Genomic DNA, 576716 nt, shown 5'->3' on the forward strand with positions numbered 1-576716 from the left:
ATCTGGGCTAAAGATACACATTTGGGAGTCATTGGCTTAGAAGTGGTATTTGTAGTCAGGTGCAGTGGCACACACCTGTAATTCCAGCTATTTTGGAGGCTGAGGCAGGAGAATCAAAAGTTCAAGGTCAGCCTCAGCAACTTAGCAAGACCGTGTCTCAAATAAAAAATAAAAAGTGTTCAGGATGTGGTTCGGTGGTAGAACGCCTGAGTTCAACAGTATCACGGAGCATGGTGGGGGAGGGGGAAAAACAGTATTTCAAGTCATGAGCCTGAATTAGATGCACAAAGGAATGCCCGTGACTGAAGACCAAGTCCTGGGGCCTTCTGCCATGAAAAGGAAGAAGCACCAACACACAACTGGAAGCAGACTAAGACAGTAAAGGGAAGAGGACAAAGTAACAGTAAACAGGGCCCTGGAAGCCAAGAGAAGCAAATGCACCTGGCAATCATCACAAGACAAGCCGCGGCAGCAGGAGTTGAGATATTCCCACAGCACTGAGCAACCTGAAGATCATCAGTGACCTGAGTATGTTACCAAGTATTTATTTCAGTAAAAAAAAAGAGTTTTTAAAAAAAGTTTTTACTTCAGTTAAAAAGAAAATAATATTAGGGGACAATTGGAAACAGGGAATGTTTCAAGGGGTTTTACAAACAATGAAAAATGAATGAGGGCAAGTTGGAGAGTATGATCAAGAGAGAGGATTTTTTTTTAATGAGAAAATAATAGTTGTGTGATCTGTAGATGATCAAGAAGAGGAAGAAAAAATGATTGAAGAAAGGGAAATTTTACTGAGGAACGGAGGAATCTGGTGCCTAGTTAGAGGGTTTGTAATAGGCGTTCACTTGATGCTTTGACTATATCCCTTGTTGCTATGAAACTTACATGTTTTTTTCTTTTTTCCCAACCTTTTCCCTGACCTCCTCCCTCATCTTCTTTTCCCTGATCTTCTCCTTCCTGATGTCCCTAATCTCATTTACTCTGAATCAGTTCTTAAACGCCCCCTGTTCTCCATGATGGGCAGAATCACAGCCTTTGGGACAGGAGTCCCCTGAGTTTCTCCTTTGCTAGCAAAACAATAAACTTTTTCCTTTTTCTCAAAACTGTGTCCTTGTTATTGGATAAGGATAAGGAGCAAGCTTTCAGCAACAAATTTGGAACCCCAAATGGGACCTTAGAGCAGCCCCAGCTTCAGCTTTCTTGGACAGGTCTGGCTGTCCAAGTGACCCCCACTTCCATGCTGGGGATACAAGTTCGTTGAGAGCTGACCACTGGAGAAATTGGGAGATGGTGGGAGTTTGCCTTGAACCAAACAGAAGAGCTGCTCCTTTGAGTAAAGGGAGGGACTCGGGGACTGTCCCAGCAGCTGCTGAGGTTTTTTTGCTTTGGGGAACTCCCACCTTCTCTCCCTGAACTGCACAAGTTGTCCTATCAATTACTCTACTTTGAGAAAAAGGAAACTGAACTCAGGAAAAGTCACAACGCCCTTGGCCATTTGGTAAGCCCCCAGTGTGCACACCAAGACCCTTGATTCCATACATCTAGTTCCTCTTTGTGGGACCATCTGGTCCCTCTTTCTGTTGACATCTTTGGCACCAGTGGTGCAGGAGTCACAGTTAAGTGGGACTCGAGAACCTAGGGATATGTACTCCCTCTGATCTGTTCTAAGTTCTCATCTGTTTGTTGGCCCTGGGCTTGGGAATTCACTCTGGTTGTTTTCTTTGTATCTGCTACTGCCCCTTTTAAGACACGGGCAGTACTGCAATTGATTCTATAGGTTGTCTCTTGGGAAAGACCTTGGCTGTTCAATTTTAAGGCTCCCATCTGTTGGTCATGGTTTTGGGCCTCCACTCTGGTTGTCTCTCTGTGTGTTTCATTTTTGTACAATCTTGCAATTGGAGTTGGTCGGTCAAAGGTAGAGTAAGTGGAAGAAATTTGTACTTATAGGTCTGTCTGTTTTAAAGGTTCCCATTTGTCAGCCCCTATTTCGGTGATCTGCTCTTGTCTGTTTTGTTGTTGTTGTTGTTGTTTATTTTTATTTATTTATTTATTTATTTTTGGTCTGTTACTGGCCCTTTAAGAAATGGGCCATGCTGCATTGATCTTACTGATAGTCTCTTGAGCAGAGAGATCTTGGCTGAATGGGCCACCTATAGGGATAAGCCTGTCGAAGAGAAAGAGGATTTACTTGTAACACAATCTGGTCTTCAAATGGTTTTTCTGGATTAGTACACAATCTTGACATTGAAGTTGGCCTGTCAGGGTTAAAGTATATGAACGAGATTCTGTATATGCAGACATTTATGCAGTTGCATGATAAGGGGTCTGAATCATCAGGAACTAAGTTGAAGGTGTCAAAAGGTGCTGCCTCTGTTGTGCAAGGGTAGCAGGACACCAGAAGAAAGTGCCCTTCCAGCACTATTTCTCAGCCTGGTATCAGGCAGCCACCGATCATCTCGCTGTGGTCAAGAACACTAACCTCAAACTGGGGGAAAAAAACAGAAAAGCTGCCTGTGCTGTAGGAGGCTGCTGGTCACAAAGAATGTGGTAGTAGGTTCCAGCACTGTCAGTTCATGACCTGGGGACAAGAATAGTCCACCCTTTAAGATCTGACAGGAGACCCCCATTTGGCCAGAGAACATTCATCACTTGGAGTAAAGCAATTCTTTCTATAATAGTATCCCAATAGTATCCCACCAAACTAAATGCCTGGGGAGACTGGCAGAATAAATAAATGCACCCAGAAAAGAAAAAGACAGAAATGAAGATCAACCTGTGTTTTGAGGCAGCCTCTGCAAAGGGATCTTCCAGGAAGCCTAAGGAAAAGAATGGAAAGGGTCTTCTCCATTGCCTATCAATATGCCTAGTATTTAAAAAAGGCTCAAAAGGAGCCTCTGGATACCATTGACAGTGGGGAAGTCACTTAAAGTGGATGGCATTGTGATAATGATTATGGAGACAGGTCAGGCTCAAAAATATCCTATGAACCAACCCCTTCAATGCAATCTGGGAGAAGAAAAGATTAAGGCACTTTTTTGTAGAAGCTGAATTGTCCAACTCTCTCCTGGGATAAAATTTGTTGTGTAAATTAAATGCACAAATAACATTCATAAGGATTAGAATACGAATTCATATTCATATGAATTTAAGAAAGGGTCCAAAACTAGAAAAGATAAAAGAAGGTTATAGGTATGGAAATATATTTTCATAAGGAAAATTAGAAGGTAAATGAAATGTTTCTGAATGAGAAAGTATTTTGTCTGGTGAAGTAATATTCTTGGGCTAAAGTCCAAGATGAAAGTGGATAAAACTAAGGATGGAAAGCAGTTGTGAAAAGTTAAGTATGACACAGAAGGTTTGTGGAAGGTAAATCTCAAAAGTTTGCATTTGGGGCTGGGGAGATAGCTCAGTCGGTAGAGTGCTTGACTTACAAGCACAAGGCCCTGGGTTCGATCCCCAGCACCGCAAAAAAAAAAAAAAGTTTGCATTTGTGATTAAATAGGCACAGTTACTTATTTTTGAACTTTAATGTACTGATATGAAGCAAAGTCTGAAACATTGATCTGTTTTTATCCATTGAGATAATTTTCTTGCATTTGTTTGGTTTTAATACTTGGGGAAACTAAGTCTTAAAGGAATTAGAGTTTGTACCTGCTTTTTTTTTTTATTGCTATTTTATTTATTTATTTATTTATTTTTTAACCTTTTTTTATTGTAAACAAATGGGATACATGTTGTTTCTCTGTTTGTACATGGCGTAAAGGCATACCATTTGTGTAATCATAAATTTACATAGGGTAATGTTGGTTGATTCATTCTGTTATTTTTTCCCTTCCCCCCACCCCTCCCACCCCTCTTTTCCCTCTATACAGTCCTTCCTTCCTCCAATCTTGCCCCCTAACCCTAACCCCTCCCACCCCCCATTATGTGTCATCATCCACTTATTAGCGATAACATTCGTCCTTTGAGCCAGTTTTGACCCCGACGTGACCTGTTTTATGATTATTTTGTAACCGGTGCAACAAACAACCGTTAGTTATAACAATATAGCTGAAACCCTAGATACATGTGACTAGGTATATGTATACCTCTGAGAACTCATCTCCTGAGCCTTGTCTAAGTGTTCTATGAAAGTTCAAATAAGTTTACTGGCCAGATAACCAATAAGGGCCCTCTTTTATACATGGTATCTGACTATCATTTGAAGACATGTCTTATATCTGTTTGCTTTGACTAAGTCATTTTCTGATCATTAACTCTGTTTTCTAAACATATGAGATTTAAGGCTATCCTTTGATTTTTGTTAACCCATGCAGACTTGTGATTACTGTTAGCATTCACTCTGGACTCTAAATTGTACTTTAAAAGTTAAACTTAGTTAAATGTAAAGCTTCGGAGAACACTTTGCCAAGTTGATGTTCTCTAAACTAAAATTAGGTGTAGCAAGTCTTGGGTTTGGATGGAAATAATAAATTTGGTTGGTATTTATTCATGTTTTGATGTTTTATAGCTGAATAAAGAAAGTAATCTGTTGTCAATAAGTTATATATACAATGGTGTATTACTCTTCACGCTGAAATTGGAATTTAAATGTATTTTTGGAAGGTAGTAAGGAGAGCCTGATATGTTTAAAGGTGGTATTGTAAAACATGGAAGCATTTTGCCACTTTTTCCACAAAAAGAAAGTTAAAAGCTCTCATAGCCTGTCTTTGATTCATGTTTTCAGATGTAATGTTGTATCCTGTTAGTTGTGAAGAGCCCCCCTAACCTTACCTGATGTAAGCTCTGCCTCCCACTTTACTCCATGTTAGAATGGTTCCAAAATAGGCTGGACTTCAGCTCATTTAAAGTTGTGTTCAAAAGATTGATTTTTGTTGTAAAGATTACTGTGGTCCCACACAGGGAATATAATATATAACTAATGGTCCAAGATTATAAAGTCACTTTTCTTGGTTCAGAGCTATTACACAAACTGAAGTTTTTGCTGTTAATGTCATTTTGTGTTTTCCTTGTAAACTTTACAACTGCTGCCTGTTCTAACTGTTGCCCAATTAAATGAAAGGGGAATCTGTAAAATTATAGATATTGAAATTATAACCTGTTACTCCTACTTTAAAACTGGTGGAACTGGTTTGCTGGGTGTTTAAAACCAAAAACTTGGAGACCAAAGTCAAGGAAGTAAAAGGGCCAAAGAAAAAGCAGCCAATATTTTGGTCCTTGCCCTCTAAAGTCAGCCAGGATGCTGACGGGACCCCTCTCTGGGCCCTGCAACTCTGGTGAGTCACCCAATCTGCTGATCAGCCAGATTGAGAGGGCCCTAGAGAAGAGGAAGCCACCAGTGCACATTCTGCAAAGCGGAGAGTCTTTGGAGATAGAAATGTCCCTGATGCTTCCAAGTAAAGCCACGTATGGTCAGCCAGACCCTGATCCATCCTGGCAAGTGGCACCACTGGTAGAGGAAAGCTAAAGGAAACAGGAGGCTTCCCACATGTCCCCAAGAGTGATCTCTGAGGAACCTCAGCCGACTCTTAAGAGTAGATAGGAACAAGGTCAGTTTTGACCAACTTGGTTTTAAACACCTGGCAGGAAAGTCTAGCCTGGGCACAGTCCTACATGGACTTTTAAAAGGAAAAACAAAGGTTTTTAATGTAACTTAAGATGTGCACTTGTCTCAGCCCTACCAAAAGTAAGTAAAGCTGGAGGCTGTAAGGAAAGGGTTCTTTGTGAGAGTGCCTAATAATAATGACAAGAGTCACAAATTTGTCCTGAGTTAATTTCCATCTGATTTCATAGAACTACAAATCTTCCTGCCCTCCTATGCTGATGAACTTGATCTGTTTTTCACTGATATGATTTTCACTGAAATGATGTCCTCATGGTTTTCAGAGACTGGCTGGAAGCCTTGTTTTTGTGTTGCTTATTTACAAAAACAGTAATACTTTGCTGTCTTGTTTATTGTTGTCTTAGCACGATTCCTGCCCAATGTATGCCTTGTTCCGTCACCTGCCATCTGCCACTGTGGACCTCTGTACTGCTCTGATGCTGAATGCCCTTAACTGTCCAAGCTCCACCTGACAGAGAGCAAGGGCTTTGGGTTACTTGCCCCAACTTCGTCCCTTTCAGCAGGAAGTAACTTGTACACATCACCCACTTTCCATAGAAATGGAAGCTAGAAATTGACAGGGGGAAATGTAACAGGGGTTCACTTGATGCTTTGACTATATCCCTTGTTGCTTTGAAACTTACTCGCTTTTTTCTTTTTCCCAAGTTTTCCCTGACCTCCTCCCTCATCTCCTTTTCCCTGATCTTCTCCTTCCTGATCGCCCTAATCTCATTTACTCTGAATCACCTCTTAAAAATCCCCTGTTCTCCTTGACAGGCAGAATCACAGCCTTTGGGACAGAAGTCCCTGTGTTTCTCCTTTGCTAGCAAAGAAATAAACCTTCTTTTTCCTTTTTCTCAAAACCATGTCCTCATTATTGGATTGGCATCAGGGACAAGGACCGAGCTTTCGGCAACAACTCCACTGCCTATCTCAACAGAGATAGGAATTTGGAATAAAGGGAGAGATACTGAGTCCCAGCAGTACCTGTAAAACACTGAAATGCAGGATACACCCATGGACAATTGCAGCGCCTCAGGGACATGCCCTTGGCCCACGTCCTTGTCACATGAAAGCAATGCGCCAAGCGCAGGGAAACGTGTGGGACTGTGCAGCTCCCCCGGCTCCTCTTCTAGTCCACGTCCTTGCAACCCTCCCCCTGTAAACATCAACACCCCACCAACGGGGTGCTGTCCCTCCCTTTGGAGATGGTGGCACTCTCCCTTGAATGGGTACTCCTTGCTTTACCCCAGAAGCATCTCTCTCTCGAGGTGGCCCTCAATCTCCCTTGACTGTGTCTACTTTTCTAAGTAAATCTCTGTTGAGGCCTTTGACTAAACTCTGCTGAAATTCTTTTCCGTCTCATATGCCAGGAATCCCTGATTGTCCTGAGCCAAGTTCCCGCAGCTCTCTGGGGACTCCTCGGGCCCTTCTTCAGAGATGCATAGTCTCACAGGACAGTCTCACGCGCACACACTCTCAGTGGATATGTTTATGGAAGCTCTGGGTTGATGGTTTCCTCGGCAAAGTTAGAAATTGATCAAAAGCTCACAACGGGAACAGGAAAAAGACCTGAGGGAAAGCTTTACGAGAGCGGATGCACTAGGAACTAGTGAGCAACCCTCATGGAGCACCTGGGTGACACTGGGAATGAAGGGGTCATGAGCGGAGCCCAGTCCAAGAGGACCAAAATCTCCAGCTATCTGCAACTGCAGGTCATGGGGGATGGTGGGGAATTCTCCTTGAAGATAACTATTTTCAGTCTTCTCTAAATATCTCCCCTACCCTAAGATCATTCAGTGGTTTCCTAGTGCCTTGGAGGCAAAGTCCAAACCAAGATACTGACCTTCCCGGACTGGCCACACCCTCCCACTCCACTCCTCGCCCCACCCCAACAAACCAAAACACGTGTGCCTACTCACATCGAACTTAGACCTTTCAATTGAACTTGACCAGTTTGTCCTCAAAAGCTCAGTCCTTGTCCCCAATGCCAATCCAATAACAAGGACACAGTTTTGAGAAAAAGGAAAAAGAAATTTTATTGCAAAATTACTAGCAAAGGAGAAACACAGGGGACTCCTGTCCCAAAGGCTGTGATTCTGCCCATTAGAAGACTTTTAAGGAGGTGATTCAAAGGCTACATTCCATGAGTCCTCCGTTGGGAGTTTTAAGTCACTTGTTAAGTTGGGAGATAGCCATTTCTGAGATCTTCTGGTACCATCCCCAAAGTATGGGTTACTTCATTCCTGTGGTGGGTGTGTGCTCAAGGACAGATAACTCTGTCTAAAATAGGGAAAAAAGGTAATCCTGTTTCCCCTGAGGTTAGAAAAAAAGCAGGGAGAGTGGAAGAGAAAGAAACATGTCCTTTTAAAAAAATGAATTGCAGTGACAGAGCAGCAAGGGTTATATTCAAAACGTAAAGTGGACCGCTGTTACAAGTTCAATGATTTCTAACACAAACCTGCAAGTCAGTAGCCAATACTAGGTTCCTTTTTACCCAACATTACACTAGAAAATGAGTTATTTTTTACAAATATTTTACAAATCACAAAAGTCAATGCACAAAACTGTGAATATAACTATGCCCTCTATACACAGATTCCTGTTTCCATCTCATGTAATATTACAGAATACCTACAGATACTGGCCTAAGTAATACAGATTAATCCAAAGGTTCCACACGGCAGGTATTTTTCCTCTCTGTTTCTCATGCTAAACTTGCTCAAAAAAAGCTCCAGTAATTCAGTGATATAAGTCCCTTATTCTGTTTACATGAGTCTATCTCAGATGGGCGCAGTGGGATACACCTGTAATCCCAGCAGCTCAGAGGCTGAGGCAGGAGGATTGCGAGTTCAAAGACAGCCTCAACAATTTAGTGAGACCCTAAGCAATTTAGCAAGACCCTGTCCCAAAAATAAAAAATAAAAAGGGCTGGGGATGTGGCTTAGTGATTAAGCATCCCTGGTTCCATCCCCGGTACCAAAAAAATAATAAGTAAGACTATCCCCCACAAGATCCAAAGAGCTCCATTTTATGTTCACGTCCCCTATTCTACCAACTCGGTTGTCATTGACCTAAGGTCCTAGTTCCCTGTAACACTGAGAAAGTCCAAGCAGCAATGTTCTGACTTTCTCTTCAGCACCAGTTTGCAGAGCGCTCCACTCACCAGGGTCGTCAGGAGAGAGGTCCTCGCACAGCCTTCCCTTGCTTCTGGCTGTCTGCTGGCTGCGCTCCCTCCAGAGGTTTCTCCCAGATTCCACTCCTTACCCCTTGGCCACACCTTTACATAAGAACACTGCGAAGTGTGTTTGAAAACTGAATCTCTCCCATCAGCCCATCTTTCACCCACTTGCTAATTTAAACACATTCTAAGGAAATATTAGTGGACTAGAATAGTAACTGCTCTCTACTGGGTTTTTTGTTTTGTTCTGTATTTTTTTTTTTTTTTTATTTAATGATCTCCCTGCTTCCTCCTTAGAATTATTCGCACAACACCCAGCAAAGGTTTTTCTTTGATCTTGTTTTGTGCTACTGGAGATTGCACACTACTGAGTGCCGTACTACTGAAATACATCCCCAGTCCTTTTTTATTTTTTATTTTGAGACAGGGGTCTCACTGCATTGCTAAGACTAACCTGGAACTTGCGATCCTCCTCCCTCAGCCTCCGGAGTAGCTGGGATTTTAGGTGTGTATCACCTCTGCTGGGCTATTTTTTAAAGATTCAGCAAAGATCAAAATTTTAAATCAGAATTCAAAACCGAAAACTCATGCAGATTTTGAGATAGTTGGTGCATGAAGTTACTTTAAACACCTCAGTGTGGAACAAACCCCTCAATGTGCAGATGAATAAACAATTCAAAAAAAGAGGAAGAGTTGTAGGACCCACCCACGTCACTGGAGCAGAGGCAGAAGTGAAAGCTGGGTTTAACTACCTCTACTGCACCGTTCTGCCATTCAACATGTGATTTTAATAAATGTCAATTGAGCAACTCAGGCTAAGTAAAAATGGAGCATTCCATGCAAATAAAAAACTACTGTCTCTCCCCTCCAAAGTTGAGGAAAATAAGCTGACATCTTTAAAAAGTAGAACCGCCACAGGTGCCAGTGTGATTTATATACACCCTTCACTAATGTCAATTGAGAGAACCAGGGTTCTGAAGCTGTGTACTATAAGAATGCTGGAAGTGACCAGTTCTTTTCAGGCCACTAGAAGGCACTATTGCGTGTACTGCAAAATGTTTCCTTAAGGATTTAAGAGATTGTGGTGCCTTTTCAGCCCTGGAACCAAAACTATGTTCACTGAGTTACATTGCCAGCTCTTTCTTTTTTCTTTTTTTTTTTTTTAGATAGGGTCTCATAAGTTGCTGAGGCTGGCCTCAAACTTGGAATCCTCCTGCCTCAGCCTCCAGAGTTCTGGGATTACAGGTGCGCACCATGGTGCCAGGCTCTGATAGTTTTTTAAAGGACACCCGAAGGGTACACTCCCCAACCAAGACCTCACACATCACCTGGGTGCCACACTGAGCAGCAGCAACAATGTGAGATATACACTGTTCTGTCAAAACCCTCCTCAAAGCCTTGGGATGGTGGTGACATTGTTTCTAATTCTTTAAATTACCCCTTGCCATTCCCTGGGCCCTTTCCCTGTCTCTGTTTTGTTATTGATTTTGTGTTTGTGTTTGTTTCCCCTGTGCTACCTTCTCCATTATCATACTTGTTGTAGAGTGAATCCTATTCTCATGGAATGAGACAGGCATCATGACCCTATGTACATGCATGATTACATGGATGGTGTGAATCTGCATCATGCACAGCCATAGAAACAAAAAGATGTACCCATTTGTGTACAATGAATCAAAATGAAGTCTGTAAAAATAAAAAAATAATAATAATAAATTTTTTAAAAAATCCAAGACTCCAGACCTGGCTTACTGTCACATTCTACTGCCAACCTTGATCTTAACCCATCCGGGTCTTAATTTTTTCCTATGAAAAGGAGAGCAGACAGGAAAACACTGCTCCGATCTTTAAATTTAATTTTTTATTACCAAAGAAAATGGAGAAAATGAACTACAACAGAAAAGAAAAAAAGGAAAAAGTCAGTCTTTCCCAACCATTTGTCCCAATGATATAATCATATTAATTTTGATATACTTGGTATATTCTTTTTTTTTTTTTGCCATAATAGGGATGGAACACAGGCCCTTACATGTGCTAGGCAAGTGCTCTACCACTGGTTTACATTCTTGGCCCTTTTTAAAATTTTGAGACAGGGTCTTGCTAAAGTGGCAATCTTGAATTCATAATTCCCCTGACTCAGGTCCCTGGAATCACAGGCAGGTGCCACTACACTCAGTCTATCATAATTTTAAGGCCCAAACAAACAAATAAAAAACAACCAATTAAGTACACTTACTCTAGAACTCTTTTCCTTTTGCTTAACCGTAGAGCATTGTCCTCTGACAAGAAGCATAAGCGCCAGGAGAGCAGGAGTTTTGGCCCCTTCAGTCACTGCTGTTCTGGAGGTCAGAACTGTGCCTGCCCAAAAGTGGCGCTAATAAACATTCACTGAATGAATGGACACTAATCCTCCTTCCTGTCAGAGTAAATGACATCCATGTGGCCAGGAATATGCCTATTTGGTCCCTGTCCATGGTCCCAGCACCAAACACAGCACCTAGCACATAGTAACCACTTACTAAGTATTTGTTGAATCAACAAAAAACTCAATGAAACTTCCTAGTTCTTTTTAACTACACTGTGCAATCAAGTATTTTTTCTATTGATGTAAAAAAGCTCTTATGAATACCCTTGCAGTAATCATATTTGTACATATGCCCTTGTTTAAAGATTTTTGTAGAATAAGAATATCATTGGGGAGAAACCATCGATCCGGTTCAAATGTGTTGTGATATTCTTTCCCACTAAAAGTTCATGATTTTAAAACACTTGTGTTTAATTTGTCAGCCTGTAAGAGAACTGCTGCCTATAATTAATTGTACAAAATGATCTCTCTTACCTATCTGCTTTAGAAAGCTATATAGTTCAAATACCATATAATTCACACAATCAGACTGCCAGAAAGACTCGTAGAGACAAACAGGCTGCTGCGTGGCCCATGACCAGCATCCTCTATATACACAGTATATACAGTAGCACTTTCCTCATCAGCTAGCTGTGGGAGAGGGATTTTCTGTCAGTAACAGGTCCATATTGTTGCTTCACTTCATCCACACTCCCAGTACTGGAAATTGAACCCAGGGATGCTCTATCACTGAGCTACACCCCCAGTCCTTTTTTATTTTTTAGCACAGGATCTCACTAAGTTGCCCAGGCTGGCTTTGAACTTGTGATCCTCTTGCCTCAGCCTCCAGAGTCAGGGATGTCAGACATGGGCCACATTCTAGATATGCTAAGGAGGGGTCCGCAGAAAGAGAACAACAGATGAAGAGTAATGAGATCCTGGACAGAAAGATGATATTGAGAAACAAAGTTCATTTGGGCAAGGATAAGAGGGGATATGGGAGCTTTGGAGTATTTGAGAATTCTCCAAGAAGTGAACTTACAGACTCATGCTCTGTCTGAGCTCTGCAATGGAACGTCTCCACAGAAAGCTCCCCTTTCTGCATTCTGAAGTTATGTAGTAAGTTTCAGAGCCAGGCCAGGCCCTGAGGAGGCAACAATAAATAAGACAAGGGTAGTCTGCACCATCTTGGAATTTAAGTTTAGGGACCACTGTCTTTCCATCAAGGGTTCTGATACTGACCATACAGACTGCTGGAAGACTTTGCCTCCTTTCCTCCAGGAAACAGAATTTGTGTCCCAGTCACTGGTTCTTCTTCTGTGAAAAATACAGCTCTAGCTCTCCCCATGAATGGAGAAGTTGGTCAGAAATATTTCCCTTTGAATGCACAACAAGCAGATTTGGCCACACACACACACACACACACACACACACACACACAGTGCTTCTTTTCCCCAGGTTCCTGCCACACCACAGGCCTGCTGAGTCGTCTTCTTAACTGAGGCAGAGGTGAGCACTTATCGCTGGACAGGTGACTTTCAAAGAAGCATAAACTGAGATTCAGAGGGAACCATCAAACCTTCAAGATCATTCCTTTTCAAACCCTCAAGACCATTCCTTTCTTATCATAACCCTTTTTTCTTTGTCTTTATTTTCTTTCTTTCTTTACTTATTTATTTTGGTCCCAGGAATTCAACCCAGGGGCGCTTAACCACTGAGCCACAACCCCAGCTCTTTTTATTTTTCATTTGGAGACAGTGTCTCGTTAAGTCGCTTAGGGTCCCTAAAGCTAGTCTCCTACTTGAAGTCCCCTTGCCTGGGTCTCGGGAGTTATTGGGATTATAGGCATGAGTCACCACATCCAGTTTATCCTAACCTTTTAAGGATTACAGATCTCCATGAAAATCAGTGCCCCTTTTGACTTTCTGTACCAAAGAAGAAAAGCATGTGTCTCTGCACACAGTATTCTCTACATTTTTAGGAACTTCTGGTCACATCATGAGCCTGAATTTCTTGGAGCTCCAGAGATCTCATATCAAGAATTTCTAATATGTATAAAAGAACATTTGAAGTCTAATGCGCATGATTGGCAGTCTCTGGATTGGGTAGTCCTGTTTGCTGGAATACAAAGGCAATGATGTACCTAAGTTTAGTGAAGGTCACGGCTGAACCCCCCACATGAGCTACTTATCTCCAGAAAACAGCAATACTCTTCTTTGTGCCCGTGGACATCACCTGTAAAACTGGTCAGCTGACGTTTCTTACAGTTTTGAGAAAGACAATAATACCAAGGTCGAAAATGAAGGCATAAAAAGGTGGCAACCCAGAGGTGGTCAGGATTGCTGTACGCTGCTGACATAGCAGTAGTCCTCATTTGGATCCTCCATCTCATATACGTTCTCCTCAATGATGTAGATATTCTCCTCCGAGCACATCCTCTCTGCTGCTATGTTGGCTAACCCTGAGGGAGGGGGGTTGGCCAGTGTGATGAGACTGTGGAAAGAAAGTGTCGCGGTTGACTTAAGTATTCCCCAGGCAACAGGAACAGGTAAAAAGATTAGGCTTTGCTAAGGAGACATAAATGATCCTAGATTGGATGTTGACTGGTGGGTGGGGGGACTCCATAAAGTAATCTGGGGAATAACTGAGAAAATCTGAATTAACCTCATTTTTCTTAGGTATAAAAACTGCATATCCTCATTCTTAGTGGTTAAAGGTTGAAGTGTTTCAGTGAAGTATCAAGATGGTTCAGAAAAGCCATTGTGCATACAGAGCAATGGACAAAGTAAAAGTGCCAGAATGCCAAATGCGGAATTCAGGTGAAGGTCTATTGTCCCTTGTCATTCCAATTCTTCTGTGAACTTGAACAATTTCAAAAGAAACTGAAATGAATGTGTTATAGATCCAATCAGATCAGAGTTGGAAATCCCTGATACTTGCCATCTTTATAACTTGGGTAAATCTTTTTTTGTATTTTGGGGTTTTTTTGTGTGTGTGCTACTAGGGATTGAACCCAGGGGCTCTTAACCACTGAGCCACCCTTCACCCCTTTTTATATTTTTTATTTTGTGACAGGGTCCTACCAAGTTGCTTAGGGCCTCACTAAATTGCTGAGGCTTGCCTCAGACTTGCAATCCTTGCCTCAGCCTCCTGAGTTGCTGGGATGACAGACATGCACTATGTTTTGTTTACATTCAAGAAATAATTAGTATGTTACACACTGTTTTACGAAGCTGGATAGAACTAAATGAAACACAAAAATTCCATTGAGGATGAATATTAGTAAATTTTGTGTTTCAGTATCCTTATCTGTAATATGAAAATAATGTGAGTCCTGCCTCACAGGTCAACCATGAAGAATATTAATTTATTCCATGTTAATATTGATTATTGATAGAATCAGGCACTGTTCTGGGGATACAGTCATTAATATAATAGACAAGTTCCTAATTTTCTATGGAGTTTATAATTTGTAGATAGGGATAAACATTAATCACATAATTTTACAAATAATGAAAAATGCCTGTCAATGTTACCTCTGAATAATAATCATATTTCCCAGTTTCTGCTCTAATGAAGAACATTGGCACTGATAACTGAATTTTTATTTGACTTTATTTGACTTCTTACTACACATTATTTTGTCTTTGTAACATACCACATCTTACTTAGTCTAAAATGATCAGTGATTTAGATAGTATTCAGTGGACAGTCATTTGTTTCTTGAAATATATTGCATTCTCCTCATGAACTAAATGTACTAAAACTGTAAAATCTGGTAACTAGTGCATAAGCCATGCCAACCAGGAATGGATGGGTGTGAATAGTCAGGAATGATGATGGAGACAGGGACTGTAGGAACGCTCAGCTCTGACTGCACAGCAGAACCACCTGGAGAGCTTTCAGAGCAATACCTGAAAGTATTCATCACATTCATCAGTCCTCATCACTGAAATTCTGATTCAGTTGCTGTGGACTCCTCCTTCATCAGTTTGCTTAAGTACCCAGTGATCCTAAACACAATCAGCTGAACAGCCTGGGTGGGCTTATAAAAACCCTGTTCACTTTGGTTACCTCAGTGTCCAGCCCTGACTCTGGGTATAGTAAGTGCTCAATCAGTTCAGGTTTCAGTTCACTTTAGAAAAACATTAATACAGAAATAAGTAGACATTTCTTAAAAATAGGGAGATAAATTCTATACCTTAACATTAGAACTAAGAAAGCTAGATGAATCAGGGAGCAAACAGAGCAACATGTTGAATTTACATTTTATAATTAGGCCTAAGGCAAAAAAAAAAAAAAAAAAAAAAAAAAAAAATACAAGCTTAGACCCCCAAACCCCAGTCTGGAACATCTCAGATCAAAGATCCAAACTATATTAGAGTAGGGGCTGTCGAGATTCCCCCTCTCCCATTCCATTATTCTTACCTTGAATTCTGTAACTTCTTTTTCCTATGAGAATACCCTAGGAAAAGAGGGAAGTAAAGTGAATAAATGTACTTTGATAAAATAAATAAGACATAAAATAGGCTCACTGCAGGTAATAGTTGTTTAGGGAAATCAGGTCTCTCCTTAGAAGGAACTAAATCAAACTCCCCATGTGTGTCTTAGTTTACTCTATGGACTATACTAGAAAATAAAGAAGATGCATTTTTTAATTTAACAAATATTATGAGGCATCTTCTTAGCGTCTGGCAATTTGCTAGGCATGGTTGAGACAAAGGTAAAGTATGAGCCCTAACTTCATGAAGCTTGCATGGGAGAGACAAGAAAAAAAGAGAAGAAAGTGGATAGGATAGGAAGGAAAGGAAAAGAGAAAGCAAGTAGATAAAGGAAATAATTCCAAATTGTGATATATCAAAGAAATCCACAACACACTGAAACAGATAACGGGGCAGAGATTATCATTAAACTCTGAAAGAAAAGAATGAGTCGGCTGTGTCAAGGAGCCAGGAGGAGCGAGCCTTCCAGGAAGAGAGAAGCCTTAGGAAAGAGTCTCTGATACCAAAAACATGGCTAGAATAAGAGAGCGGCCCCAGGTGAAGGCTGAGGGGTAAGCTGGGGCTAGGTGTCACTTTTCCATTGTGATAAGGAGTTGGGTTTTATTTTAAGACCTGTAGGAAATCATCGAAGGACAGAGATATGATCTGATATGGCTGTTAATATCACTGTCTGCAATGTGGAGAGTGTGAGAAAAGGAAGAACAAGGAAACTGGAAGAGAAATAGAGATAATGGTGCCTTAGAGGAAGGTGGTGGTGGAGAGGTGTGGAATGAGGGATTGTACGTACCATATGTTTTGGAGAAAGACTTCAGGGACTGCAGTTGGACTGCATCTTAAGAGGTAAGAATGGGAGCATTCCAGAAGGACTTCTGCATTTCTGGCTTAAACAACCAGATGGACAATAGTAAAATAGGACAGAGAAGACCAGACAAGGAAAGGTTAGGTTCTGGGAAGGTGGAATATAGAATCAGAAGCTCCATTTTGGGCATGTTAATGTGTGAAACATCAAATTGGAGCTATCCACTGGACAGTCAGACAAGGAATACCAACTTAAAAGCTGACAAGAGTCAGGTGTGATAGCTCACACCTATAATCCCAGCTACTCAGGAGACTGAGGAAGGAGGATCACAAGTTCAAGGTCAGTGTGGGTCACTTAGGGAGACCTTATCTCAAGAAATAAATAGGGCTGGGATGTCTCTCAGTGGTAGAGCACCCCTGGGTTCAATAATCCCCAGTACCAAAAAAAATTTTTTTTTTCTTAATCAATGATGTGCAGAACAGATACTAGAATCAGTCTGCCTAAATTTAAATCCCAGCTTTGCAACTTGCTAATTCTGAAACCTTGGGAAAGTGGCTTGCTCGCTCTCAACTTTATTTCTCTCCATCAGCAAATGGGGTTAGTAATACTGCCTATCTTGTATGATGGTGATGATGATAAAATGTATGTGAAACATTTGGCACAGGACCTGCCTGATGTATGGTAAGCACTGAATAATTATTAGCTATTATTATTTTGAGGGTTTAGAAGTATAAGTGAGCATTTAGTCTAATCACCTTTAGGTACAAAGTTATATATATATTAGTATATATTAGTTTTTGTACTGGGGATTGAAAGCAGGGGCACTTTACCACTGAGCCACACTCCTAGCCCTTTTTATTTTTAATTTTGAGACAGAATCCTCACTAAGTTGCTTAGGGTCTCACTAAGTTCCTGAGGCTGGCCTCCAATCCTCCTGCCTCAGCCTCTGGAGTTGGCTCATGGGATTGCAGGCATGAACCACCATGCCCAACACAAAATTATATTTCTATCTATGTTTGTACTGGTTCCAACATTTCCAGTTTCTATTAGAGAGAAAGACAAACCATGTTCAACAACTTACATGTGAGAATTAAAGAACCAAAGATAAGCATAAGAGCCAATCCAGCAGAGATTCCTACTCCAATGTAGACACCTCTTCTGGTGGTTGCTTCAAAGCCTTGGAATTCATTAGCCAGTGTGGATAATTGCTATGGAAACACAAACAGTTTTTAAGATGCAAATATCCAGAAATTAGCTGTATACTCAGTCAGTCTCATGACTTGTGAGCCAGACCATCTGTTTAATAGCATCACAGTATTGCAGGAACTTTGAAACCAACCCCTTCTAGACAAGCCTCAAACCACCAAAGAAATGGATTAGCTTAATTATTGGAGTTAACGAAGAAATGGAATATCCTCTACTGCACTGTGGTTGTACAAAGAGCTCTTAATAAATGGATCCCTACCCACACTCCAAAAAATGGGCTTTACAGTGGAGTCCTGTTCTTTCAGCATACCCTGTGCTCCCCAGAGAATTTCAGAGTGGTTCTCATTTGATGCCTTGCAGCCAAAGCCCTATTTGCACAGAAAGAATGTGACATCACAGTCAGGACTTGGCAACCAAACCATGCTGCATTCAAATCTCAGCTCTATCACCAAGAGCTAAGTGAACCTGAAGAATTATTGGGAAAATTAAGTGACACATAATATAAAATGCTTAGCACAGGGGCTGGCACATGATAAATGCTCAATCAAAGGCAGCTAGTAATGCTATCTCTCTAATTAATTTGTTTTTCTGATAATTGAGAGACATAAAAAAACCTATTTCTAAAATTTTAGTCCATGTTCTTCCTTTAAAATCAATAGTAGGTAGCACTTTTAAAACAATTCAGAAAAGTTAGATCTTTTATTTATTCAGTGAACGTGTACATTTATTCAACATGCATTATTTCTGCAGCTGCTAGAGGGAGCATGTATAGTATTGTGCAATAAGCACTGCGGGTGCAATAAGCACTGCGGTCACACAAAGATGCTTAGGAGGCAGTCCTTGATTGCAAAGAAGGGAGAGACAAACACAAGATACTGAGCACCAGATGTGAACACATGAGCAGAAGATTCAGTCAAAGCAACGCAGACTCCTGGATGTGTCCTCAAAGAATTCTTAAGTCACCATTGCATGCTTGCTTTCTAGTGATCTTTCTTTCACTCTGGGAAGGTGGGGAACATTAAAACTATGGTAAAATCAAGTATTACTTTATGCTTCAGTGATGTAAACTCTTGGCTTTGAATATTCTGGATTGGTGTCGTGTCATATATAAATGAACAAATTTCAGTAAGCAATCTTTCTCATGGGACGTAAGGGAAGCAAGAAGAAATGTAGTAGAAGAAGTTGGAGAGTCTTTGAAGCTTCCACAGTGGTAACAATTGTGAAATTTGGGAAGAGGGACAAAACGCTAATGTTTCTTCCTTTTGGTTTGTCATTGTCAACCTTACACACAAGGAATCTGAAGCTAAGGGGGGTAAACCCCCTCCCCCGCCCCCAAGGAAACAATGGGTGTGAAGATATCTAAAGCCAGATTTTCTTTACTCAGTTGAGATTGTTAGCATAAACACAAAAAAATTACTTACTGTTTGATTTTTATCATGGAAGGTCCCCAACGTCTGTGTCTCTGCTGCACACACAAACAAGGGAAGATAGTCAATAGTGAAGAATTTTTTTGTATATCAGAAAAAGCTTAATGATGTCTATAATCCTACTTAAAACTAATTCTTCCCCATCATCTTCACAATAACTAATTGGGAGACAAAAGAATTTACTGACTGCTTACAAATCAACTTCAGGATGACCATGGGCATTCATTCAGATAATGAACCCTACTACTTATATTTCCTGAAATAGAGATTTCTGTCAGGAAGACTTATATTGAATATGTAGTTTGTTTTATCCACAGGGCTTTAAAGGGTTCTAAGAAAATTCAATAGCAATGATGACAGTCATTATGTTCTAGACTTTGAAAGAAAACAAAAAAAAATCATTTTTTCGAAAGAGTTTAACATTTACTCATTAGAAGGAAGATTTTGGGTTACCTTCAAAAGAAAATAATAGCTCTAGCTACAATTTACCAGGAGCCAGGCATTGTGCCAAACTCTTAATGAAGTATCTCATGTATCATTCAAAATAAGGATCCTAAAGTAAGGACTGTTAGTCCCCTTAGACAGATGAAGAAACTGAGGATTAGGGAAGGTAAGTGACTTTCCCAAGATCACAGAGTTTAGTGAATGATAGAAATGACCTTCCTATCTAGGACCACATGGTTTTAAGCATACATTCTCCACCATCTACCCTAGACAATTTTGAAAATCCTGCTGTTAAGCTGGCAACTCACCGTTTCATTTTTGTTGATTTATTTATTTTATCTGCTTATCTAGTCAAGGAACATGTATAACCCTATGCCAGCTACAGGGGACAGAGCAGCAAACAAGATGGAACCAACACTGTGTTCTAAAAACAAATTGTCAGCTTTGGAAAAACCAAGCATGCTTCCTCATTTTTCTGACTAAATCAGAGACTCTGAAACTCCTTAAACATCATGGTTGCCTCCAGAAACCTTGAAGTCTAAACCCTTTAAGATGCATAACAGCTTCAACTAAATAATAGTTCAGCAGACTATAATATAAATATTATAAAGGCACACTCTCAGCCTAAAATTATTTAAAAAAAGGATCTGAACAAGATTATATTCTGCTTATTACCTGAAAGGAATTCAGGAATTTAAAGTATAAAAACCACAAGGGTGGAACTGCTAAGTAAACATGAATCTTAACCACATGCTAGATTTTCACATGGAAATCCAGTTTCTGCTTCCCTCTAAGTTTGACTCTTGTTGACTCCTGTTCTAAATGGTAAGACTGACTGCTTCTTCTTTTTTAACTTCTTTTGCTATGAAAATGATCCATAAGATGGATGGAGCACATTGAGTTATCAGAGCCTAGTTTCATGAATTCAGCCATGAGCCAAGTTGGGTGGGACAGTTAGAAGAAATCGCAGTGATTTTCCTGGAGAACCCAGGAGGTGGGTGAGCTGCAGGCAGCAGTGTGGGTGAGCTGAGTGGACATTAAGCGAATAAATGCTGTGTCCTTTAACTGCTCAGTACTGCTTACATGCCAGACAGACATGGTACTTAGCATTATAAACCCACAATCCCATTTGGTGCTCATCACAACAGTAGGTAAGATTATTTTCCCCATTTCTCAGATGAAGAGACTGATTCTTAGAGAAGTACTTTACCTCTGATCACAAAGTTATTAATTGAGAAAGCTGAAGTTCAAACCAGTATTCTCAGAGCTGAGGACTCACCTGTGACCCACCCAGTCCCACCTACTTCAGGAAGAAGGGAGAGGACCCTTGTTCTGTGTTCAGGTGAGTTTATCAAATTCCGTAACCCTTGGAACACTGACTTTTTAAGGTTTCACTCCATTTTATATTGAACACATTAAATGCAACCACATCACATTAAACAAAGTCATAGACCACCTATGAGTTGACTCATGTTGACTAGTTGACATAATGTTGCATTACAGAAAAGCTGTTAAATATTCATTAACTTCTCTATTAGTTTTATTTTCCTGTTTTGGAGCAATTGCTTTTTTTCTTTTGTTTGTTTGTTTATTCAAAATTTTCTCAATTCAGGCTCTTGAAAAGCTCAGAAATTTTATCTAGATAAACTGCCTATATTCTCTGATGTAAGAGATGGCCCCATTGTTGTCCTGGAGGGGAGTAACTAACAAGCAAAAACTAAGGGGAAAGGGACTTCTGTGCATGGTGTAGGCAAGTACAAGGGACCACACTTGCAAGGAAGTGAACTCCCCACCCACTGTATGCCTTCATGTGTGGTATACAGCAGGTGCCTACTCAGTGGTGACATTGGAAGATGCACTGAAGCACAAGATGGGAAAGTGGAACTAAATGATCCCTTCTAAAGTCCCATCTCGGTCTATGTTTGTAGGTTCTTTAAAATAAAACAATGACACATAATTAACATGTGTGTGATTGATTAGCCCACAATGTGGGTGACCACCTGTTCCTGCCATATTTAATTTCCTCACTAATCACAAAAGAGATGTTGACTCCCAGTCACTAGGGAACAACCAAAGATTGAACCGTTAAAGAGGTGAAGTCAATCATTATAATAACAACTAATATTTAAGCAATTTATGCAGGCCAGATACTATGCTGCACTTATACATACATTGCCCTGTTTACTCTTTTTTAAATTTTTAAATTTAAAAATTCTTAAATTTAAAAGTTGTAGACAGATACAATACCTTATGTTATTTATTCATTTTTATGTGGTGCTAAGGATCGAACCCAGTGTCTCACACCCACTTAGGCAAGTGCTCCACCTCTGAGCCACACCCTAGCCCTCCTGTTTACTCTTCACAGTATCTTATGAAGTAGCAATCTTTTTAAATGGAATACTGACAATAGATACTTTTATTTCCTTATTTGGCAAAATACATACATAACCAAAATTCTTTCTTACAGGAGGTGGGGAATTTCACTGGGTCATGGAATCCAAAAGTCACTGAAGCCACTCCTTGAACAGAAGAGGAAGCTGATATCCTGAGAAGTGAAAGACCTTGGTCCAGGTCATGTGGCTAGTTTGTAACTAATCTAGAATCCTAACCTGGGGTGCCTATTTCCAAATACAGGGTGTGTTCACTACCTCTTTCACCTCAAACACTATTTCACCTCAAATACTATTTCAGGTGCAGAAAAACATTCATGCCTTTACTCTAAAATTGTTTTCTCAACTTGTTCTTCAGAGTCAACATCCTCTGAGCTCAGAGACTGGCTAAAGATTTCCTCCTATGACCCATATATTACCTGAATCATGTCCCTCTGTGGTAAGCATCCTTGGAAGGACTGTAGTAACATCACTCTGTGCAGCTGGAGCTGGGGTGACCTTGGCTAATGTCAGAAACCAACATTAAGGATGAGACTTCTCTGAGTGCAGAGAACTTGTTTCGGAGAATCAAAGGGGCAGCAGAAAAAATGTGAAAGACAATAAATGAAGAGAAACACATCCTCAGCTTCCAAACCGATCCTGAAGTCCTTCACTGAGAGGGTACCACACACTTCAAATGTTTGACAGAGATAAGAGACAGTCATTATTGTGACAGCCTAATTATTAATAGGACTAAGAGTCACACAAGTGGCCATACTCAAAGCTTTGCATAAAATATGATCCATCGAGTTGCCTATATGGAGGTATTATTATATTTTACAGAGGAGGGGGGTCACAGAGCTCAAATAATTTTTCTCAGATTAAGCAATTAGTAAGAGGCAGAGTTGGATTGGAACCTGGCCCCAACTGGCCACAAAATATGTGCCCTATAAATCTTAAAACATACAAGAATATGTACCCCTCCCCCAACACACATGCAAAGTCTAGTGTTTCACAATCCTGGTTGTACCTGGGGTAGACTCCATGAACAGCTGATATTCAGGCTTCCTTCTCCAGAGATGCTGATTTCTCTATTTGTGGGTGGGGCCCAAGCATTGTAGTGGTTAGATAGATTTCTCCAGGTGATATTCTTGTTGTTGTACCAGGAATATTTAACCACTAAGCCACATCCCCAGCTGTTCATTTTCATTTTTTATTTTGACACAGGGTCTCACTAAACTGCTTAGGGCCTCATTAAGAGGCTGAGGCTAACCTCAAATTTGCAATCCTCCCGCCTCAGCCTCCCATGTGCCACCACACCCTGGCTTTTCCAAGTGATTCTAATAAGCAGTTAAGATACCAAATCCCTAGTCTAGGTTGTCTTCCCATTCTGTAGATCCCAGCCAGGACATTCAAAACATAGGGGAGGGTGTTAAACATTGCTAGAAATCACAGGTGGGGTCAATTAAAGTTTAGGTCTTCAGGGTCCACCCCCAGGACTGCAATTAGGGGAGGTAGAGTTAGTAAAAATCAGTATATTTATTATGATTCATGTGTGAATCCTATGCATAGAGAAGGCATGCAAAGATTCCACTCACCTGGTTTGATGGTCAACTCCACATTTAATTTGTAATCATTCATGAGTCCTGCAAACTGTATCCGACAGCAGTAGATCCCACTGTCAGCTAGAGTCACATTCGCTATGGTCAGGGACACATCTCCTTTGTAGAAATCCCCCTTTAGCTGGTATCTGCTGGATTTCTGATCTTTCACATTCGTTTCTTCAGTGCGGAGGACCAAAGCATCACATCCAAACACAGGACAGGATCCCCTGCCCCAGCACACAGGCACAAGATTCCCTGAAGTGGAGGGAACGTATCTGCAGGGCAGAGAGGCATCCTGACCCACCTGGACTACGTATTCCCCTTCTGAAGACCCTGAAAACAGAGGGAAGGAGAGTAAGACTGAGTGAGGTTGATATATTTCAAGAAGACAGCGAGCACAGAGGAGAACACTGCTGGTGTCCCCTTTGAAGGATGATTCACTGTGCCAATGACTGAGCAGCCTCAGAATCACCAGGAAGCCTGGTAAAAACTTGAATCAGGGGACTCCACCACTGCAATTCCTGGCACAGTAGGTTTGGGGTGGAGTCTGAGAATGTGTATTTCTAAGAGTTTCCAGGTGTCATGGGTCCTGGACCCTCCCTTTCAGAACCACCACATTGAGAACTAGGAGAGAATTGTGGACCAGTTCTGTGAACATGAGAGGACCCAGCTGTTGGAATGAGAAAATCTCCTTGTCAGTCAGGAACCACTTATTCATCAACCGAGGATGACTATCTGAACATAAATCTCTCTTTCTCTCTCTCTTTTTTTCAAAAGGACCAGGAACACAGTGAATAAATACTCTTGGCCAAATAAGAAGGTTGTGTATTTGAAGTCACTCACAGGTTGTTTTGCAGTTTAAAATTAATTCCTTTTACAACACACACACACACACACACACAGACACACACTCATGGTTTTTTAAACTTTCTTTTTTAGTTGTAGATGGATGCCATACCTTTATTTTATTTACTTATTTTTATATGTGTGAGGGTGGAACCCAGTTTCTCACACATGCTAGGCAAGTGCTCTCCCTCTGAGCCACAACCCCAGCCCACCCCCGACACTCGCATGTTAAGATATCCAAACAGTATAAAAAGTACGTGAAAAGTCTGACTTCCTCTCCTCTCTTTTCCCCATTTTCCAACTCTCCTCTCTAGAGCCCACATTAAGAAATCTCTACATATTCCTGCTCCTTCCCAATGCACACACACAAATAGAAGCCTGATATACATTATGCCGACGTGGCCCTTTGGTATTTGAAAAAGCATTGTGATTGAGACACATTCTATACCAGTCTACTCGGTCAGCCTTACTGTTGTGTGTCATGAAATATCACATTTATTTACCTACTTCTTCACTGGTGGACATTTAGGTTGCCTCCAAACTGGTGCCATAACAAACGATGTTGTGATGACCACCCTTGCCTCTCTCTCTTGCCATCCATACAGCATCATTCCCCAACCATAAATGCCCACGCCACACTTACTTGGAAGTAGCAGCAGCAGCAGCAGCAGGACACCATCCAAGGAAAGATGTGAAAACATTGGCTCGTCAGAGGACGACTCTAGGGAGAGTTTGAACTCTCCAAATGAACTGGGTGCTTCCTCCAACTGTCTCTTTCACATGAATGGCAGTCACTCCTGCTGAAGGCCAGACCACACACAAAGGTGTCTGACCACCAATAATTTCTATATTAATGCAACGAAATCTTCAGTCACGTCAAAAGATACCGCAGTTCTTTGTGCTACCACACCCGCATATCCTGTACACATGATGATATTTGTCCTAATGCCTCAACAAAGAGGAAGCAATATTTCAGAGGAAGAAAAGTGTTAGTCACGGCAAGCAGAGAGAACCCTCTAATAACTCAGATTAAGTAGGTCTGAATTGGACTGTGTGCAAGTCCGACTGGTTAACAGGGAACATAAAATACAATCATAAGGCTCATGCATTCATTCAGTCAAGTCAGTCCATTGGTCTGGTCTGTGATCAACGCTCATGAAGCATGTCCTGTATGCAGGCACTGGGACTATGAGTCGGGGAACAGAGCAATGGATGACATGTTCCTTATCCTCACATTCATAGGCAATTGCCACTAGGATCATGAACAAAATTCTTGTCCTTGTTCTAACACAAATTAGGTCATATCCTATACCTCACTGAATCTGAGTTTCCTCACTTAGGAAATTTATAAAATGAGGAAATCGTGTTAGGTGACATATGCACAGCTCCCTGCTCTAATAATCTGACTTTGACCTTCAAACTTGCAAACAGTGCCTTTGAGGAAAGTCATATTCTTTTCTGTAATTTTTTTTACCTCCCACTTTGGATGGAATTGAGGAGACCTCCGTATTCTAGTCTACCTCATGAATACAAAGTACCCTCACCCCAGGGGGCTTCTGGCATGAACTGCCAGGAAGTCTGGCGTTCCAGCCACACCATTCATTCCTGAGGCAACACGCCGGCCCCAAATACCCTCAGCCCTGGGAGAGTGACTTCTATCTGGATGCCTTAAAACCCAAAAAATCTTTGCAAAAGGGAAGTGAGCTTACAGACTCAGTGGTTTCTGAAAACACTGTGGCCTTCCTCTATGTCTTACTTTCCTGAATTTCCTTGTCACCTGTATAGCAAAAAATGCATTTAATATAGACATTCAACTTGTTTTGTGTATGTACTTAAATAGCATCACAGCGTGGTAGTTGTTCAAGAGATCATAGTTAATTGCCTCATTTCACACACAAAGAAACTGAGACTCAAGAAGAATGATTTGCCCAAAGACATGTCATTTGTAATTTAGAAAAGGAACACAAGACCCTAAGCTCCAGACCTTTCCACTGTAAATCACGTTGCATGAATTCAATGAGTGTTCTTAATATGCCTGCCCACATGGCTCACAACAGCCAGCAAACATTCACGTTTGATCGCAGGGCAGAGTGGACATCATGCCTGGGGCCCGGCAGCATATGCACTAGCAGCATGACCTTGGGCAAGGCTCTTCCAAGGGTCAGCCCTCAGCTTCCGATTCCTTCTTACAAGGAATAAGTTTTGTTCCTTATGACCCTATTTTCTATCCACCTCTCGAATCGCCACTGAGGCCACCTCTAAAAAACATGAACAGTTTATTATTTTATTAAAGTCCAGACACGAAGGAGTCTAGACACCTACTCTAATCCCTTCTCTTTTTTCTGTGTGTAGAGGACTGTTCTTGAAAATTTTCACACTCGTTCAGTTTTTTTTTCTTGTTTTTTTTTTTTTTTTTTTTTTTCCCTGAGGTTTGTTTTATTGGCTTGTTTACTTATTTTTGCCGGGCTGGGGATGGAACCCAGGGCAAGCATTCAACCACTGAGCTACATCCCCAGTTGGATTTTTTAAAAGATACAATTGTTCAACATCATGATCAGACTATTACATTTAGTAATCAACAGCATGGGTGCAAGGAAGAAAAATCATCCTTACACCCTTTGTTGCAATGCTTTACACTTTCCACAGAACAAAAATGAAAATAACCTGTTACACAATAAGTCATAATCGAGTCCTCAAGAGTTTTTGCCCATGCACATGAGTATTGTCTAAAATATGTCTTATGTGTAGCAGCTAGGTCTGCCATCACTGTTCCTGGCTGTTATTTCTTATTTGATTGTTTGTGTGGGGGTACTGGGGACTGAATGAGGGAGTGCTCTCCTACTGAACTCCAGTCCTTTTTATTTTATTTTGAAATGGGTTGGCCTTGAACTTGCAATTCTCCTACCTCAGTCTCCCAAGTACCTGCGGTTACAGGCACAATTTCCTTCCGTTTTAGGGCTAAATAATGGATCACATTTCTGCTTTCGGTAGGTAGACTTTTGGGTTGCTTCCACATTTCAACTATTGCAAACGATCCCGCTATGAATATGAATGTATAAATAACCCACACTGAGTCTTTTATTTCTTTGTCAGTTCTGAGAATTGAATCCAGGGTCTTGACGTGCCAGGTAAGTGCGCTACCCATGAGCTACAACCCCAACCCCTCTCCCTTTTTAAAAAAATTTTTTTTTTCTTCAGTACTAGAGATTGAATCCAGGGGCACTCTGCCACTGAACTACATCCACAGTTTTTTAAATTGTTTAGTTCTTATGTTGATTTCATTCTTGCTAAGTTGCCAGGCTAACCTCAAACTTGCAATTCTCCTGCCTCTGTCTCCTGACTCACTAGGATTGCAGGTGTGCTCCACTGCAACTAGTTGTTACTTATTATGAAAAAGTGTTTAAGTAATGGTTAGTCTGTTTTCTGTTACCTGAGACTAGGTAACTTAAAAAGAAAAAAGCTTTCTCTAGCTCCCAATTCTGGCGGTTCAAGGGCATGACACCAGCATGGGCTCAGCTCCAGGGAGGACATTATGGAGGATGACATCACAACGGTGGAGAAGTGTGCAAGAGGGAGAGAGCATGTGGCAAGACAGGAAGGCAAAGCCAGGTGAGGGGCCAGTCTTGCCCTTTTATAACAATCCCTCTCAAGAACTAACTCAGGGCCCCATGAGAACTACCTCAATCCCTTTTAAGGGTGATGACCCCTGTGACCTCCTCAACTTGCACTAGGCCCCACCCCTTAAAGGTCTCAGCATCTCCACACTGGGGACCATATTTCACAACACAAACTGTTGGAGGACAAACTACCTCCAAACAAGAGCAGGTAATACTTTTCAAATGCCAAACATTTAAAGCAATACAAAAAGCTTAGGTTAAGAAACCTGTTCCCACCCCTCCATACATACCCCATTTCTCCCCCACCCTTTAGGGTTCCATTTTCATAAATCTTTTGTGAATAACCTAATGGAATCACAAAAAAATGAAATAAAAATTCTTACCCCTTTCTATTACAAAACCGTGTGCCACATACAAGGTTTAGCGCCTTGCATTTTCTTTTTGCTATTTTCTCTGCTAAAGTATTTTAAAACAAATCATAGACACGATATTTCACCTTTGCAGACTTTAGTGTGCATCTTCTTTAAAAGTAATGGAAACTCTGTTGCATAACCATCATACCATAATCACACAAAACAAATAAAATTAAGAATGATGACTTTCTGCATCTCACATTTCAGCCCATAATCAAATCTCCCTGATTAGTTATAAAGTGCTCGTATTCGATTGACTTGCTTAAATCCAGGCCCAATGTCCCCACATTGCAATTGGCTGGTATGACTCTAAGTCCCTTTCCGTCAGTCTTCTCTTCATTCCCTCTGCCACTGACTGCTTATACAAGCCAGCTGTCCCAGGGAACGTTTCACACTCTGGGTTTGTCTGTTTCTTTGTCTCATTTACATCGTTCCTCTTTTCTTTGTATTTCCTGCAAATGAAATTAAGTTCTAAAGTTTAGTTAGATTCAGGCTTAACTTTTTAGCCCAAGATACTTCACAGCTCCTGCTTATTCTTCACAGTTCATCATGGTTTCCTAATTGCCCCCCATTTAGAGATACCAAAGTTGGTCAGCTTGCAACTTTCCTCTTCCACATTATATTCTGAAAGTCTTTCCATTTCAGCTCATACAGCATGTTCTCATTCTTTACTACACCTACAAAGATTCATTAGATGAAAATATTGGGTGAAAATAACAAAGTTTATTTGTTCTCCTCAGATGGAAACTTCATGTATTGGTTTCTCCATCAGAAAAATTGATCGTAAAAGACCCATCCAAAGATTATGATTCTTTAATTATATACAAAAATTTTGATTTTTAAAGGGAGCCTTTAGATGCATTTTTGACAAGAAAGTCTTTCATACTGTAATTAATGAGCTTCTAAATCGTGTTCAGAAAGTTGTGTCATAAACTCTCTTAAGGGCCAGTTGTGGAGTGTTTGCTATAATTACATAAAGAGATAGATGTTCTTCTAGAGGTCAAGTTTGTGTTTTGGTGTCCTCTTTAGTCAGCAAGAAAAGTGGCAGACTATCCCTGACTTCTGAAACAGCCTCCACAATCCAAATGAAAACATTAGAATTAGGCATAATTAGAATTACCCAATAATAGATAACTAAGGGGTCACTTGACAAAATTAATAAAGTGGAAGATACAGAATTTTACCCAGGTCAGGAGACAGGAAAACAGGGAGCGATACGAAAGAGATTGACTGGCAAAGCTGGGTCCCCCCGTGATGGGGAAGTGCAGGAAAGTAGACATTGGGATTTTGGGGAATAGTCACAATGACACTAAGGGTGGGATCCTCTAAGTGCTTGACTTGGATTGATAAGGCTTTCTTATTTATCACAGAATATCAATTAGATTATATTAATCTCAGACACAGAGGCTGGACTTTAAGGGTAAGAATTTAAGTTAAACAATTGTAACCTAGATCTTCTGACTCCCACTTACATCTATCCATTTAATTTCTCATTAAAAGTACTTGTTACCTTGTGTTTGTACAGTACTTAAAAACTTTGTTTTCTTGTGTTAGTCACACTTACTGTAGAAAATTCTGAAAGAATATAAAAAATGCAAAGACCATGATTATAGTATCATGAAATAACATTTTCCGACATAATGAGTCTCAGATGTTTTCTGTATTCCTTATTAACACCAGTACATCCTACTGGTACATAACCAGAAAATAATCCTCACTCCTGGACAATTGTGACTATCCTGAACATACATGGGATCCAAGAGAAGATAATAAACATTTCTTCACATTCACCGTTAAATAACATGTCAGTTCAACAATTATACCTCGGATGGAAGTACTTTTATTTTTGTGGACTCAGTCCCCTCGTTTTTTTAAGTTACTTTGAACACTTTTGTCCCACTGCCACTTCCCAGCACTGAGAGAGCTATTTCAGACCATCTACATCCTGGACAAACCAGGAAGGAAAATTTCAGGATCTTTAGGATGACACAGGTACCAAGGCAAATTTCTCCCTTGCTATTCACTACCTCTCAAAGCATGGCTTTGTTGTGTTCTTACATTGATTTTGCTGTGTCCTTTTGCCAACAACACTCCCTCACCAAAGACCTAATATTTTATTTATGTGGGAAATGACATAAAACCCAACTAAAACTGGCTTAAAAGTGGATTTACTGACTGGCATTATGGAAAAATCAAGTTCGGGCAAGATTTGAATCAGACTTGAATCACCAATACCTTAGTTTCTGACTGAAGTCAACTCTTGGCCGTCTCCAATGTAGGATCCTAACTCAGATTCTGTACAGGGTGTTATGTTTTGGATCTGGAATGTTTCCCAAAGACTTGTGTATTTGAAGACTTGGTTTCCAGTGTAGCAATGTCCAGGAGTGGGGCTTGTAAGAAATTATTACATCATGAAGACTCTGACCTCATCAGTGGATTAATACATCTAATGGATTAATAATTTGAATGGATTGTTAGGAGTTGGTGGAATATGTAAGGAGATAAAGCCTAGTGGGAAGTAAGTCACAGGCATGTGCCCTAGAATGGTATATTTTGTCCCAGCCCCTTTGTCTCTCTTTCTTCCGCCCTCTTCCTGTTTCCTAGCTGCCCACCATGCCCTTCCACCATAATTTTCTGTCTCACTTCAGATCCAGAACAATGGAACTGGTCAACCACAGACTGAATAATGAAGAAACAGAACATCTGAAAGATGAATGATAAGTGACAAAATTGAATCAGTAACAAAAAACCTCTCATCAAAGAAAAGCCCAGGATGTCTTCACTGCAGAATTCCACCAAACATTGAGATAACTAATACCAATTCTCTTCAAGTTATTCCAAAAAATAGGAAGGAAGAGATTTTTCCAAATACATTCCATGAGACCAAAATTACACTGCTACTAAACACCAGATAAATAAGCAACAGCAAAAAAGTATAAGCCCATATTATTGATGAAAATATATGCAAAAATCCCCAACAAAATGCTAGTAAACCAAATCCTTCAGCACATTAAAAATATTTTTCACTACAATCAAGTACTATTTATCCAGGAGATGCAAGCATATATGGTTCAATATGTACAAAACAGTAAGTGTGATACAACACATCAGCCGAATGAAAGACAAAAATCACATAGTCACCTCAATAGATACAGAAAAGGAATTTGATAAAATTTAATATCCCTTTGTGACAAAAAAAAGTTGAGCAAATTATGTATAAAAAGAACATACTTCAATGAAATAAAGGTAACTTATAGTGAACCAACAGCTAACATTATACTGAATGGGGTAAAGCTAAAAACTTTCTCTCTGAGATTTAAAACAAGACAGAGGTACCCACTTTCTTTTCTTTTTCTTTTTTTAATTTTTGGTACTAGGAATTGAACTCAGAGGTGCTTAAACACTGAGCCACATCCCTAGCCCTTTAAAAAATTTTTTTATACTTAGACAGGATTTCACTAAGTTGCATATGGCCTGGCTCTGTTGCTGAGACTAGCCTTGGATTTGTGATCCTCCTGTCTCATTCTCCCAAGCTGCTGAGATTACAGACATGCACTACTGTGCCTGGTTCACTTTCACCATTTTTATCAACATAGTTCTGGAAGTAGTAGTCAGAGCAAGCAGACAAGAGAAAGAAATAAAGCTCAGCTAAATTGGAAAAGAAGTCATGTTTGCAAATAACATGATCTTATATATAATCCCTAAAAAAACTCCACTAAAAAACTAGTAAAACTAATAAATGAATTCAGCAAAGTTGTAGGATACAAAATCAAGATATAAAAATCAGTAGCCTTACTACAAGCCAATAGTGAAATATCTGAAATAGAAATCAAAAAAGCAATCCCATTTGCAATTGTTTAAAAAAACCCACTAAAATATGTGGGAATAAATTTAACCATAGGGGTGAAAAATCTCTACAAAGAAAATTATATATTATTTTATATATCATTGCATTAATGAAAAAAGTTGAAGAAGACAAAAAATGATAAGGCATCCCATGTTCATAGAGTGAAAAAATCAATGTTGTTAAAATATCCATACTACCTAAAATGATTTGTACATTTAATGCAAACAGTATCAATATATCAATGACATTCATCACAGAACTAAAAAATTTTTTTCTAAAATTTAAATAGAACCAAAAACAAACAAACAAACAAACAAAAAAAAACTCTTAATAGCAAAAGCCATCTTGAGCAAAAATAACAAAGTAGGAGGCATTGCATTACCTGATTTCATTTTCTTTTCTTTTTTTTTTTTCCCAGGGAGGTGCTGGGGATTGAACCCAGGACCTTGTGCTTGAGAGGCGAGCACTCTACCAACTGAGCTATCTCCACAACCCACATTACCTGATTTCAAAACATACTACAAAGGTATGGTGATGAAAACATCATGGTATTGGCATAAAAAACAGACACATAGCCCAAGAGGACAGACTAAGGGAACTAGAAGTAAGTAACTCATACACCTACATCTCACTGATTTTTCACAAAAGTGCTCTGAACACACATTAGAGAAATGACAATCTTTTAAATAAATGGTGCTAAGAAAATTGGCATCCATATGTAGAAGAATGAAACTAGACCCCTATGCCTCACCTGCTACAAAAATCAACTCAAAAAGAATTTTTAGAAAGCATGAGAAATGCTCGAAGATATTGAATGGTTAGTGATTAAAAAAAAAAAGCACAGGAAACAAAAAACAAAAATAGGCAAGTATCAAACTAACACAGTGAAGAGACAACTTACAGGATGGGAGAAAATATTTATAAGGTATACATCTGACAAGGGGTTAATATCCAAACTATACAAGGGACTCCAAAAATTCAATAGCATAAATAAATAGCCTGATTTTTAAAGGGACCACAGATCTAAATGTACATTTGTTAAATGAAGACATACAAATGGCCAGATAAATGAAAAATGTTTGACATCACTAATCATCAGGGAAATGCATATCAAAGCCCCAAGGAGACATTGCCTCAGAATGAATGTTTTCAAAAATACCGATGATATCAAGCACTGGTGAGAGGTAGAAAGAGGGGGATCCTTGCACACTGTGGGTGGGAGTGTAATTAGTACAGTCATTAAGGAAAATAGTACAGAGGTTCCTCAAAATTAAAAGTAGAACTACCATATGATCCACAAATTCACTACTAGATATATATATCACCAAAGGAAATGAAATGAATATGTTGAAGAGATATCTGCACTACCTGTGTTCATTGCAACTCTATTCATTATTAATAGCTAAGAAATGGAAACAACCTCAATATCCTTCAGTGGATGAATGAATAAAGAAAAGTTGGTATAGTCACATCATGGATGCTATTCACACATGCAAGAGTGAAATGCTGTCATCTGTGGCAGAATGGATGGAACTGGAGATCATAATGTTAAATGAAATGAGCCAGGCACAGAATGATGAGTACCGCATGATCTCACTCATATGCAGGATGGAAAAACATCAAGAGTAGAAGCTGCAAGTGGAATGGTGGTTTCCATGGGCTGGAGAAAGGAGAGGGGAGGATGAGACAGAGAGTGGTCAACCAATGGGTACTACATTACCAATAGATAGGAGTAAGAAGTTCTGGTGTGCCACTGCACGGCAAGGTGACTATAGATAATGACACTATATTGTATCTTTCAAAATATTAGGATTTTTTAAATGTTTTCATCATAAAGAAACAATAAATGTTTGATTAGAGATGTTTAATGTAACATCAGATGTAGTATCCCATAAATGTGCATAGTTTTTATGTCTTATGTATAAACTAAAATAAATTTAAATTAAAAATAATTTTTAATATTGCCATGCACTTAAAGAGAAATGGATGCTGAGTGGCAAAACAAACCTCCACTAGAGAGTCCTCCACCCAGAAAGGGTTGGGACAAAGAGATGGGAAAGAATCCTGCCTCTCCGAATAAGTATGGGCCTTTTAGAGGGGGAAAAAAAAAAAGGAAGATGTCTTACTAAAACAGTGTTTTTTAACTTACGAGGTCACATCCTTCACAACACTGAGGAGATGATAAAGAACGCTTATGATTATAGAGAGTTTCTGTATTTAGTAACTATGGATGAATGCCAGAGAGGTTAAGTTTGAGGTCACACTCAGGCAAGTACAAGAGCCAGCTTAGAGCTTCTCCAGTGCTCTTTGCCTCACTACACAGAAAACAAGGGCCCCATGAGCAGTAATCAGCATTCTGAGACATCACATTTACCCAGGAAGAGAGCTCTAAGGAGAAATTAATGCTGCTTCTTCCTGACTACCTCAATGTCTTCAGTGTAGAGGAAATGGGGAGAGGTGTGGAAATAAGAAGGCTCCCAGTGACGAAATCAAAAAGAATGGTGAGGAATCCAGAGCTGAGAAAAGTCTGTGAGCAATGGGTCACTGTGGGAAATGCTGTCTGCTTTCTCATCTTGCAAATGAAGGTCCCACCACCTCCTACAGAGGTTCTGCTAATGGTGGAGCAGCATGAGGGCTCTCTCACCCAGCCATGTTCTCTGGTGTGGGAACCTCTCCTCTCTGTTTACTTATTATTCATCTTACTTCAGGTTCAGATAGTCAAGGAATCAGTCTTCAGTTCCTGCATTCCCGTCATCAGTCCCAGTGAGGTCCCTTTTCTTATTTCATTTCATTTTATTATTTTCCTCCTTTATCCTTGACCCACATTCTCATTGCTCTCTGCTCAGAGTATCCACTTTACAAGATAATGTTTAGCAGCTTTTCCAAGTGCTTACTGCAGTTCACACTCCCAGGGACAGTGAGAACCCTGCTGATGTTCCACATCTTTGCCAATATGGGTAATGATGATGTCATAATATGGCTTTAATGCTAAATTATTTAATAGAAACTTTAACAGAAATAGAACATTGCATAAACATCAATTTATGAATTACCAATACTTACTGGACAAACATGCAAATAATCAGGGCTCAAAATATAAAACATTGGCACTCTGCGGAAGTCCCTTTGCCCCCCCAACTCCAAGCACATGTGGCCCTTCCTGATCACTATGCCGCACACACAGAGGCAGTGTTTATCCTTAATTTTGCAGTAATAGTCTCTGCCTTTCTGTTTTAGTTTTGCCACCAATGTATGAATCTCAAAATTATATGTACAGTTTTTCTTGGTTTTGAAGATTATATGAACAAAATCACTTTAACTGTGGTGTTTTCTGTTTTTTTCCCACTGAGCAGTGCGTTTGTGAGATGCGAATCTGCTGTTGTGTGTCCCTGTAGGCTGTTGATTTTTGTTACTTAATAGTTTTTCTGTGGATGCATATACCTCAAGTTGTTTGTTCAATCTCTTTTAGATGGACATTTTATTTCCCATATCAATTACAAACAACGCCATTGTAGGCACTGGCATAGGTAAATTATGGTATACATGTATGAGATTCTCTAGACTATATTTCCAAGAGTAGAATGTTTTATAAACAAAAGAAAACATGCTTAACTTGTTAATAACAAGGGCAATGAAAATTAAAGATAGTGAGATTCTATCATACTGTTATTATTATTTTTTTTGTACTAGGGGTCTAACCCAAAGATGCTTTACCACTGAAATACATGGGCAAGAGGGTATAAACATCTTGAATCTTGTTAGATAACGCTTAGTTCCCAGGACTCCCACCAGATTCTCAGTATAACACACAAACACACAAACAAAAATATATGTTTTTTAAAAAAGAATTATTCTTATTTCATATCATGATGAACCCTTGATAGGGTCCAAGTTGGCTTTTTTTGTTTGTTTGTTTAGGGGTTTTTGTTTGTTTTGTTTCATTGTTTGTTGGTTGGTTGGTTTGGATTTTTGGTTTTTGTTTTTGTTTTTAGTACCAGGGATTGAACTCAGGGACACTCAACCACTGAGTCACATCCCCAGCCCCATTTTGTATTTTATTTAGAGACAGGTTCTCACTGAGTTGCTTAGTGCCTCAGTTCTGCTGAGGCTGGCTTTGAACTCCTGCCTCAGACTCCTGAATCGCTGGGATTACAGGAGGTGTGCACCACTGTGCCCCACGTTTCTTTTGTTTTTTGTCAAACTGGTAAAGATATGATAGCATCAGCCAGGTATGGTGGCTTGCACCTGTAATTCCAGAGACTCTGAAGGCTGACAGATCAGCCTCAGCAACTTAGCAAGATTCTCACAACTTAATAAAAACCTGTTCCAAAATAAAAAATTAAAAGGTTTGCGAGTGGGGCAGTATCTCAGTGGTAAAGCATCCTTGGGTTAGATCCCCAGTACCAAAAAATAAAGTATGATAGCATTTCACTATCTTTAATATTCATTGCCCTTGTTATTCACAAGTTAAGCATCTTTTCTTTTGTTTATAAAACATTTTAATTTAGAGGACAAAGCAAATGATTGTTTAAGCCTTTCGTCCATTTTTCTTTTGGGTTTCTATGTTTTTCCTACTGATTTTTACCAAGAGTTTATATATTTTAGATACTAGTTCCCTAATGGTTTAATCTGTTATAAATGTTTTTCTCTCACATTGTGGATTTCCATTTTATGACGAGTTTTGTGAATGCAATTTCTTAATTCTAATGAAGTCAAGTTGACCAATCTTTTCTTTCATGGGTAGTTTGTTTTATATTTTATTTAAGAATTCCTTCTCCTTTCCAAAAATTTTTAAATTGTGTTAGTTTTGAAAACTACATTAGTTTCAAAATTTTATAGCTTTGTCTTTCATGATTAGCTCTTTAATTCTTCTGGAACTGATTTTCACATATTTTATCCCAACCTCATTTATTGAAAATTCCAGCATTTTCCCATGACTTGTGTTTCTTTTCTTTTTTTTTTTTTTTTTGTCATTCCTTATTTTTAAATGGTTATATTATAATTATACCTAATAGTGGGATTCATTGTTACATATTCATATATGCACATATATAACAATATAATTTGGTCAATATCATTCCCCAGTATTTTCCCTTTCCCACTACTTTGTAATGTCCTCTCTGTTATATTTCAAAATAATGAGAGGGAGATGAGGGTAAGAAGAAGCACTGGGGACTGAAATGGAGCAAATTAAATTCCAAATGTATATGATTATGTCCAAATGAACCCTAATATTTTTCATAACTATAATACACTAAAAAACATTTTAAAAATCATACAGACATAGATTTGTTTCCTGGCTTTCTGTTCTACTCAATAGTATATTTGTCTAACCTGCCAGGATACCATCTTGTTTAATTATGTTAGCATTATGATAGCTGTTGATATCTTATAAGAAATATCATTTCCTTCATCCTTTTTCAAGGGTAATCTGGCTCTCTAAGTCCTTTTGAACTCCTATTCATTTTAGAACCAGCTTATCATGTTTAAAATAACCTGGTGGAAATTTGGTTTGCTTACATTGAATAAACAGATCAATTCAGGGCAAATTTGACATTTTACAGTGTTGAACATTTCAATCCTTAACATGTGTTATCTATCCTTATGCTTAGATTTCCTCCTAAACATCTTAATAACATTTAAAATTTTCTCCACAAAAGTCTTCTACTTATTTCTAGATTTGTTTCTGGGTGTTTCATATTTTTGATGTTATTTTACATGGTATCTTATTTTTAAATTTTTTCTTTTCTGTTTGTTCATGGTATATTAAAATAAAATTTATTTTGAGTATTGATTTTTCTCAGCAACTAATAAACATTTAATAATAAATTATCTGTAGACTACATTAAAATTTCTTTTGGCAATTATTTTCTGCAAATCTAGTACATGTTTAATAGAAGTTTTAATAGCAGGCATCCTTGTTTTATTCCTATTCTCAAAGGAAAGGTTTCAGGTTTTCATCTTGGTTATAATACATGCCATAGATTTCATGGATATTCCAGTTATTATATTAAGAAAATTCTATTTCTAAAGTTCTAAGACAGTTTTTTTTTTCTTTTCTATGAATGGATGCTAAATTTTATAAATGTCTATTGCATATCTGTTAAGATTTTCCTTCTTTAATCTATTATTTTAATATATTAACTGCTCTTTTGTAATTAACTGCTCTTTTGTAATTCTTGAGATAAAAAGATTGGCCATAAAATATTACTTTTTTATTTTATTTTTACATATGACTGGTTCAGTTTATTAATATTTTGTTTATACCATTCGCCTAATAAAAGTAGTTGGGAAATGCTTCCTGTTTATCTATGCTCTGAGTCTGTATAAAATTAGAACAACTGGGGTTATGGTTCAGTTGCTGGGGTTATAGCTCAGTGGTAGAGCGCTTGCCTAGCAAACATGACACTGGGTTCGATTCTCAGCACCACATAAAAAAGAAAAAAATAAAGATTAGAACAGTTTCTGTTTTGTGTGTGGTACATGTGTATGTATGCAATTTTTGGCAGATTTGCCAGCAAAGTTATTTGACATGAATTTCTCTTTGTGAGAAAGTTTGACTACTGATTTCATTTTGTTTGGTTTGGTTTGGTTTAGTTTGGTTTGGTTTTGGGTACTGGGGATTGAACCCAGGGGCACTTAACTACTGAGCCACATCCCTGGCCCTATTCTGTATTTTAGAGACAGAGCCTCACTAAGTTGCTGAGGCTGGCTTTGAACTCACAATCCTTCTGCCTCAGTCACTGAGATTACAGGTGTTGTGCCCACCCTGATTCATTATTTTAATCTTTAGGAAAACTATTCAGGTTATTCTTAAATCAGTCTAATAATTTTCTAAGAACTTGTATATTTTCTCCAAGTTTACAAATGTATTGGGATAAAGTTATCCATAATATTTTTTTTTTTTTACTGTTTCTTCTATTTATAGTAATGTTCCTTTTTCATTTATGCCATTATTTTTGCCTTCCTCTTTTTCTCTTTATCACTCTCCCTTGCCAGTAGCAGTGACTCAGCACTCCACATAAGCCTGTTGGGCACCTCCATAATCCTTTCAAGCTCAGACTACTGCACAGAGAGATTAGCAGACCAGAGACCTGAGTATGTGCTTGGGGGCAAATGAGTTCTAGAAGGAATCAGGTGGGTTTTCTCTTTCATTCCTAGAATTACACTATGAGTACTACAATTACCACAGTTAAGGAAAACTGAGTTTCCATGGAGATTAATATGCCAAATCAGAGCTACACAGCTGAAAAATAGGGAGCCCAAATTCTAGCATTCTGTGGTGTTTTCCACTATCTGCCAAATTTACATGGATGCCAACTAAGTATCTAAAGATTTAAATTAATTCTGACATTAACTACTCAGGTTAGAGTATCTTATGTTAGGGTGTCATAAGCAGTGCCTCTGGGCTTCATTTTAGTCTCCTCTAAAGCTGGCTACGGCCTCTCAAACCTGACAGAAGAGTGCCACTCTCTGGTAGCCTCATCACATTGCAATTTGAAACCTGTTCTTCAGTGCTAAATATCTGACTAAATAGAGTCTACTAGTATCGAAATATCACAATATACTCCGTAAATATATACAATTATTTGCCAATTAAAAATAAAATAGAACTTGAAGAAAGGATAGTAAGAAGGCTAATAACTGATCTTCAATAGCTTTCCAAGTACTATTCCAGGAACTATGTAAGTGCTTGGTAGCCATTATCTCATTTGATACTTAGAAAAAATCCACAGTGCCTAACATATTTACTAACTGGACTGTTACCAAAATAGGTGACTGATTCCTGACCTAGATTAGGAACATTACAATTATTCTGACAGCATATCTTTAAGATATGGAAGTCTAAGGTAAGACATAAGTGTTTTCATATACAAGAAGAGAACTCAAAATTTCCACTTATAAATGTTTCTCCTTCAGTCAGGTATCATGTCATATTTACAAATTTACATATTGGATTCCACTCTTGGTTTCACTATTTATTTACCTATCAGATTTAGGAGCAGTGTGATGAAATAGAGAGGAAAATTAAAATGGAGGTTGAGTACCTAGGCTTTCAAACCGCAATGCCTACTTTCTGATTCTGTCACTCCCACCTGTTAGGTGACCTTGGGTAAGTTACACAACTTCTCTGAGCCTCCACGTCCTCATCTGTAATATAGGTGTAAAAATAATAGTGATTTCATTGGGTTGACTTGAGGATAATAAAACTTTATTATGTAAATGTTTAGAATAGTGTTACCAATGTGCTACATGAGTGTTTGCAATTGATTTTTCATCAGATTTAGAATCCAGACTCTCCCTTGGCTTTCTTTCTTTATTATTATTTTGATTCATTGTACACATATGGGGTACTTTTCATCTCTGGTTGTACAAGTAGAGTCACACCGTTTGTGTAATCATAGATATGCATAGGGTAATGATGTTTGTCCCATTCCATTATCTTTCCTTCCCCCGCCCCCTACCCACCCCTCATTTCCCTCTACACAATCTCCCTTGGCTTTCTACATGCTGTGCATCTGCCCTCCAATTGCCTTACTTGGCTTCTCTAGTTCTACCTCTTCCCTTATGATATTGCAGCCATGATGGCTTTTCCTTTTTAATTTCTGGAATTTCCACTCAATATTTTTTTATTGGTCCTTTTTAGTTATACATAACATTAGGGTTCACTGACATAATTATAAAAGCATGTAATATAATTTATTCTAATTCAGTCTCCAGTACTTCCTCTTTCTCTCCTTTCCCCTCCTACCTCCCCCTGTTCTCCCTCTGATTTTTCTACCTATAGTTTATTTTTTTTTTAAATCAGTGTCTTATGGATATACATGATGACATGATGATGAGATTCACTGTAGTATATCAACAAGGATGTGGGCAGAAAACTAATCACCTTCAAAACTTATTTATTATCTTTCTTTCATTTTTCCTTCCCTTCCCACTCACCCAATACTTAAACCAGTGTTGGGCATAGAGAGGATCACATTAAGTATCCATCAAATGAATACGGATGAATGAATAATCAGGAGGAAACCACTCTCATACAGATGTTTGTACAATTTGTTTATTTTTGCTGTTTTAGTCAGCTTTTTTGCTGCTGTGATTAAAAGACCTGACAAGAACAATTTTAAGAAAGAAAAGTTTATTTGGGGGCTCACAGTTTCAGGTCTGTCCACAGAGAGTTGGCTCCATTCCTTGGGGTCTGGGATGAGGCAGAACATCATGGTGAAGTGTGCGGCACAGGAAAGCAACTGGGAACATGGCACCAGGAAGCAGAGAGCTCCACACAACAAAGACAAAATATATATCCCAAAGCATGCCCCCAGGAACCTACCTCCTCCAGTCACATCCTCCCTGCCTATAGTTACCAACCAGCTAATCCCTATCAGGGGATTAAGGCACTGATGAGGCTAATGATCTCATATCCTAATCATTTCACCTCTAAACCCTCTTGCATTATCTCAAACATGACCTTTCAAGGGACACCTAATATCTAAACCATAACATGCTACTTGTATCAAAGTTTACGTGGGCTTACTTTGTAGTGAATATGTACCAGTATTATCAGCTCAGCATCCCTTCCTTTATGTGAGAAACAGACTGCTTATTCCATACAGGAACATTAGTGGAGACCGTTAATTTTTTACAGGATCCTGGTCCAGGCAATTGGCCCAGCTAAAATCAGGTATGCAACCTCCTAATTCTTCATGCCTAGTTAATTAGCCTCCATTCAATCAAGTTTTTTAAAGTTTGTATTGGAGAGGCAACTCCAAGTGACAGACACAGAACAGACAATGGTTCAACATGTGATATTTCTTTCTTTTTGTTTTTGTGGATGAAATCCAGGGTTTTGCCCATGGTAGGGAAGCATTCTACTACTGGGCTGCATCCCCAGCCCTTTTTATTTTATTTAGTTTTTGAGGGGCTAGAGGATTAAACCCAGGATCTCTCACTTATTAGGCAAGCACTGTATCACTGAGCTTCATCCCCAAAGCCCCTTCTTGAGACAGGGTCTACTAAGTTACCAAGGCTGGCCTTCAATTTGCAATCTTTCCTCAACCTTCCAAGTTGAGTAGCTGGGATTACAACATGTTCCACTGTGCCAAGCCAATTTAAAATGTTTCAGCTTTCTAACAGTATAAAAGTGATAAGCATTCAGTAGAATCTGTACTTCAAACTTTTTTTTTTTTTTTAATATACTGGGGATTGAACCCAGAGGTGCTTAATCACTGAGCCACATCTCCAGCCCTTTTAATTTTCATTTTGAGACAAGGTCTCACTAAGTTGCTTAAGGCCCTGCTAAATTGCTGCGGTTGGTCTCCAACTTGCAATCCTCTTGTCTCAGCATCCCAAGTCACTGGAATTATATGCATGCACCACTGTGCCCAGCTCTGTATCTCAAATTTAGATCTTTCCCAGGCTAACAATACACAATATAGTACTTTCTCAGTGCACAGTTGTAGGCTAATGTAAGTATTCTGAGTACATTTAAGGCAGGCTAGGCTAAGCTGCTGGGTAGGTTAGATGTATTAAATGCATTTTCTAATTACTATATTATCGATTTACCCTGGGTTTATCAGGATATAATCCCACTATAAGTTGAGAAGTATCTGTATCTGACACTTAGGAACTGACAGCCCTTTCCCCCAACTACATCATTAAAGTTGGTCTGTAAAAGGAATGGAGTTAACAGGGAGTGTCTCAGGGTCAACTAATTGAACTCCATTGACACCTTTTCTGTTCTCATGGTTTGGATGTTCAATTATCCTTCAAACATGTAACATACCCTAACAATTTCATCTTTCTGCTTCCACTAGTTCAAGTAGGACTTCTGTCACCAATAATAAAGCACTGATTAATGCAATGCATTTTAACTACTGCACAGTAGAATCACTGCAGATTTCTTAAAACAAATGCCAGGAACTTTAGTCCAGAAAAATGAAACCAGAATCTTTGCAGTCTGGGCATTGGTCATTTCAAGAGTTACTCAGGTGATTCTTCCAGATATTTTACTTCAATGCATCTATGTTTCAGGAATATTCATTAAAAAGCAGAGGCACAGAGATGTATTCTGTTACAAGATTGATTTTATATAAGCTTTTAAACTAGTGACAACTGTCAGATCACGAACCCTTCTTCATTCTACTGTATTAACAAGTTCACATTAGCATCCTTTAAGAGTTAATGTCAGATCCTATGTATTGCCAAATAAGATCCTCCAGAGTTCTAAAGATTACCCATGGTATATTAACTCCCCATGTACATTCATATTCAAATAGCTATTGTAACTCATAATGATTCCCTGCATTTTACATACAAGAATTTCAGAACTAGCACAAAACAGCACAACACCCTCCCCAAGTTTAAGAGACAAAGACAAATTTTTCCTTGAAGAGTTCCTCAATTGCTATGAAATTTCTATCTTGCTTCCACACTAGGGTATCAAAGGATGCACCTCACTTCACTTAAAGATTAAGAGACCTTCAACTGTGTTACTCTGCAGTCTCTGGAGCCCAAAGGTCTGTACCAAACACATACCAGAAAGTAGCTACCTAATAAAGCACTATCTACTTGAAAATCCTGCACATCTGGTTTGTGAAGGTAAAGGTGGTATATTTCTCAATTGTCTGCAACATTTTAAACTGAACTTTGCTAGCTCCAGGGCCAATGAAACCTTGGTGGAGCAAAGCCTTTGCTAGAAACAGGCTAAAAGAAGAACCAAAAGTGGACATCAGGAAAATGGCATTATCTTGTACATCAGAATCACAAGGAAGGCTTGTTAAGAGATTCCTGGATGCTATCTCTAGGAGTTTCTGGTTCAGAAGATCTGGAGTGGGGATGATACAGAAAGTTCAGTTCTTTTCCCCAATGTCCATACAGTAAAAAGGACAAGATTTTGAGAAAAAGGAAAAAGAAGTTTTATTGCTAGCAAAGGAGAAACAGGGAATTCCCTCCTCAGAGGTTTTGATTCTACCAGGGGGAACGGTGGGCTTTTAAAGAGGGGGTACAAAGGCTATACTGGGGAGTTATAACTCATAATCACAGACTTCAGAGTAATTTCTCAGTTCAACTGGTGCCAGCCCTGAAATCTGGAATTTTTAAATTCTTTTGGTCCATGAGCAGAACTGATAACTTCAGCCTAGGACAGGAAGAAAGTTAATCTTGCTTCCCCCATGGTTAGCGAAGGGGAGAGGGGGAAGTGGGGGCAGGAAATGTCAGTTTAAAAATAAGTCACGCTGGCAGAGCAACAAGGGTTAGAGTCAAAGCATTAAGTGGACTCCTGACAGGGTCAAGAAATCTCTACAAAGCTCCTGAGTTAAGGTGAATCTGTAGGTCCAGGATGACATTTTGAAGTCACTGGCCTATATTACAAAAATGCCAGGCAGACCACCTCAGATACAAGGCTCTCTCTCCACCTTGGTGGAAGAAGGGTAGGGTGAAAGGAAAACGAGGTGCAAAAGTAAAATCTTAGTCAAAACAAATTTATTTCTTGCTCACATAAAATCAAATTAGGTGGGAAGTATGTGGAGTTAACGAAAGGAAGAACGAGGCCTCACAATCATTCGAGGTCCAAATGACATTCTTTGCCATCTTCAAGTGGCTTCCAGTTATTTTGGGTATTCCATCTAATTAGTAGAAGGTATATACAGGAGGATCATGCAAGAAATTTTAACAGAGCTTATCTGAATTCCTACTGTGTAGAACTTAGTCACATGGTCTCATATAGATGCATAGTCCTAACTCAGTATATGTGGTCCCTTGCTGGGCAGCCATTACTAAGTAACATATCTGAAAAGGAAGCAAAAATTTTGGCAGACATCTAGCAATCTCTGCCACCAAACCCTTTCTCCATTGCAGGCTTCCAGCCTTAAGCAAGCCTGAGCTCAGATTTAAAGGAAATGGGTATTTAACTACGTGGATGTCTTAATTACTAAAACAAATGCATACAACTGAGAAGGCCGGTCACAGTGGCACATGCCTGTTATCCCAGTGGCTCAGGAGGTCAAAGCCAGCCTCGGCAAATTGGCAAGATCCTATCTCGAAACATAAAAAGGGTTGGAGATGTAGCTCAATGGCTAAGAGCCCCTGGGTTCAATCCTCAGTATTAAAAAAAAAAAAAAAAAAAAAAAAAAAAAAAAGAACTTACTACTTGAATAATTGGAAAAATAACTTATGAAATTCCCACCTCAACATTCCATGTAGGTTAGAGAGAAGAGGCCGAGATAGTGAGTGTACAGAAATAGATATGAGGAAGAGTTCCTGTTTTTTAATTCATCTGGGTTCCTCTTTCAACATGCTTTTTGGAGATTAAGCAAACTATTTAATGAAATAGTCTAAAAATTTCATACTTTCACATTTATATCAATATCCTTTATCCATCATTATTCAAGCATATAACAAGATACTTTTTCAAGGATGACAGCCTGCTAGTTAGTACTAAGGATATCTTCAAAATTTTATTGCTACTCCAAAAATCGGACTATCCCACACAACAGCAAACACTTTACGTTTTAAGGTGATTTCTCTTATGTAGGTGTATTCATTTGCCTAAGCTTGTTCCACAGTGAAATTACTGCCTAAGGCATCTCACCACTGAAAAACTGGCATCAAGACAAACAAATTCCTTTATATTTTTAGTTATACCTCTGTTAAGACTGCCCACAAGTGAGGACTATATGATGTTATTTAACAAAATGAAAAAAGAGAAATATCTTTCATGGTCTTTCATTCATTTCATCAATTAGAACACACAAAGCAGCATCTTTTTCTATAATCTGGTCCCTTCTATGACCTGAATTTTCTCTTTGTTGTTCATTCTGTCCAGTACAATTATTACTATCATCAGCATCCATTGGCTCAGTTTTTACTCTCATCCCTGCTTCAGAATGAGGCAAATCATCAGGCAAGGAAGCCAAACAATTTTGAATCATCTCAATTACTCGTTCCAGGTGCTTCTGAAACCTCTCGGCTGTTTCAAGTCGTTGACGTTTCTGTACCTCCATCATGACTCTCAAGGTCTCTCTTGCTTGGTGGGGTCGGTATTCATTTATAAGATGATGCACATGTACAAATAGCAGCTTAAGATCTTCTAGCTTCTCTTCTCGTTTTATACTCCCAGGGCTCCTTATCAAGATATCTAAAAGGTCCAAGAAATTAATAAGGATAGACATATTGAGTTTTCTCAGTTCCTTCTTGTGATCAAATTGCATAGGATGAAGCCGTTCAATGCCCTGACTTTCCAAAGGACGGATGATAAGGTCATCACACTGGAACTGGTTGCCAAACATCATATAACTGTCTTTAATTGGAGGAGGCGGCTTGGGAGCTAAGCCTTCCTGAATATTTTCATCTGTATATTCCTTGATGTACTGCATAGGAGGTGGTGGAAGTGCACTCACTTGTTGTGGTTCACCCATTGTAAAAGATCAAGAACCTACAGAAACAGACCAAAGATTTAGAATAGAGCTATAAATCAAACCTGTCGCATTATTGGTGAATAAGGCAGAATAATATTTTCTTTTTGGTACCAGGGATTGAATACAGGGGGCACTTAACCACTGAGTCACATTCCCAGTTTTTTGTTTTGTTTTTTTTATATTTTATTTAGAGATAGGGTCTCACTGAGTTGCTTACAGCCTTTCTAAGTTGCAGAAGCTGGCTTAGAAACCTCCTGTCTCAGCTTCCCAAGCCACTGGGAATACAGGTGTGCACCACCACACCTATAGGCAGAATATTTTCTTCCTTCTTCTGACTTTGGTGTGCAGGACAAAAGAATCTCCTCAGTTTCTAAAATTAACATTTACAGTAAGTGAAGGCTACTGTTTTTTGTTTTTTTTCTAAATTAAGCATTATATCAACCATGCACATATTCATTCTTTTAATAATTCCATCAGCATTAAAAAATGTTGTAGCATCTTTTTATCTATAAAGAAAATCTGAATTCCAAACCCCTCAACAGTTACCCTCCATTTCTCTACTCTTTTTCCATAGCCAAGGTACACATGCTTCTCCCACTATTATACCACAATCACTTTTATTTTGATTTCCAAAAGCAAACACTTACTTGTAATGTTAATAAACAATCTGACAAATTAACAATGCTAAATTTCAGACTCCTGGTGTTATTCAAGGTTCCTGGAGTAAATGATAACCCAACTTCATATCTTACTGTCCCTCACAGTTTTATATGGACACATCAACTTTCCTACATAAATTTCAAAGTCAAATTCAAACTCAGTAACTTTTTAGGTCACGATAACCTCCACTCATTCCACTTTAAGGGTAGGTATATGATCCAATAAGATTCCCAAGTGCTCTTTTAGACTGAACTTATCAGTTTCAAGATAAAGCATCCTCCAAAATGAAGTAACATACTGGTAGCAGTATTGTACTTGGAATCTGTGGGAAACTGAGGGCAACTGTGAAGCAGCTCTAGATTTCTACCAAACCACACTGGGGCAGAGAATATTGCCAAGAATCAAGGATGCATGCACTAGTCAGGGACAACATGACATACCATGACTATACCAACCCACAATTCATTACCAGTCATCTCTACATTCATTTTTGTCATTTCCCAATCCCCTCCCACTCCAGTACAACTGCTCATCAAAGTCCTCAGTAATCACATTATAAAATCCAAATGATACCTATTTTCATCTTAATCAGGTGCTTTTTCTCCCCTTCACAACATACGCCTCTCTTTTCTCAGCTTCTGCGACCTCAACATTCATGTTTTCCTCCTATGTCCCAGGCCACCCAGTTCCCATTACTGCCTCTGCCTCTCCTCCTCTATCCAAACTTCAAGGTCAGTATGTCTCAAAACTCTTTTAAAGGTTATCAAGATTTCAAACATTCTATCATTCCACAGATACTAGAATATTTCCACTGGCATGTGCCTGTAATCCTAGTGACTTGGGATGCTGAGAGAGGAGGAATTCAAGTTCAAGACCAGCTTCAGCAATTTAACCAGGCACTGTTTCAAAATAAAAAATAAAAAGGGCTGGAGATGTGACTCAAATCATAAAGCACCTCTGGGGTCAATCCCCAATACCAAAAAAAGATATTAGAACTTTTCCTATGTAGGAGACTCTGGATTTTAGTAGAGTGGTCATAGTCTTCTCTTAGTTTCTTCAGAGTAGTCATTCCAATTTCACAGCAGGAAGGCCTATTCCAAACCTCACAGTAGAAGGCACATCATCCATGATCACTGCATAATTCAAGTTCTTAGGCCAGTACCACCCAAGACTTTGGGGAAATTCACTTAGACAACTAATGAAAAAGGACACATACACACATATTTAATCTGGCAATTCCAAAATTTTAAATGCTGATATTCTTTGAATCAACAATTCCATTTTTAGAATTTTACCCCACAAACATTCTGCTACAAGCAAAGATGTACACAAGGATGTTTAATGCAGCATCGTCTGAATAGAGTAGAAAAATTGGAAATAATCTATTCCTTCATCAATGATAGCTGAATAAAAATGTCTACATAACCATTAAAAAAATGGATGAAAGGCTATAAAAACATGTATCATTTCAACAGTTTACAATATGCTTTAGTTGCAGTTATAATTGACTTTTCCAACTTAATTTAGAAAACTTATCTTACAGAAAAGTCACATTCTCTAAATGTTTTATGTGACTGTGTGTGTGGCAGGGGGTCCAACCCATGGCCTTTCTGAGATAAGCAAGCACTCTACCACTAAGCTACAGTCCCAACTTTTTTTTCTTTGTACCAGGGACTGAACCCAGGGGCACTTAACCACTGACTCCCAGTGATTATTTTTTATTTTGAGAAAGGGTCTTGCTAAGTTACTTAGTTGCTGAGGTCGGCCCAAACTTGTAATCCTACTGCCTCAGCTTCTGGAGTCACTGGTATTACAGGTTTATTTTACTTATTTTGAGACTGGATCTCTAATCTCTAAATTGCCCAGTCTGACCCTGAACTTGCAACCCTGCTGCCTCAGACTCCTGAGTATCTGGGATTATAGGCCAGGGGCACTACAGTCTCTACATCTTCTTCCACTCACTTGCTTCACTGGTTTCTCATCTTTTTATACCCAAATACTTCAGTGTATATTCCTAAAACAAGAATGTTCTCTTATAACCACAGTACAATAACCAAAGTCATACAATTAACACTGAACTGGTTCTTAAAAATAAAACTTTAGACAGCCCAGGTTTTACCACTCAAACCTTTTTAGGTTGGGGGTTCTGTTCTGTGCTTCTCTACAAATGTGCATCATTGCAGTTGTCATTGCAAAGGTCAAACACAAGACAAGTTCCATCATTTTATGCTTTCTCTTAATGTAATCTTTACAATTCTTCCCATTAAAAACTATTACCAAGTTCGTTTTAGAGATGAGGATCCCAAGTCTTAACGTAAAGTGTTCACATCAGATCAAAACGCCAGTAAATGGTACAATGATAATTTTTATTCCCAGGTCCTTTTAGCTTCAAAGCACAAACTCTTGGGAGGGTGGGGGGGAGACCTGTCTAAAGCACCCAAGTACTTCACATATTACAGAAATTAAGTTTCTCCCTGGGTGTGATAGCACACACCTATAATCCTAGTGACTCAGGAGGCTGAAGCAGGAGGATCGCTTAAATTTGAGGACGATCTCAGAAAGTTAGAGAGGACCTAAGCAACTTAACGACACCAAATCTCGGGAAGGGGAAGGAGAAGGGGAAGGGGAAGGGGAAAGGGAAAGGAGGGGGAGGGGAGGGGGAGGGGGAAAGAAAGAAAGAAAGAAAGAAAGGGTGGTGGGGTGAGGATGTGGTTCAGTGGTTAAGCGACTTTGGGTCCGGTTCCCAGTACAAAAACTAAAATAAAATGAAATTAACTTTTCTCTACCACCTCTTTTTAGACAGAACTGTTCAAAGCCAATGGAGATGGGTTTTTTTATGAATTTTTAAAAATTTTTTACAGGCCGGATTTTGATTCATTGTACACAAATGGGGTACGCCTCGTTTCTATGTTTGTGCACGATGTAGATTCATACCATTCACGTAACATACGTGTACACAGGGTAATGAAAATGGAGATCTTATTTTAGTAAAACCAGCACCAAGCAGTCGATTCTCAGACTCAAACCTAGGGTTTGCTGGGGGAGTCTGCACCAAAAAAAAGGCACTCCAGGGTCCCACCCTTGGAGAGTCGATCTGCGGAGGGAGCCCTCTGCGTCACCGGTCTGCACTGGGGAGTGAACCCGGGGTGCTCCGCACTCAGCCACACCCCCAGCCCTTCACGTTGGGGCAGGGTCTCCCTAAGTTGCCCAACCTGGCCTCCACCTTGCTCCCGAGCTGCTGGGGTTTCGGGGGCGCACCACCTGGCCCAGCCCTGGAGGTTGTTTGTAAAACCTCGCCGATGAACCTGAGGATCGGGGCTTGCACTCCATCCCTCGCGGCCCCCTTAACTCCGCGCGTTTCACAACGGTTCCCAGGAGGAGGGACGGCGACGGTCATCCCATTTTACAGAGGGCCAACGAGGGCAAATGGCTCGCCAAGGTCGCACGGCGGAGAACCAGTGGCGGGGGACCGGAGCCCGGGCTTCCCAGCCCGCATTGGGGCTCATCAGCCCCGCGCGCCGAGAGCACCTCCGCCCGGCAGCCCACCCAGAGCCTCCGGGCGGCAGGGAGGACGCGCTTTCCGAGTGCATGAGGAAAGCGAGGCAGCGCCCCCGAGGCCGAAGCTCGCCAGGCCTGCCGGTGCCCAGCCTGGTCTAGAGGAAGCGGCGAGGTCCGGAAGGAAAACCGCACGAGGACCGAGACCCCAAGCCGCTGCCGCCCACTCACCTCAGCTCTCGGTTTACCCAGGCAGTAGCCTTCGCCACCGCAGCCGAAATCCGACTTCCGGTTTGCTTCTCAGGAAGAAGCCGCCGATGCTGTCCTTTGATTGGCTGCAAGGACTGTCCTTTAATCGGGGCCCTAGTCCCGCCCAAGGCCTATGCCTTGCTACTGCGCCTGCGCATGTGCCTCCGGGATCGTCATCCAGCCCCGCGTCATCCAGCGGTGCTCTGTGGTTGTCGAGGTGGAAACCTGCCAGGTGTGGCGATTATTACCTTGTACTTTTGTCAGCAAAAGAATATTTCCTTTTTTCTCGCCTTTAAAAAATTATCACTTAAAGTTAAGACATTCGTTTGATTTACATAGAAAATACAGAGGCAGGTTTTTTTTTTTTTAAATTATACCAACGTTAACCCACTGTCCAACTAATGTTTAATAAATGAAATTGGACTCTAAATAATGAAAAAACAAACAAATGAAATCGAACTCTCTATATTTATCTGATTGATAGATAGTATTTTTGAATCTGACTGGGAACCAGTAATATTTTCTGCATCTCCATTTCTTTTTTTTTAATTATTATTATTTTAGTTGTAGATGGACAAATTACCTTTATTTTATTTATTTATTCATTTATTTTATGTGGTGCTGAGGATCAAACCCAGTGCCTCACACACGCTAAGCAAGCGCTCTCCCACTGAGCTACAACACCAGCCCTGAATCTCCATTTCTTAACCATCCATTCACTTTTATTTACATTTGCAAATTCACAGATGCCTTTTATTTTTACAGCCCACAAATTACCAAATGAAAAACAAAAAAACTGATGTAAATGTTTCTTTTGGGGATTATTTTTACAAGAAGTATGTAACAAATTTCTTAGCTTGTGGGAATCAAAGCATGTTACATACACATAAACGGTAAGGTTGTTATTCCTATGAAAGTGCTCAACTTTATCTCTTTAAAAATAAGAATCTTTGTTTTTTTTAAAGTTTAATATGAAGAATTTCGACCTTAAGCAAAAGTAGAAAGTAAAGTATACTCAACAGTTATCTGCCCATAGATGTTTCTTTTCTATTTCAGCGTGAATTTCCAAAAGGTAAGGACATTTTTTCATATAACCATAGAATCATTATCTTATTTTACAGGAAATTAATAATTCCTCTCTATGATCAACTATCAGATTTGTATTTGCATTCCAGTTATCTCAGGTTCCAAAGAAGTTCTCTACACTTTTCAACTAGCTAATGTATCTTTTAATTACCTTTTAATCTTTAGGTTCCTCCCTCTCAATAACCACACACCCCCACACCCAGCCAACAGCAAATTTTCTGATGAAGAAATTTATCCACTTTTGAGCATGCCCTAATCAGGCGTTTCTCTCTACTCCTGACACCTGTATGTCGTACATCAGTGACTTCCAGTGGTCATTTGCAGTCCTCATTTCACTCCATCTGTCAGTAACGTTTGTCACATTTGCCCCAGGGCTCGGTTCCCAAGCCACTTCTCAACCAGATATAATCCAGCCAGTAACATCCAAGTGATGGTATGCAGGTTCTGGAACACTCTGCCCTTCAGACCCCTGTATTCAAATGTATTAGACATCTTTACCCAGTGACACTTAACTCATTCACAAAAGCAGAAATGAAAGGAGTTGTCTGTGCCTCTCAGTACCCCACTGAAACTACCATATGAGCCTTTTGTATTACTTCAATTTAAAAATAAGTAAAGGCTCACATAGGACTAATTTTCACCAATCCCACTGCTATGATCCCAATTTACGTCATTATTCCCTGGCACTTGAACTTCTGATACAGCCTCCAACTGATTTCCTCTCTTGCACTTTTATCCTTCCTTAGTCTGTTTACCGAACTCTCTTAAAATGTAGTCTTGAACCTCTCATTCCTCTATTCAAGATTCTCCAAAGATTCTCATCACATTTAGAATGAAATCTAGGGCTTGGTTGTGACTCAGTAGTAGCATGCTCACCTAGCATGTGTGAGGCCCTGGGTTCGAGCCTTAGCCCCACATTTAAAAAAATAAAATAAGGTATTGTTTCCACCTTTTTAATTTTTTAAAAAAGAATAAAATCTAATGTCTCCATCATAGCCTATATAAGGTCCTACAAAATCTAGTCTTTGTATACTTATCATTACCCACCATTTTTTTCTATGCTTACTCTTCTCCAGCTACACTGGCTTTATTTCTTTCTCTCAAAATTGTCAAGGACATTCCTGCCTCTGGGCCATTGCATTTGCCTGGAACTCTCTCTTTCCATAGATATTCACATGCTTCATTCCTTACTTCATTCAGGTCCCTGATCAAATATGATCTTCTCAGGGAATTCTTCCCTAACCATTCTGTACATAATAGCATGGTCTTATCATTCTCTTGGAAGATGTCCCCAAACTCCCTTATTTGTAGTATATGTCCTTCATAGAACATGTTAATGACAGAAATCATCTTAATGTAGTAATTTATTTTTATGATCTTTCTTCCCCATCAAAATGCTATATTTATGAGCATAGGACATTTGTTTTATCCACTGCTATATTCTTAGCATCTAGATCAAAACTTAAAATGGGCAAATACTCAATGAATGTTTATTAAATAAATATCAAAATCAATCCATTTGTTCTCCTGCTATCCTCACAGAATATATTCCAAGACCCCTAGTAAATACCTGAAACTACATTTAGTTACCAATCCTATATATACTGTTTTTTCTCTATGCATACATACCTATGATAAAGTTTAATTTATAAACTAAGTATGGTAAGAAATTAACAAGTAATAATAAAATGGAATAATTATAACTATACTATAATAAAAGTTACATGAATGTGGCCACTCTCTCTCCTCAACACGAGCACTGCAATACTGAGACGGTTGACTGAGACAGTTACTAAGTGAATAATAAGGGGCAGGTAGCATATAACCTGAATACCTTGAACAAAGATATGGTTCATATTCCAGACAGGCTAGAACTTGGCAGCACTGAGATTGTTTTACACTACTCAGAATGAAACACAATTTAAAACTTATAAATTAAATTTATAAATTATTTAATTAGGAATTAGGAATATAGCTTAGTGACAGAGTACTTGCCTAGCAAACATAAGGCCCTGGATTTGATCCCCAGCACGAATAAATAAATTAATTAAAATAGTTTATTTCTTTGATTTTCCATTTGATATTTTCACACCTTGATTGACCATGGGTAATTGAAACCTTAGATAAGTGGGAACAAGTATATAGTTATCATTTTTAAAATTAATTCGTAGCATGACTTTGATGGATGTAGTCTATTTAACCAAAGCCCAATCTGTAAAATTACTTTTCTCTCAGTTTTTGCTACTGTAAGTACACTGTTTGATGAGTATCCCTGTGTATACGTGTTTTTGCATGTGTGTAATTTTTTCCTTGAGATAAGTTTTCAGAAATGGAATTACTGGCCCCCAAAGTATAGTGTCTTACAGTTAGTAGCAGGATCAAGGTTAGAATCTAGAACTTGACTCTCATTCCAGTGTTCTTTCCAGTAGACTATAAATGATTAATGGCCCTGAAATCCATATTGTTTGAGGGGGCAGTAAAAATATGATGTATAATAAATGTTTATATGCCTGTGTTTGAAGAATCTAAACTAGTATAGTTTAACAAGGAATACATTTATTCAACAAGTCTTTAAAAATTAAGAAAGCATGCAAAAGACCTACCTTCTAGTGAAGAGACACAGACAACAGTACGCAAACACATAGAAATTTCAAATAGTGATAAGGGCTATGGGAGGAAAACTTATATAGATTAATATGATTGTGATGTGGGTTGGAGTGGCTACTTTATATAGAGGGTGGCTAGGGAAGTCACAGCAAGGGTCTTTGGAAATGGAACAATGAGAAAAAAAATGAATCTTGCAGAGAGATCTTGGAGATGGCAATTGCCAAGAGCCTGAGGCCACCATGATCTTCCTGAATTGGAGACAGGAATGGCACCTGTGTGCTCTATAACTAGTGAGCAAAGAAAGAGTAAGGGGAGATGAGGGGACAAAACCAGGCAGGGGTATGAAGTAACTGGCATTTTCCTTCTTTTAGGGTTTTGGCACATTATCATTGTCCCTCATACCTAAGGTGAATCAAAAATATACTTAATTGTTCTCCACCCTGTTGATTGTTTTTAAAGCCAAGTTTATTGAAGTATAATGTATATATAGTAAAACTAACTTTAAATGTACAGTTAGATGAGTCTTGTTGAAGATATACCAATAACCATCTCTACCAGAATTAACATATAGAACATTTCCATCACCTGAACAACTTCTGTGGCCCTTTGTATTCAGTTTCCTCCCTTCGTGCCTAACCCCTAGTAACTATTGATCTGATTTCTGTTCATATAATTTTGCTTTTTCAAGAATGTTACATAATTATAATCAGGCAGTATATCTGGTTTATTTCTCTTAACCTGTTAAATTCCAAGTTTCTAGTTCTATAGATATTGCAAATGAAATTAGCAAAAGTGCAAAATTACCATAAGTGATATATTTGTTGATCAATATAAGTCCACATCTAGGATGATGGGACAGAATGGGTTAATATAATACTTTCAAGGTCCACCAGAATTGTTGCGTGTATCAGTGCTTTGTTCCTTTCTAAGGTGAGGAGTATTCTGTTGTATGGATATACATAATTCCTTTATCCATCTACCAGTTGATGGACATTTGGGTTATTTCAGTTAGGGGTGGTTAAGAATAAAGCTGCTGGGGCTGGGGTTGTAGTGCAGTGGTAGAGCGCTTGCCTAGCATGCATGATGCACTGGGTTCGATTCTCAGCACTGCATATGAATAAAATAAAGGTTCATTGACAACTAAGATTTTTTTTTTTAAAAACTTAAATAAAAGAATAAAACTGCTATAAACATTCACATATAAGACTCTATGTTTTCTTTTCTTTTGGGTGACAACATAGGATAGAATTTCTGGGACATAATAATTGTTAACTATATAAGCAACTTCCAAGTAGTTTTCTAAAGAGACTATATAATTTTCATTTCTACTAGCAACCTGTGAGTTATAACTGCTCTGCATCTTCAAGTATGAACTTGTTAATTGTCCATTTTTTTTTTTTTAGTACTGGGAATTATTCAATTCTAGGGTTGTTTAAACACTGAGTCACATACCAACACTTTTTAAAATATTTTATTTAGAGACTGAGTTACTTAGAGCCTCACTAAGTTGCTGAGACTGGCTTTGAACTCGCAATCCTTCTGCCTTAGCCTCCTGAGCTGCTGGGATTACAGGCATGCGCCACTGTGCCCAGCAATTGTCTTTTTTTAACTTTGTTACTTTAATAGGTATATAGTGGTTTTAATTGGCATTTTCCTAGTGTTTTTTTCTTTTTATTAGAATTGTTATTGCTACTGGCACACTTAACCACTGAAGTACATCCTCAGCTCTTTTTATTTTTTATTTTGAAACATGGTCTCACTAAGTTGCTCAGGGTCTCACTAAATTGCTGAGTCTGGCTTTGAACTTGAAATTCTCCTGCCTCAACCTCTCGAGCACTGATAATACAGGTGTGCATCACTGTACCTGGTGCAATGATTTATTTTTTAATTGGCATGTTCTCAAATTGTTGAATTGTAAGGTTGTAAACACACATATACATACACATACACAAACACACATACACATACTGTGGATATAAGTTCTTTATTAGATATGTGGTTTGTAAATATTTTCTCTCAACCTGTGGCTAATCTTTTAAATGATGTCCTTTGGGCAAGAATCATCATAATGCATTTTCCCCTGAAGTCTGCAGTATAATTTCAATTATAATCGCCATTTTTTGTTGTTGTCACTTCATTGATTTGAATGACCCTTCACTAACAACAATCTCAACAACCCAGGCCCATGTTCAGCACGTGGAAGGGAAGGTTATTCAGTTTTCTTTGCTCGCAACATTTTTATTTTTTTTTTAACCAGTAGGAGGCAGCAGTAACCCTTGTATTTGGAATCTACTGTATTATGCAGTCTAGATTTTCTTTAGTAATAGAAAGATTAGTGTCCTGCACATGGGGTACCAGTGAGGGAGATGGTCAGTTATCTCTTGATAACTGAAGAACTTAAGACTGAAGAACTTAAAATGGATTCAGAGTGCTACAAAAAGGCAAGTAAGTTCTTTTGACTTATTTGCGGTAGCCATTGCTCACATTGAAGTATATTTACATTATTATGTGGAATCTCACCAAAGAAAAAATAGCCTTGCCATGTAATGACTGTTCTTCACAAAATCTACCTGTTTTATTTGATTGATTGATTTTCTCCATGCTCCCAAAAGAATCTGTGCTATATCCAATCCATTTAAGCTCCCTTTTTAAGGTTCATCTCAAATGTGACCTTCTCCAAGAGGTTTTTCCAAGTTCACCCAAACAAAACTTATCTCTCTACCAACTCATGTCCTCTTTTCTTTACTTATTTCAGGACTTCTCTGCCTTAAGTTGTAATTTGTGCCTGCTTTATTTCTATGACTATTCCTAAGTTCCCGACTAACCTGGAAGCCATCCTGACTATTCCCAGTATTGCCTCTCACATAGCCAATGCTGAATATTGTTTGGTTGAAAGATGAATATTGAGAAAAAACCAAAAAAAGGGAGGGAATATTCCATTTTGAATGACACGTGTGTACAAACACAAGCTACCTGCTTTCAGCATCACTTCACATCAGGACCAAAGCTAGGGTGAAGCATGTGAATCATTTGCTTCAGGTGCAAAATTAAGGGGAGGAGCAGAACTTAGTTACCAAGATAAATACTATTATTTATACTATAATGCAACATTTTTAAAAAAATGAAAATTAAGAAATCCATGATGGATAAAATATTATCATTTTAAATGAAGGACAGGATTAATAGTTTAATACTACCATTGAAAGAGAGGAGGTCTAAGCAACTCTAACCTTCAAAGAGTTATTTTCCAAAAGAGTTGGATGAAAATTTCCTCGTAGGCAGGTTTTTAAGAGTTTAATGATGTGTTCATTTTCTAGTAAATTTATTCATTCATGCAGTATTTATTGCCCACACACAAAAGGCTAGCACTGTCCTAGACCCTGCAGATATAGTATTACTTCTCTGCAGTGATTCAAAGAAGTCTTTACCTACTTAGTTCCATTCTGTTTCAGATCTATAATGAACTTTTCTTAAAACTTGGGACCTCCCAAGGACAGGGACAGGTTTTATGAATTCAGATTCTTCCCATTTCTTTAGTTCATACAGACTCCAGTCTGAGACATGCATGGTATTTAACTATCTTCCTTCTTTTTTTTTTTTTTTTTTTTTTTTTGTGGTGCTGGGGATTGAACTCAGGGCCTTAGCGCTTGCGAGGCGAGCACTCTACCAACTGAGCTATCTCCCCAGCCCTAACTATCTTCCTTCTGAATCTGCATTCCTTTGTCTCCTTATTGTTCACTATCTCAGTCCCAATTTGACCTATAACATGTGTTAACCTGGGCTAAGAAACGTTCCAATTCAATCAGGACGAACCAGAGTATGAAAAGTCTTGACCTAAGATTCCAGAGACCTGAGTTCAACCAGTCTCATGGGTCACCCTGTGTAAACCTTAGTAAAATGAGAAAATCGGGCAGTTACTGATCTCTAAGTGATGGAAATGCTTTCCTGGTGACTGCTGAGGCAGGGGGCTCCAGGCTGATAGGGCTGCAGGCTGCTCAGATTGCCCCCCCTTTCAGTGACAGCACCCTCACCTTTCATTTACGATTTCATGTATTTAAAAAAATCATATCTCAAAATGACCTTGAAATTTGACATTGGTTAGTTCTATTAGTATCTTCTTCTGTATGTACTGTTAATAATGGACAAAAATACCAATCCTACAGATTTCAACAAACATTTGAAAAGTCATGTGCAATGGAGGTAAAAGCTTTTCTTCCCAAGAGTAAAGGAAAAGACTGTAATTCTATAACCAATCCACTATTTTAGTAGACTTTATTTTTTAGAGCAGTTTTAGATTCACAACAAAATTGAGTGGAAAATGCAAAAAATTCTCCTATAGCCCCTCTCTGTATACACTCAACAGCCTCCCCTAACATCAACATCCCACACCAGAGTGATAGAGTTGATATTGATGAACCAACATCGGCACATCATTATCACTTCAAGTCCATTGTTCACACTGGGTTCACTCTTGGTGCTGTGCATTCCATGGGTTTGACATATCACCACTGTTATAGAACTATACAAAGTAGTTTGTATTGTGGTGAAGTGTTAGTGGTATAGTAGTGAGCATAGCTGCCTTCCAAACTAGTTTTGCTGCCCTAAAAATTCCCTGATTTCTAACTGGCCATCCCTCTTTCCCTCCAAACCCTAGGAAATCCCCAGACTTTTTCCTGTGTCCATGGATTTACCTTTTCCAGAATGTCACATACTTGGAATCATACAGTAGATAGTAGCATTTTCTGATCATCTCCTTTTGGTCATATGAAATTAAAGTTCTTTCATTTCTTTTTGTGACTTCATGGCTGATTTCTTTTTATCCTTTAATAATATTCCATTGTCTGAACGTACCACAGTTTATTATCCATTCACCTAGTGAAAGACATCTTCATTGCTTCCAGTGTTTTAACACGATTTGTCAAAAAGACTATCCTTTCTGCATTGAACTACCTTTCCTTCTGTATCAAAACTCAGTTGACTGTGTTTATGTGTGTCTATTTCTGGGTTTGCTTTTCACTTTCATTGATTTATTTCTCTATTCTTTCACACTGTCTTCATTATTATAATTTTATAATAAATCTTAAAGTCTCATGGTGGCAGTTCTTTGACTTTGTTTTTCTGTTCCATGTGAGTCAGCTGTTCTAGGTCTTTTGTCTCGCAGATAAACTTTAGAATGTTTTTGTCAATATCCAAAACAACTTGCTAAGTAAATTAAATTCTTTGACTTGAGATAATTGTAAATTCTCATGTAATTGTGAGGAATAATACAGAGAAATACCTTGTACACCTTTCCCAGTTTCCCTTAATGGTAATATCTTGCAAAACTATAGTACAATACAATACCTTAACCAGGATACGACCCTGATGTAGTCAAGATACAATTCCATCACCACAACAGTCTCTCACCCTTTCATATCATATTCACTTCCCTTTTGTTCCCATCTCTGTAACACATAGCAACCACTAATCTATTCCCTATTTCTATAATTATTTTCATTTCAAGAAGGTTATGTAAAGGGAAACAATCGGTGTGATACCTTTGGGGACTGGCTTTTTTCATTTACCATAGTTCTCTAGATATTTATCTATGCAACAACATAGATAGATAGTACATTCTTTTTTGTTTCTGAGTGTTATTCCATGGCATGGATGTAACAGGTTATTTTGACCCTAGAATGACATTTTTGCTCTTTTTAACTTGTGACCGTTATGAACAAAGCTCCTATAAATATTTGAAGATTTTTGTGTGAAGATAAGTCTTAATTTCTCTGGGATAAATGCCTAGTGGTGCTGTTGCTGGGTTACATGATAATTGCATGTTTAGTTCTTAAAAAACTCTTTTCTAGAATGGCTGTGTTACTGGAATTCAGGTCCTTGGGTCTGGAGATGGTAGAAATAAAAACCAACCCAGAAAGAATTAAAGCATAGGCAAGGCTTTGTTGGGGAGTCTTCTGCTGGAGCATAAAGGGAAACAGCCCTGACCAAGAGTGTCACATCTCCTCAAGCGAAAGACAAAGGTGTATGGCTTTTATGTCATCTATAAGGTAGGCAGGGTCTCAGTCTCTTCATGTCATCACATGTAGAGATGTGGCTTCAGTAGCACCTGCACTCTTCATCTGCTTCCCCATGTGTCACATGGCTCACTGCTATCCTAAACCTCCATCTAGGGGTATGCATTTTACTATGCTAATAAGGTAAAGGTATCTGCAGGTTACATTAGTGACTATGCTCCTCATGCATTTGCCCCTTACCATCTAGAATTTTCCCCTTACCGTCTGGGAGAGTCCCCAGTATTATTTTTAGAACAGGTGTATGGAGAAGACTGTTGTCCTGTTTCAATGGTTTCATTTCAGTGACCTTGTCTAGCTGATTGTAGCCTGTTTTTAGTATTTCTGCTGACTTCTCAGCCTATCACTCCAGGTGTGTTATCTTAATTTTGTGGCTTTGGAGACTTGTCCACTTAACTCCTACTTTTCTAGGATGTCTGTTAACCCCATAAAGCTAAAAGTTTGTCTCATTCCTGACTGTGAGATTTGATTAAATTATTAAGTTGCAGGTTTTCAATTTTGCTAATATTTTTACAAAATTGACACAGGTACATTAAGATAGTTTGGAAATCATAATCTAGAACTTTTATATGTATTTTCAGATGCTTCGTTATTCATCTTTTACTTCTCTCAAAAGAATAGACCTTTTAAAAATGTAATGATTTTTTTAAAGTTACCATAAGTAGTATATTTGTTGATCAATTTATGTTTATATGGGTGTTCTGCATCTGAGACAAAATGGATTAATCTTAAGGGGTGCTATGTGTCATGGGTCCCTGACTACTTCAACTGTATCACTACCACTTTATATGCCCATTAGCAATTTATGAGTGATAAAATTTCTGTGGATTTATATCAGCATTTCATACTGATCCTGTTTATTATTTTTATTTTAACCATTCTCATCAGCATTTAGTATTATCTCATTGTGGTCGTAATATGGATTTCCCTAACAGTTAATGAAACCGAATATCTTCTGGATTTATTTGATCTTCGTATATAGTGTTTGGTGAAATTTCTCTTCATATTTTATGCCTATTTTAATTTAATTGGATTATTTCCTTAATGTTGAGTTGTGGGAGTTCTTTATATATTCTAGATACTAGTTCTTTGTTAGATATATGGTTTGCAAATGTTTAATATTGTCTCCAGTTTTCACCTTTTTTAATTTTTTTTTTTGAGACAGGGTTTTGCCATGTTTCTCAGGCTGGTCTTAAAACTCATTCTCAAGTGATTCTCCCAAAGCCTCAGGCTCCCAGGTAGCTGGGACTGCAGTTAAACATCACCATGCCCAATTTGTTTTGTATTGTTTTGTTTTTTTGTACTGTACCAGCGATTGAACCCAGGAGTGCTTAACCACTTAGCCACATCCCCAGCTTTTTTTATATTTTACTTAGCAACAGGGTCTTGCTAATTTGCTTAGGGTCTCACTAAGTTGCTGAGGCTGTCTTTGAACTCTCTGTCCTCTTCCCTCAGGCTCCTGAACTGCTGGGAATATAGGTGTGTACCACCAGGCCTGACCACCATGCCTGTTTTCAACATGTCTTTATTTTCATACTAGGATCATTCGAAGGGGAAGTGCTTTTTGATTATCAGTTTTTCCTTCTTGGATTATGCCTTTGGTATTAAATCTAAGAACTCTTTTTCTAATTCTAGATTCCAAAGATTATCTATTTTTTTGTATAAGTTTTATAGTTTTAACATTTAATTAAGTAAGTCAAATAACTTTTGAATACCTCTTGAGCTCAGTATTTTAATAAGGTGCAAAACTAGGTCAAAGTTTATTTTCTTTCTATTGATGTTCAATTGCTTCAACATTGTATCTTGAAAAGGCTATTTTATTCTGTCGAATTGCTTTTGTTAGAGATTTGTGTGTCTAGGTTCATGAGGATTATGTTCTACTGTTTTCTTTTTTAATGCTGCCTTTGATTTTGGTATCAGAATATTACTACCTTTATTAATTGAATTAAGGTAGTAATCTCTTCTGGAAGAGATTGTATAAAATTGTGTTACTTCTTCAAAGAGTTGGTAGAATTCTCCATTGAAACTATATTGACTAGGAGATTTACTTCAGGGAGATTTTTAAAACACAGTACTTCAAGAGTTATATAGGTCAATTCAAAATATGTATTCCTTATTCAAATGTGTTGTTTGAGGAATTGGTCCACTTCATCCAAGTTGTAAAATTTATATGTGTAGAATTATTTGCGGTATCCCCTTAAATCTTTTTCATTTCTCCACAGTCTGTGACATTGGTAACTTAGGCCTTTCCCCTTTCATTCTTTGTAAGTTTTGCTACAAGTTTGTCAGTTTTACTGACCACTGAACCAGCTCTTTGTTTTATTTATTTTTTCTGTCATTTCATTACTTTCAACTTAAGTGATTTTTGTTCTTGTCTTACTACTTCTTTCTGTCTTTGAGCTTGGGTTTAATTTGGTTGCTTTGAATTTTTCCTTTCTTTTTCTGGTCTTGGGACAAGAGCTTAAGTCACTGATTGTAGAATTTTTATCTATGTGTATGCATATTGTGCTATGAATTTCCCTCTCCCACTGATTTAGCCGTATCCCACAAATGTTAATGTGGTTTTCATTTTCATTCAATTAAGTGTATTTTCGTTTCCCTTTCGATTTTCTTTTTCATCCATGGATTAATTAGAACTGTATTGTTTAGATTTTTAGTGTTTGGAAATTTTCCTGTTTTTGTTCTATTATTGATTTTTAATTTTATTCCATTGTGGTCAGAGAACACACCGCATGATTTCAATTCTTTTAAATATGTTGAAGTTTGCTGTAAGTATTAGAATATGGTCTATTTTGTTATGTGTTTTGTTTGTATTTAACTTGAAACTAATGTACTTTCTGCTGTTAATGAGTGGATGTTCTATAAAGGTTGAATAAATCCTAAATTCTGTTGGTTGATAGCATAATCAGTGTCTTATAAATTTGCCAGTTTTCTGTCCTTAAATTATTGAGAGAGAACTGTGAAAGTTCCCAACTATAACTGTGAATATGTTTATTTCTTTCAGTTCTATCAAATTTTGCTTATTTTGCAATTCTTTTGTTAGGTGAATACACTTTTAGAATTGCTATCTTTTTGATCCCATTAATGTCCCTTTTGTCTTTATATAGTATACCTCTGTATGTATGATAATTTTCTTTGCTCTGTAGTCTATTTCATCTTATATTCAGAGTTGTTTCTAATTCTCTCTGATTAATATTTTCATAAAATATTTTTTATTCTTTTAATTTTAATATGCCTATATTGTTATCTTTGAAGTGAGGTTTTCTGATAGAATGTAGTTGGGTAAAGCTTTTTAGTCTACTCTGCCAATATCTTTTAGTTGATTTAGGTCATTACATTTAATGCAATTATTTTGATTTATGTTCTCAATGGTTTTGTTTCTACTTGTTTTTTTCCTGCCTTCCTGTGGGTTACTTGAACGTTTTCTAGAATTCTGTTTCGATTTATCTATAGCGTTTTTAAGTATACTTTTTTTAGCTTTTGTAGTGGGTTGCTCTAGGTATTACATTTTATTTACATTTCATAGTCTACTCATTTTGTCATTTTAATGATTTAAGTAAAATATAAAAACCTTACCTCCCTTTATTTCCCATTTCTATTCCCTATTCACAATATGATAGTCTTAGATAGTTCCCTTACAAATATTTAAAACCAATTATGTAGTGTTATAATTTTTGCTTAAACTATTAAACAATTTAGAAAGTGTTAGAGAAAAGGAAAATCTGTTGTATTTTCCTGTCTTTCTGCTTAACATGTCTTTTCATCATCTTCTAAGATCTATCCCCCTTTTATTTATTTATTTATTTACTTTAGAAATGATTTTCTTTTCTTTTTAGAGAAGCAGCCATTCTTTTAGGATAAGGCTTCTGGTGACAGTGGTTGTTGTCTTCCTTCATTTGAAAATGTCTGTGTTTTGTATTCATTCCTGAAGGACGAGTTTTCTGGGCAAATGATTCTGGATTTTCAGTTCTTCTCTTTTAGCACTTGGAAAAATATGAGAAATTCACTGTTATTTGAATTATTACTCCTTATAGGTATGTTTTCATTTTTCTCTGTTGCTTTTAAGACTACTTTGTTTTCAGAATTTAATTATGACTTCTTTGGGAGTGGAGTCTTTGCATTTGTCCTATTTGATATTCACTTAGCTTACTGAATCTGTATTTGTATGTCTTTTGTCAAGTTTGAGGGCTTTCTACTATTATTCCTTCTAGTATTTCTTCAGCCTTGCCCTTTATTCTCTTCTTCCAGGACTTAATAATGCAATGTGAGATCAGGTCCCTGATGCTCTTTCTGTTCACTGTTATTTTTTCCCAGTCAATTTTCTCTGAATTGTTCAGACCCAGTAGTTTCTACTATTTTTCTTTTTCAGTTTGCTAATTCATTTCTTCCTCCCCATCCATTTTGCTACTGAACCCAACCACTGAACTTTTTCCCCCTTTTTTTGGTTATTAAGTTTTCTGCTCTAAAATTGCCATTTGATTCTTCTGTACAATTTTTATTTCTTTGCTGAAACTTTCTTTTTCTTTGCTGAAGATTTTCATTTTTTCATTTGTTTCAAGAATATTTCTAGCCAGATGTGGTGGTGCATACCTATAATCCCAGTGGCTCAGGAGGATTGCGGACTGGAAGCCAGCCTCAGCAACGTAGTGAGGGCCTATGCCACCTAGTGAGACCCTGTCTCAAAATCAAAAAGGACTGGGGTTTTGTGTTCATTCAGTGGTTAAGCACCCTTGGGTTCAAGGTTCAATCCCTTATACACACACACACACACACACACACACACACATATGTGTATATATATGTATTTCTAATTACTCTGTCATGTATGCTTTAAAATATTTGTCAGATAATTCTAACATCTCTCATCTTGGTGTTTTCACCTATAGATTTTTTTTTTCATTTGGTTTTAGATCTTCCTGCTTCTTGACATAACAAGTGATTTTTGGTTAAAGACTGAACATCGTTGCATCATGTTAGGAGACCCTGGATTTATTTAAACATTTTATTACAGGTTTCTTCTGACACTGAGGGCAGGGCACCAGCACTCGTTTGTCGTAGTAGTTCGCATTTCCTACTTGGCTTCTGTTCACACCCCTCGATTTTGGGGTTTCTTGTGGCCACTGAGTAAAAGTGGGAGTCCCATTTTGCCACTGGTGTACTTCATCTTTCTGGAAGTGTAAATATAGCCTGTTCATTTTTCAGTAAACAGTGAATGATCAAGGCAATGTTTGGGATATTTGTTTTCTTCTTTTTTATGTCTATGTGTTCTAAATTTTCTAAAATAGATTTTAGAAATAGATTATTTTTGTACTATTTTTGTAATAAGGAAATGTACTCCATTTTAAAATTACTTAAAATCAAAATCATCCATGCTACATTATACTTTTTCACCAACCCTTTTCACAAGGTTAGTGGAGTTAGAAGGAATATTACACTAACACAGTGTCATAGGTTGTATTCTAAGAAGACTTCAAGATGGAGTTGTGGGAAGTAACCATTGGACCTTCACCTGTGGAAAAGACAAGGATGAAAGCTGAGTGCACAAAGTCAGTCTGGATGCAGGCTTTAAAGGAAGCTCTGGGAGTAAGAGAGCCCTTCCAGGTTGATCTATGCTGCCCTGAGATGAAGTTTTATACATCATGTTGTCTAGTTTGGGTGTGGGCTCTAGGAAGACCATTACCTGGATGAGGGAGTCTCTGCAACTGAGGCAGCTTCCATTGTTACTGCTAGCTGAAGGCTGTGAATGGGTCCAAGCCCTTCATTGAAGGAGCATCCATGTGGTGTATCCCTATGTCTGTCCTATAAAGATGTTTCTAATGGGAAGTTGATTTGAGAACATCACTTCTTTTTTTCTTTTTTCTTTCTTTCTATTTATTTATTTGTTTGTTTATTTATTTTTGAGAGCATCACTTTTAATCTCATTTTCTAGGTCTTGCTCCAAAAGATGGGAAGTGACAAAAGGTCACATAGTAATGACTCCCTTCCCAAGTATTTCTCCTCACAACCACCACTGTGATCTTTTCGAGGTACAAACATGATATGGTCACTCTTCAGCTTAAACTGCTTTGGTGACCTCTTGTTACACTAAAGACAATGGATCTCAAAGACATATAAGACCTTTGCCTTTTTTCTTTCCCCAGTATCTCTCTTACTCCTCTCGCCCTGCCATCTATGTCAGTCACCTTACTTTCTTCTTACCATATCATATGCTTCCTCTGCTTTAAAGACTCCACTCCAACATGACAACCCCATGAGTGATCTTCCATGACTGTTGGTAAAAGTTCCCTGTTATCTTTGTACTTATGTGTGTATGGCAGACTTCAATTTTGGGATACCTGTTGATAATCAACCATCTTGTCTCATTGCACTTGCACCTGCAGAATTGCTAAAATGGTGATGAATATTGCTGATAAAAATATTCTCCTTTGGGGGCTGGGGAGATAGCTCAGTCGGCAGAGTGCTTGCCTTGTAAGCACAAGGCCCTGGGTTCGATCCCCAGCACCCAAAAAAAAACAAAAAAAATTCTCCTTTATCTGATAGGGGTATTGACTTGATGCCCCAGTTGATATTTCTCTCTGGAGGAAGAGGCCTATTGCTTTGAAATACTTAGGTATTTCTTGATGAAACGTCAAGATAGAAAGGAAATGTAGAGCAAGTGCATGGCAGAGCACACTAGTGGGCAGATCCCCAATTCCACTTCACTTTGGTGGCATTTTTGTAAATTGTGGGTCTGTTCAGTCAACACCCTGCATGTTGGATAAACTATGTTCATGATAAAGAAGCCCTTCAAGGGACGAGGGTGTATTAAAACAGGACTAGAAGGAGGACAAAAGATAAAGCCATGGTCTGCACAATCATGAGGTTAAGCTACTTGTAACCTGAATAATCTAACCTCTGGCATAGCTGTAAATTTAGAACTTTAGGCCAAAGGTTTGGAAAAGAGTTTCCCAATTCCATTTTCTTCTACCCCATATGCTAACCACTCAAATTCCCAGGAGGCTTCCCCAAAGCTCCCCAAAGCCGCTCAGAAATTAACATGTATCTCTTTCTCTCCTACCTATGCCCATTATTCAGGTGTCAACTCCAAGGACATCTGAATTTCTGGTAGCTCTTAGTTCTTCAGTATTGAAAATCACAAGTGGAATTTTCCGTCCACCCACCAGAGCAATGATGAAAGCCCCCCCATACTGGCATCCCACTGTTTCTCTCAGAGTACCTGTTTATCACTTTCACCACCTTGGTGCACACATTTTTTTTTTCCTTCAGAGAAGATCCCTAAGTTTTTCTATAAACCAACTTTGGTCCTCACAGATGCTAGTGTCATAGAAGAGAATTGGCCAAGAATTACAAGGTTGGGCAGGTTTCCTCCATCCAGACTCATACAGGTACACACACTTCCCACAGTCATTTTTCTCAAAACCAATTTTTATCATCTGTTGTTGAAAAATGTAACAATTTCCATAGACTCATGAATATGTCATTCTTAAAAATTAATGAGCAATGTAGCTGGGTGTGGTGGCTCATGACTGCAATCCCAGTGGCTCAGGAATCTGAGGTAGGGAGATCATGAGTTCAGAGCCAACCTCAGGAACTTAGGGAGGTCCTAAGCAACCTAGCAAGACCCTGTCTCAAAATAAAATATAAAAAGGGCTGGAGATGTGGCTTAGTGGTTAATTATCCTTGGGTTCAATCCTTGCTATCAAAAAAGAGAAAACCAACAATGCAACTTTTTATAATAGAGATTTTTAAAATTTATAATCTCACTTATCTTCCTTTTAAAATTATTTTTAGATGTTGGTAGACCTTTATTTTATTCATTTATTTACATGTGGTGCTGAGAACCAAACCCAGTGCCTCACACATGCTAGGCAAGCACTCTACCACTGAACCACAATCCCAGCCCCATAATCTTATTTCTAATATGCAATAATTTTAAAATTTTTAGAATTACTTTCCAAATATACACATAATTTATGTAGTTAATTGCTACAGTATTTTGGACTATATTATTATTATTATTATTATTATTATTTTGCAGTACTGGGGATCAAACCCAGGGCTTCATACATCAGGCAAGTGTTCTACCTGAGTTACACTGTTAGCTTTCTATTATTTCTTAACAATATATTTAAACACTTTCCATATTTCTGAATTCCACATGTTCTCTTTATGTAGAATTTTCATTTTATACATTTAAAAGATATTTTTCAGATTGAGTTTGTCATAGACCTCTTCTAAAGCAGTGACAATGATATACAACTGCCCCTTAGCTGACAGTGACTTAAAATCCATGTGATTTCAAAGATGTTAAAGTCACAATAATAAACTCTTGTGAACACACCTTCTTGCTTAATATGGCAATTCCCACTCTGTTGAAACTTGTCTGCTTCTTACATCACGTCACTCCTTTCACCCTGTAAATTAGCACTGCCTGAATTTTATCATTCCTTTATTTTTCTCTGCTGTCAGCAAATATGCACCACTGACTATTGTTTGATCTAGTTTTGAATTGTTCTACAGATGAAATGCAATGGTATCTATTTTTTAAATTTACTCAGCGTTGTATAAGACTCATCCATGCTAAGGTAAATAGCTGCTATTGCTTTTCACTGCTGTATAATGGGCCCTGCAGACATATACCAGTTTTATCAATTATTCTGCTTGATGAAAATTTGACATCTTTCCAGGGTCTTGTTATTATAATGGTCTTACTATAAACATTCTACTATACCCTGGTAAGCATTTTTCAGAGTTTTTCCTAGGTATGTACATAGGTGGAAGGAGGATCATTACGATTAGGTCAGAGATCAGTAAACTTTTTCTGTAATGGGCCAGATAATAAATATTTTTAGACTCTGCCATCCATATAGTCTTTATGGCAACAAGGCAAATCTGTCTTTTCAATGTGAAAGCAGTCACAGATGGTATGTAATTGAGCAACTGTGCCTGTGTTTCAATTAAACTTTATTTACAAACCCAGACAGTTGGCAAGATTTGGTTCTGAACATGGTCTGCCAGTCCCTAATCTAGATAGAATTCCCTATCCCAGTTGCATTCTAATGCTACTATACCCTTTCCCTTTTTCCCCCTGGGGTTATGAAGACTGTCTTTGCTGCATTTGTGGACTGCACTGAATGTCTACATTCACAGACCTTCAGGAGAAAGGGAGGATGGCCATGGGGACATGAGGAGGGACATTCATCCCATAGTCTTTGACCTCCATGGTCTTAGAGAACCAAATACAAGAAAGGGTTGAAGCTCTTGCCTCACACTGGTTCAGCGGCATTTCAGGGTGAGAGGTTCTACTTGCCAGGAGCATAGTCACAGAAGCCACTGTGAGGTCACTGCCAGGCTGTGGGATAGAGAAATTTCAAACAGAAAATAGCATTCTTTTGGAGTTGTGTGACCTTTATTATTTAAACTGCAATCAAGAAAACTGGAATTTGCTCACTGGGGATGCTTCTGAGCCCTTGATCTTGCAGCTTTCTGCTCTAGGTTCTATTTAAACGGATTTGGCTTCAAAGATGATCCTTTCCATCGTCTCAGATGTCACAGTACCAGTGATCTCTAGATCCTTGCCGTCCTGGGCTCTCTCCACCTTCCTCTCTATGTTGTGCTTTTCTACCGTCTTGCTCACGATGTCTACCTCTCTATCACGTGCTGCAACGACTGTTTTTGAACTGGGCATAGCCATGAAGCTCCTCAAAAAAGAGCCAATTTTACTGGATTTCTTACTTAAATTAATTGAACTAGTTGCAGATCGGCTCTTCCCCACTTTGTGAGTTTTCCTGGACTCCTTGGTGGAGGAACTGTGGCTGGCACTTTTGTGCGATGAGCTGCGTCCCCTCCTGTGCCCTTTTTCTTTCCTGTCATCCTTTGTTTTTCCGTGGTGGTCAGATACAGATCGGTGGGAGGATGATTTCCGGCTCTTTTCCCTGCTTGTCCTGTGATGGCTTTCACCTGTTTTGCGGTGACGGGAACTTTTCCTACTGGCATGTTTGTCTTTCTTGTCCCTTCTTTCCTTTTTCTCCTTCCGGCCTTCCGTATTGGTCTTGGAAACCTTCTGGCTTCCATCCCGTTCACACATGTAGCCTTCGCTCTGCAAGGTTGATACTAGGGGCGCTGCCGCTGCTCCTTCACCTTTTTCTACCTTAGTTGCACTAGTTGTTACAGTACCTGCAAACACCACACTCATGCTGCTGCCTGGGGAGATGCTGATGGCTCCAGCCGAGGAGGTGTGCGCAGTGGAAGTGCTTGCAGCACCCGCCAAGGCTACATTCACTTCTTCTGAAGAGACACTGGCAGCAACAGCTATGGCCTTGCTAGGCCCACCTTCTCCTGAATCCTTGGTGGCTGTTCCTGCCAGGGCCGCGGTTATTGGGCTGGAGCTCCCAGGCATGGTAGTTGCGACACTTAAAGCACCTGAGGTCGATCTGTTTGCTGCCCCTGATGTTGCTGCCCCTGATGTTGCTGCCCCTGATGTTGCTGCCCCTGATGTTGCTGCCCCTGATGTTGCTGCCCCGGCAACAGCCAAGCCACCTGTTGTCCCTGCTGCTGCTCCTTCTTGGGCAGATCCCAAAGTGCTGATAGAAGCTGCAAGAGCACCTTGGACTCCCTCTCCTCCAGCATAAGCAGAAGAGGTGGCTCCAGACAGATCATGAAGTTTTAGAAGCCCAGAATCCTGATCCCCTTCTCCACGGATCTCTGAGGCCTGTGCCAAAGGGAGGAGAAACAGGTGAGTTTGAGAAGGGGAGATCAGAATTGTTCGTTCCTTTTTCATCCTGGAGTTGAACAACTCAAGGGCTTATCATAGGAAGAACCTTTGCAACCATCAAGTCTAAGTTCCCATGTGTTACAAGGTTTCATCTATAGCATCTCTGCAAATAGTCACCCAGTTTCACTTCAACAGTTCTATTTCCAAAGAAAGCACAGATACAAGTCCCCATCCCTGCACAATTTCTTTTACATACATGTGCCTCTATATTTGCAGATTTCTAGAAATGGGATTATTGGGTCAGGAGATACATTTCACATTTTGCTGGCTACAGAAACAAATTCTGCATGTGTACTCACAAGTGGGTTGTGTTGATTTAAAGAAAAATCAGTGCATGGTAATCACAGGGAGAGAGACATGGTTCAGATGAAGGAAGTGCTTCCTATTTGCTAAAATGTACTACACTAAAAAGTTGGTCTCATCGAAGTAGAGAGTAGATTAGTGGTCATCAGAACCTGGGAAGGATATAGGGGAGGAGGGATGTAGACAGACTGGTTAACATGTATAGGGGTGCAACTGGACAAGAGCAATAGCTTCTAACATTCTATATTGTATCATGACTATAGTAGTCAGCAATTAGCTTTATATTTCAAAAGTAACTGATAGAAAGGATTTTGGAGGATTTAGGAGTCTTGTGCAAAGAAACAATAAATGTCTAAGTGTTGGATATGCCACTTACCCTGATCTGATCATTACACATTGTATACAAGCATTGAAATGACATACTGTGCACATAAAATATTTACAATTTCACACCAACTAAAAATAAAAATATATTTAAAAAATGACCTTAACAAATGAGGCTAAGTTGAAGTATTAAGAGTTCATGAAGAGATTAGGCAATCAGAATGTCATAGAAGGGACTAAAACCCTGGGTGTGAGACAGAGTAGTTGATACATAAGGTCTCTGACAACCAACCGTATGGGACATTTCGGAGAAGCACTTGAACCTCCACCTGAGCCCCTAGTGGAGGCTCATTTGGCCCTGAGCCTTTTCAAATGCAATGCATTTCCCAGGTGAGCCCCAGAGAGCAACAAAAAGCTTTGTAGGACCCACTTTGAGATGCTCTCCCAAAGCACCCTGCCCTATTTTCCTGAGTCAACACCTACCACTAGGCTTTTGTCATCCTCAGTATTTCCATCCCCAGTCTGAATTGTCGGGGTACTGCTGCAGCTCTCTGCCGGTGGCCTCAGAAGATAGACAAGCTTTTCCCAATAGCAGAAGAGGTCTTCTCGTACATCTGAAGAGGGACACAGCTGCAAATAAAAAGTCCGGCCTGTGGCAAGCTTCAGGCGCAGTTGTTGTTTCTCGCGATCGTGGATAGAGATCTTGACAAACTTCAAGGGAAGTAGCCTGGTGAGCTCCAGAGTCTTCGCGGACTTCCGACCTCTCCCCTTAATAGGCCGGCCACGTCTGGCATGCTCTTCACAGACTTTAGCAGGTCGGGCCAGGAGCATGACATCAGGTAGTGGGAGGATGGGGCTGGTGGAGGCGATGCCCACAGTCACCATACGAACACGATTGTGAACATCGATCACCTCTCCTTTTTTGCTAATCTGGATAAAATCACTCTCAAACATGGGTGCATACTTGAAAATGTCATACTCTCCTCCCTTGTACAGTTGTCGTTGCAGTTCCCCCATGGAGGTATTGAACACACCCATTGAACGGTAGCTGTGGGCTGTGTAGTAAGGTAACACACATTCACTACTCCTGGGCCTCTTCATTCCAGACATCTTCGCCAGCCACAATTTGAGTCCCTAAGAGAGAAGAGGGAGTGATGGCAGCTGCCCATCTCCCTGCAAGGCTTCTGTCTCCATCTCTTCAAACCACCTCATTTATCCTCTGCTGTCCTTTGTGACCTGTCACCAGCACACACCCCTTTGTCCTGGCCTTCGAGCAGCTACTCCCTCAAGGCTGGGTCAACAGCCTGTCTGCAAACACACCACCACCTCCACAAGGGCAGGCTGAGCCTGCCAGGGTAGGCTGGATGTTCTTTTTAACAAAATGTTGGGATGCTCAATCTATGAAACTATTCTGCTTTTGTAAATATCTAGGTTGTATTTATTAAGTTTTGTGGGTACAGATACTCCTCAAGACCATCTTCCTGCAAATGTATTTTTGTTTCAGCTGAATTACTTTTGATTTAAGATCCTAGAAGTAGACTGTGTGCTTGCCAAGAGCAGTGATTCCATTCCTCTGTAGGTAAATAGTTTAAATGCTGGCTGGCACACAGTAGCTGCTGAACCAATAGTCCAAAGGGGCTGCTGCTACCTATCAGAACCTTACAGTTACAGCAGTTTTCAGGATATAGACAGTTTTCTCAACCATTTTCTCATTTGAAGGAGGTTAATTTTTCAAAAATATAAGTTTCTGGTGAGGAAACTGAGGTTTTGGAGTCTTGCTCAGGGTCAGATTCTAACCCAGCACAGGAATCTACCCCAGGTCTTACAACCCAAGATGGAGCCTTCTCTCTGCCTCAAGCTGTGTGGCTCTCTGCTATACTCTTGTTGTACACAGATGTGGCGGTTAACAATGTTTGGGGACTTAACTGGGAACCACAGGAATTCATAGAGGTCCTGAATCACCATAGGATTTCCCATATTGGTATGCCTACTCCTTCACCCTTGATGTCTTTTTCGATAAATCATTGACATTTTGTTTCTTTGAAAAGTTCTTCAGAGAAATTGTGGCAAAGACAATTTCCTGGAGTCTTTCTATTTACTTTTCACAACGTGATGAATCCAAATTCCCCCTCCCCCACTTAGAAAATTACTTCTGAAATAAATACACATCCCCCATACCCAGAGATTCCTATGTGGAGGTCTTGAAATGAACTTCAATCACAAAATGTTCTTTTTCATACCCCTCGTGTCTTGTGCAGTGCCTACCAAATTGCAACTTTTCAGTAAATTATGTTCATTGAGATTATTCTTCATTCATTTATCCAACAAAATTCAATGAACAAATATTTTGTTTGGGGCCACATAGAAAGGGAAATGCAATAATAAAGTTCTTTACCGCTGAAGTGCTAAAAAAAATCTAAAGATGTTGAGTTCCTTCTCCAAAGAAAAACACAGTGTCTTCTGTTGTATTACACCAAGGGATAATTGCTAAAAGTCAACGTTATTATATTAAAAAACAAGTTGATTTTCCCTTTCTATATTTAATATATACCATATATTAATATTATTATTGTTATTATGTATAGGATACTCAACTATATATTCTCGGATGAATCAAAAATGAGAGACACAATGATCATATTATTGAGAATTAACTATAGGCCAGGCATGCTAGCCATTTTACATTTTTAAAAATTTTAATCCTCATAATAGCCCTATAAAATATAGGTATAACTATTATCCCTATATTTTTGAGGAACAAACAAGGTTCAGAGAAGTTAAGCAACCCCACTGAGGTCACAAGAAACCAAAGGATATGGCAGTTCCAAAATATGGCAAAGGTTAAACTGTACTAGACTAAGTCACCCTAATAGAGCACAAATATACAAGTACTGTACAAAATAAATTTATCCATTCTTTCAGTTAATATTAAATGCATACTTTGGGCCAAACCCTGTTCTAGATTCTGAGAATACAGCAGTAGATAAGATAGACAATTATCCTTGGTCTCATAGATATTTGTCTTGGATATAGACAGTAAACAAGTAAATTATATGGTATATTCAATGCTGGTATGGGCCATGGAGAAAGATGAGTAGGTATGAGGGATGGGAGTGTGTGCAGGGGAAGGGGAGGTGGTATTTAAGGAAGGTTCAATTACAAGTGTGACCTTCAAGTCAAGACATAAAAGATGTCAGGGGAAAAGGCATGCAGATATCTTGAGGAAGATCAATCAGAGGGCATAGCAAAAGGCCATCACCCTGAGGCTGGTGAACACCGGGTATGTTTGAAGAACTCCAAGGAAGTGACAGGACATGAATGGAGTGAGTTAGGGAAAAGGTGGTTGGAGATGAAGCTAGCAGGCAAGTGGAAGATAGTAGAGGAGCAAGTCACATGAATGGATCTTGTAGGCCATTGTAGGCTTTAACTTTGCTCTAAATGAAAGATGATCTGACCCACATATAAAAGGATCTTTCTAGCTTCCATATTGAAAAGTATTGTATAGGTGCCAGGGGAACAGGAATGGAGACAAGCAACTCATGCAAGATATGATGGTGGGAAGGTATGCAGGGGCAGTGAAGATAATGAAAAGTGACCAACAACTAGACTCATTTCAATTGAGGTAATTATTATGTTGAACAATTTTCAGTAAAATTAGTGAAAAAGTAAGTTATAAAATAGCACCCATGATATTTCATATAGGTCTGAATAAAAAATTGAGAGAGAAAGAGAGAGAGAGAGAGAGAGAGAGAGAGAGAGAGAGAGAGAGAGAGAGAGAGAGAGAATATACAAGAAACTGATAATAGGAGCTATCTTAGGGCAACTTGTCATATGAGGGAAATAGCAGAATGGAGACTATTTTCTAGAGTATTCCCTTTTATACTTTTCAAATTTTGTTCCATTGTATATACCACCTATATACAAATAATATTTTGAGTTCATAGATTTGAAAAAGTATTATACCAATAAAATATACTCTTAGAATATTTATTCATTGATTCAAGCCTTGTTATTAGAAAAAAAGTCAATAGCTTCATTCAATTTAATTCTGATGCTAAATTTCAGAATTGGAGAACGAAAATACAAAATAATGTTCAAACTCATTTTCTGATTTTTAAGACCTTGTGAAAATTCATCTCTTCTTTCAGAGTGTAAAATATGTCAGAATTTCAATCAATCCAAGATACATTTATTGACCATCCCCTCTGTGTCCACCATTATTTTAAGAATATTCAGCTTGTCAAAATATGTTTCAGACATTTTAAAACATAAATCTCATACAAATATATAATCCTATGTCAAAAATTTAATTTAAATTAATCTGTGGAAGTTGAACCAACAGGATAAAGCTGGTTCAGAGGAGATTGAGTGGACAGGCACTAGCATCAGAGAGAGAATGGTGGCGTAACGTTGCCAAGTTAGATTCAAAACTGGTCAAATGTCTCCAGTACCATAAAATCATAACCTTGGGGCTTACCTTTTCTACTAATCATAAATCATTTGCATCCATTCTGAATGGAGATCTACAAGTTATTGTGAAACTTCACAGACCAAAGACTTTAATTAGTAACACTTCTTGGGGTGTTGAAATGTTCTAAAATTAAATTGTGATAGTTGCACAATTCTGGGAATGCACTGAAAATCACTGAACTGTACATTTTCAAGGGATACACTTTATATTGCATGAAATATATCTTACCAAAGCTGTTAAAAATAATAGCAACATCAGTTTTGACTGACACAAAAATTCCATTTTCTTCCTTCATTCTCTTAAATAATTAAATTATCCTTACACAGAACTTTAATATGACATTGAAAATACATGTTTCCTGCTTTGCATGTTTTCTATGTACAAGTGTGGAATACCTTTTCTTAAAAGGAATATGATGGAGTATGTGTAAGCCCTGATCCTAACTAACTTCAGAGGATTTACAACTAGTAAGAGAACATAGTCAGAAGCCCAGAGAAGATAAGAGAAGGGCAGATAAATACATGATAGGGTAATAATGGATGAGCTTAGTGAATGGTGAACTTAATATTTATCACTATATTTAGCCAACGATAATTATTTTGTAAGAAGAAAAATGTCAAAGCTACAATTTTTTAAAATAGAAATTGTCAAATTTATTATAAAATATATTTGTAAATTCTCCCGACATAGAATAGCCCATTTTTTAAAAGAACAAAGATGGTTTCATTACCTGATTTCAAGACTTAACACTATTTCAATCAAGAACCTCTGGAAGAAGCAATAAAGACAGACATATAGGGGGGATACATGGGTAGAGAGTCCAGAAATAGTTCCCCATGTCAATCAATTTTTTGCACAGCTCCCAAGATATTTAATATAATAGGATAATAACTTTTCAAAACAAGAAAGACAAAAGCAAATAAGAACAAAGACAAAAAACTTGACCCTGTATGACATTTAAAAAAATCACTTTTAATGAACCATAGGCTTAAGGGAAAGAGCTTAAACTATAAGTTTAGAAGAAAATAGGAAAAGTTTAAAACTACAATTCTGAGGTTAATTTTTTTTTTATCATTTTAAATTGGCCCAAGGTTGAAGAGATTTGAAGAATGAAAATACAAGGTGTACTTATAAGATACTGAGTATATACAGACATGTAAAACTACGGTAACTGAAGACCACCTGTACCTTTATGGTGGGAAGAAGTTTCACGTCAATACCTTTTGTTTCCCGTGTATTATTTTGAACAGCAAGGCAGAGAGACAGCTGTATATAGCATTTTCAGTGAGTATGCAGCCTGGTGAAGGGAGATGTTATGAGCTAGGCAGGATGTGAGGGTGGGGAGATTTCCATACTGTATACAATATGTGCCTGTTGGGTAAAACCCCAGGCCTAAAATAAATCCACAGTGCATTTATGTTGATTGCCGCAAGCCAAGGTGGCGTGGGATGAGCTGTGGTTTGCTTTGGGCACCTAGGACTTCAGGAAGCCTTCTTATGACAGAAAAGACCCACAGGCAGAGAAATCTTCCCCTGTGGCCCAGTATGCAAATCAGCTTGCTCCAACCTTAGCTTAAAAAGAAAATGAGCTGGTATACATCAAAGAAGTCAGACAGGCGATTCAAATAATTTTATTTCTCAACATTATGATCTACCTAGTGTCCCCTCTCCTCCCCACTTCAGTTCCCTTCATCTACCCTACTCTATTTAGCCCTACTCTGAACCAAAATCTTTTCCTACTCATCACATCTTAGGACAATTTCCCCCTCTCCTCTTATTTGATGCTGTTCATAAATTGTGAGATGTCCCACCTCTGTTTATGTATTTATTTCTTTGCTGTTGCACTGAAGAAGAGTGCAACTAAACACATACACACAAATAATAAAACAGTTGTCACTTAAAATTGAAAATAAAGATCAGAAGCTACATAGAGGTAGAGGAAAGTAAGTGTTTCAGGAACTGAGATAAAATGATTATTGCAAGCAAATGTGAAATTTACCTGGAAAAATAAAAAATAAATATTAACCCTGATTATCTCTGAGAGATGAGATTAGAAGGGATTTTTAATTATATTTACTGATCTGATTTTTCCTTAAAGAAATATATCACTTTTGGAAACCAGTTGTAGATGTATTTCAAAAAATAACTCTGAACTTCTTGGCCACCTCAATTATCACTGTCTTCTAGTCAGTTCAATGATTTCAGGAAAAGGACATCTTTTTCTTTTAAATTAGAAACAAAAAATGTTTTCCAACAATATTATTTTTGAAATTATAAAAATATAAAAGTGAAACATCTCTCTACCATCCCAGTTCTATTGCTGGAAGTTTGATAATGCAAACTTCCTTTTTGGGTACCAGGGATAAAACTCAGGGGCACTCAACCACTGAGCCACATCCCCAGCCCTATTTTGTATTTTATTTAGAGACAGAGTCTCACTGAGTTGCTTAGTGCCTCACTTTTGCTAAGGCTGTCTTTGAACTCAGCCTCCCAAGCCTCTGGGATTACAGGTATGTACCACTGTGCCTGGCTTGATAATGTATAATATTGCCTTGTGCATCTACATATGTTAATCCAGACACAAAGCATTTATATTCTAAAAATTAGTTGTGCCATACATGTTGTCTCTACCTGTTCTATCTTAACAATATTTCTTGCACTTTTCTAGGATGATACATTATAAATATATTTTATTCATCTTCATGACTGTATTAATATTCTCCTGTATGAATGCACCATTGATTATTTACCTAGTGTTTAACCGATGCATTATTAGGTAGTTTCCATTATGAAAAACACTGAAGTGACTGGCACACCCCTTGTAAATCTCAGTGACTTAGGAGGCTGAGGCAAGAGGATTGCAAATTTGAGGACAGCCTCAGCAATTCAGTGAGACCCTCAGTAACTTAGCCAGACCTTGTCTCCAAAAATTGTTGAAAAGAGCTGGAAATGTAGCTCATGGCGAAGCACCACTGGGTTCAATCCCTTGTATCAAAACAAACAAAATCACTGCAGTGAATATTTGATACAGATAACTTCTCAAAAAGTTATCAAGCTTTTTCATTAGAATTGTAGTTCAAGAAGGAATAAGGATTTGTTATTGTTGTTTTCAAAAGAAACTGACTGTGGATAGTTAATCTGAATTGTCCAATTGATTGTATTAAGAATTGACTGAGACTAAGAGGCTTCTGGGTATGTCAGTGAGGGTGTTTCTAGGAATGATTGACATGTGGGATAGCAAACTAAGCAAACAAATCCACCCTAAATGTGGGCAGCACACTCCAAAAGGTTGGGAACCTGAATGGGAAAAAAAAAGGTGGAAGAACAAGGAAACTGATTAGGATGCAAGCTCAATTCTTCTTGAGAGGTTGCTTTGATTGCTGCTGTGATCAAAAGACATTAGATTTCTGCTCCTTCACTCTTCCAAAGCAGACTGACTAGTGACTCACCAGGGAGTTTCCAGGCCTTTGGTCCTGCATCATTGATCCTTCTTCCAAAGCTCCAGCTTCTTGGACTAAGCAGCTACTGGTTCCTTCAACTCTCTAGCCTTCAGGTGGTCATTGTAGGTCTATGCAGCTTCTGGTTGTGTAAGCCAATCTAATAAATCTCCTTTTATAATCATATATGTATGGATATATATATGTAATATGTGTATGTATATATGATGCATATGAAAGTGTGTGTGTGCATGTGTGTGTGTCTAATACATAGGCTGACTAGTGCCTAGGCTATGTAGTGACTGGAATGTTCTAGGTACTAATCCTAAAATGTATATTAATATACCAGTTCAGTTTGGATGGAAATCACAAGGAAATAAAGAACTTTAAAGCCCCATCATAGGAGGACATTTGAAGGATCTCTTTGGTTTGAACACAGAGTTCAGGAGTTATATTAAGAAGTACCTTTAAGCAAAGGTATCCATAGGGGCTACCTTCCATCCCAAAGAGGACTGGAGCTGTAGAACCTCAAATGATAAGGTAATCATGGTAATCTTTAGGTCCAAGTTAGGGTGAAATCATTCATCAGTGATCATGTATTCACCTTCCTTAAGTGGCAATACTCTGGGGCTCCTTGGAGAACTGAACCACTGCTCCACTAGTCCAGGGGTTTGCAGAGGGCTGAGTCAACCCAACCCCCAAAGCCAAGGGTGGGTAAAGACCTAAACTGGACTAGTAAATATTCCATTGCCTTGGGTACTGATTGGGTACTTGTGAGCACATCACTGAAGCTAAGGCAGTGATGCACAATACTGGGACTTTTTCTGGAACTAGGAGGAGAGAAAATCCAGTTCCACTGGTAAAATGGCTAGAAGCCATTTTGCTGCCTTGGAGTAAAACCTGCTGGAGTGTGAAGCTGGCACAGAACTGAGGAAGCATAAGCACAATTTCTGATGTCATTGCTTAAGCATCTGGATCCAGCAGTACTTAAGCTGACTGGATTCTTTTCTTTGATATAAGATGTTAAATGAGGCTTTCTGAACTCATCTTCTTTTGAGGCTCCAAAACCTTATAAAAATATAATTAAAGGAATTAAGTACTTCTGTATCCTAAAGCAGGGTGCTAAATCATTCACAGAGGCACAACCTGTTGTGCCAGTCATAGTGCTCACCCAACTCCAGTCTTTAGAAAACATGGCTTGAGAAAGAGTTTTTGGTGTGCTCAGCATTTTTTCTCACCACCATCCTAAGGCAAGGAGAATGGAAGATTGCATTCACCAGAAGCCAAGTGACAGGAACTTCAAAGGACGACTCAGTGTGCCTTGTATGAGTCTCAAAGAGTCTTAGAAATGCAAGGAGAGTGTCTAAATCCCAGGATGCTGATGAAGTGTGGTGGAAGAGTTGCTTATTTGGAGTCAGTGGGAGAAGGAACTGTACTTGGAACAAGTGGTACATCCATCAACCGCAACGGCAGGAATGCCCTAGTCTTCTATTAGTCATGGGAGGGAAAAGTGGCACATGGCTCATTTTCGAGGTACTTTCATCCAAGGCAACCTAGTGGGCAATGGAATCTAAAACAGAGTCAGAGGGCAGGGTGAGGCAGATCTGCAGAAGCCCAAAGGTTGGAGGTTGGTTTCATTGGCCAGGAAGAACCGCATCTCTTCTATATGGAACAGTTATCAGAGCCCTTGGTGGTAAATTGAAAACAAAACACATGACAGGCATTTCCGATGAAAGAAAAGCAGAAATTTTTATATCCATCATAAACTCCAGATTATTTCTGTAACTTCATTGAACATTATGCTCTATGTTTCTCTTCTTTCTTCCTTTCAGCCTAAGACTAAAGGGCAGATCAGGAACCAAGTTAGTTTGTGGGGAAGGAGTAGTTAGACTCATGATGACATTGAAGAAAAACATTCAGTTGAACATGTGCTTGGAGTTTTGATTAGGGTACTGAACTAGACTGACTTTTCTTAACTTTTTATTATGGAAACTTTGAAACATACATCAGTGTAAGAAGAGTAGACTAATAAACTCCCATGTATCCATTACCCGACTTGAGCAATTGTCAACTCGAGAACTTTTTTCATCTCTCCCCCTACCTATTTCTTCCACTCCACTGGATAGTGACAAAGCAAATCTCAGATATTTGATTATCTCAACAATAATTGAGTATGTTTCTATGTAAAATAAGTGCTCTGTTGACAATAGTGTCATTATCGCACCTTAAAAAATGAATAATGGTTTCTTGGTATCACCAAATCTCTAGTCAGCATTCAGACTTTCCCAGTATCTCATGCAGTCTTTATACAGTTGATTTGTTTAACTCTGAATCCAAATGAAATCCTCCTGTATTTTATATGTCTTTTAAAGTTTCTTGTAATCTGTAGGTTCCCTTCCAATTTATCTGTTGCAGATACTGGGTCCTTTTTCCTTCATGTTCTGAGTATACAGTTACACTCTGTTATGGTGGGGGCCATGTTCCTTTGTCTCTTATATTTTCTACAAACTCAAATTTAGATCTAGAGGTTTGATTAGATTTATATTTGTTTTTTTATTTTTCTATTAGCATGACTTCTCACTGGGTGGTTTTGTGTACTTCCTATTGGGTCACCTCAGGAGAGGTCAGCATCTGGTTGTCCCTCTTGTGCTGTGAGAATATTCAGTGTGTCACAGGGTTGTCAGCTTTGTGAAGCTATTGTACATCTTCCTATCAGCTTTTTAGTAATGACGTAGCAACCTCTGATGATTATAACCCACTGTTAGTAGGGTTGCAAAATAGCAATGCTCTGTCATTCTGTCTTCATTAATTTGCTCTCTAAAGGACTTCACCTCATTAAATATTTGCTGACTAAACTAAGATACAGTCTTTACAGAGACTAAGAAAATATGTTTTACCTTTTTGTTTCCAGTTTTCAGAATAAGTTTATCTTCTCCACCCTCCAAAAGTGATCAATGGGTTGGATTTTTTTATTTTAATTTTATTTTTACTACTGGGGATTGAACCCAGAGGTGCTCTACCACTGTACTACATCCTCAGCCCTTTTTATTTTTAATTTTAGTGTGGGCTCATTAAGTGCTGGGGCTGACTTTGAACTTGCAGTATCTCCTACTTTAGCCTCCTGAGAAGCTGGGATTAAAGGTGTGCGCCACCATACCTGGCTAGAATTTTTTTTTGTTTTTCACTTGCCTTGTGAACTCATAATTTTAACATTTTTATTGCTCTTCAATTCTTTGTAGATAGTATTCATTTTCATACCCAAATTATTCTATCTTTGGGCAGTAAGAACTTCTTGAACTTGTCTCTGAAAAACTGAACTTTTAAAACCATAACTAAAAAGAAATTATTTGGGCTGGGGTTGTAGCTCAGTGGTGGGGCGCTTACCTAGCACATATGAGACACTGAATTCGATCTTCAGCACCACATAAAAATAAATAAATAAAATAAAGGTATTATGTCCATCTACAACTAATTTTTTTTAAAAAAGAGATTATTTTTCATTAGAATGATGGAGAAAATACTGGATCTTTTTAAATTATGCTTAAGAGTAAATAGAGACTAATCCCAGGAAGTGATTTTGAAGACTCTAGGAGAGAGAAAACAAATTTATGATTGTATTCCATAAAGACAACAAAATAAAAGACACTATTGCAACAGCTCCTGATGATATTTTGCTTTCCCAGGTGGAACAATGTGAAGGCTATAAATCTTTTAACCTGAACCAACCAGGTATAAATCTACCTTTCCCAAAGGAGTTTATAATATAATTTGAGAAGGTAGTGCATGGCATTAGATAGAATCAGTTTCCCAGAAGTGAAAGAAACCTCAAAATAGCAGGATCTTAGTAAATAGTTTATTTCTCTTTGTATTAAAAAAGGTGACCTAGGGTTAGCATGGAAGTTCCATGGTCATCAGGACCCCTGACTGTTTCTATCATAGACATCATTTTCCTCAACATGAAATTTCTACCGCATGATATAAGATAGCTGCTCCCACCCCAGCCATCACCTCAACTTTCTAATCAACAGGAAGGAGGAAAAAATGAAAGAAAATGATATGAAGATTTTTATTAAGGGCATTTCTACTCGGCTATATTCTGATGGTCAGAAAAGAGTCACATGACTATGCCTCATTACCAGGGAAGCTGAAAAATATAGTCTTTATTCTACCTGGCTAGATCTCCAGACGACCTTTAGGAAGTCAGGAAGTTCTTATCCTAAGAAGGAGAGAGGAGCAGGTATTTGAGGAAAACAACAATCCCTGCTTCAAGCCCATGTTCAGAAAAAAAAAAAAAAAAAAAGCTACCTCTATCATTCTTGTGCACCGTGCTTCCATATACATGTCTTAAAATCTCAGAATTGAGAAGTCATTCAAATATCCCCTTCTTCTTCCCTCCCAAGTATCTTGATTATGCATGGAATTCTGAAATAGGAAATAAAATTAGACTGTATCATTAAATGATAGTTGTCATTTAAAAATACACTTTCGAGCGTCCTACTCCTATACAGCAGTAATGACCATTTTGTTTCATTATTTATCCCTATCCAGTACATGCCACCTCTGCTTACACTGAAATTTCTTCGTATTTAAGTTCATGGTAGAAGTACGTCTCACATGCTACACCTCAGCAATGTTCCGACTCTAAGGCAAAATAGATGACTGTCAGAACTCAGTATTCAGAGTGTGTGGCATTCACTTCTCAAAGGACCTAACAAAGAGGCTAAGGATTAGAGAGGGCAAGAAGCTTACTTCAGGAAAAACAGCTTAGTAAGTGACAGAGCTGGAATTCCAGTACAAGTTCTTCTGTTTTCAGAGCTCATGCATTCTTCATTATGCTGGGCTGGCAAATTCACTTATTTTCTGTTCTCCACAAAATTTTAGGAAACAAAAACAATCATCTATATGTAGCACAGAGAAACTTCTATGGGTTTTTATTTAAAGTTTAAAAGACTTTAATTTAAATTTTAAAAATAAACTTCCAATCTATTTCTGCTAAGATTTTATGCTCGTTTTCTCTTTGAATTGCCCACCCCAATTTGGTGATTATCCATTCAACACATTTTCTCAAATATACTTTTCATAAGTGTTTGTTGCTGAGCATATTGTGACAAGTAAAACCATACATATCCCTTACTCATGCAGAGTGTCTAAACTAGTGCATGTGTCCCTGGAGAAGAGATGTCTCTGGAGAAGGGTTCAAAGAGTTCCCAGAGAGGAAGGGGGAATTCAACTCAGGATGAGCAGGTTTCCTGGCTTATGTGTTGGAAATATTTTCAGTAGGAGCCAGACAAAGGTATAGACAGAGGTTTATTTAGGAAGTAGATAAACATTTAGGAGAATGTGAGCTATCTGGAGAGAGAGAGAAGCCCCTCTGTGGGTTGGGGTCCAGTATTTATAGAAGAGTTATAATTAGGATGGACTGGACATGGAGCAAGGTGGAGTCACAGAAATTTTTATGTTTTTCCTACTCTCAAGTATTTTCTTTATTTTACGAGGGTACAGGCCAAGGACATGTCACTCAAGATTTACAACTGTGCTTTCTGCATCTTAATGGCTGTTGGGTGTTTTCTTTGAGACTCAGTATATCTCTCTTAATCTTAGATCCCTATCTCAAGTGAGGAGACAAGCCAAAGTCACCCTCCAGATGCATGATTAATGCTGTCCTGAGGGGTATGAAGAGAAAGGTAGAAGGCACCTTGTTGTGATTGGTGAATTTGACTTAGGAAAACCAAGAAGGATTCCCTGAGGAAGTATGGGGGGTGGGGGGCTGAGGCTGGCAATATAATTCAGAGTTAACCAGGAAAAGCAGAGGCAAAAAGACATTCTGAGGCAGAATGCACAGCATGTGTGGACTGGTGTAAGAGGTGTGCAGTGCAGAGAGGGCTGGGGACAGGGGCAGGTAGGAGACTGGGGTGAGAACCTTTGAGCAAGAAGTGAGGTGAGACTGACAGAAGAGTCAAAGAGGAGCCCTGCAGTGCCTTGCAGAGGGCCACTGTTATCCCCCTTCACAGATGAAAAATCAGGAGTTCCATGTCCTAAGTCCAGAACATACAGGTTATATGGCAAAGGGAAATTAAAGTAGCAAACGAAATGAGGTTGCTAATCTGCTGACTTAAAACAGGACTTTCCAAGAAGATCCTAGATTGAATGGGCCCAGTGCAATCATGAAGGTTAAAAGTGGAGGAGGAAGGCAGAAGAAGTTTCTAAAGAACTGAACCTGTGGCTGTTGGCTGTGAACCGGAGGAGTATGGGTGTTCCTTAGAAGCTGAGAAGGTCAAGGACACAGATTTTCCCGTAAAGATCCTGGGAGAGGGTCACTGCTCACTGACACTTTGACTTTAGCCCAGTTAAACCCATTCCAGACTTCTGAACTACAATGTTGTGAGGCAATGAATCTGTTACTTGGAGTCACAAAGTTTGTGGCAATTTGTTACAGTAGCAACAGGAAATTTACACCCAAGCTGTGCTCCATGGGTTCCAGAGCCCACATTCTTAATTCCTGTGCTGGATATCTTAACTATTGGGTGGGCTAAACCAGGAACTATAACAATTAGCATCAATCAGTAATACAATTTTGGAATCTAAGTTTCTTCAAACATCATTTCCAAACCATGTAGTAAAGGGTATATATATATATATATATTTATACGTGCCTCTTAGTTTTGTGAATTTCGAAAGGATGTGGTTATGGTCTTTGACATCAGAGGACAAGCTCCGCAAGCTGACTGAAGGTTGATAAAGTGATAACGTTGGAGGCGAGGTGCCTCTGAGCAGCTCTCTGAAGATCAACCGCCTGCCGGTCACATTCCTTTCCCGGAGGCTGTTTGCTCTGGTTGTGCTAAGGGGTGATGCCTTAGACGCATCACTTTTCAAGAACTGGATCATGAACAACTTCATCCTCCTGGAAGAGCAGCTAATCAAGAAATCCCAACAAAAGAGAAGGACTTCTCCCTCTAATTTTAAAGTCCGATTCTTTGTTTTAACCAAAAGCAGCCTGGCATACTTTGAGGATCGTCACGGGGTATGTGAGACTTTCTTTTGTCTTTTTTTTATATAGCATGTTGCATTTGGATTTTGTTGGCTCTGAAAAATATACATGGAATAAAATAGAACACATGGAACCCAAGCATGCTGGGTGTAACATGCAAAGAGTGCAGTAAGATTAATCAGTGGAGAATATGGAAAGGAATCAAGAGGTCAGATGTTGTATTTGGTGATTTCACTTCCAAAAATTACAAGTTTAACATTCATCAGCCTTTTTCTCCTACAAAATAATATTTCATATGGCAAATATTATGACTGAATAGAACTTCAACTTTTTATGAAATACACTACATTCTATGGGACACAGATTAGTACTTGGTGGAACCTCAGGAATAATTTAGCCCAACATTTTTATTTTACAGTAGAAAAAGTAGTACTTGGAATGGTTAAGTGATAGGTCCAGTATTAACATGTTTACAAATTCAACTCTACTGGTCTCAATGGACATCTCTTCTCTGATATCTTGAAATTATGTTCCCCAAGCATTTAATAGTCTAAAATTTGCAAGGTACAATGGCAAACCTCTTCATCCTTTGGAAAACTTCACAGGACACTAGGGGTATTGAGCCACAGTGTTCTGCCTGTAGCTTGGTGGTTCTTACATAGGGGATGGTTTCTGCTTAGCCAGGCCAGTCGTTCTATATCTAGAGACATTCTTCTATTCCATAGCATCTATAATTACAGAAGAAAATTCAATGAACACAACAATGTACTTTGGCAGATAAAGTGCTGGGTGAGGTATCAGGAGACCAGACTCTGCTTCTCACTAAGTGACTGAGTCTGGGCAAATGCCTCCTGGGTCAGGATTTCTTTCTAAAATTAAAGGACTGGAAATATTCTATAAAATCTCTTCTTTCTTTAGAAATCTTTTGTTTCTATTTAGTGACTCTTGTTTAGCCCTTCCCAGCAATTCTTCAAAGCATATTTGGAACTTCTTGTTATATCATTATATTGTTTTTAGATCACTAGAAAGAGAGGGCAGAGAGTATCACTTATATTTTGCTGAAGGGGAAACTGTACTAGGTGCTTGATGGTCACTTAGAGACAAAGGTGCTCTGAATCCCTGTTGGCGTATGACCTAGCAGTTGCAAGAATGAGTCTGGAGTCTTTGGAGAGTAAGGCTTTCAAATGTTCAGTGAAGTAGAGTCCAGAGGCGTCTGATTCTGGAGTCAATGGATGCCCGGGTTTTTTTGTTGTTGTTGTTGTTGTTGTTTTTGTTTGTTTGTTTTTAATTTCAAGTTTTCATGTTCATCGCTGCCATAGGTGGACACAATATCTTTATTTTATTTTTATGTGGTGCTGAGGATCAAACCCAGGCCCAGCCTGTTTTGTTTTGTTTTGTTTAAGTTTCAGACGAAATATTACTGCCTTTTTTTTATAAAAGAATTGCTCACCTTCAGTAGATTCTTACTGATATTCTACCAATCACAGATCACATGGAATTACCTGTGAGCAAGAGCCTGTTGGTAGGTGACCAGGAGCCAAGTTTTGAACTTGAGGGATTCATTGTATAGAGCTAACATATAACACATCACGTAACATCAGTCAAACTTTTTTGTGTGTGTGTATGTGATCTAATGTTTCCATTAGGTTATAGAGGACATATGCACAAACATCAAATTTTTTGTTTTCTAATACCAGTGATTAATATCCACAAAATAGTGTTTTTTTAAAGTTTTTCTTTGAATATGATAGAAATCTATCAGTAAGAAAGTCCACTGAGAAAGGAATATGAATTATTATTGTGTATTCCCTATATATTACCTATGTAATATATATATTATAGTTCAGGGTCATCAATTTGCACACAAGGGTATACCATGCATCACTTAAAAATAAATAGCAGCACTCTTGTGGAAAGAACCCTTTTGTTTTTTAATTAAACCCTAGTCTTCCCATCTTAAAATGGGTATGGTGAGAGTATCCATTTCATAAAATGGCAAAGACTCAGAAAATATATTTAGGCTGAACTACTTGAGATTACTACTAGGCAGATAAATAACAGACATTGGCAATTCCATACAGTTCAACTTAATCCATAAACTACTTAACATGTCTTGTCACCTATTCAGCACCTAGTAAAAATTAGCCATTTTTATATCATTTTTATATCTCTAAAGAAGCTAGCAGAGTGACATAACATATTCATCTTCAAATGAGAGGAGATATTAAAAGATTCTTCAAAGCCAAGCTAAGGACAGGGTCCTGGACTTCTGTAATCTAAGCATGTGGAGAGACAGACATGCATCAGGAGCTGTATACTCCTGGATCAGCCTCTCTGAAGGTCGCAGCTTCACTTTTTTGCATGTGTAAAATTATTTTCCCCCTGTAATTCTAATCTTCTGTCAGTTTATAATACTGTATGAAAATAACCCCCTACCTACTCAAGGACAAAGTAAGTTGTTTATTCTAAACTTTAAAATATCCATGTCTCTTGCCATTACATTACTAGTTGAATGAGCCTTTTATTTTAACAGGAATTCAGTTTTGGTGTTAGATGCTTGTTTCCCTTATTGAAATGTGTTATGCAAATGTTTTCAGAGGGGCCAGGAAGACCCTTCATCCTGGTAAAGCTGCCAGTCAAAAAAACTCACAGAGTTGGCAGGTGATGACTCGCATGCAGGCGTGATTTTGCATGCTCCCTGGGCCTGCCAATTAAACTAGTCTCTGGTGACTAAAATTCTTTCTTCCTTCCTTTCTTTTTTTTTTTTTTTTTTTTCCTTTGTTGGTACCAGGGATTGAACACAGAGGTGCTTAACCACTGAGCATCATCCCCAGCCCTTTTTATTTTTTTATTTTGAGACATGGTCTTGCTAAATTACCTAAAACCTCACTAAGTTGCTGAGGCTGGCTTTGAACCTCCCAAGCCACTGGGATTAGACAGGCTAAAATTCTTTAACAGAGGACAAGGAGAGATAAGGGACTGGTGGCGAGCTGGTAAAATACATAACAATGTCTGTGAAGGGATCTGGGGGAGGGGGTTCAAGCCCTCCTTCGTAGTGTTTGTGAATTTCTTTGTATAAATACTCCCATTTCATACTACCAATGTGATGTCTAGTCCCTCACAGATTCCTGGAAATTTACCAATCAGCCAGTATAAGGTGAACCTAGCATACTTACTACAAGCAGCAACTGAAAAATACACTCCATGTGTGATTGACACCAGATCCTTTTCAGGGGTAAAAGAAAAAAAATGGAGGTTCTCTGGCTCACTTTGAATAAGCACAGGATGGAAGAGGTAGCATAGATGGAGAAAAACATCACAGATTGGTGAGGCCAGTGTAACCAAGTAGATCTGGATTCAAATCCTTCTTTGCTTTTTGGAAGTGCCTCTTTCCTATTTGTAAAGTAAAGGTCCCAACACTGCCTGTTCCCAGAGATGTCAAGTAAATAATGAAAAAAGTATGTTACAAGCTTCATGCAATTGCTACATAACAAGGTAATTATTATTCATTTTTGCCCAAGCACCACCTTGAACTTCTGAAAGACCCTTGGGAGAACTGAAAAGATTTCCTACTCTATTGCCTCTTTGCACCTTAAGGATCAAGCTTGCTGTGTATCCTATGGTGTGGGAGTCACTTACATGGGATGAAACATGTCTTACAGCCTGCGTCCTCCCTCAGTGGAATATGGCAGGCGGAGAGGTGGTCCTTTTTCCTTGCCTTAGGACACATTATTGCATGGTGGTCAAAAACACAGCTTCTAGTGTCAGATAAATCTGGATCAAAGACCAGCTCTGCTGCTTGTTTGTGGCTCTATGTAAACCCCATGATGCTGTGAGATCCTCTCAAAAGCTATTTACATTTTTTAAATAATCAAATATTATTTCTTTTTAAACTTATTTTTGGTACTAGGGATTGATTTCAGAAGTGCTTTATCACTGAACTGTATCTCAAGTCCTTTCTTATTTTTTTTTTTTTTTTTTTTTTTTTTTTTATTTTAAGGCAGAGTCTCACTAAGTTGCTTAGGGTCTCCCTAAATTGCTGAGGCTGATCTCAAACTTGGAATTCTTCTCTCTCTGCCTCCTGAGCCACTGGGATTACAGGCATGTACCATTGTACCCAGCTAAATGTTATTTCTTGATCTTCTTTCCTTTTACTGAGGCAGGGATCATCATTATTCTAATGATTATAAAATAATAACACTAGCACTTCTATGTGTCAAATATGAATTATTTCATCTAATCCTTATATTCATCTCATAAGTTAAGAACTATTATTATCCTCATTTATAGATTAAGAAATGAAGAAGAGAGCTTAAATAACTTGCCTGAGGTTTCTTATGTCTCCAAAGTCCACATGACTCCCTGACAATGGTGCCTATTGTACTAGCAGTTGTTACTGGTTAGTAATTGGAAACTACACTGGTTTATTACCAAGTGTGTGGTGTGCTCTTGCTCTGAAGTCTTCAGTGCCGAGAGTGCTCCTGAAAATTACCAGCCCATGCTCCCTGATCTCTTGCAGTGAAGTACATTGTGAGTTTTATCATTGCCATGTCCACTCTTTGTCTTCATTCACTTGGGGGAGCTCCTGTGTATCCAAAAAGAAATGAGAGAATTGACAGCTCTGCCTGCTAATGTGCCTATAGAATCTGCTCAGATTTCCTAGTGGAAGCCACCAACATCTCCCACCTGGGACCACTGCCACCTCTGATTGTTTCATTGCACCCACTCCACCCCACCCTGCCACCCCATTCTCTGCAGTTCAGTGCAAGTGGCATTTGCATGGTGACTGTAATCAAGCCTGATGAACCTCACCAGAAACTCAGGTGTCACTTCAGTGTTTTCTCTTTTGCCCTGAGGATGGACGCCAGAGTCCATGTCTCAGAGCATGTTCCTCTTTCTCCCATCACCCTAGGCTCCAGCCACCTTGGGTTGTGTTCACCTTTAAATCCTCCATATCAGATGTCGCTTGTTTAGAAGAGTCTTCCTTGAGTTCCCTGGACTAGGTGGTATCCTCCTGTTATGTTCTGCCATACCAACATGTGCCCCTTCTTCAGAGTAAATGTCAGAGTTGGGATTGCCCATCTATTAATGTGATTATTTTATTAACATCATTCTCCCACAAAAGCCTCTATTGGACTATATCTTGATGAGGGTAGACATCTAATTTGCTAAAGATGGTATCATGTATCATCAGTGGGGGAATAAAGTGAGAGAGGGAGAAAAAGGAGGGAGAAAGGGATCATTATAGGTTCAATAGAGGTGAGAGTTACACAAAGGAACTCCACATAGAAAAAGGTCCACTGCCTGAAGAGTAAGAAGAGAGCAAGACACCTAGGGCATCTAAATAGAGGTCCCCGAGTACAGGAGTAAATAAGTAAGACTCCCTGGAGGGAGCAGTGCCGCCAGCTACTCAGTCCCCAACTCTTTTTAGAGAATCAAGCAACTCGGTTCTCTTTTTCCCTCCACACTGACTTACTCTTCCTTTCTTCCCTTATTCAGTAAAATCCTCTGAAGATAATATTCTTAAAACTACCTGAGCATTTCCGCTTGAGTTTTCATCAGTCATGGGCTCTATGCGATTCAGTCAATTCTAGATGAACTTCTGCTAACACTTGAAGCTTTTACAGTCTGTTATTCATACAACACCTTGAATGAACTTATATAAATGAGATATTTTCCTTCCCTTCAAGCCCTCTGTGGATGTTTAGAATATTTAAGTAAATTATCAACCATGGCCCACGACACCCTTCATTTTGCCTGCCTTTCTGATTTCATTTCACACCACACTCCCTATATGTGCCTCTTTCGCATCTGCCTTCTTTCTGAATGTTCAACACTGCCCACAGAAGGTCCCTGTATGTCCTTTGTATAGAACCAGAACCGAGATAAGGTAAATGAGACACACACTAAAGGAGGTGCACTCTTCAGGGTCGTCAAGTGCAGGGTCTTTGCTTTAGTTTTACCGACTGTCTGGAACACCCCAGATTTTTGCAGAACAAGGTTTTGTCTTGTTACCTGACTCTTCACACATTTTCCCAGGATCTTGTTTCATTTTTTAAAAGTATATAGATATTTCAGTTGTTTGTATTTTCAGTTACTCTGTGGATTTATTGATGTGTTTCCCTGTTTATTTGTTGTCTGTATCAATAGATAGAAGTCTCAATTGCTTTATTCATCACTGTACCACCCTTAGCTAAAAGAGTGCCCAACACTTAGTAGGTGGTCAGTAAGTATCTAGTGAAATAAAACAGATGAACTTAAATCGAATTCACAAAAGCATCTATAAGCTGAGAATGGGGACTTGTCTAGCCAGGTAAAGAAAAGGGAGTATTTACTGGGGGCACTGGTACAGTCCTGTAATCCCAGCAACTTGGGAGATTGAGGCAAGAGGGTTGCAAGTTCCAGACTAGCCTGGGCAACTTAGCAATACCCTATCTCAAAATTGAAAATAAAAAGGGATGGGGATGTAGCACAGAAGAAGAGTACCCCAGAGTTTAATTTCTAGTACTATAAAAAGGGGGACAAACATATAAATACACACTTCTTAAAATAAGAAATTCAAAAGGCCAACAGATTTATGAAAAAATGCTCGACTGCATTAGCTACAAGGGAAATGCAAGTGAAAACCACAATGAGATATCATCTCTCCCCAGATAGAAAGGCTGTCATCAAAAAGAACAAATGCTAGTAGAGATGTGGAGAAAAGGGAATGCTCATACACTGTTGGTGGGGTTGTAAATTAGTACAGCCACTATGGAGAATAACAAGAAGGTTCCTCAAGAAAATAAAAATAGATCTATCCCACTTCTGTATGTATACGTATATATCCCAGAAGAAATGATATCAGTATGTCAGGGACTACCTGCACACCTATGCATATTTTTTTCACTACTCACAATGGGTAAGATATGGAATCAATCCAGATGTCCATCAACAGATGAATGGATAAAGGAAATGTCATATATATGCACAATGGGTATTATTCAACCATAAAATGAATGATATCCTATCATTTGTAGCAAAATGAGTTGAACTAGAGAACATTGTATTAAGTGAAGTAAGTCAGACATTGAAAGACAAATATTTCATGTTCTTTCATGGGTGGATGTCAAGAGAAGTTGATCAGAATGTATAATGATTACTAGAATCTGGGAAGGAAAGGAGGGCAGTGGAAAGTTAGAAGGAACTGAAACAGGGTTAGAAGTGGTAAGTTATGGTGTTCTTCAGAACAGTGGGGGGACTATAGTTCCAAATTACCTATTTCATTTTACCCCATAAATTTACATAATAATAACCTAAAAGGTAAAATATACATTTTAAAGTCACCAAAATTATACCTCCTTATTATTTTAAAAATTCACATATAGGACTTCCTCTCCCCCCCCCCACCAAAAAATGCATCTATTTTTAACCCAGCATTGTATCAAGGAAATGTTTTAATAATTTGTTCAACAAACATTTCTCAAGCACCTACTGTGTGCCAGGCACTGTGCTAGATGTGAGGAATACAGTCTTAAATAATGGAAATGAGGTGTTCACCCTCATAAGCTTATGTTTTGGTGGAGGAGACAGTAAGTAGCTGGCTAACTACACAGGGCAGTTGTAGACCAGTAGGCTCTATAACAAGTCTGAGCAGCAGTTGGAGCTGATTGGGAGGGAGGGTGGTTAGAGAAAAAATGTATATCTAGGCTGAGGCTTGAAAGAGTAAGTCAAGTGAAGAAATGGGGGAGAACATTCTGGGCAAGGGGAGTGCAAGAGCAAAGGCACTGAGCTAGAAATAAAGTCAGACTGTGTGAGAAACAGCCTGGAGCATACAGAATTCAAGAGAGGGGTGCAGGTGAGAGATGGAAGCCAAGCTGTGTGAGCCACTGTGGATCTGGCAAGCAGTTTGGATTTTTTTCCAGCTACAACGACAAACTACCAAAGGGTTGAAGTGGGGGAAGATGCCATTCCTTTTATATTTAGAAGTGGTTGTTCTGACCACTGTGGGGACAGCAGCTTATACCAGAGGCAGCAACAGAAGCAGGAGCCATTTCAAGGCTGTGCAGTATCTCCTGATCTGCTGTGTGGTTGTCCCATTCTGTGAACTGTTCTTGAGATATTTTGCATTTTTCCTTGTAGTAAGTTTCTTCCTGAAGGGTCTTTGTCCAGAACCATCACGCTTGGATCGTTAAGTGCCTGTTACATAACCTGGGACCAGGTAGCCTAGCAGCAAAGATGGAAAACAAGTTAGAATTAGATTAAATTGATGTTGATTCAAACCACAAAACACAGCATCAAAACTTCAGATCCCCATAGTGTTAAAAAAAATTGACAAGACAATGATACTCAAAATGTTCTCCAAAACTCTTGTCTAAAGGCATAGAATTACTCCTTTAGAGAGCATTTTTCTTTTTTCTCACACAGGTATAACTTTAAAAATGTTATAATTCATGACAATTTTGTATTCTTTTTCCATTTGTTCTTTTGAGTAAATGTATTTCCATATATATACATGGCTTCCAAAATAATCATTTTCTCATATATATGAATTTTTAATGGTTTAGTTAGTTCATTGCAGAGATAAACATCTATTTTATGTACCTGGACAAATGGATAAACTTGGCTCCTATCTAGGAAACAATATTCTGGTTTTTCACAAGTATAGTAAACATGAAAAAAGTCTTGTGTCTAATATTATTATATCTCCTTTTTAAAATAAGCATTTTAGGATAGAGTGCTATAAGTAGGATTATTTTGTCATATATTGAAATACTAAAAAATATTGTACCTAATGTTAGACTGAGTCCTTTCTGAAACAAGTTTTTTTGGGTAGAGTGCCCTAAGTAGGATAATTGTGCTATGTGAAAAGAAGATTTTTCTGGCCTTGATCAATTCATTGCTATATCATCTTTCAAACAGCTTGAAGTAGCACACAGGGCCACCAAAAGTGGTCCTATATTAGCTACCAGAACCATTAAAGAAGATTATATTCCTAAGAAGGAAATAATAGGACAAGAAACTCTTTGTGATTTTCAATAACACTTTTTTTGTAAGTTTGAATGTTATAGAGGGAGGATGTATAGTATTTTGTGCACAGGTGACATGAATTGATTTGAGGTGAGTCTTAGACATATATAGACAAACCCACTACCTGCACAGTGGGATTTGAGGGATATCCAGAAAGCCTACTATTCTGCAAAATATGATTCTCTCTAGTTGATCACCCTAGGGGGTCTGAAAGTTTCACAAGAAGAAGCTCTTTGGTTTAGGCCATCTAGCACCTAATCGAGGAGCAAGTGAAATAAGGAAGCTATCATAGAAATCATTTTTGACTGCTCCATACAAGTTAGTTCTAATGCTAGGATCTACTGTGCTGATGATTTCAGACAGGTTGTAATTCTAGAGAAGTGGCATGAGGTAAGGAAGCAGCAACAGAGTGGCTTAACAGAATGGAGCCTGGGCACTGGTGACCTTGGTCAATTCCTTACTCTATCTGGGGTTTAGCTTTCTTATCCATAAAATTATGGCATCAGGGGTTTTCCGAATTTCTTCAAAAGTGGAGCTCTTTTTCAACACAAGTATGTATGTCATCTTCATCCCCACCAAGAAAACAAACAGAAGTGCAAGTATTCTGACTGAAGCAGGACAAGGAAGCTGCCCAGAACCCCACCTGCCCCCCGGAACGTGGGTCCAGAAAGTGAGACTGAGTTTATTAATGTCAGGTGTCACCCTTTTTCATAGTCCATACTAAGGCCAACTTCATGTACAACAATCCAATTTAGTGTTTCCGCAACTGAGGTTCTACCAAGAGAAGCATACAAGATGCACATGGACAAATCTGGTTTTCACTTATCTTCAATTTAAATTATGTCTATTATAATTTATATTAAGAATTAGTGTTTTAAAATCTATGGTGGTGATTTAAAGTTTTCTTTTGGAAAAAAACTCTGCTTACATGAGAAAAGTGTCAATTTAAAGAATACTATTAAGCATATGATACCATTTGAAGGAACTCACATCTGGTCAAATTGCAAAGGTAGGTTATGAATCAAAACCAAGGAACATTAAATTCTGTAGTCCATGAACAGTCCACAGGATGGGTGAACCATATCTAATTTAACTACTTGTCTATTTATGGATGGGTATATAAATTTCTCTAGCTATTTTTAGTGTAATAAATAATACTGCTATGAATATTCATTTTCCTACATCTTTATACATTTCAAACAGATGTTTCCATAGGATAAGTCCTCTAAGGGAAGTATATTTATTTATTTTAGTTAACAGCTTTTTAATTCAATAAACAAAATATATGTTCATGGTAAAATATTCAAAGATTATAGGATATGAGTTGAAAAGAAAAACTCTGTCTTTATCCCCACAGGTCCCTGGTCTTAACAGTTTCAAATAATGAAATTTATTTTATTAGTGTAGAGGGCAGGGATGCTGCTAAATATCCTACAATGCATAGAAGAGGCCTATATCAAAGAATTGTCCACCCCCATATGTCAATGGCACTGAGTTTGAGAAGCCATAGTCAAAAAATTTTAACATCTTTAGAGCAGGGCACAGTGGCACCTGCCTGTATTCCCAGGAACAAGGAAGGCTGAGGCAGACAGATCCCAAGTTCAAAGTCAGCCTTGGCAACTTTACAAGGTCCTAAGCAACTTAGTGAGACTGTCTCAAAATTTAAAAAAAATTAAAAAGAACTAGGCATGTGGCTCAGTTGTTGAGCACCCCTGGGTTCAATCCTTGGTAACCCCCCCCAAAAAAAAAGAACAACAAGAAAGAAAAGAAAAAAAAATCTCTAGAATTGGAATTGCTGAGTCAAAGGCTATTTGCATCTATTAACTTGTTGAATATGACCAAATCACTCACTCTCCATAAAAGTTGTACCAGTTAACTTTCCTCAGGGCCACATGTGAGATGCATTTTCTCAAAACCTCAAAAACCCCATTATCTTTTGTTTTGATCTTTGCTAGTCTGATAAGTTTTTAAACAGTGATATCTAAGTATATTTTATTTACAATTCTGTTTTCATAGCAACTTTGAACACATGGAAATATGTTCAAAGAATCAATTACATTTCTTTTGCCCACTTTTCCATAAGGTTGTTTGTATCTTCCTTAATAATAATAGGAGCTCTTGTTTTGAAAATCTTACTCTAAGTTATTTCCATTAAAAGTTTTGTCATAGGATCCACAAGCATCACTTTCTGCTCTACACTTGCTTCTACTTGCTCTTCCCTCAGTTAACCCGTGTTAATTGAACATTGCCTTTCTGTAAGGAGTTATTTCCTAAAATTCAGTGAAGTCATTATTAACTAAGTTCTTTGGATACTGACTCTTCAGTGCCAAAAAGAAGATTTGAAAAAAAAAAAAGTATTGCTTCCAACCCATTAAACATCTTGTATTTCCTATTCTGTAAAGATGGAAGGCTTTGAAAGGGGGTTCACAGAGCAGAGGTGCCAAGAGACACAACGTGCACTACACCTGAAGGATCTACTTCGTGCCTGGCACGTGGCACTTGGTTCCTGATCTTAGTTTCCACCTAAGTCCTTTTCTCTCTGTCCACTTTTGTAAGCAAATCTAAGCAAATGTTCTCTTTGAATCCTAGGACCATGTTATTTTAAACATGAATTGAGCATAGAATTTATTTCTGCATTTTTGCTTGTTTTTTTATTTCTGCATTTCTGCATTTTTGCTATTTTACAGATAGATTGCCACCTAAAAGCACGCAGAATTGCTCACTTAGAATCTGTTAGTCCTCAAGAAGAATATGAGAGGACTGTTATGAACTTGAGCTTCCTTTGACATAGAAGAGCAGGTGGCAGGTGCTGCCTGGCTGTTGCTTTTCTGCTAATGGGGTTATGAGGTTATGGGCACAAAGAATTGCATCATTCTGCCCACCCAGAGCTGAGTGTATGCCCTGTAGCCATAACCACCTGTCAAAGTTTACTGCAGTGTGGTGTTTTAAAAAGGTCTACTACTTTAAAATCGTAGTTTCCTTTTTCTGCCTTTCATCTTTCTTCATTCTCAGTTTTTAAAATTCTAATATTTTAGAAATATATTATTTTCACTGTGAAATTCTGCCACCCTGCCATACACAAGGAACAACCAACATTAGAAACTAGCAATAATTTTTCTCTTAAATTACTTTTTTTGGCTGATACCTATTTTATTTCTTTTTCAAAAAATGAAATGATACTTCAGCTACTGCTTTAAATCTGCTCTCATACATTTAATTCATATTTTTGTCCTTCCATATTGATTCACTTTATTCTTTGTTAATAGTTACAGAGTAATCAGTGAACCATAACTAATATAACCACTTGTCTAGTCACAAATGGAGTTTTATGTTTCTCTAGATTTTCTTAGTGTAATAAATAACACTACTATGAATATCCTTTTTCTTATGTATTTAAACATTTTGAACAAATGTTTTTATAGGATAAGTCCTACAAGGGAAGTGTATTTACTTATTTTGTTTAACTACTTTTTAGTACAATAAATGAATTATGTGTTTATGGTAAAATATTGAAATATAGAAATATTTGAGGTGAAAAGAAAAATTCACTCTACCACCTATTCCCAAATTCCGGGACCATTTCCACAAGTCTCTGGTCTTAATAGTTTCTTTTGAGAAAATACATTGATAATATTAATAGAGAATCCTAAATTGTCCTTTGAAAACTATATAAGAATATAGTTCTTTTCCTTTCTTTCATTTTCTTTATTATTATTATTTTTTCAATTTGTAAAATTCTCACCTTTTGCCTTTGTGTAGTCTGGGTGCTACTATTTAAAAGATGTCAGATTTTAAGAAACTAAATTGTTTTCCCCACAGCCAGCCTCATAGTAAACCACAATGTGAACACACTGAAGTGAAACAAAACAAAACAAAAACAAACAAACAAAACACCAGATGATTGGGCTAGCTGAGAAACCAGGAAGGAAAAGAAGGCAGGTGTGGGATGGGTCATAGTTTCCTGGTTTTACATTGGTCCAGGGAAACTGGATGTCAGTTGCCTTAACCCCACCCCTCTCCAGGTTTCCAAGGTTATTTGGGTTAGATCACATTGAAGGTGGGCCGGGAAGGGGAGGAACCAGCAACAGGAAATTACAAATCACACTGTTTCACAAGACAGTACTTTTCTCAGACAGTAATGATCACATAGTCATTGAATGCTCAAGTCCTAGTAACCCTGAATGGCAGCTGTGATCAATCCCACTAGTACTCAAGAACTAAGAGGGAACACCAAAACAGCTCATCGATAACAGTGCTGCCTGTCAATGGAAGGATTCAAATCCTGACTTTTCTAAGCTCTGAATCTGTTTCTTTCCTCCTGCCATTTGAGAATATCCTTTGTCATAGACCCAGAACACTAAGTTAGGGGAATGGAAAGGAATCTGTGGGTCACCTCAAGGAAGCTTTGCAGAGGGGATGAAGCCAGAACCCAGAAAAAGTCTTAAAATCAAATTTGGAACTAATACTCTGCATTTTGCTGTGGGTGGGGAAAACAACTCCCAATCAGTCATGTAAATTTCACTTTGAATGACATTGGTTTTAATTTCATTTGTGCCATTGTGGAATTCCAGATGGCACATTGGCTGTTCTACATCCAGAAGAGGCATTGAACAAAACATTTGAATTGCCTTGTTAAAATCATCATTAGAAACATCTCCTGATCTTAGAGAAACTCTGGTATTGCTGCATGCAGTTAATTTTACTTTGTGATCTCAGGAGTCTTAAATGCCCTACTCCCTTGGATGACTCACTGTGAAAAATGTTCTCAGCTGATGCTTAAAATTCTATTACCGAAGCTCCCTGTCAGCTTAATCTCTGATAGCTTTACTAATATAAAGTTCTCTGAAACAAGGCAAACTGTAGGCCAGTAGGTAAGTTGTACTTTAAATAAAGAGTATTTGGAGAAAGCTTTTGATAGGTGAATGGAAGGGGATACAAGAAGTTTAAGAGAGCAAATGTGACAAATTGAGATGACCAGGAAGCTAGCACCTTTCACGATTTTGCCCTGATTTTACAAATAATTGGCAAAATAGACAAATGACTCCAATTGTCAAAATCATCATTATCACCAGTGAAGAATTGTTCTTCCCAGTGGTGGTTCCTGTTTACATATTTGCCCAAAAGAAAATCCCCAAAGAAAGTGAGGACGTGGAGGGAAAAAAAACAAGGTCTTATTTTATGGATAGCATTTCGAAAAGCTAAGGAAAGGAAGTAAACTTTGAGTGACCTGATTATCATTTTAATGACTTTAATTTGCCAGTAGGTTTATGTAGTAGTTTAAAATACTCTATATTAACCCATTGATAGAGGGACTATTATTATGCCTCTTTGAAAATACACAAGTTGCCTTGGGTTGTACAACTGGTAAGAAGCGTGGTTAGGCTTCAGACCTGAGTCTACCTGACCTGCAAGTTCCAGTGTTCCCTCATTCTGCCTCACCAAAGCAGAAAGCTAAAGTTCTGCTTTTTTTTTTTTTTTTTTTCAGAAAAATGGAAATGCCACTTTTTGAGGGGGTGGATCTGACATGTAATTTGCCATCCTGTATCTGCCAGCTAGCCAAGCAGCAAAAGAGCACTGTTACAGAGTCAAGAGCAGTTGTCACTCTGAGGAACTGGGGAATGTGCTCTACCTTTGAAACCCAGCAGAAATAGAGATAAAACTCTACCAGGCGACAGCTTGGATAAATAGGCATACAAGTGATTGCTCAGCATAGGATCTGGGTAGTGAATGTTTTCTATGAAGGTCGGAGCAAGCGCAAAGCTGTGAAGCACAGTAGCTATGTGCCCTGGCTCTGAAGTCATAGAATTGTTTTCCCTAGGGACCACCTCGCTGCTCTCTAAGAGAGCTGACCTCTCCCAACCTCAGTTTTCCTACCTATAAAGTGGGGAAATTGGCTAGGTAAGTTGGTGCAAGCCTGCAATCCCAGCTACTTGGGAGGCTGAGGCAGGAGAATCACAAGTGTGAGACCAGCCTGGGTAACATATGAGACCCTTTCTCAAAAATATAAGGACTGATAGTGTAACTCAGTGATAGAACACCCCTGATTTTTGGTTCAATCCCCAGTACTACAAAAAAAAAAAGGAATAATACTTCATTGGATTATGATTAAATGAGCATGTTGAATGCTTGAAGTATAAATGCTCAAAAAGTTCTCATTATTATCTTTCATTGTTTTTCCTGCTCCTGTATTTGAAATTCACAATCCAAGTTGTTTTATACAAAATATCACCATATAAAGAAAGAGGGTATAAAAACTACTTGCACAAGCTTGCCTTTATGCAGATTTGTACACATCAGCATCTTGGATTGTTTTGACACATGCAGACGTCCAGGCAAGGCATTAGAATGTGAAGACAGCATAGCTTCGAGCAAGGCCAAGAAAAGAAACAAGGCTAAGCTAAATCCTGTGGTGCAGACAGAATAACAAGTAAGAATGAGGGCAGATTTGACTTGGTCTCTCTCTTTGGCAGCTTTTGTGTGGTTTCCTTGGAAGGTTTTATTCTGCATTTTTCAGAAATAGTACAGTTGTTTGGGATGATTATAGGTAATCACAGTTTCCCAGAGACTGAACTGTGTTTAGCTCCTTGACCCGCTGCTCCCCAGTGACTCTCGGAGTGCAAAACTGGTTCTGCTGTTTACCACAGATCAGTTCTTGTGAGATCCTAGGAGAACTGGCCTCAGGGCCTCTGGAGAGGTTGGCTAGACGGGATGGACTTATTGTGTGGAGGAATCCCTGGTGCTCCTTTGGGAATGAGAGGAAGGTTAATTGTGGACTATGAAATCCATTCCAACAGAAGAGCAAACCCAAGAATGGGGTCACCTGAAGGACTAAGTAATGAATGTCTCTTAAAATCTGTGTTTGGAATCAATGCATATTAAAAAAATCAAAAGATCAGATGATTCTGAGTTGAGATGAGAAATCTCCCTTGGACATTGTGTGGCTACTGAGCACTTAACACGCGCAAGTCCAAACTAAGATGTGCTATAAAATACACACATTTTAAAACAAGGTACCAAGAAAGAATATATCTCACTAATTTTTATGTTGATTGCAGTTTGAAATGATAATATTTTAGATATATCAGGCTAAATATCATAATTGTCAAAATAATTTTACTTGTTACTGTTGCTGTTTTGAATGGGCCCACTGAAAAACTGTAAATTCCATTGCTGGCTCGGTTCCTTTTTCTGTTGGCAATGTTACTTTAGAATCACACATAGAATTTTTATTCCTACTCTTAACTCCAGTTAATGTTCGCCTCCACCTTCTGTTCTGATTGCAAAGCGGTACTTACCTAGTACTTTTCTACCCAGGAATTTTGCTTGGCTACTCACCCTACCACGACTGTACACTCCCCTAGACCTGCTCACAGATGACTCCTAGGAGTGCCTTCTCTCCAGGGACCTGCCCTAATGACCTCAGTGAGATCTACCTGTCCATTTTCTTTATAGCACTTGTTTGTCTTTCGACCTTCCCTTGCATCCTGATAAGCCCATCATAAGTTGAAAATTAAAAATTAAAAATTAAAATTGCATTTAATGCACCTAACCTACTGAACATCCTAGCTTAGCAACACAGTACACTTCTCTTAGTGTCCACATGGCTGGCTATAGCTGTGGCTTGTTGCCACAGCCCAGCACTGAGAGACAGAGTATGGTGCCACATGTTGTCAGCCCAGGAAAAGGTTCAAATAAAATATTTGAAGTACAATTTCTACTGAATGCTTTCACACCATTGTAAAGTCAAAAAAAAAAAAAAAAAATCCTAAATCAAACCATCATAAGTCAGGGACTGTGTATAATGTGAGCCCCATGAGAGTCTGCCATGTTCACAGCCCTATCTCCTGAACTCAGAACAGCATCTTGCTTGTAGCTGGCACTCAAATATTTCCTAAATAGCTACATGCCCTAATCTGACTAAGATGATTTAAACTGTGCTCCAGTCTAGTTGCTCTTCTCTACCTAGCTACCTCTGCCGTGGGCCAGCCTCTTTGCTAGGCACTGGGAGATGGCACAGATGTCCTGCTCTCTGCTCTTCGGAGCTTTGAACTTAGTCGTTTTCAAACACAAAAATGTCAGCCAACAGAGTTCTCACAATACTACCATGAGCCTTTTGTTTCATTTTACCAGCTATACGAAGGAAATAAGCCCAAAGCGATAGAAACAAGGTAACCTCAAAGCTGAGGCTTCTTGCTCACAGGAGTTGCAGATGGGTGTTGAAAAAGCCGCCAGCAGCTCTGCTGTGCTCTTCTGTTTTTGAAAAACAGATCATCCATTCCTAAGAACTATGATTATGGGCAGCACCAGGGCATGTATTTCTAGCTGTGGAAGACTCTAAATGAGAAGTCAGTTTGAGTTCAAAGGGCACATGTTTGTAGAGGTTTTTAATAGACTGTTAATATATCATTAGATTACAAAAGTAACTTCTAAACCAATATGTGAGCAGATGCTCATTTTTATTTATCTGTATGTGCTATATACATGTACAGGGGAAAGAAAACAACATTCCAAATGGCTTCTCTGGGCTACCTCAGGGTTGGAGAAGGGTAGACAATAAGGCATTGTAAGTATTTTCTTCACAAATCTCCATGTTTTTTTTTTCTAAACATGGATAGATTTTTGACTTTCAAAAAAATGGCTAAAATAGTTTTTATAAGAAAATTTTTAAAAAAGCATCACAAAGTTTCCCTGTATTCGATGAGGTCTACTTCTCACCTCTTGAGTTTTTTCATCTCAGTTCTGTGCCTCAACTGCTAAAGCAAAGCTCTGCCTGGGGATCAAAAAGCAGGAAGTTAAGACTTCAGTCACTTCTGGAGAATTTGATGACGTCATGGCTCTCAGTGATAACCAAGTACATCCTTGTATAATGACTCTTGTAGTTGTTAGGACTTCCTTAGCCTCTGTATTTGAGAAGGTATTCTTTATTGAAGGCACTTGTTGTAAACCAGGCAATTTGTGTATATCATCATATTTTATTCCCCAGTCAACCCTTAAAAGGTAGGTGGTGTTATTCTCACAAAATATAGAAACCAATGTTCTAGAAGATTAGCTGAATTGCCCAGGGTCACAGATCTGGTAAGAAGAGGCACAGCCCAACTTTAAACCTCACCTTTCTAATGTCCTTTCACCACCATTTTCTACCTCTTTAGGAAGGACAATGACATGGTTGAATTAAATTCTTATTCAGTGCTCAATGGCAGCCTAAATGTAGGCATCTGAGAAAAGCTTCTGTTATCCAAAAGCCTTTCCCTAACTAGCCTTCCTTGAAGCTTGACAGCCTACCAATAGAATCTGTCCCATGATGCAAGGAATTCTATCCCCTGAGAACCATTTTCCAAGCACAAAGACCCTTACAAACGGGCAACATGTAGCATCATTAAAAATCACGAACACCTTTAGTTATCAGGGAAATATATCTAGCAGGCTTCCAAGGGAATGAGACATGGGGGCCGTAAGATTTGATGGAGAGGGGAAAAGTGGGGCAGGAGGGATAGTTACAGAGAACAGAAAGGAGTATCCTGCAGGGTTTTCATTGTGGGAATGTGAATAACTAAGGGACATGGAGAAGCCAGATGCAGGAAAAAAGATGTCACTAAAAGTACCCATTACCACCCAGGTCAAGCCTGAGCTCAATTACTGTGTGGAAAGGATCATTGGATGGCTAACAACAGAGAATATTGACACCTGTTTACTTCATTTCCTGTAGGTTGCACTACACTTCCCAGGTACGAGTTCTGTGAATACTGCCATTTGTCACCAGGACAGAGGGGTGTATGATACTGTACAATGACCCTGTCAAAAAGACCATTCAAAAGGCACATTCTCCCACAATTTGCACAGTGTTTTTCTCAGACTGAAGGCCAGGAGGCAGCTTTAAGTTTTGTGGTTGGGTTAATTTATAAAGCCAATGGAACTCATCTAGCAGTGGATTTCTGGAACTATTCTAGATAACAATATTGTCTTCTCTCTTACTTACTTTTTCTCACAGAAAAAGCGTACATTGAAGGGCTCCATTGAACTCTCCCGAATCAAATGTGTTGAGATTGTGAAAAGTGACATTAGCATCCCATGCCACTATAAGTACCCATTTCAGGTAAGTCTATCAGGCCTAGTGCAGATAGTTTCTTATTCCCTGATCGTGGTTAAAATCTCCAGTCACTGTGAGAGAAAGTGGGGAAAGGATAACTCTTCAGGACTAGAACTCAGACCAAGCCATGAGAAAGCTACTGCAACATCTGTTCAGCAACAGCTAAGCACAAAATCTTGAAAGGTTGTTCTTCATTCTCTTTTCTCTCTTGTCTTCCATACCTCAAGGAAAGTTCTAGTTACTCAGCTCCTGGAGAAAGGGTAAACTGCTTTCAAGAACCCCAGGTCTAATGTTCCAGTACTATTTATTCCTGATTTGGGCAACAGATTGCAATCCTTGGTTATAAATTGCTCAAGGTTATTAAGGGAGAAAGATTTCAATTTTGCAATCAAAGAATGATCTGAAGTAGGTTGTGCTATTCAACACAGTTGCCACTAGGCTAATGTGGATGATTAAATTACTTAAATGATATTAAAAATTTAGCTCCCCAGTCACACTGGCTATATTGCACATGTTAAATAACCACAAGTAGCTACTACATACTGTGTTGGACAGAACAGATTATAGATTATTTCTCACTACAGAAAGTTCTATTGGACAGAGCTGGAGGAAGATACCTGAAGAGTCTTATCACTATATCCGGCTTATCACTCTTGGCTTTTATGGCTCCAAAAATGTGAATATCTCCCTGTTCATCCCAGGGCACCATACTTGCTTGCCTACTGAGGGGTGAATATTCCTTACTAATTGTGTCATAGAAAAGAACTTCTTTTTCTTACTAGAAAACTGGCCCCTATGAGTTGGAATTTTCAAGACTGAAAGTAAAAGGATCAACATGAATTTCCCAGTTGTTAAAAATCCCAATGACAAATGAGTACGTGAAAAAAATTGATGAAATTCAGAGATCTGTAGTGTAGTTAATAGTATTGTACTAATGTCAATTTCCTGCTTTAAAAGTATGCTATGGTTATGTAAGATATTATCAGTGGGGAAAGGTAAGTGAAAAGCATACAGAAATTCTGTACTGTTTTTGGAACTTCTTGTGAGGCTTCAACTATTTAAAATAAGAATTTTTAAAAGTTTTGGTTACAAATTTGTCATCTAATAACTTATTCTTACATATGCTGGAATAATTTTTTTTATATATCACAGAAATAAACATGCTATCTAGTCAAATTTCTCCTGCTAGTTTAATTTAGCACTTGCTTGTGTGGGATGGAATCTCAGACAAGCAGCCTAAGGTGTGTAGGTTTACCCTCTGATAGCACAGCACACAGGCATCTGGATTAAAAGGAGACAGGTTCCCTAATCACACAAATTTACTTAAATGAATGGCGACAAACACTGGAGACCCCTCCTTCAGCCAGTAAGCCAGATGCATCTGCTGTCAGTCAACTATCTTTGGATTTTTCTCACACTGGATTTTGTGTGTGTCCCCAGGTTGTGCACGACAACTACCTGCTGTATGTGTTTGCACCAGACCGCGAGAGCCGGCAGCGCTGGGTGCTGGCCCTGAAAGAAGGTAATCAGACTCCTGAGCCACTGGTCGCTGAGACCGTTCATCTTACAATAGGCTTGGATTCCATGATATAATAGAGTGTGGTTTGAGAGCAACTGACCCCAAACATTTCTCCCTATTGGTGTTGATGAAGTTCCCAAATATTTACCCCAAGACCAAGAGGTCCTAACCTGTAGAGTTCAGGGATTGGCCAAACTAAAAATGATCTTTTCTTTTTTAAACAGTCCATTTTAAAGTACGAAATAAGTACCCACACACAAAAAAGTTTTGCCTCTTGTTCAGAAAAACTTAAAATATTTGCTCTTTGGTACTTTAAGATAAAGTTTGCAATCCCTGCTACAGTGAGTGTGAGAATGTGGCCCTGGGGTTTGATGGCTTATTTAGGTTCAAAGTATGCCTCTTCCACTTACTATTTTGTCTTGGTAAAGTTCTTAGCTGCTCTGGGTCTTGGTTTGTCCATCTATTAAACAAGAAGAGGAGGAGGGAAAAACAGTAATACCTGTGTGAGTAAAATTCTTGAAACTAGCCTGGCCATTGTCAGCACCAAATTCACACTAGCTAACTTTAAAGTCACTCAGACCATCAGAAAGGACATTTCTTAAGTCTCACTTTCCTGATGGCATAATTAGGCAGCAGAGTATCTGAAGTCTATAGGATGAAGAGCCTGGCCACTAAGGTAAATATCCCAGCTTAGCCAATTATTAGTGTGTGACCTTGGCCAAGTTCCTTGACCTTTGTGTGTCTCCATTTCCTCAGCTATAAATTTTGACTAATAACAGTCATGGGGTTGTTGTGACAATTAAATGATTTAGGGCATGTAAGGCACTTAGAACAAGACTCATCCCCCAAAAGCACTGGATCAGTGTGACTATATGGTCCTTTAGCCTGAAGCACCTGATGTGTCAGGAGATCTGAGTTCAAATATAAATCTGTCTCTAAGTAGCTACTAGGACTAAGGGGATGCAAGCCCCTTTTTATCTCTGGAGCCATGATTCCTCTCTCTGAAAAATGGAAATAAACTTACAAGTCCCATCTACTTCCAAGGTTGTTGAAAGTCTCAAATGGGATATGAACAGGCAATTTCCAGGTAAGCTGGAAAGTGCCCTTATTTGTAATGTTTTTGCATCATGGGACAGATAGAACAAACACTAAAAAGTAATCCAAAGGGTCCCAGCATATCCACTGGCCACCCTCCTTCTGAGAGGGGGTTTAATGCATAGGATGTTGAAGCTGGAAGGAGCATTAGTGATCAACTATCTAGTTCTGTGGGTCTTACACTTTTTTTTTCAATAGCAGAGTCCCTTTTTTCCTACCAGAATTTTATTTCAAAGTCACATCTAGAAGGGTTAAAAGCAAAACTGTTGTGGTTGAAATGGTTGAAGTGAGAAGGTGAACAGGTGGGAATCCTACCCTCTCAGCCTTCCCATTGCCCCTCAACCCCCTCGTGGAGTTCACTGATCCAGTTTAATAACCTCTTTGCACAGTGGAGGAAACCGAGGCTTAGGTGAGGGTTTGCCCAACCTGGGGACACACAGAAAACTGGAGGCAGAGCCAGAGAAGAACACAGATCTGCTGAAGCCAAATTTAATACATGCTCCCCCAGTAGATAGCACAATGAATTTACTTGCCATTTTTCTGACTGTTCTGGATAATATTTGCTCAGGTCACACAGCAGGAAGGTCATGACACTGATGGCCCTTGAGAGACTGCCCTGGAAATAACTCTTCTGTGGTGCCAATCCCTTTCAGAAACGAGGAACAATAACAGTTTGGTGTCCAAGTATCATCCTAATTTCTGGATGGATGGGAGGTGGAGGTGCTGTTCTCAGCTGGAGAAACTTGCAGCAGGCTGCGCTCAGTATGATCCAACCAAGAATGGTAAGACTGGAAATTCCAGTTTTTCTTTTGAATGGACTGGGCTGTCAAGGATTTGGTTGCAAAATTCTATGTTTTCAGAATTTTTAGAGGGGAATCATCTGTCTTTACCTCTACTCTACTAATGCTCATTCATCTTGAGGTTGGTGTCTATGTACTTCCTAGCTACTCAAAGCATAGTTCTCACACCGAGAGCATCAACACCACCTGAGAGTTAGTTAGAAATGCAAATTCTCTGGTCCCACTCCAGATCTACTGGATCAGAATATGCATTTTTACAAAATCTCTAGATTTGTGTGCACAGTAAAGTTTGAGAAGCACTGATATAACCTAGTGGCAGGAAATTTGAAGGTATAGTCTATTTAAATCTTAAAGTATAGTGACAGCCTTAAGAAGCACATAATATTTATTCATTATTTCTATACTTACTTATATTTTATTTATGTTTCTTAATTATTTATTAAGAAATTATTTATTAAACTGGCATCACATCACATGTATTTAATTACACAAATTCAACTCTATACCCTTGGAGGAGAGGGGAGGAAAAATACTTTATTTAACACCCCTCCCCCCTTCAAACTTGCCCTTTACCTATACAATCTCAGAGGAAAGGAGATTATGGTCTAAATTCAAAGTGAAAACAGAAGAAGTGGTTTCTTGGTCTTTGACATCAAAGGCTCAGGTCCTGGGAACTGGACAGCAACTTGAACCTATCTTATGGTATGACTTTGGTACCTTAACATCCAATAAAGTGCAGCTTCACTCTCATAGTCTGGCACACGCATTACACTCTTGCTCCTCACAGCCTTGAGGGTATGTGTGATGGTAAAGAAATGGATGCCCTTGAGCATTCGTGCTGGGAAGGGCTCTGCAAACCCATTGTTGAACAGGAGGGATGGCCCAAGCAAGCTGGTGCTTCCACTTTCGTCCCTCCTAATCTCTCCTCCGTGGCTGCCTTTTCCTCCCTTCTCTTCTTCTCTTTTCTTTTCTTTTCCGTCACTAACCTTAATACTCGAGACTGACAGCCCTAGGCGGATGTAACATGGGGCCGGGTTTTCCGTGGCTTCCTGAGTCACAGCCTGTCTCAGCACCACTCTAGAAACCACCACTTCTCACCTTCCCCCTCAGGAAAAAAGAGTCTTTCAAGGTCACCAGTCCACAAGCCCAGGAGAATATTTACTGAGCTTTAGAAGGCAGTGACCCTGCACATTAGCCCCTTTGGTCCTACTCACGGGAGCAGCATGTAAGAGAAAGAAGCAGAAGGTATAGTGTGGGCAGAAGCTACCTCACCAGCAGGATGGCACAGCCTTGCCTCAGTGAGTGGAAGCCCTCTCCCAAACCAGAAATCTGGTCTCCAAATCCCTACCAGCACCTTGCTGTGGGCCCTCGGAAGAGTCACTTGGTCATAAATGCCCTTGTCTCAAAGACAAAGGAGAGGTCTTAGGGGACTAAGATGAAATAATGCCCATGGTCCCTTCCAACTCTGAAATTCCTTGAATCTGTGTTTCCATTTTGTAGTTTTCAATGTGCATTTTGCAACTATTCCTTTGCAGTATGCACAGATGTTCCCTCTGCTGAGTGCTAGACACGTGACTGAAGTGCTAGGAGGGTCTGACTGACTCACCATAACTACACTCAGGAGTGCTGGTCATGTGGAGAGCTCCTACCCACAAGAACTTAGACCTAGCAACTGGTGGCACTTCCATGGGTGCACTGTGAAGCCACCTGCTAATGATTTCCCCTGCTGCAATCCACTGAGTCTCTGCCTCTGAGAATCTCCTCAATCAGCACTCAGTTAAACAACCTCACCCATCAAATGTAGATGGGGTTACTATACTTTGTATCATTGCTGCGAGGTTCTTTGGGGTTGTAGAAAGTTCTTAGCACAGCTGCTAGCATTTACTGAGTTCTCAATAGATGTTACTGTGTCTAATAGTCTTTCTTATTTGTGGAGGAATGCATCTGAGGCCGAGATAGGGCTGTCTGAGCGAGTACCTGCAAAGCAGCAGAAATGACTGAGGAGAATGGATCCTGATACACCAACTCACAGCAACACTGGGTTTCTGTAATGAGAGCCAGCCCGAAGCACATTTTACACCATTGTCACACAGAGGGAAAGGAAGGAAACAAGGCCACAGAAAAAGAAAAAGGCCAGTCACAGAATGTCCAGAGCTGGAAGGGGCTCAAGGCCATACAGGTTATATTGGTAGAGCTGGGGTTAGACCACAAGTAGTCTCTGGCTCTCAAGTTGAGTGCTCAGTAGGAATCATGGATGGAGATGAAGAGATTGTAAGCCCAATACCCCAGCCTTCTCTTGCTTAAGGAGTGAGCACAGACTGGGCTGTAGCCCCAATGGGTGGATCCCCTTTCCCACATCACCTGACGTGAGCTGTCCAACTGCAAGTCCACTTCATGTTGAGATGAGGTCTCACTGTCTGCCTGCACAGTCCCTTCCCTTCTGATCTCTAACAATTAAAGCAGTCTTTGCACTGAGCTGAAGCCTGTGCAGTCCCTCCCTCCAACCCCCACCACACATGCTCCTCCACACAGACACAACTGTGGCCCATGGATGGCAGGCCTGACCCTTGCAATGCCACAAAGAAGAAAAGTGAGAGATGAAGATGAAGAGATGAAAGGATGGAGAGAGGGAAAGGGAGAGAAAGCAGAGAAGAGAAGGGAGGAGAGAGAGGAGAGGAAAGAGAGGGAGATGTGGAGACACAAGCAGAGAGAGAGAGGCGGACAGTGAGATGGAGGAGATGGGGCTGTAATTTGGGGAAGCAACATGTTCAGATGCCTTAAGATGCCAACTAAAAGCAGATTTCATCTCACTCAAAGAGGAGCACAATGACCTCCCACCTCATCCTCCCCTCCTCAGCCCTACAACATGAGAAAACCAGTGAGTCACTGTCCCCTGAGTCACCAATTCCCACTCCTGGGCTTAGCTGGTGGCACATAGATTAGTGGAAGTCTCTGAACCTGCAGAAAAGGGGTCAAGACTCACCCCCACCCCTATCAAGTTTTTCCTGGGAATACAGATAGAAAGTCCAGAATATTAATTTCTAAAAATTTCTAGTGTTTTCTAGAAAAGGGAATTGGAAACCAGCAGTGAAAGAGGTAAATAAGACAGGCTCTGCAAGGCCAGTTCTAGTTTCTGTGTGTTGCGTCACCTTCTTCTGGCCCCTTTCCTTTCGTTGTTTTTCCTTCAACCCTTTTTTCTCTGAAAGGTCCCCAGTTGGGCCCATTGAGTTTCACGCTCACCTTCTTTTTCTGTTTTTCTTATTTTAGCTTCAAAGAAGCCTCTTCCTCCTACTCCTGAAGATAACAGGGTGAGTGAAGAGTCCAAGTTCCAGGCACAGGTGGGCCCATAGTGCGGCAGGCCTGAGCGGCATCTGCCGGGGCTTCTCAAGCCCTGGTCATCAGCAGAACTCAACATGTTTCTTGTGCTATTTCATGGGTCTCTCCGCTTAAAGGGCCACTCAGCGGCGGAAGCTCCACCTCCCTGATTTCACTCTACAATCACTGATATTAAACTGTGTATTTACTCTGGAGATGTAAATTTGGTAACACTTTATGTGTCACAAAGCATTTCCACACTTCTGTTGTTTGCGTTAAAACTAAGTATCTCTACTATCCACCTCAGAGGGTTATAGTTTTATTGGGAAATCAAGGCCCAAGAGATGTCTTGAGGCTTTCCAAAGGACATGTAGCAGGATACATTTCCTGGCGTGGTGGTCCATAGTTTTAGTGATGGGTCTCAATGTTTGGTCCATAAACCAGCAGTATCAGCATTGCTTGGGAGCCTGACAGAAATGCAATTTCTCAGGCAACACCCCAGACCTACTGCATCCAAATAGGCCCTGTAGTGTGTGCCTTTGAATAAGCCTCAGGTGATTCTAAGGTACATTCAAGTTTGAGAACCACTGGTCTGTAGTGTACTGATTTACACAAGTTAGATGGTATAAGCACCAGCTCTGGGGAAGATTGTTAGGAAGAGAGAGAAAACAACAATAATAGCAACAACAAAAACAGGAACGGATTGGCCCTTGTTTCCTGGGCATATTAATCCCAATACCCACATTTAATTACTTTTCCTCTATTCCAGAACCTACCAGTTCTTCATGCTTCTTCTTTAAGACTGAGCTCTGCTCCCCTCCCCTCCCGAGCCAACGTGATGACATTTCAAAACTGGCCGCCTCCCTATGAAGGAAGCTCTAATCCTGAAAACCTCAGGCTGGTTTTTAGATCTGTCATCAGCCTACTCCCTCACAACAGGGAAGAGATGTACTTATACTGTAGCAGAAAATGAGCTCTTTCCTTTACTTCCACTGGTCCTCTGAAGACTGTTTTAACATTGTCCTTGCAGATGTGGTTTGGAACCCCTCTGCCCTCACTTGTAGATGGTTCCCCTGGCAATCCCACCTAAACCCACACCTCCCGGCCTAAGTCAGTCTGCCCCTGCCTTATTCTAAGTGTCAATGAAAGTGAAGTCTATTACCCGCTGGACTCTGCCATTTGGCTTTTCAGACCTGGAGGAGTAGCATCCATACTCTTTGAACATTGTGACCACAGGGGTTTCTGGATCATTGCTCTAATTTCAATCACACATCTAAAGCCGTTTCAACACTGTATTACTCTGATCTGCTTGAAGTCATTTCTCTCTTTTCCTACTATCTTTCTTACTTGAGGGGTAATGACATCTCCAGTTGGCATATAGAGAAACAATGTTTTTAAGCTGTTTTAGACCTCATTCTGTGAGTGAATGACTATACAGAAGTCTTCCAGAGAGGGGGGATGGCTATTTTGGTCAAAATGGAGAATCTCCATGGTCAAACAGTTCCAGATCTCTCCAGGGTGCAAACAAGGTCATGTTTCCCACCCAAGTCCAAATTCCAAGTCCTCTTGACCCCCTCATTTATAGGAAGGAGCTCAGCTCATCCTTAAGATGCCCCCAGTCAATCCAGAAGAACTTTCTAAGAGGCCAATCAGGATTGTGTCTGCCTATGCCTTTTCTTCCTGATTCCCTACCAAAGCACACTCTTCTATCTACTACCATCTGAGCTCTCTGGGAGGGCCCCTCAGCCCAGGGGAGCTCCCCCGATCTGGGACCAGGAGAGCTCTTGGGAGTCAGGGTTATTTTGAGCGATATAGAAAAGAAGCCAGGAAATGGGACCCTCATTTACTCCAAGTCTCACTGTACCCATTCAGCTCCAAAGCAGCCTTTTTGAGCTCAAATTCCCTCATTTTCTACAAACATCTTCCCTTGATCTTCTTACTCTACTCTAGTGGTTCCTAACCACATAAGACCCAGTGTTCCCTTTTTATGACAAATATTTTATAAAGGGATCTTTGTTATCCTGAAAAGACAGTCATAAATAATACAACTTATTAAATATCATTTTAAAAGAATCAATAAATGCTCTAAGTGTAGTATTAAAACCAAAAACATTATAGCATGTTTCTATATATCAATATTGTGGCATGGCTATACTTGAAGACACAGAAATAACCAATTGCTTGTGCCAGCAGGTAGAATCCCACTGAAATTGACAGCTCAAACCCAACTGACAAAGGAATGTTTTACTAGTGACTCAAATACAATGTTAACACCTATGCTGTGATTTTCCAAAATGGTGAACGATTCTTGGTAAAATTCTCAATTAAACAAAGTCTAAACTCTCCTTAGTGCATTGGGTAGTGACATTCCTGGGAAATTCAGTACTTTGTGTTAGATTGAGGTAAAAGCTAGCCTTTGGCTTAGGGTCTCCTTACATATCATAATTATAAGCAGGTTTCTCACCAGACAAATATTTAACAGGACATTCAAAAGTTGTACAGGCCATACTGCCCTGCAGAGCATTTTGTAATCTTAGCTGTAGCCACTAAATACCTGTAGCACATCTCAAATTTTGTAACATTCCTAATCGCCCCCAGATGTCCTTTGCTCCCCTTATAGAAGGATATCTACATTATTTGAGAAATCTACTCTGACCTTTCTCTTCATAAGAAGTAATCAGTGAGATGGACCTATCGGGAGACAAATGCCATACCATATCCCTCCTGTATTTCCTCAGGTGCTCTTGAACACAGTTCCTCTACCATTAGTTTCTGAGAAAAAGCCTCATGTCCCTCAGCTCTTATCTATCTGTAGTACCCAGTACACCACCATCACACAAGCTCCACAAATACCTGGATTTCAGATTTCCATCTGGGCTACACTGGGATGACACACTACATCAGTAAGACAAGACTTTTTTAAATTTTAGTTCCAGTATTTTATGCCACTAAATGCTTCAATGTACTCAGAGAACTTGTGACTTCCTGATACGAAGTTACATTCTAACCAGTAACTCAGTCATTCCCATGTCTGTCAACCTATACCCATCCTGAACTCTGGTGATTGTTTGCTTTACAGTCTTCTCCATGTCCTTAATATTTCATCCTAAGAAAGGAACTACAGGTCATAGACGTATGCCAGAGAGGCTCAAGTAGAAGGAATCTATGTGTTAATAGTGTAGGGAGCATTAAGACTAATTCTACCTAAACTGGCTGGGTTCATTTCCCCAGCTGGGACTGTATCCCCATCCTAAATGAAAGAATGGATTAAATGATCTCTCAGAGGAATCCCAGCTCCAATATGATTCTGTGGATTGGGGTGAACCCATAAATCAAATCAGCAAAGCATTGGTGGAGTGGTTTAGTGTCACCTGCATTTCCTTCACAAGAGGATGATGCTGGAGAGGCTGCAGCCTATGACATGGTGCAGGCAGAGAAACCACCAGACTTGTGGAAAGCATGAGACTGCTTGGAATTCACTGTGGTCAGGATTTATTTCTTAGAATGAAAAAATTGGGCACTGATGTCCTTCAGATTCTATTCAGTGCCATGATTCTAACATTTAAAGAAAGCTAAGTAGAAAAAAGTTGATTGTCTCTGTAAACACCCCAGGGTATGGTAGGAGCTGGTGGGCTAAGCTGGCATAGATCCAAGAACAAGTTACAACACAGGGATTTGCTGTCTTTTCTATGCACTTTACTGCCTTCTTATGACTCTGCTTGGTTTTGGTCCCCTCCCCAGCGATCCCTGCAGGAACCTGAAGAAACCCTGGTCATTGCCCTGTATGACTACCAAACCAACGATCCCCAGGAACTCGCCCTGCAGCGCAATGAAGAGTACTACCTACTGGATAGTTCTGAGAGTCACTGGTGGAGAGTCCAAGACAGGAATGGGTAAGGCATCTTCATGTCTCCTGTCCCAGCATTTGAGGTACAGTGGAAACAAAGAACATACCAGAATCACTTGTCCTTCCCCGCTTAGTGCACCCACCTCACTGATGAGAGCGGAGGCAGAAGGAAGTGGGAGGGGTGACTAGAGTCTTTGCTCTTCTCAGAAGTGGCCTGGAGGTAGCCCTTTCTGTGCCTGCTCCCTGTCTTAAGCACTCCCAGCACTAAACTCGTTTAAAAACCCCTGGGTTTTTCCACTGACCCTGGCAGTTTGGGAGATTGGCAACTTGTTCTGCAAAGCACTGTTGCTCTTGAGTGTTGAAGTGGGGCTGAAGGTACATGCAATTTTGAAGTGCTTGATTTTCAGTGGAAAGAAACTGTAGAGATGGTGCAGATGTGTGGTTATATCAGGAAGCATCAGAAAGAAGATCCTGAAGATTTAGTTGTGACTGCAGCCACTGAACTATTCATCCAAATGGTGTGTTGCAGAAAATAAAGTTGGATGAATAGTAATTGCTCACCATAGGATTTTTGAATGAAAAATGTCATGCATGAGCCCTTCACTAATCTGAACTATCAAATTACTATTATTAGCTTTCAGAATGCTCTGGGATGTATTGTCCTAGTTATTAGTGCTTAGTTTAATTGTATGAGATTCATACTGCTTTAGATAGCTTTATTTTTTCCCTTTTAATGTATCAGAGGTATTTAGCCAACCCCTGGAACAACTCCAGAATATGATTTGAATGATAGCATAGGTCCAGTCCAAAAATGTATCCTAATTTAGCAAATTCCCCTGGTAGGAACTTGGGTTATTTTCAACATTTTGCAAATACCAACACTGTGTTAACATTTAAAAAAATTTTTTTCTTTTTTTTTTTTTTTTTTTGGCACCAGGAGGAATTGAACCCAGGGGCACTTAACCATGGAGTCACGTCCCCAGTCCTTTTTATTTTTTATTTTGAGACAGGAATTCACTAAGTTACCTAGGGCCTTGCTAAGTTGCTGAGGCTGACTTGGAACTTGAGATCTTCCTGTCTCAGCCTCCTGTGATTATATCCAGCTTGTGTTAACATTCTTATATGTTCATATTAGGTATTTAAATGTTTTAAGTATGAGGCTTTATTAATCTTAAAATATGAACTAGAATATTCCAGCATTGCAACATCTGGGTAGTCTATGCCAATATTTTATTAAAAAACAAAAACAAAAAGACAATGGGATTTTTTTACTTAAAAGGAAAAAAAGGGGATGTAGTTCGGTGGCAGAGTGGTTACCTAACATGAAAAATCAGCTATCCTGTATTTCCCTCCCCCGTATCAATTCCAAACGTAATCACGGTTAATACTTTCTTTTGTGTGTTGGACAAGTTACAGATACAAGCCCATTCTTTGTTCATTTGCCTTAAGATGATTCTTTCTGTCCTTTGACTTTCTTTTATCCTTCCATACTGTAACTCAGACATCTTTTAATATCGCCATATGCAAATCTACCTCTTTTAACAGTCATGTTGTGGTAGAATATATAAATAAATTATGAATTATCTTATATTGGATGATTGGATGTTCAGTTTCTAGATTATTTCTTTTATTTGTTATTTCAAATAAAGCTGCAATGAAGATTTTGCTTTTTTCATGCATGTTATCATCTTGGCAATCTTTTGAATATATATCTCCGTATGTGTGTTTGTGTCTTTAATACACACATATATCACATTTCTAACATTTCTGAGTCAGAGTGTGTGATATCTCAATTCTGATAGATAATTTCCTGAGAAAGCTTGCCAAATTTATACTCTTCCAACAGGATTATGGAAGTTCCAACACTTTAAACTTTCAAAAAATAAAAATGAAAAATGAGGAAGGAAGAAAGCCAATCTGATGGGTAAAAATAGAGGGACATGAATGCATTTGAGATTAAGGCGTGACTTTACACCCACTAAAATTTACATTCTCCAGGTGACCTCCCCACCGTAGGGGAAACAGGAGGCAGAAGGTAGGCAAGATGTGATCACATCCACCACTGTGGTTTGAAAGGCAGGTAGTTTAAGAACAGATCCCAAAGTCCCTCATCTGGAACTGACCTTTCTAGCTGATTCATGGCTGGCCCCTTCACCTTCTCTTTGCCAGTTTTGGAGAGGCCCATATCAGAAACAGATAAACTTCTTAGAACTACAAACAAATGAACTTACTCAGAAGTTCATCAGTTCAGTCAACGGACATTATTTAGCACATTTAATGTGCCAGGAAATTTTTTCTTCTAGGTCTTCTTTCCCCAAATGACCATTTACCCTCCTGTTCAATGGCCTGTGGGAGGGCTCAGCTCTGCACTTCAAGGACATCAAAAAGGAATTCCTATATAGTGTGGCACCATGGAAAGTGCAGGAGAAGGAAGAGAGAGGACTTGGACTTCAGTATCAGCCACTCTTGTCATGTGTGACTATAATCAAGTCACCCTCTGTGAATCCATTTCCTTATCTGTAAAATGCAGATGATAATATCAGTTTTTCTGTCTCAGAGTGCTGAGAAAATCAATGAGATTATGGAAACAAAAGAGCTTTGTAAATTCTATATATCCGTATAAAAGTGATAAGAATGAATATCATTGGGGTATATAATCCATTTTTGCTTGGCTTATTAAAACACATTTATTCTATACAATAGCAAATGTATTATTTATTCTGTTAATATAATTGTACATTTGTGGTGTGGCAAAAAACAGGAAATTCTGGAAACAGTATGTAGATTCCTCAAAAAACTAGGAATGGAATCACCATTTGAACCAGTTATCCCACTCCTCTGCATATATCCAAAAGATGTGAAATCAGCATACTTCAGTGATGCAGTCACATCAATGTTTATAGCAGCACAACCTATGTGCCCTCAACAGATGACTGGATAAAGAAATTGTGAAATATTCTTCAGCCATAAAGAAGAATGACTTTATGACATTTGCCAGTAAATGAATGGATGTGGAGACTATCATGCAAAGTGAAATAAGCCAATCCAGAAAAACCAAAGGTGGAATGTTTTTGCTGACGTGGAAACTAAACCACAATGGCAGGGGTAAGGGGAGGAGAGACGTTCAGTAGACTAGACAAAGGGGAATGAAGGGAGGAGAAGTGGGATAGGAATAGTAAAGAGAGTGGAATGAATATGCCATAAATACCTAAGTGAATCCCACCATCATATACATCCACAACAATAGGGTCCTAATTAGAAGACAAAATGTTCCATGCTTGTATAATTTCATCAGAATGGATTCTATTGTCATGCATAACTAAAAAGAACCAATAAAATCGAATGAAAGAGAGAGAGAGAGAGAGAGAGAGAGAGAGAGAGAGAGAGAGAGAGAGAGAGAGATACAGAAGCAATGACAAATTTCAGAACAAGATGTCTTCTATCATTTGGCAGTAGCTGCCAAGGGCACTGTGTTAAGGATGATTCTGAGGCCAGATGTCCAATTCTCCAAAGGAATTATACCATGAATTAATTAGCCATATCTCCTGTGGGAGTAAGATATAAGATAATCATCCTGTATTTGGCATTTCTGTTCCTGTTTTCATCACTCTTCAAAACAACTCTGTAATATAGATTACACATTCCCCATGAAACATAATCACTAGATTGAAAATTGGCCTTACATATATAAATTAAAATACTTTATGGAGAAAGAAGAAAGAAAACATCTGACATCTTTTTTATTCATTGGCAGAGTGTGGAAGGACTTTATGTATAACCTAGTTCAGGCACCTCATTTTACAAGTCAGAAACTCAGAGAATGGTAGGGTCTTTGTTCTCACCTTCTGGTATTAAATAAAATCAAAGATATGAAAGTACTTTGAAAAGTACAGAGCAATGCACAAATGTAAAAAAATTATATTATTAATTTTATTATGTTTTTATATATTTGCAGCTTAATAGCTGCTCATATTCCTGCTTATAAGTGACTCCCTACCTCCAAATCCAGCCTGACCTTATTCTATTTTCTCATGTTTATGTATCTGAAGAAGCTCACTTAGGTAGACCTTGAATTTAAAAGCTTGTGATACAACTGTTAAGTATCTTTTAAAACCTGTGGTTGGAAAGTCATTTTTGAATTTTTTAATTATGTTGGTTTCCTAACAATAAAATGATAGTACTAAAGTGGAAAAATGCTGATATTACACACACAAAAATGCTTCATTATAGAAAATAGAGATGAACATTAACCTTTCTTTCCAGTAGAGGAAATTTCACAATGAGGACAGCAGCAAGCAAAGCTTTTAAAGTAAAAGAGCCATTTGTTATTTACTATATTTTATATTTTCGTGGTGAAATCTATTGCTTTTAACAACTAACAAGCAATCGTTTCTTTTAACATTTCCCTTATTTGGAAACTTTAAAATATCACAAACACAAAATTATGCGAGACTTTAACCTATAAAATGAAGACATAAAAGTTCTGTTTTAGTCTAAACACTAATTTCTTTTTTAACAGGCATGAAGGATATGTACCAAGCAGTTATCTGGTGGAAAAATCTCCTAATAGCCTGGAAACCTATGAGTAAGATATTTTATTTGTTTTTGAAAAATATGGTACTAAGGAATCCTCCTTAGGTGAAAAGTAAATTATTCATTGATGGTTTCTTTTCTTGGCCTACTATCTTCTTTCCATTCTCTGGCCTACTGGACAATAAAGGTCCACCCCAATAGGAAAGGATGTTAGTCTGTATGCTGCCCTCTCCTTTTATCAAAGGGGTGATTCTCAGGTGCCTGAGAAGATTGTGGTAAAAATAAAAGTTTTTATTGAGAATCCCAAGAATATTGTTCTTACTTGAAAAGAAAAAAGTACATACTTCAACACTAGATCAGGTATGAACTAATATAAAATATGGTTTAATACAATGCTTCCGATAGGAAGTATAACAAATAGGCATTAAATATCTGTCCAGATTGTGCAAAGTACTTATTGAATAAACTCTCATTTAGAAGAGAGTTCACATGAATGTAATTTTAATGGAACTGCTGAATGTTTAACAAAATTTGATTGTACTATGAAAAGTATTCACCATGTACCTATATGCCCTAGCTCAGGAGCTGAGGGTTCAGAAGCCACAGAAGATGTACACAGAAGTGATGTGTACATCTACCACTCAGATCTTGGTTCCTAAATAACATTCCCCAGTGAAAAGAACCAGAACTTCTTGGAGAATGGCTGCATGATTTCAGGGTTGAGGCAGGAAAGAACAGGATGAACTTGGAATACTTTTCTGAGCCAGAAAGTAGAAAAGCACACAAATTATTTTTTCTTTTTAGTAATGTGGACATGTCAAATGAACACCTTTACAAGACTCCCTTTGGCCTAAATTGGGACAGTTTGAGTATCAAAATAAATGACAGGAATGGACTATAATCCATTGAATCAAATAAGAATCTATACTATATAATTAGATTGATAGATAAGTAAATAAATATGAGAAGGTTCTTTTTCACAGTACAAGGCCAACTAAAGAATGCAGAAGGAATGATAAAGTTTAAAAATCATTACTGATAACTAAAAGTATCAACTTATGCAGGCAAAAATTAATGAATGTCAGAACTAAATTGATGAGGTACAGTATATTTTACATAGTCTCAAAGTATCTCCTTGTAAATAGTTTTTAACTACAAAGTGAAGAAAACTGGTAGGCTTCATTTTATTTAAGGAATCAAAATTCTTATTAATAAAAAGACATCATATATCTCCCTGTGTGATATACTGAGAATAATATCAGGTGTAACATCACTTCTGTGATATTCCTGACCCTGAAAATGCACAACTTGAATTCAATCATGAGACTACATTAGATCAATCCAAATTAAGGAATATTTTATAAAATAAATCACCTGTGCTCTTTGGTAATTGTTGAATAAAGAGACATGGTAATTAAATGCCCTCATAATCCTGCATTGGATGGTCAACTGTAACATCTTTTTGTTAGAAAGCATGGTAGTGAGACAAATGAAGTTTTGATAGGGTCTTCAATTAGACAGTACTATGAAGATATTAAGTTGCATTATTTTGATAATTTATACTTTGGCCATGTAAGTGAATGTTCTGTTTTAGAAAATAGACACTGAAGTACTTTGGAGTAAATATCTACTCTCAAATGGTTCGGAAAAAAAAAAAAAATGGCTATCTATATGTTTTTCCAAATAGAATGGAAAGGCAAATGTATGAAATTTCAGTCACTGATTTATCTGGGTGCAGTGTATATGGGAGTTCTTTTATACTATCTTTTGACTTTTCTGTAAGTTTGTAGTTACTTAAATTTTTTAAAAAGTAAGTACTCACTAAGTATAAGATGCCAAGCTGAAGAACATGAGCTAAAGAAGACTCCTGTTAACTCATTGTGATCCTTGTTAGCTCAAATGTGGCCAAGCTATTTGTTACTGAAATTCTAATAGATTCTGTAGTGAAGAGCTATCATTTTCTTAAGAGTCAATTTGAGACTCAGTTTGATCAGTATATGCAAGTAGCTCTTCCCTTAGCTAACAGAAGATTCATCCGTTCCAAGAATACTCGAATTGAAATGAAACATATATGAGATATGTTTAAATAGAATAGAATTATTTTCTTATAGTCAATGCCTTTGAAGAAAAACAATAGGCATTTATTTCAAATGATCACTAAGTTGAATGATTTCATTTGTGCATTTAATCAGAATCTCTTGTGTGTGATTGAGGAAAGAAACTAAAAATTTTAACAGAATATAAATTCATAAGTAATGGTGGAAATTGGGCAAATAAAAAAGCATACTCCTCCACCTAAAGAATTTTCAATAGTTTTCAAAATAAAATGCTACCCCATACAAACAAAACAATCCACTGGCCCTACTTATACTGTGAACTATCAGCTTGCATTTTCCAGGTTATAGAATCTCATATAGAAAATAAAAAGACTTATAAGTAAACATTCATATATTTAATATTCAGCTAGGTATATAAAAGATATTCAGTGTGATGACCTTTTATCCTTGAACTTAATGTTGTCAGGTAAGCTCTGCATAAGAACTCAAACACGTACAATCTGGAACCATAATTATGAATTGGCATATTGACTGTACCTTGGTCTGGAGACGTGACCTTGAACAAATTACTGTTGTACCCATTATTCTTAGGGGTTATGTTCCATGACCCCCAGTGGATGCCTGAAACTGAACTCTAAATGTATTTTTTTCCTACCCAACCATGACTTTATAAATTAGATACAATAAGAGTTTACCTATAGTAACTGATAATGGAAAAAATGATTATGACAACATACTAAAATCAAAGTTCTATAATAACTATTCTTTTTTTTAAGTTGTTGATGGACCTTTATTGTTTATTTGTTTATTTATTTCTTATTTATATGTGGTGCTGAGAATTGAACCCAGTGCCTCACACATGCTAGGTAAGCACTCTTTCACTGAGCTACAACCCCAGACCTAATAACTACTCTTGCACTTTGGGGCCATCATTAAGTTAAATAAGGGTTACTTGAAGATAAACACTTGAGATACTGTAGCAGTCTATCTGATTACCAAGATACCTACTAAATGACTTTAGGTGGGTAGTGTATACAGTGTGGATACTCTGGGCAAAGGGAAAATTTACCTCCTGGGTAAGACTTAGTGGAAAAGTACGAGATTTCATCATGCTACTCAGAAAAGCACAAAATTTAAAACTGGAGTTATTTCTGGAATTTTCCATTTAATATTTTTGGACTGTGGTTGACCATGGGTAACTGAAATCACAGAAGGGGAAAGTGCAAATGAGGCACTACTTTACTTCACCCTGTTGGAGTTCAGATCTCTTCTCTGCAAAATGAAGGGTCGGACCAAAAATGAAGGGAGACAAATTGTGACACTCTTGCTGATGTTCCCTCCCTATGCACTAAATTCAAGTAGACATCCCTTTTTGATAATGGCCCTATTCCCCCTGTGCCCAGACTGGTTTCAGACCTTTTAACACACAGCTCTAGGCAGCCACTTCTGATTGCCTGGGGCTTGCACATGTAATAAGCATACCTGACAGTTCTCAACTAATCTCTAAAAACCCATGGAGGTATAAGGTCTGTCCCACCAGGTTTGTAAGGCTCAAATAAATCTACTAATTCCCTTATCCAAGCAAGTTTAGTAAGTGGTATTCCTTCCCCACCTAGAACTTCTCCGGATTAATTGCCAAATAAAGATCATTTTAGCTCTTACCTAATAGGTGACTGGGAAGGTCAGGACATGACTTGAATATTGTAATAACATTCAAAAAAGTTTCCCCTAAAACTATATCTATTCTTCTTCATCACTCTTTATTTGTTTTCTTATCAGATGCCAAAGTCATAAAAATAATCCAGATATTTTACAAAAGATCTGGAAGAGGAAAATATGGCAGTTGTTTTAGAAGGATATTGGCTAAATTCTCAAATTGGTAATAGCTTTTTATAGCTACCCTAACACCCTCCTACTTCTACCACCCACTGACTTATGAAATGGAAAGGAAAACAAATGTTTTCTAAAACTTTATTATGGAAAAGTTATGACATTTACCAAAGTAGAGAGAATAAGATAACAAATGCTCTGAAATCCAGCTTCAACAATGATCAATATTTTACCAATTCTGTTTTATTTGTTCCTTTCCAAGTGAACATTTACTACTTGGAAATGGATCATGACTTTGCCTCTGAGTTTGAAAACACTGGTAGAAACAAAAACTGTACATGTGATTTTTCTAGCATTATTTTTTATAAATATATAATGAAAACATTTTAAACGTTATTGACACAGCACTTTTGTTTCATTCAGGTGGTATAACAAGAGCATCAGCCGAGACAAAGCTGAAAAACTTCTTTTGGACACAGTAAGTCTCTTTCATCTGTCTGTTGACTTAAAATAAAATACATTGCACTGTTTTTCCAGCCACGAAGTGGTTGACACCAGAGCAGTGGGTTGACATGTCAGGTTAGCAATGGCTTTCATATCTGGTGACAAATGTTCTGGGGATTTGTAGGACTAGCAACCACAGGAGGGAGGGATGAGAAGAGAAAAAGCATAGTATAGAGCAACAAGAACTGGGTTTGGGTCCATGTTCTGTCACCAACTCAGTGTGTGACTCTGGGGAGATCCCTCTTCCTTCTGAGCCTCCATGTGTCAGTGAGTACAAGGTGAGCAGTGCCCTAAATCAGGGCTGCCAGTCACCCAGTACTTGTGCTGCCACACTGCTCCTGGCCCTATGGATACTGCTGATCACAGCACCTGGCTTTGGGACTCAAGGGGAAACAAGACAAGTTCTGAAGAAAGAGTCAGAGGATGGTCTACGGTAAACAAGCAAACTCTGCAGTAATTGGGAAGGATTTTGTGGAGAGAGAGGACTTTAGCTGAGTCCATATCAGATTTGGACTTTTTTGAAAAGATTTTGGTTTTTCTTTGGTTCTATGTCAATTCGGGACTTACTCATTTCCTGTGGTTGCCAATGGAAAACATGTTAGAATTACTGTGAAATCTTTTAAAAATACAGATTCCCAGGTCCCATTCCAGATCTGTAGAATCAGAATCCCCAAAGTTAGGTCCTGGGAATCTGTATATATTTTCCAAGCCAAACTCACAATGCTTATGTAGCTGCTCAGCACCTGGACCCACCCCCTAGGCTGTGTAATTGAAGAACATAGTGAATCCTGACTAATCAGAGCTAATTGAGAGGAGTACACAATTAATTAAAAGTCTAGATTATGTTATGTTTAAATAAAGTAATATTTATTATTTTCAACTACACATTTGATAATGAAGTCTACGAGTGCAGTTTGAACAGCTCACATCAATGACTTGCTAAAAATGATTTCTATTTTATAGCAGTACTTTTGAGGCATTTAATCCATTTTTCTTGCTCAGGTAATTGAAAAAGTTCCTCCTTACTGGTATTTTGAACTCCTTTGCCAAATTCTCCAATCCTCCTTTGATAAGTCTCAGAGTAAATTGTAGTGATTCCCTGTCAGATTTAGTCCAGTTTATAGGCAACTAGAATTGAAGAAAATTTCTTGCTATATTTTGCATTTCTCCTCTGCTGTTTGAAACAATAGCTATTGTTTTATAGATGTGCTAAGAGTCTTCTTATCTAAAAATTTAGGACTCTTGATATGAATTGTTCTATTTCACTTTTTATTAGCTAAAGCTTCTAGTGTATGACCCCATACATTTTTCTACACTGAAGTATAAGCCCTGTATCTCCTTCTAGGAACTAGGAACTAGTTCTATGCCACTAGGAACCCCAAACTTCATTTTGCACAAAGTAGCAGTTCAATAAATATTTGTTGGATGCATAAATGAATATATCAAATGCTTAATAAATGCTTTTAAGTTAACACCTATACTTAAGGAGAACATGGCTGATCATGAGCATCATTGGAGAAATTTTTTAAAAACCCAAACTCCTGGACTCCAAGCCTAATTAGTCAGAACCCCTAGAGGTGGTACCTACGTGATTCTGGGACTTAACCACATTTGGGAAGCACTGAAAAGCAATCTCCTAAGTGTCCTGTCATTTCTTCAAATGTTGCCTCCTCCAAGAAGCCTCTCAGGCCTTCCCTGTCCCTATGCATGGGATGTGGTTTCTCTCCCCTTCTAACCTCAAGGCACATTGTTCTCCCTTTTCCAGTGATTCTGTTCTCACTTTGCCTTAGAGGTAAGCAGTTTCTCTTGTCTCAACCCATCTAGGTAGAGGGTGAGTTCCTCTTAAGCAGGTACTCCATAACTCAGTATCCCTTACAGAGAGATCTCATACATTGGGTGTCCCCAGCTTCAGACAGAAACTCAATCTAAGGCCTCAGTTCATCATATTTGTATCATTCTAAAACACATCAAAGATACAATATTGACACAATAATAGACCTGTTTCAATAGAAGAAATTAAAGCTAGCTACATGTCAGAGACACTCTTAAAGTATAATGCAGTATGACAAGGCCATGAATCTTCAGTTCATCTTTTGACAATTTCTTACCATTGTGTTGACCTTATTTGCTATAAAGATCCCTTCAAATTGCACAGAAAAAAGTAGACACCTAACACAGAAAGCATGTCTCAGATAAAGACAAACAATGGGATTCAACCTTCCAACAGAGAATGCACCATAGCAAGTAATAATCATGGCCAGTAAGAACCCTAGTAAGCCTGATTCTAGGATCATATGGCAGGAATACAATTATATTCCATGGACATTATTCTTCTGGCAGTCTTGCAGAAGCCATTTTTATAGATGAGAAAATTGATTCTCACATATTTAAATCAGGGAAGATCTGGGATTCACAATATTATACACTGTGAGAATTCCCTTTAAAGAGTATCTGGGCTGTTTTCTTTGTATAAAATACAGGTAAACTGGGACCAAGTACAGTGGCATATTCTAGATTAAAGCAGGGAAACTTCCGTGCTCAGCAGAGCTGACTGCAGACATTACCTCTCCTTTCTCCAGTGCCTATGGAACATTTCCTCTTGTTACAGCTCAGCTCTACTGTAACTACAAATTTTCCTCAGAAAAACATTGACTTCTTTGGAAGAATAATGACAACAACAAGAAGTCATTCTTAATTAGATGGAAGAGATGTTCTCATACCTTTCTCCACAGACAGTTGAGAAACAACTCATCTTTTTAGTCTATGGGTCTTCCGCTTTTGAAAGAGTTGCAATTCAGATGCAGTCTGCCTCTGCTCAGAGTTTGCTTCTTTCTGCTTGAGTTTAACCTATTGCACTATAATAAGCCATGAGCAAAAACTATTTATTTGCAAAAGAAAAAAAATGGAAGACAAGCTAAAGCTACCTGCAAGACATAGATAATACCACAAAACCAGGTGGAGCAAAAGAATTCAGACAAATTCACTCTTCACAGCAGCTAATGCCTATCAACTGATGAATGGATAAGCAAATGTGGTACATCCTTATGACAGAATGTTATTTAGTCACAGGAAGAAGTGACGTACTGTTGCCTGCTACCACTCAGACGTACCCTAAAAACAACATGCTAAGTGAAATAAGCCCATGAAAGGTCACATATTATATAATTCCATTTATATAAAAAGTCTTGGAGAGACAAATCTGTAGTCAGAATGCACACTTTGTGGAAGATGTACAAATGGGACCAAGATTTATTTTGGAATGATAAAAGTGTTCTAACCTTAGATTATGGTGATGGTTGCACAACTCTGTAAATTTACTAAAAATCATTGAATTATACACTTAAAATGGCATGGGTTTGTGACATGAATGTTGTGGCATATAATGTAAGCCTCAGAAAATAATTTTAAAACAAATGAACTAAACGGAGGCTTTTGATGTCCCATACATCACTACTACAGAAGCTGAGCAGAACTATTGACCCCTAAGAGATAAAAATAGAATTTTTGAAAAGTCAATTTTTAAAAGTATGATTTAAAAGCATAAGTTAAAGGGGTCTTTAACATTTCATTGGATAAACAGTTTACATTCCTATCTGAGATTTAAGAAAATAAAGAAGCTATTTAGGTCTCCTTTTACCATGCCCTGGTGGCTGCACAGAGCATGTCATAGAGAGTAGTTCCACAAAGGAAGCTGGTGATGCAAACAGATGGCATTAGTCTTTCCCAAAGGTTTATAATTCATTCTCTTGAATTAAAAAAAAAAATTCTGTGATATACAGAATGATTAAACTCAGTGTGTGAAAAAGACAAAATACTAGATTATCTTAGGAAAAGAAAGGTAGTAACTTTCTTATTTTCCTCAATTCCTTCCCTGCTTTCAGGCAGCAGTGAGGGCAGCCCAAACTCATTGCCTTGGGAAAAAAAGGCTACAAACAAAAAAAACAGAGATGAAGTCTGAGCTTCCCATTCCAAAATAGACTCCTGATATTCTCAGCAGAGGAATTCGGGGGTTTCAGAAGTCTGACTTTGAGTACTCAAACAGAGTTCAAGTGGAATCTATAGGTTTGGCAAGAATATACAATGATGCAGGGACCAGTTGTCCCCCACCCCCACCTCTGCCCTCCTGTAGGGTGCCAGCCAAGCTACAGAAAGCAGGGCGTGACTCTGTACCAGGATGAGGGTGAGCTATCAGCACCATTTAGGGAGACAGGGACTGCTGGTCTAGCTGGTATAAAGAGGGAAGTCAGTGAGTACTAAACCTAATCATCCATAAAGTTACATGGTAAGCTTTTTTCTGTGATTTTAAAATTTGTTCTTTTTAGATATACATGACAGTATATTTTGACATATTATACATACATGAAATATAACTCATTCTAATTAGGATCCCATTCTTGTTTTATGTGATATGGAATTTTCCTGGTGGTATATTCATATCTAAGGACAAGAAAGTTATGTCTAATTCGTTCTACTATCTTTCCTATTCCTCTCCCTGCTCCCTTCCCTTCATTCCCCTTTATCTAATCCAGTGAGCTTCTAGTCTAATCCCCCCTTATTAGCATTTATATATCAGAGAGAACATTCTATCTTTGGTTTTTTGAAACTGACCTAGTTCACTTAGCATGATAATCTTCAGCTCCATCCATTTACTGGCAAATACCACAATTTCATTCTTCTTTATGGCTGAGTAATATTCCATGGTGTGTGTGTGTGTTTTACATTTTCTTTATCCATTCATCTGTTGAAGAGCACTTAGGGCTTGTTCCATAGCTTAGCTATTGTAAATTGAGCTGCTATAAACATTGATGTGGCCGCATCACTGTAGTATGCTGACTTTAATTCCTTTGGGTATATGCTGAGAAGTGGAATAACTGGGTCAAATGGTGAATTCCAAGGTCAGGGAGAATTCCAGGTTTTCTGAGGAATCTCCATACTGCTTTCCAGAATGGAAATTTGCACCAATTTGTAGTCCCACCAGCAATGGATGAGTACACCTATTTTCCCCACATCCTCTCCAACATTTTTTGTTACTTGTATTTTTGATAATTACCATTCAAACTGGAGTGAGATGAAATCTCAGTGTGGTTTTAAATTGGATTTCTCTAATTGCTAGAGATGTTCAACATTTTTTCGTATACTTTTTCACAATTCATATTTCTTCTTCTGTGAAGTGTCTGTTCAGTTCATTTGCCCATTTATTGATTGGGTTATATGGTTTCTTGGTATTAAGTTTTTTGAGTTCATTATATATCCTGAAGATTAATGATCTATCTGAGGCACAGGTGGCAAAGATTTTCTCCCATTCTGTGGGCTCTCGCTTCACATTCTTGATTGTTTCCTTTGTTGTGAAGAAGCTTTTCAGTTTGATCCCATCCCGGTTATTGACTCTTGATTTTTATTTCTTGTGCTTTAGGAGTCTTGTTGAGGAATTTGGTTCCTAAGCCTACGTGTTGGAGAGTTGGGCCTACATTTTCTTCTAGTAGGCACAGGGTCTCTGGTCTAATGCCTAAGTCCTTGATTCACTTCAGAATTGATTTTTGTGCAGGGTGAGAGATAGGGGTTAAATTTCATTCTACTACATATGAATTTCCTATTTTCCCAGCACTATTTGTTGAACAGGCTATCTTTTCTCCAAAGTATGTTTATGGTGTCTTTATCTAGTATGAAATAACTGTATATATGTGTGTTCATCTCTGTGTCTTCTCTTCTGTTCCGTTGATCTTTATGTCAGTTTTGTGCCAATAGCATGCCATTTTTGTTACTATAGCTCTGTAGTGTAATTTAAGGTACTTCACAGAATTAGAAAAAGCTGTCATGAAATTCATTTAGAAAAATAAGAGACCCAGAATAGCCAAAGCAATCCTTAGTGAGTAAAGTGAAGCAGGAGACATGGCAAGCTTTTAAAAAGTTTAGGTGCCAAGGTTGGCATGCTAGAGGTCTTGGTGCAGGGAGGTGTGGGCAGGGAGCATGCTCAGCTACTTGCTATTATATTATGTTGTTCCTCTGTGCTTTTGATTCTTCACGTGGTTATGATAATGAACAAAGTCTGCAACACATGGTTTAGGGAGCTCGATTAGATCAGTGGTTCTCACGCAGGGGTGGTTTCTTCTTCCAGAGAACAAAGTCTGGCACACAGAAAATAGAAGCTAGGGATGCTGCTGCTAAACATTCCATAATGCACAGGATGCCGTCCCACAGCAGAGTTACTGGCTCTGAATGTCACTAGTGGTGAGGTTGGGACATCCTTGGGGTACATCATCTTTATAAATTCCTTTCTAACTGTAAGATTCTAGTATTCAAACCATTAGATGCCCTTCTGCATGTGCTATGGGTTGGAGGGTGTTTGTGCATGTACATGCAGAGACCCCACCTTGGGACTGGGGGATGGAGGAGTTTATGTGGGTTTGCATTATGTCTACTTTACTCTGTGCACTACACAGGTAAGGTCCCTGCACAAGGCCCTAACCTAACCTAACCTTCTTTCACAACCCTCACCATGTCTAAGTAAATAATAGTAGGCTTTGCAAATGTTACCAATATAGAGTAACAGCTGGGTAGGAGCAGAATGTTAGGCATGAAGTCCTTAAAATGAAATTCAGATTTTAAAATCTTTTAAAATGAATACTGGCATATTCATTTGCTGGTGCTTAATTTCATCAGTGCTGGCAAAATTGTCAGTGTGGTGAAAGGCATATTCCAGAGGTACTCCTTTCTCCCCACATCTCTCATGAAGCCAGTGATATAGAGTTCTTTCTTTTTCTCCCTATAACAAAATCAACCCTGTGGAATAGGTCTGAAAATTATATTCTCACTAGAGAACTGATCAAACTTTCAGGTCATGAAACTCTGTGCCCTTATGAGGGAATGGGGAAGTGGCACCTAATATCCATTGCATGGAGCACTGGAACAGGCCAACACACCAAAGTTTAAATACCAACTCTTCAGCTGGAATGTGCCCATGCCTGGAATCCCAGTGGCTCAGGAGGCTGAAGCAGGAGAATCGCAAATTCCCTCTCAAAAGATAAAATATGTATATAAAAAAAAAAATATATATATATATATATTTATTTATATATCTGGAGATGTGGCTCAATGGTTAAGCACCCCTGGGTTCAATCCCTGGTACCAAAAATTAATTAACAAATTAACTAAAACCAACTCTATCACTTACTAGTTTTGGGTCATGGGAAAGCCACTTTAGCTTTCTGGCACTTGATGTCCTCCTTGAGACTAGAAGATAATAACATCTGGACTACAGTGTTGAGTGAGGGTTGGAAAATATCTGCAAAGAGTATGGTAGGTGGTGAACTCTCAGGGCAGAGCTTGTATCTGTCTGTTTTATTCATGGCTAATGTCAGTCCTAGAATAGTCCCTAACCCATGGAGGGTCAAGAAATAGTAGCCATTGTTACTGAAAGTCTGTTCTATTCTCAAAAGTTCTTCCTCCTTCCATAATCAGGAAAGCAAAGCTATGTGGATGAACCTGGCTTCCAGGGATCACTAACCTTCTATCCTTTCTAACCATTCTAGGGCAAAGAAGGAGCCTTCATGGTCCGAGATTCCAGGACTCCAGGAACATACACTGTATCTGTTTTCACCAAGGCCATTGTGAGGTATGGTGCTGTCTCTGCTCAGCAGAGTAGGGAGAGACACTTCAGAGGTGGGGGTCGGTAACAGAGCAAAGCCACAGGTAGAGGTCCTTTAGAAATGGTACAGCTTTCCTTGTTCTCTCCGAGAAAATCAAGGCCAGATGCAGTCAAGAACAGAACTGAAGAGAGTTAGAAAGCGACAGAGCTGTGACTGGACCCCAGGTTCTCCCCTGGTTAGCTCTGTCATTAGCAGAGCTCCAAAGAAATGAAATATTTGCATTTGATGCATATATTATTTAACACACAGAGTAACAGAAAAGATATTCCACCAAAAGCAAACCTATGTGAATTTCAGTTCTGGCTCTGCTAATAAAACCTCCACCATTTATTGAGGCCTTATTATGTGCCAGGAACTTTACAGACCTTTCCAATCCCGAGAAGCCCTGAAGGCAGGCCTTGCCAGCCTCACTTCACACAGAGGAGACCAAGGCTCAAAGAGCTTGACGGCCCCTCCGCCTTCAGGCTCCAGCCACGCTGACTGCTCGACCCTCACTGCTTATCTGCCCCCACCCCACCCCCCGCTCGTCTCCTCCTTTGTAAAATGATGTGTGAGAGCCTATTTAGGTCTCAAATCCTCTTCTAGGTAGAAAATTATTAAGTTCAAATTTGGCAATAACCAAACATGCAGTACATAGTAAGAGAAAAAAAGTAATCTTCAAGGTGTCCTCAGGGATGTTTCCTGGAAGTCAGAGGACATGAGCAAGACGGGGAGCAAAGTCAGGGTTTAATCAGATGACAGGGAGGAAGGGTGCCACCCTGGGATGAGAAAGAGCACAAGGAGCATCGCAGGGGGTGGGTCATATATCTGCCCTCCTGGGTTCAGAGTGGGCTGAGACTCCACCAGGTATGCTGGAGAAGGAATGAGAGGTAAAGTCTGTGTTGGGCTCGTTGATTCACTAGCAAGACCCCCACATGTGCTGCTGGACAATATCTATTAAGGTTTAACAGCAAAGGGGTAGAAGGCAAAGTCAGCAAGGGGAGAGGCACATGGGGCCTAGTCCAGAGGAAACCAAACACAGCTTCCAAGACCTTCGCCCCGTGGGTCACACAGGACATGCATCATTCCTCCAGCAAGGGGTTACTGCAATATGGTGAAGTATTGCCTGCCAGAGGAGTCAGGAGAGACTCAGCACCCAGGAGTTTTATTGGAGGCAATTTAAGTAGGCACCCTGTACCTCGCATATACCAAAATTCCAGACTTCCAAAGGAGAGCTTACATTCCGCAAAGCCACACTGTTGGTACCCATTATAGTCGCAGCCAGCCACCCTCAGCAGTTAGAGAATGGTGAGAGCCCTCCCGACTTCCCAAACACCAGCCAAGGGCTAACTGTGCAAGCAGGCCTCTCTAAGGATGGTAGCCAGGCCTGCTCCTTAACTCTTCCACTCAAAGTCACATAAAAGTGAAGGGGCCAGAGGGGCTTCATCAACAGACACTGTTGACCGTCAGCTAGTGGCGTGGATCTGGGAGGCACATGTGCAGCACCTGTAGTGCCAGTCCCCAGTTTTGAGGCTGTGGAAGAGACATAACCAATCCATCCAGTCCTGTCGCCAGCTGGACCCAGATGCAGCCTTGGAGTACTTCTTAACACAACGCTGGGGCACCAGGACCAACCTGACAAGACTTTACACAGGTTGTCTGCCATCCTTTGAAAGATTAGGAAACAAAGAGAATGAGAAGCTGATGCCAGTAGACACTTGGTGTCTCAAAATTGCTTCTGCGTTTCATGTGTTTAAAGTGAGAACAACCCCTGTATAAAGCATTATCACATCAAAGAAACAAATGACAACCCCAAGCGGTACTACGTGGCTGAGAAGTACGTGTTTGATTCCATCCCCCTCCTCATCAACTATCACCAACACAATGGAGGAGGTAAGTGCTCGAGGGCAGAGACAGAGGGGGACCCTCTCTGGGGACTTGAACAGAAGTGACAAAGCACTGCTGGGTGGGTTTCTTCATGCCAGATGAGCTGGCCATAAATGATAACTGAATACACAATTGGAAAAGGATACTAAGTATTTGATTATCTCACACGTTTCATTAGCAAACTCTGCTATGGAAATCATGAATTTCACCCCCCCACACACACATGTGTACTTGTGAATCTTCTCAGAATGTGATATCAGCAACCAGACTTTGTGGTTTGTTTTCTAGAATAAAAGTAGCTCTTGCAACAGATTTTTTTCTAGTGATTTAACGTAGACAGTTGCTATAGAAAAGCTCTAACCATGGCTTTTGGCTTTTCAATCGACTCAGGCCTAGTTACCCGACTCCGGTATCCAGTCTGTTCCTGGAGGCAGAAAGCCCCTGTCACAGCAGGGCTGAGATATGGTGAGTAGCATCATCAGGAATGTTAGGCCTTGGAGCTACAACTTGAAAGGGCCGGGGAAAATTCTAAGTGGGCTTCCCATGAGCCTACCTGTATCCCAGACTTCAAGTGACCATTCAAAGAGCTATAATGTGTATGTGGAGATGGCAGTACTAATGAACATTTGAACATTCACAGTGTGTGTAGGACGAATGATGTATGCCAGCACATTTATCTAGACCAAATCTATAGCCTTTGGTTTTAATGAATCCATCAATGAAGTGTTTGTTGAGCACCTACTTTGTACAGAGCACTTTACTAAATGCTGTATAAAATATTAGATGACAGCACCTTAGCACTGTATTTCCACCTAGATTCTACAACTTTCCTATTATCTAGCTTGTTGGATATTTGTAAGAACTGTGATCTGGCAGCATTCAGTATTAAAAGTTGAGGACTGAGAGTGTAGCTCATTGTAGAGAGCACACACAAGACTCTGGAGTTGATCCAAGCACCAAAAAAACAATCAAACAAATAAACAAAAACAACTTTAATACCTGCAGCAGGGTGTGCATCTGTAATGTAGCAAACCCTACGATGATCCCCTCTTGTCTTGTTCACCCACTTGGGATTATCTGCCTGCAATCTGAAGGCATTTGAGTGTGTATCTTTTGGTCCAAATTGTGTGTTATTTGAGGAAGAAGTTGGTCTAATCTTCCTAGATTGGTGGTTCTCAAACTTCAATGTGCAGAAAAATCTTCTGGAACGCTTCTTCAAAATCTTGAATTCCTGGACCCTCTGCACCACTTACAAAAACATGCTCCCTGAGAGTGGGGGCCTGGGGTCTGCATTTTAAAAAAGTGCTGTGGGCGACTTTGACCCAGGAGCTCAAGGGGTGCTTTGAGAAACTGTGCTGTGGACTCTTCATTCCTAACCAGTCTGGCACATGGTAGATACTCCATACTATTTGCTGTTAAGTCTCTGCCTCCAAGAGGTAAAGATCTGGCTGTTTCCGGTATTAGAGAAAGCATTGGTACAGGACAATGCGTCTCTATCCTCTTTATGAAAACAATGTTATTCTAATATCTGTAGGATGCTAAAGTGTCCATGCTGGTTAGGATCTCAGAGATTGTTTAGTCAAAAACTGAGGCTCCAATCCTTGGTTTGTTTACTGAACATATATTGAGAGCCTGCCATGTACCAGACACCAGGTCAGCTTGTGCCTCTGTAGAAGTCCCCTCTGAATCCCCTCTTACACAGCCGTTCCAGCTAAAGCCTAGAATTGTGCTGTGCACATAGCAGATGCTTTTGATGGGTGAATGGATGAATGAGTGATAAATTCAAATGATATTTGCTCTATGTAAAAAACATTTTAGGAAGTTGTTGGGACTTTGTAATAATCCTTTTATATATTTGTTTTATATCTTGAGTATTGCCATTCTTCTTCTTTCCATGTTACCGCTTTATATACATTTTAATGGTTTTAAATGCATATTTTATGTTACTATTTGAGGAAAAAGATAATTAGCTATAATAGCTCTAAGTCTAGGATTTGTACCATGTGCCATCACTGAGTTATATTTAACATAGGCTGAAATTCTAGATGGAGTTATGTTGTTTTCTGGTAGCACTATTCCTTATTATTTTCTCTAAAAATCAATCTCTCTCTCTCTCTCCCTCCCTCCCTCCCTCTCTCTCTCTCCCTCCCTCTCTGTCTCTTCCAGGGAAATGGGTGATCCATCCCTCGGAGCTCACTTTTGTGCAGGAGATTGGCAGTGGACAGTTTGGGTTGGTGCATCTTGGCTACTGGCTCAACAAGGACAAGGTGGCTATCAAAACCATTCAGGAAGGGGCAATGTCAGAAGAGGACTTCATAGAGGAGGCTGAAGTCATGATGTGAGTGATAAAACAAGGCTATGCAGACACCCTGGGGAGGGTGTCCTGTGCTGTGTTCTTTAAAACCCCATCTAACACCATGTCATGCCACCTCCATGCTCAAACTCTGGCAATGGCTGGCTATTGCACAGTGAATAAAATGGTCTCCGAGGCCCACCATGGTCTGACCCTTCCCACCTCCCAATTCTTGTCCCCTACCCATCCATCTCCCCTCTGTTCCATGACATGCCAACCACACTGGCCTCTGTTCATCTCATGCTATGACTCTGTACTATCCTTCAGGTCTTGGCTCCAATGACATGTTTCTGTTTGGGGAAGGGTGTGAATTCTCTTTGCAAAACCAAAAGTTGGACAAAGTGACAGTTCTGCTATTTTGGTGTCACAAAACATTTGACACATTTAGAAGACTGAATTTTGGGTATCTTACCCCCTGCCTTTTTCTCCAGGAAACTCTCTCACCCCAAACTGGTTCAGCTCTATGGAGTGTGCCTGGAGCAGGCCCCCATCTGCCTCGTATTTGAGTTCATGGAGCATGGCTGCCTGTCGGATTACCTGCGCAGCCAGCGGGGACTCTTTGCAGCAGGAACCCTGCTTGGCATGTGCCTGGACGTGTGTGAGGGCATGGCCTACCTGGAAAAGGCGTGTGTCATCCACAGAGATTTGGTACGAGCATGCATGGTGAACACCAGCAGGTGAAGGGTGAAGTGCACATCCCACTAAAGAGCTAGCAAGACTGAGGATGCATTATTAAATGACAGGTCACAGACCACCTCCCTTCTCTCAACTTCTTCCTTCCTCCACCCATGGGTCCTGTAGGGAAAGTGTTTCATGAGGACAGGTCTGTGCTCTCTGAGTTTCATTTTGCATGCTTCCAAAATGGAGCTAATGGCCACTTCTTCTTAGCCTCTGTACCTCAGTTTCCTCCTGGTAAAATGAGGGAAATGGACAAGCACAGTTTTTCTTACAATGTTATCCATGGATCTACCATAGTAATATTAGAATAGGTCGTTGGGGCTCAGGAATATTCATGTGTTTCCCCATATGATTGGAAAGGAAATTTCAAATTTGAGTCTCAATGGAGTCTATCTCCAAAGGCTCTTCCAATGCAGCCTTCTGTTTCTCCCTATTGAGGTATAACTTCCAGATGATCAACAACTTCAAAGTATTCTTATACTAATCCCTTGGGAGACAGTTTCTTCTTATCATCCCTGAAGAAACTGTCAAGAGTTTCTTTCACATCAGTTTCACATCAGGTTGCGTTGGAGCCTATGTTTGGTTAGACCACACCATGGATTTCTTAGGATCCAGGAATGAAGATTAGCCTGCTCATCCTGATAAAGGTTCAACTTTCTAGCAAACTTCCAGCAGGTGCTTGTGAAGCTTAACTAACCTTTGCAAAGCTCCTCTATATGCTTGTACAACATCACATGGAAAGGCAAAGACTGCTAATGGGAGACTGCTGGATCACTACTTAGCCACCAACAATTTTCTTTTCTCTTTTGTTTGCCCATCTCCTCTCCAGGCTGCCCGAAATTGTTTGGTGGGAGAAAACCAAGTCATCAAGGTGTCCGACTTTGGAATGACAAGGTAACACAGGGATGCCGTACCTGCAAAGTGTCAGCAGTGGGACTGAGGCCTCTGAACATTCTGATCTCTCCATTCTATTTTCTTCCCAGGTTCGTCCTTGATGATCAATACACCAGTTCCACGGGCACCAAATTCCCAGTGAAGTGGGCATCCCCGGAAGTGTTTTCTTTCAGTCGCTACAGCAGCAAGTCAGATGTGTGGTCATTTGGTGAGTGTCATTCAGGTCCCACCCCCATGTGATCTGGGACTGTGGGGGACCAGCTATTTCCTTAGTCAGATATGGACAACTCTACCTGCCTGATCCCTGTATGTTGAGGGCATCCCACTGAAGTCCTTTGTAAGAACAGCCCGGAAATGTATGAGAGGACCCTTATTATTGTATTTATTCCTTTGAAATAGCAGAGAGATAAAAACAAAAGTGAAAAACAGGAGTCTGGTGGCAGCTACTATGAGGCCAAAGCCAGAAGAGTCAGGAAATTAGAACATAAATTCCTTGAAGGCAGGGACCATGTTTTGTCTGACATTATACTTCCACATTTAACCTCAAAAAGTATTTTATTCATTCAACAACAATTTATTGAGCATCTACTGTATAACCAGGGGCTAATGTTGGTGCAGAGGCTGCAATAGACATAACTTTCTTTTTGGAGCTAAATTTTAGGGAGGAGAAGAGACAGAACAATCACATAAACCAGCTAACAGATGAAAGATTTAGCAAAATAAGGGTTAATAAGTGGTCTGAATAAAATAAAACAGTAATGGGATTGATCTGCATTAGCTAGTGTGCTCTGGGGAAGGTCTTTCTGAGGGTTGACTCTTGAGCAAAGAGTTGCATAATGAGAGAAAACTGTCACAATTCCAAGAGTCAGGGAGCAGTGTCTCTGACATAAAGCCCAGAAAGTGCAAAAGCTTGATATATCCCAAAACAGGGGGCTACTGATTTCTTGGGAGAACAGAACACAATGAAGTTGGCAGGCCATAGTAATAAATTTGAATTTCTAAAAAGTGTAAATGCGCACAAATGAATGAATGAAGCCAGTGTGGTGGGAAATGCTAAATATTCTTCCTGAATCTGCCATGTTAACCTAAGTCAAGGTTTGTGCCATACTAAAGATGTGCACAAAAATATACCAGATGCTCTCTTTCTTTCTGGATTACAGTAAGGATTATCCTTTGGATAGGAACTGCTCAGAGTGGTCTTGTCATTCTGTACCGAGGTTTACTAAGAATTTACTATCGTAGAAACAAGGGTGATGCTGGTTAATTAAATATCTTAGGAAAGAACCAGTTTTAGACATTATAGAATGTCTATTTCTGAGAGCTAGGTAGTTGGTTAATTTTGAGTCCTTTTGATTTCTGCATTAAAGGAAGTTGTTATTCAGCAGTTTTTGCTGCTACTTCGTTAAGCAGGTTGAAGTTATAGAATGAACTTGGAAGAAGTTGTCCTGACATCATTCTTGGATGATTCTCCTCTGCCCAGAGCACATAACTAGGAAGGTTAAGGCTAATATGTAGCCATTTCTCTGTAGGTGACAAAGCTGATCACACTATGCCAAGCTAGGCCACACAAAGAGATGTTTGAAGCAATGACCACACTGGCACCTTCACCTTCTGACTCTAAATGAGGCTTATTCATCCACAGGGTGTTGCCTGGGAATTTTCTGCTACATTTTCTAATTAGAGGGTTAGGCTGAAATGGTCCCCTCCCTGAGATGTGTTATCTGAAGAGTGTCCAGAAACGAGGTTGATGGATGGGTACAGAGTATAAACGGTGCAGTGAAGAAAAGTGTGAGAAAACTGGGGTGGCAAGCCTGAGCAGCAGAGACCTGGAGGGTTGAGCCCCCTGCCTGCCTCGGTTCATTGCACTGTATCATTAAATACATTTTTGCCCAAATTAGCCATACTATTTAGAGCAGGTTAAGTAACATCTTTGAGCTTCACTCAGTTTCCTCATCTGCACACTAGAAGGTTTATATTAAGCAACAGTTTCCAAGTCCTGCCTTAACAGCAGCTCTATGCTAATCTCATGAGAAATCCTGGCATTGTGGGGTCCTGAACAGTCTTCTTCATGGTCAGGCTCAGAATCTCCAACTCCTCTGGTACCTCTGAGGAGCCCCCTGAAATTCTCTGAGCCAGATGGTCTGGACTGGATCCCAGGGACCTGCCATTTTAACAAGCTTCCGAGATGATTCTTATTCAGGTGTTTGGGGGCTCACACTTTGGGAATTTCTGCCTTGAAGTTCTGGACTACATCTTGCAAACACTGGGTTAGGTGATGTGTAAGTTCCTTCCAGTTCGGATGACCTGTGGATATATTAGTACAAGATAAAGCTCTAGGTGGGTGTGGCCTTTCTATGGAGGGCAGAAGGGCACCAGGATTAAATCAGAGGTCAAAGATGGACAACCCGATGATGTGTTTTTCCTGGTTTGTATAATACTAGAACTTGGGACCAAAAGTGTTTCAAATATCAAATTCAGGATTATTTGCATATACACAATGAGGTTTCTTGAAGATAAGACCCAAATCTAAACACAAATCCATTTGTTTCATATACATTTTATACACCTAACCTGAAGGTAGTTTTATTATATATATGGCATACATATGTATGTTTGTGTGTATTTCTTTTTGTGTGGTACTGGGGATTGAACTCAGGGACTCTTTTCCACTGAGCTACATTCCCAGTCATTTTCATTTTTTAAATGTGAGACAAGGCCTTGCTAAGTTGCTGAGGATCTTACTAAGTGTTGAGGCTGTCCTTGAACTTGTAATCCTCCTGCCTCTGTCTGGAATTACAGGTCTGTGTTATTGCACCCAGCTGTAATGTTTTTTTTTTTTGTTTTGTTTTGTTTTGTTTTGTTTTGTTTTTTTAATGATTTGTACATGAAACAAATTTTCATGGTATGGAATTTTCCACTTGTGGTTTTATGTCAATACTCAACAGTTTTGATTTTGGTACATTTGGATTTTTGGTTTTAGGATGCTGAGTCTACATTTAAAAGAGTCATATTTAGTTCACCTCTTGCCAATTTCTTATTTGATTGTAAAAATCAGGAAATTTGACAATCCTGAGTTCTCCTTTCCATGTGGCATACTTTGGCTGGAGCCAAACCATAGCTGTCTTGTTATAATAGAACTTTTGATCTCCAGTTTTCCAGTCCCCATGATGTCACATCTCTCCCATTCCATTTATGTCATGTGTAGACATTTGAGTTTCCTCCCCTGTAACTTTTAGTTATGATGTTTGAATTAGATATAATAGAGCTGAGCTTGACAATTCTTTGCCTTTAGGAAAGTTGGAAAAGTTCAGTTCTTTCAAAATAGGACAATAAATAAATAAATAACTGATGGAACCAATAAGCCTCAGGCAACCTTGTTTAGTACTTCTGGGGGTCTGGAGGGAGAGACTTGAATGTCAATGTCAAGGAGTGTGATTTCTAGAGATAGATTTCTTTTTAGTTATTTGTTTGCCCTTGTGGGCTTTATAATTATCTGTGCCGTACTCCTTGTTGCTTATAGGTGTGCTGATGTGGGAAGTCTTCAGTGAAGGCAGAATCCCATATGAAAACCGAAGCAACTCAGAGGTAGTAGAAGACATCAGTACCGGATTTCGGTTATACAAGCCCCGACTGGCCTCCTCCCACATTTACCAGATCATGAATCTTTGCTGGAAAGAGGTCAGTAGAGGAAGTGGTTTCCCCCTGCATAATATGCTATGCCAGGGCTTGCCCTGTTCCCCAGAGGATGGCGCCCTTTTAGAAGGATGAGGCAGCAGGGTGACTAACAGATTAGCAGGAAGGTAACTTTGAGGGTCTTTATATTTTTTAAATTATATTTGGGAATGTAGTTGACAAATTGATGCATGTATACAAATGTGTAATGATTAAATCAAGGTAGTTACCATTTCCACCTCTTTAAACTTTTTAGAAATAATTTTTGATTGACATATAGTAATTGTACAGATTTATGGGGTACCATGTGATATTTCAATACATGAATACAGTGTGTGCAGATCAAACCAGGGTAGTTAACATTCCATCTCCTTATCATTACTTTATGTTTGGAGCTTCAAGCTCTTCTAGTTTTTAACAAGATATATAATAGGTTATAGTGAACTACAGTGAGCCCACCGTGCTGTGGAACACAAGAAAATATTCCTTTTATTTAAGTATGTTTTGGTACTCATTATCCAATCTCCGCCACTCTCTTTCCTCCTACCCTTCCCAGCTTCTAGCAATCTCTATTCTACATTCAGATTGACTTTTTCTTTTATATTTTTTTAGTAGTAGGTGGACACAATACCTTTATTTTATTTATTTATATGTGGTGCCGAGGATTGAACCCAGTGCCTCACACTTGCTAGGCAAGTGCTGTACTACTGAGCCACAATCCCAGCCCCTCAGATTGACTTTTTAACCTTCTATATATTTAAGAGAACATACAGCATTTGTCTTTTGGTGTCTGACATTTCACTTAACATAGTGTCCTCCAGTTCCATTCATATTGCTACAAATGATAGAGTTCTGTGCTTCATTATTCCATACACAATATTCCATTGTGTATATATAGCACATTTTGTTTATCCATTCAACCACCAATAGCCACCTAGGTTGATTCCATATCTTGGCTACTGTGAAAGGTGCTACAATAAACATGAGAGTGCAGGTATCTCTTTGATGTGCTGAGAAGTGTATCACATGGTAGTTCTGTTTTTAGAGTTTTGAGGAACCTCCATATTGTTTTGCATAATGACTTTATTAGTTCACATTCTTACCAACAGTGTATGAATTCCTTTTTTTTCACATCCTAACCAGCATTTGTTATTTTCTATCAATTAACTGAATAGATCCCCATTCCTAACAAAGTTAACACCAATCTTAAATATTATTAAATTTGCTACATAATATCACAAGACATTAGTATAGTTTCAAAGAGGATGGAGTAGGGCTATGTCAACACTCTCCTCAATTTTTTGAGCAGAAAAAAATCTTTATAAAACCATGAAAAGAACAGGAAATTAGTTCTATAAATAAGGGAAGAGAAGTTCCCTTCTACTATGAAAATATTAAAAGGGTTTAATTAAAATTCTTATTATTCATTCAGCAATTCCGAATTTGGAGTCATTTCATACCCTCCCAGATGGCTCATTTACCCCATTGTTAGTTCATGGGCTCTGCCTTGAGCCACATCAATGTGACTCTTAGTTGTCTTTTGGTGAGTTACAAAATTATGAACTTCAACCAAGGTAAAAAGTAGCTGAAGTGTAGAGTCAATAAAAACTCAGATCACTGAAGGACAAAAAGATGGAATGCAAATATATATACATACACATATATGGATTTTGTCACAGCTTCCCCATTTTTTTACCATTAATCTTGGACAATTCTCCGAACCTTGTTTTTCTTATAAGATCATTAAATAATGCTTAATCTGCAACTTCTTAGAGCTTTTTATAACCAAAAACAAAGAAATAAACAAACATGACATAAAAAGGGACAAAAAAAATCTAATTTTTTCCATAAGGATTAAATACTATAAAATTAATAGCTAATCTTCATTTAGCAGTTATTTTGCCTCTTTTAACATTTTTATATTTTTAAATTAATAAACCTTATATTTAAAAAATTTTAAATTTACAGAAAATTGAGCAATAAGTACAGAGAGCTCCTATATATTCTCCTTACTCTCTGGTTATTAACATTTTGCAAGAGTAAAACAATTAGTGAACCCCTGTCAAGATGTTGTTATTACCTAGAGTTCATAATTAACATTAAGATCTCTATTGTGCTGTAGAGTTGAAGGATTTTGAAAAACGCATAATGCCATGTATCCACCATTAAAATATCATATGGAATAATTTTACCACCCTAAAAATCATCTGTGCTCCTCCTGTTCATCCTTCTCCCATCCCAAACCACTGGCAACTGTTGATCTTTTTACCATCTCCATAGTTTTGACTTTTCCATAAGGTCATATAGTTGAAATTATAAAGTATGTAGCCTTTTCAGTCTGACTTTTTTCACTTAGTAACATGCATTTAATGTTGCTCCACGTCTTTCCTTGATTTGGTATGTCATTTCTTTTTATTGCAGAATAATATTCCATTGTATGGATATACCATGGTTTGTTTGTACATTTACCTACTGAAGGAAATCTTGGTTGCTTTCAGTTTTCAGTAATTATGAATAAAGCTGCTATAAACATTTACATGTAGATGGATCCATTTATGTGGATCTATTTATGGACATAAATTTTCAACTTTGTTGGGTAAATGCCTAGTAGTGTGACTACTGGATCATATGGTAAGACTATGTTTAGCTTTGTAAGAAACTGCCAGACTGCCTTCTAAACTAGCTGCACCACTTTGCATTCCCACCAGCAGTGAGAGTTCCTGGTGTTCTTCATCCTTATCCATTGGTATTAGTTGTGCTCGATTTCAGCCATTCTTACAGATGTACAATGGTAACTCATTGTTGCTTTAAGTTGCATTCCTTAATGTAGCATGTGATGTTGAACATCTTTTTGTATGCTTATTGGCCATCTGTGTTATCTTCTTGGTGAAATGTCTGTTCAGATCTTTTGCCCATTTTTCAGTCAGGTTGTTTTCTTATTGTTGAGTTTTTAAGAGTTCTTCTATATTTTGGGTAAAAGTCCTTTATCAAATATATGTTTTACAAATATTTTCTCTCAAACTATAATTTGTTTTTTTAATTTTCTGTTTCTTTTTAAATAGTTATTAGTGCCTTACAGTTAACATAATATCTCTGTTATTTACAGAGCAAACTTTGTTAATTTTAACAAAATTCAATATTAATTTTTTTCTTTCACAAACTATGCTTTTGATGTTGTGTCTAAAAGGTAATTGAAAAACCTGAAGTTTCCCAGATTTTCTTCTGTTATCTCACAGAAGTTTTATAGCTGTGCATTTTACATTTAGGTCTATCATGCATTTTGAGCAAATTTTTGGGAAAGGGGCAAGGATCTGTTCTAGAATCATTTTGTATAAGGATGTCCAATTTTTCCAGCACTATTTTGTTCCTTCATTAAATATCAGATACTCTACTTTGTTTCATTGATCTATTTGTACATTCTTTCACCAGTACCCAACCCTGGCCTGATTATTGTAGTTTTATAGTAAATCATAAAGTCAAGTAGTGTCAGGTAGAGCAGTGTCTCCAACTTTGTTCTTTGTCATTGTTTTGTCTGTGTGAATCTTTTGCCTGTCCGTATAAACTTTAGAGTGTGTCAGTACCCACAGAATAACTTACTGGGATTTAAACATTTTTTTTGAATTGTGTTTAATCAAGTTGGGAAAAACTGATATCTTAACCCCCTAGTCTTCCTATCCATGAGCATAAAATCTCTCTCCATTTAGTTAGATCTTCTTTGATTTCTTTTATTAGGATATTATCTTTTTCCTCATATATATCTTGTACATATTGTGTGATATATGCCTAAATATTCCTTTTTTGGTGAGATGTAGCTTTAATTTTATGATGCATTTTAATGTACCATTTATTATATTCTCAAAACAATTTTACAAGGTAGATTTTATTATCATCTCCTTTTACAGATGACAAAATTAAGATTCAAAGAGCTTTAGGAGCCTGCCCACTGTCACCCAGATAATGAGTGGTAAAGTTTTAAAGCTAGCTCATCTGATTTCAGACTACCTGCTATTAACAGCAAGAGAATAATGTACCAATACAATACATATGAAATTGTGTTTAAAAATTAGCACAGGATACTGTCATTGAATTCTACTGGGTTGCTTTGGATTTATCTGTGACACATAAGTGGAAGAAACTCACAGACTTCTTTTTCTTCCATTTCAGAGACCAGAAGACCGGCCACCCTTCTCCAGACTCTTCGGTCAGTTGGCTGAAATCGCAGAATCAGGACTTTAGTAGAGACTCACTGTCAGGCCGTGAGCTGCATCTGATTGAAGGGAGGATGTCCTCCTTCCATAGAGCATTAAAAACTGCCACCAGCCCAGGTCTCCCCAGAGGCAGCTTGGCCTGTAGCACAGGTCCCTGTGATGAAGACAGCCTCCTGACAGAGACTGGCAGCCAGGCTACAGGCAGGGGGTCAGTCCCCAAACTAAGAGCAGGCCAGCACAGCAGCAATGTCACTGTGCCTTCTCAAGCCACTTGTCACCTGAATGCACAGACCTCAATGACACCTTTCAGTGAGCACTTCTTGCCCGTCTTAGCAATAGGGAGAGAAGGTGTAGAAGCTCAGATTCTTTTTTTTAATATTAGGCATGGGTCTAAGTTTATGGTTCAAATGACTCTCATTTGACCCAACAATACAGTACACCAGTATATGGAGGCCCAGGGGAATAAGAAGCATGACTCTTTTTCTAAGAAAACTAGTGAGCTGGTTAAGGCCAGGAACCATGCTCTGTTGCTGTGATGCTGTCAGCCACAGTTTCCTGCAGTAGATGAACTCGAGCAGCTGCTCACAACAGAGGCCGGATGTCCTGAGAAGCAGCTTTATGAGGTTTCACAGAGCACATTGCCTCCTCACTGCGTGAAGGAGCTTGGAAGGATTGGGATAAACCATTCAGATCCCATGGTTGGGCCATGGGATATCTGATGTTCGGTCAGGAATAAGAGGGCATCTGATAGGTTTGAAAACAAACAAAAAAGGCATTAGCACACCAAAGCTCCCATTTTGCATCAAGTCATGCAGGCTACTATGCCCCCTCTTCTACACAGAGTGCTCAGGAAATGATTATTTCTGAATCCTCATCTTTCCAGTCACTGGGAATCAGTCCTCTCTCTGCACAGTCCTGTCTGCATCAACAGGGGGCAGCATTGTGTTGGCCAGTGTGGTCTTGCAAAGAAATTAAAGCTTCTGTAGGCCCTGGGGTTTAGCAGTTCTCAGTTTGAGACTTCAAGGCTCCCCAAATTCTAGGACAGGAATAAGAACTTTGTTCTTGGTCAAACTATTTATATGGAAACTGAGTCAAGCACTGTGGTTCTTCCAAGATGCACAAGGATGTCCAACTGTTAACTGAGCACTTATATGGCAAAGTAGATATACATTGAGCTACAAGCTCTTCCTGCAGGATCTTAATGTGCCCAGAGTTCACATCAGTTTAAAAAGATAATATTATTTTCCCCATTTTACAGATAATGGAGCTGAGTCTTTAAAAAGCCAGGAAATTTACACAAGGTGACAGAATTGGGAAGTATAGAGCTGAATGCTAGCCAAAGTCTGACTCCATTGCAGAATATTTTTTCCTATTCAACACTGCCTCCTACTGAGAGTGAAAGGGTTTGCAAAGGAGATCAATAAAACAGGGGAAACCCATAGATTACCCTTAAAGGAATCAATACAGCACCTATGAGGAATGCTGCTTATGCAGACGCCACTTGGTGGACCATATGGAGCTCCAACTTGGAACAGGATCTTCTCTTTCCTCTTCTTGATCGTTGTGACTTTGGAGTTACTCAGTTAATTAACCCTTTAATTCTCCCCACCCACCCAAGTCTCATTGCATGAAGCTATTTATAGATGAGCTTCAAAGCTGATCCTACTGCAGAAGGATAAATACTTCCCCTAATTATCAGTTTAACTTTGAGCTGTAGTCTTCTTGGACACTTTGTGGGGAGGTGTATTCCCTGATATAAAACAAACTTGATTTTTCTACAATGTTCAGCTAAAGCTCTTAGAGAAATTATCAGATAGTGTTGCAATCAGCTCTTCCAAATTGCAGTGTTTTGGCTGACTTGATTTAGATGCATAACTTTTAACCATAATTATTGTGAAACAGAGCCTCAAGATAAAATTCTATCATTCAGAAGATGATCGTACTCAACTTATCCACAATCGTCCCTGTTTACTCTTTAGCATTTTGTGCATTCTCTTTGGAACCCTTAATTAGAGATGATTTCTGGGACAGTCAGCCCCAAAGGAAACATCAGAATTGACTGATCTCTGTGGTTTGGCTTAGAAAATTTTCCTCTGCATGGTATTATCTTTTTTAAGCTCAGAGACATTGGGGCTTTAACTGAACACGTGTACATCGCTCACCTCCCAGAGTCCTGTATCGCAACAAGGGCTTCTTGCCTAATGATTTTCCCTCTCAAATACTGAAAATGGTGCCCTGCATTTACAGAGAATTCCCTTATACAAGGTCTTTGATTCTAGTTGCATTGTGTAGATTTTGAGTCTATGTATCTTTTTAGACTACATATTTATACTTAATCAGATGACTATTTATTAGTGTACAGTCACCGCTAGTGTTCAAAATAAAAATGTCACAAATATCCCTTACCCTTTGTAGAGCACACAAAGTTGCATATGGCAAATAAAACTGTTTTAATAAATGTATCATTCATGGCTTAAGTTCTGCATTTATCCAAATGGTAAACTCCCAAAATTTTCCATAAGTAAAAATGGTTGCCTGGTTTCATCTTCCCCAAACAAGTGCATCATCCACAACATTCCTTAAGCACATGAATCTCCAGTGCTTCCAACGTGTCATTCACTGGGCACAGTACACATCCTTATAGAAACAAAGAATTTTGGCAGTCTTTACTTTCAAGAAACTCTGAGTCTGGTATGGAAGGCAGACAGCAGATATACATAGACAAAATTACAGTACAGCAATTAGAGCAGCAATGGAAATATGGTCAAAGAAGAGAAGAATCCAGAAAAAAATTTCCAGGTAAAGGAAATAGAATATTTGGGAAGCTCTTATCAGTTTGATGTTACTAGTATATAAATGTGTGTGTATGTATGAGTGTACACTCTGAAAGGGTGGGTAAATTGAAACTGAGAATATAAATCTAGGCCTACTTCAAAAGCCCAAGAAGACAGACTTTTACACTGTAGGTAGAAATATCATTAGGCAGGAGGGGAAGGTTTGTTTTTAAAAAATACCTCCTGGCTGCTGCGTGATGAGTAAACTTGTTATAGGCAAAGCTGGTGGAAGAGAAATCAGCTTGGGGATGATTTTTCTCTTGTTCACAGTACCAGATTATTGTTCATACTCACTGTCATCTGCTGTGTGGGTGACATGTGGAAATGTATAATTCAGAATTCTTCAGTCATTGCTGGACAGCAATAAATAGCTATTCTCCTTGCTCTTAAAATTTCAGTGAAATAAAAGCTGGGTTGTTACAGCCTTGATGTGTTGATCACTCTGTATGTTTCAGCTCACTGAATGCCTGTGTCTATGGCAAAGTCAGATGGTGCTCCTGTGTACCAATAGTCAGGGGCAAGAAAGCCTGTGGCTTCCACTCAGTGGTTCCTAGGACTCCCCTCTGGACTGACTCCCATTTCCACACAGAAATGTTCTAAAGTAGGTTGGATGAATGGATATGCTTCTCAGATTTTTTCCTGCAGACCCCTCTTCTCCCTGAGTCTCCCCACACATCATCCCACCTTTCTGAGGAAGAGAGAGAACATATGTCATTTGCCAAGATGGGGAGTATTTGGGGAGTGAGGAGAAGGGAGAGGGCACATATGCAGAAGGAGTTATGGATTCCCTAGTAACCCTCTCAAAGAAGGTTGGGAGTAGAAGCTGTATTTGCACAGGAAGCACAGGTTTTTACCTTAGAATGCATTTTAACTCACCATGGCTTTAAGGAAAGTGCTGGAAATTCACTGTGCTAAAGCCCACACCCTGGTGTCCCTTCTTGATGCCAGCACTGTGTACCTGAGAAGTGTGTGTTTGAGTGTGCATGTGTGTGACTATATCTATGATGACTTCATGATTCTCCCCAAGGCATAATGTATTGTTGGCTTGTAGGAGAACAGAATCATATACACACTGCCAGAAGAAGTTTCAGAGATTATCTATTTCATAAAAAGTTACTATTCACCTACTATGGTTCTGCGTTAGGGGCAGGATCTAAAAAAATGAATAAGACATCTTAGCTGTTAGGACCAAGCACATCACATTCAAATTGGGATAGTTCAAGGATGGCTCATTTACAAAATGACTCTTTAAAACACGTGGCTCAGGTTTAGAAGCACTTAGGAAGTGGCATAGAGGGAGCTAGTAGCTGAGCAGAAGTGTTACCATTTAAATGTTTCATGCTGGAACTTAATCCCCAGAGAGATCCTATGAAGAGGTTGGGTCTTTCCAAGGCAATTAGGTCACGGGGCCTCCACTCTCATGAAAGGAATTAATGCTCTCACGAACGGACTGGAAGGACTCAGTTTCTTTATACCCTCCCAACCTTCTGAGGACACAGCAACAGGAGCTAACCATGGGCCCAAGTGAGCCTTCCTCACATGACGCCCAGCGTTCCAAGCCTTGATCTTGGATTTCCCAGCCTTTATAACAGTGAGAAATAAATTTATATTGCTGATAAATTACCCAGTCCGAGGTAGTTTATTATAGCAGCCCAAAGAGAATGAAACAAATAGTCATCATCCCTAGGTCCAGGAGAAACGAGGGAATGCGGTCATTTGAATGTGGAAGGTGTCCCTCAGAGAATGTTGAGTACTTTAGTAAGGGACCAGGAAGCTCAAGGCAACATCCCAGGGATGTGGCCTGTCCCACATGACATGACCCTGAAGTGTAGTGTTAAAATGGAGTCTATTATTCTTAAATGCAAAAACACTGTGATGTCTTACAGGCAAAAAAAAAAAAAAAGGATTAAAGAAGCTTTGTTCAAGCATGAATTATAGTGCTGTTGGCCATTAGTACCATGTTAATGAATCAACATCAGATATTAAATAAGGTTTTTCATATACAGAATCATGCACTAAAACAAGATCAAGTATTGATTGGTTGACAAAATGTTGTGAACAGAGGCTTGAAGGAATTTAGTATTTGCTAGTTGAGTGTTCATGGTAACTTTATAGTACATAACTACTGAATAACAATAAGAAACTAATTGTAAAGGACTGTTGTGGGTTTCCTGATGGAGATATGGTCATGGAACCAAGAGAGCCCAGAGGGACCAGGGAGGGTTTCACAGAGGAACTTAAGTCTGAGCTGTGTGTTTAATGCAAGTGTGTTTAATGCAAAGAGACAAGGGTCTGGAAGGACATTTCACATGCAGAAACCAGAGTGCATAAAAACACATCTTATTCCTATTTCTTTCCCTTCACTATTTTTACGTTTAGACCAAGAGCCCTGAGACCGAAATCAACACATACCAGCTGCAAGTACAGCAGTTTACCGAAGGACCAAGTAGATTAGAATCCTCAGTCTCTAGGTTGAGACTTCTACCCCTCTACACCGTCTAGAGCTGCTATGAAATTTCCAGTCCCTTTGCATTTTCCCAAAGACTGATTTTGCGTAGAAGTGCTCAGAGGCTGAAACAAGCAACGCAAACATTCATTTGCTTTTCTGTTTTGTCTTTCCTAAAAGCACTTTTTCACCTAAGACTATGTTTGATTTTTACAGCAATTAGGGGATGGCATTAGGAGGAAAGTGATACACAGAAAGGTTCACTGACACGTCTGGGGCTGCAGAGCTACTTAACACAAGTGAGATTAGAACTCAAAGCTTAATCCAAGTCTTGCATTCTCCCTACAGATCACAGCCAGATTCAAATGACATTTGGCTACATTATTGCATTTCATATCTGGTTGGGACTATTGCCCACAGTCTTTTATCTGTTCCTATGGAATTGTTGGAAATATGTTTGTTTAAATAAAGAGGAAGAATTCTGGGCCATCAAGCTGTGTGTAAAGCATCTGATCTTCAAGGGAGATTAGTCTTTTAAAGTGTTGGGAAAGTATAAAATGAGAGGAAATGTGAATGGAAGGTATGTAATTTCAAATGACTCCGGAAAGAGCTGCCAGGTTTGAACCACAAAAGTCCTTAAGTTTTCATCTAGAACATAAGAGTCACTCGGAATTCTGTGTGGGTGAATTGAGTTCATTCACATACAGTGCTTAGCTTAGAGGCTGCTCCAAATAAAAATTCAGTAAATGTCAGGTTAAACTATAGGATTTAATGAATTGTTTTATAATCAAAGAGTGAGTTAGGCAACCTAGTTTCATGGGTTCTGGGAACAGTGGCTGTGGATAACTCTTTCTGAACCTCAGTTCTTTCATCTATAAAATGAGGCAATTTGGAGAAAGTGGTCAGGTGTTATCTCATGGTTAATGTAAGTTGTGTAACTGACTATTAAGTTTCTCTTTTCCTGCTAACTGTGTAAATGTTTAGAACAAATACTTTCTAACAAGCTCATAAGTCATAGAGGGTTTTTTGTTTTTGTTTTTTATTTAATTTTTTTGGTCTTATGTACAGTTTTCTCTCCATCTCCTATTTATACATTTTTCCTTCTTAATTTTTATTAAATTCTGATTTTTAATTTTAATATAACATATTCCTGAAACTTACATTAAGTATATTTTTGGAATCTAAAAAAGCATGTTAAGAAATATATGAATTGGAAGGAGGGAAATGAGGTATGTAATTGTGGTAAACAGTATGGATTTGATTCTATACCTTGGTCAAGTTATTTTATCTGCCTCCATTTCCATAATCACAAGAGGAGACAAATAACTATATTTTTCTTATAGGATAATTATGAAAATTAAAAAAGATAATAGACTTGGTAAATTTTTTTTTTTTTTTTTTTTTTTTTTTTTTGTGGTGCTGGGGATTGAACCCAGGGCCTTGTGCTTGTGAGGTGAGCATTCTACCAACTAAGCTATCTCCCCATCTTGGTAAATGTTATGTATGTTTTCTCTCTCTAGAATCAATTCTTATGCTTCTTCCAGATACTCCATGAAGGAGGGTCTGTTGATGGTTTTTAAATGAAAACCTAGATATCCTAAGTGATTTGAAACTTATCTAAAATTAGGCAGTCCTGCCACACATGCAACCACAATGTGTGGGCCACAGCTTTCCAAGTGGAGAAGCAATTCTCTTTTGATAGCCACAATCCTCTCATGCTGACAGTGCAGCCTAGGGTGGATGCAAAGGAAATCTGAAGGCAATGGACAGAAAGCTAAAAAATTTCAGTGGTAAAGTGTAAAGATTTCACCTTCCATTGTTCATTCAACCCATTTTTATTGAACTGAGGTTATGTTCCAGTGTCCATACCAGTCTCTGAGGATGCAGCAGGGGGCAAGACCTACCCCATACTCTTAGATGTGATGGTTGATCAGTGCGATGAAGGCAAGTGTATCAACGTAAGTGGTATTCTAGAGGAAACTCAGGGGCTATTGGAGCATTGGTAAGGAATCCTAACCTGACCCAGAGACAGAGGGATGTTGGAGGAAGTTACATAACAGCTAGGGGGATACTAGAAGGAGGAGCAAAGTTAGGCGGATAAACTGGGAGAAAGGTTGGAGGAGGAGGAAAAGGGAGAACAAAGCATTCTCACAAGAAGTTTGTCTTGTACAAAGGTCGAACAAACCCAAGTAAGTTGGGGAACTAAAAGAGGTTCCTTTTAGCTGAAGTACAGCAAGTGTGTTCACATGGGAAGAGCACCAAGAGATAGCTTCTGGATCAGGAAGACCCTGGGAGGCCACAGTAGTGAGTTTGGGCTTTGTCCTGAGGGTAGTAGGGAGCTAGTGAAGTGCTTTAAGCCTGAGAGGGAAATACCCTCTGTTTTAAGGGAATCATGTAAATTTTCACATTTGGGGGATATTGAAGTGTAACCAACCACTTCGTTTTATACATTAGGAAAGAGAGAGGTGAAGTCACTTGCCTAAGATCATTTTTCTGTTAGTTGCAAAACTAGGAGCAAAAGGCAACTTCTGGATTTTCAACAGGGTGACTTCCAAAGGTCATATTTCTCCCCCTTGTAAGTAAATAGAACTCAGGAGTCAGGGAAATATTTCTTCCTAAGATCTAAACAAATACATGTATAATAGATACACAATAGTCATATTTGGTAATTTTATTTTATTTATGTTGTACCCGGGATTGAACCCAGGAGTGCTTAACTACTGAGCCACATCCCCAGCCCTTTTTAATATTTTTATTTTAAATATTTTTAATGATATTTTTTAAGGAGTCTCACTAAGTTGCTGAGGCTGGCTTTGAACTCATGATCCTCCTGCCTCAGCCTCCCGAGCCTGGCTCTTTTTTTGTAATGTTTTAAACAGCTTCTTCCTGAAAGTTGAAAAGATAAGATGGAATAGCAGAAAATGGAAACATCCAAATGATATGCCCATTAGAATTAAAAGCTAATGTATTGGAATTCTCATTAAGTATTTGAAATCACTGACACCAGAAATTCCAAGGATCATGGTGGAAAATTAAAAAACAAACAAACAAACAAACAAAAAAAACCTGAGTTCTGTTTTTAAAGCCATCCTCCACAAACACCCCCACAAGTTTTCTCACACGGCATCAGGGAAAGGAATAATTGTGTACATATATATATATATATATATATATATATATATGTAAGTCATCATTTCTAAAATAGCAATTTAAATTGGATGAGTGATGTAACATCAAACCACAAAAGAATCCTGTGCGCTTGGGAAATGATGTGAGATCAGCAAAGGCAAAGACTTCACACAAGTCCTTTCCTGAGACTGGAATAAAGTGACTCCTCTATAAATAGCCCTTTGTAGGAACAGCTGGGTGATTAATTTGCGGACTCTAGAAAACATTTCAGAAGGGTTCCTTTGCAACAAGACTTTATTCCCTATATCTATACGTCTTTTACAATGCCTCAAATGTTTTTAAATGAGTCACCCTGGGAGTTTCCTCGGTAACTAATTCCCTGTGTTGCGGCTATGGCAGCATCTCTGGAGCAGGATGGAGAAAGGCCTTACTCAGGTGTCTCAAGCTTAGGATTGGGTTCAGCCTGACTTGGTTTCTCTGAAGGGCCCTAAATGGCAGAAAAGTCTTGGAGAGTGCCTGTTCCTTCAGTTCCTTCAGAGTCCTGTTTTTTCCTGAAGTGCCTGTCATCTTTTTGCAAGGCAGTTCTTCCTGGATGAAGTAGAGGCAGGGCCCTCCTATGAAGATGGCAGCTTCAGGATTCTGCTCCAAGGACCTGAAAGGAAGAAAGACGTTATCTTGAGCAAAGAAGCAGCGCACTGGTCAGAAAACTCCATGAGTGGAAGGTCCCTACCCCAGCCCTGGCTGTCGCTTCTATCATTTCACCTGACAGGGCTCCTCCCAGCCTTAGCTGGATGTTTGCTACCTTAACCGATGCTGGTGGAAAGAGGGCAGGAACCCTGTCTTTTGCACACCGGTACATACCCAGCTTCTAAGACGGTGCTTGGAACGAAATAGGTAATCAACGAAGATCAGATAGATAAGTGAACATTTAGAAATAGTGTGAGACCGATGAGATCCGAAAGGAATCCGAAGCTTCTGTCCTCCCCGGGCTGCAGGTGTGGTTCCATGGTGACAGGGATTATGGGGGCAGAGGGTAAGTCCTCCCGTCAGCCCCAAAGCAGAGCGGCAAGCTGTTTGGGGGCTGGAGGCCTGGATCCAGAGCGGTCTTCCGAGTCCGAGGTGCAGGTCAGGGGTGCGCCGGGCGCCCCTCGCCGCAGCCATTTCCGGCTCTTTGTGTGACAGCAGCGGCGGCAAAGGGGCAGAGCATCGCGAGCGAAGGAGGAGCTGAAACGGGCGCGGAGGCGGGGCTGAGGGCGGGGCCGAGCGCGGCGGCGGAGCGGAGCCGGGCAGAGCATCCTGCGCCCCGGCGCGGGGCCTGCGGTAGCCTCCGGCCCCTCCCCTGGACGTGCTGCAGATCCAGGTAAGTGGCACTCGCAGGCCTCGGGGCCCATGCGGGGGCCGGGATGCTGCTGAGGACAGGGTTGCAGCCGTGAGGATGCGTAGGGGCTGGCGCCCCTTCTCCCAGCCCGCCCCGGGCGCTCGGCATCGCGCCCAGGGTAGGGCGGCCTGGGGTCCCAGGAGGCCCGGCTGCAGGCCTTGCGAGACCCCTTTCCCCTCGGGTCCATAGTGGGCCCAGCTTCGCGATCCCTATGCCTGGAAACGCCGACACAGCGTTAAGCTAGGCGCGGCGGCGGCCGCAGCAGCAGCAGCAGCAGCAGCAGGTGCGCGGCCTGGACCCGAGCCGCTCGCCGGAGAGGAGGCGGTGCTAATCTCGGGAACCGGAGGCACCTGCAGCGGCCGCTAGCCTGGCGGCGGCGGTGACATCCTCGCGCTCAGGTACTGCAGAGCACCCACCCCTGCTTCTGCTACCGCAGCCACCATCACGTCCCCCAGGGCCAGCCAGAGCCGCCTGAGCCTGCCTGGCAGCTGCCTTGGGCACACCGCTCCCTGCGGTGAACGTGAGATGGGTGGGGCGAGGGGCGCAGCGCCAATGTTTGAGGGTGGAGGGCTTTGATGAGCGAGGAAGCGCGTCTTACTTGCCTTGAAGCATTCTGGCCTACACTAATCGCTCTCAGCTGCCTGGGACCTGGGAGAAAATCCGGGAAAGGGGATCAGTGGGCACACTCGTGGGGAAAAAAGGTTGGTTTTCTTGAGTTGTGTACAGCCAGAAAGCTGCCCGCCTGTCTGTTGTGGTTTGCACTTTAAAGAACCGCCCAGCGCCCCCCTCCTCAAAAGTATGTGCAGACAGAGGAAGAGGTTGTCCTCTTTTTTGGGGGGTGGGAGCAGATAACATAGCCCCATAGTAATATGGTTCTCTAAACAGAGAGCCTGGCTAGGAAGGACACTGTCTCTGTTCAGGTGCCTCCCCAGTCCAGGGAATATGACTTTGAACTTCACTTGCCCAGTTTCCCCATGTGGAACAATCAAGTCACCCGAGCTGATGAGCTGCTGTCAGCTGCCCCCACTCGGGGTCAAGAATAGGGCAAGGACTATCTACTGGCTCCTTGGGTGCAGACCTAGGAGGGTGGGGGCCCTTTTTCTACTTCCTGTGTCACCTTTAGGGCAGTGGGACTCTGACCTTACTAGGGCACAGGCCCTGTTGCAATTCATGCGAACACCCCAGGGGTCCTCAGATCTTGGAGGGCAAACAACTGGGTCCATATCCCTGGGCAGGATTGTGCAGGCCTTGAAGGTTGCTTTCCCATCACCAGACCCTTCTGGGCATCCCTCCCCAAGGCCTCCCACCTCCACTTCCACACAGGGTTCCCTCATTCTCCAGTGTGAAAACTTGTTTTTGAGAAAGTAACCAGGGAGTGGTTATCTTGAAGAGCTAAACATAAAAGGATTTCCCTTTCATGCAGAGCAGGTGCTTTCAAAGTCATTTGACCAAAAAGAAGATAAAATATTTGGTAATTCTTACGGTGTTATTTCAGATTTGAGGTAACAGTGGGGGTAAGTAGCTGGGTAGGTGTTTTTTTTTTTTTTTTCTGGGGGTGGACAGCTTTCTGAAATGACTAGCTGTCAACTCTGTATTCAGCAAGGGCAGCTTTGGCCCTGAGGGCAAGAATACTGTAGAAGTGTGTGTGTGTGTGTGCGCGTGTGCGTGCATAACTGGTCAGGGGTTACTGTCTCCAGGCTTGTTGGGCACCCAGTGTCCACTTGTGGGATGTGAAACTTGGGTATAGCGAGTTCCTTGCTGGCACTAGCTACCATCTTCCAGGGTGGTTATGAGACCAGAAGCTGTGTGTGTTGTTACTACAAAGCCTGTGCCTCTGGGTAGTTCTGCTCACTGAGCCTCTGGCTGGGGGCATTAGCTCTTTGCTCACTAAGCTTCTTTATTATTTTTCCTGGCCAGTTCTGTCTGGTTCTGTAGGCACCCAAGGCTGCCTTGTTCAGTTCATGTTGAAAAATGAAAAAGGAAAAACTTGCTTTGGGGCTTAGGCTAAATTTGAATAAGGTGTACAATCTAGTCAACTTGGAGAGTTTTGCTCAAGTCAAAATAGAGGCAGGTCCAGAGAAGGAATTTAAAAACTAGTGAAGGGTCCCAGGAGAATATTACATGTCCCCTCTGATAAATGGTGCCCTCTCAGTGTTCGACTGCTGTCATTGACCAGAAAGCGAATTAGGTGATGAATAGACAACAAGCTAATTAACATTGGGAACAGCGCTCCTGGAAAACAGAGCATGCTCCAGTCCTCACGTTTAAGGAGCAGCCTACACACTCAAAGAGGCTTCTCTTTGGCCACTGTTAGCCCCAGGGTTCCACCAAGAGCTTCACAAAATGGCCTTTTGTAGCCTCCATGTGGCCACCATAACAATAAGTCTATTTCTTTACGGGCAAGAATTAATTATTCACTTGTAGTTGACGAAAGCAGACATCAGTCACCTCATTGGAGCCTTTGTGCAAAGCCTTTGGTGTTGCCTTGAGGAGCAGAGCCTTGTCTAGAGTTTGGAGGAAGGCCCTGCATTAGCCAGAGGAGGTGGGAGGGGGTGGTGCATGCTGTTGCCTTCCAGGCAGTGAATGGGAGGCCAGCTGTGGTGGGGGAGGGACTGGTACATCTTTGGATGCTCTTGTTAAATGAGGGATGCATGGAAGTGCTGAGCAGAGTGCTTAGCACAGAAGAACCCCATTCTATTTATACCTTTATTGCTGTACTGTATTATTTACATAATCATTAAGAATTTGGCTCAAGTGCATAGTCAACCCTATAGCTCTAACTAACCTTACTTCCACCTTCAGAGTTCTCCTGGATTTTGCTTTTTCCACGGGAGTTGGACTCTGATCAGTTTCAGTACCTGCCAAAGGTACTGAAAAGAAACAGGGATCCAATGCAGTGTCAGCAAGGGCTTCAGTAGGAAGCATTCTACGGAAGCACAAGGAAGGTGGGTGGAACTTGAGTGGGAAAGAGAAAGGGGGAGGGAAGAAGTGAACGGAAGCCCAGAGGTAATTCTCACATTTCAACACCCAGAGTTCAGGCAAGACCTCTTGCTCTCTGTGTATTCTGCATGTTGCAACCAACCAGAAATGTCAAGGGCATGCTTGGCTTTGCTGTGCCTTGCTTCTGAGAGAGTCAGAGCAGCCCAGGGGACTTAAGACACAGGACTTATCCCTGACTTTCTGTGTGCCCTGAATTCCAGGCACTACCTTTCTGACTTTAAAAATCAAGCAATGAAAAGCAATCTGGCTAACTTGTCACAGACGAACCCTCAGATGAGATAATGTCTGAAAAGCCCAGTCTGAGAAGTGACTGTGGAAATCAGAAGAGAAGGAGTCTCCTGAATGTGTGACTCTTTTGGATGGGTGCCCTCCATTCCTAAAGGAACAATTTATTAATTATATGTTGTGTGTTAATTTAAGAAGACGAGTCTGTGGCCTCTGTACCGTGGAGCCAAAGGGAAACTGAAAGGCACTTTGTGATTCAGATTCTGTAAGGTCTCTGGATGGCCTCCTCTGTATAAAGATACTGCAGAACACAGAGGGTGTGGGACACCTCCCAGGATGCCTTTCTAGCCATGGCCATTATTCTGAGGGCGGCATGTGATATGCTCAAAGAACGGCCACTTAACCCATATTCTCAGGCCCTGGCAACAAAGGAAAAAATGAATTAGGTGCAAATTCTTGAAGAAATCGTTTTGAGAAGGCAGAGCTTGAGTTCAGGCAGAATTTCTTACAGGGATCATTCAAGTTGAATGGCAGAAGCAGTTCAGTGAGAGAGGAATGCAAAGGCAGCCTTGGAGGGAGAGGTGACTGAGAATGACCCCATGCTGACTCTGTCAACAGGCCTTTGACAGGGTGTTTGTCAGGTCATCCTGGAGTAGTGATAATCAGACTTTAAGCTTTAGGTGGAAAAGGAAGATGTAGTTTATCCATGTCATGATCAATCTTGTGTTCAAGTGAGGCAAAGGTAAGAGTCTGTGCAGAAAGTAAAGGTGGCAGACTGGTTAGGAAACTTCAGGAGACATCCCAAGTTTGCAACAGCTGCCTGTGTGGGTGGAATAAGAAATCAACTGAGGATGAATGAGGGGATTGTATGGCTTTACTGACGACCCAGCTGAGATCAAAGGCAGTCTGCAGGACTGACCCTCACAGAAGATGCTCAATAATTCAGTGTTAAGTATAAGGATACCTGAGCACTGTTTTCAATTTATGTTTTTAAAATATGATGTTTCATGACTAGTTTTGGCCAGATGCAGTGGCTCATGCCTGTAATCCCAGCAGCTCCAGAGGCTGAGGCAGGAGGATCATGAGTTCAAAGCCAGATTCAGCAATTTAGTGAGACCCTAAGCAACTCAGTGAGACCCTGTCTCTAAATAAAATACAAAAAAGGAATGTGGCTCAGTGGTTAAGTGCCTCTGAGTTCAATCCCTGGTACCAAAAAAGAAGACTGATTTTGGCAAAATAGGAATGATGAGAAAAGAATTCAAATCCCAACCTCTAAATCAGTTATACCTCCATATGGGAAAGAGAATGAGGATCTCCTTCCTATGGTTGGATTTGGAGACCACATAATAGAAGAATTTCTTTTTTTTTTTAAAGAAGTTTTCTGAGATTCTTATAGTGAGGCTGATGTAGATATGGTGCTTTGGAAGACCCTGATGTTTTAAATTAAAAAATGATTTTTTGGGTAGAAGATATGAATTTTGCTTTGCATTGAATTTTGGTCATTGGCTCATACATTCAATAAATCACTCAGGAAGTGTTAATTAAGTAAGCAGTGCCTTACCGGTTTGTGTCCATCTCTGTGCTAGTTGCTGTGGTCAGATCCAGGAAAGAGGGCCATCCCTGGTATTCTTGGTGAACCAAAGACTTAGCAGAACATGAAAAAGTTTGTCATGCAGTATGAAATTGTGAACTCTCTATATGGAGAGCACTGTGGGAAATCAGAGAAACAAAGGCTAATGTGGAACTTGACTGGCAGGCCTCTGGGAGAGGCTCCCCTTGACCTGAGCCTTGAAGGATGGGCAGTCCACAAGGAATTGGTGATAGCTTGAGAAAAGACACAAAGCCAGGGTGTCCACAGTCAGGTTTATGGCTCCCTGTACAGGTTAGCTATGTAGGTGATCCATCCAGGCTTCTTTAAGGAAGCTCTTCGGGTGGACTGTCCCAATTATAGTCAGAGCCATTTCCTGTAGAGTTGGAAGGACCAAAAGGCTCAAGTCCAGTGATTCTTCAATAGTTGTTTTTGTTTTTTTCTTTTTTTAAAGTAAGCATGATGGACAGTTTGATAGGCTTAATACCTCATGCCTCACAGCCCATCCCCCAGCTTTCCTGCATTTTCTCCCACTCAACAGTAGAGAGGAAAATGCAAGCAGTGATATTACAAGGCCTCTCCTCACATGAAATAAAAGTACCTGGTTTGCAAACATCAGTACTGGGACCATTAGTGCAAGTTACACACAATGAGCTTCACAACACGTATTTCCACATCCTGGCTGAGGACCACCTAGGCTAACCTCCAGGTTTTACAGACAAGGAAATTTGTCCTTTTAGAGTGAGTAAAAATGCGACTCTGGGGCTACGTCAGTCTTCAGACCGAGCCATGTTCCAGTTGCAGATTTGCAGTGATAAGCTGAGGTCTGCGTGTTCTGCAAACCTGAAGCCTCACTCTTGGTTTCCACAGCAGATGCAGCGGCTCCCCTTCCTGAGTTTTAGCAGGTGCCTCTGAGAGGCAGCTCCTATCCCCAGATATCACCTTGGTGTTCCTCATATGGTGGCTGCCCTGGGCCCCAGTGGGAGCCAATCAGCAAGCTGTCTTTTGGTGGTATGACCTCCCTACCTGGGAGTGCTCAGAGCTGTTGCCCTGAGTTGTTGGTATCTGCCTGGTTTGGTTATCAACGGAAAGGCTTCCTCAACCCTGACAACACAGGAAGCAGCTGAGAAAAATGGCACATTATGGCAAACCCTCCCCCTCAGGCTGAGATCTTTTTCTCTGCTGCCTTGCAAAAAGCAAGAAGAGTAGGGGCCTTACAGCAAAGACCCACATCCAGGCTGACTTGGACTTCTCAGTCCTGACCTCAGGTCTCCCAAGTGGAAAGAAGCTGCAGGTGACAGGCCTCTGCTCCCAGGGACAAGCAGGGGGCACTTAAACCGCAGACTGTCTTGCCTGTCAGTGCTGTATGCTGGCCGGATGTGTAACTGCTAGCAAGGAGGCCTTGTGTGGTTGTCTTTTAAAGTCAATTTTAACATTTTGATCAAAGTAATACATGCACATGCTTAAAAAAAGTCAAACAGTATTGAAATTCTCATAATGAAAACTAAACACCAGTGTTCACCCCCCCACCCCCGGGCTGCTTTTAACTCGGAACCCACCATTCCTTCCAGGAGTTGCCTCCAGATCTCTAAAGCATAAGCTCACACTGCTCTTTCTTGATTTATCTATTGTGCACATTGTCCATTTACTTCCTGCTTTGATGAATGATGCTATCGTCCTTCTCCTACTATATTAAAAGCTGTATTTTAACCTAAATCATGTTTAAAGCATCTGTATTATTAAAATGTATAAATGATGATAATAAGAGGAAAAAATAATGTTCTTTCTTTGTTTTTTGTTTTTTTTGTTCTGCTGGGGATTGAACCCAGGGTCTTGCATGCTAGGCAAACACACCATCACTGAACTACACCCCCAGCCCTATATTTCTTTTCTTATATAGCTTTTTGTTTTAGATTAAATTTGAATTAATTGTCTAGATTAGAATTAATCCTTGCTTTCTTTTTCTCTTTTAAAAATGTTCCTCTTTTTCTGTTAAGGGTCTGACATGTTGGCTATTGGGCTGAGCTGCTGCTTCCCAGGGCTTAGTAGTGTTAGCCCCTAACTGGCCAATTCACCCTGCTCAGGTTCTTGCCTTCTCTGGGTCTCCATTTTCTCATCAGTAGGAAGAGAGCTCAGTAGAGAGCCTTCCTGCCCTCCTTTCTTGTTTGTTCTAAACCTCAGAGCTCATCACTCCGCCCACCTGGCACTCAAGCGTTTTGTCATCCAAGAAGTGTTTCCTGCAGGGTTGAGCAGGTGGGACCTGAGGGTAGGCAGAAGGAGTGGGAGGAGCACAGGAGGGCTGGGGCGGGGCGAGCAGTGTGGGCGTGTCCGCCACTGCTTTCCCCTCCCACTGCCCTGGGGCCTGTTGGGTTTTGCCCACCACAACCTCTGCTTGTGGGAGTAGCATCAGCGCCCCCAAACTCCCCAAGCCAAGCCCTGGTCCATCTCCAGTTCTCTTTGGACTTCTCCTGCTTATGTTGTACCCAAAGTTTTCCAAAGGTGTTCTTGAAAATACTAACATTTTTGTGAACCGCTTTATTAAGACATAGTTGGCATACTTCATGATTCACCCATTTGAACTATACAGTTCAGTGATTTTTAGTATATTCACAGAGTTGTGTAACCATAATCACAGACAATTTTAGAACATTTTCAGCACCCCAGAGAGAAACCTCATGCCCTTGAGCTGCATCGCTTCTCTCCCGGCAACCCACACCCAGGCCCTAGGCAACCACTGATCTGCTGTAGGTCTCCTTAGACTGACCTGTTCTCACATGTGGTGCAAATGGACTGGCACGGTCCAGAGCCTTGGATGGCTGGCTTCTTTCACTCAGCAAAATGCTTTTGAGGTTCATGTGTGTCTTCAGGGTGGCAGCAGTATCTGTAATGAAGTTCTTTTTGTGGCTGGAGAGTATTACGTTGTAGGGTTGTGCCATGTCTTATTGGTTGATAAACGTGGGTTGCATTTCCACTTTTCGTCTATTATGTACAATGCTGGTATGAACATTTAGTTTTGTTCCTCTGGGAAATACACCCAGGAGTGGAATTACTGGGTCATATGGTAACTCCGTGTCTAAAACTGTGTTTCCAAGTTGGTGCAACTTTTCGCTTTCCTGCCAACAGTAGCGGTGCCAGCTTCTCCGTCCTTTTAATTACAGCATTCCAGTGGAGGCGGGTGGTATTATTATTGTGATTTGCATTTCCCTAGTTACTAAGGATATTAAACTTTTCCTGTGCTTACTGGCTATTTGTATTATCATCTTTGGAGAAAAGTCTCTTGCAGTCCTTTACCCATATAAAAAATTGGGTTGTCTTTTTTATTATTGAGTTTTCAGAATCCTTTATATATTCTATATACTTAGCAGATATAAGATTTGCATATCTTTTCTTTCATTTTAGCGATTTGTCTTTCACTTTTTATGAGAGTATCCTTTGAAGCGTAAAAGTTTTGCAGTTTGAGATATCTGTATTTTCTTTTGTCCCTTGTGGTTTTGCTATCGCCACATAATTCAAGGTCACAAAGATTTACTCCTATGTTTTCTCCTAAGAGCTTGACAGTTTTAACTCTCATGTTTAGGTCTTCCATCCATTTTGAGATAATTTGTTGTTTGAGGTAGAGTCCCAACTTCATTCTTTTGCTCTTGAATATCCAGTTGTCCCAGCACTAATTGTTGAGAGGCAGTCTCTCTCTGTTGATGCACCTTGTTTCTCTCACTTGTCAAAAACCAGTCAAGCCAAGCGCCAGGCCGCATGCCTTAATCCCAGTGGCTCAGGAGACTGAGGCAGGAGGATCGAGAGTTCAGAGCCAGCCTCAGCAAAAGTGAGACCCTAAGCAACTCAGTGAGACCCTGTCTCTAAATAAAATACAAAATAGGGCTGGGGATGTGGCTCAGTGGTTGAGTGCCCCTGAGTTCAATCCCTGGTTACCCGCAACCCCCCCCCCCCCAAAAAAAAAAAAAAAACTAATCAAGCATCATCTCCACTTGTACTTCTGTTTCATTGATCTGTGTGTCTATACTTATGCCAACAGCACACCACACCGTTTTGTAGTAAGTTTTGAAATCAGGAAGTGGAGTGCTTCAGTTTTGTTGTTTATTTTCAAGATGGTTTGGCAGTCCTGGGTGGGTCCCTTGAATTTCCATGTGAATTTTAGCATCAGTTCATCAGTAATTTGCTCAGAGGTCAGCTGAGTTTTTGATAGGGATTATGTTGGAGCTGTAGATCAATTTGGAGAGCATTGTCACTTTGATACTGAACCTTCTAATCTATAAACGTGGGATACCTTTTCATATATCTATGCCTTTAAGTTTTTTCAACGTTTTATAGATTTCAGAGTGTACGTCTTACACTTATTTGTTAAATCTGCTCCTGTGTTATATTCATTTCGATGCTCTTGTAGGTAGAATTGTTTTCCTAATTTCATTTTCAGATTATTCATTGCTTAGCATATAAAGGTAAAATTGATTTTACATACTAATGTACTATCCCACAACCTCGTTGGACTTATTTGTTCATTCTAATGAATTTGTAGCAGATTAAAAAAAAATTCACATACACAAGATCACGTTATCTGTAAATAGAGATAGCAGCACAGCTTCCTTTCAACTGGATGTCTTCTGTTTAATTTTCTTGTCTGATAGTCTCTCTAGGACCTCGAATAAAATGTTGACTAGAGATGACGAGAACAGGGTTCTTTGTCTTGTTCCTGATCTGAGGTGGAAACATTTAGTTTAAGTGTGATATTAGCTGAGGGTTTTTTGTAGCTGCTCTTTGTCAGGTTGAGGAAGTTCCCCTCTATTACTCTTTTTTTTTTTTTTTTTTTTTTTGGTTTTTGGTTTTTAATTACTAGTTTTGTTTGGAGAGGAGGAGGACTGGGGATTGAACCCAGACGTGTTTTACCACTGAGCTACATTCCCAGCCTTTTTTATTTTTTATTTTAGGACAGGGTCTCACTGAGTTGCTAAGGCTGGCATCAAGCTTGTGGTCCTCCTGCCTCAGCCTCCTATGCAGCTCAGATTATAGGTATGTGCCCACCACACCTGGTTATTACTAGGCTCATGAAGGGGTTGTGAGTTCCCCCTCACACACCTGTAGAATAAATTTTTATTGAATTGCACATAATGCTCAGCATAGAAACTGAATTAGACACATGCCTGTCCTCAGGAGGCTTAAATCTCATGGCTGAACAAAAAAAAAAATAAAAAATAAAAAAAATACGGTAAATCACTTAATAAAGTATTGTAGATGGTATGAAGGAAGGAACCCACAGGGTCTGATGGTGACCAAAGGTGAATGAGTATGGGACAGGGCTTCAGATGGGTCTTTGGGACATCAGCATAGTTCTTAGAGAAGTAATTGTTAAGCCAAGTGCAGTAGCACACACCTGTGCCAAGTCCCAGCAACTCAGGAGGCTGAGGCAGGAGAATCTCAAGTTCAAAACCAGCCTCAGGAAAAGTGAGGTGCTAAGGAACTCAGTGAGACCCTGTCTCTAAATAAAATACAAAATAGGGCTGAGGATGTGGCTCAGTGGTTGAGTGTCCTGGAGTTCAATCCCTAGTACCAAAAAAAAAAAAAAAAAAGAAAAAGTAATTGTTTGCCAGGCATGGAGTTCATACCTATAATCCTAGCTATGCAAGAGCCTGAGGCAGGGGGATTACAAATTTGATACTAGCTTGGGCTACTTAGCAAGACCCCGTATCAACATAAACTAATGAAAGAGCTAGGGATGTAGCTTAGCAGTAGAGTGCCCCTGGGCTCAATCCCCAGTACTGCTAAAAAGAAAAAAAAAAAAAAAGAAAAAACGGTAGTTCTTTCCTTGGGTCTTCCCCAGCTCTGGGGTCATCCTGGCATTACATGAAGCGTTTGCTTGGGATTCTGTTGTGCAGCATGACCCTGGTGCTGTGCCTCCAGGCTTCCTGCTCTGTAGGGTGCTTGCTACTACTCTCTTGTCCCAGACTCCTACGAAGCGACCTGTGTAGCTCCCGCTGTCTGTCTGTGCCCCACTGTTAGGCTTTCTGCTCTCAGCATCTGGGCAGCTGTTAGCCTGGGGCTTTAAATTACAGATTGGTACAGGTAACCCTAAAAATGGCTCCAAGAGGCCCCTGTGGTGTTTAAAGCTACAAGTCTGATCCTTAGGTAAGGGAATCATTCCCACAGATTCAAAATAAGCCTGTTCAAAATAAGCTGGATGGTCCATTTTGGTATACTCTGGAATTCTTTTTTTTTTTTTAAATGCTGTCATTTACAGTTATTTTTTACAGTTTAATATTTTTATTAGCACATTATAATTACTCATAGTATCTGGGTTCCTTTTGACATAATTATACATACAAGGAATTTGACTTCAATCCCCATTTCCCTCCCTTTTTTTCCTCTCTTCTCCCCCTTTTCTCCTTCCTCTACCAATCTTCTTTCACCATTTTATTTATTTTTAATTGGTACTTTCTACATATACATAAAGGAGATACTCCCTCTGGTCCATTTATATGTGTATATACCATGATTCTGTTAGAGTCATTCCATATTTCTCTCCCTTTTCCTTCTTCCCTCCCTCTCTTTCTTCTCATCTATTGATCTTCCCTGTATCTTCATGATATCCAATCCCCTCCCCCTCCCCCTTCTTTCCCTTGTCTTGCTCTAGCTTCCACATAGGAGAGAAAACATACAACCCTTGATTTTTCTGAGTCTGGTTTATTTCACTTAGCCTGGTTTTCATCATCTCCATCCATTTACTGGCAAATGCCATCATTTCATTCTTCTTTATGACTGAGGAAAACTTCAGTGTGCATATATGCCACATTTTCTTGATCCATTCATCTATTGATGGGCATCTGGGTAGATTCCATAACTTGGCTGTTGTGAATTATGCTGTTATAAACATTGATGTGGCTGTATCACTGGAGAATGCCAATTTCAGCTCTTTTGGATAAATACCAAGGAGTAAGGATAGCTGGGTCATAAGGTGGTTCCAATCCTAGTTTTTTGAGGAATTTCCACCCAGCTTTCCAAATTGGCGCGCTAATTTGCAGTCCCACCAGCAATGTATGAGTGTATCTTCCCCCGCATCCTTGTTAGCATTTATTATTATTCATATTTTTGATCATTGCCATTCTGACTGCAATTCTTTTTTCTTTTTTTTTTTTAATGTGGTGCTAAGGATTGAAATCAATGCCTCATATGTGTGAGGCAAGCACTGTACCACTGAGCTACAGCCCCAGCCCTGTAATTCTTATAAGAGCACAAATGATTTTGTCCCTGCTTGGATTCTGTGAGGCAGCTGGCTCTTGTATGTCAAAGAGTCCCAGATGAACACTGTGACCTGCAGAACAATGTCCTGTCATGACAAACTTCTGTTGCCACAGGGTCCCAAACACACCCAGCTTACACCCATGATGGAAAAGTGGGCTATGATCCAAATTCCTTCTTTGGGTTTTTCTTTGCTCAATTGAATGGTGTCTTCAATTTTTTTTTTTTAAATGGGGACAACCTAAGCATCCTTTTTACTTACATGTTTACACAATTTCTTTGTATATGTAACTATATGGGTACATGCATGTATATACATGTGTACAGTATGTATGTGTATAGCCTCTAACTGGAGAGCCATACAGACAGAGAAAATAGTTCTTATTCTCTTCATGTATCTTCATGAATCCCAAAGATGAGAGGTGCCTCATCTTTCTAGCTTGGCAGAGCCTCCTTCTTGTTGAGGAAGGAAAAGGCAGCCAAACTTGGGGGGCGGGGAGGAGGGGAGTGTGGTTGGCATTTTTCTAAAAGGTACAAAAGCAGGTGTGCTCTAGAAAAAAGAACATAGAAGTCAAGCTATCCCATTTCTACTCTACCTCTGCCTGGAGCTGACTGAGTGACCTTGAATGAAAACATTCACTTCTCAGTAAGAGTCCTCTGGAGGAAAACAGCAAAACTAACCTCTGCCCTTGCGAATCTGCAGAACAACTGATGGAGAAAAATCAGTGTGAACGATCTATAGGATTGAGATCTTAGTGCAATAGTAACAATGTCTTCCTTTAGGGTAGTTACTGCAATGTTTAATTTCTCCACTCTGTTGAGAACAACCCATGAATTAACTAACATTAAAATTATGGGTGGCCTTGGTTCTGGGCTCAGCTCCCACACTATGCCCCAGCAGACCTGACCGGATCTGACCAAAATGGGGTAACTCATGCCTAATGCCACATAATCAAACTGAAACTTGCAGGAAGTAGAAAGATCCCAAAACAGGTCAGTTTTTTTTTTTTTTTCCCTGAGAACAGGAAATTCCAGTGCACCTGGGTCAGGAGAATAAGTCCCTTCTGTTTTAACTCTTACAAAAAGTAACCTGATCTTACCCAGTTTTTCTGTCCTTCTGTCTTCTTATTCCTGTCCTTCTGTCTTCTTATTCCCGCCTTACAAAACCCACTGTTCTGCCCTTGTGCGGTGGGAGCTCTCGTTCTAATTTGGGGAGTAGAGGCTGCTCTGATTCCTGGATCGCAGATCAAAGCCAGTTAGATCTATAACTAAATTCTTTGTACTGTTGTCTTTTAACATCGCATTCTGAACGCTTATTCTGGTGCGGGATACTGTGTTAAGTAGTCCACATGCCATACAGGTATATGATCCTCAGAATAAATGACTGAGAAAAGGCATTATTATAAACAATCACCCTTTTACAGATAAGGAAACAGAAACTCAGAGCAGTTAAATAATATGCTTATGGCTGTATAGCTAGTAAGTAGCAGATGAAGAATCAAACCCAGAATTCAATCTTACCCCCTCTACTAACCTAGTGTTTCAGTAAAAATAGCTCAGATTTCTATTTTCCTTCCCGAAAGTGAAAAGGAAAATGGCAATGCAAATCTAATGCCTGCAGAGTAGCAGGGTTTCAGTTGTGGAGTCAGAATCTGCTTTGCACAAGTCAGGTTTTCCTACCACCCATCCTGCATATGGGACTCAGCCCTCTTCCTCTGGATGGTCAGTCATCTCAGCCTGGGAAAACCCTATAGCTACCCTCTCAGATGCAAGTTACCTGTGAGCCCAGTGTTATTATTTTCTCTTGGTGAAACCAGGCTTCTGACTTTATGCCTTTCAACTTAAATCTGCCATGAAAGCCCCACACAGAGATTGCAGCTGTGTTTGGTAAATGATGCTCCCAGACCGCTGTTAATTTTAAAATATTTCATTAATTTCTCTCCCCAAATGACCAAATGGCCATGTGTTGGTAAACTGAACATAAAGCACTCTTCTTATTCTTCTGATTTGGAAGATTGTGTATCAGACCAGTCACTCCGTCCAGAAAAGAAGTACTTGTTTTGTGTATATACCCTGTTCAAATTTCCAAAACGTTTCTCCTTTCTGATTGAAGTGGTTTTGGCAGTGACTTCCAACTCTGGAGCTAAAAATGTCTGATTTCCTGCTCCCTGAGGCAGTGAATGATCTACAAACACAAATTCATTAGAGAAACTGTATTTGCAAGGAGAAAAGAAAGATTGTGTTATGTAAACAAGGACTCTTAATTTATTGACTTCGTAGGTTGTTCACTTATTGATTCTTTTCACAGGAAGTACAGGGGTCCTGTTGTATTAAAGGGGAGAACCACAGGGTTATTCTGTTAAGTGGGAATTTTGAAGTTTGAGAAGCACAGAAGAAATGCAATTTATAGGAAAATGGAAGAGGGAAAGACCAGGACAGTGGGATTCAGCGTCAGGGAGGAAGAAAAGAGGGGATTTAGATAAGAACTGGGAGCTTATGCACTGAGCTGAGGGCTTTTATGAAAATTTCAAACACATAAAATGAGATAAAAATGTAATACCTATGGATGCATCACACAACATCAGGTTATTAATTCATAGCTGATTTTGTTTCATCTATTTCCTCTATCTAGTAATTTTTGGGGACCAAACCCTTGTATTCTTTTATCATTGTTTTAGTCAGCTTCTTTGCCACTGTGGCCAAAAGACCTGACAAGAGCAATTTTAGAGGAGGAAAAGGTTATTTAGGGCTCAAGGTTTCAGAGGTCTTAGTCCATTGCTCTTGGCCAAGGTGAGTCAGAACATCATGGTGGAAGGGCATGACAGAGGAAAGCAGCTCAGATCATTGCACCAGGGAGAAAATATAAACCCCAAGGGCACGTCCATAGTGACCCACCTCCTCCAGCCACACCCTACCTACCTAAGTTACCACCCGGTTCATCCCCATTAGGGGACTATTGTACTGATTGGGTGAAGGTTCTCTAACCCAATCATTTCACTCCTGAACTTTCTTGCATTGTCTCACACATGAGCTTTGAGAGTATACCTCATCTAAAACTTAAGATCCATATTTTAGTGGACATTTCTAGAAGATAAAGAATCTTTTAAAATACAACCTTGGTATCATTATCACAACTTAAAAATACTTCCCTTATATATAAAATTTGTATCCAGTGTTCATTTTCTAATTCCCTCATAAATAATTTTCATGGTCGTTTGTTTGAAATAGAATCCCATGAAGATCCAAACGTACACTGATAGCGTGTTAAATCTCTTACGGTTTATAGCTTTCAACTAACAAGTTTGTCACAGGCAGCTTTGTACTGGTTACTTCCGGGGGGGTGGGGTATCATATGTTGGTCCACCCTCCTGTGAACTGGGATCAGAAACCTGATGAGATTCAGGTGTTTCCTATTGGGTCTGGAGGTCTTCACATGTTTTTCCATCAGGAGGCACCTAATGTCTGATTGTATTTCATTCAGTGATTTTAGCAGCTGTTGTGGTCTAGCACCTAGATCCATTTGTTCTTTAGAGGTTGGAAAATAGAGGTATTCTGTCAGTTTTTTCAAGAGAGAGGAAAAAAAATGAATACTTCTATGGAGAAAAACAGCCCTCTCTTCTTCCATTTGATTATCTAGGGATTTGTTCAGGAAATGTAGGTCAGCTGTTGGCTTCTTGTTATTTACCGATTTTCAACATAGTAGTTCATTCACAGGCATCCTGCAACAGTAACCAAGTAAAAAATCAAGTTTTAATTAATTGTTTTTGTGATCTCAGAGATTTGAACACATTTGCTTTCATGCTGGAGCATTGCAGGTATGCTGATGGATGCTCACGTGGCTGCTTTAAGTTGGCTCCCGGCTCTCTAACATAACTCCAGTGATTTTAGATAGATAGCTTCCTGGCTTCCTGGTATGACAAAATGTTCTAGCCCTTCTTATACAATTTTTTTTTTTTTTTTTTAGTGACAGACGTGGATTCAAGGAGTACTGATTACTTTAGTAGGAAATAATATTTATACACCACGATCTGGACACTGAGGGTGCTCATGGGATGTTCAATGTTTCTAGGTCTTTCCAGTGAACAGAAACACACAGAGATACACACATCTAGTCATATACACATGTGCAAACACACACATGTATATACACATACCATAAGTAGAAAATATCCAAAGTGTAAAATGCATTCAAAACGCCTCACCTGCTGAACATCACAGCTTAGCAGCAGAGCTCACTGTGGAATATTGGCTGTTCACTCTCGTGACTGTGAGTCTGACTGAACAGCAGCTCGCTACTGATGCATGGTATCTCGAGAGTGTCAGACCATTTATTACTCGCCCAGGAAAAGATCAAAATTCATAAAGGAGTTTCAACTGAATGCATGTTGCTTCCCACTGCTGCAAAGTTGAGCTGTCAAGTTAAGCCATTGTAAGTTGGGCAACCTGTGTTGGATTTTCCCTTCTCTCTACAGTCTTGCTTCTGTATCTGTTCTGCTATGTCAGAGTGCTAGTTCTCGGCGACACCAGGAATGACAGAACTGGGACATTTCCTGATTGCTCACTTCATTGACCCCACAGTGCCTCCAAACACTCTCATCACAACATACACCAATGCATTACTGAAAACTGCATAAGATTTCTTATTTTTGCATCACCTTTTGTTCTTAGGGTGTGTTCCACCCGGGATCGACCCTCAAATTACTGACTTATAAAACTCACTTGGACTAGTTCTTTCTTTGTTGTTACACCAACAACTAAGATACACCTATGTTCATTGGTTTCATTTTACTTTGTTTTTGGTGCTGCATTTTAAATTCAAACTTTATACTGATGTCAAATATTTTCATGGTTTCAAAGTCAAATCCACAAAACAAGGTACATTCAAAAGTTCTAGTGTGTTTCCCTGCCTCCTCAAACCTATTTCTTCTTTTTTTTTCCACCTCACTGAAGGAAACCAATTTTTTGGAAGTAGATGATTTACCCGTTGTTTTTTAAAATAGAATGTGTGCGTGTGTGTGCGTGTGTGTGTGTGTGTGTGTATGTGTGTGTGTGTAAGTGCGTGCATTTGTGCATCCTCTCCTAGATAAATGAGAGCATGCTGTACCTGATCCTTCCTGGAGAGGACCCCACGGTTGCACATAGTGCCCTCGCTCCTCACTACTGCCTGGTCTCCACTGTGGAAGACGCTGTGGTTTATTGGGACAATCTGCTGAGGATGGATATTCTCAGTGTCTAGTTCTTTCTTCTATTTCAAATGGTGTCAAAAATGGCCTTGTCTTTTTGTGCTTTTATCAACACATCTTTGGGCTAGATTCCCGGAAGTAGGATGGCTGGTCAAAGGGCATCGGGCCACGGAAGTTTGTTAGATAAAGCTAGATTTCTTTCCATAGGAGTTAGGTGGCTTTACATCCCCACCAGCAATGTCTGAGGGAGCTGTTTCTCCATAACCTTGCTGACAGCATGTATGGTCAAACTTTTCGATTTTTGTGAGTCATGTCAATGAGAAGTGGTACCTCTGTGTGATTTTAACCTGGATTTCTCTTACTGCAAATGTAGTAGGATACTTTCTAAAAATATAGTCTTCCTGGTCTTATTGATAGGGCTTAGGCATGTTTTTATCGAGAAGCTGTGGGGGTGATTCTTTGACACAAGCAAGGCCAAGAATCACGAATGGAGAGTGTTTGCAAACACCTCATATGGACTTGGATTGAGCTCAATCTCATTGTCATTCAGCACAGTCACACAGTGGGAATTTGAGCCCTTGGGAGTGGGTATATAGCAATGGGGACACCTGGAGGCTGGAATTGGGCAAACCTGGGTCCCAGCCCCCTCTCTACCAGCGCTTGACCTTGTGAAATTACTTAAATTCTGAGCTTCTGTTTGCTCATCTGTAGACAAAAGCAGAATAGTCACAGTATCTACTTTTACAGGATTGATGCAAGGTGAAACAGGCAGATGCTAGACACAGGTCGAATGCTAGGCATGATATCTGACAAAGTAAGGGCTAAAGAAATGTAAATAATAATTATCGGACTAAAGGAAGAGGACTGTTGGGGCTTTGGAGACTGTAGCTCATTATACCCTATAAAATCACTATCACCTCCTTCAAATGGACTTAATATTAATGTAAGAAAGAAGAGGGTCTTTTTGATGAGTTGGCAGTGCCATAGAACTGAAGGCCACACTTAGTATTCTGGGGGTAGATAAGAGAAGAGGAAGAAGCATAGGTGTGGAGAGGGCCTGAAACCACCCTGGAGGACAGGCCTCTGCAAAGGGCAGAGGGGAAGGTGTGTCCTCATGGGACGCAGCCTCTCGGTTGCCATAGTACAAGCCGGGAGGTGTGTTTGAGAGAGAACTCAGTGAAGTGTGCCTGGTAGTTAGCTGCTCAGCTTCTGCCCTCGGGATGTTGGCCCTGAAGGAAATGAATTGAGAGCTCAGTGTGACCTTGGGTGCTCTGCAGCCTCAGCCTCCACAGGCCTCAGACCCAGTTCTCGCCTCGATGGTGCTTTTGTTCCCTGGTGTCTGACGCCACCTTTCCTAAGGAGCAGGGCACAGTCACATTCACAGGAGAAATTCTAGCCCTTAATCCTGAGTCACACCTCCCTGTGATTGGGACGGAGCCAGGGGTTCTGGAATGGCACAGTGAATTTCTTCTCCTGTGTGTTCAAGGGTTATTTTTATTATTCATCTTTCTATAAAATTCAGTTTGGTTATCTTTGGCTTCATTTATTTCTGCTTTTGTGACAGTCACGCCATTCTCATTTCTATGGGTTGATTTTGCTTTCTTTTGATTTTTGAGTGGAAAGTTAAGTTTGTTGAGTTTCATTTTCTTATTTTATGCTGTCTTTAAGACATCTATTTATATTCTCTTTCAGTTCTAAACACTTCATCATTTCTGTGTGAATTCCTCTGTAGCTCTGAATAATCTTTTGTGCTTTACAAGATTTCAAGATATGGATTCCTTAGCTATAATTTGCATCATTGATTTCTAATTTCACTGCATGGTAATTGATGAATATATCTTCTAGAATATCATTTTTGAAGGAAATTTATGGACCCTGATTTATGTCCTAAATCATGCCTTATCAGTTTTTAATCACTGTTTCATATATGTTTGAAAAAAAACAAAAACAAGTATTAGCTGGGTCCTGAAATCTTAAAATAGCAATTAGCTTGAGTTGGTTAATTACCCTGTTCAGATCTTTTTCAGCTTCACTGCCTGGCAAAATTATTGAGTTAGCTCTACTCTGTTAGGGTGCAAGATACAAAATTATCCATTTTAGAGCTGATTGGTTTGATATGGCTCATAAAACATGCCCAGGTTACAGAAGACATAAAAGGTCCTCCATCTTCGTAAGCAGGGTTGATTTGCATGAGTCAAATTCTTTTAGTCCCAGCTCAATTAGCCTATAAAATCTAGGTCTCCAGTGGATTATCTTGGCTGATGCAATCTTGAATATTTGTGTTGTGCAATAATTAAGAGTGGAACTGATCAATATCTTTATGAAGAACAGAAGGTGAATAACTAACTGGGACCCCTGACCCAGTGCCCAGCATTAGTTGAGGGCATATGATCATGTAGGCATCGAATAAACTTCTCTGAGCCTTATTTCTCATCACTTACATGGACAGAATACAACTTTATGTGTTGGTCAAAGAGGATTGTGGTCAGGCTCAGGCAGATAATGGACACTTTGGAAATTAAAGAGAGTCTGAAATGTAAAAGGCACAGGTTGGGGGCAAGTAGATGTGGCCTCAATGCATCTTAATCCCCTTTATTCTCTGGGAAGAACGTGGACAGGTTAAGGATTGAAAGAAATGTTTGAAGACCCCTGAAATGAATTTTCCCTTGTCCTTCCCTTCCCCTCCCTCAGTGTAGAACATAGAAACCGCAGCCATGACCACCCACGTCACCCTGGAAGATGCCCTGTCCAACGTGGACCTGCTGGAAGAGCTGCCCCTCCCTGACCAGCAGCCATGCATCGAACCTCCGCCCTCCTCCATCATGTACCAGGTAAAGGAAAGGGCATGCCGGGAGCTGCCTTTGCCTTGAAGGAAGAGGGGCTGCATCTAGGAGGTGAAAGGTCCGGAGCTGATGCAGTCCCTCATGCACATGGGGAACCAGGTGTGAGGAACAGACGAGCTAATAAATGTACACCAGGATGACCTCCGACCCCAGGGAGGGCTGGTTGATCTGCTCTGGCCCCAGGTACCTTCCTGGCTGTTCTTGGGGCTGCACCAACCATGTTGTGTCAGCTCTGGCCTCATGAATTAAATATTGCAATTTAGAAAGCCCTAGAGCCTGCCTGGGTAATTACTTCTCTTTCACGGATGTGAAAAGGACATAAGGACTCCATGCAGCCCACAATGGCCCAGGGAAGTGGGTCAGAGGCATTTGCTTTTGCCTTAGCGAAGATCTTGTGATAAACCACCCTTGGATTGCACAGAACCATGATCCCTCGGACCGGTAGGGAGGACACACTTGGCAGCTGTCATCAGCCCTCACTAACCCCTGGGCCGGGCATGCCAGACCAGAGGCCTTGTGAAGAAGGAATATATTCATTTAAGATTTTTTGCCATATTTGATCTTTTGCTAGTTCTTAGATAGTGAAATGTGACTAAATATAAATATATGTTTTTAATTTTGTTCAATAGTTAGATCTATTAACATGTTTGAAGATTCAATTCATAAATATGATTTATTTGTATCTTCTAAACTATATTAAATTTTGTGGAAGTTTTTTATTATAAACAATACAGGAAAGTATAACAGAATTTCCCTGAAACTATGACCCCTCCTCTCCATACACATACACCTTTTTACCAAATATCCGTACATATATTAATATGTATATTTTAAAAATGTTTTTTTTTCTTTTTATCAAAAGGCAATACTACTATTTATATTATTCCATGACTTGACTTTTTCTTAAGATTTTCTTATCACAATAAAAGGGGTTGAGCCACATTATGTTCAACCACCTCATGGTTCAGGTAAGTCCATGGCATGTATAGTATATGCCATTATTTATTTAGCCATTCACTGTTGATGGGCATGTGGTTGGTTTGCAGTTTTTTTTAATCACAAAAAATGCTGAAATCATTGTCCTTAAACATACAGATTTGCACCCTCAGGTGAGTGTTTCTGAATGGCAATATCGAAGCAATATATACTTAACTTTTAGCAGCGACTTGGTCTTGTGTAGTTTAAGCATTTACTTCTGAGTCTCTGGTGAGTGAATCTGATCATCAGTGGGCCCTGTCCTCAGGCTGCCCTGCTGGTGTGATTATGCAGGCAAGTGTTTTGGGGGAGGGGCAAGAGTCCAGGTGAAATGGCAATAGGTTTCCACAGAGACCCGGTGGAGTTTGTTGCCAGTAATTTGCTTCCTGGATACCGACCACCTTGGACCCATTTCCCAACAACCAAATGTGCCTATCCTTTAATTTCACAGGCCAACTTTGACACAAACTTCGAGGACAGGAATGCATTTGTCACGGGCATTGCAAGGTACATTGAGCAGGCAACGGTCCACTCCAGCATGGTAAGTCTCTAGAACCCACGTGTGCAGACCTGCTCCCTGCTGGAGCAGGAGGGGCTGAGGGCAGCTTCTCACACAGGGACATGTGCTCAGCTACCCCCGCCCCAGCCAGACCCCTGCTCTACAAGCCATTGTGGAGCCCTGCCCCGCCCCCTCCTAGTGCCTTGGCATACTGCTCCCCTTTAGCTTCCCGCTTTGCAAATCCCGCTCACTATAGGCCCATCCTCCTGATCTCCACTGCTCACTTCCCTGAGCTTCTATAGCTTTTTGGGTTAACATGTGATTAGATTCTGCCTTGTCTTATATTTTATTGATCACTGAGTATGTGGAATTTTGTTTCTTAGCAAAGCAAAAGATTCTTCAAAAAAGAGACACAGGGACTTTGGCTTTGGAATAACAACACAGTTTTTGGCTCAAAGAAGCCAGTGGCCTAGATCACTTTACAAGCTTTCTTAGGGTCTGACCCTAAGAAGTGGGGGGATCATCCCCTTCTCTTTTGGACTTTCATTGATTTTACTCTCAGGCAACATTGGACTTTGAAGAATTCCAGAGTCCTTACCCTTGAGCTCTGCCTGCAGCCTGATGGACCTTTCTCACTATGTTAGTTGTGTCCTTGACTTAGCAAAGCTACTCATTTGTTCTGTATTTTGTATCTCTACCTGCAGAGGACAGGGTCAGTGTTGGAGAGACACCCGGAAATAAACGGGTCAGTCTTGGGTCTTATGGAGTCAAGTCAATACTGAAGCTGCCATTCACAAATACTTTTTCTGCCCAGATATTTTAAGTTCGTTGTCTCATTTAATCCTCAATGAACCCTTTGAGGTGGTTCTGTTATAATACCCACTTTATCCTGGGTACAGAGGCTCACACTTGTAATCCCAGTGACAGGAAACTGAGGTAGGAGAATTGCAAGTTCGAGGTTAGTCTCAGCAACTTAGCAAGACCCTGTCTCCAAACAAAAAACGAAGGACTGAGGATGTAGCTCAGTGGTAAAGTGCCCCTGGCTTCAACCCCAGTATCTAAAACTAAAAATAAATAAATAATAAAACACCCACTTTATAGATGGGGAAAACTGGAACCCATAGTAGACAAATGAAGGACCTAAACTCAGCTGTCTGTCAGCAAAACTCTGCTGGACTGCTCTGGACTACTCTTTGTGGACAAATGAAAATTCACAAAGGGTAAATATTACGGCAAAAGTTTAAAGTTCCATGTATTTTGAGGGACTTAGACGGTTAGTGAAAGTTCGATGAAGGAAGTGACTTTCCATTGAGACCTTGTAGGAGGGTAATGACACCTTTAAGCTGTATTTAAGGCATTGCTACATATGATGCATTAGAGCCTCAAAATAGCCCTAAGACTTGCAAAGGAATCATTATACCCATCTTTAGGGATGAGAAAACAGAGGCCTGGAGAGGTTAATAAGCTCGTTACTTGTGGTTCTGCAACTAGCAAGTCATGAGATGGAATCTGAAATCCAGGACTGACTCCTGGTCCTGATCTCTCAATACTTTACTCCGCTGTCTGATGTGGAAGCTCATCAGTTTGAGAGGAATGGGCATACCAGCTGTGACAATCAGTAGGAACAAAGGCATAGAATTTCCAGTGATTACTCATGGGTGGACTGTGAGATCCACATGGGCACATTGTGATACCTATGGAAATGTAGATGGGGTCAGCAGGAGCAGGGTGTATTCGTTGGCTAGGGCTGCCATAACAAAATGCAGTAGACTGGACAGTTTAAAGAGTGGGCATTTATTTTCTCACAGTCCTGGAGGCTGGAAGTCCATGATCAAGGTATGGGCAGGGTTGGTTTCTCCCAAGGCCTCTCTGGTTTGCCTGAGACTGTTTCTGATTCTTTACTCACCTAGTCTTCTGGGTACACACCTGACTTGTCTCTTTGTGAACCCAAATTCCCTCTTCTTATAAGGACACCAGTCAAATTGGATTAGGGCCTTCAGAAATGACCTCATTTGAATTTAATCACTCCATCTCTCCAGGCATAGTGGTATATGCCTGTAATCTCAGTGACTCAGGAGGCTGAGGTAGGAGGATCAAGAGTTCAAAATCAGCCTCAGCAAAAGTGAGGTGCTAAGCAACTGAGACCCTGTCTCTAAGTATAATACAAAATAGGGCTGGGGATGTGGCTCAGTGATTGAGTGCTCCTGAGTTCAATCCTCAGTACCCTTCCCTGCTACCAAAAAAATCACACAATTTCCAAGTAGAGTCATTCCGAGGTACTGGGTTTAGGGCTTCAACAGATGAATTGTGTGGAGGGAGGGCGAAGCACACAACTCAGCCTGTAACACAGGGCTTTAACTCATTCAGTAAAAATCCAAAGACAGTGGAAGGTGTTCAGAGCAGAATTCTTTTGTTTGTTATGTGTGGAATAGGAATGAGTTGAGGAAGAGCGAATGGACTGGGGTCATTAAATTCCCAACCCTGGAGGCATTAACGATTAGGGTGATGGCATTGGGGGTATCAAGGAGGATGTGCACATGAGAGACCAGAGCTCAACTCCATTCGGCCTAGCAATCTGCTGGGGTCGGGGGAACAGAAACCACACTGTGGTGTCCTGGAAAGGTCAGGTCAGGGACACTGATAGGGAAGTCTAAGGAGCAGGCTGCCTTAGAGGGTCACTGTATGAGTGTTCTGTTGCTGCTGTAACAAGTGATCATATTCTTTGTGGCTTAAAACAACACAGATTTCTTTACTGACAAGTACTTTAGAGGTCCCACGTGGTTCTTCCTGCTTTTGATCAAGGTGCCTAAAGGGCCACATTCGTTTCTGTAGGCTCTAGGGAGCAATCTGTTGTCTTACTTTCTCCAACTCTGAGAAGCTTGGCTTGTTTCTAAATAAGGAAACTATGACCTTTACAAGTTGAAAGATGGGTCCAAGAGGAGGCAGGGCCAGAACTCAAGTCTTCCAAGGCCCCACCCAGGACTCTTTCTGCCATACCATCCTGGCCTCTTTGTTTGAGGTCAGTTGTGCAACAAATCCAGCTGAAAGTCAGCTGAACTGTCCACAGGGGAGAGTCCACGCCCATCTTCTCCTCTGCCCTGTTCCAGCACGGAGCCCGGAACCCAAGGGTGCTCAGTAAAGCTTTCATTGAATGAATGCGTTCACACCACACCTGCTGTGGGCAGTTTGGTGCTAAAAATAGACAGACGTTCTTTATGTTACTGTCACTTCCCCTTTGTGACATGTGTTTGAAGCAGATGACAGAAGGACACCCACGGGTTGATCTTGGTTCTTTCTGATCTCAAGGACAACATGTTACTGATGTTAAACGTATTCTGAGTTGTCAAAGACATTCGCTGTTGAAAATAGAACTGTAGAAAGTAATAAACTCCAAATTAAATCTGATCTTATCCTAACAAGATATTATGAAATAGATAAGATACGCAGAGTTAAAATTAAATCAGTAAAAGGACATTTTTGAATAGATACAGATATTCACAATGAGATGTGGCCTAGTGTTACTCTTTATTGGATTTTGGGGTATACTTTTCATAACATAAAACCATTTTCAGTGTATAATTCAGTGCTTTATTTTAAGCCTATTTACAATATTATATAATCACACCCCATCTAATTTCTATCACCCAAAAGGATACCCAAAACCTGTTAGCAGTCATTTCCCCTTCCTCCCTCCCTATGTCCCCTGGCAACTACTAATGCACTTTCTGTCTCTGTGGATTTGCACAGCCTGGATATTTCATCTGAGTACATCATATAACAAGTGGCCTTTTGTGTCTGACTTCTTTCACTTAGTGTAATGTTTTCAAAGTTCATTCATGTTGTACCCTCTGTAATACTTTTTTTTTCATCAGTTGATGGACATTTGAGTTATTTCCACTTTTTTGTTGTTTGTGATTTTTTTTTCTTCTCTTTTTTATTGTTACTGAGGGCTTAACCCATGAGCACTTTACCACTGAGCTATATCCCCAACCCTTTTTATTTTTTATTTTGAGACAGGGTCTTGCTACATTGCTTAGGGTCTTGCTGAATCACTGAGGCAGGCCTCAAACTTGTGATCCTCCTGCCTCAGCCTCTTGAGTACCTGGGATTACAGGCATGTGCCTCTGTGCCCAGCTTTATCTCTACTTTTAAGTTATTATGAATAATGCTGCCACCCATGAATCCTAAATCCTCAGAAATTTCTGTGCAGACATGATTTCAGCTCTCTTGAGTGTATACACACACACACATATATGTATACCAGCAGTGGATTTGCTGGGTCAAATGGTAACTCTATTGTTAATATTTTGTGGCACCTTTTTAGGTGTTTAGACTGTTGTCCTAAATTCCTTTACACATCACCTAGAGAGATCTTTCCATTCAATTCTCATAGAATTCTATGACGTCATCACCATCATCATCTCATCATCACTTTAACAGATGATTAAATGGGGAATTTTAGTGATTTGTGGACTAAAGGGCTGAGGGTGATGAACCTGGGATGTGAGCCCAGATGTTTATACCTTGAGTTGAGGGCTCTTTCCACAAAGGCACAGTCCAGGGGATGAGTCATCTCTGTTTTTCCGGCTCATTTCAATGTTGTTGCTTGTTTCTATCACATTGATGTTAATTATGCTCCTGCTTATGAAATAGTAATGTGGACACTCATCAAAGTGTGAACCTGATAGTGCCATGTTATTGTAGTATATTATATATTGTAGTGTGCTCTTAACATTTTTATCTACTGTATATCATAGTACTATTACAGTAGTCTAGTAGATACATAAAATAACAAAGTATTCCAACCCAGAGAGAGTTTGTAATTCTGAGCTTAGCACATATGCTACCCAATTTTTTTTTTGACATCTAGTATATATTTATAATCACTACTGTTTTGCTTTTTGACCTATTTACATACAGTTTTGCTTGGGCTTATTTTCCCACTAACTGTATCTGGGACACCTTTTTCCGTGGGAACTGCAGATCTCCTCCTTTTCAAAGTGGCCATCCATCTGTTGAAAACTGGGTTTCGTCATAGAGCCCTTGGACTTCTGATGAGGATGATTTGGGTCAGTTCTTCTTACTCTTATGGTGCACGTGAGTCACCTGGGGCTTTTGTTGAGATGCAGCTTCTTATTCCATAGACTCGGGGAGAGTCTACGTTTCTCCTGTGCCCCAGCTAACGGTGCTGATGCTGCTGGTTCACAGACCACCTGTGGTATGAGATGGTGAGGGCTCTTGAAGAAGCCTGAGGCTCGGATATCACTTCTCACTGCCGAGGGTGTTTTGCCGTTTCAGAATGAAATGCTGGAGGAGGGACAGGAGTACGCCGTCATGCTGTATACCTGGCGCAGCTGTTCCCGGGCTATTCCCCAGGTGAGACTGTCCTTGCGTGTATGTGTGTGTGTGTGTCTCTCTTGCCTCTCTGCAGGGTTCTTACTCCTTCTTCCCCCACCCACAAATGATTGCTGAGCTTCTCCAGGCGACAGGGTTCCTCCTCTCATCCAAGAAAGAATCCGGAAGTCATTCAGAGAGCTTCCCAGAAGACTGATGACTAGGGACTTAAATAAATGTTTGCCCAGTACACAGTATGCATAGTATCTTATTTCAGAAACAGAACATGCTGATTTTCTCACACCTAAACCATTGCAGAAGGATGTAAAGTAAAATACAAGACCCCTCAGCCCCACTACCCAAGCCCACCTTCCTCCATAGGATCATCACTGGGAACACTTTGCTACATCATCTTCTGGATTGTCTTCCTGGTGTGAATATTAATTTGTACATTTATCACTTATAATAGTGTTGTTTTTCTTTTATATTATTCTACCTTCTGCTTTTAAAAAATTATCACTGACTTTTTTTTCATATTAAAGCAGACACTTTTTTTTTACCATCATTGTCATTATCATATAACTAATGAGTTCCATCATCACAACAAACCACAGGTGTATAAACTACTGCTCTCCCTCTAGTCCTCAGGTATAGCTATTGTTAGTAGATTAATAGTATTTTTTAGCCTTTCAGTTTCTATTTGATATGAATACACAGAGTTTCATTTTGCTTAACAAAAATGGGATCCAACTCTCCCTACTGTCCTGTGACATTTTTCACCTGTCACCTTGGGACCGTCTTGTCATGGCAATTCATGCAGATCTATCTCATTCCATCTAAGCGTTCATCACTGTATTGTGTGATCACATCGTCGTACCAATTTAGTCATCCACGGATGGATATTTAGCACTTGCTACCATTTCGAGAATTTCTGAACAGGTATAAAGAGTGTCCTCGAACCGCCTCTCCTTGGTCTTCAGATTCAGTCGACCTGATGGTGGTCTTGGCGAATGTGTTGTGAAGCATCTGCCTTGTGATTCTGGTGGGCACACTGGTTGAAAACCACTGGGCAGGGGAATGGGTTTTTAGTGGCAAGCCTGACGTTGGCCAACGTTGGCCTGGGGATGGCGACAGAGATTCATCCAGAGCAAGGGACAGGACACTGCTCTTTGCTTAGATCTGACCAGGGCCAGGGGAAGAGGCCAAAGGAGGGAGACCTGTGGTTGTGTACTACAGCTCCTGGTCATGGCACGGAATGGTAAGAAAGGGAGGACAGTGCTGGTCTTGGGACCATCTGGTTCCTTTTCTGCAGCCAATCTCTGGGTAGCACTGGTGCCACCCACTGGACCAGTCAGAGTGGGGCCACCCACCCCAGCCTTCTCTTGCTGGAGTGACCTTATCAGTTACCATCCCAACAAACAGGCGTGCCTATGAGGGTAAAGAGTGGCCTTATTCATAAGACCACAGGTGTGGCCCAGGACCACCAGGATGCTGATCCCCTCCTCTGCCCACAGGTGAAGTGCAACGAGCAGCCCAACCGAGTGGAGATCTATGAGAAGACTGTGGAGGTGCTGGAGCCGGAGGTCACCAAACTCATGAAGTTCATGTACTTCCAGGTGAGCTGGCCTGGTGGGTCTGCATCAGTAGACCTGAGAAGACCCCCCGTCTTCTGGACACCAGGCTTTGCCCCTTGGTACCACTGTCCCCCCACGCCCCAGCCGCCCCTCCTCACCTCTGCCCCTCTGCCTCCAGCGCAAGGCCATCGAGCGGTTCTGCAGCGAGGTGAAGCGGCTGTGCCACGCAGAGCGCAGGAAGGACTTCGTGTCGGAGGCCTACCTGCTGACCCTGGGCAAGTTCATCAACATGTTCGCCGTCCTGGACGAGCTGAAGAACATGAAGTGCAGTGTCAAGAATGACCACTCTGCCTACAAGAGGTCAGCACCCTCTCCTGCAGGGCAGCTAGGCAGCTGGAGGGAGAGGCCCACGCCCTTCTCACAGGCGCCTTCTCTCGTACCAAACTAGCCATTCCCCAAGACACAGCAGGACCGGGCCCGTGTCGGCGTGGCTTGAGGAATAGGCTGTGGAGCTGAGTCTGGGGAGAGCCTGACCTTTGCGGGGTCTTATATATCAAGATGGATTAGATCCTCATTTCTCCATCTATGGAACAGGAGCAATTTTGTTCCCCATGCATTATAGAACCAATAAGATGATTTTAAAATGATACTGTGTTAACTTTTTGTAGCTGTGACAAAATACCTGACATAGACAACTTGAAATAGAAAAGGTTTATTTTGGCTTATGGTTTCAGTGTTCAGTCCATGGTCACCTGACTCCATGGTTTCTGACCCCATGGTGAGCCAGAACATCATGGCGGGATGTACGTGGTAGAGCCAAGTTGCTCTATGCTGTCCAGGAAGCAGGTGGGGGCAGTGAGGAAGGAAGGGGTCAGGGACAAGATTACCCTTCCAAGGCAAGCCCCAGTGACCTACTTCCTTCAACGAGGCCCCACCCTCTAATTTCTACCCCTTCTCAATAGCTCATTCAATTATAAACCCATTGGTGACTTAATCCACTGATGAGATCAGAGCCCTTGTGATTCAGTCACTGTCCCAAAGCCCCTCCTCTGTGCATTGCTGCAGTGGAGACCAAGCCTTTGATGCATGAGCCTTTGAGGGACATTCCAGATCAAGACTCTCATAGCTACAAATTTTCTGCAAGACTTAGAAAGTCATTCAAACTGCTTATGAAATGAATTGGCTCATGGAACCCAGTCATCCAGGGGCCCAAATGATGACGTTAGCCCCGGGTCTCCCCACCTCCGCTGGACTTCCCTAACAGCTTCCTTCTCAGGCAGGTTCTGCCCTGTGGAGGTCTCCAGCAGCTTGACAGCAGCTTCCAAGCAGCCAGATAGCAACACCAACTTCCAGGGAAAGTTAGGAGTCTCCTCCTTCCCAATGCTTTTGCATAGGTCCCAGGGAAGAGTGATGTCATTCAAACTTGGATCATGTGCTGATCCCTCTATCAGTCACTGGTGAAGTGGGGTGCTCTGATTGGACACTGCTTACTGTGGAGTTGGGGGTTCATATCAGCTTAGAAGAAAGGACCAAGTCTAAAAATGGGGTGGGGTCATTCCTCTCTAGACATCAGGACACAGCCACCCAGGAGGAGGGAAGTTAAGAGCAGTTAAAAACAACAGATCCCCTGCATGTTATGTGAGGTTCAGATGAACTCCCGAATGACTCCTGGTGGGAAGGATTTTCCATGCCAGTGATGAGGAGGGACCCTCCCCCAGAACCACACTTTCCCTGGGCTCAGAGTACCTGGAGAGAGCAGACTGATGCTCACAGTTGATTCTTCTGTTATACCATGAAACCTGTGGTGCCCAACAGGCAGAGCCCATGTCAAAGCTGACCCAGAAATAGCGACTTCACAGAGATGCCATAGATAGCTCACCGTGTACCCAAACTCCTCACCAGTGATGGCCCCCACTGCCATCATGGCATGATCGACATCCCGCGTGGACCAGTGGTGTCCTGAGTGAGGCAGGGGCACTCTGCTTCCACAGGTTCCTGTGTGCTCCACACCCGTCCTGCCTTCATTGTATAATCCTGCAAGGTTAAATAGACTTGTTTTCCATGCAAAGCTTTGCTTGAGAAGTGCCAAGGTTTTCCCATAGGGAAAGCTGAGCATCCTGTTGGTGAGTCTCCATGGCTCACTGTGCAGCGGGCCAGGGCCGTGGGATGCTCCTTTCACTCCCTCTTGCATCAGTGGAGGCTGGCTCCCTGTAAACTTTCTGAGATTTCAGAGATTTTCAGTGTGTCCCTGCCTTAGAATTTCAGGTGCCCTGTCCTGAGTACCCTGTCACAGACCCCATAGAAAGCACACCAGAATGCACTCTCTCTTGAGCTCAGAGTCACCTGTGACACTCAGGGCTTGTTTACCTCAGGGGACAGTGTCACTCTGGGTAGGGTGGAAATGGGGGCCCACGTGACGTGCCTTAGGCTCATGGTGCTCTTCTGTCTCACCTGCCCTCTGCCTTTCAGGGCGGCACAGTTCCTGAGGAAAATGGCGGACCCCCAGTCCATTCAGGAATCGCAGAACCTGTCCATGTTCCTGGCCAACCACAACAGGATCACCCAGGTGGGGGCATGCGCCTTGTTGGTCCTGCCTGGCATCTTGGGAAGCAGGAAGGGGCCTAGAGGCTGTGTGAACCACCAGCCCAAGCAAATGAGCTGTCTACATCTTCTGTCTCCATTGCCTATCACAAGAGGGAAAAAACACCGCAGCCTTCAGCCTCCCTCCCAACCACAGCTGGCCCTTCCGTCCTCTCCAGGTCTCGTCTTCCGAAGGCCTTCAGCCAGTGTAGAGGCCCAGAGAGCAGGGCCAGCACCCAGAGGAGCAGGAACACCTGGGGCACGTCTAGACCTCAATTTTCTCATCTATAAAATAGGTCTGCCATTTTGATCATATTATGAGAATTTATCTCACCAGACAATTGTGAGAAATAAATGAAATGCTTAAAAAAGCCCTTAGCATGCTGTATTGGGCAGGTTTCTGTCTCTGTGATCAAAATACCTGACAACAACTTCAAGGAGGAAAACATTTATTTTGGGCTCACAGGTTCAGTAGTCAAGTCCTGGTTGGCAGACTCCATTGCTCTGGGCGTGAGGGGAGGCAGAACATCAAGTGGAAGGACATGGTCGAGGAAAGTTGCTCGGCTCCTGGCAGCCAGGAAGCAGAGAGAGACAGCGAGGGGTCCAGGCCGCATCCTGCCTGCCTCCATTTACCACCGAGTTGTCCTTTCAGATTATTAACCATCCAGTGGACTAACCAGTCATTTCACCTCTGAACACTCCCGCATTGCCTAATGCATGAGCTTTTGGGGGGATGCCTCATATCCAAACCGCAGCACACGCGAAGCCAGGAAAGGAGGATGAAGGGCAGAGTTTCGCTCACTGCTTTGCAGGACGTGCCCATCCCGCTGTCACTCTCCCATTATACCCAGCATAGCCTGACTCATCCCCCTGTCTGTCAGTTCAGCCTCAACAGGTGCCAGCGAGAATCTTGGCAGGACCCAGGTTAGTGCTGAGTGGCCCTGCATCTCCCAGGATCCCTGGGGCAGAGGCCCAGAGTTGGCAGGGCCTTCCTGCTCTGTTCAGTGCCCAGTGACTGAGGCCCCAGGAGACTGAGCCCCCTGCTGCCTCTACAGAGCTCCAGCAGTGCCCTTCTCTGGTGTCCCACGGGGACTCAGTTTGCATCTTTGGAGAAAGGACAGGGCTGGGGACCTCAGATCCTTCTCTGCAGGAAGTCTTTCTGTACTGCTGTGTCCTGCCGGGACACCTACCAGCCCAGCCGGCCTCCCCTGGGTGGGTCCTCCCGGCCCTTGTCTGATGAAATAGCATAGATGAGTCCATGTCTTCAGAGCTGAGCTGCTTCAGCTCTGCCTAAGAAAGTGCTTCTTACCATGCAATTGCCAGGGACAAAAACAGGCCTCCCAGGCGAGCGAGTTTCCTGCTTGGGAGGTGCACATCAGCTCTGGCTAACCAACCATTTTGGTGGCATCGATGAGGGGATTCAGGCACCAGGCTGGCTGGCATGGAGGCTCCTCTCCCCCTGGGGCCATCTGTGACTCCTGGTCCATTGGTGGGGTCATGTGTTCAGTGACTGCTGCCCAAACTGTGGATCTTCTGAGTACAGCAGGTGAGGATGCAGGAGGGGATGCATGTTTGTCGTGTAATCTGAGGGTGGCGTGCTGTTTTAGTGTCTCCACCAGCAACTGGAAGTGATCCCTGGCTATGAGGAGCTGCTGGCTGACATTGTGAACATCTGCGTGGATTACTACGAGAACAAGATGTACCTGACCCCCAGTGAGAAGCACATGCTCCTCAAGGTAAACCCCACCGCACACTGCAGCTGGAATTTGCCCTCCCACCTGCTCCTTACCTGAAATCATTTTTAAAGAATAATATTTCTATTTCTTACTTAAACAGTGATATAGATCTTACTGCACATAATCGTCTTCTCCTTGAATATGTTCTGTGCATCCTTAAGATGTCATTAAGGACATTTCTGCAATGTAATTTTTAATGACTGCCCACTATTCCATTCTATGAGGATGTTGTTATTTAGCACATCCCCTGGGGTGGGATAGTTGTCTGCTAAACTGCATTAAAACCCTTGTAGCACAGCTTTTATGCACCTCTTTTGGTTAAGCTTAACATTCTAGAAGAGAAATTGCTGAATCCAAGGGAAAACAGAATCTTTGGGCTTTTGCTTTATTTTGTCAAATGGTCCCAATTATTTCAAAAGTTCACAAGTTTTATTTTTAAATTAATAATGGGGAAAATCTAGAATATACAGGAAAGCATTCAAAAATTTAAACCTCTCACAGTCTTTTTACCTGGGGCTATTCAGAATTTTAATGTATATTCTTCTCATTTTTTCTATGCTTGTATATTTAAAAAATATGCAGCATACATAAGCATGTAGAATTTTTCTCAGATGTCCCTAAATGTGTTTGGAATATTTTGCAGCCATTGACTAAGGTCACATAGATGAGCCTTATTGTATCATCATCTGCTTAGATTGTTTCTGATTTCTCTCCAATAGCTACAGCACTGACATGAACAACTTTCTCCAATTCTTCACATGCACCTCAGAACCCCTGTTTCAATTCTTTCTTCCTTGAACCTCATCTTCTGAAGCTTTTCTTTCTCTTCTCACTTTCTCGTGCTACTTTTGGCATTTTGAGATTCCCCTACCCTGGGTTAGTGTTCCTGCCTTTACATTTCCAGTACCTCTATTGAGTGTTTAGGGTGTCTTAGTTCCCAATTTCACTGATATGTCAACATACCTGATATAAACTACAAAGAAAAGAGATTGACTTAGCTCACGGTTTGTGAGGCTGGAAGTCCAAGCAGCATGGCACAGGCTCTGGCGAAGGTCCTCCTTGGCTATATCACATCATGGCAGGAAAATTCATGTATCTCTGTGTGGTCTCTCTCCCCTCCATGTGAAGTCACCAGGATTCAATCATGGGTCCTCCATCATAATATGCTAATCTAATTTAATCCCTTTCCAAAGGACCCACCTCCAAACACCATCGTGGGGTTAAGTTTTCATCCTCTTAATACCCTTAACATGTGACTTTGGGGATTAGAATCCTGCGTGAGATCCTGGGGGCAAGCCACCTTCAAACCATGCCTGGGCAGTACCCAGCTCTGCCCAGGCTTGCTGCCAACGTGAGCTAGATACTACACTCCAGCCCACCAAGCAGTGTCACATGCCGCCTTCAAATTCTCCAGCACTCCTTTTTCTCTCACCACTCTTTAATTCCCCTACATCCTAACTTCCCAGTCTACCTCCCTCTGAATTCTCCACCATCTTCAATCTGGCCTCCAACGCTGTTGAGCTATTTCGTGTTTCTGCAGTTTGTGTTTATGAACTCAGGTGCCACCAGGGGGCGCCATGCATCCTTAATAGGAAAAGTCTGGCGTTCATCCTGCAGCATAGGATGTGCCCTGGAGGGATGCCACCTTACCTCCTTACCTGAACAGTCTTCCTCCTTACCTGAACAGTCTTCCCCTCGACTCTCATAGGTGTTGGATGATAAAGAGAGGCACAGTGAGAAGTGACTGTCCCATACCCCTCATCTGTTCACACCCCTTCAACTGTACATTTGACATAGGAGCAAAACAAGCCAGCTTTGGGGGTTGAAATAAGAATGTTGACCCACTTACGGGGCTTTCCTGGCAGAGATTTGTTTACAAATAAATTCACCAGTCTCTCTTCAGGTGACTTTGTTTATATGGTTATTTCTTTTGGGGAAAAGGTAGATACTTTTACATTTACCATTTCTTAGTGTTAAGTGCCTATAAGGTGCTGCACCCCAGATATTATGCATCAGACTCTTTACTCTCAAGAAGGACCTAAAAGTGTGCATTTTGTCAATTGATCCTGGTTGGGATTCTGTCTCTGCAGCTCATTTTTGTGACTTTGGCAAGCTGTCTGACCTCTCTGTGTCTGATTTTCTCAACCATAGAATAAGGCTGTTGCCTTATTGACTTGACTTGACTCACAAGATTGCAGTCAGAATTAAGAACTATGGTCAATAGCAGTATTTGTTAAAGCCCTAAGCACAGTCTCTGGCCCATACAGTCAATGCTTAAGAAGTGGCTGCCATAATATACTAAATTTATAGTTGAAATTAGTCCCATGTTTCCTGTCTTTATTTGAAGATGTAAGGGTTTTCTATAATGAATGTGTGTGTGTGTGTGTGTGTGTGTGTGTGTGTGTACATTAGATGGTCATTTTTTCAAAAACAATTCCAGTGTATGTGAACAGTATCTGCACTCTGCCCTTTCTCATTCTAGGTTATGGGCTTTGGCCTCTACCTGATGGATGGAAATGTCAGTAATATTTACAAACTGGATGCCAAGAAGAGAATCAACCTTAGCAAAATTGATAAGTTCTTTAAGGTCAGCCACTGGCGCTGGGGCTGGGCAGGGGACCAGGGTTACACCAGCACCAAGAGCACTTTGGGGACAGGAGTGAAATTTACCAGAAAAGAGGGGGAACTGTTGATTAATCTCCGAAGACACCAGCAGGAGGAGAATAGGGTGGCAGAGCTTCCAGCTGTCCCAGCACAGGAGTTTGTACTTGAGAAGGCTGTCCCGGGAAAATCAGGTGTGGTTCCCAAACTCAGCTCAACTGGGATTCCACGGGGGGGACTATGATTCTTTTTGCATTTTCCTTTTACCCTTTCCAGAAGTCATCTAAAGAAAGAGGTGCCTCCTTTTATTTTCAGAATAAACTAGCACTCAATGAAGTAGGAGGGCTAAAGGCTGGATTTTAAGTGGATTCCCATTTGTAAAATCACAGCCTCTTCCCTGGCCCACTAGAGGCCCCTGGGCCTCCCTCCCATCAGGCAAAAGCCTCATTGGCCTCTACCATGCACTCAGTCCTTTTAGTGCCTCTGAGATTTAATCTTTTGTCCCCAAATCTTTCAAAACAAAACCTGCAGTCAAGTCAAGCCTTTGAGATTTGATTTCTTTTTTTTTTTTTAATTCATGTCATTAGTGTTTTCTCACGTTGGGTCCTGCAGGCATGAAGCTGCTCTCAGCTAAGACATGGGAATGCCCAGTTTCACATAACTAGTAAGATCCCAGGCAGGTGTTGCGTGGAGGGCGCCCAGCGGGGCCTGGGTCCCGTCTCCTCTTTGAGGTCAAGGAGAGCAAGAGGAATCTTGTTTTTCTGCTTGAATTGGCTTCTTTTCAAGCCTGAAACTTTTACTTAGACCAGCCCTAGATGAAAACAGGGTTTATCATGGGAGACCCTTGTCAAATCTGCCTTGAGTCAGTGTGGGTAAAACAGGTGTGACCAAGGGGACTCCCTCTCCACTGACAGGCCTGAGTTAGGGTCTGACTCTGCTGCTTCACGGCTGAAGGGGTTTGGGAACGTCCCTCAGTCTCCCTGGAACCGAGAGTTCTTGTCTGAGAACTGTGAATGCTGAGGAGATCTACTCCGAGGGCTCCCTCAAGGATTCAGTGGGGTCGCTGAGCTGAGTCAGAGCCCTGGGTCACGATCCTGGCTCTCTAAGTTTATGAGACGTCACCAAGCTGCCTATCTCTCAGTATGTCAGTGAAATGAACATAACAGCATTGACTTCACGCAGTTTTTCTTTCTTTTCTTTTCTTCTTCTTCTCCTTTTTTTTTTTTTTTTTTTTGTTTTTGTTTTTGGTACCAGGGATTGAATCCAGGGGTGCTTAACCACTGAGTCACATCCCCAGCCCTTTTTTGTATTTTATTTAGAGACAGGGTCTCACCAAGTTACTTAGGGCCCCACTATGCTGCCAAGGCTAACGAAGAAGAATGAAATATGACCTTTGCTGGTAAATGGATGGAGTTGGAGAATATCATGCTAAGTGAAATAAGCCAGTCCCAAAAAACCAAATGTTTTCTCTGATTCATGGGTGCTAACCCCAAACAAGGGAGGTTGGGGAGGGGAATAATAGAAATAGATTGAACTAGACAAAGGGTAATGAATGGAAAGGAGAGGGAAGGGGAATAGGAAAGACAGAATTAATTGGTCACAACTTTCCTAGCCTTGTATTTTTATACACAACCAGGGTAACTCCACATCATGTATGACCACAAGAGCAGGAAACTAATAGAATAAGTTATACTTTATGTATGTATAGTCTGCCAAAATACATTCTATATATAGAATATGTCACTAAAGTAAAAACTTTTAAAAAATATAAAACAGCGTTAGAAGAAAAAACTAGTTGCTGAGGCTGGCCTTGAACTTGCCATCCTCCTGCCTCAGCCTTCCAAGCCCCTGGGATTACAGGCATGGGCCACCATGCCCAGCTTTACACGGTTTTTGTGTGGATCAAGATAATACTTCTGAAGTGTTTGGCCCAGTATCTAGTGCCTGAGGGGCAGGCAGTAGATGCCAGTCTCCCTTCCCTTTGCCCTGGCCTTGGGCCGGGAGTCGCTTACCTTCTGGAGCAGCAGGGAAACACTGGAACAGAAAGAACCCTCCACTGCAGGGCTGGCTGTCTGGTCCTCAGCCTTCATCCACTGTTCTGGCTGTGTGACCTTAGACAAGTCACTTTGCCTCTCTGAGCTCAGTTGCCTAGAACACAGAGTTGGTTAGAGGCAGGGGAGGACCTGTCTGCCAGCCCAGGTTCCTTGTGGTTCTAGGTTCACACAGTAGCATCATCAGAAGCAGAAACAAGGGGCCAGCCCCCAGGCGCACACGAGGCTCGCCACCCCGCTGGGGAAGGCAGCTGCCCCGCCTCCGCCGCGTCTCACGCGCTGTGTTTGCTTCCTTTGCAGCAGCTGCAGGTGGTGCCCCTGTTCGGCGACATGCAGATAGAGCTGGCCAGATACATTAAGACCAGTGCTCACTATGAAGAGAACAAGTCCAAGTGAGTGCCTGCCGTAATGTCTCTAGGCTCCTGCGAGGACGCCCGGCCCGGGCAGGGGGCCGAGGGACCACTTCAGTCCCTCCTCCCTCCCCAGAGCCCTGGGCAGGTGGACCCTCAGATCGCTGGTGCCAGCGGAGGGAGCAGCGGAGGGTGCTCGAGCCCTTTTCTATCCGCCCTTTGCTGCCAGGTTCAAAAGGGCTCAGAGCACAGCCACGTCCCTCATCCTGCTAGTGGTAGCCCATGGCGTCCCCTCAGAGGGACAGCAGGAGTCCTTCCCTGAGAAGTGGGGAGGAGTGACTGGCTCTCGATGGCCAGCTTCATGTCCCCGACCCTGCTCAAGTTCTGTGACCGCGCAGTAAGTGCATGGTGAAGTGGGGCCGGCGTGGTTGCGGTGTGACGAGAGCCGACGCTCCCCTGGGGTCATCTGATAAACCATGATTCCAAGGCATCCGCGCTGAGGTCTGCGGTAGCAGTGGCTCACCGGACTTGGAGGACATCTGACTTCAACTTCTTCCACCTGCTTTGATCTCAGAGGCCCTTACGGAGGTGGCTTCTGAGTGCATTCCACCCAGGGCTGAGTGGACATGGCTTTTCCAAGTGGAGGGGAACTGGCCACCCTGTGGTCACCGGTGAGAATTCAGTGTCTTAAAAGGAGAGCAGTGGAGCCCCTGCAGTGAGCTCCCAGGGAACCCAGGGCCTCCATCCTCAGGGGCTGCCGGGAGGGAGGAGCCCGGGCCAGGAATGAGGTGGTCACTTTCTGCCCCTTTCCTTCCTGGCTTCTCGACCATGTGACACTGGCTGGGAGGGCTGGTGTATGACCAGGGCAGGGAGTCAGAGGCTTGAGTGGTGGTCTCTCTGTCCCTCCAAGTAACTCAAAATAAAGGAAGGCAAAGTACAAGCGGGAGGAAGGCTGGCTGTTCTGAGCACCCCGGGGAGAACCACTGCAGGGCTCCTTTTAAAATATTAACTTCTCTCCAAAATCTTCCTCTGCCCCGTGTGGTGCTCATGCTCAGTCCTCTGCTGGGTCACTCACTCTGGACAGCAGAAGACAAGAAGGGGACTGAGGACTTTCATGCATTCATTTTCTCTCCAGTGCAGGATGGGTTTTCTTTCTTTTCTTTTTTTGGTACCAGGGATTGAACCCAGGGGTGCTTTACCACTGAGCCTCATCCCCAGCCCTTTTTGTATTTTATTTTTGAACAGGGTCTCACTGAGTTGCTTAGGGCCTTGCCAAGTTGCTGAGGCTGGCCTTGAACTTGCCATCCTCCTGCCTCAGCCTCCTGAGCTGCTGAGATTATAGGTGTGCACCACCAGTCATGCAGGGTGGAGTTCCTGATGACATCTTTCAGGAAAGGTAGAGAGGAAGAAGAGGACAGGGAAGGGGGAAAGAGATGGGGCAGGAGAAGGATTCCAGCCCTGCGTCCCAGGGGTCCTGGCCTTCTCACTGTGGTTGTGTCCATGTTACTGGGCCACCCTGGAAAGGAGGCACACACCCATTCGAGTTGTCCCAGTCAGTCCAGCTCAAGGGCCCCTCCAGAGCCAGCCGCTACCACCGCACCAGTGTTCTTAGAGTCAGGGGACAGGTTCAGAGAATTGGCCACCTTGCCTTTTCTTTTCTTGGATTCCAACCTTGTACCCCTAGAAAGGCTGTGATCCCCAGCCCCACCCTTGTGGAACTGGTAAGTACTGTGGACCCACTATCTGGAAAGGCCTGTGGTTGGGTCTTGGAGGAGGCTGGCCACAAGGAGGAGGAAGAGGAGGAGGACTGTTCCTCGAAGCCTGTGGTCTCCACAGCGCCATACTTAGCAGACTCAGGACACCTCTTTCTGGCTCACCCAGGGAGCAGCCATGTTGGCTGAGGACCAGGAGCAACTAGGGCGTGGAAGGAGCGTGTCCCACCCAGGAGCCTGGGGCTGGCCCTGCTCTGACCCTGTGGTTTTCTACCCAGGTGGACGTGCACGCAGAGCAGCATCAGCCCCCAGTACAACATCTGCGAGCAGATGGTTCAGATCCGGGATGACCACATCCGCTTCATCTCAGAGCTCGCTCGCTACAGCAACAGCGAGGTGAGCTCTGGCTGCTGGGATGGAGGCGTGAGGGGCAGCTGGAAAGAGCAGGAACACACATCTGGGGCAGGAGGGCAGAGCTGCCTGCAGCATGGATACTTACAGCCAGATAGATCCAGGGTTCATTTTGGTTCTGTCTCTGCCCTTTGCAAGTTATTCAACATCTCTGTGCCTCAGTTTCCTCATCTGCACAATGGGTGTAATATTAAAGCCTGGGAAGGGTATACAGAGGGAGTAATGGAGAGAAGATGGTTGGATGGGAGGAATAACTCCTAGTGTTCTGTAACATAGTTGGATAACTGGTTGACGACAGTTATTTCAGAGCAGCTAGTAGAGAGGATTTTGAAGCTTCCCAACACAAAGATATGATAAATGTCTGATGAGCTAGATAATGCCAATTCCCCTGATCTGATCCTCAGACATGTACATGTGTTGAAAAGTCACACTGCACCCTATAACTATATGTAGTTACGATGTATCAATTAAAATTTTAAAAATATATTTATTTAAAAAATGGGAGTAACAACAGTATCTACCCCAAAAGAGTCACTGAAAAATGAGATGATGTGGCCTGGAATGTGTGCTGTGCCATATTTCGGTGCCTGGTTTCTGGGTCGCTCCCTGTGGACGGCCTCCTAATAAACTGCATGTGCTTTTGGATAAACGGGCACCGCTGAGCTCCATCATCTTGAACCATCGGGCATCGGGCTGCTCTCTGGTTCCACCGTGTGGCCAGCAGCCGTAAGAACCTTTTTTTTTTTCTCCCCCAAAACCAAACTGGAGAAATATCTTTGACCTTGGAGCAATCTATTTGAAATGGGGTTAGTCTGACAAATGCAGGCAGTGTGGTCATCCAACCAACGACCCAGTGGACAAGGTTGATCTTTCTTACCAAATGTGCCAATCAACTGAAATGAGTCACAAAAAATCATTTATCCAAGGGCTAGACTCCTTCATTCATAGTCAGGTTTTAGTGGACTCCAAGGATATGTCTGACCCGAGGCAACTTTCTTTTAAAGTATCCATAGGTGATTTATTTTAGGACCTCTGCTGATATCAAATTCCAACAGTACTGAAGTCCTTGTATAAAATAGTGTAGTATTTGAATATAACCTACATGCATCCTCTTACATACTTTAAATTATCTCTAGATTACTTGTAATACCCAAGTCAATGAAAATGCTATATAAATAATTGCTATATAGTATTATACAACAAGAAAAAGTGTGTACATGCATTTTTTTCTGAATCTTTTTTCATCCACTATTGTGTAAATCCATTGGATGCAGGGCCCTGGACACAGAGGGTCAAGTGAGCATGCTCCGTAACAGTATGTAGCAAGTCAGTTTTCATTGTTTGCAGTAGCCATATTCTTTAAAGTAACCATGAACCCTGAACTAGCAACTACTGAACAATTGATCCAAGGAGAATGTACAGTTTGGTTCCTATGAGCCTCTGGGCACAGCATGTTCATCTACTGATGAAGATTTAGACATGTTTCTGTTTAAAGCCACCTTAGGTGTTATACAGTGTTGACTCATTGACATTACCTGAGGGCCCAAAGCACTGTGACTTATGTCTGAATGACGTTTACCTATCATATGGAGTGTTTCCATAAAGCACCTTATACATTTGCGCAAGTAGGGACATTGTTACAGCACATCAGTCTTACGCCTATGGCCATTTTAACTTGTGAAATCATCAGCAAAGCCCAAAAATGTGGACCCCATGGCACTAAGTAGACTGGAAAGGGACGCTTGTTTCCATGAGAGCTGAACAGGAACAGAGTCATCTTGTCCACCCTCAGCTGGGAATTTACACACCTCTGCACATGACTGAGAAATCACTACCAAGTTTTTGATTTGGGGGCTATTGGTAGATTTTAGCTGAATGACTTGTGATGAGTGTTCTATATGCAATAGAATAGAAAATTGGAGTCCCATGTACTAAGAGTCAGATTGTGGTGTGGACATTAGGGCTGCTTGCTTCCATATACATATTTAAGATCTTCGTGCAAGGATGTGTGCCTGATTCACTGTAGTCTGCCCTTCCTACTTGGAATACGGTCAGAAAAGATCTGAAGCCTGTGCCGCTTTGCCCCCAGGTGGTGAGTGGGGCTCTGGCACTGTGCCTCCTGAATTGGGACTCCAGCCATTTACAGGCATGTGACCTTCAGCAAGGCACCTGTCTGAGCCCAGTTCACCTGTCGAGGGGGCATAATCACTTCCTGTGAGTTCTTGGGGGGAGTCGGTAAGAAGCATACAAGAGTGCCAGGCACGTGACAGTGAGCCGTGGTGGATGTCCCCCAGGTGGTGACAGGTTCGGGGCTGGACAGCCAGAAGTCGGACGAGGAGTACCGGGAGCTGTTCGACCTGGCCCTGCGGGGCCTGCAGCTGTTATCCAAGTGGAGTGCCCACGTCATGGAGGTGGTAGGTGTCCCGGGACACAGGGCCTCGCTCTGACCTTCATTCACTTAGAGGCTTCCTGTCCTGCCTGTCCCCTCTGCTGATGACGGTATGGAGATGCACCTAATTCACACACCATACCACTCGCCACTTAGAGTGTGATTTCCTTGGCTTTTACTATGTTCACGGAGTTGTCTAACCAGTGTCAAATTGAGAACATCTCTATCACTATAAAAAGAAATCCTGTTATCATCACACCTTCTAATCCCTCCAGCTTTAAGCAATCACCTTTCTGTTTCTGTACATTTCCCTATTCTGAATTTTTCCTACAAAAAACTCATAAAGCACCTGGGCTTTTGTATGTGGCTTGATGTCACACATTTCCAAAGTTCATCTTCGGAGCATGAATCAGTACCTTTCCCCTCTTAGTGACTGAATAATCTCCCAAGACCCGGGTAAGCCACGTTTGATAAGCCACGTCCAGCAGTTGATGGACGTTGGGATTGTTCCTTCTCTCTCCAGTACTCCTGGAAGCTGGTTCACCCCACCGACAAGTTCTGCAACAAGGACTGTCCCGGCACGGCGGAGGAATACGAGAGGGCCACGCGCTACAACTACACCAGCGAGGAGAAGTTCGCCTTCGTGGAGGTAGGGAGGCCAGCCTCTCCACCCTGCCCAGGGCCGCTGACCACGCGGACAGACCACACTGGGCCTCTCGGGCTACATGCTTTTCCCTGGCCCCGTCTCCCATCCAGATTAATCTCTGTCAAAAGCCGTTATTCAGAAACGTTTAGAAACCCATTCCATTCTCAAAAGTCCAAAGGAAAATGTTTACTCCTTAAGAAAAAAAGGGCAAAAAATTAAAAAATAAAAAATACAGGCTAAAAGTTATATGAAAAGATACCCAGAAGGATGAGTGGCCGACGATGTAAATTGTAACCAGAATGAGAAGTGACCTTTACCAACCAGGAGAGCGAAGATTCAAAACACGATGCCCCTTGCAGGCGGGACTGGGGAAGTAGACATTCTCTGGTCTTTGGTGGCCTGTCTGCATTTTATGGCTTTTGCAAGGGCAAGCTGGTCATAGGTGTTAGCACAAAAAGACCCACAGGACGCAAACCTCACGGGTCATCTCAGCTCTTTATTCAGGGGGATGAAATGGTGCCGGTGGACCCACTTTCCTGGTGGAAAATGAGCCACTGAACAAAGAAAGGACCTGGGTTTACATAGGTGATTTTGAGGGGTGGTCTAGTGAACTTGTAGAGGTTTGCTTGGACAGTCAGGAGTGTGGGCCTTTTTTGGTCAAGGTCTGTGCACAGCATCTGAAGAGGATTCACTTTAGAGGAGATTAATGCCTCCCAGAGTTTGTTTCTTTTGAGGATGATAAAACATCTCCTCTCTGCCTTTAGCCAGCATCTGGAAAACATTGTCTTGGGAGACGAAAGCTGTCAATGCTTGACCTTCATTTTTACTCCCTTTTCCTTTTCTCAGGTCTCATTATTCAGGGAATGTTTTATTCTCCATATCCGTTAATAGTATCCACATTTTTAATGTTTACACCTGATTACTGTTTCAGTAGTTGTTTTTCTGGGAATGTGTCCCAGGAAATAAGCCAAATGTAGAGAGACGTAGTAGGTACATAGTTATTTATCATCGCATTGTTTATTATACCAGAATATGGGAAACAACTTAAATGTCCTTCAACATGAAGCCAGGTAAATAAATTAAAATATAACTATATCATAGAATGCTATGCAGTCACTAAAATAGATGTCCCTATGTGGAAGGCAGTGCACCCTATATTGCTAAGTTAAACAAACAAGCAGGGCTGGGGATCGGCTTAGTGGTAGAGCACTTGCCTAGCATGCACAAGGCCCTGCTATACATCTGCAGGCCTGTGGGGGAAAAACAAAGAACAGCATTTAAAATGACCCTATTTATACTAAATACAGTTTTGTATATTTGTTCAAAACCGAAAGACATAAATTTTTATTTATATATGCAAAGCCCTTAATAGTAGTAATTTCTGGAGGGAACACCCTTACTTCCCACTTGGTAACCTTTTGAATTGTTTTTTGTTTGTTTACTTACACAATAATTATTGGGAGGAAATTTTATTCACGTTTCATTGTGACAGCCACTTTGTTTTGAGCATCAGAAGCCTATGAGAGACTGGTCTAAGTTGGTCCTGAACGCTAACCCTGGGCCCTATTGTCACTTCATCTCTGAGCCTCAGCTTGTAAAATCAAAGTAATAATATATATTTTTTGATACTTGGGATCAAATTCAGGGGTGCTTAACCACTGAGGTGTATCCATGGCCCTTTTAATTTTAATATTTTTATTTAAAAAAATTTTTAGAAGTTGATAGACCTTTATTTTATTCATTTATTTACATGTGGTGCTGAGAATTGAATCCAGTGCCTCACACATGCTAGGCAAGTGCTCTACCACTGAGCCACAACCCCAGCCCCTTAATTTTTATTTTGAGACAAGGTCTCACTAAGTTGCTGAGCCTGGCCTAGAACTTGGAATCCTCCTGCCTCAGCCTCCCGAGTCACTGGGATTACAGACATGCCCCACCACGCTCAACTTGACTCATAATCTCCATCCTGCCCCATCCTGGGGTTATTGTTAAGAATCAAACAATAATTGTCAAGTAAGATAATGGCTGTAGATGAACTCTGAAAGACTAAAAGATCATGCAAATGTGAGAAGTTAGAGGCTACACTTTAAAGGATGGAGGTTCAGTGGTATAACTTCAGACAGGAAAAATATTGGAATCACACTCAACATTGTCCCGAGTGGCTCTCTGATCTCTTGCTTTTCCATCACTAATAGTCAACTTGAAAGTTTCCGGGTCATCACCATAGGAAGAGACCGTCATCCTCAAACCTGTTTAAACCAGGACAGTCAGAGGGTCTATGCAACTTTGTGAAACTGTTCATGTATCTCTTTTCATATAAAAGGAATGTGTATGGGCTGTAGGAAATTTAGAAGATGCTCCTTCAACTCCACCTCTGCCCTTACCTTCCTGCAGCCTCAAAATGTCATCCAAACAAAACCACCAGGGACATTTTGCTGTACTTGCTTCTAGTCCTCAATTTGCTATGCATTGAGAGGTTTTATCCTATTTATTAGTAGATCATATTAAGTATTTTTGAAAGAAAATAGTTCTCCATGACATTTAACATAAAACCAATGAAGTTACACCACTCCCTCTACCCTGAATCCCCAAATAGGATATGACCTTCAACTTGTTAAGCTGTTTCTTTTTGTATTTATATCCATAGATCTGAGTAATAATCCTGTGAGACTAGTTCTTGTTTTTTTTTAATTGATAATGTTTTTTAAAAAATATTTTTTGTTTTTGATGGGCTTTATTTTCTTATGTGATGCTGAGAATTGAACCCAGTGCCCCACACGTGCTAGACAAGTGCTCTACCACTGAGCCACAACCCCAGCCGGATAATACTTTCTATTGACTTCCTCTCTGGGGCATCAGCATTTAGACCTGTCATCTCTGCCTCTTACCTGCTAGCACACCCATTTCCCTATTTTCCCATAGAGGTAATTTCATACTTTTTGGTAAAATCTATAGTTCACCTAATATTATTATGAGCAAATATTTTTTTTTGTTGGTGAGTCACATCATCTAATACAAATACATTTATTTTTTCATACAGCTTTTTTTTAGAGGTAACAATGGCTTCTATTTTTTTTTTTTATCAACCTAATAAAAAGGCAGTCCAAAACTTAACCGACAAAATGTAAAACTCCTTACAAAAAGTCCATCGCAATCATTGCTTTAGGAATTTGATTGCTTCTCCCACCCCCCCGCCTTTGGAACCATTCCCTCTGAAGCCCTTTCCCTTCTATTTTGTAATGGTATGTCCCTGAACCTTCTGCCTGGCCACTGACCCGAGACTCTCCTCCTCATTATCTTGGATTCGTTCCCTCTCCCTCTCTCTCTCTCTCTCTCTCTCTCTCTCTCTCTCTCTCTCTCTCTCTCTCTCTCTTTCTCTCTCCCTCTCTCCCTCTCTCTGTCCTCTGTCTCTATCTCTCTCTCTCTCTTCCCCTCTTTGCCTCTCCCTCTCTCCCCCTCTCCCCCTCTCCCCCTCTCCCCCTGTCTCCCTCTTCCTCTCCCCCTCTCCCTCTCTCCCTCTCTCCTTCTCTCCTTCTCCTGTGATGGTTCTCAGGTCTGCCTCTTTCTTCATATGGATGGCATACATCCTCCAATAGCTTTCTAAAAACAGCTTATAGGAGAATTAATTTTTGAAAACATCAGTTTCTGAAAATGTTTCTATTCTAGCCTCACCTATAGTTGGCTGCATTTATAGGATTCTAAATTATAGGCAATTTTTTTACCAAATTTTTTAAAGTATTATTTCATTGTCATGTAACCTCCAGGGTTGCTATTGAAAACTGGAATTCTATTCTCCTCCCTGATTGCTTGTTTTCTTTTCTCTCTGCAGAAATTTTTTAATAACACCATTATTGAGATATCATTCATATGTCATAAAATTTACCCATTTAAAGTACACAATGTAATCACTTTTAATCTGTTCCCAGAGTTATTCACCACTGTCCAATTTTAAAATATTTTTGTCACTTCCCATTCTCCCTTCCCTAATTACAGAAACCCTAATCTACTTTGTCTGTAGAGATTTATCTTCTGGAGACTTGATGTAAATGGATTCTTTGTGACTGGTTTCTTAGACCGAGCATGCTAGTTTCAGAGTTCGCTGGTGCTGTAGCCTATATCAGTATTTCATTCCTTTATAGTTGAATAATGCTGCATAGTATTGATGGACCACATTTATTTATGGGTTCATCAATAAATAAGCATTTGGGTTGTTTCAGCTTTTTTGTTATTATGAATAATACTGATATGAACATTCACATACAAGTTTTTGTGTGAATATATTTTCACTTCCCTTGGGTTTATGCCTAGGAATGGAACTGCTGGGTTGTGACTCTGGGGCTGCCAAGTTGTTCTCCAGAGAAGCTGTGCCATTTTGTGATTCTATTACCAATCTCCGAGGGTTACACTTTCTTACATTGTTGCCTCAGGTGTTAACTGTTTTATTTTAGCCATCCTAGTGGTACTAAATAGTATCTGATTGTGGTTTTGATTTTCATCTTCCTAATCAATAATCATATTGAGCCTCTTTTCATGTGCCTTTTGGCCATCTGCATATCTTCAGAGAAATGTCCATTCATATCCTTTGCCCATTTTTTTTAATCATATTGTCTTTACTGTTGAGTTGTGTTTTACATGATATATTATTTGTTCAGATTTCTTCCCATTCCACAGATTCATTTCACTTTTTAGATGAATCCAGAAATCCAGTTTGGATTTTCTTTGGTCACTTAGACTCTTGCTATCATAATAAAGAAACACTGGCCTAATCAAGGCCACAGAGACTTATTCCTGTGTTTCCTTCTAGTTTTACATTTCCACTTTGGTCTTGGGTGCATCTTAATTTTTATATGAGGTGAGGTAGGGATCCAACTGCATTCTTTTGTATATGGATATACAGTTGTTTTTGCATCATTTGTCAGGGTATTCTTTCTCCATTGACTTGTATTGGGATCCTCATAAAAGTAAGCATTTATTCCAGGACTTTCTGTTCTCTCCCATTGATCTCTACATCTGTCATTATACGAAGACCACACTATTGTGATTACTATAGCTTTTCTTTCCCCTCCCTGGCACTGGGGATTGAACCCAGAGGTACTCTACCACTGAGCTACATCCCAGCCCTTTTTATTCTTTATTTTGAGACAGGGTCTCACTGAGTTCCCTTGCCTCAATCTTGCCATTCTCCTGCTAAGCCTTCCAAGTGGCTGGGGTTACAGGTGTATACCAGGGCAGCTGAATGATGACTGTAGTTCTGTGGAAAGTTTTGAAATCAGGAAATGTGAGTCTTCCAACTTTGTTTTTTCTTTTTCCTCTGTGGAAACCTGCCTACACATCTCTTTACCCCTGTTTTTCTGGAATCTCCCTGTGGGCACATTGCCGAGGGCCTTTTACGGTCATTGTTGGGGATACTAATGGACCATATCAATGTGGAAGTATGTATCCTCTGGAACTGAGGAATTTCCTTATATTTTAATTTTTGAAAATTCTTCTGTTTTCCCTCTTCTTTCTTTCTGTTGACATATTTTGCCCATTTTTAAAAAGTTGGATTTCCATCTTCTCAGTACTGAATTGTGAGAATCCTTTCCTTATTCTGGACACAAGACCACAATCATATATATGTTGTGTTTTTTCTGAACACTGGCTTTGCCATTTTGGTGTTTCTAAGGATGCCTTTTGAAGAATAGCAGCTTTTGATTTTGATAAAACCTGACTGATGAACTATTGGTAGTTTGCAGCTTTTGTTTTCTAGCTAGGAAATCTTGGCCTAACCCAAAGCTGTCAGGAGCTCCCTTTAGGTCCAACAGCCTTGCATGCCCCCTGTTTGGAGATTCCTGGTACTCCTTCCTTATCTAATTCTCCCTCTGACTCGGTGTTTTCCAGTTGCATCTCTAACCAGGACTTCGGACTCTATTGGGGCATAACTGTCCTTTGCTGCCCTCTTGCCTCTTAGTTCTTTGCACAAAATCTTTTTGCCAGCAGAACCATCATACTCTGGTTCCTCTGAAAATCTTCCCCTCCTGAACTCTGTTGCCACAGTTTAACACAAATGTTTTGTCTTTTTTTTTTTTTTTTTCCCCTTCCTTAATGAGGCTTCGGGTCTAAGCTCATCCTTAGTTCCTTTTCAACAAAAATTTCCTGTCTGCCCACCAAGGACCCAGGCCCTGTCCCCGGGGCACATGTAGCCAGGCTTTGGCCCTGCTGTGCTTCCAGCCTGGGGCACAAGGTCAAGCACATCATTAGGGGTGTGATCAGTGTAGCAGTTGAACAAAGGCTGATGTGGACACCTTTCTCCCTGAATTCTGAACCAACCAAGAAAAGACTACTTGAGGCTGATCAGGGTCAAAGGATGGGGTTTGTTCCTAGTAAAACTAGGGACTGGAGATCAAGGCACTTGCCCGCGACCACTAGTCTTCCTCTTCCTCCCTATTCCATCAGACTTGCCCAGTGGTAAGAGCAGCTGCAAAACTACATGCTTCCCTTCCTCTGGAGGGGGAGGAGATGGCTGCCGCAATATGACAGGACTCTGAAAAAAGGTGGAGCCAAGTTTGGGCCAGGGCACACCCCTCCCCTGTCTCCTGCCTCTCCAAACAGATAAGGGAGGGAAGGAGCAGCCAGGGCAGAGACAGAGGAGCGGAGGCTTCTGCAGGACTGCTTCAGGAGTTTCGATTTTATGGACTCAAGTAGTGAGGAGCCAAATTATTCCCAAAGCCAAAATGGTAAAAATTCTCTAGAAAATGTTACAGGGCAGGGGAGCCCCATTTTTTATTGTCTGTGGCTGCAAAGAATGTGGAGGGGTCTCCAAAAGCAAGAATGGCCCTTGAAACTTGGCCTTTTTGTCACCAGCCAGCAGCAAGATCTGGATCTCACACCAGAACGAAAGTCAGCCACGTCATGAAGCACTCTGTTCATGCACTGACATCTGTGTAGCACGACTTTCTCTTAAAATATCTTTGTTTTCAATTGATAGAGTGGTTGTACATATTTACGGGGTACAGTGTGACCTTTCAGTACAAGTACTTGGTGTGAAATGATCAGATCTGGGTAACCGGCATGTCTGTCCCCTCCCACATTTCTTTGTATTGGGAACATTCAAAATCCTCCTTAGCGGCTCTTTTGAAATGCAGTTCCGCACTGTCACCTGTAGTTGACAATGACTGAGAGCGTTAGAAGTTGTTCATCCTGCCCAGCTGCACCCTACCTGTTAACCAGCCTCTCTCACCCACTCCCAAGCTCTGCCAATCACCACGCTGTCCTCCGCTCCCTTGAGAGCAACTTTTTGGGCCTTGAGAGCAAGCCGTTCTCGTCTTCCTGTGGCTGACTTAGTTTACTCAGCATGGTGTTCTCCAGTGCATCCATGTTTTTGTGAATGGCGGCACTCATTTCTTTTTTGTGACTGATGCTCCATCTTGTATTCGTACCACATTTCTTTGTCCACTCTTCCCCCAGGGGACACCACCCTCGATTCCATTTCTCAAGTTTAGTGCTGCAGTAAACATGGAAGCGCAGACGCTTCTTCAACTCACTGATTTCATTTCCTTGGATGTATACCCAGAGTGGGAGTGCTGGGTCCTGGGACAGTTCTGATTCTGGTTTTTTGAGATGCCTCTTCTCTGTTGTCCATGGTGGCTGCACCAATCTGCATTCCCACCAGAAGTGCAGGAGCAGCCCAGAGTGGGGCCGTCCTGAGGAAGCCGAGGCCTGATCTGCTCATTCTGGCACTTGCCTGTACCCTCCCTGGGTCTCTCACTTGCCCCCTCCCTGCCTCGTCATGAAGAGCGAATGGTGGTCAACAGCCCATGGGTGTATAAGACACCTTATATCTGTGTCTGGCCAGGTGATCGCCATGATCAAGGGCCTGCAGGTGCTCATGGGCAGGATGGAGAGCGTCTTCAACCAAGCCATCCGGAACACCATCTATGCAGCCCTGCAGGACTTCGCCCAGGTGACGCTGCGCGAGCCCCTGAGGCAGGCGGTGCGGAAGAAGAAGAACGTCCTCATCAGGTGAGCCTTCCTATGGCCCTTTGCAGGGGCACATTAAAGAAGGGGTGCCAGGTGCAGGCTGGAGGGGAAGCCCACTCAGCTTCCAGGTTAGCTCTGAGCGTGCAGATCCTGCCAGCAAGTTCTGGTGGGAGACTGGACGTTCGGGACGAATGAAGCCTGTAAGTCAGAATTCAGAGACGAATCTACCACCGTCAAGCTGTGTGAATGTACTCAAATGGCTTCTCCAAACCTCAGTTTTCCTTATTGGTAAAATGAGAATAAGGGTTCCTCCTTCGTAGCCATTATCCCCACAGCTGTGAGCTGCAGAAGTGAGAAGATTAATTTTCTTATAGACGTGAGCACACAGCAGCATGGAGAAAGTAGGGAACAAGTGTCAAGTTGTTATTAAAACTTTAAATACACAGAGATTTAATTGAACTGGTGAAACTCTCTGACAGCTTGAAAGGAAAAGTGACGCAGGCCCTGTCCCACTGCGTGGACCTGAAGCTGTTCTGACACCCAGGGGCCTCAGGAGCATGCAGGATGCCCACTGCAGTGCAGGCCCCTGGCTGTACCTTCAGGCTGTTGCCCCTGCCCCTCTGGGGTGGGCCCCGGGAGGAGTGCTTCCTGCACCCGAGTCGTTCTAACGCAGGAGGCCTGGCACCCATGGGCCTGGACGCAAAGGCTCACATGTCTCCTTCCGAGCCTGAGAACTGGTCTGAGTCTCTGTTTTTCCTTCCCCAGTGTCCTGCAGGCAATTCGGAAGACCATCTGTGACTGGGAGGGAGGCCGAGAGCCCCCCAATGACCCATGCTTGAGAGGAGAGAAGGACCCCAAAGGTGGATTTGACATCAAGGTGCCCCGGCGTGCTGTGGGGCCATCCAGCACACAGGTACAGGCCAGCTTCCTTGACTCGAGGCCAGCTGGGCCATCGAGGGTCATCGTGGCTGGGCTGTGGGACAGTGGGACTGGGGTCCTCAGTCAGGAGGGGCAGGGTGGAGTAGCTGTTTTGGTCTTACTCTGACATCTTGTTTGATATAGGAAGGAGGACCACTGGCCTAAGATTCAGGAGACCTGGATTCTAGTCCTAGATACCTGTGTGACCTTGGGCACGTTACACAGTCTCTCTGTGCCTCAGTTGTCTAATCTGACCAGTAGGGATAGTACCATACCTACTTAGTCTGGCTGTCTTCTAGCCCTATGAAGTTCAGATTCCAAAGTGCAGGAGGAGTTTAAAGTGGAATCTATATGCACCTATCCTGTCCACTTCTAATAAACCCTGTCCCCTTTCCCTGCAGTAGCATCCTAGTGTGGAAATTCACAAGTTCTTCCTCTGACTTGCTGTGTGATCTTGCGCAAGCACCCTTACCTCTCTGGGCTCTGATTATTTTCTCTGTAAGATGAAAACTTGGAATGAGATCATGTTACTGTCAAAAGGCTACTTTTTCTTGTTCCCACATGCTGCCATTCCCCCACCCTGCCAAAAAAAAAAAAAAAAGAAACATGGCATTTAAAAACCCTTGGTCCCTAGAGAAACCCTAACAATCATAAGTAAGAGTTACCAGTGGGAACTTCTGCACAATAAGACATTGCCTGTGGCTTGACCAGAGAAGTCATAAAATTAAAGGGGAAAAAGTAATCCGGGCAATGGAGTTAAATTCTTGCCTCCTATTTAAGGATAGCTAGTTCCAGATCTGGCTTTGGCACTATTTACAAAAGCAGATGGATCTCGGTGCATCTTTAAGCAGACCCAGAAGCCCCAGGCTGGGAGCCCCGCTTCACCGGACCATCAGGCCTCTCTGTTCTGCTCCATGATGGGCCACCTACGGCCCCTCCCGCCCCCTTTCCCTGTGTGTGTGTCCGTGTCTGGCAGGGCCGGGGCTGGCGGGGTGAGGGGCGTTCTGGGCAGCCAGGTACCTTCCCTTGGCTTCATGGCCCTTGGTGTGCGCTGTTCTCACCTGCTGGTTGTTGAGATCCCAGCAAACAACTCGGTGTGACGCCTGGGGTCAGAGACCTTCCCGGCCCAGAGCACCTGGCAGGGAGGGCCAAGCAGGTGTTTCTGTGAATCCTGAGACATGGATGAGGAGGAGAGAGAGGGCAGAGGGAGTGAGGGAGAGCACTGGTCTGGGTACCGTGAGGGGGGAGGGCCACCTACAGTTAACCGCAGACACCACCAAGGCAGGACAGGAGAGGCGGCACACACCCGGGACAGCCAGGGCCAGCTGGGAGAACCCACAGAGACAAGCCAGTTCCAAGCCCCCACCCAGTTCACAGATGGGAAAACTGAGGTCCAGAAGGGAAGTGACTTGTCCAAGTCACAAGGTGGGTCCCAGGTGGAGGTGGGACAAGAACCCAGGTCTCCTGACTCCCACCCAGGGCTCTGTCATGCCTTCGGGACCCAGTAGACATGGGTGTCCTGCAGCTGGGCTCTAGGCTTGGAGTGAGTAGTGGTCTGTCCTGGTAGGTGGGGACAGTGTCTCCCCTCCGAGGCTGCGGCCAGCGTTTCAGGAGTTAAACTGCACAGGCGTCCTCGGCAGCCGGAGCAGACTGGACTCAGTGGCTCTTTCTTGGAGGGCTCCAGAGGCCGCCACTAGAACAGCGCTTCTCGAGTCTTAGGGATGGTGAGGCATGTCCACCGACAGGGTCACAGGTGGTGGACTGTCCAGGGAACCTGTGGCCACGGCCACCCTCCTCCGGAAGGCGCGTCTGTGGCTGCACCGCCCAGTCAGCGAGCAGTGGGGGAGACCCCAGGGCAGATCGGCAGGCGGCCACCGAGCCGAGCGTGGTTGTTGGGAGGTTGGCCAGCCTCAGGCGGTCCCCGCAGTCGCGACGGCGTTCCCACCGTATGCAACACCTCTCGCTTTTCTCTCTCTCTCTCTCTCTCTCTCTCCCTCTTCCCTGTCTCTCCTGCCCTCCCATCCCTCTTCCTTCTCTCCTATCTATGTCTTAGGCCTGCCAGTGGTCCCCGAGGGCTTTGTTTCACCCCACTGGTGGCACACAGGGCCGAAGAGGCTGCCGATCCTTGGTATTACACCGCCCGGCTGGGTTGGTTTGGGTGCCCTTCTCCAGGAGGCAGCGGGAATGGACTAGCCTGGCTCCTCAAGGCCCCTTCCAGCCCTCAGATTCACAGACAGATGGTGTGGAAAGATCTAGATTAGCAGAGACAACCCTACTGCACTTGCGCCCTTTGCACGTAGGGCACTCTGTAAGCAGGAGTTAATTGTCTAGTAGCCTCCTGTGTAAGTACCAATGTTAACCCGCGGTCCACCCAGAATTGCTGGCAGGCTGTGCCCTACAGCCCAGGCCACCAGGGGGCGCTGTCATCCACTAATGGATTCAAATTGCAGAGGATCAGAGACTTAAGGTGGTGGGGGGGACTCATTCTAGTCTTAACCCGCTTCACAACGCCTCAGAATGTTAGAGCCGAAAGAGACTGGTGTGAGAAAATATCTGGTCCTGTCTCTTCGTGTTAGATAACTGAAGCCCAGAGTGGGAACTTGGTTGCCTAAGGTCACACAGCAAGTCAGCAGCAGTAACTGGCCTTGAACCTGGGTGTTTTGACTCCCAGTCCAGTGCTCCACCCATGGTGCCATCTGAAAATGACTCTAGAGTGACATGGAATGAGGTTCTCTGATGCCTATGCCCTTGGCTAAGCAGGACAAACAGGAACCTCTCCCTGGGCCTTGAACTACTAAGTGTTTCAGGTCCACCTACCTGGGGATGCCGAGGGACTCTGGGAAGAACTTCCCTCCTAACCTGGTTGGCCTCTCTCTTTGAGGTTTCACAGGGGCTGGGGATACAGCTCAGTGGTAGAATGCTTGCCTAGCATGCGTGAGACCCTGGGTTCAATCCCAGCGCCACACAGAAAGAAAAGGAAAAGAGTTTTCACGGTACAAATTCACTTCTCCACCTAAACTGGTGTTTCCTTAAACTAGTTCTTTTTAAGAGCAGAAAGTAAATAAATACATACATACAGCACAGAGCACCCGGCCCCCCAGGGCGAGAGCCAACCCCTGACCTTCTCGTTTTTCTTTCTTCTTCAAGCTGTACATGGTGCGCACCATGCTCGAATCGCTCATCGCCGACAAAAGCGGCTCCAAGAAGACCTTGAGAAGCAGCCTGGACGGACCCATCGTCCTCGCCATAGAGGACTTCCACAAGCAGTCCTTCTTCTTCACGCACCTGCTCAACATCAGCGGTGAGCCCCAGGCCTGGCCCAGGGGGCAGAGGGCAGGGCTCCCACCTCCCAGAGCAACTCCAGAGAAGTTGCAGAGAGACCAGGTCATGGACCCAGAGGGCCATGTTTTGCCACCGAGGGAAAAAAACACATGCACTTTCTGGTGAACTTGAGTAGACAAGGCCAGACTCGGTGCTGCTAGTCTGACTTTGCTGCACTTGTGTGGCTATGTTGTCAGAAGTCCTTAGGACAGGAGGATCAAATAGCAATATGCACACACTGCCATGGTGGGCGGTAGGCATTAAGTCAGCCTTTCGTGATGCTGGGATGGACCCCAGGGCCCTGTCTATGCAGCAAGCAGCCCACCACCGAGCCTCACCTCTGCCCTCTAAAGCAGCTTTTTGGTGGTACCAGGAATCGAACCCAGGGCCTTGTTCACGCTAGGCAAGCGCTGTACCACTGAGCTACACCCAGTCCCCAGCCTTTCTTTTCGGTAGCGTTTGGGTGGAACCTGGGCCACGTGCATGCTAGGCAAGTGTCCCACCACTGAGCCAGCCATCCAGATCAGCCTTCTGCTGCTGATCCACAGCTCTGCGCTCACTGGCAACTCACTTCTCTCCAGAGAGGCTCCCAGTCTGCCTAACCCTGCACTTTCTACCTCTGCTTTGGGGGGATACAGGTCATTCTAAAATGTTGGACAGTTCAGGGTAGAGGGAGAGCCGTGTTCTATGGGTGTGAGCGTCTTGATGTGTCTGTTGACGTGGAAAAGAGTGATCTTAACAACCAATCCAGGCCTCTCCGTGAGAGAGTGGCCTAGGTAGGACTTTTAAGGCCTCTGATCAATAAGGAATCCAGAATCACCACATAGAGAGGGTCAAGGAACCATAATCCCATTGTAAGGGGGCACTTGGAGACTGCTTTTCAAGCAATTTGTATAAAATGCACATTTTTACACTTCGAGTGTGTGTGTTTCTGGATGGCACTGTAAGGGCTGATGGGAAAGGTGGGGAGTCTAATCCCCACCCCCTGCCCCCTGCACTACACGGTCTGAGCCACCTTCCAGTAGCTGCTAAGGTCCCTCCAAGTGCAGGACAGCAGGATCTTCCTAACGGCTACTGATGAAGTACCGGCTGGGCCTCCAGCAATGTGAGGACAACAGCAATGAAAGCTAAGAAAAACCGCGGAACTGAGATGCTGGGTGGTCCCCAGCTGTCACTCAGGCTTCTTTCCCTTCTGCTTTCAGAGGCCCTGCAGCAGTGTTGTGACCTCTCCCAGCTCTGGTTCCGAGAATTCTTCCTGGAGTTAACCATGGGCCGGCGAATCCAGTTCCCCATTGAGATGTCCATGCCCTGGATTCTAACGGACCATATCCTGGAAACCAAAGAACCTTCCATGATGGAGTAAGAGGCAGACGTGGGCCCACAAGAAGGTTCCTGGGTGCAGGGGGGCGGATTGTGCTAGTGAGCTCTGTTCTTTCCAGAAGAAAGTCCTGAGTGAACCGGAGATGGAGCAGTGTGCCCACCAGGGAGAGCTCAGGCCGAGGACCAGGTCCCACAAGACCCTGTGCTCAGCCTTGCAGGGACTCTCAAGTCCCAGCTTGCCCTCCCTTGGCTTGTCAATCCCGTAGCAGCCCTGCTTGGAAAAGGATCATCCCGTGGGATCCGAAAGCTACTATCCTTCCTGCCATGCCATTTCTGTAGCCCTCGACTTATTTTTTCTGGCTGTGGTTCCATTGGCATCTGAACTTTTTATTTCTGTGGGTAGATGTAGAATAAGTCCTCCCCAAAGGGAGGCACCGGGGACTGCAGCAAGGATACACAGGTCGTCCTTCCTAACTCTGAGCCCGCTCGCTGCCTCGCCCTGCCCTCTGTTTCCCAGTGGGGTAAGTCTGTCTGTCTTAAGTGAGAGCACTAACGATCGCTAGCCTTGTCGCTCCTCCCCAGGTATGTCCTCTACCCTTTGGATCTGTACAACGACAGCGCCTACTATGCGTTGACCAAGTTTAAAAAGCAGTTCCTGTACGACGAGATCGAAGCAGAGGTAAATGGCATCTTTTGCTCCTGTAATCCTGTCCCGAGAGGCTGGACCTTTCCGATCTTTTAGTGCAAAGTTGGGGATCAGTGACTGGCTCTGAAGAGAGAGCTTCATAATCGCCATGACCATCCAAGGAGATCGCATCCAAACCCAGACCCAACCCGCCCCCGGCTCATCACCTGCTCCCTTTCTTCTCCTCTCGTCCCCAAACTGTTCTGCACCATGAGGGGCTTGTGTGCTTTGTACAGATACCCAAGTTCTGCTACCACCTCTGCTGACTAACTTGCCCCTGGGCCACTCTAAGGGCCGGGGGTATACACACCTGAAGTGCATGCTCAGGGGGAACCCCAGGAGAAGACTTCACAGCCCTGGAAGGGGCTCAGTCCACCCGGGCAGGGCCCTGCAGAGCCGGTTCTGGGAGGGGAGCATGGGGTCAGAGTGAACACCCACACTTTGCATGGAGCGGGGTCCAGTGGGCACCGTGTAGTTCCAAGTCCAGGGCAGAGGCCCCGGCTACCCGAGTGTGAAGGCAGCTCTATCCATCACACAGTGCTTTTGTGTTCTGCCTAATATGTGGGGTGTCAAATAAAATCTGAAAGCTTTTGAACAAAGAGTTAACCTCACGGAGCTGAGAATTTAATAAGAAAAGAGTCCAGGATTAATCTACTAAGTTTGATCTGTCTCCTTTGAGTTTATTCCCATACCCCTCCTGCTGCCAGAGGCTTTCCTCTTTAAAGTTCCTCCCTTGGCCATTTCCTGCTCTGGCTGCTGTTGGAGAACATGGTTCTGATTTTCTATGTCTGGTGTGAACTTATCTTTCCCCCTGAGCTTCATGGTCCACCAACTTAAATGTAAGACTTTATACATTCAAACTCAGATATTTAAGCAAAGTTTGAAGAAAGGGGCTTTTACACTTCTAATGGTGTCTTCATAATCAAATTTGCAAAGCAAAGTAAAATCAGATGGAGGGAAAAGCCAAGGTCTAAGGGAAGAGATGGGCGGGGTAGGGGCTGCAGGGTTGATTGACTGGAGGTGGAGGCTTCACTGGCATTTCCTGCTTTGTCTTCCCAGGTGAACCTGTGTTTTGATCAGTTTGTCTACAAGCTAGCAGACCAGATATTTGCTTACTACAAAGCCATGGCTGGCAGGTAGGAGAGTCCCAGGGCTACGATCAGCCATCTTTCTTAAGACTGGCACCTGGAAGTCATGGTTTTCTGTTGCAAAACCCTCCGTTCTCCTTTAACATCTAAGGAAAACTGGGCAAATCCATGGGCTTGGACTTGGTGCTAGAATACATTCAAAAGGAAAATAGATACGGTGCTGACCTCATGGAGACTACAAGGTAGTGGGGATAAAAACTGATAAATGAAGTTATGTGCTGTCCAGGAGGAAGAGTTCATGGGACTAGGGGGCTGTCTTAAGGAAGCAACATCTGAGAAGTGAAGTAAAACAAGGGAGGGACAGGAAATTGCAGGCCAGATGCACTTCCTATGCAAAGTCCCTGTGGTGGAAGTATAAAAAGGAGAGCATTCCTGCCTCATCGTGCTGGATTGGGGGTTTACTGTCAGTTAATGCATATCAGTATCTCACTCACAGCCACAAGAGGGGGCAGCCGCAGGATGAAACTGGATGGCAGGCAGGGCAGATCTTGCCTGCTTCCTAAGGCTTTCTTCTTGGGAGGAAGGGAACGTTATAGAATGGTTGAAGAGGTGCAACAGTGACATGATTTGAGTTTGATTTTTAAAAGTTTACCCTTGCAAAAATGTGAACCTGTGGCTAAAGGATTGGAGGTGAGCAAGGGTAGGCGTGTGAAAACCAGCGAGGAGGCCCACGAGAAGTCTGAGTCAGAGACTGTCAAGTTCTCCAGGTTCATTGATCTTGCTGATTTAAACCCCTGTGCCTTCCTGGGTTTGGAGAACCTATAACGGGATCCAGACACGGTGGTGCACGCCTGTGATCCCACCTGCTCAGGAGGTGGAGGCAGGAGGATGGCAAGTTCAAGGCCAGTCTGGGCAACTTGGCAAGACCCTCTCTCAAAACAAAAAATTGGAAGGAGCGGGAATGTAGCTCAGTGCTAGAGTGCCCCAGGTTTCAACCCTTGTACCACTAAAAGAATAAATAAGAATAAAGAGAGAAAGAAGGGGGATAAAAAACCACTAGCAGTTCAGGTCGAGATAAACCTCAAATTTTATTACAGATTTTCCTTCTTATTGGAAATCCAGACATACAACCCATAACTTCAGGGCTGGGATTGTGGCTCGGTGGTAGAGCATTTGCCTAGCATGCATGAGACCCAGGGTTCGAGCCTCAGCACCATCATAAAAATAAAATAAAGGTATTGTGTCCACCTACAACTAAAAAATTTTAAAAAAGAAATAACTTCAAGGATAGTTCCTTTTCTTATTTTTTCTTTCTGTGAAAAGGATTTGCTTCAGTTTGCTGTTGACGGGTAGCGTTGCTCAGATACGTTTCAGATAGGAGTTGGTGTACAGCACGTGGAAGTGGCTGTCAACACAGCGTGTGCACTGAACAGTGACTCCGAAATGAGGGCAGGTGTAGAAGCATGGCCTTAGGATCTCTGGAAGGCTGAGGGACACACCCCATCACAAAGTGGTCACAGCAGAGTGGGTGGATTGGACGGGGCACAGGTTCTGGCCCAGAGCTGATCTGCCAGCTTCTGTAAGGCAGCTCTGACTGTGGAAATGTTGACCCTTTGTCAAACTCGGGCTAGATGGACCCTGGGTCCTCTGTGTATTTAGTTTATAAAATATCCTCATCTGAAATACGAATCTGAGTCCACACCCTTCCCCTTGCCATCTGTGCTTTTCAAAAGGGTGGCAGGTTGGGAAATTCGGAGAAAACCCAGGAGGGAAAGAGTAGGTCAATCCTGTGCATTAGAAATAAAATGCAGCCTCAAATGGAAGCCACGGGTGTTGTTTTAAATTGTTTAGTAGCCGTAGGTTAAAAATGGAAAAGAAACAGGTAAAATTAATTTTAATAATACATTGCACTTAACCCAACATGTCCAGGTTACCAGAATCTCAACATATAATCAATGTTAAACATTATTAAATAAATAGTTTTCATTTTTTTCTTTTTTCTCAGCCTTCAAACTTTTGTGTGCATTTTACAGCACATTTTAATTTGGACCAACCTCATTTCAAGTGTTTGGTACACACACAGCTGGAGGCGGTGTCATTGGACAATGCCAATTTAGAGTATATCTCTTCCTGCATAAAACCTTGAAATGGCCTCCAATTATGCCTAGAACATGACTCATGCCTCTACTGGGGCATTTGTGGCCCCGTGACCCGGCCCCTAGACTACGGTGACAGTTGGCTTGCCACCGTGTTTTCCAGACAGCCCTACCTTCTGTCCACTGGCCCTCTTGCCTGTTCTCAGACAGACCCAGCTTCTTGTGTCTGTGACAGCCTTCCCCAGACATTCCGTTTTAACCATTCACATCTCTGTCCTACAAAACCTCTGCGGAGAGACTTTCCCTGTCTCTCTCTCTGGAGACACTTTCTTTGTCTCTCTGTGGAGAGACTTTCCTTGACTTCCTAACCCCAAAGGATCCTATTTTAGGTTTTCAAAGCACTCCTTATTCTGCACTGTCTGTCTCAGTGTGGAAGAGAGCAGTGCTCCTAACTCAAAGGGTCTTTGGGAGTTTAAAAATGACTGTGTGTGTGTAAGTGTGTGTGCGTGTGGGGGTGCCTGGTAAATAGTGAACACTGTCCACGCTTACTGTTTGACTTCTCTGCTTACTTGTGACCATTGGCCTCAGTTCACTTGAATGTACCAAGGAGCTTGGTACGGGGAATGATTCCTGGGATATGCTAAGCATGCACTCAGTTGCTTTTCTGGTAGATGAATAAAAGAAGATAGCAGCTGTGTTAGTTGCCTTTCTGCCCCTGTGACAAAATACCTGAGAAAAGCATCTTAAACAAGAAAAGATTTATTTTGACCTATAGTTTCAGAGATTTCAGTTCATGGTCAGCTGACTCCATTATTTCTGGGCCTGTGGTGAGGCAGAACATCATGGCAGAAGGACATGGAGGAGCAAACCTGCTCACCTCATGGTAACCAGGAAGCAGAGTCAGGAGCCATGGGGCAAAATATGCTCTTCAAAGGCATGCTCCCAGTGACCCACCTCTTCCAACCAGGCCCTATCTCCTAAAGTTCCCACCACTTCCCAATAGTGCCCCAGCTGGGGACCAAGCCTTCAATGCATGAGCCTTTGAGGACATTCCAGATCCAAACTTTAACAGTGGCTTCCATAACTTAGAAAATTTATTTTGTATACCGAGCTTCCATGTCTGGAGAGATTTGAAAAACCTTGCTCTAGAGCAGAAAGCAATCACACTAAAGACGAATAAGATAGCACTTCTTGGGTCGGTCCTGTGGTCTGAGACAGATGTAACTGAGCAATTGAGAGTCCTTTGCTGCCATGTTTACTGGCCCTGTTTAACTTTGATCCTTTTCAGTGTCCTACTGGATAAACGTTTTAGAGCTGAATGTAAGAATTATGGAGTCATCATCCCGTACCCACCGTCCAACCGCTATGAGACGCTGCTCAAACAGAGACATGTCCAGGTACAGTGAAAGAAAGCCCCAGTGGAGAGGGATGGGCTGGGAGAGACTCTCTGAAGTCAGTGTGGGGATTGGAAATCAGAACTCTGCACGGTCTGCCCTGAGATTAGCCTGGTATGGGCCTGAGCGTAGAGGTCACACATGCTCAGAATTTTACAAACCATAAAGAGCTTCCTTTGGTGCAGGTTTTAAGCTTCTTGGCTTATCTCCAGCATATGTCAGGCCAGTAGTGGCCACCAAAGCCTTTGTCCTGCCCTGATAAGCTATAGCCCACTTTCAGTAGGCACTGCTGTGCAGACGTGGATAAATCCTCCCCAAACAGGGCCCATGTACGGGGCTCAGAGGAGGCAGGCTATGGTGCCTTTGAAATGAAGCATGTCAGGTTAAACCCGGGATAGAGCTTGTGGTTTATTTCTGTGGAATGATTCTGTTAACAAATTCAACCCCTGATGTAGAGGAAACAAAACTGGGAGCTGAGAAACATTCCCATTTAAAAATGTTAATATGAGCCAGACACATGCCACAGCGGGGGCATCCAAGCCTCCCTGCTGTTGGCCAAACCAGGGGCGAAAAGGCTTTGGTGCTGTGATCTCTATGTGTGTGTTTGGTGGCCCCTGGTCCCTGTGAAGGGCCAGAACTGGGGCAAGAAGATGCTTGAGGTAGAAAGGAAGAGTCTACCTTGCAGATCCTGGACATTCCCATCACCATGAGAAATCCAAGGCGAATGGAGAATCGTAAGAGGGAAAAACCATCTCCACCTCTGCCCATGTGGGCTTGCCGAGAGCTTTCCTTGAGCCTCTCAGATTACTGCCGTCACTTACAAAGCAGACAAAATTAGCCACAGGATATTAAATACAGAGGGCTTCATGTGTGCATGAGATGGTTAAATGAGGCCATTGGAGGGCAGAAAATTTTTCTTAAGAGGGAAGCAAAAATAATAATAATAGCTAAGAATAATCATTTGGCACCTATCAAAGCACAGAGCACACAGCTCGTGCTTAATAAATGTTGATTGTTATCTGCATAGCATCTCAATAATGCCCACATGTATCCCAGTGGAAATTATCTTAAGCTGTAGTTTCCATCCTTTAATCAGTCCTTCACCCTCCTGCTTTCAAGTTCACCCCCATGAAGACACCAAATGGGCCCTTGCTCAGGTAACCACTGTCCTCTGGTGACTGAGCTGAGCACGGGAAAGATGCAGAAAGAGCCTCAGGGCTAAGTGCAGGATATCAGCAGCAGTTGTAGAGGCCAGAGCCTCTCCTGAGCCTCTTCCCGCAGCCTTGGTGGATTTTTCCTCCACTTTTTATGTTTCAAGACTCCAGGGAAACTGGAAGAATAATGTAATAGACCTCATCCACCTCATAGCCAGATTTGTGATGAGTGACACTTTATCATGATTGGATCACTCTCTCTTGCGTGTATTTTCTCCCTCACACCCACATGGTGAGCACGAGTGTGTGAGGCATGTGTTAATAGGTGGACTTTTTTTTAACCTGTTTGAGAGTAAGTTGCAGGTACCACTTTCAGCCCTGCCCTCCTCAGCCTGATCTCCCAAGAATAAGGACATTCTCTTACAAAATCAAAAGAGAATTGCCATTCCCAGGAGATTTAATGCTGCTCCTGTCACCAAATAATCCCTTTTTTCCTGGTAATGTCCTTTGTAATTTCAGTCCAGTTTTCCAGTTTCCTGTCAAGGTGTTGTGTTTGGTTGTTAGGTATCTGTGTGCGTTTTACGTAACCTTTCTCTCTTTCTCCTCCTCCCTCCCTTGCTCTCTCTCTCTCCCTTTGCCTCTCCCTCCCTCCCTCCCTCCCCTCCCTCTCTGCCCCACTCTGCCATCCAGCTGTTGGGCAGATCGATTGACTTGAACAGGCTCATTACACAGCGCATATCTGCCGCCATGTATAAATCTTTGGACCAGGCCATCAGCCGCTTTGAGAGCGAGGACCTGACCTCCATTGTGGTAAGACCTTCAGACTAGAATCCTAGCTGCAACGTGTTGTTAGCTGGTACTGGGCTAAAGAGAAGACGTGGCTCTCTTTCCTATTCGAACAGAACTGGACAAGGACTTAAATGGGAATATTCTTACCCTCCTGACTGACTGGGGGGATGGGTGGGGAGCGGAGAGGCATGTTTTTGAGATCTCTAGAGAAGGCTCACCCTTAGGCACAGCTGTGTGTCCTTGGCATCTAAGGAGCTGAGCATCTACAGAGTGGTCCTCAGAAGCTAGGAAAGGTGGCACAACAGGATGGGCTTTATGGCTGAGCAGTAATGCACAGCCCAGAGTGGCTCTGCAGTGGGTTTACTGCTCTTCTGTCACGACTTGTAAAATTTCCATTTTACTCTGTTCCCTGTAACTGATCCTGATACACAGTATGGACCAGGCCTGTCCCCTTCTCCTGAAAAATAGCAAATTGAACTGTTCTTTGTTCATTCTAAGAATTCTCTGCTGAGTGACTGGTCTTTAAGTGAATCAGGGAAGACCACATTCATTCAAAAGCAGAGGAGTAGGAGGAATGAATGGAATTGCTAGTAGGGTACCACGGTTGTATTTCTGTAAACAAGATCCACTGGTCTAAGATTAGTAGGAAGAAACTCTATGAGAAGGATATTGTGTGATTCCTCCTCTGTGAGGTTCCTGGAGTAGGCAGACTGGTAGAGGAAAAAGTAGAACCGTGGTGACCAAGGAAAGGGGAGTTAGTGTTTAAATAGATCAGAGTTCACTTGAGCAGGTATGTTTCTAGAGGTGGATGGAGGTGATGGTTACGTCACAGGGTAAATGATGCCACAGGCCATGCACTTACACACTTACAGATGGCCAGGATGGTGGATTTTCTATGAGGGAAATATGCCTTTTGTGAGATATATACATCTCACACAGACATATATATACACACATACATATATATACACATATACATATATATGTATATGCCTTACCACAATAAAAAATAAATAAAAACCAAAAAAGAACTTTGAGAAGGAATAGGATATTGCATAGTTTCAAAGGATCTCCCTGAAGATATCATTGATTTCAAAGGGGACAAGAGTAACCTTACAATGGAAAGGGCTGATAGGTACCACCTAGCCACGTGTCAAGGGGAATAATACCAGTCCTAAGAGATAGTAACGTTGCCATCATGTTTTCTTGGCAAAATGCATAATCTCAATCTAGTCAGCAGAAAATATCAGATGAACCCAAATCACATGCCATTCTAACAACAAAAACAAACACAAATCAAGTGTATGATACTTTTCACAAGTGCAAGGTGGTGAAAGATAAGGAAAAGTTTGAGAAGAAAAATATAGAAACTGGAAATGAAAACTGAATCATGATGACTAAAAGCCTCATAGAATCATGAATTGATTCCTAGAATGGAAAAAAAAAAAAAAGGATCTTAGGGGAAAAACAGGCGATATCCGAGTAAAGTCTGCCATTTAATTAATAATACTTTGCCAAAGTTGATTTCTTACTTTTGATAATCATGTGATGGATATGTAATGTTGAGGATATGCAGGTTATACTATTTTTACAGTGTTTCTGTAAGTCTAAAATTATTCAAAAATAAAGAGTTTATATGAGTTTTTTTAAGTGAACACAGTGATAAAAATAAAGTAACTGTGAACTAGGACTCTAGAATCAGGCAGAACAAGGGCCCCTGTCCTGGCCCTGCCACTTGCTGACTGGATGATCTTGGGCAAGATACTTATCTCTTCAAGCAGTTTCCTCATCTGAAAAATGAAGACGCTATTAGAATCCACCTCATAAGGTTGTTAAAGGAATATAACAAGATACTACCCGGAAAGAATTTGGCATAGTTCCTTGTACTTGGTAGGCACTTAATAGTGGCTTATTAAAAAATTTAAAAAGGAAGAAGCAAAAAAGACATTTGGAGCTGCAGTACAGTGTCCCCAGGGCAAATTCTGAGCAGCATTTCTCAGCAGGACTCACCCCAACCACCCACTCACCTCACTCACACCTGAGGCGCATGTGTATGAGTCTTGCAGCCACTTACATCAGGAGGCTAGAATAGCACACATTTTGCTAGAAAATCATCTGGCCACCTCTATTTTGTGAAACACTTTCTCTCTGTTGATGTCAAAATATGGGCAGTGATTGTCTCCAAATGGTAGGAATTTGGTTTTTTTCTTTCTTGTTTATCTGTATCATCCAGTTTTCCAGTAATGAGCCTGTCTTATGGGGGGACAAAAAAATGGTTTTGGGTGTATGTGAGTGTGTCTCCGTGGCCTCTTCCCACCCCTGGAAAGGCACGGAATGTTCTTTTAGCTGGGAACAAAATCAAAACAAGCTGTGAAAGCCCTTGATCAGGTGAGACAGAGGCCCGCACCAGAACACCCAGGTCCCGTGAGCCCCTGGAGAACTGGGCCCAGGGATGCTTCCCCTCCAGGTCAGGACAGCCCCTTGGCTGTGACTGAGGAGCTCTTTCTTCTCCCAGAAACAAAGGAAGGAATGTGCCCTCCCTCCACCCTGAAAGCTCCATTCTGAGATGGGGAAGCTGCTGGATTCCCAGCTGGGAGAGCTTGCAGAGATTTGGGACTTGGTCATCCCCTTTTTGCAGAGTTGAGCAAATAGAGTCTCAGTGAGATACGAGGCTGAAGTTGAAATTGGCAGACTGCAGGCTGTGGGGTGTGTGTGAAATTTGGAGGCGATGTTGAACGTTTGGAAGGAGTCAAGTGCAGCTTTGGCTCTCACACCACCACCACCAGACTGGCATTGCCAGATGGAGCAATTTCCTGAAAGTGATTACACTTTCCCTTGAATAGGCCCCCCTTGTCTTGCCACAAACCCCTTGGGCACACTTGAGTCATGTGTGACCTCTCCCACCAGGCCTTGCTGAACCTGAGTTTGAGAGCTCTGTTTTTACCTGCCCAAGGTCACAGAGCTGAAGGTCATGGAGCTGGTCCACACTTAGTGTGGCCAACACTTGGGTCTCCTGATTCCTTCAAAAAAGCGCTTTCCACTTCTGCTCTAAAGTTGTCCACTTGGCTGTTTTATTTTCCCATTTTGCTCCCCTGTGTTGCCCCTCAGCAAACCAACTTTGCTGTCAAAAGTTCAGACTCTCTCAGAGGGCACCTAAAGTGCTCCTGTGACCCTCTTAGCCCTTTCTATACCTTGGCGCTGGGCCTTGGGTCCTGCAGACACGCTCTTCTGATTACATAACGTGGAGGAAACAATGGCCCTGCGGTTCCAGCCACGCCCCCCATCAGCGCAGTCATAAACTCTCTCCTGGGGACTCCCTTGTAAGTGTTAATGTGCACTCATGAAACTTAAAAATCCCTGAATGATAGGACAGAAATTTTCCCCTGGTTTCTCATCTTCAATTATCTTCCCCAAAACAGTGTACCACAGTGTGCCAGGGGACTCAGTGATCTCAGAAGTAAACTCATTAACAGTAACCCACATATTTATTCATTTATTACCCATCCTAAGCAAGTGGGAACAGAGATACAGGAGAATCAGCTAAGCCTCAGGAGACGGAAGCAGAAAACAGATTCTGTGTTTCTGCGCTTCATTTACTTCGGGGTGCACAGTGACTGGAAACTTGTCGTTCTGGCTGCCTCCCCAGAATTGAAATCCAGATTTCGAGCACCTTTTGAAAAATTTATGATCTGTCACCACTAGCCCATGCTGATGGGGCAGCCATCAGGTGGAGTCTCAGAAGCAGCAGGGCCACATCTCTCTGGTGGGGGCTGTCCACTCTGCCACAGATAACCTATCCTGGGGCTTCCTCCCTATCCTACCTGGTCTCCATTTCTTAGCCTATCTGACCCCATAGCCATTTATGTTTGCAAGCTTTCAAACAGTTCTCCAACCTCAGTTTAGAGCACAGTTTGACTTCCAGGGCAGTAAATGTCCACCCCAGAACTCAAGATTGGAAGTATGGACTGAGGCCTCCACTCCAGCAGAGCAGACTCCCAAAGGATGGGGGACCTTGCAGCGGATGAGAGTGGAGCTGGTTCCCTCCCTCGCATTGCCAGCTCAGCTCCATGTCCCTGTCATTAAGCTCACCCACTGACCACCTCACCCACTCTGTGCTGGGAAACTGCCCTCGTGTCTCTTCTTCCAGCCATGTTTGCCTTTCAAAGGCTGATCACAGCTCTCATGTCTTTATTTCGGGCCCTGAGTCACAGGGGCCAAAAACTACTGATTTGGAATCAGAGCTGGATTCACATCCCAACCCCTGTTTCGTACTCCCTGTGACCTCAGGGCAAGTTTCTGGACCTTCCGAGCTTCAGTCCCTGTCTCCATGAAACAGGAACAGTTGTACTATCTCAAAAGACAGGTTAACCAAGATAATGTGGGAGTTGCCTCAAGTGCCGCAGAATTTGGGCTGTCTTCTCTCTCTGCATGAGGTTGTGTTTTGATTGTTTTCGATAGCAGTGGTGCAGAAGTTACAGGACAAGGAGAGAACAAAGCAAGCCCAAAGGTTTTTCATTCAATTTTTATTTCCCAACAAACGCAATGTCCTGCTATGCACAGATACCTACTGTGATCTCGCTCTCTATCCAAAGGTGGGATACCAAATGACCAGAGCCTACAGTGCACACAGGTCCCTGGTCATCAAGAGCTTGCTACAGACTACATATGTCTTTGCTACCCCTGCCTGAGGGGTCTACCATCAAAGAAAGAGGCTTTCTTCCCCCACCTCCTTTGAGATAGACAGTGGTAATCATATGTACTTTGGAGCCTGTCTTCCTGGATTTGAAACCTTCTCAAAGGCTCAATTCCTATGTGCTTAAAATAAGGACAACAGCAACACTGACCTCATGGACCATGGTGAGCTTTAAATGAGTTAACACATACAAAATTGGTACATATTAATTAGGTTGAACTGAATGAATTTGTCAATAGTTGGTAGCATTTGTGTTAAGAAAACAAACTTCATATACTTCAATCTAATACTAAGCTCTAAATAGGGAGTATCTCATATTGCTTTCTGCAGGGCAGAGAAATAGCCTCTGGTGATATACAGTCACAATGTTTTACTTTTCCTGTGACACTGTGGGACGGCCTTTTTCCTTACCAGTCTAGAAACTGGAGAGCCATAAACATACTTTTTACCCAAAAGTAAAAGGTGATAGGCATGCAGCCAACCCCAGCCCACCACCCTTCCTTGCCCCCAGTATAGCCTGACAATTTCTTCCACCTCTCAGAAGCAGGGAACTTTGTCCCGTGCCACCGCAGAGGGTCCCAGGCCTCACATAGGAGGTTGAGGTAGTGGGAGGGGCCTTCACCTGCATGAGGGGAGTTCATAGGTAGAACCGTGTCTGTGAGGTTGGGTGCAAAACCTGAGCAGCCACGGGCTCTCTCTGGCAGGAGCTGGAGTGGCTGCTGGAGGTGAACCGCCTCACGCACCGGCTGCTTTGCAAGCACATGACGCTGGACAGCTTCGATGCCATGTTCCGGGAGGCCAATCACAACGTGTCCGCTCCCTATGGCCGCATCACCCTGCACGTCTTTTGGGAGCTGAACTTTGACTTCCTCCCCAACTACTGCTACAATGGGTCCACAAACCGGTAAGGGAGTTAGTCCCCGGGCAAGGTGGGTGGGGCTAGGAGAGGGGTCGGGGTTGTGACCCACTGCCTCCTCCAAACTGGGCCCCAGCAGTGTGTCAGTGTGCTGCAGTGACAGGTATCTCTGGCTGTCCCTGCTGGGTGCAGCTCTGATGGAGGTGAGGATACCAGAGTGAGCATGCAAACCTCATCCTGCCTCTTTGAGCCCTAAGGCTCAAACGATCACATGACAGATGGCCCTCAGCTGTGAATGAGGAGAAGGGGGAAAGCCACAGGGCCTTGAGAGGTCCCAGCTCCACCGGATCCAGCGCAGGAAGTGATGCAAACCTTAAAGTGGGTGCTCGCCTCTGAGGAAGTAATGCTGGAGCTGAGATACGAAGGATGAGTAGGAATAAGTCAAGTCAGGTAGCGAGGCAGAGAACTGCAGGCAAGGTTTCTCAGAAGCCGAGAAGTCAGTCAGGGCGACACTCTGGAGTAGAGAATGGTGCTGTGACAGAGGAAGCAGGAACCGACCATGGGGACTCCAGAGGCCATGTGAGGATTATGTCCTCATGACCCTGGAAGACTTCAAGGAGGGGGAGCACCAGGATCACGTTGAACATGTGTGAGGACATCCACGTGTCAAACGCTTGCATGCAAAGCAGGCAGGGCCTTGCAGAGCACACACAACATGACAGTGGAACTCGCCTCCTGCAAGGAGCACAAGGCACTGAGGCAGAGACACGACCTAAGCCCTGTCCCCCAGAGTCGGTGCAACAAGTAACATACAGAACAAGTACAGAAGGAGGTTCAAAAATGCTCCCATCTGCAGGACCCTCAGTAGTCCCAGGGCCTGGCTCAGGGCGGGATTAAGCGAGTATGTGTTGAACAAATGGAAGCGTATGGGAAGAATCCACAAATGAACCTGAATGGACACACAGACCAAGAAAAACTTCCAGTCCTATGAAGACTTAGGATTTTTAGTGCACTTGAGTAGGGAGCAGCAATTGACAGCTCAGGCCACAAACGTATCTACCGCCAATTGTTTTTTTTACAGCCCATGAGCTGAGAATGGTCTTTGGATGGTGTGGGACGGGTAGGAAAGTCGAAGAATAATAGTATTTGGTGACACGTGACAGTTATGTAAAATTCATGAGGTGTTTTGGAATGTGGCTGTGCTCATTCATTTGCTGTCATCTGCTGGTGCAGCTCAGTAGCAGGGCTGAGTACTTGTGCAGAGACCATCTGACTTGCAAAGCTGAACACAGTTGTTTTCTGGCCCTCTCTGGAGTTTACTGAATCCACCTCTTGAAATCAAAGTGGAAGTGGAGGATGGAGCCACAAGGGGGCCATTTTCAGGCCCAGCCCTCACTTCTCGCCTCCTGTCCCCTGAGCTGCCGCAAGTCCTAACTTGAGCCTGGGAATCTGGTCTGCAAGTTATCCCATTGATGGAAAGGATGGGAAAAAAAGACAATTGTTGAATGAAAGGATTGTTGAAAGAAGAGTTTAGTACTTTTGTAAGCAACCACCTAGGACACGGTGCAGTTGTACCAATGTGAAGCTTCACCTGGTCAGGGAGGGCGGTCCTGCAACCTTGTGTCCCCTGATGGATATTATGAGGACCCCATTAACTCCTTCCCCATCTCTTTTCTTCTACTAGTTTTGTCCGAACTGCCATTCCTTTCACCCAAGAACCACAGCGAGATAAACCTGCCAATGTCCAGCCTTACTACCTCTATGGATCCAAGGTAGGTGGTCCTGCCTGTCTGCCTGTGAGAAGGTTAGTGAACCAAAGCAAAGAGAAAGGTGTTCCCAGAGTCAGAAAAGCCAGAAGGTGTGGCAGGCAAGAGGCAACAGTGAGAGCCAGGCAGAAGCAGCTGCGAGCATATTCATCTTTATTTGTTCACAACTAGCAGGCATGGGGGTGACAGAGACCTGGGTGCTGGGTGCTGGGCAGGATCTGTGCATTGAGGACTGCATTGAGCGGGGCAGGCAAGTGGGGCGGCGGGCCTTCTCATCTCAGTCTCCCAGCCCCTCTTGTTTCTCAGTTGATTTGTTGCAGTGTTGTCCAGTGATTCTGGGATTGTGTGCTCCGTAGCTGTAATGGATTTGCAGACGGGAAAAGGTTGGGTGGGTGAAGCTTTGAAGGAACTGGCAGATAGCTGGAGCCGGAGCTGAGAGACAGGTCTTCGTCATGCTGCAGTTCACATGTGCGCATCCTGATGCTCACTGACCCTCCCAGATGGTGCCGTCCAGCCTTCTTTCCATTCCTTAAACAGACTCTTCACCTGTCCTAGGCCAAACACAGACGAGATTCTGCACACTGCAGCTGCGTTAGGGATGAGGCAGACATGGCTACCCTCCTGGACTTGCATTTCCACACCTGGGTGGGAGCTGGGGAACTGTTCACAGAGCCTCACGGGTACCCTAACACGTGTAGGAGATTCGTTTACTACCACGGGGGCTGATGTGGAAGAACACCACCAAAGGGTGAAATGTGTCATTTTTCTTTCTGATGGAATTAAAAGAGCCAACTTTGACCCCATTTTCAAAAGTAAAGAGAGATGGCCCTACAAGAGGAACCAATGACATGATAGAAGCGTGTGAGAAAGGTCCTCCTCCAGCTTGGGAGCTCTGGATTTAGAAGTGTGATGAACACAGATGAGTTCCTACCACTCGGCTCTCAGGGCGGGCTCCTGGAAGGTCTTAGGGTGATGCTGGGAGAGTGCAGTTGACTTCTCCAGAGCAACCTTGACTCAAAGCAAAAAGTACCTCCTTTTTCAATTTACTTTAAAGCCTTAAAGTAGATTAAGACACAGGTCTTACATTGTTACTCATGTCTTTAATACTTCTTCAACACTGTCTGATTCCCCATCCCTTTTTTTTTTTTAAATCAAACACAAGAGAGCAGATCTAAAGCTCAGAGTCGTTGTCAGGTGAGAGTGGCCAAGATAAGTTGAATATTATTTTGGATTCATTAAATTTATATTCCTGTCTCCTTCCTTCTATTTATAGCCAGAGGGTACTGGTTTTTCATTTATGGGGTGATAAAAGGCTTAAATAAGTTTTTAAAAATGAATCAATTTAAAGAAAAATGTTGTTAGTAATGACAATAAAGATAGTTCATGGTTTAATAAAAAAATGAAGGTGGAGTGTAAAGTGACCTCTGACTGCCTCAAAGCTGGGAAACGCTCAGGGAGAAGCTTCTCACCCTTTTCCAAAAGAGTGAATGAAAACATGGCTCAAGGAGCCCACTTGCAACACAGGCATTTCTTCAAGTATTGTGTTTTAATTTAAGTCATGCAAATTTTTACTTTACAATTTGTCCACGTCTGATTTCATATTAAAAATAATGCCTCAATTCTTAATTGGGGCCCCCAGTGGACACACTGAGGAGATACCACGTTGGCCCCTTGGCACACCCAGGGAGTCCATGTTCCAGGTTGAGAACTTCATCATCAGGCATTCGTCCAACCCAGGGGATCCACAATGGCACTGACATTTAAGGGAAGAGAGATGGGGAGGCTATAGACACATTTTTTACAAAAGGCCTACTGTGTGTATAGTGGGGTCGGCTACATGATGGGGGCCATCTCCTCCCCACCTCTCATTCCCTGAAGTGAGGCAATATGGCAGGTTGATCCCCTCCCTCCCTGGCTAAGGCTTCCTCATCAGGGGCATCCTGCAGGGCTTCAGGTTCTGCCCCAGCTTCTGCTCCAGAGTTCTTGCGTGGCATTTCTACCAGGGGAAGCCCCTGCAGGTCTTCCTCCCTCTGCCCAAGGGCTGGGGCCTCCTCCGGCCATCTCACTAGCCCATTGGCTTCCTCCATGTGGCCAGCTCTGTAAGACCATCGAGGCTCATGGCAACGGATGCACCAGAACTGGAGGCAGATGAAGGCCAAGACAGCCGTGAAGCAGGCCAGCAGGATGGCCATCAACACCCAAAGGGAGATTTGCGGATCCACCAGGGAGCTGCCAGCAGCCAGCGGACTCTTATCCAAGGTGTGGAACATGGTGCAGTAGTGCCTGTAGGGGAAGGCAACCTTCTTACAACTGATGCAGAGGAAGTAGAGCGTGGAAGGGGCCAGGTGTTCCAGCGCCACCGAGCTGATCGTTCGAGGCACCTTCTCCTCGTGGTGGAAGCTGTAGCGAAGATAGCCAGAGAAGATGCTGTTCCAGTTGGGCCTGTACATAATATGGTAATAGTCCTCCAGGCAGGGCTCCGAGGACGACCAGGAGATGATGGCTCCCGTATAAGAAACGTTCCCAACCTCGATGTTCATCCCGATTCTGGAACCAGAATCAAAGTGAAGAGTGACATCCCCCTCCTTAAATAATGATTTGTCATCATCATAGCCACCACGTCTTGAGCATATGAGATGGTCACTGATACTGACCCCATTTTACAGACAGGCAAATGGAGGCCCAGAGGTTACAGTACTTAGCTTGGCTAGTGAAGAAATGGTACGATGAAAGTGCAATCCACGTAAAAGCTGGTAGCCTTCGTTACCCATCTAACCCCAACCACATCCCATCCTGGCTGAAATCCAGGAGGTACAACATCGCTCTTTTCTCATTAAAAAAAGAATGATAAGAGAATAAAAAGAAAGAAAGGAAGCAACAGAACCTCAGGGGTCCCACCTTAATCATCCTAGGTCTGAGACCTCCTCTCAGGCACTTATTTCATCTAAAATATCTCTTCTTGACCTCCTGCCTCTCTGCTCCAGGTGCTCTGAGCTCAGTTATCTAATACATCGTGCCCAGTCCTTTTTTTAGACTCCCAGTTATGTTGCCCATAATGAGTGGAGATTCACTTTGTCCCTTGCCAGCAGTTGATTTCACTCTAAATCTTCTACTTCAGTTTAGTTTTTTCAAGGCCAAAGGTAATTAGTTTCATAGGTCAAGATAATCAGCTCCAATAGAGCATAGTGCAGCTATTCACTACTCCTGGTACTGTGCATGTCAGTGGTGGTAATAACCACCCACAGCCAGTGGGCTGTTGCTCTGTCCAGGGTTACACACTTCCTATGCAATAATATTTAACATTATTCTTCATTGCACCTGGAGAGTTAGATTTCCATTTTGCAGATGAGCAACCTGAGGTTACTCAGCTAATATGTAGAAAGGGGACTCAAAGCCACTTAACTACTATACTTCCAAATGCAAGTCTGCTGGATTTAGTAACATTATTGTAAAATGAGGATCTAGTACTAAGACTCAGCTGCTGTTTTACCAAACAAATCAAACCAGCCCTCTTCAGATTTCCAGCCTTCCCTCTTTGGCAAGAGAGAGCCATCCTTTGGTCTCTCTTTAATTCTGACAGAGAGAGAGAGTTGCCCTCCACTGAATTTCCTCTGGTGAAATACAGAGACATCCGTCATCAACCTCTGTATGCTCTGGTAAACATGTCGCTCTGCCCCTTCTCTCCCATATAACACAGGTTTCATTTTAGACTGCAGTGACATAGGAAAAAGCAGTCAATCAGATTTTAACCTGATTTGGATATTGGGCCAAGTTAACGTCTATTATGACCTGCCTTTCTCTCAGCTCTGCCTCCCCCTAACAGCATGGTTTTGTGCCCATGTTTCTGGGGGAGTCGAGCTACAGAAGGATAAACAACGAACTGTAAGTTTTCAGTTCTTGTTTTTCTTCTCGTAACATGGCAGTGAACTCAAATGCTCAGGAAGAGGAATAGTTCCTTTCCCTTGGGCTGGAAAATTCTTCCCCATGAACAGGAACAGAAAGGGATGAGGCAGGTGTGCTCAGATCCCTCTGGGGAAGGTTGTCTGGAAGGAGACTGAGGGTTTGCACTCCCCCGTGGTTTCCTCGTACACACTCATCCTCTCCCCGCACCCCCAGGATCCTACCCGTCCTACAAACACACTTCCAACACAATGAATACAGCTTAACTCATTCCCCGTGAAACACAGGCAACAGCCTCCGCAGAACCCTTCCATCAGGAGTGATCAGGAATCCCGCTCTTGTCACGCACGAATCTTTTCTTCCATTTGCCTCGTATCTGCTGCTGGCCGGTTTTACAGCCTGACTTCCCTACAGCAGACATTTTTAAGCTCTCTCTGCCAGGATGCTCGCAGCATCTTCAGCATTTAGGACCCAATCCATCTCCTTTATTTATTTTTCTTCCTCTGGCTCTGTTTCTAAAGTCTCCCTATTTTTAGCTGTTCTTTACCATCACCTGGCCCCTCTCCAAGCCGAGTGTGAAAGGAAAAGCCATTTCCATTTTCAAGTCGCGCTAGCTGTGCCTCTTACCTGATGCTTGCAGTGTATCTGGTTAGAGCTCTACCCTCCCAGGCAGAGTGGACCAAAGCTCAGAGAATGGTGCCGTCTCCCTGCTCCGCTCTGGGCTCTCCTTGATGTCTCTCTCGCCACTGAGTAATCCCACTGTCGCCCCCAATGCTCACATTATTCATTTCTTCAGATCAGCATCATTCACCATGGCAACCAGCGGGCTTCTACGCACGATGCTTTCAGGGACCAGTCTGGAAAGGCTTTTGCCCATTGAGAGGAGCTCTTATTCCTTTGGCCTAAAAAGGACAAACAACGCCCTGGCCACCTGGTCCCCAGGATGTACTGATTCTTCCCGTATTCTTAGGTTTTCTCTCTAGTTGGCTAGTGATTTTTTTCTTGCTCCATCTAGATCCTCTCTGGATAATGGTTTCAAATGCAAAGATGATCTTCTCTGTTATTCTACAACTGACAGTCAATTCATCTTCCTCCTCTCCCACCCACACCCCACCTCCTGCATCTTTTTTCTTTCTTCTTATTTCCTGTGACATTGCCTAGTTACATGGTCCTGGTGGAGACCTTTTCTTGCCCGAGTCCCAGTTCCGACGTCTGTAACGCAGTGGTCTTGGGCTAGATCCGGGTGGCAGATGGAAGGTGTGGGTACTACTCTACCCCACTCAGAACCCTTCTCAAGCTCTCCCAGCCATCGTGGCACTTGCAGAGGGTTGATTAGTGTCCCCTCATAATACATATCTACCCACATACTCAGAATATGACCTTATTTAGAATTGGAGTCTTTGTAAATGTGACTAATCAAGAATCTCAAGACAAAATCCTCCTGGATTTCGGGCTGCCTGGAATCTTTAGAGAAAAGCGAGAAAGATTCACACAGACACACAAAGGGAATAGGCCATGTGAAGAGAGAGGTAGAGATTGGAGCGATGCTATTAAAGGTAGGGAAAACTATGAGCTGCCAGATGCTGGAAGAGGCAGGGTAGACTTCTCCCCTCCCCTGAGACTTTGGAGGGAACATGGCTCTGCCAGCCTTTATTTCAGGCTTCTGGTCTCCAGAACCATGAGAAAATAAATTTCTGTCATTTTAGGCCACCAAGTTTGTGCTGACTGGCTGTAGAAACCCTAGGAATCTAGTCCTATGCCTCACTGGGCTCAGAGACACAGTTCCCATGTAGGTATCAGGAGTGATTGCTTACCAGTCAGTCAACTGGAGTGGACGTCAGAGGTGGAGACTCTGGACCATTCCTGAACTGGATGGTCTCCAGTGGTCCTTTCTCTCCAGATCTCCCGACTGCCCTTTTCCATTTCGCACAAAGGTATATCTGCCTCTGAGAGTCCAACCTTTCCTGTTCCCCTCAACCTTAGAAGAATAGAGCTCAGATAGGTTTAGACCTGGACAGTTTTACACAAATTACGTTTTCACAAGTGAGGTGGGGGTTTTTTGGTGGTGGTGGTTGTTTTTTGTTCGTGCCTGACTATAATATTGCCTCAGAGAGGTGCGTGCGTACATGTGTATCCATACATGTGGAAGTTAAAAAGTTGATCTTGAAGAAGAATATAGACTAGTGTTACAAGAGTCTGGGAAGGGTGAGGAGATGGTTAGCAGGCACAGGCTGCAATCAAATAAGAGGAAGAACTTCTAAGGTTCTATAGCACAGTGGGATAACTGTGATTGACAATGGACTATTTCAGTGTAGCAAGTAGATAGGATTTGGAATGTTCCCAACACAAAGAAATGATAGAGGATTTTGAATGTTCCCAACACAAAGAAATGATAAATGCCTGACGTGATGGATGTGCTAATCATCCTGATCTTTTCATTACACATTGTTTGCATGTATTAAAATGTCACACTGTACCCCAGAAGTGTGTTCAATGACTACATGTCCATTAAAAATAAAATACAAAGCTTCCCTCTTCTTAGTTCTTGGCCAAAGGATCTAAGTGGACCCAAGAAGTTCCCCTACTGAGTCATCTCAATGATGACCACGAAGTTAGGAAGAGCTGCCCGGTGAGCCAGTGTTGCCCAACACGGGAGACAGTCTCTGCATGTATAGAGCTCCTTTAATTCTGCTTTATTATTGTTATTTTGTGGTATTAGGGATTGACTCCCGGATGCTCTACAACTGGGCTACATCCCCAGCTCTTCCTGTTTTTTTTTTTTTTTTTTTTTTTTTGTGACAGGGTCTTGCTAAGTTGCTAAGACTGGCCTCTAACTTGCAGTCCTCCTGCCTTAGCCTCCTGAGTTGCTGGGACCACAGGCGTGCACCACCATACCCCGCTGTCCAGTGTTCTTGATCCAGCAGTTGTTCCATGGCCTTCTCGTGACATTCAGTCTTCCCAGGGGCCTGTCTTAAATCTGCTGCAGCACAGACAGTATGTCTCTTCCCAAAGGCTAATGGCGACACCCTGCAGAGCACAAAGGCACCCTTTCCACAGAAAGGCCAATGCAATAGTTTGCAGGTGCCTTTTGAAAAGGTTATTTCGAGGGGAATAAAAATACCAGAGATAGAGGAGCTGAGGAGGGCCAAGGTGGAACTCAGCCCTTTTCCCACAGGAAGTGGGAATTTATTTTTAGTGCTCCTGGATGACATTTTAACTCGGAACCTTTGATTTGAGAAATTAAAAGACTCGGGGAATGTGGGGCCTAGCAGCCCTCTTGTTTCTTGCTGCCAAGAGAAGACATGCCATTTGTCAGGACACATGGCTGATCAGTGGCAAAGCTGGAAGTAGGGTCCCTCACTCCAGGTCCAGTCCTCATCCTGCTCCCTGGTCTGTCACCACTTGCCAGCGGCACCTGAAGGAACCAGTGCAGTCTTTGGAGAGTGAGAGAAACTATCTCACGCTTTCCTCTTTCCAGAGCATAGCCAAGTTGTAGCCTCTTTGGCTGCCAGGTCAGGTGGTCCCCACATCAGAAGCAAACAACTATCAGGAGAAATCATCCTTGAGCAGGGTCCCTGCACCCTTCCTCAAGGTGGCAGTGAAGGATGACATGAGGGCATGCCTCAGTCCCCAAGCTGGACTGGCAGAGGGAAGTGAGGGGCTCAGACAGCAGGCCCTGGAATCCCCAGACCAGGTGAAAACCCTGGGTATGGGGCCTTGGACAGATTCCCTCACTTTCCTGCCTTGGTTTCCTCATCCATGATGCCTGCCTCATATTGCTGTTGTAACAGTGAGAAGAGCTCATGTCTATGAAGGACTGAGCTTAGGAACAGCGACCACTGTGCTCAGAACAATGGCTCAGAGCCATTTCCTGAGTCCAGGCATAGCTTCATCCAGAGGTGATAATGAGCAAGGTTTTCTCCCTAAATTGTGCTTCCTTGCTTTTTCTAACCATAACCCTTAAATCAGCTTTATTGGATGGATAGATTCATTTTTGATTGCTTCATTGATTTTACAGCAGAGGATTGAACCCAGGGGCACTCTACCTCGAGATAGGCCTTCTTGTCAGCACCAGGAGAAACCGAAGCTCAGCAGGACTTGCTTGGCCACTGTCACAAAGCCAGGCCATGGCAGCACAATGCTTCATGCTTCCGCTAGTTGGTCCAGGCCTGAGCTCCTGCCCCACCTCTGAACCCTGCTGTGTCCCTCTGTGGCCTGTGTCCACAGTCATACTTTGCTTTGAGATCATTGTCTCTTGAGAGACCCAGCCTGCGCTTTGCAGTGTAATGCACTCCAGATGATAGGAACAAAGGACTTAAAGACCCTGCAGAGAACATCTGGCCACCTGCCTGTAGCTGACAAAGGCAGGCAAAACATCAGCTCATTTGGAGAAATATGGGCAGCAAGTGTTTCCTCTTCTGAACATCTTGTGCTTTGGAGTCCAAGTATACCTGCCTAAGAGCTCTGTCACTTAGGGGGTGACATTCAGTTATTTTTTTTTCTAAAGCAAGGGGTCAGTCCCCAATACCACACACAAAAAAGTTTTAGGTAAAAAATTAAGAAACCTTAGCAACTGCTTCAGTAATCAAAATTGATATATGAACCAAAACTTTAAAAATATATTCTCCTATTAAATTGAATAGTATCAAAAACTACCTTCCAATTGATATAAATTGTGGCATAGATCATTCAATTTTAATCCTTTCCCAGTAAATTTTGGGCCTTTAGAAATTGTTGGTATGACCTTTTTGAGCATGGGCATAACGGGGCCACTACCTGGATGTCAACACTTCCCACCTGGGCCAACCAGGGGATCTCCCCTCACCCTGGTGACGGCACCTACAATGCCACCACTTCCTTCCACCCCCTGCCACTCCCAGGTTCCACAGTGTTCCTTCCCCACCAGTCCAGAGGCTTCTGTTATCCTAGCAACCTGAACATGTGGCAGAAAAGCATCTTGTGTGGCACCTCAGGCAAGTCACTTAATTTGCTTGGGCTTGGGCTTCTTCCTCTGCTGAATGGGTACGATTAATGCAGTAGGCTGCTAACAGCCCCCACAGATAGCAGGTCCTAACCCTGGAACCTGTAAATATAGCATTCTTTGGGGAAAAAAAAAAGATTTTTGTGAGTATGATTAAGTGAAGGATCTTGATGTGGAAAAATGACCCTGGACTACAAGGGTGGGCCCTAAACGCATCACAAGTGACCTTACGAGATGAAGTATACCCATAAGCAGAGAAGGTGAGTGAAGACTCGACTCAGCAGAGGGATTTGAAGGTGGAATAATGCAGTCACAAGCCAGAATGCTGGCAGCCACCAGTAACAGGACAAAGCCCAGAGGCTTTGGAAGGAATGTGACCTCATGAACTCTTGATTTAGGCCCAGCAAGACTGATTTTGGATTGGTAGCTTCCAGAGAATAAGTTTCTGTTATGTCAAGCCACCTGGTTGGTGGTACTCTGTCACAGCAGCCACAGAAAACTACCTGGGGGGTCGTGAAGGAATCACTGTGGAAACATTCACAAAGAAGCATGCTATATTTGTGTGTCATCACATGGGTACCAATTATGAAGAAAAGTGATGGCATCAGGTTCTCCAAAAAGTCTTAGCATCTAAATCTTGCAAGAGAGAGATGGCAGCCCAGGCTCCTGTTCTTCCTCCTGCTCTTGCCCAAGCTCAAGAAGAAAGGGGCATCATTTCCTGAGATGTCTACAGCAATTCCTTTGGGTCTTTCAGCCTGTGAGCAGAGACTATCACCAAGGAGCATATGTTGGAGACCCAGCCCTGTAGCTCACAGATATAAGGAAGGAGCATTCGGTCATATGGACGGATTTGAACCTCCAACAAGACTGATCACTTGTTTTGAACCTCCAACAAGACTGATTTGGACTGTCTTCCAAACCCCAGGGATGGTGTGACTGTGTTATTCACTTACCCCATCTGCATTTACCTGAAGTGATTTTGGAGTTGAGCTGACACTTTCCAACCTGAATTAGGGGCTGTGTCTGTGAGCTGGTGGCATTCATTAGAGAAATTGTAACAAAAACAGGAAATTAGAAACAGTTTTAATTCCTCTTGGGATCTCTAAAAACAGCAATTGTGATTCCAGAGAGCAGAGATGCAAATTGCTTACAAATTTAGTTTGCCAAATAGGCCTTGTTGTTTGGAGTGGCTGGCCGTGTTTACCATCTGGTGAAAGAGATTGTAGGCATTATAATCAAAAGTCCACATATCAGACTTTCCAATGGTAAACGTTATGTATATTTTACCACAGTTTTTAAAAAGTCAATCTACACAGTGCCTATGATCCAAAGATCAAACTCTTTCATATATTTTTCTCTCTTGCTTGTCCAGAAAATGTAATCTGTGTCACAGTAATAACATGGTTCTAATTCCTGAATCAGGGTTGTTAATTTCTTGGAAGCCTCATAAACTTATCTATTTTGTGTAGTGTGGATTTTAACAAGTTTGGCTCTAAGTGAGCCAGCCTGAATGGTTAGGATGTGTAATTAGTTTCCCATTGGGCCAAGTGGTTGTAATGTGAGTCAGTGAACAGAATTGGTTCAGCGTGAGAGATGAGTGGCAAGCGTCCAATGTCTCAAGTCATGTTGCATTCCTATTTTTCTTTGCCAAACCCCAGAAAATGCCCAGGCTCCCTTATTCCCACATTTTCTCAATAGGGCCCAGCCTCCTATTGAGTCAGCAGGTCAGACGGGTGCCCTCCGGGGGTGTGTGTGCATGTAGTTCTCAGCATGCGCGTGCTTTTGCTTGCATGAACTTGGTGTCTTTGGGGGAGTGGGGGAGCGTGTTCACTTAGAGGATTCGAATTCTGTACATTTCATCCTGGCTCTTCCTGCATGAAATACAGCTTGACCATCAACTGAGGCCTGATCTTCAAGACCAGAGTCAAAGATTGACATAGTATCCAACCAGAAGGTCCCTAAGTGGGTCAGGAGATGGGGAGGACATTTTTTAAACCCTTGCATGGTAAAAACAATTTCAAAATTCTTCTCCTCTGCCTACACCTGGGACAACCTGCTGACCAATTTCCAGATATCACAGCATAACTTCCTTTGGGTTTGCTGGGAAGTTTGAAGGGAAACTTGGTCCTAGAAGGTCCTCAGGTGAGGGTGAGGACTCAGGAGACTGCTAAGAAGGATGAGCATTCAGGAAGAGCCCAGTAGTGCTTAGGCCTCAGAAGAGAGCAATAGAGCACAACTACTCTCACCTCCATCCTAGGGTGAGGGACAGATATCACTGTTAAGAAGCTCGGGACATGGAGCAACATCTGTATCGGGACAGGTGTGTCCCACCACCTGATCCCAGCTCTGACTGCTGGCCTGTCCCCTTGTGAATTACACACTCTGGTATAAATTTACACCTCACGTAGGCACTCCCCTCTCCAAGTTTAAAGAATCAGAGCTGTAGCCAGAACTTATGGGAGAAAGTTTGAGCAGGAAGCTATATGTTCTTGCTCTTCATTTACCAATTATAAAGTAATAAAGTAATAAATAAAGTAATGTCAATGGCTATTATTTCCATGAGTGCTTCCAAGGTACTGAACACCATGCTTTTTATATCAATTAAACTTCCAACAGCCCTAGTGGCTCTGGTATCATCATCTTTTGTGAGGGAACCAAGGCTGGAGGGTTAAGTAATTTGCCCAAGAGCATTCAGCTAGTAAATGGGGGACTTGGGGTTTGAAGTTGGTTGTAGCTGTGCCCACCCTAGAGACCATCCTTGAGTCTCTGCAAAGAGTCAGACAGAAAAAAAATACAATAAGTAGCTGATTGCCTTTTGTCCCCACCAGGAGTATACACTTGAAAGCTCCCTGCTTTTCAAAAGTTCCTTTCATAGGTCTTTTGAAAAGGGGACAATGTGCTTTCCTGGGTTCAGAGGAGAAGCCCTGAGGCCCTAGTGTGGGTGGGAATGAGAAGGCTGTCAGGGCAGACCACATCCACAGCTGTCAGTACCCCCAAGGCCATGAGCAAGCCAAGGCATGGTCCCCTAGTACTGGGCCCACAGCTCTCTTCAGGAGAAAGTTCAAAGCAGGGTTCTGCGTTTTGATCTTTGAAAATATTAGGAGGCTATGGCATGAGCCAGTGGGGTTTTGACATTTCCTTTCCTATTGGGACATAACCATATATAGTGAAATGTACTGTCTTTGTCAGTTCAGGCTGCTATAACAAGAGAGCCAGAGACAAGGCTACTTAAATAGCAAACACTTACCTCTCGCAATTGTTGAAGTTGAGTCTAAGATCAAGGGCCAACAGATCTGAGGTCTGGTTTGCAGATGGCCATGTCCATGTCCTCATGTGACAGCAGAAAGAGGGAGCAAACTTTCCCGCCTGTTCTTATGAGGACAAATCCCACTAGGAGGGCTCCACCCTCAGGGACCAAACCACCACCCAAAGACCCCTCCTCTTAATACCATTCCATGGGGAGTGAGATTTCAAAGCACACATTTGGAGGGACACAAACATAAGATCCCTCCACACATGGATCATAAGTGTATATAGAAGATCACAAGTGTTAATGAATATGAACATCTGTGTAGTCAACAAGCCCACCAAGATGCAGAGCTCTCCCATCACCCTAGAAAGTTCTCTCATTCCCCTTCTGGTCCATCTCCATCCGCTGTGGTTGGTTTGGCGTTTGCCTTAGATGCTTCACACACCTCACCCTAGTCCCAGTCCTGTTCACTAGGGTGGCCTGTCCAGAGGCACTAAAACAGGTTTGTTCCACATATAGAAAATGGCCTGGCCTGGGATTGGCTTAGACTCCATAATTCATACACTTCCGGGATTTGCTGAACATGAACATCACTGAACATCAGACTCTGAAGTCAGTTCTGCTTCCCACTCTACATAAACCACTCCTGGCCCCATACACTTAGAAACTACGGAAAGTAGATCCCTCCCATTCTTGCTAACATTCCAAGCCTGTTGGAAAGTAGGCCCGAGCTTGCCAAAGGCAGTTATTCAACTTGGTGAGTGGGTGGGTGCTCTGATCTGTCATGAATCCTCATTATTCCTGGGAACTCTAGTTGTACTCTTGGTGTATCCTTATGATTAAAGGTTCCGAGAGTCGTGATGATTGTTTTGTAAAGTTTAGGATAATTTGTACATAGCAAAACACACTTAACTCAAAATTTAGGCTGAACGTAATTACATCCTCCTTCAGTGGTTCCAAGGGGGATTGAGAATCTTACAGTCCTCCAGAAGCATTATCATAGTTTAATTCATGTGGAATTTCTAATTAACCAACCAGTAGAATTGCATCGAATGGAATATCGATGTGATCTTCTCATGTTTGCATGGTCAAGACTTTTATAATTCCAGGGAGGAAAACAATACTGAGAACTAAGTTTTGAGAAGAAGTCTTATCTAAAAAACTGAGCATGGTTTATAAAAGAATTCAACTTCCAAAATATACCCTTATGGGTAGAGAGGTAAGAGGATGGACTTTGGAATCAGTCAGACCCGGTTCAGACCAGGGCTTGGTTATCTACCAACTGTGTGATCTTGAGCAGGGTACTGACCCACCTGAGCCTCAGTTTCCTCACCTGTGAAACAAGGCTAAGAATGGTTTGCACTGCGTTTGTTTGTTGTGTGGATTAGTTATGAAAATGCACATGAAGGTCTTCACGGAGCCTGGCATGAGCCACTCCACATATAGCAGCATTTCAAAAATGGAGCGTCAGAGTCGTTGGTAACTTGTATGGCCTCACCAACCAAATGAGACCATTGGAGGGCCAGCCATTTTGGTCATCCGTCCTCAGTCAGGGACGTCTCATGGGGTCTCAAGGATGATGGTGGCAGCCAGACAGTGAGCCGGGCTCTGGGTTCCCAACTCTGCCTGATTCACAGACGAGTGTCATGGCATTTTCCCTTTGGACTGCTTCCCTAAGAGTTGAGAAATCACTAATTTAAGCCAACCCCCTAACATTTCATAGAATAAAAAAACTCAGACGCAAATGACCTGAGTGGTTTTCCCAGGCACTCAGAAGCCGTCTCCTGACTCCCAGGCCTGCCCATTCCCAGGACCCCAGGGTGTCAGAGATGAAAACAACCAACAGTAGAAGACCATGCTGGGCAGCTGCTCAGCTTCACATGGTTCTTCCAGATGAATTCTAGTACCAAAAGATCCTCTAGAGAAAGAAAATCAGCCATTTTATCCCCGTCCCACGGCTCCGTTTGGCAAGGTCCTGGTTTGTGTGTGGGGACGGTTGTCGGGGACTGGAGTCCCCATGAAAGGGATATTTGCTTGGAAGCCCTTTGCTCTCTCCAGGGTGGGAACAGCTGATCTCTCTAGAGGCCTTTGCACCGTTACTGACCACACCTCTCTCCTTGGCCAACATCTTCAAACATATTCACGGGGTCCCCAGTGAGAGCCCTGATGAGGCCAGGTTCCCGTCCCTTCCATCAGCAAAACGTCTCCTGCCAGGACTCAGGCCAGCATCCGTTCGGTGCTCAGTCTCTTACTTTGCCACCCCCTCTGTTTCCCAGCCCCTCAACATTGCCTACAGTCACATCTACAGCTCCTACCGGAACTTTGTGGGGCCTCCTCATTTCAAGACCATCTGCAGACTCCTGGGCTACCAGGGCATCGCTGTGGTTATGGAGGAACTGCTGAAAATCGTCAAGAGCTTGGTAAGGAGAAGACTCGGGCAGGGTGGGATGTCCCCAAGTGGGATTGATAAGAAAGACTTGATTTCTTTTTTGACCTGTCCTGTAAAAACAAGTCCCAGCCACTCCAGTTCTGCCTTTGCCCTCATCTCTTGGTAGCTCCTAAAAGCACATTTCTCTATGCAACTTTTGACCTATGGATTTGCCTTCCCTGTTTCTGGCCCTGAATTCATTTCTTGTTTTTGATGACTCAATCCAGTGGTCCCGATTTTGACGTTCAGGGCCTGTTAATGACTGTTCACACCATCTAGCTGGGCTGTTAATCTAATTTAAGCATGGCCAATCCATGACACACATGCTGCCTTTTCCCACTCCCATGCCTGACAGACATCTCTAATCAATCACCATACTGTGTCCCCTTGGAATTTCTTGCTGAGCACTTTTCTCAATACTGCACTAACTTCAAGGGAATTCTGTATCCTTTTTCCACCATCCTATATCTGCACCTTCATTTCGTTCCCTGCAAGGCCAAAACACGTAAACAAGATTTTCTTAAAAACATGAGATAATAGAAGAGAAAGTAGTGTATAACCAGGTCAGGAACAGCAAGCAGGATTCCCCTGCTAACTCTCTTGGGCAGTAGCCATGGGTTTTTAAAGATTGAGCGGCTAAGTGCAGAGTCAAATAGGAAAACAAGGCAATTGCTTAAAGATGTCTGCCCTGGACGTGGGAGGAATGGATGTACCGTAAATTTTCCATGCTGAAATTAGATAATGTGCCCTAATCGCTAGAGTTCTGTGCCCACATTTCATTTTAGCTTAGTCTGGATTTCATAAATATTCCCAACCCTAGGAAGGACCCTGTGCCTGGATATGTGTTCTTCTTCAAATCTGTAAGCTTGCGAAAGAGAGCTCCTTGTCCGTCTTGTAAAGGATAATAAGACTGAAGCTTAACTGCCCCGCAGATCTCTCCACACCTCTGTATGCCCAGTAACCTGCACTCGGGCCAGACGTGCACATGTGCTCCAGAGGTAGACTAGCTCACCCACCTGTGCTCTTCTTCTGCAGCTCCAAGGAACCATTCTCCAGTATGTGAAGACACTGATAGAGGTGATGCCCAAGATATGCCGCCTGCCCCGGCACGAGTACGGCTCCCCAGGTCGGTCACAGGAAAATAATGCCAACCGCCTCGTGGTGAGACGGGAGCTATGGCTGTCCCCCTTGGACAGTTTGTGTCTCTAACCTGCCAGGGAGCCCAGGAGCTTTGCATCCTGGCCCAGCCCCCAGGCAGGCAGCCTTGAACCCGTCTTAATCTTCCTTCGGTGGAGGTAAATGATATCTGCTGGGCCTGCCCCACAACACTGCCTGGGGAGAGCATTTAAATATGAACAGCCAGAGCTTCCTAAGGGTGTTCCTGGCTCTGGGTCTCTCAGAGGCCTTCTGTTTGGAGGAGTCCAGTGCCCACATGGTGGTTGCTGGTGACGTTTCTAGGGTGAGTTATAAACAGGTATTTTTGCCCCTTGACCTGGAGACTGGAAAGTGAGGGAAAATGGAGACTATAAGCTTAATGCCTGATGTTTTTTTTCCAAAAACCATTATGTCCAGTACTGGGTCAATGTCTTTCACAATAGGAAAGGGATAAGACCCAAAGCTCTGGTCCAGTCCCAGCTGCCATACTGACTTGCTGTGTGATTGTGGGGTATGTCATTTACCTTCTCTGAAAACTGGTAATGGTGCCTATGGTTAGGGGAGTAAATGAGATATTGCAAAAGAAAATGTGGCATGTATATACAATGGAGTTTTACTTGGCCGTAAAGAAGATTGAAATTATGTCATTTGCTTGTAAATGGATGGAACTGGAGAACATCATGCTAAGTGAAATAAGCCAGACTCAAAGACGCAAAGCCAAAGGTCGAATGTTTTCTCTCATGAGGGCAGGGGAGAAAAGGAATCTCATGAAAATAGAAGGGAGACCAATAAAATACAGAAAGGGGATCAAGAGGGAGGGCGGAGGAGAGGGCATGTGGAAGTGCGAGGAAATAAAATCTACCAAATTATGCCGTCGTGTCCATGCACAAATATCCCACAATGAATCCTGCTTATATGTATTATTATAATGCACTAATTAAAATAAGATGTGTTCTTATTAAAAAGTACTAAGGTAGTTTAGAATTTGGAAAAATTAGTTGAGATTGCAAATAGCACATCTAGCATAATATCTAATGCCTATAAATATTAGTTCATGTCATTATTAAGAAGTCAGGCAAATTTTTGGAGAGACAAATGGACCAGACCTGTTCCATTTGTGTTTTACTTTGTTCCAACTTCCTGAGCTTTTCCACATATGAGCCCCACAAGAAATCCCACCTTGGGCCCACATCTGGAGGGACCCAGGGCTTGACCTTCTGTTATCTGAGGGTCGGTTCTGGGGCTACTGCTCAGCCAGTGCTTCCCACAAACCTGGCTGCATGGTGTCAGCCTCCCACTGACCGTCCTGTTCATCCCCCAGGGATCCTGGAGTTCTTCCACCACCAGCTGAAGGACATCATCGAGTATGCAGAGCTCAAAACAGACGTGTTCCAGAGCCTGCGGGAGGTGGGCAATGCCATCCTGTTCTGCCTCCTCATAGAGCAAGCGCTGGTGAGTCCCAAGCCCAGAGCCATCAGGGCGACTCCAGGCTAGAGGGGACGGTGCCCCAGCCAGCACTGAGGCTGAAGTACGCGTGTGCTCTTGGGTTCCATGTTCAGGCAGCTGTGACTGTCAAGAATGGATGGAGTAGTGGCCCTGAGAGCAGCCCTGAGTGCTTCTCCTCACTCTTCGAACCTGGGCCCAGTGCGTCCTCCAAGCCTTAGCTTCCATTCACATGGGCCAGTCCCTGCCCCGTGCCCTGTACGTGTTGACATGGAGCTGATGTGTTTACAATAACAGGAAGCGCCAGGAGGGATGAGCACAGGGCCAGAGGGAACAGAAAACAGAGCCCGAAGTGGTCTTGGGACCAGAGAGGACCTTCCTGAGCAGGCCTCCTGGAGAATGAGCAGGAATTTTCCTGGGGGGACTTTTCTAGACTGAGGGAAGAGGATGCTGTGTTATCTTCATTTTTGTGATAGGTGACATGGTTTTCCCCTGCAGGGGAGTTTAAAGGCTGAAGAGAGATAATGCTTGTAGAATGCGTGCAGTCAAACTGATTAATTGGCAGTCGTGGTCCTACTGAGCATACCTCCCTGTTCGGAGCGCCTCTGGACCCCCACAGAACCAGCCCCGACCCCCGTCTTCCCACAGGAGTGTTTGTCTGAACTCCCTGGCGCTGTTTTGTGCATGTGGCTGATGGAGAGCTGGCTCTCCCACATTCTTGCCCACTGTGCTCTGTGCTCCGTGTGTGGTGGGCCCAGTCCTCCAGGAGCCGGGGCACTCGTAGGCCTTGAGCAGTGGGAGGAGATGGAGGATGTCACTCGGGTGTGTGACTCTCGGGATGCACTGGGGAGCTCCGAGCCTCCTTCATCTGCTCATTCAGCATCAGGTATTGAGAGTCAGCTCTCTGCCAGGCACAGTTCCGGGTATGGACGGTGGCCTTGAATAAGAGACAAAGTATTCCCATCTTCAGAGAGACAAGCAAAGACATCCACAGCATCTGTGTGACCGCAGACACACTGTGAAGGAGCACTCAGGGTAGCGGGATCAGAATCGATGGTGGCGTTGGGGAGGGATGTGTTCTCTTTGGAGAAAATGGAGCTTGACGTCTCTCAGGATCAGAAAGGACCCTAGAGCGAGCTGGAAGGGAGAGGCAAAGGGGACAAAGGTAGGAGCTGAGCAGGGGAGGCTCCTTTTCTGGCTGCAGCAGGAAGCCTTAGAGGGCCCAGGAGCCGGAGAGAGAGGGGCTCTGACTTTCTCGAGGGCGCTGTTGGGGGAGAACTAACTGGACAGCGAGGGAAGGGTAAGACCACTCCCATGGTCGTCATGGAGGCAGCAGGCCCGTGGACAAGAGGGGGAGGGCAAGGAGGGAGACAGAACAAAGGCAGAGAGATGCAGACCAAGAGCCCCAGAGGGTTCTTCACCTCCCAGTCCAGGTGACACAGGTGAGCCTGGGCACCCCATCCCTCCATGTCCTCGTCTTCAATCAAGGGTCTTATGCCAGCTGTCCCCTCAGAGGCTCTGAAATGGGGACTGTTGCTCTTCCTCTGTGAGGAATAATTGCTCCTCTGTTGCCCCTTTAAATGGACGCTGGAGAGGGCTAATTGCTTCTCTTTAAGATAACAGGTTGTTAGCATGGTTCACTGGGCCTGGGTTGCCTTGGCAACGTAGCCTTCAGAAGTCACAGGGATGAGAAGGGAAAAAAACGGTTCAAGGCCTCTGGGGTACCAGGAGATGTGGGGGTGGGGAGTCTGGGTCTCCTGTCAGCACCTCCTTTCATGAGGAGCATCAATTTGTACCAGGAGGTAGGCAATTAAAGGGGGATGCAAGGGAAGGAGAATACTGCTCAGCTTCCCCCCTCCCTTATTTGGGTGGTCACTTAAACATAGTAGTGAGGAAAGCAAGACACTCAGGAGCAAAGATTTTCCCAGCTGAGAGGGACCCCAGCAGCACAGCCGCTCCAAGCCCCTGTGCTCCTAAGTGAGGAGGGAGAAACCAGAGAGAGGAGCAGTTCACCTGAGTCACAGGTACAGCAGCAGAGGCAGCTCTAAGGCACAGGTTTCCAGTGCCGATCCCAGGCCTCGGTGGCTGGGCAGGGTGGGGCGAGGTGACCCGAGCAGGAATCAGGACCCACCAAAGCTGGGTTCCACTTGCTGCTTTGAAAGCTGGGAAGATCTCCAAGCTAAGACTGGGCTTTCTGAGAGTGAAATGGGGCATGAATTTTCTGGAACTTGTTCGTATAGGAAACTAGAATTAAATAAATATTGATGTGTTATCAGTTGTTCTTGATAAATAGAAGAGCAAAACAGCAATTAAAAAAAAGCCTAATGGCCATCCATAGAGGAATAGCTGTCTGAACAGTGTAACGTCCATACTTCTGGAAGATTCTGAGGCAGTTAAAATGAGTGAAGTGAGCCAGCCATGGTGGCACATGCCTGTAATTCCAGGGGCTCAGGAGGCTGAGGCAGGAGGATCACAAGTTCAAAGCCAGCCTCAGCCACTTAGTAAGGCCCCAAGCAACTTAGGGAAACGCTGTCTCCAAAGAAAAAAGACTGGGGATGTGGCTCAGTGGATAGGCACCCCTGGGTTCCATCCCAGGTACCAAAAAAAAAAAAAAAGTAAAGTTATAAAGCAGCTTTTCACATATCAGCATAAGAAATGTTGAGAGAAAAGCAGCAAGTTCCTAGACAACATGCATTGTGATGTCACATATATGAAATAAAACCCACCCTCTGCATCGAGAGAAAGTGTAGGAAATAAATACTTTCTCTACAGGTCAGGAAGGAAACCAGGATTAGAAGTCAACAGGGTCTTAGCCTTATCTGAAACGTCTTCATTTCCAACAAGGAAAGTATGTTCATGTACTATCCTCCTAAAACTAATTTTAAAATAATAGTAGCCTGAACTGGCTCTAGAACAATGAAGAGGCTACTGAAAAGTGTGAACATGTAATTGAGAAGGCTTTTTGTCTGTTTTCCTATTGTGACATTTGCCCTTGTGTAATTTTTCTTCTTTCAGCATTTTCTCTTATGGATTCCATATTGGTCTCTATGCTGAAATACTTTCTCTTATTCTGTAACTTGCCTTTTTTTAAAAAAGACATTCATGTATCTTTAATCTGTAGGCAAAGGGAATAGAAATTAAAAAGGTTGATCACTTAGACAAAGATACAAAGATATGCGTTTGTTTCTCAAAATTCAGCATATAATATTAGCATTGAAAGAAATGTTTGCTTGAGTTTTTTTTTGTTTTGTGTGTGTGTGTGTGTTTAAAGTATAATATAGAAAGGAATAAACTTTTAAATGTATAGCCAGATCAAGGGGACGTGCCTAGGTAACTCTCGCCAGGTCTATAAACAAAACACTTGCAATGTTGTAGACAGTTTCTTTGGGGCACCTTAAGTGCCCCCAAAGAAACCATAATTCTAATACCCCAGAGGTGTCCTTCACATACAACTTCCTAGGAATGGAATCATCCAGTATGATTTCCTTTTCTATCTGACCTCTGTTGTTTGACATCATGTCCATGCAGTTCAAGTTGTGGATGGCTCTCTTTTCATGACCAAGTATTCTCATTACATGAATAGATTAATGGAACTATCCGTTTTATTGGGGATGAACATTTGGGTTGTTTGATTTTGTACTCTTATGAATATTCTTGTACCTGTCTTTGGTGAATAATATGCTGTCATTTTTATTAGATAAATTTGATAGGTTAGCTCCAGTAAGTACTGCCAAGTAACTTTACACATTGGTTTTATCAGTTTATACTCCCATTTTGTAACATATGAGTTTAATTTATTCACATCCTCGTGAACAACTGAATTTGTCCACCTTTTTAATCATAGCCATTCTGGTGGGTGTGTCTAGATAGCTCATTGTGGGTTTTATTTCCTTAGCGATACTGAGCCCCTTCCCACGTGTTATGAACCATTTGGAATCCCTCCTTTGTAAAGTACCATTCAACATCATTGCCTATTTTTAAATTGAGTTTTCTTTAATTGTTCATAGGCATTATTTAGATATTAGAGATGCATGGGTTGCAAATATATTAATGTGGCTTACCTTTTGGTGAAGTAGTTCTCAAAGATTAGGGCATCTATCTCTTGTTGGTGCCCTGTGATTTGCTTAGAAAATCTTCCTCAAAGTTATGGAGATGTGTTATCTTCTGAAAGTTCTGAGTCTAGCCTTTCAAAGCTGAACAGAACTTGAAGTCTGTTATTCACGGGGAATGGATGTTTATGCTTTATGGGAGGCCTAGATCCAATTTCACTTCTTTTCATGTTGAAAAGACCCCTCCCTTCCTCTGTTAGGATAGTGCTACTCCGGTTGTGTATCAAGTTTCCATAAATGGTCTGGTCATAGTAGGCTCTTAATAGTTGTGGAATATGAAATGAATTAGCATTTAAGTATATGTTTATAGGTCTCATGTTTTTAAAGAAAATTGTTATGAACATTGAGTGTTTCTTCTGGCCTCTCAGGCTGGGGAAATCATAAGGCGGTCGTTAGAGAAAGAGGGAATCAAATCGCGTGGTGTTCTGCACATCAGCTTGCCGTTATGCCCTCGCCTACCAGGAGAGGGCCCTGTTTGCACATGGGAGCGATGGAGGGCTGGATTTCTGGGAAGGAGACTGCCTTGCCTGCATACCCTCTTGCCCAGGTCTTCAGACCTTATTCCTCATTTCCTCCCTCCCTGTAATGGAGTGGGACACAGTAACACTCGAGTCATTTGGGAACAATACTTCTCTTCTAGGAGGCGGGTGAGTCTGCACCCAAGTTCGCTGATTCAGACACTCATCAGATCTGGGGAAGGCACCAGATACCTACTGTGGAGGGCAGGCTTCCAGCACAGCTGACATCAGGGCTAGACAGTCTTTTGTTGTAGGGATATCCTGCCCTGTAGGACATTGAGCAGCATTTCTGAACTCTACCACTGGGTGCCAGTAGCGTCCCCTCAGCTGTGCTGACCAGCAACGGCTCCAGGTGTTGCCTGATAAACCTCTGGAGGACAAAACCTACCCACTTACCTAGGGCCACTTTACATTTGGCAGATGGAGAAACTTAGGCCCACAAAGGCGTTGATCTTTCCCAGGGTCACAGCTAGTGCAGGAGTTGGGACAAGCCCACTGGAGTACAGAGAGATTGAGCTGCCTAGATGGATTACTTTGTTGAATTGGTCCAGCCCCACACCCGTCCCCTGTCTCCAAATTCTACTTTATAGTCCCCATTTTCCAGTTCTATTTTCCTTATTGCACAATCAAAATAAATTCCTGGACAGAAAACCCAGAGAAGCAGAAAGAAAAGTTAAACCACATTATCACACCAAGATAACTACCGTTCATTTTTCCAAATGCTTTTATGTTCTGCCATAAGTGTTAACTTTTCTCATACAAAACTAATAGTTAGGTGAGTGGTAAAAGGGATTTTCACCAAGCTCAGAAGAGGGACTACCTCTGTGGGGTGCCAAGGGGGTCAGGAGCAGGAGAAAGGTCTCTTGCCTTTTACTTTACATTTTAGATTACTTTTACTTTACATTCTAGACTACTATTTGAATTTGCTACAGTTGGCATTTATTGCTTTCTTCCTTAAAAGGAAATCGTTGCAAACTTAATTTGGATGCAAGGAAAGTAAGAATCAAATGCCTGCTTTCTGCTGCCCATCAGAGACCCTCACTCTACATTCCTACCTATACTTGATCCAGGATTATTTTGCCCACCCTTCTGAGGGAAGCCTCCCTGGCTCCCCAGGAAGCACACTCTGTCCCTTTGTGTGGGTACCCTCAAACAGTGCTCCACAGCCTTTCTGTGTGAACACTATTTCCAGCCCAATACCAGAGCCAGATTATGTTCCTGATTGAAAATAAACCAGACTGTATGGAATGGAAACATTTGGACTTCTACTAGTTCCCTGCCCTTGCATGACTTTATGGTTTCAAGTGTATTTACACTTTTCTGGGCATGCCCAATCTGCAGAACAAACTTGCTAGGCTTATCAACATATCAGGACCTGGCAAAATGGTCTGAGAGAGTCACTGGTTCCACAGACGTGCCCGAGAGTCTCTGTGGGCTCAGGGGAGAGTACAAGCCCCATCCCTGGTGACACTACTCACTGTCCACCCCCTTGGTTGTCAACATGGGGGACTGGACCACCAGGAGTGGTCTTATAGCTATTAACTCTTTTCTGAAAAACAAAAACAAAACCCCTTTCATTCGTACTCTGACAGTGACAGCTAGAGTTGATAAAAATGAATTGTGTCAGTTGATGTGTTTGCTCAAAGTTTTGCTGATGAAAGTTTGTGATCAGAAATGTCTAGGCACCTAGGTACCCTGCAACAGAGCGAGACAGTATAAAAGACTGATCTGCAGAAAGGGGGTCGTGGGCTTAAGAACGACATCTATGAGGTCCATTAAAGAGGCTTTAGCACTTCACCTGGGCTCAGTAACTAAGGATGAGGAGGACATTTCAGTTCAGACCCAGGGGACAAACGAAGTATGCCTGCTCACTCCTGAGGTCCTCAAAACACCAGCATTCTGCTTGAGACAGGCTCTCAGTCACCTTTGACCAAAACCAAGTCAGTCCTTGCTAATTTCATTAGCCTTCCAGGAGCTGCCAGGAAATCCCGTGTCAGGGCTTTTTCTATGGGGAGATTCCAATGGACCGTGCCTGGAAGCCGAAGGCGTAGGGACATAGCAGAGATGGCTCTACTGAGCTATGTAGCAGATGTCTCCGAACACCAGGGTAAAGCACGGTGTGGTACAATGGTCTCAATTTGGGCTGCTCGTTAAAATCTAAATCTGGAAACCTAAAAGAATCCTGATGTCAGACACCCATTTCACTCCAGGGAAAACAAAATCTTGGAGTGGACCTAGGAGCTCTGAAAGCTCTGCCCTTGATCTTAAGGTACAGCCAGAGTGGAGAACCCCTGATCTAGAAGCAGTCTTCTTGGGCCAGTGTTGCCAAAGCTTTGGCACTGGGACTCATCTGTCACAATTTTTGCCATCTCTGCAGATCACTGATTCTGTTATTTACACAGTCATGTACATAAATCAACTTTTAAACTTAAATATATCACTTTCATCAAAAGCAGATTCCAAATGAAGACTTTCCAGTTAAGGTTGTCAGAAAGATTGATAGGCAATTTGAAAGGAAAGAATGGGCCATTATTATTAAATACCATTCCCTTGAACCCCCAATTCCCAACTTGGAAAATGCTCACCTCAGAAGACATTGGCATGCTATTGGGACCATGGGAAAGCTACTTTCTAGGCCACCATCTCTTGGCTATAGATCTTTCCCAGCTAATCAGACATGAACCAGAAATAATTATTCTATTAGCCCTTGACAGGGGAAGGGGTGGGGGAGAGACATCGTAATATATAGCGTTAGTCATGGGAGGCATAGGTTGATGGGAAAAGAACACACAGCCCACACAGATGAGGGTAAAGTTATTACTGCCTTATTTAGCTAGGGCAACAGAGAAGGGAGAAGTCCATGCAGCAGGAACAGATGGAGCATCTCAGATGAACCTTCCTGTGCAAGTGGAGTCTCAGACGAAGGGCTGGAAGCTGCAGCTGGTGTTTTCCACACACAGGAGGGTCATGGGGGATGGAAGCCTGATTTCTTGCCTGCTCTACCGGCCGTCTCCTTGGGGCTTAACATCAGTATGCAGGAAACACTCACACTAATATGTTCGTCCATATAAGGGAATGTTTGGAGCCGCAGCTCTCTGTTTAGGCCCAGGCCTTCATCCCCCCTCGCACCAGAATGGGGATCCTGTGGGGGGGTGCCTCAGCCTCCAGTTTCCCAGCTCATTTCTCTTTGATTACTTGACAAAGTTATGGAAACATAATATGTTAGTGTTAGTTGCCTTTTTGTGACCTCAAAACTCAGAGCTAAAAGATATTTAAGTTAATGTGGTTTTGAGATTTTGAGATGGGTTTGATGATTCTCTTTAGTAAATCAGCTAAAAATGGTACTTTTGCAATCAGGAGTGGAGCCTAAGGGTAGAGTCTTAGGCTGTTCCACATCATTCTGACATCCTTAGGATCACAGTGAATTGTTTACACACACACACACACACACACACACACATACACACATGCTGACTCTGAGATATCCTTTAGCCAAGAGAAATCAAATCCCTAGTAGCCTCAGACTGAGTTGGGAACTTTCTAGGTTTTTTGGTATTTGATATAAATCCTCATGGTCTATCAGTTTTAAATTAAGTGTAACACAAAAAGAACATTTTAAAACTGAAAGCAGTGCAAAAATAAAATACAAATCCCTTGAAGAATTTTGAGGCAGGTTTCTTACAAATTATTTGTGCATCCTGATTCTAAAAATCTGTTTGCTTTTGTGTACTCTACTGACAAAGATCAAATTTACCATAGGCCTTGGTTCTTATTAACTAATGATTAGTTGTCTCATAAACATAATGCATGTGTGGTTGTCAGGTTGCAGAGTAATAGCATTAGCATGACATTGGTACAAGCCAACAGTTCCAGTGGGAATGGAAATTTCTCTCAACTCTGCCAGAGAGAAACTTCTCCAAAGGCAGAAACTGAAGGTCTCAAATGAGGCAATCCTTGAGGTTTGGGCGGTAGTGGTGTTTTGGGGTTTTTCTTTTGTAGAGCAGTTATATATTATTCACATTTTAGAAACCCCACCATGGTATGGTTAAAAAAAAATATATATATATATATATATATATAAAACATTGTAGGAATAATTGAGGAAATTTTAGTGTTTATATATTAAGAAGTTTAGGATTTAGATGGTCTCAATACTGAGGTTATGTAGATATATGTCCGTGTTTTTAGGAACCGCATGTTTAAGGGTTCAGGGCTGAAGCCACTGTCTTTAATGTACTTTTGAATGATTCAGGAAATCAATTATAGCAAATGACAAGATGTGCATTGTGACAGTAGAAGGATATTCGTTGTCCTTTCAGATATTTTATATAATTAGCACTTTTCATAATGCCAAGTTAAAGGAGGGATAGAAAACGTCATCAGAGAATCAAAAGAAGGAAAGAGATCACTAGGACATATAAAGAGGAAGAAAAGTGATGAGGGGTTTTGTTCTTCCTGCTACTTCCGCTAGTTGGCAAGATTTATTCTTGGTAACTTATGCCCTGAGGCTGCTTCTGACCTCATTTTTTAAATTCATAAAAGCATCTACTTGCACCAAACTCAGCGATGACTCATACTGACCATCTGTTGATTTACTACCAGGAAATATCAGTTCAGGATCAGAGAAAAAGGCAAATGAAACCAGGGATGCTGGCCAGAGGCCACTTGAGACCTGTGTGTGGCCCTAAGAGATGCCCCATCGGCCATCCTTCCTTTACTGGCCATAGCAGAAAGACTTACCTTCTGCTGCAGGGGCTTTTGGAGGGAAAAATAAAAACAGTAATGCTTTCTCCCTGTATTCAGTATGAGAGCAATGTCTCACACCTAGCTTCTCTAAAGGTTTATGCCTTTTCCTGCTTGAGCTGAGGGAGGTGCATGCTAAAGGGGAAATTTACTAGCTGGCAAAGCATTGGGACAAAATGACATAGCTGAGTTCTCCATGTATAGCAAAAGGATCTTCGTATGGTCATAATCAAAACATGGGGCTCCCTGGCTTAAAACTGACAGGTGGCTGCTCATTGTACTCATGAATCAAACCCTCACCTTTGACCCATAAAATTCAGCCACTCAGCCATGCCTGTGCCCCCAAGCTCATCTTAGTCTCACCCTCTTCCTGGCTATCCAACCCAACCACACAGCAAAGACTGCAGGAGACGGCATGAAGATACTGAGATACAAGCCTGCTGCAGGGTGGGTCCAGATGCTGCAACCCCGGGCTTCAACCCAGGATGGTAAGCCCTTGATAGTATCTGCTAAGTAGTAATCGATTATAGAAAAGCAGGTTGCATCCCAATCTTACTTTCAAATATACATTTAGATACTATGTGAATAGAAGAAGCTGGCAAAATGAATCCAAGATGTTATCTGTCATAAGGCTTGGGTGGTAGAATTATACATTCATTTCCTTTTTTAAAATGTACTTGAATTTTGTAACTTTTCAAAAATGAACATAAAGACTTGAATCACAAAAGCAACAGGAGTTAGAAAAATAGCTGTTTCAAAATAACATATCTGGTGCCGGGTCCGGTGGCACATGACTGTGATCCTCAAGACTCAGGAGGCTGAGAAAGGAGGATCACAAGTTCAAAGCTAGTCTCAGCAACTTAGTGAGGCTCTAAGCAACTCAGTGAGACCCTGTCTCAAAATAAAATACAAAAAAGGGCTGGGGATGTGACTCGGTGGTTAAGTGCCCCTGAATTTACTCCCTAGTACCAAAACAACAACAACAACAAAAAACATGTCTGGTAAGTTACTAATTTTTCCAAGGTCAGCCTTCGCTTAGAGAATGAATGAAGTATCTGATGTGTTTCCATAAGAAAATGACCAATGTTGAGTCAGGTCACATCTGTAAAGAAACCGGATGGCACCGTTGGTGTTGATGGCTCCTGGAACTCGAGGGAAAGCCTGCAGCCTGAGCCCCGCTGCTCTCCTGAGCCCAAGGCAGACACCTTTCCAAAAGCCACCACTGCCTCCAGGGTATCAGGTTGGTACCTGAGCCTGTGGCCCCCACTGTCACATACGGTGCCTTTAGGCAAAGCATGGAAAAGTATTACACCCAAGATCCGCCACTCCTTCAAGATATCATCACAATGCATGTTTTTAAAGACCCAGAGAGATCACTGGTGGAAAGGATCGTTCTGAGCAATCTCTCTCTGCTATCCAGTATGACTGGCACCTGCCAGGATGGGAGGCCCTTGGGCAGTCTACTCTGTGCAAACCACACACAGCAGCCCTGGGCCACACTTGTCATCTGTGCTGGAGGTGAAGCCTCATCCTATGAAGCTGTGATGGCATCATTACAGGCTGAGGATGTAGATCGGTGGTAGAGCACCTGCCTACCATGCACGAAGCACTGGATCCACCCCCAGCACCCATGTGCACACGTACTCGACAGCAGCATCATCTCCCACTGACGCCAGCAGTGCTCTGAGACCTCTGGAAACTGCCCAGTTGACCCGACTCTCTCCTGCTCTGGTGCTTTGGTATCCAGGAGACAACTCACCTCCTGAAATGTCCACTACCGGATGCCTCCTAGGTATGACTCACCAGCGAGCCGTTTACTCAAGGCAGCAGCCTAGTGGAAGGAGGCCTGGGGGTCTGTGTTCCAGTGAAATCTCACACTTAATTCCATTTCTTATTTCCTGTCCGTGAACTTGCTGACTTCGTGTTCTGGTAATTTGTGATAAACAGTTCCCAGGGGCCTTTGCAGCTGCACTGCTGCAGTATGAGTCTAGCCTCACCCGCTACTGCAGCGTAATGGTCCTCAGGACGTGGTGTTCTGTACCCTGTGACTAGCGAGGGAGAATCGGGCGCTGGTAACACGTACCACCTCGCAGGTCCAGCGGGCCACTTGGAGTTTTTATTATTGGCGTTTCCAGCTTGTGACGTGTAGAGAAGCAGGAGAATCCTCCTGCCTTTGTCCCTCTGAAAAAGATCTTCGTCCCATCCAGAGCTCTAAAACTCAGCAGGATGAGAATGGTCTTTGAAAAGATGATGATAATCCTGGGGGGCCAGAGCGCCAGCTCATTACGTAAGAAGGGTTCTGGGTTCACTTACGCTCTGCCTGCATCTGAGGAACACGCGGTACCTTACAAAGGAGGAGCTGGTGTCCTTCAGCTCAGAGACTGTCACATGGGGTAAGGCAGCCTGATTTCAGGCATTCGCGTACTCTGCTGGAAAGGGCAGATCTGTAGACTCAGAAATCCCGACTCAAGTCTTCTCTGTGTACCTGGTAGTTTTGAGACCCTAGAAATGTTAGGATATCCTATGCCGGGGCTAAGGACCTACCTCTGAGGTCTTAGTATTAAACAAGGTGATCAAAGTGAAGACCCCAGTGCGTACAAAGCAGGCGGCCCCTTCCTTCCTCTTCCCACCAGCTAGCAGAATCTGAATCAGCCCTTTCTCCAAGGCCCCCTGAGAACAGAGAGCAGGCTCCCGATTGCCCAGCACTGCAGCCCCGAGCCTCCCAAGCCCGGGCCAGTGCTGCCCAGCGTGCTGTGTACCGGCCGGCTCGCCTTGTCCCACGTCTCCTCCTCCCTCGGGATCACACCTTTCCTGCCAGTCCCCTCTGCCCACGTGTCCTCATCCACCCTCCTCTGCTGCCATTTTCTTTTATTCTGCACACACTTGACCAATGCCTTTCTCTGCAGGCAACCTAGTGTTTCTCCCTCCTCCAAGTCTCCAAAACCCTTGGGTGGCAGCTTCTCCTGTTGTACCCAGATGATTCTGTTTTGTCTCCCAGTCGGGTGCCCTTGGCCCTCCCCCTCCCTAGGTTTGTAGATACTGGATTTTCATGCAGCCGACAAAAGCCTACCTGTCAGGTTCCTGCAGCACCAGACCCTTTATCCAGTTGCCTTTTAGACACGATTCCTCAGATGTCCACAGATACCAGAAGCTGGTCTCGCCCACATCTGATCTCATCTCCCTCCTGCAAACATGCCACGTCCCCAGACTCCAGGAAGAGGCTCCGCATGGCGTTGTTTCCTCTCGTCTTCCCATCCAGTCATCTGGTCTATGGCAGCTGCTCCCTCCTCTCTGTCCGGGTTAGCCCTAAACCTCACTCATCTCTCTCTCTGGCCTGGACTATTTCAATACTCCTTTTTCTCCCCTGTTCCCTTCTCTCCCTTGCAGCCAGATGAAGCCTTGATACATCAGTTCCCTGATTGCAACCATTAGGGTAACATCCAAACATCTAAGCAAAGTTTACAAGATTCTGCCTGCTCTGCCTCCGGGTTACCCCTCTTTCCTCATCTCACATCACCTCCCTTGGCACCGAGCACAGTGGCCCACCACATTGTCTCTTGCACTGGGGCCTTTGCCAGTACTGTTCCCTTTCACCCAACACTTGCCCTAATACTTATCCCCTTTGCCAAAAAGCCTTTCCTGTCATCTCCGCCCCTCCTCTGAACTGGTCACCCAGAGCATTCATGCATGTCCCAAGTTTAACTCTTTCAAAAAACATTCCCCCCTTTTCATCCTGAAGGACCGGGCATCAGGTCTCCCTCGCTCTGCATCCCAACTCCCTGCATAGAACCCTGAATGTATCAGATTCCTACTACTTGTCCTGTGAATGGAGGACTTTCTCTCTGCTCAGGTCTGTCCTTGTCAGGATGAAAGTATTCAGAAGGTCTTGTCTGAACGCTGGATCACGTTGTACCCATGTTCTCCATAATCTTCTCACTGGCCTCCCATATCAGATGACGCATGGGTCCCAGGCACAGCCGTCTCTCCTTGAAGACTCGATCAGCACGTGCACAGGATGTGGGTCACTGCCCTTGTTCTGTACCAGAAGCACAGACTGTGGCCAGACAGTTCAGCCTGCCTTAGTGGGGCCTTGAATGAGTAAGAGCTGGGATCAGTGATTGAAAAGAAAAGGCTCTGTGGCCTGAAGGGGACCGGAAAACCCCTAGGAGGTGAAATTGGAATGGAGTTTTGTTGGGTGGATAAGACTGGGTGGAAAACTTGGTGAGAGTTGGGAGGAAAGAATTAAAAGGTACAAGTTGACCACATAAGTGGTCCTCTTCTTTGGAATTACACCAGTACACCACCATTAAGTTATTTACACAAATTCAGGTCAGAGGTTACCTTTGGGAATAGAAGTATCAGTGATTTCCTGTTTGGTGGCCAGGGTTAGGAGATGGTTCCAGACTCTTGTCATTTTTTTTTTTTAACTCTATATACAGATCACACATTTTTAATTTTAAAGAATGTTAGTTGCTATGACCAAAAACCCATTAAACAACAAATGATCCTGATATGAGCAAGTCTAAAGTAAGTGATTTTCTCCTATTTTTGATAATTTTGTATTTTTTTTTCATAATGTGTATGTATAATGAGGGGGCAACGTATTTCAAGCTTCCTGTTTTAGTCTGTTTTCTCTTGCTAAAAGTACATACCTGAGACAGGATAGTTCATAAAGAAAATAAAATTCATTACTTACCATTCTACAGGCTGGAATGTCAAAGGGTCACATCTGGGGAGGGGCTTGTTGCTGGTGTAGACTGCAGAGTACTGAGTAATACAGGGTATCACATATCAAGGGGCCTGATAAAAAAGACAAAGCCCAGACTCTGATGCCATCCCTGCCTGGTATGCAGGAGGCCCTGGGTTTGGTCCCCACCACCTCAAAAGAGAGAGACCAAACCAAACTGACTTTTATGACAGACTCAGTCTCCAGATAACCCATTGTCCCATTCATCCATGGATGGGTTAACCTATTCTTGAGTACAGCCTTCCTGACCCAGTCACCTCCCTAAGGTCCTACCTTCAAATGCCGTTAACATGTGACTTTGGGGATTGGGTTTCAACAGGAGTTGTGTTGGAGACAAACCATGACATGAAACATTCAAACTTTCCCTATGTGGGGCTGGCTAGGAAACCACGTAGGGCCTCAGGGTGCTCATCCACGGGATGGACAGGAAGACCTACCTTCCAGAAATGCTCTGGAGTGTAAAGCAGACACCTGGCACATAGTTAGTGCTCAGTGAGAGCTCACTGCTACCACTTCCCTGAAGAACAGAGCAATTATGCTGTTCTGGACTCTCGGTTCCAGGGAGGGACCCTTGGAGACCATTTGATTCAACCTCTTCATTCTGTTGCATTTGAATTGCTCTTAGTTCCATGCGATCACGAAGCAAGTCATGCATATGAGCTTATGATGAAAAACATGGTGCTGGGCTCCACTGCACCTCTCCCCACCCACACCCCAAGCCCCTAAATAGCCTGTCTTGATCACTTCTCTTTCCAGTTCTTCTGTTTATCTCAGAGATAATTTCTATTTCATAATTAGCAACTTTAGTTGATGTTTATTGACTAGGGGGAAAGACAGGATTTCAGCTCATTTTTCTCTCTCCTCTCTCCTTCTCACTATTTGATTACAGTACTCATGACCTCTTTTGTTCCCCCCCCCCCGCCACCGTAATCATAGATAATATACTGACACGTCACTGTTTCTTTTGGTAATAAGATTTAGTGTCTTGACTCTTTTCCAGGATAGACCAAAACATTGAAGACACTAACACTCCTGGCTTTTCCACTTCCTACCCTGTCAGCTAACACTTTTATATTAGCACAGCTGTATTTTTAAATAATATTTGTATTCTGTTCTGCATCTGTGATTTATCCTTAAATGTAGCCTAAAACAAAAAATAATATTTGCATTAGCCTGTGCAAATATAGTTGCTTATAGACGAAGTGGCCAGCTTGGATTTCATTTCCTTCTCTTTGATTTCGGCAACAGGATTCCAAAACTTTTTATTTTAAAATTAATAATTAGTTGCTTTCAGGGTTTTTTTTTTTATAACTACGTTTTTGAAATAATATTCCCTGTAGAAAACATTGTGAATACATACAAGTAGGAAAAAAGAAAAAGAGAGGGATAGAAAATAAAAATACCTGAAAATCCCATGATATGGAGGATTTGTTAAAAATATTTTACATTGTTCATACAGAGTAATCAGTAAAGTTGAAGAGAAAATACTTGCCTCATTAACAAGGAGAAATATCCAGGCCTCTGTGGCAAGACACAGATGGAGATTCTATTCTCTCAATTCTCTTACATGCCAGACACCCAAGTTTCATTGCACACGATTATTGAGCATTTGCTATATACCAGGTAGAGTGTTCACTTTTGGGAATAAAATATAGTGAAAAATGAACCTTGTTTCTACTTTTACAAAGATTAAATTCCAGTGGGGAAAGGTAGATATTAGCCAAATAGTCCCATATAGGAATGTATGATATAGGTTGAGCTCAAATGCTGAAAAGGAAAAGAATTTGCTTCTTTGAGGATATTTAACAAAGGACAGGAGGTATTGGGGGTTCCAGGAAGTGTTCTGGAAGAAATGTCTGAATTGAGATCTGAAAGGAGGGAATTTGCTCAGCAAAAGAGTAGGGATGAGAGATGGATGAAGGAGCATTCCAGAGAGAGAGAGAGAAAGCAAGAGAGCTAGCTCCACGAGGATTCCCTAATGGGGAGACAGCCTGTTTGAATGACAAAAAGCTATGAATTAAGAAAAAAAAAAAAAAAAGCTACGACGGCTGGACCAACAGAGCCGAGATGGGGGCACGGGGACAAGGAATGGGAAGGAAACCAGTGCTGAGTGAGCTTCAGAGGCCAAGTAAGGACGCTTCCAAGTGGAGCGTGGCCTGCAGGTTCTTGGGCAGTGGACGGTCCCCTGGGTGGGGACTCTCTAAGATAATGAGGAGACAGGGAGGTCGGCCATTAGCCCAGCCTCCCACAATGGAAGTTTGTTCCTGCTCCTCACACAGGCCTTTGTGTGCTTCCCACTGGCTGTTTTTAGCAGCAGCAATGATCTCAGCTAATGAATGCCAGACACCGTCCACAAAAGGTGTTGCAGAGTGCGCAGCTAGCCGCCTTATTATACAAGTGGCCGGTCGGCTCTCCAGGGCCTCCGGGGAAATGCTTCCCCACCTCTCAGACCACATCCTTCTCTCCCCGAGCCACGCGGCTTCATCAGGAACGTGCAGGAAGCACCCCAGCCCAAAGCACCCCCAGAAATCTCTGGACCTCCAGCTTGCAAATGTAGGGGAGGGGCTCAAAGTGGGTAAATGAAGCATCTGTCCCCACAAAGAAAAATGAAGTAGCAGCTCATCTCATGGTGTAAAATGAAAAGAGCAGCCACTTTGTTTTTGTTGCGAAGGGCCTGGAGCCTTCTTTCTGGTCCTCTACAGTGGGTCCCAAGATCAGCGGATATTAACAGAATCCAAAGTTGACAGTTCATGTGATGGGCAACCTTCTAGGAGCAAGGCACTTCTAGGAGCAACTGAAATTTTTGGAAGAGAGAAAGACAGGAAAAACTGTGTATGCCAGAACTTTGCTTGGAACAACTTCAACTTCAGTCGCTCCTCATATTTAAAAGATCCAGACTTAGTACCCCGCTTACCAGGGCCCACATGGTTGGTTTGGTCCCTACCCTAAGGGCCTCGTGCTCTGTGTGCTATGATTTCTTTCATTATTGTCCAGTTTATTCCCTCCCACAGGGCCTTTGAACTGAAATGCCCTTTCCATACAGGGAGCTTCCTCACTTCATTCCATTCTTTATTCAGATATTAAGGCCTCCTAAAGATTTTTCCTAACCATCCTTTCTCACTCCCAGTCTACTCCTCTAGCCTATTTTACCACTATCTGAAATCGTTTGTATATTTGTTTACATATGTCTATCAAGTAGAATTAAATTTCAGGAGAGCAAAGATCTAGTCTAACTTGTTCAACAGCATATTGGCAAAGCCTAGAATAGTGCCCGGAGCTCAATGAATATTTGTTGGGTGAACCAGTGGACAGAGGTGAGAGCAGCAAGCTTAAACTCAGAGGATCATCATTTTATTCATCCAAGAAACATTTATGGGGTAAGAAATATTCAGTTAATAATGATATGCTAGGCATACAATAATGTTAATTCTGGGAATAAGAGGCAAACAGAGACACCATTCATCCCCTTAAGGAGCTCAGGGTGTTGCAGTGTTTTATTATATGGAAAGAATCAAGAGATGCAGGAACCATCCGGACACAGACTAGCTGGTCTTAAGAGGTGAAGAAGATGATAAGCCCCAGGCTTCAGTGTGGGCAGATGTGGGCAGGGACTCCCAGGTGACAAGGCGAGAAGGTCGGGTTTAGAAATGTTGAGCTTTGGGATATCCAAGCAAGAAGTTGAGTATTCAAGTCTGGAACTTGGCAGAAAACTCTGGGTGGAAATACAGACAGTGAGTGGTGCGTCACCTCATGGGAGTCAGTGAGATAAACCAGGTGGGGAGAGTAAAAAGAAAATCAGCATTTAAGGGATGGCGGGCAGCCTTGGTGACCTTCGCTAGGGCCTTTGTGCCAGTGGTGGTGTGCCTGGGCAATGCTTCTGTTTGCTGAGGAGGAAAGGGAAGGCTAGGAAATGGAGAGAGATATCTACATCTAACAAGGTGCTCAGCCTCGAGGGAAGGAGAGAAGGAAAGATGCCACCCTAGGGGACCAGGCCCTGGGTGGAAAGTGCCAGGAGGCAGCCTCGGCTTGTACCAAACCAGACGTCCAGCCCTTAGTGTTGTCCGGAAACGGACTGGCTGTGCCCGGAAGAAGGGGCTCTTCGCTGCTGGAGGTGCGGGGAAAATAACCTGGATTCTATATTTAGAAAAGAATAAAGGTAAGGAACCGAGAATTTAGACTTCCACCTTAAACTGAAGAAAGAGCAAAATTAAACCCCAAACCAAACAGAAGGAAGTGGTATCAGAATTGGATGGAACCTGGATCTTACCTCACCCAGGTGCCCACAAGGTAAAGAGGGAAAGCAAACCCAGGTGGAGCGCTGGCTGCTCCGGCTCCCGCCCCCACCCCGGGCTCTGAAATCCTGGATCATGAGCCCGTGAGCCAGCCCCAGAGCACTAAGCCCATTAGTCTGTCTTCCGCTTTGCCTGAATCATACTTCCTACATAGAAGCTCGCTTTTCTGCATAATTAATCCCCATCAAAACCCTGCCTGACCTGGGTGCTAGTTTCTCTTCTCTTGCTAGTTGGTGTCTGGTGTGGAAAGAACCGAACCAATCTGATACAGGGGTTTACAAGTCTTTCTGGATTTACAGATGGGAGGATTGGCGCAGCCACCTTAATCCTGCAGACTTCCCAAACAACCAGGCAGAGGAAGTCTGGGGTCCACCATTCGACCTAATTATATTGTTATATGTATGTATGAGGATGTAACAACACATTCCACTATTGTGTTTAATTATAATGAACCAATAAAAAAAGATTATAGTAACAATGTATTGAGCTTTCAGTATGTGCCTGGGACTTTGCTACCAGGTTACGCATTTTCTCACTTAATCCTCACAGCAAGCTATTAAAAGTATTGTTCTCATCCTCATTTTATAGATAAATTTATAGACTCAGAGAAGGTAAGTAATTTACCAAGATCACATAGGTAGTAAGTAGAAAAGCCAGGATTTGAACCCCTGTCTTGCTGACTTTAGTGCTCAAGGTTTTAGAAATGAAAATTCTTTCTGATTCAAAATTGTTTTTCTTTCCCTCCATCCCTGCAGTCTCAGGAGGAAGTCTGTGATCTGCTCCACGCTGCACCTTTCCAAAACATCTTGCCCAGAGTCTACATCAAGGGTAAGAAACACTAACATGAAAAGCTTGCCTTTGAACTTGATCACTTCTTAATCCCAGTGACCACAAATCTGCAGTCAGAGAGAGAGGTGGTCACGTTTGGGCACCTATGGGATAGTCACAGAATCACAGAATTGGTAACAACACTCTAGGCCTTGTTCCTTCTAGACTACCCCTAGTATGTTGCTATCTACCCTTGGTTTAAATTCCTCCAGTGGCGAGGAACTCACCTCTTCACGGGGAACGTGATTTCATTGTTAGACACGGCTTACAGAAAGTTTCCTTGTAGCAATTCCTAATCAGCTTCCAGAACCAAGGAGAAAGTTCAGCCTGCTTCATTGAAGGTTTGGAATACAGACACATCATCCAGTCCCCTGGGACCTTCTCCTTCCCAGTCACCCAGTGTGGCCTAAATCTCACGTCTGCTCCTTTGCTCATTTTGCAGAGGGAGAACGCCTAGAAGTCCGGATGAAACGCCTGGAAGCCAAGTATGCCCCGCTTCACCTGGTCCCCCTGATTGAGCGCCTGGGGACGCCCCAGGTATGAACCTTATTATCACAAGCCTTGGGGACCAAAAGGAACTTGAGAGGGAGAGCATTGGACCCAACATTCTCACTTTACAGATAGGTAAACTGAGGCTCAGAAGAGGGACCAGAGTCTCCAATACCACAAAGCCAGTTACTGGCAGGAACAGGTCTAGGATGAGACTTGTAGACGCTCAAGTCTGTTCTTTCTTCCTTACCCTGTATCATGTGCCCTGCCAAGAAAGGAAGAAGCTAGCTCATTCAAACAGGTATCCATTGCACCCCTATAAGACATCAAGAATTCCACTACGTGCAAAATTAAGACTCTGCACACTCTGTGAGCCCTTGCTTCACTTCTGGATATTTTTGCTAGAGAAACACTCCCAGAAACAGGAGATGCTTATGGTAACATTGTTTGCTAAAGCCTAAATGTCTACCAGTAAAGTGACCACTCCGTGAAGTGTGTTAGAACCACCTCAAATGCTGCAGAGTAGTATATTCAGCATTTACTTAAAATACAATAATCAAAAGGGAAAATTATCTGTATCAATCAATGTGGATAGACCTTAAATGTACAGTTGGGTGGATAAACCAAGATATGCTCCAGTTTACACTGTAGTGCTATTTAAAAAAAACAATGCACATACCCAAACCATATGAGTAACACTTGCCCTGAAGTCATCTAGAATGATATACCTAGTTCGTCATGTGCCACCTCTGAAGAGAGATGAAGTCTCCACGCAACTCAATCACGTTAGTTCTGTAATTAAAATTAATTTTTAAAACCCCAACCAGTTGCTATGAACATATTCATGAATAAGACAGGGCCCCTTCCTTCAGAGAATTCATAGACCCTGCAGGGAGGCAGGAAGGAGGCAGATGGGGAGATGGACAACCAGAAGCATGCTCTGTTTCCCTTCAGTTTGATTTAAACAAGCTTTACATTTGGAGGGCAATCAGGGGAAGGGTTTAAAAAGAAGAGTAACAGGACACCACAGTGGGACAAAGCCAGGATGGTTTGTTTTGCTAGCCGATACCACTGTTGAGAAGATTTAGGACTGAAGTCCACTCTTGGACTCACATTCCTATCTGAGGTTACTACCGAGGTCAGAAGGAACCACATCCTCAGCAGAGGCAGAGCCCCATCTGTCCAGGTGTCACACTGATGAAGCCACCCTTGCAGGTCCCCCTGCATGCACCAAGCTCCTGCTGAAAACAGGACTCAAAGCTCAGTGGCCCTCGGGTTCTTTAGCTCGCCCCAGAATTCAGATGCCGCACATTTTCCTTTTTGGCCCTCAGAAGTTGAGCAGAGGAGATCCTCTAAAACAATTTCCTTTTAGGGAGAAATCCCCCAAGCCGGCAAGAGGGCAGGGTGTCTGCTGCTCTGCTGGTGTCATCCTCCAAGAATCCAGCCCCTCCACCCAAGGCTTGGCATGTGTTTTCACTAGGGGGACTGTGAATTCCTTCCCTGTTCTGGTGAATGCCATTTCCTTGGGACTGATAGAAATCTCAATTTGTCAAATGAATATTCAACAAACAAAAGCCCTGGGAGAGAGGAAATGCCAATTTTATAAGTCTTCTATTTCTTAACTCAACCTAATATAGAGTAGTGATTATGAGTGTCTGGGGATGGTGGGGATTGAGGTGGGAGAAGGGTGGAGGGACATGATCGGTGCATGCAGTGGGCATGTGTGGAAATGCCTGACTGAATCCCCTTCATGTGTGCCATTAATGTGTTAATAAAAAAATTAAAAAAAAAAAACTTAACCATCCCAAAGAATCCAAAATTAACAATATATTAACTTCCAAACTAGCTGGGGGTCTCTCCTTTGCTCAAACTTACATATTTAGTAACAGAGGAAATGTGTGGCAAATTTAAAGCAAAGAAGATTGAACAGCATTGCATTGTTTGCATTACTTTCTGGGACAAATTTAGAGAACCTGGTTCATTGCCCAGCACTATTATGTTGAGTTGCTTTTCTTGATTGTTATAATGAGCAAAAATATAGGAATTCCAGAAAACAAAGGATCCCATAAAGAAGAATATTGAGATCTCTTCCAAAAGACACTAAATGCAGAAATTATTTCAGAGGAAAAAAAGAAACCCGCTGTGGAGAAAAGAAAAGAAATGGAGAAGAGCAATGGTAAACACCTTCCCACATATATAGCACCCAGTCACAGATTGTTTGATGATGCAAATACTCCAATCTATAAAGCACCTTTTCAATGCAAAAAGAAAAATAGTAGATATATCAAAAGAAAATGTGGCATGAAAGAAAACTTTAAAAACATAATGCCACCAGGCATGGTAGCACAGACCTGTAATTCTAGCTACTCAGGAGGCTCACAAGTTCAATGTCAGCCTCAGCAATAAATTAATTAAATTAATTAATTTTTTAAAAGGGTCAGGAATGAACTCAGTGGCAGAATATGTACCCAGAATGCACAAGGCCCTCAGTTCAATCCCTCATACTGCAAAAAATACATTTAATGCCAATATAGTTAAAGGAGTTGGTATTAGCAAGAATCAGCAGAATGCAAATTCAAAGAATGAAGTACTCTTTTTCATCCTTCAAGCTAGTGAAGAAGTTTTCTTAATGATAGCACTGATGAGGGAACAAGAAATCGACTTGACCCAGGTAGACGTACCATGGTTTGGCTTTTCTTGAGACTTGTTTGCCACTGTAGAGCAAGAGCCTTTTAAAATATTGGACCCTCCTATCACTAGACTTCATCCTCACAAAATGAGCCGAGATAGGGTCACAAAATTTTATGCATAAGGGTGATTGCTTTAGAATTGTCTGCAACAATGAAAAGCTGTAGACAACTTAAAATTACCAAGAAGAATAGAGAACTAAATAGAGCAGGTATATCAAAGGTGATTTTGTGCAGCCATCAAAGAACTCATGCTACTGAAAGTATCCAAGGAAATGAGTTTTTAAATTACTTAAGATAAAAAAGCAATGATCATGTAATCCAAATATTGTTAATTATGTATGTCCATGTTAATTATGTGTGTACATACATGTGAACACAAATAATACAGCAGTATATTTTTAAAAGCTCATTTTTAGGCAATGGGGTTTATAGGGAATTTTCATTTTCTTTCTTATATCTCTAGGAATTTTCATTTTCTTTCTTATACCTCTAAAAAATTTTTTTTTCCAAATTTAACCCAGTGACTGTGTATTACTCTCAGAGTTCACAGAAATAACTGGAAGGTTCTCATTCTTTCAAAGGAAAGGGATGAGGCACCTTTCACTGAATGTAGTGGGCGAGACCACCTGAGTTCAAACGCTGCCTGCAGATTTATAAATTCAGTTGCCACTTTTTCTAGTTCCCCTACCCAGGATTGTCAGGTGCTGAGGACTGACCCACAGTAGATTAGTTAGAAAACCAGAGCTCTGCATTAATTTACTGAAGAGAATATTAATGACTTGAGCACAAACTTGGATCCTTTATTTACCAAGCATCTCCCTGAACCAGGCAGACTCTCGGAAATGAAAGGCTTTCTTGGGCCAAAGAGAACAGAATAAGAACAATAAAAGAAGATGGGTATTTGCAAATAAATGGATGAATTTGGAGAATATCATGCTAAGTGAAATAATCCAATCCCAAAAAACCAAAGTCCAAATATTTTCCCTGATAAGTGAATGATGATATATAAGTGGGGGAGGGATAAAAGAAGAATGGAGGAACTTTGGATTACATAGAGGGAAACAAGAGGGAGGAGGGGGCGGGGTATGAAAGATGGAATGAGACAGACATTATTACCCTATGTACGTGTATGATTACACAAATGGTATGAATCAACATCGTGCACAACCATAGAAACGAAAAGTTGTACCCCATTTGTGTACAGTGAATCAAAATGCAGTGTGTAAAAATTAAAAAAAAAAAAAAAAGAAAATTTTAAAAAAGAAAATAGGAACAGAATCAAGTATAGGGTTCAGGACTTCTTTAGTGATCCTTCTAGCTTACTGCAGCAACTTGAGCAGTCACCCCTGTGCTTGAGAGCTGTGTCTGCCTACGGAGTCAAGTTAAGCCCCCAAGAATCAAAGCTCCCTCACCCCTGAGTGTAAAAATCATGTTGGCATACCCTTCTCCAATTCATCTTTTCCCTAGCTGGCTTTCACTTGGTGGTCGTCAGAGCCCAGTGCGGTGGCACAACCTTTAATCCCAGCTACTTGGGAGGCTGAGGCAGGAGGATTTCAAGTTGGAGATCAGCCTGAGCAACTCAGCAAGACTCTACTTCAAAATAAAAAAATAAGAGGTGCTGGAGATGAACTCAGTAGCAGAGTGCCCCTGAGTTAAATAAAAACCCTGCCTGCAGTTGTCATGACAACCATACTTGTGGTCCACATTCCCAGCAGGCTCCAGCATTGGTGTTTCCTGATTTATACCCTTCCATAGACTGACTTAGCAGCTGCCCTTGTTAGGGGCTTCCAGGGAGGGAGCTCACACAGTGAGGTCAGGCAGGTGCTTCCTGAGCTCTCCAGGAAACGTCCCATGAGGGAGTTGATCCCATGAGTCTCTGTGGATCGCTCCATCTCAGAAGCCACCTCCCTTTAGCTCTGTTCCCTAGACTAGGGTACCTTATTTTAGCCTTAGATTTTAATATTTATCTTGCTTTGCAGAAGGCTTGTAGCACCTTTGCCCCAGATATTTTTACTCAGATTGTACAAAACACATATTATAATGTGTTTCAAGGTGCCTGTTAGCCATTTGACTTTTAGATGCACAGGAGCCAGGCTCAGACAAAAACCAGTGTAAATTATTAATAGGGATCATTTGCAATTGCCAAGGAAGACCTTCTAACTAGAGGAAATAATTCTGTGAAGTCAGTGGCAAATTTTAAAAGACTAACATATGCTCTTTCTAGCACATTCATCTGCACACAAGTATTTAAAGTAAAAAGTGCCCCCACAACTGATTTTAATCTCTCTAAAATGTTTTCTACATGCAGACACACACCACGCATAGACTTCCATCTGCCTCTGGGATTGTGGGCTGATTTTTTTTTAGTAGGATTGTAATAGACACCACTTCTACAGCTCACTCTAGTCCGTTCACAATGTGCCCTTTAGATCCAGACTCTCAGAAATGGAATCTCAGCTTTACCCCACATGGGCTGCTCAAGCCTCAGTTTCTTCCTCTGTGAAATGGTATAATCATGTCTACCTCATGGGATTGGATAGTCAATACACATCAGGTGCTTAGAACAGGACCTGGTGTGTTACACACTCTAAGTAATGAACTAGCTGTAGTAACCATGAAGTCATAGTAACTGTGTCATCTCAGACTCTTCAATACCTACCTTGCATTTTATTATGTGGGTAGGTCATAATTTTTTTAAAAAAATCATTCCTCCCAAGATACGTCTGGATTTTACTTATCACAAGCAAAACTCACCACAAGACTGTTGTTGAACTTGATTTTCTACAATTAGCGCTCTGCTCTAGGCAGAACATCAGTCCTGGTGGAGGAATTCCAGGTTCTGCCAGGTCCGGTGTTTGGGAATCTCCAGTGGGAGGTGACAGATGGGATCTTGGATGTAGATACAAGGTTCACGGAAACTTCTGTTCCCAGCAAATTGCCATCGCTCGGGAGGGTGACCTGCTGACCAAGGAGCGGTTGTGCTGTGGCCTGTCCATGTTCGAGGTCATCCTGACCCGCATTCGAAGCTACTTGCAGGACCCCATCTGGCGGGGCCCGCCACCCACCAATGGCGTCATGCACGTGGATGAGTGTGTGGAGTTCCACCGGCTGTGGAGCGCCATGCAGTTTGTCTACTGCATCCCCGTGGGGACCAACGAGTTCACGGCCGAGTGAGTACCGCAGGGAGGCAGGGCCAGCGCCAAGCTGCCCGTCTCCCTGTAAGCCACGGGGCTGCTATGACCCAGTGAGAAAGGTGGGCAGGGGACAAAGTGGCCAACAACTGTCATAGCAAGTGGGTGGGTCACCATGCCAGGTGCTGAACACACAGCGGTGCTCAGCTGAAGTGGACAGCTCTGGCCTCATGGAGTTTAGGTGGCCAAAGAGGGGATGAGAAACACTGAGGTAAAGTCCATTGAATGAGGTGGTTTTGCAGCAATTGTGACAGGTGCCTCAGCATAGGAATGAGGGGGACATTAGACTTCCAGTCACAGGCTAGAACTAGAGTTCCCTCCAACAGTGCCTGGGACTTGGATTGAAGAGGGAAGAAGGGGACATTGCAGGAGAGGCCGTAGATGGCTGGAAGCAGCAGCGGAGTGTGACAGAGTGAGGGTTTGAGCGACAACCTGGTCCCTCAGGCTGGGTGTGGCTCAGTGACGCAGCATTTGCCTCGCGCGTGTGAGGCCCTGGCTTCAATCCCCAGCACCAAACACACACACAAACTGAAAACTAAAAACCTCACTCCCACCTCACCCCACAAAACTGGTACCTGTGGAAACCACCATGGACCCTGTCATAGTAAACAGTCTTGCCTTCAGAGGGGACAGAAACAGAGCTCGGTCCCTCCTGCACTCACCCAGCTCCACGTGGTGGCCAGTGGTGGGAGGGTGACAGGGACCATCCCATTGGAGCCAAGAAAACGCATGTGGGGGCCCAAGAAGGCTTCCCCAGAGCTGGGCTGCTTCAGGGCAAGAGCAGAGGGCATGTCCCCACAGCTGTCTACGCTGCCCATATTCTTCTGGAGAGCTGAGCCCTGCAGTCGGAGCGTTATCAGCCAAGGGGACTCACAGCCGCCCCCCACCATGCCCGTCCCCTCTTCGGCCCAGGGTGGCCGGTTGATCTCTTCATTTGAAATGGGCTTTCCCCTCACAGAACCCAGACGGTCTCTCCTTTCACTCGCCTGAAATCACCAACCACTTAAGTCTCAAGGGCCGGTCGGGTTTTCCTTGCAAGTTCATCTCTTCTTCAAAGCTGAGTTTTGTTACTTCAGTGGGATCAACACCTCCTTGAAGTCAGAAGGGCCTATTTTATAATCATAGTCCCTGGAACGAATAAACCCAGCCTCACCACCTCCCTTGAGCCCATCCGACAGATTAAGGATCTGGCCCAGAGACGGTCCTGTCACCAGCTGGTCCGGGATGGGGTCCCTCCTCCCCGCTCTCACCGCAGCTGCCTCCCTCCCCTCTCCAGGCAGTGTTTCGGAGATGGCTTGAGCTGGGCTGGCTGCTCCATCATCGTCCTGCTGGGCCAGCAGCGTCGCTTTGACCTGTTCGACTTCTGTTACCACCTGCTGAAAGTACAGAGGCAGGACGGGAAGGACGAGATCATTAAGAACGTGGTGAGCAGGCCTGTGCCAGGGCTGGGGGGTGGAGCCAGCCCGACTGCGGGCTGGCATCAGAGAAGAGGGGCGGGGGCTGCGCTTGGAGGCCCACTCCCCACACCACAGCGACACAAAGACCCTCCCTCGGCAGCTGGCGGCCTGCCGGCAGGAGGCCATGGGTTACCTGCTCATGACCTACTGGGGGGCATGAGATCACCCAAAGGGCAGAGCTGGGCTTCTTCCCTGTCCAAGGCAGACCCTGCTGGTGATGGCTCCTGTGTACAAAAACCATGTGTCCACTCACTGGACACCAGCTTCGCACTGGGATGGGACAGTGCTGGCCTGGGATAGGATGGGCTGCTGGAGGAAAGAACCCTCTAGACTAGGCAGAGGGGACAGAGAAGGAGAGGTTTCAGAAGGCTTCATGGGAGGCAGTGTTTACCCCGAGTCCAGAGTGAGGACAACAAATGGGTGCGAAGCTTAGGAGAACATTCCAGAAAGAGGGAATAGCTACAGCCCAGAGGTATGCAGTAGGATATGGAGAACAAAGGTGGGCACCAGGGACCAGATGAGACAAAAAAGGGGCAGAAGCATCCTATTGAAGAATGTTATAAAAATCATGGTAAAATAAGTATAGAATGTACATTTGTGACCATTTTTAAGTACACAGTTCAAAGGGACTGTGCAACTAAAGCATCATCCAGGACTTGTTCATTTTCCCCAAGTGAAACTCTGTGCCCATTAAAAAATAATTCCCTGGTCCCTGCCAAGACCACTCCACTCTGTCACCATGAATCTAAGTACCTGATGCAGTGGAATCACACATACGCTCTGTCCTCATGTGTGACTGGCTTATTTAACTCAGCATCAGGGTTCATTCATGTTGCATCTGTCAACTTCCTTCTTTTAAGTCTGAAAAATATTTTACTGCATCTACGTACCACATTTTGTTGATCCAAAACAAAGATCCACTGCTGGACCCTGAAATTACATCTGTCTTTTGGTTAGTATGCATCATGCTGCTGTGAACGCAGGTGTATAAATATGTGTTTGAGTCTCTTCTTTCAGTTCTTCTGAGTAGATATCCCCAGAAGTAGAATTATTGAATCATATAGTAATTCTGTTTAGCTTTTCGAGAAACTGCTGTGTTGCTTTCCATGATAACTCTACTATTTTATATTCCTACCACCAATGCACAAGAGTTGCAGCTTCTTTATTTTCTGATTTTTTTTTTTTTTATTAACTGCTCAAGGGCATGAACTGGTAGCTCACTGTAATGTTAATGTGCACTTCCACAATGATTGGTAATGTTGAACATCTTTCCATGTGTTCATGATGTTAATGTCTCTGTAGAAGAATGTTCAATTCCACTGTCCCCACAGGTTATTTTTGTTGATTTTTTTTTTTTGAGCAGTAGTTCTCTATACACTGTGAATATAAACCCTTTTACACAATACAATTTGTCAAGATTTTCTCTTGTTCCATGATATCTGCCTCTTTTTTCACTGTGTTGGTCATGTACTTGAATTCATTGAAGTTTTCAACTTGATGTAGCCCATTTTTTTTCTTTTATTTCACTGTGTATTTGATGTCATATTGAAGACATTGCCAATTCCAATGTCATGAAGATTTACCCTTAGATTTTCTAAGACTTCTACAGTTTTAGCTTTTCTTTTTTAGGACTTCTATCCATTTTGAGCTTATTTTTGGATAAGGTATAAGCTAAGGTTCCAACATTTTTGTTCTGCATATACGGGCCCAGTTTTTCTAATACTGTTTGTTATAAAGACTGTCCTATCCCCTTCAAATAGTCTTGGCATCCTTGTGAAAAAATCATTTTGGGGGCTGGAGTTGTGGCTCAGTGGTAGAGCACTCACCTAGCATGGGTGAAACACTGGGTCCAATCCTCAGCACCACATAAAAATAAAGGTATTGTATCCATCTATAACTAGAAAGTATATTTAAAAAAATCAATTTATCATATGTGCAAGGATTTATTTCTGGGGCCTCTATTGGCCTATGCGGCTCTTCTCGACAGTGCTGGGGATTGAACCCAGGGCCTCATGCATGCTAGGCAAGTGCTGTACCACTGAGTGACACCCTGGACCTGTATGGCTATCTTTATTGTCAGTACCACATTGTTTTGATTATGGTTAACTTTGGGGTAAGTTTTGAAACTTGCAAAGGCTTTTAATGGCCTTTAGCATTTGATTTGGGAACCCACAGAAGTCCTTTAAGCAAGAGAGTGGGATGACCATTGAAACAGCAGGAACCTGGACCCCAACCTCCTGAATCCTTCCTACTCTCCCTTTCCTCCCACACTAACCTCAACATCCTTGTCTGCAGCCCCTGAAGAAGATGGCCGACCGGATCAGGAAGTATCAGATCTTGAACAACGAGGTTTTTGCCATCCTGAACAAGTACATGAAGTCCGTGGAGACAGACAGTTCCACTGTGGAGCACGTGCGCTGCTTCCAGCCGCCCATCCACCAGTCCCTGGCTACCACCTGCTAGGCAGACATGCTGCAGACCTCCACCTGGAGGAGGAGGAGAAGCAGGAGAGAAAGCAACGGTCAGCCTTCCATAGGGGCCAACTGGACAGTGTGCAGGGCAGACCTGGAAGCAAATAAGAACCTCCCCAAACATGTCTGCACCACTCCCAGGGGCTGGACTCGTGCATGCTCTCCCGTGACATCTCCATGGTGGGTTCCATTGTGTAAATGATAAACAGAAAAAAGAGCAGGGCAGTGTATGCTTTCTTTTTGTTTTCCCTCAACTGTATTTCAGAACTCCTACTTCTGTCCTTTCTCCATTCCACCATCCCCACCATCTATGGTTGCTTCTCAAGATCTCCCCACAAACTGGTGACTTCTCAGTGCCCAGGACTGAAGTCTTAGAGACTAAGAAAAGAGTGTGGCCATGCCAGAGGCATGTGGGCCTGGTGGTGCAGTAGGTTCCTGGCTTCTTCAGGTCCTCTGGCTCCCTCTCTCCAGTTTCTGGTGACCCCTCCTCCTGCTCTGGATGTTAGGGAATCCCCCACCTAGAGTATGCTTGGGCCAGATGCCAAGAGCTGCAGACGACCAGGAAGAGGATCCTAGTGTAGCATGACAATAGATGGTGTTAGCCTGGCCTTTCACAGGCTTCCCCAAACCCCTTAACTCTCCCTTCTCGGACAAGTCCCAGAGAAAAGCCAGACATGCTTCCACAACTGTCTCCTACTGAAGTGCAGCTTGGATTAGGAAGGTGGTCAGGCCTGTTATGTGGAAGCAGTATCGTTGAATACAGCCAGGAATTCCATAGCCTCAAACGGAAAACTTTTAAGGCATCTCATCAACTTGGTGAGATGGCTCCTTTATTGCTTAAGCAATTACTCAGCAGTGGACCACACAGGGTGATGGACATTGGGGATGTGACACTGAAGAAATCAGCCATGGTACTACCCACAGCATTAGCCAGTGACCAAATGAGTGACCACTCCTTGCCACAGAATCTCTCATCAAGGAAAACTCCCACAAGAAAGAAAGTATTACTGGGTTATTTCAACAGAAGCCAAAATCATCTTGAGAATGAGGAGGTTAGGAGTAACAATACTACTTGACAATAAGCCTTTAATTCCAAGGTATACCCCAAAGAGAAGTCCTGTTTTAGGGCATCAGAACTTCCATTGGTCTTAGCTGCTGAAAGATTCTTGGAACATTTTACCTTTTGCTCTCAGCTTCCTGTTCTCTTAGTGTTCCTCAAGTTAGATTTTGAGGTATAAATTCTCATAGGGGTATATTTATTTCCATTTTCCAGGCTGAACCAAAACTTTCTGCAGTCTCTCTCACTGAGTGTGGCGAGTTCTTCAAAGAGAGGAACCTTGGGGATGCACATGTCTCAATACAGAGCTCATCATCTGTAAAGGGCACATGTGGCCCTGAGCTTCTGAGAACACATAAAGTAGAACATTTAATACTTCTTACTCAGCCCAGGGAGGAAGAAAGTGAAAAATGAAAAGAACAATAATGACCCTCCCCACAGAAGGGGAATAGACATGGTTAACGTGAACCAGATGGTCCATTTTTAACCACTCAGGAAGAATAAAGGAAGTGTCCATTACCAGAGCTTTCTGAGATGTACTCATTGAGTACAGATTTAGGAAATCAACATTCTCCACAAGCTAGCTGAATTATACTGGTGTACAGAGACGTTTGAGAACCACTGTGGGAGAGGGACCATTCTGCCAACCTTGGACTTTGAGCTACCTCTGAGCCATGGAAAAACACATTTATAGTTTGGGAAGGCAGTTCAGAGTGGTAACTGGCAACTCCTTCTATCTGGTCCTGCCGCTTCCTGTTCCAGTTTCTTCTTTCCTCTTGACGGATGAATCCCAGAGGCAGGAGAGAGAGGTTATACCACATGGCAGAACTACATGATAGAACACACCGTCAAAACCCACTTAGAATCTCTAAGCTCCAAAATCTTTCAAATCCTCTGTCCTGTTTGGGAACAGTAGCTGGCTCTCTCTTTCAGATAGATAATTAGCTTTTTAATTTTTTAAGTTCATTCTCAATACTTGGTCATTGCTTTGCAGAGATCTGGACCATCCATTTAGTGAGACTGCTAGTTCAACAGCTCATCTCTCCCACCCCACTTTAATAACACTGAAGTTCACCCTCTGGGAAGAGTCACTTTATCCTCAAGAGATTTGATCCCAGTAAATTGAGATCTTCCCTTTCTGCAGAGATTCCATTTCCTCAGCTCGCCAGCAGTGCTTATTTATGAACACTGGACAAGTTTAATATGCTTTCCTCCCTAGTATTGTCACTGTCCCTCTTTTGATTTTTTTTAAATGTGTCTAAAAACCAAGAATAAAAAAAGCTTAGATTTTAACAAGTTTTAAGAAATTCTGTTTCAGAAACTGTCAGATGTACCATATTTGTATTAAGAGTTGTTGGGGATTTTTGTACAATGAATTTACATTTATTTATGGTGACTTATATTTACGCTTGTGATCAAATATTGTTAAATTCTTAAATCATATTTGCTATGCAGCTGAAGATGATATTTTGGTTTGTATTTTGGGGGTACCTGTGTTGAGTTGATAAACATTGTCATCTCCATTAAAACTGCTTCCAAACTAGTAAAAATCTTGTTCTTGATTCCTGGGTGCATTCTTATCTTCATTAATCTGTGAAGGCCATACTGAAACTAATGACTAAGAAAACAGCCTGATAGAGAATCAAAGAAGATAAGAATATAGCAGGTAAGTATACCCTAAACTTGTGGCTTGTTTTGCTTTTTCACTGAGGGAATTAGTCTTTAAAAATTGGTTTGCACTGAGTGCGATATAGGAAATAATCCCTTCTCCTGGGGATTCTAGAGTCTGAGTGTAACTATATATCCCTAGTTTTAAGAAAAAGAATAGAAAGTAATATTTGATGAAGCCTAATATGTATAGGCACCATGCTCAATTCCATCCATCCATTCCTTTTAACCAGCCGCATCGCTCTATGTAGTACAGTCTACATTTTACAGAGGCCGTACAGTTTCTTTTCACACAGACACTCAGTGACAAAACTGGAATTTGAACCCAGTTCTAAAGCCTGGACTTTTGCCACCGTACTACAGTAAACTGATCAGCCAGGTCAGACCCCAAAGCTAGACATGGAGCTGTGGGGCACCAGTCTGATATCAGGAGAGAGCCCAGCATGACCAGCTGGGGGATCCCAGGCTTAGGGAGAAAGGCAACTGCCCAGGGAACCTGTCACTCATCAGAAAAATATCAAGGAGAAGGATGTTTAAGACCAGTTTCCACGACTCGGGACCCCACATTTCGTGCAGCACCAGCTTCCCACAAGGCCCTTCACAGAGTGCTGGAACCATGGGTGGTTCCCACGGACCAGCCCTCGAGTTCTGGGGACACTGGCTTCCTTGTCTGTCAAGGTGGACAAGATAACCTAAGGCCTTTCCCACTCTAATACTGTGGTCCTGTGTGACTTCCCACTGGTATCCTCAGAGGCCTGACCACTTTACACCCACCATCCTCCTCAGTTATCTCTGAAAATTATCAATATAAAATGATGATATGTGACATTGTCATATATTTGAACTAGTGTATTTGGAACACTGCTAGTCCTAAGAGATGAAAAGGGGGTCCCTTAGGGTGTTCACTTCCTAGCGCTGTAATGGTGCTGGAGAATCAATCTATTAAAAGTTTATTTGGGCTCAGAGTTTCAGAGGCTCAGCCCACAGTCACTTGGCCCTGTTGTTTTGAGCCTGTGGAGAGGGAGTACATCATGGCGGAGGAAGCTGAACACCTCATGGTGGCCAGGAAGCAAAGAGAGAAGACAGGTTCAGGGTCTCAATATCCCTTTCAAGGGCATGCCCCTGCAGCCTAGCTTTCGACCTACTAAAGGCCCCACCTCCCAGTAGTGCCCCAGGCTGGTGACCAAGCTTTAGCATAGCAGCTTTGGGGGAATATTTAATATCCAAACCATAATAATGGCCATAACTTGGAAAGCTTCCTTTGCAACACTGATCATCTTTTTCTGAAACACACTTAGAAAAAACAGGTTAAGATTAGGGGGTAGATGCTGCTGCTGCAGATGCCACTGCAGCCACCCAGAGGTATTCTCTGGGGGGTGGGGTGCAGCTGCCCCTGAGGCCACTTCTGCAGATGCCCAGAGGTGCCCAGAGGTCTTTTCTCCAGGCGCTGCTGCTGCTGTTGATGCTGTTGCAGTTGGCCTCCCCTGGAGGTCTGCTACTGCTGCCCTCAACGCTGCCTTGGACACCCAGCTGCCATCTACACTGCTGCCACCATGGACATTGCTGCCACCAAAGCCACTGCTGCTCCCTGGAGGTCGATGCTGAGAAAAGGTTTGATAAAATACAGCACCCCTTCATGCTCAAAACACTAGAAAAAATAGGGATAGTGGGAACATACTTCAACATTGTAAAGGCCATCTACGCTAAGCCCATGGCCAATATCATTCTAAATGGTGAAAAACTGAAAGCGTTCCCTCTAAAAACTGGAACAAGACAGGGATGTTCTCTTTCACCACTTCTATTCAACATCGTCCTTGAAACACTTGCCAGAGCAATTAGACAGACCAAAGAAATTAAAGGGATACAAATAGGAAAAGAAGAACTCAAACTATCGCTATTTGCCAATGACATGATTCTATATTTAGAGGATCCAGAAAACTCCACTAGAAAACTTCTAGAACTAATAAATGAATTCAGCAAAGTAGCAGGATATAAAACCAATATGCATAAATCTAATGCATTTCTATTCATAAGTGATAGCATAAGTGATGAATAGAAAATCTGAAAGAGAAATTAGGAAAGCCACTCCATTCACAAAAGCTGCAAAAAAAAATAAAATACTTGGGAATTAATCTATCAAAAGAGGTGAAAGACCTCTACAATTAAAACTACAGAACACTGAAGAAAGAAATTGAAGTAAACCTTAGAAGATGGAAAGATCTCCCATGTTCTTGGATAGGCAGAATTAATATTGTCAAAATGGCCATTCTACCAAAGACGTTATACAGATTCAATGCAATTCCAATTAAAATTCCAGTGACATTCCTCATAGAAATAGAGAAAGCAATCATGAACTTCATCTGGAAGAATAAGGGACCTCAAATAGCCAAAACAATCCTGAGCAGGAAAAGTATCACAATACCAGACCTTAAACTATACTACAGAGCAATAGTAACAAAACCAGCATGGTATTGGCACCAAAATAGGCAGAGCAATGGAACAGAATAGAAGACACATAAATACAGTTACCTTGTACTAGACAAAGGAGCCAAAAACATACAATGGAGAAAAGATAGCCTGTTCAACAAATGGTGCTAGGAAAACTGGAAATCCATAAGCTGTAAAATGAAAGTAAACCTCTGTCTCTCACACTGCATAAAACTCAACTCAAAATGGATCAAGGACTTAGGAATTAGACCAGAGACCCTGCACCTAACAGAAGACAAAGTAGGCCTGAATCTTCATCATGTTGGCTTAGGATCAGACTTCCTTAACAAGATTCCCAAAGCACAAGAAATCAAAGCAAGAATCAATAAATGGGATGGAGTCAAACTAAAATCTTTTCCTCAGTAAAGGATACAATCAATAATGTGAAAAGAGAGCCCACAGAGTGGGAGAAAATCTTTTCCACATGCACTTCAGATAGAGAAATAATCTCCAAAGTTAATAAAGAACTTACAAAATTTTACACCAAAAATACAAAGAACCCAATCAGTAAATGGGCCAAGGAACCGAATAGACACTTTACAGAAGAAGATATACAGGCAATTAATAAATATATGAAAAAGTGTTCAACATCTCTAGTAATAAGAGAAATGCAAATTAAAACAAATCTAAGATTTAATCTTACTCCAATTAAAATGGCTATTATCAAGAACACAATAATAGATGTTGGCGTGGATGTGAGGAAAAAGGCACCCTTTTACATTGCTGGTGGAGTTACAAATTGATGCAGCCACTCTGGAAAGCAGTGTGGAGATTCCTCAGAAAACCTGGAATGGAACCACCTTTTGGCCCAATTATCCCACTCCTTGGTTTATACCCAAAGGACTTAAAATTAACATATTACAGTAATGCAGTCACATCAATGTTTATAGCAGCTCAATTCACAATATCTAGATTGTGGAAACAACCTAGATGCCCTTCAACAGATGAATAAAGAAACTGGGGCTGGGGATATAGCTCAGTTGGTAGAGTGCTTGCCTTGCAAGCACAAGGCCCTGGGTTCAATCCCCGGCACCGCAAAAAAAAAAAAAAAAAAAAAAGAAAGAAAGAAACTGGTATATATTCACAATGGAATATTATTCAGTCATAAAGAAAAAGAATATTATGGCATTTGCAGATAAATGGATGGAAATGGAGAATATCATGCTAAATGAAATACATCAATCCCAAAAAACCAAAGGCTGAATGTTTTCCCTAATAAGTGAATGATGATATATAATGGGGGTGGGGGGATAGGGGGTGAGAGAATGGAGGAACTTTAGATTATATAGAGGGAAATGAGAGGAAGGAGGGGGCTATGAAAAATATTTAGACTTAACAGACATATATAGAAAATTTCATTCATCAACTAGCAAATACTTTTCTTGACAGCACATGGATCCTTCTCTAAAATAGACCATATCTTATGCCACAAAGCAACTCGTAGTAAATACAAAAAAAAATGGAGATAATTCTCTGCATTCTATCTGACCATAATGAACTGAGATTACAAATCAACAATAAAATAAAAAACAGGGCGGTCAGGCGCCATCACTGGTCGATCTCAGTCACAGAGCGAGCTGGAGGGTGAGTCAGGCTGCCTGCATCGCGGAGCTAGGCCACAGGCAACCAACCCGCCCAACCACCAGGCTAAAGTCGGATGTCATCACTGAGCGACCCCACCTGACCTCTGAACTAAGGCTGGGCGTCATCACTGAGCGACCCCAACAGACCACCACACCAAGGTCGACTGCCATCGCGGAGCAAGCCGGCAGACGAGCCAGCCCGCCTGCATCGAGGAGCTAGCCAGAGGGTGAGCCAGCCCGCTGAACCCCACATCAAGGTCGGATACCATTGCTAAGCCTGCCTGCCTGCCCCCTACTGCTGAGGGACACTGCACTTGCCTCTGTGCTGACTCAGCGCACCCTCCTGGGGCTCCCCAGCTTCTTTGGAGGCTGGTGCAGGTGTGTTGAATTATTCCTGAGGGTGTGGCCATCATCATCGGAAGGGCAGCTCCCTTCCTGAGACACCCACAGGAGACTGGAGGACCTTTGATAAGACCAATGAGTCAAGAAGAGGAGGTACAGAGACTCGGGACCAACTCAGAGCCACTAGGTGAGTCTCTCCCATTGGGCGGACTCCCCAGATGAGGCAGTAGTCCCGGAATGCAGGGAACTTCGTGGAGTAGAGTGGCCCAGTGAGACTCCCCTGCTGGAGCCAAGAACCCAGTCAACCAGGAGCATTGCAGAGGAGGGCCACACAGTGAGAGGCTTCTACTCAGAGTGAAGGTCCGAGGTCCAGGCGGTAACTCCGGTCCCCAGGGAACATTGAAGAGAAGGGCCACTCAGTAAGGGAGTCCCTCACAAGACCAGGCTGCCCAGCCCAGGTGGTAAGTTGGGACCCCTGGGAACATCACCCAATCCAGGTGGCAGTTCTGGACCGAAGGGAACTTCTCAGAGGAGAGCTGCCCAGCAAAACTCCCCAGTGGGTGAGTCTTCACCACTGGGCAAGGCTTTCCCACCAGGGAAGTAGAACCAGAGATACAGACCCAAATCAGACGTGCCCCAGTCTGCAGTCTAGTCCCTCTTTGGCTGACCATCAGTCAACAAGTGGAGGCACCTCTGCCCACTGACAGGGAATATACCCCACCTGAAGGCCACCACCCCTAGAGGGGCAGCTTCCTTGTGAAGCACCGCATTATCAAGTTCCTCCGAGACTTCAGGCTACTAAAGGCTAAGAGGTGAGTTATTGGAAATCTACAAGACAATATTAGTCAATAGAGGAAATCTGCAATATCTCAGAGTTTCACTAGTAGAGGGGTAGATACCTGAGCAATATGAAAAAACAAGGAAAAAATGTCCCAAACAAACCTAGATGCTACAGCAATAAAATCCAGTGACAGCATGGAGGAGAAATGTCTGAAAGGGAGTTCAGAATGTACATAATTTTAAAATGATCTGAGAAACAAACGATGAGATGAAAGAGCAAATGCAGGCTTTGAACGATCGCACTACTCAACAGTTAAAAGAGCAAATGCCGGAAGCAAAAGATCATTTCAATAAAGAGTTAGACATACTGAAAAAAAAAAAGACAGAAATCCTTGAAATGAAAGAAACAATAAACCAAATTAAGAACTCCATAGAAAACATAACCAATAGGATAGAACACCTGGAAGACAGAACCTCAGATATTGAAGAAAAAATATTTAACCTTGAAAACAAAGTTAACCAAACAGAGAAGATGGTAAGAAATCATGAACAGAATCTACAAGAATTATGGGATATCATGAAAAGGCCAAATTTAAGAATTATTGGGATAGAGGAAGGCACACAGAAACAAACCAAAGGAACAAACAATCTATTCACTGAAATAATATTGGAAAATTTCCCAAATCTGAAGAATGAAATGGAAAATCAATACAAGAGACTTGTAGGACTCCAGATATACAAAATTACAATAGACCCACACCAAGGCACATTATAATGAAAATACCTAACATACAAAATAAAGACAGAATTTTAAAGGCTGCGGGAGAAAAAAAATCAAATTATATTCAGGGGGAAACCAATACAGATAACAGTAGATTTTTCAACCCAGATCCCAAAAGCTAGAAGGACCTGGAACAACATTTTTCAAGCTCTGAAAGAAAACGGATGCCAACCAAGAATCTCATACCCAGCAAAACTTACCTTCAGATTTGATGACGAAATAAAATCCTTCCATGATAATCAAAAGCTAAAAGAATTTACAGAAAGAAAGCCGGCATTACAGAACATTCTCAGCAAAATATTCCGTGAGGAAGAGATGAAAAACCACGATGTAAATCAGCAAAGGGAGGAACTACCCTAAAGGAACAGCCAAATAAAGGAGAAACCAAGTCATGTCAAAAAAAAAAAAAAAGAACCAAATGACTGGGAATACAAATCATATCTCAATAATAACCCTGAATGTTAATGGCCTGAACTCATCAATCAAAAGACATAGACTGGCAGATTGGATTAAAAAGAAAGATCCAACAATTTGCTGCCTGCAAGAGACTCATCTCATAGAAAGAGATACCCTGGGGCTGGGGATATGGCTCAGCTGGTAGAGTGCTTGCCTCACAAGCACAAGGCCCTGGGTTCAATATCCCCAGCACCACAAAAAAAAAAAAAAAAAAAAAAAAGATACCCACAGACTAAAGGTGAAAGGATGGGAAAAAATATAGCATGCACATGGACACAGCAAAAAAGCTGGAATATCCATCCTCATTTCAGATAATGTGAACTTCAAGCCGAAGTTAGTCAGAAGGGATAAAGAAAGACATTTCATACTGCTTAAGGGAAGCATAAATCAGCAAGACATAACAATCATAAATATCTATGCCCCAAACAGTGGCTCATCCATGTACGTCAAACAAATCTTTCTCAATTCCAGAAATCAAATAGACCACAACACAATACTAGGTGATTTTAACACAACTCTCTCACCACTGGACAGATCCTTCAAACAAAAATTGAACAAAGAAACCATAGATCTCAATAACACAATCAATAATTTAGACTTAATGGACATATATAGAACATACCATCCAACAAAGAGCAAATACACTTTCTTCTCAGCAGCACATGGCTCCTTCTCTAAAATAGACCACATTTTATGCCACAAAGCTAATGTTAGCAAATACAAGAAGATAGGGATACTACCTTGTATTCTATCAGATCATAATGGTTTGAAATTAGAAATAAATGACAGAGTAAAAAACAGAAACTACTCCAACACCTGGAGATTAAATAATACACTATTGTATGATGAATGGATAACAGAAGACATCAGGAGGGAAATTTAAAAATTCTTAGAGGTAAATGAGAACAAAGATACATCATATCAAAATCTCTGGGACACTATGAAAGCAGTACTTAGAGGAAAATTTATTTCATGGAGTGCATTCAATAAAAGAAGAAAAAAATCAACAAATAAATGACCTAACACTGCAGCTCAAAGTCCCAGAAAAAGAAGAACAGAGCAACACCAAAAGTAGTAGAAGACATGAAATAGTTAAAATCAGAGCTGAAATCAATGAAATTGAAACAAAAGAAACAATCGAAAAAATTGACAAAATAAATAGTTGGTTCTTTGAAAAAAGAAACAAAATTGATAAACCCTTAGCCACACTAACAAAGAGAAGGAGAGAGAAAACTCAAATTATTAAAATTCAGAATGAACAAGGAAATATCATAACAGACACGAGTGAAATAAAAAACATAATTAGAAGCTATTTTGAAAATCTATACTCCAATGAAATAGAAAATCTCGAAGACATCAACAGGTTTCTAGAGACATATGAATTACCTAAACTGAATGAGAAGGACATACAGAATTTAAATAGATCAATTTCAAGTAATGAAATAGAAGTCATCAAAAGCCTACCAACAAAGAAAAGTCCGAGACCAGATGGGTTCTCAGCCAAGTTCTACAAAATCTTTAAAGAAGAGCTCATTCCAATACTTCATGAAATAGAAGAGGAGGGAACCCTCCCAAACTCATTCTATGAAGCCAATGTCACCCTGATACCTAAACCAGACAAAGACACATCAAGGAAAGAAAATTTCAGACCAATATCCTTAATAAATATTGATGCAAAAATTCTCAACAAAATCTTAACAAATTGCATACAAAAACAGATTAAAAAGATAGTGCAACATGATCAAGTGGGTTTTATCCCAGGGATGCAAGGTTGGTTCAACATTCGGAAATCAATAAATGTCATTCACCATATCAACAGACTTAAAGTCAAGAATCACATGATTCTTGTGATAGAAGCAGAAAAAGCATTTGATAAAATACAGCATCCCTTCATGCTCAAAACACTAGAAAAAATAGGGATAGTGGGAACATTCCTTAACATTGTAAAGGCCATCTATGATAAGCCCACGGCCAATATCATTCTAAATGGAGAAAAATTGAAAGCATTCCCCCTAAAAACTGGAACAAGGCAGGGATGCCCTCTTTCACCACTTCTATTCAACATTGTCCTTGAAACTCTAGCCAGAGCAATTAGACAGACCAAGGAAACTAAAGAGATACGAATAGGAAAAGAAGAACTCGAACTATCCCTATTTGCTGATGACATGATTATATATTTAGAGGAACCAAAAAATTCCACCAGAAAAGTTTTAGAACTCATAAGTGAATTCAGTAAAGTAGCAGGGTATAAGATCGATGCTCATAAATCTATTGCATTTTTATACATAAGTGATGAATCTCCAGAAAGAGAAGTTAGGAAAACTACCCCATTCACAATAGGTTCGAAAAAAATAAAATACTTGGGAATCAATCTAATAAAAGAGGTGAAAGACTTCTATAATGAGAACTACAGAACACTACAGAAAGAAATTAAAGAAAACCTTGGAAGATGGAAAGATCTCCCATGTTCTTGGATAGGCAGAACTAATATTGTCAAAATGGCCATACTACCAAAAGTGCTATACAGATTCAATGTAATTCCAATTAAAATCCCAATGATGTACCTTAACAGAAATAGAGCAAGCAATCATGAAATTCATCTGGAAGAATAAGAAACCCAGAATAGCTAAAGCAATCCTTAGCAGGAAGAGTGAAGCAGGGGCTATCGCAATACCAGACATTCAACTATACTACAAAGCAATAGTAACAAAAACGGCATGGTATTGGCACCAAAATATACAGGTAGATCAATGGTACAGAATAGAGGACACGGACACAAACCCAAATAAATACAATTTTCTCATACTAGACAAAGGTGCCAAAAATATGCAATGGAGAAAAGATAGCCTCTTCAACAAATGGTGCTGGGGAAACTGGAAAACCATATGCAACAGAATGAAACTAATTGCTGGTGAGGCTGCAAATTAGTGCAGCCACTCTGGAAAGCAGTGTGGAGATTCCTTAGAAAACTTGGAATGGAACCACCATTTGATCCAGCTATCCTACTACTTGGCCTATACACAAAGGACTTAAAATCAGAATACTACAGAGATACAGCCACATCAAATGTTCATAGTTGCTCAGTTCACAATAGCCAGATTGTGGAACCAACCTAGATGCTCTTCCATTGATGAATGGATAAAGAAACTGTGAGATACACACACACACACACACACACACACACACACACACACAATGGAATATTACTCAGCCATAAAGAATAATAAAATTATGTCATTTGCAGGCAAATGGATGAAATTGGAGAATATCATGCTAAGTGAGATAAGCCAATCTCAAAAAACTGAAGGACAAATGATCTCACTGATTAGCAGATGATGACACATAATGGGGGGTGGGATGGGGGCAAGAATGGAGGAAGGAGGGACTGTATAGAGGGAAAAGAGGGGTGGGAGGGGTGGGGGGAAGGAAAAAATAACAGATTGAATCAAAAACTATTACCCTAGGTAAATGTATGATTACACAAATGGTATGCCTCTACTTCATGTACAGCAGAGAAACAAGATATATCCCATTTGTTTACAATAAAATAAATTTAAAAAATAACAGAAGTCTCTCTAACACATGGCAACTAAATAATACACTATTGAATGATGAATGGATAGTAGAAGAAATCAAGAATGAAATGAAAAAATACTTTGAGGTAAATGAGAATACTGATAATACCAAAATCTCTGAAACACTACGAAGGCAGTCCTAAGAGGAAAGTTCATTGCATTGAGCTCATTTATTAAAAGAATAAAAAGTCAACAAATAAATGGCCCAACATTACATCTCAAAATCCTAAAAAAAGAACAAATCTACACCAAAAACAGAAGACAGCAAATAATTAAAAGTAGAGCTGAAATCAATGAATTTGAAACAAAATTGAAGAAAGTTGACAGAAAAGTTGGTTCTTTGAAAAAAAATTAATAAAATTGATAAACCCCCAGCCACACTAATGAAGAGAAAAAGAGAGAAAACCTAAATTACTAAAATACTTGATGAAAAACAAAATATCACAACGGACACAACTGAATTACAGAAGATAATTAGAAGCTATTATGAAAATTTATACTGCAATAAAATAGAAAATACTAAAGACATTGAAAAATTTCTAGAGACATAGGACCTACCTAAACTGAATCAGGAGGTCATACACAATTTAAACAGAACAATTTCATGTAATGAAATAGAAAACATCACTAAAACTCTACCAATTAAGAAAAGTTCAGGATCAGACAGATTCTCAGTTGAGTTCTACAAGAACTTCAAAGAAGAATTAACACCAATACCTCAAATTATTCTATGAAATAGGAAGGACTGTATAGAGGGAAAAGAGGGGTGGGAGGGGTGGGGGGGAAGGGGAAAAAATAACTAAATGAATCAAACAGCATTATTCTATGTAAATTTATGATTACACAAATGGTATGCCTTTACGCCATGTACAAACAGAGAAACAACATGTATCCCATTTGTTTACAATAAAATAATAAAAAAAAATTATTCTATGAAATAGAAAAGGAGAGAACCCTTCCAAATTCATATGAGGCTAATATCACCCTGATACCAAAACCAGACAAAGACACATAAAGGAAAGAAAACTTCAGACCAATATCCCTGAAGAACTTAGATGCAAAAATTCTCAATAAAAATTCTGGCAACTCAAATACAAAACATTTCAAAGATTATGCACCACAATCAAGTGGGGTTCATCCCAGGGATTCAGGGTGGTTCAACACAGAGAAATCAATAAACATAATTCATCATATCAATAGACTTAAAAACAAGAATTATATGATCATCTCAATAGATGCAGAAAAAGCTTTTGACGAAATACGGTACCCCTTCATGTTCAAAATACTAGAAAAACTAGGGACAGTAGGAACACACTGCAATATCTTAAAGCCATATATATGCTAAACCCAAGGCAAACATAATTCTAAATGGAGAAAAATGGAAAGCATTCCCTCTGAAAACTGGAACAAGACAGGGATGCCCTCCTTCATCACTTTTATTCAACATTGTCCTTGAAATTCTAGCCAGAGCAATTAGCCAGAAGAAAGAAATTAAAAGTATACAAATAGGTAAAGAAGAACTCAAACTATCACTATTTGCCAATGACATGATTCTATATTTGGAAGATCCAAAACCCCACCAAAAACCTCCTAGAAGTAATAAATGAATTCAGCAAAGGAGCAGGATAAAAATCAATGCTCATAAATCAAACACATTCCTATATGTCATTAATGAATACACTGAAAGAGAAGTAAAGAAAACTACCTCATTCACAATCACCTCAAAAAAAAAAAATTGAGAATCAACCTAACAAAGGAAGTGAAAGACCTCTGCAATGAAAACTATAGAACACTAAAAAAGGAAATTGAAGAAGACCTTAGAAGATGGAAAGACCTCCCATGCTCCTGGATAGGCAGAATTAATATTATCAAAATGGCCATACTACCAAAAGTGTTATACAAATTTAATGCAATTCCTATTAAAATTCCAATGATGTTCTTCATAGAACTAGAAAAAGCAATCATGAAATTCATTTGGAAAAATAAGAGACCCAGAATAGCCAAAGCAATCCTAGCAAGAAAAGTGAAGCAGAAGGCATAAATAATACCAGACCTCAAACTATACTACAGAGCTACAGTAATAAAACAGCATGGTATTGGCACCAAAACAGACATGGAGACCAGTGGTACAGAATAGAAGACACAGAGACAAACCCACATAAATACAGGTATCTCATACTAGACAAAGGTGCTAAAAACACTCACTGGAGAAAAGATAGCTTATTCAACAAATGGTGCTGAGAAAAATGGAAAACCACATGTAACAAAATGAAATTAAACCCTTACCTCTCAATCCTGCACAAACTCAACTCACTGTGGATCAAAGACTTAGGCACTAGAACAGAGACCCTGCGACTACTAGAAGGAAAAGTAGACCCAAATCTTCACCATGTTAGCCAAGGATCTAACTTCCTTAACAAGACCCCTAAAGTGCAAGAAGTTAAATCAAGAATCAATAAATGCGATGGTATCAAACTTAAAAGCTTCTTCTCAGCAAAAGAAATAATAATGTGAAGAGAGTCTACAGATTGAGAGAAAATCTTTACCACATGCACCTCAGATAAAGCATTAATCTCTAGAATATATAAGAACTCAAAAAACTTAACACAAAAAAATAAATAACCCAATCAATAAAGGGACTAAGATCTGAACAGACACTTCACAGAAGATATACAATCAATAATAAATATATGAAAATGTTCAACATATCTAGCAATTAGAGAAATGCAAATCAAACCTACTCAAAGATTTCATCTCACTCCAATCAAAATGGCAATTATCAAGAATACAAGCAACAATAAATGTTGGTGAGGATGTGGGGAAAAAGGCACACTCATACATTGCTGTGGGGCTTCAAATTGATGCAATCATTATGGAAAGCAGTATGGAGATTCCTCAGAAAACTTGGAATGGAACCACCATTTGACTCAGTTCCCACTCCTCGGTTTATATCCAAAGGACTTAACATCAACATACTACAGTGACACAGCCACATCAATATTTATAGCAACTCAATTCACAATAGTCAAACTATGGAACCAACCTGGATGCCCTTCAACAGATCAGTGGATAAAGAAAATGTGAGATACATATATATATATATACACACACACACACACACACACATATGCGATGGAATATTACTCAGTTTTAAAGAACGAAATTCTGGCATTTGCTGGTAAATGGATGGAGTTAGAAAATATCATGCTAAATGAAATAAGCCAAACCCAAAAAAACAACAGGCCAAATGTCTTCTCTGATATGTGGAAGCTAACTCACACTAAAGGTTGGGGGATAGGGAAGACCCTAATACTTTGTATTAGGTAGAGGGGAGTGAAAGAGGGGTAGGGGCATGGGGGAAGGAATGAGAGTAAATGAAACAGACATTACCGTTTCATGTACATGTATAGATGTGAATCTGCAATATGTATAATCAGAAAAATGAGAGATTATACTCTATTTACGTATGATCTATCAAAGTATACAAATGCATTCTATTGTTATGTACAATGAATTAGAAAAAATAAAATAATTTTTAAAAAAAAGATTAGGGGAAAATACTCCTATGGAAAGAGGACCACTAATACACAGTGATTCATGATACTGGACAATAATTAGAGAAGTAAAGCTGACAAAGCATTGAAGGATCTCAGAAGTGGGAAGTGGAGGCAATCCAGTGATGAGAGAATAAAGTAGCTGAGTATTAGTTTGTTATAACTGTCATAATAGCCTATATGGTATGGTTTAAACAAAATATATATATATATATCTTCTCATAGTTTTAGAGGTTAGGAGTCCAAAGTGATCAAAGTGTCAACAGAGCTGATTTCTCCAAGGCCTCTCTTTTTGGCTAACAGGTGGCCATCTTCTCCCTGTGTGTTCTAATATCCTTTTGTGTATTCAGAATTCAAAGTGCTCACTATTATACCACAGAACCTATTCTTTTCTTAGAAGGACATCATGGATTAGGGCTCACACAAATGATTTTATGTTAACTTAATTACTCTGCAAAAAGACTATCTATAAAGTCACTTTCTACGGTTCTGAGGGTTATGACTTCAACATATGAATTTGGTGGGATGGGGGGCATATTTTATCCTATAATACTGAGACAGAAGAAGGTTGGATTAGGAAAAGACTAAGTTTATAACCCAGGCTGATCCATGGAAGCTAGAAAGACTACAACAGTCTGGAAGCCCTGGCCTATTTGAAGGCTGGGATACCATTCCTTTATGAAAGACTTCATGGACTCTCACTATTTGTAAGACTTTATAAGATTAGAAAGAAAGAGGAAAGGATTATAAGAAGATAGCAGAGTAGGAAATAGCAGGAATCTGTCTTCCCATCCAGACAACAATCACATTGGCAAACTGTCTGAGATCATTATTTTAGAACTCTGTAGTCTTTTGAAGATGCGGGAATTATATAAGAAGGATTCCACAGTAAATTGCAGTTAATTTCTGTCTACTTCAATTTTTAGCTCAGAGCAGCTACCCATCTCTTGTGCTCCAATCCATAGAGAAAGCTGTGCACATGTTCCCAGCCCATAAAGGAAGCTGGAACAGTTTGTAAAAAGCTTAAAAGATCCAGGGTGGGCAATAAGGACCTTGTCCTTCATTTGCTGGGGATCTAGGTTCTGATCATCAAGGACAGTACAGACATGGGTGCCAGTCATTGCTACACCCCTCCCACCAGTGTTGGAAAAGCCCTTCCTCCTTTGAAGTTCCTTTAGCCAAAGGATTTTGTGAGTCAGTATCTTTACTCTTTTCTCCCTTCATTTTTCTCTTTTTTCCAATTTTGGGAGCCAGACATTAAAGACTAGGAAATTCAAAAGCAACTGCATAAGCAAGGGAAAGTACAAAATCACCATGCATGCAGACGAGAAGTGCAGACTCAGGAAAGACCTGAGAAGACCAAGTTTATAACTCAGACTGATCCATGGAAGGTAAAAAGTCTACGGCAATCAAAAACAAAACAAAAACCAAAAAATGAAAAAACGGGAAAGGGAAGAATATGATTTTCAAAGTTACCCCATTAGTAGATTCAAATGTCCATTATTCAATTTTTTTTAAAAATCACAAGTTTAAAAAGAAACGGGGCCATTGTGAGTGAAAATAAATACACCAACAGAGACAAGATGGTAAACCTACTAGACAAAGACTTTAAAATACCTACCAAAGATGCTTCAAGAACTAAAGGAAAGCATAGAAAAAGTAAAGAAAATAGTGTATGAACAAAATGGAAACATCAGTAAAAAGATAACAAAAATAAGAATTTCTATAGCTGAAGTATATAATAGCAAATGAAAAATCCACTATCAAGGAGTTCATTTTTATTACTGTAATGAAATACCTAACATTATAAATAAATTATCTAGCTCACACATCTGCATACTTGAAGATGTGGCATTGGCATTAGTTCACTTTTACCTTTCACTCCTTCCTCTCTCCCAATTTTGCACAGAGCCATACAAAGAGGACTCCATAGAGTCATATGAATCCCAGGAGCCATAACTTTTATAAAGTGAAAGAAAAACCAGAGGCAAATACTCCAAATCCCTAGTATTTCAAGGCACCTTCCACCTCACCTCAGGAGGAACATAAAGGAAAAGACATAGCTAGACCACACTAGGGTAAGGTTTAAGCAAATTCAAGAGGTGAAGCCCAGAGAAATTAAACTACAGATCTCGACAATTTACTGTGTTAGTTTTCTATAGTTGTTTAAAAAAATACCTGGGATAACTTATAAGGAGGAAAAGTTTACTTTGACTGCTTCAGAGGATAAAGTCCATGATCATCTGACTCCATTGATTTCGGGCCTATGGTGAAACAGAACATCACATGCTAAAGCAAATCTTTAATGGAAACCCCAGAAAATGAGAGATTCCGGGAACATGAAATTTCTGCTGAGAGAAGCCAGGGCAGCAAGCAGAGTCAGCCCAAGAGACAGATTTTAGCCAGCAAAGTCACAAGGGTGGGGCTGCCCAAGTTCTTAGGAGCTCACATCATGCCACTGTGTGCCCCAGATGCCAGACATGAAGCTACAGGATGTTTGCCTATTTGGATTTCAGTCTTGTTTCGTCCAATTCCTCCTCCTTATTGTCCTATTTCTTCATGTACCATTCTAACTTGGAAGTATATAACTTTTCTATTTTTATAGACTCTTACAGCTGAGTTTTCCTTGAGTCTCAGAAGAGACTTTGGACTTGGACTTTCAGAGCAATGCTCAAAGAGTTAAGACTTTAGGGCCTTTGGAGGTCAGGGGTGGACTGTAATGGTTTGAATCTTAAATGTAGCCCAAAGGTCCATGTACCAAAGGCTTGTGCCAGCTTATAGCACTATAGGAAGGTGAGAGAAACTTTAGGAGATGGGGCCCAGTTGGAGGAAGTCAGGCCATTGGGAGTGTATACTGGAAGGGGATTTTGGGGTTACAGCCTCTTTTCACTTTTTGCTTCATTGCCACCATGACATGAGTTTTGTTCCACCAGAAACTTTCTGTCATGATGCTTGGCCTTGCCAAAAGCCCCAAAGCAATAGGTTTTATGGACTAAAACCTCTGAAACCATGATCCAAAATAAATCTTTCTTCTTTATATTGAGTTTCTCAGGTATTTTGTTACAGTAATTGAAAGTTGACTAATATAATGGTAACTCTGTAAACCATTGGCACCCAACAGTGCCAACAGTGGCATTCAATTGAAAGAACAAGCTAACAGTAAAGTATACTCACAAAATTGAGCTGTTCACTCCCAGAAGTGGAGAGAAGTTTTACCTGGTTTTGATCCCCAGATAGCCATCCTTCAGGACCAGCTTAGTTGTACCACACTAGGGAATTTAACAGCATTCAGGTGACCTCAAATTCCACACAGATCCACTTACAGAGGGAAATGAACACTGCAGTGAATTTTGGCCAAAAAATGGGGACAAGATCTGCCATGCCTGGGAATTTAAACAGTACTAAGCACAGGTTCAAAGCCACCCCAAGGCTGCACACAGGCAGGAAGGCAAACCTCAGCAGCACATTTCATAGCATTTGGTTCCACTCATCCTGATCAAAAGATCAGGGAAACTGTTTTATTTTTTAAGAAAGATAAAAGACAAAACTTTAGCGAAGGAAAAAGATGACTCAAATAAAATTAGAAATGAAAAAAGGAAACATTACAACAAATACCACAGAAATACAAAGGACAGTAAGAATCTCTTATGAATAACTGTATGCTGAAAACTTGGTTAACCTACAAGTAATGGATAAACACCAAGACTGAGTCATAAAGTGGAAGGGAGACAGACTGGTAGAACAGAGGAAGGTGACCAAGAAAAGGAGAAGTACCAAGAAATGAAATTGGCCAGATTGTATTATTAGAGTGTGCTCGTAGACAAATATGTAACAACAAAGTCCACCATTAGGTATAATTACAATGTACCAATAAAAATGTTTTAACTTTAAATAAATCTCAATATAGCTGATATAAAATATCATGAAACTGTAAAATAAGAAAAAGTAAAAGTCTGAATTATGAAGAAGCAGGAAGTCTGAAGAGACCAATAATGAGTTAGGAGATTTAGCCAGTAATAAATTCCTCCACCAAAGAAGAGCCCAGGGTCTGATGGCTTCACTGCTGAATTCTAGCAGACATTTAAAGAATAACTAATACCAATCCTTCACAATCTCCTCCCAAAATAAAACATGGGGGAATACTGTTAAACTTTTTATAAGATGCTATGGTTTGAATGTCCCCTCCAATACTCATGTAGAAATTTAGTACCTCTGACAGTAATAAGAGGAGGGACTTAGTTCCTGAGGTCAGGGCCTTTCTGGATTAATGTCTCACAAGAGTGGTTCTGTTATCATGTGAGTAGCTCCTCATGAAAGGACGAGTTTGGCCAAATTTTCCTGTCTCACACATGCTTGCTCATTTTTTTGCCTTGTTTTGATACAGCATGAATGTTCTTGCCAGGTAAGTGGATCATTCACCATGATCAAGTGGGATTTAATCCTGGAAAGCAAGGATGAGTCAACTTATGCAAATCAATAAATGTGATATATTACATGAACAGAATGAAGAACAAAAGCCATGTGGTCATTTCAGTAGATGTTGGAAAGGCATGTGACAAAATTCAACATCCTTTCGTGATGAACATTCAACAAATTTGATACAAGAAATTTGCCTCAAAACAATATATACCATAGATGATAAATCTATAGCTAACAAATATGCTCAATGGTGAAAAATTTAAAAATTCAAATCCTTTTCCTCAAATATGCCTAGTAAGACAAGTACACCTACTCTTTTACCACTTCTATTGAACAAAAAGGCAAGAGAAAGAAATGTCATTCAAATACAAAAGAAATTGAAACAATTGAAATAGAGTACTGAAACTGACTGTTTGCTGATGAACTACTTAATCTTATACATAGAGAAGACTAAAGATTTCACAAAAAACCATTAGAATTAATGAACAAATACAGTAAAGTTGTAGGGTACAAAAGTCACAGAAAATTCAGTAGGTTCTGTATACTGACAAATATTCTGAAATAAAAACTAGAAGATCAATTCTTTGATTGCTATTGTTAAAAATATTTATAATAGCTAAAAATATTTAGAGATAAATTTAAGGAGGTAAAAAAATCTCTAATGAAAAATGTAAAACATTAAAAGAAACTGAAAAAGACTAATAAATGGAGAGATATCCCATGTTCACAGGTTGGAAGAACTAATATTATTAGTGTTGGCCACACTATCCAAAGTTGTCTGCAAAATCAATGTAATCTCTATAAAAATTCTAAGGTCATTTTCAGAGAAACAGACATTAAAACCCCAAAATTTATATGGAACCACAGAAAAGTTCAAATACTTAAGGCAATCATGAACAAAAAGAGCAAAGCTGGAAGCACCTCTCTACATAACATCAATACTAAAAGTACTAATAATTAAAACAGTATGGTACTGGCATAAAAGTAGACCGATCAACCAACAGAATAGTCCGAGCAGTCCAGAAATGATCCCAAACACACACTATGAATTGATCTGACAAAAGGTATACTGGGGTAAGTGAAAACTCATCAAAAGATAGTTCTGGGAAAACTGGATGTTCAAATGCAGAAGAACCCTTATTTCACACCCTATATGAAATAAACTTAAAATGTATTAAAGACTCACACATAGAACCTGAAACTGTAGACATGGTAGAATAAAACACAGGAAAAACTATACAATATTGGTCTGGTCAAATATTTTTTTTTTTTTAGATTTGACCCCCAAAAGTATAGGTACCCCAAACAAAAATAGATGAATGATATAATATCAAAATTAAAAGTATCTGTATAACAAAAGAAACAGAAGCAACAACCTACAGATGGGGAAAAATACCTATAAGTTATACAGTTGATAAGGGGTTGATACCTGAAATAGATAAGGAATTAAATTACTCAAAAGAAAGACAATAAATAATCTGATTTCAAATGTGCAAGGGATGTGACTAAATCTGAGAGACTTCTTCTCAGAAGGAGATATGCAAATAAACAGTTTAAAATGCTCTGTATCACTGATGGTTAAATAAGTGAATTGAAACTAGAGTAAGATATTGCCTTATACCTGTCAAAATGCCTAATATTAAAAAGATGAAAAGTTTTGGTAAGTTAGAGGAAAGTAAACCTTTGGATACTACTAATGGGAATGTTAGTGTTGCCATTATAGAAAAATATATGGGTGCACCCTCAAAAGACTAATTATCATGCTGACCCAGCAATCCCACTTTAGGGAATGGCCCTCGAATTTAAAATCAGTATGTTGAAACTATAACTGCCTTCCCACGTTTACTATAGCACTATTCACAATATTTGAGACATGGAATCAACCTAAGTGTCCACCCACAGATGAAGTGGAAAAAAAAAAAAGTGTGGTGTATTTATATACTTAGAATGTTATTCAGGTTTTAAAAAGAGATTATGTGCTTCACAAAACAGGTGGAATTGGGGAACATTGTGCTAAGTGAAATAAGCCAGGCAGAAAAAGGCACTTTCTCATTTGTTTGTAAAATCTAAAGTCATCAAGCTTAAAGAAGAAGAGAATAGCATGGTGGATACGAGAAAGTGGGAGGGGGTGGAATGAGGAGATGATGGTCAGTGGGTGCAAAGCATTGACCAGACAGGATGAATAAGGTCCAAGTTCTACTGCACAGCATGGCGAACAGAGCAAATTATATACCATCTATTTCAAAGTCACTGAGTAAATTCTGTATATTCTTACCATAAAAAATTTGAAGAGTTGCTATGCTGCTTCACTTTAATGATTCTATACTGTGCTGATAAATGAAATAAAAATTTTAACTATAAATATATATACACACCTATGATTATCAGTCTACAGTTTTCAAAAGAAGAAGAAAAGATTGAAGAAATGGGTACGTCCGTAACACCTGTGGGACACCATCCAGCAAACCAGAAACTCACTGTGGAAGTCCCAGAGGGAGCGGGGAGAAAGGGACAAAGAGGTTACTGAAAGGAGCTAAAAATTCCTAAATTCGACAAAATACTTGAATATAAACATATAGTGCTCAACGAACTAAATGTAGGAAGAGCCCAGAGACCCACACCATGATACTTTATGATCAAACTGTCAAAAACCCAAAGACAGAACCTTGAAAAAAAGCAAGAGAAGTGACTTACGACCTACAGAATGTCCTCCATAAGAGGATTCACAGATCTCAGAAGAAAGACTCTCTTTCAGAAGACAGTGGGCTGATACGTCTGAAGTACTAAAAAGAAATCTAACAACCAGGAAACCGGTACCCAACAAAACTGTAATGTTCAAAAGGTATGGCAGAAATCCAGACATTCCCAGGTAAACAAAAGTTGAAGGAGTTCATTACACTAGAACCACCCTGCAGGATATCCTAAAGGGAGTCCTAGAGATTGAAATGAAGAACACAACAGTAGAATGAAGCTGTGTGAAGAAACACACATCCCCTAAGACATAAATACATGCGCTATTTTAAGACAGTATTATTGTAACAATGATCTGTTACTACTTTGTTTTCTAACTCATTTGAAAGATTAACAAATATTTGAAATTTCTAGCCTTAATCCTAGTATTATAATTAAGGTTAATAGCTCCACATTTTGTTTTCTACATAATTTTTTAAACTAATGAATCAAGCCGGGCACAGTGACACAAGCCTGTAATCCCAGCAGCTCAGGAGGCTGAGGCAGGAGGATCTTGAGTTCAGAGCCAGCCTCAGCAACAGTAAGGCACTAAATAATTCAGTGAGACCCTGTTTCTAAATAAAATACAAAAAAAAAGTTAATAAATTAAACATTATTAGTTTGTGTTTGGATGCATAAGATACAAAATATAATTTTGTGACGTCAGTAACTGAAAGAGTTAAAGACAGGGCTGTAAATGAGCAGTCTTTTGTTATGAAAGCAAATTAAGGTGATAAAAATTAAAATTACAGTGTTATAACTTTAGGAAATTAATGTAGGAAATGTAATCTCCATGGTAATCTACATAAAATAAGCTATGGAATATACACAAAGGAATATGGAGAATTAAAATGTTTCACTATTCAAAAAAATCAAATAAGTATAAGAGAAAGAATAATGCATAAAATGAGAGACAAATAAGCTGTAAGACATATTAAAATAAATAGTAAATGACACAGATCCCTTTTTGGCCATAATTACAGTAATCACTATAAATGGATTGAGCTTTTCAATTAAAAGACAGATGTTGAGCTGGGCATGGTGGTTCATGTCTGTTATCCCAGCAACTTAGGAGGCTAAGGCAGGAGGATTCCAAGTTCAAAGCCAGCCTTGGTAACTTATCGAGACGCTGTCTTAAAGAATAAAAAGAGTTGTGGATGTAGCTCAGTGGTGAAGTACCCCTGGGTTCAATCCCTGGTACAAAAAAAAAAAGAAAGATAATGGCAAATGAATAAAAAGACAAACATGATTCAATTATTGACTATCTATGAAAGATTCACTTCACATCCAAAGACATTAGTAGGTGAAAAGTAAATGAATGGGAAAAGATACTACATGTAAATAGTAACCAAAAAGCAGGCATAGCAATACTAAGTTTGACAAAATATACTTTGAATACATATATAGAAGGTTATAAGAGATAAGATTATATATAATAAAAGGATCAATACAGCAAGATGATATAAATATTCATGCACTTAATAGCAAGCCATCAAAATATATGAAGCAAAAACTGACAGAACTGAAGGGAGAAACAGACATCATAATAGCTGGAAACTTTCATACCCTACAATTAACAATGAATAGAATACCAAACATAAGTAAGGAAACAGAAGACCTGAACAGAAAACCAACTAAATTTAAGGCATTTATAGATCACTCCACCCAACAACAGAGCACACATTCCTGCCAAGTGCATGAGGGACATTCTCCCAGGTAGACCATATGCTAGGTGACAAACTAGGTCTCTGTAGATTTAAAACTACAGCATACGAAGGATTTTCTCTAACTATGGCAGGATGAAGTTAGAAATCAATTACTTAAGGATAACTGGAAAATACACAAATTTGTGAAAATGAAGCAACACATTCTCTTAAACAACCAGTGACTCAAAGATGAAGTCACAAGCAAAACAGACTAGACCTGGGGATGAATAAAAATGAAAGCACAACAAACTAAAATGTGCAGCATAGTAAAAGCAGTGCTAAGGGAGGAGGGATTATAACTATCAAAATAAGATCTCAACATCCCACCTCTGTGACTTCAATAACTAGAAAGAAACAGCAATGACAACATTAAGCCCAAAGCTAGCAGAAGAAAGAAAATAATAAAAATAGAGAATAAATAAAATATAGACTAGGAAGACAAGAGACCTATACTGGGCTGAAGCAATTCCCTGGATCTCTAGGAAACAATGCCTTAGCCACTCAGCTGTCAAATGATGTCAGCAGTGCCTCAGCCGAAGCAGGGCTTGCATCCTGGGGAAGCAGTGCTTTAGCTGGGTTGAGCAACTCCATATACCAAGGCTAAGCTGATGTATCACCTTGTGTCACAGAGAAACAGATCACTGACTAGGTTGAGACCCACTCTAAAGGCCAAGCAACTGTACTACCACGCTTGGTTGGAATGGGACTAGCCCCTCACAGTCTGAGCTGCTGAGACATTAAGGTCCAGAGGAAGTAGAGTCACCTCTGTGCCTGTCCACCCCGAACCCGCAAGTCACAGCTCTGCTCCATCATTTCAGGATCCTTGCTGAAACAGCACCAGGCCTCAGAGTTTAGTATAAAGTTGTGTCTCACCATCTAAAGATCCAGAGTCACCACTACATAGTGTATCATTCCCTGTAGCATGAGTGCCCCTGTGCCCTACTGGCTCTGGCTCCAAAATGGAAGCTGTGACCATTGCCCTACCCCAAGTTTCCGGAAGTTGCCTCAGAGTCACAGATCCCAGCTTTGTGTAGTCTGCATCTAACCTTGCCTCAGAAAGTAACTGCACCCCAAGATTCACAATAGGTCCACAAGTCCCTGAGCTCGGGACTCTGGCTCAACAGCTGCCATGAACACCTATACCCTGGAGCCCAACATTGCTGAAGCTGCTTGTGGGCCATGTCCCCAGCATTAAGAAAAATCCCTTTAGCCAAGACCCCAAGATGCAGAAAAGGGAAACAGAAGACCCAAAAGCCCTTGCCACCAGGAACCTATGCTGCCACCACTGCGGCTGCGATTTCCTACTGACTAGGTCACTGAGCGAACCACGGTGATTGTCAACATGGACTACAACTGAAGAATCTGCATGGAGGTTGTACCACTGCATCCTCTTGAAACCAGGGCCACACATCATTCTCAAGTGGCATATCAGACCTATCTGCAGGTGAAAGTATAACCCGTAAAGACTGGAAGAAGTGTTTGTTCTCCTAGATGTGAAACGTCAGTGCACGTACACAAACATCAAAAAGCAAACATGACGCTACTATAAGAACACCATATTTCTCCAGTAACTGACCCCAAAGACAAGGACATTTGCTAATTGCCTGAAAAGGAATCAAAATAATAATCTTAATGAAAGAGTGAAATACAAGAGAATTCAGATAGACAAATCAGTGAAATAATTCATGATCTTAATGAGAAATTCAACAGACAAGCATCATTTTAAAACACAACCACAGATTCAGGATGGCTGAAAAGAGCTACCCAGCACTGTCCTTCACAAAAAAAGAACCAAAGTAGAAAATATATTAGCTACATTTTGAGGTGAGTGACCAGGGCAGAATATTGGAAATCAGCAAAAGAATCCAAGACCTGGACAACAGCATCTGCTACCCCAGGTCCAGAGTCAGGGGTAGGGAGTCTCCCCTTTGCAGGAGGAAGGGGAAAAAAGAATGAAAAGAAACTATCAGTGTAGATGGACGATGGCAATCCTAGCTACTGGCTTAAACAACCCATAGTCTACACACTAGCCTTCCTTTGGAAAAGGATCCCACATCCCTTCCCAGCAAACACCATAGCCAGGAGACAGCTTGAAAAGTGAGTCATGATCTGAGCTTTGACTGCGTCAGGGGTCAGAAACCTGACATATTCCCATCTCTGGGACTCCACAGACATTCCCCTGTACTGCTCCAGAAGTGGGTGTCTTGTGAATACAACTTGGCCAATAGAATCACTGCATTAAGCCCACTGGAGGGGATGCACTAGGGGGGTGGGCACGGCAACATGCAGGGAAAACATTGGTGCTTCCTGAGAACCAGGAAATGAGGGAGACTGTCTTCTGAGACCAGAGGCAAGCCAGCCACACGTGGACTCAGGCTTGTGCCAGAACTCTCAGGGGACATTCTACAACTCCTACCACTTCCCCCCAGGGCACTGTGTTCAGTCACCTCTTACTAACAGTGCAGGGAGGTGACAACAGGGCTGGTTCTCCTGCCCTGTCCACAGGCGCATGCCGAGAGGGCTTTGAGCAACTTCATGATTCCAGCTGTTGCCCCACCCCTGGGCAGGTATGGCCAAAGAGGGATCAGAGGAACTCTGTCTACACCTTCGGCAGCCCTGCTTCTGGGTATATATATATACTGCCACAGGCAAGAAGGAGCACTGCGGTTCCTGCTGCCTCCTCCTCTCAGCAGTCCACACTGAATGCCTGCCTTGCACCTTGCTGGCCACAGCACTGCCGTCAGGACTGGGTGTGAGAACCACAGAGGGGATGCTAAGGTTCCCATCGCCATCTTCTCAAGCAGCATTGGGACCTGCATGCACTACTGACTACTCGGTGGAAAAGTACATCAGGCCTCTCAACACTGCTAAGGTTACCAAAGCAGGAAGCACTTTGATAAAAGAGCTAACACCAGCAGTAACTGAAGAGATTCCCATCACCCACAGGAGCCACCCCTCCTACTCTAGGAGCGAGCAGCCCATAACTAGTGCTCTGTGTACCACACCTGTCTCAACTGCTATAGCATTCCCACTCATGTGTCCTCCAGAGATCAACAGCTCCATGGTACGTGCTATCACAAAAGTTATTAATTACAGTCAAAGAAGCTATAAGTAAACTATATTATGGTATCTAGCTGGAAATAAAGCCAGCCTTGCACAACAAATTGATACCCCAAGCCATGTCTTCAGGAGAAAGAAGCTTACTAAGAAGGTCAACCTGTTAAAGTGGTAGAGATACCTGACCCACCAGACAGGCATATCCAAGGCAGGAACACAAAATAAATGAACTTAGGAAGACAATGCGGATGTGAATGTGAAATTCTGTAAAGAGACCAGTTTTTAAAAAAGAACCAAACAGAAATCTTGGAAAGGAAGAGCTCACAAGCCAATCGAAAACACAGATGAGCCAGGCATGGTGGTGCACACTTATAATCTTAGCAACTTGGGAAATACAGGCCAGAGGATCACAAATTTGAAGATAGGTTTAGTGAGACTATCTCAAAATAAAATAAAAAGGACTGGGGATGTAGCTCAGTGGTAGAGTGCTCCTAGGTCCAATCTCAGTGCCGCAAAGAAAAGAAAAATACAGTTGAAAGCCTAAAATAGACTAGATCAGGCAGACAAAAGAATATCAGAACTTGACATGGGTCTTTTAAAATACCCTAGTTAGTTTTTAAAAAGAAAGAAAAGAACATTCAAGACTTTGGGATACCATTAAATGAGTGAAGATGCATGTTTTTCAAATACCAAAAGATGAGAGAAAGGTTTAGGGTATGGAAAACCTAATAGTAGAAAATTTTCCTAATCTTAAGGTATGGACATTCATATACAGGTGACTTAGAGGATGCCAAATATACTGACCAGAAAAAATCTTCACAACAGCATATTCAAGTTAAATTATTGAAAGTACAAAACAAAGAATTCTAAAATCTGTAGAGAAAAGTATCATGTCACCTTTAAGGGTGTTCTTGTAAGACTTAAAGCAGATTTCTCAGAAGTAACCTTACAGGCCAAGAAGGAATGGAATAATACATTCCAAGTCCTGAAACAAAATAACTACCAACTGAGAATACTATGCCCACCAGAGCTGTCATTCAGAAGGAAGAAATAAAGTCCTTACAAGACCAGGTAATCCATGACAGCAGACCAGCATACAAAAGATACCCAAGGAGGTCCCACATCCAGAAGTGAAAGAAAGAGAACTACCAGTTTGAAAGTGTGTGAAAGTAGAAATCCTAATAGAATAGGCATACAAAAGAAAAAAAGAAAATAATAAAAATTATTGATAAAATAAAACATCAAACCACAAAGATGAATAAGACAGGATAAAAGAACTACAAATATTCAAAACAACTAGAAAAAAAGGACAGGATACCTATCAATAATAACCTTAAATGTAAACAGACTAAATTCTCCAATTAAGATACAGACCAGCTGAGTGAACCAATAACCAATAATAAAAATTTTTGTGTGTGTGTGTATGTGAAGAAACATCAGTTAAACTATATTATACATTAAATGGACTTAACAGACACTTATAGAATATTCCATCCAACAGCAGCAAAATACACTTTTTCATCAGTACATGGAACTTTTTCCTTAAGACCATGTATTAGGCCACAAAACATGACTTAATACATTTTTAAAAGTTGAAGTCATATCCTATATATTTTATGATCACAATGAAACAAAACAAGAAGTTAAAATTAAGTTTAGAAATTGCACAAATACATGGAGACTGAACAAAACTGAACAAAACACCTTTGTGTGTATGTGTGTGTGTGTTTGTGTGTGTGTGTTTGTTGCTGGGATTTAACCCAGGTGCACTCTACCTCTGAGCTAGATCCCAAGTCCTTTTTATTTTCTGAGACAGGGTTTTGCTAAGTTGCCAAGGCTGTCCGTGAACTTGTGATCCTCCTGCCTCAGCCTCCCAGGTCACTGGTACCACTGTGCCTGGCAACACTTTTGAATGAATGAAATTAAAAGAGAAATATTAAAAATTTATTGAAACAACTGAAAATGGAGGCACATCATAACAAAACTTGCGGGATACAGCAGAAGTAGTACAGAGAAAGAATAGCTGCTAATAGCAAAAAAGAAAAAAAATTCAAATATACAACATAATGGTGTCACTCAAGGACTTAGAAAAGTGAGAACAAACCAAACTCAATTAATAGAAGGAAAGAAAATAAAGATCAAGGCACGTGTGAATGAAAAGAAAACCAAATAAATAAATAAAATCAATGACATTTTTTGGAAAGATAAACAAAAACTGTTACCTAGACTAATCAAGAAAAAATAGGTAAAACCCAAATAAATAAGATTAGAGTTGAAAAAGAACACAGTTTAACTGATATCACAGAAATAGAAAGGATGATTAGGGATTATTATTTTTAAAAAAACTGCATGCTAACACATTGAAAATCTAGAAGAAACACAAATTTCTGAACCATATGACCTACCAAAATTAAATCATGATGACATAAAAACCTGAATAGACCAACAGCAAGTAATGAAAATGAATCACTAATAAAAAGTCTCCAAAACAAACAACAACAAAATGCCCCAGACCATATGGTTTCACTGCTAAATTTTACAGAACTTCTAAAGACAAACTAATGATGATTCTTCTCAAACTTTTCCAAAGAATTGAAGGGAGGGAATTGTTCCAAATTCATTCTGTGAGGCCAGCATTACCCTATCACCCAAAACCAGACACAGACACACAACAAACTGTAGATCAATGAACACAGATGTAAAATTCTCCACAAAGTAGTAGCAAATCAAATCCAACAGCACATCAAAAAGATCATTCACCACAATTGAGTTGGTTTTAGCTAACTGACAGAAGGATGACTCAAAATACACAAATCAAAGTATAATACATCACATCAAGAGAAAGAAGAATAAATTTCATCTCAATGGAAATGAAAAAAAAAGCATTTGGTAAAATTTAATAACACTTCCTGAAGAAATCCCTGAATAAAGTAGGTAGAGAAGGATCCTACCTCAACAAAATAAAAGCTATGTATACTAAACCCACAACCAATATTGTCCTGAATGTAGTTATTTGAAATAGTACTAGAAGTTTTAGCCAGAGCAATTAGACAAGAAAAAAAAAGGCATACAAATAAGGGTGGAAACCTATCTCTGTTTCCAGATGGTATAATTCTATATGTAGAAAAACCTAGAGTTCATCAAAAGAATATTCAAATTAGCAAATGAATTTATTAAAGTAGCAGGATACAAAAATCAACATAAGAAACTAATAACAAATTTCCTGAGAAAAATTATAAAAGAAATCCCATTCACAACAGCCACAATGAAATAATTACTAGAAAAAAAAAACTTTAACACAGTGAAAGACCTATACAATAAAAATATGAAACATTGATGAAAGAAAGACCCCAAAAGATGGGAAAACCTCCTGTGTTCATGGAATAATCAATATTGCAAAAATTTTCATAATATCCAAAGCACTCTGAAGATTCAATGCAATCCCCTTTAAATACCAATAACATTCTTCACAAACCCCCCACCCCAAAGTTCTAAAATTCATGTGGATACACAAAGGGCTTCAAATAGCCAAAGCAACCTTGGGCAAAATGAAAAAAAAAATGTAGGTATCACAATACCTGTTTCAATACATATGACAAAGTTGTAGTAACCAAAAGAACATGATATTGGAATAAAAACACACCCACAGACCAATGGAAACCTAATAGAAATCCAGAAATAAACCCACTTATCATCTATAGTCAGCATTCTTTTTTTAAATTAATTCATTTTTAGTTGTAGGTGGACACAATACCTTTATTTTATTTTATTTTGTGGTTCTAAGGATCAAATTCAGTGCCTGACACATGCCAGGCAAGCGCTCTACCACTGAGCCAAAACCCCAACCCTATAGCCAGCAGTCTTCAAAACAGCATCATATCATTAGCCATTTGGAGAAAGGAGAACCTCTCTGGTGCTAGGAAAACTGAATATCTGTATGCAGAAGCAAAAAATTATCCTTCCTCCTATGCAAAAATCAACTCAAAACAGTCAAACGTAAGACCAGAAACTCTGAAATTACTATAAGAAAACAGGGGAAACACTTGACATAAGTACAGGCAATGACTTCCAGGTAGGACTCCAACAACACAGGAAACAAAAGCAAAAACTGACAAATGGGATTACCAAAACCGGAAAACTTCTGTGCAGAAAAGGACACAATCCATAGGGTGAAGAAGCCACCTACAGAAGGGGAGGAAATGTTCTCCAAGTATTTATCTGACAGAAGGTTAACATCCAGAATCAATTAAGGAATTCATACTTACAAAACCAAGCAATCAAACTTAATGGGCAAATGATCTAAAACTTCTCAGAAGAACATAATAAGGAAAAAGAAGAAGAAGAAGAAACACAAATAGCCAACAAATAAATGAAAATATTCTCAGTATCATTAGCCATCAGAGAAATGCAAATCAAGACTATGAAGAGATACCATCCCACCCTGGTTAAAAGAGTTATTAAAAAAGCATCAAAAACAGACAACAAAAAGCAACTAAAAGATGGTAAAGGTGTGGGGTAATAAGGAACATTTATGCACTGTTGATGGAAATGTGAATGAGTACAGCAATTACGAAGGCTCCTCCAAACACTGCAAGTGGGTGTAGCTCAATCCAGCCATTCCACTTCTGGATCTAGAGCCAAAGGACATAAAATCCACATGCCACAGAAACACTGCACACCTATGTTTATTGTGGCACTACTCACAATAGCCAAGGTAAAAATCAGCCCAAGTGCCCATCAACAGATGAATGTGCAAAGAAAATGTGGTATTTATACACAGTGGATAATCATTCAGCTGTGAGAAGAATTAAATCATGTTATTTGGAGCAAAATGGATGAAACTGGAAGTCATTATTTTAAGTAAAATAAGCCAGACACAGAAAGATAAGTACTGTATGTTCTCTTTTATATGTGGAAGCTTTAAAAAAGTTGATTTGAAATTATTATAGGGATCACCAGAAATTAGGAAGTGGGAAGAGAGTGTAGGAAAAGGGAGAACTTTCTATATGCCATGTATAGAAATGTTACACTGAACCCCATTAATAATTACAAACAATGCTTGTTAATCATTTGTTTTCCATTTTATTTTAAATATTTAATTAAAGTAGAAATTAAACAAATATTGGACCTTGAGAATAAAATGAATTTTAAAAGATAGTAGTTTCATCCTTATTTGCTGACAAAATTCTATATTTAGAAGAACCAAAAAAACTCCACCAGACAACTTCTAGAACTCATAAATGAATTCAGCAAAGTAGCAGGATATAAAATTAAGACCCATAAATCAATTGTGTACCTATATATCAGTGATGAATCAACTGAAAGATATTAGGAAAACTATGCCATTCACAGTAGCCTAAAAAAAAGAATACTTGAGAATTGATCTAACAAAAGAGGTGAAAGACCTCTACAATGAAAACTGCATAACACTGAAGAAACTGAAGAAAAGCTTAGAAGATGGAAAGATCTCCCTTGTTCTTAGATAGGCAGAATTAATATTGTCAAAATGGCCAGATTACCAAAAGCACTGTACAGATTTAATGCAATTCCTATTGAAATTCCAATGGCATTCTTCATAGAAATAGAAAAACCGGTCATGAAATTCATTTGGAAAAAAACAAGATCCAGAATAGACAAAGCAATCCTCAGTGAAAAATGTGAAGCAGGAGGCATCACAATACCAGACTTTGTACTGCAGAGCTATAGTAACAAAAACAGCATGGTATTAGCACCAAAACAGACATGAAGACCAACAGTACAGAACCGAAGTCACAGAGACAAACCCACATAAATAGAGTTACCTCATACTAGACAAAGGCATCATAAACATACATTGGAGCAAAGATAGCCTCTTCAATAAGTGGTGCTGGGAAAACTGGAAATCCAGCTGTGGCAAAAAAGAAATTAAACCTCTCTCTCTCCCTGCACAAAAATCAACTCAAAGTGGGTGAAGGACCTAGGCATTAGACCAGAGACCCTACACCTACTAGAAGAAAATGTAGGCCCAACTCTCCATCATGTCAGCTTAGGAACCAAATTCCTCAATAAGAACCCTAAAGGGCAAGAAGTAAAACCAAGAATCAAATGGGATGGTATCAAACTTAAAAACTTCTTCATGGCAAAGGAAATAATCAAGAACATGAAGAGAGAGCCTTCAGAATGGGAGAGAATCTTTGCCACCTACATCTCAGATGGAGTATTAATCTCCAGGATATATAATAAACCCAAACATCTAAACACCAACAAAAAAAATCTGATCAATAAATGGGCAAAGTAACTGAACAGGCACTTCACAGAAGAAATATGAATGGTCAAAAAATATATGAAAAAATGTTCAACATCTCTAGTAGTTAGAGAAATGCAAATTGAAACTACACTTAGATTTCAGCTAATCCAGTCAGAATGGCAATAATCAAGAATACAAGTAACAATAAATGTTAGCAAGGATGTAGGGGGAAAGGTACACTCATTCACTGCTGGTGGGACTGCAAATTGGTGCAACCACTATGGAAGGTAGTAGGGAGATGCCTCAGAAAACTTGGAACAAAACCACCATTTGACCCAGTCATCCCACTTCTCAGCTTATACCCAAAGGACTCAAAATCCATACTACAGTGATACACCCACATTGATGTTTATAGCAGCTCAATTCACAATAGCTAAGATATGGAACCAATCTAGGTGCCCTTCAACAGATAAATGGATAAAGAAAATGTGGTGTATATATACCATGGAATATTACTCAGCCATAAAAAAGAATGAAATTATGGCATTTGCCAGTAAATGGATGGAACTGGAGACTATCATGCTAAGCAAAATAAGCCAATCCCAAAAAATCAAAGGCTGAATGTTCTGAAATGGGAATGCTAACGCACAATATGGGGGAGGGAGAGAATAGAAGTTCATTGGATTAGACAAAGGGGAATGAGGGAAGTGAGGGGGAATGGGAATAAGACAGAGAGTAGAATGAATCAGACATAACTTTCCTCTTTTCATATATGAATTCAGAATGAGTATTAACTTTCACTTCATGTACAACCACAAGAAGAGGAAATTATACTCCCTGTGTGTATAATATGTCAAAATACATTCTACTGTCATGTATAACCAAAAAGAACAAATAGAAAATAGTAGTTTCAATGGCAGACCAAATCAAGCAGAAGAAAATCTCTAAACTTGAAAACCGATCTTTTGAAGTAGTCCCTTCAGAGGGGAAAAAGATAATGAAAAAGAGTGACGGCAGCCTGCAGAACTTAGGGGACATCGTTAAGTGAGCAAATATACACATGATAGTAGTTCCATAAGTAAAAGTAGCAAACAAAGAACAGAAAGTTTAATTTAACAGAATACATGCGGAAAACTTTCCAGGTCTTCAAGCAGATAAGGGACATCCACATGCACGAAGCTCAACGATTCCCCAAGCAGACACGATCCAAAGAAGTCCGCTCCAAGGCACATTATAATTAAATTGTCAAATATCAAAGACAAGAGAACTTTAAAAGCAGCAAGAGACTAGAATCAAATCACACAGAAGGGAATCCCCATTAGGTTATCAGATTTCTCATGAGAGAAAGAGAATCTTTCCCAGACAAGTAAAAATAGAGGGAATTCATCATGACTAGATTTTCTTACAACAAATACATAAAGGAATTGTTCAAATGGAAACAAAAAGAAGATAATTACTAAAATGAAAACATATTAAGTATAAAATTTGCTGGTGAAGGTAAACAGTCACACCCAGACGAGTACAATATTGTTATGATGCTCTGTAAATCATATTTATTTCTAACATGAAAGTTAAAAGCTAAAAGAGTAAATAATGATAGTTACAATAATTGTTAAGAAATATACAATATAAAAACATGTAAACTGTGACATCAAAAATACCAATTGTAGGAGGAGGGTAAAAGTCTAGAGTTTTGGGGACCAAAATCATTATCAGTGCAATAGTTGACTATATTTTATGTAAGCCTCATTGTAACCACAAAAAATAAAATTGATAACATACACAGTGAGAAAGGAACCAAAAACTTAGCATTGTGGAAAAGTCATCCAATCACAAAGATAAACAAAAATTAAAAGTTGATCCACCAAACACAGATGACAATTAACAAAATGGCAATAGTAAATCCTGACCCACCAGGTACTTCAAACGTAAATAAATGAACGAATACAGAAAAAGTTTTCAAAACCATTCGCAATTAGAGAAATGCAAATCAAAACTACAGTGAGAGTTCATCACAACACACAGAAGGCAGTCATCAAGAATATAAACAATGAATACCGGAAATGAAGTGGAGAAAAAGCAAGACTTTTACACTGTGAGTGGGATTGTAAATTAGTAAGACCCCTGTGGAGATCATCATGAAGGTTCCTGAAAAGACTAGGCATGGAACCACCACAGGACCTAGCTATGACACTCCTCAGTATTTATCCTGAAGAATTAAAGTTATACACTATAGTCGTACATGCATACGGATGTTTATAGCAGCACATTTCCCAATAGCCAAACTATGGGACCAGCCTAAGTGTCCATCAACAGATAAATGGATAAAGAAAATGTGGTATATACACAATGGAGTTTTACTCAACCATAAAGAAAAATGAAATTATGTCTGTTCAGAATGGATGGAACTAGAGACCATTATGGTAAGTGAAATAAACCAAACTCAGGTGGTCAAGGGTCATATGTTTTCTTTCATAAGTGGAAATAGGGATGTCAAAAGGGAAAGGTGGGGGTGGATCATGAAAATAAAAGGGAGATCAACACAGGAAGGGGACTAGGGGGAGGGGGGAGGAGTGGGAGAAGTTCATCATGGGAAATGATATTGAACAAAATATATTGTTACACTGTGTGCAGGTATGAACATGTAACAACAAACACCATCATTATGTACAACCAATAAAAATGTGGCAAGAGGGAAAAAATGTAAATGGATTAAATTCCATAATCTAAAGGCAGAGTAGCTGAACAGATTAAAAAACAAGAGCCAGCTGTATGCGGCCTACCTGAGACCCACTTTAGCCTAAGGACAAACCAGCTGACGTGAAGAGAAGAAAGAAAATACTTCATACAAATGACAACCAAACAGTGCAGGGTGGTTTACACTGGCTGCCACAAAAGCTGGAGAGATCTTTAGTTACTGATACAGGGATCAATCCATCACAAGAACATACACCTGTCCATAGATATGCATCCTACATAGAAGCACCTATATAAAGTAAGCATTAATGGTCATAAAGGGACACCTATGTAGCAAATAATAATAGATTGTTCATTCCTTTGGTTTGTTTCTCTAAGCCTTCCTCAATCCCAATAATTCTCAAATTTGGCCTTTTCATGATATCCCATAGTTCTTGGAGATTCTGTTCATGATTTCTCACCATCTTCTCTGTTTGTTCAACTTTGTTTTCGAGGTTAAATATTTTGTCTTCAATATCTGAAGTTCTGTCTTCCAGCTGTTCTATCCTATTGGTTATGCTTTCTATGGAGTTCTTAATTTGGTTTATTGTTTCCTTCATTTCAAGGATTTCTGTTTGGTTTTTTTTCAATATCTCTAACTCTTTATTGAAATGATCTTTTGCTTCCTGAATTTGCTCTGTTAACTGTCGATTGGTGCGATCATTCAATGCCTGCATTTGCTCTTTCATCTCATCGTTTGCTTCCCTAATAATTTTAATTATGTACATTCTGAACTCCCTTTCTGTTATTTCTTCTGCCATGCTGTCGTTGGATTTTATTGATGTAACATCTAGATTTGTTTGGGGCATTTTCTTCCCTTGTTTTCTCATATTGTTCAGGAATCAGTGGGTCATTAAGATATTGCAGATTTCCTCTATCAACTTATAATGTCCCTGAAGATTGCTAGTATATCCCCTCTTATCCTTCAGTAGCCTGAAGTCTTGGAGGAGGTTGATAATGCAGAGCTCCACGAAGAAGCTGCCTCTCTAGGGGTGGTGACCCTCAGGTGGCGTATATTCCCTGCTAGTGGTCAGAGGTGCCTCCACTTGTTGACCAATGGACATCCAATGGGGAACTAGACTGTGGGCTGAGGCAAGGCCTGTTTGTGCCTGTGTCTCTGGTTTTACCGTCCCTGTGGGAAAACCTCCCCCGGCCGGGAAGACTCACTCGGTGGGGACGTCTCGCTGGTCAGTTCCCCTCCTAGAGGTTCCCCTCAATCTACAACTACCGCCTGGGCTGGGCTGTCTTCCTCTGCAACGATCCCAGGGGCCCGGACCTACGTCCTGGGCCTGGGAGCCTCACCCTTCGCAGGCGAGTCTCCTTAGGCTGCCTCTCCCAGAGAATCTGCCCGCCACCCTGGAAACTTCGCTCCGCCCCTAGGCGTGTGTCTGTGCGGCTCTTCCAGCAAGAAGCCACCTAGCTCCTGGGACCCTGCTCTGCACCAATCGCCTGGCTATGCAGCCCCTCCTCTGAGCCACCACCTGGAGCCCCGTACAATAGCTCCGAGACCCAGAGACCCACCACACACCTCCTCCTCCGGACAGCCGCCTGGTCTCCGACGCAGTCACTAGGAATCCAAACAACTCACTTCGGGTCTCCTCCTCCCGCCAACCACCCGTAGCCCTAGGCAGTCACTCCAAGTCCAAGTGACCCACCCTGTTCCTCTTCCTCCTCCTCGGGGTAGCCCCCCGGGTGTTCAGGAGCAGTGGCTCCGAGACCAAGTGACTCACCACGCTCCTCCTCCAGGCAGGCCACCGGTGTTCAGGAGCGGTCGCTTTTAGTCCAGTCAACTCACCACTCGCCTCCTCCTCTGGCAACCACCTGTGGCTCTGATGCAATCACTCCTAGACCAAGCGTCCCACCGTTCTCCTCCTCCAGGCAGGCCACCAGTGTTCTGGAGCAGTTGTTCTGAGTTCAAACAGCTCGCCACGCAGCTCCTCCTCTGGCAACTGCCTGTGGCTCTGATGCAGTCACTCCCAGGTCAAGCAATCCGCCACGCTCCTCCTCTTCCTCCGGGCAACCTCCCGGTGTTCAGGAGCGCTCGCTCTGAGTTCAAACAGTTCACCACGCAGCTCCTCCTCTGGCAACTGCCTGTGGCTCTGATGCAGTCACTCCTAGGCCAAGCGTCCCACCGCGCTCCTCCTCTTCCTCCGGGCAACCTCCCGGTGTTCAGGAGCGCTCGCTCTGAGTTCAAACAGCTCACCACGCAGCTCCTCCTCTGGCAACCGCCTGTGGCTCTGATGCAGTCACTCCTAGACCAAGCGACCCGCCGGGCTTCTCCTCTTCCTCCGGGCAACCCCCTGGTGTTCAGAAGCGGTCGTTCTGGGTCTAAACAGCTCGCCACGCAGTTCCTCCTCAGGCAGCCGCCCAGAGCCCCAGCGGCTGCTCGAGTCCAAGCGCTGTGCTGAGCCGCCTCCTCTACGATGATCCCAGTTGTCCGTGTTTACCGCTCCAGCGGGGGAAGGGGCGTCTCGCCAAGCAACTCCACTTCACAAATTCCCTGCGTTCCAGGGCTACCACCCCATCCGGGACGCCTCCCCAGCAGGAGAGACTCACCCGGCGGCTGTGAGTTGGCCCCAAGTCTCTCACTATCTCCTCTTTTGAATCTTGCGTCCTGGAGCAACGTGAAATGCAGCCGCCCTCTAGTCCGCCATCTTGGCCCTGCAAATAATAATAGTAAAGCACTTTAATATCCACTTTCAACAACAGACAGGTCGACTAAATAATTTTCAAGGAAAAAAGGGAGTGAACTGCACTCTTCACAGAATAGACCTCATAGATATACGGAACTTTCCATCCAACAACAGCAAAACACTTTGCCCTAGTACATGTGACATTTTGTTTAGGACAGACCATATGGTAGGCCACGAAAACATATTTAAGGAAAACTGAAATTATCCTAAGTATTTCAACCACAAATTCATGAGACTAGAAATCAGTAATAAGAATTTTGACACACTCAGCAAGCTTCTGAACAACACATCAAAGAAGAAATCAAAAGGGAACATTTTTAAATGTTTTGAGACAAACGAAAATGGAAGCCTGTGGAATATGGCAAAATGTAGTTCAAGAGGAAAGTCTGTAACAATAAATGGTCATGTTAAAAAGAAGGGTATCAAATAAGTAGCAAACCTTTAAGCTTTAATGAACTTTAAAAAATAAACTAAATTCAAAGTTAACACAAGGAAAGAAATAATAAACCAGAACATAAATAAAATACAGAACAAAAAAAATAATGAAATTAAACTAAAGTTGATTTTTTTTTTTTTTTTTTTTTTTTGGAAAAAGACTCACAAACCCTTAGCTTGACTAAGTACAAAAACCAGAAATAAAGGTAGACACCTCACAAAGGATACCTGAGAGAAAGGATAGGGAACTATTTTCAGTTACTACATGTCAACACATTTGATAACCTAGAGGAAATGGATAAGTTTTCTAGAAAAATACAATACATCAAAGTTGAATCAAACAAAAATGGAAAGTCTACACAGACCAATAACAAAGAGATTTGAGTAGTAATTCAGAACTTCAAAAGAAAATTCCAGAACCATATGGCCTTTAAGATGAATTTTATCAAACTTTTAAGGAAGTATTAATACTAATACTTTCTAAACTCTTCCCCCGGATATCTGGAGGGAATACTCCCCAACACAATTCACAAGACCAGATTCACTTTCATACCTAAGACAGAGACACAAGAAAACATAAGCCAATATGTCTCTTATGAACATTGATGCAAATTTTCTGAATAAAATAATAGCAAATCAAATTCAACACCATGTAAAAAAGTTTATACAATGTGACCATATGGGATTTATCCCAAGCATGCAAGGCTGATTTAGCATACATAAAATCAGTGAGACAGATCTCATTAACAGGCTGAAAAGCAAAAGCTACCTGGTTATATAAATTGATGCAGAATAAGTATTTAAGAAGTTCAACAGCCTTTCTTGATAAAAAGTCTTAACTTAGTATAGAAGGGAAGTTTCTCAATGATAAACAATGGGAAGAAACTGAAGGCTTTTTCCATAACATCTGGTAAATGATGAGGTTGTCCAATCTTCCACTTCTATTTAACATACTATTAAAAGCAAGAAATAGAAGATATTCAAATTGGAAAGAAAGAAAATTATTCCTATTTACAGATGACTTGGTCCTATAAAAAGAAGACCCCAAACCACCAGAAAGCTATTAGAGTTAATGAATAGAATCAGTAAAGTTGCAGGAAATAAAAAACATGCAAAAAAAAAAATCTATGCCATTTCTACACACAAGGACCTATCCAAAAATAGGTAAATGAATAAAAAGTCAAGAAAACAATTCCATTTGCAATAGCATTAAAATACATAGGAATAAATTTAATTAAGAAGGTAAAAGTCCTGTACATCAAACACTAAAAAATGTAGATGGAAGACATTGAAGAAGACACAAATAAATGGAAGACTGTGAGGAGTATTGTTAAAATCATCCATAAACCAGATACAGAAATAAAAACATTGCAAGATCTCACATACGTACGCAATCCTTTAAAAGGAAAGTGAAATATACAGAAATAGAAAATTAAATAATACTTACTAGGGTCAGAGTAGGGCAAAGAAAATAATTAGCAGATCAAAAGATGCCAAGTAGTAAATATACAGGATGAGTAAATTGAAAGACTAACACTCAACATTAGGGTTATAGCTAATAACAGTATAACACAGGAGTTTTGTCAAAATGAGTAAATTCAAACTGCTCTGGTAACTAAGCAGAATGATGGGTTGTTAATTTGTTCCACTGCAGTAAAATGACATGCTGGGAGGGAGGAGAGGAAGACATAAGGAATGAAATCTACCAAACTATGCTGCATCCATGTATGAACACATCACAGTGAATCCTGCAGCGGTGGAATTACAATGCAGTAATTAAAATAGAAGGGAGAAAAGTAGAGTAGAGCAAGTGAATGAGAGAGAGAGAAGGGGAGGCCCAGGGAAGGTGCTGGGGAGCACGATTGTTCAAGTTAGGTTATGTGCATGTCTGAATGTGGCATCCTGGATTCCACTCTTGTGTATAATTACAGTACATCAACGGAAAACTTAAATAACATGCATGGCGAATAAACATCATAAAATTTTATTTTAACTGATGCATACAAAAAATTATATAGAACAAAGGGGTACCATGTGATTTTTTTATATATGTATACATTTGTGTAATGTTCAAGTCAGGTTAAACATATCCTCAATTACTGGTCATTTCTTCATGATGAAAAATCATTCATGGTTAAATATCATTTCTTATAGCTAAAAGGAATACAGTACCTGATCTTCACCTACAGCCATTCTACTGTGCACTAACACTCCAGAAACTCTTACCACTGGATAACTCTATATAGTGCCCTTAGTTCCACCTCGCCCCCTCCCTTCCACTCCCCAGCTCTGTTACCCAACATCCTATTCTCAACTTCTGCAAGATCGACTTTAGATTCCAAGTATACATGAGATCATGCAGTTCATCTTTCTGTGCCTGGCTTATCTCACTTGTCATAATGACCTCCAGTTCTATGTATGTTGTTGTATATGACAGGATATCATCCTATTTATGGTAGAATGCTATTCTATCAGGTATATGAAGCACATTTTATTTATCCATTCACAGCTGATGGACACTTAAGGTTGATTTCTATCTTGGCATTGGCAAACAGTGCTACAATAAAGGGTACTGCAGATGTCTCTTTGATATACCAATTTCATTTCCTTTGGATATATACCAGTAGTGGTATTGCTGAATCACATGGCAACCCTATTTTTAACCTTTTAAAGAACTTACATACCCTTTTCAATACCTGTGCTAATTTACATTTCTACTAAAGGGTTCCCGTTTATCCATATCTTTGCCAGCACTTCTTGTTATCTTCTGTCTTTGGTAACGGCCATTCAGACTTACTGAAGTTAGGTGATATCTCATTGTGGTTTCAATTTGTATTTCCCTGATGATTAATGATGTTAGGCGTTTTTTTCAACTACTTAGTGGCTATTTATATATCTTGTTTTGAAAAGTGTCTATTTAGGTTGAGCATTGATTTTAAAGTCAGGTCAATTTTAATTTTTGGTTTTTGCTATTGAGTTTTTTGATTCCTTGTACACTGTGGATGCTAACCATTGTCAGAGGTATAGTTTGAAAATATTTTCTCCCATGTGTTAGGTGTCTCCTCACTCTGCTGATTGTTTCCTTTGCTGCTCAGGGCTTTTTAGTTTGATAAAATTCCATTTTTCTTTTTTTTTTTTTTTTCTTTTAAGTCTTCCTTCTATTTCACAAAAGTAGATTTCCCTCCCCCGACCCCATCAGCCCTTGCTACCGTCTAGAATCCTCTGTGCAAGCTCACTCCACAGACACAGACAGCTGCCAGGCCAGCATGCTTCCCTCGGGAACTTCTCTGGAGGCAGCAAAGGCAGAAGTCCCAGATCCAGATGGCTGGCCCCAAGAGTCCCATCTGTTTCCCCAGTGGGCAGGCAGTTTATAGGCTATCAAGAGGCGCATAATTTTGGAGGCTTGGATCAGCAGGCAACCCCAGTCAACCCAAGGGGTGGTGGGGCTCTCTGGCTAAGAAATCCTTGCTCAAAGCAGGAACAGCTCTGTCCTGAGGAGGGTTTGTAAACCCCTTTTTCCATGTGCATTTCTGTGTAACAATCAGGGGTCCTAAGGTGGGAGGCAGGCCCCTGGTCTTTACTCCAGCTCCGTGAAAGACAGCTTCTCCCTCTTCTCCCAGCTTCAGCATCCTCCTTTGCACATTGAGAGACAGACAAGATGATTCTCGGGTCCTTTCTGGCATTGTATCCTAGCTTCCCACTGCAGAGGCTTTGGGAGGGCAGAATCCTATTCCTGCCTTAGTTTCTGCACCTGCATTGTCTGGGTACAGGGCTGGGCATGGAGTTACTGAGCAGTGGAGTACTGAAAGAACATGCCAGTCTCTCTGTGGATAGCTGTGCTTAGAGACCTAATCACCCAGAATGTCTCAGGGATAGGTGGGAAGGAGGCAGGTACTTCCAGGATGGGGTGGTCTCTCTATCAGCTATAAGATCCTCAGTGTCCTGGGATGGGAGAAAAGACTTCAGATTTCCCAATTCAAATCCACTGGATCCTTGGATTAGAGGATTATTTTGTGCTGGACTTCAGATCCTAGGAGTCAGTTTTGTAGATTCTGGGAGATTAGAGTCTAAGAGTCCTGGTTTAAAAGTCAGGGGATCTTTGTGAACATTAGGGATCATTCCCAAACCCCAGGAGACACGCTAATCAGGCCTTTCTGGAGGCATAGGCATCCCTGACTGGGCAAATGAGAACCCACATCTGTGGTGGGCCAGGGGATTAAGGAATTCAGGGTAAGTTTCCAGCTTCCAACCTCCACCTAACTCCCCAGGACTCCTGCTCATGGAAGATGGTAGCCTGGAAGATTCCACCATACAGATATATCTGCAACCACATTTCATGCATGACACCGTCAGATGCCCTGAGAGGGGACAATGACTGTCAGTACTCCTACAGTGGTCACAGTCTGATGGTCCCAACCTCTTCATCCATCCACCCATCCCTCCATTCACCCAACATCTATGGAGAGCCTACTGTGTGCTAGGGAGGGCCTGTCTCTCACAGACACCCCATAGTCAAAATCACACACATACTCACACTGGTATCTGTGCTCGCTTACACTCTTGCTGTCACCTCAGCCACAACCATATCCACATTCCCCAGATAGGCTTGGGAACCACTAGGGAAGGGTCAGAGAAGAAACAGTCAGGAGGACATGCAGGCAGACGTCTGAGAAGCAGAAGTCCAGAGGTGTTGGGTATGTGGAGGGGTCCTAGGGCCTTCAGATTCCTCTGTCATCAGACTCCCAAGGATCCCCTCCCCAGCCACGCTGTGTTCAGATGGTCCATCTGATGGGCAACAAAGTTCAGGCCTGGGCTCAGTGACAAATCTGCTCTGTCATTTCCCTCAGTGACTCCAGCTCCCGCTGGTCCAGCGGGCTGAACCGGAAGTGCTTGTAGCAGGTGTCCACGGGCGCTTCGGCCCCCATGCTGAGGATGCTGTCCAAGTGGTGGATATAGACATGGGCAGGAAGAGGAAGGGCCAGGATCTTGGTATAGACCTGCTGGAAGTTCTTGGGGAAGGGAACTCCAGCACGCGGGGGGAAGGCATCCTCGTCGTTGACGAGGCCCTCGGTCCAGTCCATGAGTAATGCCCTACAGTGAGGTGCAGAGAGCTTGTCAGGCCACGGGAACTGGCACTCACCCTGCCAGCGGTATTCGTAGCAGGGCCGTGGGCCATGACCAGGCAGCTGGACTCGCTGCAGCACTCAGCCATGGTGCCATAGACGAGGCTGATGCGGTGAAGAAGTCCACCACGTGCACGGCGATCCAGTCATCGATGGGTGGCAGCTCCACCACAATGCGCAGGTCCAGGACCGACTTGAGTGACCTGTGCCTTCTTGTGCAGCTCAAAGCGCTGGGTGCCTGGCTCAAAGCGCTTCCGTGGCCGGAACGTCTGATCCTTGCCAAACACCTGCTTCAGGCAGAGTGCCATGGCCAGGCTTGGTGTCCAGTGGCAGGGACCTGAGGATCCTTCACGGGTCTGCCACAACAGGAGAGCGCAAGTCCTCCTTTGGGCTGCAGTCACATGCCAACACACTGGGTCACTCCCCTCGCCTGCCTGCCTGCCTGCCTGCATTCCTGTCCTGCCCAGCCGGCTGCGGCCACCCTCCTGCCCACCAAGCAATACCAGCTCCTGAAATTCCATTTTTCTACTTTTGTTTTGTTCCCCATACTTTTGGGGTCCTGTGCGAAAAGTCCTTACCCATTTCAGGGTCATTTCTCCTGTGTTTTCTTCTTGCACCTGTTGCAGGTCATATATTTCAGTCTTTCATCCATTCTGAATTCATCTTTCTAACGTGAGTCCTGGTGATGAGGTTCAGTCTTCAGCATGTGACTATCCTGTTTCCAGCACAGTATACTGAATGGCTGTCCTTTCTTCAGCGTGTCTATTCTGTGCCTCTGTTGATAATTCTTTGGTGGTAGATATTGCCAGAGTCATTTCTGGGCACTCATTTGTGTCTCACTGGTTTGTGTGCAATTGTGCCAATTTCATGCTGTTTTGATTAAAATAACTTTGTAGAATATTTTGAAATTTGGTAGTAGCATACTGCCAATTTATTCTTTGGCTCAAGATTTTGAATTAAAAAGAAAAAAAAATCCATGAAACAAAAAGTTGGTTCTTGTAAGCAATCAATAAAATTGGCAAATATTTAGCTAGAGGAACCAAGAAAAAAACAGATGACTCAAATTACTAAAATCAGAAATGAAAGTAGGGACGATAATGCCAATCCCACAGAAATAAAAAGGACAGTACAATGAGGAATTGTATGATAATGAACTGGAAAACCTAGGTATGATGGACAAATTCCTAGAAACAAAACTATCAAGAGTGAAAGACAAAGAATTATAGATCTATTCAGATTTTTTAAAAAATTGAACCTGTTAAAAAAAAAAATCTCCCAATAAAGCAAAGTCCTAGATCAGATGGTTTCCCAGGTGAATCATAACACACACTTTGAGAATCAACACCTATCTTTATTCAACAAAATAATTGCTGAAAACTTTCCAAATCATGGAAAGAAATGAACACCCAGGTCCAGGAAGCTCACAAGACCCCTAATAAATTCAACAACAATAAAAATCCTCCGCAGGACATACTATATTCAAACTGTGAAAGGTATAAGACTAATAATTCTAAATTGGCATGAGAAAAACATCCAGCTCCATATAGGGGAATCCTCACTAGATTAACAGCAAACTTCCCTGTAGGAACATTACAGGCTAGGAAAGAATGGAATAATTTATTCAAACTCCTGTGGGGAAAAAGAAAAAAATCCCTGCCATAAAGAATACTAAATCCAGCAAAGCTATCCTTCAGAAATGCAACAAATAAAGACTTTCCAACACATATGAAAACAGGGAATTCACCTGCCCTACAAGAAGTGCTCAAGGGTATCCTATACCATCGTGAAAACCCAAAAGGACAAAACTCAACAATATAGAGTTGACACAAGAGAAAGAGAATCAAACCCTACTGATAAAGAAAACCACTAAGTCATGAAGATGAACTAAAGGAAAAAAGGAAGAACATGAAAACCAACCAGAAAAAAAAAATAGAATGACAGAATAAGTCTTTACTTATCAGTAATAACCTAGAATGTAAATGGATTAAATTCTCAATTAAAAGATATAGACTGGATTTAAAAATACTAGACCCAATATAAGAAACTAACTTCTCTTTAAGTCTGTGTGTTTACTACCCAATAGATGGGAAAAGACATACTATACAAACAAAAACCAAAAGCAAGCAGAAGTAGCTACTCTTGTATTAGATAAAATTGACACTAAATAAAAAACTAAAAGAGACAAAGAAGGTTACTAGGTAATGACAAAGGAATCAATTCAACAGGAGGAAATAACAATTGAAAGACATCTGCACTCAACATTGGAGCACCCAGTTATATAAAGCAAGTATTATTAAATCCTAAAAGAGAGAAAGACTCTAATAGAACAATAATGAGGGACTTTGGCATCCTACTTGCATCAATGGGCAGATCACTCACACTGAAAGGGAAATATTGGCATTAAACTATATTACAGCTCTGATGGATCTAAATACATTCACAAAACATTTCATCCAGCAGTTGCTAAATACACATTCTCCTTAACACCTGGAACATTCTCCAGGATAGACGATCTGTGAAGCCACAAATCTTGAAAAACTTTTTAAAAACCAAAATCAGAACATATATCTTTGACCACAATGGAATAAAATTATAACTCAGTAAGAACTTTAGTAAGTTCAGTAAGTAATGTTCAGTAAGAAGTTTAGAAATTGTACCAAAACACGGAAATTAAACATCATCCTCTTGAACTACCCATGGTTCAATGAATAAATTGAAAAGGAAATTTTAAAAAATTACTGATCAATGAAAATGAAAACAGCATACCAAAAATCTATGGCCCACAGCAAAAGATAGGTATACTGAGAGATAAGTTCATAGCAGTAAGTGCCTACATTAAAAAAAAAATTATTTCAAACAACTGAACAATGCAACTAAAGGAACTAGAACAGTAAGAATCAAACCAAAAATAAGTAGAAGGAAAGTGACAATGATAATCAGAGCAGAAATAAAATAGAGACTTTAAAAAATATATAAAACATTAACGACATGAAGAATTGGTTTTCGAAAAGATAAAGATATGAACAGGCCAGCAGCTAGACTAACCAAGATAGAAAACAAAACGAATAAAATCAGAGGCAAAAAAAAAAAAGGTGCATTACAACAGAAATTGTAAAGAATTTACAAAGAAATATAAAAATCACAGAAATATACAGACTACTATGAAGAATTACATTCCCATTAATTGGAAAACCTAAAAGAAATAAATTTCTGGATACATATAACCTATTAAAACTGAACCAGTAAGACACAGAGGATCAATCATTAGGAACCAGTGATAAAAAGAAGACTTCAACAAAGAAAAGCCCAGGACTGGATGGTTTCACTGCTGAATTTTACCAAAATTTAAAAGAGTTAATGCCGATTCTTCTCAAAGTATTTCAAAGTAGTGAAAGGGAGGGAACTCTTCCAAATTCATTTGAAGAGACCAGAATGAACTTGATACCAAAAATCAATTAAGGACATACATATAGGAAAATAAGAAAACCACCGAATATTATTGATGAACATAGATGCAAAAATTCTCCGTAAAGTACTAGCAAATCAAATTTAAAAGCACATAAGATTTTTACATCATGATCAAATAGCATTTATCCATGGATGCAAGATAGTTCACCATATGCAAATCACTAAACATAACAGAACACAGAGTGAGGGATAAAAATCATATGACCATTACAATAGACAAAAATAGACATGCTATGTGAAATAAGTCAATCTCAAAACACCAAAGTCTGAATGTTTTCTCTGATAAGCGAATGTTGATCCATAGTGGGGGGTGGGTAGGGAAGAATGAAGGACCTTGGATTGTACAGAGGGGAGTGAGGGGAGGGTGGGGTGGTGGGGAGATAAAGGATAGTAGATTGTGAGACATTATTACCCTATATACATGTATGAAAATAATTTTTTAAAAAATATTTATCACTGTCAAAAAAAGTTAATGAAGATAAATAAAAGTTTTTTTAAAAGCATTTAAAGAATTTACTATCCCTTCACAATAAAAAATAAGCATTAAGTATAAAATATAGTTTGTACAATTGTTAGTAAAATTTTTTTTTTTTTTTTTTTTTCCACAAGCACAAGGCCCTGGTTCAATCCCCGGTACCACAAAAAAAAAAAAAAAAAAAAAAAAAAATTTTTAAATAAACTATATTTACATAGAATAAAAAAAAGGAATGTACCTCAATAGAATAAGAACTACATATGACAAAACTACAGACTACAGCCTACCTCATACTGAAAGAAGAAAACCTGAAATCATTTCGTCTATGATAAGAACAAGACAAAGAGGTCCACTTTACCACTCTTATGCAATGTAGTTTTGGAAGTCCTAGCCAGAGCGACATGATATGGAAAAAATAAAGGATATCCAAATAGGAAAGAAGGAGGTCAAATTATGCCTGCCTGCAAATGATGTTATTTTAAATACAGAAAAATCTTAAGACTCCAAAAGGCTTTTAGAATTTATTAACAAATTCAGTAAGGTTGCAGTATATAAAATTCAATATTAAAAAAATCAGTAGCCTTTTAATACACCAGTAACAAAATTTCCAAGAAACAATAAAGCAATACTATCACAATAACTAAAGATAAAATAAATACATACACCTAGGAATACATTTAACTAGGTAAGTGAATGGGAAGTGAAGGAGTTCTACAATAAAAATTACAAAGCCCCAAGGAACTCAAAGAGGACATACATACATACACACACACACACACACACACACACACACGAAACACATCCCATGTTCATAGGTTACAAGAATTAATATTGTTAGCCTGTCCATACTCAAAGTGATCTACAGATTCAGTTCAAGTTCTATGAAAATACCAATGACATTTTTCACAGAAACAGAAGAGAAACCATTCCTCCAACTGGTATGGAGCCATAAAAACCTCAAATAGCCAAAGCAAACCTGAACACGATCAGCAAACCTGGAGGCATTATAATACCTGATGTTAAAACATACAATGAAGCACTGGTAACAACATAGCCTGGTAATGACATAGAAACAGACACACAGACCAAGGGAACAGAATAGCAAACTCTATGTATTTACAGCCAACTAATTTTCAAAAAAGAAAGCAAGAAAAAGTAAAAAGTCTGGAGAAAGTAAAGTCTCTTTAGTTAATGGTGTGGGGGAAACTGAATAGCCACATGCAGAACAAAGTAACTAGATCCCTCACTCTCACCATATACAAAAAGGAAAAAAAGCAAGAAAAACTCAGAATGGATCAAAGACTTAAAATGTAAGATCCAAAACTATGTAAATGCTACAAGAAAATATAGGGAAGCCAGGTGTGGTGGTGTATGCCTGTAATCCCAGAGGCTGGGGAGGCTAAAACAGGAGGATTGCAAGTTCAAAGACAGCCTCAGCAATTTAGCAAGACCCTAAGCAACTTAGCAGGACACTGTCTCAAAATAAAAAAATAAGAAGGCCTGTGGATGTAGCTCAGTGGTTAGGCACCCTGGGGTTCAATCCCCAGTACAAAGACATTTTACATACACACACACACACACACACACACACACACACACACACACACGGGAAGTGCTTAAGGGCATTGATATTGATAAGGAACAAGGGAACAGTTATTTTTGGATAGGAACCCAATAACAGGCTACAAAAGTAAAAATTGAAAAATGGGATTTAGAAAACTAAGAAGCCTCCATACACAAGGAAACAAATCAACAGAATGAAGAGACAACTAACCTAGTGGGGAGAAATATTTGCAAACTATTAATCTGAAAAGAGATTAGTTTCTAGGTATATAGGAAACTTCTGGGCTGGGTTTGTAGCTCAGCAGTAGAATGCTTGCCGAGCACATGTGAGGCACTGGGTTTGATCCTCAGCACCACACAAAAAAAGAAATAAAATAAAGGTATTATGTCCATCAACAACTAAAAAATATTTTTAAAAAAAATCAACAGTAAAAAGACACAATCTGATTAAAATATGGGTGAATAACATGAATAGACATTTCTCAAAAAAGATGTACAAACGGTCAATAAGAGTATGAAAAAGAGTTCAGCTTTGCTAATCAGGGAGATGCTAATCCAAACCACAATGAAGGTAGAGTGCTTGCCTAGCAGGCCTGAGACCCTGAGGTCCATCCCTCAGCTACTCTATAACCGAGCCAAACAATGAGAGACCACTCACCTCCAATAAGAATGGCTGTTATCAAAGACAGACTATGACAAGTGCCAGAAGAAAGTGGACAAAGGACACCCTTGCACCCTGCTGGTGGGAGTATAAACTGTACAGCCACTATGGAAATCAGTATGGAAGTTCCCCAATTAAAAATAGAACCACTGTTTGATGCAGCAATCCCACACTCCTGGGCAAGTATCCGAAATCAGTCATTGGAATCTGTATATCAAAGAGACATCTGTACTCACATCAGCAGATGGATGACCCAAAAATGCAGTACCTGTGCACAACATAGTATTATTCAGCCATAATAAGGAATGAAATTCTGTTACTTTCCACAACCTGGATGAAGATGAAGGACATGATGGTAAGTGAAATAAGTCAGGCACAGAAAGAAATGCCACATAGCCTCACTTTTTTTTGTAGAAGCTAATGTTTATCTCAAAGAAGCAGAGAACAGAATATTGGTTACCAGATCCTGGGAAGGCTGCAGGGGAGGAAGGAAAAGGGGATAGATAATGGGTACAGTTGGATGAGGAGGAGTAACTTAGTGTTCTACAGCACAATAGGATAACCATGTTGACAAATTAAATTGTTATTTCAAAATAGCTAGTACAGGATTTTGAATGCTCCTAACACCACGGAATGATATGTATCTGGCAGACAAGCCAATTTCTCTGCATTGATCATTATACATTCTGTACACATATTGATACATTACACTATACCGCATAAATATGATCAATGTCAAAAATAAAAATATATTTTAAAAAACTGGATTTCATGAAAAGTAATTTCTGTGCCTCAAAGGCCTTTGGAAAGGCTATGCATGAAAGAAAATATTTGCAAATCATATCTGATAAAAGATTAATATCCAGAATATTTAGAGAACTAAAATTTGACAAAAAATCCAAAGTGAAAATGAGCAAAGGACTTGAGTAGACATTTCTCCAAAGAAAATAGACAAATGGTCAATAAACGACTGAAAAAAATGCTAACGTCACTAATCATTGGGAAAACACAAATCAAAGCCACAATAACACTCATTAGAATGTCTCATAACAAAAAACCCAACACAAATTAGAATAACAAATGTTGGCAAGAGTGTAGAGAAATTGGAATGCTTGTGCCCTGTTGGTGGCTATGTAAACAGGAGCAGCTGCTAGGCAAACGCCAAATGGCAGTTCCTGAACCAATTAAACGTAATTGCCATATGACTCAGACATTCCACTTCTGGGTTTATACTCAAAAGAACGGAGAGCAGAGACTTGAACATATATCTACACACCTAAGTTCACAGCAGCGTTATTCACCATAGCCCCAAAGTCAAAGCAAACCAAGTGCCCACCAGTGACTAAGCGAATGAATGAAATGTGGTAGACACAACGGAACACAAGTCAGTCTGAAAAAGAAAGGAAGTTCTGAAACACTGTGGCATGGGTGAAGCCTGTGGGCATTACGCCAAGTGCAATTATCCAGTCATGGGCTGGGGATCTAGCTCAGTTGGTAGAGTGCTTGCCTCGAAAGCACAAGGCCCTGGGTTCAATCCCCAGCACCACAAAAAAAAAAAAATTATCCAATCACAGGACTGGTGGTATGAATCCACCTACCTGAAGCACATAAAGTGGCCAGATTCATAGACACAATATAATGGTGGTCCCCAGGACTGGGTGGGGGGTGGGGGGGTGGACAGAATATTATTCAAAGGGTGTAGAGTTTCGGTTTGGGGTAAAATGAAAAAAGGTTCTAGAGATGGATGGTGGTTGTACAACATTAATGTACTTAACATGATTGAACTGTACATTTTAAAATGGTAATGTTTAGGCTATATGTATCTTGCCACAATAAGAAATTGAAACAATCCACTTATGGCTACAGACCTAAGGGAGTTCATGGAGTTAGGAATAAAATGTGTGTACAGGACCACACAGGAACACGTGAGGAGAACATGGCAAGTCTAATAATTATCAGAATTTAGTGAGCTTTCTCCTCGCAGGCATCAGAAAAGGAGCTTTAAGTACTTTTTTCCTTTAAACTTCACAATTTGGAGGAAGTTTGGATTATTTGCCCATTTTAGAGATGAAGGTAGAGGCACAGGTCTCACAGCTGGTAAGGGATGGGACTAGGATTCACAGGCTGGTAAGTTTGGATCCAGATCTGGGTTTGTAATCACTAAGCATGTGACAATATGCTGTGCAGTGCCTCAATCCCATGGGATCCCAAGAGTGGGCCACTGCATGTGTCTTGGGAGAGCAAAGGAAGGAGAAAGCTCTTCCAGCCAGATGGAGAGGGTGAGGGCAAGATCGGGAGGGCCTACAGGGAAGGGTTCCACTCAAGTCTTTAAACTTCAAAGATGAGAATCTGTATACAGCACTCTCTACAAGTGAAAAGTAACCTACCGACGACAAAGAGTGACCAGGAGATGGCCTGGCCATCGCCAGCTCAGACCAAGTTAAACGAGCCTCCACCCCAGCCACACATTTGTAGACCAGGAATATCACAACTATACTCAGTGATAAATGCATCGCAGAACACTGGCCACCTTTAATATCCAACGCACAGTGTAGCTTATGAGCAATGTGAAATCCCACACTTCTGCTCTGACACACACTGTAGGCCCCAGCGAAGCCTTTTCCTCATCTCTAGGGCACATCTTTGGAAGGAAAGGCAACTGTGTCCAAATTCAATGGAGACTGGTGGATTGTGCCGCCACTGACAATAGGGATGAAGACTCCTGGGAACTGTGTAGAAAACTGAACTACGGAGGCCTGGAGGTCAGAGAAAAGACACATCGATCTTAAAGGAGAATGTGAAAACCCAACTTTCAACTTTAGGCATTTATTTAAAAGGTTGTGGGGCAAACCTAGTTAATGGCCCTAACTTGTAGCTGAAAATCCAGGAACATTTCTGTGCCATGCAGAGCACATAGTTTGAATTTGGTACTAGGATACACGGTTACAACTGTTCCTCTAATTATGTCATGTTATTATATCGGGAAGATTGCAAATATTTCATGGCTTTGCTCAAAGACAAAACATTTGGTGAAACATCAGATTTCACATAACAACTTTCAGATGCTTAATGAAATTACTGACAAAATGCTGTTAAAGTAATTAAATTTAGATGAGGTAAAAAATGCACTAAAAGAGTTAACTAATGGAACACCCTCAACTAAATGAATTATGGTCTTTAGAGAAAATGAAATTTTAATTTATACTAATTAAAATTATTTGGTATGAAGTACTGATTACTATTAACATTTTTTTAAAGGCATCTTCTCTTTTAAAGGAATTAGAAGACAGTTTTATGAATTTTAGAGAACTTGTTTTCCTAAATGAAAATGCATGTGGAATTTGCAAAACAGCATTCCAATGAAATATAAATTTAAAAAATTTTATATATTATTAAAATTCAGAAATAAGCCTAAACTAACCTGTTTGCAAATTATTATTTTGACTTTTATTGCTCAAAGTATACTCTTGACTAAAGATGAAAAAAAAAATTGAGCCAGATGTTGCTTCTAGGAAGAATTACTAATAATGCCCCAGAACTGAAAATTTGAAAGAGCACTTCAGGAAATACTCCTATAATTCAAACATTTTTTGAAGAGATAGTGAAAATTGTAAGGAATATTTATAAGATGAGAATATTTTGTAATGCTTTCTGCAATAATAATTAAACATGACCCCATTAAAGCAGTCAAATGTGATATTGAAATACATGGTTTGTTTCTAAATATAAGTATTGCTTTAAGAATTTAATGGCAATTCCAGGCCTCTTTCCTTATCAAACTTTCTCTGAATGAATAAAAAACATCCAAGAGGTATAGTGACTCAAGAAAGGTGGCCTAATTTTCCATCATGGAGAAAAGAATACAAACTATATAAAATTTTGATGATAAGAAATTGCTGGGCTGGGGATATAGCTCAGCTGGTAGAGTGCTTGCCTCACAAGCACAAGGCCCTGAGTTCCATCCCCAGTATCACAAAAAAAAAAAAAAAAGAATATTGCTAAATGAAGGCAAGAAAAATAACACAGAATACATGCATAAGAGAAAATGAATTACATATGTTCTTCTTTTATCCATCCAACATCACTGGTCCAACAATGGAATACTTAGACGTATATAATGATAATTCAATTCAATTATTTTGGATTTTTACCAACTTTCAGTCATTAAAAAAAATGATTTTTACAAATGTTTTATTTAGTGTGAAAAAGGCATATTATGTCGTCAGAAAGACAGAGCACATTTTTATCACAGTTAATGTGATACAGAACCTTTCATCATTTAGAGGCATATGGTATATGCTAACTTTGCCTCAGATCCTACCAACTCTGGGAGGGACTCGGGCGAGAGCTGGCTCTGCCTCAGTACTGCTAGATGGGATAAATTCCACAGTGGGAAAGGGACGAAGACACTTCCGTCCCCCTATGTGAGGGGAGAGTTACTAGCTCCCAGAGTCAGTCCCCACTTCCCCATATGGTTCGATTTACTGATTTTCCTGCCTGGGCTTCCTTCTGAGCAGATTCCCCGCTGGCTCCCAGATGCTTCCCTGTCTGGCTAGATCATGGCTTCCACACAACAAGGAAGTGCTTCCCTGGGAAGATAGGCCGTGAGATGCTCTCAGAACAAGAAACGTGCAGTCCCTAGACTCCACCTTCATTAGTCAGGATAGGCCCAGGGATTTCTGCCTTCTGGAGTTTCAGACTGACAAGAAAGGGGTAACATCAAAGAGATCCTGGTTGGAATTTTTCTAAAACACTTTCTGACAAGAAGCCAAGCCTGCCAGTGAGCTGGAGAAAGCAAACTGGGTTCATAAGTGACTGACTTATGAACAAGATAAGACAGCCTGGGTTCCACCCACTGACAGCTACCACACGTTCTCATTTAATTTACTTCTCCTACCGCAGGGCAGATATCATCCACCTTTTATACATGAGAACTCAAACTCAAAACAAAGTGGTTAAACATCTGCATCTCTAGCCTTTTTCAGTTCTCCCTGGGGTTTAGGGCTCCTCCTTGTCCCTGGGACCCTCGCACCTTCCCATGTCTACCAGACATGTCCCCCACCCACCCCTCTAGTCTTTATCAATGTTTTCCATCATTGTGTCTCACTTAGAACACTCCTTCCTCCTAGAAGCCTAGGTAGCAGATACTCTGAGAGATGTTCTCCATCCATTCCGTCCTTGACCTTCTTGGCCTTTATCAAATTGTACTGCACAGTTAACTGACCATGCAGTGAATCCAGTCCACGAGTTCAGGGTCTGCCTCCGTCCTGCATACCACCATAATGCCCATGCCTTGCACAGTGGGTAGCACATCATAAATCTTCCACTTATGAATTTGTTTTCCCCAGGCCTATTGATTGCCCCCACCATCACCAAAAAACAGCTTGCCTGTAATTGGCATCAACAAGTTAAATGCTTTAAAGCAGCAACTGGCATAAAAGAAAGGGCTAACTGGTACTGGCTGAAAGTACTGCAGTTGTACTCTATAGGGCTGTGGGTAAGGGACTGAGGAGGAGGAAGGGGGCAGGAGGGGCAGGAACAAATGAGAAAGGAACAGAGTTGGAACTGATTTTCTCCTCTTGGGTCACTCCCCGAGCAGGAGGGAGTAACTGGTTGAAACTGTAAAGTTCTTACTCTGAGTATTAGTTTCTTTATCTACAAAATAAGAATAATGGTATAATAATAATATGTACCTCCTGGGTTGTTGCAAGGATTAGAAGCTCGAATGCCCCAATCAATCGCCTTGGCAAGGTGTCAGTGGTCAATCACTGGCACTGGTCCAGAGAACAGGGTTCAGCCAGCTGAAGACACTTGTCCCTCTGCAGCCAGGTCTCAGTGTCCGGTTTCCTTCTTTCCAACCCTGTTTTCACTCAGGACTACCTAGGGGTGGGTACAGTTCACCTTGGAAGATCTCACTCATCTGTTGTCTCCAATCAGTCCAAAGCTATTGTCCAAGAGCCTGGGAACCAAAAGCCTAGATGTGGAAAAAGAAACCAGTTGCATAGGACTATGGCAGAACCCAGGACACCAGGAGTTCGGAAAGATATCTTCCTGAAAGCAATTTCCCTGTCTGAGCCCCTCCTTGCACACTGGTGAGCCTCCAAGAACACAGAATTTATTCTCTGGGTCTGAAGCCTGAGGTCAGGAGTTCCTGGATGGCCTCCAATAAACATATTCCCCAACCCATGGAGGACTTTACTGCCTGGGATTGATTGTTCAAGAAACTGGACTCACCTGTGGTATGAAGTATCTCTAAAACCTCAGCTCAGCTGGGCACTGTGGTGCACACCTGTAATCCCAGCTACCTGGGAGACTGACTCGGGAAAATCACCTGTTCAAGGCCAATCTGGGAAACAGTGAGACCCTGTCTCAAAAAATAAGATATAAAGAGCTGGTGATGCATTCCTGGGTTCGACCCCCCAGTACTGGGCAGGGGAAAATAAAAAACAACAGTGACAACAACAAAGAGTCAAATGCTTCCCTAGACTCCCTCTCACATGGAAAAACTTATAGGCAAAAAGAAACAAGGCACTGGGAGACAGGAGACCCGGGGCTCGTCCTAGGTGGTCTTCTTTGGACCTAGTTTTCTCCATCTTTCAAATGAACAAGAACTCCAGATTCCCTGAGGAGTTCTTTCCCTGGCAGCCTGAGATTTCCAAGCTGAGATCGTGGATGTGAACCCCCACCTGCTATAGGGGAGATGGCAAGGGAAGGGGGAACAAGGTCCTTAAAGGAAAGGTCTTACCTTAGGGGAACCAGGAACATACCTCAGGCATCCATGAACTTGAAACACAAGCACATTTCTACTTTAGAAAATAGTTTTTAGCCTCAGAACCTCAAAAGGATCCAAACAGATTAACAACTTCTGCTGTACGCTGGGATTTTTTTCAGAGTATATGTGTGGTGTTTGGAAAGACCTTAGAATACTGCTTTCTTGGTGGGAATGAGGATGCAGTCTTATACTAGTTTCCTGTTGCCGCTTTAATAACCTACCAAAACCTTTGTTAGGGAGGTCAGAGCAGCTGGATGGGGGCGGGGGTGTGCCAAAGAACAACCAATCAGACCCATCAGAAACCTAGTGGCGTCTTGCAACCGCCTGTCCATCAACGGAGTCCCCAGCCAACCCCAGGGGGACACTAAACCTCAAGCCCGCCCCCACCAATTCCAAACTATAAAGGCCCCAGCCAGCCCGAGCCTCACTCGGATCCCCGGCCCCTCCAGCCTGGCCTTCACCCTGGAGGATTGGTGAATCTTGCCCCAGGGCCAAACCCCAATAAAGCCTTGTTCAGCCGCTTTTGGGCTGACTCCTTTCGGGTCACCCGCATCTGACCTTACAACCGTGGCATCAGAAAGCAACACAAATTTCAATCTTACTCTTAGGGCCATCAAAAGAGCCAAGCGTTCCGGCTTAGTCACTGGGCTAAAACCAAGGTGCCAGCAAGGGTGGTTTCCTCTGGAGGCTCCAGGGATCAATTCTTGTTCCTTGTTTCTGGAGGCTGCTGGCTCACTACATCACTTCAGTCTGCCTCTTTCTGTCTTCACAAGGCCCTGTCCTCTGACTCTGACCTTCCAGCCTTCCCCTTAAAAGGACCCTGAGGCTACAGTGAAGTCACCTGGGAAATCCACCTTACTCTCCCCACATCAAGATACTTAAATTAATTATACTTACAAAGTCCCTTTTATAATGTAAAGTGACATGTTCACAGTTACTGGGATTAAGAATCAGACGTGGTGCAGGGGAATGCTAATATTCAGCCTACTACCAGCAGGAGGGACCTCAGAATCCCATTTCTTCTTTGGGTTGATCCCATTAATAAAAACAACTACAAGTCATTGAGTGCTGACTACTGGGTTGATACTTAATTGCATAATTTTTATCCTCAGATAAATTTTATGAGCTAAGCAGCACTATCACTATTTCCCAGTGAGGTTTATTGAGGTTAAGAGTCTTGCCCAAGACCACAAAACTGGTCAGTGCTAGTCCTGGGACACAAAGCCAAGCCTGTCTGAAACCAAAGTTCCACCACTATGACCAACCTTCCTCTTTCCTTAGCTCCTCTAGCAGGAGAGGGCTGGAGGCAGGATGTAGGGCTGAAGCTACAGAAAAAGATTGACCCTCCTCTTCCTGCATACTGGTCTAGCATCCTAAAGATGACCTCCACCCTGTAAGGAATCTGGCCTCCCAACCACCCGTCAATCTGCGTTACTCCCGCCTCTCCCGTTAGAGGAACCCAGCCACCCAACCCACCTGTCAATCTGCGCTACGCCGGCCTCTCCCATTAGAGAAATTTCCGGCTTACTTTGCCTTAATCTTCCTGCCTCCCACATTACATTCTAATATGTCATTGGTCCATCAGTCAGTCTGTAATAATTCTCCTCCGAGATTGGTTTCTCCCAGCCCCCGAAATTCCCATAACTGAGGAGAAACCCTGCGCCATCTTCTTCTTTACCTTCTTCCCTTTCCCCCAGCGGATGTGAATTCATCTGCATAAAATAAAAAGTTCCTCCTGTGGGACCTGTGTCTGCAGAGCGTTTTTCTGGGAGTTATCCAGGAACCAAAACTGTCCCTAACATCTGGCCTAACACACCCCTGCCCCTTTCCTGCTTAAAATGATAAGCATCAGAACATATTAAATATTAAATTTAAAAAGTCACTCAGATTCATGGTTAAAAAAAAACACATAAATTATAATTCAGAAAGGTACAAAATGAAGACTACGAGACCCCTAATGATCCTATGCCTAAGAAAGTCACCACTGTTCACAAATTCCTTGACATCCATACAAGAAGTACATACATATACCCACAAAGATGAATAATCATTTTTAAAAATGAAATCATATAGGCTATTATGATGTCATAATATGAAATATTATGACATCATAATAGGCTGTCTCTCAAGTTGCTTTTCTCTTGCTATGTAACTTGGATACTTTCTTGCATTAGCACAGATGGCTATACGTCATTGTTTTTTAGAATACTGAACATTTTTAGAATGTTGAAATGTATGAACATTTCTAACTTAAACGTGTTTCTGTATTTGTCAGTAAGACAAGCTGTTTTCAGGTTTAAGGATTGTAAATTCTGCTGTAATGAACATTCCTGAACATACTTCTTTATATGTTTGCAGTGACACCTGTAAGATATATTTTAGAAGTGGAATTTTAGGTTAAAGGAATATATAAAATGTGGATCCCTCTCAAAGGGCTGGTGGGGATTTTTATGTCTCTGTTAGGAGTAGGTGTTGGAAAGGTCCCCAAAAAAGTCTTATCAAAAATTCTTTGGGACATTCTGAGGGCTGGCAAAGAAAATCTAGATGACAGTTACGCGGGTGTAAACATCTGTAAAAATCCATTGAACTTCACACTTAATATATGTTGCTATTCTCTATGAAGCCCTGCCTCATAAAAATATACAAACATGTAGAATATTCTCCCCCTTGACCAAAAAAAACAATGATCATCAACCCTTGAAATTCAGTGCAAAGTGGTCGTGTGTATCCTTCTAGAGCAAGGTGGCACTTTTTGCCAGATTCTTAAAGAGATTTGGAGCCTCTAAAACGCTTTTAAAAATGATCTGTGAGACCCTTCCCTATTTCTGCTTCTGCTGGGGTTTAACTAAAGTTCAGACCACTCTACAGGCCAGGCTTTCCATTTCAGGATTACAAGAGACAGGAAGGCTAAGTTCTTTTTGTTGTTGTTGTTCTGGGGGGAGGTGTTACCCGGGATTGAACTCAGGGGCACTGGACCACTGAGCCACATCCCCATTTTGTATTTTATTTAGAGACAGGGTCTCACCGAGTTGCTTCAGCGTCTTGCTTTTGCTGAGGCTGGCAACGTCCTTTGTGGACCAAAATACAGGTATTTATTCTCCGTTGCTCTTTGGCCCAACTTAAAAAAACAAAACAAAACAAAACAAAAGGGGTGAGGCATTTTATTGGCTCATCGCCTAGGTCTGCAGCCAATCCCGAGGCAGGCGAGTGTGCCTACACCCCTTGTGGGCGGGACTTCGTCCCTCCTCCGCTTCCCCAGGCTCCAGGGGATGTGCAGCTACCTCGCCTATGGCGTGGCGGAGCCCTAGAAGGTTGGGGAGCGGGAGGGGTTGAGGCTCATCCACTGCCTCTCCTGACAAGCCCAGAATAAACCTTAACCCACACTCTGGATTCCTTTGGGTCTCTCATTCAGGTCCTGTTTGCAAACCAGAATTTCCAGTGTGTCTGTGTTGGCAGAAAATTAATGTGCAGCCAGCCCAGGAGACTTGGCAATGTCAATCTGCCCAAGGGAAGGACAAGCTGCATAGTCCTCAGTATCTCTCCTAGGAATGAAGCAGGAGGGAGGCGTGCAACTCCGAGAGCGGAATACTCAGGGGGAGGGAATCCGGAAACAGAGATCTAACTGCCTGTCAGTCACATCTCAGTTTAAACATCACACCACTCAGGGAAGACGTCCCAGACAATCTTACCATGCACTCTCCGGCTCTTACCCTATTTAATTTTCTTTTTGTTCATTTATTTTTTATTTCTTTGCTTACTTGTGATATATCTACCCCCTCTAGATTGTAAGGTCTATGATAGCAGGGACCTTCTGTGTTATGACATTTGCTGTCATAACACTGTCATAAACTGCAGAACAGGGCCTGACATGTAACCAAATAAAACATACTTATTAAACAAGAATTACTATTACTTTGTGTATCACAGTGAACTTAGGAAGCAGGTACCCTTATTATCTCCATGTTACAAATGAAGAAAATGAGATGCGGGGGAGTTAAGTGGCTTGCCAAAAATCATGCCAGTAGAAAGCCATAGCCTGAGTTCGCAACCAGGACCATCCAGCTCAAAAGCCAGTGCCCTTGTGGGATGCTGCACTTACCCCAGCTCCTGCTCCCAGACCTGTCTAGTCTCCCCAACTCACAATTCCAGCAAGGATTCATCTGAACTTAAACCAGAGACAAAGAGTCAGAAGTAGTGTGGAAACTGTCTGATCTGGTACCAGGGGAAGGTGGATAGGAGCTTGCCCCTCCCAGTGCGGAGGCTGGAGAACAGGCCTCTCCAGAGCTGCCAGCTAATCCCTGGCCTCCCTCCAGCAAGGACAGCTGAATGCAGGCTCTCTAACAGCAGCCTTACCTCCAGGGCCGTGGACACTCGAGTGAACTTCATTTTATGAAAAACTCCACCAGGCACAGTGATAATTAACTTTTTACTTTGCACCAGATGCTCTTCTAAACACTTCATTTATTAGCTCACTGAATCCCCAAATTAGCCTTGTGAGACCTGTACCATATTATCCCCTTTATGAGGAAAATGAGACCCAGGGAGGCTAAACAAACTGTTCAAGGACATACAGCTGGAAAGACCGCATGTAAACTCAGGCCTTCTGACTCCGCTTGCCTTCTTTAACCACTACTCTACCTTACATCTCAGCCGTGAACTTGAGAATAGATAGGGCTTTCTTTACAGAAGGATCGACCACTGGGTAGCAGGAAGAACTTGGACAACCCAGGCAGGCTCTCTGGCCCCCCACTGCCTTACGTGCAAAAATGAGCCAGAATCATCTTCCTTCTCAAATATGTTTTTGTGGAACAGGCTGTTGTGGGATGGCATGTGTCTTGGCAGGGTTGATTCCATGACCAATTAGATTTGGAACAATCTGGGTTAAACTAAATGTGGCTGCATTCTTTACAGCAGGAAGTCCCAGTTCCTTTAATATGCTAATGTTCAATGAGCATCTCCAAGCCAGGGGTTGAGGATGTAGCATTTCCCAAGCTTTCTTGAACACAGAGCAATGTGGAGTGTGGTCCCATGGAACACAGATTGGGAAACACTTATTAAAGAAGAAACCCTCTTCAACAAATGGTGCTGGGAAAACTGGAAATCCCTATGTAGCAAAATGGAATTAAACCTCTATCTCTCACCCTGCACAAAACTCAATTGAAGGAGGATCAAAGAATTAGACACTAGGACAGAGACCCTGTGCCTAATAGAAAAAAATGTAGCCACAAACCTTCACCATGTCTGCTTAGGAACTAACTTCCTTATCAAGATTCCTAAAGTGCAAGAAGTAAAATCAAGAGTCAATAACTGGGATGGATTCAAACTAAAAAGCTTCTTTTGAGCAAAGGAAACAATCAATAACGTGAAGAGAAAGCCTACAGAATGGGAAAAATCTTTGCCACATGCACCTCAGATAGAGCATTAATCTCCAGAATATATAATGAACTCAAAAAGCAAATAACCCAATCACTAAATTGGCAAAGGAACTGAACAGACACTTCACAGAAGAAATATGAATGGTCAACAAATATATGAAAAAATGGTCAGCATCTCTAGCAATAAGAGAAATGCAAATCAAAACTATACTGAGATTCCATCTCACGCCAGTCAGAATGACAATTATCAAGAATACAAGCAACAATAAATGTTGGCAAGGATATGGAGGAAAAGATTCACTTATACAATGCTGATGGGACTGCAAATTGGTGCAACCACTCTGGAAAACAGTATTGAAATTCCTTAGAAAACTTGAAATGGAACCACCATTTGCTCTGTTATCCCACTCCTGGGTTTTTACCCAAAGGATTTAAAATCAGCATACTACAAGTGATGCAGCCACATCAAAGTTTATAGCAGCTCATTTCACAATAGCCAAACTATGGAACCAACCTCAGTGCCCTTCAAAAGATGAGTGGATAAAGAAAATGTGGTACATATACACAATGGAATATTACTCAGCCACAAAGAAGAATGAAATTATGGCATTTGCCAGTAAATGGATGGAAATGGAGGCTGTCATGCTAAGTGAAATAAGCTAACCCCAAAAAACCAAAGGCCAAATGTTTTCTCTGATATGTGGATGCTAACTCACAATCAAGGAACTAGGTGGCTAAGGAAGAATAGAGGTACTTTGGATTAGACAGATGGGATTGAAGGAAGGGGAGGAGATATGGTGGTAGGAAGGATAGTAGAATGAATGGGACATTATTACCCTATGTGCATATATGATTATACAACCAATGTGACTACATCATGTACAACCAGAATGAAGAGTTTTACTCCATTTATGTACAATGTGTCGAAATGCATTCTACTGTCACGTATAACTCATTAGAACAAATTTTAAAAGGAGCTGACTTGCAGACAAAAGTTCATTTTTCCTGAGATCAGACAGAATTTCCTTCCCTTTCTCTACTTTTACCCACTGAGAAGAAAGGAACTTGTAGACACGCATCAACTCCCCTAGGTTTTAGGGGCCTTTGATATATTGAAGAGGGAGAGGAGGAAAGAGAACTCATTTGCTAAGCATCTACTATATGCCAGATCTGAGCCTCTGATGTAGATTACCTTTCATGATTTTCAATATAACCTTTCCTAGCAGTTTTATTGTTAGCAGGTAGTATCATGTTGCAGATGAAAATGTTGTCTTTGGAGTTAAATAAATGTGGATTTGTATAATTGCTTGCCATTGGAGAGCTATAACTTTGGGAATTTGAGCAAGCCGCTCTGTGCCTTAGTTTCCTCACTTATTGAAAGGGTAACATGACACCTACTTCATAAGATTATCATAAGGATTTACTGATTTAACGCAGGGGAAACATATAGAATCTGCACATAGCAAGTCTTCAGTAAGAGGTTACTGTTATCATTATCATGATTGTCATCATTATCCCCATTTTACAGATAAGATTGCTGAAGACCAGAAAGGGTAAGTAACTTGCCTAAGGTCACACAGTTATTATGAGTGGCCAAGGTGAGATTCATACACAACTGCAAACTTATTCCTCCCCCTCAGAATCCCTGAGGGAGCCTGGCCCAATTTTATTCAAACTTGCATTCCCAGACCATGCCTCACATCAAGTTACTCAGAAATGAGTGGAAATTTTCCCTTGGGACTCAGACCACACTACCCAGGCAGGAGTGTTCAGAACCATCTGGCAACAGCATGGTTGGGTCCATGGCTGGGCCTGGAGAACTAAGAAGTCCCCAAGCCCACAGGAGGTCTCTGGCCATTATTCTGAAGCTTATTCCAGCTCGGATGGACCATCCTGCAAGTGCAATAGGTGACGCACGTGACGTAGCCCTGGAGACCACAGCCACCTTTCAACCTAGGATCTTCGGAGCTTGGGTTGGGAGGTCTCAGGAGCTACTACAGGGAGGGGACAGAAGGGAGACACCAGGGAGGCCTGCAAACAAGACACCTGTCCCAAACCAGGGCTCACATCGCATCTCCTCAGGAGGGAGAGGAAATTTCCCCTTTGGATTCAGACCACACCTGGGAAAAGAGGAAGTCCCGGCCCTGAATCAACCAAAGGTGTTGCTCTTTAAAGAAGTTCGTAAGTTGTCCTTCCATGTAACTTTCTGTTTGGGGAAAATTTTGCTGTCTACTCCAAAGGGAGAAATAAAAGGTTTTAAAAACCAGTGATCTCTTCCAACTAAAAAGCTTCTCAGCAAAAGGAACAATCAATTATGTGAAGAGAGAGCCTACAGGTTGGGAAAAAATCTTTACCACACACACATCAGACAGAGCACTAACATCCAGTATATATAAAGAACTCACGAAACTTAACACCACAGAAACAAATAACCCAATCAGTAAATGGGCTAAGGAACTGAACAGGCACTTCACAGAAGAAGAAATCCAATCGATCAACAAACATGTGGAAAAATGTTCATCGTGTCTTATAATTAGAGAAATGCAAATCAAAACTACTCTAAGATTTCATCTCACTCCAGTCAGAATGGCAATTATCAAGAACAAGCAACAATTAATATAAGGGAGGATGTGGGGGGAAATTGCTGGTGGGACTGCAAATTGGCTCAACCACTCTGGAAAGCAGTATGGAGATTCCTTCGAAAACTTGGAATGGAACCACCATTTGACCCAGCTCTCCCACTCCTCGGTTAATACCCAAAGGACTTAAAATCAGCATACTACAGTGATGCAGCCATATCAATGTTAATAGCAGCTCAACTCACAATAGCCAAACTGTGGAACCAACCTAGGTACCCTTCAACAGATGAGTGGATAAAGAAAATGCGGTACATATACAGAATGGAATATTTCTCAGCCCTAAAGAAGAATGAAATTATGGCATTTGCTGGTAAATGGATGGAACTGAAGAATATGCTAGGCAAAATAAGCCAATCCCAAAAAACCAAAGGCCAAATGTTTTCTCTGATATGAGGTTGCTAACATAAAATAAGAGGGGTGGGCACTTAGGAAGAATAGAGTTACTTTAGATTAGGTATCGGGGAGTGAAGGGAGAAGAAGAGGTATGGGTTAGGAAGGATAGTAGAGTGAAACAGACATTATTATCTCATGTACATATATGACTGCATGATAGATGTGATCCTACAACATGTGCAATCAGAAAAATGAGAAATTACACTCTATTTATGTATGATTTATCAGGATTAATAAATATATTCTGTCATGTGTAACTAATTACAAGAAATTTTTATAAAAATTTTAAATTTTTTAAAAATAAAATTAAAAAGTGATCTACTATGAATATGTAGCAACAAATCCCATAATTATGTCTATTATAATAAACTAGTAGATAATGGGAAAAAACCCAGTGATCTAGTTCTTCATTTTCATTGCACACATTGGGGACACTGAGACCCAGGTAGGAAGGACACACCCCAGGTTCCTCCGTGTTAGTGGCAGAATGTGGACTAGCGCTCACACCTGACTTTTCAACCAGCCTCTTAAAGATCAGAGTCTGGGGCGGGCTCATTAAAGGGGGGCCGGCTCAGAGCCCCTGTTTGTCGTTGGTTTTCAGGCTGACTTCCCATTTTGAGTCTGTCTTCCCTCTGGCCACGCTCAGAACTCCGTGCGTCCCTACCTTCCCTGTTCCCACACGCCAAGGGCTGCAGGTCCACACAGGCCCAGGGGATGAGTTTCTCTGATCTCCCTTGATCCCTACCCAGAGGTTGCCTGTGACTCAAAGAAGCAAGTGGTAGAAAACCAGGAAGACAGAGCAGCAGGCACTTTGAGAACCTTCTAAATCCATCCTTAGCTACTTCTTAATTGTGTGATCTGGAGCCAGGCACTTGACCTGACAAGTCTCATTGTTATCAGCTGTAGAATTAAGGTAACTTCATGAAGTCACGGTGAAGTTCACGTACAGTGAGATTATCCTAATGCAGGATTGCCATAAAGATTAGAGGTAATACACGTAAAAAAACTCTGCATCCTAGAAGTTGTGCAACAAGTAATAGTTTGCATCAGTATTAGTATAATAACTGTAGCTGGGTTTTGATAAGATCTGAAGTTCTTATCCATGATTTAAGTGCGGTAGGCTCTCTGTACACCCACATCAAGGCCGACCAATGCTACGCTGCGTGCCTCCGTAAGCTCCGCCCTCTGCGGTAATTTGAAACTCTCTTGCTGGGAAGATGTTCCCATAAGTGTAGTGTGATCAGCCTGAGAAAAGTGACCAAGAAATCAGCTCTCTGGTCAGCCTGCTGGGTTTCATCATGGTTTCACTATTTAATCATAGTCAAGTTACTTCACCTCCGTGAGCCTCAGTCTTCTCATCTCTAACATGGAAATAATAGCAGCACCCAATTCACAGGCTTAGGAGAATTAAATGGGAGGATGCATGTGAAAGTTTGAGTGCACTGGTTCATTCTTTAAAATGGAGCTAAAAAAATATGAACTCTTATGTTTTGGACTCAGATCAGTCCTTTCTGTCCAGAAAGAAAGTGTGGAGAAAAAAGTGTTGGGTGGGGTTTCGAGAGACTTTGAATGAAGTGATGATTCTGTCATCAATAAGCTGAGGGATATTGAGCATGAACTTGCTCTGTTCTGTGCCTCAGTTTCCTCATCTGCAAACCAAGGGGGTCAGATTAGGTAAGCCCTTGTTGGACTTTGAATGAAGGTGGATGGGGAGACTGTAAGGCACCCCTAGTGGTTTCTGGATGGCCCCAGTCTTCCCAGGTACCTACACAGAGGAGGACGAGGAAGGGTCTCAGAAGCAAAGCTCTGGTCTCACCAAACCAATGCCTTAGTTAAGGGGACGGCTCTACAGATGCACCGTCCCAGCTGAAGATCTGTCTCTATCACTGCATGTGACCGTGGGAAAGTCACTTCATCTTTCTGGGCCCCAATTCCTTCTGTAAACGCAACTTCAAATATGCCCAGATTGTAATAAGCCCACAAGCTAATGCATGCAAAGTGTTCAGCACACCGAGGAAGAGCTCAGCAACAGCACAGCTTAACAACCATTACTGAGGCCTGTTTCACATGAATCCCATCATTGGGCATGGCTCTCTTCTTGGAGCTGGACCAAGTGAACGTGTGCTCATTCCAAGCATCCTTTCTGATGACAATAAAGCTCTTTATGAGGACAGCAGCCATTCTGAGGACACACCTGGAAGAGTGTGGGCAGGCTCTACATGCCAATGGCCTGGATTCCCACGATTCCCCAACACCATCTGTCCTTCCCCACCCTGTCCAGAAGACCAGTTCTGCAAAGCAGGAAAAGACTGGAAACTATTTCTTGCCCAGTCCTCTTAGCCAGGGCAGGAAGGAGAAGTGACCTCCTGAAGCTGCATGGAGAGTTCCTAGACCTGAGACTATCAGGCTGTGTGGATAGGACTGGAGAGTGTCTGGGGCTGATTCTTGGCTTCTCAGCCCTATGGGCTGATTCTTTGGCCCTGACTGGCCTTCTGCTGGCTTGTCTGGAAAATGGAGATAATAACAGATTCTGCTTCCCAGAGTCGTTGCAAAGATCGTGTGAGCTTGCTATGACGAATGTCAGGCCCTCAATAAATGCCATTGACATTCCTCATGTCTCTGCTCCTACTTCATTCATTACTCTTTGACTATACCATCCTGGAAACACCCAACACACTTATTTTGGGGTGTCCTTTCAGCTGTGAAGCTGTGTGGAATAATGGAATTGGTCTGGACTGATCTGGGGCACTAGTCTGGAATCCTGATTGGGACCCTGACTTGTCTGTGGCTTTCCACTGGTCACTTTCCCAGTTTCTTCTTCTCTAACAGCATTATCAGATAGAAATGTAATGTAAGTCACATACACATTTTTAAATAGTAACCATTTTATAAAAAGTAAAAAAAAAATAGGGTAATAGAGAAATTAATAATATATTTTACTTGACTTGATGTATCAAAATATTATTATTTCAACATGTAATTAATATTTAAAAGTCATTGAGATACTTTAAATTCATTTTTTTCTTGCTGAATCTTTGAAACCTGGATGGTTTTCAACCCAGAATGATTTTGGCAGTTATGGGATGATTTTGACGGTGAAAACCTGAGGAGACAGCGGAGATGCACATATATGTGTTCCTGGCAACTAGAAGGTAGGTTAGGGATGCTGCTGACATCCTACAATGCCCAGGCCAGACTACATGGAAGGATTATCTGGTCCAAATGTTACCAGAACCTGTTTTCACTTACTGCCCATCACCACTCGGTATCGTCAAAGTGCTCAGTGACCACGTGTGGCTGGTGGCTACCTCATCAGATGGTACAGCTCTTTAACATAGAAGAATTTGGAACTTTTTGGTAAATTTGTTTTCCTGCTCATCCTGAAGAGTTAGCCAAAAGACTTGTGGGCGGGCTAAGGACGGAACCCATCAGTCCCTGGCTGGTCAGACCCTTCCAAAGCCATCTACCCTCCCCAGGGAGACTGAGCCTGGGACAGACAGTAGCCCTGTTGTTCCTTTCTGGGAGACAATGCTGCAGCCCTGCTACCTGCCTGACAGGGCCAATTGTGGTTCAAGGAGAAAAGGGCTTTGTCAGGACAGCAGCCGAGGAGCCTGCAGTTCAATGGGGCCCTTTATGTCTGCCCTGGTCAGAGCCCCAATGCCGGCCTGGGCAGGCCCAGCCCCCTCCTGGAGCAGATGGGGAGCCTGAGGCCCAGAGAGGGTATGGAAGGCCCTGCACTAGATCCCAGTGTCCCCTACCTCGTACCACCGCCCAAAATACAGAATTCAACTGAGACCAAAGAACCCTTCTCAAACCCCAGGCAAAAGAAGTCCTAACTAACTAAAATTTAGTTTCTCTTTAAATCTCGAACACATATCAACACAAATGTATCAAAGAACACACATGTGCACCTCTATCTCAGGTTCCGGGGACAGCTCTGGCAACTGCAATCCTAAACATCTTCCCTTGTGATCTGAAAAGGCCAGGCTATTAAGAGAGGCCACCAGAGACTAAGTGTTCTCATCACACAAACATCCCCCCTGCCAATCACACATACACAGGTAGCTATGTGAGGTGGGTAGATGTACTAATTAGCTTGATTGTGGAAATCATTTCACAATGTATGCTTATATCAAATCATTGCATCATATGTCTTAAATATATACAATTTTTAATCGTCCATAGTACCTCAACAAAGCTGGGGGCAATAAAACTGAGCCAGAGGGAAACACTCTGCATGTCTTATCCTATGTCCTTGGAACAAAAGCAGTCGAGTTTGGGTACAGTGACCATTACTGCATCAGAGTGGACCCCGTTTCATAGCACAGGAGGATTTGTGCTGCAGGAATGCCTAGGTAAGAGGAAAGATAAATTTCTGGTCAAACCTTCCCTCTCGGGTAGCATGGTGCTCGTGTGCTTCCATAATACCGTGGCTTTTCCCACTGGAACCAATTAGCCAGGCTTTTTGCAGCTCTGTGTTCAATTCATACTGGTCTTAAAGGTATCTACCTCCATCTGAATCCTGGCTCCATAGCCCTTGGGGTGTGCTTAAAGACCCACGGACCAGGATGTATTCTGCTGGCACTGCCTGAGACTACTGCACCCTTTCCACACCCGGAAGGGGCCAAAGAGGGCTGTGTTATCTGACAGATAAGGAAATTGATCCTCATGGAAAGTGAGTTATATAAAGTCAACCAGAAAGTTAGAAGTCACATGTTGGGAGAACCCCTCCCTTGAGGCCCAGCTAGAAGGCCATACGCAGGACAGAGGAGGGCGATGACAGTGGAGACGGTAGACTTGGGGGCCCAGTAGTTCTGTCCTCACATGGTAATGGTGCCTCACAGGAGACTTAGATGAGCTAATGCCCAGAGTAGGCTCTGCTTGCAGCGAAGGCTCCATAGATATTTAATAGCCACCTCCTCTGGGAAGCTAGAGACCAACACTTCCAGAACTGACCCCTGCTTTCTTAGTGGCCCCGCACCTTCACTGCTGGGAGCAGGAGTTTATGACAGTTGAAATGCCGGGCAGCTTAGAGTAGTATTTGATCTGAGCCCTTCCACTTCCCAGCTGGGACCCAGGGCAAGTGTCCCATGCCTCACCTTCCTTTCTGCAAATGACAAGGGTATGCACCTCATGTGGTTGTCATAAGGACTGAAACAACTGGAACTTTTCAGCACTCAGAACTCTGCCTGACTTATAGCAAGAGGTTTTAATGGTACAGTGTTTTAAAAATTTTACTATCGCCCACTGAGATACACACACGCGCGCGCGCGCACACACGCACACACACATACAATTTTTAAACGGTAAATTTTTGTATATTGGTCTCTAAATAACTGATCCCATTTTGTTCTCTTATCAATAATATATAAGGCTTCTGGGAACAAGGACTAATTTAGTCTCCAATCACTTCATTTCTGCCTTTGTTTCCATTTACCAATCTCCTCTCATTCATTCACTCAACATACATATTTGAACATTTAGTGGGCACTTACTGTGTTCCTGCTACCTACTAGTGCCCAACACAGATCAGATCTCTATGTCCAATGAATGAATAAGTCAGGGGAGGAAGGAAGAAGAGGAAGAGGAAAGGAACCAGGTTCTCGGACTCCTTTGGCCCTTCCAACTCTCACGTTGTCAATTCCCGACTGCGGAAAGGTGACACCTCTCCCTCCATCCTGGAGCGCATCCACTCTGTCACTGGGGGAGGTAGATGCCAGCGTAGTTGTCCCAGAGGGGCGGGCCCCGCGGACACGCCCCCTCGCCTCTTGCCGCGGGCACTGGGCGGTGACTGAGCCGGGCGCAGGGCATCGTTCGCACCCCAGGAGGGCATGCGCCCCTCTTCGGGCGGCGGGAGTGCTGGGCCCCCAGCACCCGGAGTTGCCCAAGGCTCTGAGTGACTCCTCCTCGGGGACCCTCCCTTCTGGGGCACGTCATTCTCTCCACCCCTGGGTCCCGACCCCGGCGGCTTCTCCGGAGCTACGCCGGGACCAGTCGCGGCCACCTGTTCCGGAGCCGGGAGCCTGGGGCGCCGTCGCCCGCGCGTGGGTCGGTGAGCCCAGGGCCCCATGGAGCTGCGGGTCGGCAACGCCAGCTGCGAGAACGGTGCGTGCTGCAGGGCTGGGGACTGGGCGGGCTCCGCGCTTTGCATCCTAGCTCTTGCCACCCCTGCCCTCATCTCCTGCCGCGGGAACCAAAGGAGGGAAAGGGGAGGGTCAGTACGAGCTCACCCCCACCCAGTTCTCGGACTCGCCTTGATGATCAGGGCCGGCTGACTGAGACTCGACGTCCACCGTGGCAGTTGGGGTAGCCGGAACAAGAACCGGAGGAGACTGATCTCCTCGGGGTGTGAGTGTGTGTGAGAGGTGGGTGCTTTATTGACAGGATCAGGCAGCCTGTGGGGAGCCAGGGTCGGGGCGATGAGGCTCAGGGTTAGTGTATGGTTATTGCAGACTTCAGTACTTGCCAAGATCTGGTTGTCAATCTCCCAAGACAGGGGAGAGGACCACAAAGACTCTCCAGCCCCAAACCCACAGACACCTTTCAGAAAAGGTAGGGGAAGAACCTCTGGCAAGGCTAAGGAAAGATGCTTGGCTTCATGTCAAGTTCTTACCACGAATCAAGTAGTGGACGAGGCCCTTCCCTGAACTATCTCATTTAATTCCTGAAACAACTCCAGCAGGTAGGTAGAGTTACTCTTTTTACTCTCCCTATTCTGGAGATGTAGAAATTGAGACCCTAAAAAGGTGTTTGCTCAAGGTAATACAGTTGGAAAATGGAATATAAGATAGGGGCTCTTGGATTCCAAAGTTTATACCTGTACTACTAGTCTCAGCTCCTTTCTTGTTCAGTCTCCACTGTCCCACCTTATCTTGGCACGTCAGGTGGTGGGGTGCCTCCGTTTCTCTAACTTCCACCCTTCTCCATTGAAACTTTCAAAGCCAGCCTGTTGAGTGTTGGCTGACTTTGTTTTCCTGAGCCACCAGGCAGCTATTTTCAGCCTCACCCCTTATCCTAGGGAATAATGTATTTCCCAGTCCTAGAATATTCTGGAAGAGACCAGAATCATCTATCCCAACACCCATTTTTCAGATGAGCACTTGTCCAGAATTGGATTTCCTTTGGCTCTCGGTCTTCTCTTTCTTTTCAACGAAATGGGAAAATTTGACTCAACAGAGGGAACTGAGCCCATGGGTGCTTCAGGCCTGGCAGTGACAGCCAGGTCCACAGAGCCCTTTGGCTCCACCACTAGAGATGCACCTTCAGGGAGCAGGGGAAGGAGGGGAAAGGACTTGGCCTTGCTCGCAGGAGTTGCCTTCCTTGGCCCACCTCCTCTCAAGCTTTGGCTCATTTCCGGGACTCAGGAACTCCCCAGATTCGGCTCTTGGGCAAGGAGGACTGAACTGGAGGAACAGGAGTGAGCAATGCAGAACCAGTCTGATCAGGGACTGCGATGATGGCTTTCTGCCTCATCTTCCCTCGATTGTGACACAGGTGTTGGAAAGACAGGTCTCCTATTACAAAAGACACGTGGATGTCTTCTCGTGGGTTCCAAACCCAACTCTACTACCAGGTGTTTGTGTGACTCAAGTAAGTCCCTGGCCTTGGTGGGCCTCAGTTTCCCCAGCTGAAAGTAACAGGGTGGGACTGGCTGTATTTGAAAGATTCTTCTGGCTCTGTTGTCAGTGCTTCTGTGTCATGGAAGAAAGATCAACACTGCTCTCATTTTGTTCCAAAAGGCGCCACTCTGCTGTAGATGTGCCCAAGCAGGAGATTCCTGGCCCTGGATTTCGGGGCTTTTCTAGAGAGTGGCTGGGTGTTCTAGTTTGGTCTGAAAAGTGCCTTGTCCAGTCTTACATCCTTGGCATTGGAACCTGGGCTTCTGTGACACAGCTTGAGAAGGCCCTTCTGCCTCTAGAGGTCACCAACTCAAAAGCCTAAGAGGTTATAACCAAAGTGACTGAAGGGAGACAGGTAGACTGTGAGGAACTGCAGACAGCATGTCCTAAGGTCAACTGCTGCCAAGGGGCAGCCATATGGGATGTTATGCCCAGTGAGGTAAGCAGATCTTTTGATTTTCAAGTGTAGCACCAAATATGAATCTTCGTGGGAGAGTTCCATCTTTTTTTTCTTATACTGGATATTGAACTCAGGGTTGCTTTATCACTGAGCTAAATCACCATCGCCAACTCTTTTTTTTGAGGCAGGGTCTCACTAAGTTGCTGAGGTCTTCCTAAGTTACCCAGGCTGGCCTAGAACTTGCATCCTCCTGCCTCAGCCTCCAGAGTAGCTGGGATTACAGCCATGTGCCACCATGCCAGTTTACAGATTCATATTTTAAAATAACTCTTAGGAAAGCAGATGGGGTCTACTGCCCCGCTTGCACCCTGCTTTACTGGGGTGACATGGGATGTGGTTGTGATCATGGGCTTTGTCATCAGATGCACTTGGATTTTAATTTTTGCTTCACCATTTACTACCTGTATAGCTTTAGGAAGAATACCAAAATTAGTTTCTTCAACTAAAAACCTAGAAATGATCCTCATGCCTATTTACTGGTTGTAAGGATCCTTATGGAAAACTCAACAGAGGACCATCTAGATGGTGCCACTAGGGAATGTTGAATGTTCCTCATTCTGCTTTACTGAACTTCTGTAGCTCAGTTTTTCACTGAGCGTCTGGCCCTTGTTCCCTGGCCTGTCCTTGCTGTCATTGGTGTCTGAGTCAGATGGGAAGCCAGGTTGGGCTGGCTCTAGGCCATGAGGGCAAATTCAGACACTCAGGGACTCTGGGATTTGGAGAGCAAACTAAAAACAGAATCTTCATGGGGTAGCAGGGACATCAATCCTTTGGTGGACCAAAGGAGGCCCCAGCCACAAAAGGTGTCACAAGCAAGACCCAAGAATGGTCAGTTCCCACAGACAGGAAGTTTGTCATCGTAGGCTAGAAGGGGCTCATGGACTGTCTAGCCTCACTCCCCCGTGCTGTCTATGACCAGTCCCTCATTGCAGCTAGAGCTTAGGGGCATGAAAATAGAGAGGCTCCTGTGTGGGATCACAGGCCATTGGAGGCCCACATGTGCAAAGGCTGAGAGCGGATTCTGGTGGAGGGCAGGGGGTTGAACTTAATGATGCCTGAGAGCTTGGGGGACACTGCCTGGTGTTTGTGATATCAGCACTACACGTTGGAGTTCTGCAGCCTCGGTGTGTCCTTAAGCGAGTGATCTGATCTCTCATTGCCTCCATTTCTATGTCCATGAAATGGGGACTAAAGGCATCATTCATTTGACAGGTAGCTGTAAAACTGATATGTTCATGTAAATAAAGCCCTTAGCCAGAGTGACCTTTTAATGCAGAATCATTATTATTTTTGGCTGGGGCCCAGTTTGTGGGTGGAACCCTGGAGCGAAGCATGAGCTCTGAAGCAGTGACCAGTTCCAAGAATTTTCAGGTGTGTACATGTCCCCAGCATGACTGTCACCCCGGTCTTCTATCTAGGTTCCGTGATCAGTCTCTACTGCTCCTCCCAAGAAGTCCTGTGTCAGATCGTCGGTGGCCTCAGCCATGAGGTGCCCAACAGTACCACCTTTGACAGCTGGCAGGAGAGGATCAGGAAGAACTATGGCTTCTACATCGGCCTGGGCCTGGCCTTCGTGTCCAGCTTCCTCATCGGCGGCAGCGTCATCCTCAAGAAGAAAGGTCTCCTGCGACTTGTGGCCACAGGGGCCACTCGGGCTGGTAGGATCATTGGGGCAGGAGAGGGTGGGTGGGGCACAGGGCAACTGAGCCCACAGCTGACTTCCCCTCGCAGAGATCAGGGCTTAAGTCGGAGAATATGGTCAAAGATGGGCACTAAATTCTCAACCCTATTGAGAATCTCAGCCACCAACAGGAGATCTTCCTTTACAATCCAGCAATTCCCAAGAAACTTGTGACATGTGCATTGACGTAAAGATAGAGAAAAGCCTCAGGATCAAGATTCAGATACTCCAGGCTTAGTTAGTCCTGCTTTTGCTTCTTACCAGCCATGTCATCCCAGACGAGCCACATCTTCTCCCATCAAATGGCAGTACCAATGTCCTGGCCCACCAAAACATCAGACCCTGGTGTGCCTTCACTTACTGTCCAGTTGAGCTCCCTCTGGTCCACAACACAATTACTGAGTCTCTTTTCACAAGGGACTTGATTTTTTTGGAAAATGGACTGTGTATTCATGAAATGATTATTGAGAAAATATCTACTGCTCCTCCCAAGAAGTCATGTGTCAGATCATCAGTGAAGCCCAGATCTGGGGGGGTGGGCATAGGGAAGGTTTTCTAGAAAAGTCAGTCTTCAAGCTGAGACCCAGATGATAAGGAGACAGCAAGGAAAAAGAGGAGGAAGACTTGATGCTCCAGGTAGAAGGAACAGCATGTGCAAAAGCTCAGAGGTCAGAGAATTAGAGTGATTCTAGAAACTAAAAGTAGTTCAGGTTGGCTGGAGCTTTCAAGGGTGAAAGATGAAGTGAGGGCCAGCTCATGGATGGTCCTGCAAGGTGGGCTGCAGAGTATGAATGCTATTTTTAAGTGGATGAGAGGTTTTAGGTAGAGGAGTGATGTGGTCTGATTTATGTTGGAAGGTCCCTGGCGCCTGGGTAGAGAATGGATTAGGGCACAAGACTGGAGGTGGGAAGACCAGTTAGGTGAGCAAGAGGACTGCACTGGGGCCTGGAAAATGGCACGGGGGGATGGAGACAAGTGGTGGATCCTGGAGATGGTTTTGGGAGGCAGAACTCACTAGCTTTGCTGTTGACTGGTTGCAGGAGCAGGTAAAAAGAAGTCAGATGACTCAGGCTTCTGACTTGAGCAGCGGGCAGCTGATGGTGCCATTTTCTAATGTGAAAAATGCAGGTGGAGGAATGAGTTTGGGTGAAGATGCTGTGTTCAAGTTTGGACGTGGTCAATGAATGTTTCTGCAGGACATTGTACTGTGGAAGTAGACCATTAGAGTTCCAGTTCTGGCTCCTGCATCCCTGGTGATGGACTCCTGGGCAAGGAACATATTTTTTTCTGTGTCTCAATGGCATTATCTAGACAATGGGCATAAGAATAGTGGCAGCTTAAAGGGCTACTCGGAAGACGTGTACAGGTTGACTATCTCTTATCTGAAATGCTTGGGACCAGAAGTGCTAGGAATTCCAGGCTGTTTTTCAGATTTGGAATATTTGCATTTGCATAATAAAATATCTTAGGGATGAGATCCAAGTATGAACACAAAATTCATTATGTTTCATGCACACTTCGCATGCAGTGCTGGAAGGCAACTTTATACTTTGTGTTTAATAACTTCGTGCATGAAAGAGTTTTATTGTGTTGTATTTCCCACTTGTGGCATCATGTCAGCACCCAAAATGTTTTGGATTTGGGGAGCATTTTGGATTTTGGATTTTAGGATTAGGGATGCTCCACATGTTAAGAAAGATGCTTGACACAGAGTAGGCAGTGGTATTGACCTTGCTGTTGTCTAAGCGGGGGCTAACAGATCCCCCGTGTCCTCCAAGATGAAGAGCTGTGGCTTGCAGGGTGGACATTGGGAGCAGTGGCCATGGCTACTCTATTTTTCACTTCTGAGCAAGTGTTTTGAAGACCAGTGACTTCCCAGAGCACTAGGGAAATGTCTGCTTCTGCTCAGGGCAGAGCAGGGGAAACCTGACTGACCACTCAGAAAGACACCTTTCCTGGAATCCCTTGTTCCCTCCAATCTGTTACTCCAGTATCTTCTGAAATTTCAACATTTAGAGGTAAAATGTTCTCAGAGTTTTTAACATTTGGAGGAGGTCCTGAAAATGGATGGAAGCAAAGGATGTCCTCCTTATCTAAAAAGTATGAGCATTCAAAAAAGCAGCTTATGATTTTTAGGTTTTCACAGAAAACTGGCTCAGGCCCATCCATTATCATCAATCATCATCATCATCATCATCACTGATATTTTTGAGCATTGACCATGTGCCAGGCCCTTAACCAAGCAGACACAATTCCTGACTTTGTAAAGCTTCCATTTTAGGGGAGGGGGAGTCCACAGAAAATACACAGATCAATGAATTTATACATGGTATGTACTGTGAGGGAGAAGAGCTGGTGTTATGAAAGAGAATCCCAAGGAGAATTTATAAGGGGATTCGGGACATCCACACTCAGAGATCTGCAGGATGAGTGTAGATTTAGGCAAACACCGGTAGGAAGGGCATTCTGGATACAGGAAAAAGTATATGCAAAGATCTTGAGACAGGAAAGAGCTAATGGGTTTTGTAAAACTGAAAGAAAGTAGAAGAGTGACAGGAGGCATGTTTGGTGGGGTGAGCAGGGCCACCTATGCATGGTCTTTTAAGGATTCTGGACTTTATCCTAAAAGTAATTGGAAACCATTGGCCAGCTATAAATAGACATTTACATTTTTTCAAAGACCACTGGCTGCTGTAATTAAAAGGACAAATGTAGAACCAGAGCTATTACTTGCCATTGCCTCAGCCTGGACCAGAGATGGTGGTGCCTTTGAATAGGGGGAAGGGAGTAGAGTAGACATGTGTGAGACAGAGTCAAAAGGATGGAATGGATGCAGAAGGAGGGGGAGTGAGAAGGGTCAGGACCAATTCCCTGGCTTCTGGCTTAAGCCACCAAGTACATGGAGGTGCCATTTATCCCATGGATTTCATTTGGCAGGTGGGTGGGAAGCATTTAAAATCAACCATTTAGGACAGAGTTTGAGATGCCTGTGAGATGTCAGGGAAAGAGTTGGATATGCATCTGGGCCAGGAAGAAAGGTCCAGGCCACAAATAGGAAGTGGGCACCATGTATAGATGGTATTTAAAGCTTTGGGATTGGATGAACCCACCCAAGAGAGGTCCTAGAACCAAACCCTGGGGGACACAGAGCAAAGGCAGCGTTAGATAAAGAGCCTGAGAAAGTGTGGCCAAGTTTAACTTGGTGTCTGTTTCCTTTTACAGTGGACGGAGGCTACGGCTACCTGAAGGACTCAATGTGGTGGGCTGGATTTCTCACCAGTAAGTGGGTTCTTTTGCTACTAATAATAGTGGTCGATTGATACCAGGGATGGAGATGAAGGGACGGGTGAATGCGGGCATTGCTGTTTCTATTATAGAAAGTATGAACCCAAGGCCAGATTCCTAGAGGGAAATCATGAAAACCTTGATATCTTACTCTCATCTCAGATGGTTTTCTCAACTCAACATCAGTTTCCATCCATGAATCATCAACCCCCAGAGAGATCTGTACAGAGCTGATAAGGATAAAGGTTTATTTCCTCAACTTTCCTTGAAATACAAGGTAATAGGTTCACTGCTTCTTAACAGCAGACGCTTAGATTTCTACATGGTAGAAGCCAGGATCCCAAGGCCACTTCCCCACTCTGGACAATTCATCTGTTGGCCCACTTAGACCATGCGTGTCTGACACTTCCAGTGTGCACACTCTCACATTCCCCTCTTTTCCATCACCCTCTCTCCTATCAAACCCTAATTCTTTTGAGTTTCCACTAACACCTTTTATTTACTATCCCCTAAGTCAGTTTTGATCTTTGCCCTAGTCAGAGCTATTGTAGTGACCATCTGCTTTCAAAGGGGAGACCCAGGTTGCTATCTACCAGCAAAGAGTTGGAAAAAAAAATTACTTACAGGCATTTGCAATTTGGGAACTTAGATGGGGAGAATTTAAGGTCTTTGGGATCTCAAGCTTTTCTAAAAACCTGCCTGTTGGTTTAGACTGTCCCATGGTTCTCCTAGGAAAGAGGACTCTATGGACCACTGGTCCATAATAAATAAATAAATGTAACAGTTGCTTTGTTTAATAATTAATGCTGTCTAGAAGTTACCTTAAAGATATAGACCAAAACATGGGCAGTCCCTGAGACAGGCTTAACCATGTGTGAACTAGAAACCGAGACATGGAAGAGGAGGAGGAGGAAGAGGAAGTGGAGGAGGAGGAAGAGGAAGTGGAGGAGGAGGAGGAGGAGCAGCAGCAGCAACAGCAGAAGGGGGAGAAGGAGGAGGAGGAGGCTTCTATTCACAAGTACTGCAGGTGGCTAGACCTCAACCTTGCCATCTTTAAAATGGAAGAATTTGGTCAGGATAGTAGGGAGAGGGCAGAAGGATCAGGATTTTAAGGAATGCTGGTCTGGGATTCTAGAGATGATTGGACACTAAAAGAAGCAGTCTCCACCCAGATTCATCTGGAATGGAGACGATTCCTTGAAGTCACCCTGTGTCTTTTCTCCCTTAATTTCTAGTGGCTGCTGGAGAAGTTGCCAACTTTGGGGCTTATGCATTTGCACCTGCAACCGTTGTCACGCCGCTGGGAGCGCTGAGTGTCCTCATCAGGTTATTATCACCTCTCTGACCATCTCCAGCTCTTTTCTGTTTTCAGTTTCTTGAGGCCTGGAATTACCAAGTGGGACCAATTTCATTCAGGGGTCTGGGTTGGTCCCAGCCCCTAGAAAGAGGCAGTGTGCTGTTCAGAGCTCCGAGCTTTTGAATTGTTGGCTACCACTGGCCTCAGCATCTCCTCAGCTGATGGGTAATAAAAGGGCAGGCCAAGCCCAAACCAGTTGTTGGGGCTCCCATGCCAATAGGCTGAATGTCTCCTGTGAATATCTGGTGCCTTGATAGAAGAAGCATGTGAAGTAAGAGTATGAGCCCCAGATGAACACCATCTGAGTTCTAATCCTCACTGGAACGCTCAGTAGTTCTGTTATAATGGGCAAATCACTCCATCCCTCTCAGCCTGTTTCCCATCTTCAAAACCATGATGCTGGTAGTACCTACCTGGAGGCTCTGTTCTGAGGACTGCTCATGATGCTACCCAGGAGATGTTTAGGACAGAACTGGTGCCAGAGAACCACCACAGCCATCTGTACTGAGGATTTACTCTGTGCTAAATGTTCTACGTGTGTTCCTTATCCTAATTCATTTAACCCTCACGGCATCCCCGCCTGAAGCAACATAGGCAAGGTAACCAGGTTCCAAGTGGCCAGCCAGACTTCCACCCAGGCTGCCTGATACCAGAGTCGGGTGCTTAGGTGCTATGCCACGTTGCCTGTCAATAAACCCTCAACGAATGATTGATGGCTTCTGAAATAACTGAGGCTAAGTCTGGGGATGTGGCTCAGAGACAGAGCACTTGCCTAGCATGCCCAGAGCCCTAGGTTTGATCCCCAACCCCACAAAAATGAGCTAATTACTAAAATAAAATAGTTGATACAAAATGGTGTGTTTCTCACTACCCCCTCTCCTCCTGAGCTACACACAGAGCCAGTCCCTCTGTGAGGAAGGCGGCTTTGATTTGGGGGCTAACCTTGGAAACCTGGTAAATCCCAGCCTACCACACCCAGTCCCCATAGTTTCCTCTGTTTAGTTTTGTCATCTTGATGACAATTTTGCAACATTTACACAGTCAGAAAACAAATAGGACCATGACTCAGACTGTAGGACTGGCCCCGCTGATTTTAGCTGACGAAGCAGGGGTACCTCCCTATTGCATATCTGATAAGTTTACAAATCCCCACTCCCAGGAAGTTGGAAGAGGCATGAAATCCTGCATCATGTGACCTGCCTGTGTCACCAGGCTGTTTTGAACAAAACGTTGTAGGTAAAATGTTTGAGGCATTTTTAGAGGAGAGATAGGAGACAGACAAGGGAATTTAGACATCAGTGTCCTCTCTCCTGACACTTTGAACCAAAATTTTTTGAGGCTAACAGGATCCCAAGACAGCTGACAGATTTCATCTCCATGAAGCGTGCTCCAGTGATCAGACCCAGCTTGACTGATTTCCCTATTCCTTCACCTCTGCTGTCTCATCTAGAGGATGAGAGGAGAATAGAAATCATGTCACGAAGGAAGAGCAAGGAACTGGAAGAGTTTTATTCAGGAAAGTGAAGACTCAGGGAATTCACAAGGATCCTCTTCACTGAGGTGTAGAGGTAATGAGATAGTTGAGCTCAAATCCTGGCTCCATTGACTTACCAATTTTACTTCTACGAGGTTCACTTTTTTCTCCTCTATAATGTGGGGACAGTATATTTTACTTCACAAAGAATGGTGAGATGTCAGCGAGATAATAAACGGAAAGTTCCTGGAACAGTATAGTAGGGAAAATATGATCAAGCACAGTGTCTAGAACTGTCATTGTGGTTGTTCATATTGACATATACACACGATTTTTTCTGTCTGACTCGAGGGACAGAAATGAAACAAGGAGTAGAAATTTCTGGAACATCTGTTTGTGGTGGTTAACTAGGATGGACCTACACACAGCCATACTACCAGGGATATGACCACTGGGTAGAAATACAAAAACTTTCCTAACCCTTCAGTTTGCAAATGATTTCTGTCTCAAAAATAAAGAAATCCACTTTCCCTTCTTTTCCTCCAACACGCACTATAACCCTCCCAGAAATGAGTTTCTGTTCTGAACATTTGGGGGAAGTCTAGCGAAGCTTCCACCTCAGAGAATGGTGAGCTCTGATCTGCGCTCCGAGAGCGCTGGCTCAGCCCCACTGTCTCTTCGGGCTGTCCTGACCCCTCTCTCCCACTTCCACGTGCAGTGCCATCCTCTCCTCGTATTTCCTGGGAGAGCATCTGAATCTGCTGGGGAAGCTGGGCTGTGTGGTCTGCGTGGTTGGCAGCACGGTGATGGTGATACACGCCCCTGAGGAAGAGAAGATCAATACCGTGGTGGAGATGGCTTCCAAGTTGAAAGACACAGGTAGGCTTCCAGCACGGGGGCGCAGCAGACACCAGGGGCTGAGCCCTGAGGAAGGTCTCACTGACTTCGACCATCTCAGGTCCACCCCTGCAGGAGAAGGCGAACTAAAGGAGGCAGGTGGCGGGTTCCTGTTAGCAAGGCAAGCTTGTGGGCTTCCTAGACCAAAGTGTGCGGATACCACTTACTGTTTATTATATACCAGACACTGTCGTAAATTCTTTATATGCATTGTCACACTGAATCTCACAAAACCCTACCAGGAAGATCCTGTTGTTGGTCCATTCTACAAATGAGGAAACTGGGGTCTTCAGGGTTTAATAACTAACCCAAATTATAGAAAGGTTTGAACTGGGACTGTGGCTCATGTTTGTCTGATTCAGGAGCCACCTCCCTGGGGCCCTAGATGCTGTGCACATCCTTCACAGCTGGGGTGACCTAATACCTCCTTCCTGCAGGGTTCATCGTGTTTGCTGTGCTTCTACTGGTGTCCTGCCTTATCCTCATCTTCATTATCGCCCCACGTTATGGGCAAAGGAACATCCTCATCTACATCACCATCTGCTCGGTGATCGGGGCCTTCTCGGTGACTGCAGTCAAGGGTCTGGGCATCACCATTAAGAACTTCTTCCAGGGGTTGCCAGTGGTGCGGCACCCTCTGCCCTACATCCTGTCCCTCATCCTGGCACTGTCCCTCAGCACTCAGGTCAACTTCCTCAACAGGGCGCTGGACGTTTTCAACACCTCCCTCGTGTTTCCTATCTACTACGTGTTCTTCACCATGGTGGTCGTTACCTCCTCTGTCATCCTCTTCAAGGAGTGGTATAGCATGTCTGCCGTGGACATCATGGGCACCCTCTCCGGCTTTGCCACCATCATCTTGGGCGTGTTCATGCTCCATGCTTTCAAAGACTTGGAAGTCAGCTGGGCCAACTTGCCCCACACGCACAGAAACCCGACGCCATCTCCCGCCCCAGAGCCCACTGTTATTAGACTGGAAGATAAGAATGTCCTTGTGGACAATATAGAGCTTTCTAGCACTCCATCACCAGTGGAGAAACCCAAAGTATTTATAATCCGTTCTTAAAGCTCGGAATACATGCAGGTACAACCTGACCTCTTGATTTCAAAGAGGGTTACTTTCAGCACAACTGTTGCCAATGGACTGATTTTTCTTGAGATGTTAACTTATACCTCATCACTGTTTCTAGGAGAAAAATCGCTACCCAAGGAGGGGTGGTGGCAGAAATTCCTGGAAACAGCCTCAGTGACCAAATATCCTGTTTACGTTGGAGCCAGCAGGTCCCTTGGGCCTCCCTTCCCACTGGTTCCCTTGGTGCCATCTCTGTGTTGGGAAGAAGATGGAATTTGACCTGTTGAATGTAGCACAGTCTAAGAACTTTCCTGAGATATTAGTCATCAGGAAATCCTTTGCACCAATTCCCCTTCTGAGACTGAATCGCCATTTCTTAGCCCAAGAATGAAATAGAGCTGGCTCCTGGAGGCCCTGAGACCAATGTGTCAGCCTCCCATCCAGAGGCTGACAACCAGTGTTGCTTTTGCCATTTCCTCTTGGAGACAGAAGCAGGACTTCAGCTGACCTTACTGTGAAAGCCACCTGACGTCTCAGGAAAAAATTTCAACTAGCCAGTTCTCCAAGCACTCCTGCCTGGTGGTCAACATGTTGGTGTCCATCTAGTCCCCTCCACTGCCACCCTTTCCCTCTCTATGACTGTCCCAAGGAGTCAGTCACTAAGACAGACAGGCAGTAATTTTAGAACTCTAAACAACAACCAAAGATGCGCCACAGCCAAGCTCTGCTGACCAAATCTGATGTCCTGTTTGGCTCTACTCGGGACAGAGACAGCAATTGCACTGCTCTTATAAGTGGTCTGGCTAGAATTGTGCCGGAATTCAGCAAAATTCCTTTTGTTCTTTCTTTCAAGGAGTCAACCAAAATATGATTTGGAGAGGTGGAAAGAGGCATGAGGAGAAAAGTTGAGGGTTGGCAGAAGGCTCTGGAAAGCTCTCTGGAAACCAGGGGCTCACTTTTGGGTTCACTCGTGTGCCCAACCAGGTAAAAAGGGCTCAGGTCATTTCTGGGCTGCAGCCTTAAAGGCTTGGCCAGTGGAGTCAGCTTTGAATCTCAGTGACCGTGTTGGGGTGCAGGCTTGGCCTGGTGTGCTTTCTGGAGGATGACCAGTTTGCCACAGAGTCCCTGGTGCCACTGATAAGTTAGCTGCCCACCCCAGGAAGCAGCATGCTGTGGCTGCTCCAGCACCACCAGCTAAGGGGGCTGTCTTCAGTCCCCCTACATTTAGCCAGAAGCGTCGATATTCCTCCCTGTCTTATCTTCCTCTAGCTTCAAGAATATGGGAGTTAGTGCAAGAACCATTAGAAAGGGAAGTTAGGAGCCAGTGTGCTAGAAGATTTGAACCTCAGCCCCCAAGTGGGTACAGAGCCTCCCTTATGAACCCCCTACTTGTGTGCTGTGTTTACATCTTACGCCTTATGTGAAGCTAAGCCCAGGCCGAACTCTTGCTGGCCTTGGTGCTCCAAAGGCTCAGTGGACGGACAGACTGGCTCTCTGCATCTGCAGCCCTGCACCTCCAGGTTTTCATGAATGTGGATTTCTGTCTGTAGCTAAAATCAAGACAACACATTGGATCTTGAAAATAGGAGTGAGCTGAGGGCCCTGGGGGTGGGGACGACAAAGTCAAGAATAAAGTCTTTAAAGTGTGTCTACTTGATACTTGCAGCTTGACCTTCCTGGATTGTGGAGGAGTTCAGCCAGTTCCTTTAGTCTCCATCTCCAAAAAAACATGGTTGCCAGGAAAAGCCCTCCAGAGTCTGCCATGGATGCCCTCCCTGGGGCGGGAAAGGTCATTTGGGGCAGAGTTCATGCCTGGGCCCTCAGCAGGCACCAGGCAAAGCAGACATTCCATATGAATTCTCTCTTCAACTCCTCACAAAGCCCCAGGGTAGATATATTTTTTATCCACAATGTATATATGAGGAAAGGAACTTAGAGAAGATAATTGCCCAAGTTCACACAGCCAGAGAGATTTGAAGTTGACATCTGATTCTAAGCCCACAGTCTTAACCACCAGGCAGTGTGTCTCCCCAAAAGACTAACCTTACACTTTCCTGCATAGTCTGACACTACTTGATTTTCTTGAGATCTGTGATATCTCTCCATCTGATATAAGACTAGCTCCTTAACTGTTTATCCTTTGTACCTAGTATACAGTTGGAATTTTTTTCTTAAAAATCAACTGAGGGCTGGGGATATAGCTCACAAGGCCCTGGGTTCAATCCCCAGCACGGCAAAAAAAAAAAAAAAAAAAAAAAAAAAAAATCAACTGAATTTGACTACGGACCAGTTTCCAATCCTTGGCACATCCTGTTAGAATACTAGCTTGGTGAGCAGAAGGACTCTAAGAGTGACATAGTGAGCACCTTCTGAGCACACAGCTAGCTAGCGGACACTGTTGTGTGCTTTCATACAAAGCAATTTTCAGGTAGGTGTTTAGACAATCAACTTATAAGGAGAAACTCAGAAGGCTCAGAGTTTGGGAGGTTCCAGTCCGTGACTGGCAGGGCCTGTGGCTTTGGACCTGTGTCGAGGCAGCACAACAACGGCAAGAGTGCATAAAGCAGACCACTCATAACTGGGAAGCCAAAGAGAACAAGGAAGAGGCTGGCGTCCCATTTCCCTTTGGGACACCCTTGATGGCCTTCCCAATAGGCCCCATCTCATAAAAGTTTTACCACTGCCCAACAGCATCTCCCTGGGGAATAAACCTCCAACACAGAGGGCTTTGGGGGACATTTGAGATCCAAACTACAGCCATAGTCTTCCTATTTACAAAAGGAGACTCAGAATTCTGACGTTTATCTTGGCTCACACATCTTGTAAGTGGCAGAGCCAGGATTTGAACCCAGATCAGTCCATCCAAGTATTATTGTTAGCCAACAGATGACTATCAACCCAGAGGGCTGGCCAAAAGAGTGGACAGTGTCCTATAAAACAGGCAGAGGTGTTTGGGTGGGGACTCATTTCATGAGGCTGAATGTTAGTCATGAGAGCATTTGTGTTTAGATGCCTTTAATGTCCTTAGGTGACCTCACAACCAGGAGAGCTTAGAGAAGTATCATCAGATGTCAAAGACCCTTTCTCAGGATTTCTGAGAGATGTGAAGATTAAATGAGATAAAGAATGTAGTGTTTAGTGTCTTGCAGGTGTTAAGTCCTCATTGAACACTGCCCCACTTACTGCCATCATTAATCCACCTGTTAACCTCAAGATTGAGGTAGGGGTCAAGTGAGAGCAGGAGGGCAGATCCCTTTGTGAACTGGGAAGCATTGATTGTGAGCTGGTTTATTCTGCAGGGCTCTGGAATGAGCACATGCAACCTGGCCCTGGCTGCACCTGTCTACCCAACCAGGAGACCTTGGGCAAGTGTCTCTCTAAAGTATCAGCCCTAGCAGTGAGATGAGGGTCTCAGCCATCTTCTAAAGTGTAGGAGGAGAAGAAGTGTGACAGAAAATCCAGGTCCTTCAGGTCTTTAATGACCCAAGACCCAGTTAAACTAGACCAGCTTCTATCTGGGTGCAAAGAAAAACAGTCCCCTCTCCTGGTCATGGGAAACCCCGGCTTTGCTGTGACTTGAGGTCAACCATAATGGCCTTGTAGGCTGGACTGATGGTCTTTGTGGGAACTCTTTCTGAGGAGAGCTCATGTCATGGATCCTACCTGGTCCAAGCAGTGAGACATTAAAACAAACACACCAAAGAGTTACCAAACCAGATAACATTCCAAATGACAGTTTGTTTTAATTAAATACAAACAAGGAAAAAAAAAAAAAGGCACCATGGCCCATTCAAGTATTTTGCATAGATGTACAAATATTGTAAACAATTAATAGGTGGATAAGAGAGAAGAGGATCTGGTTCCCATTAAGCATCTCCCAAATAAAAAGAGAATTCACATTGCCCTGGATCCCTAACGCATACGTACACACAGTGGGTGGTGCGAGGGGACGTTCAGAGGGTGGCTTTGGGGGAGTTGGGCTTGGATTCTGCAGAACTTCTCCTTAGCAGGCTTCCTTAGGGATGGGGGCCCCTTTCCAGTTGGCATTCCCTTGGCTGGCCTGGGTGCCCAGCAGAGCTGTTATACACATATTTAACACATGTACTGGCTTTAGAACTGGTCCCCAATTTTTATGAAATGCAAGTCTTCCATACCCTCTGTTAACTAAGAAGAAATTAGGCCAGACCTAAGGGGAGGCTTTATTGCAAAGGATTATTGAAGGGTGACGAGGGGTTATTGCGATAGGGGAGGGGGAACTGCAATGCAGAGAACACTCAGACCTTGAGATCTGCGAGTCTTAGAGTCGGGACAGGAAAGGGCTTTGCTCTTTTTTGCGGTGCTGGGGATCGAACCCAGGGCCTTGTGCATGCAAGGCAAGCACTCTACCGACTGAGCTATCTCCACAGCCCGGGCTTCGCTCTTACAGACAGACGTCAACATGGAGGAAAGGAACCGACAGCAAGCAGGTAGTGCCACTTGAGTACACTCCCATAGAGGTGGAGTGGGGGCATCTTCCTGAGGTTTACATTCAGAGATGGCTCCAAGTCCCCCAAGGAAAACATCCCAGGGTCGTAAACCTGGCAGGAGACTCGTTTAACTTCTAAGAAGACTTACATCCTTCTCTGTCTGAACAACCAGCATGTTGACCAATAGAACAAGCTGGAGTGAAGCCTCCCAACTCCCCACCAGACCCTGAACCACACCTACTCTCAGCCCGAGCCAGAACAGCCTCTCTATCACAGTCCTTCCCCCAAAAGACGGGGACAGAGACTCCCTTGAGCACAGTTCTTCCCATGTAGCCATGTCCACTCCTTCTAATAAAAGAAAAGGCCTGTTCTGCCTGGGCCATGGGTTGCTTGTGGATTTGGGGTTCGTCAGTCTAAGCATGCTCCCTGCGGCAGTGGAACCCCCTTCCGTATGGCAATATTCTCATCTCTTGTGATAATCCTTCGGATAAAGCCCTCCTTCCCTAAATCCAGATATATTTGTACTGGAAACCTCCCGGCAGTGCTTCGGGCAGAGGTGACCCAGGGATGCTGACTGGCCCTCTTCTCCCTGGCAGCCTCTCTGGCCTGCTGAAAAATGACTCCCAGCTCCGTGGCCAGAGCCAGGAATGACATGGTAAGTAGAACTGGCTGCCAAAGGTTTCTATCAAATTAAAACAATTCCACCATCTTCCAGTTCACAGTATAATTTTATGGGATGGAGATGGTATTAAAAAAAAAAAAAGAAAACAAAACAAAAGGGAAGGGAACAAGAACCAGGGCCTTTCCACTATGGTTCCAAGGACAGTGGATTTGGGGTTCGAAAGGCTCATGCCATCACCACGGCCGTGGCATGGTCACTTCAGAGCGGCCTACCTCCTGATGTGGGGGAGAAGGGCTGCACCAGCCATGGGAGCATCCAGGCGACGTGGGTTTGGTTGTTGATTTGCGAGGGATGGGGGTCCCTTTCCTGGGACCCAGTCTGGAGGCACGGGCATTGGGTGTAGCATACTTAAATGGAGGGCTGTGTCCTACCTGCATCTGGCAGTAAGAAGGTGGGGAATGGACATGAGGGACGGAGGGCCCAAATACTGTAGCCACCCTGAGGGAAGAGAAATGCTTTTTCCTGAGATCTTTCTAAGCCCACCCCATGTGTGTCCCCAGGTGTGCATTGCACACACCTACCTGTCTGCAAACCCAAGAACATCAGCTCAGCACCTACTACCTGCAGAGAACTGTAAGGAGGCCCTCAGATGGTGGGTGGGGAATCCAAAGCGCAGCCCCCTCCTTGCGTTGTGGTTTTCAAGAGCAAGAAGGTGGGAGGTCCCTGGAAAACCCTCGAAAGAGGGAACAGTAGGCCAGCTCCCCTCTGGAGAGCCACCCAGCACCTTTCTGGGGGTGGGAGACAATCTCTCAGAGACCACCCCAGCTACACTGTAAAAATTGACTTACTAGCAGAGCACCCCACAGCCCTCCTCCTGGGCTCCAGACGGGATGAAGTCCTTGGAGTTCCGTCCCCCATCTGCTCAGAGCTCTTTCTGTGAGGGTCAGGTAAGGGCAGCGACCATAGGAGAGAACAAAGGAAGTAGACCCAAAAGCCTGGCTGGAGGAAGGGGAGGCTGCCCCTGCTCAGACTGTTCCACGGCAGTGATTGACAGCGGCCTTCCCCAAGGATCTCTGATGCCCCTCCCTTCACTACTACCGCTGCCACCCCCAGGGGACCTCACCTAGATGTAGGTGAGGGAGGATGGAGGAAGACCCTCACCCTGTTGAGGTCACAAACACAAGGAAAAACGAAGCCAGGCCCCCGTAGCCATGCCCCAAGTCCACTTGGGTCAACACTCTTGAGATCCAGTGCAGGAATCCAGTGGCCACCCCATGAGGCAGGACCCTGACTCATAAGTCACAAGCACCTGGTCGCTAGAAAGTCAGGACTTCTGGGGCTCCACTCACCAAAGCACCATGTGAGAGAGTGGGTCTGAGGCGGGAAGGAGAAGGCAGAAGCGTGGAGTGCGGAACAGGACATGAGGGCAACCAAGAATCACCAAGAGTCCAGTGGCAACCTTTGGCATCGCGGCTCAGAGGAGGCCCAGGTCTGTGCTCCCCCTGCTGTCTACATTGCCTACAAATAGTACCTGTCTGAGTCGGCGTGACCCGTGTGAATCAGGGGACTCAGGCTTGGGAGAGAGGGGGCAGAGGACTTGGCTTGTCACATGCAGCCATATAGCCAGGAGCTGTCACTAAGCCCTGGGTAGGGCCACAGCAATGGCTGGTTGGACCCTTCCTCAATCCCTAAAAGCTAAAAGGGATGAGTAAGGGCCCAGCCTCTGTCCAGCCTAGGATCACCCAGGAGGCAGAAGCAGTGAAAAGCTCTCACACGTACCCTCGTCATAGGCCTGGATGGACAGCTTCTTCAAGCTAAGCCCCGGCCAGAGGGGCTGGGCATGACTTTCCCAGCTGGCTCACCAGCTCAGATGGCCGCGTCCTTCTCCATGGGCACCTCTGAACTGGGAGAACGGAGGGCGAAGCTGCCACTCGCCCTCCGCCATGCTCTCCCCTCCCTACCCAGGGTTGTATATTGCACAAAACAACATTTAGAAGCCATTGGATAGTAGTCCTCTGGGCCTCCGAGGAAGCCGAGGAGGCGTAAGTCAAGAAGGAGAATTTCAGAGATGTGGTGGTTCCAGGAGGAGGCCAGGAGCTGCTCAGAGGCGGCTAGACATGCTTCTTCCAGATCCCGTGGTCCTGGATCCTGTGGTGTCCAGAGTCCCCAGGAAAGCAAGAACCCTCTAGGTGGGTCTAGATTTTGGAGCTGGTCACCCCAAAAGCTCTCTGTGATCGGTATTCAGGAAACTGTGGAAAGAAGAAAGAGGCAAGGAGAAAGAAATCGACTCAATGCCTCTGTGGGGGATTCGTGGGGAGCTGTGCTCTTGCTTTTAACAGATGGGAAGGGCACATACATCATCCGCTAAGAAGAAAGGCAGAAGTCCCAGACCACCAGCCTGTGCAGGAGGTGTGCTGGGGCTTCCCTGGCAAGAGGAGGGGCCCACTTTCTCAGCTCGTGCCTTTCACACTCCTAAGACTGGCAAACTGAGAACATCAGCTCCAGAGGAGAGGTAAGGGGAGAGGCCAGGGGCACGAGCCCACCACAGACCTGGTGGTTTATACACACTAGCTGCCCGATCTTCACAGTCTCCTTGGGGGCTGGTCGCTGCTGCTTATTACTGCCCTTTTACAGATGAGCGAAGGGAGATTTGGGAAAGGGCCATGCGACAGGTCTGGTGCAGACACAGGTAGAAGTCACCATAGCTCAGGCTCCTAACCACCACCTTTAACGTGAACCTCAAGCCCCCATCACTAACTTCAGGAACAGTCAAGCAGGTGCCAAGAAATTCTAAGCTTCTGTCCCTGGCTTTTGCTTGTGTCCCTGGCTTTTCCATCAGACAAGAAGGAGGCACTGGTTTCTTTCCTTGACCACACACTTGTCCCCCAGTGGCCTCTGGGACTTGTGTGGACTCACCTTTGAGGCAGGTACTGCCAGAGGCCGGGACTGCTGAGGGCCGGCAGCAGAGGGCCTAAGCTCTGAGGCACCGCCTGGTCTGGGGAGGGTCCTGCGGCCAGGCACAGGGTTCGCAGGGAGCGCCTTCTGGGGTGGCCGAGGCCTAGAGAAATCCTGGAAAGAAAGAAGTAAGCCTCACTTGAAAGGCAGAGGGAGCCATTTGAAAGAAAATGTTCCTGATATCTTACAGATCAAAAATCAGATTTAAAAAAGGCATAAACTGTATGGTCCCATTTTAAAAGCGATCACGAGTATGTGTATGCATAGCGCCTTTTGGAGAGCAAGTTGGCAGTAGCTATCAAAATTAGAAATGATCCTTCTTTGATCTGAGGATTCCATTTCCTAGTATCCATGTTAGAGAACTATGTGGACATAGGGCATAGAAAAGAAATTGTAATCAGCTGGACACGGTGGTCCATGACTGTAATCCCAGGGGCTAGGGAGGCTGAGGCAGGAGGATCATAAGTTCAAAGCCAGCTTCAGCTACTTAGCAAGTCCTTAAGCAACTTAGTAAGACCCTGTCTCAAAATAAAAAATAAAAAATGCTGGGGATGTGGCTCAGCAATTAAGTGCCACTGGGTTCATCCCCCAATACCAAAAAAGGAAAAAAAAAGAAGAAAATTATAAAGATGTTTCTTGCTGCACAGCAAAGGAACCATAAATAACCAGCACTCCCACCAACTGAGAAATCACTAAAATTATGAAGTAAAATAAACGATGCAGCACCCAAAAGTGGATTGAGCTGGGCGCAGTGGCACATGCCTGTAATCCCAGTAGCTCAGGAGGCCAAGGCAGGAGGATCACAAGTTCAAGGCCAGCCTCAGAAACTTAGCGATGCCCTAAGCAACTTAGTGAGAACTTGTCTCTAAATAAAAAATAAAATCGACTGGACTCAGTGGCTGAGCACCCCTGGGTTCAATCCCTGGTACACAAAAATTGTAAAAGGTTGATATGGGCTGATGTGGAAAGATTATTTAAGAATCACTGTTAAGTAGAAGAGTCTCAAGTACAAGCTGCAGTGGATCCTTTATATAAAACAGATCACCATGACCCCCACCTAATAGAGATACAAATAAGGGCACAGACCACACTGATAACAGGTTACACCAGGATGGGGTATCGGCGGGGGCAGGGGTCAAGGAGGACATTCAATTGTTTTCCAAGAACAGAGGTATACTGCTAGGAAACTAAAAATAAAAATTTTTAAAAGAAGAAACAAGATTTTTTTTTTTTCACATGGGCTGTTTATAGGTGGCAGAATGAATGGGGATTCTTTCTTTTATGTGTTAACATTACCTTTACCCTTTGCCACCTTCTCAAGACTTTTTTCCCTAATTACCTTATTTAAATTCAAAACATATCCTAATCTACTTATTTCTTTCTTTTCATGCCATTTACCCCCTCCAACATATATACAATTTATTTATTAAGTAGGTTTCTATTTTCTGTCTCTCTACCCTCTGCTAGAATGGAATCAGGGCCAGGGGTCCTTGTCCGTTGGGTTCACTGATACATCTCAGGCTTCCGGACAGTGCCTGGTATACAGGAAGAACTCAACATAAATTAGATGAATAAGTGCACTAAATTTCTTGAAAGTAATATGTATTTCTGCACTAGTTAAGTTTTTTGAAATAGATATGTATTTCTTAAGTAGCTGGAAAAAAAATTTAAAGGGACAAAGAATGGACCACCCCAAAGCTGGTAGCATTTAAGAGAAGCCAGTTCCTTGATTTGCTTCCTTCGCTGAGAAGGTCACTAACGGGCATAAAAATGGGCTGAAGCCAAGCATGCAGAGAGGCCAGGAACAATACAGAGGACCAGGATGTTCTGCATGAAGCTGGAAGAGAACTGAGAGCAGAAATAAGCTCAGAGAACAGGAAAAACCACTATCTCCTGCCCTGGGGACAAGGCGATCGCCCTCCCTTCCCAAACTGCAGTAGCTGCTGGAGGCTGGGAGAGACCTTCTAGGGAGAGTGACAGCGGTTCAGATGTTGACTGAGGTTGAGAAAATGCAAAATGAGCCACTAAGGGGTTGCTCTCTGGGCAAGGAGCCTTACCAGAATGTCTGCACCAGGCCTCCGAGGCAGTGACCTGCCACAGGTCACAGCTGACAGGACCCGGCTTGGCTCTGCCAGGGCCTCACAGCACTGCTTCCTGAAGCAGCCCCAGACTCAGGGTCCCCCTCCTTACAGCAGTCAGGCTGCACAAGCAGACACCAGGTGTCATCCCAGGCCCACCCCCCTCTGCAGGGGGTCCTCAAGTCCTGCTTCCCTTTCCTTCTCTCAATCTCTCATCCTCTCCACTCTTCCACTCCCACCTCAGTGCAGGCTACCACCATCTTTATGATAAGAGGACAGCCTTCAACCCTTCAGTGTGCTCATCTGCCATCAGAATGGCCCTCTCAGTTCCTACAACTCTTTTTTTAACTGAAGTGCAATACATACCTTAGGGCCATCTGCCATCACAGTCTCCCTACTAACGGATCCTAGACCAGGAAACCCTTTTCCTCCCCAGCCTCACAGTCTAGCTACCTCCTGCTTTTCCTTCATGCCCAAGCTCAAGTGCTACCTCCCCATGGGGGTCTTTCTTTTTTGGGGGGACCAGGAATTGAACCCAGGGGGCCTAACCACTGAGCCACATCCCCAGCCCGTTTTTGTATTTTATTCAGAGACAGGTTCTCACTGAGTCACTTAGTGCTTCACTTTTGCTGAGGCTAATTTTGAACACGTGATCCTCCTGTCACAGCCTCCCAAGCCGCTGGGGTTAGAGGCATGTGCCACCCTGCCTGGCCCAGGGAGGCCTTTTGGAGCACCCTGTACCCCTCCTACACAGCGCTCACCACTGTCACAGCTACATGCATCCCAGAGCCTCCTCCCCAGTGGAAGGGCAACTGCTGGCTCACGATGGCCCGTACCCAGGCAGAAGCACAGGAGTGGGAAGCACAGAAGAGGTCCTGAGTGTTCAGCCCCTCCCTGCCTCTCCAGGGGGCCCACGCGGCCCAGAGAGGAAGGTGCAGCTCATGTCTGACCTGAGACTAGACAGGGTAAGTGCCCCAGGATGGGGAGTGGGAGACCTGGTTCAAGTCCTGGCTCCTGCACTCACAGGCCCTGTGAGGCTTAGCAACCGGGTGAGAAAGGAGGGTAGAAATAACTCACCTCTTGGAATGGCTCTGAAGGGGGAGACAGCTGGTCACATTTTATCCCCGTAGCTTCCCCTCAGAGCAGCTGCCCCCACTGCCTCCCTTGGAGAAACCCCCAGCTGGGCCTCAGGTCCAGGAGAGGCCAAGCTTGGGATCTGAGTGTTGGGACACCTGCCACTGGCTGGGTCACTTCCTTCTGGTTATAGCAAGGGGGCCAGAGCAGGGCACCCACCCAGCTGGACTCCTGCTATCGCTGACACCTCCTGACCTAGACACCTCCTGACCCTCAGTGCCTCGGGGTGGCACAGGGTGACGCAGGCCTGCGTTCCTGGAACAAGCCTCCAGTGCGGGTTTGTAGGAACAACGTTCTAAACAGCCTACCTGCTCCCTCTCTCCCTTCCCCCTTATCTCTACGGGGTTGCTTCCTCTCCCTCACTCCTTTCTCTTTCCACTGCATGTTGAATTGTTCATTACTCCCTTCAAAAAAAAAAAAAATTCAAATGTTGAATTCCTAACCCCCAGTACCTCAGAATGTGACCATATTTGGAGCTGAGGTCTTTAAAGAGGTGATTAAATTAAAACAAGGCCATTAGGGTGGGCTCTCATCCAATCTGGTGTCCTTGTAAGAGGAAATAAAGATACAGAGATACCAGGGATGCAGAGGAAAGGCCCGGTGTGGACACCGAGGGAGGGTGCTGTCTGCCAGTCAAGGAGGGAGGCCTCAAGAGAAGACAACCCTGCCAGAATCTTCATCTTGGACTTCAGTCTCTGGAACTTTGAGAAAATAAATGTCCATCCTTCCAGCCACCCATTCTGTGGTGTTTTGTTACGGCAGTCCTAGTAACCTAATACTCTCCCATCTCTTGTGCCATGAGCAAGGCACTGGGGTACACAGACTCTCCAACAAGGGGGTGATAGTGACAGATACAATTTGGGGTGTCAGGTACTATGAAGTGAGTACAAAAGCACCAAGCTCAGACCCAGGGGACAGGGGAAAACTGGGCAGAGTGGCATCTAAAAGAACACCCAAGGGCCAAAGGGAGCTGGCCAGACAGAGGACAGAAGGAGTGGATCAGGCAGAGAGGAGAAGTGCACCGGGGACCAACAGGAGTTAATTCTGGGTAGAAGGTAGGTAGTGGCTTGTCATAAAATAGGCCAGGCAGGGAGGAAATGCCCTGGTTGAGGGGCTGTCTAGGGAGTATATTTCCCTGTGCTCACTGTTCTAACCCTCTCCAAGCCCCCTGGATTCACCAGATTTTTGGAAGGGCAATCAATTCCAAGTCCATCTTCCCTCATCCAATGCTGCAAATCTCCAATGGCCTTTTATGGGCCATGGTCCAGACCAAAGCTACTAAGAATCCACTTACCTGGGAGAGAATGCAATTTGGTGCAGGGGGCACAGGCCGACTTGGGGGAGGCCTCCTGGTTGATTCTTTTCTCTCTACTTGAAACCCAGTCCCTGGGGAGTTTCTGGTAGCCCTGTTCAGGTGTACTGGCAATGGTGCAGGTGGGGACCCACCATGCAGATAGTCTGGAGGAGGCCGGGGAGGAGGCTGGGAGGGCTTTCTCAAGGTTTCAGGGGTGTTGGTCACCTGTAGGCACAAGACGAGGATCCTTAATGCATTTAAAAACTCAGGGGTGCCCTGTGTGGGCATCTCATTGAGATAATCAGAGCCCAGAGATAGACAGATATGCTGACTTGTTACAACCCTAGGTTTCTAGAGGTCAGACACAAACTTGAAAGCCATTAGTGGACATCAAAACCAATTGCTTTGTCTCTCAAGTCTTTAAGATGGCTTTTATTACCAGTCCCATGGGCCTATAGAGACCCTTAGGAAAATCCAACAGGGTCCCCAGGGATAAAGGAGAAGTAGCAAAACTCAACAGCTCCAAACTCTTACCTTTCGCTTGCCCTGGGGTGTCTGCAACTTGAAAGTTGGGTTGGCGTGACCAGTTCCACTGTTCTGAGACACCCTGAAGGGACAGCTAGAAACAAGGAATAGAGGAGGAGAAGAGGGGATGTTCAGCAAGGGCCAGAGACACAGTCCCTCTCACCCAAGCATGGCCAGCCCACTGCTAAATCTTCCCAAGTCTGCTGTGAGGAAGTGGGACTGGCCCACTCTCAAATTCTGTCTCCCTAGGTAAGGACATTTGGCATGGCCAATGGAGAACTCCTAAGCAAAGAAAGTTGGCCTTTCACAAAACAGAGCTTTCTAAGCACCTTATCTTCACCTTCTGAAGATCTTTGCTCCCTAAGGAGACACAAGAATGTCAATCAATTCCCCTCTGGCATGGGTGTAGAAAGATCTGGGGTTAAAAATTCCTTCCAGCACAAGTGTGATTTAATAGGGGACTCAGAATGTACATTACAGTATTCCAAGGAAGGCATCACTTAAAAAAAATTCCTCCTTGGGTCGATGTCTAGCCACCCCTTTAATGACTTGGGCTTGGGCCAGTCATTTCTCCTCTGACACCTCAGTTTCCTGCTCTTTAGAATGGGGGACAAATCAATTAGATACAGGATGGCAAATGATTTTATTTCATCTTCCAACTTCAATTTTTGGAGGCATTCCGCAGAGAATTCGGATGTGATGACCAGGCTCAGTAGGGACTATTACAGTGAGAGCAGCTAGTAAGGTCTGGCATGGTCACAGCGCATGACACAAGAGAGACGGCAGCACAAGCTCTACCTTCATCTTCCCTGAATCAGACCCACCAGCACCACCACCCTCTGACGCACATTGCTTACAGAGAACTTTGTGATCCAGAAGGGAACCCCAAGTCGCTGGTGGTACCCTGCCCTACCTGAACTGCTGCCTCAGCTTGAAGGGGAGGGTGGAGGGCTTGAGCTGGCCCAGCTTGTTGTTCTGTTTGCAGCAGTAGTACATTAGCATGAGGACCGCCAGCAGGAAGAGGGCTGAAAACACTCCCGCTATCACAGGACCAGCACCTTCCAGAAAGAGAGCCCGCGAGAGAGTGAGAAGCTGCTTGAGCTACTGCAAAACAATGTCTTCCTGATTCTTCCTCAGATATGATTGGCATTTCATTGGCATTGCTTATTTTAGCTTATAAATCTCCTGGGACGCCATTAATATTAGCTTAAATAGTCAATCAACTTGCTTCATGCAGACCTTATAATATAAATCTGCCAGGGGCACTTTGGCTTAATTGAAGAGATTCTCTTTTGAGGCAAGCAGATCAAGCCCTATTTGCCACTAGTTTCCAGCCTGAACCATGATTTTCCTGGACAACCAGCATAAAACACTGACAGACTGATTTAAGACTAGAATGCCTACCCTTCATCCTCAATTTCACCTTAGGTTTCATCAAAACTGTCTCAACTTTCTCATGAATTAGAAATTTTAAATGTACAAAGTATATTTACACCAATGAAACACTACTTTTATCAGATTTATATACTGGAGTTTCTTCCTTGAAAGATTTTACTCTTGAAAACAGCACCTTGCTACTATGAAAGGAAAATATTTGGAAGCCACAGGGTAGAGTCCCTGAGATTTTCTACTGAAAAAGCTATGAGTTCTGAGTGTCCAGTTTCCCACTTTAACCTTTGTTTATCCAAAGAAGTCTAAACCACCAGAATGTACCCCACGGTAATGTTTATTTTAAGTACCCAAAATAGGATTAGTCACCACCCCATCCCACCAAAAAAGGATGTGACTATTCAATGACCTATCGTCTCTCTTTATCTCATTCTACTAAACGGGATTAACGCCTCAGTAAAAGAGAGTGACAGCCCAGTCCTCAAAACAGTTGCTGGCCTCAGTCTCCCCTGCTGCGCCTTTATCTTGGTTCCCTCATCTACAAAATCAGGAGTATGAATCAGACTCAATGCGCACACTGCAACATGCTGGCCGTCCCCAGGATGCCCACCCCTGTCACAAGCATTCAGGGGACTCACTCTCGGGGGGCATGGGCCCACTGTCGATGCTGCCCCCTTGGCCTGGAGAGTTGCAGAAGGGGGGTGCCCAGCCCCGGAAGCAGTGGCAGTTCTGGTTGTTGTTGCAGACCTGGGATGAGGGGCGGGCAGAGGTGTCAGCTCCCCAGGGAACCCCAGCCTCCCACCAGGCTGATCCCCACAAATCCAGCCCCGAGGAGGACGCACCCCATGACCATTGCACTTCTTCCCGCAGCCCTCGGTCTCAAAGAAGGAGGTGTTCCTGCACTGCCCTTCGAAGCAGATCTGCAGGGAGAGCAAGCACAGTCGTCAGCACGGCAGAGGGGACACTGATCGGGATTAGGACATGGGATGTGGGTCTTGCACTTAGAACATACGGGAACCCAAAAAGGCAGCCCACTTCAGGTTACTACTGTAAGAAATCAACAGAGCCGAAAAAGCCCGGGGTAGAACAGGAGTTAACTGAATTCCGCCACTACCTTTATGATTAGGGAGGAGAACGCACCTATTATGCTGTTAAAAAACTACATTTAACACTTATATTATTCCACATCCGTACTTTTTAAATATTTTTTTTTAGCTGTAGATGGACACAAAGGCTTTATTTTATTTATTTATTTTTATGTGGTGCTGAGGATCCAACCCAGTGCCTCACGCGTGCTAGGCAAGTACTCTACCACTGAGCCACAAAACCAGCCCTTCTTCCATATTACTATTATATTGATATGTGTATATTATATTAATTATTTGTCTATTAATAGGTGCTAGTTTTAATATTATGTGTAACAATTCTGACGGCAGCCTAGGAACTCTGCCCTGTGCTTCAAAGTGTCTTATGAATTTCTTATCATAATTAATTCTGTGACATTTTTTTCCCCAAGCTTCCCTGACTTAGTCCATTTTTACTTCATGTAATAACAATGATAAGGATAAAAATGATAATAGCTGGTCCACCTCAGTGTGTTTGCCACACTCTCACTTAATCCTTAGACCACGAGAGACAGTCTATTGCTATTGTGTGCAGGACTTATCACTATACCAGGCCCCTGACAGTCTGGTGTTATTGCCACATGAACTTTTATAAGCCACGGAGACTGAGGAGCTGGGAGGCTCTCCCTTCAGAGCCCCCCCTTCTCAACCTCTCCTCTGCAGCCTGGGTCCTGGGTGAGCCTGGGGAGAGGGACTCACATGATTGTAGCCGCACTTGGTCCCGGTCATCACCAGGCCTGGATCCAGCATGTCACCCTCTTCCTCGGGACCTCTGTAGACGTGGGTGCCCCGACATCGGATCTGCCTTCCGTTCATGATGATGGTGGTGTCGATAGGTACTGCGTTGGACTCCAGGGGCCGGGCCTCAGAGCTCTGACACTGGATCTTCCCACACTTGGCATCCCTGGGCCCCAGAGAGAGGGAGGGAGGAAAGGAGATGGAATCAGGCTGGGAAAGAGCCAGGGTATCGCAGCGCTTCAGTCTTCCTTGGCCAGGACAGCAGGCTTGGGTGGGGTGGGGCAAAGACCCGGGCAGTGAGTGTGCTCTAAGGCCCCACCAGGGGACAGCCACCAGGGCAAGGGAGCAGGCTCTTCATCCCTGAGCAGATCTAGGTCGGAGAAGATGTCTGGAAAGTCCTAACTCCAAGGACAACTGCCTGACCTGAGCAATCTGTTCCCTTCTGCTCTTTAGGCCACCATCCACCTAGTGCTCCAGCCAGAAGCCTGGGGACATTTCTGACTCCCCACTCTTCCCTGCTCCTGGGCTCAAGCAGTTTCCAAGCCCTGCCAACCCTCCATCCTACCCACCCACCCTGCACACAGCACCTCCTTTCCTCCCCGTCCTGCAGTCTCACCTCGTAGGAGTTTACCTTCTCTCTGCTCTCAGGCCAAAGTCTGAACTTTTCACGATCTAGTTCCTGCTTAACTGTATAAGCTCGCTTCTCTTCTCATTCACACCTCTAAATTATACCTCAGTGTACCAAACTGCTGTCTGTTCTAGAACGCTCTTCTACACACCAGCACCACCCCTCACCCTGTTGGTTTAGATAATCACTCTGTAACTCTGCCTGGGTATAATTTCTTTGGAAAACCACTCAGGACCACTGAGGCAGGTGGTGTCTGTCTCCATATTCTCATCATCAGGCTGTATTGCTAATTAAAAGCTCCACACTCTCAGCACAGTATCTTTTGCATGGTAAACCTTCAATAGATAATGGCTGGGCATGTGGGTGGGTCGATGGATGGATGGATGGATGGATGGATGGATGGATGGATCCAGGTGGTTGGATGGATGAATGGATGGGTGGATAGCTGGGTGGATGAATGGATGGATGGATGGGTACATGGGTGGATGGGTAGATGGGTTGGTAGATGGGTGAGTGAGTGAATGTTAAGTTGGAATAAATGAATGATGATGAGTCACTCAAATAAGGATAGAACTGCACTCAGCAAAAATGATCTAAGAAAGCCACTTCCCTCCTATGATAAGACAGGCTCAAGAGGAAGCCTGATCAGCTTTCCACCAAGCTTTGCCACCCAGCCCTCCCTCTGACTTCCATAGGGCTGACTGGCACATTGTCAAACAGCAGGCCAAGAATAGAGACGTGAGTGGCTTAGGGAGAGGCCCAGCTCTGGGGCCAGGGCTCTGCTGAGCTGGGTGGAGCAAGTCGACAGAGCGAGCGTGACTCTGCGGCTCCTCACGTCAGGGGTCTGTGCTGCTCATCACCTCATGTTGCACTTCTTGTGTTCACCGTTCATGTCCTTCCCGCAGTTTCCAAAGGTGTCTCCTGCCACATTCACCTTCTCAAAGCACAGGTCAGGGGCAGGCCGGGCTCCTGGGTGTGCAAGAAACAACATCTGTCAATACACTAGCTGCCAGAAGCCTCCAGGGCACAGCTAGCCTTTGGCGAAATCATGAGGTTAAGGATGTTTTGGGGGAGGGAATCTCAGCCTCTTCCTGTGCTCTTCATTCCCATTTCACATCAAGACCGATTCAGAGAAAATGTCTGATATCCATTTTCATGCTCCACTGAGGATTTACATCTGTGGGAGTCTGTGTGCTAGGACTGTCTCTAATGAAGAAGTATTTATTTTAGGATTTAAAAAAAATAATATATGCACAAAAGTATAAAGATACAGCATGGCTTTGGAATTTTACCATCCATCCAGTATCCTGGAAAAGCAATAATTATTAACAGTTTATTTTCAGAGATCATTTTTTCTCTGTTTTATGTGTCTCCTAGGTACAATTTCACATATATCTTCTAGAGAAAATCCATCCAATAAAGAATGGAAGTTTGTTGTATCCAGTGTTCTATATCTAGCATTTTTAGTTCATTTATTGTGGAAGATGATTTTATTCACCATGCAGAGCTGTATAGCTTTCCATTGTATGAACTTATCAGAATTAGTTTAATATATTCCTCTTAAAGGACATTAAAGTTGTTAATGCTGTAACTAACAGTGCCATAAACACCTTTGTAAATTTATCTTCATATAGATAAGCAAGTACAAGGGTAGGCCCTAGGCTGTTTCCCAGCAGTGGAACTGATGGGCCCAATAAGTGCATTTAAAATGTTGAATGTGGGGGAAAAGGCACACTTGCACATTGCTGGTGGGAGGTGTAAATTGGTGCAGCCACTCTGGAAAGCAGTGTGGAGAATCCTCAGAAAACTTGGAATGGACTCACCTTTTGACCCACTTATCCCACTCCTCGGTTTATACTCAAAGGACTTAAAATTAACCTAATACAGTAACACAGCCACATCAATGTTCATAGCAGCTCAATTCAAAATAACTAGATTGTGGAACTAACCTAGATGCCCTTCAACAGATGAATGGATAAAGAAACTGTGGTATAAATACACAATGGAATATTATTCAGCCATAAAGAAGAACAATATTATTGCATTTGCATATAAATGGATGGAATTGGAGAATATCATGCTAAGTGAAATAAGCCAATCCCCACAAACCAAAGGCCGAATGTTTTCTCTGCTATGTGGATGATGATATATAATGGGGGTGAGAAAAGAATGGAGAAATTTTAGATTACGTAGAGGGAAATGAGAGGGAGTAGGTACGAAAGATGGTGGAATGAGACAGACATCATTATCCTATATACATGTTGATTACATGAATGGTATGAATCTACATCATGCACAACCATAGAAATAAAAAGATGTATTCCATTTGTGTGCAATGAATCCAAATGCAGTCTGTAAAAATAAAAAATAATAAAAAATTGCATCTGTACTGAAAAAAAAAATGTTGATATCTCCAAATTGCTTTCCATGGGGATTTACCTATCTGCTTCTTTCACATCCTCCGTAACACTCTTTTGCGATCACTGTTGTTATATTATTATCATGATCATCATTCTATTACACTAACTTCATCTTTACAATCTGATACATGAGCAATTCCATCTGGTAACAGTTCTAATTTGTTTTCCTTTAATATGACTGGGGTTAAAAACTCTCCATAGCTTAGGGGCTGTTTTGCTTTTCTATCTCCATCATCTGTTCCTTTTTCCTTTTGGATTATTGACACCCGCTTGTCCCCTCTGAGAACTAGAAGCAAGGAGGGTCTGGGAAGAATGCTGTCCACTCGATCTCCCTGAACTCCACCCAGAGACCAGGCCACGAGAGAGGTGGCATCCAGGGGTGTTCAGAAGCCACCCGAGTGACCGGCGGGGGAGTTGGTTCTGAGCTTCTGCTGGAGAGAAGGGCTGAGCTCCCCGGAGAGCCCTTACCAGGACCCCAGAGCTGCTGGCACTGCTCCTGGTAGGTGAGGCACATGCCGTTGTAGCAGTAAGCCTGGCCGCCCTCGCAGGGGGTGCCGTCCATCTGGTAGAAGTTGGTGGGGCAGTGGGGGGACTTGCCCGTGCAGTACTCCGGGAGGTCGCACTGTCGCGCCTGCTCCCGGCACAGGGTGCCAGGGGCCAGGAGCTGAATGTGAACGAGAGGGGAGAAACGGTCATTGTCTTGCTTGCCCTCCGCCCGACAGCCAGGGCTTGTGAGCATCGCTCTTGCGCAACAGCCCGTTCCCACCCTGCCATCCTATCACAGGCTTTTTCCAGGACCCTGTGAACTCCAGCCCTCCCCATCCTTCTGATGTGAACAGTGACTTCAGAGTTTCAAGGTGCTCGCTCACTTCCTCTCTGCAGCCCTCTTAAGGAGAAAGAGCTACCACTTTACAGCTTACTATGTCATTCATTAACAACAGCAAACTTCATGCGGCTCCCACCCAAGTGCCCACTGCCAGTATTAGCTCATTTTGTTTCCCTGATAGTCCTAGGTAAGACACTTGATCCCTGTTTTACAGACGATGAAACCTGAGGTTTAAAGAGATGAAACAATTTATCCAGTGTCTCACAGTTAGTCAAGGTAGAGAAGCCAGGTCTCCTAATACACACACACACACACACACACACACACACATATGCACACGCGTACACGGCATTCACATAACATCTTTGAATTGATGAAGCATTCCAGCAATAATACCTTCCCAGAATGGAGCCAGGAACTGGGCTACGTATGTTACATACACTTAACTCGTCTGATCCGTGTGCTAATCCATAAGCTAGGTTCTGCTATTTACCCCATGCTGCAGATCAAATAACTTGGTAGTAATAGCACATGTCATGAAGACAGTAAAACCTGAGCTTCTACTTGAGTTGTTTTTTTATTTTTATTTTTGGCACTGGATATTGAATTCAGGGGTGCTTAACCACTGAACCACATTCCCAGCCCTTTTTATTTTCTATTTTGAGACAGGGTTTCACTAAGTTGCTTAAGGTCTTGCTAAGTTGTTGAGGCTAGCCTCAAACTTGTGATCCTCCTGCCTCAACCTCCTGACTTGCTGGAATTATAGGCATGCACCACCATGCCTGGTTCAACTTGAGTCTAACAGCCCCCTGGGTGATCAGTGTTATTAATACTGATAAAGAACCAAGACTCAGTTAATAAGTTTCCCCAAATCACACATCCAGGGCTTGAAGTCAAGACCTCAGACACCAGGAATGCTTTGTGAGTCTCAGACTGAAATCCTGGGACTGAATGAAATGGTCACACTTCATGCTTATTCTTAGGCCTAGATCCAAGGCTGGAATGACATGATCCAGCACAACCTCCCTGGGGGACACCAGGTCACACCAGAAGGCTGGCAAATTACCCCTGAGACAGGCAAGAAAACTTGAGGATAAAGCCCTCCCTTGCTCCGGAGTGACACCACATCAACCACGAGGTCCTGCCAGGAGAGAAGGCAATCGGGCCCCTTTGCAGGCCACTCTCAGGCCACACTACTTGCTGGAAGACAGCGGCCCCACACTGCGGGGGGCGGTGTGTGGAGGGGAAGCCGCAGGGCACACACACCTCTACCAACCAGGAGCAGGGTGGATGCAAAGAGGAGCCTCCCAGAAGCCAGCTTGCCTGGTTCAAATCCCAGTTCCTTAACAATGATACCACACTCCCCTGGGATGGCAGCTGAAGCCCGCCCAGCCACCTGCCCCAGCAGAGCTGCCACGTGTCGGGTCAGGTGCGCTTACCTTGCACTGGTGGCAGCAGGAGCCATGGGCGCACTCGGCGCCTTCCCTCAGGGTGCAGTTGGAGGCGTTGCAGCAGGGGTTGTTACATTCCTAGGGAGGATGCGGGGCGTGAGTCTCTGGGCCGCAGGGGGCCCTTTGCCACCTGCCCCAGCCCCAGCCCTGCCCCGTGAACCCCGATCCCCTGCTCCCTAGAATTCCTTACCAAAACATCACTCGACAGCTTTATCATCCGGATAATGTGCACCTATCACAGAATGTACACCTACCCACAATCCTCAGCGACACCACTGAGACGCCCAATATTTTGAGTGCGAATATTTTCCCAGGCATTTCCCTACACATGTATGTGTGCGGTTACAGTTTATTTTACAAAAATCGTAGTATTTGCACTGCTTTTAATACAACTCCCTCCTTTCTGAAGGGTCTGGGCTCATCTCTCTGAGCTCATGATAGTGAAGGGTGACACCATCTTTAATTTCCAAGAGTTATATGCTCATATTTTAAAAAGAATAGCCCACCGCCGAGGAGGTTATAGAATCAGATTTTTCCACATACACAGACCCTCACTCTGACCTCTATCATGTACTGTTACTCCTGCGTTCTTCCCCAGTGATTGAACGTTAGCTGACATATTTCTATCTTTCTAAAAAATAGAGATGAAACAACCCAGTTCTGCTTTTTTGCAGAACAACATGCTTCTGTTAAAAATGACAGGGCTGGGCTGCGTGCCTTCCATCCTCACTTTGAAGATGAGAAGGAAGGAAGGAGCTTATACACAAAGCCTGCTGCCCCTTCTTCCTCTTCGCGGCCCTTCCCAGCCTGGCCGGCACTTCCTCCATCCCCTTTCAATCATCTCTTCTCCAGGCTAAACAGCACGGGCTTGTTATTTTAAGCATCCTCCTAAGGCTCATGTTCAAGTTCATGTACCCAGCTGTGCAGCCTCCAGAATAAATTCAGTGCAGCTGGAGGGCCACAGAGGCCGCTGGGGAAGAGAGAGACCACATACCACAGGGTCGTGGTTTCTGGTTTGACCAGATGCTCACAAAGGCAGCGCCACCCTGATCTTGGACCCAAATAGCTCAACGGCCAACAGAGAGGCTGCAGAAGCAGTCCACCTGGAAAGCTTCTGTCCACACCTTACATGTCTTGGATAGTCATGTGCAGGAAGTGCCTATGCAGCAGAAATTCTTCACTGCATTCTCTTCTGACCTTGAGCTTTGAAGCCAAGGTGAATGCTTCCCTCCCCCTTGCACCATTGAATGTGTACCTCTTCCTCTCCACAGTCGCACTCTTCTCCGTCTTCCAGGTACCCGTTCCCACACCTCCGGCCTCCGTACAGCGTCTTCGTGTCCGGCATGTTGGAAAGACACATGCCACCGCCTGACTGCAGATACCTGTCCAGCTCCCTCCTGTTGCATCCATTGAACACTCGGGGGAAGGGGTGTCTGGTGGAGGACAAGGCTGGAATTGGCTGGGAGTCTGCTCCCCAAGAGGCCGATTCCACCAGGACACAGACCCACACACATGCATTTTGCCCCCTTAGAACGTGCAGACACATTGACTGAGAATTCTTTCATCCTTAATCATGAAATACCAACCACGCCGTAAGGTTTTATTTTTCTTATTCTGTATGGAAAAGGTATTTGAGAATCAGAACAGCAATTTCTGCCTTCATATGAGGCAGCTGCAATAAGTAAAGGGTAAGGCCCGCCTTACACAGGCTTTAAAGCTGACAAAATATCACCCAACCCAAAATTTTACTGAAGCTGATATCAGATGGGTATTCTTCGTGACACAGGAACAGGCCAAAAAAGGTCAAGATCCCAGGTTAGATTTTTTCATGGGCTAGTAATACGGGTGCAAAGCAAACTTCATATTAAACTAGCCAACTCACAAATGTGCTCTTTATCTTACAAGAGCATGGAAGTTCCTGGGTTCCCTGCTGGTAGGGAAAAAAAAAAATGAAAGTATAGCAGTTCTCCCTCCTCTGAAATTTTGCTTTTCATGATTTCAGTTACCTGAAACTAATTGTGGTCTGGAAATATTAAATGGAAAATTCCAGAAATAAATACTTTATAAGTTTTAAATGAATTTTATTAGATAACATTGTTATCATTGTTCTACTTTATTATTATTATTATTTAATAATAATAATAGTTATTGTTTAATAGTTATATTATAACAATATAGTTATTGTTTTTGATCTTTCTGTACCAACTTTATAAATTAAACTTTAGCATAGGGATGTATATGCAGGAAAAAACACAGGATATAAAATGTTTGGTATGATATGTGATTTCAGGCATCTGGAAAGTCTTGGATGTGTCCCCTGCCAACAAGGGAAAGCTACTGTGCCACAATTTAGGTCCACAAAGGGATGGTTACCTGCTCCCAATTCTCTTAGCCAATTAAAGGTGAAGCACAGAAGGGTTTCCTTCAGTAGTAAGGAATGTTACTAGTTGTTAAACTATCAAAATTTGTACAAATGGGGTAAAAACAAATTGGAGTAGTAATGAATATCAACAAATTGGATAAAAAGAAATTGGAGTAGTAATAATTATAACTCTCAACCATTTGTCTACAGATACTACTTTGGGATTGGAAGAGAAAGGGGTGAATTTCCTTTTGAGGTCATGGGAGCTGAGCATGATCTGTGGTGTCGTAGCCTCTATTCAACATCATCCCTCTGTGACACGGTTGAGAAGGGACGAACAAACATCAGACACCAGAGCTCCAAGAAAACAGCGTTTCCTCTCGGAGACACTGAAACACCATTCTCTAAAAAGCATAGTAGACTAACAGTTTATGGGGAGAAACATAAGATCCACCATGATGCCCTCCAATGAGTGACTTTGGTCCTGGAAGAACCCAAACATATAACTCCATGTCTAGACGCTTAAAGAGAAGTCCTCTTTCAAAGGTTCTGGTTTAGAAAATCCCTCCCAACTTCAGGGAGATACAGCTGCTTTGTCTTTATTCCTCATGGGTCACAACTTGTGAATTCCCTGAAGAATCACTGTGGGGTATGTAGATGGTCCCCTTCCTTCTATTTGTTCTGGAAGCTACCTCAGAGCTTTGAAGCAAAGTCTGGAATGTAATGCACTGAATTCCTTTGGGATGGAAGGACCAAAGGCTAAGGCTGTGATCACAATGGGTCCTCATCAAAACTTCAGAAGGGATAAATGACATGTGTGGTCAGGTCAATTTTGTAGTTGAAGACCTTAAAACAGAAATTAAGTGTATCTAGGGTTCCACCAACACTGGACCTCCTACCAGGAACCTAGTGCTCCTTCTAAACACTGGCCTTTTTGGTCCTCTTCCAAATTCTTTGTGGTAAAAACCACATTCTCTGCTAAGGCCCCACCAGAGGTTTAACAGAGGTTCTCTGGGACCAGCTGGGAGGAAAACTTGGGTCGTCCTGGCTGTGCACGCATGGCGCTCCTCCCCATCCTCACCCTTCCTGTTGACTCACCCAGTGGCGGCTGCCATGATGCACCCACCATCAGCTGCACTGGCCGAGCAGCAATCTGCAGAATCATGGCTCATACCAAAGTTGTGGCCCATCTCATGGGCCATGGTGGCAGCCACACCAATGGCATTTTCAGAGTGGTCCTGTTCAGGGAGAGCGTTCAGGTCAAAGCCAAGGTCAAGGGGACAGCTCCTACTCGCCCCATCTCTGTCTTTTCCTTGCCAGAGCCTTGTGACTCCCTATTGATTCCCCAACAACTGAGCATGAGGCTTTCCATACCTGCTTTCATCAGCAAATCTAGAGCCACTGTCATTATTAGGAAATCAAATGCTTAAAAGTCCCTGTTTCCTGAGTTCTTAAAAGTTGCAGACCATGTCTGACCCATTCATGAATTCTCAGACCAAAATTCCCAGTGTTTTCTGAATAAATGGAAGAGAAGGATTTCCTCCCATTCTTCCTCTTAACCTATGTACCTCTTCAGGATGTAGGGCAATTGACCTGGAAACCCTGCCTTGGGCCAATCGTAGCGTACACTTGGCTCAGTGTCTTCTGAGAGCACCCCATGAGAGAGACACATCCCAGACACAGCTCCTGTGCAGCATGTGCCACTTAATCCTCAAAAGCAAAAGCTAAAGAAATAGGAAGAAAACAAACAGAGCTGGCACAGTTGTGGGCACCTGTAGCCCCAGCTACTCAGGAGGCTGAGGTGGGAGGATGGCTTGAGCCCAGGAGTTGGAGGCCAGACTAGGCGACAGAGTGAACCCTATCTCAAAACAAACAAAACAGAAGCAGCAAAAAGATTTATTAAACACATATGTGTTGGTTACATCTAATTTCCATTCTTATCCAAATATTATAAACCATAGTTATCTTTATTTTTACAACTGAGGACACCTATTTACTCATCCCAAGTCACATGGCTGCTGTTTGAAACTAATCACTTCTGACTCTAGATCAAGGATTTTTAACTTTTATGTCAATAAATAAATACAGGATGGGTGGAGGGATGGACAAACAGATGGACAGCAGGCTTCCTGATATCCACTCGCAGGTTAGAAATGAGTAGTCAGAACCCTCTCCCAATGTCAGAGAGACTTTCAACAGAATTTTCCTAATCATGACTTTGAGACAGGCTCTTGTTTCATAATGACAAACCTAACAATGCAAGATGTGAGATAAAAAGCACTTTAATATCTATCTTCCTACGATCCCCCGGCCCCTGAGGATGGACTCATGCAATCTCTCCAGACCTCTCCTGAGCCTGAAAATCAAAAATGCAGATTCACCCCTGAGAATTAAACGACTTCATTTAAAACAATTGCCCTTCTTGGTGTCAAAGCTTTCCACTTTTGCAACAGAAAACATAAGATTGTTTCTTAAAAGATGACCTCCTGTCTTTGGAGGAAGTTTTATTAATGTCTGTGGCACCCATGTATTGGCTGAGACTCACCATGTTGACCCCTCCAGACTGGTACACAGAGCACATGGCCATGAGCGGGGCCAGGCCAATGGTAGTGCCGTGGAAGGACATGCCTCTGTAGGAAGGAGAGAGAGGAGACTCAGGCGGGGGCTGGCAGGGCGGTTCCTATGTGCGCAGGAGCAGGTGGCCTCGCTGACATTCCCAGCTCATTCCCAAGGGGAGGGGCCCTGGTATCCTGGCCATCTGGACAACTTTAGGTCACCGCACCTCTCGCTTCCTCTCACCTACTCACTCACTGCTTCAGAGAAACAGATTGAGCGAAAGGTCACTTTCCCCACAATGTGCCCACGGTCAATTCCCAGGAAGGAAACAGGCAGGGCTTAGAGCTCCATTCCATTCCCGCTGCACAGGAAAAGGTCAGAGGAGGAGCGGATGGGAAGGTGGTGCAGGGCCTGATGCTGAAGTGAATCATGCCCACTTCCCCCAGCTGCCCGGGTCCCAGGCCCTGCCCCTGCTCTGTGGCACACGCCTTGGGGGGCCTAGGGGAGGGGAGATTGGGCAGCAGCTGTGGGCTGCCGCTTCATTCTCCAGGGCTCTGGGGTCAAGGAAACAGCTGTGTCCCATCAGGAATCCAGAAAGCACAGCTGGGTGCAAAGATGAGCTGTTTCCACCTTTGTTTTGCAATTATGATCCTAATCTGCCCACAGCCAGCTCTGTGCCCAGTTTTAATACCTCCCTCTCTTAGCTGTATACATCTGGGTAGGCAAGAAGGAATACAAGAAACACCAGTGTTTTGGGGCATGCCACAAAAATGTAATCTACTTGTAATCTCTATGGAAATGCATTATGGTGCTTATCTCCACGTTTGTCTTCTTATCTAGAACTTGGAATCTGAGAGTGAGACTATCTGGTTTATTTTGGAACCACTAGAACTGAGCACAGAATCTCGCACATGGTGGGTGCTTAACAAACGTTTGTTGAATTCAAGGCAGACTTACATTCAGGGAGACAATCTGCAAAGGAATATGCTAAATATATGCAATCTATATGAAGGAAGCCCTACTTGGTATTTTAAAAACTTGGACATGGTTCTGAGGAAGTCCAACTGGAGACCTAGATTTAAAGTCTTCCCCAAAATAGGTGTGTGCTTCCAAAGCTCAGGCAAAAGTTTTGGTAACCAAAGACTCTTCCCAGATGTATGTTCTGTTGTGAAGTCACCTCTCATAGCCCAGGTCTTTGGGACCATTACTTTCTGGTGTCTTCTAAAAGGAAAATCAAGGTTTAAATGATTATTGACTCAGAGTTACATTTAGGGAACTGAAGAAAAAGGGCTTTATTATCTACATGTCCTTTGTTGTAATTGCCTCAAAATATCTTTGGAAGCCAACACTAATAAATGATCACCTTCAGGGGACAGTCACATACCACCACAACCCCAGCAGTGTCTGCCCTTCTTTCTGCAGGACTGATGAAACCCAAAACAGTCCCTCCCCAGTGTCTTGCTCCCACCAAAGCACACAGTGTTCACACTCTCTGCCACCTTGACCATCTCAGGCACTCTGAGCCCCTCTGGAAAGCCAGAGAAGGATGACCCAGAAAGCCCCTCTCCTATACCTGTGGTGAGAGAAGAGCTCATATCCTAGATCAAAGTGTGTCTCAAGGTGGCCATGACCAACTGTCTGTCTCTCCCAACAGCCAGTAGGTTCAGCCACCCAACTGGTTGTGCACAAGGCTAATTTTCTCAGGTAGACAGTAACCACTTCATAGAACCATTATGGCTCTTAGGTTTTTTAATATATTCTGAGGTGTGCTGGGTACAACAGAGTCTGAGAAATGCCCGATGATCTGGACCTGGGAGCCAGCAGGATCCCTGTCCAACCAACACTCACCGCTGGGGAGAGAAAGGGAGGCTCTGAACACGCACTGTGGGCAGAGGCGTCACAGCCAAAGCCCAGGCCGCACACGTGGGAAAAGCTACCTACGTGATCAGCTGAGCATTGTCATGCTTCTTCTGGGTGAGCAGCTTGCGCCTCCAACTAAGAAAGGACCAGAGGGTCGAGTACGGATTCTCTGAGACTTCACACAAGTTCCCGTGAGTCCACACCTCCAAGCCCACGAGAGCAATCCGAATGTTCAAGGATCGGTAAAACTGAAAAGACACCGGAAAGACAACTGTCAATGCCACGCGGGATTTATCAGCCTCTGCGTGGCCTCAGAGTTTACAGGCCAGGCCTCTCGTCTGCTCAGGGCTCCAGGGGAGCAGGGACAGGTATTCTCGACACAGTCCAGAAGGTGAAAGAGATTCTGAGAGAGATGCATAATATTCTAGTGGCAGAACTGGGGAGTCTTTGCATAGCGAAGAGGAGACTTAAGTCGAACGTGCCATTACTTCAACTATGTGCAGGGCGATCGTGGGTGAAAAGAATCAGTATTTCTATGCTTGATCCTCCAGAAGGGCTCGGGTCTCTGGCAGCACAGGCAGGAAGACAAATTTCATACTAAAACTGGAGAAAAGTTTTCCCAACAAAGCTGGTCATGAGTAAGCTCAGAGCTGAGCTCTGCTGGCTTCTGCAATATCCACCCTTGTCCTGGTTGTGTGCACTATTTTCTCTCCCTTTATCTTTTTTATATGTATCTAAAAGAATTCTTGTGTATGAACTTAAAAAAAAAAAAAAAAAAAAAAAACTTTACTGTCTGGGTCGGGTGGTGCATGCCTATAATCCCAGCACTTGGGAGGCCTAGGCAGAAGGATTGCAAGTTCGAGGTCAACCTCAGCAACTTAGAGAGGCCCTGTTTCTAAATAAAAAATAAAAAAGGATGGGGATGTGGCTCAGTGCTTAAGTGTCCCTTGGATTCAATCCCTGAATCCCTGGTACAAAAAAAAAGAACTTTGCTGAGGTATAATTTACATGCCATAAAACACACCTATTTCAAGAATATAACTCAATAGTTTTTATTAAGCTCTACCAAGTTATAAAGCTATCATCATATTCCAGTTTTAGAATATTTTCTTCATGCCAGCAAAGTCCTCATGTCCATTTATAGTCATGCCCCAATCTAATCCCCAGTTCCAGATAACCATTAATCTACTTTCTGTCTCCACAGATTGACCTGTTCTGAAACTTTCTTTTCTTTCTTTCTTTCTTTCTTTTTTTTTTAAATAAACAGAATCATACAATACAGGTTTTGTGCCTGGCTTCTTTCACTTAGCATAATGTTTTTAAGATTCATTCATGTTATAGCCTGTATCATTTCTCATTCCTTGTTATCACTGAATAATATTCCTTATGTGGAAATATGAAATTACATATGGATTTTTTTATTGTAAGACATCTGCTTGATGTTTGGAAGTGAATGAATATATATGATAAACAAAGAGATGGGAATAATTTTTTATTATTAGAAATAAAAAAATAACACATAAGAGGACCTACATGCTTACTCCAACAGGTTTCTCTACAAATGCTCAGGTTTTGTCAAGGATTCCATAAACAGATGGTGAACACAAGACTGCAAATCTCCCAGGTGATCTTCAGGGTTCTGTTCAACCCAGAGATCCTGAACTTAGGAAAATGAGACCTCTCGGTTTCCTTAAGATTAGAACCACACCTAACCTCTATGCTATGGGCTCTCTCATCTCGTATGCACATAAGCAGGAGGAGGTTTTTCTTTACAGTGAAGCCACCGGAAGGTGTGGGTTCACAGGGGTTCTTTGATGCATCCATTTTAGTGGCTACTGAGCCAGAGGCTTAATAAAAAACACCATGTACTATTCCCAATGGCTAAGGATGCAATCAGCCTAGATGCCTGTGAAAGGATAAAGAAAGTGTGGCATATGTACCCAATGGATTATTATTCAATCATAAAGAAGAAGGAAACCAAGTCATGCAAGAGGTCACAAGAGCCACGTGAACGGGTGAGACCATTTTAATCCAAAATTTGCAGATACCACCCCAGCTAAAAATAATAACCCAGGTGCCAATGTTTGTTAAGCACTTTCTATGTTCTGAGCCCTGAGGCTCAGATAAACAAAGGAAGCCAGGATGAGGGCCCACATCATCACGCCAGAGTCCACTCAAGACCCTAGGTTGCTAAAGTGCTGGAGTAGGTACAGACCATCCACTTGCCGCCAAGAAACTGTGGTTTAAGATGAGCTCCAGATTCTGCAAAGTACCAGTTTATTTCTATGGGAATTCTGATTATTCTGTTTTATACCATATCACTCACCCCAGAAAATAAAGGGCTCAGAGTCTCATTTGACTTTGCTTCACTAGGGGGCTTTGAAAAGAAATAGACTTGGCCTTCTCAGGGTGAGGGGAAAATATTTTCGATTGGGCTCATGATTCAGCACATGAGTGCAGTTCATCTCAGTTTTCGTTCAACAATCCTTCAGTTCAAGTAGCTGGGTCAGCAAACTTCAGAGAAGTGAGTGTGTTTACACACACATGCACACACTCGGGGAATGACTAACCTCAGCTGCTGGGGAGAGAAGCAAGCGGCTTTGCAGAGTGGACTAGCCAGCAAGGCGTGGGGTTCCAACTATGGTCAGGGGGTTGTGGCTGTTGCTCTTTTACCTTCTTTTTTTTTTTCTTTTCTTTTTCAAGTTTTTTGACTTATACACTCCTTTCATTCTTCATTAGTGCCCCTGGTTTTATCACCTAGACCAGCTAGAGTGCTCACAAAGGCAAGACGCAGCCAAGTCAAGTCCCCCACCTGCCAAGTCCCTAGGACAACAGATGTCATGTGGGTGACATCAGGGTTGCCTCCTGTAAACTCCCCAGGGAAACAAGCTTTCCTTGTTTTCCCAGATGTCGAGTGTTCGGGTTGCAGGATCATTTAACTGGTGCTGTTGAGCAAACAGGGAGCTGGAGAGAGCACTCTGCCGAGGCCTTCCTTCCAGGAAATGTCAGTGTTTGACTTCCACTCGCCACTGGCCTGTCTTTCCAAAGCCTTTGAGGTCATCCCAACTGATGACCTCAGAACACTACCAAATTTGCTTGTTAGTGCCTAAAAAATTTTTTAGATCTTCTTCATCTTCCAGTTTTAGGTGAAAAAAAAAAAAAAATCCCCTTCAGATCTGGGATCCAAGAATCCCTAAGCAGGCCCAGAATTCAACTTTCAAAATTTTATGAGTGTTGTGAAATTGTACAGGGCATGCTATAAGATCCTCAAAGGATGGGTGACCCCAAACAAACCAAAACCTGCATTTTAAACCATAGATCGTCAGCCTGTCGAGAGGCTGCTATGATGCTATACCTTGTCTGCATTCTGTACTATAACAAGTACCCTCTTTCACACATACAAAGTATTTCCAAATCCCAGGACAGTGTGCTTTAGTACAATGTATAAATGCATTCTACTGTCGTGTACAACTAATTAGAACAAATTAAATTTAAAAATTAAAAAAAAAATTTTTTTTGAGTAGTTCTTAAAAGTAAAAAGTCTTGACCTAGGAAAGTTAACCATTTTGCAGTCTTCCTAAGAGATAAGAAATTATTTTAGGGCAGTTTTTACAGAAGGAGACTTTGCAGAGTGGCTCCAAATAAACTATTCCTCAATTTTTGAGGCCATAACCTTTCCCATCCTGACCTACCTTAATTCCCCTCTAAGTCAAAGAATTGCTGGGCTTTATTCCTGAGAGGAGCCTTCAAAAACCTTAAGGTATTCTTCAACTGGGCTACTCCAGGGGAGCCACTGCAGGGTGAAGGACGGACTCCGAAGGACAGTGCTCACCCTACCTCATCTCAGAGCAGGCTGTTTCCACAGGACTTTTACATAGACACGGACATAAAATTCCACCAGGAACACAAAAATAACAAAAGTCATTGATCTAGGCCAAGACCTCTACCTTAAAAATTAAAACAAAGCAAAACAGAAATCAAAAACCCTGCAACCTGATAATGAATTACTTGTGTTACATAATTCAGGGCTTCATTGTGACCACCCTGAGCCTTGATGGCACTTCTTGGCCCTTTTCAGAAATTGGCTGGAGTGGCCAATGCAGCAGATGGCACTCAGGTGCACGTGATCCCTGGTCCTGAGGCCCCTCAGTCGTGTTGGCATCTGTCCCTCCAAGTACACACCTGGTCTCACCTTATCAACATAGTTGGCGATCTCGATGAGCTTGTGTTTGGTGGCATCCTGGTCTTGTCGATTCTTCTGAAACTACATGAAACAAACAGAACCAGGTGAGACCCCAGAGCCTCTCTCAGGGCCCTTTCTGTGCTCGTGACTTGTCTTTGAATTTTTTAATTTTATTCTGTCTTCTGCGAGAAGTCATTTTCATCTAACTCTCTTCTCCACCAGAGGAACAGCTCATGATGTACAGGACTTGGACTATATCCATCTTGGTATCTCCATCTACCAGCTAAATGCAGGGCACATAGCAGGCATGCAGTAATTGTGTAGTGAATTGAATTACCCTCTAACCCTTGCAGTAAATCTTATTTTCCTGCCCTTCACATTATAAAGCTTCTGGCAAACTCCCATTGAGGCTTAGAATAGGGATCAACCTGACTCGTGCCTTAGTCATCATCCCAACATGAATCTACCATCACGCAGATCTCAAGAGGCTTCCCTATGTGTGGTCAATCAACATTGATCAAACCATTGCTGAACAATTGCTGTGGGCAAGATACTGTTCTTAGCACCAGGCAGGACACAAAGAAGTGTGAGATTGTGGTCCTAGACTACAGGAGATTCAATTAAAATGGTAAAAGGACCAGAAATAACTAGTATAATATATCCTATATTTAAAGAATACACCAATAAAATAGGCTAAGAAAACTTGCTGAGAAAATATGCACACGAATTACTGCAATGGAGAGCATATGAATGGGTGCTACCAACAGGACCATAAGACAGTAGCAAATAGACTTCAGACTGCTCCTCTCAGATCAACTGGCATTGCCTTCTATAGAGAACTCGGACTTCATTAAGACTAAAACCAGACATTTCTAATCAAGCACAGCACTCTTTCCTCTACTTGATTAGAAATGTCTGCCATGGGTACCAGGAGGATGATGTATCAGTATGAATGGACCGTTACTGACTGCCTCAAAAGGATAGATTTCTTTCAGCTATAATAATGGAGAAAAGCTTAACAATGTAAAGAAAAGATTTTTCTAAAATTGCAACTTGAATTTGCCAATTATGGTCAACTCCTGAGTGCTGCCATCATTACAAAGAATCTGGGTACCTATTTGATTTACCACAGGTATGACCCACGTATGTTACTTCGAATCTAAACCTTCACATCCTTCCTTCATCCCACTCCACAAGAATATTCAAGCAAAAAAAAAAAAAAAATCATTGAACCACCAAATAAAATACCCTGGGATATTGTTGGGCCAGGATTGTGTCTCAGCCTGACGCAGGGAAGAAATCAACGATTTCCTTTCTTCCACTCATTATGGATATTCCTGGACTTCCTTGGAACTGTCACTCATCAGAAGGGGATCTCACTATCCTCCTTGCTTCCTATAGAGTTAAATTCTGAGACCCTGTGACATTGACCTTTTCAAAGTGTTAATCCAGAAATTTCCATCCTGAAGGCCTCCTGATTTCTAAACTGGCCTCATGGCACAGAAAGTATTGTAGCATTTCCATTCATTTAGTAAACACTTATTAGAACATCAGGGTCAGGTTTCACTGTCTTTCAAATATATTCTCCTGTCCTCAAACAATAAGGCCCAAAAAGGCCACCATAGTTGGAGAATATCATGTCCAGTATAGTCTGAAGCAAGAGTCAGTAAACTTCCTGTAAAGGGCCAGAGAGGAAATATTTCAGTCTTTTGGGGCCCTACTGTCTCAGTCACAATTTCTTAGCTCTTCCTTGATAACTTGAAAGCAGCCACGGACAATAGGTAAACCAATGGGCATGGCTCTATTCCAGCAAAACTGTTTACAAAAATCCCCAGAGGGGTGGGTTGGATTTGGCCACAGGCTAGATTTGCAATCCCTTGGGCTAAAGAAAAAATATTTCAACTTTCCATTTCCTAGGGTGACATGGAAAGTACAGCACGGTGTACCCATCCTTCCTCAGCTACCCCACATTCTGGGGTATCAGGAAAGTCCTTTGCAGACCTGTGTTTACAGTTGCCCTGTCTCCTCCAGAATGCCACACCCTCAGCTGCTTCCCTGGACTTCCGCCTCACCTAAGGAGCAAACATGCTGAGATCCACCCCAGGAGTTCCCACCTGGGCCCAGGGAGCAGGAAGCCACTGGCTCATTTCCACTAGTGACAACAATCTCTCGAGGCAGGAGTGCCATGCCTCCCTGTCCCTATCCAATAGTCTGTACTCACTGCCCTGATGCAGAGCCCACGAGGCTGCCCTGTCTCAGCACCTCTGCTTCTATGGCTGCTGGACATTCCTGCCTAGTGGGTGTACAAGCCTGCACCTCCCTGGGGGTGTAGCTCCGTAGCAGTGCACTTGCCTAGCATGCACGAGGGCCTCAGTTCCATCCCAGCACCAGGAAATAAATACATTCAAAATCCTGCTCCAAGTTTCCACTGAGGAGACTGCAAGGCTGCAAAGGAGAAACAGCCCTCCTTCCAACTGGAGCAGCTGGGTTTTATATACTGCACTATTGGGCTTTTGCTTGACAAAGGATTCTGTGGCTGAAAAACAAAAAAGGCTCAAGACCTCTTTATTAGATGATCTTAGATACAAGGCTTAAATGGAAATGTGTCCTGGACTCCAAAGGATTCAGCCCTCTTCCAGCAACCCTCCTGCAGGGCAGGGGCTAGAGCGGGGAGCCTCGGCTGGCTTTGAAATTGGCTTTTGATTTTGTTCCCCACACCACTCCCCATCCTTTACACACACTTGCCTTTGGGAGGAAGCAAAAGACCTAGAGAAAATGAAAATACACACACACACACACACATGCTGCTGGAAAAACCAATACTGATGTTACTAAAAAGTTAAACTCTTCTCAAAGTGGAATACAATGTTCCTTCCCTGGAATGCCCTTCACCTCCACTCCTCTGCCTGGTGCACTCCTCCTTGTCCTTTAACACAGTTCAAAGGCGGCCTCTTCCTGCCATTAACACCAGAAGGCCACTCTCTAGGCCTGAAGTTCAGTCTCTACCCACCTGCTTCTGCTTTAGGATCCGGGCTTTGGGATTGTGCACTAGTAGAGCCACCTTAGAGGAGACCTTCTGGGGAGCTGGTAACCCCATTTGGATGGGGTACAAGACAGACGGGAGTTGTAATGAGCCCTGCCTACAGGGGAGCCCAGGTGAGCACACCACGTGAGAACAGGGCACCCGGCCATGGCGGTCCAGCAGGCAGAAGCTGGGCTGGGTTACATGGCTGAGTTCACAGAAGTGAGAACTGGAAGTAGCATCTGGTTAATTTAGACAAATGGGGCTGAATGCAGTCTTCAGGTGTCATCGTCAACATTGCCACCTCAGAAAAGCCTCCCCAAGTCCTCAACCACATGGGATCCTCCACTCCTTGCACTTGAAACCTCCCTAAGGGATTATCTCAGTGGCTGCCACACTAGGGAACTACAGAGCTTCTGAGCTACAAACTCTATGATACCAGAGGAGCATCTGACTTCTCAAAAGCTGTATCCTGAGTACTTGGCACATCACAGAAAATCAGGGAATTGTTGGTGAACAAAGGAAATGAATGAGTAAGCCAAGTGGTTTTCATCAAATTCCACAGCCTGTCCCACTAAGGAATATAAATTAAAGTCTACCCTGCTGATACAGTTTGGATATGAGGTGTCCCCCAAAAGCTCCTGTTAATGCAGAAATAATCAGGGAAAATATGATGAGCAGCTCAGGAGGCTGAGGCAGGAGTATCATGAGTTCAGAGCCAGCCTCAGCAACTTAGCAAGGCCCTAAGCAACTCAGTGCGCTCAGAGACATAATCTAATCAGTTAATTCTTGGTTGAATGGTCTAGGTGGTAACTGTAGGTAGGTGGGATGTGGCTAAAGAGGTGGGTCACTGGGGGCATGCCCTGAAAGTGCATCTTCCCTGAGGCCCCTGCCTGTCGTCTTCTCTCTCTCTCTCTCTCTCTCTCTCTCTCTCTCTCTCTCTCACTCTCTCTCTCCTCTCTCTCTCTCTGCTTTCTAACCCCACCATCAGTTTTCCTTCACTGGCCTCTTTCTCCATAATGTGCTGCGTCACCTTGGACCCAGAACAATGAAGTCAACCACCTATGGACTGAGACCTGCTGAAACTGAGCCCCAAACAAACTTTACCTCCTCTAACTTATTCATGTTGGGTATTTTCGTCACAGTAACACAAAAACCTGACCAAACACCTGCTATTTCTTTACATAACTCTCCTGTACACAGAAATCACCGAGTTATTTAAATAGACTACAGGACCCCAACCTAGCAGTTTACAATTCAGTAGGTCTGGGGAAGGGCTCAAGAATCTGAATTTACCACAAGTTCCTATGTGCTATAGATTCTGCTGATCTGGGAACCTTATTTTGGGAATCATAGCTTTATGTTCTCATTTGATAGCAACATAGTTATAAAAACGAACCCACACCTGGGCAAGAAAATGGTATTCAGTCAGATGACAGAGAGTACATTTATTATCTCTATAAAATAATTTTTAAAAATTCTAGAGGATTCATGGACCCCCAAAGAATAAACATCAGAACCTAAAGGACTTCAGACCCACTTGAGAAATGTCACTCCAGATAATGGCCCCAATTTTCTTTCTGATTGGTGTATCAAGCTAGGAGAGATTTTCTTCTTTTATTGAGTCCCCACCCACCCTCAGCAACTATATTGAAAATGGCAAAAATATAAAAATTTTTAAAAGTTGGTTAGATTTAAGGTAAAAATCATATGCTACACCAGAGAAAGATAGACGTGCCAGCATTTCCCCAGAGCAGCCGGAAGCCTGGCAAGAGAGCAGATTCTATGCTGAAACCCATCGCCCCCTTACCTCTGCATAGTCAGCCACAAGGTAAAGCTCCACGTACTTCATGGAGTGTAAATCTTCCCTTTTCATCTAAGGAAGAGATATCAGCAGATCAGAGCTATAGAAACCGTGAACTTGGCCTCATTTCAAAACCTGCTGAGAGACAGAGCTGGTGAATTGGCGGTGAGCCTTCCTGCTCATTGTGCACTTGGACACCACAGACAGCCTGGGCTGTGGCCGCCATCAGTCTCGCCGTGCTACGCCTCCCATCTGCCATTTGGCTATTGCTGGAGGTGCTCTGGGATGTGGGATCCAGGCCTTTATTCTCAAAAAAATAATGAGCTGACCTGTCTAGCACAGGTAGAAGAGAGGGCAACACACTGTGAGGGAACATGCTGACAGCCAAGTTTCCAAATAACCTTTAAACCACATACTATTTTCAGCATAAATAACATTTTGTGTCCAGAATGAAGTGGTTACTTCAAAAGGGGAAGCGTACTTTTTTTTTCTTACAGTTTCTGAAATCAACATCTCAGAGTATTTTTAAAACAGTAGTATTTCCCCCCCAAAGCAGTTATTCTCTTATGAGGGTGTCTCACATTCAACAGTGACTTCGAATAAAAAGAAAGTTCTTCCCTTCTTCTCAGCCATTCTCCTTCAAGTTACAAATACTCCTGGATGCAAAGTAAGGGTGCTCAGAGGGGACAAGCCTAGCCCCGAGTTGACTACTGCACAGAGAGTCTTGAAACTCACCCTGCGAGGTCGTTTCTTGGTCTGGTGTGTAAACTGAAGGGCCCAGTCCCTGGTGGTGAGCTTGGCATGCTCGAACCCACAGTTCCCCGGGGGCAGCTTGAGATGTTCGGATCTGTAAATAAGGTGTTGGCCCTCACCAGCAGGAAGGGGCTCGATGATGTAGCTGAGGTTACTGCTGACCATGATCAGTCCTCTGTTGATAGGAGAAATAGAATTGCTGGTCAAAGATTTTTTCCAGGATCCTGGATAAGTCCCTTACATAGGCCCATATGCACATGGCGCAGTTGGTTTTGATCACTGGTTCTTCACCTGATAATGGGGCCGTTTACCCCTTTGTGAGGATCTGATGCAAGCTCAGACCTCCTCTCTAGAGAAAGGCACTTGTAATCTGAGATGTGGCACACAATCTCCGGGCCTTTGCACCCCCTAAATTCACCACAGGGCTCCCGGTTAAGACTCTCTGAACTAGTAAAGTCAGAAGGTGTTTAAAAAGCTGGACGCGGTGGCGTACTCCTATAATCCCAGTTTCCCAGGAAGCTGAGGCAACAGCATCACAAGTTCAAAGCCAGCCTGGGAAATTCAGCAAGACCCCTGTCGCACAAAAAAATAAAGGCTGGGCATGTAGCTCAGTGGTTGAGCACCCCTTGGGTCCATCCCCAGCATAGCAAAAGAAAAACAAATTAAAAAATCACACCCAGGACAGTTAAAATTGATAAAGGACTGTAGGACCAAGATCCTAAAAGGCCTCCCAAACCAAACATGGCTGATGATAATCACAGGTCAAAACTTTATAGACTCAGAAAAGGCAGTGGCCAGAGAAAGCACACCGGCCTGCAATGAGGAGACCTGGGCCTCCTTGCTCCTCAGAAAACATCCTAAATTACCCTGAGCCTCAGTTTTCTCATCCTTAAAATGAAAATGGTAATTTACTAACTTATGAGGACTCCTGAAATAAATGAAAGACAGGCGTCCTGATGCTTGGAAGCAAAGCTAGAAATTCAGTACTGATGATGTCCCTGCTAGTCCCCAAGGATCCCTGCCAGCGAGGCAGCTGTTCAGTGAAGTGACACTCACAACCAAGCTTGTGTGGCAATTTTTTTCCCTTAATCATAGATTTTAGCCTAGAATTCAGAATAAAGATGTGTTCATTTATTTTATTCTTCCACTCACTCAGCTGCAACTGTGTTCCAGTTGTAATGTAGACATGATCCTTGTCCTTAAGTACAGTCACCCCTCAGGAGCCATGGAGATTAGTTCCAGATTCCCCAAGGATACCAAAATCACAGACCCACAAATCCTCCACAGAAAATGGCATAGAATTTTTATAACCTACTAAATAACACTCACTTTAAATCAATGCTAGATTACTTATGATACCAAAACAATGCAAATAGGATGTAAATAGTTGATATGCTGTATTTTGTGGGGGGGCGGGTATCAGGGATTTAACTCAGGGACACTCAACCACTGAGCTACATCCCCAGTTCTATTTTGTATTTTATTTAGAGACAGGGTCTCACTGAGTTGCTCAGCGCCTCACTGTTGCTGAGGCTGGTTTTGACCTCGTGATCCTCCTGTCTCAGTCTCCCAAGCCACTGGGATTACAGGCATGTGCCACTGTGCCCAGCTGTTATTCTGTATAATATAAGGAAAAATGACAAGAGAAAAACGTATATGTGTTCAATAGAGATGCAAATTTTTTTCAAAAATTTTCATCCCTGATAGATTGAAAATGTGGACGTGAAGGCCACAGATACTGAGGGCCATCAATCACTCAAGGTCCATAGGAGGAAAGCCACTCAGGCCACAAACATTCGTCAGGCTCCTGCTATCTGCTGAGGATGAAGTGGTGAACAAGATGGGCAATGCTCCTGACCTCATGAAGCAGTCTTACCGTGGGGATAGTCATGGTAATGGAAATGGGGAGGGCAAAGAGGACTCCCCAACCCTAACACTGATGGACTGGATGCAGATGCTCCGAGGCTACCAACGAGGCCTCTGAGGCCTGATCCAGACTCTGTGAGGAAGAGCTCCCCCTTCTTATCTGCTGCTGTCACAAATCATCAATGGAAGGATAAGGAGAGGCCCAGGCAGCAGGTATTTGCCGTCTTCCCTACAGTGAGATGCACCCCACAGCAAGAGAATGCACTTAAGGCTCCGGGCAGAAGGAAACCCAGGAGTCAGTCCCCAGGGCCCTGGCAGCGCTTCCTGCGCTTCAAAACCCTTACTCAGACTCCTGTCCATCCAGAGAGCTCCAAACCTAAAGTGTCTCCAACTCTGAGTCCGTGCCACTACGATCTGGAAGAACTTCTTTCTCAGGTCACCTTGGTCCCACCCATCCCCACTGCCACCCCATTGGGATGTCTGTCCAGGTTTTGTCCTTCGGAAAGAGTTTGTGATGCTCTTGGGACAAACGATGCCAGCCTTTGGTCTGCAGTAACCCTGCCCAGGTCCCATCCCAGAGTGACCTCATTGCTGTGCCAGGAGCCGGCCGGCTTCCCAGCTGCCTCACCCAGGCGGATGCAGCAGTGTCCGCCCAGCCCCTTGGCAGGACACCTAAGGTGCTCCTGCAGCAGTTGGGGGTGAAGTAGGGAGAGCAAGGGTCATATCCACTCCCTGATTCAGACAGGAAAGGGCAGAGGCAGAGTGACTGAGGGCATCCTGTTCCCAAGCTATCTTCTCAGCTGACCAGTATTGTCTTCTGCCATCTTGGTTTCCCCCATTGGCTACAAATGCTGGAAACACAGAGGGCTGGACCACAAACCAACAGATGCTCCTGTGTGCATCAGGGTGTGGCTGCTGAAATTATACCAGAGAGTGGAAGTTTCCACATGAGAATTGGTAAAGATTCCAGTGTAGGGCCACAGGTATAGTTGGCCCCATGTCACATGAACAAGCCTCTGGGGCAAAGAGAGAAGAGACCAAGCAAATGTCTGGAGCATAGTAAATAACCATCATCATAGTGGCAATAGGTTATTAAGCCTTTGCTATAGACCAGGCAGGAATCATGGTATTATTCGTACCAACTTTTATGATCCTTACACTATTACCCCCATGGTATAAATGGGAAAACTAAGGCTCAGCAAGGGCAATTAACTTACTGAAAGTCACAGGTAGTAAGAGTAAAAGTGGGACTGGAACCTCAGTCTTCTGGTTCTGAATCCCACAGCCTTCACCCTGACCTAACACTGCCTCTGTCACAATAGCTCTGTAGCATGGACCAGAAAGGCATCCCAGTTTACAATCACCTACAAAAGAAGGTGCCAGCAACTCTCTTCTGAAATGTGATTGGCTGTGACCCAAATGGCCTGTCTGAAGACTCCAGTTTCCTGAGTGATAAAGACAGAGGCATTCAGTTTTCATTCTGTCCTGAGACGGAACATGTTCCGAGACCTCACTGATGTGTCAGGCACTGGGTTTACAAACATCACTCTTTTTTCATTCCCACGTCACATTATAAGGTGGGCAGCATTGTGGGTCTCATTTTACAGATGAGAAAACTGAGGCTCAGAGAGATTACATAAGTTCTCACAGGTAATCTGGAGCTAAAGATTTAAAGGCCACAGACTCTGGACCCCATGCCCTTAACCTCTATGCCATAAGTGAGTTCCAAACCTGTGGGTCGGAGATCCCTAGGACCAGAACTTCCAGAGTTACAAGCATACTCTAAGTGTTTTGAATCCAGATGTCCAGGCCACCCTAGGAGACTCAGATTCTGTAGGCCTATGCATCTGTATTGTCGGTCCCCTGATGATTCCCTGCATAGCCACACTCGAGAACTCTGGCCAGGAGCCCACACTCTGCAGCAGGCACCTGTCTTTCCACCAGAACTAAACAAATCTGTCTCAGGAGGTATGCAGATTAGTTTGAGAAACAGCAGCTTGGAAGGTCACTGACGGTCCTCCTAGTAACAGGATTCTGTGGTCACTCCCCACTTCTCCCAATGCAGCCCCTGGTGACTCGCCCACCCGGGTCTCAGTTACAATCCTCCCAGACAGCCTGGGCATGGAAGAGAGGCTGGCGCAAGCCCCAGCACTTTACCGTTAACCCCATCCACAAGGATGGCGGAATTTCTGAGAATGTGGTTCTGGGGCCCTCCCTAGCCATCACCCCCAAGTCCTCTAGCCACCCTCCCCTGAGTATCCACCAGTCATTTATCCTTCTAAGAGCCTGGGTTGATCTAATTTGCTAAATGCTAGCACTGGAAGAAGTAGAGGTCAGCCAGGAGGCAGGGGTGGGGGGCCCAGGAGGCCGGGGGCCAGGACCTCACAGGCCATTCTCCATTCTGTTCTCTATCCTGCTCCTCATCGTTAAGAGCATGATAAATATGAAATTGTCTAGAGGAACCGGGCGGGCCCAGCCAGGCCAGCAGCAGGCAGTTCGTGTTTAACCCACGAGTGCCTGAAAGGTTCAACCAAATGCATCCTTCAAGGAACTGGACCAGAACTGCCTCCTGGAAATTCACCCATTTGGCACTAAACCCACAGGGACATAACTAACATCCCTGCATCTAGACCTAAGACACAACCTAGGACCTAGGATCTTAGGACCAGTCCTAAGACAAAACCACTCTGCTGTTTCTTCCCTGCCTCCCCACCCCGCCCCATCCGCATCCATGTGAAAGGGATTACAGAGAACTCCAAAGGCAGTATCCAGGGAGAAGAGAAGGTGTGCAGGTGTTGTGCTCTCTTGGGACAGGGTGGCAGGGCACAGTTAGAGAGCATAGACCCTGGAGTGAGATACACCTGGATTCAAATTCTGGCTCCACTGTCTTCAAGCTGCGTGGTCAGTTATCTGATAATACTGTCCATCTCCTGGGATCACTCTGATAAAGGACTGAAGCAAAGGGCGATGCTACCAATAAAAAAGATATTAAAAGAATAGCAGACAGTCACTGGGCACTGTGCTGGCACATCAGGCAAGGCATACATGCTTTATTCAGTAGCCACTCAACACACTCACCCTGGTCATCTGCTCTGGGTCAGGAAGAGCTCTAGCTACTGGTGTTAACAAGGGTTCACTTGATGCTTTGATTATATCCCTTGCTGCTCTGAAATTTACATGGTTTTCTTTTTCCCAACCTTTCCCTGATCTTCTTTTCCCTGACCTTCTCCTCCCTTATCTTTTCCCTGATCTTCTCCTTCCTGATCTTCTTTTCCCTGATCTTCTCCTTCCTGATCTCTCCTGCCTAATCTCATTTTCTCTGAATCGCCTCTATAAAAGCCCCCTGTTTCTGCCGATGGGCACGATCATGGCCTTTGGGACAGGAGTCCCATGTGTTTCTCCTCTGCTAGCCAAGCAATAAATCTTCCTTTTCCTTTTTCTCAAAACCATGTCCTCGTTGTTGAATTGGCATCGGGGACAAGGACCGAGCTTTTGGCAACACTGGGGTACAGCATAATTAAAACAAAGTCCCTGCTCTCAAGGAGATGGAGCCCACCACCTAATATAAATCCACCAGTGACATCAATACTGATCTCACAGGTGAGAAAATAGAGGCTGGAGAACTGCAGCAGCCTGTCGGGTTTTAAAGCAGGAATTGTCTGACTCCAGAATCTAAGCTTGCACATCCTAGGGGCCCTTCTTAGGGGCTAGCTGCATATACCTGAGCCACCTCCTTCTGCTCCAGCCCCCACCTCCCTGAGATTCTGCCCCTTCTCTCTGCAGCGCAGAGCTCATGCTAAAGGGTACTTTTGATGATATGGTCTTCTCTGGTTTGATAGATGAGAGGAAACCCCAGAAAAAAAGTAACTTGCCCAAGATCACCTAGTGAGTTAATGCAGAGCTGGGACAGATCCCGGGTCTCCTAATGCATAGGCTCATTCTTACAAGATGGAGTCCACATACCAATGCTCACTATCCAAAGCCACTCCAGGACTAAGTCATCTGTAGGACTAAGGGCAGGGCAGGAGAGAGAGCTTTCACTGTTTTTAGTTTATACGCTCCTGTGCTATTTGAATGTTTAACACTAAACCTGTATTAGTTATAGAATGACAATTTTCAATAAGTATTGCTTTTAAAAATAAACAACTCACCAATCAGGCATCCCTCCTGCTGATAGAACGTGAGCAAGGGATGCACACACTCACACACACAGTTTCCCAGAAAGCACAGGCTCAAAGACACTTCATCTCAGAACTGGCTCCATTTCTTCACAAACACTAATCACTCCTGCCTGACATTTATACATGTGCCAGTTGCAAGGATGTTGTGCATGCGAGAAGTTGTGGTAACATTTAGAGGCTGGTCCTTAATCTGAGACAGAATTGGGGGTAGGGACACTTGGCATCCCCAACAAAATGGTCTGTGACATCTTTTTATCGTGTAGTGTATAAGTATCCATAGCTTCCACCCAAATCCCAAAGGGGTCAGAGGCCCACGTAATCATAAGATTACAAAGCCCTACGTTACATGTCCAGGTTTCTTTTTTGCAAGGAATACTTCTAAAAGAACACACAAGAAACTCTAACAATGGTGGAGACGGGGACTTAATTCAGAAATCTGGGGTGAGAAAGAGACTGACCTTCCATTGTGTATTTTTTTATACTATGTGAATTTATTTTTCCTATGATCAGGGATTACTTCTTCAGTCATAGTCTCCCACAGAGCTGCTTTGGAGAGAGGACCCAACAACTATTTGGAAGCTCCACTGAATTCCTCCGTCTTTGTCTCATCAGCCTGATGATCCCACTTGGTATAAATCCTGCCCATTTTTCCCAGTCACAGGAGCAGGTTTCTAGGAGAGAGCGATCACTATGGAGATTTTCCATGGCAGCCTGGTTTTATAAGCCTTAGGGAAGACTCAAACCATGCGTTTGAACGCTGCTGCTGTGGCAGCTGCTCCCCCTCCAGGGTCCAAATGGCGCCATCTGGCAGGAGTCTCCAGCCCTTTAATCGGGCTGTCTACAACCTTGGATTCTCAAGGTGCGCAGCGACAGGCTGGGAAACACGCTGGCGGGCCCCACAGACGGAAGCACGCTAAGCAGAAACACGTGGGCAGCTCACCCGGTTTCCCCCTGTCAGCGCGGCTGCTGGAATGATTTACAAGAGGCCAGGCCAAGTTCCCACTGCTCCAGACGGAGGGGACAGAGAGAAGCAGGTCACACCTGCATGTTCCCTTTCCTCTTTCTTGGGAAGGACTTTGTTTACTTGCAGCCCGCAGGTGGCGGTGGCTGGGCCTGTAAACACCACTGAGACCAGTTGGCTTGGCTCAACCAAGTAGCTTGAGTGGGGGATTTGAGGCCATTCTGTTATCGCTTCCCAGCCAAAACCTATTTCCTGCTTAATTCCCTCTGGCGACTCACCACATGGCCTTCCAGAGGAGACCTGGCCCAGTTCATAAACAGACATGTGGGGCCTGCGGGGAGAGGAGCCTTCGATTTTTATGGGAGCGTGGCTGTCTTAGCATGGTTTCACTGTTATGGGATGATATGTATCCCACATGCTTGTAAAATCCTGTAGACGTAACGAAGCACTTAAACTTAATCTCTACCATAGCCATCACTGATGGTCATTTTGCAGATGAGAAAACAGAGGACTCTGGAAATTACAATGGCTGTCCTTCCTCTTTCCTGTTCAGGACACGGCATATAATAGACATCCAATATTAAATTTGTTGAGCCAAAGAAGTAGTCACTGAACGAATCAATTGCTATGAGGAGAAGGGTGATCAGGGCATCGTGGTGCGTGCCTCTGATCCCAGAGGCATGGGAAGCTGAGATAGGAGGATCCAAAGTTCAAAGCCAGACTCAGCAACTTAGCAAGTCCCTAAGCAACTCAGGAAGACCTTGCCTCTAAAAAAAAAAAAAAAAAAAAAAAAAAAGGCCAGGGATGTGGCTCAGTGGTAAAGCATCCCTGAGTTCAATCCCTGGTACCAAAAATAAAAAATAAAAGAGAGAGGAAGGGTATATATACATGGAGCCAACTCCTACCAGCTCCTAAGAGCCAGTGGTGGGCATATTTCCAATTCTGTCTTCAATAACATCACACTGATAGCTTGAAATTGGCTGTGATGGGAAGCAATTTTACCAGTATACAGGTGGATGCTACAAATCATAACTTTTTTTTTCCTTTTCCCTTTCCTTTTTAAATTTTTTTTTAATAGAGCCAGTTTCTAGCATACTGGATATAGGCACCAGTATAGGCAATCAGAATCCTGGCAATTAGGACAAGCAATTAGAATCCTGGTTTTTGGATCATCATCTTTTTTTAAGAAAATAGAGAATGGTGAGTAGGAGGAGTCTAAAGTGATATTTATCACTTCTATATGCATAGATCCTGCTATAGTCAAGGCACTAGGACAGGCTGATGGAGACAAAAAAATGCTTGAAATATAATCCACATGCTGAAGGAACACATTCTCAGGTTCAAACTGTAATGTGCACACAGATCACCTGGGGTCTTGGTAAAATGCAGACTATAAACCAGTAGGAGTGGTTGGGATCTGAGATACTGCATTTTGAGCAAGCTCCCAGGGAAAGCAGATGCTGTCCATCTGCAGACCATACGCAGAAAAGCCAGGCCTTGGAGGTGACTGAGTGCTACATCAGATGTCTACTAATGTTAAATAACCCTCGCGTCATGTGTATATTCTTTTGATCCACCTTTTACAAATGAGATCATGGAGACCCAAGGTCACCCAGCTGGTAGGATCTCAGCAGGCAGTCCAGATTGGACAAGGAAGGATCATTCTCTTACAGCACCATCTAGACAGAACTTCTTAGTTGACTTTCCATATTGAATGTTATCCTTGCCTCCTGCTTCTCCTCCCATCTTCTCTTCTCCCTAACATTCCCATTTCACTGCCCATCAGTCCTTCTACCATAGAAGAACTAAGAAGTGGGAAAGAATGCTCAAACTCAATTTCAGGTTCATTCACCATGTCACTTATTTCCTGTCTTCTGTTGCTTTGACATCTAGGACTTGCTGACCCTGGAGGGACTGGCCTTCCCACAGTTAGCCAACTCCCTGAAACAATCAACAGTTGCCAGCTACTAAGACTTTCTCCTGCAGGCCAGTCAGTCAAAGCCTATACCCCACCATCTACTTTACTGAGCTCTCACCTTCTGGGTAACTACTCATCTGCCCTATCACCCCAGACCCAGGCACCAGACAGCCCCTGAAACTGTCCAAAGGAGAGAATCCTAAACCTGCTTGCCCTGCCTCACAGATTCCTCCCTGCAGAAACCACAATAAAGCACCTGCCCACATTTCTTCCTGCTCCTCTGTCTCTCCACAACCGCAGTGCATGACCATGTGGCCCACATAGCAGAGTGTACTCCTTCTTTTTCTGGTCAAATCTCATGATTTGTTGGCATTAAAATTCTTAAATAATAATAAAATCTTTATTTCAAAACAGCAAGTTCCTTGGTGAAGGTAAGCCCAATACCAGTTAATAAGTGAATGATCTAGATTTCCCTGGTACCTCCCAAATTTGGCCCTTCTCAGAGTTACCCATATACACTCTCTCAGCGGGCTCCTTCCCAAGGTCCTTGCCTTTCGTTAGTCCCGCTTGTCTTGAAAATCCCCCTCCTTGGGAGAGTGTCAGATACCCTCTGAAGCTTCAGGATCTCTTACCTAAATCCCCGGCAGGAGCTGAGTGTGACGCTGGACTCTTCTGCCTTCCTCACCATGCCATGGTAAAAGCAATGATCCTAGTAAAGAGAAAGGCACTGGTCAGGCAGTAACACTGATAAGGATGGCAATGTTAATGTCTCATGAAGGTGACAGATGGTTGACAGCTTATCCTCTGTCTACCCTCACTTTACAGCACCTTTACAACATGCAAAGAGCTCTTTAAGCCACCATTTTGTTTGATCCCCATAATAATCCTGGGAAGTGGGCAGGGTAGATGTCATTATGCTCTCTGAATAGAGGAAGAAGCTGAACTCACAGAAGCAGAGATTTTCAAAGGTCTCCTTGATAACTGGAGAACAGGGATTCTGGAGATCTGGTTCAGAGATATTTCCATGGTGTGATGTCAGCCACAGAACCCTGGATCCCACTTCCCACCAATGTCACCTTTGTAAACCCCTGCAATGGGTTTAACTATGTCCTCCTAAAATTCATGTCCACTTGGAACTTCAGAATATGACTATATTTGGAAATAAGATCTTTGTTCATGTAATTAAATTGGCATGAGGTCATACTGGATTAGTGTGGGTCCTAAATCTAACAACTTATGTCCTTATAAGAAGAAGAGAAGAGGAGAGGAGACAAAGAGACATACACAGAAAGAGAAGAAGCTGTGTGAAGATAGAAGCACACTGGAGTGAGAAGCTCCTGGGAACACGAAGGAGCCACTAGAAGCTCTGAGTCAAAGGAGGAGGATTTTTCCCGAGAGGCTGTGGAGGGAGCATGGTTCTGCCAACACTTTGATTCTGGACTTTTAGCCTCCAAAACTTTGAGAAATTTTCTGTTGTTTTAACCTCCAAGTTCATGGTGCTCTGTTAGAGCAGTCTTTGGAAATGACCATGCACCATCCCCTCCAGAGCTCAGGATACTTGTTCTCCCCTGAATCCCTCCACACCTGAAGCCTTCTACACCTGGATCCCTCCGCACCTGGAGCACTCCAGGCTGGGCACACAGGTCCGTGAGACCTGGTGCGGTTCACCACTCATTATACCTCACAGCGTCTGGTCTCCAACCCCAGCCGATTCCTCCATCACTACAAATAGCTGTTGAACGCCACTGGGTGCCAGGCCCTGGCTAGACTTCGGAGATATGATAATAAGCAAAGAGACACACACAGCTCCAGTCTTTGAGGGGTTTGTGGTCTTATTATAGCTCCTCATTAATGAAGAAGCTTTAAAAAGATAATTACAAATAAAAGTTTGAGGTGCTAGCAGAATGTTTGATAAGTATTGCCTCATAGTATTTATGAGGCAATTGTGTGCTAAGGCAGACACATAGGGATAAAACAAGATGGAGGGAGAATAACAGGGGACATGTTCCTATGAGTCTGTTCCCAAGTAAGTCCACAGATATGAACTGCCCAGAATGGAAAGGAGGTTCTGCCAAGGTCTGAAGGAGCTATAAACCACGCAGCTGCAGATGTGGGGGCATCTCTTCTCCCCAGCTCCCCCAGCCTCAGCAGGGTCTTCACCTATGTGACAGTGACAGTTCAAGGGCCCCATCTCCAAGACCATGCTGCCTGCCATTTCCTTGTCCACCTCAGACAGAGATGTGTGTTTTCTCTGACTCACCTCCCTCCCAGCAAGGGGCATGAGTGTAGTCTAACAACAAAACTCAAACATTTTGGCACAAGCAGGCCAGGTTTCCATCCAGCCTTCCACATGTGCCAGCCAGGTAATCAGTTCCACAGCCTCTCTCTGGCCTTCGGTGTCCACAGACTCTCCTCACAGATTGGTGGGAGGGCTGCATACAAAGAGCAAGCTTCAGGATTGACAGAGGGCTTTCGACATACCTGGCCCAGAGTGACCATGGTGTCATTAAATTCTCCTTCATTCAAGGCAGAATGAGGCTTCAAGGGATGGGGAAGCCCACCAAGGGGCCCAATCCACGGCCTTCGCTGTGCCAATTTTACATCCTATCCAGCTGAGCCGTGCAGCCAGATCAGAGGATGCAGGCCAAGCTGACACTTAGCTCAGGCCCAGTCTCTGGACCACAGGTGTCCTTTCATCTGCTGATAATCCGCAGGCCAGCCGTGTGGCTCCTCTGGCCATTCGCATGCACACAGCTGGGAGGAGGAACAGGGCCAGCCCCCTCTTTGCATCAGACTCTCCTGGACTTTTAACAAGTCAGATTCTGACCTTCAGAGGAAGGCAAAGGAAATTCACTGAGGTGGGGGGACATCCCACAGCACCTGTGAAAGAAGGTAAGGCAGACAAAACCCTCCTTCTGGCCAGGAGTCCATCTGTCTTCAAATGCCAGTCTGTCACACGGCACCTCTACCTTCCCCTGGGCTCTGGGACCTGGAGGTGGATCATCAAATGATCCAGTTTTGAACCTGGTCCTTAGAACTCAAGAGTGAGGCCACACACTCCACAGCACCGGAGCATTCGCCAGGGGAAAGGGGGCCGAGTACTCCCAGGGAGGGGGGGGGGCAGGTCTGTATGGGGTAAACGGGGCTCATAAATTGTACTGCTGGAGAGTCAAGGAGTTCAGAAATATAGGTCAGCCACAAGCTGCACAATGCTGGTACCTTCACAAGCAAAGAGACCTCAAATCCGGAGGTGGTTCTGAAGAAGCCCTGTACCACTTCCTGTCTTTGGACTGATGTGAACAGTACCAGCCCAGACACTCTCTGAAGTAGAAAAACAACTGACGCTTACAACAGGCTCTGCAATTGACAGAGGGCTTTCACCTACACTGTCACATGCCATCCCCACACCTCCCACTTATGTAAGTAACAGTAAGTGCTACCGGCTAGCCGGCTCTTAACTACCTGACACGACTTTGGTAGATTTCTTTTTTTCCTTTAATTTTGGCCATAGCCTTATGTGGCAGATATTATTACTCCCATGTTTTAAGTCACTAAAGGTTAGAGAGGTCTTAAGTCACTCACAAAGTGACACAGCAAAGTGGAGATTTGAACCCCAGCAGCCCAACTCCACCCTCGGCCTCTCCCAGCTATGGCAGCGTCAGTAATGACATAGGACCCAATGTGCCAAAGCTCTGTCATCCTCCAGCATCTCAAGCAACAGAGGAGACACATTCCAGTCTAAGCCTTGCCACTTCTGAGCAAGTTACTCTTCCTCTTCTCCTCTTAATTCCCTCATCTGTAAACTGTGGGGCTGTGAGGCATGTTTATAAGTTCCCATAAAAATCAGTGATTCATCTTACCCTTCCAATAGTCCCAAGGGTCAGATATCATCATATCCAATTTTTGAGATGAAACAAACAACCATGGTATGGTCCAAAGGGTTGATTAAGGCCACACAGCTAGTTATAGCCAAGACTCCAATGCTGGCTTGAGACCCCAAGCCCTGTAACTCTCTTTGTTGGAACACATTCATAGACCCATTCCCCAATGAGCTGACCCAGATTAGGGCTACAGTCTTGATAAGGTTCCCAGAACTTCCACCTCTCCAGGCCAACTGTGGTCACAGAGTGTAGACCTCACCACTGGAGTCAAGAGCCCCTAAGTGGTTTATTCCATTGCTATTGCTCCTGGATTTCTGTTTCCAGATGAGCTGACTGGGAGCCCCATGGGCCTGGGTAGGGACTCCAGTAGCAAAGAAAGTAAGAAAAGAGCAAGCTGTGCCAGGATTCAGCTCGGATGTGCTTCAGTCAATATGACCTTCAGGAAGGAGGGTTCTGGGATTGAGAGGGAGTTCTCTTCCACTCCTCTGTTTCTGAAAGGCCTTTACAGCATCTCTGCCTAATGCACAAGCTGAGAGCACAAAGGACAAGTCAAGGATCAGCCATGAAGTCATTGCACTCTGCAACTTCTCCGTCTGATGGGGCTACCCCTGGGGGTCTTTCACAGCAGGAAGCATGAGCTCATGGGGAACTTGTGGACTGAGACCCATTCTTGAGCTGTGGGCACAGAAGTGGGAGGAGCTCGGAGGAGGGTGCTTTTGTGAGGGTGTAATCACTAGGGGCTTTCTATGCCTGGCTGTTACCCAGCCCCTGCTATTGCTCCCGGAGGCAAAGAACAGAGGTCTCAAGAAGGGAAGAGAAGTTCTGACCAAGGGGCACTGCAGAGATGTGCAGTTGGAGCTGGACACCCTCCCTGGAGATGGGAATACACAGTCCAACATGGCTGCTGCAGGCTCTGGCCACTCTCCCAACTCCTTCCCTATCCAGGAAGGTCCTGGTGGAAAAGGTGCATGGACTATTGACTTTCATGACCTGAAATACAACAGTGTCCCTCAACTATCTAGATACCACACTCTAGATCTCTTAGATCTACCAAACTTACCTGTGCTGTATCCCTTGACCCATTCATGAGTAATCTGTTAAATTGTTCCAAACTGTTAGTGACTGATATTGGTTGCTGCTGTCTTGTTAGATATTTACACTCAAGCAGGGATAACTCAAAGCATAGGCCCGGTGGGAACCTCAGGTTCCATGGGAAGCTGCTGGAATAGTACTGAGGCAGAAGGATGTCCCTGCCCACTTCCATACCACAACTCAGATCCACATGCCCCAGGAGTCCATTTCGCTCTGCTCCAAAGGCAGAAGGCCCTCCCTTCCTGCTTGGCCTTTCCTTACTCCACCCCATCAGCCTAGACTCTGAGAAGGTGTCACTCTATCCAAGGGTTTCTCAATTTGGGCACTGTTGACATTGAGGATGGACAAGTCTCAGCTATATAAGACCTGTCCTATGCATTGGAGGGTGTTTGGCAGCATTACTGGTCCCTGACCCCTAAATGCTAGAGTATCTCCCACCCCTCCATCATAGTAATAATCCAAACTACCTCCGAATATTGCCAAGTGTCTCCTGAAGGGGGAAATAGCTCCTGGTTGAGAACTACCACCCTGAGCCTACAAATTCTCATAGGCATCTCTGTGGAAAGAGCTAGCAAACCACGAACTGCAAATGCAAATGATTCACTACCCTAAATGCCCACCACTGGGATATGATGAAACAAACCTATGTGTCCATCTAAAAGACCATTTTCTAAATGATAAATCTGTGGCTTTGTGCATATATCCTGGCTCAAAAACAACTTGAAGGGAGAAATGTCCAGTATAAAGACAGATGCAAAACAAGAAAACCTTCCTAACATAAAGTCACATCAAAAAGGTAGACTATAAAATTTGCATGTACAGTGATGGCAACTCTGTAAACCCTAAATATCTATTTAAAAAGCGGGGGGTGGGTACTGATCAAAATCTAATGGGTGAGATGACAGAAGTATGAGCAAATTATTTTACTTAAATTTTTGTTAATATGTGAACAATTAACACCCAGAAAATGCATCTTCATGATGCTCTACAACAATTTTTTCTTTCTTTCTTTCTTTTTTGCAGGGTACCAGGGATTGAACTCAGGGGCACTTGACCACTGACCCACACCCCCAGCCCTATTTTGTATTTTGTTTAGAGACAGGGTCTCACTGAGTTGCTTAGGGTCTCACTTTTGCTAAGTCGGCTTTGAACTCACAATCCTCCTGCCTCAGCCTCCTGAGCTGCTGGGATTACAAGCATGTGCTACCACACCCTTACACCAATTTTAATCCATGCAATTACCCTAAAATATTCTATTTGTTTGTGTAGCCATTTTAGCCAGCAAAGGACAGTGAGACATGTCTTGTATCTCCTGTTTGCTCCTTCGGTCTTTATTAGTCAGGGGGAGCAACTCCTTTAGGGAAGGCACCAGGTCCATCACACCTCTCCTCAGTCCCTAGAGTGGTGCCAGACAGGGTGGTTTTGGGAAAGATATTTGTTGACCTGAACTTACCTCAGGTTTCAGCATGGAGGTTTGAGGATTTCCATCTGGAGTGTAGTGGGTTTCTGTGTAGGCCGGAGCAAAAAGTTGCCTGCAAAGAAGAAAAACAAACATTTAAACCTATAGTTAATAGACTCCACCCTCCTGGTAACAGTAGTCAGTCATTTTAATCAAAGCAGAAAGGGCGACCCCGAGCATCTCCATGCAGAAGACACTGGGCAGCCATAGGCATTACAGAATATAAAGAAAATGTGGGAATATGTCACTAATTTTATATTCATTGCGAACAGCACTCCAACCAGATGAAGCTGACAGAACTAAAGCAATAATCTTTTTTTTCTTTCTAGTTCCTGAGAATATACACATGTGAACACATACGCAGCATTTTCTAGGTTTTATGGACTCCATTGTGAACTTTGACTGACTTTCCAACATTACATGCTCCAATTTTTAGCATCAGCACTTCAACTTTTCTTTAAGGAAATACTGTTCTCCATGATGCATACTGTAGTGGGATTATCAAGTAACTGGTCCTACCTGGCCCTGGTCAAGGGCTTGGTCCACGTTTTAAACAAAGCCTATAGAGTAGTGTTGCAAGGTCTAAATAGACTCTTGTTGCCTGTGCCTGAATTTTTTGAGACCTAGAGCTTCAGATTTCCTGAGACCTGGTAATTCGGTATGTCACTCATCTGATAATTTTTTTTCTTTCCCTTTCAAAACTGGGGCATTGGTTTCTCTTTTGTCCAGATCTCTGAAACTGAGATTGAGAAATCCTCACCAAAGGCCAGAAGACACTCAACAAGGTTCCTAGAATTTCTTCAGAAGTCAAAAGAAAAGTAAAGGAGCCAAGTGGATGTTTCAACTAGCTCAGCAACATTAAAGGCACAATTATTCTATAGAAAGTCAAGGTCAAGTGTAAAAAAGGATTCTCATGGAAGACACTACTAGAATCGGATTCTGACCCCCAAACAACATAAAAGTGATACAGCTCTCTATACACAGATAAGCAAAGATGGCTAAAATGGAGTTAGATAGAAAGAGTAAATTTCAGAAAAGCATGAATTTTACAAGTCCACTTCAATGAAAAACTAATAATCATATATGCTTGTGCATGCATTAAAAACAACTGGAGAAGCAGATCCCTGTTGTTCATGGTGATTATCTCAGGATTGCCAATGTCCACGACATAAGTTACATGCTTCTGAAATCTATTTTTAAAATAATTATCAGATGTTGATTGTGAAACTGAAAACATAATTCAAACCTGCTTTTGAAAAGAAGAAAATGTAGGCTGAGGCCAGGACAGACAGCCAAAGGAATCTGAAGGGCTAACCTGGGTGGTGGAAAAGGTGATCTTCCCCAGTGAGAGAAGGTCATAAGTACAGTTGCTCTAGAGCTGCTTCCAGCTCCAAGTTCTCTGACTCCTGACTCAGACTCCCTCATCCCCAGTGTGCAATCAGAAAGCCAATGCTAACATCCAGACTTGACAAGAAGAAAAGAAACCCAACAGGGATATGTAAAAGAAGCAAAACACAAAACCCAGCTGGTGCAGAGAAACTCCTTCTCATGGAAACATTGGGTCAGCAAAGAACTTGCCAGAATCTGTCTCCCAGCCCTTCCCTCTTCCTCCTTGGCTTCTAAGCAGCCCAGGAGCTAGGAGAGGAGTCACTCCTTGGTCTGAAGGAAACAAACTGTAAACTCCATGAGGACAGAGGCCATCCAATTTTGCTCATTGGTATATATTGATGCTTCCCATTTGTTGAAAGAAACAGCTACTGACTAATGACTGAAGGAATGATTGACAGGTTCAGCATACCCAGAGCTTGGAGCATGGTCTGGACTCTAGAAGACTGAGGTTCTGGTTCCAGCTCTGGCTCAGGCCATGAGCTAGCTACAGTTACTTGACCTCTCCAGACCTTTGTTTCTTCTTCCACACACACACAAAAAAAGGAGGATAATAAACCACTTGATAAGGGTGTCTTAAGAATCGAGCAACACAATAATACATGTAGCAGGCTGACCCAAGGCCTGGCACAGAACAGAGCGTGGTAAAATTTAATGATTATCATTATTGCTTTCAACAGGGATTATGATGGAATAAGCCAGAAAAACTGATGAAATTTATCTGTTTCCTAACTCTCCCCAGCCCTTCACTCCCTACTTGAGAAGGTGATAAAAAATAGTTAGCTCACATCTGCAGTCCATTTCCTGGGCCTGCCTTCACAGGCTGCATAATGCATGGCTGGTCAGCGGTTCACAGTTTTATGATCTATCCTTGGGTGCCAGTGGGGAGATGTGAATTTTCCCACAGGAAAAGCATTTTGTAGCACATACATTCTCAGCCTTTTCTGAGTATGAGCAGAGGGAGAAATCATTTATCCAGTGACATTAAGATGTTCCAAAGAGAGTGATCCAAAGTGAGTCTTGGCGACATCCACATTCTTATCAGCTGTCAGACACACCTCCTCAAAAGATAAGGCTCTTTCTGCAGCTTCTTATTCTGAGGATCTCCCCTGGTCATCATAGGACTCTTGGAGTCACAGCATTGAAAGAATTCTATGGTGAAATTCACTTCACTCTGGCTGCCTAAAGGCAAGCACCAATACTCTTTTAAGGTCTCTCCCCCAGGTCTCAGCTCCTACCAGGCAAACCCTTGTTTATTCTGAATAAGTGGAAGAATGAATAAATGAATGCATGAAGCTTCCAGCTAGTACAGGAATCTGCAAGGTATCCATTCAGCACTGGAAGTTTCCAGAGACAGAGAGCTCATGAGACTACCCTTTCCAGTTCTGACCACATGTTCTCGTTACCTGTTCTTACACTGAATTGAAAACTACCTTGCTGTAGTCTTCACTCTGTCTTCTGAACCTACAGAGAACAATCTGCTTTCTCTTCCACCTAACCACCTTTGCAAATCAACTTTTATTTGAAAATGCAAATTGTCCGGTCCCACCCCAGACCTACTGAAACTGACAGAAACTCTGGCTGGGACCACACCTTCTGTTCTAGCAACTGTCCAGATGTTTCTTGAGGCAGACTCAGACCACAAGTTCTCAAACCAACTTTAGAAATGTCTAAACATGTCTCGCTGTCCAAGCCCCCCTCACCTTCCTGCCTCCACCACATCCTGGATCGTTCTGAGTTTGGGAAGCCCAGAGAGTTCGCAGTCATAACTGTTCGCAGGTGTCTAAGTGCTCGGTCCTGGCTTGGTTCATTTTTCATCGTGGTGCACCTGTCAGTAAGGTCCTCATTCATTCCCAGTTTTGTACTTGAGGACATGGAAGCTCCAAGTGCCCACAGCATGGTGTCAGAGCCAGATTCCAGCCCCATGTCTGTTGGTCCCACTCTTTAATCACTTTGAGGCTCTGTCTCTCTTGGGTAGAAGCATAAAACTCAACCATGGCCCAGAACCTATAGACCAACCTGCAATTCGATGGTGATGAGAAGTGACCTTGAGATCATATATGATATCACACACAAAAGGAGACCAGGAGCTCTTGGATGTGAAAGTCTGATGAGAAGAAAAAGTGAATAAACAAGAACTTCAGGGCTAATTCTCTTGAAATAACCCTTTCCCCAAATGGGCCTGCAGATTCAGTCAGGTCCTTCCTTCTAGAAGCAAAAGGAAAAGTCATGCTTTATCACTATCAGCATGATTTTACCAAGAGAGGACAAAGTATTGCTTTCAAATGCTCCCCACTGTCCTGAGATAGAGCTACCCATGCCCCTGTGCCCAGGTGGGTTCCTGATGCTTTTTCAAGACAAAAGACACTGCTATCCCCACAGAGAGGATATGGCATGGACACTGAGTGGCCTGGTCTGGCCCAGCTGTCCCTTCTCTGACCACATCTTGTTCTCATCTCCTCCCTGACAAGGGGCTGGCTCAGCACATCGGCAGGAAGCTGTCTTTCACCGCTGGATTACATTAGGATTTTCAGGAAACAAGTCGCGAGTGATGTGCATCCAGGAAGAGAGGACGGCTGTCCAAGATTTCCCACCCCACCCCCTCCTTTTGCTGGCTTTGATAGAAAAGTCACTCCGTTGTAGTCTATTCCCTCCAGTCCTATCTCTTTTGTGCTCAGGAGCCCGGAGGCAGACAGAGATCAGCAGAACATTCTCCACCTGATCACAGCATCTTCTCAATAAAGGCCCTTGGCACTGGAGTGCTGTCTTTGGGTGAAAACATGATTGCTCAGAGTCCTTGGGCAAAGCTGTATCCTCTGAATTCCACCTAAGAAAAGAAGCTGTCCCCCAAATACCAGTCATAAAATATAAGATCACACTCCAGGGACGAACAGAATTGTCCCTGGCAATCTGAAACCTTTCTGTTCGAGCATCCAGGACCCCCCAAACATGCTGCAATCTGAAAACAGCTCTGATCTGCCTTTCCTAAGGCATAGTGTCTTCAAACCCCCGGACTATCTCTTTAAGTGGGATTTACTGTCAGACAAATTGCAAAAGCCTCTCTAAGCTAAAAACTCCCTCTTGGGAGGGAGGAGCAGAGAGACTAAAATAAATCAGCAAAACATCTTCTGGGAGCTCAACCCGCCTTCCTCCATCATCAGATAAGCAAACTGGGGGAAATACAACGATAACAATGTCCAAACCACCTTGAGAAACAGCCCTCACCAAGGGCTCACAGGCTCAGCATCAGCGCACGTGCTCTGCTGTGCTCTGCTCATTCCAGGGTGGACCCTGACCGCCTCCTCCACGGTGGTCTTTCTCGGCGGGCGATGCCTAGGGAGGTACAGCCTTGCTGTTCCCTCTCATTTGGCCTGGAAGAGCCTCGGCCTGCCAGAGTTAGTGACAGCAAGACCCACATTCATAACGCCATTATGGTGACTCAGCCTGGTAACCACACAACACCCAGAAAGGCTCTGAAGAACTGTAAGATCCCAGCCTCTCTCCCAGTCCTGCTGAGGATGCCATCCTCTAAGTAAGGACCAAGCGATCGACATTCTTAGTCTTTCCAGGTGATGCTTTTTTGAGCAACTCCAGTTCTCTTCCCCATTCCCAGCCTCCTAACTCACCTTCCAAACTTGACTGATACATAGGTACCACTTTTACATATCAACCTATTTAAAAAAATCTGAGGATGATACTAGCACAGCATTGAGGGAAAGTCTAAATTCAGAATGCCTTGGTTTGAGTGCCAGCTACACTTGGTGACTGTCCTTCCAAGCCCTGAAATGAGGCCAAAAATGACTGTAGTTCCTCTCAGGGTCACATCAGAGCGCTGTCAGGTCTTGATTCTAAAAGAACCAAGGCCTGGCTAAGGCTCTCGAGTCTCCACTGGGGAAGCAGAGTTTTGCCTTTATTTTTACTTTTCCAGTACTGGAGACTGAACTCAGGAGCATTCTACCACCAAGCTACATCCCAGTCCTTTTTATGTATTAATTTTTTTGAGACAGGGTCTTGCTGAGTGACCCAGGCTATCCTCAAACTTGTGATCCTCCTGTCTCAGCCAGAGTTCCTGGGATTGTGACATGCATTCCCATCTCTGGCTTTACACCAGTTTTAGCATCTTGCTGATTACTCCATTAATTCAATAAAAAAAAAAAATAGGTAAGTGCTGGCTGTTTATTTGTATGAGAATTATTTCCACCTGAGCCACCTAAACACCTTCATTTCCTAGACTGCACAATGAACAGGGTAATAATTACTATCTCATAGCAATGAAAGAAGATCAAATGGGAAAATGCATTCAAATCCTAGCTCTGACACTTAAAAGTTCTGTGACTTTGGGCAAGTCAGTAACGTGTCTGTACCTTAGTTTTCTCATCTATACGAAGGGGAAAATGATAGAATCTCCTTCTCAGGGTTGCTGTAAAGTCTTATGCCTGGCACACAGAGAAACTGTATGACTACTTGTTAAATATAGTGAACAAATGTGAAAAAAAAATTCTTTATCAAGTATAAAGTCTTTGCAATCTACCAACATCAATTGTTACTATTTTCTCCAAGACTAGCTATGAACACATATGGCAAAATCTGCATAATTGTTGACTCCAGCTAACAGGCATCTGAGTGTTCATAATACTAGTCTCTCTCTTTTTTGGGTATGTTTATAAATTTTATACTAATGTTTTAAATTAACTAGGACATACTGGGCAAGTCCTAGGCTACTCAGCTTCAGTGTCCCTTCACATCAAATGGAAAAAGAAGTGTTTAGGACAGACATGCACTGGGAAGCCTTTTTGAAAAGCAGAGAGTGTTATTCTAATGTTATGGTCTATGCTGGTCCATATTTGAGACAAAAATAACAAATTCAGTATTATTTTATTTGTATGTTTATTTATCTTGTGGTACTAGGGGAATTCTAGTACTGAGTTACATCCCTGGCTCTTCTAATTTTCAGATTTTATTTTGAGATGGACTCTCATTAGGTTTCCCAGGCTGGTCTCAAACTTGTGATTCTCCTGCCTGAGTATCCCAAGTAGCTGGGATTTCAGGTGTGCCTGACTGCACCTGATCTTATTTTGTTTTTTGTAGAGAGTGAAAGAAAAAGGGAGACGTGAACTGGAGCTGTTTCCAAACCAAGACTTCCAAGTCAGTGCTCATTCCTCCTCTGACTCCAAAGGAATGGAGACAGACATGCCAGAGGCATGGCCCCAAATCCAAATAAGGCATTGATAAGTCCAGGGGCCTACATGCAGAGACATTCTTTTTGAAGAGAGCAGAAAGGCCAAGGAAGGGGCAACCTTAAAGGTAAGTAAAGAGCCTAGACCTCCTTCTGTCCCAAGGACTCAATTGCACAAGCAGCATCGTTGCCGAAGGACCAGTTTTCAACCCTGTAAAGGCAACATGGCACCACCCACGAGTCCGGCAAAAAGCCAGAGCAACTCTGTATGTTGTCTTTAGCCTCCTATTAAGGAAGTTCCCAAACAATGCATTAAATCAACACTCCTGTTTCACTAACTGCTTCCCATTATATCTTTTCCAAGCCCTCACAAGACCTGGCACCCTTACAACCAGCTTCTGGTCCTGTGATTTGCTTCTCCATTATACCAGTGGATGTTTGGATGAGTACTGCTAACTCCTTTGGCCAGTGGGATCTTTATTTAATCTTCTTCTTCTCCCCCTCTTGACTGCCTCCATGAAGATGAGTAAACTGTCTGCACAAAGAGGTCGACTTCTTGGGATGGAGTTGCTTAACCGGCAGGGACCTGAGTGGCCCTCAAAATGGCTCACCAAGGAGGGTTTACAATTTTGTTTGAAAGTATCCTAAGTAGCCCGTTATGGATACTGACTGGAAGTGATTAAAAACAGCTCAGAGAAATGAAACTTTCCTCAGAAATACAAAAATTTAAAAGCAAAAATATTGCCTGACAGCAGCCTCTTTTGGTAACTAACCGCAGTGTTCCTATATCAGATTAGCTGATGTCACTGATAACCTGGAAGGAAGTGCTAGAGCAAGAGGTGTGAGAAACTGCCATTTGTAGAGATAAACTTCATGGATAAGACACAAGGGAGGTGAAGAAAGGGCCCTCTTTGATCACTGAACCTTTGAGTAGGAAGGAGGAAATGAGGTGGATCACACCCTAAAGACCACAAACTAACCTGCCCTAAATGTTGGTGCTTAGCTTCTGATTAAATTTCACAATAACTTTTCTAGATGTGCCCAATGTTCCCAAACAACTTAAAACACAAATTACAACCAGAGTCAAGAACATCAGAACTTGAAAGGCCCTCATAGATCATAGGGGACATCCGCTCTTCCAGGCTGCTCAGCATCCATCCCACCTTCTAGGGACAACAGTGGCCTGGTCTATAGTTAGAGAAACACTCCCCTCTCATTGCACTGCTAACTCAGGCACCCAGAATTGGTCAAGGTTCCTGCCTCTGCCTGGCCAAGTGCATGGTCCAGGACAAGCCTGGACAGTCAGATCTCATCTCTGAATTTCAAGAGTGATATGTGCATGGAAGTCACTTTTCCCAGTGGTAGCACCTGAAGGGATGATAAATTCCTTTATCCCATCCTTTCCAAACCCTACTTCTTCAGCTTTTCCTTCATTCTATGTGTAGCCCCAGATCACTTCCAAAAAGTGCCTCCCACCACCATGGGCCCAGGTAGTGCGTAAGTTATGGAGTTTTCCGCAACAAAATAATCTTGATATACTACTGGCCTTGCCCATCCTTCTTTTTATAGATAAAGAATTTGAAAAAGTAAAAGCAACAAACTCAACATCACACAGCTGTATTTTGTTTTTAAAGCAATCAGTCTCAATAAACTAGAATAAGTTAAATGTTTGTAGTAGATAATCCAAAAGTTAGGCCATCCAGACATCCCCAGAAGACAGAGAGAAAGAATTGTTCATGCAATCTTATCAATAATCGCTTACTGGTGGTGATGGGGGGTGGTGTAAAACAGTACAAATTGCAGGACATGTGGCATTGGGAAGACCCCATTCCCCATGGCTGACTTTAAAACTGCGTGTTTGCTCTCAGTGCTTGGCCAAGTTGTGGTACCTCCACAGAGCCATGAGCCCTACATCTGCAAGCCCACTCACCACACAAATATTTATGGAGGCCTGTCACGTGACAGATGGGAAGATTAACAGGCAAGAGGCAGGCTTGCTTTTCCTGTCCTCCCCCCTGGCACCTGCATCTCCCATAAGATTAGAGGAGGTCATTCTTGAAAGCACACTGTGAACATTCACAGACCGTGCAGGGGGCAGGCATTATTGTCTGGTCCCCAAAAGGCAAGTTACTATTTCACAGTCCAAAAGGCAATTACACCTTCCTTCCCAGAACAGCTACAAATTGGTGTGGTGACCATCTTCCAGTCTCCCCTAACAAGCTGCTTACATGATTGTAGAGGAATGAGTTCGTGCGTGCAAGTGAGCGTGGGTGTGCTTGGAGGGGAGAGAACTAGGCTGGCCTCAGCATCAGGAGCTAAGGACACTCACTCAACACTGCCGATCTCCTTTTCCCCAGCCATACTTCTATCAGCACTATTCGAGTGGCCAGACTGACCTTTGCTTTCTTCTGGAAGTTCAAAATCTAGAATCTTCTAGAATTACAAGGAACCCAAAGACATCCCTGCCAAGTTAGATCACCCTTTCCCCAGCACTTTGGTCTCTCTCTCCAAAGGAATCCTTTTTCAGGATTTGCCCTGCCCCTCCCCAGAAGCGGGGTGCCTTGGACAAAGAAACCATGCTTGATATAATGCAGTCATTATAGCTCCTTGGCCCATCTGGACCTCTCTCCAGGGAGACTGATGCAAGAAGAGAACATGTGGAGACTGCCAGTTTTCTACAAACCCACAACCTCAGTGGGGAAAAGGAGGAGGAAGGGGAGCAATGGGTCACTTGGGAGCTATGGGAGAGGCTGGAAAAGAGCCACAAGTACAGAAGTCATAAAGACCCCACTTTTGCAAATGGCTGAGGAAAGCCTGGCCCAGCTCCACCTACTCAATGATATCATTGTTTTCAACAAAAGTGGGTTTGAGATCCCCAGAGAGGCCCCCAGTGAAGCCCCAGCTGCTCCACCAGCTGAGTTCCTGGGAGAACAAGTACTTAGAATTTTAGATAAGGAGGAAAAACGGAGATAACTAAGGGAAGGACAGATTTATGCTTCTGCTGGGTCCTTTAGTGTTATGGAGAGTACAAGACCCTATTTTTCATGAAGATTTCATCAGACGACCGTGGATCCATACCATGATTCTGTGAAGGTGAGGACTAGGATTATTACCCTCATCTTGTGAGAAAACTCAAGATCCAAGAACAGAAGTGGCCTGTCTGAGCTCTCGCTGCAAGCTAAGGACAAGCTTGAGACGGGCACGACTGTTCTGCTACTGACTCAAGCCTGGGACTTCAGAATGACGCTGGAATCCACCCTCTCCCTCTGCCCATATTCCCCCGCCTCCCAGTCTCCATGATTCCATCTTATAAATATCTCTGGAATCCATCCTCTTCTCCCGTATCAGCTACTTCATCCCTAAGTTAGTCCTTCTAAAAGGCATTTGGATGCTGTCACTATCTGGCTGCAATTTTTTTCCCCCAGTGGTGTCGGGATGGAACCCATGACCTTATTCATGCTAGGCAATTATCTGGCTTTTAAAATACCCATCATCACTTCCCATTGTCCTTGAGAGGACACGTTTTTCTTTTTTTTGGTGGGGTGGGTACTAGGATTGAACCCAGGGGTGCTTAAAAACTGGGCTACATTTCCGACTCTTCTTTTCATTTTTTATTTTGAGACAGGGTCTCACTAAGCTGCACAGGGCCTTGCTAAGTTGCTGAGACTGGCCTCAAGCCTGCAGTCCTCCTGTCTCAGCCTCCTGAGCTGCTGGGATTACAGGGATGCACCACCACACTCAGCTGCAAGGAAACTCTTTAAGGAGCCTGCAAGGACCTTCAAGGACTCACCCTAGCTGCTTCTGCAACCTCTCACTTCCTTCCTCCTGTTCTCTTCTAACCCTGGAGAAGTCGAGTCACCTTCACATGCCACTATTGCCTTAGGGCCTGTGTTCTTGCTGCCTCTGCTGCTTGGCATGCATTCCCCATGGAATGAGCCAACTCTGTCACACCCTCTAGCACCACCACAAGCCTTCCGTTCTTTACTTCCTCCTAGAAACCATCCCTGACACCAGTCCAGGGGCAGTTCCTCTTCCCCACACTCCTACAGCATCCTCGACTTCCTCCACCCTGGCCTGTCCCACGATGTTCTGTAACTGTTCAACCGTCTCCACCACTAAGCTCAATCTACCCCATGATGGCAGAGACTGTGTATGGCTCATCCTTGCTTCTTCCAGGAACACCCATGGCTACCCCAGTGCCCGCTACACAGTTGGCTCTCATGTTATCTGTGGATTCAAGGAAGAGACAGAAGTGAAGGATTCTCAGTAAGCAGTCCAGAGCTCAAGTTCAAACATTGGAGATTCTCGTCAAAAATGCCAGAGATTCTATGACCCACACCTGCCCCCAGCTGACTGTAAGCAAGACCTGCCCCCAACTTGCCCAGAAGTCTATTCATTGAGCTCTCGAGGGTCAGCCAAAGGTTTGTGTATGTCACTGAGTTCTAAATAGAGATAAAGCTTACTTTCTAAAAGTCCAAGTATCTCCCTGGTGAGATATACATGTGGTTTCATTTTTAGGACAGAATCAGTCCAGAAGTCACAGTACTGGCCTTGCCTCAGATTTTTCCCCAGGAGAGTCATGCACTACTGTCCAAACAGAAAGGTTAGAGGGTCGGAAACATCCTCTGATTTCCAGAGAGTTAAGGTGAAGAGTTCAGTTACATCCTCAGAGCTGAGAGAAATAAGAGGACTAGAAGGTGGTCACTTCCAGCACATCTTCCAATTAGAAATGTACATCGATCCATCCATCCATCCTCCCCACCACCCACCACACCCTGCTTCTCAGGAGATCCCCACTCTAGCCAAGTTGTGAAGAGACCTTTTTTCTTTGTTTCTTTTGGGGTTTTTGTTTTTGGTACGGGGGATTGAACTCAGGGGTGCTCTACCACTGAGCTACATTCCCATTCTTTTTTTGTTTATCTTTTGAGACAGGAACTCACTAAGTTGCCTAGGACCTTGCTGAGGCCACCCTCAAACTTGTGATCCTCCTGCCTCAGACTCCTAAGTCACTGGGATTACAGGAGTGCTCCACCGGACCCAGTGGGAAGAAGCCATCTTTGCCTTGTGCCCAGTCCCCTGGAGTCAAGGGCTTTCTCAGGTGTACCTCCAAGAGTGGCTCAGTCCAAATTTCTCTTTAGTGGGGATGGGTGGAGGGAGGAAGCTGCTTCTCATTCAAGGTGCAGAAAATACAGCCTAGATTTAAAGTATTCTTCAAGCATCATTCCTAGATGTGGTCCACCTAGTTCCCTAACCATGTGGTTTTACCTAAGGCAAGAGAGAACCCAACTCAATGTCCAAAATGGGAGAACAAAAAAATTGAGCTTCCCACTACTCAAATCCCCTGGTAGCCCAGCTGTGGAAGGAAAAGCAACTCCTTCCCCACCTCAACACATCACCCTTCTGAATTCAGACAATTCGGCTAGTTAGGAATACTGAATTCCTAAGAGGTTGCCAGCACAAGAGCTTTGAGTTTCTCTTGATCCACACCAAATATTTCTATATTATTTTCTCAGTCTGAATTCCTTTCTCATTCTCCCACTCATCTCTTCTCCCTCGTCAAAGTCTCCCCGCCCTGAAGAACAGAGCTAGCTCCAAATGACCCTCTTTGACGAAGCTTGCTCCCTCCCAGAGTCACAAATTTTCTCTTCCCTGTTGCCTCTGCAGCACTTGACATTCACCTCTACTGTGTAAATTTGTCATCTGCCTTGGACCATGCTGTTTGAACATTGTTTCCTCTCCTACAGGGGACAAAGGTAGCTCTGTTTTCATCCCTACCTCCTACAGCACCAAGCATAGGACTCTATATGCAAGTTCTCAATGGATAGCCCTGAAATTAACCTGGTAGCATAGAGAAAGGTTGGCTCAGATTTAAAAGGCAGATCTAGCAACTGAAGAAATGAATTAATAAAATGTGATATATCCACACAAGGGGATACTAAATAGCAGCAAAAAGAAATATTGCAGTTGGCTGCGGTGGTACACACCTGGAATCCCAGCAGCTCAGGAGGCTGAGGCAAGAGGATCACAAGGTCAAAGCCAGCCTCAGCAACTTAGTGAGATCCAAAGCAACTGAGTGAGACTCTGTCTCTAAATAAAATACGAAACAGGGCTTGGGATGTGGCTCAGTGGTCAAGTGTCCCTGAGTTCAATCCCTAGTACCAGCACTGCGAGAAAAAGAGCTATAGTAACGGCATGGTATTGCCACCAAAACAGACATGAAGACCAATGGTACAGAATAGAAGACACAGAAACAAACCCACATAGTTATCTTGGGCTGGAGTGGTGGCTCGGTGGTAGAGCACTTGCCTAGCATGTGTGAGGCACTGGGTTCAGTCCTCAGCACCACATATAAATAAATAAAATAAAGGTCCATTGACAACTAAAAAATATTTTTAAAAAAGGAAATAAATACCAGACAAATCTCATACTACACAAAGGTGCTATAAATATACATTGGATAAAGGGTGGCCTCTTCAACAATGTTGCTTGGAAAACTGGAAATCCGTATATAACAAAATGAAATTAGAACCCTATCTTTTCCCCTGCACAAAACTCAACTCAAAATGGATCAAGGACTAGGCATTAGACCAGAGACCCTGTGCCTTGTAGAAGAAAAAGTAGGACCAAATCTCCATTATATCAGCTTAAGGAACCAAATTCCTCAACAAGATTCCAAAGCACAAGAAGTAAAATCAAGAATCAATAAATGGGATGAATTCAAATTAAAAAACCTTCTTCTCAGCAAAGGAAACAATCAAGACTGTGAAGAGAGAGCCTGTGGAATGAGAGAAAATCTTTGCCACCTGCACCTCAGATAAAGCATTAATCTCCAGGATAGATAAAGAACTCAAAAAACAACACCAAAAAAAAAAAAATAATAATAACCCAATCAATAAATGGGCAAAGGATCTGAACAGACACTTCAGAGAAGAAGAAATACAGTCAACAAATATATGAAAAAATGTTCAATATCTCTAGCAGTTAGAGAAATGCAAATTAAAACTGCTCTGAGATTCCATATCTCTTCAGTCAGATTGACAATTATCAAAAATGCAAGTAACAATAAATGTTGGTGAGGATGTGGGAGGAAAAGTTTCACTCACCCATTGCTGGGATTGCAAATTGGTGCAACCACACTGGAAGGCAATATGGAGATTCTTCAGAAAACTAGGAATGGAACCACCATTTGACCCAGTTATCTCACTCCTTCGTATACACCCAAAGGACTTAAAACCAGCATACTTCAGTGATGTCGCCACATCAATGTTTATAGCAGTTCAATTCACCATGGCTAAACTACAGAACCAACCTAGGTACCCTTCAACAGACGAATGGATAAAGAAATGTGGTACATATACACAATGGAATATTACTCAGCCATAAAGAAGAATGAAATTATGGCATTTGCCAGTAAATGGATGGAAATGGAGGCTATAATGCTAAATGAAATAAGCCAAACCCCCCCAAAACAAAGGCAAAATGTTCTCTCTGATATGCAGATGCTGACTCACAATAGGCAGGGGTGGGCATGGAAGTGGTTTCCACTAGATTGGACAGGGGTAGGTGGGAGAAGAAGGGGGAATGGGAATAGGAAAGACAGTAGAATGAATTGGACATAACTTTACTATGTTTATATGTGAATACATGACCAGTGTAACTCCACACCATATACAATCATAAAAATGGGAAGTCATACTGCATGTACATATATGTCAAAATACAATCTACTATCACGTATAACTAAAAAGAACAAGTTAAAAAAAGAGTCTGCCCAAGTCAACCATTAACCCATTGGTGGGAATTTATGAAAATATAATCTTTCAACAAGAATGGTGGGATATGAACATGTAGAGACACCAAAGACAATCTGCCTTTATATAGTCATACACTTGGTAAATCCTCATTGACCTAGTGATTTATATCTATCAGGTAACCCTTTAAAAGTAACATCCAAAGAGTACAAATGCATCATCCCAGCACTGTTTGTAAAGTTTAAAAAAAAAGGAAAATCTTGAATGTCCATTGATAACGTGTGATTAAATAAATCATGGCATCTGGGTTATTGCTGAGTCTGAATGATGCGCACACAGGGATTCACTGTTTATTCTCTCTCTACTCTGTGTTTAATAATTTGATAATTTTCTAATCAAAACTTTGATACTTTTTCATTATAAGAATTCTTAGTAGTTAATCATGGTATACATATACAATGTAATATCATACAGCCATTAAAAATGATATGATCAACTGGGCATGGTAGTACACACCTATAATCCCAGCTACTCAGGAGGCTGAAGCAAGAGGATTGCAAGTTCTAGGCCAGCCTGGGCAACTTAGTGAGAACTTGGTGCAAAGTTAAAAAAAAAAAAAAGAATGAGCTAGGATGTAGCTCACCAGCAGAACACTTTCTTAGCATGCATGAGGTCTTGGCTTCCGTCCCAAAGGAAAAAATGGTACAATAAATGTACATGGAAATATATCCATAATATAATCTCACACCCAGTCATAGAAATGTAAAATGTTCCACCCTTTGAGGAGATACCTGTGGAGTGAGAGGTACAGTTTGTCATGATTTAAAAACATTTTAAACCAATATGTCAGACGATTGTGCAACTCTGCTTCTAAGTGCAATCCTAGAGAAATATTGGAAATGTACTTAAAGATGCTACACCAAACCTATTACTACAACATTATCCGTAATAATAAGAAACCCAAAACCTAACTGTCCATAGAGAAATCAACAAATTTTGCTCCATGCATTCAGAGTAATTCGATGTCACCGTGAAAAAGAATGAAACTGGACTACCAAAGTACCAACGTGGGAAGACATTGAAGACAAATAATGAAAAGATAAAGTATAAAATAGCATATAAAGTATGATCTCATTTATTTAAAAACTGTAACTCTAGTTCTTTTCTAGAGTTTTATTCTGAAAAATACCAAAAATTCCAGAAAGTTCTTATAATCAATCTTTTAAAGTGCTTTTGAACTATCCATGCTATAATTCCAAGTGAAAAAAAATTGGTTATAAAACTGAGTATGACACCATTTGGTTAAATATAGATAGGGTTAAAAAAAAAAAAATCTAGGTAAAACCTGAAGTTCAAGGCCAATGCCCAGTCACTGGATGTTAGCTATTGTTATCCTAAGGTAAACAGCCTGATGATGAAGGGATTCTCAAACTCAAGAACCACTGGCTTCTTCCAAGTCCCCAGCTTCCCTTCGCTCTGACCAGGGTCCATCCGAGGCCAACAGGGCAGTTGACAGCTTCCTCCCATTCATTTTACCCTGCGCTCCCGCTGAAGGGCAGCCAAAGAAATGAGCTGGAGACAAAAGAAAACCATGCACATCCTTCCTGGCTACACAGGCGGCCCAGGCTGCAGGACCCTGGAAGGAGATAGAGCCAGAACTGGAGAAGACATCCCAACCTCCTTATCAGACAGTTCAGGGCCTGGCCCAGGGAAGAGCTAGGTGCTGACTCTGCCAGGGGCAGAAAAGAGGTCCAGTTTGGCTGGCTGACTGGAGAACGCTGCGAAGCTGCTTTCTTGAGGTACAGTTAGGTCAAACCCGGCGTTGCTGGAGAACAGAGGCAAGTTTCCTCCCAGGGGCAAAGGATTTTAAAGTCAGCTCTTCTTAACTACATCTGGAAACCAACTCAGGGGAATTCCCTCTTACATCATTCTTAAATGTTTTTCAGACCCTGCAAAATACAACTAAGGGTGGCTATAGATTGCACTCGCAAGGTGCACCAGGCACCGTGGAAGTCCTTTAAGAGCATCACATCACCGAATTCACAGAACGTCCCATGAGGTGGCCACTGATATCCCCAGCAGCGGGGTGAAGAATCTAGACTCCCGAAAGCCAAGCGACTTGGCAAAGCTCACGCTTCCAGAAACCACGAAGAGCCAGGCTGTGGGCACACCTGGATTACACCACCACTTCACATTGACATTCACACTCCAACCAGAGCAGGAAAGGAAAGTGAGACCGTAGAACAAGGAAGAAGAAAGGCTGATTCTAACCCCGGAAGGACTCAAAGCACCCTGAGCCAGGGTGGACGTCTAGAGTAACATCCTTACCTGGGGTTGAGGGTCTTGTACTTTGGAGTCAAACAGAACTGGCTTCACCTCCTGGCTCTGCCCTTCCCACCAGGTGACCCTGAGCAAGCCACACTGCTCTACACTTCAGGGTCCCCAACTGCCCAATAGGGGTACCTTCACCTCACAGGGTGGTCACGATGATTAAATCAGAAAGCCACATGAAGATTGTGCTTAGTGCCTGTCACACAGGCATGGTTACATCTTGACTCTGCCACCATTACTAGTATCTGACTATCGATCCTGGTTACTCTCAGCCAGAAGAAGTTCCCTAAGGGGACTGAGCATCAAGGAACATGACCCGAACTTGGGAAATGTAGATGAGCAATAACCACACAGATTATTTCTCAATATGTTTTTCTCTTGTTACTTGCACGCCTGAAGAAAGCGGCAAGGGTCACACGTGATTCCTCACGTCACCAAGAGACTTCAAGAAACATTTGTCCTTGACTCAGTATTAATGAAAGTTGGCATGTACTGAAAAACTACTTGGTAGTGCCAGACAGTAGACTAAGCACATTATAATACATCATCTCTAAACCACAAAGCCTGTGTGCTTTGTTTCCTGAGTTTGCTGTGTAACGAAGTGCCAGGAACGTGGTGGATGAAAACAATAGAAAAATGTTTTTGCACAGCTTTGGAGGCAGAAGAATAAAATCAGTATTCCTGGGCGAAATCGAGGTGTCATCAGGGCTGTACTCCCTCTGGGACCGTCCGCTCCTGCCTCTTCCTGCTTCTGGTGGCTGCCAGCCTTCCTTGGCTTGTGTCTGCACACTCCATTCTCAGCCACCATCTCTTCCGTTGGTGACCAACTCTCCCTCTGCTTCCCTCATCAATACGCTTGTGACTGCAGTTTAGGCTCCACCCAGAGGCCCGGGACAATCTTCCCATACCAAGATCTTCGACTCAGTCACTTCTAACCCAGTCTTTCTCTCCATGTCGGGAGCACTCGCACAAACACCATGAACACTCCTAAAACACGGCACAATTTCTGTAAGAAGTGTGGCAAACCAATCCCACCAAGTGACACAGTCGGAGAAGAGCAAGTATTCTCTGCATGCCCCGGGGAAGCAAAATGGGGATGGGGGGCAAACTAAGCTGATATTCCAGAAAACACTAAAACTACATGGAAGACAGACGTGTTGGGGCTTGAGTGTGTGAACCCCGACTGCAGCTCTCAGAAAATGCAGGTTATGAAGAGGTGCCAGCTGCGGATAATAAGAGGAAGGGCCAAGTAATCCAGTTTTAAGTCTGTTCATTTGTTTTACTATGAAGACGATAAAATCTTGAGGCTCTGTTTAAAAAAGTAACATCTTTAATTACACTTACAACTCCCCCCCCCCTTTTTTTAAGGCAAGGTTGTCACATGTTCCAAGGATTAGAATGTGAAGATCTTTGGAAGGAAAAGTTTCACTTCTCAACTTACAACACCTGTCATGAAGGTATTAGTGGCATTTTCCAATGCAGCAGGTAGAATGTTTTCAGGGGTGGGTGGACCTAAGTTTGAATCCTGGTTTTGCCTGATTTAATTAAATTCCTCACACTTAAGTTTCCTTATTTATAAAAATGTAGATAATAATAAAATATCTCTTTCAAAGGGCGCTGTGAGGACTAAATAAGACATTGTGTCCAGGGACTTTGCACAGGGACCAGCTCTCAGTAAACGCTCACCAAACAGCAAGTATATTATTATGAATCAGATAAGGAAGTAAAACTTAGAAGGCAAGTGACTTGCCAAAGACTACCTAGCCAGGAGGCCTCAAGACCCAAAATTGAATCTGGTTTCTGGTGTCCAACTCGGAGCTTACTCCACCCCACGGACCAGGGTGTTTGGGCTAATGTGCTCATGGCCTTCAGAATCAACAAATCTCTGTTATTTCCATCTGAGATGCTCCCTGACACTTTCCTGGGCAACAGTCCAGTTGCACGCCTTCAGGTCACCCTACCCCTACTGAGACCAGGCTTCAACAATAGGCCCTAGAAAGCATGTTGTGTTTCCTATGACTTAAATAATAATGCTTGGTTCCTTCAGGCTGCTATTACAGAATGCTATAAACCGGGTGGCTTACAGATCATGGTCATTTATTTCTCACAGTTCCAGAGGCTGAGAAGCCCCAGGTCGAGGCCTTAGCAGATTTGGTGTCTGATCAGAGCTCACTTTCTACTTCACACATGCTACTTCTAGCAGTCTTTTCCTATGGTAGAAGGGGTGAGCCATCTCCCTGGGGTCTTTTTTTAAAGACTCTGAATCCTGTAAATACACTTCATGATCTACTCACTTTCTAAAGGTCCCACATCCTAATACTATCACCCTGGGGTTAGGATTTCAACAGATGGATTTGAAGGAGCCGTGATCATTCAGTCCCTTGAAACCCTGCTTATTAAGAGGCATGCTTGAAACTCAGCTTATACAAAGATCTTATCAGACCGTCTCACAATCCATTTGTTCTCTAACTGGGGGCTCCGCACAACATGGGAATTATTAAAGAAACAAATCTCAACCTCCAAAGCCACAGTTGGAACTTCACCTCAAAAGGATCGCCAGGTCTCTCTAAGGCAGGGTGTCTATCACAGCACTTGGAATTTAAATTCACTCAGACGTTCACTGTCTTTAAGGCAGCAGGGTTAATTCCACCCCTGATACTTCCCCCAAAAAAAGAGTTAGAAGGAAATTTCAGTCACCCACAGGCAATTCCCATCAAATTCTGGTGTCCCCACCCATCCATCCAAGTGTTTCCTCGGCACTGGGCGCCTTGGCTTATACAATCTTGGCCAAGGGAAAGGGGAACCCAGCTGTGATAGGAGTTTGGAAAAACATTTTGAATACTTTGGATCTGCCAAATACTTGGTTAAAGAATGACATCCTTTAATTTCTTAAGCCATGTGTATTTTAAGTGAAATGTAATCCATACATCTGTGAGTCATTTAAGGGTCACTCGGTGAAGCTGGTTTCACCAAGAGCATTGGGACTCCATCTGAGATCTTCTACGCTTCTCTTTGATCCAGGAAATTGAATTTTGCCAACAACAAATGAAGCTCCTGAGAAGAAAGGGTCAAAAAGAGCTGTCCTTTATCCCAGATAAGATGTTGAAGTCTCCTGACCCAAGAGGAAGCTGGGGAGCTGAGGGAGGAGCTCCTTGCCTGGGTGGTATTCAGGGTTCTACTTGAAATCAGCTACATATTTCTACAGACCTCCTTGGAAGAAAAGTACAGGAATAAGAGGTGGTAACTAATTCATTCTGGATATTGTTGAGAAACTCCCCATCTGCTTATTCTCCCCCTTCTCGGTTCCGCTAACATTATACAATCCAAATAGGGTTGAGGCAGAAGGAAGAAAATAGAGAACTAGATCACTCCAATAACACTGAGTGACTGTTAATTTTCCAGGCTGTAGCTTGATTTCCAGCACAATAAAAGCAATCTCCTTTCCCATCCTGTCTCTGAGATATGAAGAAAGATTAAATCAGAAGTAATGGTGGGTATTAAAACCTCTAACTGCTCAAATTCTACCTTGACAATGACTGTTCCCCATGAGGTTCAGCAAAGAGAAAAACACAAAGGAAAACAAATAGCCATTCATATTAGCTAGACTTGAATAAACAGGACCTCTCTTCAGCTAACTGGACTGGAGCACAATCAATGGAGTGAGACCAAAGGATGCCTCTCCCTTCCTTAAGCCAAAACCTAAGTCTGATCCTCCTCTGGACTCAAAGGAGGACAGTACGCTGAAGAGATGAGAGTCCCAGAATATGCTTAAGAGACTAGCAGAGAAGTACATGGCCAAAGGTCCCCTGGCAAAGTGCCCACTCTTTGAACTGCTCATTAGCTTTTGAAAGTGACCTTGTAATAGAGTGTTCCTGCCATTTGTAGCGTACCCAGTGAGCATCCTGGAAGGGGGCTGAACAGTTCTGTGTGCCCTCCCCTTGGGGAAAAGCCAAGAAATGAAAGAAGAGAGAGCCAGGGCCCATGTCTCCCTTGACATGTCCATCTCCCAGGATGCCAGCAACCAAGGAAAGGAGATTCCATCTGTTTCAGCAAACATGATCTTGTCAGATATAGTCCCTGGGCTGATAAGGCAGTTTTCAGAACATGGGAAACTGCACAGAGAAAAAAGAGTATGGATTTCTGCCTCAAAATTGCGGGTTGTGGAAATAGCAGCCTATCATTTCTGCCCTGTAATTTCTCTCCTGTGTTTTCTCCTGCTTGAACCAAGCTAGTAGTTCATCCCTAACCTCAAGGTCCTGTGGTTTTCGGGTGCTGTTTCCCTTCAACCAACTGCCCACTATCTCCCAGGAGGTCATGACAACTAGACCAAACTCTCTAAAGGCAGACTTTTTCTATTTTTCTACATCCACCATGTCCCTTAAATAGTAGTATAGAAAGACCTCTTAGAACCCAACTGGGACGATAGTCCCATCTTCCAGATGAGAAAGTGAGGCTAAGGAGGGTCGACTGGTGTGTGGACAAAATTCCAAATCGTCCGCCTCTGAGCTCAGTGCTGTGTCCACTGTACCAGGATGCTCCGATCACAAATCAGTTCCCCCAAACACAGCGATGCACCAACGTTTGCAAAGTACATGTTCCCATGTGCAGAAATGTTAATGTAATAACAATGTCCTATATACTTCATAAGAGTGCTACCTTCATGAGTCTAAAAAGAAAGAAGTGGGATTGACCATACCATAATTTCTGCTTCCCCTTCCCCAACCACATCAGCAGTCTTGGTGTGTGCTTCTGCCTGGTTGGGTTTGTGTGCAAATGTGTCTACTAGTATTCACGTCCATGTTTTCACATGCACAGAAAAGTCCCAGGGTAGCCCACCAGGGAACAGTGAGTCTTGTGGATGGGAAACTTTCATCCTCTTATCCATGTAGCATGGCTACGTGGTTTACACGAACACGCATTATTGAGGAGTGAGAAATACTAGCTGTCCCTTACAAGCGAGGCACTGTGTCGGGACCTTCACATGCACCACCTCTTCTCATCCTCCCCACAGTTCTATGACTAGGGACTATGATTGTGCCCCAGGCGAGGGAACTGAGGCTTTGAAAGCGGACACACAGCTGTGAGGCGGCAGAGCCAGGATCTGAATGCAGGACTGTCCACCGTGAAGCTGCGCTCCCATTATCCCTGAGAGCGCCTTCCTTTTCACCTGCACTCCGTAGAGGAGTGCATCTTTCCCAGGAATGCCACCCGTTTGTCCCCAGTTGCTTCAGAGCCGAGAAGAGGCTGCAGCTGCCTGGCGATGGGAGATCTGCGTGTCTGCTGTCTGAGCCGCAGCTCCGTCTGCCACGTCCCCCTCTCCTGGCCCATCCTCCCGGCTCCTCTGGCCTCACCATTCTTGGCAATGATCTCTCCATGTGTGAATTCCATTAAAGGCTCTCTCACTGCTATTTTGGGCCATGCATTAGCACGTGGGCTTTGATTTGATGGGAGAAGGCCAGACACCTCAGGATGATGAAAAAGCAGCTTGTCCTCTCCCTTAACCCCAGAAGCCCCTGCCTGTCGCTCTTGGGATGACTGAAAATCTTATATGTGGAGAAATATTACATGGATCCTTAGGGGGAGTGGAAAGATTCACAGTCTGTAGGACCTCTGGACTTGGCTACCCCCTCCCTGGATCATCACGGCTCACACCCAGGTCTCCTCCAGGTCTCTCTACTCAAGTATCAATTCAGCAAGGACCTCCCTGACCACCACTCATAAGCAATACCCACCCCAGTCACAGGTTTCTTTGTTTCCTGCCCAGCACCTGTCCTGACAGAGTCTCCAGGGAGTCTTCTAGTCACCTGCTTGCTCACTGTCTCCCCTCACAGAACGGTTGTATCCACAGCTTTACCAGGAGTGCCTGTCCTGGGCCTGGGACTTGCATAGTAGATGAAAAGAATGAATGAATGGATTGAGGAGGGTGTGAACCAGAGCCTGGGAAATCACTGTCACGGGCCTCGTGCCCCCCAGGAGTCACCGTGCTAGAGAAACTTTAACACGCCAACTTGAAAACTCAGAAAAGCATCTCCCCCGCTCCAAAGCTGTCTTGAAGCCAGACTCACACGCCCCATGAATGAGAGGGCGTTGGGAAATAAACACACTAGGAAGTCGTGTGCAGTCTGAGTTCCGCTCACCAACATGTGTTCAAAAACAAAAATCCCCATTTGGATGAAAATAGCAGGAAGTTGTCCCCCAGGGACACCTGGTGAGGTCATGCTGCTTGGCTCTGCTGCTTCCATTTTTGTCAACTCTCCTGCTTCTGCCAAATCAAGGAGGCCGGGAACCATCTACATCCAGCCCCGGCAGCTCACTGAGACCCAGGAGAGCAGCTTGGCAGCAGGCAAGAGAATCCCACCTGTGCTCTCCCTGGAACCTCACTGTGGGGCAAAAATCACAGCAGCAGTTGACCCCTCACTTGCCCTGGGCCCTGGAAGCCCTTCCTGAGCACCACCTCATTCCATTCACAAGCCCACCCTAAGAGGTTGGCATTGCTACCCTCATTTTGTAGCTCAGGACACAGAAGTCCCAAAGAATGTGCCGGGTGTGGCACTGCATGCCTGTAATCCCAGGGATTCAGGAGGCTAAGACAGGAGAATTGCAGATTCAAAGTCAGCCCCAGCAACTTTGTGCGGCCTAAGCAACTTAGTGACACCCTGTTTCAAAATAAAAATAAAAAGAGCTGGGATGTGGCTCAGTGGTTAAGCACCCCTGAGTTCAAACCCTGGTACAAAAAGAAAAAAAAAAAAAAAAAAAAAAAAATGTTCCAAAGGATTTAGCAGTTTGCCCCAGGTCACAGTCTATAAATCTAGAATCAAGCCAAGAATGCAAACAACCCACCCAAGTCTTACCTCTCTTGTTTTCTTGCTGTGTGACTTTACACAAGTGCCTATCCCTCTCTGAGTCCCAATTTCTATATCTGCGCATGAGACCATTGTATTTGATGTTTTCTATGGTGTCTTTGTGTTCTAACTTCCTATTACATCTTGTAAAAATTCCAAAATGGGAGGAAAGAACAGGGTCTCCAGTCCTGAGATCCCTGCTTGGTTGATCCAACTCCTAAGTCTTTGCCCATAAGACCAACACCAGAGGAAGTCCAAGGATCATATGCTATACTGGGGTCAGAAAAGGACAGATTAGACTCTGGTGGCAATAAGGAACATTTAAACCAGAACTAAAGGGCTGAAGGACTAAAGCAGGCCCCTGAGAGAAGCTGTTGGGAACAATCCCTGTAATGGCCTTTCCTTGTAGGATCACAGGGAGACACCCAAAGAGAAACCCTGGGCAAGGAGGTCCTGGGCCCTCTGGGGATGCAGCCAGCCAGATCAGTTCCAGGAAAGTGGGAGAAAAGAAGCATTCCAGTAAGCCAGTAAAAGCCTAGTTATACTCTGGAGGAGAACAGCAAAAGTAATGGCAATGCCCAGGCCTCTGGCTCCCTGAGGGCCACACATCCAGGGGCAGAGGAGAGATGTGAAGGAAGCCTCATTATCACACCAACTGCTAAGCTGTTCTCAAACCACACTTGGGACCCCCCTCGACCTCCTTTGCAAGCGACGAGAGAGCCCAAATTTGGAATAAATGATATCCTCCCTTTGCACCCAAGCCAAGCACCATTCCCATCCTCCGGGATACGCAAGGACCTTCTCCATCCCTTTCTTGGCAGTGAAGTATTTTATTACTCATCGGCTTCCAGGGCGGGTTGAGGCTGCCAAGAGGAGACAGGCAGCTCTCCAAGCCAAGCATCCTTATCGTCAATGTCCATGTGGTGGACAAGAGTGGGACTGTCGGTGGGGAGATTACGGAGGCCTGCAGAATCCCTCCGCCCAGTAAGGAGAGCTGCTCCGTGGCCAGGCAGACGGTGAAGAGCCAAGGAAGTCCTGCGTTACAGCTACTCAGCCCTCAATGATAAAATCAAGATACCACGATGCCTGGCGGCAGATCGATGTGGAAACGGTTCTGAGCCAGGCACTACCTAAGATGAATGAGGTTAGGGAGCTGGAGGAGCCGGGCCGCCGAGGCCAGGAGGCTGCCAACAGTGGCCTTATTGGCCAAATCGCGGATGCGGCTGACCCAGGAGAGATGGACGATCGGGGTCGGAGGCGCCCAGCCGAGGCCTCTCTGCCTGGCCTCCCCGTCCCTCTGCTCTCCTCCCATCGCCTATGCTTCCTGCCAAGCCCTGGGCTGGAGCTCGTGAGGCAGCTGCCTCCGGCCAGTTCCCTCCCTTAATCTCACACATACGCAAACCCCGGCCTGCAGCGAGCTCCAAGAGGCACCGGAAATACAGCCTAAGGAAGTTCAGGCAAGACTTCAGGAGTCCAGCGACTTCACAGCAAGACAAGAGACTGTGGAAAAGCCCTGTCTTTGCAAGATGCTCCCTCACGGGGACCAAGGATTGAGAGCTTGGGAGTCACTCTTCTAAATGCTTCCTTCCCAAACAGTGACACCTGTGTCCTTGTTGACACAGAAGTGAATTGTTTCATTTCAGACAAAGGAGGAGTTCACTTACTCATTCTTCTCCAGGTCCAGGATCAGTTCTCGCCCCTCGGCCATTACCCTGAGCTCAGCTTTGAGTGGATGCTAAAAGCAACAATAACAAAAATGTTAGTTCCTAAAAGCAGGGAACTCGGCTCCCAGGGACACCCAGGGTCAGCACAGTGCTCACACAGGGACCCACAGGAAGCCAGCCGGAAAAGGTCAATTGCATTTCCAGCCCAAACACGATGACTTCAGTCCCAGAATGACCCAAATCCTTCCCCCATCCGCTTTCTCCTGAGAGCTGAGGAAAGAATCTGCAAGCCGAGATGCTGTGGAGGTAAATGCATGTGTACTGGCAAAAGGAAACAGGAAAGCTAGGTCTTCAACAGCAAATTTCCTGGGGACTCAGGCTTGGACCCGACATCTGGCTCTGACATCTGCACCTGTGCAAACCTGGCTGTGTCACCGACCCTCCCTACAACAGATCATTTAAGACACACAAATGGCCAATGCCATTTCAACATCATGGGTGAATTATCCCCCCACTCACCCTCCAAAAAGTCATTAAAATACATACCATACCTTACACAAAGTCAAAGTGACAAAGATTATTTAAAACCACCAATAATAATGCAGTGGAGCATACTGTCCCTACGACAGGGAATTCAAAGTGATATCAACCCTCTGAAATTTGACAATGTGGACCAAGAGTTTAAACCATTTGATTCAGTACTAGAAGCCTGACTGAAGAGGACAAACAGAAGCACAGGCAAAGGTTTGTCCACAAAGATGCTTAGCATGTAGAATAATAAATAATGAAATATAACCTAAATGTCCAAAAATAGAATGCTCAAATAAATTCATTCATATGACAGAACACTAGATAGTAATTGAAAACAGTGATTTTAAATAATTTTTAAATTACTAAGAAAGTTTACACAATAAATGTTAGGCAAAAGGCTTCAAATTTAACACTATATATTTTATTTAAATACACTTTTATAAGATGGATATAGTGATGCACGCCTGTAATCCCAGCAACTCAGGAGGCTGAGGCAGGAGGATCACAAGTTCAAGGCCAGCCCCAGTGACTTAGCAAGAGCCTGTCTCAAAATAAAAAATGAAAAGGCTGGGATGTGGCTCAGTGGGAAAACACCTCTGGGTTTAACTGCCAATATCAAAAATAAATAAATATTATTTTTCTAAAAAAGGTGTTGGGGGGGTCATGAAAATAGATGGGAGACCAGTGGAGAAAAGGAAGGGACCAAGGGGAGGCAGAAGGGAGGGAAAGAGGAGGAACTGGTGAATGAAACTGACCAAGTTATGCACATGTACAAATATGTCACAAGGTACCCCACTCTTATGTAGAATTATAATGCCCCAATTAAAAACTAGTCAAAAAGCAAAATAAGCAAGGAAAAAAACAAACCTTTAGGGTCAAAAATAAATAAATAAATGAATACACTTTGGTAAAGAGAAAAGGTAGAGAGAAATAAACCTAAAGGTGACCATAGTTACTCTAAGCAGTGGGATTATGAGTTAATATTATTTTCTTTTGTACTTCTTTCCACATATTTATAATTGCTTTTGTCATTTAAGAAAAGGTCTCTTAATCTCTTTTTTAAACATATTATTGTAGAAAATTTCAAATAAATTTGAAAGCTAAATCATAATAACCCTCCATGCTTCAACATTTCACGTCAGGGCGGTTGAACTTCTTTTGAAGGATTTTTTTTTTTTTTAATTTAAGACACATTTATGTGTTTATAATAGGATATATTCCTTGGGGTATTTTTATTTGTTTGTTAGTTTGTTTATACTGGGGATTGAACCCAGGGGTCCTTTACCACTGAGCTATATTCCCAGTCCTTTTTTATTTTCATTTTGAGACAGGGTCTCACTAAGTTGCTGAGGCTGGCCTAGAATTTGTGTTCCCCCTGCCTCAGACTCCTGAGTTGCTGGGAATGACACCATGCCCACCATGGGGTGTTTTGGGTGTGAGCTTTCTAACTTGGAACCAAGGAACTGATAAATTCTTAAGTCCTTCCAATCCTTGTGGAGCTTCTACCCCATTTTTAAGATGACCTCAAACTTAGTTCCAGCATGTCTGAGGAAGCAGGCCACCTCTTCTCTCACCACTGGTTGGGTGCCTGCCTTTTCCTAGCATGTTCTTTTTTCCTTGCTGCAAACCTCACTCCCCATTAGGGTCCAACATCCCTGAGACTTTGGGGCCATCAAAGGCTCTGCGGAACTCTGAATGTTCTGATAAGGACTCTTGGGCAACCTACCCATTGCCTAATTAATCCTATTACCTCATCTTAAGAAGGGACATTGAGAACCCCAGGCAGGAAGCTGGGGGAGATGTTTGCTCAATCACTTTCACCAAAAGATTCACCTCTCTGCTTCTGCCGCCCTGATCCAGCCCTGCCAACACCTATCCTGGTTGCAAGGTCCTTTGCCACTTTTATTCCAGGGAGCTCCAGAGCAAGTGGCCTGTCCAACCACATCGAGGAGCAGCAGCAATGCAGCCCCACATGAGCATTTGAGAAGGAGCACACAGCAATGGAGCTGTGACAATTCCCGTGTCCAAGAGGGAGGCAGCCACGTGAGGCCCACTCACAAAAAGATGGCTGGCACACTCGAAAGTACTATCACCTCTCCCCAAAAGAGACACAAGCTGCCCCATGAGTACTAAAACTTATTTTTATATGTGGACTCCAAAAATAATTCTCTCTGTTCTGGAAGGTGCTTAGACACTGATACTTAAAATAAGATGTTCCTTGTTTCCAGGGGACACTTCAAGCAAAACAATGAAACTGCATTTTAAGGATCTATGAAGCTTCCCTATCCAGCTCTCCTGATCAGTTCTTCTCTCGAAACTCCAGCTCTGTGCTGGGGAGGAGGAACAGCAGCCCCCTCCAGGAACCATAGGGAGCTGACTCTCTGTCATACTTCCCCAAAGGGAGGGGTCAAAAGTCCTATTTATTTAGGGCTAGACTAAATAGATCTTCAGCTCTATAAGTTACTGGAAACCTGTCCTATATGTTTGTATGCCCCTTAAAATCCAGCATAGTATTTAGTATCAGTCAGCGTCCAATTGACGTTTAGCAAATGAATGAATTACATCAATGAGAATAAGACCTGAGTGAAATCCAGCTTTGATTTCTTTCTCTTTCTCCACCCGCTTCTCTTTCTCCTTCTCTCTGACATTTGTTCAACAAATATTTATGGTGCCAGGCCCTGTGCTGACCATTCCTCAGAATACAATGACCCACGTTCTGGGCAGACAATGGTTGGGAACAAAGACAGGATCTGGTCCTTTGCTTTGTTCCTCAGTCCTTCCTGAGGATGCCCGGCATCTCACATCTGGAGGGAACAAAGAAGCCTCTATAAAAAGTATCAGATCCATGCCTCAGGCAATAATGGTGGGTTGAAATATCCAAGATCTGAATTTTTAAAAATAATCTGCTCTAGGATGGCCATCCATTAATTTGTCTAGACTTTTCCTGAAATTATTTTCAGCCTTTCCTACTTTCTAATGAAATGAGTTTCATGTATTTGTTGCTCCTAGGTCAAAAGGTCCTTGCTTTTATCTGTCCTAGGTTTTTCCAGTTCCCATAATAAATCCAAGTGGAGCATTTGGAGACATGTGTGTACTCTGACCATAACTTAGAAAATTCTGAGCATTTCTCCTCTCCACTCACCTTTCCAGACTCAAAAGCCACAATGTCTGAAGCCTTTCCTCACACATCTCTCTCCTGCTATCATCTTGCTCCTAAGTGCTGCCTGATCAATGAAACACCATTTGAACATGGAGATCCTAGTAGCCAATCCCTCTCCCCAACTTTCTTCCTCCTTCTTCAATGATCCATTTTATAAATGAGGAAGCTCAAGTTCTTTAGAAAGTGAAAGATCACATGGTAGGCTACTGGTATAGAACAAGAACATCTTCCTTTCTGCTCTTCATGCCTCACTTTCAGCAGTGAAGCCCAGAACCAGAAAGAATATTCTAGAAACACAGGTCTCAATATTTTCAGTTTTGTTCCCAATCACCTTGATAAAGCCTCCACATTTTGCTGGTGTTCTGGACCAAGGAGCCTATAGGATTTTAACATACATTTCTCATTCCTAAGTCCTACCCTGCTACTTATTAAAAATAGTTTAGAGCCAGGGTGGTGGCAAAAACCTGTAATCCCAGTTACTCAGAGACTGAAGCAAGAGGATCACAAATTTGAGGCTGGCCTAGGCAACTTACTGAGGACCCATCTCAAATTTTTTTTTTTTTTAAAGGGCTGTAGGTATAGGTCAGTGGTAGAGCACTTGCCCACCATGTGTGAGGCCCTGGTTCAATCACTAGTACCACAAAAAAAAAGGTTAGAAGTTTAGATTAGCCCTTTTCTATCCAAGCACATAATCCTATTAATAAAATGAAGGAAAAACAATGACAATACTTAATGCATTCCAATCAAGAGTGATCTCCATGACACCACTACGTTTGCACTTAGTTTGTGTCAGCATTAGTGTGAATTTCATTTCCTCAACTAATAGCATTTGGAATTTTCTAGAAGTTTGTCATTCAGTGAAGGAAAGTCCCACTGAAGATATCCAAAACCAACCTGGAGAGGATAAAGTGAGTCAGAAGCAGGACCAGTAGCAATGACTGGGCCTCCAAGAAAGCTTAGTAGGTGGCCCCAAGCCTCACAGATCGAGTTGTCAACTCCTGCCTTTTGAGACTTACCTTTTCTCTCATGGGGCTCTCTGAAGTCTTCCACTGAGGTATTATGAGTTCATGCTGTGGCTGGGGGCTGCCGTCCTCACTTCCTCCTGCCAATACAAGATGCACAACCATGGGAAGCCCAATCCCCATACCTTAGTCCAGCCATGCATCCACTTTCTGTGACAACTACTGCCCCAGAAAGAACTCTGCAGGAAGTCATCAAAGACACCCCCCACCCCTGGTTACAGGTTCCTGATACTCTTCCAGGGTCACGGGTTCTTCCAGATGTTGGTTATACAGTAGTGAACAGACAAACAAGCTCTTTGTATTCACCAAATCTGCCTTCCAGAGGTGAGAGACAGAAAACGAACAAGTATTGTCGTGCTAAGTGCCCTGAAGAAAACAAGATAGGGTCATGGAATAGAGTCACCTGGCAGGAGGTGCCTATCTTAGACAGAATGATAAGCGAAGATGGCATTTAATTGAGACATGAAGGACCAGAAGAAGACAGTCATTCAAAGATCTGGGCAGGATGCTGGGGGTCAAAGGGGAGTGCCCCAGTTGGAGGAAGCAGCTAGTGCAGTACCTGGGCAGGAGTGGACTGGGCCTAAGGAAGGAGAAGGTAGAGGTAGCTAGTGAGGGAGAGGAAGTCAGTAAGAGATGCACGTGGTCAGCAAGACAGCCGTGGGTCTGATAGCTGGAAAGGCCACGGAAAGTGTCTGGATCTTATTATAAATAGACTTGGAAGGCAAAGGATGTTTTAAACACAGAGCAATATGATCTGTATTAGGTTTAAAAAGATCACTCTGCCTGCTGAGTGCCGAATGGGAGTCGGGGGATGGGGAAGCGTGGGGGGTCTGGGAGTAGAAGCAGGAAGGAGAGGAGGCTGGAGACTTGCAGGAGCCCTGGTGAGGATGACAGTGGCCCAGACTTGAATGACGTCAGTGGAGAGGAATGAAGTGGTGGGATTCTGGGTTTATGATGGAGGGTTAAGCACAAGGGTATCGTTCCCACTGAGCTTTGGTTTTCTCCCTGAGGATAATGATACCCACCTGCCCATCTCGCAATGTTTTGGGGGAAAGTCAATGTGAAATTGTTTTCCCTGCTGGAGAGGAATCTCATGTAATTTGAGCTTCCTAATGGCAAGTTTGCATATGCATTTCACTTCCTACTCTCCAAATCATTCTCAAGCCAACCCTGAGAAGTAGGCAGCAGTATTTCTCTGTTGCAAGAAAGGGAACGGAAATTATAGACTTATTCAAGGCAGTGTAGATATCAAACACCAGTTCCAGACCATCTTCATGAAATGAGAATATCTCAAGACCCAAGCAAATGAGTCTCGAGAAGAGGCTAAGCCCAAAGGACTCCTGGGGATGGGGGTGAAGACTCCAAACTAGTCATTCTAAACCAACCACATCAATCACATAGACTGTACTAAGTGATATAAAAGATGGCTGTAGTTCCATTAGAGTGGTAGGGTTATGATTGATTATTAGCTTTCTTTTCAGATTACTGGCATGATATATTTGCAATCAAAATGTATCATAAAAATAATTCATTAAATGAGCATTAGCTTTCTAAGACAAGTAAAAGATACCAAATATTTTACGAGTTTTTAATTCTTTGCTGAGTGCTTAATATCCATGGGGGAATAAGATGGGCATAGTCCCTATCCTAGTGACTCTAAGTCTAGATTATTTAAACAAAAAGGAATTATGTGATATTTAATGGAATATTTAAAGGCATTAAATGATATTTATCATCAGGAAAGTAAGAGCAGAGGAACATAGTACATCTTGTTCTAACAATCAAAAGGGTGGTACACACTTGGAAATAAGGCAAGGAGCAAGCAGGATTCTTTCCAGTGTCAGATTTGGAGCACTTTCTAACAGGTCCTCCCATGGATTATTGACTTATCTAAGGGAAGCTACTTTGACTTTTTATTTACTATTAACCCTATACTCTATAAAGATACGGATGAACTATAATTTTCTGTTAGGAAAAGATGCAAATGATTTCGGTTTCATAGAAAGATAACCAAGAATTCGCGGGCATCTACCACTTCTTCCTGGGGCATTCACCACTTCTGTATCTGTCTTAGCCACAAGATTTCAACACTCTTTCTCCAATATCTGTGTCACCCTGTTACTGTAATTCTCCTTAACCCTCCTATTCACTACCTTGTTAATGAAATGAGTATATCTTTGCCACATTTGTGGGAGTCCAGTTTCCAACTTTTTGAAAATTATATTTCTGCAATCTCTTGATGGAATTTATGGTCAGTATGGTTTTGTCCAGCAGGACGGAGCACACCTGTAATCCCAGCAAATGGAGAAGCTGAGGCAGGAAGATCGCAGGTTCCAAGCCAGCAACTTAGTGAGAGACCCTGTCTCAAAATTTAAATAAAAATAAAAAGGTGTAGGAATGTAGCTCAGTGGTAAAGCACTCCTGGGTTCAATTCCCAGTACCAAAAAAAGAAAAAAGAAGGGAAGAAAAAAAAAAAAAGAAAGGAAAAGAAAAAATAGTTGTGGTTTTGGAGAATGTAATGATTTGGGAAATGCTTATAATGTGAAATGAAAAATGCAAGAGACACAAAACTTTATGATCCGATTCCAGTTTTATCAATATATATTTGTACGAACACACGAAGACTACAGGGTAGGAAATATTAATAGCAACTGAGAATTGGGATTACAGATCATTTTCTTTTTTTTCCACTTTTTATTACTTCCCAGGTATTGTGAGGACTCAAAACTCAGCACTGGCTTTCCTGGCCTTTCGCCTGCTTTTCTCCTGCAAGAAGCACTGACTCGGGTCTCCTACTGGACTGCACAATCAGAGATGGATAGAACCCGGTTTCTTCTTTCTCGAGAAGACCCTGACTATGGAGAAATGAAGGAATTCCTCGTTTCTCGACTCACCGTGAAGCCCCAGTGCCTCGGTTTCCCTTTCGGTACAAGAGCTTTAAAAGGCGGTTCCGTCCGACCGAGGGCGCACGGGAGGACCTCGGGAGCTCGCTCTGCAAGCTCCGCACTGTCCGGGCCAGCACAGCCTCCTCGCTCTAGGCGGCCGAGAATGCAGCCTGTCCAGGCCCCACCCGGCTTGCCCTCGCTCGATTTAAAAACGCTGACAGTTGGTCCTGCAAGCGTCGGTCTGGAGTCAGCCCAGCCAGTCTGTGGCGGCGGCGGAGCTAAGGCTAAGGTTCCTCGGGTCACAAAGACAACACGGACACCGCCCCCGGGGAGAGCCTCTGAGGAATCGACCCTGAGAAAGAGTGATGTCTGGGAAACTAGCTGTGAGAACAACAGAGATCACCCAAGATCCAAGCTTTAAGCATTGAGTCCAATCCCTTTGCTTCACAGAAGGGGAAACTGAGGCCGGGTGAGGGCGTGAGTCGGGTAGTATGGAGAGAGAGCCCTGGTTTCCAGGCAGCACAACCTCAATCTGTGGCGAAGCCATGGACAAGTCCTTTCCCTTTTGTGGGCCTCAGTTTCTCATCTGTATAATGGGTGTGTTGGGCTTGATCTTTATTCAGTAGGGTGGTAGGGTGGCTCAATGGGTATCGCCGGTTCCAGGGTCCGCACTGTACGACAGGATACCCAATGAGATACCCTACCAGCGAGTCCCTGGGGCATCTGATTTCCTCCCACCCGCGTGCGCCTGGCACAGAGCATGATGCCAGGGAGCTACTCAGGCCGCGTGGGCAGACGGCCGGGATGCTAGAGCGTGGCTGGGTGTTAGACACAAGAGGTCGAGACAGGCGGCGCGGGGATGAGGGACCGTGAGAAAAGAGGAGAGACCAGGAGGGCAGCGGAAAGAGAAGCCAAAAGCAGAAGGAAAACAGAGGAAGGAGAAAGAGACTGGAAGGCCAGCAGAGAGAGGACCGGCTGCTTTCTGCTCGCTCGGGTCTCCCCGACTCCACTGCTCCCGGGGGGACACCAAGTGGGAACAAAGCCTGGAATCCCAGGCTGGGGGCGGCGGAGGGGCAGGCCCCGGGGAGTTGCAAGGAGGCGCAGGAATCGCGGTACCGCGCTCCAGGGACCAGCGACACTCCCAAGACCCTGAGCCTCGCCGCCCACCCGCCTCCGTCCCCCCACGCCCTGCCACTTACTTCTCGTCCATCCCGGCTCCCGCGCCGCCCGCGGCCGGAGCGGCTGCAGAGCCAGAGCCAGCAAGCAGAGCCGGGCGGCGCCCGCGCCCCCGGGCATAGTGGCGGCGGCCCCTGGCTCTCCGTGCTCACACGCCCTCTGCCATGCCTGCCCCCGGCCCGGCGGCGGTGGAGGCGCGTCTGCAAGCGACCGCTCGCCTTAAAGCCTGGGCTCGCGGCTCCCAGCCCACAGCCGAGACGCTCCGCCCCCAGCCCCGCGGGGCTCGGCCGCGGATGGAGGAGGGGAGGCGCGGCCGCGAGGGGGCTTTGGGACTGGCCAGGGGCGGAGCCGGCCAAACCCCGGGGGAGCCGGGACGACTCAGGTGAAGGGGACCTCCGGCGAGGATAAGCCGAGCCCACGGAGGGCCGCGATTCACAGCGGATGCGGCCTGGGGAGAGTCGGGGGCTTGGGTTTGTTAAGAGTAAACCCGGACCCCTCGTTGCATAGCGGTCAGTTTACTGCCCTGCACTGTGCTAGTCGCTGTGGGTGACAGAGGCAACTGACCCAGCGCTGTCCCCCACAGGCCGCCACTCGGAGGCAGGCTCCTAAAGAGTTAACCCAACCACTAGACACGAAGAACTAAGTGCTAAATGGAGTTGTTTTCTTAGCAGGACACAAATCAAGGAGCCAGCCATTCCTTCTGGCTGGGGGAGGGGGGTGCAGATCAGGAATCCCAGAGGAGAAGACATCCGAGCTCTGGAGGAGGAGAAATGGAACACTAGGCGGAAGCAACAGACTGGACAAACCTCTGGGCCCATAAAGCCCAAGGAGTGTATGGAGTGGGGGGGGGGACAGAACTCCCCATGATGAGGGTTCAGGGTTAGGGATGGAAATGGAAGAAGATGAGACCCAAAATAATGACTATCACTTACTGACTACTTATCTCTAGAATAAGAAAATTACAGCTATGAGTATCAGACCCTACCCTCAGCACCTTACACATATTAATTTAATATAATAAAGGCCTGTTATTTTTTCTCTTTCCTCATTTTTGTGCATTATAGTCGCACATAATGATGGGATTTGTTGTTACATACTCAACACATGCACACAATATGACAATATAGTTTGGCCAACACCACTCCCCAGCACTTCCCCCCACCTCCTCCCATTCCCTGATCCCTTGCCTCTACTGGTCTCCCTTTGATTTTTTATTACTTCCCTACTGCCCTCCCCCCCAACACTTCTTTTCCTTTTACCTCTTTAGCTTCCACATATGAGAGAAAACATATAACCCTTGACCTTCTGAGTTTGGATTATTTCCCTTAACATAATAGTCTCAAGGTCCATCCATTTTTCTGCATATGACATAATTTCATTTTTCTTTATGGTTGAATAAAACTCCATTGTGTATATATACCACATTTTCTTTATGCATTCATCTGCTAATGTTTCCATAGTTTGACTATCGTAAATTGTGCTGCTACAAACATGGGTATGCAGGCAACACTATGGTATAATGACTTTAATTCTTCAGGATAAATATCAAGGAGTGGTATAACTGGGTCATATGGTGGTTCCATGTACAGGCCTGTTATTGACCCTTTATACGTGCTAGTGACACTGCATAGTTTATCTCTTAATTACTTCAGTAATCCTATAGAGTGGGCTTCAGTATTATCCCTGTTTGGAAATGAGAAAATCAAATCTGAGAGGCTGTCACTTGCCCAAGTCCGAGTCTGGATTCAAACCCATTATCTATACAACTTCAGGACCCAAAGTAACCCACCTTATTTTACCATGGAGAAACTGATAACCAGAGAAAAGTGATTTGTCTAAGATCCTTTAGCAAAGTTCAGTTCTAGAAACTAAACCTCAGATATCTTATGAATCTATTTCTTTCACTGAGCCTCATTGATCAAACCCAGATTTGAACAACTGAACAAAATATGTGTTAGGAAGAACAAAGAACTCCTGAAAATGATGATAGGTGTATCAAAACCTACCTATGGGTCCCCAGGAGGAAAATAAAAGATATAGTTCTTGCCATTGGAACAAATAGGACTGTATTAGTCTCCTCCAGCTGCCATAACAATATACCACAGGCAGTGACTTAAATAGCAGAAATTTATTATCTCACAGTTCTGGGTGTTTGAAGTTCCAAGTTCTGGGTACTATCAGAGTTTGCTTTCTGGTGAGGCCTCTCTTCCTGCCTTGTAGAGATGGCTGACTTCTCACTGTGTCCTCACATGGGCTCTATATGTTCAGAGAGAGCAAAGTTTGGTGTCTCTTCCTCTTCTTTTAAGGACACCCATGCTATCCAAGTAGGACCTCACTCATCTGAACTTAAGTAACCTTACAGACCTTATCTCCAAATATAGTCACATTTGGGGGTTAAGGTCTTGCTAAGTCACCTAGGCTGGCCTCAAACTTGCAAAACTCCTGCCCTCAGCCTCCTGAGTAGAGCATCACCACTCCTGGCGAAAATCCATTATTTTTTAAAGTTCTAGAATCTCTTTGGCTGGGTGGTCTGCCCTCGAGGCCCACTGGGACAGCAGTGTCATACCCATGGTCCTAGGCAGTGGACTCCCTCCCATAGCTCTTTGCCACAGCCCTGCCCCTGAAATACTGGGCCCCAAGAGGAGAGGGTCCACCTAATAGAACAACCTTGCCCCTTGGGCCTGTGGTGGGAGCAAGGCATGGGTGATCTCTGAAATGCCCGCAGGGGTACTGGGGTTTGAACCCACGGCACTTCCCCTCTGAGCTATATCCCAACCCGGTTATAGTTTTTATTTTGGGACAGAATGTTATTGAGTTGCTAAGTTTGGCCTTAAACTTGCAGTCCTCCTAACTCAGCCTCCTGGGTCACTGGGATTATAGACAGGTGCCATTCTTCCCTTTTCTTGAAGGATAAAGCAAGTGCATAGCCTAAAAGCTCTATTGCCCTGTCCTGTGGAATCCCAGAATTCTGAGAGCTTTCCTTTATTTCATCCTGATTCCGTCCCCCTCCATCCAAACTGGTAGTGTCTTTGCTTGTACAATCCCATCCCTAAACCTGACTTCTGCTAAAAATGGGGTTCATCTTATAAGCAATTCTCCAGTCACATTCTCGGTGTTCACTCCACAATATGCTTTCTCATTTTTTTACAATACGAATAGGCTGACATTTTTCCAGATCTTCAAGTTCTGGCTCCTTTGTGTCTGGCAATTCCTTCACTGTATCTCCCCCCCTCACGTTGTACACAAGCAGCGGAGGGAAATCAGACTACACCTTTAACACTTTGCTTAGGAAGCTCCAAAGCCTAAATTTGTCACTCACGATTTCTACTTTGCACAAAACACTAGAACACAATTCAGTCAAGTTCTTTAGCACTTTATAACAAGGGTCACCTTTCCTCTATTCTAATAACATGTCTCATTGCCACCTGAGATGTCGCTGGAATCACCTTTAACAAGTACATTCCTACTACATTATGTTCATGGTGACAGATGTGTTTCCCAAGACTATAGAAGCTTTCTCTATTACTCTCCTTCCTGAACCCTTGCCAGAATCATCATTAACATCCAAATTTCTCCTGACAGTCCTTCCAAGGTAATCCAGGCTCTTTCTAGCATGGACCTCAGAGCTCATCCAGTCTGTACCCATTACCCAGTTCCAAAGTCACTACCATATTGTTACAGAAGCACAGAAATCTGTATTAGTCTGCTAAGGCTGCTGTAACAAAATACCACAGTCTAAATGACCTACACAACAAAAACTTATTTTTTCCTAGTTTTGAAGACTAATAAGTCCAAGATCAAGGTGCCTTCAGGGATGGTTTCTGGTGAGGTCTCTTTGGCTTATAGTTGACCACCTTGCAGGTCCTCACACATCTTTTTCTCTGTATATGCAGAAAGAGAGCAAGCAAGTTCTTGTGTTTCTTCTTTTCTTATAAGAACAGCAGTTCTCCGGAGCAGTGGCACAGGTTTATAATTCCAGCGACACAGGAAACTGAGGCAGGGGGATTGCAAATTCAAGGTCAGCTTGGTAACTCAGCAGGACTTTCAGTAACTTAGGGAGGCCCTGTCTCAAAGTGTTTAAAAAAAAAAAAAAAAGAAATTAAAGGGACTGGGGATATAGCTCAGTGGTCAAATACCCCCTTGGGTTCGATCTCAATGCCACAAAAAGAAAGAAAGAGAGGGAGAGAGAGGAAAGAAGGAAGGAAAGAAAAAAAGAAGAAGGAAAGAAAGAAGAAAGATAAAGAAAGAAAGAAAGAAAGAGACAAAGAAATAATAACTTCAGTTCTATCAGAAGCAGGACCTCACCCTTATGACCTCTTTTAACCTTTTGTGACTTTTTATAGGTTCTGTCTCCAAATGCAATCACATTGGGTTTAGGGTTTCAGCATAGGAATTTGGAGTGGGAGACAAATTTAATCTGTATGAGAGGCCATCGTCCTAGAGCTTTGAGACTAGTCCTGGTGCCATCTTCAACCAGCTCTATGATCTTGGGTAAGTCACTTCTCCTTTCTGGGTCTGGGCTTTTGACGGGTGACCTGGGAATGGGAATATTTCCCTCCAATCCATCTCAACCAGGAGCTGTGAGGAGGTGTTCAGATAATGACAGTGACCTTGCTGAGTCAAGTAAAAAGTGCCCAAGTGCCATGCCTAACTGATTCTGTGAGCAGATCCTGCAGACATACAAACTTCCTATGTGAAACTTTTTTCCATTAGCTGGCAGTCAGTTGATCTGCATTTAATCAGCATGTGCCCCTAACACCTGGGAGGTAGCTCCCAAGAGAAAAAGCCTGATGATCAATGCAAGACAGAGACATCAGAACATCCCCAGTTCTCTACCGCCACCTGCTCCACTCTTATACACGGGAACAAGTATATACACGGCTTTTGACTTCTGGAAGACTTTCCATTTATTTGTGAAGAATGCATGCGCTTTTTATAAAGAATACTACATCTCTACATAACCTTTAAAATATTCCTGACATTTAACCTAGTAATTGCATTTCTGGGAAACCCTCCTAAAAAAATAATCTGCAATGCACACACAGATTTATGGACTAGAATGTTCATAGTGGGTTATTTATAATAGTGAAAATATTGGAAGCAACCTAAATATGCAACTGTGAAGGAACAGTTCATAAATTATATAATATCCATATGATGGATTATTGTGCAGCCACTTAAAACGATGAGAGTTTAGGCTCTGATGTTAACTGGGAAAAAAGCAGGATCCAAAATTACACTGAAGTATGATCTCAGCTATGTAAACAAAGGACATTTTTAAAAATACTAGAAAGAAATGTGCCAAAATGTTAGCAGGGGTAACCTCTGCATGGTAAGACTATGGAGGAAATGTTTTTGTTTTGTTTGGAATTCTCTCTCTCTCTCTTTAATTTTCTATAATAAGTAAGTAATTACTTTAGTAAGGGGTGTAGGTAAATGACAAACATATAAAGAAACACAAAAACCGAAGTCTTATCTGTCTTAAGCAGAGAGTTTTGTGTACTTGGCCTCTTTATATATACTGACTTTCTCACTCTGATGTTGGGGAAACTGGACCAGGTTTATATCAACTGATGCTAAAATTCAGAAGTTAAGGGGACTGAACCACTGCCTCTCTCTAGCTACAGTATACTATTATGGTTAAGAGCCAGTTGTCCTTTTCTGTCCTTTATTAGCTCTGTGACCTCGGGCAAAGAAACCAACATTTCTGGGACTCTGTTGCCTCATTTATACAGGATGATCATAATGACAGTTCCTAGCTCATTCAGGCGCTGTGTTTTGAACAGAGCCCTCCACAGTAGACAGCCAGTAAATGCCAGCTAATATCCCTCTCCTTTCCTGCCAGTTGGTACCGAGGGGTGGGTGTTACTCAAGGACCTGGTTCATGCACTCAGTTATGTAATGTGTGACAAGTCTAATTATGTACCGTCAAGCACTGCATAGCGACATTTCTCTCAACGGCAGGCTGCATATATGATAAGGTCCAATGAGGAAGAGCTGGGAAAGTCATGACATCGTAACCAAAGAAAAGCCAGTTGTTTATGGTGATGCTGCTGTAAACACACCTACTGTGCTGCCCGCTGTATAAAAGCATAGCACACGATTGTGTCCAGGACATAGTATGTGATAGTAAACAACTATGTTACTGGGTCAGGTATTTATCACTCTATACTTTTTATCTTTATTTTAGGCCACTCTATATCTATTTATAAATAAAAAAAGTTTTCTGCAAAATAGTATGCACTGTTAATCCAGCTGCAGCCTCAAATTCCTGTTTATCTCTCCATTGCATCAAGAGACCATGTCATGACTGACCTATACCATCCAGCGTGACTGACCTATACCATCCAGGTTATGTAAATATACTCTATCATGTTCACACAATGACAAAATCACCTAATGCCACCTTTCTTAGAACATTTCCCCATCATTAAGTGACTTATGACTGTACTCCTGTGTGTGTGTGTGTGTGTGTGTGTGTGTGTGGTGTTGGGAATGAAACCCAGGCCTTTCACACACTAAGCAAGTACTCTTCCACTGAGCTACATCCCCAACCCTGTACTCAGTCCTCAATTAAATGATCATAGCATACTCTCCCTGCCTTTTTCTTACTCTTTTACTAGAATGTGAGTCCCTTGTGACAAGGAAGTGAACCTTGTTCTTCCTTCACCACCCCCCCTTACATTTAGAAAGTGCAACAAAAGTTCAATTAAGTAAATTATATAATTAATAACAATCAACTCTTTCTGACTCAGCAGCAACTTCCAAGCCACCGTGGGATAACTGTCTTCCTTGGCTCCTGTTATGGAAATAACGTTACCCTGTGATAACTGGCTTTGTGATTCATTTTCTCAGCAACAAGCTCTTTTTTTTTTTTTTTAAAGTTCGATTTATTTAGAATGTTGTGTACACTACATTCTCCATTTTTTAGTCTACAGTTCTATGGGTTTTGACAAACAACATACAGTTGAATAATCAATTTCATAATCAAGATCACCCCCAAAATTTTCCACCTACCTCTTTGCATTAGACCCCTCTGCCCAGTCCCTGGCAATCACTGACTGCTCTGTTCTATGTCTGTTGGTGTGGCCCTTTCCAAGATGTCCTGTAAATGGAACCATACAGGATGTAGACCTTTGCATCTGTCCTTTTTCATACAGAACATGCATTTAAGAGTCATTGCCATCATGACATGCACGGATGCTTCCTTTCTTTAGATGACTCAGGAATGCTTCATTGTATAGATGTTCCATAGTTAGTTCATCCACTCGCCAGATGAAGTCCATCTGGGTGTTTCTGCTTTTGTGATCGTGACTATTGTGATTATAAATATTCAAGTATTAAATGAATGCAAGTTTCCATTTCTCTAGGGTAAATAGGTATGGAACTGCTGGATATCATAATTAAGCATATGTTGAACTGCATCAGAAACTGCAAAAAAAATATTTTCCAAAATGGCTGTGCAATTTTGCATTCCCATTAGCAGTGTGTGAGAGTTCTGGTCACTCTGCATCTTTGCCAGGGCTTGGTATTAGCAGTTCTTTTGATTTGAGCCATAGGAATAGATGCATGATCATCCAAGAACTCTCTCGCTCTACAAATATTCTGTGAGGAAGCCATGTTAGAATAAGATGGATTCAATGGGATCCATTTTGATGGAAGGAATTAAAACAAAAATAGGGCCATTTACTCAAGTTTCTTGCTTATGTTAAAGACTTTAGTCTTCCATTTGTTTTGTGTGGTTGGTTCAATAATCCACAGGAAAAGCAAATCTTCTCAACCCTTGAAAACCCAAAATGCTCTTCCTTCAAATCATTCATTCAACAGGTATTCATTGAATACCTATTTTATACCTGGAACCTGCTAGAATCTACATAGATGGACAAGAGAAGGTCCACTATAACAATTATGATATAGAGGTGGGGTAAAAGAAGGAATGGGGTAGCAACTGACAAGTAAATGACCAATTACAGAGGGTGATCAAGTTTCTTGACATGTGACTTGGGTCTTTTGATTTTTTCCAGATGGGGCAATCTTCCCAAGGTGATACATAACAGCACTAGTCACTATTGATCATTGCACACTGTGGCTGGTGCTAAGCAGAGTACCTATGTCATCTAATTTGAGGCCCGTAACAATCCTATGAAGAGATATTGGGTCAAATCTCATGGATGTGTGATTTAGTAGGTCAGTAATATGGTTTGGATATGAATTATCCTCAAATGTACACATGTTGGAGACTTAATCCTAGGGGTATATCCTTAGGTCACATGGGGAGATGCCCCCAGAAGGGAATGTGGGACCCTAGTCTTTGGTTTCCCATCTGCAGATATGATCTCTTGTTCCCATACGCACTCCCACCATGGTATGTCATGTACCAGGAGGTCCACACCAGAACCGACTGATGCCCGTGACCCTCTGGAACTGTTAACTACATGGATCTCTTTTCTTTTTAAAGTTATCTAGCCTCAGGCATGAAATTTTAGTCATGAAAAGTGGTCTAATATAGTCACAAACAAACATTGGCAATGCATATGGTGTGACTAGTCATGTAGTTACTACGGATCATACAAAGTTTATGATACACCAGTCCATTTATTATTCTGTTTTCCCCATAGGAAAACCTTCTGTAGTAGGTACTACTGATATTCCTACTTCAGGGTTGAGGCAACTGAGGCCAGAGGTGGCAGCTGAAGAGTAACTGGAGAGTGTTCATGTAGCTACTAGGTTGAAGACAAAGCCTAACTTGAAACCAAAATGTTAATAACACCAAAGCCACTGTCAACAACCACAGTACTATTCCGTTATTACCACACATCCACAGGTGAACTTGCAGAGTTTTCGTTTGTGGCTGTGAGTTCTATCGTACTTCAGGTTTGCAGGGGTTTCAAACTCCTGCTCAGATTAGCTTTTTTCTTTCCTTCTTTTATTTTTTTCCCTTTTCTTTCATTTCTTTTTCTTTTTTTTTGGAGGGGGGCGGGTACTGGGATTCTGGGATTAAAGGGGTACTTTACCATTGCATTATGTCCCCAGCCCTTTTTTCTTTTCTTTTCTTTCTTTTTTCTTTCTTTTTTTTTTTAATTTGAGAGCCTCACTAATTGCTAAGACTGACCTTGAACTTGCAACCCTCCTGCCTCAGCCTCCCTCCTTTTTTGTCTTCTTCAGTGTGTTCTGATGACTCTAGAAATTTGACTGAATTCAGCCTGTCCTCAGATAAGCTTAAGCCCCAGAGTGACCCTTCAATGGCAGAACAGCTAAGCAAATAGCTAATACCTATTTGTTCCCATGGGTCCCCAAAAGAAAATGTTTTAAACTAATAAAGTTTATTTTTAGAGCAGTTTCAGGGTCACCTCAAAATTAAGAGGTGACCAGCCCCACATTCACATTCACATACCCATGATCTACATCCTATAATACAGAGGTGCATCTGCTGCAGCGGATGAACCTGCTTCAATACACCATTATTCCAAGGAATCCACGTACACAAGGTGTGTGGACTGTTTCTAAAACCCTCAAACTCTGAAGATAAATTATCAACACAGTTTAGCATTTGCTAATTTTTCTACCCTTTTTTATGTATATGTAGGGAAGTCATGGGGATTATAAATTCAATATGAGTAAAGTTCAAAACCATATATTTTCCGATAAAGGGCCTTTAACTTACGATGAACAATACACTGGTGTGTATTTGCTGTAAAGAGAAATATAAGAGTTTTATTTTTCTGATATTAAAAGTTACTTAATAAAGACTTGTTTCCATTAATTTGGAAAAGAATTCATCGTTATCATCCCAAGTCCTTAATTTACAGTAGGGTTCACTCTTAGTGTTGTGCATCCTCTGGGTTTTGACAACGTCTGTCCTGTATCCAATCATGGTAATGACACCAAGAATCGTTTCACTGCCCTAAAAATCCTCTATGCTCTGCCAGTTCATCTCCACCTCCCCTCAGCTCCTGCTGACCACTAATCTTTTTTGGCTTTTGTTTTGTTTTGTTTTGTTTTGGGGGGGCCTCAGTATGTTGCCCAGACTGATCTTGAACTTAAGATGCTCCTGCCTCAGCCTCCCGAGTCTCTGGGATTATGGGTGCCCGTCGCCACACCTGGCATGACCACTAACCTGTTTACTGCCTCAATAGTTTTCCTTTTCCAGAATGATCCGGTTGGAATCACAGAGCATAGAGCCTTTTCAGATGGGCTTCCTTCACTCAGTAATCAGCATTTAAGTTTATTTCCTGTCTTCTGTCTTTTCGAGGTTTGATAGCACATTGATTCCATCTCCTAGATCTACCACAGTTCATTTATCCATTCACCTACTGAAAGACATCTTGGTTGTTTCCCAGTGTCTGGTAATTATGAATAAGGCTATAAAACCATTTGTGTGCAGGTTTTCAATTCATCTGGGTAAATACACGGAGCATGATTGCTGGGTGATATAGTAGGAGTTTATTTAGTTTTAAAAAATACTGCCAAACTGTCTTCTGTACCATTTTGCATCCCTGGCAGCAATGAATGAGAGTTCCTGTTGCTCCACATCCTCATCCAGCATTTGGTGTTTTCAGTGTTCTGGATTATGTCCAGTCTAATAAATGTGTCATGGTGTCTTGCTATTTTAATTTGCAACTCATTAATGACTTGTGATGTTGAACATCTTTTCATATACTCATTTCCCATCTCCGTGTCTCCTCTGATAAGGTGTTTATTCAAGTATGTAGTCCATTTTTTAATTATGTTCATTTTCTAATTGTTGAATTTTCAGAGTTCTTTATGTATTTTGATAATAGTCCTTTATCAGGAATCTCTGGCAAATCTTTACTTCTCTATTGTTGTTGTTGTACTGAAGATAGAACCCAGGGGCACTTTACCCCTGAGCTATATCCCAGCATTTTTATTTTTATTCTGACTTAGGGTCTCACTAAGTTGACCAGGCGGACCTTGAATTTGTAATCTTCCTGCCTTACCTTCTTGAGTTTCTGGGATTACAGGCATAACACGACCATACCTGGCAGCAAATCTTTACATTCATAAAAAAAAGATGGTTTTTTTGTTTTTTTTTGTTGTTGTTGTTGTTTTTTGTTTTGTTTTGCACAGTACTAGGAAATAAACCCAGGGCTGCTTTACTACTGAGTTACATCCCTAACCCTTTTGATTTTTCATTTTGAGACAGGGTCTTACTCAGTGACCAAGACTGGTCTTGAACTTGTCATCCTTTCACCTAAGCCTCTCAAGTCACTGGGATTATAGGCATGTGCAACCATGTCCAGCTATATATTTTTATTTTTAATTGAATTGTAACATATTTGTGGATGCGTTAGCTTTTTGCCACTGTAACAAATACCTGAGAAAATCAAATTATGAAGAGAAAGCTTTTGTTTCGGCACACGGTTTTAGAGGTTTCTTTCAGTTCATGACCAATTGGGCCCCTTGATTTGGGCCTGTGGCAGAGCAAAGTCATTCCTCTCACAACCTGGATGCAAAAGAGAGAGGAAAAGGCAGGTTCCCACAATCCCCTTCGAGGGCATGTCCTGAATGACCTCACTTCCCAGCTCTTAAAGGTTCCACCACCATACCTGTAACACATGGACAACGCGTTGGAGGACAGGTGAGGCCCAAACAGTAACAACAGAGCACAGTGTGACATTTCAATGCACATATACAATGTACCACGACCAGATCAGAGTAATCGGCACGTCTATCACTCTAGATAAATATGATTTCTTTGTGTGGGGAACATACAAAATGCTCTATACTAGCTCTTTTGAAATATTTAACAAATGGTGGTCACCCGTAGTTATCCTACTGCACTGTAGAGCATTAGAAGTTACTCTTCTTGTCCAGCTGTATCTCTGTACCCGTCAACCAGCCCCTCTCCATCCCCCTCCCCACCTTCCCAGGCTCTGGTAACCATTAATCTACTCTCTACTTCTCTGACATCAACATTTTAGCCTCCACATATGAGAACATACATTATCTGTCTTTTTATGCCTGACTCACTTCGCTTAACAAAACAACTTCCAGTTACATGCATGTTGCTGCAAACGTCTAGATAAAGGATTGCCAATTTTGTTTATCTTTTAAAAAAAATACTCTTTGTTTTGCTAGCCTTTTCGGTTTTTTTTTTTTTTTTTTTTTTTGTCTCTATGTTGTTTATTTTGGCTCTGCTCTTTCCTATTTCTTTCCTTCTACTCATTTTGGGTTTGATCTGTTCTTGATTTTCTAGTTCCTTAAGTTACACTTTAAAGTCATTTATTTGAAATCTTTCTGCTTTTTAAAAAAATGTATTTTAGTTGTAGATGGACACAATACCTGTATTTTATTTACTTATTTATTTGATGTAGAGCTGAGGATCAGACCCAGTGACTCACTCGTGCTAGCCAAGCGCTCTACCACTGAGCCACAACCTGAGCCCTCTTTTTACTTTTTTGATATAGGCACTTATTTCTATAAACTTCTGAGCACTGCCTTGACTGTAATCCATAAATTTTTATATGCTGTGTTTTCATTTTCATTTATTTCAGGAAATTTTTAAATTTCCCTTTTGATTTTTTTCATTGACTCACTGATCATTCAAAAGCATGTTTATTTAAAAAGCTTCTTCACAGCAAAGGGAAACAATAACGTGAAGAGAGCCTACAGAATGGGAAAAAATCTTTACTACCTGCACTTCAGATTCAGCATTAATCTTCAGGATATATAAAGATCTCAAAAAACTTTACACCAAAAAAACCAATGACCCAATCAATAAATAGGCAAAGAAACTGAACAAACACTTCACAGATGAAAAAATAGTCAACAAATATATGAAAAAGTGTTCACCATCCCTAACAATAAGAGAAATGCAAATCAAAACTACACTGAGATTCCATCTCACTCCAGTCAGAATGGCAATTATCAAGAATACAAGCAACAATAGGTGTTGGCGAGGGTGTGGGAAAAAGGTACACTCACCCATTGCTGGTGGGACTGCAAATTGAAGAAACCATTATGGAAAGAAGTATGGAGATTCCTCAGAAAACGTGGAATGGAACCACCATTTGACCCAGTCATCTCACTGGGTTTAATCCCAAAGGACTTAAAATCAGCATACCACAGTGACAGTCACATCAATGATTATAGCAGTTCAATTCACAATAGTTAATATGGAACCAACCTAGATGCACTTCAACTTATGAATGGATAAAGAAACTGTGGCATATACACAATGGAACATTATTCAGCCATAAAAAAAAGAATGAAATTATGGTATTTGTTGGTAAATGAATGGAACTGGAGAATATTATGCTAAGTGAAATAAGCCAATCCCAGAGAACCAAAGGCCTAATGTTTTTTCTGATATGCAGATTGTAATTCACAATAAGGGGGAGGAGAATAGAGGTACTTTGGACTAAACAGAGGGGAGTGACTGGAGGGGAGGGGGAATGGGGGTAGTACTGATAGTAGAAAGAATCAGATATTATTACCCTGTGTGCATATATGATTACATGACCTGTGTCTACATCATGTACAACCAGACAAATGAGAAGTAACACTCCATTTAAGTATGATGTGTCAAAATACATTCTACTGTTATGTATAAATAATTAAAACAAAAAGAAATGCTTGTCGCTTAATTTTTTTACATGTTTCTAATATTTCTAAAGTTTCTCTTATCAATTTGTAGTTTAATTCCATTTTGGTCAAAGAAGATACTTACTATGACTCCACTTTTTAAAATTTGTTGGGACTTGTTCTGTGCCTTAACATGTGGTCGATCCTGGACAAGGCTTCACATGCTGATTAGAAGCGTGTACTTTCTGAGGTTATCCTGTGAAATGTTCTGAAGTTCTGTTAGGTCCATTTGATCCATAACACTGTTTAATTACAATGTTTCCTTGTCAATTTTTGGTGTGAATGATCTGCTTATTGATGAAAGTAGGGAATTAAAGTCCTTAACTACTATTATATTAGAGTCTCTCTTTCCTTTTAGATTTAATAATGTTTGCTGTATGTAATAGAGCATTGGGTATATAGATACACACAATATATATTGTATATATATATATATGCTATTCATATAAGCTGTTATTTCCTCTTGTTGAATTGCTCCCTTTATCATTTTAGAGCAGTCTTTTCTCTTTTTACAGTTTTTTATTGAAACAACTTTCAATAAAAATTGAAATAAAAATTTTGCCTGTTAATTTCATTTGCATGGGGTATCTTTTTCCATTCCTTCACTTTCAGTCTGTGGGTCTTCATGGATGAAGTGAATTTCTTGTAGACAGTGTTTTTTTTTTTTTTTTTTTTTTTTTTTTTTTTTGGTTCTTGATTTTTTGTTGATGCTGTTTTATGTATTCAGTCAATCTACATTTTTTTAATTGGGAAGTTTAATTCATTTATACTCAGAATTATTACTGACAAGACACCCTCATCCTGTTAATGTTTTTCTGGTTGTTTTGTATAAACTTGGTTCCTTTCTTCCTCTGTTGTTCATCTCCGTTGGTTTGTGGTTTTCTGTATCAATAGGGTTGATTTTCCCCTCTTTGTCTCCTGTGCATCTGCTCTACTATTGGGTTTTATGTTTTTGTGGGTTTTCATGATGGTAGTTACCGTCCTTTTGCTTCTTGCATTGGACTTTCCTAAACATGTGTTGAAGAACAGTTCTGGTGATAATGAATTCCCTAAGGGATTCTGTTTGTTTTATTGTTTGTATGTTTGTTTTATCTTGAAAAGGCTTATTTCCCTTCCCTTTCTGAAGAATAGCTTTGTTTGGTATAGTACTCTTGCTTGGCAATATTGTCCTTTCTGGACTTTGAATACATCACCCCATTGTCTCTTAGCCTATAAGGTTTCTGCTGAAAAGTCTTCTGCTAGTAAATGGGAATTCCCTTTCAAGTGATTTGTTACTTCCCTCTTGCTGTTTTTAAAATACTTTGTCTTGGAATTTTGAGAATTTGCCTAAAACTTGCCACATAGAGGGTCTATATTGAGTGTCCTTTTAAGTTCCTAGTTGGATGTCCCTATCTTTCCAAAATTTGGAAATATTTTAGCAATTATTTCATTAAGTTTTTCTATGTCTTTTCCTTTCTCTTCTCCTTCCAGAACACCCATAATGTGAAAGTCTGCTTGCTTGAGGATGTTCCATAAGTCTCAATGACTTTCTTTGGTCTTAAAAACATTTTCTTTTCCAAACTTGACTAGGTTATTTCAAGTCCTATCTTCAAGCTCAAAAAATATTTTATCCTCCCTAATAATTCTGCTGTCAAAACTCTCAAATATTTATTTCATTTTCTTTATTTAATTCTTCAGTTCCAGGATTTCTGATTGGTTCTTTTTCTCTCTCCCCTCTTGGTGGGGGTCAAACTTAGGGTCTTGTGTGCTAAGAAAGTACTGTACCACCCAGCTACATCTCCGGTCTTTAAAAATGATCTTTATATCTTTGATGAATTTCTAATTAATATTATACATTATCTTTCTAATTTTATTGAATATTTATCTGTATTCTTTCTGTTTTATTAAGTTTTCTTGGATTCATTCTTTTAAATTCTTTGTCAGGCAATTCATGGATTTCCTTTTGTTTGGGTCTTGCTACAGAGCTATTGTGTTACTTCAGAGGCATCTTGTTACCTTGTATCATGCCACTTGGGTCCCTACATTCCTATTTGTGCATTTGGTACCTCAGTTGCATCTGCCAATTTTCAAATGTGGCTTTCGTAGTAAAGGCTTTCTGCTGGTGATGTGTCCTAGGGTGTTGACTGAATATGCTGCATTGATTTGGTTCCAGATGAATGCTTTTGTGCCGTGTGTCTGTGTAGCTCTTCAACTGTAATCAGTGTCAGTGATATCTGCAAGTATCCAGGAGTTGTTGAACTTCCTCACCAGCTGAGATGCTACTCTCTTGGGCAAGGCACAAGGGCTGGCACCTCTGGATGTGGTCCACCTTCCATGGGTGAAGCACCTGTCAGTTTCAGCATGTCGTGCAAGGGTGGAGTCACACTATGGGGCCAGTTAGATGTGTTATGATGTGTTTTGTGGCTCAGAATGTGCTCTATCTTGCTGACTGTTCCATGTGAGCTTGAGAAGAATGTTGACATAACATAATATATGGGTGTCCTTACAAGCTTGCATATTTAAATACATTGTTGCTATTATTGTTTATTTGTTTATTCATCTATTTGATACTAAGGATTGAATCCAGGAGCGTTTCCCATAGAGCCTCAGCCCTTTTTTATATTTTATTTAGAGACAAGGTCTCATTGAGTTGCTTGGGGCCTGGTTAAGTTGCTAAGGCTGGCTCTGAACTCAAGATCCTCCTGCTTCAGCCTCCTGAGCTGCTGGGATTATAGGCATGCACCATTGGCCTGGCCGCTATTATTATTTTTGAACAAACTATTACCTAGAAAACAAGTTTTTATTTTTTAACAAGTTTTTATTTTTTTCACTGACACATCCTCTGATGCTCCTTGTTATATAGATCTGAATTTCTGACCTATATCATTTTCCTTCTATTCAAAAAACATTATTTTTAACATTTCCTGCAGGGTAGGTCTACTGGCAACAAGTTAACTTAATGTTTGTCTGCCTGAGAAAGCTTTTATTTCTTCAACTCTTTTGAAGGAAAATTTTACAGAGCACAGAACTTTAGGTGGGTGAATTTTTCTCTTTACACTCTAAATATTATATCCCCATCTTTAACTTGCATAGCTTCTGGAAAGAAGTGGCTCTAATTCTTTCCTTCTCGCTTGGTAAGGTGTTTTTCTTCCTCTGGCTTCTTTCAAGATTTTTTCTTTATTTTTGATTTTCTGAATTTTGCATATTATAAGCCTAGGCAGATTTTTGTGTGTGTGAGTTTTTGTTTTGTGGGGTTTTGTTTCTTTTTTGTTTTTTTCCTGCTTTTATTCTGCTTGGTGCTGTCTAAGCTTTGTGGATCTGTGGTTTGTGTCTGATGTTAATTTGGGGAAATTATCAGCCATTATTGTTTCGAATATTCCTTCTGTTCTTCCCTTCTCTTTCTGGTATTTCTATTTCACATATTTACACATTTTATAGTTGTCCCACAGTTCTTGGGTATACTGTTATTTCTGTTCTGTTGCTTTTTTTTTTTTTTTTTTTTTTTTTTCCCAGTCTTTTTTTTTTTTTTTCTTTTTCTTTTTCTTTTCCCAGGCTTGGCAGTTTCTGTTGTTACACTCTTAAGCTCAGTGAGCTCAGTGATTCTTTCCTCATCTGCTCATCTGTGTACAGTTTACTGAAGAATTCCTCAAAAATTTCTTTTGTTTTTTTTTTTTGTTTGTTTGTTTGTTTGTTTTAGACAGGGTCTTGCTAAGTTGCTGAAGCCCTCGCTAAGTTGCTGAGGCTGGCTTTGAACCTGTAATCCTTCTGCCTCAGCCTCCTGAGTTGCTGGGATTACAAGTGTGCACCACTGTACCCGGTGACATTCTTCACTTCTGTTAGGTTTCTTATCTCTATCATTTCTTTTTGATTCTTTCTTTGACTTTCCATCTCTCTGCTTACATTTTCAATCTGTTTTTTTTTTTTTTTATTTTATATATTTTTTTTATTTATTTATTTATTTATTTTTTTACGTTTACATAGGGTAATGATGTTTATTATATTTTTCCCCTCCCCCCCACCCCTCCCACCCCTCCCACCCCTCTTTTCCCTCTACACAGTCCTTCTTTCCTTCATTCTTACTGCTCTCCTTAGCCTAACTCTAAACCTAACCCTAAACCTAATGCTAGCCCGTCCCACCCCCCATTATATGTCCTCATAAAATAAAATACTTGGGAATCAATCTCACAAAAGAGGTGAAAGACCTCTACAATGAGAACTACAGAACACTAAAGAAAGAAATTCAAGAAAACCTTAGAAGATGGAAAGATCTCCCATGTTCCTGGATAGGCAGAATTAATATCGTCAAAATGGCTATACTACCTAAAGTTCTATACAGATTCAATGCAATTCCAATTAAAATCCCAATGATGTACCTCGCAGAAATAGAGCAAGCAATTATGAAATTCATCTGGAAGAATAAAAAACCTAGAATAGCTAAAGCAATCCTCAGTAGCAAGAGCGAAGCAGGGGGTATTGCAATACCAGATCTTCAACTCTACTACAAAGCAATAGTAACAAAAACGGCATGGTATTGGTACCAAAATAGACAGGTAGATCAATGGTACAGAATAGAGGACATGGACACAAACCCAAATAAATACAATTTTCAATCTGTTTTTGCATGTTGTCTACTTTTTCCATTAAACTCCCCAGCATAGTACTCATTGTCACAGCTTGAGACTAGAAATGTCCCCTGAAAAGTTCATGTTTTGAAAGCATGATCCCCAATGCAAAAAGGTTCAGAGTGGGGGCTTTTGGGCAATAGTGGAACTGTAAACACATCAGTGAATTAATCCATTTGATGGGTTAATGACTTGAATGACCTACTGGATAGTAACTGTAGGCAAGTCAGAATTATATCTTATCCTTGGTTCCTTGTGCTCCCCCCCCCAACCCCTCTCTCTCTCTCTCTCTCTCTCTCTCTCTCTCTCTCTCTCTCTTCTAGCTGCCATAAGCTGAATGACTTTCCTTCACCACATCAGGCCCAGAGCAATGGAGTCAGTCAATTGTGGACGGAACCTCTGAACCATAAGCTGCAAATGTTTCTTCCTCTAAACTGTTCTTGTCAGATCTTTTGGTCACAGCAACAAAAAACCGACTAACACAATCACATATTTGTGTAATTCCTGGTATGAAAAATTCAACATCCCTTCCATATCTGACTCTAGTTCTGGTGCTTGTTTATTCTCTTCAACCTCTGTTTTTTTGTCTTTTAGTATGCCTGGTAATTTTTGTTGAAAGTTGGTAATGACATTCCAGGTGAAAAACTGAAGTGAATTAGTCTTTAGTAATGCCAAGGTGTTGGGGAGGGAAGCATTCTGTAGTCCTATGGGTAGGCCTCAGTCTTTAGGAGATCCCGTGTCCTTGAGCTGTGAATTTATTTATTTATTTTTGGTTGTAGATGGACACAATACCTTCATTTTACTTATTTTTGTGTGGTGCTGAGGATGGAACCCAGTGCCTCACATGTGCTAGGCAAGCACTATACACTTAGCAACAACCCCAGCCCTGGGCTGTGAATTTTAACAGTGCTTCTCATCCTTTCCGACTCCCTTGCTTCTCCCCGCACCCCCGATACTCCTAGGTAGGACGAGATGGCCTGAGTTGTGTTTTCCCTTCTGGCATGTGGAAGGCTGAAGGGAAGTGGAGTTAGGATTTCCCTTCCTTCCGGTGGGTTAGCCTCTGATAACACCCTAGCAGCTTAGGCCCTGGTACACATAATAGTTTCTCCTCAGGGCAGGCCTTAACAAGAGCAGAATGATTTAGGCCTATTTCAAAATGGTACCTTTTGATTTCCTCCACCCAAAGTACAGGGAGGTTTTTCTCTGACGTTTGCTGCGAGGACAGAGTAGGGCTGCTGGAGGTAAAGCTCACAAGTGTGGAGACCTGCCACCATAAACTGGGTCCCCAGTGTTCTCAATTCTCTGAGCTGTCCACCCGGAGTCTCCAGCAGCCCACCAGTTACAGTTTAGGTTTTCTAACCTCAGCACTGATTCCCAGGAGGTTGCTGCTCTGGCAGCTTGTGATTCTCTGTATCAGATCTCTCTCTCCAATTTGGGGGGCAGGGGTTGGACAAGGCAACCCTCCTTCTCTCATGACCCTAAGAAGAGTTGTTGATTCTTCAGTTCGTTAAGCTTTTAACTTGTCATCAGGATAGAGTGGTGACTCCTAAGCTCTTTACATGCCAGACTGGAAGACGGAAGTCAAGTATTTTTGATTGAGATAATGATGTAAAATGTATCACAGAAGCCAGCTTCCTGCAGCTGTTTCCCTTCCTTCCCTTCTGCAGCTACCGGTTTCCCTCCCCCAGCCTTTTTTTTTTTTTCCCATCCTGATAAATAAAACCTTCTGGGATTTGAAGATTACGCCAATTTTTTCCTTATTATTTATTTATTTAGTGCAGTACTAGGGATTGAACCAGGGGTGCTCTGTTTGAAACAGTGTCTTGCTCAGTTGCTCAGGCTGGCCTTGAACTTGCAATTTTCCTGCCTCAGCTTCCAAGTCACTAGGATTGCTGGTGTGCATGAACAAACCCAGCGACACCAACGGTGTCCCGAGACACTTCACTGCATTTTCTTATTTGATCCCATTTGAAAAGACATGTGAGCCAAGTGTGAGCGATCCCATTCAGAGAAGAGGAAATTGGCATTCTACAGGATGAAGGTCTTTCCCAAGGTCACACAGTCAGGACACAATCCCGAGGCAGAAAGGGAAAGAAGATAGAAAGCTCCTAAGAGAGTTTTTATCCATTGGAGGTGAGGTGGAGGCAATAGATCTCAGAGCAGCAATTTTGCATTTATGGTCACACCTAAAGGAACTTCTGAGTTTATGAATTTTTCATTTATCTATATGCAAAGTCCTATGATCTTCTGTGAAATAAAAGTGCCTAGATAAGAGTCTCTGTCCTCTAGAACCTCACACGAATGTCCACAGACCAGCAGCATCAGCAGCACCTGGGAGTCTATTTTAAATGCAGAGTGTCAGGCCCCCCCAGTCCCTTCTGAATCAGAAGCTGCATTCTAAAAGATCCAAAAAGTCAGGGTCATTTGTGGACAAATTAAAATTCGAAAGTCACTGTTAGAAGACAGTCAATAATACTTGACTTTTATATATGACAAGAAAAATCCTTTTCTTCCATCCTGGATTGGGTATAAGCTCAGGATTGAGGAAATGCTGAAAAAGGAGACTAGGTTTGAGCAAAAATTGCAGAAGTCTTCATGAAGGAGATGGTTTCAGTTGAGTCTTGAAGGGGGAGAGTTTATAAGGAGCAAAGGTACAGAGACAGGTAGGGCTCAAGTGCTTAGGGAAAGACAAATATCCCCACAAGACCAGAGAAAGGTAGTGAGATGTGATGGGGGAGGTACGCTGAGAATAAAAGTAAATGATCAAGGATACTTTCTGTACACTTAATGAGGCAGGTGGAATTCCATAGGTCAGAGGTCTTGACTTAATACTCTATTAGCCAAAACTGACCAACATAGTATTTTAAAAATAACTTTAATTATAGTTGTATCAAAAATAATGTTCAAAATATTATAATTATCATAAAAATACACAGTGAGCATTAATCAAATTATATTTAATTAATTAATAAGAGGACCAGCAAGACGACCAAGGTAGTTCAAAAGAGGATAGGAAAAACTGGAAACAGGGAACTCTAAGATTATGTGAAATCCAAAACTGATTAATGGCTTACAGGCAGCAAAACCACATTCTTCTCATTTATCTTTCTACCAGACAAAAATTATCTGTATCTCTATCAGGCAGAAAAACATCACTGGCATCTTATTGGTTTTCTACAAGTGAACACCCAGCTTCACAAAGGTATAAAATTCCAGGATCCTGATTGATAAAAAAATCGCAAACATAGGCTAAGCAGCCCTACGTCCCCCTGGAGTCAGACAGTGCTCCGAGCAGGAAACAATAGTTCCAAACTTGAGGCGGAAACCTGGAGGGCTTTTCATCACACGATGGTGATGCTCTCCTGCCCTGGAGCTTCTGATTCGGCAGGTCTGGAGCAGATGCTGATGATTTCCTCTCAGGTGATGCCGATGTTATTGATGGTGCGCCGCTGCTCCTGGATGTCGCTGAAGAACTGCAGTCATCCTTTTGCCTTATTTCCAAATTTAAGATCATTTTTCTTAACAGTCGCCAACATTCAAAAACTACACACGTGCACACACATGCGTACATATATATGCATACACATATATGTGTATATATGTACACACAAACACACACACACTTCTTTTCTTCTTAAATCCAGATACTGGCTTCTTTTGAAATATTAGGTCTGGCAGTAGTGTGACTTTTCCCACAGTGACCATTGGTTAGAGCTCAGTATTAGCTGCTCCTTTTAGGTGGAACATTTGTTCTGCATTTCGCCACAGACACCCTGACCCCTAGCACACATGGTTCATTTCTTTTGTAGGCATTTGATTCTGCTATCCCTGCAAAAGATGGTAGGGACTTAATACAGACTGTGGAACACAGCTGGTTAATGGCTTCCCCTGGGTCCTACAGGATGCGTGCAGTCACCCAGTGTGGCTCTCCAGAAGTGCAGACTACACAGTCAAATAGGGCCCCATGCTCAGAAGATTCCCACACTTGGTTTCATCCTTGCCTGTGGTCATCCTGAAATTCATAATAATTTTTGGATAACGGGCCCTGCGCTTTCATTTTGTATTGGGATCCACAAATCATGAACCTAATCTTGAAGCCACACCAAAGTTCAGAATCCACGTTTGAAGGTGACCTTCTCATCACCAGATTGCTAAGGAGGGGGAAAAGGTAATTCCAGGATCAGAGATCTAAGGAGCACTAGAGAAACCGTCTTGTTTTGCAGACAAGATAATTATTTCATTTTATAGCTAGGGCTAAGAAGGTCCAGAAAGAGGAAATTGACTTCCTCAAGGTCACGGACAAACCCTGAAAAGGAAGCCAAATTAAAAGTCTAATGTGATGAGTCTGCAAAGCACCGAACACTGAGGCTGCCAGTAAGCTTATGAGTCTGAACCACCTCTGCATACCAATGTGAAAATTCCTGTCTGTTACTTAAGTCAGTCAATCTTGGTTGGTCTGGTTGAACTAGAAAGAAGCAGATAAGATGGGAAAAGTAGGGGCATAATCTTTTAAACAGGTCAAGGAAGCCATCCAAACATGTAGTTTAGGGTAAGGACTGGGAAGGAGGAAAATGCTATATATGAACTCGACCACACTGTGTGGCAAAAGACAGACTTTCACTTAAGCTCCGAAGAGACTGCAAAGGACAAAGGCAGACAGGGAAGCCCACCAATATACTCCTTCCCAATTAAACATGACAAGAAAGGTTCAAGGGGGCACAGGATTTCAGGTGAACCCCCTTAGCTGATAGTTTAATTGCTTGAGGTCTCAGCTGCCTGGTTTTAGTCTAATAGCTGTACACCTGGTGTGAAATCCCAGTTCACCAGCTGGCTGATTGGGAGGTAAATGAGTGGGTCCCAAGTGACTTCACAGCTGTTCACATCTGTTCTTGTGGTTTGGGTGGAGTGGGTCGTCCTCTCTCACCCAACTACCCTCTCAGAGATAGTAGCAGAAGCAAGGTCACGGTCTATATCCCCACTGTGCTTGGCTCAGTGAGGGGTATGAGACTCCAACCTGGACCAATGAGCACCCTCCTCAAGATTCTTAATAGCACTATCAAAAAAAGTTATTTCCTTTCCCTTTAATAGGGTAGCAATCTGAGTTTGGGACTGGAAGGGGTCTTCTTGCCACCATGTCAGAAAAGAACCTGTTTGAAATTAAGTCAAATGATAATGAGAGGAAGAAAAAGTGTTCCAATGATATTGGAATCTGGAAAGCCAGTCAAGCCTGAGTCAATGTTCCCTTAAACTTCTCCCTGATATAAGTCAAGTTTTTTGTTTACTTGTTTTTTCTTTGCATTTGCGTTTGCTTATTTGTTTAAAGGCCTTTACTGGGGATTGAACCAAGGGGCACCCTACTGCTCATCCCCAGCCCTTTCATTTATTTATTTTTCTGAGACAGCATCTTGCTAGGTTGCCCCAGGTGGGCCTTGAATTTGCAAGCCTCCTGCCTCAGCCTCACAAGTCTCTGAGATTACAGATGAACACAGCTCACAACAATTTTCTTTTTTGCTTAAGCCAGTCTGAGTTAAGGATCTGGAGCTTGTGGTTGAAAATGTGTCACTAATATAAGGCCTCCTTCATCCTAGACACCACGCTAGGTGTTGGGTTACAAGTGTGAACACACCATTTGTCATTCCTATCTTCCTGGTACTCAGAGGCCCCATGGGGAAGATGACAATATGCAAGCAAACACATAAATGAGCAAAATGCAGTGATTATTCATAGCAGTTGTAAGCAAGAGTTGCTAATTGAGAATAAGAGCCCCACCTTGCACAGCACAGCAGGGAAGCTTTCTGCTGAGTTCCTTTGAAGCAGAGGGTCAATGGTAGGAAGAGCAGGAGGAAGACAGTTTTAGGCGACTGGCCTTAGGCTCGAAAGGGCTCAATTTATGCAAGGAACTGAAAGAAGGCTTTCGTTTATTCACTCAACAAACACTATGACAGTGACTCAACATGGCACAGGGAGACAGAAATAAAAGCCATTCCTGACAAGATGGCTAAATGTATTGAAGACTGTAAAATCACTCAACCATTTTGATTCAGAAATTTCACTTCTAGTAATTTAGTTGACAGGGAGAAAAAAGGCAGGGATTCTGCAAAGATATACCAGATTTCACTACATAATCATCACAGATTTTATGCCAAAAATTTTTTCCAAAAAATGGAGTGAGACCATTATGTGAAATTTCTTTCTTTCTTTTTCTTCTTTTTTTGGTATTAGGAATTGAGCCCAAAGTTGTCTTACCACTAAGTCACATCCCCAGACCTTTTTATTTTTAGAGACAGGATCTTGCTAAGTTACTTAGGGTCTCACTAAATTGCTGTGACTGGCCTCAAACTTGCAATCCTCCTGCCTCAGCCTCCCAAATCACTAGGATTACAGGAGTGCACCACCACACACACAGCAATGTGAGGCTTTGTAATTTTTTAAATTTGGTTTTATTTTTTCCACAGTTTTAATGGTGCATTATACTTGTATATAATGGTGAGATTCATTGTGACATATTCACACATGCAGACAATTTAACAATATAATTTAGCCAGTATCACTCCCCAGTGTGAAGTTTTTTAAAAATAAATTGTTCCGGACTGGAGTTGTGACTCAGTGGTAGAGTGCTTGCCTAGCTAGCATGTGTGAGGCACTGGGTTCAATTCTCAGCACCACATAAAAATAAATAAAATAAAAGTCCATTGACAACTAAAAAATATTTAAAATAAATAAATTAATTAATTGTTCCAATATTACTTATAAATCATTTATTACTAACTGGTGCAAGATTAGGGAGCACAGAATATTTGTGAAATCACATTTAAATTGAATAGTTCAAATGGACGCACACTGCTTCTTTGTGACCTTTATTATTCTGAAAAAAGAAAATGAACACATTAGTCAAACCTGACACTTGAGAAAATTTACTACTGTGTTGCCAAGTGTGGACTTACAAAATTCAGTCCTCGGTGTCTGAAGATTCTGTGCCCCTACCTTTGGTTTCTTTCTGATGTGCCATCCTCAGCACCATCCTGGATGTTTATGGCTAGTATTGCAGCCTTGCAAGGCGACTTTGGGAAATACACAGTGTGTGTGCTGAGAATTCCAGACTCGAGACTGGCAGTGTGTGAGAAGACAAACGTGCGGCCATATGCAATCGGCGTGTGCATTTCATCCTAGACAGCTTGACTGTTTTCACAAGCTAAACCAACATGCTATTGGTACCTGGATGAGGACAGAAGATATCACCTGTACTCCAGATGTCCCCATCCTCCTTCTAGTGCCAGACTGTCCTCTCATCAAGGGTAACCTTTGGCCTATAACAGTATTGATTAATTTTGGCTCATTTTACTGTGTATATATGGAATCACACAGTGTGTGACTTTAGGCATTTGGGAGGGAATGGGAAGTTCCTGGCTTCTTTTACTCAATTTTTTGTTTGTGAGATTCCACTATATTGTTTATGTAGTGATAGATTGCTTTTTCCATACAGTATTCTATCATTAGAATGTACTACAACTTTTTTGTCTGTTCCACTATTTTTAGACATTTGGGTAGTTTCCAGATAAAGAATATTATAAACAGGGGGGTTGTGAACATTCTTCTGGTTAATATATATTTGCATTTGGGGGGATGAACCTAGGGGTGACATTGTTGGGACATGGAATGCTAAAGTAGAACGTGATCAGCGTTAGAAGATATTGTTAAACAATTTACCAAAATGATCCTATGGATTTACACTTCCACTGTATTTATAAGAGAGTTCTGGTTTCTTTGCATGCTTAATAACACTTGGTATCTTCCATTTTCTAAAATCTTTAGTCATCTGGTGGGTGGGTGTTAGTATCGAATGATAGTTTCAGTTTTCACTTCCCGGATGATTAACATGGCTAGAAAACTCAACATATGCACATGGCAATTTTTTCCTCAAGTGTCTGTTCTAATCTTGTTCCCATTTTTGTGCTGGATAGTCTTTTTCTTATTGGTTTGCAGGAGTTCTTTAAATATCCTGGCTATAAGCCTTTGGTCAGATATAAATGCAGGTATTTTTTTCCATTTTATGAAGTATGTTTTACTCTCTTTTGATAAAAAGAAAGAGTAAAACATATTACTTGTATTTTGAGTCCTATTTAAGAAATTGCTTCTTAACCCAGGATCAGAAAAATTTTCTCTTACATTTTTCTCAAAAAAACTTTACTGCTCTTGCTTTGCATTTGCATCTGCAATCTACCTTAAATTAATTTTTGTTTATGGTGTGAGGTGTTGGTTAAGAACATTTTTTCCATGTGGTTATGGTTCCCAAACTATGCACCAGGTCACCCCCTTGGGTGCCACAGTGAACTTACAAGGATGCCTTGGATATTTTGCCTTTTTTTGTGGGAAATTCAGTGTTGTCTGTGGGTACCACATGAACTGTTATCTTGAAAAAGTGTATGATTTCAACAATGAAGCATAAATACATCCTCTCCAATGATATCTTATTTTTTCAAATTTTTTCTTCATGCTTTGAGCACTCAAAGGAGGTAGGCCATGTGGCAAGGTGAGGAAACCCTTCCAACAGCCAGCCAAATTCTGACATTCTCAGTTTGGTGGCCAGAAAGAACTGAATCCTGTCAATAACCATGTGGGTTTGAAAACACATCCTTCCCCACTTGAGCCTCAGACTAGACTGCAGCCCTGGCCAGCACCTTGCACTTTGTGATATCCCAAAGCAGAGGCCTAAATAAGCCACCCCAAACTACCACAGGGAGTGTGATGCCAAGTGGCAAATGTGTAGTATTATTTTTACATAGTAATCGATTACTAACGAGCTTGCCATAGAGAAACCTCATTGGCTCAGCATCATTTAATGAGGTGAACAATCTTCACAGTGACACAGTATTTTTTACAATAGTGAAGAGTAAAAACCACCTAAATTTCTAGGTTGTAATAAATGGATCTTGATACATTTTATCCGCATGACAGAATAATAGATGGACAATAAAAATCATGGGAAATTTTTCACATTAGATTACTAAGTGAAAAAAAAAGTTATCAAGATCATAAGTTCAATTAGATTTTAAAATATGCAGTTAGAATATAATTAGATATGGGTGCACCTGCATTGTGTAAGAGTTAAAAATGCTTTGGGGGGAGGAAGGAGTATGTGTTTAACAACATTTTTGTTGTATTTTAAGTTTTTCTACAGAGACATTGTCAACAAATTCCCTTTAAAGAGAACATATTACTTTTATATACATACAAATTTACACACACACACACACGTATATTATTTTAAATGGAGAAATAATCTCTGCCTTGAAGGAATTTATAGTGTGACAGGAGACAAGCTTTATGAATAAGGGAACTAGGAAGTTCGAGTTTGTATGTTGAAGACCAGTAAGAGACCCAACCAAATCATCTTAACATGAAAGAGGATTCTGGCTCACATTGGCCCTCCTTGAGATATTCGCCCTCCTTGAACCAATTATAATAGACAGAAGGTGGAGTTCAAGGGCATGATCGCAAGCTCACCTGAGAGTCCTGCTGTTGTCAGTATGGTGTGCTGTGGGGCTGGGGAGACAAGGGGCTCTTCCCAAAGGGAGACCGGAAGGAGAAGGGAGATAAAGCTAGTGATAGTGGGAAGCGTTAGCAAGAAGCAGCCTGTTCTGCCTGGAGTAGTAGCTCAAGGGCACAGAGGAAGTGGCCCTTAACCTGAATGTTAAAGGGGAGGAAATGTTTCCAGGCAGCTGGGGGCAAGAGGGCATCTGAAGAGGGGAAAGGGAGCCATATGAGCAAAGGAAGGAGCCAGAGAGACAGGTGGCGACCAGATCCCAAGGGGCTTTTGTTGTCCAAAGGAGTTGAACCTTTTTTCTGAGGACAATGGGGAGTCTCAAAAGGAATGACAAAGGTGTATGTGATCAACACTGTTTGTCCAGCAAACTACAGTGCCTTATAAGGAGTAATACAATCATAATTCTGTCTCCTGTTTCAGACTTCCCATTACCCCAGTGGCTATGAGGAGGATGGATTTGAAGGTCTTTGACAAAAGCCTGTGCTACTAGTGTGTTTCAATTATTTTTTTGATAGATTGTTTTATTGAATCACATAAAGTACATATAAATATTTTACATGATCATAGTCCTATGAGAGATAGAGTCTGTGTTTGCAATTCTTTTTTTTTCAATGTTTTTGATTACGAATATCAGTAAGAAATGCATATTGTATTATAATTCCTCTGAATTTTACTCAGTTGTGTTTCAAACACACACACACACACAAACACACAAAGACCACTCCCTAGAATACCAACTCCACCATGGCGGTAACCTCGACTGTATAGCTTGGTTATCACTGTGGCTTCTATGTCTGGCACAAAGCTTGTCTCATAATGGATCACGATGTTACTATTATTATTAAGTGTGTATTTACTGAATGAACAGATGCGGGGATCAATGAATTATTCAAGATTGTTTTGAGCTACAAAGAGTTGTGCCGATGCAAACACTATCCATCAGTGACTAAATTCGACCCATATTTATGAGCCTGTATCTTGGAGGAGATTGCTGGAGCAGGCAGTGGGGGGGGGATGCTGAGGGCAGAGGAGGAGTAGAGTCGGGATCTGAGGCCAACAGTGGGCGGTACCCCGTCACAGCATTTGAGTGATTCATGCTCCTTCCTGGGCCAGGACTCTGCTCCCAAACCCCACATCCTCTATTATAGGACGCGACTAATTTCAGGGCTATACGGGGACCATGATTCACAGCCTAGGAAAGAATCTCATCCCAAGGAAAGTGAAACGACTGCATGAAGTCATCTTTTTCTCTGAATAGACACAGGGATTTAAAACCAGGAACATTTAAAAGGCATAGGAACACAGAAGAAATCTACTGCTGTAGATGTCCTGAGAGTGCATTTGACTCCGAGAGGGTCTCCAAGGACCACTTAAGACTCTCATTTCCTTCCCGCCTCTTGAAGCTTATCGATCAGTGTCAATTGCAAAGCCCTTCCTATGTGTTCTCTGTAACCAAAGTTCTCTAAGCAAAAAGCCAAGCCAAGGAAACCACTTAAAAAGGGTCAGTTTGCCTAAAGATTATCAATACTAACCAAGGCTGAGCAGTGACTTCCTTCCAATGTCAATGTTGTTGGAAGGTTTAAGGATTCAAATTCTATCTGAAGAGCCTTTTTCTTTCTCTATTATTTTGTACTGGGGATTGAACCGAGGGGCACTCTACCACTGAGCTACATTCCCAGTCCTTTTCTAAATTTTGAAACAAGTTCTCATCAAGTTGCTGAGGCTGGCCTCAAACTTGTGATCTTCCTGTCTCAGCCTCCTGAGTCACTGGAATTACAGGCATGCAGCACTGTGCCTTACGATTTTCTGTCTTTTTTAAAGAGCCAGAAACTTGTGTGCTGGATGAAGACATTTTTAAAACTCTTTAGTTCAGAATATACTGGCAGTTTAATAGTTACAGGTCACTGTGGGGAAAGGTCCAATACCAGTCACATAGAGCTGTTTTTATACAACAGACAGAGTGACGACCATGTTCTAAAGAGGTTTTAGTGTTCAAGATTAAGAGACATTGGGACCAGGCAGACTTGGATTGAATTTCAGTCTCTGCTCTGTGCCTTATACATAATCATTTTGGGCGAATTACAGTATACACCTCCCTGGACTTCAAATTCCTCAGTTATAAAATTTTAAAAGTGCTCTGAGGATTAAATGAGAATGTGGAAAAGATTAAAGATTTTAGCACTGAACTTGGCACATCGCAAGTGGTCCATGAACAGCAGTGGCGGTAGTGGTGGTGTTGACGGGGAATTGAACCCAAAGACCCAAAGCTGCTCTGCCATTGAGTCACGTCCCCAATTCTTTTTATTTTTGAAACCGTGTTTTGCTAAGTTGCCCAGGCTGACCTTGAACTTGCAATTCTCCTTTCTCAGTCTCTCAAGTAGCAAGGATTACTACTACTGTGCCCAACTGATCCTGATAATATTTATCATTATTTTGTTCCAATGCCATATGAAGAAATACAAGATCAGGTTGAATCGTTAGAATCCGGTTGGTCACAGTTGTCAAGCAGTGTTTGAGGATACTTCGCACACTACTATCTTCTTACCTTTGAGCAGAATGTTCCATCCACTGGAAAGACCTCTCATGCCACATTCACCTTTCCAAATGCATCCAGGCTTCATTTCAAAAACTCTTAAGCTATGAAGCTGTCCTTGGGCACTCTATTCCTAAGTAAGCTCTCCTGCTAACCTGGCTGTAATCCTACCCTTCCTTGCTGAGATACCCCCTGAAGTTTTCCACAAACACTTCTTTTCAAAACTTGAGGTTGTTGCAGTAAGTTTTTTGCTTCTTGCAGCCAAAAGAGCTTTGATTCAGAAACCACTGATGAATGTGGTTTCAGCATATTGGGTTAATGGTGTTAGAAACACAGGTCGGATGGAAGCCAGCCAGGCAGAGGCAGAGGTGGCAATACAGGCTGATCACTGAAACTCGCTCAGGGACATTGAGATGATCTCTGTGGAGGGTAAAACAGAAGAGAGAAAAGGCTGAACATTTGACAAATGCTAACAAAAATGAAGACAAATTCTTAGTCCACTAATTGAAATCATACTACCGTTTGGTACTCAGAGTGTGTCACCCAGGAGTATCTGGTTACCAAGAGGGAACACAAAGAGTAAAATGCAACCTCCGTCCTTCTGCAAAGTACAGATCCACCTACATCTACCGAGTACAGAGTAAGTGCAAGGGTGATTGCCTTTCAATTCTATCTTTCCATGATCTTATAGCCCAAGATGAAAAAATATGACAAGATCATACCAAATAATATAGTTGATGATACCTCGGGAGTGGAAAAGAGCTTTTAAAATATAACCGATGTTGGTATTCGGATCAGGAATAGCAGGCCCTGGTTATGGAGAACCAACTGCACCAAATACAGTGGCAAGATTTTGACACGATTTCTTCTTTGAAGGAAAAACAAAATCACCCTAGATTAGGTGCTGTCATTCCCATTTTATAGATACTAAAGTGGAGCCTCGGAGAATCTAAGTTCTTCAAGATCATGAAACCAGTGAGTAGCAGAAGCAGAAGTAAACCCACACAGAGCAGTGAGCTGACATTTGACAGAAATGCCAAGCTAGGTCAGTGAGATGAGAAAGACCTTCCCATAAAAAGTACTGAAACAACTGGACATTTATATTTTAAAAAAGAAACGACCTTTATCTCACACCAGGGACAAAAATCACCTTGAAATAAACAATAGAAACAAAGTAAAAGCTGAAGCCTCAAAACTTCTAGAAGAAATCAGAGGAGAAAATATTCCTAATCTTGAGGCAGGCAAAGATTTCGTGGACAAGATACAAAATCATAAACTGTATGAAAGAAAAATAGATGTTAGACTTCATCAAAATAAAAATAATTTCTGCACTTGGAAAAACACATTAAGAAACTGAAAAGGCAAGTTGTAGTCATAAATAAAAGGTGTGCAATGCAAACATCAGATAAAGCACTTGTCCCAAGAATATATAAAGAACTCTTAAAATTCAATGAAAAGAGGGCAATTCATAAAAATCAATGAACAGAAGGTTTGGACACTTTGGAAAAAATGCTATGTGAATGGCTAGTGAGAACGTGAAAAGATGGTCAACAAGATTATCTATCAAGGAAATGCAAAGGAAAGCCCCGGAGATACCACTTTACACCACTTAGGATAAGTGGGAAACAATTTGGAAAACAATTTGGCAGTTTATTATCGCTTATCCTGTGACCCAGCAATTCAACTCCTAGGTATTTACCCAAGGGAAATGAGTACATACACCTCCCAAAAGATTTGTGCATGAATGTGCATACCTACCATATTCATAGTAATTAAAAAACTGGCAGCAACTCAAATGGCTAGAGACTGTGGTACATCCATACCACAATGTAATAGTCAGCAGAAGAAAGAGCTATTAATATTTGCAATGTCGATGACTCCTTCCAGCTGTCATGCTGAAGGAAGGAAAGCAGAGAGGAAACACTACTTACCATATAATTCAATCTAGATGAACTTCCAGAAAAGGCAAAACTAAGTAAGTTGTGGTGACAGAGTAGGTCAGTAGTTTCCTGGGGTTGTATGGGGGATGGGAGTGGCTGGTGGGGGCAGACAGGAGAGAATCTTCTGAGGCGATGCAAATGTTCTAAACCTTAATTGTGGGGTCGTTATGCATCGCACACATTTGTCAAAATTTATCAAGTTCCAGGTACTTTTAAAATGGGTGCGTGTTAAAGCTCACTGTGGCGGTGCATATCTGTCGTCCCAACAACTTGGGAGGCTGAGGCAGGAGGATCACAAGTTCTAAGCCAGTCTCAGCAATTTAGTGAGACCCTGTATCAAAATTAAAAGTCAAAAGAGCTGTGGATGTAGCTCAGTCGTAGAATGTCCCTGAGTTCAATCCCTAGTACCAAAGAAGGAGAGAAAGAAGCAAAGAAGGAAAGAAGGAACAAAGGAAAAAAAGAAAGGGAGAGAGAGAAGGAGGGAAAGAAGAAGGGAAGGAAGGAGGGAAGGAGGGAGGGAAGGAAGGAAGAAAGAAAAGAGTGCATATGAGAAACGTAAATTATACTTGGAAAATTCTGTTTGAAAGATTCTTGAAACATGGTGAGCTATTCCACAGGCACCATTACAGAAAGAGGCCCTCCGTGCATGGGTAGACATGCTGCAGAAGAAACATGGATATCAGAAAGGACAGGGCACCTACTGGGAACAAATCAGTTCATAAATTCAATCTCAGCCTTGCCAAGTCTTCAAGTTTGGCAATCCCATCTCTGATTCCCTGTTAGAAATGCAGTGCAGGCCAGAGGCAGGGGACACCATGGAAAAAGTGACCTGGAACCCAGGATAGATCCCAACTTGGTTCTGAGTTTTCCATCAAAAACCTAGTGGCCTCTCCTCTCCCCACCTGCCTCACTGCCCCACCTCAGTCCCTTAGGAGTCCAGTTCCACCACGCAGAGTCCTCTGGAGTCGTCAGCTCCTCGCTCAGCACTTCTTCCCTCAGGCGAGCTGTAGGAAACCCGAGATGGAATAGATCCTGCCAGTCACACAATTCAGACATTCTCATAAGTACTGTTCTTTTAAAAAGCTGGAAAGTTGGACTGAGGACTTCGGGGCTATTATTAGCACCAAACACTATAAAAAGGAAATGCCACTGATAATCTTGGATGGTTGTATTTTTATACAGGGTAATTCAAGCTTCCTTCTTAGAGTTCTCAGTCATAAGAAATCCTTAATAAAAATACTACTTCAGGTCATACCCTCAAACTCAGCTCAACATTGCTGGGATTCTTTGGGACTATTCGAGTCAGGACCAACTGGGAGAACTCAGATTGCAATTTTAGCCACATTATGCTGCCACTTTCTGAGTAGCTTGTCTCTGTTCTACCACAGGAAAATTATTAATGCGGGAACCTACGCACAAATATTTTTTTTGCACTGATTATGTGGAGGCAGCATAGCAAAGCGGTGAGTGTGCAGGCCTTTGTCAGACTTACCTGAGCTCCATTCCTGTGTGACTGCTGGCAAGTTGCTGAACGCCTCTGAGCTTCCTTTATAAGTGGGTTGCTGGGAACCCTATGAACTAATGCCTGGTGTCTATTGCTTTATCAGTTTTTGGCAGATGTTAATTCATCATCATCATACTGGGGATTGCAATACTGGGGATTGAGCCCAGGGGTGCTCTACCAATAAACCACATTCCCCAGTACTTTTTGATGTTTAATTTTGAGACAGGGCCTAAGTTGCTAAGGGTGGGCTCAAACTTGTAATCATCCTGCCTCAGCTTCCTGAGTTGCTGGGATCACAGGCATGTGCCACCTTGCCTCGTATATGATTATGTGTTCACTCATGCCTCCCAACATGGTGGCTGCAAAAAGCACTTTTACCATTGAGACTCTTATACTCTGTTGGCTACACAAACCACATGAACGAGAGAAAAAGAGAACAGAAATGTGGTACCCTGTGTTGGGGAAGTTGCTAAAAACGTGCACTTTCATTTTTCCTACGCTGCTAGTGCCATGCTGTGAACTTTACTGGAGAGAAATTTGTGCCAAAAGCCTTTTTTATTGTGTGTGTGTGTATGTGTGTGTGTGTGTGTGTGTGTGTGTGTGTGTGCTTGTGTGCACTTTGATTGAACTCACCGCCTTATGTACACTGAGCAGTTCTGCCACTGAACTACACACCCTCTGCCCCTCAAAAGCCTTTTAAAATGTGTTTGCCTTTTCACCTAGATTCCCTCCAGAAGTGTTCTTAAGAAAACAATTAAGCCTGTGATCAAAGAGCCTGGATATTATTATTACAAGTAGAAAAAAATTTGGTAACAGTCTAAATGTCTAACAACAGAAGTTAAATGCATATTTAGACAGTACGACTGATAGACATTCATACAAAGCAGGTCACAGAAGCAATATGTTCAGTAAGGGTTCCCTTCAAGGGTATGACCCTGTTGTTTTTATTAAGGATTTATTATAACCAGAAACTCCAAGAAAGAAATTTGAATTGTTCCCATATAAAAATAGATATCGACATACACACATGTAGAAAAGGTCTATAGACATTGGCTTAACAATGGTTTTTTGTGTGGGTGGAGTTGGTTGGTTGATTGTGTCTGTGTGTGCATGTATGTGTGGTGTATGGGCATGTGTGTGTGTGTGTTTGGTTTGGTCTGCAGTTTCTCTCCCAGTACTGGATGTTGAACCCAGGGCCTTGTGCATGCTATGCAAGAGTTCTGCCACTGAACTACACCTAAGTCCTTCTTATTTTTTATTTTGAGACAGCATCTGGCTAAGTTTCTGAGGTTGGCTTTGAACTTGTGATTGTCTTACCTCAGTCTCCCAAGTAAGCTGGGATTACAGGCATGCACCACTGCACCTGGCTGCTATGTTTGGAGATTTTTAGAGGGCTTTTTGTTTGTTTGTTTCATTTATTTATATTTCTATAGAGAACTATGGTTTTTATAAAAGGAAAACAAAAAATCAGAAACAGTTTCATCAACAACCTAGAAAAACATAAATCCAGCACAATGGGTAACCAAGCAGAAACTTGATTTTTTACTTGATATTTCTGAGAATTTCTTTATTTAGCTTCCTACCAATACACTGTTTCACTGTATGGTGTTGGCCAAGTTCTTCCCATATCAGACCCTCAGTTTCCCATCTGTAAAATGTATGAGTTGGTCTAAGTCCTGGGTGGAAAATTACTTTTACCCTGAGTATAACTCCATATCATTCCAGGGACTACCTGGACAAGCTCTGTGATGAAAAGGAATGTCTAATAGAAGGCGGGAGCTATGATCAACTAGTAATGTCTGCCAAAGACCTAAGAATGAGAAGTGACACAAAAAGTCACAGTTCTTGTAGGTAGAATAGATAACTGAAAGGTCTCACACTCTGTGAGTGTAGGGCAACTTTAAGCCAAACATTTAATCTGAATTTGGTAAGATATAGGATTGGGGATACTTAACTATACGCATTCATTTTTGGTCAAGGTACACTGGATCACTAATTTTCCATCTTACATCACAGAACCCAAGACATGCAGGGTGAGGTGTGTGCACAAGTCTATAATCCCAGTGACTCAGAAGGGTGAGGCAGAAGGAGCACAAGTTTGAGGCCAATCTCATCAGCTTGGAGAGACCCAATCTCAAAATTTTTAAAAAATCATTTTTAAGGGTTAGAAATTTAACTCAGTGGTAAAGTACCCCTGGTTCAATTCCCAGTACTGAAAAATAAAAAAGAAAGAAAAAACTAAAGAACCAAATATATAACTTGTGATTTATTAGCAGAGGAAATGGCCAGGGCATGTGTCTCAACTGTATTTTCAGCCATCACTTCTCATCCCAAGAACAAGAAATAAATCTGCAGCTGTTGTTTCAACTTCTTCAACCTGAAACAATTTGAAAGCCACAGCTGTTAGAGTCATAAAGTTGATCTTGGCTTTGTCCTTGGTCCATGTCTCGTGTTTCATGGAATTCTCTAAAAACCACACTTCTGAGGGTTAATTCAGAGAAAGTGACTTATAATTTTTATCCTCCCAGAAGCAGAAGTGCTAAGTACACACCCCTAGGGGACTTTCCAGCATGAAGTGGGCCTACTTCTGTCCTGACTCAGTGGGACCAAAACTCACAGAGAGCTGATGATGTCCCTAAAGTTGTAAGTTTAACTAACACCCAACTTTTCCCACTAGCAAACAAGCAAGGATTCTTTGGCAAAACCCAGCTCAACTATTTTGAGGAAGGGGCAGTCTCAAGTTCACTGCACTAATCTACCATAGCTTCCAGAGAGAATAGCGGGCTGTATTCAGAGATCTGGGCAACAGCTGTGCCTTCCAAATCAAGACACTGTTCAGAGAGACAATTCAAATGTGGGCTGCATGTTTCAGTGGGATTTGATGGAACTTTCCCATTCAAACAGCCCTTTGTGCTTTTAAAAGACCGGGCATTAACCTCACACGTGGCTAAAGCATGATGGATGACTTAGGGTTTTTGATTTACATTTGGCTGGTGGTCAGAACAGAGTCATCAAAATGCCTGGGTATCTGATGAGAGTGTCTGGCTTGTTCAGACTTGTTTTGATGGAGTTGATGGATATCAGGACTTTTGCTCTACCCAGCTTTGATAAGCTGAACAAGGCTGGACTGTTATAAAGGCTGACTTCAGGGTTCCCGGATGGGGGTGGAGAGGGCACAGAATTCAGTGCCCTGAATCAGTAACTGCTCTTATCATCTTTGTTTATAGCCAACCTCTTTTTCTACTTCAGGGTCTATGTTGACCTCTGCCCATCTCTTGCAAGTTATGGTCCTGCCCAAGACTGGGATATCAAGAATATCATACCAAGCTCCTGAGAGTCACTTGCTTGGTCCTGTTGCCTTCTCAGTAAGATGCTTTGCAAGGGAGGTCTGATTCTGGACTCACTGGTGCTCCAGACTATAGCCTCAGAAGTTGACCTGCGGTACCAATGCTTGTCACTGGCTAGCACTATTAAGCAAGAGTGCTCAACATTCCCAAAATGAAGCTAGGTGGGGTTTTGCCTAAACCTTTCCTTCTCTTTCAAACCAGAGTGGAGAAGGGGATGCTTCAACTTCTGCTGAAGAGTTAAGCTTTGAAAGAATGATCTAAAAGTCTTAATTCTGACAAAAGCTTGTGGTGGAGACTCAGGTCAGCCTGACTGCTTAAGTAGGCAAGGAAGATATCAGGGGAGGAGCTAAATGAAAACCTGGGATGTCATAAGTAGTTATGAACACAGAATCCAGGCCTTATAACCCTAACAAAGGATCGAATGATGCCAGGGAATGATGCCAGGTGGGCTCCTTTGGCCTGGCAGATCAGCTCCACAGGGAGACAAGGGCAAGTCTCTCCTTTGCAGGGGTAAGTGGTAAAGAGAGAGTCCCAGAAAACTGTCACAGCAGTTGCTGGCAATCACAGCTACTGGAAAGTTTCACAATCCTCACAGGCTTGCAACCCACTTAGATAAATAACCTGGAATCTTCATAGTAGCCTTGCTTTGTAAAAGTCTCTCACACCATCTCCCAGCAAACACTCAGAGTGCTGAAGTCATAAGTTATCTTCAGAACTGAGTGATTATCTTAGTTTGGACTCCTCAAGGGGTCAGAAATCCCTGCCCATTACCATCTCTGGGACTCCACAAACATTCCACTGCACAGACTCGAGGAGTAGCTGCCTTGGTAACCAAACTTGGCCCAGCAGAATGACTGTAACCTAAGCCTGCAGGGTACCCAGCACTGTGGGAAGTAGGTATTGCAACATGGAGAGTAATGGAGGACGTTGCCATAGAGAACCAGGAGATCAGAGGGCTCCACCATAGTACACACTATATCCAAAGTCATAATAGTCAAAGACGTCACTGCAAAACTATACTACGGTGCCTAGTTGGAAGTAAAACCAGCATTGCATAACAAACCAATACCCCAAGATATCTTCATGAGAAAGGTACTCACTAAGAAGTTTACCCCACAAAGTGGTAGATATATCTTATCCACCAGAAGGGCACATCTCAGCATAGGAGTACAAGAAGTATTTTAAAAGGAAGGTAATATTATGCCTCCAAAAAAGCATAATAATTCTCTAGCAAGAGATCCCAATGAAACTAATATGGATGAAGTGCCTGATAAGGAATTTAAAAGAATGCTTAGTTAAAAAGCTCAATGAACACATAATGGGGGGTGGGAGGGGTTAGTGTTAGGGTTAGAGTTAGGGTTAGGGAAGGGGGCAAGAATGGAGGAAGGAAGGACTGTATAGAGGGAAAAGAGGGGTGGGAGGGGTGGGGGGGAAGGGAAAAAATAACAGAATGAATCAAACAACATTACCCTATGTAAATTTATGATTACACAAATGGTATGCATTTATGCCATGTACAAACAGAGAAACAACATGTATCCCATTTGTTTACAATAATAAAAAAAACTCAATGAGATTCAAGAAAATATAGATAAAAAGTTGAAGAAAATTAGGAAGACAATGAAAGATGTGAATGAGAAATTCAGCAAAGAGATAAAGATTTTTTAAAAGAATCAAACAGAAATCATGTTATGGAGAGCTTAATAGATCAAAAATGTACAGTTGAAAGTCTCAACAATAGATCACACAGAAGAAAGACTATCTGCACTTGAATTCAGGTCTTTTGAAATATCCCATTCAGACAAAGGGAAAAAAGCATGAAAGAATGAAGAGAGCATTCAAGACTTTTGGGACAACATTAAATGAACTAATATTCACATTTTTTTGAATACTTGAAGGTGAAGAGAAAAAAGGTAGAGAAACAAAGCCTACTCAGTTAATTAATAGCAGAAAATTACCCTAATCTTGGGTAAAATGTATACATTAGTATATAGGATGCTTATAGACTCCCAAATACACATAATAAGAAAAAATCTTCACCACAGTATATTATAGTCAAACATTCAAAAGTATGAGCCAAAGAAAAAAATTCTAAAACCCATGTGAGAAAAGTGGCACATCACATTGAAGGGTGGCCTCAGTAGACTAACAGAAGATTTCTTAGCAGAAACCTGACAAGCCAAAGGGAATGGAATATGTGTTCCAAGACTGAAACAAAATAACTACCAACTAAGAATACTTACTATCCTTCAGAAATGAAAGAATGTAAAGACTTTCTAAGACAAGCAAAAAGTAAGGGAATTCATGACACCAGATCAACCTTACAAAAGATCTTTAAGTTAGTCTTATATTCAGAGGCCAATGGAAGTATGTGAAAGTATAAGCCCACTAGAAGAGTAGATAAAACACAAAGAGAAATAGAAAATAATAAGAAAATCAATACAATAAATAATCAAATTCTAAAGATGAACAAGAGATGAGGAAAAGAACAAAAAATATTCAAAAGAGCTAGAAGAAAATCAGTTAAATGACAGGAGTAAATCCCTACCTATCAATAATAATCTTTAATGTAAATCAATTAAATCCTCCAATTAAAAAATACAGACTGGCTGCATGGATAGAAAACCAAAACACAGAAATATGCTGCCTAAAAGAAATATACCTGACCAGGAAAGACACAAAAGACTGAAAAGCAAGAGGATAGAAAAGGAAACTGCAAGTAAATGGAAACCTAAAGTTAGCAGGAGTAGCTATACTTATATTCAGTCAAATAGACTTTAAGACAAAAACTGTAAGATGAGACAAAGAAAGTCACTACGAAATCATCAAGGAATTCCTTCAACAAGAAGATATAATGATTATAAATCTATATGTACCTAATGTCAAAACACCCAACTACAGTTTGACTTCAATACAATAATAGCGAGGGACTTTAACACTCTACTTTCATCAATGAGCAGATAATTCAGACAAAAAACAAAATCAACAAAGAAATATCAGAGTTAAATTATAGTATAGATCAAATAAACTTAACAAACTTTTACAGACCATTTCATCCAACAGCTGTGGAATACATTCTTTTCACCAGAGTGTGGTAATTTCTCTGAAATAAATGTATATTAGTCTACAAAATAAGTCTTGATAAATTTTAAAAAATTGAAATCCTAACTTGCAGCATTTCTGATCACAGTCTAATAATGTTAGAAAGCCAAAAATAAACACAATTTTAGAAAGTGTACAAATACATGTAGACCAAACAATAGTTTTGAACATTTCACCAAGGAAATCAAAAGGGAAATTTAAATAATTTATTGAACAAATGAAAATGGAAAATACTAAAACTTCTGTAATACAGCAAAAACCGTATTAAGAGGGAAGTTTATAGCAATGTGTCTACATCAAAAACAAACAAACAAGATTTCAAAGGAGGAGGAGGAGGAGAAGGAGGAGGAGGAGGAGGAGGAGGAAGAGGAGGAGGAGAAGGAGGAGGAGAAGGAGGAGGAGGAGGAGAAGAAGAAGAAGAAGAAGAAGAAGAAGAAGAAGAAGAAGAAGAAGAAGAAGAAGAAGAAGAAGGAGAAGGAGAAGAAGGAGAAACAACAAAGATCAGAGGGAAAATAAACAAAATACTTTTAAAAATAATGTAAAGGAGCAATTTAAAGAAAAGTTATTGGTTTCTTTTTATGATTCCTGGTTTTTTGTTTGTTTGTTTGTTTGTTTTGGTTTTGGTACTTAGGATAGAACCCAGAGACACTCATCTACATTCCCTGACTTCTTTGTTTTTTTCCTCAAGATAGGGTCTTGCTAAGTAACTGAGGCTGGTCTTGAACTTGTGATTCTCCTGCATCAACCTCCTGAGTCCCTGGGATTACAGGTATGTGCTGGAAACTTTTTTTTTTGAAAAGAAAAAAAAATCAACAAACCTTTAGCTAAATGATAGCCTGGAACCTCAGGCAGAACACAAGTGGAAGAAAAAGGAAACTGGCCATTACGTGCAAGCTCAAATCTTCTGAGTCTATGCATCTTTACTGCTGCTTTTACCTGCGGACTGATCAGACTCCAGTTTCTTCAGCCCTTTAACATGGACTCACAAGCAGTTCTTCAGGGATCTTACAGTCCTTCATTCTTGGACTGGGGCTTTACCATTGGTCCCTCTTATTCTTAGGATTCTAGCTTCTGGGACTGAGTAGCTTCTAGTTTCTATGACTCTCCAGCTTCCAGGAAGCCATGTGGTACTCTCCAGCATCTGATCATGTAAGCCACTAATAAATCCCCTTTTATAACTATAACCATATATATATATATATATATATATATATATATATATATATATATGATTCTGAGTATGTGTGTATGTGTGCTTCTGTGTAATATAGATATATATATATATTACATATATATATTACATATTATATATATATCTTCATACTCATTCCTCTAGAGAACCCTGTCTAATACAAATGTAGTAATGAAAGTTGAGCAATATGGCAAGAGGAAGAAATAAAAGCATACAAACATGGAGGGAGGAAATCAATCTATCCTTGTTTGAGATGATACGATTCTGTAGATGGAAAACCCCGAGACTCTACCAAGACTATTAGAACTGATGAGCAGGATCTCCCTGGGTGCAATCAGTTGACATGTGGTATTTACAGGAACAGATAAAGAAATTCAGTAAATGGAATACAAAATCAACATTCAAAAATCAGTAGGTTTTCTCAACACCCATAAGAAATTTGTTGAGAACGAAATTAAGAAAGCAATCTCTTTTACAATAGCTACAAAAAAGAAAACCCTAGAAATAAACTTAGCTAAGAAATTAAAGACCTCTACGATGAAAATTGCAAAATGTTGATGAAATTGAAAATGACAAAGTATCTATTACATATATTAACATAAAAAGAGATTCTCTGAGGGGATTCCACTTTCAGAACCATTATGAGCCCGTTTTTGTAGCTACTTGTGGATGTCTGCAAAAACCTACAAAAATATATCAACCAAAATGATTGGTAAACAATGGTTAATTCTGAATGACTGGATTTCAGAGATTTATACTTTTTAAAATGGCATTCATTACTAGATTTTTTTCTTCTACAACAGTCATTATTACTCTCATAAGAAAAAAAATAACAATAAACTAAATTACACCTGAAAGGGTAGTGGCTGTGGGAACATATTTGCAGCTTTTCTGTCTGTTCCTAATTTATTGCACAGACTACAGTTTATTGTACAAAAAATTAAATTAAGAAATCTTGGCTTTAGCTGTGTGCAGCAGCGCACGCCTATAATCCCAGCAGCTCAGGAGGCTGAGGCAAGAGGATCATGAGTTCAAAGCCAGCCTCAGCAAAAGCAAGGTGCTAAGCAACTCAGTCTCAGACCCTGTCTCTAAAAAAAATACAAAATAGGGCTGGGGATGTGGCTCAGTGGTCAAATGACCCTGAGCTCAACCCTGGTATCCCCACTCCCAAAATAAGAAATCTTGACTTTATTCTAAGGCATTAAAAAAAAATGTCCACATACCTCAAAACTACCAGTTAATGCATTTTATCATTATCCAAAGTTGGACCCTCTTCTGATAGACCTATCATCAAGAGGGAATTGACATTGAGAAAGTTTCTTCACCTTTTATGTCTGCTTTTGATGAGACTTAAAGGAGAAGGCAGAGTGTTCTGAAGGGTTTCATTTTCTCAACACCGTTGAGTATTGTGGTATTGACTGGTCCCCTCCTAACAATTGTACCATCACATTTGAAGGAGAGAGAAGCTAAACACAGGGCAGATAAACACCTGAGTAAGACCAATTTGTTCCCTTCCCGATCATTTTGTCAAGGTTGGCCTTGTTCAGGGAGCTGGGAGGATTCCAAATAGACATCCCAGAGACGTATAAAATAAAGCAGAGAGGATGCTGTGAGCTCTTGTTGACGACAGAAGAGGAAAACATCAAGGCCCAACTACTGCCACCAACACTGGCAAACATGACTGACTCTACGCTGCACCCAGCACTGCAGATGATCATTCACTCTCCACCCTATAAGGTAGGTACAATTATCAGTCTTAATATATAGAAAAGAATGCTGCTATATAAAGAACTAAAGTTACTAGCTCAGTGTCACACAGTTCCCCAAATTATGGAGCCAGGAGACTTCACCACATATGCCTGATTCCAAAACTGACATTCTGAAACACTATACTGTACAACCCCACTAGTGGTTAAAAATGGACTTCAAGTTGTTGGCTAGCTCCTTGCACCACATGAAGGGGCCTCTTAATATGTCCCTGTGTTTTTCCAGACTAATTTGTAAGAAAGAAGAAACCCTACCATTACTGCAATCAAAATCCTTGAGCTAGCCAACTGGCTCAAGGACCAGTGTGGATGTAAAGCTGAGCCCTTTAGTGGAAAGAACCAGAGACTCAAACACTGTTAGTATTCTCTATTTTCCTGTCTCTCTTTCTCTGTTGGCATAATTTGCTCCTAACAAACATGAATTTTACTCAAATCACAGGGGACGTGGCCATGAGCAACTCCAAATGCACCCTTAGAGAACCCTTCCCCAGAGAAAAGGCGGATTTGAAAAGGCCGCGTTTCCAGTTACTCCAAGGCTTGAGTTTCGAGTAGCAGGAGTACTGCTTCTCAGTGAGGTGGGTGAAAGAGGAATTGATTAAAATTCAAAAGTGGACAGTTGAAAGGGTCTTAAAGACTCAGAAATTCAAGTTCATCCAACAATGAACAAGAAAGAATCCACTGGAGCCACGCCATCTGTAGCAGTGACAGTGGTACTGGTTCAGCACAGAGGGAGTAATAACAGAGAAACACAGCAGACAGGTTTGTGTGAAAAAACCTGCAGATCAGAAAAGCAGCCTGAACTTCATTTATCCAGAGGCTGCACTGGGAGCTGGTGTTTGGAAAGGGGCTCTGTATTTCTCAACTAGCAAGTGGAGATCTGAGGTGGAAGCCATCTCGAGGTGGCCACGCTGTAGTTTGCCACCGTGGAGTTTGGAAATCATAGCAAACATTACCATAAGACCCTGGGAAGTGCCTCCTATGTGGCTTAGGGTGTACTGTGCAGAATGGGCATGAAACAGGCACAGGGAAGGTTGTAACCAGGGGAATTCAAGTCAGAGAAACGACGGGGAGCCCAACTTGCTTTCCCTATCAGCCTGGTGGCTCACATGGCCACCTGACATGGGTCAGGAATCTGAACAGGCAGGTATGGATATGCTCAGGGACTAAGCCTGGGAAGGCCACGCACAGGGGAGCAGAGCGTGAGCAGGACTGGCTCCCCTGCCTGCCAGTAGAATTCTTGGGAGGCTCCTGAGATCCAGACTCCTGACAGAGATCAGGCCCGGCCCTAAAGGTGGGTTGATCTAATTTCTCTAGAGATGGTAACACCCAACCCAGTCCCTTCAGCCTGATTAGACCTAAGTCCCAGCTGCCAGAACTCCCTTCAGAGAACTCTGCAGCCCTCTCACCCTGGGAGTGCATGGGTTTGGTCTGTTCAGGCAAAACTCCAATTCTGTCCTATCTCATACTTGTGAGAAGGGAAGCTGAGAGCTATTGCTATTTCAACTAGCTCTGGTTTTAGGCCGTTCCAACAGGCAGCTTAGTGGACAACACAAAAAGAAAGAGGGTTAACAACCCCCACCCCTGGTGTTCTCTCTCTCTCTCTCTCTCTCTCTCTCTCTCTCTCTCTCTTTCTCTCTCTCTGTCAGTACACAGCTCAAGAAGAAATGGAAAGGACACCTTGATACAGGCAGAGACCATCATTCTCATAGACTGTTTTGATCCCCTCCGTGAAGATGATTCTTTGTTTTTTTTTCCATTAAAAATATTTTCCTCTGTGTGTGTGTGTGTGTGTGTGTGCATGCATGTGTGTGTTCTTGCTGTGCTAATCAATTTACAGATATATATGTGTTCACACACACACACACACACACACATGCACACCTTTCTTTTTTCTAATTTTTAGCATTTTTTCAACATCGTTATTCTTCTTTGCCTTGTCTTTTAAGGATGAAGGTTTTGGGTTTATTATTTTTGTTTTGTTATTGTTTATTTGTTTCTTTTTCTCTACTTTATTCTCCTGCTAATAGCCAAATCCTCTTGTTCTCTCTCCCTTTACTTTGTTCTTCCTATTTTTTCTCCTTCTTTATAACCATCACTTGCTACATTTCTTCTAGATTCTCTCTGTTTACTTTTTGAACATTCTAAACTCTCTTTTACCTTTCTATCACATTTTATTTTCTTTTAATGAACTGTATTTTTTACCACTTTTTAGAACTATTTGCTTTATGTAACTACTACCCCCACCATTCATGTTGTTGAAATCATTATTGCTGGGGATGACAGTTGACACCTGCTATTGAGTTAATGCTAGACCTAGTTCACAGTTATTTATTGGTTTTGCTGTTGGCAATTTCTGACACCACCATTCCTGTTTTTGTGGTAATTAGTATTGCAAATATCATAGGCACTGGGTATTTATTTTAATTCTATATATTGTTTGCATTGGTTGCTGCTATTGTTCATTTTCCCCTTTTCTGTTAGGTGCTGGGAATCTACTGGGACATTACAAGTTCACAGAGTAGAGATTCTGCTGCTGAACTAAACTCAGTCACACAACAACACACTCTGCTACACACACAAACTAACAATACTCAAACTTCAGCTATACTTTAATACAAAGAACAGAGGGTACAAAAAGACAAACTAATGAATAGACCCCAAGTAGGAATGTCTAGAGTCCCACTCACAGACATCCACTCCTACAACAAAAACAGAGATGATTAACACAAAGCCTGTGGATACCACACCTATGAGACTGTCTCAATTTAGATCACTTTAGAAAACTTTGGCAAGAGAAGTCCATGCCCTAAAAAGGCCCACATTTAAGAGTGGAAGAGAAATCCATTATAACATATGCATAAAACCCAACACAGGAATACACAGAATATAAAAATACAAGGTAACATGGCTTAGCACAGTAGTTCATGCCTTTATTTCCAGAAATGCTGGAAGCTGAGGCAAGAGGATTGAAAGATTGAGGCCAACCTGAGCAGTTTAGCAAGGCAACTTAGAAACTTAGTGAGTTACTGTCTCAAAATTTTAATGCAAGGTAACAAGATGCCTCTGAAAGTTTACAATTCACCAGCCACTGACTCCAAAGATATTGAAGTGAATGAGAAACAAAAGAGTTCAAAAGAATGATGATAAAACTGACTATAAAAATTCCAAAAAAACACAGAAAAACAACTGAAAGAAAGAAAGTTAACAAAGAATGTTAAGAAACTCAGTACAGGATTTGAATGAGAAATTCAATAAGAAAATAGAGATATTGAAAAAGAGATGAACAGAAGTCTTAGAAATGAAATACACAATAAATCAAGTAATAGTTTCAGTTGAACATCTCCAAGTAGATCATGCTCAGAGGTAGAAGACAAAGAGGACATCTTTGAACATTCAGCCAGTATTAAAAGAAAATATCTAGGAGTTTCAAGATGGCGGCCTAGAGGGCGGCTGCATTTCACGCTGCTCCAGGACGCAGGATTCAAAAGAGGAGATAGTGAGAGACTTGGGACCAACTCAAAGCCACCGGGTGAGTCTCTCCCGTTGGGGAGGCGTCCCGGATGGGGCGGTAGCCCTGGAACGCAGGGAACTTTGTGAAGTAGAGTTGCTCGGCGAGACGCCCCTCCCCCCGCTGGAGCGGTAAACACGGACAACTGGGATCATCGTAGAGGAGGCGACTCAGCACAGCGCTTGGACTCGGAGCAACCACTGGGGCTCCGGGCGGCTGCCTGAGGAGGAGCTGCGTGGCGAGCTGTTTAGACCCAGAACGACCGCTTCTGAACACCGGGGGGTTGCCCGGAGGAAGAGGAGAAGCACAGCGGGTCACTTGGTCTAGGAGTGACTGCATCAGAGCCACAGGCAGTTGCCAGAGGAGGAGGCGAGTGGTGAGTTGATTGGACTAAAAGTGACCGCTCCTGAACACCGGTGGCCTGCCTGGAGGAGGAGCGCAGTGGGTCACTTGGTCTCAGAGCCACCGCCCCTGAACACCCAGGGGGTACCCCGAGGAGGAGGAGGAGGAACAGGGTGGGTCACTTGGGCTTGGAGTGACTGCCTAGGGCTACGGGAGGTTGGCGGGAGGAGGAGATGCGAAGTGAGTTGCTTGGACTCCTAGTGACTGCGTCGGAAACCGGGCTGCTGTCCGGTGGAGGAGGTGTGTGGCGGGTCTCTGGGTATCAGAGCTATTGTACAGGGCTCCAGGTGGCGGCTCAGAGGAGGGGCCTCATAGCCAGGCGATTAGGTGCAGAGTAGGGTCCCAGGAGCTAGGTGGCTTCTTGCTGGAAGAGCCACACAGAGACACGCCTAGGGGCGGAGCGAAGTTTCCAGGACTGCGGGCAGATTATCTGGGAGAGGCAGCCTAAGGAGACTCGCCTGCGGAGGGTGAGGCTCCCAGGCCCAGGAGGTAGGTCCGGGCCCCTGGGAACGTTGCAGAGGAAGACAGCCCAGCCCAGGTGGTAGTTGTAGATTGAGGGGAACCTCTAGGAGGGGAACTGACCAGCAAGACGTCCCCACTAGGTGAGTCTTCCCTGCTGGGTGAGGTTTTCCCACAGGGACGGTAAAACCAGAGACACAGGCACAAACAGGACTTGCCTCAGCCCACAGCCTAGTTCCCCGTTGGATGACCATTGGTCAACAAGTGGAGACACCTCTGACCACTAGCAGGGAATATACGCCACCTGAGGGTCACCACCCTAGAGAGGCAGCTTCTTCGTGGAGCTCTGCATTATCAACTTCCTCCAAGACTTCAGGCTACTGAAGGATAAGAGGGGATATACTAGCAATCTTCAGGAACATTATAAGTCAATAGAGGAAATCTTCAATATCTTAATGACCCACTGATTCCTGAACAATATGAGAAAACAAGGGAAGAAAATGCCCCAAACAAATCTAGATGTTACATCAATAGAATCCAACGACAGCATGGCAGAAGAAATGACAGAAAGGGAGTTCAGAATGTACATAATTAAAATGATTAGGGAAGCAAATGATGAGATGAAAGAGCAAATGCAGGCATTGAATGATCGTACCAATCGACAGTTAAAAGAGCAAATACAGGAAGCAAAAGATCATTTTAATAAAGAGTTAGAGATATTGAAAAAAAACCAAACAGAAATCCTTGAAATGAAGGAAACAATAAACCAAATTAAGAACTCCATAGAAAGCATAACCAATAGGATAGAACACCTGGAAGACAGAACTTCAGATATTGAAGACAAAATATTTAACCTCGAAAACAAAGTTGAACAAACAGAGAAGATGGTAAGAAATCATGAACACAATCTGCAAGAACTATGGGATATCATGAAAAGGCCAAATTTAAGAATTATTGGGATTGAGGAAGGCTTAGAGAAACAAACCAAAGGAATGAACAATCTATTCAATGAAATAATATCAGAAAATTTCCCAAATCTGAAGAATGAAATGGAAAATCAAGTTCAAGAGGCTTATAGGACTCCAAATACACAAAATTACAACAGACCCACACCAAGGCACATTATAATGAAAATACCTAACATACAAAATAAAGACAGAATTTTAAAGGCTGTGAGAGAAAAGAACAAAATTACATTCAGGGGGAAACCAATACGGATATCAGCATATTTTTCAATCCAGACCCTAAAAGCTAGAAGGGCATGGAACAACATTTTTCAAGCTCTGAAAGAAAATGGATGCCAACCAAGAATCTTATACCCAGCGAAGCTTACCTTCAAATTTGACGATGAAATAAAATCTTTCCATGATAAACAAAAGCTAAAAGAATTTACAAAAAGAAAGCCAGCATTACAGAACATTCTCGGCAAAATATTTCATGAGGAAGAAATAAAAAACAAAGAAGCAAATCAGCAAAGGGAGGAATTATCCTAAAGGAACTGTCAAATAAAGGAGGAACCAAGATGTGTCAAAAAAGAAATAAATAAATAAAATTTTAAAAATGAACCAAATGACCGGGAATACAAATCATATCTCAATAATAACCCTGAATGTTAATGGCCTGAATTCATAAATCAAAAGACATAGACTGGCGGATTGGATTAAAAAGAAAGATCCAACAATATGTTGCTTGCAAGAGACTCACCTCATAGAAAGAGATACCCATAGACTAAAGGTGAAAGGATGGGGAAAAACATACCATGCACATGGACTCAGCAAAAAAGCTGGAGTATCCATCCTCATTTCAGATAATGTGGACTTCAAGCCAATGTTAGTCAGAAGGGATAAGGAAGGACATTTCATACTGCTTAAGGGAAGCATAAATCAGCAAGATATAACAATCATAAACATCTATGCCCCAAACAGTGGCTCATCCATGTATGTTAAACAAATCCTTCTCAATTTTAGAAACCAAATAGACCATAACACAATAATACTAGGTGATTTTAACACGCCTCTCTCACCACTGGACAGATCTTCCAAACAAAAATTGAACAAAGAAACCATAGATCTCAATAACACAATCAATAACACAACAGACATTTATAGAATATACCATCCAACCAAGAGCAAATACACTTTCTTCTCAGCAGCACATGGATCCTTCTCTAAAATAGACCATATATTATGCCACAAAGCTAATGTCAGCAAATACAAGAAGATAAACTACCTTGTATTCTATCAGATCATAATGGATTGAAGTTAGAAATAAATGAAAGAGTAAAAAACAGAAACTACTCCAACACCTGGAGATTAAACAATATGCTATTATATGATGAATGGATAACAAAAGATATTAGGAAGAAAATTTAAAAATTCTTAGAGGTAAACGAGAACAAAGAAACATCATATCAAAATCTCTGGGACACTATGAAAGCAGTACTTAGAGGAAGATTTATTTCATGGAGCACATTTAATAAAAGAAGTAAAACTCAAAAAATAAACAACCTGACACTACAGCTCAAAGCCCTAGAAAAAGAAGAACAGACCAACACTAAAAGTAGTAGAAGACAGGAAATAGTCAAACTCAGAGCTGAAATCAACAAAATTGAAACAAAAGAAACAATACAAAAAATTGACAAAATAAATAGTTGGTTCTTCGAAAAAATAAGCAAAATTGATAAACCTTTAGCCACACTAACAAAGAGAAGACGAGTGAAAACCCAAATCACTAAAATTCGGAATGAACAAGGAAATATCACAACAGACATGACTGAAATTCAAAACATAATTAGAAGCTATTTTGAAAATCTATACTCCAACAAAATAGAAAATTTCAAAGACATCAACAGGTTTCTAGAGACATATGAATTGCCTTAACTGAACGAGGAGGACATACACAATTTAAATAGACCAATTTCAAGTAATGAAATAGAAGAAGTCATCAAAAGCCTACTAACAAAGAAAAGTCCTGGACCAGATGGGTTCTCAGCCGAGTTCTACAAAACTTTTAAAGAAGAGCTCATTCCAATACTTCTCAAAGTATTCCATAAAATAGAAGAGGAGGGAACCCTCCCAAACTCATTCTATGAAGCCAATATTACCCTGATACCTAAACCAGACAGAGACACATCGAGGAAAGAAAATTTCAGACCAATATCCTTAATGAACATCGACGCAAAAATTCTCAACAAAATTTTAGCAAATCGCATACAAAAACATATTAAAAAAATAGTGCACCATGATCAAGTGGGTTTCATCCCAGGGATGCAAGGTTGGTTCAACATCAGGAAATCAATAAATGTCATTCACCATATCAATAGACTTAAAGTCAAGAATCACATGATTATTTCGATAGATGCAGAAAAAGCATTTGATAAAATACAGCATCCCTTCATGCTCAAAACACTAGAAAAAATAGGGATAGTGGGAACATTCCTTAACATTGTAAAGGCCATCTACGCTAAGCCCATGGCTAATGTTATTCTAAATGGTGAAAAACTGAAAGCATTCCCTCTAAAAACTGGAACAAGGCAGGGATGCCCTCTTTCACCACTTCTATTCAATATCGTCCTTGAAACTCTAGCCAGAGCAATTAGACAGACCAAAGAATTTAAAGGGATACGAATAGGAAAAGAAGAACTCAAACTATCCCTATTTGCTGATGATATGATTGTATACTTAGAGGAACCAGGAAATTCCACCAGAAAACTGTTAGATCTCATAAGTGAATTCAGTAAAGTAGCGGGATATAAGATCAATGCACATAAATCTAAGGCATTTCTATACATAAACGATGAATCTTCAGAAAGAGAAATTAGGAAAACTACCCCATTCACAATAGCTTCGAAAAAAATAAAATACTTGGGAATCAATCTCACAAAAGAGGTGAAAGACCTCTACAATGAGAACTACAGAACACTAAAGAAAGAAATTAAAGAAAACCTTAGAAGATGGAAAGATCTCCCATGTTCTTGGATAGGAAGAATTAATATTGTCAAAATGGCCATACTACCAAAAGTTCTATACAGATTCAATGCAATTCCAATTAAAATCCCAATGATGTACCTTATAGAAATAGAGCAAGAAATTATGAAATTCATCTGGAAGAATAAAAAACCCAGAATAGCTAAAGCAATCCTTGGCAGAAAGAGTGAAGCAGGGGGTATCGCAATACCAGATCTTCAACTCTACTACAAAGCAATAGTAACAAAAACGGCATGGTATTGGTACCAAAATAGAAAGGTAGATCAATGGTACAGAATAGAGGACACGGACACAAACCCAAATAAATACAATTTTCTCATACTAGACAAAGGGGCCAAAAATATGCAATGGAGAAAAGATAGCCTCTTCAACAAATGGTGCTGGGAGAATTGGAAATCCATATGCAACAGAATGAAACTAAACCCATATCTCTCACCATGCACGAAACTAAACTCAAAATGGATTAAGGATCTCGGAATCAGACCAGAGACCTTGCATCTTATAGAAGAAAAAGTAGGTCCAGAGCTTCAACATGTCGGCTTAGGACCAGACTTCCTCAACAGGACTCCCATAGCACAAGAAATAAAAGCAAGAATTAATAACTGGGATAGATTCAAACTAAAAAGCTTTCTCTCAGCAAAGGAAACTATCAGCAATGCGAAGAAAGAGCCTACAGAGTGGGAGAAAATCTTTGCCAATCATACTTCAGATAGAGCACTAATCTCCAGAATCTATAAAGAACTCAAAAAACTCTACACCAAGAATGCAAGTAATCCAATCAACAAATGGGCTAAGGAAATGAATAGACACTTCACAGAAGATCTACAAGCAATCAACAAACATATGGAAAAATGTTCAACATCTCTAGTAATAAGAGAAATGCAAATCAAAACCACTCTAAGATTCCATCTCACCCCAATTAGAATGGCGATTATCAAGAACACAAGCAACAACAGGTGTTGGCGAGGATGTGGGGAGAAAGGTACACTCATACATTGCTGGTGGGGCTGCAAATTAGTGCAGCCACTCTGGAAAGCAGTGTGGAGACTCCTTAGAAAACTTGGAATGGAACCACCATTTGACCCAGCTATTCCACTGCTTGGCCTATACCCAAAGGACTTAAAATCCGCATATTACAGAGATACAGCCACATCAATGTTCATAGCTGCTCAATTCACAATAGCCAGATTGTGGAACCAACCTAGATGTCCTTCAATTGATGAATGGATAAAGAAAATGTGGTATATATATATAATGGAATATTACTCAGCCATAAAGAATGATAAAATTATGGCATTTGCAGGCAAATGGATGAAACTGGAGAATATCATGCTAAGTGAGATAAGCCAATCTCATAAAACCAAAGGACGAATGATATCGCTAATAAGTGGATGATGACACATAATGGGGGTGGGAGGGGTTAGTGTTAGGGTTAGAGTTAGGGTTAGGGAGGGGGACAAGAATGGAGGAAGGAAGGACTGTATAGAGGGAAAAGAGGGGTGGGAGGGGTGGGGGGGAAGGGAAAAAATAACAGAATGAATCAAACAACATTACCCTATGTAAATTTATGATTACACAAATGGTATGCCTTTACGCCATGTACAAACAGAGAAACAACATGTATCCCATTTGTTTACAATGAAAAAAAATACAAAGGATCAATAAAATGAAATGTTTGTTCTTTGAAAAGATAGGCAAGATTGAAAGTACTGAGCCAAACTAACCAAAAGAAAAATAGAGAAGTCCGAAACTAATAAAACAAAAATGATGACAAAAGGGAAATCACCACAGACAACACAGAAATAGAGGAATGTTAAGGACTATTTAAAAAACCTATGCTCCAAAAGATTGGAAAGCCTAGAAGAAATGGATATGTTTCTGGACACAAAAAACCTGCCAAAATTGAATCAAGAGGACAGAGAAAACTTAAACAGACCAATAAGTAGCACTGAGATATGAGCAGTAATAAAAAGCCTTCCAACAAGGAAAATTCCTGGACCAGTTGGATTCTAAGCTGAATTCTACCAAATTATTTCATGAAGTAGAAAAGGTTGGAATACTTCCAGGTTTACTCTATGAAGCCTGTATACACTCATACCTAAACCAGCTAAGGATACATCAAGGAAATAAAACTACAGACCAATATCCCTAATGAACTTAGATACAAAAATCCTAATAAAATATTATGAAATCATATTCAACAACATATTAAGAAGATTATACATCATGGCCAAGTTGGTTTTATCCCAGGGTTGCAAGGACGGTTTAACATATGCAAATCAATAAATGTAATTCATCACATACATAGAATTAAGGACAAAAATTGCTTAGTTATCACAATAGATGCAGAGAAAGCGTTTGATAAAATTCAGCACCCATTCAAGAAAAACACACAGAAAAACTAGGGATAAAAGGAACCCATCTCAACTTCATAAAGGTTATATACAAAACATCCAAAGCCAGCATCATAGTGAATGGGGAAAATATGAAAATGTTTCCTTTATGGTACAGAAAGGATGTCCATTCTCAACAATAATATTTAATATAGTACTAGAAATTCTAAACAGAGCAATAAGAGAAGAAAGTAAAAGGGATAAAAGTAGGAAAGAAAGACATTAACTCTCACTATTAGCAGACCATATAATCCCATACTTACAAGGTCCAAAAAAGTCTTATAGGTCTAATAATCAAATTCAGCAAAGTAGATTACAAAATCAACATTTAACAATCAAAAGCTTTCCTATATACCAACAATGAAACTGCTGAGAAAGAAATCAGGACAACAACCCCATTCACAATAGCCTTGGGAAAAAGAAAGAAAGAAAGAAAGAAAGAAAGGAGGGAAGGAAAGAAGGAAGGGAGGAAGGGAGGAAGGAAGAACTCTAGGAATAAACCTAACCAAAGAGGTGAAAGATCTCTACCATGAGAACTATAGAACACCAAAGAAAGAAATTGAAGAAGACACAAGAAGATGGAAAGATGGCATTTGCCAGTAAATGGACGAAACTGGAGGATATCATGCTAAGAGAAATAAGCCAATCCCAAAAAACCAAAGGTCAAATGTTCTCTCTGATATGTGGATACTAATTCACAATAACAGAGTGGAGGTTAGGGAAGAATAGAAGTAGTTTGGATTAGACAAAGGAGAATAAAGGGAAGGGAGGGAGAATGAGAATAGGAAAAATAGTAGAATGAATCAGACATTACTATCCTATGTGCATATATGTTTACATAACCAATGTCAATTCTACATCATGTATAATCAGAAGATTGAGAAGTTATATTTCATATATGTATAGTATTCCAAAATACATTCTACTATCATGTATAACTAATAATAACAAATTTTTAAAAAGAAGAAGATGGAAAGATCTTCCATATTCATGGATAGACAGAATTAATATTGCTGAAATGGTCATACTACCAAAAGCAATATACAGATTCAATGCAATCCCCATCAAAATACCAATGACATTCTTCACAGAACTAGAAAAATAAGCTCTAAAATTAATTTGTAATAATAAAAGACCCAGAGTAGGCAAAGCAATTCTAATCCAAAAAAGCAATGCCAGAGACTTCAAATTATACTAGAGAGGTATTGAAACAAAAACTGCATGGTACTGGCATAAAAGCAATACATAGACCAATGGTAAAGAATAGAAGACACAGGGACAAAGACACACAGATACAGTCACCTGAACCTTGACAAAGGCACCAAAAACATGCATTGGAGAAAAGGGACAGACTTATTAACAAATAGTGATGGAAAAACTGGTTATTCATATGTAGAAGAATAAGACTAGATGCTCATCTCTCACCCTCATAAAAATCAACTCAAACTAGATCAGAGATGTAGGAATTAGACAAGAAGTTATGCAACTCCTAGAAGAGTCAACTCCCAGAAAAGCCAACACTCCAGCATATAGGCACAGGCAACAATTTTCTGAATAGGACTTGGCTTGGAAATAAAGACAAGAATTACAAATGTGATAGTATAAAATTAAAAAGTTAGGCACAGCAAAGGAACCCATTAAGAATGTGAAGAGAACCTATGGAATGGGAGAAAACCTTCACTAGTTACTCTTCTGACAGAGGCTTACTATCTAAAATAAGTAAAAAACTCAAAAAACTTAACAAAAAAATGACAAATGGGTAAATGAACTAAACAGACACATCTCAAAAGAATAAGTACAAATAGGCAACAAATATATGAAAAAATGTTCAACATCATTAACTATTAAGGAAATGCAAATCAACACCCACTGAGATTTCCTCTCACACCAGTAGAAGGGCAGTCATCAAAAATACAAATAATAGGGAGGAATAGAGTTACTTTATATTAGGTGGAGGGGAGTGAAGAGAGAGGAAGGGGTATGGGGGTAGGAAGGATAATAGAGTGAAACAGACATTATTACCTCATGTACATGTATGGCTGCATTACCAATGTGATCCCACAATATGTACAATCAGAAAAATGAGCGATTAACTCCATTTATGTATGATTTATCAAAATGCATACATGAATTCTACTGTCATGTATAACTAGAACAAATTTTTAAAATAATTTAAAAAGAAAAAAGAAAAAGATGGAAAATACAGGATATAGCAAGGAAACATAAATACAAAAACACAATAGAAGCTCGAAATATCAATTGTGACAATAAACATCAGTGGGTTGAACTTCTTTATAGACCCTCAGGTGGAAAAGAAAGATCTCAATTTTCTACTGTCTATAATAAAAATTATGAAGATGAAGATATACAAACAATAATAAATTCTGGAGAGAAAGAAACACTTTAACTCTTTTGGTGAGATCATAAATTAGTAAAACCACTATAGAAATCACTATGGAAGTTCCTCAAAAGACTAGGAACGGAACCATTATATGACTCTGTTACAGTACTCCTCAGTATTTATCCTCAAGAACTAAAGTCAGCATACTATGGCAATACATGCATAAATAAGTTTGTAACAGCACAAGTCACAGTAACCAAACTATGAATCCAGCCTAGGTGTCAATCAACAAATGAATGGATAAAGAAAATGTGTCTCATATATATATGAGACATATATATAATATATATATGTCATATATATTTGTATACATATACAATGTAGCTACTATATTCAGCCATAAACAAAAAAGAAATTATGTCATTTGCAGGAAAATGGAACTTGAGACTAATATCTTAAGTGAAATAAGACTGAGAAGGTCGAGAGTCATGTTTACTCTCATATGTGGACGCTAGAGAGAAAAAGGAAAAGAAAGGGGGTGGCTTCATGAAAATTGGAGGGAGATTAGTAGAGGAGAGGCAGGGGGCCAGGAGGAGGGAGGAGGTGAAGGAAAAAGGAAATACTAGGGAATGACATTGGCCAAACTGTATATTTTGTGCCTGTATAAATATGTAACAACGAGTCCCACAATTGTGTACAACAATAATGCACCAGGAAAAACTGACCAAAAAGAGAGTCATTTTTCATGAGGAAAGCAAAGTCACCCCAGCGTATCCACTTAGGAAAATCCTTTGTGAAGGTTCTGACTGGCCCGCTGGGTAGCACGCCCAACCCTGAATCAGTGTGACCAGGGGCACTGTTGTGATCAGCTACACCAGAACTACCTGACTGCAAAGGATCCCCCAAACGAGCAGGTGGGGTGAAGGTGGTAATCACAGTGGATTGAAAATGTAGGAGGGCCCTGGCAGATGTGGCTGAAACTGGGGATGCTCCTTTAGACTTGCAGCTAGCCTTTGTGTTTTCCTCTGTCCTAGGCTAACTCAGGCTCTGGTCAGGATGTTCATAACTGATGGAAGAAAGGACTTAATCTGATCCAGTTGAAGTGGATTTTACTCCGGGATTGTTTTTCAGCCCTAGCAACATGGTAGAGCAGAGAGAGTGCAGGTTTGGAGGTAGAGAGATGTTTCTTTCATTTGTTGGGTGGCCCTGGATAAGTCAATTTACCCCTTTAAGTCTTCAGTTTTTTTTTTCATTTGTTAAACATAATACTTATTTAGAAACTTGTTGTGAGGCTGAGTGAGATTGTCACATTAACTAGCAGATAATGGTAGCACACAGTTGCTGAGACTAGCCTTCAATTTGCAATCCTCCTATCTCAGACCCCCAAGTCACTGGGATTACATGCATGTGCACCACACCCAGCCCACTATGGTGGAACATAGTAGGTGCTCAGCAAAGGATAGCTTCTATCAATTAATTCAACAAATATTTATTGAGCACATAATACACTGGTAGGAGCAGTGCAAGGTACTAGAGATAATACATCAAGCAAGAAATGCAACATTTCTGTTCTCTTGGAGCTTCCAGCATGAGGTTTGTAGGAAGAAAACAAGGAAACTAACTACATAATTAAAGAATGTAATAAGTGCTTTGGAAAAAATGAAAAATTAATTCTATGTTTATATTTATTATCAGTGTAAAATCCATTCTGCGAGGGATTTTGAACCCTTCTGTTCAATCTCTCTCCACCTCTATCTATGGGATGCGAATTGTTTTCAAGAGAGATGAGCAATTGCCTCAAACTTGAGTGTAGAAAGACATTGAACCATTGTTCCTTAGGGTGCCACGGAGAAGAAAGAGGAAAGGAAAATGAACGTTGGCAGGAGGAAAATCTGATGCTATCCCATGCAATCCCCCCGGGCCATTTTCGGAATCATCGCCTGGTGGGTTTCAGATCACTCGGGAAGTCTTTAAGATTTAGATTCCCAGGTCCCATCTTCAAATATTAAGTTCCAGTGGTCCAGAGTTTGTCTTTCTTTCCTTTCTTCCTTCTTTTGTTTCTCTATTCTTTATTCTCTTTCTTTTTTTAACTTTCCTGGTTATTCTCAGGCAATCAGACCTCGGAAGCCTTGATTGCCCACCAGCCTGTGAATTGCAGTAGTCAGTGAGGTTGAGAATACAAGTTGTCTGTTATTCCGTTGACCAACATATTTCTTTTTCTAGCTTGTAGTTTAAGACATTGATCTTGGCTGGTCACCAAAGAGCTTAGAATCTAGCAGGAGATAAAAATAAGGGTGCTGTGGGAACAAGAAACAGGAGCAATTAACCCAGTCTTTGAGGGTTAGATAACATATTCTGGAGAAGAATCTAGATGAATTAGAATTAGATGCCACTGCATGTGATGGAGAATACAAAATTATTGTGAATTACTGTAGATAGATATTTATTTTTTTTATCTTGTACAGTCTTCAGAAAAGCAATCCAGGCCTGCTAAGGGGCTCCCTTCTTCTTTTGCACCATCTTCAGTAAAAAGTCTATGTGGTCCAACATAGTTGCTCAGATTCAAGTCAACACTTTCATATTTCTGCCAGTAGAAAAGATAAAGTAACAAAGAAGGACCTAACCTCTCCCCTTAAAGATATTATTTGAAAGTTGAACATGAAACTTCCATTGTTATCTTGCAGTCCAGAGTTTAAGTATTTGGCCAAACCTAGCTTTAAGAGATGACACGTCTTTATTCAAAATATGTAACTGAAAATACAGGGTTCTGTTAACAAAAAGGAAAAGGAAAGGAGTCATTGGGAGACAGCTAGAAAATCTCTCAGATTTGAAGAATGATTGGAAATTAGGTAAAAGACGTCAGAAGCAGGCAATCCAGAAAGAACTGGTGTGGCCCGGGATCAGAGAGGCACACCGTGACACTCGTCTTTCCACCTGCTCTGCTCGTCACCCTTATTGTGGTCCAAAGCCACCTGGCATGAACTTGCCTGCCCTAGCTATGCAGTGCTCGGATCCAGAAAGCCTTCAGCCCCACTCTTAACAGCAAAATGCATCATAATCCCCAGAATGATGGCTGCTTAGAGAAAACCCCTCCTTTGGGTCTGTCAGTATGAGAGCTCACTCAGAGCTCAGCGTTGAAGTTTGTTAAGACACATTCCTGAAGCCAATTTAGAAGCCCCTGTAATCTCAATTCTTTCAAACAATTATGGCACATCCACCAGAAGCAATAACATGTAAACATGAAAGGTGATCATCTATGAAGGCATGAAGTAGGATAAACAACTCGTAATGAAATAGATAAAATGCCACCTTGTGCTTCTATTGTGATTATAATCTCATGAAAATGTGTATGTGTGTGGACAAATATTAGAAAGAATATAAAAAAATAATTACTGGATGGATTTTAAAGCTTTTTTTTTTCTCCTCTGAAAATTCTCCTTAGTGTAGCTACATTGCTTTCATAATAAAATTTGAAAATAAGTCTTGCAAACATTACATAACGTCAGTGATAGAGGTGCACAAGAATCACATGAAGAGCTTATTAAAAATGCAGTTTACATGCCTGTAATCCCAGTGGCTTGGGAGGCTGAGGCAGGAGGATCGAGAGTTCAAAGTCAGTCTCAGTAACTTAGCGAGGCCCTAAGCAACTCAGTGAGACCCTCTGTAAATTTTAAAAAATACAAAAAAGGGTTGAGGATGTGGCTCAGTGGTAGAATCCCCCTGGGTTCAATCCCCAGTACCTGGGCTCAACTTGTTGGAGGTAGTGCATTAAAAAACACTGACATGATGTCTCTCAGACACCTGAAATTGGGACAATATCTGTGCCAAAGTAACTCATCTTTATGTTGAGCTGAAGACTCTAGACTCAGATCCCTCTATGATTATTGGGAAACTAAAAAAACCTTAAAACAAAGACTCCATGTAAATAAAAATACACCCTCCCCCTGGTTTGTACAGTGAAATGTCACTCAAAGGCACAGCTTTGATCATTTTTGTTTGTCTTCCAAGTAAACTTGAAGTTGTCTGGTAAAGACACCCCCAGTATTAATTACCACACGTCTCCACGTGACCCCTGTCTGAGCCCATGTCTTTCTAACAGGCCTCACACAAGTTCAGTCATGATCTGCCTTCGAGAGTGAGACTTGGCAATTTTAAACTCCATGCCTGGGTGGCATAATTGCAAATGCCAGCTCTCTAGGTGACTCCAGATTCATTTTACGCATTAAGGGGACCAACTCACCCTAGTTGTCGCATGAGTTTCCCAATGTTAGCACTGAAAGTCCCTTGTCCAGGAACTCTCTGCTCTTCAGTCCCTGCCATAGTGGGACCAAGATGATTGGTCATCTTATACCTGTCCGTGTCCTCTAACCTGGGTAACTACTTATTACTAAAAAGAAAAGACCTTTTCCAGAAGGGATTGTCAGCACTATAGTGTCCCAGGAAACATAGTGAAAACCAGCTTTCTAAAGCTCTTCCTTTGGAAAAGAATCCATGTCAGATGCAGGACATCTTTTTAAAAAGAAGTGCTTTTCAAAAAGGAGACAGAATTATAAGGGTGTAGCAAGCAACCCTCCCCCATTCAACAGCCCTCTTTTCCAATAACCATTCAGTAGTGAAACTTTTATTAAGCTTCATATGTTAAACTCATCAGAAAGCAGAGAGGTAAGGTTGGATCAAGTAGTCAGAATGCAAATATAAAAAGTGTGAAATTTTTTCTGTAAGTAGAATTAGATAAAAGGTATCTTCTTCTATAATTATTTTTAGATAAGTACTGGTATGCCTTTGGAATTTCTCTTAAATCCAAAGGAGTTAAGATCATTCAGAAAACTAAAAAAAGGATGTGTTTCAGCAGAATCTGTTAAAAATGCAGGACTAAACCATTTCAGAATCCCTCTGCCTACATCAATATTAGACTACTTGAAAATATTGCAAGCAGTTCACAGAATCCCCAGAAATTCATTTCAAAATCAGTTCCAAGATACAACTTTCAAAAGCAGCTCCTACTTTCTTTGGCTCAGAAATAAACCCACTGACAGCTGGTTGGCACAGTGAAGAATATACTGTGTACATATTTAGCACATTTGCCTACTTGAATTCTTGGGTGCAATATCAACTTTCACTAAAAAACCAGTGTAATAGCCAATGGCAACTGACAACAATTTTTAATTTCAGTTCTTTAATCTGTTAATACCATTAGACCCTTAATTCAAAAAAGTTTATTCAGCTACAGTTTTCTTTCGGTAAAGGATTTGAGGAAACCCATGCAGAAAACCGTACGTGAAGTCAACAATTTTAAAAACAAAGCCACCAGATATTACTTACTGTATTAGCATTTTCCAAGGTGTATTCCATGGGATGTTAGTAGCCATTGTTAAAACAAAAACAAATAAAGGGGGTGGTCTCATGCATTGGGAAGCATGGAGACAAGCAGAGTTCTTTACTGCTCTACTTTTGAGATATGACAATGGTAATGGATGTTAACATTCTCCAAGATAGGGGTATGGCACGCATTTTCCAAATGTACTTGACCAGATTTTGTCAAAGTATCTGAATGGCTTGGGTTCTAATTAACACACATGGAGAAACCCGCTCTTGCCCTTCTAAATCTGATAACTCAGCTCCTTCAGAGTTGGAACTAAACATATGTACAATCTATTTGCCATCAAACTAGTTAGTTTTCTCTGCAAAATGACCAGAACAGTTATGTCTAAAGTATGGAACAGTTTGAGTGACATTCTAAACATATTGAAGTTGCAACATACTTTGAAAGGGAAACTATTCTTATAATAAATATCATGAACACCAATTCATAATAAAAACATACAAAGCAAATGAGACCTCTTACAGCATACTTGAGGCTTCCAGCTCAGAGCATTTTCCCTTTGATGACTTGGAGAGGCAGATGAATCATTGCCAGTGGGGCGGGGCTTTGTTTAGTCTGTGGATCTTTAGTCAGTGATTTGAAGAGCTATAAGGGAGCAGATATGGGCATTTGTAGTTAGGTATGCTTAATTGGGCACTTTTCTAAATAAGAGGTAAGCATATTTCCCAACCCACATTATACCATTATACCATTATAAACAATTTAATTCCTGACTTCTGATCGAGCATTAAAGAAAAAGGAGAAGAAGATTAAAAGAATTGTCCAGCCATAGCCATTAAGAGAAAAGACTGGGGAAGACTACCCTGAAGACAGGCAGGAATAAGTACTGAACTATGCTCTATTATCATTCCACTACTTTACACAGTGATTCCCCCAACCAATTTGTCTGTAAGAATAAGGTCTATGATGGAGATCTAATTTAGTCACATAGGTGTTATTAAAATGATATTGGGTAAAATGTGTCAAATTGTTGCACACATCTCTCCTTCACCATACACTAAATGTGTATAGGACCAAATGTTGCTCTAGTTCAGATGTAAAATGACATAATGTTCAGTCTCTACCAAGCAAGAAATTCAGGTTTTCTCTTTAACTACATCAAAATGGCATTGTGCCAAGTAATAAATAATATAAAACATGAAAATAAAAAATTTTATTGGGAGTGAAAACGCTACGTACAGTAAGTATAGGGTTGATGAAATGTTTAACAACCTTTGTTTAAGAAACAAATGCAGGTTTAGTAAAGGAAGAAGTTGGAAGCTTAAAACAGTTTTCCATACACAATTTCCAACCAGTTCAAATAACAAGACCTCAATTTACACAAATTATACAGATCATTGAGGGAAAAACATACTGATTTGTGGCAGTTATCCATCATCGACTCACTTTGTGCCTTCTAAATCTGTCTTTTACCATGATCCCAACTCTGGTGGTCCTGATCCCATTCCAAAAAGGTCTTTGCTATTCATAAGTGGGCATTTGCCCAGAGCAGGACTTAGTAAGCAGGGGCTTTTTGTTTACTGTGGATTAAATAAATTCCACACGCTTTTAAGTAAACTCCATGGTGTTCAAGACAGCTGCTTGAAACCAAATCTGGACGCACTGCCCCTTCATAGGAATGTTTAAGTTACACATACACATGTGTAAAGAGTTTTGAAACAAGAATATGTGCATATCTTTGTTAATACAATATCAAGTCTCATGCAAGCTAATGGGATTCTGTACAATTCTGGAAGCCATTAAGCAAAAATAAATATCTCTATGTGGTATGAAAAATAATCTTAAATGAACAATATTCATTGTACTTATCTCTATCATCCAAACAGAAAACATCCATCAAGAACAATTTTATCTATGTTTATTTAATTATAACAAAAATACAACAATGCATATCAAATGGAAAAAGATACTTAAAAATGATGATAAAAATGTTTAGGGACAGCAATGACTAAATATAGTTGAAAGAATTACCAAGGTGCCATTAAAACACATTTGCAACTTGTAATTAGTTATTGGTGTGAATTAGTAACTGAGTCCCAGTTCACTTCTAAAATTTTCAAAATATTTTCAAAATGTTACATAAAAACTGACAACATAAGTATTATATAAACACCAAACGAAAATTATTTAAGAAATATATATGTATCCTGAGATAAAATGCAAATCACACTCTTATGCCAGATATATGCTACCTTTCTCCTCACATACAATTGTGAGGTTTCTGTATTTTGTATGTGCCAACAGAAAGTAATGATAACACATGTTGGTGCAAATTTCAGCCACAAAAGTAATCTAATTCACATCTTAAATATTCCTACGATGAAACATCAGGACTCCAGTTTCATTAATCAAAATTTTATGAAGACATGAATAGAATTTGGTTTTGACTCCTCAAATCATGGCTGCTAACTCCCAGCAAAGGATTCGAGGCTTTTTTTCTCACACCAACTGACCCAGGGTATATTTTAAGAAATGTTTATTTTCTGTGCATATTTGTTTTAAAATTATAAATTCCTGAGCACTTTTTCTTCTTCCTCCTCATCACTGTCAGTCACGTTGACTTGCTGGATACTCGAGGGCGTCGAGGTGGGAGCTGTGAAGACGTTCTCCAAAGCCCCGATGTCCAGCTGGGGCATGGGGTTTAAGTACTCTTCCCCACTGTGGCCGTGGCTGTTATAGTAAGAGGTCCCATCCATGCTCTCACAGCCCCGAGAGTCTTCACTGTGTGTGCGTTCGTCCGGGTAGTCTCTGAAAGGATAGTCTCTATTTAAAGCTGAAAACATAGCCTCATGTTTTTGGTACCTGTCTTCATAATAACCAAGGCATTCTGGCATTGAACTTGGAAAATTCCCATAGCCAAAGGGAGGCCGACTGTAAGGACATGTGCTGTGGCAGAAAGATACAAAAAAGGAATTAGATTAGATCTTGCCCATATCTTTTCCTTGCATACCAACTAATTGAGCAAGTTAACTGCATTCTCTTTGGAGCCTGGAAAGTTCCCAAGATCCTTTAAGAAACCATTTCATATATTCATTTGCTCTTTCCCCATCACCCAAGTCTCCACCCAAAATAAACAGCAAAGGAATAATCACCAGCATTTATTATCTATTACTTGCTCCTGCCTTCTTACCTTTTGATGACCTTGATAAAGAAAAACTGCTTATCCTGGCCTCTTAGGGTACTTCACATCATGAAAGGTTTTGGAAATGCAGGTATGTGTTTTGTCAAGCTAGGAAATGACACGGTAAATAATTCAACAATTGTTCTTACTCAGGTTTGAAAGAAAGCTCATGGGGGTGAGGAATACATAAGTTCAGGGTTGAAATCAAGAGCTCCTGAACATTGAAGTCCTGGAACAGAGGATGACAGCTATATTTTTTAATTAACATTCAATAATAGAGTAAATTAAAAACACTCCTAAAACCATACACCATAAAGATTTAGAACTGATATTTAACTGTGGTCTTTAAGGTCTTTTGCAAACATTTTTTGGAAAAGAAGAATGTGAAAAAAAAAAGACTTTTGCAAACCAAATAATGCTGCCATTTTAAAAAAAGTATTATTCTCTTCTTCAAAAGCACAGAATAGGAATTATAGGAACAAGTATAGAAAGTTCTCCCTCCCTGGACTCATGGACTCCATCTAGTGACACACAATTTAAACTTAATAACCATATGCATTAGCGAAACCTGTGATGAGCTGGGTATCTCATTTCATGCACGCTCCCACATTGAAAAGAAGAGGAGAGGAGAGGAGAGGAGAGGAACGGAAAGGAGAGGAAAGGAAGGTCAATTTTGTTTACTTTTAAGAACATAAATATGACTGACAGATTACTATCTCAAATTCTGAAACTAATTCCCACTTTTAAATCTTCAAATGCTAGGTACCTTGTTCATGTTAAATATCACAAATATGAGGCAAAGCTTCCAAAAATTTTCAGTTTTCCATTCCTACTGCCACATCCTAGTTCTGACTTTTTGAATGTAATATGCGTGCCCTGAATACACTGTCCTTTCAGCTACCGTGATTTTGCTCAAGCAGTTTCCCAGCTTCGGGTCTCTTTGGCCTTTGAATTTTATGGGTTCTTCAGAAGGAATAAAAAATCTGCCTCCTCCACAAAGTCTTCACCTCAGGTAGAAATAATTCACCCAGTAGCTGTCTTTTTCGAGATTCAATGTAAGCAAGACACTACACAAGCCCTAAAGGAGAAAATTTTTTTTAACAACCTAATATCTTGACATACTAGATGTACTAAAGTTTGTAATGCCAGCATCACAATGACTATATTGGTGCAGCAAAGACAGGTTAGTGTTATACTCAGAGAACAAAAAATTCAATTAAGACAAAGGTAATCCCAGATTACATGGATGAAAATGAATGACAAAGCATTGTGATGGTAGTGGGGAAAACATCAGTTAAAATGATTAGAATAATATTTTCTAGGGATTGGCTCAATTGTTGTGTCAATTATTCCTCTGAGATAGATAATATGAATATCTCCACTTTACAGTTGAGGAAACTGAGCCTTAAAGAAGTTAATAAAGTTAATTAGTAAGTGGCAGACCAATACAGGGCATTCTGACTCCAGAGCTTCTTTTTCTTAAATACCACACCACACTATCTGGGCACTAGTTCTAGGTGTGCCACATACAAACCTGATAAACTTAGGTAACTCTTCACTAATCTCAACCTTGGGTCCTTAATAAAGTGGGGATAATATTGCCTGTTTTGTCAATTTAAAAGGTCTGTCATGAAAAACAAGAGGATATGTATAAGTACTTTGGAAATTGGAAATACTATTTCGATGTGTGACTGGTAAGTCCCACAGGAAGTTATATTTAATAATGTGTTCACAAACACACACATAAATGTACATTTTACTTTTATTTTCAAAAAGAAATAAATAAAAATAAAATAAAGAAAGAAATCAATAAACATAAATAAAAATGGTTATCCATGGGGGAAAGAAGAAAGGAGAGAGGAGATAGGGATAGAAACTAGATCTTTGTAAATATAACTTGAATTATGATTTGGACTTTGAAACCACATGAATATGTTACATAATTTTTAAATAAACTTAATTTTTAAAACGTCAATCACTAGCCAGGCAAGGTGGTGCACCTGTAATCCCAGCGACTTGGGAGACTGAGGCAGGAGGATCACAAGAGTTTGAGGCCAGCCGCAGTCTTTAGAAAGACCCTCACCAAGTTAGCGAGACCCTGTTTCAAAATAAAATAAAAAGGACTGGGAATGTACCTTAGGTGTTGTAAAGCACCCTGGGCTCAATCCCCAGTAATTTAAATCTAGTATTTTTATTGTACCTTCTTGATAATACATATCATAAAGAGAAAGTGAATCACAAATGAATCTTAAACTGATTTGAAACTATTGCCATCATTTTAAAATTATACTCAGAAAAAAAACATGTTTAGTATGATAAAGCAAATTATTATGTGATTTTCATTGGGAACTAAAATTTTAAGCTTGGCTGAAAAGATATATCATATAAAAATCAAAGAAATTAAAACTGCAATATTCTATTTGGAAAATAGCAATAAACTTGTGATTTTTTTTCTCATTAAAAAATATTCTAATAATTTCCACTGAGAAGGCCTGCACACTTTGTTAATTCAGTAGCAATAAGTAGCCCTATTGCCAAAATTGTAATATCTAAATGTCACTCTCACTAAAAGGAACTAGGGCTTCTGGGTGAAATGGCTGGTTCCAGGTCTGAGATGAATAACATATAAGATGAATCTGGGAAATACTGTGCCAAAGTGCTAAAATCTTTGAATGGTATAAGAAAAAAATGCTCAACATCACTAGTCATCAGGAAATACAAATCCAAACCACAATGAGATATCATCTCCCCCAAGTTAGAATGACTATCATCAAAAAGACAAAAAATAACAAATTCTGGCAAGGATTCTATACACTGTTGGTGGTAATATAAATTAGTTCTATCATTATGGAAAACAGGAGGTTCTTCAAAAAACTAAAACTAGAAATACCACATGATCCAGCAACTCCACTAGTGGGTATATATATCCAATCATTATACTCTCACTCCCATATTTATTGCAGTAGTATTCAAATAGGCAAAATAAAGAGTTGACCCAGATGCCTCCAGTGGATGAATCAATAAAGAATACATCATATATCTACATAACAGAATATTATTCAACCATAAAAAGAATGAAATCCCATTATTTGCAGGAACTGGAGCTCATTATGTTGACCAAAATAAGCCAGACATACAAAGACAAATATCAAATGCTCTCAACTCATTTGTAGACACTAAAAAGTTGATCTTGTAGAAGAATGGAATGGAATAGTGGTCACTAGAGGATGAGACAGGCAGGTTGAAAACCTTTTATCCAAAATGCTTGAGACCAGAAATGTTTCTGATTTCAGAGTTTTTTAAATTTTATTATAATTACAGAAACAATGCCAACTGAGCATCTCTAGTTCCAAAACCTGAAATCTGAAATGCTCCAAAATCTGAAACTTTCTGAGCACTGATAAGATACATGAGGTTTTGGATTTTGGAGCATTATGGATTTTGGAATTAGGGATTTCAACCTGTATTGATGTATTTGCAGACAAAATTATATGTACATGATTTGCTTTAAAATATTTAAGATCTCTTCTTTCCAAAAAAAGTCATAAGAAATAGGAGAAACAAGAAAAGCAAAAATGTTAGTTGTTGAAGCTAGGTGATGGGTACATGGAGATTCGTTGGATTACTATTCTCTCTTTTATAAAAACTGATAAATAAAATAAAACATACTATTCACGAGGAATTGAAAGCAAGCTTTCCCTCTGTTACTGAAGGAGACAAGAGTTTCTTCCTTTCTTTAGCCACATTCTCTTAAGGATTCAATCTCTGTGCTTACTGCCCTGGAGAAAACCACTCTACTGTGCCTTACCGTGGCTGACAGATGGTTTCCATAATAACAAGTGTTTGAGTATGCAGTTCTCTTTGGTATATACCTAGATGTAGAATCATTGCTATTTTTGAGAAACTGCCATTTTTCTAAAATGTCTACACCATTTTTCATTCCCACCAGCAATATATGTGCTTTTCAATTCTCCACATACTCATCCCAAATGCTATTATTTTAAAAATTCCAGCCATACTAATGGTGTGAAGTGGTAAATCATTGTGCTTTTGATTTGCTCTATCCCAAATGACTCCCACTGAAAATCTTTTTTGTTTTGGTACCAAGGATTGAACACAGGGACACTTAACCCCTGAGCCACATCCCCAGCCTGTTTTATATTTTATTTACAGACAGGGTCTTACTAAGTGGTTGAGGCTGGCTTTGAACTTGCAATCCTCCTGTCTCAGCCTTCTGAGCCACTGGGGTCACTGCACATCTTTACAAGGACTTTTTGGTCATAAGGATAGCTTCTCTGAAGAAATGTCTATTCAGATTTTCGGCCCATTTTATTTTTCAGTCTTTTTATTTGGTTGTGAGTTCTTTGTATATTTTGGATAAAAGTTCCTTATCATGCATGATTTGCAAATATTTTTGTTCTATAGGTTATCTATTTACATTCTGATAGTCTCTTTAGATGCAAAAAATGTTTTTAATTTTGAAAAAGTCCAGTCTAGTTATCTATTTTTCTTTTGTTGCTTGTGGTTTGTTTGTTTGTTTTTCTTTTGTTATGTTTTGTTTTTGTTTTTGCCTTTAAGGAGTTTTTATTCTGGTTTGGAAGGAGGTCTATTTTTCTCTCTAGTGGGGGGTACTGGGGATTGAACCCAGGGGTGCTTTACCACTGAGCTACAGCCCCATCCCTTTTAAAATTTTTTCATTTGTTCTAATTTTGTTATACATGACAGCAGAATGCATTTTGATCCATTGTACACAAATAGAGCACAACTATTCATTTCTCTGGTTGTACATGATGTAGAGTCCATACCATTCACACAATCACAAGTACATAGGTTAATAATATCAATCTCATTCCACTGTCTTTCCCACCCCCCTACCCCCTTCCCTCCCCTCTGCCCAATCCAAAGTTCCTTCATTCACCCCTCCCCGCATTATGGATCGGCATTCACATATCAAAGAAAACATTTGGACTTTGGTTTTTTGGGATTGGCTCATTTCACTTAGCATGATATTCTCCAACTCCATCCATTTACCTGCAAATGACATAATTTTATTCTCCTTTGTGTATATATGCCAGTTTCTTGATCCATTCATCTATTGAAGGGCATCTATTGAAGGGTTCCATAGCTCAACTATTATGAATTAAGCTGCTATAAACATTGATGTGGCTGTATCACTGTAATATGCAGATTTTAAGTCTTTTGGGGATAGCCTGAAGAGTGGGATAGCTGAGCCAAATGGTGGTTCCTTAGAGAAGACCTTAGAAGATGAAAAGATCTCCCATGTTCTTGGATAGACAGAATTAATATTGTCAAAATGGCCATACTACCAAATGTGTTATACAGATTCAATGCACTTCCAATTAAAATCCCAATGTCTTTCCTCATGGAAATAGAGAAAACAATTATGAAATTCATTTGGAAAAATAAGAGACCCAGAATAGTCAAAGCAATCATTAGCAAGAAGAGTAAAGCAGGAGGCATCACAATACCAGACCTTAAACTACACTACAGAACTACAGTAACAAAAACAGCATGGTATTGGTACCAAAACAGACAAATGGTACAGAATAGAAGATACAGAGACAAACTCACACAAATTCAGTTATCTCATTCTAGACAAAAGTGCCAACAACATACATTGGAGAAAAGATAGCCTCTTCAACAAATGGTGCTGGGAAAACTGGAGATCCATATGCAGCACGATAAAAGTAAATCCCTATCTCTCACCCTGCACAAAACTCAACTCAAAGTGGACAAGGACTTAGGAATTAGATCAGAGACCCTGTGCCTAATAGAAGAAAAAGCAGGCCCAAATCTTCATCACATTGGCTTAGGATCAGACTTTCTCAACAAGACTCCTAAAGCACAAGAAATAAAATCAAGAATCAACAAATGGGATGGATTCAAACTAAAAAGCTTCTTCTCAGAAAAGGAAACAATCAATAACATGAAGAGAGAGCCTACAGAGTGGGATAAAATCTTTACCACACACACATCAGATAGAGCACTAATCTCCAGGATATATAAAGAACTCAAAAACTTAACACCAAAAAAACAAGTAACCTAGTCAACAAATGGGCTGAGGAGCTGAGCAGACACTTCACAGAAGATAGACAATAGATCAACAAATATATTAAAAAATGTTCAACATGTCTCGTAATTAGAGAAATGCAAATCAAAAATATCTCACTCCAGTCAGAATGACAATGATCAAGAATACAAGCAACAACAGGTGTTGGCAAGGATGTGGGGAAGAGGTACACTCATACATTGATGATTAGTGCAAATACTCTGGAAAGCAGGATGTTGCTTTTGTTTCTAACGTAATATCTAAAAAAAACATTCCCAAACCCAAAGTCACAAAGTTTCTTCAATCCATTTAATTTTCGTATGAAGTGTGCAATAAGAATCCAACTTCACTCTCTTGCATGTGGATATTCAGTTGTTGAAGAGGTTATTCTTCCCTCATTAATGGTCTTGGCACCCCTGTTTAAAATCAATTGACCACAGATACATGTATTTATTTATAGACCTCTCAATCCTATTTGATTGATCTAAACACATCTATCCTCATGCCAGTACCATAGTTTTTTTTTTAATATGGTATAAGTTTTTTAAAAATAAACTTTATCTCTTGAAGAAATGTTAGGTGCATAACAAAATTGAGCAGAAATATAGAGATCTCTCATATCATCCATTCCCCATGGGCAACATCCTCTCTATCAGCATATACCATACCAGAATGGTACATTTATTATAACTGATGAACTTTCATTGACACATCATTATCACCCAACGTCCACAGTTTATATTAGGGCTCACTCTTGGTGTTGTAAATTCTATAGGTTTTAACAAATGTATAATGACATGAATCTACCATTAAAGTGTCATACAGAAAAGTTTCACCGCCTTGAAAATCTGGGCTTAGCTGATGCAACCCTCCCTCACATGGAACCCTGGCAATTTTTCTACCATGTCCATGTTGCCAGAAGGTAACATAGTTGCAATCCTACAGTATATAATCTTTTCATATTGGCTTATTTCACTTAGTAAGATACATTTAAGGTTCCTCCATGTCTTTTCATGGCTTAATACTTCATTTCTTCCTAGCACTGAGTAATACTCCATTGTTTGGATGTCCCACAGTTTGTCCATTCACCTACTGAAGGACATTCTTGATTGCTTCCAATTTTAGAAATTATGAATAAAGTCTCTGTAAATATTCATCTGCAGGTTTTTGAGTGGAATGAGAGATCCTGATGCTCCATGTACTCATCCAGCATTTGGTGTCGTCAATGTTTTGTACTTGGCCATTCTAATACATGTGTAGTGGTATTTTGCTGTTTTAACTTGCAATTCCCTAAAGACATGTTTCTCATTTCCATCAAAATAGTTTCTTTAGTGAGATATCTATTCAGGTCTTTTGCTCATTTTTAATTAAGCTGCTTGTTTTCTTATTGTTGAATCTTGAGTTTTTTGCTCATTTTGAATAAGTTCTTTATCAGATATGTCTTTTGCAAATATTTTAACCCCGTGTGTGGTTTATCTTCTCATTCTCTTGTACCACACTATTTTGATATTGTTTTACAGTAAGTTTTGAGATCAGGAATTGTGAGCCTTTCAAAGTTTTGTTCTTTTCAAGATTGTTTTGGTTATTTAAGATCAGTTGCAATTTTACATTAATTTTAGGATCATATTTTTCATTTCTGGAAAAAAATTGGGATTCTGTAAATTGCTTTGGGAACTATTGCAATATTAAATCTTCCAATCCATAAGCAGATGTCTTTTGATTTATTTACATCTTCTCTAATTTCTTTTAGCAATATTTTGCAGTTTTCAGTTTATAATTCTTGTATCTCCTTGATTAAATTTATTCCTATTTCATTCCTTTTGATGCTATTATAAATGAAATTGCTTTCCTAATTTCCACTTAGAAATTGTTCATTGGTAGTGTATAAAAATATAAGTGATTTTTTGAATTGTTATTATTCCCTGAAACAATTTCATTTATTTATTAACTATAATGTCTTTTTCGTGAATACTTAAGATTTTCTACATATAGGATTATGTCAAATGAGAACAGAGGTAGTTTTACTTACTTTTCATTTTGGAATCTTTTTATTATTTTTGTTTCCTGCCTAATTGATCTGGCTTGAACTTCCAGTGTCTCACTAAATGCTGAGGTTGGCCTTGAACTTTTGGTCCTCCTGCCTCAGGCTCTCAAGAGGCTAAGATATAGGTGTATGTCACTATGACTGGCTGGTACTATTTTACTGAATATATTTTGTACCTACATTCATAAAGTTTATGTAGTTTTGTTTTCCCTCAATGTCTGCCTTTGGTAACAGGATAATATGACCTTAGAAGTATTTATTCCCTTCTCTCCTATTTTGTGGAAGAGTTTGAGAAGGGCTGGTGTTAATACCTCTTTCAGTGTTTGGTAGAATTCACCAGTGACCCTATCTGGTTCACAGCTTTTATTTTGGGGGGGAGGGTCTAAATTATTGATTGTTCTGTTAAGAATTTTCTTTCTTCTTGAGTCGGTTTTGGTAATTTGTGTATTTCTAGGAATTTTTCCATTTCATCCAGGTTATCTAATTTTTAGAGTACAATCATGCATAGTATTTCTCTAATGATCATTGTTAATTCTGTAAGGGTGGTGGTAATATCCCCAATTTCATTTCTGATTTTACTGATTTGTGTCTTGTATGTTTTCTTAATGTAGCTACAAGTTTTTCAATTTTATTGATTTTCTACTATTTCATTTATATGTACTTTGATCTCTATTTTTCTCTTATAGTTTAGCTATTGTTTGCTCTTATTTTTATAGTTCTTAAAATATAGAGTTGAATTTTTGATTTGAGATTTTTCTTTTTAAGTATAGACCATTAAGTTTATAAATTTAAATCTGAACACTGCTTTCAATACTGAATCCCATATGTTTTGGCATGTTGTATTTTCATTTTCCTTCATCTCAAAGTATTTGTCTTTTTTCTTTTTCTTCCCCCTTTTTTTTTGGGTGTGTGTGTGTGTGTGTGTGTGTGTGTGTGTTTCTAGGGATTGAACCCAGGTGCTTTACCAATGAACCAAATAAATTCTCCAGTCCTTTTTATTTTTTATTTTTCATTTTTGAGACAGGGTCTTACTAAGTTACCGAGGCTGGCTCAAACACATAATCTTCCTGACTCAGCTTTCTGAGTTGTTGGAAGTACAGGTTTGAGTTATCACACATGGCTCAAAGTGTTTTTCTTATTTCTTTTATAATGTCTTCTTCGACAGATTGGTTGTTTAAAAGAGTGTTAATTTCCACATATTTGTGATTTTTTTCAGTTTTTCTTTTGTTATTGATTTTTAATACCATTCCATTGTAGTTAGAGAAGACACCTTATATGATTTCAGTTTTTTAAAATTTATTGAGACATTTTTGCAATCTAAAACGGATCTACTTTAGAATGTTCCATGCGCATGTGGGAAGACTGTGTATAGTTGCTGGGTAGAATGGGTGTTGTGTGTGTGTGTGTGTATCTTAGGCCTACAGTTTACAGTGTTGTTCAGTCCTTTATTTCCTTATTGGTCTCCATTATTGGATGAACTCTGGATCATCTGTCTATTAAAGTGGAGTATGGAAGTCTTGTAATACTGCCTATTTCTCTCCTCAATTCTGTCAATTTTTGCTTCTTATATTTTGGGATCTTGTTGCATACACACATGATTGCTTTATTTTCTAAATATTTTGATGCTTTTACCAATATGCAACATCCTTGTGTTAGTCAACTTCTCGTTGACAGGAGCAAAACACCTAATACTTAGAGAAGGGAAAGTTTATTTTGGTTCACAGTTTCAGAGGTTCAGTCCATGGTGGGCCAACACCACTGCTCTGAGCCTAAGGCAAGGCAGAACAGCATGGCAAAAGGGCATGAGGGAGGGAAACTGTTCACATTATGGCAGCCAGGAAGCAGACAGAGTGGAAGGGGAAGGGCCTGCAGAGAAGATTAATCCTTCCTGAGCATGCCTCCAGAGACCTACCTCCTCCAGCCCACATCCCACCTGCCTACAGTTATCACTCAATTAGTTCATTCAAACTAGGATGTACAAGGGACTGGGGGTATAGCTCAGTTGGTAGAGTTCTTGCCTCGCAAGCACAAGGTCCTGGGTTCAATCCCCAGCAATGCCAAACTAGGATGTACTGATTAGGTAATAGTTCTCATAATCTAATCATTTCACCTCTGAATATTCTTGTGTTAACTCAGGAGCTTTGGGGAGACACCTTATATCATAACCATAACAGTCCTTGTTTCTTGTAATAATTTTTTACTTAGTCTATTTTGTCTGATACTATTATAGACACCCTAGCTCTCTTTCAGTTACTGTGTGAGTCAGCTTTCCATTGCTGTACAAACACCTGAGATAAATAAACTTACAAAGAGGAAAGGTTTATTTTAGCCTGTCATTTCAGAGGTTTCAGTTCATGGTTGATGGGCCCTGTTGCTATTGGTCTGTAATGGCACAATACATCACAGAGTTTGTGGTGTGTGGCAGATGAAGGAGAAAGCCTGTTCACCTCATAGCAGCCAAAAATCAAAGACAGGTAGAAGCCAATATCCTATCCTCTTCAAGGGGCATGATCCCAACCACAACTTTCTTGCACTAGGTCTCACCTCCTATAGACTGGACCATCTCCTAAGAGCACTACAGGTTGGATTCCAAGTCTTCAACACACAGGCTTTTCAGGACCTTCAAGAGCCAAACTGCAGCAGTTACTATTTACATGGAATATCTTTTGCAATTATTTCACTTTCTACCTATTCGTATAAACACCTATTTCAAAACTAGCCTCTTGCAAACAAAATATAGCTTGAAATTTTTTGTCCATTCTGCCGATCTCTGTCTTTTAATTGATTTTAATTCACTTATATTTATAGTGATTACTGATAAGGAAAGTCTTACTCTGATGTTTTATTATTTGTTTTCTACATATCTTATGTCTTTCTTATTCCTTAATTCCTCTATTATTGCCTTATTTTTTGTTTAATGAACTTTTATCATATACCATTTTGATTCCCTCATTTCCTTTTCATATATTTTAAATTATTTTCTTAATGGTTACCATAGAGATTATAATTAACATCTTAAATTTATAAAAATCTAATTGTAATTAACACTAACTTATCTTTAGTAGCATACAAAATCTCTGCTCATATATAGCTCTAACCCCATATGTTGTTATTCTCATTAATTACTTCTTTAAACATTTTGTGTACATTAACACAAATTTCTAATAATTATTTTATACATTGTCCTTTTAAAAATTTGGCAAATAAAGCATTATTAACCAAAAATACAATAATAATGTCATTTACAGCTGCCTCTATAAGATCTTTACCAGTGTTCTCTATTTCTTTATATGGTTTTTATACACTTTCTAAAGTCATATCATGCCAACCAAAAGTACTCCCTTTTAGGATTTATTGTAGGAGCTAGACAAGGTACTGCAGGAGACTGATGTAGGACAATTGTGAGTTCAGGGCAACATAGCAAGACTCTATCTTAAAGTATTATAGGGCAGGTCTACTAGTAACAAACTTTCCCAACTTTTATCCAGGACTATCTTGTTTCTTCCTCATTTTTGAACACAGTTTTGTTATAGAATTCTTAGTTGCCATGGTTTGAATGTCTTCCTTTCCAAATTCAGGTCTTGCCAATAGAGTAGTATTAAGAAGTGAGGCCTTCAGGAAGTGATTAAACCATAAATGGGCTTCTCCCCGCCCCCATGAATGGGATTAGGAGCCCTTATATAAAGGGACTGGATGGAAGGAGTTGGTTCTCCTTGCCCTTTTTCCTTACAAAATGTAAGGACACAGCAAGAAGACCCTCACCAGGTGCTGGCATCATGATCGGGTTCCTCCCAGTCACTGAAACTGAGGTAATCTTCTGTCCTCCATAAATTACCCAGTCTTGGGTACTCTGTTATAACAGTACAAACTAGACTAAGGCATTGTCTGATTTTTTTCTCCTTCATTACTTTCTGGCTTCCATAGTTTCTGAAGAGAATTTGACTACTGGCCTTATTGAGGATTCTCTGTACATGATGAGACACTTCTGTCTTGTTGCTTTCAAATTCTCTTTTTATATCTGTCTTTTGGTAGTTTGATTATATGTATCTCAGTATGGATTTGAAGATTATTCTATTTTGTGTTCATTGAACTTCTTGCATATGTAGTGTGTTAGTTTTTGTAGCTATGACCAAAATTCCTCACATGGACAACTTAAAGGAGGGAAAGTTTATTTTGGCTCAATTTTAGAAATTCGGTCTATGGTGGACCAATGTCACTGCTTGGGCCTAAGGTGAGGGAGAACATCATGGCAAAAAAGCTGCTCATAAGCAATTATGAAATTCATCTGGAAGAATAAAAAATCTAGAATAGCTAAAGCAATCCTCAGTAGAAAGAGCGAAGCAGGGGGTATCGCAATACCAGATCTTCAACTCTATTACAAAGCAATAGTGACAAAAATGGCATGGTATTGGTACCAAAATAGACAGGTAGAACAATGGTACAGAATAGAGGACATGGACACAATCCAAATAAATACAATTTTCTCATACTAGACAAAGGGGCCAAAAATATGCAATGGAGAAAAGATAGCCTCTTCAACAAATGGTGCTGGGAGAATTGGAAATCCATACGCAACAGAATGAAACTAAACCCATATCTCTCACCATGCACGAAACTAAACTCAAAATGGATTAAGGATCTCGGAATCAGACCAGAGACCTTGCATCTTATAGAAGAAAAAGTAGGTCCAGAGCTTCAACATGTCAGCTTAGGACCAGACTTCCTCAACAGAACTCCCATAGCACAAGAAATAAAAGCAAGAATTAATAACTGGGATAGATTCAAACTAAAAAGCTTTCTCTCAGCAAAGGAAACTATCAGCAATGCGAAGAAAGAGCCTACAGAGTGGGAGAAAATCTTTGCCAATCATACTTCAGATAGAGCGCTAATCTCCAGAATCTATAAAGAACTCAAAAAACTCTACACCAAGAATGCAAATAATCAATCAATAAATGGACTAAGGAAATGAACAGACACTTCACAGAAGAAGATGTACAAGCAATCAACAAACATATGGAAAAATGTTCAACATCTCTAGTAATAAGAGAAATGCAAATCAAAACTACCCTAAGATTCCATCTCACCCCAATTAGAATGGCGATTATCAAGAACACAAGCAACAATAGGTGTTGGCGAGGATGTGGGGAAAAATGTACACCCATATATTGCTGGTGGGGTTGCAAATTAGTGCAGCCACTCTGGAAAGCAGTATGGAGATTCCTCAGAAAGCTTGGAATGGAACCACCATTTGACCCAGCTATTCCACTGCTTGGCCTATACCCAAAGAACTTAAAATCAGCATACTACAGAGATACAGCCACATCAATGTTTATTGCTGCTCAATTCACCATAGCCAGATTGTGGAACCAACCTAGATGCCCTTCAGTTGATGAATGGATAAAGAAACTGTGGCATATATATACAATGGAATATTACTCTGCCATGAAGAATGATAAAATTATGTCATTTGCAGGCAAATGGATGAAATTGGAGAATATCATGCTAAGTGAGATAAGCCAATCTCAAAAAACTAAAGGACAAATGATCTCGCTGATAAGTGGATGAGGACATATAATGGGGGGTGGGAGGGGTTAGTGTTAGGGTTAGGGTTAGGTTTGGGTTAGGGATAAGGAGGGTGGTAAGAATGGAGGAAGGAAGGACTGTATAGAGGGAAAAGAGGGGTGGGAGGGGTGGGGGGGAAGGGGAAAAAATAACAGAATGAATCAAACAACATTATCCTATGTAAATTTATGATTACACAAATGGTATGCCTTGACTCCATGTACAAACAGAGAAACAACATGTATCCCATTTGTTTACAACAAAAAAAAAAGCTGCTCACCTCATAGTAGAAGTAAAGAAGTAAAGAGGAAAGGAAAAGAAGCTACAGATTAAATGAATTCCTCCAGAGCCCCCAGTGACCCACCTCCCCCAGCAACACCTCCCCTACCCACAGTGATCACCCTGGTGATCCATTCAAACTATAATGGGTTTGATTAGGTTATAGCTCTCTCAATTCAATCCTTTCAGCTCTGAATATTTCTGCATTAAAACAGAAGCTTTGGGGGGACATCTCATATCCCACATAACATGTAGATTCATATCTTTCTTCAAATTTTGAGAAGTTTTTGGCCATTATTTCTTCCAACATTCTTTCAGTACCTTCCTCTTCTTTTGGTACACTTAATAATATCCTAAAGGTACCTTATGTTATATTTACTCTTTTCATTTTTTTTCCCTATTTCTCAGAATAGATATTTTCATTGACCTATATTTAGGTTCACCAATTCTTTCTTCTGCCTTCTCAAATATGCTTCTGAAACCTTCTAATGAATACTTTTTTTCTTTATGGGTGGTGCTGGGGATAGAACCCAGGACCTCACACATGCTAGGCAAGTGCTCTACTATTGAACTGTACCCAGTCCTAATGAATTTTTCATTTCAGTTATTTTAATTTGTATCTGATTCCATTTTATTTTCACCTCTTCATTCATATTCTGTTTGGTGAAACATTGTTCTCTTTGCTTTCTTTAGTTCTTTCTTTTTTTTCTCATTTTACTATTGATGCAATATAGTTTTACATAATGGTGAGATTTGTTGTTACAGATACACATACACACAATAAAACAATATAATATAATTTGGCCAATATCATTCCCAAGTATTTCCCCTTTTTTTCCCCACCTCCTTCCCCCTTTTTAGCTCTTTGTCTATGGAGCATATTTAAGGCTGTTGATTTAAGTAAGTTCGAATTTGATTTTCTGAGGGATGATTGCTGTTATTTTTTTTCCTGTGAATGTCATACTCTCCTTTTATATCTTCTGATTTTTTAAAACTGGATATTTTAATAGTATATCCAATATGTTAATATTTATATTATGAATACTGAATGTGATGCTTTTAGAAACAAAATTTTCCCCCACCCAGAATTTGGTGTTGCTGTTTGTTTGGGGGTGGTAGATAGTTGGTGACTTTTTAAAACTCCTTTTGTAAAACATGTATTTTTTTATCAAGCATGGTCACTGAAGTGTTTGTTCTATTAGCTTAGTGGTCATCTGGTGATATGACAGAGATTTCCTTTATGACCTAGATACAATACCAAAACATAAATATTCCCCTTGATCTTTGGAGATTATATCCAAGTTCAGATACTCCTTCAATTCTTAGACCATTTTCAACTCTGACTTAGCCTTCACTTCCTGCTTAAATAGAGCCTAATGATCAGTTTCAGGTGAAATTTCAAGGTCTTTTTCAGATGATTTCTGAGCATCTATCTAGTTCTGGACACGTGTGGAGCATTTTGGATTTCCTAGTACATGTGGGTGCTTCACAAAGCTCTTACTCTCCCATGTATCTCCTTTCCCAGTCTGTTATAAGTTTTTTATCTGTCTGCTACTTGTTCAGTCTGTTTTCCATTGCTCTGGGCAGAAGCAGGTAATTAATACCTTTAAATGTTTTCCACCATCACCAATTCTGAGAGAGTTCTGAGTGGGTATGGTAAAACAAAAGGCAAGCCCCTAAGCCACACCTCAAAGAGCAGACTGATAGATCAAAATGTATAACCAAAGTTCTTTGAGAACAAGGTCTGTTACCTTGTAGCAATAAGCTACATGTGGAAATTGGGCCACTGTCCCCTTTTGCTGTTGCTGAACTGGAAAGTAGAGAACTGTAGGTAGATAAATAAAAATGCCAGAACTCCCTCTTGTCAAAATGTAAAAGCTCTATCCTTCATTAAGCATTTCTCTAGTTGTTCTGTTCTGGGTTAAATTCCATAGTTCAAAAAAAGTTAATTTTGTTTTTACCAACTTGTTACTTTGTTGGAAAGAGATTGTTGGAATTTACCTTATTCTACAATTCTCAATGACATCCTTTCTCAGCAGAGTTTTGTAATTTTCAGGGTATAAGTTTCACATTTCTGCTAAATTCACTTCTAGGATTTTTCCATTCTCTTTTTGATGCTATTATAAAAGGAATTGCTTTCTCAACTTCATTTTCTGTTTTTTCATTGCTAGTATGTAGAAATGCAATTGATTTTGTATATTGGCATTATATACTTAATGCTTTTTAATAAAATAATAGGTTTTTTGGTGAATTCCTTAAGATTTTATATCAGGTCATATCATCTGAAAATAGAGATTTTTAAAATTTCTTCTTTTATAATCTATATACCTTTTATTTATTTTTCAAGTCTAAATTGTCCTGGACTAAACCTCTAATAAAATGTTGGATAGAAGTGACAGAAACAGACAACTTTGTCTTGTCCTGATCTTAGAAAGTATTCAGTCCTTCACCACTAAATATGTTAGCTCTGGCTTTTTTGTAGATGTTCTTTGTCAAATTTTCCTTTATTCTTATTTTGTTAGAACACTTCATGTCAAATGCTTATTCTGCATCTATTCAGAAGATCATGTGATTCTATTGATGTGATATAATACAATAATTGATTTACAGATGTTAAGCCAACCCTGCAGTACTGAGATAAATCTAACTTGGTTGTGACATATGATTTTTGAATATGCTGTTGGATTCAGTTTGCTATTTTTTGAGGATATATGTCCATATTCCTAAGAAATATTGGCCTATAATTTCTTCTTGTTGTGTCTGGTTTTGTTACCAGGACATTACTGATCTTGCAGAATGAATTAGAAAGTGTTTTCTCCTCTTCTGTTTTTTGAAAGAGTTTGAATCTAAAGAATGTCTCTTACAGAGAGCATATAATTGGGTTTTGATTTTTTTAATCCAAGATGACAATATCTACCTTTAACCAATTAATGATAATTATTGATATAGTTGATTTAAGATTTTGTGTATGTGTGGTGCTACACAAGGTGTGGGACCTTGCACATGGGCATGCTTTATCACTGAGCCATATTCAAAGCCCCTGTAGTTAGGTCCATATGTGCCATTTTTATTTTTTTGTTTTCTATGTATCTCATGGTTTCCTTTTGTTCTTCTATTGGTTTCTTACTACTTTCTTTTGCTTTAAGTGAATACTTTCTAGTGTAACATTTTAGTTCCTTTAACAATTGTTTTCACTATGATTTTTAGTTGTTTTCTTAGTAGTTGGCTTTATGACTTGCCATATCTTTCTGAACTTAGCAAAATCTATTTTGGACATATACTAATAATTCCATTAAAATATAGAAGTGTTGCTTCTGTATGCTGTATGCCTCCTTCCCTGCTTTATGGGCTATTACTGTTACACAAAACACATCTATATATGTTACAAACCCAACAATGTTATTATAATTATTTATATAATTGTATGTCCATTAAATAAACAGAAAATACAAGGAGTATATACTTATAGAGTATGCATATTAATCTTCTTATTTACCATTCTGGTTCTCTTCCTTTCTTCTAAGGTTTCAAGTTATGGCATTAAGTTCTTACTCCAAAACAACTTTGATTTTATTTATTATTTTGTTCTGTTATTCTCAACAGAATTATTATTATTATTATTATTATTATTATTATTATTCCCTACAACAATCATTACATGTTGTTTTATGTAATTACTTTTAAAATCAATTGAAAGCCAGAGGAAAAAATATATATATTTATACAATTTTTTTTTCTAATTACATGATTATTTTTACTGGTATTTTTTGTTTTCTTGTTTGGATTCCAGGTACCATTAGCTGTCACTTGGTTTCAGCCTAAAGAACTTCCTTTCATACTTCTTGAAATGCAAATTTAATAGCAAAGGTTTATCTCCATTTTTTGGTGAACTGAGAATGTCTTTATTTTTTCTTCATTTTTGAAAGATAGCTTCAGTGAATATAAGATTCCTGGAGGGAAGATCTTTTCCCACACTTTGAAAATGGATTTTGAGGGCTGGGGAGATAGCTCAGTTGGTAGAGTGCTTGCCTTACAAGTACAAGGCCCCAGTGCTGGGTTCGATCCCCAGCACTGCAAAAAAAAAAAAAAGGGAGAATGGATTTTGACCTCCATTGTAGTGAGTTGCTAATTTTATTGGGGTTACTTTGTATATGATGATTTCTGTGTGTGTGTGTGTGTGTGTGTGTGTGTGTGTGTGTTCGAGCACTAGGGATTGAACCCAAGGGCACATTATCACAGAGCTACAACCCAGCACTTTTTATCTTTCTATTTTGAGACAGGGTCTTGCTTTGTTTTGGGGGTTGTCTTCAAACTTTCAATCTTTCTGTCTCAGGCGTCTGAGAAACTGTAATTACAGAACTGTGCCATTGGGCCCAACTTGTAATGATTTGTTTTCTCTTGATGGTTTTAAGATTTCCCTTGTCTTTGTTTTTCAGCATTTCACTATGATGTGTTTAGGTATAACCTCTTTGCATTTACCTACTTAGAGTTCAGTAAGCTTCTTGAATACATAGACTGTTTTTCAACAAATTTAGAAAGTTTTCAGCCTTTTGTTCTATACTACTTTCTTTCAGTTACTCCTATTATGCATACATTAGTGTGTTTAATAGTGGTTCCATTCTGAAGTGGTTTTGAGGCTGTGCTAATTTTTCTTCAGTCTTTTTTTTTTTTTTTTCTGTGTTCTTTAGTTTGCACAATACCTATTAGACTACTTTCAAATTTAATTCTACCAGTTGAATTCTACTCTTAAGCCCCTCTCTATTGAATTTTTCATTTTGGTTTCTGTTCAGATCAACTTCAGAATTTCTACTGGCTTCTTTTTTACAATCGTTGTGTCCTCGTAAATATTCTCTATTTGTTGAAACATCATCATCATTTCCTTTGTCATTTAGCATGAGTCCCATTAGCTATTTGAACATATTTATAATGGCCTTGAAGTCTTTGTCAAATTCAATACTGAACCCACCCAAAAAGTTTCTGTCACCTCCCCCCACACTTTAAATGGGTCACATTTTCTTGTTTCTTTGTATGTCTCAATTTTTTACTGAAATGTATCTTTTTTACCAGGTGTGTGACTCAGGAAGCTGAAGCAAGAGATCACAAGTTCAAGGTCTGCTTGGGTAACTTAGACACTGTCTCAAAAACTGAAAAAAGGTGGGGCGATGTAGCTCAGAGGTAGAGTGACCCTGGATTCAATCTCCAGTACAAAAGGATGTAAAGAAAACTACAAATTTTGATTAATATATTGTGACAACTCTGGATAATGATTCCCTCCCTCTCTCTAGGGCTTGATCCAAGGGAATCATTTCCCTTCATTTCCTGATGTCTGTATCTTCACACATTTTGTGTAGCTTTTAATTGTTTTAGAGAGAAGTGAATCCAATTCATATTTCTACATTTCAGCTGGAACTGAAGTCTTCTTTAATGATTGACATATTGATTTTGTTTCTGGTTTTCAATTACCTCAAATTATTGGGCTAGTAATCTTCCTCTTCGTAAGATCTACAAATAATGAATTCACAATGTTCTGATAATTTTCCCCCATTTGAAAGTCCCAAATGGCCTGAATGATGCAAGTGTTCTTCTAAAGCAGCTGTCCAGGTAATTGCCAGCCCAGATCTAGTTTGTATGTTAATTTCTCAACTTAGACATTCCTGTATCAAGTAGATAGGGTGATTTTAGATTCTCAACCAGTGTGAAAGACACCATGGGGTTTTGATTTCTAATGAAAATCACATAGATCCCTGGGTAAAATCGAGTTTCTCTTTGTACTCTATCTGAATCGGCAATAAAACTATTCTATTTCCTTTATCAAGGCTGAAAAGCCCTTCCAGGGTTCTGGCTTATAAAGAAGTTTTAGTACTAGACTCTACCTTGAACAGATTCAATACTGCACCTCTTCTTACTCAAGTAGTAAAATCCAAGTTTATAACAACTGAGGTCAATTCTGAATTTGAAAACATCTTTAGGACCACTATAAGTAGTTTTCAGCTTGTTGGTCTCTTTGGCTCATAGAAATTTATTTCCTTTCTGCTGGGTTTACCTAGGCATTAAATTGTTTATATTTAAATTCAATGTTGATTCCTAGGTAAGTACAACAGAAGGAATTGTAGGCTAAATCAACCATATTTGGGGACCGCAAATTTCCCCCTCCCATAAAGTTTCAGGTAAAAGTTTGTATATGGATGTATATGTCAATTATTACAGGGAGAGTCCAAAACTTCAAATTTTTAGATGAGTCTATGACCTAAGCAAAGTTTAAAGAGAACTGTTTTTAACCTGTGTTTCTTTTGCCTAAAATTTAACAATTAGGATGTTATCTATTCCTACAAGTCCAGGAATTCTTTGGATTCACCTTCTCCACCATATATACATATCTGAGTATATTTTCTATATATTTCAAGTTAATGACTCCCCATTTGTCTTTCATACCTTTTTGATATCTCTAATTGCAATATGTTTGTAGCACTTTTTTTTACTCAATGATCAATAGAATAAGAATTCTACATGTCTCTCTTGGAATATGAGAGACACATAAAAATATAAAAAGAATATAAAAATGTGCTGCAAGAGGAGGAAAAAGGAGGGGTAGAGAGAAAGAAGAACTAGTCTATGGAATCAATGTAGTACACAGAAAAAGAGGGTTTCAAAAAGCACAAAATGAAGATGGTTAAGATTTAACCAGGAAGATGTTAGCCCTCAGAGAAGGATCACCCACTTCTGTGAGTTCATCTGTTTTCCAAAATGACTTCTTGATTAAAGCACCTAACCTACTTGATTTTTATCCTAGATATACAGAGGGACAAATGGCCTGTTCAGCAAAAAATATTAAATAATATATAAAATAAACATATACCCAAAATGTTTATAACTATGTCTCAAATATCCATTATAATTATAGTATTCAAATAGTTGAATAATTCCACACATAGATTGTGAAATAAATATAATTTATAGAAGACTTCATTGTCAATTCAGAAAAGAGAAAAACAATCAATTTTGTCATTTACTCCTACTATATTTTACTGAAATATACTAGCTAGGCAAGCATAAATAATTAGATTATCCATTTCCTGGTGAAAATTATCATCAGACACGTACAAATGAAAGTCAGAAAGTATTATAAGTAATAATTTATAAGATTGGCCTTCTGTTTTGGAAAGCTATTTGACATATGATCAATTTATTTATTAGATAAATTGGAGTGTTATGCCCAAGTCACAAGATAGTTGTGAGAATTACACAAAAAGTCTATCTCTCAAAACACAAAGAAGAAGAAAACAAAAAACAATAGCAGCTAGAGTGAGACTGTAGCACTCTCTGATTCTTTTTCTACTTTCCTGTGAATAAATCACCCAAGACTTTCCTGTTTTATAAAACAAATTATGTAATAAGTAAAATTTCTTCAACTTGAGTTATGACCCCTCAAATTTCTAACTAAGGCCAAGTATCCCCAAATATACTCATTTGTTAAATTCCATTATGTCCTTAATACTTTTCCTATATCTAGGAAACATTTAAGATAATTTCTCTTTTTCTTCTGTTTCTGTTTTTGTTTTGTTTTGCAATTATGGGAATCAAACCCCAGAGATATAAACTGCCCCCAATCTCCTCTAGGAAACATTTTATAAAATTCTCCAAAAGTCCTATAAAATTCCAGATCCTGGCAGATAGTAGGGAGAAAAGATTATCAACTCCTGCGTTAGTAGTCTCTTGAGGCTTGATCCCTTGAACTAAAATACTCCTGAAAGTTGCTAAAAGATGAAAAGAGCATACACAAGGAATAAAAAGCAAACCTTAGATAGCAAAATCTCCTTTCTCTTGTTTTAATCCCCTTCGTTCCACTTTCTTCCAGTCCTAAGCTAAGTATTTGAAAGCAAGTAATCCTATTATGAATTGAAGCAATATAATATATCCCCAAAAGTTGTTTCTTTTGAGTAGTGGGTATACCCAAAGTTGAGAGTAGCTTTGCTTTCTAATTAACAATATATGATTGATGTTAAATGTCTAACACTCCAACCTCAATAAAAATCCAATCTCTGACGGGGCATGGTGGCACATGCCTATAATCCCAGCAGCTGGGGAGGCTGAGGCAGGTGAATCACAATTTCAAAGCCAGCCTCAGCAACTTAGCAAGACCCTAAGCAACTTAGTGAGACTCTGTCTCAAAATAAAAAATAAAAAAGACTAGGGATGTGGTTTAGTGGTTAAGCACCCCTGGGTTCAATCCCTGATTTTTTAAAAAAGCTCTGTCTATACATATAACAGTAATTAAAAAAACAGAAGTAGCAACTCAGTGAGACCCTGTCTCTAAATAAAAATACAAAACAGGGCTGGGGATGTGGCTCAGTGGTCAAGTGCCCCTGAGTTCAATCCCCAGAACAAAAAAACAAAACAAAACAACAACAACAAAAATAAACCCAAAACTCAGAGGTTGTTACCAGTCTATCAGAATACTTTCAAGGGAGTTAAATTCTATCACTCCCAAATGGAAACTTATAAACTTGCCTTCCCTAGACACTTCCATATGAAAATCAATTCCTTCCTTGTTAATTTACAAGGAAATTTTCTGGTTTGATTAAAAGGACACTAAGAAGAAATATAACTTTAATCTAGTCATTTAAACTTTCTTAGACAGAAAGTCTTCCTCTATACCTTGCTATTCAAAATGTGATTTAAAAACCAGCAGAACTGGCATCATTTGGGAACTAATTAAAAATGCAAAGTATCACTGGGTGCAATGCACATGCCCATAATGCTCAGCAACTTTGGAGACTGAGGTAGGAGGACTGCAAGTTCAAGGTCAGCCTCAGTAACTTAATGAGATGCTGTCTCAAAATCAAATTTAAAAATAAAAAGGGCTGGGGATATGGTTCAATGATAGAATGCTCCTGGGTTCAACCCCCAATACCACAGTAAATAAATAAGTAAATAAATAAATAAATAAACACAGAATGTCACGAATACTATGCTTCAGCAGGACCCTACTATAACCCAGATCTAACACATCAGGATTGGCATTTTAACAAGATGCCCCATAATTTATGTACACATTAAAGTTTGAGAAGCATACAGTAAGGGGCTTTGACTAAATGAGCTTAAGGTCCTTACAGTTGTTTCCTACGGGAAAAAAAATCATCTGACAATATTGGAACCTATATTTTCGTGTGAAAAGACCTGGAAAGGGCTGAATAGAGCTACTCTGTTAGGCAAGGCAGGTGCACTCTTTCTAGCTCCCCCAATCCTCAACTGCCCCCCTTCATCCATTTATGCTAATTTCTTGGCTCCTAATTGATCTCTAAATTAGATTCCAAGCAGAATTGAGTCCTTTTTAACCAAAAAGATACGTCTTCAGAAGTAAAATTCATTAACTATATTTTTAAGTGAAAGGAAAAAAAAAAAAAAAACTGTTCATTTACCTTGATGGGAAGTAGTGAGGTCCAGGTAGGAAGTAAGGGTGATGGAAAGAGAATCGTGGTGGTGTCCCAAACAGTGTGGCTGGATGGCCAAGGGGAGGAGGCTGGTAGACGTGTGAGTGTGGAAGGGGAGGAGCCTGGGGGATTGGAGCACCTCTGGGACAAGTGGAAACGCTGGAATACTCCTTGGAAGGCTGGATGGTTGAGGTTGCAAATCTGGCATGGGCTGTACTTGCACTAGTTGGAATCCTGCTGGTGCTCTCCAGAGAGACGGGAGTGGGTCTCTTCACAGAGCGATTGGCTCCGGAAGGCAGCCGATGAGTGTCAGTTTGGGAAGGCCCAGCAAAGCGCTGAGGCGGGAGTGCCGGGCGGAGCGGCATACTTGGAGCCTGGACGGCCACCTGGGCAGTACTGGAGACACTTGGCTGGAAAAGTGTGATGGGGCTTGGGCGCTGGACTGCAGGTGTGGGCAGTTGGATGGCAGGTGGGGCTTCACCTTTAGAAATAAAAAGAGCATAGGTCAAGCATTAATTGGGTCACGGCATGTTTCTCCTTTTCCAGTAAAACAGTATCATCATTTATAGCATTTTGAATGAACTGAAGACATCGTGATTTGTTTATTAACATTTTTAGAAAATCTCTCTTTCCCAAACTCTAAGTCCCATGAGACAAGAGACCTTTTCTATTTTGTTGATTACTGCACTACTGAGGCAGAGTTCTGGTGGGCACAGATTAAGCCCCAACAAATTGTTTTGTATGAATAAATAAATGAATAAGACTACTGATTCATAAGTTGGAAGAAGGAATATATACAAATGCTGGTGTGCATATATAATTTTTTCTAGCAAGTAATTTAATATTGACAATAACTACCTTTAAGGAATGATCATCTAGGAAAGGGGACAGGGCAGTTGAACAGTAGGAAAAGTTAGACTTTGATTGAATATTATGTGAATTTTTATAAATCTAAATATACTAATTTTATTTTTAATATCAATGGAGTTTCAAATTAGCAGTATGGGTCATTTTTTCTTTCATTTTATATATTTATGTATATTAAACTAAATCATAAATGACCATTTTGTTGAAAAAAAAGAGATCAACAAAATTGTTTCACTCTATTGCAGTCAACATGAATCCATAAGGAAATTTCCAAATGAAAGAAAACATTATAGATCAACCATTTGTGACGGATATTAAAGGAAAGCTATTTATAGCAGGGCATGATGGGGATTAGGCACAATCTTTAGTCAGGTGAGCCAATTTTGTGTTTTATCTTTCTGTTCCTGAAGACAGGATGCTGACTGAGTTGCCCTGTATTCCAAATGACATATGTGGCCTAAATATAAGTAAACTTTCCTAATGAAACACTGACAGAAGTCATAGCAATAAAGTAATATTCAGTTTATTCCAGTGCAGCTAGCTGTCTGCATTAGAAAGAAAAAAAGAGGTGTCATTCAAGAACAGACTGCAGTTAGAAATGGTTCTGTCAAAGGTCAAAAGAATTACAGATGTCCTTGCAACCATAGCCAGGTAAGATCACCCCTTTTTTCTTTCAGTTAATGCAGATGATGCCTCTCCTCATCCTGGAAATCGGGAATGAAGGGACACATGCATCTGTTTCAGGATGGCGTCTAACCCAATGAAGTAGCAATAAGGTGTAAATAAAACTGTTCTGATGCTCAGTTGATGAAGTATCATGAAGTAGCCTTCTCACCTGTGAGGCATAAGTTCTAGTCAGGCCTTTCCTGATTTATCAAGCACAATCCCCTCCTTCATGTGCCCTCCAAATCTTGTAAATCTATCACTACCACAAAATAATGTAAATATTTTCATGTCTGTCACAATCACCAAGCTGGGCACTTGAGAGTGGAAACTGTTTTATTCATGTTTATAGCCCCAGAACCTGGTCAACAAAAAAATAAAGGTTGGAATGGATGAAAGAACAAACTAACAAATCAGCCTACAGCTGACATTACTTCTGCCTCTGTGCTGGTTTAAGGAAATCTAAACCTCCTCTAAAGTCAGACTAACTTGCAAAATCTCTCAAAATTTTACAAATTGGATTATTTTTGTACTCAAAACATTTACCACCCTAAATCTACCTCTGGTGCAGATTTCTTTTTCCTATACCCAGTACAAGAAGCTCTTAGTTTTTGGTAAAGAAATATGGTCTTTCTAAGCAAATGAAAAGTAAATTATAAGAGCTATAGAGAACTATTAATAAAAGTTTCAGTCACTGAGGAAGGGAGAGATGCATTCTTTACCAAAGGTATTTCTATAAGAGGAGATGAAAATGAGACATGCCATGATAATCATGCATTCGTTCAATTCAAGTATTCATTAAGCAACTAAGATGTTCCAGGCACATTTTTACTCTAAGGTCATAAATTAGGTAAATAAAGAGTTACATGAAAGCATAGATTCTGTCAAAATTCAAGTAGTGTGTGGTCGTGCATGCCTTTAATCCCAGCAACTGGGAGGTTGAGGCAGGAGGATTACAAGTTCAGAGTCAGCCTCAGGAACTTAGTGAGGCTTTAAGAAACCTGGCCAGACCCTGTCTCAAAATAAAAAATAAAAAGAGCTGGGATGAAGCTCACTGGTTAATTGCCCCAGGGTTCAATCAGGGGTACCAAAAAAATAAAAAGTAAAAAATATGGCTGCAAAACAAGAGGGTAAAGACTATAACATCCAGTCACCACTGATAAAATTGTCTGTGGACAAGGAAGGTTTGTGAAAAAGGCAGACCTTGAACTGTAGATAACATATGGTAGAAACTAGTCAGTCAGAAACTAATCAGTCCCTTGTTTTCTCTTCTCCTAGCACAGAGTTAGGTTATATTTGCCAGCCTCCCTTGCAGTTAGGAGTGGCCATGTAGATAAAGGTCAACCAGTAGAATACAAAAGAAGCAATGTCCATCTCTTCTGGGACTGGCCCATAAAAGACTCTCACCCATGATCCTCCATGCTCTTTTCCCTTCTGCAGGTCCAGGCACACCAGTACAGAGGCCTCGGATACCATATATTAAAGATGGCAGAACCACAGAGCTGGATCAACCTAAGTCTATAAATTACATTTTGGAAGAGAGCCATCTACCAACCAAAAAAACTCCTTTTGGACTTTACATGGATAAAAAAATAAGCTTTCTATTTAAACTATTTTATTTTAGGTGTTAATGCAACTAGCATGATCTAATGATTGCATGAAGAGCAGAATTTTAGATCTGTAATATAGTGTAATGACAAAAGAAAAAACAAAAAAAAATTTGTAATTGTAGACAATTCCTGCAGATCTCTTACCACCCACTTCCAAAGAGGAAGAAACCACTGCACATGCTCAATGAAAAAAAGGTGCAACCAGGTTTTTGTTGTATGACTGGGATGAACAGGGAAGCAGCAGAGCATGGCAGAAACAGACAAATTTTTCCCTACAAGAGATAATAAGGAGAAGAGAACTGGTAGGTAGTTGGGGAGAGACAGATGGAAAATGGAGAATTGAGAATAGTTAGACAATTCTAAGAAAAGTAGAACTTAGGAAAAGACAAAGGTAATAAGTAGCAAAAGAAGACTTTGCAGGTGGTGCATGCCTATAATCCCAGTGGCTTAGAAGGCTGAGCAGGAGGATTGAGAGTTCATAAGCCAGCCTCAGTAATTTAGCAAGACCCTAAGCAACTCAGTGAAAAACTTGCCTCTAAATAAAATATAAAAATGGCTGGGGATGTGGCTCAGTGGTTAAACCCTGCTGGAGTTCAATCCCTGGTATCAAATTATAAAAGACTTTGCTTTGAACTATGTGATTCCACCCTCCTTGCCTTTTCAAGAAAATTTATAACAATTACATCACTTTTCAAGGAATATTTTTAGCCATAACTTGAGTTTCTTATGGATGTAACACTTTTCTGGAATGGACCTTAAGACCTCGACAAGTAAACCATCTTTTTAAAAAATGAATCAGAATATAATTATACCACAATATAATCATAACAGCATCAGAATCATGAAAATTTGTTTTCTTTTGTGTTTTGTTTAAGCAAGAAGTAGGTAAACTAAAAATGCCATGTATTTACTATGAAAAAATTAAATGTAGTAGACTTCTAAATTAAAAATTTAGAGAAAATTATGAATTCTAAAAAAGGAAAATGTCAATTAGTTAAGATTTAGTACAGAAAAACAATTTCAGGATTGACAAATGAAATAATAAATAATATAATCAGAAAATTCATACATGTGCAAAGTGACATTTAAAAGGCATGCTAAAATATAGTTTCTACCTAAGTTCCAAAACCTTTAACTAAATTTGAACACTAATACTAATATAAAATGAAGATGCTGGCATAACTAGCATCAAAGACACCTGAAATAATAAACCTAAAGAGAATTCTCGACTATTATGCTATAAGCACCTTCAGATATTAAAAACTGAAGATGATGTTGGAATATGGCATTAAATGTGAGAGGCAAAGTAAATAATGCATTGGATATAAAAATAATACCAGACGAGAACTATAGATTATATCAAATATATAGTAAAATTAGTTTTATTTGCATCTACCTTTTCCACAACTACATTATGAACACTCTGATACCAGAAACTATAAAATCATCTTTATATTTTGTCCACAGCACAGACCTACAATAGGTACTTAAAAAATATAAGGCAGCACAATGGGCAGGTAGGCAGGCAAACAAATACGGTTTTAGAATTTATTCAGAAGACATCTGAGATAGCAAAAATTGCCAAAATAGGGAGAATATCAAATTATATTCCAGTTTTCAAATAGATTGAATAGCTTAATGGGATAAAAATATACTAGGAAGATCTGCACAAATTATTGCTTATTAGAACAGGCATGGTAGAATACACAATAAAAGGAAATAAGCTTGACTGAGAGTCAATATTAGAGAAAGACCCTAGACAGCTAATGAATTCAGTGTGTTAAATATCATGCAGTACAATCTTAGCATTTCTAAATTTAAATTCCTCAGTAATGAGAAAAGACAAAACAAAATCCACTCTGGGATTATTTCCTTTTGGAACCCCAATATCCAATATGATAAGAAAGTTGATAAGGATAACTAAAATAAAAGGTTAAAGAAAAGTGGATGTTATTTTATATAATAAATGCTAAAAACACAGAAGAAAAAAATATGTGCTCCCAGATTAAAAAGCTTCTATGGCTAACTGGCCAAAATCAAAGTAAACCAATTAAAAGTTTGTCCAAATGAGCAAAACAAATAAATCTAAATATTGTAAGTTATATGCAAATAAAAGGTAGAATTAAGGAAAACTGAAGTAACTAAGTCTGAGAGACCTCCAAGTCAATACTAACTGATTTTCTTAAATACTTTAAATAGGAAGAAGAAAATCAGTGGACTCATTTAGTCATTGTAATACAAAAGACAACAGAGAGACTCAATAAACTCCTTCCTACTGAAGACCTTTCAAAGATTTCTGAATTCTAATTAACTTTGACAGCAGATAGTTCAAGAATATTAGATCAACTACAGTAAGATGGTAAATTCACATAATGTTTTAATCCAAATGGACAGAATGAATAAAGACAGATCTTAAGGTAGCATTCACCTGAGAATTATAGTGAAATTCAAAAGCAAAATTGAGAAAATATTAGATAAAATAAATACAAATGGCCTCTTACAAGAGCATTTTTGGAAAGTCAACATAATTTTTAGCTATTGGAAATGGTAACCTGAGTACTTTAGCTTGGTGAATCTATTTTTATACCTGAAAACTGATCAAATCTATACAGTATCATGTTAGAATGCAAAACTTGCTAGAAAAAAAAAGAGAATAAGTTGTTTCTGCAAGAGGAAAGTCACATTTCACTACCTTGACATCTCTCTTTCATAGTATTAAAACAAATATGCTTGAATAATAAAATTACCATGACTTTATGTTTAGAATATGAAAGTAGTTGAAAGAAACAACAAAAAAGGTATAAAATTAACATCTGCAGATAATAAGAGATTAAAATTGATTCCTCCGGAGATCTGTGCTATAATTCATTATTATCAGTTTTATAAATTACTTAGAATATGAAATATACAATGCAAGTATTCCAAATCTGCAAGTGATACTAACTTCTCTAAGTAATATAACATCCTGATGAGAATAATCTTCAGATAACATATTTAAAATCTGTATGATTAGATAGCATTGTAGCAGAAAAATTTAATCATTTATTATTAAGATGGTATCTGGGAAAATAATTCTCCAATTATGATTGTAAAATAAAATTCTCTAATTGTTATTTGAGATCCAAGAAAGGAATAGTTACTGAAACAAAGGCTATTGTTAAAAAAATCATTACCTTGTGTTTGGTTATTATTGCGTATGACTATAAATTGCTTCCTATAATTCTGTCTGCCATACTTACAACATCAATACAACATCACAGGTGCAAGAACTCTATCAACATTAGAAGAAAACCTTCCAGTTTCTAGCCACCCCATATCTTTGTATGGAATAAAATTAAGATAGTATATTATAAATTCCTACTGCTTCAAATAGGAATATTGATAAATCTGTTTCTTAGAAAGCATACAGTATATTTAACAGTGGATGCAAGAGATCTAACTGAAGTGTCAGAAAAGAGGAATAAAATACAGAAACACGTATTATGAAAACAGAAATCACAAATAACGTAGCATGCTGGGCATAGTGACAGGTTTCTATAATCCCAGTTACATAAGAGACTGAGGCAGGAAGGTGGCAAGTCCTCAAAAATAAAAAATAAAGAACTGGAAGTGAAATAAGTGAGACTCAGAAAGTTAAGGATCATATAATTTCTCTCACATGTGGAAACTATAGAGAGAAGAAAGGGAAAAGAAGGGGGAAGATCCCATGAAAACAGAAAGGAGGCCAGTAGAAAAAGGGGACCAGAGGGAGGGAAAAGAAAAGGGTAAGCAGAGGTACTTCTGGGAATGAAGCTGACCAAATCATGTTAATGCATGTAAGAATACTTGACAATAAATCCCAATATTACATATAATTATAATGCACCAATAAAGTAAATAAATAAATAGATGAATGCCTGGGACAGTTGTAGATCACGCAAATTCAATCCCCAATATCACAAAAAGAAAAAAATAGCATGGAAACAAAGTAAATAAAGACATAAATAAGGCTATTTTAAAATACAAGATTAAAGGCAATACTACCGAACAGTAAAGGGTAAGAGTACCTGACTATACTGGGAAGGGAAAAAGTTACGGGATCAGCTTTCTGAATCTTTTTCTTTGGTGTAGACATCTTGGATATGGCTTTGTTGTTACTGACTGCTAAAATGATACAGTAAAAGAAACATTGAAAATGCTTACAATTATAAGAAGTCAATTTCCAAGATAGCTCTACCTCTCAGCTCATAGGAGTAGCCTTATCATCAGGAAGATGTAAACAAGGAAATTTGTCTTCAGTAGTTTTATGACAAGTGACAGCAATAGTCAATGGACAAAGCTCTTCCTAAGAGATGGTTAAAATAGGTGCAGGAAGAACAAACCAATGATGGATAGCCCAATAACAAGATACAAGGTTCTCAATTTTGAGTTCCTACAATCAGTCGACAGACATGTTATAAAGAACCTCTGAGCCAGGCACAGTGGTACACACCTGTAATCCCCACTACTCAGGAGTCTGAGGCAGGAGGATGGAAAGTTCAAGGTCAGCCTCAGCAACTCAGTGAGACCTTGTCTCAAAATAAAGAAAAAAGGACTGGGGAATGTAGCTCAGTAGTAGAGTACTCCTGTGTTCAATCCCCAATACCACAAATAAAAAAAGTAACTGATAATAGAGAAGAAATTTGGAGAGAGAGAATAACCCAAACAAATATTTAGTAGAAAATGACTAACTTCCATTGCTTTTCCAGAGCATCAAGAGAGAGGTTTTTAACAGATCAGGTCATTACTAAGTTCCAGGACAGGATGCCTCATTAGTGAAACATTCTTTTATGCTGAGAGTAAAAAGACACTCCTACTTCCTACTGAATTACCTCAGTCATTTCTGCGTTATCTGACTAATCCAGGGGCTCATTCTGACTTGCTTAAAAGGTGAGGTTTTACACATGAATTTGCTACTCTGGCAAACCAAGTGTTTTGAGGGCTACTGAAATTTCTCCTTCTCCTATTGAATGTTCTTTGATCCCCACCCCCTTAATAGTATTGTTCTAAATTCTGAGCCTAATATCTAAACCTCTCAGAAACAAAATTTCAACTTGAGGTAAAATTTTCATGCGGCTATTTTAAAAGTAGTAATCTACAATAAAACCAACTCACCAACTGGATGAGTGATGGTGTTCTGTAGGCTGGGAATTACCACAGAGTAGGTAGGTGAGCGATAAGGATAAATTGTTGTAGGATTTGTAGAGATAATATTCTGTGTGGTACCAGAAAATACATTGGAAACACTTAGAGGGAAGCGTTTTCGCTTCCCAGGACGAGGTTGATAAACCCAACCTATAGAAGAAGATAGACTGTTTTTAATATAAATGAACAGACTCTACTTAGCTTTAAATAATTCTTTTCATTCTAAAAATGTAATATAATTCAAAGTTTTTAAAAGCATTTTTCCGAGTTCTATGATAATATTTGGGTGAATGACTCCTCCGCTGGGCAAGTTAACATACATATCCATACAGCTCCTAACTAGTTGTCAATTTTGTAACCCATAGCTGAAAGGAGGGTCAAATGTCTTATATCCCTTAACACATTGAATCTGTAGCAGAATGTACCTCAAAGTCATCGAGTTTAAATCCCAAAAGCATTCCTCTACTTATAAAGCAATGCCTCCATAAGACTTTATTCATCTCCTTCTGTTTCCTCCCTTTCCATAAAATTGTCTATATCTTACAATATAATAGTCACTAATAACTAGTCACTATTTTTATGCCTAGTTCAGGAAGATTCACTCTCCTAGACTTAGCAATCTCCAAAACCATAATAAACAACTCAATTTCCTTCCAAAGTTAGAAGAGTAACATCAGGGCAGTTGTAGCTACTGCATAACCAGAAGAATCACTGTTCCTCTGTAGTTACTACCTCTGCTCTTCCCTCCTAAGACTGTTCATATCTCAGGAAAAAAGTAATTCTTTCACACACTGTGTAGTTATGTTAGCCACATACTGTGTATTTTCCCAAGTTTAATCTCAGCATCCTTGCTACTGGGGAAGAATCAGATTCATTTAAAATTATAACATGAAGGGAATAAATGTGTCAAACAAAGAGGACTATGTTCTAACACACACATGTTAAAATATAACATGGTATTAGTCCTTACTTTTTCATTATCTTTTAAGTGAACACTGCACATTTATTTCTGTTGCCATGATTTTAATATGCCCAGTATACCCTAGAAATCTAGAGATTTACTGTCTTTAAATTTATACCCATATCTATATGTTTCTGTTTAAATTTAATCAAAACTACTGTGAAACTGTATGTCCTCTAGTTTGCATCAGTTGACAAGTATGAGGCCAGTCAGATAGTCCCCCATTTCTATTTAAGAAAATTTATGCTTTGTATTTCAATCATTGCTATAATGGTCATTATTCTCTTTCTTGCACATTATCAGTTTAGGAAAAAATTACACACTTTTGTCCTTCAATCTCAACCTAACTTAGCCTGTATCTAAATAAATTTAAAATAAGTTAAAGACTGTTTATTTCATTTGATTACCAGGAAATTCCTCTCTGTGCTTTTCTTTAATCTTTTGTGCTTCATCATAATAAGGTTTCTTTTGTTCTTCACTAAGTTTGTTCCACTCTAACCCGAGCTGGACACTGATTTCTGCATTGTTGGCCGCTGGGTTAGCTTTGGCTAGTGCTGGCCGGTGGATCCTTGCCCAAACCATAAATGCATTCATGGGTCGCTTCACGTGACCATTTCTGTCCTTACTGAAGGGAGTATCTGGTATTCCTACATGACAAAAATTAAGAGACTAAATTAATGTGACACACATACAACCTTCAGATGTGTACCTTCATCTAAACTTATTTTTTAAGTAACTGAAGAAATTATACACTTCAATACAAAGAATTGCTAATATTCCAGAATGCCTTATAATCCCTGAACTCAGAATTCTAAACTATAGCTTAGAAGGACTCTTTTCAGGAAATAATAATGTTGAAGACACAGTAAATTGCTGATTTATTATTCCTTTGAGCTTTATTAAGAGCTCTAACAATAATTAACATTTTGTTTACTTCCCACTAAAAACAGTCCATCATTAGCCAGGAGAGAAACCATGACTTATTCATGACTATAAGTCTAACATTAAGTAGACATTCTCTATACATTTAAAGGAGCTCATTTACAGGGTGCTGTAATGTCCTTTGAAGCTAAAGTAATTATAATACTATATTAATTGTATTTCACTGTGATGGTGAAGTTCCTGTTAAAGCAAACCATGTTCTACAAGATAAATAAGAAAAAAATAATAAAAGTGACTTTCAAGAGTCACAGCTTGTTGAAATAAAGAAAATTGGCTAAATTCACATTTCTACATAGTTCATAAAAATACTGTCTGTAAGCTTCCTATTTTTTTATTGTAGGGTTACTTGATTTATAAAATTCTTATTAAAATATGTACAGGATAAAATGTTAGTGTAAAGACAACTACTCTATTATATCCTTTCGATAACCGAAAGCAAAATCTAAAAACTGGGGAAGATAAAAGCAAGCAGATAAAGTGGGTAGGAGAAATTAGTAAAACAAAAGTAAAAATAAATAAAAGTGTTTAAAAACACAATATAGGAGTGTACTAAAAGCTTTTAGAAGTTACATTTAATCATTTATCATTTTCTCCTAGAAAAATGTTTACTGTTCATTTTTAAAGAAAATAACCTCCATAGTGGGGATAAACTTTACTGTTTAATTATAACTATTTTTTTCATTAAACATCACTGTTTCTTCTATTTCTTACACAGAGTATTGACCTACTATAATAGGATATAGTTAATTTTTTTGTAGCACATAAACTGAAAGCTTTGCCATTGTCTAGCAAGAATATTTCTAGTTTGGTGTACAAAAATTAGCTAAATCTCATTGCTTACGGGTCCTTAAAACATTTTTTAAGACTGTGGGTCTCTCGAACGTGCTAAGTGTATTTTACCGGTATACATACAAGTCAATCAGAAGTGATACCTGTGCAGCCTAAGAATCAGTTCCGTGATTTTATTTTTCTAGTTTAGGCTTCTGAACTGCTGACATGTCTGCTATGGGGCAACATAGGCGAAGGTTTGAAAACCAGACTCCCCTGCCGTCTAATACCTGCGTCTGAGGGCAGCACGGTGAGCGGGACATCTTTGGTTTCAATTTTTACAGAAGGCTCCAGTAAGGATTGCATTTTAATAGGCACTGGTGTCAGGGGAACCTTGGTCAATCTTATCAGCTCAGAAGGTGGAGGTCCCTGAAATTGGATCCGGGCCCCCGGAGGGACGGTGTGGAGAGTCAAAGGGATCCTGAGGTCTGGCTGGTGCGGCCCAAAAGCGCTGGACGGCTGGGCTAGGATGACCTCCTTGCTGCCATGGCCCAGGCCATTGGAGGGGGGCTCCGCGCCCAGCCTGCAGTCCTCGGAGAGTCTCTCCGGCTCCTCGGTTTTGATGACTCCTTCTCCGACGGCCGCCAGGCTTTTGCCTTCCCTGCCTTTCGCCGCATCCCTCATGACCTCCTCTGCCTCCAGCTTGCCCTTCTTCTCGTCCCCTCGGCGGCTGTCGAGGGCCGGCCCAGGGCCTTCCACCTTGGCCGCCCTGCAGGCTCTAGGGCCCGCCTCGACCGCCCTCCGAGGGCCGGTCGACGGGTCCAAGGCGGGCCCCAGCTCCTGCTTCTCCGCCTTGACCTGCAGCGCCCGCGGCTGCACCGGGCGCAGCTCGGGCCTGCAGGGGGCGCCCTCGGACGCGGGAGGCGGAGGCAACAGCAGCAGCTCGGACCTCAGCTGCAGCAGCCGCGCCTGCGCGGGCGAGACGGCGGCGCCCTCGTCCTGGGCCTGAGGCAGTATAGGCCCCGGCGGCAGCAGCAACACCTGCTCCGGCTTCACCTGAAGCAGCCGCCGTGCGGTGGACGGGACGCCCGACGCCGGGGCTTCTCCGCACGACGAGGCCACCGTCGCAATGGCGGCCCCGCACGGGGCCGGCGGCGACGGAGGAGGCTCGGCGGCCGCCGCCCGAAAGGCACTGCCCTCGACCGGCAGCGGGGGCGGAGCGGGGCGCAACCGGCGCGGTGGGGTCGCCCGTGGCAGTTGGCGCGGCTGGGGCGGCGGCTCCGGCCTGGCTCTCTCCATGGGGGGGAGGGGGACGCCCGGCCTGGGTCCGGCCGGGATTGTGAGCTCAGCCGTTTGTTGGCGACCTTCCCCCTCCCCCTTTCGGTTAAGACCCTTCCAAGGCCTTTGCTACCCAGAACCCTACGCGGTTCAAAATGCAGCCTCCGTCCCAGCCTCGTCCAATCGGAAGCGCCCCGCCGCGTCCGGCACGCCAATCGCAGGCACGTTCTCCGGCTCCGCCCGCCCTTCACTCGCGCCTCGTGCCGAAGCCTCGAATCACCCGAGATAGCCGGAGCAGCAGCACGTGTTCCCCATTTTCCCCTCTGACTCTCCCTCTCTTCCGGAGTTCTCTTCCGGGCCGTTGTCCCTAGTTACCCCTCCCCCGCCCGGAGCACCGACAATGGCGTTGCCCTGGAGACGGAGCGGTTCCAAGCCCCCGACCTCCGGGGATAAAGTCGGGAGCCTCCTACGTGAGCTGGAACCAGGCCTTGTGCCTGCGTTTTGCAAGGACGACCCTGAACATCCTGGGGCCTCTGGACTGTCACGGATTGTCATCGAGGAGGTGTGGGGGAATTTCTAACTTCTCAGTAACCCCATTTGTCGAAAGCTTGGGGATGGTGTTCAATTTACTGTGGTCATTGTGCTGTGAAACTTGAAATTGCCAAGTCCTCCGGGCCCTATTTCCCGAATACACACCAAAGTCATCCACTTCTTTGGGGCTCCATCGCCGTGACCCTGTTCCAAGCTTCCATCATCTTTTACCTGGATGCTTCCGTAGTCCTATAAATAGTCATGCTTTTCACTGTCGTCCTGTTTCAGCTGCCAGAATTTTTTAAAAATACAAATCTAGTCGATCGCACCATTTTCCCATTCCATTTTCCTATCCGCGGCTTCCTACTGGCCATGCGATACAAAGGTCCAAAATCCTTGGCAAAACCTTTGACGTGTCCAAATGGCTTGGGCTCCCCCTCCTGTTACTGTTCATCACTCTGACTCGGTGTGCTTCGGCCTCATCCTCCCTCAGACCCCTTATCATTCCTTCCTACCACAGGTCCTTTTTACATACCTGGGATGCTGTTCCTCCCTAGGTTATCCTTAACTGCTGCTCATTTTTCAAATTGCGATTCGACTGGCACTTCTTCCCAGAAAGCTTGTCTGACTCTGAAAATCAGGTCGGATCTCCTTTATGTACTCATACCTCCATCACTTCCTTTAAAGGGCTTATCACAATTGGTAATTATATGTTTCTTTATGTGACTCTGCTGCCTTCCCGACTTGACTATAAACCTCCTTTAGGGCGGAAGTGCTCGTCTTTGGTGCAGCATTGAATCCTCAGTGATTACCATTGAGCCTGGCATACAGTAAGTATTCAATAAATACTTGATGAATGAATAAGTACTCCTTTATTAAGGGCTTCCTGTTATGCTGGTCACTATTTCAGGTCATTTCCATGTTTATGCCGCCTCTTTTCTTAGGATTGTGTTTGTATTTACATTAAACATCAAGAAAAGGAGAAATCCTGCATTCACATTGTTACATTTCTCAACTAAAAGCTACAGATTTATTTTGATGTAGATGATTTTTGCAAGCATGATATTTCTCAAAGAAGACCAACTCCAATTCTCTTTATAACCCTTCATTGTTAAATGTGGTGAAAAGAAGTTCTTAACACCTGAAAGCAGACAAAGGCAGTGGTCCTTGAACTTTTTAATCTCAGGAATACTTTACACCCATACAAACTATCAAAGATCCCAAATGGTTTTTATTTGAGTGGGTTTTATCTGTCAAGATGTACTGTATTATAAATAAAAGCAAAAAATTATTAAAGTTAGTAGGTCTTTTAAAATATCAATAATAAACCCATTGCATATTAACATGACACATTTTCATGAGGGGAAAAGTCCAATATTTTCCAATAGCATTGTGGATCTATGTATGACCTAAAAATAGCTGGATTCTCACATCTCCCACATTCATTCTGCTGTGATTTACATCATAGATCATTCAGGCTTTGGAAAACTTCACTGTACACTCATGAAATAATGAAGACAAAATAACAAATACTGTCTTAGAACTATTATGCAGATAGTCTTAACCTAGCAAACTCTCTGAAAGGGTCAGTCCCTGTGGCACTTTGAGAACCACCCAACTGAAGTTTAAATGAAAGAATCAGGTGTGGGCATAAGCAAAGGCTGACAAGAGAGGCAAATAAATTACTTTTGATTTTCTGCAATATTGTAGTTTATATTCAAATCTAAGTTACTGAAAATGGGTTGACAACATATGCATGGATTTATTTCTGAACTCTGTTCTGTCCCTTCATTCTATATGCCTATCTTTATTCTAGTATCACAGTCTTTATTACTGTAGCTTTGTGGTAAATTTTGAAATTAGGTTATGTAAGTCCTTAAACTTTGTTCTTTTTCAAAATTACATTGGCTTTTCTCAGTCCTTAAGATTTAAAATGTAAACTTTAGGATTATTTTATCAATTTAGAAAAATCTGGTATTTCGATAGGAATTGCATTAACTCTATGGACCAATTTCAGAGAAGCTGTCATCTGAAAAATATTGACTTTTCTGATTTGCAAAAGTGGATAGTGTCTTCATTTATGTAGTTCTTTAATTTTTTGACAATGGTAATTTTCAGTGTACATTTCTACACTTACTTTCATTAAATATATTCTTTAATTCTTAATTCTTTTGAATGCTTTTACAAATGTAATTGCTTTCTTAATTTCATTTCTTGTTTATTTTATATTGATTAGGGGGACTGGGTATTGGGGATTGAACCCAGGGGCACTTTACCACTGAGCTACATTCCCAGCCTTTTGTATTTTTAATTTTGAGACAGGGTCTCACTGAATTGTTGAGGCTGGCCTTGAACTTTGCAATCCTCCTGCCTTAGCCTCCTGAATTACTGGGATATATTGATTTTTGTGTTATTATTTTCTTGCCTTATTACACTAGCTGGAACCTCCAGTCTAATATTAAACAAAATTGATGAAAGTAGACATCCTTGCTTTGTACCCAGTTTTAGGGAGAAAGTATTCAGTCATTCACCTTTAAGCTTGTTATTAGTTGTAGGTCTGAGTAGTTGCCTTTCATCAGGTTAAGGAAGTTTCCTCCTATTCCTGCTTTATTGGGAGCTTTTTCATGAAGTGTTGCTTGATTTTATCAAATTCTTCTTTTACATCTACTAGGATGATAATATAGCTTTCTCCTTTGTTCTAGGGGTCAGCAAAAGTTTTCCTAGAGGGCTGTATACTAAACATTCTGTACTCTGTGAATTAAATTATATGATCTCTGTTGCAACCAATCAACTCTACATTTGTAGGATGAAAACAATCATATATAACCTGTAAATGAATAGGCATGGCAGTATTCCAATAAAACTTTACAAAAGGCATGCCTAATTTAGTCTGAGTCATAATTTGCTGACTCCTGCTTTATTCTATTAGTAAGTAAATGAATTATATTACTATTCAGATGATAAACTAACCTAAATTCCTGGGGGGAAATAACTCACTTGGTTATAAATTATTATAAGTTAATTCATTTTATATATTACTGAATATGCCATATTCATACATGCATATAACATAATTCAGTCAGTCTTGTTCTCCAGTACTTCTTTTTGTCCCCTCTTCCCTTCTCTGTTTTCTCTATTCACTGAAAGAATTTTAGCATTTATATTTATGAAAGGTACTGATCTGTAGTTTCTTATAACTTAAGTCTTTGGCATCAACATAAAATGAGCAAGAACATAACATGTCCCCTTCTACTTTTAAAAAGACTTGTTGGATTGATATTGTTAATTTCTTAAATGTTAATAGACTTTACCAGGAAAGTCTTCTAGACCTATATTTTCCTTTGTAGAAAGAGTTTTTAAATAACTTAATTAAATATTAGTACCTTTACTTTGACATAGATCTATTCTGATTTTATATTTCTTCATTAATCCACTTTATCATTTCTATCTTCAAATTTACCTGTCTCATCTTAGTTGTCCAATTGTTGATTTAAGGTTGTTTATAATATTCCTTTATAATACTTTTTATTTCTGTAGATTTCAGAATGTTACCACTTTTATTCCTAATGTTGATAATTTTTCATCTCTTCCTTGGTTATTTTACTCAAATATTATCAAATTCATAGATATTTTCAAAGATCAAATAATCAACTATAAAGTTTCATTGATTTTCTGTATTGTTTGCTGTTTTCTTTTATTTTCATTGATTTTCTGTATTGTTTTGCTGTGACTTTTATTATTCCCTTCATCTGCTTACTTTGGCTCTTCTTTATCTTGTTTAAGGTGGAAGCTTAGTTATTATTTTTTTAATTATTGATTTTAAATCTTTCTTCCTTTCTGATCTTTTAAAACTGTAAATTTCTCTCTACATATTGCTTTACCAACATTATGTTGATTTTGCTATGTTGTGATTTTATGTTAATTCAGTAGAAGGTATTTTCTAATTTCCCTGATGATTTTTTACTTTGACCCATCAATTATTTAGAAACATGTGATTTAATGTCCAACTCTATGGGGATTTCCTAGATTTTCTTCTGCTATTGATTTCTAATTTAATTTCAGTGTGGTCAGAGAACACTTGCATTATTTCTATCCTTTTAAGTGTAATGTTGACTTGTTTTGTGACCTTGCCTGTTGTCTACGTTGAAGAATGTTTCATTTGTACTTCAAAAGAATGTATATTCTACTGGTGTTGGATGGAGTGTTCTGCTTGATTGATAGTGTTGCTGGAGTGTTCTATACTGTTTCTGGCTTACTGTCCAGTCATGTTATCAATTAGTAAGAAAGAAATATTGAAATATCCAAATTTCTGAATAGTCTTCTTTTCATTCTGTCAGTTTTTGTGTCACAAGTACATTTGTAATTACATTAACTTTTTGATGAATTAGCCCTTTCATTATTATGAAATATTCCTCTTAGTTTCTAGTGACATATATTATATTTTCATGTTTTCTAAAATTCTTATGGCTACTGTTTGCTTCATACATCATTCCCCATCCTATTGCTTTCATCCTATTGCATTATAAATATGAACTGTTTCTTTTATAGACATAATATGATTTTTATAACATTGGGCTATTTTTTCCTATTGTTCAGAGATTTTAGTCAAAATTTAATGTAATTATTGATAGACTTATGTCTGCTATGCTTTTTTTGTCCCTTTGTTTCTTCTATACTGCTTTTTATTCCTTTGGTTATACAAACTTTTAGTATACCATTTAATTTCTAATGTTGCTTTTAAAAAGTGATATTTTAGTGTTAGTCATATGTGCATGCACACATGTATATATGTGCATCTTTAATCTACCACAGACTTCTTCAAGTTAACATTCCCTTGTCAAATATAAGTACATTTCACCAGAACTCCATTTGCATCTTCTCTCTTTATGCTATTATTGTTTTATATATATGTGTGTATATATTGCTTATAAAAGTTAAAAAGCAAATAATTCAGTAAAATATTTACTACTTTAAATAACCTTGTGTTTTTTTAGAGGATTGAGAGAAAATCTATAGTCCTTTACATTAGCCATGCATGAACTATTCCCCTATGCTGCTCTTTCATTCATGAATATCCAAGTTATTATCCAGTGACACTCTCTTTGGTTTTTCTTGAAATACAGGTCTGCTAGCAACAAAATCTGGCTTTGTTTATCTGCAAATATCTTTTATTTCATCTTCATATTTTTTTCTTCTTGTTTCCTCTTTTATTTTTAAAGTGAAACCAAGGTGTATTCTATCATTTACCTAAATCCCCAGTCCTTTTTTTTTTTTTTGAGGCAGGGTCTTGCTGAGTGGCCCATGCTGACCTTGAACCTGTGATTCTCCTAAGTCTCTGTGATTACAGACATGCGCACTAGGTCTGGCCATCTTCATATTTAAAGGGCTAGTTTGGGGGAGTGGACATGGGAAGGGGACAAGATGGCGGATTAGAGAGACAGCATTTCTCCTACCACCTACCCAAAGCTTGAGCAGCAGGAATACTATTTCTCCCTGAGGCTTAGAGTGAGAAGTCCTGAGATTCGAGGGGCAGTCACCCTAGCAGAACCAGAGACTGTTTGACTCATTAAACAGATCTTAAAAAAAGAAAGGAAAAAAAAATTCCTAAAAAAGAGGCCCAGCCCTAAAAAGAAGCCCTAAGTTAATCAATTGTCTGCAGAGAGCCTATCCAGGAACCATCTTGGCTCTGCAGCGCAGAGGAGCCAGCAGAAACTGAGTTTGCAGCTAGGTCATGGGCCTACCTGAGCCTCGCAAGGACTTGGCTGGGCCTAGCAAACCCATGGAAAGCCAGAAACTGGGAGCATTTCACCCAGGGGAACACAGGCCTGCTGGGTCCCCCAGATGTGGCCAGCCACTTCACTGCGATCCTGCAACCCAGCCTGCCTGGCATGCCACTTCACTGCCAGGCCCACTCAGCCAACTGCTCCACCACCCAGCCCACAGCCTGACCCACCCACACTCCAGCCCTTCAGCTTGTTGAGCAACACAATAAGAAGGAAGGACTCGAAAACACACAGCCCTTACTGCCAAAGCTTAGTTCATACCTTAAGAAGAAATGAAAAGAAAATCAACTGGGCACTAACTATTTTGTCCACCAAGATGGAAATAACTCCTTACTCCTTAATTTCCTAATGTTTCATGAAGATATTTCCTTTCTGTTGTTGTTTGTTTTGTTTTGATTTTTGTTTTTGGCTTTTATATTGAGTTTTTGTTTAATTTGAATGTGTACTGATTGATTCAAGGACTCCTGTACATCTACATATTTGTTTCTCTCTGCTCATTTCTAGCCTTTTTTTTTTCTCTCTGAAGGTATTATTTTCCCATGCTCTGTATTTTGAGGGTTAGGGTTTTTGATTTGCATATTTTTATTTCATTTCCTATTGTCTTTGCAAATACTCTATCTCCCTTGTCTTCCTCTCTAATTTTTCTGTTGCTGATACCCAAATTCCGTTCTTTCTCCTCCTTTGTATTTTAATTTTTCTTCCCCTTTCACCCTAACAACATATCCTAAGTTACAAGTACATCTGCCCTATTTACCCTTTGAAAAATTGCAGTTTTCTACCCTCCGATCTCTTCTTACCTTATACACTACTCTATCCTTAACACCTCTCAATACTGATTAATATATATAACATCTGCCACTACCACCAATGTCACAAAATTCAGCAGAAGTCATAGGCAACAACTATTGTTTGATTTTAAGCCAGACATAATATATAATAATTTACTGTTTTTACTGATAGAAATCGCTGATCGTACTATTTCTACATATTGTGTCATAGATATCAAGATAGGACCTAGTCTACTGCTATATCTTGTTTGCATAGATTGTTGAGATCATTGGGCTCCCCAATCTGTGAGGTACTAGTAACATAGAGGGACACTATAAACTCATAAGGTAGAAACTCTACTGTATCAGATCCATCCAGATAGATGGGCAGACACACAAACAATGTGAAAAAGCAAGGGAAAAAAAAATCCCAAACAACACAAAAATAAACGGGTTTTATCCTCATATCAGATAAAGTGAACTTCAAGCCAAAGTTAATCAGAAGGCACCAAGAAAGTCATTTCATAGTGCTTAAAGGATTTATATATCAACAAGACATAACAATCATAAATATTTGTTCCCCAAACAGGGAGCGCTTATGTACATCAGACCAACACTTTTCAATTTCAAGAATCAGAGAGACCACAACACAGTAATACTGGGTGACTTTAATATGTGTCATCACTAGGTAGATGCTCCAAACAAAAACTAAATAAAGAACCTATAGGATGAAACAGTACAATAATTTGGACTGAATAGGCACATATAAAATATTTCATCCATCAATGACCAAATATGCTTTCTTCTCAGCAGCACAAGGATCCTTCTCTAAAATGAAGTAGACTATATTTTAGACCACAAAGCAACTCTTAGCAAATACAAAAAAATAAGATAACACCTTGTATTCTATCTGATCATAATGGAATGAAATTAGAAATCAATGATAAAATAAAAAATAGAAGTTACTCTAACACCTAGAGACTAAATAATACACTATTGAATGACCAATGGATAGTAGAAGAAATCAGTAATGAAATTAAAAAGTACTTAGAGGTAAATGAGAATAGCAACACAACTTATCAAAACCTATGGGATACTATGAAGGCAGTTCTAAGAGGAAAGTTCATCGCATTGAGCACATTTTTTGAAAGAACAGAAAGTCACCTATAACCTAATATTACATCTCAAAGCCCTAGCAAAAGAAGAACAAATCAACACCAAAAGCAGAAGACAGGAAATAATTAAAATCAGATCCAAAATCAGTAACACTGAAACAAAATGATTTCAAAAAATTGAGAAAACAAAAAGTTTTTGGTTCTTTGAAAAAATAAATAAGATTGATAAACCTTAGTCAAGCTAACAAATAAAAAGAGAAAATTCAAATAACTAAAATTTGTGATGAAAAAGGAAGTATCACCATGGACACTGTTGATAATCAGAAACCACTTTGAAAATCTATACTCCAGTAAAATAGAAAAATCATGAAGACATCAACAACTTCTAGAGACATATGACATACCAAACTATCAGGAGGACATAGATAATTTAAAGAGAATGATTTCAAGCAGTACAATTGAAGATACCATCAAAAGCTTACCAACAAAGAAAAGCACAGGACCAGATGACTTCTCAGCCAAATTCTACCAAACCTCAAAGAAGAACTTACACCAATACTCCTCAAATTATTCCATGAAATAGAAAAGGAGGGAACCCTTCCGAACTCATTCTGTGAAGCTAGCATCACCCTGATTCCAAAACTGGACAAAGACAAAAGACACACCAAGGAAAGAAAACTTAAGACCAATATTCCTGATGAACAGAAATGCAACAATTCTTAATAAAATACTGGCAAATTGCAGACAAAAAACATTTAAAAGATAGTGCACCATGATAAAGTGGGGTGCATTTCAGGCATGTAAGGATGGTTCAACACAGGAAATCAATAAACATATTTCATCACATCAATAGACTTAAAGACAAGAACCACATGATTATCTCAACAGATGCAGAAAAAAATTGATAAAATTCATCCATTCATGCTCAAAACATTAGAAAAACTTGGGATAGCAGAAACATACAACATTGTAAAAGCTATACATGCTAAACCCAAGGCAAACATTATTCAAAATGGAGAAAAATTGAAAGCATTCTCTCTAAAAACTGGAACAAGACAGGGATGCCCTCTTTCACCACTCCTATTCAACATAGTCCTGGTTAGCCTAGCCAGACCAATTAGACAAAAGAAAGAAATTAAAGAGCTACCAATAGGAAAAGAAGAGCTCAAACTATCCCTGTTTGCCAGTGATATGATTCTATATTTAGAAGACCAAAAAAACTCCACCAGAAAGCATCTTAGAACTCAAACAAATCCAGCAAAGTAGCAGGATATAAAATTAGCACCCACAAATCAATTGTATTTCTATACACTAATGATGAATCAGCTGAAAGAGAATTCAGGAAAACTATTCCGTTCACAACAGCCTAAGAAAAAAACTAAATACTTGGGAATCAATCTAGCAAAAGAGGTGAAAGAGCTCTACAATGAAAACTACAGTACACTAAAGAAAGAATTTGAAGAAGATCTTAGAAAGTGGAAAGATCTCCCAAGTTCTTGGATAGGCAGAAATAATATTGTCAAAATGGCCATACTATCAAAAGCATTGTACAGCTTTAATGCAATTCCTATTAAAATTCCAATGACATTCTTCATAGAAAAAGCAATTATGAAATTCATTTGGAAGCTCAGAATAGTCAAAACAATCCTTAGTGAGAAAAGCGAAGCAGAAGGCATCAAATACCAGACCTTAAATTATACTCCAGAGCTATAGTAACAAAAATGGCATGGTATTGGCACAAAAACAGAATGACCAATGAAACAGAATAGAAGACATAGAGACATACCCATCTAAATACAGTGTGTTTCATACTGGACAAAGTGCCATAAACATGCATTGGAGAAAAGATAGCCTCTTCAACAAATGGTGCTGGGAAAACTGGAAATCTGCATGTAGTAGATTTAAATTGAACCCCTATCTCTCTCCCTGAACAAAACTCAAAGTGGATCAAGGACCTAGGCATTAGACCAGAAACCCTGCACTTACCATAAGAAAAAGTAGGCCCAGCTCTCTCTATCATGTTGTCTCTGGAACTGACTTCCTTAATGAGACTCCTAAAGCACAAGAAATAAAATCAAGAATCAATGGGATAGTATAGTGTTTTTTTATTCAGCTTTTTTTGCTGCTGGCATTAAAAACAACAAAGCAATTTTGAAAGAGGAAAAGTTTACGGGCTCATGGTTTCAGAGGTTCAGTCCATATACAGCTAGCTCTATCATGGGGAAGAGTATGGCAGAGGGAAGTCACTCATATGATGATCTGAAATCAGAGAGAGAGAGAGAGAGAAAAGACACCTCTCTCCAGAACAAAATATATGCCCTATAGCCATTCCCTCAATGAACCACTTCCTCCAACCACACCCCACTTGCCTCCAGTTACCACTCAGTTAACCCCATCAGTGATTAATTCAGGATTAATTCATTTCCCCTCCAAACCTTCTTGCATTATCCCACTTGTGAGCATTTTGTGGACACCACATCTAAACCACAACAGTATCAAACTAAAAAGCTTCTGCACAGCAAAGGAAACAATCAAGAACATGAACAGAGAGCCTACAGAATAGGAGAAAATCTTTACTACCAGCACCTCAGATAGAGCATTAATTTCCAGGATACACAAAGAACTCAAAAAAATTTAACACCAAAAAAAAAAAAAAAAAAAAAAACCCAAACAACAAATAACCCAATCAATAAACGGGCTAAGGAACTAAACAGATACTTCACAGAAGAAGAAATATGAATGGTCAAAAAATATATGAAAAAATGTTCAACATTTCTAGCAATTAGAGAAATGCAAATCAAAACTACACTGATATTCCATCGCACTCCAGTCAGAATGGCAAATATCAAGAATATAAGCAACAATAAGTGTTGGTGAGGATGTAGGGAAAATTTTTCACTTTTACATTGCTGGTGCAACTGCAAATTGGTGCAACCACTCTGGAAAAGGGTATGGAGATTGCTTAGAAAACTTGGAATGGAACCACCATTTGACTCTTATCCCATTCCTGGGTTTTTACCCAAAGGATTTAAAATCAGCCTACTACAGTGATACAGGTCACATCAATGTTTATACCAGCTCAGTTCACAATAACAAAGCTATGGAACCAACCTAGGTGCCCTAGAACAGATGAATGGATAAAGAAAGTGTAGTACATATACATAATGGAATAGTACTCAGTCATGAAGAAGAGTGAAATTATGGCATTTGCCATAAATGGATGGAACTAGAGACTATCATGCTAAGTGAAATAAGCCAATCCCAAAAATCCAAAGGCCAAATGTTATATCTGATACACAGATACTGACTCACAATAGGCACACCAGTTGAGGGGAAGGGGGCATTCACCAGATTGGACCTGGTGGAGTAGGGATAAGGGAGGGGGGATGGAAGTGGGAAAGATAGGATGAATCAGACATAACTTTCATATGTTCACATATGAATACATGACCAGTGTAACTCCACATTTTGTATAAGCACAAGAATGGAATTCTAATTGGAATAGGTTGTACTCCATGTATGTATAATATGCAAAATACACTCTACTGTCATGCACATTTAAAAATAATAAATAAAATAAATAATTTCCTCAGTAGAAAAAGACTTTATGATGGAATAAATTTGGGACTAGAGAAGCCATCAAAGTACCTTGTTAGCCTCCTTGAGGGTTGTATTTTCAGGATGTCATGATGTAGACTACTTAGTGAATGATTGTATATATCTAGACCAAAATATTCACATAGCCTCATGATTATGCCTTCAAATACTTTCTAAATGCTATGGTATTACGTAAATAGATAGATGGCTAGTTTCACTGAATATAGAATTTGTGGTTGACATGTTTTCTTTTTTGTTTTGGCATCTTGAATGTGTCATTCACCACCCTCTTCGTTTCTGAGAAGTCAGCTAGTAATCATACTTTTGGATGAGTCATTTTTCTCTTACAACATTCAGAATTTTCTTTGTTTTTGGCTTTTATCAGTTCTGTTATGATGTGTCTAGGTGTGGTTCTTCTTATGTTTATCCTCCTTAGAGTTTGTTGAAATTTATGAATCCATAAGTTGTTCTTATTTTTCTCTTCTTTCTTTATTTTTTTAAATCAAATTTGGAACATTTTCAGACATTATTTCTTCAAATACTTTTCAACCATTCTCTTTCTCCTCTCCTTCTTGGACTCTCATTTACATATGTTGAAATTCTTGCAAGTTTCTGATGCTCTGTCATTTTCTTCAAATTCTTTTTACTTCTGTTCTTTGAATTGGATAATTTCCATTGATCTAATTTTAAGCTTTCTGGTTTTTCTATCTCAATTCTGCCATTGAGCTTATCCAGTGAAATTTTTATTTCAATTATATTTTTCAACTCTCAAATTTCAACCTTTAATATTTCTATGTTTTAATGCTGTTAGTTTTATTTTTATAGTTTATTTAATTCTTTAAAATATGTATAATAATTTCCTTAAAAGTTTTTGTCGTCTACATTCAAAGTCTGGACCCCACACAGAATAAGTTTCCTTTCATAGAAAGCCATCTTTTGATTTCATGAGTCTAATAGATTTTTCCTCACTTTTCTCATTTCTCAAGGACAATTATCAGTAGTAATTGTCAACATACATATGAACTTCAGGAGTTGGTTACTTGATGTTACAAGATCTTGCAGGAGATGGTATGCCTTCCATGATCACTTCCATCAGATTTCTTGTAATAAGTAGTGTCCCAAAAATCCATGCCCAGAACCTCACTGGGGCCTTATTTGGAAATAGGCCTTTGGAGATGTAATTAGTTAAGAATTCAGATGAGATCATACTGGACTAAATCCATTGGCTGGTGTTCTTATTAAAGTGGAAGATACATAGAAGAAGACAAGGCAAACATAGAGGCAAAGCTTAGAGTTCTATAAGCAGATGATGGAAAGCATAGCAGAGAAAAGCAGATTAGGACATGGCCACCAAGAAGCAGAGAGAGCAGACTCCACTTACCAGGAACAAAATAGAAGTCCCAAAGCATGCCCCCAGCCACACCCTATCTGCCTATAGTTACCACCCAGTTAGTCCATATAAGATTAATTTACTGATTAGGTTAAAACTCACATAATCTAATAATTTCACTTCTGAAAATTTTTGCAGTGACTCACACATGAGTTTTTAGGAGGCACTTCATATCTAAACTATAACAGGCATTTTGTTGTAGTATCCCTAAAAAACAAATGCATTCCCTTTCTCTCTTGCTCTCTTTCCTTCCCCACCGGCCCCCAACAGAAAATGTACAGCAAAGAGTTAGGGATTGGTGGTTTCTTATGATCGTTACAACATCATGAGCCCTAACCTCTTGTCCTATATTTGGAGATAGGACTGTGAAGGAAGTAATTAATGTTAAAATGAGGTCATAACTTTGTGACCCATCTGTTAATTAGTCTCTGATGTCCTCTGTTGAACAGAAATTCATAATGTTGTCAAATCCATAATATTTTTCACCTTATATTTTGTGCTCTTAGGATCTTGTATAAGGAATCTTTGCCCACTCCAATTTCTCAAGATGTTGTGTTCTATAGTCTTACCTTTTATATTTTGGTATTAATCCATCTGAGGTTTTCTTTAAGATATGACATAAAATAGGAATCCAAATTCATTTTATATAATAACATTATTCTAACACTGTCTAACAACCAAGTTTTCTTTGTTTAACTTGTCTCTAGGATATATATGAGGCCCTATAAAGAGGTCATATGAGAAAATGGCCACCTCCTAGCAACAGCTCTGAAAGTGAATCTTATTGGAAGCAGATCATCTAGCCTCTATTAAGCCTTAAGGTCACTGAAGTGCTAGATGACATCTTAATTACAATTTCATGAGCTACTGGGCCAAAACTACCCAGCTAAGATACTGCTGTATTCCTGAAAATTTGTGGGATAATGAAAGTTTATTGTTTTAATCCACTAAGTTTTGGGGTAATTTGTTATACAGGGAAGGAAAACAGTGTTCATACTGAATAAAGAGCAAATGAAATTCTTTGGTCTCTGTTTCTACCCTGTTGGTATCAAAAACAAGTTCTAGCTTTTTTGTTTTGGCATTCCCTAAAATAAGAAAATAAGATAGTTAATAAAGGGAAAAGATGAAAAGAGGAGGAAAGATATCTAGAAATAGAACAACTATTTAAAGCACCTTACAAAAGACCTAATATGTCCTTTGTTATCTGTTTTTATTGAGAGCATGTGACCAGATGGTGAAAATACAGCTCTTGCATTTATATTATCTTGGACCTTCTACCACATATAATTGCTGTTGGCCAATGCAAGACAGCTATGCAGGAAGTGGCTCTGAACTGACTGGAGGCGTGGGTCACAGGACGGACCGAGGGAGATGTGGAGAGTACTGTGATGCAAGGAGATGCCCACGCTGAATGGAGTTTACACGGAGTACTCTTTAAGGTCCACTTACCCCTTATGCTCTGACATGCTTTTTCTTTGTCTGATAAGCTACCACTTACCTTTCAAGACACCAGTTTAAATGACTCATTCTCTAAAAGGACATCTCTAGTTCTCCTAGACAAAGTAAAACATTTCTTTATCTGTGCATTCACAGCACTTTCTGTATGCCTCTATTTTGGCACTCAGATTGGAAGAAAGGTATGGCAGACACTATCCTTAGGAATGGCCTACTTTATCCTTGCTAACAGAACCTGCTGTGTTTAGAAGGCACTCTGCCAAGTTCTGTTCCCTTCTGTCAAATTTTAGTGTAGAGTTGGGCATGAGATCCAAGTTCTCTCTACTGATTTAACGAATAGTCTGTTGAATCCTTCTGATGAAAAATGAAAATCCCTAATGAAAGAGGGCAGCCAGGCACTGTAGCTCACACCTGTAATCCCAGTGACTAGGGAGGCTGAGGCAGGGGTTCACAAGTTCAAGGTCAGCCTCAGCAGTTTAACAAAACCTCAAGCAACTTAGCAAGACCCTTTCTCAAAATAAAAAATAAAAATGGCTGGGAATGTAGTTCAATGGTAAAGTGACTCTGGGTACAATCCCCAGTGCCACGGGGCGGGGTGGGGGGTAAGCAGATAAAAAGAGAAAGTTATTTTTGGTTCATCTCCTTTCTTTCTGCTTTAGATTCTATAGCATAAGGACATGATGTTTGATACCACAATAGCCATTTTGTGAGCATGACCAGCTGTCTCTCAGCTATGCTGTGGATAGTGAAGCAGAATTATAAGTGTTCTAGTCCTTAATGGCATCATTGAGTCCCTAAGTTCCAAGTTTACCTATGTGATATCACTAAACTTTCATATTGCTTAACTGTTTAAACTTTTGTTAGTGAGGTTCCCATTAATTCACAATTGAAAGCATCCAAATTTAAGCTGGCATAATGACACGTGCCTATGATCCCAGTGACTTAGGAGGCTTAGGCAGGAGGAGCAAAGTTCCAGGCCACCTGAACAACTTAAGAAGACCCTGTATCAAAAAAAAAAAAAAAAAAAAAGACAAGAAATTATCACTATGCTTAATCGCCAGTACCAAAAAATTAAAAATTACAAAAAAGCATCCAAATTTATAGAAAAAGGAATGAAAACAACATTCATAAGATGCTTTTATCATGCTTTAATTTTTGGTTAATATGTTTGACTCCCTAAATTGTTAGGGCAAGAATCTTGTCTTGATTCTTAGCACCTGCTATGGTCTCCGATTTAAACTGGTTGCTTATGAAGTGTTTGTGTAATTAATTAATAAGCAAATGAATCCATTGATCAACATTATGATATTTGAAGGTGGTTATATTAGTCAGGATTCTCTAGAGGAACAGAATCAACAGGAAGTATGATTATAAAAGGGGATTTATTGGATTGACTTACACAACCAGAAGCTGGATAGTCCATAATGGCCATCTGCAACTGGAGAGCTGGAAGAACCAGCAGCTGCACAGTCCAAGAAGCAGAAGCCCCAGAACAAGAAGGATGGACAGTGCTACCACCACCTTGCTCGAGACCAAGGCTTCTGGAAACTCCCTGGAGAATCACTGGCAGAGTTTGCTTTGGAAGAGTGAAGAAGTGAGAGTCTGATATCCTCAAACAATGGAAGCAGCAATCAGGAACCGGGTCAAGAAGAGCCGAGCTCACATCTGCACCTGCTTCCTTGTTTTTCCAACTTTTATTCCATCCTACTGGGCAGTGTGGCCCACTCTTAGGGGGGTCTCCACTTCAGGTCCTATCCCACACTCCAGTCATTCCTAGACACACCCTCATCGCACATACCCTGAAACCTCTTAACATCTCTCAATCAATCAAGTTGACAATTCAAATTAACCATTACAGTGGTATAGAAAAATCGGTTAATTACATGAGCTTTTGCATTATATCCTGGCTACACCACTTACTATGTGATCTTAGGTAAGTAACTTTATAACTTTCCTCAGTTGTAAAATAAGGTTAATAACAGTACATACTTAAAATAACTGTATGAGGATATTAAATAGTCTATGTAAAGGGCTGAACACAGAATTTGGTCTAATCAACACTCAGTATGTTGGCCATTGTTATAGGAGAAGAATAGAGAACAGCCCAACAATGATTCCAAATTTTCAGTTTTGGCCAGCTGGGAAGACTAAGGTAAAACTGACCAAATTTCGATATGGAAATAGAGAAGATGTTGTTCACCTTCAGACATATGTAAAACAAAGCCTAAGTATAGTTATAAAGATATTCAGGTTACATTTATATAAAGTTCTTATATAAAGAACTTAAGTTCTGCTTTACATTGCAGTTACTTATCCTGAAATGCTATTAATACAGAATGGTACTTTACAAATACAGTAACTTTAAAAGAAGGATTACATTTGGATTATATCTTCAATGAATCAAATCCAAGTGGGTAGGAGTTGCTGATACTTTGCCTAGGAATGTGTTCTCAAGTAGTGATATTCAAAAGCAAAATATCATGGAGAAAAAAGATTTCCTTACATGGTGTAAATGCATGCGTGTCAATGACATACTGTAGTTCAGTCTCTGAAATCCTTTGGATTCTCTTCCCAATTTAATGTTTCTTCAGTGACTACTCTGAATCAGAGGAAACCTATGCCAGAAATATGTAAAGGGAAAATTCTATGTATTCATTTTACCCACCCACCAACGAGTCAGAAAGAGTAATGAAAATCAAGGAAGTGGGGAGTATGGGTATAGGAATGATGGTAGAATGAATCAGACATTACTACCCTATGTGCATATATGATTACATGACCAGTGGAACTCTACATTCTGTATAACCAGAAAAATGAGAAGTTATACTCCATTTAGGTATGATGTGTCAAAATGCAGTCTATTGTCATATGTAACTAGAACAAATTTTAAAAATAATTATAAGGAAAAAAAAAGGAAAATCAAGGAAGGGTAACTTTTACCATGCATTTTTTTTCCATTACTAAAATAAAAGGTCTTACTGAACTCAGATAAGGAAGTAATTCTTCCCAAGAAAATTAAAAATTACTTATTGGATTTTCTTCTATCTTTAATATCCATTGCATGGAAATGACTAACAACATAAGCCAAGTAGAAGGTCAGTTCACATTCCAGATTCCATTTTTAGATGGGCATGAAGATTTCAAATTCATTTATTCAATAAACCAGCACAGTCACAGGAAAAAATTAAATTGGAAATATATCTGCCTGTTATCAACCAGCTACCTAGTTATGGTTCATTCACCTTCAAATTATTACAGAATACTCAGTATGCAGCTCTGTAAATAACTCCTAGCTGTGTTGTGGAATTCACACTTCATTAAACATGACTCTGCCTCTCTATCAATAATAATCTTTATATTACTTCACAAAGATGTCTTAATGCAGTGCCTTTTCAAAAAATCATTAAAGCTGTGATTTAAGACCTCAATAGGTTTTATGAACAACAAATTCTTTGGCTTTTTAAAAATCAATGACTTCTTTTTAATGAGTATGTACATTTGAAATATCAAAATAGATTCTCAGTTGGCCTAGACACCTACAGATTTCCTTCACTCTCATTTACTTTTCATGTCTCAGTCAGATTAATATTCCTGAAACACCATTAGACATATCAAAGCTGAAGTCCTCAGCTAATACTTAATATCTTCAAGTCTAATTTGTCTTTTATGGTTTTCTTCCTACTTCCTGCTTTCCATTTCTTTTCAGGTCTTCACATGTCCCTTAATCCACCGTGTGTGTGTGTGTGTGTGTGTGTGTATATATTACACCCCTGAATTTACCTGAAATGTCATTGTATTCTCTTTTAAGCTCATCCTACCTGTAAAAATTGCTTTTGATCCTGCTCAAACCTGATTAACTTGATATTGTGATTTTTCTATTATTCTGAAGCACACCAAAGACCCAAAGTTGAAAAAATAAGATATGAAGTATCCCACTTCTAAGTTCAAAGAGATCCTACTAAGCCATTGATGATTTTGAGACAACTCTATCTTTGAAGGTCATGCTGAAAAAGCAATCTGGCCAGTATTCTTTAAGGGAATTGCTAAATAGCAGGAAAGGAGAATATGAAAGGAAAATAAAGTTATTATTTATTGATTTATTATTTATTCCCAATGAATTGAAACTTCCAAAAACCCAGTTACATATACAAAAAAGTAATTAATTGTCTCAGTCATTTGACAAATATTTATTGATTGCTTCTCACATGCCCAGAACTATTCTAGACATGGGGATACAGCTTGAAAATATTAAGCAAAGTCCCTGCCCTTCAAGAACATATAAGATCCATGAAATGGTTCACACACTGCTCTCGATACTTTTCTAAAATCTTAAACAAGGAAAGTGTTTTGGCAAAATATCCATTCAACATTAAAATTCAAAGATTCCAGGAACCTCTGAAGTAAGCTATTTTTTAGTCTAATTATCAAGTTTCAATTTAAATATTGCCTCTCCTACGAAAGCTTCACAGACCACTCCAGTCCCTCAAACAGTGCAGGGACTCCAACCTTAGCTCCATAGCACTTAACAAAATTATAGTCCAACAATTACCTTTGAAACTATTTTGTTTATTTGTGCATTTATTTATTGGTACTAGGTATTGAACCCAGGGGTGCTCTACCATTGATCTACATCCCCAGCCCATTTTATTTTTTCATTTAGAAACAGGTTCTCACTAAGTTTCCAAGGATGACCTTGAATTTATGATCCTCCTGCCTCAGCCTCCCAAGTAGCTGGGATTACAGACGTTCACCCCCGACACCCAGCATGAAACTTTGTTTAATGTTTTTTTTTTCCCCCATATGACCATGAACTCCATTAGGTAGCCACCATGGCTAAGTTGTTGGTTGTTGCATCCTGTTGTGCATGCTACAGAGTAGGAAATTTAAAAATATTTTGTTCAATGTATGAATAATTGAATGGATTAAATGGAACAAGGTCAAGTAGACTAGGAAATATCCATCTAATTTCCCCTTTCTGTTCTCCTCCTTTTTCCAAAAGGTCCAGCAACCATATCCTTCTGGAACATCTTCTAAATAGAAAAAGAATGGGTAATTGAATAATTTTTTCCATTTAAGGGTATACAAATTAGGCTAGGTGTGGTAGCACATGCCTATAATCCCAGCAACTGGGGAGGCTGAGGCAGGAGGATCTCAAGTTCAAAGCCCGTCTCAGCAATGTAGTGAGACACTGTCTCAAAATAAAAATAAAAAGGTCTAAGGATAGGGATGTAAATATGTGGTACAGCACTCCTGGTTCAAACCCTACTGCAAAAAAAAAAAAAAAAAGACAAAAAAAATTATCAATGACTATAAAATCCATTGACTCTAGGTGATATAAGGAATATCTGAAAAATGCAGAAAAAAATTATAGTAATCCAAAGACCCTGTAATCATTAATTTATTCTAGAATAATAGTTCTAAATGTCATATCCTTGTCATCCTGGTATTGTCCTAATGCTTCCATCTATCTCAAAACCATGACAGAACTAGGCGGTCATTCCTGGAAGCATATACGTGACTTGCAGCCAGAAATTGGATTAGAGTGATTCAGAGGGGAAAGGGGAATTTAGACAGAAATTATTCCTCCCTCTTACCCTCTTCCACCCTGAATTCATTTACGAAATGCAGCTCTTAGCGTAAATGAAGTGAGTCAGCATCAGGGAAGGCAAACTAAAATATGACTTCAGAGGTAATGATTCTTTCCGTTAGCCCCTGCAGTTAGCTAGTGATCCTCTAAGTAATAGAAAGAACATAATAGAGACTAATGTCCAGTGAGGGTATAAACACCTGTAGTGTTCAGAATCTCTTCTTTATTTTAAATCATGGAAAGTCCCACAGAACATAAACTTTACCATCTTAGCCATTTTTAAGTGTTCAATTCAGTAGTGTTAAGTACCTTTGCATGGTTGTGAATCAACTTCCAGAACTCTTTTTGTCTTGTGATGATCTTCTAGATCATTAAACAACTCTCCATCCCCCTCCCACCCTGGCAACCACCATCTTCCTTTCTGTCTCCATGGACTCCAAGCACCTTAGATGAGAGTATGGTCATCAAGTATTTGTGGTTTTGTGACTGGCTTATTTCATGTGGCAGAACATCCTCAGAGTTCATCCATGTGGTAGATGGTGTCAGAGCTGCCTTCCTTTTTAAGGCCTAATAATATTCTGTTACATGTGCATACTGCATTTAGTTTGTCCATTCATCCATCTGTGGACACATGGCCTCTTCCTCATTTGAGCTATTGTGGATCATGCTGCTATGAACATAGATGTACAAATAGCTCTTCAAGACCGTGTTTTCAGTTCAAAGAGTATATACCTAAAATCATAATTGTTGGATCGTATGGTAATTGCATTTTTTTTAAATTTTACATTCCCTGGGTGCTGAATTTTACAAAGCAGTTTTGCAAGTTACAAAGAAACTCAGGGCTATTTTTCCCCTTCCACAAATTCTTCCCAGGCCTCTGCTGGTGCTTTCGCCGTGGGTTCTCCATCACACTCACCGCTTTTTCTCCTGCAGTATAATTGACTTGTCTCCCCCATGTGTCAGCACCCGAGGGTGGGGAGGCTGAAAGTTGAATTGATCTCTAAAACCAGTGACCTCGGTAAGTCTCCAGCTCCCTGCTTGTCTACACATAGTATCTCAGCAAGTTATTGCCTCTCCTCTAGGTATCTGATAAATAAGGAGAATAATGCCTTTGAACAGAGAGGCCAAGACACGAATCAGGACAATGATCTTGACCATTTGGTACAGCACCAGGAACATGGTACATGCTAATTATTTTATGGAACTGTGTGGATAGAAGCGTGTACTTTTAACCCCTACAAACCTGTTTGTTTTCTCATGTGCAAAATGGGTTGTTAATAGGATGAAAAGAGATGACCTAGGAAAGGTTTATGCAGTGTCAGGTAGCAATTTGCAAGTGCACAATAAATGGCAGTTCACAGAGCCTGTGTACTGACTCATCTTAACTCGGTAGGTTTAAACATGAAACAGTCTTTATCTGTTTCCTGTTAGTGCATCCAAATGTACTCTGTCAAGTCGCTCTGGTTCATCCCATATCCACATTTTGGGCAGATCCCATAATCTTCCACTGTTACAACTTGAAGCTCACTTCCTGGCAGTCCAAATCTGAGATTTCAAAGCTATTTCAGCCTCGTTTCTTCTCCTTTTTCCCTTCATGCTGTTCAGTCCAGCCCTCCTACTCAGTCCAGCACAGTCCAGGCCTGCTACTCAAGGGCTTCAAGTGGGAGCTCCAGGTCTGCTTTTCTTTTGCTGCCACTCAACAGCAGACAATGTCTCAGTCTGGTTCTGAGATCCCCTGCACCACCCCTCTTTTCAAGACTCAATTTCTCTTGAAGACTAAGCTGGAGTGTAGGGGAGGCACAGGCCTCCTTATGTACCTGGCCTTCAACCTGACAGAGGCTATCTCTTCCAGCTTTGGCATGTTGCATGGCTGTCCTGGAAATATTTTTAGCACAACCTGATCCTCCATGTTACTCAGGATCCCTTGGAGAAGAGCAGCGGCCGATCCCTTAGGTCCTACCAGCTCTCTCTGAACCCGCTGCAGGAGGGCTGAATTTACTTACCCAGTGACCTCACAGGCAGCTCCTAGCTCCTGCCTCCCCTCCAAGCTCCTCCTCCTGGGACCGTCAATGACCTTCCCCAGGACCCACAGGCTGAGGCACTGCAGTGAGGTAACCCCCTCCTCTCCTCAGGCACACCACATTTGTTGTCCCAACCTGCTCCAGAGACCTGCGAGTGTGACATAGTCACTGTTCTCTACAGTCACATGCACCCTCAAACTTGGGGCAGCACTAGAAGAATTCTGCAGATCCCCAGATTCCTACTGCACCTGGGAAGTGCGGAACAAGTGTCTCCCCTTCTGGACAGCCCCAGAAACCTCCCATTCCCATCATCACCTGACTTGGTGCTGGGGGACAGGGCTAGTCAGATTGTGGCGAAGGAAAGTTTAGAGAGGGAAGGGAATAACATTGTACCAGGAACTCCCAGGCCGTCTCTTTCCTTCAGCTGCTTTTATAGACTGGCTGTGTTCATGAAAAGGGAAAATTGGGGTAATGTTTCAAGGTAACAGGTCCTATTAGACTGCCCTTGGCAATCGCTGTCAGCTTTTGTGACAGAAAATTCCAGTTGCCTATCCAGTATCATTTCCTATCATTCCTTCTTTTAAAAAATAACTATATTGTTGGAGATGGTGTATTAATCAGTGTTCTCTAGAGGAACAGAATCATCAGGAAGGATGATTATAAAAAGGGGATTTATAGACTGGCTCACACAACCAGAAGCTGGATAGTCCACAATGGCTGTCTGCAGGCTAGAGTGCTAGAAGAACCAGCAGCTATGCAGTCCAAGAGATGGAAGCCCCAGAACAAGAAGGATCAACAGTGCTACCCTAGTCTGAGACCAAGGCTTCTGGAAACCATGGAGAGTCACTGGCAGAGTCTGCTTTGGAAGAGTGAAGAAGCGAGAGTCTGATATCCTCGAGAAAAGATCAAGAACCCATTCAAGAAGAGCTGAGCTTGCATCTGCATCTGCTTCCTTGTTCTGCCAGCTTTTACTCCATCCTACTGGGTGGTATTGTCCACCCTTAGGAAGGGTCTCCTCTTCAGTTCACTGTCCCACATTCCAATCATTCCTAGACATTCCCTCATGGACACACCCAGAAGCCTCTTAATCATCAGCATATCTTAATCCAATCAAGCTGACAATTCAAATTAACCATTACAGATGGCTAAGCACCGAGCTGAAAGAACTACATCCCCCAGCTTCCCTTGCAGATAAGGAAACAAAAATACGTCAACAGAATTCATGCAGTTGTAGTAAGAATTCCACAAAAGCAGAAGATTCATCTGGGAGGTATGACTTTTTGCTCTCTTCCTCTTGCTTCTTCCAATCCAGGACAGATGCAGAGGCTAGAGATCTGCCATATTCTAAAACTGGAGAACCCAACTTAGAGAGCGATGTGCAGAATAAATGAGGTAGCCTATGGGATATGGCTAGTACCGTGCCTGGACTGAGCAGGTACTCAACAGTGGCTTCTGATATTGACTGCTAAGTCTAGTGGACAGCTCAGGAGAGTTCTGTATTGACTTTTGATCTGCCCCTCCTCTCCACCATTTTCCTAAGTTATTGAAGTGGGGGTACTCTGAGTGGGATCTAGTTCTGCCATTGACTTCTTATCTTACTTTGAGCATATCTGATAATGTAAAGTACTTCCTTTCCCTTGTTGGCAAAATGAAAACAAAAACAAAACCTGCCCAACTACTAAGAATGAGTTACACTGGAATTTCATTTGTTTTAAGAGTCACCTCTATTTTTTGGCATGTGATATTGATTTTCCATTTATAGTTATGATATAAAGTTTCCCTTTTAAACAAATTTATACAAGCATGAAAGCATAAATTGAAACAATGAATAAGAAACTTGAAAAATTCTTCATAATAAGATTCTACCTGGCCAATAAGAATAAGAAAAGATGTTATTATCATCATGGACATGTATAAAATAAAAGATTTACTACACACATGCCAGAAGGATGCAGAACAGTTTTTTTTTTTTTTTAAAGATTAACAATATTGATTGTTTCTGAGGATGTAGAGCAACAGGAACACTCCTACACAGTTGTTGGGAATGTAAATTGGTTTAAGAAAAACTTGGAAAAAGTATGAAATTATCTATTAAAAGTGAATAGAACAAATTAATTCCCCATGACCCACAAGTTTTTTCTGGGAATACACTCAACATATATTCTTCAGGCACTACACATAATCAAGGCTGTTTGTAGCAGCATTACTTGTACCCCCAAATGGGAAAAAAACCCAAACATCTATTCAACAATGCAATTCATAAACTGTGGTATAGCCAGACAGTGGAATAGTATATAGGAATGAAGACTAATAAGCTATAATTACACACTCCAACTGAACAGAACTTCACATAGTGTTAAACTAAAGAGACCATATGCCAAAGAATATGAACCATGAGATTACATTTCTATAAAGTTCACAAAGGAGCATAACTTCATTACAGATGTTAAAAAAGCCATTGCCTTTGGAAAGAAAGGAGGGATAATAACTGAGATGGGTTCCTAGCAGTGTCCTTTCTTGACAGGTGGTGGTTATACCATGTTTTATGCACATATGTTTACTTTCAAGAAAAACATTTAAAAAGAATAGAGTTAACATAAAGGAAATAGTAATAAAATAAAATAGTAAATGGATTCTTAGTTTGTTTCCTATCATTATAACAAAATGCCTGAGGCAGAATACTTTCTAAAGAAAAGAGGTTGCTGGACACAGTGACCCATGCCTATAATCTCAGAGACTTGGGAAGCTGAGGCAGGAGGAAGGTCCTCAGTTCAAGCCCAACCTAGGCAACAAAGTAGGATCCTGCCTTGAAATAAAATGAAAAGGCCGGAGATGTAGCTCAGAAGTAAATAACTCCTGGGTTAAATCCCCATTATGAAGAAGAAGGAGAAAGAGAAGAGGAATGGGGAGAAAGAGAAGAGGAGGAGGAGGAGAAGGAGGAGGAAGCGGCGCAGCAGAAGTAGTTTATTTAGATCATAGTGCTAAGGTGTGAGAACATGCTGCCCACATCTGCATGGCTCTGGTGAGGTTCTCAGAGCAGAGTATCACAATGTGGGAGGACGCAAGTGGCACATGTGGAAGAGGAACTGATCCACTCCTTGAGACCAGGATGAATCCCTTCCAAGGCTGGAGACTTCATGATCTAATTACCTTCCACGGTCCCCACTTCTTGAAGGTTCTGCAACCTCAGTATTGCTACACTGAAGACAAAGCTTCCAGCACAAGAACCTTTGGGGAACACAAACTATGTCCAAACCACAGCAAATTGATACGACAAAATTCATAATGGCCGGCTATAAATAAACTATGTTTGAGAATTAGGGATTGGATGACCCATATATCTCTCTGATGCCAGGACTCAGTTTGATGCTCAATGATTAGCACAGAAAGAAATCACTATCCAGCTGGCAAACAAAAACAGATAAAGCAGGGCATTGGTTCTGAGCAGTGGCTAACAGTACAACTCTGCAGTTAAAGTGTCTGGTTCTACCACCTCCTGGCCCTGTAACCTTAGGCAAGCCATTTAACACTGTCACTCAATTTTACACCTGTAAAATGGGGAGAATCACAGTACCTATTTCCGAGGCTCTCTCCTGTCTCCGGATGATGAAGGATAGTCCCAGGCCTACCCTGGCACTCTGGGGTACCACTCTAACCTGCCTGCTTCTCCACGTGGCCTCTTCCTTCTTTGCATCTGTTCTCTGATAAGGAAACCAGCTGTGCTGGATTAAGGACCCACTCGAATGATCACCACCCCCACCTTTTGTTTATAGTACAAGGAATTGAACCCAGGGGCACTTTAACACTGAGCTACTTCCCAAGCCATATGCGTGTGTGTGTGTGTGTGTGTGTGTGTGTGTGTGTATGTGTGTTTATAAAATATAAAAAATTATATAAAAAATATAAAGAACTTCCCCCAGTACAGAAAAAAATACATGCATATATTTTTTATTGAGACAGGGTCTTGCTAAATTGCCAAAGCTGGCCTCATACTTGTGATCCTCCTGCCCTAATGTCCTGAGTAACTGGGATTACAGGATTACACCCCCATACCTAACACCAGGCAGTGACCCCATATTAATAGGTTATATCTGTGGAGCCCTTATTCCAAATAAAGTTATATGCACAGGTATGTATGTTAGTACTTCAATTTAATTTGGAGGGAAGGTGACAAAATTTAACATATAATATGTAGAAAAGCTGAAAAAAATATAATGAATGCCCCTATAACCACCACTGGATTCAATAATTGTCAACATTTGGCTACTTTTACTTTTTCTATCAGTCTACTTTTTATTATATTGAATCATCCCTAAATACTTCTCCCTCTGCCACCCAGCCAGTAAAAAGGATTGAAACCAGGGGCACTTTACCACTGAGCCACATCCCCAGCCTTTTAAATATGTTTTAATTTGAGCCAAGTTCCTGTCAAGTTGTTTAGGGCCTTGCTAAGTTGCTGAGGCTAGCCTTGAACTTGTGATCTTCCTGCCTTAGCCTCCCAGGTCACTGGGATCACAGGAGGGCGCCACTCTGCCTGACTTCTTGATCTTGGTTGCACATTGATACCACCTTGAGAGCAAAGATTGCACCTGAAAAGATTCTGATATCATAGGCCTGGGTGCAGGATAGAATTGGGGATTTTAAAAGGACCCTCAATTGATTTTAATTTGTGGGGAATGTTGTGACCCACTGGTTGAATGAACAAATGGTCATGCTGTACCACACCAGGAGCTCCTGTAGAAGCATGTCATAGCACTATTAGTGATACCAACTTTGATGACCAGTGGTAACAGTTAGAGTTCTCCTTTGTAATTAGCAAACAATTGTTGGGACAATACTACAACATTTAGAGACTGTTCTGTTTCCCTCAAATCTCATAAATAATAGGTTTAGCATACCTTAGTGATTCTTGTTTGAATCTATTATTTCACAGATATTTACAAAAAGCTGATTTTCTAAGCCCACCATTCTTCAAAGGACTTTCCCACATCAACTATAATTCCACATAAAAAGGGCAAATGCCTAATTCTTTAATAACCAGTTCTTAGTAAGAAATTAGTGTAATAATTATCTCCAATGTAGTGAGATTTTCACACTCAGTACTGTTATGGTGTTATGGATTTATATTTACTTTATGTATTGTATTCAATTACAGCTAACCTTATAGATACTCAAATTATCTCGAATTTGGCCAGGGGGATCCCCTTCGAGCTAGCTCATCTTTATTTTTCTTTGCAGAGGTGGATCAAACCCAAGGGCTTCACACATGCTAGACAAGTGCTCTTGTTATGGGGCGCAACTTAAGAATAGATGGATCACCACTGAGAAGTCCAAATTTGAGAATCTTTATTAAGCCGGCCAGCTGACTGTCTCACACAATGCCCCAAAAAATGGCTATTGAGAGAACAGCCCCGGTCACAGGGTTGTAGGGGTTCTTATACCAAAAATCACATCAATCCTAAGTGTCTGTTGCTACGATTCAAAATTACAAACTAACATCATGAGATCATCAACAGAGAGGGAAGTGGGTCAAAATGACCCTTACCAAGGTACAAACTAAAAAATGGTTACTAACATCCACACAATTACTGTTTACATGGTACATTGGTTAAGAGCAATAGAGATCAAAAGAGAGCAATTTTTCATTACATAAGAATTGTAATTTTGTATTGCTAAACATGTCATGCTAAGTAACTGAGGATGGGTACAGAGGCAGGGTGTTCCCATGGGAGAAGCTTATTTCCTACATAACATGGAGTCTCAGAGTAAAATGGAGTCTGTTTAGTCATTTCCCTTAGAGTCTGGCCTACAACATTCTCATGGAGTCAGATCTCTCAGCCCATCACACTCTACCACTAAGATATATAGCCCCGGCCCTTTTAAATTTTTGACACAGGGTCTTGTTAAATTGCTCAAACTGACCCTGAACATTCAATCCTCCTGCCTCAGTTACACAAGTAACTGGTATTACAGTCATGCAACTCCTCTCTGAGCTGGCTTGTCTTTTTGACACCTTCTCATTACTCTCTGAACATTTCCTTCCTTTCTGGCATAGGAGGTCCCAGGCTCACCTTGATACAACCTGGAGCAGGATATATCTCCATGGAATTTGTTCTAATGGGGAACAGTGTTTAGAAATAAGGGAGTGGATGCTTATTGAATCTGGGGTATTATTTCATCTCCGTCTAATGAAGAAAAATGGAAAATACATATTTTTTAAAAACTGAATTCATAATGATAAGAAAATGGAAAAATTTACCTAAAGGTCAGTCACACTGTTGAATGCCTGTAGTCCCAGCTACTCCTGAGGCACAGGCAGAAGGATTGCTTGAGCCGGGAGTTCAAGGTCAGCCTGGGCAACATATCACACAAATGAAGGTTGTTATTGTTGCTGTTATATAGCAACAAGAAATCAAACATTGGGTCTTTGCCTACTTAATGGTGGAAGAGTTGAGTAAGTTAAGTTAGTACACCCATATGTAGGAATATTAAGATTTTCCCCCCCTCTCTCTCTGTACTGCGGATGGAACCCAAAGGTACTTTACCACTGAGTTATATCCCCAGCCCTTTTAATTTTTTATTTTATTTTGAGACAGGGTCTCACTAAGTTGCTGAGGGTTTGCCTCAAACTTGCAGTCCTCCTCCCTCAGCTTCCCCAGTCGCTGGGATTACAGAGTATTTCTCTTCTAAATATCACCCTTTGGAATAATCAGTGACATTGGAAAATAATCAAGCTCCATGGAAAAAAATATAAAAATTGTACAGGTGAAGGATTTCAAATTTATGTGTCCCTGTTTAAACTTAACATACACAGAGAGAGATTAAAAATAACCATCCACGATGTTTTTGGACGCTTGGGGGGGGGTGGGCGGATAAAAAGTATTTCAGTTCATTCCACATTTTCTACAATGAATTAATAAATGCTACTTGGAAAGGACAAAAGAATCACAGTACACTTTCAAACTTGGTTAGAAAATAATGTTTAAAAACTTCGTAAGAGTGATTTGTAGGAGGCAAGGAGAAAAATGAACAATGTACAGTGGAAGAGAAGAACCGGCCAACTGGGCACCCGGTGGATTAGGAACCACAGGAGAGGTGAGCGAGATGACAACCTCCACTAGGCCTAGAGCGGCCCCGAAGAATAAAAGGAACTTCCGGGGCGGAGCTGTCTGAACCTCTCCCTTCCGCAGGGGAAATGTGGACTGCCTGCACTGTTAAGGTTCTCGATTGCTTGGCCTCTACTTCCGTTATTCTGAAACGGTGTCTGAGGTTGGGGGCGGCCATGGCAAAAAGCAAGTTTGAGTACGTGCGGGACTTCGAGGCTGACGACACCTGCCTCCCTCACTGCTGGGTGGTAGTGCGGCTGGATGGCAGGAATTTCCATCGGTGAGCTAACCGGGCTGGAGGCCGCGTGGCCCGCCAGCGCTTCCGGGGAGTCTGACTGCCCCGGCCATGGTTACCAGGGTAACGCGGAAGCCAATGAGCGCCCAGCGTGGAGCGTCTCCGTGCGAGTGTCTCCCAACCGGTTTGTGTGCGAGCTGGTCAGGGTAGTTAAAAAGGGCAAGGTGCTCCCCTAGTGAGGGGC

At 41.7% G+C, this 576716-nt stretch overlaps 10 protein-coding genes, 2 long non-coding RNA genes and 1 pseudogene across 24 annotated transcripts in view; 5 read left to right on the plus strand and 8 right to left on the minus strand.

Moving 5' to 3' along the window:
* Nucleotides 1-344: 344 nt before the first annotated feature.
* Nucleotides 345-24279, plus strand: LOC124986280 (uncharacterized). Its single transcript, XR_007109005.1, has 4 exons — nt 345-528; nt 20683-20847; nt 21973-22334; nt 23662-24279. It is a non-coding gene; the product is annotated as an uncharacterized LOC124986280 (long non-coding RNA).
* On the minus strand, nt 10525-25174 carry Havcr2 (hepatitis A virus cellular receptor 2). Of its 2 annotated transcripts, XM_047554700.1 has the most exons (7): nt 24968-25174; nt 23473-23811; nt 22315-22398; nt 19056-19099; nt 17510-17636; nt 15556-15592; nt 10525-13620 (listed from the first exon to the last, which is right to left on the minus strand). In XM_047554700.1, the coding sequence occupies exons 1-7, from the start codon at nt 25023-25025 to the stop codon at nt 13461-13463; spliced, it is 849 nt and encodes a 282-aa protein (XP_047410656.1). In that variant the 5' UTR covers nt 25026-25174; the 3' UTR covers nt 10525-13460. The 2 variants fall into 2 exon arrangements, with proteins under 2 accessions (XP_047410656.1, XP_047410657.1); XM_047554701.1 differs by lacking the exon at nt 22315-22398.
* Nucleotides 25175-45312: 20138 nt separating this feature from the next.
* On the minus strand, nt 45313-51068 carry Med7 (mediator complex subunit 7). The gene is made up of 2 exons (XM_047556885.1): nt 51002-51068; nt 45313-46632 (listed from the first exon to the last, which is right to left on the minus strand). Exon 2 carries the CDS (start codon nt 46613-46615, stop codon nt 45914-45916), a length of 702 nt encoding a protein of 233 aa, XP_047412841.1. The 5' UTR covers nt 46616-46632; nt 51002-51068; the 3' UTR covers nt 45313-45913.
* Nucleotides 51069-70224: 19156 nt separating this feature from the next.
* On the minus strand, nt 70225-73291 carry Garin3 (golgi associated RAB2B interactor family member 3). The gene is made up of 2 exons (XM_047556200.1): nt 72668-73291; nt 70225-71491 (listed from the first exon to the last, which is right to left on the minus strand). Exons 1-2 carry the CDS (start codon nt 73289-73291, stop codon nt 70283-70285), a joined length of 1833 nt encoding a protein of 610 aa, XP_047412156.1. The 3' UTR covers nt 70225-70282.
* Nucleotides 73292-77296: 4005 nt separating this feature from the next.
* LOC124987176 (uncharacterized) lies at nt 77297-84949 on the minus strand. Its single transcript, XR_007109147.1, has 3 exons — nt 84838-84949; nt 84394-84510; nt 77297-81927 (listed from the first exon to the last, which is right to left on the minus strand). It is a non-coding gene; the product is annotated as an uncharacterized LOC124987176 (long non-coding RNA).
* Nucleotides 84950-86847: 1898 nt separating this feature from the next.
* Nucleotides 86848-150200, plus strand: Itk (IL2 inducible T cell kinase). Of its 3 annotated transcripts, none has more exons than XM_047556199.1 (17): nt 86848-87109; nt 106074-106178; nt 107613-107694; nt 109440-109568; nt 112854-112918; nt 116655-116794; nt 121268-121333; nt 125592-125646; nt 133202-133284; nt 135057-135190; nt 135575-135649; nt 137351-137522; nt 137969-138185; nt 139045-139109; nt 139199-139317; nt 142630-142787; nt 146946-150200. In XM_047556199.1, the coding sequence occupies exons 1-17, from the start codon at nt 86972-86974 to the stop codon at nt 147015-147017; spliced, it is 1875 nt and encodes a 624-aa protein (XP_047412155.1). In that variant the 5' UTR covers nt 86848-86971; the 3' UTR covers nt 147018-150200. The 3 variants fall into 3 exon arrangements, with proteins under 3 accessions (XP_047412155.1, XP_047412153.1, XP_047412154.1); XM_047556197.1 differs by having other exon boundaries at nt 112854-112894; nt 116643-116794; XM_047556198.1 differs by lacking the exon at nt 142630-142787 and having other exon boundaries at nt 112854-112894; nt 116643-116794.
* Nucleotides 150201-156651: 6451 nt separating this feature from the next.
* On the plus strand, nt 156652-277049 carry Cyfip2 (cytoplasmic FMR1 interacting protein 2). Of its 3 annotated transcripts, none has more exons than XM_047555450.1 (32): nt 156652-156758; nt 176709-176848; nt 178287-178376; nt 183633-183710; nt 185183-185284; nt 185421-185602; nt 187712-187808; nt 189430-189558; nt 192041-192145; nt 194511-194602; nt 196551-196668; nt 198978-199097; nt 199596-199721; nt 207553-207719; nt 208443-208590; nt 210649-210723; nt 211743-211896; nt 213119-213275; nt 213819-213915; nt 214981-215057; nt 218394-218502; nt 220344-220463; nt 225840-226039; nt 227676-227763; nt 242165-242308; nt 243352-243442; nt 244793-244923; nt 264079-264151; nt 264594-264688; nt 270262-270500; nt 271798-271945; nt 274274-277049. In XM_047555450.1, the coding sequence occupies exons 2-32, from the start codon at nt 176732-176734 to the stop codon at nt 274439-274441; spliced, it is 3837 nt and encodes a 1278-aa protein (XP_047411406.1). In that variant the 5' UTR covers nt 156652-156758; nt 176709-176731; the 3' UTR covers nt 274442-277049. The 3 variants fall into 3 exon arrangements, with proteins under 3 accessions (XP_047411406.1, XP_047411405.1, XP_047411407.1); XM_047555449.1 differs by lacking the exon at nt 156652-156758 and adding an exon at nt 156794-157174; XM_047555451.1 differs by lacking the exons at nt 156652-156758; nt 210649-210723 and adding an exon at nt 156796-157174.
* Fndc9 (fibronectin type III domain containing 9) lies at nt 227930-232416 on the minus strand. 2 transcript variants are annotated; one of them, XM_047555453.1, is made up of 2 exons: nt 232285-232416; nt 227930-230304 (listed from the first exon to the last, which is right to left on the minus strand). In XM_047555453.1, exon 2 carries the CDS (start codon nt 230295-230297, stop codon nt 229623-229625), a length of 675 nt encoding a protein of 224 aa, XP_047411409.1. In that variant the 5' UTR covers nt 230298-230304; nt 232285-232416; the 3' UTR covers nt 227930-229622. The 2 variants fall into 2 exon arrangements, with proteins under 2 accessions (XP_047411409.1, XP_047411408.1); XM_047555452.1 differs by lacking the exon at nt 232285-232416 and adding an exon at nt 231925-232027.
* Nucleotides 277050-319548: 42499 nt separating the features above from the next.
* Nucleotides 319549-320165, minus strand: LOC124987660 (MOB kinase activator 3C-like; annotated as a pseudogene).
* Nucleotides 320166-347256: 27091 nt separating this feature from the next.
* On the plus strand, nt 347257-361200 carry Nipal4 (NIPA like domain containing 4). The gene is made up of 6 exons (XM_047555886.1): nt 347257-347308; nt 350701-350940; nt 354186-354242; nt 355484-355574; nt 357798-357958; nt 358414-361200. Exons 1-6 carry the CDS (start codon nt 347272-347274, stop codon nt 359040-359042), a joined length of 1215 nt encoding a protein of 404 aa, XP_047411842.1. The 5' UTR covers nt 347257-347271; the 3' UTR covers nt 359043-361200.
* Nucleotides 361201-362783: 1583 nt separating this feature from the next.
* Nucleotides 362784-446756, minus strand: Adam19 (ADAM metallopeptidase domain 19). 4 transcript variants are annotated; one of them, XR_007109113.1, is made up of 24 exons: nt 446544-446756; nt 442454-442539; nt 437747-437817; nt 412591-412669; nt 406797-406873; nt 397221-397413; nt 396492-396557; nt 391669-391740; nt 387558-387724; nt 385606-385690; nt 384159-384298; nt 381954-382131; nt 380687-380776; nt 378890-379085; nt 376862-376970; nt 375335-375539; nt 374354-374431; nt 374150-374258; nt 373036-373180; nt 372132-372216; nt 371598-371822; nt 367053-367205; nt 364409-366385; nt 362784-364141 (listed from the first exon to the last, which is right to left on the minus strand). XR_007109113.1 is itself a non-coding variant. In XM_047555732.1 (23 exons), exons 1-23 carry the CDS (start codon nt 446638-446640, stop codon nt 366332-366334), a joined length of 2760 nt encoding a protein of 919 aa, XP_047411688.1. In that variant the 5' UTR covers nt 446641-446756; the 3' UTR covers nt 362784-366331. The 4 variants fall into 4 exon arrangements, 3 of the variants coding, with proteins under 3 accessions (XP_047411688.1, XP_047411690.1, XP_047411689.1); XM_047555732.1 differs by having other exon boundaries at nt 362784-366385; XM_047555734.1 differs by lacking the exons at nt 437747-437817; nt 442454-442539; nt 446544-446756 and adding an exon at nt 429238-429256 and having other exon boundaries at nt 362784-366385.
* A 63874-nt stretch (nt 446757-510630) lies between these two features.
* On the minus strand, nt 510631-546906 carry Sox30 (SRY-box transcription factor 30). 2 transcript variants are annotated; one of them, XM_047556843.1, is made up of 5 exons: nt 545898-546906; nt 544305-544544; nt 542907-543086; nt 534622-535114; nt 510631-511012 (listed from the first exon to the last, which is right to left on the minus strand). In XM_047556843.1, exons 1-5 carry the CDS (start codon nt 546904-546906, stop codon nt 510631-510633), a joined length of 2304 nt encoding a protein of 767 aa, XP_047412799.1. The 2 variants fall into 2 exon arrangements, with proteins under 2 accessions (XP_047412799.1, XP_047412800.1); XM_047556844.1 differs by lacking the exon at nt 534622-535114 and having other exon boundaries at nt 510894-511012.
* Nucleotides 546907-576325: 29419 nt separating this feature from the next.
* The window catches only part of Thg1l (tRNA-histidine guanylyltransferase 1 like), a 6807-nt gene continuing 6416 nt past the window's right edge, over nt 576326-576716 (plus strand). For 2 of the 3 annotated variants that reach the window (XM_047555816.1, XM_047555817.1), the window contains exon 1: nt 576326-576517. In XM_047555816.1, coding sequence (XP_047411772.1) covers nt 576327-576517 — 191 coding nt within the window. In that variant the 5' untranslated portion in view covers nt 576326. The remainder of the gene's footprint in view (nt 576518-576716) is intronic. The other variant, XM_047555818.1, reaches the window with a different exon arrangement.

This window comes from Sciurus carolinensis, chromosome 6 (genome assembly GCF_902686445.1).
Source record: "Sciurus carolinensis chromosome 6, mSciCar1.2, whole genome shotgun sequence".
Classification (NCBI taxonomy): domain Eukaryota; kingdom Metazoa; phylum Chordata; class Mammalia; order Rodentia; family Sciuridae; genus Sciurus; species Sciurus carolinensis.

Coding starts and splice junctions, on each gene's coding strand:
- Sox30 (XM_047556843.1), bottom strand. CDS start 546,906: ATGGAGAGAGCCAGGCCGGAGCCGCCGCCCCAGCCGCGCCAACTGCCA. Junction 543,087..544,304: donor GCACAGAGAGGAATTTCCTG/GTAATCAAATGA, acceptor CTTCTTCTATAG/GTTGGGTTTATCAACCTCGT. Junction 535,115..542,906: donor CACCATCACTCATCCAGTTG/GTGAGTTGGTTT, acceptor TTATTTCTAAAG/GTGAAGCCCCACCTGCCATC.
- Itk (XM_047556199.1), top strand. CDS start 86,972: ATGAACAACTTCATCCTCCTGGAAGAGCAGCTAATCAAGAAATCCCAA. Junction 109,569..112,853: donor GTATGATCCAACCAAGAATG/GTAAGACTGGAA, acceptor TTCTTATTTTAG/CTTCAAAGAAGCCTCTTCCT. Junction 125,647..133,201: donor AAAAACTTCTTTTGGACACA/GTAAGTCTCTTT, acceptor TAACCATTCTAG/GGCAAAGAAGGAGCCTTCAT.
- Nipal4 (XM_047555886.1), top strand. CDS start 347,272: ATGGAGCTGCGGGTCGGCAACGCCAGCTGCGAGAACG. Junction 347,309..350,700: donor CAACGCCAGCTGCGAGAACG/GTGCGTGCTGCA, acceptor TCTTCTATCTAG/GTTCCGTGATCAGTCTCTAC. Junction 350,941..354,185: donor CACAGGGGCCACTCGGGCTG/GTAGGATCATTG, acceptor TTCCTTTTACAG/TGGACGGAGGCTACGGCTAC.
- Fndc9 (XM_047555452.1), bottom strand. CDS start 231,971: ATGGAAGGGTTCTGCGGAGGCTGTTGCCTGTGTTTCACGGGGAATGA. Junction 230,305..231,924: donor CTGTGTTTCACGGGGAATGA/GTTAAGCTGTAT, acceptor TTCTGGTTCCAG/AATCGGGATGAACATCGAGG.
- Med7 (XM_047556885.1), bottom strand. CDS start 46,615: ATGGGTGAACCACAACAAGTGAGTGCACTTCCACCACCTCCTATGCAG.
- Cyfip2 (XM_047555450.1), top strand. CDS start 176,732: ATGACCACCCACGTCACCCTGGAAGATGCCCTGTCCAACGTGGACCTG. Junction 208,591..210,648: donor TGGGGCCATCCAGCACACAG/GTACAGGCCAGC, acceptor TCTATGTCTTAG/GCCTGCCAGTGGTCCCCGAG. Junction 244,924..264,078: donor TCCTCATAGAGCAAGCGCTG/GTGAGTCCCAAG, acceptor CCATCCCTGCAG/TCTCAGGAGGAAGTCTGTGA.
- Havcr2 (XM_047554700.1), bottom strand. CDS start 25,025: ATGTTTTCACATCTTTCCTTGGATGGTGTCCTGCTGCTGCTGCTGCTG. Junction 22,399..23,472: donor GGAGTTGACCATCAAACCAG/GTGAGTGGAATC, acceptor TTCTGACATTAG/CCAAGGTCACCCCAGCTCCA. Junction 19,100..22,314: donor CACAGAGGGACATGATTCAG/GTAATATATGGG, acceptor TTGTGTGTGCAG/CAGAGACACAGACGTTGGGG.
- Adam19 (XM_047555732.1), bottom strand. CDS start 446,640: ATGCCCGGGGGCGCGGGCGCCGCCCGGCTCTGCTTGCTGGCTCTGGCT. Junction 374,259..374,353: donor AGAAGTGCAATGGTCATGGG/GTGCGTCCTCCT, acceptor CCCTCATCCCAG/GTCTGCAACAACAACCAGAA. Junction 373,181..374,149: donor TGGGCCCATGCCCCCCGAGA/GTGAGTCCCCTG, acceptor TCTTTCTGGAAG/GTGCTGGTCCTGTGATAGCG.
- Garin3 (XM_047556200.1), bottom strand. CDS start 73,291: ATGTCTGGAATGAAGAGGCCCAGGAGTAGTGAATGTGTGTTACCTTAC. Junction 71,492..72,667: donor CTGAGGATGACAAAAGCCTA/GTGGTAGGTGTT, acceptor CCTTTGGCACAG/GCCTCAGAGATCCGTGGAGA.